The following is a 514,383-nucleotide window of genomic DNA, read 5'->3' on the forward strand; positions in this document are numbered from 1 at the left end:
CTGTCAGCTTATTCAAATAAGCTTTATATATATATATATACACACACACACACACACACACACACACACACACACACACACACACACACACACATATACATATATATATATATATATATATATCTCACACACATGCTACTTGTGTTTTCCTCTGTGAATCCATTGTAAAATTGGAATTTGAAAATTGGAATTAAAATGTCATATTCTAATGTCCTTGGCAACCTTCGATTTTTTTTCGTTCGACTGAATTAGTTTTTATTTCAAAATATATGTCGTTTTTATTCAGAAAAATGTTTCATGATGTTACAAAATCATGCTGTTTAAAACCCTTGTTAGCATTAATTGCAATGGATTTTTAACAAAGTGCTGGAATAAACAGTGTTGTATTTGTACAGCCGTGACCTGCAGCGTCTGTAACTATGGAAGCCAGAAAGCTTGCATTTTAATTCTCATGACAACACGCGAGAGCGTCCGGTTTCCCTGTCAACCAGAGGCACCCAGCTCGAGCCTGTGCTGTGATTGCGACTTTAGCACTTGGGGCTTTATTCTAGCACGAAATAGTTTGCGTTAATTTGCTTATGTGCGTTATTAAAGCACTGATATTTAGTGCAGAGTGCACTTTGCAAACTTTGTCTTTAGAGCAAAAAATAATAAAAGCCTTTTAAGACTTTATTAGCGTGCATATCAACTTGCTAAACCCTGTTTAAGCGTTTAAAACACTTTAAGAATTGAGGACAATTGGAAAAACGTCGCTGTCCGCTAAAGTGCATTGGATCGCTAGCAGTTTCCAGATGAGTTGTGAAGGGGATCAAGGACTGGAAGCCGTGATTCAGGTGCGTGTTTTCCAGCAGGAAAACTGATCTTCACCAGCTGTAACTTAAATAGGTTATTGCACTGTTAAGTTACCTATTCAAAACAGCATGTGTGAATGAAAGAGGAGAGAGCTTGATTTAATATTAATGAGCCTTGCGATGTTTCAACAAATTAAGGTCGATCAGTGTGTCAGTTTCAGGTTCTTCTGTGAAACTTGAAGACAGGTGACTCATTTCCTTGTGCTGTTGTGACATCCAACGAAACTGAAACAGAGACAGACATGATGAACTAGTCACGATAAATAACACATTCTAAATTAAATAATACATAATGCTTTATTAACAAGCATCAAAGCTTTTTGAGCTTTTAGGTTTCCAGTGAGACTAGGTAACCTGATTGTAGTTTGTGAGCCTCTCTTCTTACACTAATGCTGGTAATGCAGAAGCTGGAGGAGACGCTGCTTAACACAGATAGCGGTGGAGAGGAGAAGACTTACACTCTGCGGGGAGATGAGGAGGAGTCCAACATCACACCAGTCCCTGCCCGCATCCGTGAGATCATCACCAGAAACCTGGCTGATACGCCCACAGGTACTCTACACTCTTGAATGAGCTCATGATGGGTTTGCTGGTGTAACAGGATGTAATTAGAACACATGTATATTCTATCATTTCCTGCCATGCTGTTCCTCTGGTGACGTATCAGGCGAGAGCAGCGAGGTGGAGGAGAACCGGCTGCTGAAGGATCTGCCTTTTCAGATGTGCGCAGACAGAGACCAGCTGCTTAGCAGGCAAGCTGCTCTCACTAGCCGGGTAGGAGCACATGTACAAACCTCACACACATGCCCTTGGGTCTCTGGATTTCCAATTCCTCTGGAAATCTGTTGGATAAGCCATTTATACATAGATAAACACACTTGACCATCTGATGGTGAATCACTGTGTATCATGGACACCATATAAACCATGATTTGTACAGTAGCCTATGATGTTCTTCTCAGATAAAAAGCAAATTATTGCCCAAATGCAAAGGCAGAAGTATTCATTTTATTTTTAATGTAAGAGCGGGAACGGGCATTTTTTAATTGAATGTTCAATGCCAGCTGCTTCCAGTTATTTTAGCAGTACAAGAATAGTCTGTTGTGCTGTTTCATATTGCAAACTGGAATTCGTTCTCATATTATTTGAATTTATTGTAATAATCAAACACACTGGTTTGTTCTGCAAATAGTTTTACTGTTTACTGCAATTTGTTATTCTTCTAGTTATTTACCTTTTAATTGGCACTTATGGTTTGGGAAATGTCCACTCAAAATTACTGAAACATAGCAAATAATTGTATTTTTATCTGTCAGGTTTGACTGAATGAGCTATATATTTTCTATCATGCTCCATTTTTATCCATTAAGAAAATAATGTGTAATCTATCCTCTACCATTTTTCACATTTAAGCTCTATCAGGAGTGTTTGCTGGAATATTTCTAAAGCAGGGAAATGCATTTATCTGTCAAAATTAGAGAAATTATTTGAAATATCTATATGTGTTATATAATATAGATCTACACACTGTATACACCAATTTATTAGCTTGCTAGTATCTTCAGAACTGCTATAATTCTTTGTGGCATAGATGGCAAGGTGACAGAGATTTCGTTCAATATTGACATGCTAGCATCACACAGTTGCTGCAAATATGTTGGCTGCACATCCATGATGCGAATCTCCAGTTCTTACTCATCCCAAAGGTGCTCTTTTGGATTGAGATCTAGTCACTGTGGAGGCCATTTGAGTGTAATGAACTCATTGTTATGTTCAAGAAACCAGTTTGAGATGATTTGAGCTTTGTGACATGGCGCATTATTCCGCTGGAAATAACCATTACAAGATGGGTATACTGTGACAAGACAAGACCCCACCAGTAATTAGAAATTGCCCAACCCCCCCAATATGAAATTCTTGAACTGATATGCTGCACTCCATTATGCAGCACTCTGTTTGTTGTTAGGATTTTAAAAAAGTTTAAAAGTTGCATTTTTAGCTTGGTCTGCCTCAGTGGTCTAACAGCATTCATCAGTGTCAAAATTCCAAACTGCTGCTCCAGCATTTTCTCTTTTTCTGACCATTTCGTGTAAACCCAAGAGATGGTTGTTCATGCATATCAGCAGTTTGGGAAATACTCATATCAGCCCATCCAGCATCAACAACCTTGCCATGTTCATAGTCACTTAAATCACCTTTCTTCCTCATTCTGTTGCTCAGTATGAACTTCAGCAGACCATGTCTACATTCTTAAATGCATTGAGTTGATGTCATTTGACTGGATGATTAGATATTTGCATTAAAAAGCAGTTGGACATTGATACCCAATAAAGTCCCAGTGAGTGTATTACTAGCTAAATTTAATGTCCATAATATGTTGCTATATATGATCTGTTCTTTTACGGTTATTCATGTTATGGTCATAGTAATTTGTTAATACTGTTACACTTTTAAGTTTCTTTTTGATGCTTGAGGGGTGAGTAGAATAATGTGACCTCATTGTACCAAGTTTTTGCAAATTATTATTACTGTATTCATAGAGCCAAACTTTAAACAATTTTTCTTGGCAGTCACTGAATGTTTACAATTTAATGGAAGCTACTCCCATAATTTGGGTAGGAAAAAGTTGCATAACGGCTAATGAGTCAGAAGTCTCCTACAGTACATTCACAGGAAATAGCTTACTTCCGTGTTGAAAAATAAGGTGGTTCTGTGATCTCATAACCTATATTATCCATGGTTTTCCATCTTCTTTTGTCTTGTCAACCCCACCCAAACGCATTCCCAGGGGTGCATCAGAAATCAAATAAAAAACAACCTGATATCTATGGGAATGTGATCTTGTCCTCTGGCAATATGGTTGATATCACAGTGCCTAATAAAAAACATAAGCCTCCAGCTGGTGTAAGCATGTGATTGATGCAAAGTTTCTGAAACCTGCGTATTTGCCTCCCTGCTTGGAAGTCAAAACATGCCGGTATAATGTAGATTATTGCCTTGAAACTCTCTCTAGGCCTTCCGTAATGGACACTGAGGGATTGTCGATCAGTAACCTGGTGGCAGGGGTTTCATGTACTCTGAACTAATGCAGTCTCGGTCCAGGAAAAGATTTTAAGTGAGTGTTTCCCTCCGTCCAACAGTTTTTAAGGGATTGAAAACAGAGGAGGGACCATCACTAATAACGTGAGAAGTTGATGGAGCACCTTTGGACCCGATTTCTATTTTCCTTCATTTTTCTGCACATGTTGGTGGATCGACAGATGTGTGTGTAGGGAAGAGATCAAGAGAGGGAGTTACAGAGGCTCTTTGACAGAGAAAGAGGGAGCCACATGGCTTTGAAATGGAATATGTGCACAGCAAACATCAGAGCCGCAGTGCTCTTTCCGAGAGGGAAAACCCGTTTGGAGTTTTCGATAAACAAACGGTGGTAAAGGGCCATGTGAAAATCAACTGTCACATGGAATGAAATATATTTATGTCTGCTTGAAACCGGACTTTGGCTCTGAAAAATGGAATGAACACCCTTGTGTTTATGAAGGATTGATGTAAACTGAGCCAGAGCCGTAGTTTATTCTGCATATACATTTCATTACATGTGATCAAAGTGGCAGCTCTCTGATGTCAACATTTTTGAATCAGAAATGAACTTATAATTACATTTCACAGTGTTTTTTTTTTTTAAATCTCTTAATTCTTTTTTTTGTAAAGAAGTGGGGGTACTTCATGAAGCCTCATTCGCATAGCATACAAAGCCCTCAAACCTCAGTTTCAATTTAATTAACTGGCAAGATTGTTTCTGTACTATTTTTCCAGAATTGAACATTAAAATGTAAAAATCTTAAACTCTTTTGCAGAACAAAGTTTGTTGGAAAGTTATTTCGCTTTCTGAAGTTTATAGCATCACCTTGGCCACTGTCTGTCTTCTCCCCCACCTTGCTGTTTGGGGGGAAATAAAAAGGTCATTGGCCTTCTCTCATGGGGCCGTGAAAGAAAAAGCTCATTTTTCATAGAACACAAAGATGCCATTTGTGATAACAGTACCCTCTTTTTCCTCGCCAAGTTTAATGAATGCCAACTGTGCACATTGCTAGTGGAGCCTATTTTAAGATAGCTATAAATAAAACTTAATTAGTCTGGTTGGTGTAAATAGTCTTTTTTAATCCACACATTTATATTTTTGGAGAAGAAAGACCTATGCCACATGCACTCTGAGGGTGGAGACATGTCTGTCTCTCTAACTTTCTCCTCTCTTTGTCGCCAATTTAAAACTCTCCAGTGTGAATTTGTGACATTGTGATGTCAAATGAGAAATCAAAACTTAAAGATGTTATGGTAACATACACATAACTATACACTGGGTGCCAATATATTAACATGAGATAATGAATTCTAGATGCTTACGTATTCCCTGTCTGTATTCACCCTCAATCTGTCTTGATGTGGGAATGACATATTCTGGTGGAGTGTGATCCATTTATTCTGTCATTCCCAATTGAAACATCAGTTATTGTGTGCATACCACACAGAGCTCTGTTAGAACAGAAAGCTTTTCAAGTTTTTTGACTTTATGCTTTGTGCTAGTATGTTTTTGTGTTCAAAAAAAGCTGGATGAGGCCTAACGGCAAATATATTTTTGTGACAAAGACTTTTGGTTACACTTTATTTTAAGGTGTCCTTGTTGCAGTGTAATTATACATTTAAGTACTGAGTAATACCAATTAACTACATGTACTTACTATACAGTTAGGATTAAGGGTTAGTTTGGGATTACTAGCATGTAATTATGCTTAATTTATTGTTATTATAATAGTAAGTACATGTAACGTGTAACGGACACCTTAAAATAAAGTGTTACCAAAATCAAAGAATGCTTTTTTATCAATGCATTCAACATTGATAAAAATGTTAATTAAGCACCAAGTCAACATATTAGAATGATTTTTAAAATGAGACTGGAGTAATGGCTGCTGAAAATTAAGTTTTGTCTCACAGGAATAAATAACATTGGGTAACACTTTATTTTAAGGTGTCCTTGTTACACGTTACATGTATTTACTATTATAGTAATTATGCATAATTGCATGCAAGTTACCCTAAACCAAACCCTAATCCTAACCTTAACTATATATAGTACATGTAGTTAATTAATATTACTCAGTACTTAAATGTATAATTACATTGTAATAATGACACCTTAAAATAAAGTGTAACCATAACATTTTACATGTTGTAAATAATAAATACATTAAAATGGAAAACAATTTTGGTCTCACTTTGGATTAGGTAGCCTTAACTACTATGTACTTAAATTGAAATTAATCATTTGATACAATGCACTTATTATGTACATACATGTTTTTACATTGTACTTACATTTTAAAATACCAGCATGAAATTACATCTGTAATTAATTTCTGTAATTACATTTATAGTTACATTGTCGACCCTTCCCTTACACCTTAACCGGTCCTTAAACCTACCCATACCACCAATCCTGTCCTAACCTTACCCATAGCCCACCTCAATAGCAGCCAAAGTGTTTTGCAATACAATATAAACACAATAAGTACACTGTGCTTATGCTTTGATGTAAGTATATAGTAGTACCACTTTATATTAGGTCCCACCTAATATAAAGTGGGACCACAATTTTAAATTGTAATTATTTTTCACAATATCATACAATATTGAACAGTAGTGTATGTATATGCAAATAATTTGAATTAATTTAGTCAAATTAATTTGCAGATCATATAATTAATTTGATTCAAATTCTAAATCTATTCACAGCCATAATATATTCACATTACAAATCTTTTGCAAAACTGCTTATATAATGCTACTTTCCTGCTGTAGTTTGCGTTCCTTCACTGTGTCGATCTGATTTAGCCGTTACGCTGTAAATCACAGACTTACATTTAAATAGATTCAGGTGGGCTAGTTTTTACTGTCAACCACTTGGTTTATCCAGTTTATTTGACTCAGCTAAAATAGGTGATGAAATGAGAATTTATCTCTTTTTATCTCTTCGGAGTGTGTGGGAGTGTTGGTCGGTTAACTTTAGAAGTCCTTTGAGATGTTTCTTGTTCTTTAGTCTGGCAAATACCTAAAAGAAGTTGGCTTTAGGGGCTCTCTGTGAGTCTTCCCTCGCTCTCTCCCAGCGACATTGTGGCGGGATAGACCCACTGTGGCACATCTTACAAGACTAATTGAAAAGGAGCAGCAAACCCCATAAAGTCCTTCTTATTGCTCTCGGGACAGTTTGAGAGTGGCCTCCTAAGCAAGAGTGGGAATATGGAAATATTTGGGCAGGGAGTGAGGTATTGCTCTTGAAAGCACACCTCTGTCTCTTGGTGAAATCGCAGCAATCGCTTGTGACCCTTGAAAATTGCCCCTGAACTGGAATAAACCTTGACCCAGTTTGAAAAGCTGCATCATCTCAGGAGGACGAAGAAAATGTTGATGTGATCTTTGACCTTTCTGTGTTGATATTGGACAACTGCCAGTTTGCGGTTTCTCAGGCACTAGGGCCGTGTACATGCGTGTGTATTTGTGTGGGAGTGTGTAAGTTTGTATGTGTGGGTGTGTGTCAGGGGATTGCGTGGGTATATATTTTACAGCTCCGAGGCAGTTTTTGGGCCAGGATTGTGTGAGACAGTCTCCCTGTGTGTTTTTGTAGGAGTTACCCGAATGCAGAGTTAGATGTATGATAAAGCAGAAATGTTAACCAAATGGAGCACTGTAGAAAAACAACAATCACGGGGCCACAAGCTTTTAAGCTGAGAGATAAATCACTAAACAAGTGAAAAACGGGTTTTGTAGCTAAAATGTGATGCTATTTGTCAGAAAACCTTTTTGAATTGATCTGGACTCGTAGACTAGTTGGAGACTTTTTGACGAAGAGCATGGCAGCTTCCAGGCTCTGCGCTTTTGACCTAATCCCCATTCCTTTTTGCTTTAAAGGTCTTGTCAAACATGATTGCCACTGATATGCTTGTTTTGTTAGAGTGAAAATGGTGCACTGTCTTTGCCTCAGTGTTTAGGGTTTGTTTTCTTGCCTACATAAAGCTGCTAAGCCTAGCAGTGGTCACGAGTGGAGCTGAGCCAGTGAGGTTGGATCTGTCAGCTGTCTGTGAGTCGTAAAAGTGATTGACGCTCCAGAGAATCATTCCTCAAAGTAGGGATCATCCCAGAGCCCTCACTACATTTAATTAAGTGTCCTTTATCTTTTTCCATATTTCTCTCTTTTCCCTGTTTGACTGTGGGTTTTTTTCTTTCTTTTTTGACTGTGGGAACAGAAGAGCAAACTTCCTAGAAAGTATTTTATTATTTTCTTGCAATTTCATTTAGGCGTGACATCTAAGCAGCTTGGTTATTACTTGTCCTAAATAGCCATTGTTCCAAAAGGAATAGTTTAAAAATTTTAATGCGGTCATTTGCTTAGCCTTGTTGTGTTTTTCCTAACCCATATGAGTTTCTTCTGTGGAACACAGAAGGAGAAATTTTGAATAATGTTCTGATTGCTCTTTTCCATGCAATTAAAATGAACAGAGACTGGAACTTTCAAGCTTCATAAAAGTGTTCAAAATGAACACTATGGCAACATTCTGTACCTTAAAACAAAATAAACCTGCATCATTTTTATTTAATTTTTAGAATTAGGTTTTGCAGGAGTACTACAAATAATGTTTTTCCTTTTCCTTTTTTTTTTTTCTTTTACATCAGCAATTCAAAACTTGTCCTGTGCCACACTCAGTGTCAGATCCTACAAGTTTTCAGCAGCCTATTGATCGCTTTTTCATGAAATGGATCAAAATTTGATTTGTTATTTAAAATCAGTGTCCCTTTTTAGTCACTGACTCAATGATCCATTTGCAGCAGTTAACACCCCATTTAAAAGCTCATTGGAGTTGAAGATTATTAGAGAATAACAACCTCAATTTCACTCTGTTGGTTACAGAAAGCTGTGCAGAAAGTGACTTCAGAAGACTTTTATAACACTTGGTGTGATGGTGCATTTACATGATTTTTGAAGCTTGAATGCTTCAGTCCCCAACAACCAAGAGTCTTCAGAATTTTTCCTTTTGTGTTTTACAGAAGAAAGCAAGGTTCTGGAACGACATGAAGGTGAATAAATAAGAACAGATTTAAAATTACTGGAGCTCTATTCCTTTAAAGATCTAATATCTTTCTGATAGCTGTAATTCTGTCATGTCACACAGCAGTTTTACTTTTTAGTGGAAACAGGCATGGTTCCTAAATAAATCATTGTGTTAACCACTATTTTATTAGCATCCCATTCATGTGGCTTATTTCTTCTTGTAGTTTATAGTTTAATTTTAAAAGTGCATATGTTTTATACTTGTTCACTTGTTTGTTTACAGCCATCGCTGTGGAAGGTGATTGTAAATTCCAAGCCCAATTGATGCAAAATTGCGCATGTGAACATGTGTTTGTATTTTGTGTGTGGACACTGCCTGTGTCCCGTTTTTACCTCCCAGTAGGTCTTCTCCACAGCAGCTGTGGCTGTGGTCAAACAGTGCTCCATGGTGATGGTTGTTGGTTTGTGCCTGGGGGCTGCAGTGGGGTCTCTGAGCTGGGGAGCTTCACAGCTCTCTGATTCTTGGCCAGCATTGTGTAATCACTCACAGTGGCGCTGCAAAAACAGCTTTCACAATCAGCTGGATGTCTCTCAGCGGGCCAGCACTCCAGCAGGGACAGGGAGAAGGGCATATTAGTAGAAAGAGGACAGCAAGGCACAAGGGACGGGTGTGTTGTGTTTATATGTTTGAGTTTGTATGAATGTTTGTGTAGGCAATTTGCACGTGTGAGATAGAACTGAAGTTAGCACGAGTAAGTGTGGGGGAGTTTGTTTAGGTGTGTGCGTGTGAGCGTGTATATATATGTAGAGGAACTGTACGTCCGCTCCAGCTGTGTTTGGGAATCTGACAGATTATTCACTACATTAATTCCCTTTATTAAGCCTCTGGGTCCAGGCCAGGCCAGTGAGAAGCGCTCACAGCTGTAACCCCCTCCATGCCACAGCATACTGTATGCCTGACTCAGTTTGTCCTCTGTTTATGGGTGATACTGGGCGTAAGAGTTTTCCCCCCCCCCACTGCTATTGTGCTTGTGAATTTGTACACACATATAAGTTTATGTGCTTGTGTGTATGTAAATATATTTGTATTTCTCATGTATTTGTGTGTATACAGTACTGTATATGCAGGTGTGATTTACCCTGTATCTGGTATATGTATTGATTTCCTCATTAAAAAGTTTATCATGGCTAACTGCTAATAGGTTATCAGTAATAAAAAATAAAACAATTGAAAAGTAATTACTTATGTAAATAATGAAAGCGTTACGTTAATAAAAAAAAATTATTAATTCTGCACTCTTGTTATTTATATGATGTGGCATCCATGCCAATCAGTGCAAAGTTTAAGACCACTGTCATGTCAGCCAGTGCGACAGAAAGCGTATGTGAATCTGGGAACTGCTGTTTTATTTGTTTGAGTGGTAGAAAATGAGTGTCAGAGGTGAATGTGGTCTTTCAAACTGTAAGCATGAAAAACGGGTTGCTTATTTAGTTTTTTTGTCAGACCAGGTCACTTATTTTGCAGAGTACAGCCTTAAAAAATTAAACATCTTTAATCATTTCTTACATCATTCCAAATCTCTGGACTTTCTTTCTTCTGTGTCCACCACAGAAAAACGTCATACAGGTTTGGAACAACATGAGGGTGAGTAAAAAGTGAAAGGATTTTCATCAGAATTTTAAAGAGACAGTTCATCTAAAAAAAAAAAAAAGTCTTAATTTACTTTTATTTGGTTCATAATCTCTAGGATATCTTTTATGTATATTATTTTATGTTCTACAGTGTTACGGGTGCTATGCTATAAAAGCGCACAACGAAGGAAGGTTTGAAATAATAGTCTTTTAATAATAATTCTCAGAAGAGACAAAGGAAATCCAGGAGCATGGGGTAGTAAAACACATAAAGCAAACGATAGCAGACAAGGGAACAGGGGAGAACACAGGCTTTAAATGCTAAACACAATCAAGGAGAAACAGAAACAGGTGTGGAGCTAATTAACTAATAACCATGGAAATAAACTAGGTAGGCTGACGGAGACATAACTAAATTAAAACAGATCATGACCGTAACATACAGAAGAAAGTAATACAAGTTTGTATGGAAACCCGTTTCTGCCACTGAATAGTCAAATAACTTTTTTCTCACAATTGCGAGTTCACATCTTGCAATTCTGACTATTATATCTTGCAATTGTGAGTTTTTATCATGCATTCCTGAGGGAAAAAATCTGAATTGCGTGTTAAGTCAGAAATGTGAGATGTAAACTCTGAGTATTACGAGATATAAACTCACAATTTAGTAGTAAAGTCAGAATTGCGAGATATAAACTGGTAATTTTTTTTTTAATTTAATTTAATTTAATTTAATTTAATTTAATTTAATTTATTTTAATTTAATTTAATTTAATTTAATTTAATTTAATTTAATTTAATTTAATTTGTTACATTTTATATAGCGCTTTTCTGGGTACTCAGAGCGCTTTACATAGAAGGGGGGAATCTCCTCAACCACCACCAATTGCGTGATATAAACTATAAAATATAAACGGTTGTGAGTTATAAAGTCAGAATTGCCAGAATAAAACTTTTTTTTTTTATCAGAATTGCTAGTTTGTATCATGTAATTCTGAAAAAAGTCAGAATTGCAAGATGTAAACTCATAATTGTGAGATAAAAAGTCGCAATTACCTTTTTTTTTTTTTAATTAAGTGGTGCAAATGGACTTCCATAGGTTTGGAATGGCATGTTCACCCAAAAATGAAAATTCTGTCATTCTCACCCTCGTGTCGTTCCAAACCTGTAAGACCTTCGTTCATCTTAGGAACACAAATTCCATTGACAGTTGCGATCTGACAATCTCTCAGATTTCATCAAAAATATCTTAATTTGTGTTTCGAAGATGAACAAATGTCTTGACGGTTAGGAACGACGTGAGGGTGAGTAATGACAGAATTTTCATTTTTGGGTGAACTAAATGATAACGGAGCTTCCATTTTCAACTAAAATGTGAGAAAACTTCATTGCTTGTAAATGCTTTAACCTCTGATTAAAGGAAGCCAATCTCTGACAAACCAGCAATTTATAGAAATGTCAGTAATAATCCTCCTAATCTAAATTGAAATGTTAATGTTTTGATATTAATTAAGCATAGCTGACAGAGTCCATTTCAGTGAATATTCTGCAAAGTTGGAACCCCAGGAAGCTTGACGGAAAATGAACATGATTCTAAATATGTTTTCTCTCATATTAGAGGATCAATCCACTCTTATGACCACATGGAGGGAGAAGCCGAATATTCTTGGCCCTTGTGCAAAGAGCTTTCAGTGGCCTTGAAAATGTTCTCTTGTTGGCAGATGAATCAAAGTGCTGCCGTTCCTTGATGTATTGTGAAATATTTATCAAACGAGACAATATAAGGAGTGGCACAAATCATAAATATTAAGTAATATAAAAAATGCTAACTCAAAACACATTTTAGAGAGAGGGCAACATGGGGCCTCTCTCTTACCATAAAAAAGACACTGAATCCGGGGAATAGATGCATTAAAAACAGTGGAAATATAAACCATGCATCCGGTCTTTTGAAATATGTTGCATGTTGATCGCTATTGTAAAATGTCCGTAGGTGACCTTAAATGAAAGGGGAGCATTTGGGAGGCCATTCTGAATGCCTGTTCTGCTGAGGACTGTAAGAACTACCGATACAATGTGTGGTCAGTGGATAGAGTAGCATGATGTGGTGTGTAAGCCTTGGTCACACTTCTCTCTTACACAGATGTCATCAAACAATGAGTGCAAATGGACACGAGGAGTTTAAAACCCCTTATTCTGATCATGTTGAACTGTAATTTGTCTAGGTTAAAAGAATAATAGTAAATGTAAAAAAAACTTATTTTTTCCCTGTGGGTCATAAAAGAAGCTAGTGCAGCTTTTCTGTACTTTTTTTCCTTGATGGACTGCCAAGCTCAAAAAAAACTCAACATAAAAGTGCAATGAAAGCAGTCCATAGTCCACTTGTGCGTTGTATTCCAAGTCTTCTGAAGGCATACGATAGCTTTGTTTGAGGAAACCTAAACTCTACTGAACTCATAGCTCTCAAATCATATATAGCGTCCATGACGCTGGTTAGAACTCAGTTACACTCTTAAAAATAAAGGTGCTTCACTATGCCATAAAATAACCTTTTTGTCTAAATGGTTCCATAAAGAACCTTTAACATCTGAAGAACCTTTCTGTTTCACAAAAGGTTATTTGTGGCAAAAGAAGGTTCTTAAGATTATAAAAAGGTAAGAAAGAGATGGTTCTTTAAAGAACCTTTGACTGAATAGTTCTTTGTGGAACCAAAAATGTTTCTTCAATGGCATCGCTGTGAAGAACCTTTTAAGCACCTTTATTTTTAAGAGTGTACATCAAACATCATTGGTTCTCCCATGTTGTCAGCAAACAAAAGACTTATGTGTGATGGCATTTTATTTGAGAGCTACAGTACAGGATACAGTACAGTACAGCTACAGGATGATTATTATTGAATAACAACATACATTTTAGTCTTGCATTTTTGCCATATAAATATCAGCAACTGCACCAAATTGCTTTTTTATGCTTAGTTTTTGCTTCTGAATAGAATTTAGTTTTTTTAGGGCCATAAAAAACTCACAATTTTGTCTAAAGTTTCAATAAACTGTTCCGTTAAAATATAAAAATATAAAAAAAAAATTAAAACCAGAGGTTTTACAGAGGTTTTTATTTTTTTATCGCTTGTATAAAATCTATATCATGTCTGCAATCATGTTGATATTCAGGTAAAAACAGCTCTCTTGCTTGTGTGAAATTGTTTAACTATATAATATGATGCAAATATAAAAGACAAAAACTCATGCAGGGGCATTATTTGCTCCTATATCTGTTGCGGTATAAGTGGTTGTAGTAAATAAAACAAACGGTCAGGAGAACAAAGTCCACTTTTTCCTTTTATTGAACATTAAACTCAGACAAAGACTACGGGAGAACTCAGGATCAAACTAATGAGCAAACAAGATGATTAATATGAAACAGGTGAATGGAATAAACGATGATTAACAAAACTAGAACAGGAAAACCCAAATAAGGGCAAACAGGAACTAAACAGAAATCAACACGTAACAGATATCGCCCTTGTCCCGGAAGGTGCGTCTCGCATGGTAACAGTCACATCGGGGAGGGGGGGCGGGCACCCTGGAGGCTGGAGCAGGACCAGAACAGCGCAGAGACAAGGGAAGCCTCCAGGGCGGATCAGGGGATTCCGGGAGCCATGGCAGATCCTGACTCAGGAGGCCATGGCGGAGCAGGGAGCTCTGTGGCCTTGGCCTTTGGCCCAGCCACACAGGCCATGGCTATATGGCCCCCCAAAAAAAGTCCTTTCTTGGGAAAGTCTACATAGTTTTTGGGGGCCGCTCTGGTGGGTGCTCTGGAGGAGCGGGCACCAAATTTGCTCAGTAATGTAATTTTTAATGCAAAGATGACATTGTTTGAGTTGTTAAGTTGTCATTGCATTGTCTTTGTTATGGGCTAGGGTTAGGGGTAAGGGTAGGGTTAGGTCAAATAATGTAATATTTGCATTAAAATGACATAACTGGGCGAATGACACTTAATGACAGTTGTCATAAACATGCATAAAACCTCCTTCAAATTCATGACATGTGTCATGTCAGTCTTATGCACACCCCTTCAAGTAAAGTGTTACCGTTTTTTGCAAAGTGAGGGACATATACTAACAGCTTGTACATCTCATACATTGCAATGTTTAAACAAAGTTAAATAAAGAATGGTCATTCTGTGCTGTGTGTTATAGTCACCTAGAGTCATACACCCCCATGAATGCTTACCAGAATGTTAAAATTACTTTTTACTGTAAGTATATTGTATAAAGCTTTAATCTGAACAAAAGCATGTGGCTAACACCCATGTTTGAAAATTCATCACTTATACATACACCGCAAAGGCTGAGTGGCCTCTAGACACGTGTGACAGCATTCTCCCCATGGACCAGAGCCAAGCCTGTGGCGGCAGATTGGCTGCAACATGAGAGAGCGACTAGCTCTTGAATTTAATACCATCATAATGCTGGGTTTGTTTAGTACAGCTAGCAAGAAGGATCCAATATCGACACATGTCATTGCATCATCCATCAGCCCTGCTTCAAAACCCTCCTGTCTTTTTGATGCTGCTGGTAAAGTTTCCTTCAGTAGCAAATCTGAGATCATTTTTTAACATGGTTACTGTTGAGATTCCAATTGGAGAAGTTGGTTCTGGACAGTAATTAGAGGCAGGTTGATTCCATTCTCTCAAAGTTTGGTACAAAAGAGAAATGCTATATATCGTTTTTTGCATAAGGAAGTTTGTGATTTTGCCTGTCCATCAGGATACCAAATCAATCAATGTCATAACCATGTGTTAATTTGAAATAAGTGGGATCCTAACCTCCAAAACCTCTGAGCCTGAATAAAAAGGTGACTGTGACTCTATATCTGAAAGTCAACTCTATATCTATATCAAGGTGACTTTAAATCTTGTTATTCTGTCTTTTTTCTCATATTTGCGAGCTTGTGGCAGAGTCTGACTTTTATATTTTATAATATGACCACATCTCATAAACATCACTTTATATTTCACAGATGTGACTTCTTATAACTGTGACTGTTTCACAATCTACACAATGTGAATATATCTTGCAGTTGTGATTTTTGTTTTGCGTCATTGTGATTGTCTCACTGTCTTACAATATGAAAGTCACATTGTGACTTTAAATCTTGCAACTGTCTTTTTCTTATAATTATGACTTTGTTACTCACATTGCAACTTTATATCTTACATTGTGACAGTCACAATTTTGTTTCTGGCAATTTTGTCTTACAATTTATCATAATTGGGACAAATTGTTCTGATGGAAATATCGCACATCGTTGCTTTATGTCTCACAATTGACTTTCTTATCTTTATTTTTTGGAAGCAAATGTATTTTATGGATGTACTGTACATACTGAGACACATACGCACTAGAGGTGTGCTGTGCTGCTCGCCTGACCCCCATAAGCTTTTAAGCCAGAACAATATGCTTGTTTGTAAGTGCCATTTTTTCATGACTTTGCATCAAACGCTTTTTGTGTTGTAGCAACAAATTACCTCTAATTGTGCCAAAATAGTTGAAAAGATACATAATCAATAGGGTAGTGCAGCTGTTTCCAAAGGAGCCTTTAAACACAGCTGCTGCTGCACCCAACATCCCCCTCTCTCTTCTGACTCGTCCTCCACCCATGTTTTTCATTTTCAGTTCGCTTTCAAAAGCTGTCACCTTAACAACGGGCCATATAATAAGTCACTGTTCCCTTATGAGCCCTGAACCCCAAAACCGCCCAGAGCCGGGTGCTGGTTTGCCCCTCTTTGTAGTATATGGAATTAAAGCTCTCTGAACGACTGTTTGAAAATGTTTTATTAAGTTTTGCGAAGCCCTTGGATGCAGTTGGGAACAGGGGGACTATTGTCCCTTGCATCTTGTAGAAGCTGCTGTTCAGCTTAGCAGCAGATGAGTGTTTTCAGTATGACCTGTAGTTGTGTGTATTACTTCTTTGCAAAAAGGACAAAGTGCTTCCACCTTTTACTCTCTACCCCGCGCTCTCTCTTTTTCTTGCTTTGTTTGAATCAGCTGAGGCAGCATGTTGTTGTGTTGAGAGGAAACATGTGGTTTCTGTTAGTAGGGACTGGGTGTCTGGCACCATAATATGCACTGGGGGTTAAAGGAAGATGGGAGGGGTTGGTGGGGTAATGGGACATTGAGATTGAAGACCCCGTAGGAGGATGGGAATAAAGAGAGAAACACTCTGCCATTGTGACAGACAACTTTCTCCTTTCTATACATGCTCCCTGTGTTTTTCAGTGAATAAATTTAAGAAAAATTTAAAAATGCGTAATATTAAGAATTCAGAGAGACTGGGGCAAGTTGTCACAATTTTTGCTGCAGTGAATATATCTCAGAGTGGGTTTGAGGCATTTTCTATAAAGGCACACAATTTAAAGACTTGACTACAGAAAAAAGTTTTTTTTTTAACATTTCTGCTAGCTCAAGATAAAAGATAAAATTCATTGAACATACACTAATCTTTAGTGGGGCATGTTGTCACAATTAAACCTACCATTAATGGGGTGGTGATGGCGCAGTGGATAAGACACATGCCTTTGATGTGAGAGACCCGGGTTCGAATCCACTGTGAGACACCAATGTGTCCCTGAGCAAGACACTTAACCCCCTAGTTGCTCCAGAGGCGTGCGACCTCTGACATATATAGCAATTGTAAGTCGCTTTGGATAAAAGCGTCAGCTAAATGAATAAATGTAAATGTAAATTAAACAGCATGAATCATGAAACAGCAAAAATGTAAAGACACCTTGCTTTTGTCTGATTCTCATTAAAAATACTTAGTTTATAATACAGTTTAACCTTTCGTTACTTCTTGCCTGATTGTATGCTGATGTGAATATACTGTATATGAAGCTTATGGCCTCTGTGACAACTAACCACAAGTTCACCTATATTTTTAAATTGGTTTATTTTCATACAACAATTGTTTCATACATCAAATAAAAACATAAATTTAGTGCTTCCTATGCTTAAAACAAGAAGTAATTAAATGGTGTACACAAGCTACTTAATTCAAAGACAATAGTTTTTTGATATTTAAAGCCATTGTTCACTGTAAATGTCACTAAATCATGCCAATACAAATTGTGAACAGTCATAAAGGAACTAAAAGGTGATTAAGCAGTGTAATGTGTGCATATGTCTTTGCAGCTGGAGCAGATGCTGTTGCAGCAGTCAGGAGATTCAGACCAGCAGAGTGTGTATGGCGCAGAGCAGGGCTGGCAAAGAGAGGAAGGACGATCTAATAGACTGAAGCTCCAGGCCTTTCAGGAGAGCCAAAACAGACAGGCTCAGCTGGTGCAGAAACTACAGGCAAAGGTCCACTGTTAGATGTGGTCTCATTCAACAAATATAATTTTTTGTCAAAGATGGGAAGGAATCTTTGAGGGGGGAAATTATTTTGTAATTCTAGGGTATTTACTTTTAGAATATACATATCAAAAAGAAACCATGAAGCTTTGGTATAGTTGGGAATGTGCTCCATCTTAAGTTGCGGAGTGAAAGTATTTGTCTGTGTCTGCAGTTGCTCCAGTATAAGAAGAGATGTGGAAATCTAGAGCAGCAGGTTCTGGAGAAAACCTCAGAGTCAGAGAAGCTGAGGCTCTCGGTAAGTCTTACTGGAGAACTTCACAGCCTTTATGAATGAATGAATTAGGCATTTATATAGCACTTTGTGTATTGCTGTACACCCAAAATGCTTTACAATCATATTGTGCAGCATCCACTTGGATGATGCGACAACAGGCACAGCACAGCCTATCTGCTCCTGTGACTTTTGTTGTCTAATTGTTGTCAGGTGTTGCACTGTATTTTGGTGTGTATAAACCTGCCTCTGTCCATGTATTTAGCTCCAGTCACATCTAGACTCTTCAGCACACCGTCTCCAGCGCTTTGAGCAAGAACACAGTATGGATGTCCAAAGTAAACTTATTCTGCTGGAGGATGAGCAGAAACGGTAAGAACGAGAGGTGCAGCAAAACATACCGGCGGGCAATGACTACAATGAGGGAGAATGGGTGAATCAGCCAAAGAGTGTGTCAAGACTTGCTGTTTGGAACCAAAGGAGAATTGAACATTTTGGAAAATGAGAAAGATAAACTTTGTGGAGAGTTTCTGTTTTATTTTTGTTTTTCCCTTTTTGCTTTGGTAGAAAATCCAGCTTAAGATGGTAGTTGTGGTTTGGAACATAATGGGCCTCATTTACGAAACGAACGTATGACAGAAAATTGGGTGTACGGTTGTTTCTACGTAAAACTTGGAATTTATCAATATGGGCGTGAACAGTGGCTACGATCAAGCCTCACGTCTGGTCTCAGCTCATGTATGCAAGTTTTTGAGTCACCTGAACTTGTGTGCATCATAGTAAATCTAAAATAAATATGACTACATGAAATATACAGTGCCCTCTAAAAGTATTGGAACAGTAAAGACAAAATTGCTCTGTTGGCTGTGGAGTCAAGACATTTACAAATAAGATTAAAAGATGAATATGAGACAAAACTACAGAATATCACATTTTATTATTATGTTGCATTAATTCTTCAGATATTAAAAGCAGGGAATGCGTCGTATCAGTTATATCCATTACTTCTGTATTCTAAATCTTGCATTCGTTGATGACACACACAAACCAGGATGAAGATGAGGGAGCTGACTTTGAGAGAAAAGCAAGCAATTTGGATGCTAAAAGAAAAGAGGAAGTCAATTAGAGCTATAGCAAAAACAAAGGGCATGGAGAAATCAAGAGTTTGGAAACCACCAGCGCACCAGCAACCAACAATTACCTGATCGGCTGAGAAAACAACAGTAGTTGATGACAGACAAATCATAAAATCTGTGAAAATGAACCCTAAAAGACATGTTTGTAAAATCATCAACAACTTCCAGAAAGCTGGGGTGATGCTCTGACAATCTACTGTCCTCAGGAGACTTTGACACAGAATTACAGATGCTACACAGCAAGATGCAAACCTCTGACCAGCACCAAAAATAGAAAGGCAAGATTAGAGTTTGCAAAAAAGCACAAAGGTGAGCCAGAAGAGTTTTGGAACTGTGTTTATGGACCGATGAGACAAAGACGAACCTTTATCTAAGTGATGGCGGAGCAAAAATGTGGAGAAGAAATGAGAACAGCAAATGATTCCAAGCATACAACCTCATCTGTAAAGCATGGTGGAGGTGGTGTCATGGCATGGGCATGCATGGCTGTCTCTGGAACAGGCCCTCTCATCTTTACTGATGACTTAATGTATGATGACAGTAGCAGAATGAATTTGGAAGGGTACAAAACCATCTTGCCTACCAATATTCAAGAAAATGCCACCAGATTCATTGGGAAGTGCTTCATATTGCATCAGGACAATGACCCAAAACACCCTGCCAGTCAGTGTTAATTTCGTTGACGAAGACGACGACGAAAATTATTCGTCAACAAACCTTTTTTCTGTGACTAAGACGAGACGTTGACGAGCTAAAACTAATATCTGATGATAAAAACTATGACGAAATTTATGCGCATCTTCATTAACAAGACGAGACAGGACTAAAATGTTATTTGAAGACTACCGGACATTCAAAATACATCCTATAGGCTAAATTAACTGTCTTGTCTTTCAAAATGTGCGTCTCTGTCATTGGATAAGCTGCGTTTGCATATCTAGTCTCAGTATGGCAGCCGCGGTGGACGGATAGGCTACCAAAAAGCGAACTAGCGATCTGAAACAATGGCCTCAGCACCCGAAGGGTTAGGGAGTGGGTGACCAGACTTCCCGTTTTTCCCGGGAGTCACAATTCATTGTCGATTAACTTAAAGTCAGTGAAGGTGTGATAGGCAGAATCGCGCTGATAGAAGTGCTCTCTCTCGCGCACGCTCCACTTCTTCAGTTCTCATACAGCGCGCGATCAGTTCTCAGTGCTCAAATACACACACAGCAGCATGCATACCTTCCATCTTAAATGGACAGCATTCCTAATTATCTGTTATAAATGTTAAAAAGATGTTAAATAAATGTATACTTGTTAAGTAAACCTACTGTATCTGAAAAATGAGTTTAATTTATATCTCTACCAAAAAATGAAAATTTATTCATTTTTCCAAATTCAATCCTTGATTCAAATTTCTCATAACTAAGCTTAATTGATTTGGTCTAAAGAGAGAAGAATTGATGACTATTTTTGTTTGAATACTACATATAAAATAGCTACCAAAATAAATGTTGGTAACTGCAGTTTGACTAAAAGTAATGACTAAAAGTTGACAAAAATGCAATGACTTTTTGTCGATTAAAACTAGACTAAAACTATGAAAGACTCAAATGACTAAAATGTGACATTTTAAATGTGACGTAAGCATTTCCGTCTCAAGATAAAGACTAAGACTAAATCAAAAATGCCTGCCAAAATTAACACTGCTGTCAGTTCAGTCAAGGAGTTTATAAGGGCAAAGAAATGGAAAGTCTTAGATTGCCCAAGTCAATCTCCAGATTTAAATCCGATTGAACATGAATTTCACCAGCTGAAGAGTAAAGGCAGTAACTCCCCAAAACAAGCAACAATTGGAATTGGCTGCATTTAAGGCTGGGAAAGGTATTTCAAAGGATGAGACCAAGAGTCTGGTGATGTCTATGGGTCACAGACTCACTGCTGTGATTGTGTGCAAGGGATCTGCAACTAAATAATAGCTTTTATTCTTTTATATCTGCCTTATGTTCAACTGTCCCAATACTTATGCTCACATCATTGAGTGGGATGAACTCTAAAAGTGCTGTTCTTTTTATTTGGTAAAACAGGTATGTGTTGAAACGGCTAATAATAAAATGTGACATTCTGTAGTTTTGTCTCCTATTCATCTTTTAATCATATTTGCAAATGTCTTGACTCTACAGGCAACAGAGCAATGTTGTCTTTACTGTTCCAATACTTATGGAGGGCACTGTAATTCTCTTAACAAAAGGAAAAAAAAGTGCAACAAGTAGCCTATAGGCTATACTCATTTTTGTGACCCTCTTAATGAATTTTATTTCTTTATATTTTTATTTTATTAAACCCATCTGATCACACAGGCACCTCACGCGCACACAAACAACAATAGTTCTAGCATTGCTTGACATTTTAGCTATTCATCATCGAACTAAAATGCAGTCAAACAAATATAAAAGTTACACTGTTTATTTTAAAAGGTCCGCTGTGAAATCAGCATGCAGTGTCCAAATAAACATTTTTACGCATGTGAAGAATTTTACGCAAAAATTGGAACATGAGTGAAGTATAAAGCCATGTTTAGGCTTCATAATAAATAATAGTTTAACAACCAAATCTGGCAAAAATGGAAGTATTTGGATTCTTGTCGAATGAGAGAAAAAAAAAACGCAGACATCATATCCCGGCGCCGATCCACCATCTGATCTGGACATGGACTGAAAAACAGAAGAAGAAAGAAAAAGACAAATATTAGCATAGATGCCATTCTTCTTACGATGTAATGAGTATATTGTGTGTTATGAGGAGCGTTCCTGGTTCCGGTTGATCTAATTAATGCAGCCTAACAATCCTTTAACGGATTTGAATAATAGAAGTGTATTATTGTGTTATGTGTAAGCCAGGTTAAAGAAATGTCTTTAATCTAGATTTAAACTGACAGAGTGTGTCTGCCTCCCGAACGGTGTTAGGTAGATTGTTCTAGAGTTTGGGTGCTAAATAGGAAAAGGATCTGCCGCCTGTAGTCGATTTTGATATTCTAAGTATTATCAAACGGCCAGAGTTTTGAGAACGCAGCAGACGTGGAGGACTATAATGTGATAAGAGCTCGCTCAAGTACTGAGGAGCGAAGCCATTCAGGGCTTTATAAGTAATTAACAAGATTTTTAAATCTATACGATGTTTGATAGGGAGCCAGTGCAGTGTTGACAGAATCAGGCTAATATGGTCATACTTCCTGGTTCTAGTAAGGACTCTACACAGTAAACTCCCCAGTGTTAAATCAACACTGGTCAGAGTGTATTTGGTTCCACTCCAAATAGTGTTAAAGTAACACTGAAGCAGTGTCAAAGTTAATGAGATAATTAAGTGATTAATTAAGTGCTGATTGAGCATTAGTGAGGAACAGCTGCTGTTAACAAGCAGAATAACTGAAGAAAAAGAGAAACACAAGAACTTCAAATGACTTCAGCCACAGCCTTTGATAAAATCAACTGAAATAAAAGAAGACATCTCTCAAGATCTCTCAACAAATCTCTCAAGAACTCAGCAGAGGTGGATTAAACAACTCCACAAACAGCATCATAAGCTTCACTCATTACTAACCAGACTGACTTTATTTCTGTCAGACATCTGCAGAAGAGCTTATTGAGAATTAACAGAGGATCAGATGTTGATGTTTTATTGGTCAAAAAATGATGCCACCGTCATGGAGGTCAGTGTTTGCTGTAGTTGGACTCTTGACCCTTGTAGAACTTCTAAATAATTTGCTTTTAAGCAGTTGCAATTGTGTTTCACTGCAAACACTTGAGTATTGCTGAATCAGAAGCTTGATGTAGCAGATTACACTTTCTGCTTATAAAGCATTTGATTAATCAGCACAAAATGGTTTCTCTCTCTCTCTCTCTCTCTTTGGTAATTGACTAAAATTCATCAACTAATAAAAAGCCCCAAAAATATTAAACATATGGCACCGTAACACTTCAATAATGAAGAGATTCAGGTCAAGCTTTTAGACATTAACACTTATCATACGATCCACAACAGTGGTGACAATAAATATTCATACTGCAGAGCATGATGGGAGTTTTTACTATGGTGTTACCCAGCATGCATTGCAGTGTGAAGCGTTTTGCTGATTGCCACCATTGTTGAGATTCATGTGCTTATTCTTGATGTCTGTGTGTGTATATAATGTAGCTGTCCAAAAAAATGTATGCATATGGATTTAAAATCATTCACGATAACTGTTGGCTGCAACATTTTATTTTTATACTGTAGTGTCAGAGAGTTAGTTGTGCAAACCTTAAAGATATAAATGGTGGTAGAATAACAATTAAAAAAAATGTAATCTGGTAAATTCACAATGATTATCTCATCACATAGAAGCAACTATGTGTTCAGTGTAAAGCACTGACTTTTCTGCTTTACAGCAACATATGCACTGTTGCAAAGAAACATCTAACACAGCAAGTCAAGGGTCAAGAGCCCAACCAAAGTAAACACTGATCTCCATGATGGTGGCATTGTTTTTAACCAATAAAGCATCAACATTTAAACCTCTGATATTTCTCAATAAGAGCTTCTGTAGTCATCTGACAGAAATAAAGTCAATCATGAGTGAAGCTGGTGATTCTGTTTGTGGAGTTGTTTAATCCTCCTCTGCTGAGATCTTGAGAGATTTAATGTCTTTTATTTTAGTTGATTTTATCAAAGGCTGTGGCTGAAGTCATTTGAAGTTCTTGTGTTTCTCTTTTTCTTCAGTTATTCTGCTTGTTAACAGCAGCTGTTCCTCACTAATGCTCAATCAGCACTTAATTAATCACATAACTATATCATTAACTTTGACATTGCTTCAGTGTTATTTTAACAGTATTTGGAGTGGGACCAAATACACTCTGAAGCAGTGTTGATTTAACACTGGGGATTTTACAGTGTAGCTGCTGCATAAAGACCAGTTTTTATCAACTAATGAACAGCATGGACTAACCAATGAACAGCCTGGAACAGGTAATGACCAGCTAATGAACAGCAGTAACTTGCTGTAGACCAGTCTGGAAAACTAAGGAACAGCATGGACCAGCTAATAACCATCTTAAACCAGCTAATAACCAACTGGAATAAATGTTTACTGGTTAGTTGTTAGATTAGACCAACTACCAATGACCAGTTTGGAGCTACTAATAAGCGCCATAGACCAGCTAGAAATCAGCTTCCATGTTCTAAACCCGAAGTACCACCACTTAAGCTGAATTTTCCACCAGATATTCACCATTCTACATTGAGAAACTACACATGAACAACAGGCAAATAGAGCTGAACTGCTCTAAATTAAATCTCCTAGCTGCCTACTTCAATCCCCACAAGCACATACTGGAAATGAATAGTTTTAGAAGGGGTGTCAAAAACAAAAGGTATCCAGTTTGTCAGACTTAATTATCACAGCCTTGTTCACCGTCTCAGCCAAATAGTTTTTACTGCACTTCATACAAAGAGCCAGCCAACCTACCAACTCAGACGCCAGCCTTTAAAAGAACGTGATTTACTGTGCCACTCGCCCGTAATTGAAATGGTTATGGCAAATTCTGGGCCGCCAAGCTGCCAAGCTTTCATTCATTTTTACACCTTAGTGCCTCTGTCAGAGAGCGCACTGCACAGTGCAGTTCATCCGATCATCTGTGGCTCTGCAGTCTTTTAACACAGTTTATTTAATTTTCTATGTCAGAGAAGTCAACTGTGCCACGGCTCATGAGAATTTCATAGCATGCCACAGTTTACTGAGATTCAGCAGGGCAGAAGTGTTATGCCTGTTACACTACTGCTAAAATGGCTTTGCGTTTTCTCAAAGGGGCACAAGCTGAAATAAGCCAAAACACAGAATCGTGAAGCAAATCTACTTATTGAAAATAATTAAACACATTCTCATAGCTTTGATCGTGTCTCTCTCTGTTGCTCACCCCTTTGATGATCATTTTGTTCGTCACCCTTACTGCCTCACACCCTGGCGTCAATCTTTGTATGTAACTGGGTGGATTCTGCCACGAATGATGTAAATAACCCTGTAAACTATTTGACAAGCAAATCTGGTGGCAATTAGGCTGGAGCTGACATGGACTTTATAAAACTGTCACGCACATTTCCCTCTAAGCGTGGCTGGCAACGTAGAATGTGACGTGGGCCTTTATGAGCCTGTAAGCATAGAAGCTGATAGAGGCCCATGCAATGGAGGGGGTGAGATCATTTGCAAAGTTTGGCTTGTGGCTTAACAGGTGGAGGTCCCAGGATACAGTGCTCTGAAGCAGTTCCATATATTTCACAGGTGTTCTGGTTTGAGCCAGGTCAATGCACTGCTCCGGGAACAACTCGAACAAGCCAACGAAGTCAATCAGGCCCTGACGGAAAGCATGCAGAAGGCACGAGAGGAGGCAGAGCAGAGGGACACGCGACTCAGGAGGGAATTTGAGGTGAGAGGGAGGAGGAAAAAGAGACAGAGGGAAGGAAGGAGAGATCTGTAGTGTGTGTTTTTATCCAAATCCACAGTTTAAGGAAAATCTTTCCTTAATCCAACCCAATGAAACTCAACTCTGGAACTTGTGGAATTCCACCCTGGTGCCTGTTTTGTCAGTCTGGACACTGTCTTTGTTTTAAATCATTGTTGTGATTTTCTCAGCTGTTGTTTCCTGTGAAAACATTCCAGTCGATTGGAAAAAAGAGTGAGAATTCATTGCTCGGTGCAAACATCTGGTGATATGAAGGAGCTCATGTAGTATTCAGCCTCATACAGTCAAGAAAATCTTACTGTATCATTTGTGTATGTGAGTCTCTGTGGGTGTGTGCACCTAGCAGTTCAAGTATGTGTGGGCGCATTCATTATTTTTCGTATGTGTGCATCTATAATGGAGACATCTTTAACCTCTTTGCCACCCTCTTTATTACCGAACCTGCCGACCATATGGCCGTGTCGCTCTCCCGCAGATTAATACCTCCCGAAACGGCCGCGAGCAAGCCCGTGTGCGATCTCTGTGGCACCAGGCCGCCTTCCTGCGAAGCTCTTTCACCCAGCTGCGGGCCTTTGCTGACAGGTAAGTGTAGCTTGCAGCCAGAACCCTCTTTCCAAACCCATCACCATTTATCCCCGCTTGGGATCAAAGTGCAGCGGGTCACCTGGGTCAACCCTCACCCATCCTGACTGAATCGTCCTGGGAAATGTGATGGTTAGATTGCCCTTCAGATTAGTCTTGGGCCATCCATCAGAGCCAAGCTTGATGAGGGCTCGGACTGTGAAATGCTGTGATCATTGTTGAGTAATTTGCTGTAATGTGGATTACTCAACACATGGACAGCGGAGAAAATGTTCACGACCCTTACTCAGACACGACACCGTTCAAAGAGTTTATTCCCAGATCATAATACAGTTTCGGCCATCTGGCTCTCGTCAGTTGTGAACAAAACACATTTCCTTGGGAACATAAGGAAATTGTTGTGTAAGGGAATTTCATTGCTCCTGCTGGTTGTTATAGTTTTTTTGTGTGCTTTACAGGAGTCTATCGGACATGCGAACCGAGTGTGCGGTGGCAGGCCGACGTCTTCATACGGCCTGTGTGAATTTGGAGGCTAGCCTGAACCAGCCTTGTACCCCTGCTAGCAGCGGAGTATCTGCACTGCAGAATCAACTAAGAGACAAGCTGAAAGATGCTATGCAGCTGCAGGCCCGCTTTGACGCAGAGAAAGTAGAGCTTAACTCTAGGTACAACATGTCTGTTTGTTTATGTACACGTCCCATTCATTTTGCAACGGTAATATACAAGTGTAATCTTGCTTGAGCAGCATGCTGTAATAAATACATATAGTATTGGCAGCTGGGGTTAAATTATCATATTCAAAGGATTTCACAGTGTCATAAATTTCAGCACCTTTCCCTAAGCTTTGAATTGAATTATTGATGTCCTGAACTCACATCTCCTAGATGACTCATTGTACATTGTCCTGAGTGCTGACACGCAGGGAAGGTCAGTACAGATTGCCTCATCTATCCAACTATGTGGCATGCCAAAACTAGAGAGAAAGAGTGTGTCTCTTTATTTGCTGTTCAGTATCCTCTTCATTCTTCATTTACTTGTATAATGTGTCAGTGGTCTATGACAGTTTCTTTTGAGAGCGGCTCCATGGATCTGACAGAGCAGGGTTGGGGTCTTCTGATGAATGGAGTCATTGCAGCTTCTTTCTTCTACATCTTTTCATCAGTGACAGTTTTATAATGTAGAGAGCAGAGATCACTCTCATTTGATGTATGAAATTTTAGCTGAGCTTTATTGCAGTGGGAAGAAAGGGCCATTGATAAATGGGTATCAAATAAGTACACCATAGCGTGTTTGATCATTTTGCCTCGTGTTAATGTTACGCATGTTAAAATTCTTAAAATGCTCATGCAGAAGAATGAGTACTGTATGTCTTAGAATACCTCAGAGCCTAATAAAATCAGTGCCTATTTCAACTTGCAGATTACAACATTGGAAAATGGTGTGCTATGTTTCTTAACAAAATAGTACACCCAAAAATGAAAATTCTTTGATAAATTACATACCTTCGTGTCTGAAGCTTTGAACCTTCAAAAAGTATGCAAAAGCTTCAAAATATAACAAATGTGATCCATACAACTCCCGAGTCTTCTGAAGTTAAATGACAGCTTTTAGTTAAAAAACAGACCAAAATGTAAGTTGTTTTTCACTCATGATGACTTCCATTTAATTATTAACCATTGAAATCAGATGATTTGTAAACAAATGACTCAGGACAGTTCTGTGAACCAGTTCAACTGATAAATTGGAATTATTTAATGTCAAATCGAACATTATTTCACATGCATGAACGTGCCAAAGAGAGCTATTGTGGATGCCAAGATTTTAGTGAATGATAACTTAATTTCAGTCTGTTCCTCACTCTGTTCCTCACAATCTGTCATATGATTTAAGACAGAAAACATGTCGTAAGGACCACTTTTATGATACTTTGATATTCTATTTAAAGTCTAACATGCATGTATATGTACAGGATCCTGGAATTGGGTGAAATGGTGAAACAGCTCAGAGCACAGAACATTGAGAAGGAAAGCAATCTGACAGCACTGCGGAACAGCTTGGACAGGATGGTGAGCAGTGTTGCAGTAAAATAATTTACATTTAATCATTTAGCAGACACTTCTATCCAAAGGGACTTACAAATGAGGATGATAGAACCAACAAAAGAGCAACTACAGTATACTGTATGTAAGTGCTGTGGCAAGTCCCGGTTAGTCTAATGCAGTACACATAGCAAGTAAAAAAAAAAAAAAAAAAAAAAAAAAAAATAGAAAGAATAAAAAATAGATAGAATAGAAATAGAATAGTGGGAGTTAGTGTCAAGTTATTATATTTTTTTATTATAAATAAAAAGAAAAAAGAGAAGAGAGTGTAATTGTTAGGGGGTCAAGTTTTTTAAAATAAAAAGAAAACAACTAGATACAATAAAAATAGAATAGAGAGTGAAATATAGAGGGTCAAGTGCAGATGGAAGAGATATCTCTTTAGCCATTTATTGAAGATGCCTAAAGAGTTGGGCAGGTCATGTATCATGACCTTACCAGCAGGGAACAATTAACATAAAAGTCCAAGAATTAAGTAAAAATCATGGGATTGCCAGAATCATTCATTGGGAAGACTAGTCTTGATAAAAACTTCAACTTTATTAATGACTTATCTGGATTCATCTGGAGTCTGGTGTATGTCATGGCTGTTCAAGAACCTGCACTTTGACCTGAATGCTTTCTTGTACAGGAAATAAATCGGTCCGAAGACCGAACCGAGAGGGATGCCTTATGCAGCGAGATCAGCAGTCTGCAACAGTTACTGCACAACATTAATCAGGTTTACTGAGCTTATTGGCCATGATATTTTGGGCCAGATGTACTAAACATTAGAAGAGTAATTGTCAACTCATCTCTTTTTTCTCTTCTCTTTTAGGTGGTTAGTGGTGAGAGTTCCTCAGACTTATCAAAAGATGAGCACCCATCTATTTCCTCTTCTCAGCGAGACGGTATTCTGATAGCTGTGCAGAGAGCCCTCTTACAGCGGCAGGCACAAATTCAGGTTTGCAACAAACCTCCTGTACACCATCCTTATATGGCACAGGTGTCATCACTCCTAGTGGTACAGAAAGTACACACTTCACTATGTCTCCCTAATAGTTTACTCTGCTATCAAGAAGCGTATGTAATTTCAGCACATTTAACTAAATTAAAATATATATATCCACCCAAAGGAGCTGCAGGCATGTCTGGATGCTTCCCAAGAGCAGGTTGTCACCTTGCGAGATCAGCTGCATGTGGGCGAAGATGAAACCAGAAGTCTGGAACAAAGAATCCGGGAACTGCAGCAAGAGAATCACCTTCTGGAGAGATCTGAAGAGGACAGCACTAGAGATGCCCAAAGATACCGCACCTCACTGGGCATAGTAAACCGGTAGAGTCTGGGACTAAATGAACCTGGCACTTCAATAAAGGATGCCATTGTTCAATAGCAGTGTAACCTGCACAAATTAGTTTCTACCTGACATCAGTATTTTTATATAGAGCTGTTTACTCATGGCATTGTTTTGCAGGCTAAACTAGGAGGCTAATTTACAACTGTCTTTGCTTATGTTTCTACAACCTAAGTTATGTTATGCTATGCTGCAAAGGTCCATGATTCTGATTCAAGCACACAAACTCACATCTTTGTGCTAACTGTAGTCCTAATTTAGGAGTAACTGTGGCTCAAGCATGCAAATTCTCTAGTTTTAAGACTATAACCTGAACAGCCACACACCACACCACACCACAACTGTCACTTTTCTTTTCTCCCTTCCTAGTGAAAAAGGAGAGCTTGAGAGGCAGCTCTCAGCCCTGCAGCAGCAGCTGGAATGCGCACAAGCAGAGCAGGAAGCTTTGAGAAGCTCCTCTCTGGATGTTCAGAGGCAGAGAGACCTCCTCAGGCAGCAGAGGGAGGACCTGGAGAGGCAGCTGGCTCGAGAACGCTCTGAATCCGAGAGGGGGTACGGCATTGCGAAACCTCAAACCCCTTGACTTCCTTCTTGGCCCTTGTTTATTTCCCTGTCCTATTGTTTACAGTCAGTATCACTAGCACATGTTGTCCTTAAAGTAGCCTTGAATCAAACCAGAATAGTACTGTTTACAAAATGCATTAAACATGAAGATGCATAATGCATTATTTTACCGATTAGGTCAAACGGTATCAACTGATCATGTGTTATTATGCACTGTATATGGATAAGTATGGTTTTGGATGTGATCTTTAACCTCAAGTCTTTTTAGAGCAAATGTCTTTTAGGAGTGTGTTTATAGAAATATCTCTGCTTGTATATGTTTGTGTACTTGAGTATCTGCCTATACCTTAACCTTAACATTGTTTACATTAAAAATGTTTTGTTTGTGTTTACATTTCCTATGAGCTGATTTGATTGCTCTGTGCCATAGTGTGCCTGGGTTTTCATTAGCTTTTTGTGCTGTTTTGCCCATTTCTACAAATCAAAAAGTGTGTATATTTATGCCCTGACAATTTGTGTGCATTTTTGTTTCTCTGCAGACGACACAGTCTGGAGCAGCTGGAGATGAGACACTCGGATGTGCGTAAAGAGCTGGTCGCACTAAAAGAAGCTCTGAGTCAGCTGACTTTACAGAAAGAGGTTTTGGAGGATGAAAAGAACAGTCTTGCACAGGCTCTCTCTAGGGTACTGCTCTACACATTCACACAAAATGCACATTTACTAACCCGCCCACTTATTCACTCATCCATTTACTCACCCACTCATTTGTTCCATCACATTCACTCACCTGCTCACTTATTAATTCAGTCACTACATTTTTATACTCGCACATTCTTTCATTCTTCCAACACTGTCATTCACTAACATATTTTTTTCAAAACACTCTACAACACTTTCTCTTAAACCACTCAGTCATTTACTCCCTTCCTCACTCAGTCATACCTTTATTCACATACTGTATTTACTCTCTCATTAATTCATTCTTTCATTCACATATTCACTCATTCATTCATCTTAACAACACCTGATCTAAGTCTGTATAAAACTGTTCTCACCTGCCTGTTGCTACAGTGAATTACATCCAGTCATAAAACTGTTTACCCAGTTTTGCATTATTTATCCATTAAGTAAATACAGAGTTTTTCCCTGTCAAATGTCCAACTCAGTTGTTGAATTACTGGAAACTCAGTTTACTTTGACCTTGGGTGAGTTATGTAGCTCTGCTTATTTCTGGTAATTGATATTTACCAAGCAAAACTGCCTTTGTAAGATTTTTCATCACTTACTCTGTCTAACTTACAGTTTTTCCACACTGCCGCAGTTCTAGAGCAGGTCATTCTGGGGACAAAATATAACGTTTAAACTCCAGTGCTATTAAACAGCTCTGCAAACATATTTTACTCTAACCGCTGATTACAAAATAAATGCTGGTTACGTGAACTTGGTAGCTAATGATTGGATGTAGCCAAACTTCCCATTGATGTTTGTACTGCCTCTCTATAGGCGGAGGCCCAGAATGCTGAGCAGGAAATGGCGCTCACTAAACTACGAAGTGAAGATGCAGGGCTACAGGACTCCCTGGCCAAGATGGGAGCCCTGAGTGAGGGATTGGCTAAAGATAAGGTCGAATTGAACCGGCTTCTCTTACAGGTTGGGGTCATGGAACTGGATTGTGTGCATAGTGTTAAAGTATTAAATCTTGAATAATCTCTATTTTTTATATAGTTAACTCATTCAGTTCAACAACTGATCATTTATTAAAGGGTCAGTTCACCCAAAAATTAACATTAGCCTGTTTTACTCACCCTTGAGGCATCCTAGGTGTATAAAAAGTTTTTCTTTCAGACGAATCCAATCGGAGTTATATTAAAAATTGTCCTGGCTATTTCAAACGTTATCATTGCAGTGGGTGGGTGTTTCTGTTCAACAAAAAAGTTGAAATAAAGAGCACCCTTTAAAAGAAAGAGTTTAAACCTGGCTGACAAAGGATGGTCCTGGTGTGGATACCAACACACCGACATCCACATCACAATATTTGATTGCGACCAGCAAGAGTGGTCTTTTCAACATGATAACCGTCCTGTTATTTATTCTCAAAAATATTGTTTTTGACCTATCTTCTGCCAGGTCGAGGCCGAAAAGGCAGAGCTTGGCGAACGCAAACGGGACGCAGACCTAGAGAGAGCAGCAGCCAGAGAAGAGCTAGCTCGACTTCAGCAGGAGCTGTTAGACCTCACGACAAAGAAGCGTGCTCTGGAGGCCTCACACATTCACCTTCAAGAGAGCCGAGTGACCCAGGATGCAGAGTACAACCTCCTACAGAGGGAGAAAAGTTCAGCCCTGGAGCAACACACCCAGGTCAGTCACAAAATGAGGGGGCGTGTGCCCCATTACCCAGCATGATTCACAGCTCTCAGCTGTGCTCTGATGGGTCTTGTTGTCACATTAAAAAGCCAAGGGAAGATATTGGACCCATCTGCCGTGGTACTCAACACCTTCCTCCAAGAGTTCCATTATGAATCTTGGCCCAAGCGTGTGTTTTATGAGTGGCAAAGGAATAGAATGGGGGAGGCAAAGGGGATCTCGAGTACAAATGAAGGACAGGAAGACTGGAGAGATAGATATTACAGACGGGTAGTATCAGAGTGAGAGAGAATGAGTGAAAAAAGTTGTAAATCACAAGCTTGATCTGTCTGCTCGCAGCTTTGCAACAGACAGTGTGGAATTCATCTGCTCTTTTGTCTACACCTATAGTCATGTTTTACTGAGGTGTCACTATGTTAAAATTGTAGTGTTATCATAAATCACTGGATCTTAATGTAATCTCAATTTTTACACAGTCTTGAAGATATGTTGTAAATTATAAGTACAGTACATTATTTGCAACATATCCTTGTCCATTTCATTTGCTGCTTTTTCAGTAGACCTGCTTGGCAGAAAAGTGAAATAAAATTTCCTTTGGTTTGCTAGCAAATGGTTTAGTGCAGGCTCAGTGGGGAAAGTTTTAACATATCAGGAAAATATTTGGACAGCCTGCTGTTCCTAAGAGGTCAGTTACTGGCATAATCTAGGATCTCACGTGTTTGGACATCATTAGACATCATCTGAGTACTTGATTCATAATCCTGATGTTGATCTACTATCAGAAAACCCTGGGTATATGTAAGCATTCAAATATATGCTTCCATGTACATGTGTGTGATTTGTGTAGGTCAGTAAGCAGAAGCAAGCCCTGCAGGAACAGTTGAACACATGTCGTAGAGAAATCGAGCTGAGTGCTGCCTCGCTAAAGAAGACTTGCAAAGAGAGAGATGAACTGGCAAGAGACAAAGCCAATCTCACAGTGCAGCTCACCTCAGAGCAACGTAAATCCAAGGCCCTGGCCCAAGACCTGGCCGTTCTGCGGTGAGTCAATGTGTGTTAGTGTTTTACTGCGAGTAGGATTTGGTGTATTAATGTGTTTATATGGGCTAAGTGTTTGTATTTATGTTGGAGTTCAAGGTTGGCAGGCAAAGTAAAACACCTGTATTTTCAGCTAGTTTTTTGAGTAATTATCAATTGGGCCTTTTCAATCATGTAACTCTTCCTAGTTTCACTAAGTCTTTTCTGTGAGAGAATCACTGTGAGGTTAATCCTGTGTTTTGCTGTGTAAATCATCTTGAGAACATCAACTCATCTGTCTTGAATGATGTTAGCTAAAGAAACAACCATTTAAAGATGTTCATTAGCTTCACATAACACAACCTATTTTTCTTTGTATTCTCTCTTCCTTTTTCTTTTGCTCAGGGCTGAGAGAGAGTCTCTAGAGTCAGGCCTGTTGGACAGGCAGGAACTGGCCTCGATGCTAGAGGCTGACCGGGCTAGGCTAGAGGGAGAGAATGCTAGTCTACAGCAGGCTAACGAGACTTTGACGCGTGAGTGTCTCTTCAGGGAGCCTCTATTCCTCTCTCGTTGACTTGGCTGAACCCACTGGCCATTGGGCCCCAGCTATAGTCCACAAGGGGCCCATATTTTATCCCCGGACTGGGGAACAGCTGAGAGGTCTGCCGAGGTTCTCTCTAGAGCTTAACGAAGTCCCTTCACAGATAGCATCCACACTGTACTATTTATGTGCTGGTGCTGTCACTATATATTGTTTAATGATGATTCCAAAGAGCATTATAATTTAATGTTTCCAGCATGTTAGAGCTCAGTGTGTCTCCAGTGTATATTTTCAGTACAAAGCATGTTTCTCCTTTGTGTATATACTTGCTGTTTCCTTTGCACAGGTGAGCTGTCTAATGTTCACAGTGAACTAGAGCAGCAAGTGTCCCGGGCTTTGCAGGAAAAACAGGCTTTAGAGTTGAAGCTTGCTCAGGCCGAGAGAATCGCACAACAGACCCTCATTACCACACAGCAAAGCCATCAGGAACAACTGCATACTGAGCGAAAGCACAAGGTATCACTGAAATTTTGAGATAAAGTCACTGTCCCTAACACTTGATGTGCTATTGCTAGGAGTATAAATCTTTGGTTTGACAGCAAATCAATTAAATTTATAATTCATTTGATTTGGTTCTAAAGTTTTTTTTGTTTTTTTTTTCATACAAATGAGTCATCTTTTAAGTCATATTTCTAGGCTGATGCATATTAATCTACAGGCTTTTGAGGCATCAAGAAAATGAGTAAATTCCAAGTTGCAAGGGCTGTCATGTGCACATCCAAAAATGTATATTTTAAAATCCTATGCAGTTGCTATGTGCCCTTTTGCTGAGCCCGCAAACCTGCACTGATGCAAGTTTCACAATGGATTATTACCAGAATATGGCATTATCCACTTTATTTTTCAATGTGGAAGTGGCAGTTTTCTGTGAATGTGCAAGACTTCTCATTCATTAGCTGTTATACATTAGGTAAATAACTACAAGAGTAACAAAGTGCAGTAAACGGTAAAACATGAAACCATTTGCACTTCAAACCAAAGTGTTTTCAATATGATAATAATTAATTCAAGCAGCATAACAGTTAGAGTTTTGTATAGTTAAAATAACTGGAAGTGGCTGACAATAAATTGCCATAGAGTGAATTGCTATACCCAGCATGCAACACAACTCTGTATTCATTGTGTGTTTGTTTTTGACATGTATACTGCCATAGATTTAGGACTATCAGAGAAATTCTGGCAGAAGATGCAATTGAAATGCAATAACCCTAAACTGTAAAACTCTCCTGAGGTTCAAGAGAGTATTTGGATGCTTATAACACATGCACCTGTCTTGTGTATCTCAGGAGCGCATGCGTGCGGAGTTGTGTGCGCAGAGGGAGCAGGCAGAGTCACAGCTGCGGGCTGAGTGTGAGGCACTGCGCATGCAGAGTCGCAGAGTTCAGCAACAGCTGCAGGAAGAACTGGCTAAGCTGCAGCAGCACTGTACAGAATCCCTGCTGCAGGCCGAAAGCCATAAACAGCAGGTGTGTGTGTATTTGTGTCTCACAGGAACACATCCAAAACCTTTTGACAACTTCCTTTCAATCTGATCAAAAGGCATGTCTGTTGCCCCGTATAGCCTTAAACCATCTGCAGTCAGAACATGGGGCAGATGGCATCACTGTAAGTTGGTTCTACTGCTTTGACTGTTCTTGATTGGCAGGTTCTATCTGAGAAGGAGGCAGAGAAGGCTACTCTTGCTGAGCGCATAATTACCCTCAAGCGTGACATAGAGACAGCTGCCCTTGAAAAGGATCGTATGCGTAGAGACTTCCTGAGCAAACAGGAGCAGGACAAGGTATAATAAATCCAAATATGTCTGTGGATCATGTTTTGTCTTTATTAGATTAGGGCTGCAAAGTTAACACATTAATGCATGAGATTAACTGTGCATGCATTTTTTAACACATTTATTAAATGTGATATTAAAATCCACAATCTGTTTGGAGCTAAAGAACACATTCACACACTGTTCCATAGTGCAGCATGTGTTTCTCAGTAAATTATGAAAATAAACAGTTTATTGTTCATTTGCATTTCTGTCTGGTGAAATTTAATCATTGAAGAGTGGATTAAAGTTGTAAGAATATGTAAGTTCATAATGTGCATGGAACATTATTTCATTATTGAATTATTTGTGATTTGAAATTCTCATCCATTGTTTTATGCATTTTGAAAAATGTATAGTGTATGTCAGAACTCTGTCTCATATAATAAGCTTATAATTATCTTCATGTTATGGCAAAAAAAAAAAAAAAAATTATATATATATAATTTTAAAAAGTCAGCTTTAAAAGGACATTGTTAACTACAGAAAAATGATTCTGGGTAAATATATTAATCAAGTGAAATTTCATGCATCACATTATTGTATTCATTTTTGTCTCTCCCTTTCTCACTGTAGGACACAGTTTTAGGGTTGCAGGCAGAGCTTCAGGACCTACGGTCACATTTTGAGGAGTCTCTGAGTTCCCGTGAAGTTTCGGAGCGCAGCTTAAATGACCAGATCAGAGAGCTTTCTATGCAGAGGCAGGAGTCTCAGCAAGAGGTCACACAACCCGAGACTTTACATTCCAGTTGTTAAGTCACAGAAACAAATTTATCATCCAGAACACAAAAAACCTATAGCCCAGGAGAGCAGTAAAAATTGAGTTTGTGCCAGTGCCAAATAGGCATAACCAAAGTTATATAAGTTAGGAGGTGAGTTAGTTTATGTTGGGCCGTGAGGCAACATAAGGCCTGTTGGAGACTAACTTGTACCTACCAGGGGCAGTCTTGGGAGCGCCATTTAGCACACACTTATGTTGAACTTGGCATTGGTTAATGTGTATTGAGCATGCTCCAGGTGCCACCAGTTTGTATCTGTGTGTGTACACTTCTGCCTTTCAGGCTCAAGGTCAACCTTTGGAATTGACCTCTGCACTTACCTCAGGCCACAGAGTTTGAACAATCTATCTCCAGGCACCCAGAGTGATATGTTACTCCAGTGGCTGTGATGAGGACTTCATCTCTAGGTGAAGCTATCTACTCACCAAGATGGATTCTCTCCTCCTGTTTGATTATTTTCACTAAACCTCCTCCAGCTTGCCCTGGTCAGACAATGACAAACTACCAGTGGTGAGAGGGAACGATAAAAGACAGGGGAGGGGAAAGCGAAGGCTCTCTCTATGATATGAAAAGGAAAATGTGCAGTCACAAATAAGCAGGTGAAGTTCAGAAGTTTATTTTTTCCTGTTCTGTAATGAAAGTCGTCTCTATGGAAACACCGCCCCCAACTCTTAAACAGAGGTCATCTCAAACCCAACACTGTCCTACTAACCCAACCCCCCAATCAATTAATTAAACCAGTGTGGGCTTGGCATGGACTTTTCTTTTACATTAAGATTTATGAGAAGAAAACTTCTTGTGTGGCCACTGAACTTAAACACACACATAAACACACACACATTTCTCTTTAACACAGCAGCATCTACACAGGCTTGTACACACTGCTAATGTTTCTCATCATCGCTGCTGTGTGTGGCAGTCTTTGGAGCCTGTCCTGTCTTTCTCTGTTTTTCTTCTCCCTCTTTCTCTCTTCATTCTGGCTGCATTTTGGGGAAAAAATGCACCGTAAAATGATTAGCTGTAGCCAAGCAATTACCAGAATGTGGGTCATATTCCTGTGTTTACATGGGCGAGGAGTTTCACCCTGAGCATATCTGATGAAAGCTTATGAAAATTTGAACCATTTTATATGCACTTAAAACACATTTTTAAGTGCAAACGAGAATGTGCCCTGAAATCCGGCGCTGAAAGGAGGGCAGAACTCTTTGGATGAGTCTGATCCTCACATGCTTTGAGAGACTTAATGGAACAAGGCCGTGGAATTTTACTAATAGGCTGTGTTTCCATTTCATTCATCTCATGGAAAATGAAGTTGAATTGTCCTCAGCAAAACAGTGCCACGTTTTGACTGTTAGAAATCTTCACTCCCTCTGTGGTGTCACATCACCACACTTGAGTGATTTAAATGGACTTTATTTTAGATAGATAAAGTTACACCATTGCAGTCAAACCATAACCCATCACTCCTCTTCTATTTACAGAATTTGGCTTCGTTTAATCTTTCCCTCTGTCTCTTTCAGGTGGAGCGTTTGAGAAGGGAACTGAGTGAGGTGGAGGAGAGCAGGGACTCTGGCCGTAAGGAACTGATCGAGGCCCACCGAGAGCTGAGGGAATGTTTGCAGGACAGGGACGCCCAGCGGCGTGAGGGCTTGGAACTGAAGAGAGCTTTAGGAGATGTTGTGAGAGAGAAAGAGGCCATCCAGGCTTCCAATCATGAACTCCGAACAGCTGTGAAGAGAGCTGAGTTTGAAAACAACAGGTATAGCAAATTGGACTTTTTTGAAATGTTGATACCTTTTGTATTACATACCTGTCCCCTGTTGGCTTGGCTATGTAACATCAGATCAACACTGAGATATGTGAGTGAGCATAAACAAAAACAAAGTAATTAAACAGTCTAAAATAGTAGTATAACTATATAGTATAACTTAAATATCAGCAAAGGTGTACAAATGTCTTTTTGGGATGTCAAACATTCCCTGTAAGGCTCAGTTTCTTTATGGGACAAGGAATTTGCTTCATTAAAATGTATTAATCGTCCTTGTTTTTCTTTTTCTTTTTTTTATCAGTTTGAAGCGAGTGGGAGAAGAAAAGGATCAGAGGCTGGCAGTGTTAGAAGAATGTAAATCCTCCCTCCAGCAGGAGGCGTTGAAGCTGAGAACCAACATGCGTGAACTTGAGAAATCTCGCTTGCAGGCACGCAGGGAACTGCAGGAACTGCGCAGACAGGTCAGGGCCCAAGAAATTAAAAGTTTTTTGGTAACATTTTAGTATAGGGACTGATTCTCACTATTAACTAGTTGCTTATTAGCATACCTATTATTAACATATTGGCTGTTTAGTAGTACTTATAAAGGACATATTCCTATACTGAATGACCATATTCTACATCCCTAATTCTGCCCAATACCTAAACTTAACAACTACCTTACTAACTATTAATAAGCAGCAAATTAGGAGTTCATTGAGGCAAAATTCGTAGTTAATGGTTTGTTAATAGTGAGAATTGGACCTTAAAATAAAGTATGACCAGTTTTTCTTTTATAGTCAGTGCCTTAACATTATTCTAAATATCAGCAGGTCAACATTTTTCAGGTTAATTTGTTGTTAGTCTAGTCATATACTATCTAGCTGTTCAGCTGTCTAGATTTTTGCATACAATGCAACTGTTTTTTTATAAAAAATAAAAAAGCATGTGTCTGAGCAGGTGAAGACATTAGAGGGTCAGTGCACTCAACAAGGGCAAGAGTTGAGTGACATGCAGGCCAGACTGACCCAGGAAGAGCATAGAGAGGAGGAAATGAGAAAAGAGACCTTTACTCTCAGACAAAGAGTACTGGAAAGTGATGCTGGCAGAGAGGCAGCTCTGAAGGAGGTACAACAAACAAACTGGCATAAATACAGAATCCACACACACATGCAGTAGCAAACTTAAACGATTAGAACTGATCTGTGTGTGAAAAGGCTGCAGGCTTGCAGCGGCGTGTAGCAGAACTGGAAGAAGTGCAGCGCCAGGAGAAAGAGTTGCAGCAGCAACAGGATGCCAATCTTCAGGAGAGCCAAGTGAAGCAGCGTGAGGAGGTTGGTCGCTTGGAGGGGGCATTGCAGGAAGCCCAGGCCCAGCTCAGGGAGCTTGGGCTGAAGGTGAGTCTAGCAGAGGCCCAGGCCCAAGGGCTGGAAGAGCAGCTGGGACAGAATGACGCCATACGGAGAGATCTTGAGCACAGGTTGAATGTTCTCAGTTCTACCCTGAGACATACACTTGGAAGTGGACGTGGAAGACGTTCACCTGCACCTGGGGAACGCGGACGGAGTTCCTCACCATGGAGAACTCGATCACCTGTGAAAGGTAATGCATTCTCAGTCCAATAATGAATCGGGACTCTGTAGCAAAGGTTAGTTAAAGGTCAAGGAGATCACCACTCTTATATTACAAAGGAATCTTTTCTTAAAATCTAAAGGTTATTAAACAATGTGCTGCTCTTACTTACATGGCGTTCTAAGTTACTTGTGAGAAGAATCAAATAAAATCTTCTGTGTAAACCCTCAGGTGAACCCATGTCAGATGAGCCTGGGGCAAGTGGATTGCTGGTGTGTTCTTTGTCCCCCTCCCGCGGAGAAGATGGAGAACTGGATTTGGGCTCAGTTCACAATTTGCTACGTAACTTCCAGCAAGAGCTCAGGGACACACAGAGAGAGCGGGTACCTGACACCTCTACATTGCCACAAAGGCATCATAAAAATAGTCCACACAGCTATACTAGTATAATTATGCTAGATTTCTCCTTCCGTGAATTGTTAACTGCTGCACCTGAATTATTGAATCAGAACTGAGTAGAACACAAATCGGTCTGATTTGTGAATGAATCATTCAGGCTGTTTTTGTGAACTGGATCAACCAATTCTTTGAAAAGATCCAACTTAAAAGAATTCACTAATTCGGCAATGCTGGCATTTTATGAACTCATATGAAAATGCCAAGGAGAGCTAGGGTGGAAGTCAAGATTTTCAGTGAATAATGGCTTAAATTTTAATCTGTCGTTCAGAAAAAGCTCATATAAACATGGCCTGTATTTACAATATTTTATAGTTGTTTTGCATTCTTTTGAACCTTCTGTGTCCATTCATTGTAACTACACTGAACAATAACTGCTACATTCTTCACAGTTTCTCCTTTTGTGTTCCACAGAAGACAAAGTCATACAGATTTTGAGCAACATTTTTGGATGAACAATTTAAAACATAAACTGGACACATAGTTAACACGTTCACCCCCCCCCCCCCCCCCCCAAAAAAAACAAGATTTGTAGGATTTGACCTTAGAAATGTTTTTGTTTTGAAAATGACCATTTATGCCATAGACAAAACTAGTTTCCACAGAAAAAGTGAGGGACACACAAATGGAGGATCTGAAATGACACAAGGTGTATCAATAACAAACATAAGAACATGAACATCCTTTTTTTTCTGTCTGAATGTATGATTGTAGGATGAGGCTCAAGCACAGGTGCATAGTCTCAGCAAGCAGGTAGAAAGCCTGCAAGCCAGTCAGGAAAGAGGCAACACACGTATACAGATGCTGAAACAATCTATCAGAGAGCTGGAGGAGGGTAAGAGCGAATTCTAGCCTGATACTTGGGTACACGCTACTTAGTGATGACCAGTTTGTGGCTCTGTTTTTGATTATCATATGTGTTTATGTTTGCCAGGAAAGAGTGAGCTGGCCAAGCATTTAGAGGGGACACAAGCATCACTCGCCTTACGGGATGAGGCAGTTCAGCGTGGGGAATTACAGAACAGGATTATGAGTGAAGAGTTGGCCAAAATGAAGAACAGCCAACAGATAACTGAGGCAGAAGCTAAAGCACTGAAGGTTAACACTCATACGTTCTACACTAACACAAAGATGGTTTACATAGTTGTTTACAACAGTTTTCAGGCCACTTTTCAGAACAGGAGATAAAGGGTTAGTTCACCCAAAAATTTAAATTCTGTAATTAATTACTCACCCTCATGTCATTCCAAACCCGTAAGACCTTCGTTCATCTTCGGAACACGAATTAAAAAGTCGTTATTTTTGTTTCCCTTGCGCATAAAAAGTATTCTTGTAGTTTCATAAAATTACGGTTGAACCACTGATGTCACATGGACTATTTTAACAATGCCCATACTACGTTTCTGGGCCTTGAATGTGGTAGTTCTGTTGCGGTCTATGCAGGGTGAGAAAGCTCTCGGATTTCATCAAAAATATCTTAATTTGTGTTCCGAAGTGAAGATCTTAGGTTTGGAACGACATGAGGGTGAGTAATTAATGATGGAATTTTCATTTTTATCATCTCTTTAAACTAATTTTTAAAAGAAGAACACATTAAACTCATGGTGCTGTAGGTCTGTCTTGAAAAATGTAAGTGTTATCATTAAAAAAAAGGGGAAAAAAAGGTTTTTTTTTTACTCCATCACCAGTGTTGGGGAAAATTACTTTTAAAAGTTATGCATTACAATATTGCGTTACTCCCTAAAAAAGTAACTAATTATGTTACTTATATACTTTTTATGGAAAGTAATGTGTTACGTTACTTTTGAGTTACTTTTTAAATCTGGGCAGGGCTTACTTGTTTAATTAGTGGTGTCAAAATTAGCGCGTTAACGCAGGCGATAAATTTTTTCAGTTTAACGCGATAAAAATATTTAACGCAATTACCGTAGAGACGGAGCTAGGGTTGGCCACCCCACTCACAACTGTTTCTGTCACCTTTTCTCTTGACAAGAAGTGCATTTATTCAGTCGCAGAGCGTCTTTATGACCACATCAAACGGGAGACATTTCAGACGCCCCTCCACACTCCAGCGCCAGGCGCGAGTCAAACGAGTGTGGAAACAGTGAGGTGCTCGCAGCGAGTGCTCTTCTACTGCACGCACAAATGTGCCAGTGCGCGCTGTAGCCTGTATCATTTCATATCAAAGCGCTAAATGAACTACGTGCATGCATACGTCATGATGCATCTACGTCATGAAGTTACCAAAAAGGCAGTTAAAGCTGCCTTAAAACTGTGCGTGCCTGTAAAAGATGTAATAGATTTTATATGAGTAACATTTAAGAACGTGTCTATGAAATGGTTTTCCAAACTGTCCTGGAGCAGCCCAGTCTCCCTCATCTAACGCACCCGATTCAACTCGTCAGCTCATTAATAGAGACTTTATGACATGAAGTATGTCAGAAATGGTAAAAAGAGTTGAGAGAAAATATGATACGTGTCAGATCTGCGTCACGTTCGGCAGCGGCAGCTCTTAAAGAAATAGGAGCCAAAATATGGTAGCTTTTTATTAAATTTTTTCATTGATATGTTTACTATTGAAATGTTTTTGTTATATGCATGTCAATTTTATTTAATTTCTTTATTTTCTTAAATATGTGGGTAGATAGTATTTATAGAGTTGTAACTTTTTAGTTTTAGTTACTTTTTCTTATTTGTAAGTCGCTTTGGACAAAAGCGTCTGCTAAATGACAAAAGTAAAGTAAGTAAGTAAAGTAAAATAACCTAATAACCAGCTAATGTCATGTCTATTAATCAAATGACAAAGAAAGAAAAAAAGAGAAAAAAATAACTTTTATAGCTTTAAGGATTCATCTATATTTAATTTAGTATTTAGTGTTTGATAACTTCAGTTTCAATTTCTGTATATTTCTGCAGAAGGGCACAGGTAAATACAGTGTTGGGGAGTAACTAGTTACATGTAACAGAATTAAGTAATTTAATTACAAAATAAAAGTAATTAGTTACAGTTACTAAGAAAAAATGTAATTAAATTACAGTTATGAAAATGTTAAGGATTACAAAGGGGGTTACATCTGATTTTTTCACACACACTCCCACATGCAGATTTAATTGATTTCTTTCATAAATTGCAGTGACTGCTCTAAAATATGAAACACCAATGTTTCAGGAGTTTATAACATGCTTATCTGATAACTATATATAATTCCTATATGGGTTTATGTAAATGCTTTATTTTTTTTAAGATTAACTGTTTATTAACCTATTTCTTGTTATGATTTTAAATCTGTATTTAACCTCAGAATGATTTTAAAGTAAGTCTGATTTTGTGGTGGCTGTGCTTCGAAGGGGATAGGATGCCCACTCTTTTTACCTTGTCAAAAACAGCTCTGTTCACAGCGACTCATTTTGGTGCATATCTCTTTACATGCTAATGAGCTCTGCTCACCCTGCCCCTCTCTTCTGTGGAAGAGCAAAGGCGATTCGCAAATAATCATAAAATATATAAAGTGTGAGACTTACTACTTCTGGAGGTGGAGCTGGATCATGAACAATAGGTACTGATCCATCCTTGAGTTTTAACTTTTTAACAAAACCTGCCTTGAATTCTCCCTCATTTAGAAAGCAGTCTGGAGTAAAATGATTTGCACAGCCAGACATAAGCAAATATAGTGAAAGTGGAGTGAAGTTGTGCTCTGCATTTAACCCATCCAAGTGCACACACACACAGCAGTGAACACACACCCGGAGCAGTGGGCAGCCATATTGCTGTGGCGCCCGGAGAAGAGTCGGGGGTTCAGTGTCTCGCTCAAGGGTCTCACCTCAGTCGTGGTATTGAAGGTGGAAGAGCTGGTTATTCACTCCAAAATCAAAATGGCTTGATAATTAAGACTGTTTAGGTTTTTGGGGGATTAAAAAAAAAGTTAATTTTTATTATTTTAGGGTGGTTGTGTCCACACATTGCTAAGACACATTTATATGCAAATGAAGATATTTTGCATCCAATGTCTCCTTTAAAATTAAATTATTATAATCTTGATGTCACAGATCGACCAGGCTCTCACTCCAGCCAATCACAGCGAGCACCCTCACCCGAGTTCTGAATACACCTGCACATCATCATCACCTCATCAAGTCACTCCATATAACCACACACCTCACAACAGTATACCGTCCGGTCTCGTTCTTGTGAAGTGAACTCTTGAATGTTATCTCAGCGACCTACCTGTTACTTACCTGCCTGTGAACTTACCTCTTGTGTTTCCTCCGAGTGTTGTGTCCATCCGTGTCCTGGATCCCTGTCTGTCCTCCCTGGAGCTTCACGATGAAGCGTCGAGGTGTGTGGTTCCCGATCATCCACGAGCTCCTGTCCGAAAACACCACGGTTCAGTGAGATTCCCATCTCCTCATTCTACATCTCTGCATCTGATACTCACCGCTACATTCTTCTGCCATTGCTCATCTGCCAAATAAACCTTACCTGTTCTTATATCTCGAGTGTGACGTCTGCTTCTGTAACAGAAGACCGGACCAACACAGAAGGTTAAGATGAGCAACCCGGATCCGTTTCAGGAGCTCGTGGATCACCTCCGACGAGTTCTTGCCCCAGCATCACTGCCAGCACCTCCGATCAGCCCAGTCACTGGAACCACAGCTTCTTCTCCGCCTATGATCTACAGTCCCATGGCCAGACCAGCGCCCTTCTCTGGTGTGGCGGAGGAGTGCAACGGGTTCCTTCTACAATGCTCGTTAAATACCGACATGCAACCGCATCTGTACCCGTCAGAAAAATCTAAGATCGCCTTTATAGTATCACTTCTCTCCGGCAAGGCATTACAGTGGGCTGAAACTATTTTCTCTCAGTCAGGTCCAGTAACTCAATCTTATCAGAGTTTCACCGCCCACTTTCGTGAAGTGTTCGGGCGAGTAGATGGGGATCCATCCATTAGCGATCGGCTCTATCATCTCCGCCAGGGTACCAATTCCATCCATGATTATACCCTGCAGTTTAGGACCCTGGCGGCAGCTAGTGGATGGAACGAGAGAGCCCTACTCTTCACTTTCCATCAAGGTCTAGAGCCCAGATTGCGGTTGCAACTAGCTAACTTGGATGACTCCTGTGGATTGGAGAAGTAAATTCAGCAATCTATCCATGTTTCCACACGCATGCAATCCTGTTTCACCGACCAACCATCATTAGCCCGTTATTCTCCTCCCTTTCGCCACCCAGAGGCTAGCCTTCCTCCAGAACCCAACCCAGAACCCATGCAAACAGATCGTACTCACCTTACCGATCACAAGCTGCAGAGGCGACTACAAGAAGGGCTTTGCCTGTACTGTGGAAAGGGTGGGCATATTAGATCGACCTGCCCCGTTCGCCCACCGCAACTCTTGGTGAGTGCCATTCAACCTATCTCTCAGAATATGAAGCCACTCACGGCTGAAGTATTGCTTACTGCCTCTTATGTATCCATTCTTCATCCATAACTTCATCTCCGGGAGCCTCTGCCGCCAACTCAAACTCCCGACCGTTGCCAACCAAACCAATCTACCAGATCCATTCGATAACCGGGAAACCCATTGGACGAACCACCGTTCGATATAGTGCTGGTCCGGTTCATATAAGGTTTGGACAAGTACATGAGGAAAACATCACCCTATCGGTTCTGGAGGGAGCGCACACGGACATCATCCTCGGGCACCCCTGGTTGGTGCAGGATGAACCCCACATCTATTGGCGCACCGGGGAGGTCCTGAAGTGGGGCACCCAATGTGAGACCACAACCACTCAACCAAGTTATTTCCAAGATCCCTGTGAATTCCACTACCGTAGAAATTCCAGTCGAGAAACAATCTGTTGACATCCCAGCCTGTTATGCCCCCTTCAGTGACGTGTTCAGCCTGAAGAAGGCGTCAAAACTACCTCCTCATCGGCCATGGGACTGTGCGATCGATCTTTTGCCGGGTGAGCCAGTACCCAATGGTAGAATTTACCCACTATCATTTCCAGAGCAGAAGGCCATGGAGGAGTATATCGACGAGGCTTTAAAGCAAGGTTACATCCGTCCGTCTACCTCCCCTGCTGCTTCGAGCTTTTTCTTTGTGGCCAAGAAGGACGGAGGCTTGCGGCCTTGCATAGACTACCGGGCTCTTAACAAGATCATTGTGAAGTTTCGTTATCCCCTTCCTCTCGTCCCAGCAGCCCTGGAACATCTTCGAGGTGCCACCATTTTCACGAAACTAGACCTCCGCAGCTCGTACAATCTCATCCGGATACGCGAGGGGGACGAGTGGAAGACAGCCTTCGTTACACCCACCGGTCACTACGAATATCTGGTAATGCCGTATGGCCTTGTCAACACCCCCTCCATATTCCAGGATTTCATGCACGAGGTGCTCCGGGATTATCTCCACAGGTTCGTCTACATCGATGACATCCTCATCTACTCCCGGAGCTTGGCTGAACATCGCCACCACGTTGCGGAGGTCTTACAACAACTCAGGAAATTTCATCTATTCCTCAAAGCCGAGAAATGTTAATTCCATCAACCCTCCGTGCATTTCATGGGTTATATCATCGACAGTGGTGGCATGCGAATGGACGAGGGGAAGGTGGAGGCCATCCGAACCTGGCCGGTACCCTCCACTATCAAAGAGCTCCAGAGGTTCTTAGGCTTTGCCAATTTTTATAGAAGATTCATCCAGGATTACAGCACCATTACCAGTCCCCTCACCAACCTGCTCAGAAATAGGCCCAAGTCTCTGTCCTGGACTCCAGCTGCAACAGAGGCCTTCGAGAGGTTCAAGGGAGCCTTTACCCACGCTCCTATCCTCGTGCATCCTGACCCCCAGAAACCCTTCATTGTGGAGGTCGATGCCTCCACTTCTGGAATAGGAGCCGTGCTTTCTCAGCAGCAGGGGAACCTGGCCAAGCTCCATCCATGTGCCTTCTTTTCCAAAAAGTTCAGCCCGGCGGAAAATAATTATGACATCGGCAATCGGGAACTCTTGGCTATCAAGCTCGCCCTTGAGGAATGGAGGCATTGGCTGGAGGGTGCTCAACATCCTTTCACTGTCCTAACAGATCATAAGAATCTGCAATACCTGAGAGAGGCTAAACGACTCAACCCCCGTCAGGCACGTTGGGCCCTCTTCTTCACCCGTTTAAATTTTTCAATCTCGTACCGTCCAGGATCCCGTAATATCAAAGCAGATGCCCTGTTCCGCATTCACGCTACTGAAGAAATCGACGAAGTTCCTGAAACAATCATCCCAGAAAAGATCTTCACCTGCCCCATCCAGTGGAGCTCAGAACCAGCCACTCCTGCCAATGCCTCCACCGCCACTCCGCCGGGCTGCCCTCCTGGTAAACAATATATTCCCAGACTACAAAGCACTTCCATCATCCGCTCTGCTCACGATTCTCTTGGCACTGGCCACCCAGGGACCAACAGTACCCTCTCGTTTTGAAAGATCGATACTGGTGGCCCAGCATGGCTAGGGATGTGAGAAGGTTCGTTCAGGCATGCGCGAAGTGTGCCATGTCCAAAAGCCCTCGCCACTTACCAGCAGGCAAACTCCTCCTGCTGCCCGTTCTCAATCGTCCATGGTCACATCTGGGAGTGGACTTCGTCACCGACCTGCCAGCATCGGACGGAAATACTTGTATCTTAGTAATTGTGGATCGATTCTCCAAGTCCTGTCGACTGCTTCCCCTTAACCTGTTAACCTTCGCCCCCCCCCCCCCCCCCCCCCCCATTTGGGGCCTCACAGATGAAAATAACCTACCTAAATTAAAACGGTAACAGTTCCTGACAAAGTGTGCTACACAAACAAATTAGGTATCTTTGGAAAGAAGACACTCTAGGCTTTACTATCCATCGTCCAGAGTTGATAATGCTCAAAAAGATAAAAAGTTATAGACACTGACGTGCCTTGTAAAATGTTTTTCCACACTGAATGTTTTTTTATTCCATATACAAATACATGAAATAAATCCTGGAGCAATCCAGAAAAGTAATGGGTTGAAAGCCACGTGTCTCATGAGTTTATATTTCAAATTTGAAGAAGATACCATGAAAATGAGATTCCTGCAATATTTTTTCTGAAAATATTTATAGTCCCCCCAGCCCCTCTGTTTGAGGAAAAATAACCAACAGAATTGCAGTATTGCAGAATTATACAAACTATTTTAGTCATTATACATATTCATGACATGGTCATACAGTCAGTAATCGCACGCTGATGTGCTTCCATACAGATGATAATCATACAGATGGGCCATATAATCAATAATAGCTGATCAATGAATCACAATGATAGCCGTCATAGAGTCGGTAATAAACACGCTGATGTGCGTCCATACATATGATAATCATGCAGATACGGCCACATTCCCCGCTTATCTGAGAATTTTTTTTCCGTGGACGATCTCATTCTGTTTGTAAAACTGTATGCTACAACACCGTGTTGTTTTTTTTACCACCAAGACGCTGTTTTTGAGCGTAATCTATTCCATAACAGACGCAAACAATAACTCTCCCGAAGAAATGAAATGTAAATAAAGGAATATTCATCCTTATTACAACGTTATTGTTTCGCTGGACTAAAAGTGCTCACTGGGATGTTGTTCTGTGGACCCTTACCTCTCTAACTAAACTGGGATTTCAGCAGTGGACGCGTTTGTGACTCGTTATTACAATGAATCTGGTACGTACTGCTTGTTTTTGTATTCTGCATGTTTTGATGTGTACTCCTTACACAAATGTAGCAAATACATTCCTTATAAGCTTTCCATCGAAAAACAGCGATCTGTCGTGATGGCTTAGACTTTCAGAATGATATATAGTTTGCCAAGATTAATGATATTCTTTCACGTTAAATTCATTCATAAACATTAAACTAGTGGGGAAAAAACGCTTCAGTGCTCCGTCGCTCTGGTAAACGTTAACAGGTTAAAGGTCTGCCCACCACCATGGAGACGGCGGAACTCCTCTTCAATCATGTATTCAGGTATTTTGGCATTCCCGAAGACATTGTGTCGGATCGTGGTCCACAATTTGTTTCCAGAGTTTGGAAGGGCTTTTTTAAATTCCTAGATGTGACCGTGAGTCTGTCGTCAGATTACCATTCCCAGACCAACGGGCAGATGGAGAGGAAGATCCAGGAGATCGGCCGCTTCCTGCGAACCTTCTGCCACAGCCATCAGGACTCCTGGAACCAGTTCATTGGCTGGGCCGAGTACGCCCAGAACTCATTGCGTCAAGCTGCTACTGGACTCTCACTCCCTTCCAGTGCGTGCTCGGCTACCAGCCACCATTATTCCCTTGGTCAGGGGAACCTTCGGAAGTGCCTGCAGTGGACTACTGGTTCCGGGAGAGCGAGAGGGTCTAGGACGATGCTCACCATCAGCTCCAGCGCGCAGTACGCAGGCGCAAGATGACAGCGGACCTTCGCAGGTCCAAAGCCCCGCAATACCAACCGGGACAGAAGGTCTGGCTGTCAAAGAGGGACATCAAGCTGCGCCTGCCCTGCAAGAAGCTGAGTCCCAGATATGTTGGTCCCTTCACCATTGTGAAACAAGTCAACCCGGTCACCTTTCAGTTGCAGTTACCCCCACATTATCGTATCAATTCTACCTTTCACGTGTCACTCCTGAAACCTTACCACTCTCCTGTTTCTCCCTCCACAGAGCCTGGTCCGAGTGAGGAACCCCCTCTCCCATTAATTCTGGAGGACGGAGCAATATACAAGGTGAAGGAGATCTTGGACTCCCAGCGCCGTGGTGGCCGCTTGGATGACCTAGTGGACTGGGAAGATTATGGCCCAGAGGAGAGATCATGGGTCCCCAGAGATGACATCTTGGACCCAACATTACTGGAGGAATTCCATACGACCCATCCTGACCGTCCAGCTCCCAGAGGAAGAGGAAGGCCACCACGACGTCGGGGCTTTCGGCCATCTGGAGCGGGCCGTGGAGAGGGGGGTAATGTCACAGATCGACCAGGCTCTCACTCCAGCCAATCACAGCGAGCACCCTCACCCGAGTTCTAATGAGCACACCTGCACATCATCATCACCTCATCAAGTCACTACATATAACCACACACCTCACAACAGTATAACGTCCGGTCTCGTTCTTGTGAAGTGGACTCCTTAATGTTATCTCAGCGACCTACCTGTTACTTACCTGCCAGTGAACTTACCTCTTGTGTTTCCTCCGAGTGTTGTGTCCATCCGTGTCCTGGATCCCTGTCTGTCCTCCCTGGAGCTTCACAACGAAGTGTCGAGGTGTGTGGCTCCCGATCATCCATGAGCTCCTGTCCGAAAACACCACGGTTCAGTGAGATTCCCATCTCCTCATTCTACATCTCTGCATCTGATGCTCACAGCTACATTCTCCTGCCATTGCTCATCTGCCAAATAAACCTTACCTGTTCTTATATCTCGAGTGTGACGTCTGCTTCTGTAACACTTGATTCAAGTGATGAAGGATTTTGAAAATCTGACAGTAATCTGTGTTGAGTACTACTGTAAAGTTAACCCTGCCTGGTTTACATGTTTGAAAATGATTAACAGTTGAAAACATTAGAAAAGTAATCAAATGTAATCAGTTACATTACTTTAATAAAGTAATTGAAACGTTACACTACTTTTAAGTAGGGTATTGCATTTTAAGTAGGGTAACTTGTAATCTGTAACCTATTACATTTCCAAAGTAACCTTCCCAACACTGGGTAAATATGACATTTATTATAATGGGCTTAGATGAAGACTGTTTTAAGTGACAAGTTCACTTAAATTAGAAGTAATTTTTTAAAAGTCTAATAAATGTTAAAATTGATATCTCTCAATTATACTGTAATGTTGAATGGCTATAGTCAATAGGTAAATATTGGGGGGGGGGGGGGGGGGGGGCAATTTTATAGAAAAAACAGTATTGGTATCAGTGATACTGGCCTTCAGTCATAAAACAAGATGCCATTAAACAAATATAAAAAAAATACTGTCTTTGTTGTTTGTACTTTAAATTGAAGATTGAATGCAAAATTATAGGTGCTGTCAAACGATTAATCGCATTCAGAATAAACGTTTTTGTTTACATAATATATTTATAATAAGTATATTTGTGTATACGGTGTATATAATAAATATACTGTGTACAGTATACACAGTATATTTGTGTATACTGTGTATATTATGTATATATAAATACAAACACACGCATGTATATATTTAAGAAAGATATGTTATGTTTATATATTAAATATACTTATGTGTAACATAAAATATAAGAATATAAATATATAAATGTATATACGTGTAAATATTTTTAAAATACATACATGCATGTGTTTGTATTTATATATACATAATAAATATACACAGTACACACATATATTATGTAAACAAAAACTTATTTTGGATGCGATTAATCGCGGTTAATCGTTTGACAGCACTAGTCACTATTGCAATATAAAAGTATTTTAAAAACTTTAATGTTAGGTGGGATTAATTGCGATTAATTTCAGAAAAATGTGCGATTAATTAGCTATTTTTTTAAATTGATTGACAGCGCTATTTTTACTATAAAAAGTTGCACAAAAGTGAAATGAATACGCCTCAGGCTGAAGGAAATGTAAATTCATGATTGTACAGTAGAGGGCGCAGCTCAAACAAATTGCATGAAGAATATAACGCAAGAGAAGAAAGTTCAACACTTCAGCAATAACAAAAATGAAACACAAATGTGTCATTTTTGCTTAGTATGGTTGAACTGGATCATCGAAGGTCAGTAGCAAAGACATTGGTTAATAAAATAGGATTAAATACATAAATTATATTTGTATTTATATATTTAATTATTGCAGGTTTGTATAATATTCTGAATTTGCATTTTACTTTTTCTTCATTTTGAGGAATACTAAATCTGTTTTTGTGCAGATAAGATGAGTAAATACATGTTCATATTTAATCAAGAACTAGATTAGCATCATGTTCACACAGCGCACAATGCCTCTGCACTCTCAACATGGCAACATGAAAGCTCTCAGATGGAAAACAAAGTAACTGGTTATTTCAAAAAGTAAATCAGATACTTCCTTCTAAATTAAAAAATGTAATTCAATACTTTACTAGTTACTTAAAGTAATTTGATTATGCAACTTGCATTACTTGTAATGTGTTACCCCCAACACTGACTATGACAACATTTAATGGGATATTTACTTCTGGATTCCAAGTGGTGCACCAACTTTCTTTCCCAGCACCATAGTCAGATATAACAAACAGGAATTATCAAGTGTCCACAATAAAAATCTTTGACGAGTTGCACCTCCAGTAGTAACATTATCAGTATAAATATACTGTTGTATTCAGGACAAGCTGGAGCGCTCCCAGGCCTCTGAAGAAAGTCTGGAGGCTGAGCGTCGCCGTATGAAGGAGACCTGTGAGGCCACGAAAGCTCGAGCTGCCAGGCTGGAACTTACACGCCGGGGGTTGGAGGGAGAGCTGCAGCGTGCCCAGCTCCGAGCCACAGAGACAGAGTCGGAAGTCAGTTCACTGCAGGAACGCCTCAACAACCTCCGCAGAGAACTGGGAGACAGTGAAGAGCGTGCTGCCCTCCTGAAGGTTTGTATAGGTTTGTGCTGTGTCTAAAAAGACATCAGTCATATTTGAGTAATATAATGCAGCACTGTTGTTCCATTGTAGGTTGAGGGTGAGAGGTTGGCAACTGCCTTGGCACACACAGAACTGCAGGAGAGCCAGTTGAGAGAGAAACTGCAGTCCATGGCTGCATCCTTGACTGAGAGCAATGCTACTACAGGAGCAGCACAGGATCAGGCCGCGCAGCTGCAGCGAGCTCTCACAGCCAGCGAACATGACCGGAAGATGCTGCAGGTTAGCATGAGTTTTATAACGTGCATTAGTTTGCAGTCTGACTTACTAGCAGTTAACTGACCATACTACTAACAGTACACAAGTGCTACAAGAGCAAGACAGAAGACAAGCTTTAACATCTCAACAAGATTGAACTTCAAACATGTTTAAGCAAATTCTCTATTGAGGCTTTATTAAAACACTGTCAATCATTTTTCTTCATCATGAACTCACAAACAACCTTATTAAGTTCATTGTGATTAAGCCACAATCTGTTTTGATCTCAATTCACCTCAAGTTTATGTACAGATTTAATTGAAACCTAACAGTTCATCTTACTTGCATGGCCACAATGTGAAGTGATTTATGCTGTGGTTCCATAACGTTTCCAGATTTGGATTTTTTTTTGTATTTACCTTTGCTGCCGCCTGTTCCCTGAAGGTGCTGGATGACGGTGCATTAAAATGCTGGACTGAACTCATTAATTTTCTCCAGCTCCTCTGGAGGGCTTTTAAGGCTTAGTATGAGTCTGTTTTAAAGATGCTGTACAAACAAAAACACTGCAGCCTCAGTGTAAATCTTTTTTAGTTTGCTTGAGACCTGCCAGCTCATGCCAATAAAAAGTGATCCGAGAGTTGGGAAAGAGTGGGGAAAAACGGTAAAAAGACAGGACACTGGTAGTAGTGAGGAGAAGAACAGCCTCCTCATTAAAACTGGATGTGTGTGTGTGATTATGCATGTGTGGATTGATGCCTGTTCATACTTGTCTGTGTGTGTTATATGTGCACAGGAAAGGTTGGATAAGACACGGGAGGCTCTGACAAACAGTAGGAAGCAAAATCATGGCTTGAGTGAGAGACTACAGATCCTGCAGAGAAGCCAGGAAGAGTCTGAACTCAGGGTCTCTGAACTGGACAAACAGACACGAGGCCTGCAGGAGGTTAAGCGCACACACACACTCTTACGGTTTACACAGTATTTTAAAGGGTTAGTTCTCCCAAAATAAAAAATTTGTGATCATTTACTCACCCTCATGTTGTTCCAAACCCGTAAGACTTTTGTTCATCTTCATCTTCGAAGAGATTTCTGTCCTTCCATAGAAAGATCACTTCACCAAATCTTGGTGCTTAGAAAAGTTAATAAAATCCACATGAATCAAGTGGTTTAATCTAAGTATTCTTAAGAGACATGATTGCTTTATATGAATAGATTTTATTATTTTTATTCACATATAAACATTGATCAGTGCAAATACATAGAGCATGTCAAATATAGCAATTGGAAGCACAAATGTGCATGCTTGACACACGAAAAAACCTTGTTGCTTTTCATACAAGTATGGCTCAGCTTCTGTTTACTATATTTATCTTCATTGTGTTTAGAAGATGAATCAAAATCTTATGGGTTTGTAATGACATGAAGGTAAGTAAATGATGACAGAATTTTTTATTTTTGGGTGATCTTGTTAAAATAATTTGGTCCTTGGAGGCACATACATCAAACAAATCCAGGAACATGTTTTGCATTTCAAGCGATATAGGCGGAAATGTTGGCAAGGGTTTCTGTCTCGCATATTGCTGTCAGTAATATGCACCCTTTTTCTCTGTCTGTCACTCTGTGTCTGTAAAAACACAAAATTAAAAATAAAATGCAATCAAACAAAATTCTAATAAAATATAACCAACTACACCATCATCGCCATGAAGAACTGACAAAGAGATTTTTGTTATTGTCAGTTGAGTGAAATTCAAGGTTCTTATACTCTTGCACATGACACCATATCTAAACGAGACAAAAATACAGTCAAAGCTGTCTCTTTTTTGTTAATCTGAGTTCCTGCCCCAGACATGAAACATTCTAGTGCAGAAAACCACGTTTATTTACACCAGTTCTGGTCGGGCCAGTCATGTAGATGGTGTCTATTCTACATCTCTTCTAATTCATTAGGCTGTGAGACAGAGGCAACAGGCTAAGCAGGAGGTGCAAGAGAGCTATGCACTCTTGCAGGGAGAAAAGGATCAGCTTCAGGAGCAGGTGGCTATCCTGCAGACCACTGCACATCGGCTACAGGGAGAGAAAGTTGAACTGGAGAGGACACTGCTCCGTCTGGAAAAAGACAGGTCCTCTCTAAAGCGTACCCTGGAGAAGGTACATCATGCTGTTATAAATAGCATGCACAGCCAAACATAATGACTTTCAATGGTTTGTTGTTTATGTCACTGACTTGTGATGCTTAATTTGTTCAAACTAATCAGAGTGCCTTGTCTGTACCCTATTCTATTCTTAGTATTATCGGTTGCGGTACGTTTGTATGAGGGTTTGTTTAGGAGTGTTTGTGTGTGTTTGCTAATGACTTGCCAATCTTGTGAAACATAAAATGATCCTCCTACATAAATGTACAGCATGTGACAGTATCTCACAACAGATTTCTATCCTTTGCATGCATTTTGTGTGCATGCATGTGTTGTGTGCAGGTAGAAAAGAATCGCCAAAGGAAGGGGGCAGAGGTATTGCATGCTGAGCGTGAGAGAGAACAGCAAGAACAAAAGATCCGAAATCTAGAGCAAGATTTAAGCGAGACACAGGCAGAAATTCACACGATACAGGTGATAGACATACTTATGAATATCAAGAAGTTCATAATACATGGATCGGCATCTAGTACTCTCACCTTTTGAAATCTGACCATAATAACATTACTTGGTCATGTGTCATGTTCGTTTTTCAAGCTCTTATTGTTTTTGTATTGGATTTGCCTGTGACAGGATGTTATGTGTTGTCTCTGCAGTCACAGATCTCTATCTTGGAGCAGACTCACTCCCAGAGGCTCCTGGAAGTGACAGCTCGCCACAGGCAAGAGCTGGACCTGGAGACCGAACGGATGAGGGACTCCCAGCAGCAAGCAGAGAGAGCACTGGAGGCTCGAGAGAAAGCTCACCGCCAGAGGGTCCACTGCTTGGAGGAACAGGTTTGAGAAAAAGCTATAAAAATTTGATGTATTGTAATAGTGACATTTACATCACTTTCAATAGTAAGAAGCCTTTAATGAAAACTTGACAGTTCTGTGTTTTTCAGGTTTGCACACTGAAAGAACAGTTGGAGCAGGAGATGAAGAGGAGGCAAGCGTATATGAAGCAGATGCTGAGACTGGGGCTCTAAAAACTGTAGTGGTTTGGGAATTCAGCCCATGGTGACCAACTGACAGCTTTTTGTTACCAAACATGTTTGTAGTCTCTCAAAGGCCTATAACCAATGAAACAGGGCCTGTGCTAACATGAATGGACTTATGCGTAATGAAATGTTGCACACACACACACACATACTTCACACATACTTTAGATTTAAAAACAAACAAAATCACTGGTCTCAGAGAGAATTGTTGGACTACATTTGCACAAATACTTTTAAGTAATCCTGATCCACACCATAAGAACCTAATAACAAGAAACAAAGAGATCACTGTTTCACCAAATGCTTCTCAATTGCCAAATTGTTTTAAGGATTTGTGCAGCAAACTGTTGAAACTGACCATAAATCTACCTTAAGACTATCCCTGTTCATCTTAGAGCATTAAGTACAGTCTCAATTCTACACCACACACTTTTAAACATCTATACCTACCTTAAATATTACACCCTAGTTCCCCTAAACTGTTTTGCAAACCACAAATGTATGCTCTTTTCTTGCTACTTTGTAGCTTACATGATTGCTGTGATCATTATTTAAACATACTACCATTTAGAGAATAAAATCATCTTGTTTTAGTTAGTACCAATCAGCTAAATTACAGCTAGAGTGAATCAGGACAGAAAATGAATCATATATCTTACCTTCAAATGCTGTTTTCATATTATTGTTTCCATATGGTGTTTATTTTATTATGGGTGTTAAAACAATTTCTATTTCATAATCACTACTGATTAGAAAACTGATTTGTTTCATCACAAAGTAATTTTCATAAGTCAATAAAACCATACAAACAAGAAAAATAAAAATGAGCTTGATCTTTGTGGTCTGAAGAATTGCTGTCAGTTGGCTTTGGCGTATTTTGGATAATTGCTCTAGTTTATGATGTGTGCAAATAAGCTATAACTACCTATAAAAGAATCTTTGTGATGTTCTGCCTCCAAGATTTGATTCCCGCCACTAATGACCCCCTGGGTAAAAAGAATCTCATTTTATTTTAGGGGAGTTTCAAGCACATTTCAAATATTTGAAATCTTGCCTTGTATGATTAATTTGGAGGAAATTTGATTTTCAGAGAGTAAGAAATCTTTCAGTAAAGCTCTAGTCCAAACCAAGAAGCTTTTGTATATTTTCCTCCTTTCGAACAGACATCTTGTGTACAATATACAAGGAATGCACTATGACATCCCAACTTCTGGAACTCTTACACTGCCATGTGGTAGTGTGTACCACACTGAGACATGTTCTTCTAGGGAAGGGTATTTCTCAGCAAAAGTTAAGAGCAGAAGAAGAGTGCCCTGTCAGAGTCTCTTTAAAGCAGCCCTTTGATTACCATAGCTCCACCCAGTGCTTATCCAGTTACCGGTCTCTCCTCAGCTATTGGATAAGAGTTCTTAATCATGCAAGGTAGTGAATCCCTGGGGGGGTGGGGCTGGGTCTGAAAGAACTCCTTTGGCAGGCAGAATAGAGGTTTTATTGAGGATATTTCTAAACTAACCATCAGGGACCAAGTCACTGGATTGTAAAAAAAAAAAAAAAAAAAATAGAGCCGAATCACTCTGCTCCCTCTCCTTCTTTCTCTCTCTCACTCTGTTCATTTCAGTGAGCGGCACGGAGCACAGCAGCTCTTGAGCACCCAGCAGCACGCAGAATGCAAGGAATCTACCCCCTTGTTATAGACCAACAGCCCAAGTACCAGGGCTGCGAGAAGATCTGAGAGGAAACAAAGGGTGGAATTAGAAACCAAAAGAGGAAAATTACAGAAACAGGGAGAAGAAAGACAAGGAGTATCATTGGTTGAACATTTGACACTGGGGTTTAGAGTTGTTTTGTTGCCCTCTCTGAGTGTCCTGGATCTTAGTCCTCTCCTCTCCATCCCTCTGCAGACAAGGTCATGGGGTGGCTGAGGAGACTGGTGCTCTCCATGTGCATGCTTCTTATTTTGCTTCATGGCGTGGAGCCGGCTGTACCCCTGGAGGAATTCTACCCATTTGGCCAGGATGAGGGTGACTCCCAGACCATCGAGCAAGATGATGGAGGATCAGGACTGGTAGCGATCTCTGTGGCTTTCCCTTTCTTCGGAGAATGGCACACTGGACTCTATGTGAGTATAGATTGTATGTTTGAAATGTGTGAGTCTTGTGCAGGAGAATCAGGTATTTCATTCAGAAGCTTTGAGGGAAATAGAGGCAGGTCTTACAGCTTGAGATTGGATAATGAATCTCTGCACCACAAAGTTTTAACATGTCACACATGGCACAGTGACTAAACTACTGGATGTTTTTTTTAGTGAAGAGATGACAGTATATATTGCTGCTGCAACACATCTGCTTAAACTGTGGTTTGAGAGAGTGAGGGGGAGAAAAGAAACAAGAAGAATGACTGTCATGAGGAGAACCAGTGATAGAAAACAAGTGTGGCAAGTGCTCTAACAGGTCTCGGTTCTTTGATCATAGCTGCGTCCTGCGTTTGGTTGGGTGAGCGGGGCTTTCATCTGTGTCATGTACATTTTCAAATTCAGCGCAGAGGAAGCTCCATCCTCGTAAGTCGACACCATCTGTTTTGATGCAGCATCCCAGTCGCATTGCCTCCCAAAATATGCTGCTCCACCCAGGGCACCCATCTTTACAACTAACTTTCCATCCCCAACACCCTGCCCAGCCTGGCCGAGGTACCATGGTGACAGAGGCTAGGTTTCCAGACTGGGCTACAAGCAAATGGATGAATGAGATCACAATCCCAATGCAGCGGACAACTGACAGAGCAGACATGCCACACAACCAGTCTCTCTCCTAGCCACTACATGACATTCAAACAACTGTGCCCTCACAAATTTGAGGTGCAATATTGTGGTTCCTATTTTAAAGTCATGAAGTCACTTAGACGTCCTGGCCAATGCAGCTTGCTGAAACAGTGCATGGTTGTCTACAGAACCTAGTTTAACTTGTGATGCATCTGCGCGTCACCCTGAGTGGTACCTCATATCTCAGAGCACAATGTAAATATTAATGTGAAATGAAGACAAGATAAGACCTGCTGCGGATAGCAGTGAAGATCAAAATTAGATTACCTCAATGTAATAGAGCAGGAGACGACTGAAGGTAGAGTTATGGGTGGTAACTACAGAAAGGGTGCACCGAGTACAAACTGGGAGGGAACTGCAGGTCGATCGGAGTAAGATTTTGCAAGTCACTGGTGCATTGAGACTGCTGTATTAAAACTGCTATCATAATTTCTGTATGGCACTCAAGCTGCTTGAACCAAAATCAATACACTTCAGTTTTATTGCACGCTATAGCCACATGTGGATCTCTTCCGCAAGGGAGCTGCTTTTGAACAGGTGAGATTTTGAAGGGTACACAAGGAGAGATCCTCATGGATAATTTCTTCCGGGAGGGCATTCCAAGCCTTCAGGCCTTGAAAAAACAGAAAAGCTCTTGAACCAAACAATTTGAGGTTGTTCTTGAGAGTTGTCTCAGGGTATTACTGTAAGAGCTTCCCTAAAGCGAAAAGAAGGATCAGTACTGCCTGCTATTGCATATTTAACTTTCTGACCTACTCTTTTTGTCCACCTCCAGTCATCCTTCTCACTTTTTCTCATTCACTCTCTCTTCGTTTATAATAAGTAAACCCCCAAAAAGCTTTCCCTCAGCTTAAAGCTTGACTTTCAAGCATGGTATTTTTTACTGTAAAAAACAGGGATTTGTTCACATGCTGTTTACCTATATTTGAGTCTCACTGTCAGGAATTATGAAAGCCGGTTCTTTGACATCCAGGACTTCCAGGGATGGGCAAAGTCCCACAGTGATATGCCTTCTCTGCTTGAGATTTTATTAGCCCAGAATTGTCCAAAATGTGCTTGTTCTTGTTCCACAATTGTGTGCTTTTGTTTGGGTCTGAGAGATTTCACATGTGGCTGCGACCTCTCCCCTCATTTACCCTCACCCTTCCCTCTTCCTCCTCTTCTTCAGTCTCAGATAACAAGTTCAAGGGTCTTTCCAATGGACCTGTCCAGCTGCTCTATTGAAGAAAGGCAAGATCCCTTTAACAGAACCCAGATGCATCTGTAAAGTGTCTTAGGGATGCCAAACAACACAGGCCCTCAATTAACTAACCTTATGAATGATTGGGATGAAGAGTAGGAAGGATGAGATCCAAGGCTAGCATGACATGGACTTCCAAAGCAAATGCAAAAAACAAAGTTTGAAATTATTCTGAATGAAACTGGTGTAAGTTTTTATGGGGAACAGAACACCATAACTGATTTTCAGGGACCTCAAGTTAAGAAACCTCTCAACAAGTTGTTTGTATGGGAAGCTATAAAAAGGATGTTTATAATTGTTTTAGGCATAGAATTGTTCATCCAATAGTTGAGTTAAAGCAGAAGAGGGAAAATGATGGGGACAGAAATATTTGAGGTTTCATGGCACACTGAGAGAACATCTGCTAAAGTTCATCCTCAGCACTTCAACACTTCATGTTTGCGCAACTATAGAAAGGGAATCTTCAACCTTGAGGGATTTTTCTCTTTATCTCTCTCTATCCTCTTTGCTCCTCTCCTCCTCCTCCTCACTTAAGTAGCCCAAATATTAGCTAAGTGTGTGAGGACATATGTGTGATTTTGTTAGAAGCTGGGTAGCTTAGCGTGTAATGCTTTATGTCAAGATAAGTCATATGTTATGCTAAGCTTTGAGCTAATATTTGGACTTGATTCAATAAGGGCAGCCACTGAAATTAATTTTTCTGTACCGGTTTAAGTTATTTTTCCAAGAATAGAGAAAATTTTTGTATATTATTATAAGATATGTGTGAGTGCTGTGCCATACAGAGGGTCATGGTTTGGCATTCTGTGGAATGCCAGTCATGATAAAGAAACCCACCACAACCGCACAAGGGTGTGGAGCAAGAGGAGACAAGGTCAAACATACAAACACTAGGAAGAGCAAGTAAAAGTTCCCATGTCAAAATTCAATGTTTTGCCAAGCTGAACTTTGGGCACCTTTTTATGAAGGGATTTGTTTTGGCATCCCTTTTCCCAGGGGAAAATTTATTTTAGTATTAAAATTACTTGACTCAACAAAACCAATCTAGGAAAACTTGCGATTTATTCGGTGAAGAATAACCCAAAAATAACTTGGTCACAGAAGTGTCACCATATAGACCTACAAATATAAGAGTAGAACAAAAAGAAAACAAAACAAATAAGAACATTACTTGTATACTAATAAATTATTTTGTAAATGTTGACAGCATGTTTACGCAAATGTGATCCACTTCATCAAAGGTGTTTTTTTTTTTTGTTTGTTTTTTTTATTTACACCTAACTGAATTTTACATCTTAGAAAGCTAACCTGTTTAAACTAAATTATGATTGCTTTTATTCACTTCTAGTCTGTGGTTAGATCAAATGAATACATCCCACTTTTAATAAGATATTAGAACATGAAAAAAAGCAGCTAGTTTAACCTCTTCCAGATGCTACAAATAGATCAAGAGAATAATCGCTAATGTAGTGCTTAGTGAGATTTCCGCTGCTAATTTAGCAGCAAGGTAAGCAATTTCCATTCATTACCTCCGCTCACTGTTGCTACTAGCTCTCCACTGCTTGCACTGGTGAAAACACTGCTGTCCCTATTGTACTGCTGTACAACTCTCTTTTCCCAGTTTGCTGCTTATATCATTAGCATGCAATGGTTTAGTACTGCAGCCCATTCTCAAGTGATTTGGTCATCTGTGAAACATTTACTCTAAATCACACTTTGGTTCCTGTCAAGGGTTTGTATCTGTCAGTGAACTGTGCCTGCACTTTCCATCCCTCCATCTTTTCCATTTCTCTAGCTTCTCTCTCTTTGTCTTTTCTTTCATTCTTCTGCTCTCACAGGGCTCCTTTCAGTGACCCCAGAGTTGTGGCCCTGCAGGCTTCACTCTGCTTCTCTATGTTAACCACACTCTTGCCACAGCACACTGATGCAGAGAGGGGAAGACTGCGGTCGGCCAATTAACCAAGCACCCGAGTCAGGCCAAACAAAACTTCCTCTACTGTTTTTACAGCAAAGGCCTCCGAATTATGGTTTCCATACGCATGGGGAGGGGAGAAGAAAGGCCATGTGTCTGACATTGCCTTTGTTGCTGTTGCTGCTGCCAGAACTGGGCACAGATCAGTGAAATGAAGGGACAGGGAAGTTGGTACTGGGGAGTGAACACCTGGAGAGGGGTGCGACTGTGCAGGTGCAAACTGACTAGCATAAGTTAGCATTAGATACACTCTCTAATTGTAACTCTGTTGCTCTGTGCTGTGACAATCTGATATGGGGCAGAAAGGTCTTTCCACTGGAGAACTATTGAGGAAAGCTTGTTTGCAAAACCTCCACCAAAACGGAGAAGCAGAAAGCTATGGAATAATTTCACACACCCCTATTGGCCAGTTTAGTGAATTTGCATGCATATTCATATCAGTTGGATAACACTGTGGCCCTGTGAATACACTCTTAAGATTTCTTCAATGTCAGTCTGGCTGGACATTCATCACAGGAGTAGACTCAGTCAACAGAGTAAAGCCAGTGGTCAGCAAAGCAAGTGCTGGGATCTGTGGTTACTTTAGAGGCAGTTATAAAGGCCTCACCCTCTAAAACCACTTCTAGTGGACAAGAGCCAGGGCAGGTGTGTCAGAATTTGTGTGTGCGTCTGAAAATTGTTCCGGTTTTCTCAGCTGCAAGACGTGGATGTCTGGCTGAACAAGGCAGCTGTCTGTTCCCTGATGGGAAATGGATACATCTGCCACAGGAGCCTGCCTCACTCTTTCATCCTGCAATGCTACTGCTCACTCTCATGTGTCAACACACTGCTGGACACCTCAGCCTGTCTCCGCTTATTCCCAGTCAGCATGTTCCATACATCATAGACAGCCGATTACTGTTCCAGGCCCTTCGCAATATCTACCTCAAGAGTCACTACAAGAAACTGAATTGTCCTTTAAAAGTTCTGCTTGAAAAGTCCTTGTAAAATCATTGGATTTTTGTTGGTCTACGACTTCTTGACCCTGCAGTACTCCTGAGTGAACCAACCTGTCGTCAGGTATACTTGAGTGTGGAAAGAATTTCATGGAGATGAAATATGTTATTTGTGCAACTCAGAAAGTGAATGTCCAAACATGCAGCTCATGGTGTGGTAATGCTTCAGCAGTGGAATCTGGGAATGAGTGCCAGGAAGGTGAGCTGAAAGAAGCTTTGTGTGCTGACTCTGCTAACCTTGAGCATGTACTTGCTCTTCTTTTCTGTGTCTTCAAGGTCAACAACAATGGCCTGGTGTCTTTCCTGAGGGAGGTGTCCCAGTTCACCCCTGTGGCATTCCCCATTGCTGGAGACCGCAGAGTGGTGGCTCCGTTCTGGGCAGATGTAGACAACCGACGGGCAGGAAAAGTTTTTTACCGAGAGAGCAAAGATCCTGCCATCCTGAGAAGAGCCACTGCAGACATTAATCGTTACTTTCCTGAGTTCCCTATGTTTGGCACTACATGGGTGCTGATTGCAACCTGGCATCAAGTCACATTTTTTGGTGGCAGCTCAATAACTCCGGTACCAATTTCATGTCCTTTTTTATTATGTTTCCTCTATCTAACACATGGTTTATCAGGTCTGGCCCTCGAGGTCTACTGTCTAGGAGAGTTGATCCCTGATCAAAATTAAACTCTGCAGGACAGTGGACCTCAAGGGCCAGAGTTAAGAAAATCTGGTCTAACAAGTAACTTAAAATTCTGAATACTGGTTGTGGTACCTAACTTTCTCTCTGTTCTTCTCTAAAGGTTAATACATTTCAAGTAGTTCTCATCACAGATGGTGAGCTCTCCTTCACCATTTTCCAGTACCACAATATTTCTTGGACAACAGGGATGCATGCTACCAGTGGTGGTGACCTAGCAGGCTTGGGAGGCATAGCTGCACAGGTAAGGTCATTGCCTTTACTCATGTTGGTTTTTAGTTTCGACTGAAATTACTTAAGTGATATTAAAATGTAATAGAATTCACCCTGAGAGAACGTTCCCCCACTTCCACTCTCTTCCTAGGCAGGTTTTAATGCTGGCGATGGGAGGCGCTATTTCAATATCCCTGGCTCTCGGACAGATGACATTGTTGAAGTTGAAACCACCACAAATGTGGGCTATCCTGGTCGTTGGGTCTTTCGTATTGATGATTCTCAGGTGCAAGTGGGCAGCTGCAATGACTCAGGTATGCCACCAAAGGAAAGGAATAAAAGAATCAGTGTATCCAACAAATTAGAAAACATTATGGACAGTACAAACAGGAAAATATCAGTCTGCTCAGACTCTTTTCCATTGTGCTCCTCAGCTTCGGTCTGTGCTAACTTAAGGCCCTGTCAAAATGGTGGCCGCTGCATTGACGACTGCATCACTGGAAATCCCTCTTTCACTTGCTCGTGTTTGGCTGGCTTCACTGGACGCAGGTGCCAGATGGGTAAACGAATGATGAAATCCTTCCATCCCTCACAACTCGTACTCATCCTTTGTGTTCTTCCTCGCCAGGAAAGAGAAAGTCAGCTTGTAAAAGTAGAATTCCACCCTGCAAGCCAGGGGGACAACCTAAGGGAGAGAATTTCCCCTGGCCACATCTGTATGTAATACGCATACAGTAGAGTTCGTCCAACGTTTTACTTTGGTCAAATTATTACCTTTTCCTTCACCCCCTGCACTTTAGGATTCCCTCATGTTTTCATTCCTGTGTGCACATCTAATAAAAGTCACGTCATATTTGTTGTTCTTTTGTGTGTTTTGATAGAGGTTGATGAGTGCTCTTCATACCCCTGTCAGAATGGAGGCACATGTGTGGACAAGATCAACCACTTCATCTGCTTATGTCCAGTGGGATTCATTGGGACAACATGTGAGACAGGTAAATACCCAATTCTTCAATTATCAGACTTCAATTTCAATTATGCATGTAGTTCAGGAAAAGAAAACTTTGCTCCAATATCAAAAATAAGCTTGTATTTCTACAATGTTCAATGTGTGGTTCTTCTCAAAAAGTTATCCAATGAGGACTAAAATAGCGAGTGAAAATGTATGTGAGTTTTGAATTCAGTAAGCTCTTCTTTTCATGCTGTGGCCTCTCTCCTCTGTGATTTTGTCCTCCCCTCCTCCCTTAGCGCTCTGCTGGCTTCAACCTCCTTCTCGTTCCCACAGTCCAGCCTGCAGAGATGTATCAAACCTCTAATACCTTTCACAGCCAGAAGTGCATAGTTTCAGAGTGAGGGGAACGGTGTGGAGGATATATTAATCAGCTGAATAAATATCCAGTGTGTGTGTGTGTGTGTTTATTGCCTGCAGACATAGACGAGTGCCAAGAGACCCCATGCCTCAATGGAGCACAGTGCATACAGGGTGTCGGCAACTTCACCTGTGTGTGCCAAGCAGGTTACACTGGGTTCCTATGCGAGTCAGGTGAGCATGGATATTGGGAGTGTCACTGAAAGGCCATGACTTTCTCCAGGGAGCATTTCCTTTTTTCCGCATTAGGCCCGCATTTATTCATTTGACAGATGGTGTTATCTAGACAGACTTCATGAAGACTGCTATAGTACAGAACTTTTAAGGGCAACTAGTAAATGGAAATATATTATCAGTTACTTTGATTCTTTCCCTGTGTTTTTATTTTGGGTCAGGTTTTATGTTCCAAATATTCAGAGTTCTCTGAGTAGACCTTGATATGACTTTTTAGGAAAAAGCACTGACATGATTACCCTGCTTAACAAATTGGGCTTCCCACAATGGAGGTTATTGATGAAATGCAAGCCCAGTTGGGAAGCACTCTGGCAATTAAACCGCTGGCCTTTGCATATCTTGAACCCTTGTTTCTACATGAGACCAGAATTACTGTTAATACTAGACACCTGGTCAATGAACTGTACACCTGCATGAACTTTCATACATTCTCAAGATATTGAGATATCTTAAGATATTGATACAATCAAAACCAAGCTGCTCTAAGGACTGCCTTTCTCACGCTGACAAATTATTCCCTACGTTGACATGAATCTTGTGTTTTGGAATCCAGATATCAGTGAATGTGCATCCATGCCATGTTTCAATGGAGGTGTGTGTGAAGACCTGGTGAATAACTACACCTGCACCTGTACAACAAACTTCACTGGAAGCCACTGTGAGACAGGTGTGCATTTTCTCTCGAGTTCAACCCACCATATTACTTTGTAAATGCCAGCCAACATATTATCCTTTGTTTTTGTTTCCCTTTGCAATGGGAAAAATGTTTAATGATAGAAGATGTTTACACAGCCAGCCACCTACTTTCCACTTTATATTTGGCTAGCTGTAACATTTTCCAACTGGGACTGACACAATGAAATGGAAAAAAATAAAATAAATAAAGAGGAGGGAACACTCTGGGATAACTATGGCTTCAGACCACATGTCTGACTAATTGAACTGCAAATAATGTCAGCCTCATCTCATCGTTACCAGGTGCTTGGTCAACTCTTGTCTGTTCATGAAAAAAAAGCTTCACTCCAGTATCAATAAGAAGCTTGCACTTCTCCAATGTCCAATGCATGGCTTTTCTCAAAAAGTTTTCCAACTGTGGTTTTAGATGACGTGTCTGATTAATTGAACTGATTTGTTTGCAAATAATGTCACCATAGTTATCAGATGCTTGGTCAGCTCTTGTCTGAGGTAGAAGTGAAATGACCTACCACCAATGTGGATTGGTTGTAGTTTCATTTAAGATATATCACTTGTTTAATGTTTGTTAATGTATTAGATCATGCTGCCCAAGTAATACCTCCAGAATATACTATAATGTGTTTTTTTATATATATTTTGCCCTAAACAGAGTTAGTTGTCATGGAAAATTCCTCTTCTACTGATGCTGCAAATCAGACAGGTAAGTCATAGGTCAGTTGTTCAGCTGAACTTGTTCAAGTTCCTGCCAAGTTTTATCTCCCTTTCAAAAGGTCATCACGCATAATATTTTGCTAACAGTTTCCTGCGATGGAGAGAATTGTGAAAAGCGTCAAATCTGCGAGTATATTGGCACTGGAAACTACAACTGCACCTGCAGCCCAGGTTTCTACGGTGACGACTGTGAAGGTACAGTATTCTCATAGTTTAATGCATAGTAGCTACTCTTCTTAAGTAACTGTGCAGGAACATGGCACAGAGGAGAACAAGGCAGACACCACTATCCCACAGGAATTTGAAGCACTGCCTGAGGAAGACTATGCAGCCGTGATAGATGAGCATAATTATCCAAACCTACACAACCTCACCCAGTTTACTGCTCAGACCTTGCAGCAAATCGCTTGATGTTGTAAATAATTGCTTTATGGCACTTTTTACTACTTTACCAACAAGAGGAAGGGCTCTTGTCTAGACTTAAAAGGGCCTCTGTTTTATGAGACAGTCCTAATGTTTGGAATTCACTTCCCTGCAACAAAGTAGGTGAGATCTCTTTGGATGCTCTAACATCCAACACAAATCTCCAAAGACTCAAGTTATGAAGATGATATGAGGTGCAACATCCTCATATTCTGCTTTATGTCGTTTAGTCAATGTCAGTCAGTGTGTTATCCCTGCTCCCAGGATCACTGTATACACTGCACACTTTGTGCCCCTATAGATTTAAAAGCACATTGTGAGCTCTAGCAAATTCATCCTACTCGTCCACCTGGAGCTGAAATAACCATCAACTCTTATATAGATGCTCCTAAATCTCCAGAATACCTTCCTGCCCGGCTCACTTGGAATGCGTAGTGGAAAATGTCATGCAGATCTCTCAAAAAGAGAAGGTAGAAGCTCACAGACAGTGTCTAATGGAACACTGAGATCAAAGAGACCGACCCGACAAATGAAAAAGGCTCCAGCAAATTAACAACCTATTAATTGCCCCTAAGGTCACACAATTTGATCAAAAACATGCTACATATTATCAGGAAAAAATAGCACCCTCGTGCAAGCCCCCTGGACTTCAAAAGGAAGCAATTTAACAGTGATACAGCAAGTTACTTTGATCCACTGCTGCAATTAGAGGGAAGAGGAAAATAAAAAGTCTTAAGCTTTACAGAATACTGACTTACAGTCATCCAGCACTATGAACTGTGTGGGAAAATTATGGGAAAGACTGACCCAAGGTACAAGTTTATAATGTACAACAGTACAACAAATCCCACGACAGCACACTGCGCTAAACTACGCTCATGCACACACACACACACAATGTAACATTCCCACACATGCTTCCACTGAATTTACACTTTGTTCAAATTTGACTAATGTAAAGAAAGAGTAACACTGTACAATTGTTAGAATGTTTACTTATCCAGAATAGCATCCTGAGCTCCTTTCAAACGTGTCTCTTTATCTGTCTCTTTCTGTTCTCTTTACATCACACTTAAATCCCTACAGAGGAGTGTCCCTGTCAGAACGGAGGGGTTTGTGTTGATGTGAATGGCACCTGTGAATGTCCAACAGGCTTCACTGGACTCTACTGTCAGTTTGGTATGTATTAAATGCAAACAAATACAGAATTAGCTTTTTCAAAGAGTTCCAAAGACGTTATCAAATTATAGGTATGAGATGTCCATTTTATATGCAGTAAATGCATATAAATGCATTGTGGATGGAGCATATAGATGCTCATGATGGAAAAGCACTAAAAGGTCCTTTATTTATTGACCAACAGAAAAAACTGTATCCAATTGAAGAGTGCGAGCAATCTTTTATTCTAACAAAAGCACTAAAAGTGTCTGACAATCACAATACATACCGTATTGATCACCAGAAAAGACTGTATCCATTTAAAAAGTGTGGGCAACATTGTTTCCAACAAAGTATTCCAAAAGTAGTAGTACTGCACACATATTTGTATAACAACTAATTTCTGCAGTTGTTTTTTTTTACTCCTTAGAGGTAACACAAACACCTTGTAGTAACAACCGACCATGTCCGGATGGAGGTCCATGCTTAGAGTATGGCGGCACATACCTCTGCACCTGCCAAACTGGTGTTGACTTTGATCACAAGGACTTCTACCCATATGGTAAGAGCCCTGGAGAAACTTGAAGCCATGTGCAAGCCATGGTCTCCATGACAAATTAACAAATACTGTGCCAGGTTTTCAGGGTGGCAAAAGTCCCCAAAGCAGTTAAGGCGTTATGTTGAGTAAATGAGAAAATAAAGATTTATTTGCATGTTGACATAATGTGAAGGTAATGTTTCAACTTGGTATTTGAAATACACAGAGGATCTATGCTGCGGTGTGCATTTAAATGAAATCATTCCAACACACTCAAATTAAAGTTACTAGTGAGCGTTAAAAAAAGATCACTTGCTGTGAAGAAACGTGGTGAAGCTGGTGTGTGTGTTTTTCAGTACAGCCCCGATCAGCCTGCGATTCCTCACCGTGTCAGAATGGAGGCTATTGCTATGAGAGAGATGGAGGCTATATTTGTGAGTGCAAGCATGGCTACAGAGGCAAGCATTGCGAAAGAGGTATGTTACATCTGCTCTACGTGTTAACATTTTGTCCTCGCACACATATTAAAAGGTAGACGTCCAATTATTGTGCATCATATTGTGTAATGCACCACATATCTGTTTTGCAGAAGTCTTTTTGCTTACTTGCCGGTACATACAGCATTTTTATTTAATTTTTTTCCTCAGTCAGATTAAGTATCTGTGCCTCTAGTCCCTGTCGTAATGGAGGCTCTTGTAAAGAAGAAGCTGACAGCTACCAATGTGTCTGTCCCTACCGTTTCACAGGGAAACACTGTGAAGTGGGTATGTATATAGCATTTCTTGCAATTAGTGGTTTTATGGTGTGATTGTAAATACGTTAATTAAATTTTGGTCATGTTGTTTAAAGAGTCTTATTAGTTTGATAAGCATTAAAGGTGGGGTATGTAATTTTTCAAAAACGCTTTAGAAAACCGAGTCGGGGCTGAGTACCAAAATAAACTTGTAGCCAATCAGCAGTAAGGGGCGTGTCTACTCATGATGTGGAGGGGAGAGCGTTCAGTGAACAGCCAAGCCAAGCGACAGAAAGATAGTGATGACGGATAAAAAGCAAAAAGACGGATAAACGTCTGCGGAATGATAAGGCAAGAAGTAAGCCCGTGTAAATATCGGATCAGCTTTCCAGCGCTGGAGAGAACTCAAGTAGCGGAAGGCCTGCGATCGGACACCAAGGTTGCTTTGGTTCTTCTCAATAGGTTAGTAACACCGTGTCTACACCGGACGCGGTGCACCGCAACAGCTAAAGTCTGCCTACACTGGACGCGATAAAGCGACCGTTGAAAATCATTTGAAATTTGTGTCAGCACGTCATAAATAGAACACAGCAGCAGTTTTCTGTCTGAGATTTGTCGCGCCACGCAGCATCCAGTATAGACAGCATCACTGATTGTAATGACTTCTATAGTATTTTGTCGCACTGCTCGCATCCGGTGTAGACACAGTGTAACATTGGTTTTGCTTTGTTTCACAGAACTAATCGTTGCCTGGGTTGCGTAGGCTAAGTATATGTGGGGCGGAGCTATCAAAATAGGGCCGAGACCCTTTTGGGGTAGGGGCGTGTTTGTTTTGGTGATTTCAAATATCAACATTGGCTTCCAGAAATCGCTTACCCCACCTTTAAACAAAAGTACTGCAATATAGTAGACTTGTATAAGAAAATTCCAGGTTTGCAAAATGATTGGTTTAATGTATACTTTAGTAAAATATACGTTCATGTTGCACCTTCTACTGTAGCGGCATGAATTTACGTTTTCGTCAGTTTTCTTTTTGGTTTGAAAGGTCCATTCATCTGTGATTCACTTATCTTTTACATTTACATTACATTTATTCATTTAGGAGACACTTTTATCCAAAGCGACTTACAATTGGGGAATACATCAAGCGAATCATCATAAAGAGGCAAATAGACACAGGAAGTGCTCGTAATACCAAGTTTCAGACATTGTTCAAATAAGTACAAGCTAGGCTGGGGATTAAGTAAAGAGAAGCATAGGTTTTTTTTGTTTGTTTGTTTTTTTTTTTGTAGGATGAAGTCAGATGGTGACGAAAGAGATGAGTTTTCAGCTGTCTTTGAAAATTGTCAGGGAATCGGCAGATAGGGGTGGGAAGATTATTCCATCAGCCAGGAACGGTGAACATAAATGTTCTGGAAAGTGATTTTGTGTCTCTCTGTGATGGTACCACAAGGCGTCACTCACTAGTACATCTCAGACTTCTGGAGGGAATGTAGATTCGTAGTGGAAGCAGGCGGATGCTGAGCCTGTGGCTGTTCTATATGCAATGTCTTGAACTTGATGCGAGCTGCAACCGGTAGCCAGTGCAGGGAGATAAAGAGAGGTGTGACGTGGGCCCTTTTGGGCTCATTGAAGACCAATCGTGTCGCTGCATAATTTGTAGAGGTTTGATTGTGCATGATTGAAGTCCACCCAGAAGACCATTGCAGTAGTCCAGCCTAGAAATGGCAGGGGCCTGGACAAGAAGTTGTGCAGCTTGCTCCATTAGTAAGGGCCTGATCCTTCTGATATTGTGCAGTGCAAACCTACAAGATCCAACAATCTTTTCATGTCGTGTTTGCCATGAAAGTGCCGTAAGTGTGCAATGTTAAATTGCCAGCCGACAGTGAGCACCCAAGGGATGTTACAGTTCTTAGTCACCCTTCCTCTTCTCTTTTCTGGTCAAAGAAGAAGAGTATAATCGACTTTTCTTCATGTTTATAAAATGGCATTTCCGCACACACATAAAACTGCACAAAGAAAAAAGCTCTTCAAAGCCAAGAAGCTTTTCATCTCTGGATTTTCATTATCCCAACTTTGTCCAACATTAGAGTTGTGCAACTGTTTGGCCTTGTGTAATGATCCAATTTTCTGGAGTTTGTTCAACACTTGGATTCCTCACATGAAGGAAAAACAACTTGCTCTGGCACATGCATGAAAAGCTGTTTCTCTTTCTCAGTGCTACTGTAATGATCAATGATTTCTCACACATGTTGACCTCGTTTTGACGCACACATGGCCATGTTTTCTTTCTCAAATAAATATGCAAGCGCACACTAAATGCACATGTGTACACGGAACTGTACAACTGTTTTAAAATATCTTCTGTTTTATGTTTAGGAAAGCCAGATCCTTGTGCTTCCAGTCCCTGCCTGAATGGCGGAACATGTTTCCACTACATTGGTAAATACAAATGTGAGTGCTCCCCATCCTTCGTAGGAAGACACTGCGAGATCAACAGAGGATCCAATCCGACTTTGCAGGGTAATCAAACTCTGTTTTACCTCTGAAGTAGACTGAGCTGTTTGCCAACACGACAGGAATCAGGAGCTCACACAGCTCTTTGCAGTAGTCACTATTCATTCATTTAGGGGTAACTGATATGCATGTTAGGCGGAGAACAGCAGTCGTCTATCTTCATTCAGATGATGCCAGGACGAAGCAGCAGGTGCCAGTTCCTGCAGTAAAGCTGGGTTGAGTGTCACCTCCCCAGAGATGAAGTTGGATAAAGTCCTCAGTGCATTTGATACTCTCTCCCTGAACAGGAGTTATAACTCTGCTGTTACAGGCCTCCGTGTTACTATTGATTCTACAAGGTTCTCCACAAGGTGCGGTTAAATTTGTGTCCTGCTGTTCCATGATAGGATGAAATACCATCCCCTTGTCACCTAAAACATTTCACAAAAATGATGTTTTTACAGCTTCTCTCTATTTATGAATCTGCTCATAGCTGTAAATGTGGCCATGTGTATTAGGTAAAGTGAAACCAGTTGGTTCTTTATGTTTTCGGGAAAAGCAATAATTTATTTTGTAGAAAGAAACAAATAACTGCTGCTGCCACTGCTCATTTTGTTTCGTAGTGTTTCTGGCATTCTGTTTTGCAGTGTAGGGCTTTGTCACTGTGTTTAATTAACTAACTAAATTAAATTCTTCAGCCTTAGTTAGATTATGTTTTTTCCCAGTTAGAATTATGTAATCGGCTTCTGTGCATTTCGTTTCTTTTTTTTTTTTAAATAGCAAATAGCTTATACATTGTAAAAGGAATTTATATTAGTATCTAATATCAATGTAACATCCATAAATATGATAGTGAATAATTATATTGTCCAAATTTATCATGATATGATTATTGTAAATTTTCTAATTGTTTAACAAACCTGACTCATTGCCAACAGTCTGTTTGTTTATATGATATGTCATAATTATACTCTGTGCACACTGCAGGTCTGGACTGTGGCCCCCCTGTGAAAGTCAAGCATGCAGAGGTGCAGTATTCCTCCACTGCCCCGGGCTCCATGGCTCTGTATGCATGCCACCCAGGCTACACTCCCCTTCCCAGGGCCACCCAGAGTATCTGCAGCAGCCAGGGGTCCTGGAGCCAGCCTCCAGTCTGTGAAGGTTAGTGGAGATTCAAAACCCTTGTTGTTCAAAGTTTGCCCAAGGCTGTCCCACCCTGAAACCAACATTCCAAAATGGTTGGTTGGTTTGGAATGCTGGGAAGAAGAGCTGATGAGCCTACAAAACGTCAAACAAGTAGAAACACTGTAAAACAAATTGCAGTTTGAAACCAACATAAAGTTTGTGTAGTGTGTCAGAGTGCTAACAGAAAGTAGTCAGGCCTTGGTATACAGTTCAGAGTTCTTAAACACAAAACAATTCTGCGGTCTCTCTGTGGGACATAAAGCATGATGCTGCTCTGGCAACAGGAGCTACTACATCATTTGTATCACTTGAAATAAACAGTCCAAGTACACAGTGAGACGAGGAGAAATCCAAATACCTGGATTTCTGTTCATCTTGAGAACTGTTGTTGATGGACTTGCATGCAGATTTGGGTTTCTGCTATGGTATTTGTGTGAATTTTTGATTCTGTGTGAATCTCAGTTCAAACACCAAACCAAAGATGGGCTCTACAATAAGCTTTTTCTGATCAACAACATGCAGTATTATGCCTTGTACACAAAATGTGTGTCTGTTTATGTAAGTGTGTGGATTTTGTTTATATATGCGTTTTCATGATTTGTTAAATGCTTCCAGTGCGCTAGGATTTGGACATGAATGACTCTCATCATCTCCTTTATTTTTCCAGAGATAAACGAGTGTTTGTCTCAGCCATGTATGAATGGGGGAACTTGTCGTGATAGGGTAGCCTCCTACCTGTGTGAATGTGAAGATGGTTTTAGTGGCCAGCGCTGTCAAACAGGTAACACACTGCATATCTCTTGCTTATTCTTAATTCTCTATCTTATGTCATATTGACATTATGATATTAGAGATTTTGACAGCTCATCATTGTGTAAAACATGGCTTGAGTTTAGATTTCTGTGAATGTTTTGACAGATATTGATGAATGCCTTTCCGAGCCATGTAAGCACGGAGGTACATGTGAGGATCAGCCTGGTTCTTACTTCTGTCACTGCCAGCAGGGCTATGCCGGACAGGACTGTGAGATAGGTAACATCAATATGTTAACTATGGACTGTTTTGTTGTTTTACAGCCTTAAATCACAGTAGACTTTTTTCCCCACTGATCAAAAGAAAAAGACTCTTTCAAAATGTGATCAATATGACTTTAAGTAAATACAAAAAAAAAACAAGAATGGTTCTCATAAGTTTGACAGTCTTTTAATATGAACTAAATCACTGAGGCAGCCAATTGGTTTAAAAGTGACATGAATGGCTAAATTAAGATTAATTGAGTGTAGCTAAGGGGTTTCAATTGATTATAATGTAAATACACTTCTATCTGAAATGTCCAATTTCTGGTGAGTCAATTTTCTGGTGAAAAGAAACATGCCAAGCAGATCCAAGTGACTTTGTCAAATGTAAAACAAATCCAGGCCATTGTGGCATAGATGATCTATGCCTTCAAAATTGAGTTGAAGTGCAGAAGATTTAGAATCTAAAATGATCAAGGCTGAGCAGAGAACTGTTGCCCGAATGCATCTGAGTACCAGTCAGAATTTTATGGGTGAGTGGCATAGGACAGCTCTGCTACAGTCTTCTACAAGGCATGTGGGAGAGTTCCACCAGCTAGAAGGTTCCATGGTCTGATGAGACCAAAAATCAAGCGTAGCGTTAGTTCTGGCAGATCACGTTAGTCAAGCTCACGTCAGCTGACTCTCGGCTGATCCACATCTACCTATAGGAATATGACACCTATCACAGCACCCATATATAAGGTACTTCAGTATTATCAGCAGCTTCATGTTGCTCAATAGCTAATTACCCTCCTCCATCCCTAATTTGGCCTTCTGATTCCCCTTTGAATCAGACTCATTTCTAAAATGTTTACATTAAATTATTGAACATAAATTATATATGCAATACATTTATGTTGGTTCTGTTCTGATTACCCTAAGAGGGTTATCGCTGCTCTCCCTGCTCTCACCCATGCCAGGCTGCATGGATGCACAGGGAGTTCTTGCCCAGAACAGAACCATACCGCCAAACCAAACTGTATGCTAATTGTCAATCATCCTTTACGATAATGGTCCTGACAGAACAGAACAATTTTTGGCCAAGTTAACACAGTATAATCTGAAAAACACCTTCCCTAATTTGTGTAAAACATGGTTAAGATTCATCAATGCAGAATGACTAAAAGAAATGAATGCAGCAAAATACTCAGAAATCAAGAAGGAAAACCTGATGGAGTCTGGAAGAAACCTACCGGGTTGGCTTGGAAAAAGGCCGTACACTCAGTCTCCATGTAACCTGAATGGAGAAAAACTGCAGTGACCAGATGTGCAAATCTAATGTTATTCACACAGACTCAAGGCTGTAATTGCTCACAAAGGTGCATCTGCTAAACTCAAACACTTGTGTACTTATGCAAAACATTAGTTTGTGAGTAATAACTCTTATAACCAATCTGTAGAAAACTGTTTTTTTTTTACATTAAAGAATATTTGTCTGTTGATCAGTGTCAAAAAAATCCCAGTTATCTGTGATGGTGTAAAACATCAAAACTATACTTTTTATAGAAACTGTTTTTGCAGCCTTAGTGTGGATTTATGAAGCATCTACCTGAAAACAGACAGGGCCTTTGCAAACATAAAATTGTGCTTGTAGCTTATATAGCAATAATCTAAACTCAATATCTTACACAAAGATGTGCTACAATATGGTAACTATAGAACGAAAAACAAACCTGTTTTTGTTGAACCTTGATTCCCAACTCATTTTCCAGCTTGCATCTGCAACTGTTTTTGTCATTCTGCGTAATCTGCTTTCCCCTTGATTCTGACTTACACTAAATCTAATTTGATACACACAAACACTTCATACCTACTTTATCTCTAACAAACAGCCCACCTCTCAAAATGAAGGATTTTCCATCTTATGACACAAATGTGTGTTTGTACTGCAGAACAGGATGGATGTGAGCCAAATCCTTGCTTAAATGGAGGTGTATGCCGATGCTACAGGAGGAACCACCTGTGTGTGTGTAAAGAGGGTTATGTTGGAGGCCGCTGCCAGACATGTATGTCGAACATTATTAAATATTACTCCTGAAAAAGTGTACAAAACATAACAAATTAAAGAAAAAACAAGAAGTATCAAGATTGTAACTGACATTGAGGGAACTATGAGAGAAAAAGTTGCCTCTGACAAAAAAAAGTCTGCCTTCTGCTATGTTACACTGATCTGAATTAATCAAAATCCTCACAAACTTAAAAGATTTGTCTTGATGTGAATAAAATTAAAACTGTCAGTGAATCTGTGTACCCTTCCACTTTCTGGAAGTCTGAAGTCGTTATATTAGTTCTGTACGTTTGTCAGACAGGGTGCTTTCAATGTAAGGTCTCAATTGGTCCTCTGTTGCTGTCTAGTGGAGAACCCGTGTGTACTGCAGCCGTGCGGGAACCGAGGCGTCTGTTGGAGTGATAGAAGGGGGAACTACAGCTGCGCCTGCAGGGTGGGCCACACAGGGAGAGACTGTGAGAGAGGTCAGCTCCTGATCTTCCATTATTCAAAATCAACCCATATCCATTCATTTTATGTGGAGGCTATTTAGAAAAGAAACTAGATATTAAGATAGAATGGAATTCAGAGTTTGTGTTTTTACTGGCAAAGTGATTTGTTAAATTGCTTCCAGGGAATTTATTAATTATTCAGAGATATGGGACGTTTGTTACTTCAAACTTAAAATATGTGCATTCTTTGGTATGTATTTGGTATGCATGTACTGCATTCATAACAAATTTCCCTATCATAGTTTAGAGCAGTGGCTTTCAACCTTTTTAATTTCAAATGTTCACAACAATATTTGAAGAGCCCCCATGAAGGCTAACAGGTTTCCACAACTAAAATGAACCAAAATTGTATATTATTAATTAACATTAATTTATATTAATAATAGAGTTTAATTAATTTATTTAATTTTACAATTTCTAGCAAGAAAAATTTAAAATCTTAAAACCCTAACATATCTTTAACATTTTGTGGAGTATATTTTGAGTACAGTGTGAAAATCAATTATTATTTATGACAATGTACTTCTGATGAAATTTAATTCGGGTAGTAGATGCTGGTGATTGTTTATGTATTAGACTGTTTGATTGTACAATAGGGATAAATATGGGACCCCATATAATTTCATGTTCTAGTCATGGGTAGCTATATGTAGTGAATGGGTGGATGTGATGATTTGTATACAAATGGAAATTGTCCAGTATTTAAATGGAACACATGTGTTTGTAATTGAACATTGGCTAATGAATGCTGACGTCAATAGAATTAATGATTTAAAAAAAGTGGATGGAGGGATTAAACTGCTCAACACACTGAAGAAGGCCTTGAGCCGAAACTTTTGTGTTTTGACATTGGTGATGTATGTAAAATAAATGTTAAAAAGAAGATTATTTTTGTGAGTGCGGATCATGGTCTCATGTGCTAAATATAGAATGTTAAAACACCATGGACATTTTATCTAGAAATCATTAAGCTACCTCATACTTAAAAAAAAATGAAGTTGTTGAGGGGGTGAATTAAAATAAGAGATATGTTTATTTGTTTTTATTTTAAATAATTTTAAGACATCTTGGGGCCCCATTTGAGGTTTGCTGAGGTTTGCCGCAGCCCACTAGCTAAGAATCACTGGTTTAGAGGGTATTTGATTTATTTATAATACTTTTACTGTTCCCAGACCTGTTGCCTCCATCTGGCCTGCATGTGTTGCGGGTAGAAGAAAATGAAGTCGAGTTACGCTGGGATCAGTCAGATGCCACTCAGAATTTAATCAGCGGCTTTGCTGTTGCCTTTGCTCCTATTGGTCGTGTACCAAGGAAGACAGACTTCCTGGAGAAGCAGCATTCTACCTATGTACTACAGGGCCTGAACCCCGGACAGCTTTATAACATCTCCACGTTCTCCGTCAAACGCAACACCAACAGCAATGACATAAGTCAGCCAGCTTTCGCTCTCATCCGCACTAGTGAGAGCTCCCAATTTTTCTTCTGTACCTATATGGTGATTGTCACATCCTGTTTCCTTAGCACAATGTGACAGCAGGAGTGTATATATATATATATATATATATATATATATATATATATACACTTTTTTTCCATGTTTATTTAACTCCGTAAATAAAAATTATGAATGTTATTTGTGCCAAAAGAAAAAAAGAGTGCGATTAATTCTCAATTTTTACACAATAATAGTGCTAAACTAACATGTACATGTAAAGTATTCACTCACATACTCTTTCTTCTCCTGTTCTGTTGCAGGGCCACGTAAGGTGGAACAGCTGGAGGTAGTGAATGTGTCATCCTCTCAGGTATGGATGCGGTGGCTGGTGCATGTTGGCCGCCATGGAGCGATCAGTCAGGTTCGGGTGTCTCTGGTGCCTGCAGATGGTAGCGGACCTCGCACAGCCGTGCTCAATAGCAGCGTCACAGAGTACTCCTTCAGGTCAGTCATGATGACACAGAAAAAGAAAAGTCTGAAAATAGTTTGCATAGTCTTAAGAGAATGATCTCATAATTGGCCCATCTAGTCTGTTGCAGCTTTCAAGTGTAGTCAGAAATGTCATATTTACAAGTCCTGAGCACATGAATAACCATATATTTCCCCCCTTACCATACAGCCAAATAATGTGTCATAATAATGAATCTCTGGACCTAGAAGTAGGAGATTTCGAAGGTGCACTTGAAGTGTGTAAAGTGGCTATCAACACATCATAAAACAAGAAAATGTGAATTTTTAAACATTTGCACAATGGGTGATTTGCACAATTACATCTCGTGCCTGCCTGTTAACTTTAATTAAAGGAACACTCCACTTTTTTTGGAAATAGGCTCATTTTCCAACATCCCTAGAGTAATACAGATGTGTATTACCGTTTTTGAATCCATTCAGCCGATCGCGGGGCCTGGCGGTCCCAAAATTAGCATAGCTTAGCATAAATCATTGAATCCGATTAGACCATTAGCATCTCATTATAAAATGACTAAAGAGTTTCGATATTTTTCCTATTTAAAACTTGACTCTTCTGTAGTTGCATCGTGTACTAAGACTGGCGGAAAATGAAAAGTTGTGATTTTCTAGGCTGATATGGCTAGGAACTATGCTCTCATTCCGGCGTAATAATCAAGGAATTTTGCTGCCGTACCATGGGTGCAGCAGGCGCAATGATATTACGCAGCGCCTGAAAGAAGTTCCCATCTAGGTAACTTTCAAAGTCACCGGCACTATGTTTGTGTAGTAGAAATAGCACATCATGAATATAAGTTTGAAAATGCATACTGACAGTACGCATTCTATATCTTGCAGTCATGCATTGTAATGATTGCAGAAATCACTTACTCTAGCGACAGCTGTCCGTCAGGTCCACTCGGCATGGGACGTTTTTTCCAGTTTATTTTGTCAAACCGGAAAAAAAATTCGACCACTGCAGGATGCAGCATTACTAAGAGGTCCTCGGATGTTGCGATACATGCCACTTCCTCATCAGGTAGATCAACCCTTGCCATCGATGGCAACACCTGGTCCCACTCGCTACAGCACAGGCACTCACTTTCGGTCGGCATGGGCTGGCAAGCCCCACACTTGCACCACCAGTTTGAATCAGCTCTCCTCCCCTCTTCTGCCATGGACTGTTCAGCTACACTTTCCAAACTTTCCTGTCTTTCATGCTGTAAAAGTTCGTCTTCTGTGTATTCAGGTTCAAACAGATATGGTTCAGGTTCTGTACCAAAGGAAATGTTTTCTAAATCGTCTCTTACTAATGTCTCCATGGTTGCAAGGCACGCTCCCTGTGCAAACAGGTGGTCACGTTATACTATTAGCAGGCGCTGCGTAATATCATTGCGCCTGCTGCACCCATGGTACGGCAGCAAAATTCCTTGATTATTACGCCGGAATGACAGTATAGTTCCTAGACATATCAGCCTAGAAAATCACAACTTTGCATTTTCCGCCAGTCTTAGTACACGATGCAACTACAGAAGAGTCGAGTTTTAAATAGAAAAAATATCGAAACTCTTTAGTCATTTTATAATGAGATGCTAATGGTCTAATCGGATTCAATGATTTATGCTAAGCTATGCTAATTTTGGGACCGCCAGACCCCGCGATCGGCTGAATGGATTCAAAAACGGTAAAACACATCTGTATTACTCTAGGGATGTTGGAAAATGAGCCTATTTCCAAAAAAACTGTTCCTTTAACAGTTTAATAGTTAAGAAATGCACAGCTCAATATAATTTACATATACCTTTTAAAAATCACCTTTTGTGTTTCACGGAAGAAATTCATGATGGTTTGAGTTCAAGACATGTGAGTACATGATGATAGAATTTGAGCTTACTTACCTCAGAGCTGAACAAAAGTATCAAAGGTTCCACTCTTGCGTTAAACTGGAAGAGTATTAGAGTATTGTTTTCTTTACATATAAACAGTTAGTTTAGTTCATTTTTTGGGATGAGTGGGTTCTGTAGTGAATATAACTTTTAGAGATTGTGCGAAAGCGGCAATTTCCGGGACACGTCATTTTTGGCGGCAGTTTGAAAAAAAAATCACCTTTTCTGTAAATACATGTGAGAACTCTTATTGTAAACGGTTCACCCGTGTACATATTTAAGTTTTAAAGTTTAAAGGATAAAATTATAATAATATTATTAATAGGCATATTATTAGCCTAACGTTTAATATATTAACATTTAATATACTGACTCTAACATAATCTCAATTTGCTCTAAAGTAAGTAGTAGTAATAGGTACATAACCCTAAATGTAATAAAAAAATGGGAAAAGGGAAACAAGCAAGTTCATTGTGTTACGTGTTGTGCAGAGGAAGGCTCACGACGAAGGAGAAACATCTAAATTCACACATTTAATAATAGTTCAAGGAGAGGATACAAGGAAATCTTAGAAGCGGGCTGCACCAACATGTAGACATCAACAATAACCGACAAACTCAAACTCAAAAGACAGGAACTAATATAGTGCAGATAACGAGGACTCAACAGGTGAACTCAATAACTAATTAAACAGAATTGGCAAAACTAGAGCTGTATCCGAAATCGCCCCCTATACCCTCATTCACTATTCCCTACATTAGTCCACTCATATAGGCTGTGTCCAAATTCAGGGTCTGCATCCTTCGGAGTACTCATTTGAAGGATGTTACGTCACAGCGCCGCGACGAAGGCTGTCCAAATTCGTAGGATCCTTCAAATGCGGCCCACAAATACGTCCTCCTTTTCCCCGAATTGGAAGGATGGGTGTGGTGGATCCTTTCCCGTCCTACCTATCCCATAATTCTTTTCGGCAGAGCGTAATGGCGGACGAAGCGAGCGGTAGCGGAGTGGGAGAGGAGTTTCTCTGACAAAACAAGCTAAAGTTTATGCTTCGGCTCAATGAATTTGTAGGAGAAATTAGTAGAATACTTAAAACAAATAAAAATAGGCTATAATGGCTTACCTGGATGTGACTGTCTTGTAGTCTGATATAAAAAACTCTCCGACAACAAGCAAAGAAAGTATTTAATTTATTTAATTGCTTTATTTCTTCCAAAATAATTAAAATGAGGAGAATAACTCTTTGTTTGTCCATTTTCCCGCTTCTTGCTTGGCGCTGTCACGGTTGCTAGGCGACAGGATATGAGCAACGGGTAAGGGAGGGAACTGAAAGAAGGGTAGGCTGTCCAAATTCACAAACACCGACTTCCGGGTTTTGCGGACGTCGGAGGATCCCTCTTCCTTCAACCGGGTAGGAAGGATCCTAAGGAGGATGCAGACCCTGAATTTGGACACAGCCATAGTTCACTTGAAGGAGTGAATGAAAACGAGTGAGTGAATTCGGACACTGAATGCACCGGAAGAACTGCCGCTTTTGCATAGTTTGCTTCCTGTTAAATAATCATTCGAAACGGGCATCTCCAATAGTAAGATTGAAGGATTTATCTTGAACTCTGTCATGGAAATTATGTATAAACCCTAATAGTCAATTTACAATTAATTTTGTACCTTTGTTGTATTCCACTGTATTACGCCGTGGACGAGCGCTTCTAAAATCAATGAATGGATTCAGCTGCGGGCGCCATCTTCTGGCGAGACGCGGGAATTGATTCGGCGCGCGACTCTCACAGTGCATTCTGGGGATTCTCTAGCCGTTGAGTGTACATCGGTTGTACACTCGTTTTTGCGGTGCATTGTGGGATTGAATGAGTGCACTCGAGAACATCCACTAAAGTTTCGAACACCACTTAAAATGGCCGTCCCCTCAAATAGTGCACTATTTGAGGGTATAGGGGGCGATTTCGGATACAGCCTAGGTCACAGGATAAAACACAGACATGTAACACATTGGTGATGCAAATTTATTTTATTTTTAATTTAATTTGTTAATTAATTTTATTTTTAATTTTTTAACTAAAACCAATATTAAAGTTTTCATTTAGCCAAAACATTTGGGTAATGGTACTCTTTGTGCTATTCAGGGTACTGTGTTCTCACACAGATTTTAGTCAGGTTAAAAAGTTATATTGAATTTAGCATGGATCAAAAATGAGACTGTGATAAATAGACAGTCTTTGCAATGGCACTTCAATCCCTATAGACTCGTTTTCATTGCTGTCAAAAATTAAATATGGAGCTATTCTGACTAAGGTCTATGAAAGCAATCATAGTACATTTCTTTTGCAACAAGCCGCCTCTTGATATTCCAGGTGAAGGAATTTTATATATTGCTACTCCAACATCATTTTTGGTCACAGTCTTTCGGATGAGACGTTAAACCGAGGTCCTGACTCTCTGTGGTCATTTAAAAATCCCATGGCACTTCTCGTAAAAGAGTAGGGGTGTAACCCCGGTGTCCTGGCCAAATTCCCTCTACTGGCCCTTGTCTATCATGGCCTCCTAATAATCCCCATCCACTTGATTGGCTCTATGACTCTCTCTCCTCTCCACCTGTAGCTGGTGTGTGGTGAGCGCACTGGCGCCGTTGTAGTGTGGCAGCCGTCGCATCATTCAAGTGGATGCTGCACACTGGTGGTGGTTGAGGAGAGACCCCCCACATGATTGTAAAGCGCTTTGGGTGTACAGCAATACACAATAAGGCGCTATATAAATGCATCATTCATTCATTCATTCATTCATTCATTCATTCATTCACAGTGAAGTGTGTACAATCTGCTGATATGTGTACCTCGTGTTGTAGTTTCTACTCATATACAATGCCCTCCATAAGTATTGGAACATTAAAGACAAAATTGTTCTGTTGCCTGTGAAGTCAAGACATTTACAAATATGATTAAAAGATGAATTTGAGACAAAACTACAGAATGTCACATTTTATTATTAGCCGTTTCAACACATACATGCTTTACCAAATAAAAAGAACAACACTTTTAGAGTTCATCCCACTCATTGATGTGAGCATAAGTATTGGAACAGTTGAACATAAGGCAGATATAAAAGAATAAAAGCTATTATTTAGTTGCAGATCCCTTGCGCACAATCACAGCAGTGAGTCTGTGACCCATAGACATCACCAGACTCTTGGACTCAATTCCAATTCCAATTGTTGCTTGTTTTGGGGAGATTCTGCCTTTACTCTCCTCTTCAGCTGGTGAAATTCATGTTCAATCGGATTTATATCTGGAGATTGACGTGGGCAATCTAAGACTTTCCATTTCTTTGCCCTTATAAATTCCTTGACTGAACTGACAAGGTGTTTTGGTCATTGTCCTGATGAAGCACTTCCCAATGAATCTGGTGGCATTTTCTTGAATATTGGTAGGCAAGATGGTTTTGTACCCTTCCAAATTCATTCTGCTACTGTCATCATATATTAAGTCATCAGTAAAGTTGAGAGGGCCTATTCTAGAGGCAGCCATGCATGCCCATGCCATGACACCACCTCCACCATGCTTTACAGATGAGGCTGTATGCTTGGGATCATTTGCAGTTCCACATTTTTGCTTTCCCATCACTTAGATAAAAGTTCATCTTGGTCTCATCGGTCCATAAACACAGTTCCAAAACTCTTCTGGCTCACCTTTGTGCTTTTTTGCAAACTCTAATCTTGCCTTTCTATTTTTGGTGCTGGTCAGAGGTTTGCATCTTGCTGTGTAGCATCTGTAATTCTGTGTCAAAGTCTCCTGAGGACAGTAGATTGTCAGAGCTTCACTTCAGCTTTCTGGAAGTTGTTGATGATTTTACAGACACGTCTTTTATGGTTCATTTTCACAGCTTTTATGATTTGTCTGTCATCAACTACTGTTGTTTTCTCAGCCGATCAGGTAGTTGTTGGTTGGTGGTGGTTTCCAAACTCTTGATTTCTCCATGCCCTTTGTTTTTACTATAGCTCTAATTGACTTCCTCTTTTCTTTTAGCATCCAAATTGCTTGCTTTTCTCTCAAAGTCAGCTCCCTCATCTTCATCCTGGTTTGTGTGTGTCATCATCGAATGCAAGATTCAGAATACAGAAGTAATAGATATAACTGATACGACACATTCTCTGCTTTTAATATCTGAAGAATTAATGCAACAGGACACAGCTGATCACTTAGAAAGACCTGTGAGGCAACTGTTCCAATACTTATGCTCACATCAGATAGGGGGATGAAACTCTAAAAGTGCTGAACTTCTTAGCTGGTAAAACATGTATGTGTTGAAACAGCTGATAATAAAATGTGACATTCTGTAGTTTTTTCTCATATTCACGAAATAAACCCTGACTTGGTTAAAATGTGTCATCGGAGAAGTTCCAATTATACATCACTGATTTCAGCCCTCCAAAAGAAATTCTTCTTTTCTTTTTTCTTTTTTTTGTAGTCGTTTCCAGTTTCTGCAATTTAGTTGCATCATTTAATACAATGTTCTGAGATAATATAAAGGTTTAAAATATGAAAATGAAAAACACATATTTTACTGATTAGTTGTGTGTAACCCACAGCACATTGCTCCCAGGTCAGATGTACACAGTAGATGTAGTCGCACAGAGTGGTTTGCGCCCTGAAGACCTGCCATCAACTAGCAAATCTGCTGGGCCACTGCACTTCTGGACCAGTGAGTATCTCTTCAGCTCTGTGTTACAAACACATGCACCTCTGTAGTAAGTAACAGCACATTATACTATTCTCTCCATCAGGACCGCTTCCACCTCAGAACCTTTCACTCTCCCACATCACCACCACCTCTGCTCGAATCACATGGGACCATCATCCTCGGAATCTTCCAGACGGTTTTGTGGTCAATATTACTCGCGGCCTGAGCACCCGTAGCCGCTACCTACCTGATGGAAGTTTAGGGACTTATGCACTACAAGACCTCACTCCAGGACAACATTACCGACTTGCCCTCACTGCTGTGCGCAAAATGGGCCAGGACAACATTCAGAGCGTCCCTCAACACCTAGCCTTCACCACACGTGAGTCGCCGATATTTAATTGTCAAGATGTCTTTGTCCTGGTGACCTATCTGTGTATCTTGTATTGCACAGTACCAGTTCCAAAGGGCCAAAGCAGAGGTGACAGACCTAAGGGAGGACAGGACTCCCAGACAGGACAGACCTTGACACAAGTTCAAGATGGAGGCACAGATGACCACACAGAACTCCTTGAAGAGCCACAAAGGTACAGATGCAACTATGCGGTTATGAACGCAATGCTAGGAAGCCATAGAATAATGAGCTCTGTGTGTTTGTTTTCTCTTTCAGATATACAGAGCTAATTGACGGAAGAGGGAGAATTACAGCTAAATTTACCAACCTTCCACAAAAAACCATCAGACACCGCACAAGTCAGTAATTATTTCATATATAATGGTAATGCATTATAATTTTAAACTGTTGTTGTTTTTAATTATTTTAGATGAACAAATCTGCTAAATAAATAAATGTGTGTTTTATTCAAGTGGTTTCAAAGTAGGAAACTTGAGAAAAAACTATTTTACCAAATGTTTTTTAGGGTTGTTATAGTTAACATTTTAACTGAGGCTAATAAATACAATCATTTTTATCACATTTACCATATTATTACTTTCATTCTCCTGAAGATAGTCAATCAAACCAATGAGATTAATTGTGATTATTACAAGTCAATATATTCTGGAAAATTGCTCTGAAATTATATTTTTCTATGAAAGCACTAAATAAATATATTAATTTTAATAGATTTTTTTTGTTTCTCTTCAGGTTTATATATATGACGGAAGAGTATATATATATATATATATATATATATATATATATATATATATATATATATATATATATATATATGGTTATATATATATATATATATATATGGTTATATATATATATATATATATATATATATATATATATATATATATATATATATATATATATATATATATATATATATATATAAGTTGATGTGGTTTTAGTAGCCTACAATGCACTTCAAAATTAACTAATTTTCAAATTAATTAATTTTGAGGGAAAAAGGCAGCATAAAGCAACATAATATGGTATTTACACTATTATGCTTAACGTTTTTTAAAAATTGTAAATGTGTCACTATATATGAAAAGACTGCCTTGACATTTTAGGAAGGGATCCCTTACATAAACAATTTGAAAACTCCAGTTTTTATTTAACTTGATTTTTCAATTTCTGCCATTGTTTCTTTCAAACAGAGCCTGAACCTCCAATCACATTAGAAAAGATGGAAGAAACCACCAATAAGATAAGTCTAGCTCTGGAAATTCCTGAAGAAGCTACAAAGAGTATATCTGGTAGGTAATCTTTCAATAAAACTCTATAAAGATTATTGTTAGACATGTGAAAATTGTTGATTAACTTCAGATTGGGACTTCGTGGTTCTTAAAACAGGAGAATGTTTTAACAGTTGGTGGTATTCAAACTCAGTAATTGGTCCCAGCTGAAAGAGAGACTGTGGCAGAATACCACTGCATGTATTCTGAATAATCCGCAGCATGACAGTCACCATAAACAAACCACATCTATCAGCAATCTATTATGGTTTCAGCCCCCAAAAAGTGACTTGTAGCTGTTTAAAAATGCATATTTATGTGCATGTGATTGTGTATTTAAAAGGGCAGCTAAATAAACCAAAACATGAAAAAGCTGCAAGCTTGCCAATGTTTAAACTTTGCATGTAGCAAAGCATTGTGTTTATGTGTTTGTATCCAAAAACATTTCATTAAATTTCAGAGTCATCCCAAGACTGCAGAGCTCAGCCCTGCCAGAATGGTGGAACATGTGCGCAGATCAACGAGTCGTTCAGCTGCAACTGTGCCGTTGGTTTCAAGGGCAGACGGTGTGAGCTATGTTAGTATAACCACATCTGTTCATTCACAAGCATGTAAACACAAACCAATGAATCCCTAATAAATTAGAATTAAACTTGAGTTTATTTATTATTGTTTTAGTTTATTATTTATTTATTATCCCACCACCTAGACACCAGAATCTGTATCTCACCAAAGTAATTTTAAAAGCATCAGTCTGAAAAAAGATAATCTATCGTTTCACAAAATCTTTAGTAGCTTTTCCTGTAATAAGATCTTTAGTCAACTCCACCTTTTCTATATTTTCGTTCAGATTGTCAGCGAGTACCTCACCCATGTACTCGCCTTTACTCCGAAACAAAGAGTGTGCCCGTGTGGGAGGATGGTGTCTGCCATTATTTGTAAGTGTCTGCTGTCTGCATATGTCTATTGTTCTGTTTTGCTCCAGTCTAATCCAGTTGTTGTATTTATTTTTGCTGAGTACCTGTTTTCACCCTCAGGTACAAAAGGACATATAAAGTTCAGCAGGATGTTTGTTTTAGAGAGATCTGTGAGCCGTTGCTGCCTAAGAAAGTACTGCCTAAGACTCCAAGTACGTATAAACCATATACACAGTTCTTCCTGGTTCTACTGTACAGTGGATGTAAACGTGGTGGAAATGACGGCACAGTTTACATCATGGAATTAAGACAACCTTTAAACAAGCTTTTTTTCCTCTCTCATCAGACAGAAGAACTCAAAAACAACAACAATAGTGGTGAGTATATTTTATATCTCTTATAGAAATGGACACAACCATATTGTCACATACTGAATGTGTTTTTTTCTCTGTTTTAGGACGCTGAACCGATGACAACTTTGGGGAATAACTGCTTCTCTCAGTCTTAGTTTAAATGAGGATGCCGTCATTACCTTCATTGTTCACCCTTTCTTGCATCACTGGTCACCTTTCATTGGCTACATTGTCCTATGGATGTATATTTGTTCATTTACAGCTCCAGGGCCGTATTCATGAAAATTCTTAGTGCAAAGAGTAGCGACAAAGAGTGACAAAATTCAAAAAAGAAATGTGTTTTAGACAATGGATGACAGTTTACTTAAGATGCTAGATTAGATCATGCAGGGATCATGTTTGTTACCCGTCTTATTAGAGACATGACAACTATACAACTATATATACAGTGCTTAATAAATTTATTAGACCACCACCCAATGTAAACTAACAATATTGATGATTGCCAAAATAATTTTTTATGTTTCTATCATGATTTATCCACCAGTATATGTGAGCTCTTTAGTCACAATAGCATTTCTAATGCTAAAATATAATTATTGTTGGGATTTAAGGGATTCAACGATAGCTCAAACAAATGTTTCATCAAAAGCAAGTCTTTGGGAACAACCAGAAACTATTTGGAAGTCAGTAACAACAGAAACTGTGGAAAAGTACATAAAAACAATGGCAGCAAGAATGCAAGCTGTTATCAAGGTGAATGGAGGCCATATAAAATAAAATAAAATATAGGGTTTTTGTGTTATTATGTGTGAATACTAGAATAATAGAAGACTATTTAGTTGTTTCAGATTATTTGCCCAATAAATGACAATTTTCAGTTTTGAAAAAGTTTTTGACAGATTCCTAGAATATTTGTTTTCTCACTTTATTATGACAGGTGGTCTAATAAATTGTTGTGTGTGTGTGTATATATATATACATATATATATATTTATATAACTGTAATTTCAAAGTGAAGGCTTATAATAGACCCTATTTAAGTGTTCTTTTTTTTCTTCTTGGGCAACCAATCACAGTCTTCAGAAGAATGTGTCATACCTAGCAACAAGTGCAGCCCTTGAATTAGGATCTTAATGAATTAGGAGCTCTCTGAGAGGATTCTTAGAAGAATACGTGCCGAGATCTGTAGATGACCTTGACATATGATTTAGGAATTATCTGCATCAAATAGCATACCTCAAATGTAAATAGTATGTGATATTGACATGTAGTGGCCGTCAAGTCCCTCAGGGAATTTTTGTTTTTTAATTATTGCCTGTTCAGTCTCCAAAATCTACAAGTATTTTCGTTCAACCATTCATTCAAGCCTGGTTCTCTCCTACAGCAAGATCACACAAAATACTGGGAAAAAATGTCATACCATTGTTTCTGTTTGTGTAAAGGAAAACTGTCTGCTAGCTACCATGTAAATAGTGTTTATAGTCTGTTTTTGTAGTTGAATATTTTAATAATAAAAATGTTAAAACTTCATGGTCTCTTCACTTTTTAAGGAAAAAATAAAGCCTCGGGTGGAAGGGGGTAATATGAAACTGGAGAAAAATATGTTAGGATTTTTAACTGATAAACTTTAGTGGTGGGCATTCTTATCCAAAAAACAGATTCTGAGTTTTAGGATAAATTACCGATGAGGTTATGCTAGACCCTAAATTGCCACAAGGTGTCGCTATGTTGTAAAAAAAAAAAATCCTAAGGCTCTTCCTTTTATAAGGCAAAATTTTCTGAAACAGTTTGTCTGGCTTTGTGAAATATCATGGATGTTGCTCACTAAACTTCAAGTCTACGATCCATACAGTCCGTAAGATGGTCCCTGGTCTATCTCATTGTGTCTTTGAAGAAAGCATTTACACAAAGGATGGGACTGAAGTTACTGCATTTATGCCATTAGATTAGATTAGATTGGATTCAGCTTTATTGTCATTGTGCAAAGTACAGCTACAAATAGAGCCAATGAAATGTGGTTAGCTCTGACCACAATCTCAGAAAAAAAGGTACAAAAGCTGTCACTGGGGTGGTATCTTTTCAAAAAGGTACACTTTTGTAACTTTTAGGTACTGATATGTACCCTTTAGGTTCTAATATGTGCAAGTATCAATAGGGACCCTTTAGGTACAAATGTGTAGCTTTTTCACCGCCCCAGTGACAGCTTTTGTTCCTTTATTTTGAGAGTGCAGAAGTGCAAATAGCAATATGTCTATAAATATGTATATACAAAATACTCAAAATACTAATCATGTTCTATAAAAAGTGCATAAGTATGAGGTTGCGCAAGCAGAGACCAGCTCAGTGCATGAGACAATGTGTACAAACAGAGAACAAAATCTTATAAATGGGATAAAGTCTATAATGAGCTTTATGATGGTTTCTTTGCATATTACAAACAACTATTTGCAATTTAAGGAAACCAACTGATACAAAGGTTCTTGTACATCCATCAGAAATGTATCAAATAATTATTCTTAGTGACATCATTAGAGAAATATAGGGATGAAATAAAATTAAAGTGATATTATTATTAATTTCAGATATATTATGTTTAAGATATATATCTTCAGCTCTTTTCAGGTCACAGATCCCTCACTGTATATGCCATAAAACTAGTGTTGCTATTTAAGTAGCCTGTGTAATAAAGTGCTATTTTAATATAACCTTTATTGCATACTTTGATATGGCTGCATTTTAAAACAATCAAAAAGAAAAAAAAAACACTGTTGATGTACAGAGCCACATTACATTTGAACTTTATACATTTTAATGTAGGAGATACAATGAAACATTTAGATACTTTTGTTTCTTATCTTTCACTTTGGTTGAAAACAGAGGTGGACAGTAGGTCTAGTGAAGTATTTTTACTTTACTAAATTTAAAAAAGAGTGTTTTTCGTTGGAAAACTTTTACTGCACTACATACCAAACATATAATCTTGTACTTTTTACTGCACTACATTTCATAAATAAAAGTAAAGTAAACCTTTAATACTTAAGAACATTTAAAATTATACATTTAAAATAGTACTTTCTTGTACTCAAGTAAAACTTAGAATTACTTTTTTTTTGAGTATTAAATTATATTTTTTATGAAACATAGTACAGTAAAAAGTACAATATCATGCTTTGGAATGTTGTGAAGTAAAAGTTTTCTAAAGAAAAACACTGATAAAGTACAGACACTTGAAGAGTAAAAATACTTCAAAGATGAGTTTGAAATTAAACTGATTCAACAGGCAGTAACTGGCCTAGGCAAAAGCTCAAAGTTGTCACCTGCCTGTATTATTATTATTACATTAAACACACACCACCCCATGAGCGCGCCCGTAAACGTCGGTGCGTGCGCGCACTAGTTTTAAATGACCCCCTCCCTCTCCCTCTCTCTCTCCCCAACCGCCCCTTTCTTCAATGAAAACTGAGATTGCGGCGGGTGGGGGGTCATTTAAAACTAGTGCGCGCGCGCACGCACCGACGTTTACGGGCGCGCTCATGGGGTGGTGTGTGTTTAATGTAATGTTTAATGTCCAACTGGTCCCGCCACTGAGATTGAGCGCGAGCTAACAGAAGTTAGCTGGACTGCTATCGGCGGCGGGTGAGGGGTCGACAGAGTGCGCCGTCATCAAACCTAGTAGCATGTCGCCCTCGGGAAGAAGTAGCTCGAGCTTTGGATGAGGTTCCGTGGCGTAGTTCGATCGCAGAGACTTTTTGACGCGACGGTGGGTTGTGATGTTTCCGCCAGCGCGGGGCTCCGGTGGAGGCGCGGCGTCGGCGGTGTCCCGGGGCTGGCCGCATACAGTACTGTGGAGACTAGGGGGTTTCTTTCTCCTCCTGCTTCTCGAAGGGGCCCGATGCCTCGCCAACCCGAGCAATGCACCGGGCATAAACAATAACAACAGGCCGAATGTGAACGTCTTCATGAGCGAGGAAGAGGTCAAGAAACTCCTGGGTGCGTATACTTTTGTCACAGGCCGGGGCAGGCGACCGGACCTTTCTACACCGCCCCTCTGAACCGTACCACCTCAAGGAGCTAGCAGAGAACACCACCAGACCAGACAATCAGATAAAAGATACAAAGTTCGTCTTTATTGAATTAAAAGTATTTTTAAGATAAAATGGCACTCGATCCACTCCGTCTTCCTAGAATCCTCTTCGAAGCAGGCCAAGACAGCGAGAGAGGAATAACTCAGCCAGAGAATGGGAAGTACGTAGAACTCACAGCTTTATCAGGTTCTCCAAGCCTTAGCAGACTCTTCGCTGGACTCAGACAAAGGATAGAGGGTTAGTATAACTCACAGCTTTACCAAGCTCTTCGCTGGAATCAAACAGAGGATGGAGGGTTCATTTAACTCACAGTTTTAGCAGGTTCTTTGCTGGACTCAGACAAAGGATGAGGATTCGTATAACTCAACTTCACAGGCTCGTCGCTGGACTCAGGCAGAGGATAAAAGGTACGTGTAACTCTCCGCTTTAGCAGGTTCTTTGAGCTTTAGCAGGCTCTTGGTGGGACTCAGACAGAGAATGGGGGGTTCGTATAACTCACAGCTTTAGCAGGCTCTTTGCTGGACTCAGACAGAGGATAGAAGGTACATGTAACTCTCAGCTTTAGCAAGTTCTTTGCTGGACTCAGACAAAGTATGGAGGGTTAGTATAACACAGCTTTTACAGGCTCTTTGCTGGGCTCAGACAGAGAATAGAAGGTACGTGTAACTCTCAGCTTTAGCAGGTTCTTCGAGCTTTAGCAGGCTCTTGGTTGGACTCAGACAGAGGATAGAAGGTACGTGTAACTCTCAGCTTTAGCAAGTTCTTTGCTGGACTCAGACAGAGAATAGAGGGTATGTATAACTCACAGCTTTAGCATGCTCTTCAATGGACTCAGGCAGAGGATGGAGGGTACATATAACTCACAGCTTCAGCAGGCTCTTCACTGGACTCAGACAGAGGATAGAAGGTGCAGATAACTCACCGCTTGAGCAGGCTCTACAATGAACTCAGACAGAGGATAGAAGGCACGTATAACTCACAGCTTGAGCAGGCTCTTCATTGGACTCAGGCAGAGGATGGAGGGTATGTATAACTCACAGCTGGAGCAGGCTCTACAATGAACTCAGACAGAGGATAGAAGGCACGTATAACTCACAGCTTGAGCAGGCTCTTCACTGGACTCAGACAGAGGATAGAAGGCACGTATAACTCACAGCTTGAGCAGGCTCTTCACTGGACTCAGACAGAGGATAGAGGGCACGTATAACTCACGGCTTTAGCATGCTCTTCAATGGACTCAGGCAGAGGATGGAGGGTACGTATAACTCACAGCTTTAGCAGGCCCTTCATTGGACTCAGACAGAGGGTGGAGGGTACGTATAACTCACAGCTTCAGCAGGCTCTTCACTGGACTCAAACAGAGGATAGAAGGTGCAGATAACTCACAGCTCTGTATAATACACTCCACAAGCACTGGTTAGCGAGACCCAACGCCCCTCGAGTGAGGCGATCCAACAGGTCAAAGGCACGAACAAAGGCAGACTTTACTCCCCACACTCGTGTATTAAATAAAGCACTCGAAGACTTCACACGTGTAATTGTCCAACACACACTGCAATCCACACACTCACAGTAAACTAGGGCCTCTGCTCGTAGCTCCGACCAAACGCCTCAGTCTTCAATAGCGCTGTAACCCAGGGACAATCGAGAGGATGGATAACAGCCAACAGTATTCGCTTGGGAAGAATCAAATCAACATGATGTTTAGTTTTCAAACCCTCGTCTTCAATACATTTGGTCGACCCAAGATGACAAAAGATGGAAAACGGCAGGCAGTAAGACAGCGGGAGAGAGAGATGGACGACCACAAGCACACTGGCTTGGAGAAATTAGCACATCAGAAAACTTAGTTACTGGCCAGCAATCATCTGACCATCACATCCATGGAGAAACACAAAGCTTTATAAAGCAATATAAACGGGTAGGATGGTACTTAGCTCGTTCCAAAAGATAACATGTGTACATCCGTCCTTCAATCTCCAAAGTCCTCCTTTTCAGCATCAATGTTTCCTCTGATCAACAGCCTGCAAAGAGCCGTCCCTGCCCCACTTCCTCTCCTCGCGATCTCTCACTCGCACTGGTTTCCTCCTCTTATCTCCTGCTTACCCACCACCATGCCTTTTTATAATCCACATCTCAATTACGTGTCTCAATCGCCGATCGCCACCCTCTCATCACACACCTGACACTCATTTCCTCATCTAATCACCCGTTTACTCACAACTCACGGGACAACCGGAACCGGCCAGGTGTTACACCGGTACAGTTCCGGCAGGGAAACATCTTCCCGCACAAAGGTTCCGCCTGCCTCTAGTCACTCCGTGACATCCTCCCCCACCAGTCCGTTCTAGTCCCTAGAACTGGGTTCCGACACCCAATCCCCATACCTCTCTGGGGGCTGTCCCCTATTATCCCGTTGGGAACGTCTCGGTGGTGAAGCGGGATCCACCCCTCTTGGCTCGATGTTCGGGCCCCTCGGAACCACTGCCCACCCCACTAAGGGTGGCCTAGGGGCCACAGGGACTGTTGGAACCTCCACTGTAGGCCTCGGATAGTTCGGACAGGGGCGGAGTAAGTTCCGATGTAAAACCCGCTCTGGGCCCGACGTTCCCTCAGGGCGGATACTGTAAACCGGCTGGTCGGGGCGTTGTTGACGTTGCACCACATAAGGCAGGGCCTCCCACCGGTCACTAAGTTTACCCTTCCCTTGGCGCCGATTGTCCCGTACCAAAACTCTCTCTCCGGGCAGTAACGGAGCCTCCCGTGCCGTCCGGTCATACAACCGCTTGTTTTTGGCAGCGGCTACGTTGATTCGGTCAGTGACCTGTTCATACGCCGAGTGGAGTTGTTGATGATGTCTGCCTACCCAATCAGTCAGACTCCCAGTCTCTCCAGCCACAGCCGTTCCCAATAGTAAATCCATGGGTAGACGCACGTGTCTCCCAAACATCAGGTAAGTTGGAGCATACCCGGTGGTGCTATGTACACTATTGTTGTAGGCCTGTACCAGGGCGGGAAGACTATCAACCCAGTTACTCTGATGGTCCGTGTCCAGCGTCCCCAGTAAGCCCAGCAAGGTCTGGTTAAACCGCTCACACCCCCCGTTACCCTGAGGATGGTATGGCGTGGTGTGAGTCTTCCTACACCCATAAAGTCGACACAATTCCTGGACAACCTTGGATTCAAAATTTGGCCCTTGATCTGAATGCAGGGTCTCTGGGCACCCAAACGGTTGGAACACCGTCCTCCACAGAGCGTTTGCAGTCGTAATAGCTGTCTGGTCCAGAGTCGGAATGGCCCAAGCATATTTCGTGAACAGGTCAGTTACCACCAGGATATTCTGGAAGCGATCCGTCGGTCGACCCAACGTCAAAAAGTCCATAGCCACAATGTGCAAAGGGGCCTTGGGCCGCATGGGGACCAGTGGAGCTCGCACCTCCTGTCTAGCTTTAAAGAGCGTGCAACGCTGACATTTCCGAATGAACGACTTCACGGACGTCTCCATCCCTGGCCAGTAGAAATACCTCCGCAGCAGGGACACCGTCCTCTCCTGCCCTTGATGTCCCAACTGGGTGTGGTAAGCTTGTAACAAGGCCTGGATCTGACCCTCGGGTACCACCACCTGACACACAGCGTCATGCGTCACTGGGTCTTGGATGGACCGACAAACCACCCCATCTCTCAGACAGAGCCTCTCCCACTGCCCGAGGAGTTTTCTCACTACCCATGTCTGGGCCCGTCTTTCTGCCACCTCAGGCCATAACCCCTGTACCAACCAGGACCGTATCGCCCCTAGACCAACATCCTCTTCCTGCCGTTCCTTCCATCGCTGCGGATCCCAGCCCCAACTAGCGGGGGCTTCCTCTAAATGGGAACCAGGTGCTTCCACAGCTCCTACCATGAGCTCCCCCTGGTGTCCAATAGAAGGCACCAACGGAGGACCACGGGCCTCGACCTCCGGGAGTCTGGACAGCACATCGGCATTAGTGTGTTCCCGGCCCGGTCGATACTGAAGTTGATAGTCATAATTGGCCAGTTGCGCTACCCACCGTTGTTCGACTGCCCCCAACTTGGCTGTCCGCAAGTGAACCAGGGGATTGTTATCAGTTACTACGAACACCTTGGCTCCCCACAGGTAATCCTTAAACTTTTCACACATGGCCCACTTCATGGCCAGCAGTTCGATTTTAAAGGAGCTGTAGTTAGAATCGTTTCGTTCGGCGGGGTGAAGACTTCGGCTTGCGTAAGCTATAACTCGCTCCATTCCCTGCTGCCGCTGGGCCAACACGGCTCCCAGGCCAATGTTACTGGCATCAGTATACAGGACGAAGGGCTGGGTGAAATCCGCATATGCCAGGATGGGAGCCTGTAACAGCTCTTGCTTGAGCCTCTGAAAGGCGGCATCGCAAGCGGAGTCCCAAGCGACAAGAGGAGACCCCCGGCCACGGGGACGACCTGAGCCCGCGAGGAGCTGATTTAACGGCTTAGCGATCTTCGAAAAATTTTTAATAAACCGCCGATAATACCCCACGAAGCCCAAGAAAGATCTCACTTGTCGCACTGTTTTGGGTGGGTCCCATCCTTGAACGACCGACACCTTTTCAGGATCCACAGACACTCCAGAGGCACCTACACAGTGGCCCAGAAATTTCACTTCTTTTCGGAACAGTTGACATTTCTCTGGTTGTAACTTAAGCCCGTACTTTTCCATTGCCCGAAACACCTGTTCCAGATGCTGGAGGTGGGATCCAAAGTCTGGGGAATAAACTATGACATCATCTAGATATACTAACGTGGTGTCCACCAACTGGCCGCCCAGACACCGCTGCATCAGCCGCTGGAATGTGGCTGGAGCATTGCAAAGGCCGAACGGCATCCGGTCCCATTCAAAGAGCCCGAAGGGGGTAGTAAATGCGGTCTTTTCCCGATCCCCCTCCTCCACCTGCACCTGCCAGTACCCGCTGGCAAGATCTAATGTAGAATACCAGGCGGCTCGAGTCAGGCTGGTAAGAGAGTCCTCAATCCGCGGTAGCGGGAAGGCGTCCTTCTTAGTTACTTGGTTCAATTTACGATAGTCCACACAGAACCTCCAGGCTCCAGTCTTCTTTCGTACCAAGACGATAGGAGCTGCCCAAGGGCTACTACTCTCCCGAATAATCCCCTTCTCCAACATCCCCCGCAACAGGGTACGAACCTCAGAGTAGAGAGTTGGCGGCACCGGACGATACCGCTCCCGACTTGGTGCGGCATCACCGGTAGGAATCTGATGTTTTACAACATCAGTACGACCATAATCCTCATCGTGTGTAGAAAATACGTGCTGCCATTTCGCCAGAAAATCCTGGAGCTGTTGAGTATGACTCTCTTCCAGCCCCTCTCCTCGCAGGGATTCTCCCTGAAGATGAGCCGGCATCCCCTCTCCAGAAAGACTCGTAGGCTGGTCCACTCGCCTCAGGGCCACTTCGACCACCGTAGAGCTCACTTGACAGAAGCTAACCTCCCCACCTTCTCTCACTTGTTGGGGGCTCACTGAAGTAACTCGGGCCAGTCGTTGATGGCGGTACAGGTTAACGGGATAAGGATTCACGTTCCGTACTCTCACAGACACTCGGCCCCGATGGACCACGGCCAGTCCTCGAGCCACCTCCACGCTCTGACAATCCCAATGGGGCTCGACAAGGACCCAATCCTCCGGTCCATAGGCCCGAGCAGGCAACCGGGCCCAAATAACAGCCTCACTCCGAGCCGGGATAGACAGGGTATATCGACAAGCCACCCGGCCGGTATCCTCACGGTCTCTTTGGGAACTGGCCGTGTGGATCCGGCGACAATCAGCAACAATACGTTTCCATTCCCATTTCTCGGCTGGCGGAGCGGCTCGAGTGGGCCTAGCTTGAAACAATTCCTCCCAACAATCCATTATGACATTCATGCCCAAGAGGGCTCGATGCGCCCCCAAGCAAGGGTCTCGAACCACCACAACCCCCTTCTGCGGCACGGTGACCCCATGGATCTCAAAGTCTGTGACCAGGTATCCAATGTAGGGGATGTCCAAACCATTTGCCCCTCGCAGGGTAAGCCAAGGAGCCTCTGCCCCCTGTAACCATTGGGCACTGAACAGTTCTTTAGACAGGCTTTCGGAGAATAGAGTAACTTGGGACCCGGTGTCCACTAGACACCGGACTTTAACGCCGTTCACCTGAATCTCCACAAGGGGGCAATGCCCGACTAAACTATCTCTGAAGCCAGGAGATGAAGGGTCCATCAAGGGGGTCCCGGCCACTTGACCCACAGTAGCCGGCAACTCTAAAAACCCCCCTGTGAACTGCGGCGAGAGCCGCACTGGCGACGATAATGTCCAGATTCTCCACAACCATTACAAATCGGGCGACCCTGTTCGTCCCACTGGAATCTAGGGCCGGCAGGCTGGAATGGGCTTCTTCCTGGGTCTCGACTCCCATCCGAGTAAGAACGTTCCCGGGGTAAAGTCAGAGGAGGCCGTTCCCGGCGGAACTCCTCCAGAAGGGTCTTGGACAACTCGGTCATTTGTTCACGGACATCCTTCATAAGGTCAGCACGTAAGGTGTGCCTCCAATCGGACAGCCCCAAAGGGGAAGGGTCACTTGTTCCACTGGCGGCCATGCAAACGGAGGAATCCGCAGTCTCCGCATGGTCCAACTCCAGAGCCAAGGCTTCTCTCCGCAAATCCTCAAACGTCAGCCCGGGGTCCCGGCGGAGCTGCACCCGCAAGCTCTGACGAACAGGGCCTTCCCGGAGCCCCAGGAGAAATTGGTCCCGCAACAGAGTCTCCTCTCCTCCCAGACCATGATCACGCCTCCCCTTCAGCCTAGTAAACTGCTCCCGCAATCGTAGAGCGAAGGCCCGTAGAGGTTGCCGGGGTCCCTGTTTACAATTAAAAAACTGAGTCCGGAGGACAGCTACTGGAGTGGCATCGCCATACTGCCCGGCCAAGAAATCAAAAATGGCTTGGGCCGTAGCTCGAATCTCTTCAGGTGCAGCCTGCACCTCTCTCTTGGCCTCGCCTTCAAGTGAATTCAGAACGAACTGTAACTTCTGTGGGGCACTTAGCCCCTGAAGTCCCGCCAGGTACTCGACCTGGGCCTTCCATTCTGATAAGCTCAATTCCGAACCTGGTCCCCCATACCTCTGGGCCCAGGGAGCCCCCATAAAAATAGGCGTAACTTGAGGCCGGCCCGCCGGCAAATCTTCGTCTGCCATCGGGGGGTCTCTGGTCGCTCAACTCAAGGTGGAACCCTGCCGACTGCGCCAAATCTGTCACAGGCCGGGGCAGGCGACCGGACCTTTCTACACCGCCCCTCTGAACCGTACCACCTCAAGGAGCTAGCAGAGAACACCACCAGACCAGACAATCAGATAAAAGATACAAAGTTCGTCTTTATTGAATTAAAAGTATTTTTAAGATAAAATGGCACTCGATCCACTCCGTCTTCCTAGAATCCTCTTCGAAGCAGGCCAAGACAGCGAGAGAGGAATAACTCAGCCAGAGAATGGGAAGTACGTAGAACTCACAGCTTTATCAGGTTCTCCAAGCCTTAGCAGACTCTTCGCTGGACTCAGACAAAGGATAGAGGGTTAGTATAACTCACAGCTTTACCAAGCTCTTCGCTGGAATCAAACAGAGGATGGAGGGTTCATTTAACTCACAGTTTTAGCAGGTTCTTTGCTGGACTCAGACAAAGGATGAGGATTCGTATAACTCAACTTCACAGGCTCGTCGCTGGACTCAGGCAGAGGATAAAAGGTACGTGTAACTCTCCGCTTTAGCAGGTTCTTTGAGCTTTAGCAGGCTCTTGGTGGGACTCAGACAGAGAATGGGGGGTTCGTATAACTCACAGCTTTAGCAGGCTCTTTGCTGGACTCAGACAGAGGATAGAAGGTACATGTAACTCTCAGCTTTAGCAAGTTCTTTGCTGGACTCAGACAAAGTATGGAGGGTTAGTATAACACAGCTTTTACAGGCTCTTTGCTGGGCTCAGACAGAGAATAGAAGGTACGTGTAACTCTCAGCTTTAGCAGGTTCTTCGAGCTTTAGCAGGCTCTTGGTTGGACTCAGACAGAGGATAGAAGGTACGTGTAACTCTCAGCTTTAGCAAGTTCTTTGCTGGACTCAGACAGAGAATAGAGGGTATGTATAACTCACAGCTTTAGCATGCTCTTCAATGGACTCAGGCAGAGGATGGAGGGTACATATAACTCACAGCTTCAGCAGGCTCTTCACTGGACTCAGACAGAGGATAGAAGGTGCAGATAACTCACCGCTTGAGCAGGCTCTACAATGAACTCAGACAGAGGATAGAAGGCACGTATAACTCACAGCTTGAGCAGGCTCTTCATTGGACTCAGGCAGAGGATGGAGGGTATGTATAACTCACAGCTGGAGCAGGCTCTACAATGAACTCAGACAGAGGATAGAAGGCACGTATAACTCACAGCTTGAGCAGGCTCTTCACTGGACTCAGACAGAGGATAGAAGGCACGTATAACTCACAGCTTGAGCAGGCTCTTCACTGGACTCAGACAGAGGATAGAGGGCACGTATAACTCACGGCTTTAGCATGCTCTTCAATGGACTCAGGCAGAGGATGGAGGGTACGTATAACTCACAGCTTTAGCAGGCCCTTCATTGGACTCAGACAGAGGGTGGAGGGTACGTATAACTCACAGCTTCAGCAGGCTCTTCACTGGACTCAAACAGAGGATAGAAGGTGCAGATAACTCACAGCTCTGTATAATACACTCCACAAGCACTGGTTAGCGAGACCCAACGCCCCTCGAGTGAGGCGATCCAACAGGTCAAAGGCACGAACAAAGGCAGACTTTACTCCCCACACTCGTGTATTAAATAAAGCACTCGAAGACTTCACACGTGTAATTGTCCAACACACACTGCAATCCACACACTCACAGTAAACTAGGGCCTCTGCTCGTAGCTCCGACCAAACGCCTCAGTCTTCAATAGCGCTGTAACCCAGGGACAATCGAGAGGATGGATAACAGCCAACAGTATTCGCTTGGGAAGAATCAAATCAACATGATGTTTAGTTTTCAAACCCTCGTCTTCAATACATTTGGTCGACCCAAGATGACAAAAGATGGAAAACGGCAGGCAGTAAGACAGCGGGAGAGAGAGATGGACGACCACAAGCACACTGGCTTGGAGAAATTAGCACATCAGAAAACTTAGTTACTGGCCAGCAATCATCTGACCATCACATCCATGGAGAAACACAAAGCTTTATAAAGCAATATAAACGGGTAGGATGGTACTTAGCTCGTTCCAAAAGATAACATGTGTACATCCGTCCTTCAATCTCCAAAGTCCTCCTTTTCAGCATCAATGTTTCCTCTGATCAACAGCCTGCAAAGAGCCGTCCCTGCCCCACTTCCTCTCCTCGCGATCTCTCACTCGCACTGGTTTCCTCCTCTTATCTCCTGCTTACCCACCACCATGCCTTTTTATAATCCACATCTCAATTACGTGTCTCAATCGCCGATCGCCACCCTCTCATCACACACCTGACACTCATTTCCTCATCTAATCACCCGTTTACTCACAACTCACGGGACAACCGGAACCGGCCAGGTGTTACACCGGTACAGTTCCGGCAGGGAAACATCTTCCCGCACAAAGGTTCCGCCTGCCTCTAGTCACTCCGTGACACTTTATTTCTTCGTCTGCTCAACTATATTCCTGCTCTATCCAAAGTTTTGCTTGGCACTAGAAGTTTTTGGCACTCTGTCAAAATAACTTAATTGCCTCTAACTAACTACTAAAAGCTAACTCTTGTGTGTGTTTAGTGTCCAGACGTACACAAGTTGTTTCAAACATGCTCACAAACTGCTAAAACTTTGTTGTAGTTGGTTTGTTCTCCATATGTTAGCTTTGATAGGCCAAAACAATCCACAGCGTCCTTGTAACCTCAGTTTATTTTTAAGAAAATCGCTAATATCATGTTACAAAATGCACACGTGAAAGTAGTTTTGTGAGGTTATAATTCAGCATGCTATTCAACAGGAATGGAAGGCCATTGGGTTTATCATTCGGTCGAAACTGGTTGCTAGAAAGTTTTCTAAGTGTATTCCAATGCTTCCCATGCTTGTGTTAATTATGAGGTTTATATGACTCGCATGCAGAGGTGTATGAGCTGATTTGAGTCATTCATTCTCATTGGTGTGTGTCAGAATTAGTTGACACAAAAGCCACACAATGGATTTTTCCTTAGAAGTTCTTTATGCTTTGTCAGACCAGTCAGTAAACACTTTAAATGTGAATTCAATGCACATTTAACCCTGGGAAGCATTTTGTTGCCGCTGTTGATATTTGTATAGCCAAAAGTACTTAATCCAATTCTTTAAGCTTGCAATGAGAATCAGATCATTTTATAAAGTTATAGCAGACTACTTGCATAAAAATAAAATGCATTGTTTTCACTCTATATCTCTCAATAATATGTCTTAGTATGGTGACATTTCAATGTCTAGTTTTATTATCAAATAATAATTTACAATGTATTTTTGGGGGTCCAATACAATGCTGATTGAGTACAAATAATGTTTATTTTTTATTTTATGTACAAATAAATTTAATCAAAAGCCTGTTGTATGTATTTGATACTCATATTTCTACATGATTTTCTTTAAACCACAGGTTGTTTTTAGAATTATATTAAAATGCCTACGATCTATTAGAGAGTAGCGGTCATGTAGAAGATTTTGTACAGCAGGGTTTTCAGCAAAGCTTTGATCATGTTGGTAATTTAGAGGCCTTAGAAATTCATGCATCAAATATGATACAGTAGGCTTTATAGGGTTAAATGCAAGAGAGTGCATTTTCATACATTTCCCGTACTCTCTTAAGCCTAATGGAAAACTATATGTATAATTAGGCAGTTAGTTAAGAACATACAGTTGTTTATGTGTTTATGACTTAATGGCTCTGCCTAAATGTTAAATTTGTGCAGAATATAGTCCTCTTTCCAGACTAAAGGGCCAAACAAGATGTTTTGTACTCTGTATAATTTAATGCATTTATTCATTGTTATTGAAGATAAAAGGCTTTGGAATGCCCTTGATATGTTTGTATTCAGAGTAGATTTTTGATTCAGCACCACTGTGATTAATGCAGTGGGAACTGATTAGTGGTTGTTAATTGCCGGGTATTTGTGACTGGGCCTATAAGCAGTCATTATCATTGCTAATGTCAAAGCGTAGTTAATGAAAGGGTTGGGGGCTGGAGCATCAATTTCCTGCTGGAAAGAGGAAGCGGAGACAAGGGCATTTGAAGCAGCCTTGTTTGAACTTGTTTTGAGGGTTTACCCTTTCAGCTCAAATTTAGAGCAATTTCTATTAGACTGAAAATAAAACGGAAATTATATGTGGCGTTTATGTAATGTGATGCAAATGCTGTAGCATTTAGCTTGAAAGCTTGAACTCTGAATGTTGCCATATGGAGTATAAGGTTTCAAATGAGGCAGTACTTAAACTTTTTACATTTGAATGCTTTGAATTTTGTAAATGATGTAAGATAACCAGATGTTCAAGACATGTTGAGTTTTTGACCAATGTTGGTATATTAATGGCTGATTCTGGTATCTAAAAACAGCATGATTGAGGGCTGATACAATGTTAATATATTTAAAGAATATAACTTAAACCTATTGTACATAATATTTTGTTTAAATTCACCAAAGGTAATTAAAATGGTAAGGGTTTTCTTTGAATGTTGGTAACAAGAATCCAAATGTGAAGGCACTATGTAGGTTCAGGGCTCGCAAAATCGCTAGCCCGACGTCCCTGGGCTATTCCAGTCGGGCTACCAAAATGTATCACTGCCCTGCCCGACGGGCTACATTAAATACAGGGCTCCCACGCAGTGTTCCCTCTTAGCTAAGCGCGCTCTTCTTCCACCGCGGCCGCGCAGAAGAAATAATGTGCCTCGCGCACACAAAAATGAGTTGGGAAGCCATTTGATTAAATGCCGCCAGTAAAAGGGAAAGAGTAGCAATGCTCGGGCAAACCGCTATAGAGCTGATGTCACGAGTTAGGACCGGTGAATGCGGTTTACAGGTTTCATAGAGAACGATGCACCAAATGAGTCGCTGTAGAAACTGAATACTTCAATGGTCGAAGTGCGCTCAACACGAGAGCCAACGCAAACGCAATGACATGTGAAATAAAACGTCCTCATGTATTAAAGAAGAGTGGCTTGATTAAGTGCTGGAAATAGCGGAGGATGGGCAAAGAACGGTAACAAAACTCTGAGACATACAGTCACACACAAGAGTATTGTACAAACTGTACTTCATAACGATGTTTAGACAGCTATAGAAGAATTCATGTTCATGTTTTTTTTTTTTTATTTAACTTACAGATCTCAGCTTAAGTTTTGCTTCAGTTTCTATTCTATTCTATTCTATCAGTTTAAATAGTTTTGATAATATATGTTAGGCCTATATTATAGACTCAAAAAACAAGATCAGTTATTTATCAGGTTTTTGACTTTGAGTCTCTTGCTCATCAAGGCTGTATTCATTTAAAAAATACAGGAAAAACTGCGATATAGTGAAATATTATAGTAATTTCTAATATTGGTTTCCTATTTTAATACCTATGCTTTAAAATAGCATTTATTCCTGTGATCATTTTCAGCATCATTACTCCAGCCTTCAGTGTCCCATGATCCTTCAGATATCATTATAATATGCTGATTTATTATCAGTGTTGAAACTGTTGTGCTGCTTCATATTTTTTTCTTTGATTAATAAAAAGTTTAAAAGAACAGCATTTATTCAAAATAGAAATATTTTCTAACAATAGAAGTCTTTACTATCAATTTTATCCATTTAACACATCCTTGCTGAATAAAGCTTATTTAACTTTCTTTAAACTTTTTAAAGTATCTTTAAAAAAGAAAAAAATTCTGACCCCCAAAATTTTGAATAGTTTATATTGTAATACAAAATCTCTATTTTGACTAAACACTGTTCTTTTTAACTTTTTTTTTTTTTTTTTTTTATTTATTTATTTTTTATATCACAGGTCCCAAAAATACCGTATAAAAAAATAAAAAAGCAGTACAACTGTTTCCAACATTGATTAAAAATCAGCATATTAGAATGATTTCTAAAGGATCATGTGACTCTGAAAATACTGCTTTGCTTCACAGGAATTAATTACATTTTAAAGTATATTAAAATAGAAAACAATTATTTTAAATTGAAATAATATTCAGTATTTTTTTCAAATAGATACAGCCTTGATGAGCAAAATAAACCTCTTTAAAAAACTTTATTGATCCAAACGTTTGAACTGCAGTGTATTGTACAGTAAAAATGTTTTCTCAGGTAAAATGAACATCATTTAGTTACATCAAGGGTCAAATCAAATATAAATAGCACATTAAAGTGAAGTTACACACTTTATTTGTGCGCGTGCTGTACAGGTCTGGTATAAAGAATGCTTTTGCTCAGGTGCCCGAAATGTCTGCCCAATAGAGAAAAGTTTTGCTCGGCAAGAAAAAAAATTTGAGGGAACATTGCTCCCACGGGTCCTTAAATTTGATACAAACTAAATTGAAGAGTTTTTAAATATGTTAAATGGTATAAGAAATGCCTTAAATTGATTTTTAAGAATTCTGCAGATACCATGTAAATAGTAAAATAAAACTCTTTCCTTTATTCATTGATATTTGTGTATTGAAAATGTTTTTGATTGACATTTATGGTCTTTATTTTATTTGGGCTAGTTCAATTAATTTTTGGGCTACCAAAATCTGAAGAGTACCTGCCCGAAGGACTACCAGGGATTTAGAAATTTTGCGAGCCCTGGGGTTTAGTTGGCTTTTCTGAAATGCAAACAGGTTTGAAAGATGATTGTCCCCTTCTGGTTTCATACCTCTGTTATCCACTGTAAAGCTGACCTGCATATTTTTTGTCACGACTGGCTTTGGGAACAGAGCTCATAGCTATGAGTGCCTCTTTCTGGGTGCTCTGCATTGCTGTGTCTCCTCAGTGATGATTGATGAACTTTATGGTGGGCTTTTACACTCTTTGATTATATCAGGTTATTGTCATCAAAATGTTGCCTGTAGGTTTATGTGGGGTGCTCTGGTATTTGTCTTGTGTTGGGCGCTGGAATGAAGCTCTTTAAAATTTATTTTAGGGGAATAGAGCTGCTCTTTAAAAAAAAAAAAATACTTCTCATAATGTCATTTGCCCCTTCGCTCTTCTGGTGCTGTGTGCCACTTTTTTGTGCATTCTGGGATCCTTAAACCTACTCGGAATGTATTCATTAATTTCGCCTACAAATCACTGTCTTTCTTTCTTAACATGATTTTTTTCCCCCCTCTCTGTCTGGTTCAACAATGGGTGCTGCCCATCTTGGAATCAAAACCACCTTGTTATGCTGCAGTAGACTGAGGGCCATTGTAAACATGGAGCTCTAAGCAGGAGAAGTCCCTGAATGCATTTATAACAGGGACATCAGCAGCCTGTAGTTTTGCACTGCCAGTGCCTCAGAGAATCAGATGTCCACTGTTCTGCACAGGAGTCTGATTACCACTGATGTGGTTCAGAGATCCTGTTCTATGACTCACAGGAATACTTAACTTAAAAGTTTATGGTTGTGGTAATGGATGCCATTTTTTTTAGTGCTTTGAATCCATTTACGTCTCAGTTTTCTCTTTGTAGTAAAATTTTGTGGCAATGCCTAAATTTCCTCAATATCGCTAACATTTTGAAAACAAATGCTTCAATTTTTTAGGACTGGTGGTGGACTAGTGGTTATTGATATTATATTTACATTCTCGTTCCAATATTTTTTGTAAAACTTTCACGAATATTTTGGGGAAAATAGATAAACCAATAAAGTAAATTAGTGAAAATTTTACACACAATTATCACAAAGAATCATATCCTTTCCATAATCAATAGTGTAGTGTTTGCATCCTTTCTCTGCAATCTTGGAATAGAAATTACAATTTTAAAAACTTCTATTTTCTGTTTTTCTCAAATTGAAGATGGTTCACTTACATTGAAAGTTATTGTCTCCACTTTCTACATTAGCTCTTATTTCTATCGTCTTGTTTGCTTTTTCTGTCATGCTCTTGTCATTTCCTGTCTGAGCTTTCAGGAGTTCTGTAATTCTTTTCACAGATCTTAATCTTGTCCCCCTCCCCTCTCTTTTTTTCTGCTTTAGAACTATGTCACTGCAAATAACCTCATCCTATGCATGTTCTATAGTGACTCTGATGTATGTGAAAGGAGATCTCACTGCTGATTACTGCAAATGATGAAAGGCAATGTTTGATGTGATATTTACATTCGTATCACAATCTGCCCTCTCAGATCCTTGAGTTCACTCCGTATAGCATGAAAGTAAACGCACTGGAGACTGCTTCTTATGGAGACTGCTGGTGAAAGCCGTGTTTTGATGGTGGTTGCTAAAACACTTGTTTTCTATTTCAGAGTCAGTTTTTGCTGAATTGATGTTTTGTTTTTGGCTGTCATGTGCTGCCTGAGAAAAATATAATTGAATTCACCTTATTGATCTCATGACTATAATGAAATTTTATAAGTAATTGGTTGTGGAGATCAGTATAAAGTCAGTGCTGATGAGCAGAGTATATGTTAAGCACGGTCATCTCAAAGTATCAGAGAAGCAGTGAAAGAGGGTGAGAAGTAAAGATACTTTTCAATGAGGTAAATATTTTTTAAAAAGCTTTGTTTACCACAATGATTTTTTGAATTTTTCTCCCTTGTAAGGATCTATGGCTTTCCCCTGTGACATCACTGCCTCATCCAGCCTCATGCTGTTATAGTAAAGAGAGAAAGCTTTCACTCTCTCCTTCAGAGTCCCACCACCACAGGGATGAAAAATCTCAACTATCCAGCTCTTCATTGCTAACAGACAGCGTCAGCCCTCTTGTGTCTGAGTTATTTTGGGGGATCATTAGATGGCCCTGTACAGTATATGGCAATACATGGAATGTTTAGGTCACGGAACACATCCACTCTGATTTACGATGTAAACTTGCTGCCTATGAAACATTTTTCTCCTGTAAAAAGTGGAAACGCCTTGAATAGATGCATCAGACAGATGGTTGCAGCTCTTTTAAGGGTTTAGGTTGCTGTGTTTCAGTTAAATGCATTCACTCAGTTTGACGTCTGTATTATAATAATAATGTATTTCAGAGTAAAACATGACCTTTTAATTTAAGAAAAAGTGCATGACTGGAAATTGATTAGATCATGTAAAATGGTTGTTTGCTGGTTTGCAGTTCTTTGTTTACCGTGTCTGATACCTATGAGATTAAAAGTTAAATGGTTTTGGTGAAAACCTCAAAGGATGAACTATTACTAGTATTTTTTTCTTGGGTGAAATGTGGAATAACAAGCTTTCCTGTAGATCAAATGGTATAGCATGACACCAACAAATTCAGTTCATGGGTTCGCTATTAGATTCATATTTTTATAATACTTGGTTAATTCATGATGATACCTAGGTTTTTGCAAGGTCTACAAGCAAAACTTCAGAGAGGTTCTGAACACTTTGACATATTCGGCTAGTCCACAAGAAACTTGAGAAATCGGTCTGTGTAGATTCATCACTAAACCATCCAGGTGTTTAAAACGTTCCAAAAAAGTACTTTTTATTAAAATCACTGGACTATAAAAAGCTTAAGACCTTCATCAGTTGTAAAAACAGGAAGTAACTCTGGCAAATATATCCACAAAAGTCGCATGATCAAATTTATAGTCCAGTGATTTTAATAAAAAGTAAATTTTTTGACAACTTGAGAAATGTAGCAGCTTAATTTTGTTACAGTTTCTTGTATAGTTCCTCTAGCCAAGTGAGTTTCTGTCTTGGAACAAAGATCTGAGCTGCATGCTCAAATGATACAAACCCCTGGAGAATCATTCTCTGCAGGGCTACTCTTGTGATGGGCTATTTGACGACTTCTCTTTGGTGTTTTTCCAGAGCAGTCTTCATCTCGCTGGTATCATAGTGCAAACCAGTCTTGAGGAGTGTTCTCCACTTACCAAAAACCTCAATATCACTGCCTAACTCTTGTCAAAAGGAAAGGTTACATCTCTTGGAGATGTTGGCCTTTGTCTTTATCTTCAGGAGGCTTTCTCCTCTGACTCCATATTAGGAGAGACCTCAAGAGGTTGAGGTATTTGGCCTGGCCCTTTTATCAGTAGTTTCCATGGCAGCGTGAAAGGGAGGTGAGTGAGTTGCTGATTTAAATCAATGTGTTTATGCAGGGTTGATCCTGACACTCAGAAAAAACAGCAAGAATGGACATGAGACTGAATTTATAGTGTGATCTCATTTAATGAAGTGTGTCCACTGACTCACCACAAAACTTGAGGGCTAGTTAGAAAGCACATTTATGTTAAATAGTTTTTCGCTATTTCATTACTAATACTAACTACGATGGAAATATGCAGTAATCGACAAGGGATTCTATTTCTGGAAGGACTTCTATGTCTGCGACGTTGTGACTGGCAGCCTGGTTGTGTTTTAGTGAAGGTTTCATTTGAGTTTGAATATTATTTTGCTTGACTTTAACAGCCATAATAAAAAAGACCATTCGTAATTTACCTCAGATCTTAGAAAGTAATTTAAAGAAAACAACAATATTCAAACTGTGATATTTTTTATTTTGTGGTGAGTGCTTGAAGTGAGCACATGGCAGTGATGGGTCCAACTTTTGTAAATAAATTTCAGGATATGGTGCATCTTTGGGAATAATCACTTTGAATCTTAAACTTCTCTCAAAACATGGCTTTCCAAATGAAAAGGGGTTTCTTTGCTCAACTTGATCCCAGTGAGGTATATATTAAGCCTAGGGAGAGGGTAAGTTGAGTCACTTATTATGCCGAAGTAAAACATTTTCAGCTCATGCAATAAGAAGAGAAATTCAATACAAATTACTTCTTAATCTATTTGTGAGCCTTGTGATGGACTGGAGCCTTGTGCAGGGAAATACAATTTCATAACTTCAATGGGCAATTTTCATAAACAAGGCCTATGTAAATTTTCAGAAGAAAAACAAAATTCAACACGGAATGAACAGGAACGAAATCAAAAATGTTTGGTCTAAATTTAATGAAATGTAACTTAGAAATATAGTACAATAATACTTAAGGAGTGATCAGCTTACCTCAGGGCTTTTGGCTCAAATTACCCGACTCCTACCATTTTAATAAACTTGTATCATCCAACAGTTTGGAACTAACATGATGCTAACAGTATAGCTTCATATTATAACTTTCTAAAGCACAAACACACGTGATATTTTTTTCAGATTTGTCTGTTATTGTTCAGACACAAGAACTATGAGTCCTTCAACAATAAAGTAATAATTCTGAACAGCAAAAAAATGGGTTTTGAACCTAAATATAGTTACCAAGTATTTCATGGATGGCTCTTCATATATTGGTCACATCACCAATTTGGTTTATGGTTGTCTAGAAAAAAGGGGTGGCTCAACTTCCCCGCAGACTCAAATCACCCCACTCTCTGCTATATTTCATCATATACAATGAAAAGTAAGAACATTATAGATGTATTGCTTGAGCTGACAGGTTTCCTGCATATTGCAGATGCACGTATGTACAACTGTTTAATGAAAGGTTTGAAATCTGAGTCTGCAAAAAATTTGTGTTTATGACAGTGCAACACATTGGTATTGCCAGTTGTATCACAGTGTTTTTAGTTCTCAACTCTGTTGTACTGTGTTGCAGCTATAAACCAGCTTGGCCTTCCTCTCATATGAGTAAGCGAACCCTCCCTTGTTCGTATCATACCCGTAGAAGATTGTTTACTTAAGCAGCAGCTGTACTGCCATGTTGTTCCAGTGAAGGCGGAGAGTTCTGAGGATACCTCTTACGGAACAAGCTCTGTTTGCTTGACTGCGGTGGCAGCTGTAGTAGGACTGGCTCATGTGGTTGTAATTAATGACTGGCACTGACTCCTTTTGAGCACCAAGCAAGATTCATTACTGAGTTGCCACAGCTCAGCCATGACAATCTGGAACTTGTCTCTTCAAAACAATGCACTTTCCACAGACTCCAGCCTAGCCGTCCAAGTGATCCCTCAGATCCTGGCCTCAGGAAAAGCAGGCCTGCAGGAAACTAATGTTCAATAATGAGCGGAGAGCTGAAACCGGTGATGGGACACTAAAAGAAAGGATTGTCACTGCTTAAAACTGATCAAAGAACCTGTAGTGAAGTCCAGCCGTGAGAATACGTGAGTGGACTTAAAATGAAGAAACATTTTATACTTGTAGTGCTTTGATGATATGCTAATTCTGGTGGTTCTGTGCATTTGGGCCTCACATTGACCCTCAGACCTTTAACTGAAGTGTTTTGAATGCAGATGAAGCATTTTCAATGTTAACTTATTCTCAAGGACATGTAACTCTGTTGCTGTCACTTCAACTCGCAGACTGAAAAACAAGAGTGTGCTTGGCAACACTGAGCAGTATCGTTTAGACCACCTCAGGGCTCCATTATTAACAGTCCCAGGAAAATTTTGTTATTTGTGAACAAATTATGCATATGAATTAAGTCTTTGAGTCAGTTGTGAGATGAATCTGGAACTCTTACTGAGATGTGTACTTTAGGTTTTTCAATCTTATAAGTCTATTTTCTGACTGGTTGTTACATACACAATGCAAATAAAGATACATATTCATGTGTTGGATCTAAGAAATTAATGTTATTCTAAAAATTCAAAGACTTTAAAAATAGTATTGGTTACTTTTTAAATATTCTTGCAAAGCAGTGCTATTTATATGGAACAAATTAAAATAAGCCAAATTTATAATCACAACTATAAAAAATGTATTTTGTCTAACTTTTAGTTTGTCTTTAGTTATAGTTTTACTAAAACTTCTCTAGCACATAGAAGTGATGGTTGTTAAAAGGTAGGCCTAAACAAGCTGGACTCAATGAATTGAAGACTTCTGAACATGTTTATCTATAATTTTTCATCTAAAAAGGCCATTTGGCTCCTAAAGGTTTCTGCTTGGGAGCCAAAGACTGAAAGCTCTATGATGTGGTGCCTATAAACATGTTTAAAAACGAATGTAATATAATATACGTAACTTTACGTTCCATTACTTTGAGGAGCGCTTGTTTCTGGATTGAAGAATAGCCTTAGGATTTGTCTTTGTAATCTTGTTTGATGTTAATCATCACAGTTGCTTTTATCTATTACCTCCGTGAGCATTTGGAATGGAACAAACACTTTTCAGATGATGATATCTACAGTGTTTCATTAGTAAAGAATGTAGGTGACCTTAAACTGATGGCCTGTTTCAATTTTTCAGTGTGATGACATGGTGTACTGTAATGAAATAAAGGCTGAGTGTGCGGCGAAAACTGACAAATGGTAGTTCCAGTTGGAATACTTTCTGCGCCGTTACTTGTTACTGCCCTCTGAAGCAAATCTGTCTGCGTTTAAAGTGTGACTTCAACTCTGTATGTCTGAGGCCAAAAGTTTGTTCCCAGAACACTGCAAACATTGGGCCCAAAATGTGAACCTATAAAACACCTGGTTGACCTTTCTGCCATAGATCTAGCTGCATCAAATCCAAAGAAGCTCTCTAAATTCTTTATAGGCTATTTATTAGAACTTTTCTTTGTATAACTGCAAATGTCAGTGGAAAACAGTCTGTTAGGCCAAATGTTTTAAACATGGCAACAATTATTGAAAACTTTTTGCAATATGAAAGCCAAAAGTACGGAGTCTCAATAGCGCACAAAAAAAACGAGTTCAGGGAGCTTTGGTCACCAGACACTTATTATATCCCTGCTGAAGCACCTGGGGCTTCCTGTGCCTCCCACGCACCCATGTTGCTCATCTGTTGTGGCCAAATTGGGATTAAAATAAAAGTCTATTTTACTTATAAATGACAAGATGCTAATTAAATTACAAAAGATTATTTACTGTCAATTCATTCCAAAGGTTGTTTCACTTAATGCATCAATTGCATTTAGTTTTCTGTGCGTGTACTACTTTTTTTGCCTGCGGTAAATGGAAGATCCATTAGGGATCTGTAGAGAGCATCGCAGAAATAGTGGAAAGTGGGCGCTATATTATAGGATTTTTCTGCCCTTTGCTCAGCACTCCATATCAAATTTTCACTAGTGATGGTAGAAGAGATAATGGATGACTGGAATGCCACCAAGCCTGAAACCACAGCCTGTATCAAGTAAAATCATTCCCCATTAAAGATGCCTTACAGCTGCTTCTAAAATAACAGGGCAAAGTATGCCATCATTGAAAGATTCTTGTGCTTTGCCCGAGTCACTTGACTTGAACATGTGCCCAAAGCTACAAAAGAGGTTGAAGAAAGCTTTCAAGGCAAGCTGAAAGACGAGCAGGGAGCTATTACAAAAGGAGTCCATGAATAGAATAGGAAGGACTGGCAGTAGTATTCTCATTTGTATGCTTGTCTATTCGAACTGCCGCACTAAATGGGGGGGGTAGGCCCTTTTTCCTTTTTTATTTTATTTTATTTTTTCCATGACTCAACCTATTATTTAATTGTACACTAGTCTGTTCTCTCTTTACTCTTGTTTGAAACTTTTTCTGTTTTAGAATATATGGTAGGCTGTTTAAAGTGTAAAAAAATAAATTTGTTCAGTTAATAATGCAGTCACAGTGGTTTGAAATTTAAATATTTATCTGAATTTGTCTCTATCTTTCATTCCTTACAAGCTATAACATAACTCTTTTTTTTTTCTTTTTAGGGAGCATAGTAAATTAAGGAAATGGTTTAACTAATATATAACAAGTTGTTGTTGACAACCCTGGTCTTACACAGTTTGAAGTATACTGTTAGAACTGTAGAAATATTCAGAAGCAAAGATTTTCTGTGCTAAAAATATGAATAAAAATATTACTTTCAACTTTGGGTTGTTATTGGTGGTTGTCTTAGTTACCATAAAGTAAAAGGGACAGTTCACACAAAAATGGAAATTCCGTTATTTTCATCCTCATGTCATTTAAGACTTTAGTTCATCTTGGAAACACAAATGAAGATATTTTTAATGAAACCTGAGAGGTGTATGTCCTTCCATTGACTGTCCATTACACCAAAACTTTGATTCAGACTGTTCATAAAGACAGTACGTGATTGTTTAATGCACACAAATTTGTGTGGCTAAGTGATCAGACTTGTGATTCTCACCTGGTAGACAATTAAACGGGCAAAAGAATCCCATAGACTTGAAAGACATTGCAAGAGCGACTTAAACCACATCTAGAGACCAGGATGTCATAGAAGCTGTGGCATGCCGGACACTTGATTTGCATCAGCAAGACATGGCAACGATAAAAAAACACCACATCATAGTGCCATGGCATCGGTGGATGAGCACCACCACTTTGCTCAGAAAATGTGGAAAACTAGTTGATTGTCATCACACAAGCAGATGAGAATATTTCTAGAATATGAGGTTGTGTTAATCTTTTGTCAGATCCTGTCTCCCGCTATAGGACATTCCATTGCATGAAAAGACATGTTCATCTATAGAACTCAACGTTGATGTGTGAAGTCATGTATATGGTTTGCATTTTTGATGGGTTCGCAGTGGAATGGATAAAAATGAATGCACTCGTGTCTTGGTTCCGTCTTAAATAGGCTGTCTGAATGTAGTCTCTTGGTGAAGCTGACTTTTCTGAAGTGTGGAAAATTAATCTTCTTTCATTTGTTATGCTAGTGAGACCTCAGGCTATCAACACCAGCAGAACCCCTTTGAAATTTCACAGGGGAGAGAGTGTGTGTGATATAATTGCAGTTCCTCCAAAGGTCAGACCTCTGCTGGGAGACCTGTCCTTCCTACACTTCATCATATTTGGGGTTATTTTCACCAGCCGTCTAAGTTGTGACACTACTGCCACTTCTGCTGGGCTTGCTGCCGTTCTGTCCCACCCCGTCCAGTTCAGTTTATTATGAACAACGCATTCAGCTTTATGAAAGGTAGCCTGGAAATCCTACAGTCACATCTGAATGTGTTTTTCTGTCCATTGCAGTGTTGCACTCTGGTTCTGCCTGCCTGCTAGTTTATCATTTACTTTTAGCCCACACCTGTTTGGTATTACACTGATTACCCTCCTGACCATCTGTCTGAACTCTTACATTCGAGGGTCTCCAATATAGCAGCCATGCTGACGTTCTTGATGATCATGAGTCTCCAGATCTCCTTATTTTGGATGTTCTACCACTCTCTTTAGATTTAGTTTGACCCCTCTGCCCTTTTTTCCACACCCCTGTGCATCCTGTGAACCTTGAACTGTGCATACATAGCTCTCATTACAAATGTCCACACATTCTGGCCTACTGGCTCGTGTGTGTGTGTGTGTGGCCGCAATCATGTCCAATCCACCCTATTGTTATTGTATGCTGGTGATTTTTTTTTTTTTTTTTTTTTGGCTTGCACTGGTCCATCATATGTTTTACAGGCTGCTTGTAGTTGCATAGTATTGTAGCTGTAACATTTAGTGTTTTACATTCTCATATTTCTTTCGTTCGTTCTTTCTAAATGGAAAAATAGTCATTTACTTGTTCAAATGTAGTTTTCTGATTGGTTATAGTTGGTAGTCAATCAGTATTTTTATTTTTTTTTTTCTCTTTGAGAGCAATGTGACCGATGGGCACTGTCATTAAAAAGTCTCATGGTCACCAAGGTTGCATTTTTTTTTATTTTTGGAATAAAATACAATAAAAACAGTAGGGCTGTGTATCACCAGCAAAGTCACGATATGATATAGAGGCTACGATACGATACATATCACAATATGGGACTGCACTGAAACTTCACCTCAGAAGAATTTAGTAAAACAGCTGTTAGCATACTATAGGGCTGTTGCTAACTATCTGCAGAGCAGGCACGTTACAATATAGGTTATGGCATATGTTACATTGGGCTCTCCCCACCAGGCACAATATTCTGTTATTCTTGTATTGTATACCAGGTACAATATTCTGTTATTCTTGTATTGTATACCAGGTACAATATTCTGTTATTGTAATATTCTTGTTTGCATCTTGATTTTTTTTAAGCCCTTAAATAATAATGTAGTCATTCTAATTTATTAAAATAATCTTAACATTGCTGGTAGGTTATCATTGCACAAATCAACACACTCTACATTTAAAAAATAAAAATTAGAAGAGTTCTAAACTAATGCGCTGTCTTTACTGTACCTCACGCACAAATGTTTAGTCACTCGCACAGATCATGTTTCGCATGTGCACACAGACATTCTTTTTGGCGCTCAAAACAACTTTTTATCAATAAAACGGCTTAATCGCTCGAGCTACATTATCTTTCTCAACAAAGGAGCTGGTAACATCATCGTTTCTAAATCAATTAAAGCCACAGCTTCACTGTTCATAGAGAAACACGGCAAAACGGTGGTAACTCATACATACACAGCCTCTCTCTCTCTCAATTTTTTTTTTCAATTCAATATTGCTTTATTGGCATGACTGTAAAAAATACAATATTGCCAAAGCTTGAAATATATGTGGAGAAATATAATAATGAAAATATCAAAATAATAGAATTAGGGATGTCAATTTTAGATCATTTCCACAATCGATTGTCGTTTAAATGAACAATTAATTAATCGATTAATCGTAAATTAATACTGCAAAATGCATCTATTGCAGTAGCATATAGTCACCGGCATGACAGGATGTGAAAATGCTACTCAAAACGCCAGCTTCCTTAGCCGAATGAAAGGGGTTTTTAGTCTAAATAAAAGGCTAGTAGCAGGATCGTAAAATGAATGGATGTGATTATGATCATTTGATAAAATGAAGAGAATAATGATCAAACGTAGTTATGCACGGGATCATTATATTGTGGGCTGTTTCATATTCTGTCACGGAGACCACTGAATGCGCCTTTTTAAATGGTTTCATGGTGCTCGTTATTTTATTTTAAAACATCGTCGCAATGGTCACGAATTTAATATTTATTGTTTCTTTATCCAAATCCTCACTGTCTCACCCTCTAGGTTCACAGGTTTATTTTATTGTTTTATTGTTGTTTTAATCACTGTTTTCGCATCTCTTACTGTGGTAAACGTGGGGGGAAATGAAAGATTTTGTGGCCATGAATTAAGAATTAGTTACATAAACTGCTCCCGCATTTAAATTCATGTGTTTTCTAGGGAACAAATTAATGAAAACTGGACAGTGGCCACAAATGAATGTCGTATGAATGAATAGTAGCTATCTGTCCTGCTCGCCTGCGCTGCCCTGTCAAAGCGAAGTGCCTGATATGCAACAATTATCTAGGGAAATTATAATTGAACATGACTTATTACTACATTTCAATACAAAAGAACTTGGATCACATTAAAAGCGTAGTTTGTACATTAGTAAATTATTTTTGTGACCCAGCCCCGTCACTGTCACTCACAGACGTTTGCACGTGTTTTGCGCATGAGCCACACGCATGAATATTTCATACCACAGTGTTTAACATACAAACACACACAGGCTGAGGGTCACTGTGGTGGACCGTAGGGAAACACACTGAGGTCAGACATAATACAAATATTGCACACATGTACATTCATCTGCTGTGGCACGTCCACACGTATCTCGCAGCCAGTGCTGCTGTCTGTCCCTCTCCTAGTATAATCTTTATTTGTTCCTCTTCAGTAGTCATGGCTGTAAAGTTCTTTATGATGTTTGTGAATTTGTTGATGTATACGTCTCTGATTGATTTAAATTGGTAACCGTGAACTGAAGTATGAAGTGTGTCTCTGTCTGGATCTCTCCTGTCTCACAGTGAGCACACACTCTTTGCTCTTTCTGTGTCTGCCGGTCTCGATGGCTAGTTTGTGCTCACTGAGCCTGTACTTGGTCAGGAATCAGTGCTGGTTTGAGACTGGTTAGTGATAGTAGAGTTAGTCAGCTTAATAAGCCTCAGAACCAGCTGACTGAGTGACTCTTTACGGGGTTCAGTTCTTGGGTTTGTAGTAGGGCTGCACGATATTTGAAAAAACACACATTGCGATATTTTGTATTTCTGCGATTATATATTGCGATATGAAAAAAACAAAACAACAACACCAGATGACTTAAAAAGCTCTAACGTTATTTGAAAAAAAAAAAAAAAAAAATCAATGATTGGGGTGATTTTGTAGGTGAGTAAATCAGCATAGAAAAATAAACAAATTACAAACATAGATAAATATAATAGAACAAAGATATAAAATAGATAAACAGCGCTTTATATTTTTCTAACAGTATTCTAACGGTAATTCTAACAGTATTCCGGTATACTGGTTGAATAAGCAACTGTGTTTACAAAGATGCTTGCAGAAACATGCATTTTGACAGTTTCGCGCGTATGTATCATTTCAGGAAGTGAACGGAATTGAGTGTTAACGTGCATCTGCGTGGTTCTCACTGTGTCTACACCGGACGCAAGCAGCGCGACAAAGTACAATAGAAATTGTAGACAAAATTAGATAGAAATAATCAGTGATTCTGTCTACACTGGATGCGGCGTGACAGCGCAAATCCCTGCGAGTAAATCCCTCATTCTTTTTATGATGTAATGACACAAAGTTCAAAGGATTTGCAACGGTCGATTTGTCGCGTCCAGTGTAGACAGCGCGGGGCGGAGTGACGCTACAGCTGTCGCGAAAACGATCAGTATAAATAACGAGATCAGTATACTAAAAATCGCACATCCTGCGATGTGACTATCGCAGATGTGCACATCGCGATATCGATGCTGAAACTATATATCGTGCAGCCCTAGTTTGTAGTGCTTTAAAATGTAGCGATTCTGTGAGACTTGATTTTAGATGCATCCAGAATTTGAGGGATCTTTTTTATTTATATTTATATAAATATATAATATTATATTTATATTTATTTTATTTATAATCAATGGGAAACGGCCTAATTCTGCCCTACACGCATTATTGGGTGTTCTGCTTTGTAATTTTAGGTTTGAGCTTGCTGGGCTTTCTCCTAGCAGGTATGGGAGTTTGTCCATGTTTGAATTCTGATGGAAGTCTTTGTGGTGAGTTGTGAAATGGGGATAGAAAGTGTCCCTAATTTGTGCATATTTAGGGCAGGATGTCAGGAAGTGCAGTTCTGTTTCCACTTCATTTCCTGTGCAGTGGGGACATAGCCGGTCGTCTTTTGGTAGCCAGGTCTGTCTGTGTCTGCCGGTCTCTATGTTGAGTCTGTACATGCTCAGGACATGTCTCTCTAGATTAGATAAATAGATATTCACATGCATTACAGGGACAGCTGTGTCAAATCTCTGACAATACAACGTCCTCGATGCATTGAACACAGCACAAAAAAACAGTAGTATTGTAAAAAAAAAAAATTCTTCTCCATTTTAATATATTTTAACATGCATTTTGTTCCAGTGACAGCACAGCAGTTTTTTTTTTTTTCAGTTTTTAATTTTTTAAGATCCGTTAGAAATCCTTCCGGTATGATAAATTAGTGCTTAAGAAACATTTCTTATCAGTATTAAAAACAGTTGTTAAGCAGCACTGTGGAAAGTCACTTTTGATCACTTTTTGATCTGTCACTTTTGATCTTTTGATGCCCTTTTAATGCATTGCTAAATAAAAGTATCTTTTAAAAAAAAAATTGTACTAACCTCAAACTTTTGAACAGAAGTGTAACTTATCTATATGCTTTAATTTACTTTAAGTAACTTTGGCAATATTTACTTTTTTTGTGTGTGACTCAAATAAATTGTTAATAAATAACATACATAAAAATGGAAACAAACTGGGAATCAACTAAAATTATGTAACAAGTTACATAGTTATATAATAAATTGTGATCCTGGACCACAAAACCAGTCTTAAGTCGCTGGGGTATATTTGTTGCAATAGCCAAAAATACATTGTATGGGTCAAAATTATTGATTTTTCTTTTATGCCAAAAAACATTGGTATATGAAGTAAAGCTCATGTTCCATGAAGATATTTTGTAAATTTCTTACCATAAATGTATAACTTCTCTTTTGATTAGTAATATGCATTGCTAAGAACTTCATTTGACAACTTTAAAGGCGATTTTCTCAATATTTAGATTTTTTTGCACCCTCAGATTCCAGATTTTCAAATAGTTGTATCTCGGCCAAATGTTGTCTGATCCTAACAAACCATGCATCAACGGAAAGCTTATTTATTCTGCTTTCAGATGATGTATAAATCTCAATTTCGAAAAATTAAGACTGGTTTTGTGGTCCAGGGTCAAAATTGTACAGCGTGTCATAGCGGCCAATTGGATATAGCACTCCAGGGTTTGCAATCCAAAATTAAGATTCTAAAATCAAGCTTTTCAAATACTTAGCATACTTCAAGCCTGCTTGTTAACTGAAGGTTGTATCTGCTTGTCGAGTTCTTACTTGGTTTGTTACGCTAGAACTTGATCAATACATAACAGCCGCTCTCCCCTGCGGTCCCGCTCCCTCTCGGAGCTTGGCTACTGTTATGTCCTGTGCACTAAGGGATTGAGGATAAATCGGACCCTGAATACAGGAGCCTCTTTGTTCTACCTGTGCTTACCTCTTCTCCTGGCTGTTTTTTTTTTTTTTTTGCCTTTCTGAAGACAGAAATGTGATCTCCAGAGGCCAAGAAATCCAAAACCGCAAGTCTATACCTTTGGCTGTGGGGAATGACATGGATGTAAATCATTGCTTTTCATTCATGTATTGTCTATGACTTCAGATTTATTCTGTGCTTAGTGTTCAAAACAGAAAAGTCTTCTTGTGAGACCACATTTAAAAAACCACAAATTCTTATTATGTTTTGAAGTTGTTACATCATAACTAGTACACACCATAGTGTTTTTTTTCTAGGAGTTATTGACGCATCACTCTGATTTATATAAGCATTTTAAATCTTGCCTGTTCTCTTTGCATTTCCCAATTCTGCCATGTCTTTATTTTTATTTTTTTTCCCAAGATGGCTCCCATACAGTGCTGGATCTTTGGCAAGCTCTTTGAGCAAGATTCACTGACATAATCCTGTATCGACGTCTTGCCCGTGGACACGTTTTCTCCCTAGTCTTTGCTTTTTCAGAGTGGAAGTAATTGAACCATGAAAGGGTTTTTGAAGCTACATAAAAAGACATTACAGGGTACTGCCGTGAGGGGGATGCAAAGATTTCGTTTTGCATCAAGTGGAAGCCAGTTTTTTTTTTTTTTTTTTTTTTTTTCAAGACGTATGGTTAACCACAGCTCTTTTGAAACAAACTTGTTACTTGAGCATAAAAAAAAGAAAGATGGAAAAATGAAAAAATGGTCGCCACAGAGTCACAAATAAACAAGCTTAGAAACACAGGCTGCACATATGCTATAATAAACTAATTCATCCTAATCATCCTGCAAGGGACCAGTTCTTCAAGGGTGGGAGCACTTTATACCACTCAGGAAACTGTTTTCAAACAACCTCCTGCTTTCTTTTTGAAACCTCTGGTCAGAGGGTTGAGCACATTTGACCCATGAACTTCAACACCCTCTACATCCACTGTTTTGTGGGTTTAGTCTATGACTGAGCTAAGGCTTTTTCTCCTGCATATTCCTTTCTCAATGTATAATCATTTTAGTGCCAGAGATTGAGAGAAAGAAGGAATTTCTTGAATGTCCCTACTATCTTTTTTTTTTTTTTTTTTTTTTTATTATAACTTTCAGCTCTTCCTGCCTCTGGTCATTTAGTCTCAGCCTCAGATGGCACAGACCATCCACAGTCGGTTCACTGACCATTTAATGCACATTACTTACAAAAATGGCAAAAGTTGGCTGAAATTTCCAGTTCCCATCTGGTTGGTTCTATGCAAGTTCTTAAAAGTAAAGGGACACACATTTATTCAGTTTATTGAATAATAAGGTGTTTTATTTTGTTTTATTGATTTTTTTTTAATCTATTTTAAACCTTTAAAAAAATAAATATTTTAGATCTATTTTTGGCAGAAGATTCACGGCCAGAATAAGCTACAGTGATCACCAGTCAGTGGTCTGGTTATGAGAGTCTACTACTCGCATGGCTAAAACAAATTTTTAAGGGGTATCAAGGCAGTGGGGACAAAAGTAGGTCCAGACAGGGGACACGGTGCAAGACATGGGAACGTTAATTAGTCTCAAGTCTGTGGGTATATCTGTAGTATAAGTCACGCCCAGTAGTCTCTCACAGCTGGCTGATTTTCTTTTCCTCTGAGCTCAGAGGATTATGTCAGTCGGGATGTCTGTCTGAACTTTGAGGACTCCTGCATCTTGAATGTGTCTGTTTTGGGGGCCACACAGCCTATTTGCGCCATAGGTGGGCAGCCTCATATCACTGGAGGGATGAGATCTGTTCTCAAACTATCATTTGATATAAAATGATAATTTAATGCTTCTGTATAGCTGGTGCTGAATGTCTCTGTTTTGGCAGGAAAAGGTGAGATTTTTGGATCTTAAAGGCTTTACTGAAGTGGACATGAGATTGTCAAGAAATGGTTTGAATTAATTTCTCTTTGAACCCTTTAAGTCTATATGAAATCAAAATGCACCCTATTTGCTCCAATACGTTTCCCATTTTATTGTGGACAATTCATCAGTTCAGATTATCTATCAAAAAATATTTATCAAAACTTTCATCAAAACTACTTCTGCTTCTCAACTAAGCTGAATGAATAGTGAATATGTGCCAACAGGCAAAAAAAAAAATTGATTTGTTTATTCCTATTTGAAACTTTTATCTAATCAATTCTCAAAAAAAAAAGTATTTGGTTAGCACCTTAAGTTTTTGTTCTTTTCTTTTTTTCATTTTTCTTTTCTTTTTTTTCCAGCAAGGATTCATTAAATTGATTAAGTGTCAGAAAATATATTTTTATACTGTTACAAAACATTTTTATTTTAAATAAATGCTATTCTTTTGGACTTTCGATTCATGAAAGATTTATGAAAAAATTTGTTATTATTTTTGCAGAAAATATTATGCAGTACAAATAAAATTATAAATTTTAAAAAACAAAACAAAAAAAAAAAAGCTTTGAACAGCAGTAGTGTATATTGATTTTTATGGTGTCTCTAATGGTATGCATCTAGATCATCTAAACATTTTAGCCCCAAAAAACATTATCTACTGTTGTTTGAGAAGTTATGTTTTAGAAAGGGTATATGTACACGTACTCCCATCCCCCTTGTGTTTGTGCAGACCACATGACAGACTGACAGGCTCCAGTCAGCCACAACAGGGCCTTTCAGTCATGATAAGGTTTGCTCCAAGGCATGGCAGAAGATTCCAGCTGTCAGTCAACTTCACACATCTCTGTGTCTCATTTCGCTCTTGTGTTCATCGTCACTGCCACTCTCCAGCTGTTCATTGGAGGCTGGATACAGTATAACTGGGATCGCAGGTGCTGTGTGCTGCCTAGGAGAAAGGCATTTCAGGTCGAGTCTCTCGCAGGAATGTTGCCGGGAAGGAAACACTGTTTATATTACAGAGTCGTTAGAAAATGGAGGCCAAGCAGGGGAAAGCAGAGATGTTTTGCTTTGAGGGGTGAAGTCCTTAAACATAAACATACTACACTCAAACATTTTCCCTTCACTGTATGGTGGAGGTGGCAGCTGAGGATATTGTTCTTGGTATAAAGGGTGAAAACCATTCCAAGTGCTTCTAAATGGGCAGGATAGAGAGAGAGAGGAATGAACTGTGGTCAAAACTTGGGCGGCAGTCTTGGTGGTTTCAAAGGTCCCATCAGTTTAATGGGAAACATTCTAGAATATCAACATGAACACTTGAGCCTGTTATAAATCATATCCTCCTCATTGGAAATTGCAGTCATATTTCAGTGGCTCATACCTGCCCTCTGTGTTATAATGGATCCAGATCTTTCTCCAGATCCTGCAAGGAAGTGGAACTATGTCAGACAGTGGTTGTTCACCACACTGAAAGAATGTATTTTATGTATTGTTGCCATGGTTTCCTCTTGCACCATATACTTCCAGGCGCTGTGGAATACATTAAGCCTAAATGAGCACATAGGATGTTTTTTTATAAATACAGAGAAATACAGAGTTTATATGATAGCAGAGATGGAGTCTTGCATTATGAAACTCTATTTTACTCCTCTCTTGAGGCAGGGTAGTTGTGTGAACGTGAAAAGATGTTTAACTGTTTAAATTCTGTCAGTCCTGATCAGTTTTATCATTTTAATTAAAACTCTCTCTCTGCAGGTCTTGATGCTGAATTATACTATGTAAGGGATGATGTGGTAAATCATTATGCCCTTTCCTTCATCCTGCCCGTGCCCAGTGACACTAACAGCCTACATTTCACATGGCACTCCAGCAGCAAGGTTGGCAGAGTTCATGCATCCTATGTTCACTACCATTCAAAAGTTTGGCGTCAGTTAATTATTTCCCGCAATCCTTGTCTCCTTTCTAGGTGGACTACAGGTTAGGGTTTCAAGTGGAAAACACTTCAGCCATGGATCAACCTCAGAGCAACATCTCTGCTCAGGGGGAGGTCCCGCGTACTCGTTCGGGTGAGTGAATAATTTTTCTTTCTTTTCTTTTTTCCATCATATGTTGTATTTTCAAGGGAAAAGGTGCTGTTGATATCTAAAACAGTCTATTTTTTCTTTACCTTTACATGTTTAAAGGTCTTCACATTAAAAAGGCCTGTTAACTATTGGAAAAATTATTCTTGTCAGACTTTTATTGTTGAATAGTTTATATATCACAACTTAAGAACCCACTGCTTTTTTTAAGGTTTTATCTACTCTTAATTTCTGTAAGGCCTGTGCACACAAGACATAGTGCGATAAGCATTTTAATTTGAATTAACCGGCGTTAACATTCACATGCTGTCAATGCAGTTTATTATTTATTTTTATTTATTTATTTATTTTTTTTCACAGGGAGGTGTTAAAATCTCTTTTCCATTGCACTGCAAAAATCTGACCAGCCTATACGATTCATACTTTTGGTCACATGCCCAGAGCCGCTGCAGTTACATTAAACCACTGGTTACTTAGTGGCGACAGTGAATAGCAGAGGAATAATCCTGAACTGGCTCATCTTGGTGTTGCCTAATAAACACAATAGTGAATCCAAAATCTAAATGGCTCTTTAAAAACACATCAATACTTTTTGCACCACCTACTGTCAGAGAGTTATTTTGCACTTGAATTCAACCTGTCTGACATTTATTCGGATTGTCTGAACAGTACACAAATCGGACCGAATCTTTGTGCCAAACATTTGTATTGGTGTTTAATTGGTCTTCTCATGTAGTTTAGTAGGATTCGGGCAAACGCTAATTCACCAGCATAAAAGCAGCTCATTCCCTTTTTAAAAGTTAAAAATGAGGCCCTGCATTCATTGTTTACAACTGTTATTAGTAATGTAATAGAGTAACTAAGTATTTAATATAGTAAATATACATTTTGTGTGTCACTCCAGTGTTCAGAGTGGATCTTTTCTGCTCTGGAAAGGCTGATGGAGAGGCTGTGCTAACGGTGCAGTTAAACCTGACTACACCAGCCAACAACTTCACAGTGCTCAACTTCAAACGAAGGAAAATGTGTTACCGAAGTAAGATCTTTTCATACACCTTATAGCCTCCAATACATGGGTTTCTTAAGATCTTAGTGTTTTTTTTTGTTTTTTTTTTGTTTTTTTTGTCACTTCGCATTTTTTTATTTATTTTTTTCTGTAAGCTGTAGGTTTTGTGTGTTTGGCAGATTGTGTGTCAGGTTTCAGATTGCCAGAGACTGCAAATATGATAATAGCACAAGCTTTCTGTCATATGCTTCCCTAGAGGAAATAGCCAGTGAATTTATTCTCCGCTTATTTGAAGCACATGAGCCAAATTAGCTGCTGGAAAAGAAAAAGAGTTTGTGTATGCCCCAATTTCCGCTCCCTTGTGGAATAACTGGGTCAGCGTGTGTATATGGCGCTCAAGAAGATATTGTGTGTCTTTAGGGTGCTTTCACACCTGCCTCATTTAGTTTGGTTGAATCGCACGAGTTCGTTTTCCCTCTTGGTGCGGTTCGTTTGGGCAGGTGAGAAAGCAGTAATCGTGCTCGGGTGCGCACCAAAAGCAGACCAAACAAGCGTACCGAGACCTGCTTGAAGAGGTGGTCTCGGCACGCTTTCAAACGAACCCTGGAGCGGTTCGTTTGTGGTGAGAAAGCAATCCGACCCAACGAACCAAGCGTTATCATAATTCATAACGGGAAATATATTATATAAAAAGCAGCAGTCAGTGTCTTTTGTGTCTAGCAGTCAAGCGCTTTGAGTACCCAGAAAAGCACTATATAAATGAAACAAATTATTTTGTGAATGCAAGTGAGAATTTGGGAAAAACTTTGATTTTGTTAGTGAGAGTATTTGTTATTGCAGCTGAAAACCAAAGAGCACCTCTTCATATTAAAATGTTGTGTAATTAATTACTCTTCTCCGCGCATTACAAGAATGCTGTCCATATATATATATATATATATATATATATATATATATATATATATATATATATATATATATATATATATATATATATATATGACGGCTACATTCGTTTTGCGTTTGCCAGGGCAGCTATAAAGCCGCAATAAGCCCGTGGAGCAAACTTGTCAATCCATCTTGATGAATGACGCAGAGGAACGTAAACAAGTGAACTCTGGCCAATAAGAGGACAGTTTTACTCACATGTGACTTGCATAAACACATTTTGGTATGCCTTGCAATGTTGCCGTGTGAAAGCGAACCGAACCAAGAAGAAAATGTAACAAATTACAAAGCAAACAATCTACAGGTCTGAAAGCACCCTTACACTTTCTGTGGCAGGCGTGAGATTTTACTGCCCTGGCAACAATTTACAAACCAAACATAAATGAGACCACAATTAACCAGTTCATTTGTTTGGATGAATCTCACAAGACAAATCAATTTTTGGCATTTGCTGATCTTTTCCCTTATTGTTTTACTTTACAGGAATTGAGCAGCCAGAGCCCCCAAAAACTCTGCCATTCCCAAACACCACCATACCTAGAATAGACCGTGAGTATTTGTGATTTATTGTTTGGCCTTTTTTGTAAATGTGGTTCTACAATGAGACAATTTTCACTCTGCTCTTATAAACTCTCTCCTCTCTTTTGGTCTTAGCGAGCAGTTCAAATGCTCCCACCACATCCACACGAGTTTTCTACATCAGTGTGTGTGTGTGCTGCATCGTCATCTTCCTGGTAGCCATCATCCTTGCTGTGTTACACCTCCACAGCATGAAGAGAGTGGAAATGGATGACAGGTGTGTATGTGTATGCATGCACTTCTGTGTTTGAATGTTCAGTTAGAACAAGAATGTGCTCAGACTCCGTTTTCTACCGGTGGATTGTTTTTGCTCCACAGCTCAAGTAGTAGACTAGAAGAAACCAGAACTGTTTAATAATGGTGGTGATGATGATGATGATGAGTCTGTGACATTAGATCATGATTAGGTTCAATGAGTTTCAGGAGGCAGGTTAAACCTGCAGCATTTTAGGTCTTTCTCCAGGGGCTTCAGTGTTTAACCTTTGGAGTGGAAGTCTAATGGCTTTAATTGTGACAATTACACAGCACTTAGTTTTTAAATGCACTGGGGTTTAGGGCCAGATAAAACCCTACACCTTCTGAAAAAACAGATGAGTTCATCATAAAGGAGGCTGTGAAACCATTTAAAATGAAAGACCGGTTTGTTTTCAATTCCTAAAGTAATTAATTACTTCTCTCTAAATCTTTTAGCGTCAGCGACAGTGGAAGCTCTCAGGGTCTGTCTCAGCCTTCCACCCAGACCACCCAGTACCTGAGGGCAGACACCCCCAACAACGCTACACCTGTCACAAGTAAGACTACGACCATACCATGTCTCTCACCCCTGACCTCAGTTCAGCAACTCTCTCAAACATCTCAACCATCTGCCGTAACCATCTGCACTCCTCTTCCATGTTTAAAATGTCAGAAAGCCGTCTCTTTACCAGAAGTAGCAGCTCAAAGAGTAGATATACACCAGCAGGATGCTTTGCTCCCCACAGCTAAATTTCACACCTCTGGCTGCAACTTGTCTTGCCCTGTTCACAGCAAATGTGCATTCCTTTATAAATGAGAAAATTGGAAACAAATGATCAAATTAGCTAAACTGGAATCATAAGGTTGGTACAACCAGGCGCACACATTTTTGTTCTTAAGTTTAGTACAGCAGTGACTCCAGCATTAATTGTTTTTGTGTGATCGAAATGAGTACAAATGTTTCTTGCGTATCGTACTTGTAAAGTCATCACGTCCCCTCAGAATAGTACAAAAGTCTCTTGGTATTTGCTCAATCCTTCGGTGTCATTCAGTAGTGCCATTTCAGAGTCATTTCTTCACACTTAAATTGTCTTTTAATTATTTTTTTCCACCACGAGAACTTGACCACTTCCACCCCTTTTCCAACTTAGGATGCAAATAAGACCAAATCAACAGGAAGTTTCTGCTTTTTTAAAACATGGTCACTGTTTTCATAGTGGGTGAGTTTCTCCTTTCCCTCAAATGACCGGATTGGGCTAAAATTAGTTAGCTGTTCAGGCAGAACTGAAAGGTGGGTTGATAACCTCCCTTAAACTTCTTATTAGTTGAAGTTTGCCAGGTGATCCCATTGGTTTTATATTCACAGTGGCCCCAGAAAATATTTAGACACTTAAGTAACAAAATAAATGTCTGTGTCTTTTAATTAGATATGGAAATGTCAATTTTTTATTTAGAACAAACATTACTTGATGGAAATGCAAATAATGCATTTTCATTTTAACCAACTGTTTTCACTCCCTGTATCTGAATATGGCTACTTCCCTACTGTACAGTATGTGAAAAGCAATGTCAAATTAGTAAAATGTCCAAATACACAGCATACATAAAAAAACGGTAGGCAAAAAAATTCTGCCTCAGGAGAGAAGTTATATTAATAAATGGCAGGAAATGGCGATATAGCATATTCCAGCATTTATAAATGTGTCTCAATTGTTTTTATATGTACACGCATGCATACAGAATGGTCTAGAAGTAAGTTCTTCATCAGGTGCAGTACATACTCAATAGTAAGCTTTTTAGATGCAGCTAAGTACTTTAAAACATTTGGTGTCAACAGTTTTGGGCGATATTTATCTGCTCCATTTTGCCCAGGCTGTGTACTCCCATTGTGTGTAGCGCCTCCTAGTGGTCTTACATGCTTGGTGCACTGTGTCATACTTATACCATGTGTTTTCTTGTCTCACTCTTGTTCTTGTGTGTGGAATAGCTCAGGCACCATCTACCTGCTATGATTATCCATCCTTTATATACCTCTCTCCATCTTTCTTTTTTTTGTTCTCTCACTCTGTCCTCCCTCCACCCCTTCCTTTTTCTATCAGATGCTCATACTGGCACTGCACCCATGCTCCAACTTGCAGGCGCCTCCTTCCCTCACCCTGGTGCCCCCTCGCACGAAACCAAAAGTAAGTTCTGCTGCTGTGAAGCAGATAGAGAGAGCAACAGGGAATCATGACTTAATCGTGTTCACTAACCACCTACCTTTAACCTGGTTTCTTCTTCACCATCACCATTTTGTTCTTGCTGGTCTTCACCAAGCTCGTTCATTGGTTTATACTGTAATACAGTGGTGCAAAGTGCAAAGACATGTTCTCATTTGCATGACGAGAAGGAAAATCAGATAGTCATGGTAAATTAGTTCACCCAAAAATGAAAATTGTCATCGTTTATTCACCCTTATGTTGTTTCAAACCTGTATGATTTTTATTTTTTTCTGTTAAACATAGTTTTGAAAAAAAAAACCTGGAAATCAATGTCTACAATCAACTGCACTTTTTGCCTACACTACTGTTGAAAAGTTTAGTCTTTACCAAGATTTTGGAATGTTTTTAAAACTAAGCGTCACCAAGACTGCAATTATTTAATCAAAAATACAGTAAAATAGTAATACTGTTAAATATTGCAATTGAAAACTTTTCTATTTTAATACATTTTGAATAGACTTTAAGGAATGTTAGCAGTTTTACATTAGTTACCCATAATAACCACTTGGGGGCAGCATCATGCACATTTAGTATGAGTGGAGAAATGTAGTCCAAATGAATCAGAACACTGGCTATTGTGTATTGTTAGTGAAAAGTGATATATTTACACTTTGTTCTGTTCATAATCAACTGTATTTATATAATCACTACGATAATGTTTACCGCAAGGCACAGTGACGTATTGAATATAAACAGGAAAATTGTTCAATCAGACATGTAAACCTAAAAACAACACATGAGGATACACAATGTTTTTATCAGGATAAACAACCACATTTAAACAGCCTTATGTACTGGTATTTGTGCTCAAAGTACATTTTGACCTTTTTTTGGGATGTTCTTGTGTATTTAAAGAACACTGTAGCTAAACGACAGAATAAAACACTCAGCTTTCTCTAAACATCTAATACAATTGACTCTGTATAACAGTGAGATAAAATCAGTTACACACCAAAACATGTTGTGCAAGAGTGACACTGCAGTGTTTGCCTTTGGCAAAGCTGGGGTTTTACTTAATTGATGAAGCGTTTAAATACTTCCAGTTGTTAAAATAACACTGCAAACCTCTGTCATTCTCTGAATTGTCTTTGTTTTGATTTGTCTGCAATATACTTTTAATTAATTCTGAGGTGAATTGTTAACACTTATTTTAATGGTGACATTTCTGTGTGTGTAATTTGAAGGTTGTCCCTCGCTGCGGATAGAGAAGAACGACTTGAGAAGCGTCACTCTCGTTGAGGCCAAGGCAAAGGTCAAAGACATCGCCATCTCCAGAGAGAGAGTCACACTCAGAGACGTCTTGCATGAAGGTATCTAATCCCACAAGCCCCATAGACGCACATGGAAACCACAGCAGGTTAATACTGTGCATTTGAAAGACTCGATTCTTAGTACTCTGTCCACATCTGTTCCATTGAGACTTCCATCTTTCTAATAGTGGTTCTTTTTCAGTTCAGCTGAAATTGCATCATGGCAAACAAACGCGTCATTTGGCTGCTCAGTTTGAGGTTAGACACTTCCCCCTGCAAAATAATTTTGTTGGATCACACAAGAGCTGTGCTCCAGCGGGAAATCTGCACTCAAGCACTAAATTGGAGTCCAAACAGAAAAGCTCTCTGCTGGGCCTTGTGCCAGCACAGCTCTGGGCTTGCACAGATGATGTTGACACAAATGTCATTAGTCACATAAACTATAAAACATAAACAAAACGGCGTCAAGAACGCGCCTTATTTGACTTGCGTTCTTGCAAAATCTCAATGCTTTAATTCCCCCCGTAGCATTTTTTTTTTTCATCAGTGAGACTTTCATTTTGTACGTGTGCCCACAAGCTTGATGAAGCTGATTTATTATTTATAAGGGGTTATTGTGTTGTGTTTAAAGTGCTGACTTGGCAAACTAAAGCTGGTTAATCTGATTAAACCAATTTTATTGGACATTTGGGGGAATGTCAGATTAATCCTTTTTGAAGGGCCATTTGCTTTTGTGTTTTTTTTTTTTATGACCAGCTCAATACTTTTTATTTAAATGGCATTATGCAAAGCGCAAATTTCAAGGTTCTTTTTACTTATTAAATATTTTCTGCATTTGCTTTGTTCTAATACCATGGCCAGAAACACAAGAGCATGGCTCCTTTTAATCAAAAAGGCAAAAATTGTCTGTGTATCCTTTTGCTGTCCCAAACCGTATTAATTTGTCTTTTGTGCAACACAAAGCTAATTTTCGGAAAATACCCTTGCTACCATTTTCCATATAATGAGGGTGAATGAGAAATGAGGGCTGTCAAGCTCTAGAATGACAAAATAAGCAACTTGAAAGTATCATAAAAGTGGATCAAACATCTTGTAAAACCATGCGATTAGCTTTTAATGAAGCATGGAACGAAATCGACATGTTAACAGTTTTTAAACCATGTTTAATAATAATAGAAGCAGCAATAATGATATTAACAGTATACTGAATTTTCAAATGGAGAACATAAATGACAAGGGACATGTAATCCTTTGCATAAATGTAATCATGAGTTTTAAACTACAGTTTTATAAGGTTTAGGTGTTATTAGGCTAAAGCGTAACGAACAAGTTCACTGGTGTAATTAAACAGTAAAAGTAACAAACAAATCAGAAAATACATTGTTTTAAGTCCACTTTGAATGAGACATCAGAATTCTTCATGTTTTCATTACTGTGTGGAATACAATACATTATGAAACATGCTAAGAGCATTTTTAATGTTTTCTCTGTTTTGAGGGTTTTTGTGTTTTTACAGGGACATATAATCTGCAAATAACATGTAGAGCTCATGAACACACATTTTGCCATCCAATTTAACACATTTATTGTATGATAATGTGTATTTTGCCCCAGGAATTTATATGCATTTATGCTAAATTTACACTGGAAAAAATATCATAATCACTCATAATCTTAAAATAAAAAATAAAACTTAGCCTATATAATCATTATATTACTTCAAATTAATTTCCACTGAGCTGTAAGTATGTAGTTATCTAGTTGAATGCAGGGCATTGACTGTGTTCTGTGAACTAAATCAACTGATTGATTGAAAACATTTGAATGACCGCTTTGCTACTTCTCTATTGAACGCCCCAAGGAGAGCTAGGGATGTCTAACTTTAAAAGGAACACTCCACTTTTTTTTGAAAATAGGCTCATTTTACAACTCCCCTAGAGTTAAACAGTTGAGTTGTACTGTTTTTGAATCCATTCAGGCGATCTCCGGGTCTGGCAGTAGCACTTTTAGCTTAGCTTAGTATAGATCGTTGAATCGAATTGGACCATTAGCATCTCGCTCAAAAGTGACCAAAGAGTTTTGATAATTTTCCTATTTAAAACTTGACTTGTTACATCGTATACCAGTGTTAATTTTGACAGCAAATTTTGATTGTTTTAGTCATAGTCTTTTTGACTAAAATGCCCTTTAGTTTTAGTCATATTTAAGTCATCTGAATTGTTTTTAGTTTTAGTCTAAACTAAATATCATAAGAATTTAGTCGACTAAATCTACAGTAAATTTAGTCGGCTAAAATCTAAGGGGTTTAGTTACAGTGCATTTATTAAGCATTTCTCTAAAATTTCCAAACTCATAGGTTTGATATTGTTTTGTTTTTTTCACGATAGACTGCAATTTAACTGCAGTGAGACACAACATGCCTTTTTGTTAAAATTAAATAAAACCACTTCTCATAAAGAACAAGATCATTTATTTAATGAAATACCAATGGTTATATAGGCTAATTATGCATTCTTTATAACAACTTACCATATTCTTCATTCTTTCAAGCAGACATATTTATTTCTATAAATAAATTTAGATTAATCTTTAGGGCTACTAAAGTTTTTCAGTCAAGAGCAGTGAGTGATTGTATGTCTTTCTTTTGTTGCTTGATTAACATCAATGACTCGGACAATAGCAACTAAATTAGGCTGCTATCCCTTTAAAACCGAATGCACGGTGACGGATGCAATGTATACACGTTCTCCCTGCTGTTTACGTTCACAGCTGTGTTTACTGGATGTGACGTAAATCTAATGTCAATAGATTTACGTCATAATTTTTGTCATTCAAAAAGAGTTTTCATTCGTTATCGTCTCGTTGTCGTCAGTGGAAAAAAATGATGAAATTATGACCAACGAAATTAACACTGTCATGTACTAAGACCAACGGAAAATAAAAAAGTTGGCATTTTCTAGGCCGATCTAGTTGGGGACTACTTTCAGACGCTGCGTAATATCATTGCGCCTGCTGCACCCATGGTACGGCAGCAAAGTTCCGATTTTCTAGGCCGATATGGCTAGGAACTATACTCTCATTCCGGCGTAATAATCAATGAACTTTGCTTTGCAGAAAAGTAAAGCTTTAAATATGAAAATTATCAAAAGTCTTTGGTAATTTTTGAGTGAGATGCTAATTGTCTAATCCGATTCTATGATCTATGCTAAGCTAAAAGTGCTACCACCAGACCCGGAGAGGGGAGTTGTAAAATGAGCCTATTTTCAAAAAAAGTGAAGTGTTCCTTTAACAGACTCGTGAACTTTTCAGAACGCAGCAATCTTGCATCGGTGTTCACGTACTTGGATAAAGTACATTTTGTGTGTAATGATGTAAGGTCTGTGCCATTCCAGATCTGGGCAACTTTGCCTTTTCATTGTAAAACAGAGTGCATGTTGCGTCTTAGAACATTCAGTGCTTAGTTTCTTGACAAAACATTAAGTAACCATTAAAGACGTCTTACTACCAAGAATTTCCCCCTGATGTCCAGTATAATGATCATGCTCGTCTCAAGTGTGACTGCAGTTATTCTTCCACTTAACCAGTTTATCATAAACTCCACTGAAACGGAAACCCAGCTGGTTGCATAATGTATAATGCAATGTGTATACTCTTTTTTTTTTTTTTTTTTTTTTTTTTTTTTTTTTTTTTTTTTTTTTTTGTTGGAAGGTTAGAAGTTCTGCATTGCAACCAAGAAACACACCAGCCATGGAACATGTTGTTGTTTTGCTCAGTACTTTTGTTTTTACAGGTACAAGTAAAATGTGCACTATCACACTTTACATAACTTTATTTCCCAAAATGTTGTGACCCTTTTTCCTAAAGCTCTTTTGACACTATTGGTCATGATATGCTTGTATTCATTAGTGTTCCTATTTAAATAAAGACAACTCATCGGTAATTACAAGCAGGAATTAAAGCGGGCATCTACGTCAGCAAGCTGGCTTGAGATAAAGTGGCATGTTATAACAAGCATGGCAGCAAGAGAGGAGATAAGGATCAGATAAGAAGGAAAAGTAATAGACAATGTGGTGCTGGCCCCTAGCATTAGTAACACTACCCCTAAGTCTACTGCTCTGCAAGATGCACTGATCCATTACATGGTGTCATCTGAGCGTATGGGAACTGCAGCTATGTCCAACTGTTTGTAGAACAACAGTGGAAAGGTGAGGACTGTCCTGCGCCTGCTGATAAATCCATGCTATGTTTACTCTCAGAGGTCATCCAGGATACCTGTTCAGACCTGCTGTGCAAAAGTTGGCACGTTGATTTATCCCAAAGATGCAGCGAAACTAGAAGCGGAGGACATATAGCAAACTACGAATTAGCTTTTGTCTTTTCATGATATTTAAAATATATGAATGAAAATGCAGTCCTCTAACCCTAACACTGTTCATTGAAACGGATTCATTTCTGTGAATCCGTTCACACAAACTAACTTACTCTAGTTTTTGCAACTGAAGTTTAAATCAGGGATTGTATTAAACATGTCATGTTTGTGAGTTGCATGGGAGGGATCGCAAAATTTGTCTGACAGCCTGTTTACTTGCCAAAAAAAGTGCTTAACATGTTGCTTAAAGTGCCCCTATTATGGGTAATGAAAGGTTCATATTTTGGATTTGGGAGTCCCCAACAACAGGTTGACATGCATGAAAGGTCAAAAAACACTTTCTTTGTCTTATAATATGCATATATTTTTACCTTGTTTGCTCTACGACTCCCAAACGATTAGTTTAAATCTTGCCTGTAATGCCTGATAAAGCAGCGTTTGTAAAAGCAGTGCTGCTTTGTGTACAGCATTACTGGGGAAACCGTTATGCTCCAAAAGCAGCACCTAGTGGCAAAGAATCAATTTGCATTTTCATTCAGACCAACACGAAAAGTAACTAGTGGGAAGGTGATATGCTAATGTTTCATGTTGACGTCAACATGAAACTGCTTGGGATTCGTTTTAACAGCGACTCGTTTCAATGATTCAGAGTCGACTCTTTCTTTTGAGAGACAATAACTTTATACACGGTACACTTTCAGATTTAAAACTTTGCAGGATGTTTTCATTCACTTAGAGCTGTGTTACACTGCATGAAAGGTAATTTTAAAAAATCCATAATAGGGGCATTTTAAGGTAATTATTTTGTGTGTGTGTGTGTATATATGTAAAAATCATTATTATATATTGGCCAGCCTTATGTGATACAATCTGTATTACAGACTGTGTATATTTCGATTACCTGAGATGGAGATTTCACAATGTTGGCTGTTTTCCTAAAGTGACTTTTTTTTTTTTTTTGATCCTCAGGGACCTTTGGCCGCATTTTTCATGGAGTCTTGCTTGACGAGAAGGACCCAAGCAAAGAGAAACAAGTCTTTGTGAAAGCAGTGAAAGGTAAATCCTCTCTCTTAACTCTCATTTGTTATGTTCCTAGAGTACAATATTCTAAAATGAACCATTTAAAAAAACTTTCCCAACAAGATTGAAAAGAACTCTTTTCTCAGGAAAATCATTTGGGATTGTTTGTGATAATGAGCCTATTTGTGAAGTTCCAAAGTTCATAATAAAATAATAAAAATTGATTGTTTTGAAATATTGATAATATACTTTTCAGTTATGACATCCGTTTCTCTAGAAAATGAAATGCCATGAGAAACTTAAGCACTTCCCGTCACACTGGTCACCGCTTCGTTTGCCCTTGTGCCCTGTTTATCCAGTGCAGGACTGGTGCCAACCACCAGACAATGCCACTGTACCAGCCTCTGCTGTGCCAAACTGTTCGGTTTCCACTCCGGCCCTTGCCCAAGGGACAGGAAATAATACACTACACATACTCTCCAAGCATCCGTCAAAAGCTGTGCTCCAAGATAAAACCAGACCTCTGTGAACTCATTCTAAATGTGTTCACTCAGCCAGCAATCTGAGACTGGCTGAAAGGAGTTAGGCTGCTTTTAAAGCAATCAAACATTCTCAAGTGCAAGGTGGAGGATTGTTCAGGACTTACATGCACCTTTTACTAACAAGGACTTGCCTGATGGGGCAAAACAGATTAAATAAGATCCAACAGATCGTTCACTTGATTTAATGTTCTTTTTAATGTCTCTTATTTTCTTACACACATTTCATTACAAAACTGTATGGCTTACTTTCTTCTTTGGAACTCAAATGGCGAATCTAAAAATAAAGTATTGTGACTCCAAAAATGCTGACAAATGCATCATAGAAGTAGTTTTTTTTTAAATCTATAGTTTCTATTCATTGTAATTGCATGGAAAAAAGCAGAAAAAGTGTGATTATAAGTTTAAGGGAATAATGACAATCCTTTTTAATTTGACAGTAGCTATGTTTCAATCCAAAGTTACAAATTAAATTTATCCGCAAAATTGGAATATCGCATAAAGAATTTGCGAATAAGCACCGTTTCCATCCAGGGAGTTGAAGAGAACAAAATCGTCACTTGATTAACTTGCGCTAAATGTCACGAAGAAAAATTAACATTTGCTGCAGTTTAGTGTTGTCAAAAATATCGATATTTCGATAAATATCGATACTGAAATATCTGAACGGTACCAATATTAATTTCCCGAAGTATCGATACACCGATACTAGCCGAGCTGTCACTTTCACTTCTCTCCAAAGGCGCGTGGACAAGCACCACACGTGACCGCACTCGTCTCCTTCGCTCTGGTTAAATAGCACAAGTGAAGTGAATGGAAGGATGACTGCTCTGGTTGTTAAAGAACACAGCAGGAGCGCTATCTGTAGGGATCTATGATCTCCGCGATGCAGAGAACGCGCACGGAATCCAGTCATAAAAACGGAATTTACAGTTTAACGCGGAATGTCACGGAATTTGTCAAAGTTTGGATGAATTAATCAAAAGTAGGTCATTACACTTAAATCAAATCGCGATATGGACTAGTATCTGTAAATATTAAGATGCAAAAGTGGATTTAAATATGAATCCTGCATGTTCTGCGCGTCTCTGTGTGAATGTGCTGCACGTGCGGTTGTGTTTACTAATGTGGCGTTCGCGGTGATGTCAGTGTCTGCCGTCTCAATGAGGACATAAATACATCAACAATATCTCCAGAACTGATCTGAAAGGCACTTTACCAGCATTTACCATTTAATTTGAGTAAAACTAGCATCATATCATACACACACAGAACTTTAGAAGTATTCACGGAAACCCGTCAAAATAAAAGTTCGGTTTAACTTAGCCTATTAAAGACCGTGTGCCAGAAATAGGCTATATTACTATTATTTAGTAGAATGTATATAATACTACTACTTACTACTACTGTTAATTTTTTTAAAGAAATAATCACAAAATATTTTAATTTTAATAGTAAATCCCCTTCATTTGCAAAAAATGTAAATGTTTAATTTTCATTAATTCAAATATAAATTAATTAAAATTGTTTTATGCCTTCATCTGATATCCAGTAAAATTTAAATACACAACACAGAATTTCTGAGGGGGAAAACACATTTCATAAGGCTACTGTAAGAATAAATAAAAATTCTTTGTATGCATTCAAATAATAGACAGGCTAAAACACAGAATTTGGTAACAATAAAACATAAGGTGAGAAAAAAATAAAACATTTCATACGGCCCTAAACGTGTCATTTTTGTTACACTTTTAATAAATTAAATGTTAAATTGTATAATTTTCATGATTTTAATGAATTAGACATGCTTTTAGATTAATAGCATTTAAGTTGACCATTAAAAAAAAAAAAGAGTCCAGAAAAATTCAAACGAAAAAAAAACGGAATCCAAAAAAATTTAAATGGAAAAAATTGAATGTAGAAAAAAATAAAACGGAATTTGGGGAAAAATAAAACGGACTTCATAGGGCCCTATATCTGGAAATATTTTGGTTATGAAGCAAATGAGAATATCAACAAATAGGACTTTGGATTTTAATTAGTACATGTATTAGTAAACGTTAGTTTCAATTAATATTTGACTAAGATTAATAAATAAATCAACAAATGCAGTACCTCAAGACATTTTTTTGTTCATGTAAAATATACCACATGTTCTCGACTTGTTACATTTATCTTTAAATTAAAAAAATTACCCCCTTAATATTGTGGTAGTTTTTTTCACCGTGGTATCGAAAATGGTATCGAGTATCGATATTTTTCAAGGTATCGTATCGAAGTTAGAAATTCCAGTATCGTGACAACACTACTGCAGTTAGAGAAGGCACTGTGTATAATAATTTTTGTATACAATAAATTACGAGCTTCAGAGCGTACAGACGAAAAGCAGACATTCGATCTTATTTTCACCTGCTGGGAACACAGTTCTGGGAGTTTATTATAAAGAAGCACTTTGACGAGACTTTGCTCAAGCATTTTAGAATGACAAAACTAGAATTTCGGATGCTGTACAATGAGATCGGTCCGTTGGATGGTCCTGTCCCATCGCAAAGTAACGTCTTGTTTTGATGCGCATTAAAATTTATTCGGTAAAAGTGTTTCCATCGTAGTTTATGCGCATGTTTTTTATACAGGATAAGAAATGTATCCTATTTAGTTGAGTGCATAGGTTTTTAATGCACATTTTTAGAATTTATGCACATCTTGGTGTTTTTATTTTTTATGTACCAAAATGAGTTGGGTGGAAACATAGCTAATGAATTTGACTAAATGTTAAAATATATCCTTTAGTGCTGATTGATATTTATGACCTGGCTTTTTCCCAGATCTTTTAGGGTTTACTTTTTGATTGGTGTGTGGAGGGATGAGAAGACTTTGTCAAGTTTCCCTCACAATTGGGTTCTCCAGGTTTGTATCACACATCCCTGACTCTTTGTTCTTGAATTTACTGTGCAGATCACGCCTCAGAGGTACAGGTGACCATGATGCTTACAGAAAGCTGTAAACTACGGGGCCTTCACCACAGGTGAGTTACAGCCACCATGTGCTGTGTTCTTGAGGCTTGAAGAACTTTGCTCTATTGCAAAATCTGCTGTCATTCTCCCATTATAGCATTTTTCTTTAATTATCAATATTAATCCTGCCATGGATGGATAAATAAAGCTTGAATAAAGCTTGCCATAGATGTGCTTTGAATCACAGGGACCTTATCACTGTTTCTTACATTGAGTACGGAATACCTATAGAATTTCACTTCACATAAAAAAAAATCCCCGTAAAGTCATCAAACACACATGCTGATTAGAGGTTTCGAAAATGATGACATAATATACTTGTGTATATAAATATAAATTACCATACTTTCATGAAAGGTAAATGACCTTGTCCACAGTAGAAGCATGTTGTGTAATGTTTGAATTTTGTGACCGCAATATGATGACCACAGTTGCAGCTATGACACTTCTATGACTACTAATCTACACACTTCCTCTGCTGTGTGAATTACTGTCTTCCTCTGGGTTCGTTCTTCATTAGCGCATTCTTGTTTACCAAGTTTCCTTCATAGAAATGAATGTGGTTTTTTTAGACATTCTGCATTTCTGATGGACTATTCTTATAAATAATTTTGTGATGTAATTGCAATGCACATTAAGACAAAAAATAGTGTAAATACATCACTAAAATACACTTCACAAATCCAGTGACTAGTTGTTCTCCGGTGTTTCAAAAAGATTTGAGCAAATCCAGTTCTGGATCCAAGGCTGGACATTTTATATACGCTAACATATAGGCTTACTGGTACCATATTGGTTATCTAATGTCAACCGATATTAGAAATTTATCAGTAATTTGTATTTCAGAGTAACTTGAAGTGAGTCTTAAGTGTAAAGTTGATCTTTTAAAAAAAAAAAAAAAAAACTAATTGTTGGTAAATTCTTTACTGAACGTTAAAAATTTTTTTTTTTGTACATTATATTGTTGTGATGCCAAAATAAAAGTGCTGTCAGTTGATTTAAATACATTTTTAAAACTTTTTAAATATACCTTTCTATTGCAATAATTTCACATTTAACCTTCAAGTTAATGTAGAAACAACATAAAGACGGTATATTTTTAATATTTGTTTAATGGCATCTTCTTTTATGACTGAAGGTGATACCAATCTGACTGACTGCCTCTATAAAATTATTTTTTTCCCTAATATTTACCTATTGACTCTAGCCATTCAACATTACAGTATAATTGAGAGCTATCAATTTGAATATTTATTAGACTTTAATAAAATAACTTCTAAGTTAAGTGAACTTTAATCAATCTTCACATAAACCCATTACAGGGCTCGCAAAATTTCTAAATCCCTGGTAGTCCTTCGGGCAGATACTCTTCAGATTTTGGTAGCCCGAAAATTAATTGAACTAGACCATAAATGTCAAAAACGTTTTCAAAACACAAATATCAATGAATATCAAGGAAAGAGTTTAATTTTACTATTTACAAGGTATCTGCAGAATTATTAAAAATCTATTTAATTTATACCATTTAACGTTTTTAAAACTGTCTACGGCCTTAAAAACTCTTCAATTTAGTTTGGATCAAATTTAAGGACCCGTGGGAGCAATGTTCCCTCTAATTTTTTTTCTTGCTGAGCAAAACTTTTCTCTATTGGGCAGACATTTCGGCACCTGAGCAAAAGCATTCTTTATACCAGACCTGTACAGCACGCGCACAAATAAAGTGTGTAACTTCACTTTAATGTGCTATTTATATTTGATTTGACCCTTGATGTAACTAAATGATGTTCATTTTACCTGAGAAAACATTTTTACTGTACAATACACTGCAGTTCAAACGTTTAGGTTTATTTTGCTCATCAAGGCTGTTTTCATCTATTTGATAAAATACTGAATATTATTTCACAAAATAATATTGTGAAATATTTCTATTTTAATATACTTTAAAATGTAATTAATTCCTGTGAAGCAAAGCAGTATTTTCAGTGTCACATGATCCTTTAGAAATCATTCTAATATGCTGATTTTTAATCAATGTTGGAAACAGTTGTACTGCTCTTTTATTTATTTATTATACTGTATTTTTTGGGACCTGTGATATTTAAAAAAAAAAAAAAATAATAAAGTTAAAAAGAACAGTGTTAGTCAAAATAGAGATTTTGTGTTACAGTATAAACTTCAAAAGTTTGGGGTCAGACATTTTTTTTCTTTCTGTTTTAAAGATACTTTTTCATTTTAGATAATAGCCTGACCTGACATAATACGCATTATGTAGTAAACATATGTGTCTTCTGAGGATGATGTCAATGTGCAGTCAATGTGCTCTTCTGCGCGGCCGCGGTGGAAGAAGAGCGCGGTCATGCGCGCATGCTCAGCTTAGAGGGAACACTGCGTGGGAGACTTGTATTTAAGGTAGCCCGTCGGGCAGGGCAGTGATACATTTTAGTAGCCCGACTGGAAAACACAATAGCCCCGGGACATCGGGCTAGCGATTTTGCGAGCCCTGCATTATAACAAATGTCATATTTAGCGACCTGTGCCCTTCAGCAAGTACGACATATACAGAAATTGAATAAAGTTATCAAACACTGAATTCTAAATTAATATAGATGAATCCTTAAAGCTAGAAAAATGTATTTCCTCTTTTTTTTTTTTTTTTTTTTTTTTTTTTTTTTTTTTTGACAGTGCTGGGCTGCTCCAGGACAGTTTTGAAAACCCTTTCAGAGACATGTTCTTAAATGTGACTCATATATAACATATAACACATGCATGCACGGTTTTAAGGCAGCTTTAATCACCCTCATGAATTAACTGACCACAACATTGCATGCACATCATTTCTTTCGTGCTTTGATATGAAATGATAAAGGCTACAGCACGCACCGTTGCCACAGCTCCGGGTGTGTGTTCACGGTGTGTGTGTGTTCACTGCTGTGTGTGTGCACGTTGAATGGGTTAAAATGCAGAGCACGAATTCCGAGTATGGGTCACCATACTTGGCTGAATGTCACTTCACATTATAATTGAAGAGCGCTCGCGGAGTACAGTATCGTTTTCCGTGCTCGTTTGACTTGCGCCTGGCGCTGAGGAGTCGTGCACGTCTGAAACGTCTCCTTTTTGATGTGCTTGTAAAGACGTTCTGTGACTAAATAAATGCACTTCTTGGCAAGAAAAAAAGAGACCGAGGCAGCAGTTGTGAGCGGGGTGGCCAACACTAGCCCCGCCCCTGTGTTAATGGCGTTAAATATTTTTAACGCGTTAAACTGAAAAAATTAATCGCGTGCGTATGTATATGTGCACCCTTGCAATTCTTTCAGAAAATGCAACACTTCTCTCAGAAAACTGTTCTGATTGCAAATGTTTTGGTATTCTTGTTTATTCTTTTTGTTTGCACTGCAACAACACAAAAAACAGAGAAGAAAAGTCAAACTTGATAAAATTTCACACAACTCAAATATGGACTAGACAAAATTATTGGCACCTTGTCAAATTTGTAAGAAATAATTGCTTTTCAAGCATGTGATGCTCCTGTAATTTGTATTTAGACACACCTGTGGCAAGTAACAGGTGTGGGCAATATAGTAATCACACTTGCAACCAGTTAAAATGGAGAAAAGTTGACTCAACCTTTGTGTTGTGTGTCACACTGAGCATGGAGAAAAGAAAGAATTAAAAAGAGTTGTCTGTGGATTTGAGAGAAAAAATTGTGGGAAAACATGGACAATCCCAAGGCTACAAGTCCATCTCCAGATCTTAATGTTCCTGTGTCCACTGTGCGCAATGTCATCAAGAGGTTTACAGCCCATGGCACTGTAGCTAACCTCCCTGGATGTGGACGGAAGAGCAAAATTAATGAAAAATTACAACAAAGGATTGTTGGAATGGTGAATAAAGAACCCCGATTACCTTCCAAACAAATTCAAGCTGATCTGCAGACACCGGGTACAACAGTGTCAGCTCGCACTATCCGTCGCCATCTGAATGAAAAGGGAGACCCAGGAGGATACCACTGCTTACACAAAGGCATAAAAATGCAAGACTGGAGTTTGCCAAAACTTATGTGACAAAACCACAATCCTTCTGGGAGAACGTACTGTGAACAGATGAGACAAAGTAGAGCTTTTTGGTAAAGGACATCATGGTACTGTTTACAGAAAAAAAATGATGCCTTCAAAGAAAATAACACAGTCCCTACAGTCAAACATGGTGGAGGTTCAAAGATGTTTTGGGGTTGCTTTGCTGCTTCTGGCACTGGATGCCTTGACTGTGTGAAAGGTATCATAAAATCTTACCAAAGAATTTTGGGGCACAACGTAGTGGTCATTGTCAGAAAGCTGCGTCTCCACTAGAGGTCATGGGTCTTCCAGAAGGACAATGACCCGAAATACACTTCAAAAAGCACACTCAGAAATGGTTACAAACAAAGCGCTGGAGAGTTCTGAAATGGCCAGCAGTGAGTCTAGATCTGAATCCCATAGAACACCTGTGGAGAGATCTCAAAACAGCAGTTGGGAGAAGGCATCCTTCAAATCTTAATGACCTGGAGCAGTTTGCAAAAGAAGAGTGGTCCAAAATTCCAGTATAGATGTGTAAGAAACTCATTCATGGTTACAGGAAGCGATTGATTTCAGTTATTTTTACCAAAGGGGGTGCTAACAAATATTAAGTTAAGGGTGCTAATAATTTTGTCCAGTGCACTTTTTGGGTTCCGTGTGGAATTGTATCAGATTTGACTTTTCTTTTGTTTTTGTTTTTTTTTTGTTGTTCCAATGCAAACAACAACAAAAATGAGTACCAAAACATTTGCAACTGCAACAATTTTCTGACAGAATTGCAGGGGTGCCGATATTTTTGGCCATGACTGTATGTATGTGTGTAATTTAATATATAAATATAAATATTAGCCATTTATTGGCCATTTATTGGCCATTGGTTTTTATTTATTTATTGATGAAAACTGCTGAATAAAATACTAACAAAATTAATATACTTTTGACATGAACTGCAATGAAAATTAAATTTTAAACTGAATACAAATTTTGTAATTAATTCTGGTGTTTATCAATTAGTATCACTTCACATAATATTTAATATTACTTCATCTTTATTAATAATTTCCTGATATTAATATAGCAGCATTACAACAGCTCTGAGGTCAAACATTCTGTTTAGATTTTTCTGTTTCCCGCTTGGTTGCCTTTTGGGATGGGCTCGGACCCATATCCTGTCCTGAGCTTTCCGAGCTTTGCAGTCACGCAGACCCGTGTCTGAGGTTAAATGGTCAGCGCAGCCAGTGACTTTAATTTTTCCTCGTCCGAAATGAATTGCTGGTGGAAATAGTCATGTACACACCAAGTACCTCAGGGTAACATGTCACTTCCTGTCTACTTTGTGTATCATTGCTAGTGGGAATCTAATAACAGGAAGTAATTTCTCTAATTCTTGTTTTAATTGTTTCCCCCACTCATTAAATGTGTAGTTGTGCACTTGTTTTGTCTTTCTGCAGAAATGTGTTTGAGATCTTAACCTATTTTTTTATTTTTTTGGTCTATTCACTCTTAGGAACCTGTTACCCATCAGCCATGTGTGTATAGAAGATGGTGAGAAGCCCATGGTCCTATTGCCCTATATGAACTGGGGACATCTTAAGCTTTTCCTGCGCCAATGTAAGCTTGCTGAGGCCAACAACCCACAGGTAAGACTTCCACAAAATGTATTTTTATATTATTTTTAAGTGACATTTGTGACATTTTGAGTTTGATTGATATCAGAGCACTCCTTCATTGCTCTGATATTAATTTAGTTGAAAAAAACAGCACACTTACTTTACTGATTGTTTTATTTAACATGCAACATTTAAACTGCATCGACATTTGCACAGCGAGTGATTTTTGAGCAGTGTGAATTCAGCTAATGCTAAGTAGCATAATGAGACGACTCCTGCTGTTAGCTGTAAATCAGTCTAAGGCAGGTGTTTATATTAGAGACCCTCCAGCAGAACACCTGGTGTGTTCAGATTATCCCGATTTAATTGCTTGCTTCTAAACAGTGAATTCATTGTGCAGATCCTCTGTCAACATCGAGTGAACTTTCTATGATAGGTGCTTTACAGTAGTTTACTGTTCACAATCGAGCCTTTGTGATGTTAACCCTGGGCGGTCTTTCATTCAGCTGCCACTGAACCCTCTTCAAAGACAAGATTACATATATTCGATCAATCAGACTAGTGTAGTCTTAAAATGGTTAAATGGGTGCTTTTAAGATATCAATTTTTCCTCTTTAAGACCAAGCTTGTTGTGGCGGTGTTGTTATACTTCCTGCCTCAATGCACAATTGTCTTTTTTTGGAAAAACATATATCATGTAAACTACCCATGCTATAGTTAATACCCTGCATTTTGGCATTTAAAGTGGATGATTTATTTTAGTATTTACTGCCAAAATTTTCACCTCTCACCTGAACTGAATCTTAAACCCTATTCGCACGGGATTAGTATTATCTGGGGACCTTGTGTGATTTTTGAAATTACCCCCCCACATCTGAATTTCGTGTGGTGCATTCGCACGGGATAAGTGAAGCCTGTGATTTTACTCGAAATTACTGACTTATCTCCGGATACCCAGATGTCAAGGCTTTGAGAGTCCCGTTCTATGGTCCAATTAGATGGATTTAAAAGAAAAAAAGAAACTAATATAGTTTTGTGCCCCTTGTCATTTACATTTCACCAGGTTAAAATAATATCTCAAGTTTTATGCTTGATTTATTTGTAACACATTAAACATTTTCAGCATGATGCCTAAATTCACTTGTAGCATTTTAGAAAAGCTTTTTGTTTTTATCTTTTTTTTTTTTTTACACTGCAACATTGGACATTTATTCTGTATTGGTTATAAAATAATTATCAGCTTATTAGTATTTTAATATCTGTGCATTTCTAACTAAACCATTGCTCTTGAGTGATTTGCAAATGGGAATAAATTGGAATCTTGTCTTCTCAAAGAGGGGTTTAGCATGTTGACAGACACACACACACTTGCTGTTAACTGCTGGCACACCCTCTCAGAAAAGTTACGTGTCTAAATCGATCCCCTGTAAGGCTTGACAGCTAAAAAGAAAAGGTTGAGATTTAAAAAGACACTTATTGACCATCCCTACCTTCTACATGTTTGACATGTATTCTCTCTTGAGTAAACATTTCAGTCCAATCACTCTAACCAAATTCACACTGAACAAACAGGAATGAGCATGCACCATCGAACTCATCTGACACCTGAGTTTGTCATACACTGCAATTATTTTGTTCTAAAGCCTTGTGTATAGTTCATCTGAAAAGCCAGTCATTATGGTTATGACCTTGTCAGTTAGCACCCAGGGTTTCTTGTTGTGCCTGACTGGAGATAGATTATACAAGGATGCCTGCAGTTGAGACACTCCCTCTAAAGAGTGTTAGTGTGTGGCTATGCGTCTAGGGGCAGAGGATGTATACGTTTAGTGAGGTAACTGTCATTTACATCAGACGTCACTACCAAATGACATTCAGCAGAGGAACTTGTTGCTCCATCAAGTCTGGTTTCCTAAGAGGTGAACACGCACGCATCTGTTTACACACTTGTCATGCGTCTCACTTTTTGTGTCTTTTGCTTTCTCTTGCTGGACCTCTCTTAATAAAAAGATACAACTTTTTTTTAGACTCATAGAGACCTTTAAAATTTCTTATTGGTCACAACCATTTAGTCCACTTTCTCTCTCTCTTGTGTTACCCACAGGCCATCTCTCAACAAGACCTGGTCCACATGGCAATACAGATTTCATGTGGGATGAGTTATCTGGCACGGAGAGAGGTTATTCACAAAGACCTGGCTGCCAGAAACTGTGTGTAAGTGCCATTTGAACTCATGTTCTCCCACTATTTACCATTTTAAATCAACTGTCCTTCACACATCAGTATAAAGCTTCACCAAGTGTTACATATTGGCATTGGCTATAAAAAAAAAAGTAAAGTCAAATAGTCATTATTGCAATTGTTATGATAATGACTGTTCAGATGTGCATTATCGCATTTTTCATAGATAATTGCCAAATAATTAAGAGAAAAATATTTAAGCGTAAAGCATTTTATTTTTTTTTATTCTCTCCATGTATTCTTTTTCATCCATTTGCAGTAGCATGTATGTATGTTTGTGTGTGTATATATGTATGTGTATGTTTTTTTTTTTGACGATTTAGTTTTTTTAAATTATTCACTTATTTATTTTTGTAGAATTGATAATAGTATGCAAGTGAAGATCACAGACAACGCGCTGGCTCGTGATCTCTTCCCCATGGACTATCACTGCCTCGGGGACAATGAGAACCGACCTGTTCGCTGGATGGCTTTGGAGAGTTTGCTTAACAATGACTTCTCTAGTGCCAGTGATGTGGTAAGAGTCGCTGCTTCTTTATGCCTTTTTTGCAACAGACTGTAACATGCACTCATAATATTTTGTTTCATACCAGCAGCAGGTGTTCTCTAATGTATTGTTTTTCTCTTCCTATGGATGATTTGCCTATAAAAGAATGTTGTACCCTTATGGTATTTTGTTATGGCACTGTTAAAATTGCTATCATTTTTAAGATTCGTAATTGTGTCCCAGATCCTGGTAACGGATTTAACATTTCTTAACTTCTTTGACGTCATACGGTCTGCTCTATCATGCATTGTTACTGCTGACAATTACAGTAATCATGCTTCAGGTGCCCATGGACTTGTTGAGGCCTGTATTGTCAGCTGCATTCAGCAGTATCACAGTTAACACGCATTTGAATTTCCCTAATGTGTTTATATTCAGAATAATAGTCATGTAATAGGTGTACAATCAAATTTCAGAATTTCGCAAGTCTGCATATGTGCACAGTGCAAGGTAAAGGGAGAGTTCACTCAAACGAAATTATCACCATTTATTTACTCTCATGTTGTTCCAAACTCCAAAGACTTTTGTTTATCTTGGAAGCAAATGAATGTGTTCTGTTGCTCTATTGAAAGACCATTACACCAGAACTTTAATGCTTCACAGAGTTCATAAAGACATTGTAAAAAAAAAAACAAAAAAACAACAACTATGAAGTCTTCTGAAAAGACACGATCACTTTATATGATAAACAAATTTAACTTGGGCATTTATTCACACATAAATATTGATCAATGCACATACATGGAGCACATCAAATATGGTAAAGGAAGCTCAAACATACTTTCTTGACGCGTGAAAACCAGTGAGTTTTGTTCTTGTGTATTATGCAAGAACCGCTAATCTTGTGCATCAAGAAAATACGGATTAAACCACTCTATTTACATTGATTAGTTTTATAATGTCTTGTTGAAGCTTGTGAAGAATCAAAGTTTTGGTGTAATGGACTTTCAGTGGAGGAACAGTAATGTCTCGTTTTGTGAAAAATATCCTAATATCTCCCTTGGAAAAAATGTATGGGTCAAAACAATGTAAAAGTGAGTAAACGAGGACTGAATTTGTATTTTTGGGTGACCTATCCTTTTAACCAAACTCAACCCTGGAGCATTTTTGCATTTCTGAGAAAAGTGAATGGGGGAGAAAATTGTGTTTGTCTGGCAACACACTGTACGTTCCCGTCTGTCTCACTCAAAGTGCCAAGGAAACAACCCACCCTAGACAGTCAGGAAGGACTGAACGCTGCCTGGCTGCCTCATAAATGACACACTGGGCCAAAACCTGTCAGCGATCTGACCTCTGCATCCTTTCAATCCAACAGAACAATAGTGTCTGGTGCTGCCATCATGCCAGGAACAATTATTAAAGCATTGTTAATCATAATAGGAGCTGGTGATGAGCAGTGGCCTGGTATGGAAATTTACTGATTTACTAGGATACGCAGGAGATTTCTTTACTTTAAAAAAAATAAGGGCATGATGGGCACGATTGTCTTCTAATGAATAGGGAGGATTAATTTCAAGCACATTCTGCAGTCAAGTGTGTGTTGCCCTCAAGCGCAAACATAATTTTTTGAACAGTACTTTTACTGTTTAGCATTTTCCAACACATCTCCCTGAAGGGAAGACACGTATAGAACTGGTTGTAAAGTCTGAAAGTAATGCAGCTTTTTATAGTCGTATTGCTTTTTATATCCAAGATTATTGACGCATCTACTCAGCTAGATTGACTTGAACATTATTTATAACAAGAGCTGTAATTACACTAATTTGCACTTCAGTTTGTTTCATAGCTAATGATGTAGAACAAACATCTTTATGCATGTTAAATGGGCATGGCTGCTTATTTATTAGATTTGAAGCATCTTAAATGTTTCAGTGAACAAGCTGTGATTGTGTCCAAAATCAATGGAAAGAATCCACATTTCCTTCTTTTGTGTTACTGGAATGCTTTGTTTCCAGAATACTTCCAGTGGCCCTAAAATGGCCTAACGGGGACCTCATGGCTCAAACAAATCCAGATAGGGCACTTTTTTTTTTCTTTTGGAAACATGATTTGTCATGTTTCTCCGTTTTATAAATTATTTTAAGTAATGCAATGATATTTAAAATTCTGACAGATGCAGAGAAGCCAATAATTATTTATTTGACCAGTTTTAAATGAATAAATATAATTTTATATTAATATAAATGGATAATAATAATAAAACGACTTAAAATCAACAAATTTGTAATAACTAAGGATTATATTTTGAAATGTTTATTAATGTTTTGATTTAAAAATAGTGCTAATAAATGGTTCTTAAAGATGTTGTGAACATGAATCTTTAAAAACAGCATTTTTAGAAACGTTGTCTTATATTTATTATGACCCCCCCCCCCCCCCCCCCCCAATCATCTGTGAAACTCTCCAAGACGCTTCCCGTATGTCCTATACGAAGATTCTAATAGGAATGTCTTTCTGCATTCAAATACTGATCTGCAAACACTATCTGTTTGTTTACTAAATAACGTCCGGCTCAAGTGATCTCATCACTTGTCGAAAGGGAAGGATCATCTTTCTGTTTCAGTCATTGTGTGTCACTCAGCCTGCTCTGAGCTCTTGTGTGTTGCTTCCTTACAGTGGGCTTTTGGGGTTACTTTGTGGGAACTGATGACCTTGGGACAGACTCCTTATGTTGACATCGACCCCTTCGAGATGGCTGCCTATCTGAAGGACGGCTACAGAATAGCACAACCCATCAACTGCCCCGATGAACTGTGAGTTTGGTACAGACATTTAGCTGCTGTATTTGAATCAATTTCAGAATAAATGTATTTTTTTAAATAACGTGTAGAGTTAATATTGCCAAATAAATAAACTCTTGTAAACTTACTTAGTGACTGGCAGTGCTCCCAAAGTATCAGTAACAACAGCTTTCTTAAATCTTGATTCATTTCAAGGGAACCTTTAGAAAATGAAATAGACAGTTTGATCCGAATACAAGAAGTCCGCACAATCGGAACCTTATCGGCATCCTGCAATAGCTAGGGAACTGGAGCCGTGGTGACCGGACCAGCCAGGAATTACAAAGCAACGAGCGCTGTTGACCATGTCAGTGACCCAAACACAGCAAGATTTATTGTCTTATGCGCACTCACCGGAACACAGTTTAGAGAACGCAGGAAAGGCTAATCAGCATTGGATCACAGCCTCGCACTCTCCCTCCAGGGAATAAGTGATGAATGTGTTCTGCAGCTTGCCTTGTATGTTGGAAAGCCTGAATAGAAACTGAGCGATAAGCCGATCTCAACTTTCACTCAAGACGTTTTCGAAGGTTGCTGCTGTCAAGTGTAATCAAGATCAATAAGTTTCGTCAGACCAGATTTTCTTCTTTGATCAATCTGCTACGGCTTCGTCAGTGACCGATCTGATAAAAGTAAATGTTTTGTTTATATGAAGATGTTCTCTGTTTCAGATTTGCAGTGATGGCCTGTTGCTGGGCCTTGGATCCGGAGGAGAGACCAAAATTCCAACAGCTCGTCCAATGCCTCACTGAGTTCCACGCAGCTTTAGGGGCCTACGTCTAAACACGCTCAAATCAGCTGAGTTGTTGAACAGCACTATTCCAGAGAGTGAAAGCTAATGCAGTGCCTTACTTTATAAGAAAACTAGCCATTTTGTAAAGTGCTTTTGTTTCGTGCGATATGAAATGTGGCTTGGTTTGGAGGTCCGTATCATTTGTATATCACAGCTGCGTGAATATCAAGGACTATTTCTGATTCTCATGAATATCAATATCCACACTTGTTTGGAATGCTGATATTAGGGTGTCCACAGGTAGCTGCTGTTCTCTTTGTTTCACGAAGAAGCCTTTTTTTCTTTTTTATAATAATAGAAATGACAAGAAACTGACCTAAATGTACGGTGATTTTCCTTTTGGACTTTTTAAATATTGCTCGGAGTAATCTGTACATAGATTTTCAAAGACTTCAGTGAGAGGAGCTTCATCTCCACTGCATTTATTTGTTTTAAAAAGACAGAACAAGTCTCCGCAGCATTAAATGTGCAGAAAAAATGCCTCATCCTGAGCATGGCAATTGGTACGTAAACTAGATTCAGAAAAAGTTTTTTTTTTTTCGTTTTGGGACTAAAGATGGTGGAGCCCTACAGCTTTACCTCCTTAAATTATGAGGTGTTCATGGAGGTTTGAAGCAGCATGTCGGGGATCCTGCAAGTCAAACTGGACTTTGGTACAGGGTTTTTATTCAAATTCCTAAAGCTTTTGATGTTTGACTGTTCTGTGTCAGAACAATGCCTTCCTTGTATGTTTAAATCCGTATGAATACATGGACAAGAAAAGAAACATGAGTCACTGTGAATATTTGAAGTGTACAGCCTAGACACCATTTTCAAATCCTTCCTTCTCCATCTATAGGCTCTTCTTTCTATCCTTGTGATCACTGCATGTTGACATTTTTAAATGGTTTTGTGTAAACTGAATTCATACCTATCAATTAAATGAGGCCTCTAAATAAAATGGGATCTCAGTTTTAGTGTTTGTGTATGTCGCCTTCAATGCATGATTTGTTCTGGAGGATGGTTTTAAACCTATATGCAAACTTTTTCACCCCCTCTTAATACTTGATACAAGCATCTAATTTTAGTGATCAAAGCTGTTGTGAACTATTCTGAATGGAACAATTTTGCAATAGTTCCACCCTACTCTGGTGTCATGATAAGTGTTGTGCTTTTAATACGTAATAACTTTGTGCAAATGTTTATCTTGAGAGAGCAGCCAAAAGGCTATCAGTAATTTGTGGTCTGGCAGACTACATATTTGTGCAATCTTTATTCATTGTAATTTTATCAGTGAAGTATATTTTTTCATAGCTGAAAGTTAGCAATTTCAAATGTTTTTATTAAATGCATGATGCTACGTTTCACTGCATTTCTGATGGCATTTTGATATAAAAGAAGTACACATTGTATAAAAAATTGTAAAGAAATATTAGAAGTGCTAAAGCTATGATGATAACTTGTTTATTTTTATTGTTTTTGATGTCATGCAAAGAAAAAAACATCTGTTGGCTTGTTGCACCCACAAAGAGGGTAAAACCTAAACGTTTCCCGTTTTATGTAATTGTGTAATGGAAAGTCACTTTTTTTTGAAGGCTGAATATGCTTAATCTTCAATTGGGGTAGTGGTTTAGAAAAATGATCATGCTATTCAGAGATGGTTTTTCTTTCCCTGGTTCTGACATGCTTTATTCTGTATAATATACAGTTTAATCTTCGCTAATGGCAAAATATGTTCAACAAATGTTTCTTTAACTTGTATAAATGCATGCTCGCCTATCTACGTACAACTTGACAAGCACAACATGCTCAGACATCACTTGCTGACACCATCTGTGACCTGCTCTCTGTGTACTCTGGATGTAAATGTCGCAATATAAAAGGTTAGACAATGTTTCTTTAGAAAACATTAATGTATCTTGTATAACTGGCCTGAATTTTCATAACCACTCCTTTCTTTTTCCATGGTAAGATTTCAAAAGAAGGCACCGTGAGGAGTGTTAGCCTTTTGTTCAGGTACTACCTTACAATAAGCTTTTTCAAAAATTATTAATTTTGTTAGTAAGTAGATGATCACTTGAATGTTGGTTCTATTCTCTATCATATGATGCCAATTTCAGTGTTGTTGTTGGTGTAGCATTTCATTTTAATGGAGCTCTACAATTACACTACAATGACTGTCTCCATTGTTGAATGAAAAATCAAAAATCTGTCATTTACACACCTTCGTGTCATTCCAGACTCAAGGCTTTCGTTCATCTTTGAAACACTTTTTTTTATTTTTTATTTTTTTTATGAAAACTGAGAGATTTTTGTCTCTTCATTAAAAGTCCATTCCCCAAAACGTTCAGTCTTTTAAATATTCATAAAGAGATCGTTCAAGAAATCCAAGGTAAAAAAAAAACTTTTGGTTCTTGCTCAACCAAATACAATGGAGCTTGCGTTTGCCATATTTGATGTGCTTTAAGTGTTGATCAGTGTTTATTGGTCAATGAGGAAAAGTGTTTTCAAGCATCAAAAATAAGGGTAATGGAACTTATTTTTCCCTAATTCCCCATTATAATGTCTTTTTAGTTTGTTTTTGTTGTTTTTGAGTAAAAAATATATTTTTTTTACCATGATATACAGAAGGCACCCACTAAAATTCCGTTCAGTGTAATATGTAAAAAAAAGAAGAAATTCTCAAAATATTAACTTAATAATTTTAAAACTTTATTTTATCACTATCCTTCAAACCACTAGGTTTTACCCATTTGACAACAAGAAGTTTTTGTAAGGAAGTGACATTTTTATATATTTTTTAGAAATGCAGGTCAGAAGTGTTCCATTTTTACATAAATATGAATGTTAGGCTGAAACTTTTTTTTTTTTTTTTTTTTTTATTGAAAGAATATTAGTATTGTAATATTTTTGGTGTTATTTAATATCATTTAATTAGCTTTAATAATACTGCTGAGTAAATGACGGCAGAAGCAGATGTTGGCAAATAATAAGTTTGCTCCCTGCCATGCTTGCTTAGCTTGTCACTTTGCATCTGACGTACTTGGCCCCAAAAATTACTGCTTGTTGCTGTATTTATGAATGCTCTCTGATTGCCAACATAATTTTATCAGGATGGTATTTTGGGTCCCCTCAATGGCCTCTCTTGAACAGAGGGAAGAGAATCACACTGTCCAGAAACGGTAGTAAGCTGCTAATATGGCAACTATAATCCTTCCTTGTTTCCCTGCTGCTGTAGCTACTGGATCTGCATGTACTTTTTGGTGATGCCTAGCAACTCTAAAAACAATAACACAAAAGAGCATCAAAAGTTTAATACATATTTATCAGTGCAAACATTGATTTATCTGAAATATAAATGCTAAAATGATCTATACAGTGAAACTGCTGTATAACAGAATTTGCATTATACTGAATAACTTTGGCCTATACTGCAGGCTATCAATCAGCCACATATATCAAACCATTAGCTCGACCAGTACAGTGAAAAACACCATTAAGAGGTGAAATTATCTAAATAGAAGAGCAATAAACTCACTCTGCTGCAGCACTGCAATTAAATCTGTTCATCATTTAAAGTGGCGGTGTCTCTTCAGAAGACTAATTAAACTTTAATTAAATGGATTACTTTTACAGTGTTTTATAAACTTTTTGAAGCATGATACTTTTAGGGGGATTGACTTTGAACCGAGGGACAAAAATCTCAGGTTTCATTAAAATATCTTCAAGATGAGCAAAACCTGAGGGTGAGCAATTGATAGAATTTTCATTTTGAGTGAGCTATCAATTTTTTTTTTCTTCCTGCGGAACACAAACTATGATATTTAGAAAAATGCTGACGTCCAAACAACATAGACCCCACTGACTTTTGTTTTATTGTGCTCCGCAGAAGAAAATGAGTCAGGTTTGGAACCAAGTGTACCAAAAGTAAATGACTTTTGTTTTGGGGTAAACTACCCCTTGAAGTGAATAGCTCTGTCATAATGGAAGTCTAAGTACTTCTTGGAAACTTGTCAGAAAAGAACAATGTTACAACAATGAATTTTAACGAGACGTAGCTGTGATGTAACATTTATGGCCACTTCAGTGAGATCTCTTGTGCCAACTCTTACTCGTTTCCAAGATATCAGACTGGTCGTGGCGGCGGTGTGGCAACAATATATAGTGATATTCTCAATGTTACTCAGAAAACAGGATACAGGAGGTTTAACTCATTCAAACTACTTCTGCTTAATGTTACACTCTCCTATCTCTTGCTCTGGCTACTGTGTATAGACCGCCAGGGCCATATACAGATTTCCTAAAATAATTAGCATATTTCCTCTCAGATCTATTAGTTAATGTCGATAAACTGCTAATTGTCAGAGATTTTAACATTCGCGTTGATAATACAAATGATGCGTTAGGACTTGTTTACTGACCTAATAAACTCTTTTGGAGTCAAGCAAAACGTCACCGGGCACACTCATCGTTTTAATCATACGCTAGATTTAATTATATCGCATGGACTTGATCTTACCAATATAGATATCGTACCTCAAAGTGACGATGTTACTGATCATTTCCTTGTATCGTGCATGCTGCGTATTACTGATATTAATTATATGGCTCTGCGTTATCGTCCGGGCAGAACTATTGTTCCAGCCACCAAAGACCGATTCACAAATAACCTGCCTGATTTATCTCAACTGCTCTGTGTACCCATAAATACACATGAACTAGAAGAAATAACTAGCAACATGGGCACTATCTTCTCTAATACATTAGAAGCTGTTGCCCCCCTCAAATTGAAAAAGGTTAGAGAAAAATGTACTGCGCCATGGTACAACAGTTATACCCATTCTCTCAAGAAAGAAACTCGTTATCTTGAGCGCAAATGGAGAAAAACTAAATTAGAAGTTTTTAGAATTGCGTGGAAAAACAGTATGTCCAGCTATAGACAGGCTCTAAAAGCTGCCAGGGCAGAGCATATCCGCAAAATCATAGATAATAACCAAAACAATCCAAGGTTCTTATTTAGCACAGTGGCTAGATTAACAAATAAACAGACACCACCCGATCTAAATATTCCCTCACAGTTTAATAGTAATGACTTTATGAATTTCTTTACTGATAAAATAGATAACATCAGAAATACAATATAAAATGTAGATTCTACTGCATCTAGTATTTCAGCTTCATTCATCGCACCCAAAGAAAAACTGCAGTGCTTTATAACTATAGGACAGGAAGAGCTAAATAAACTGATCAGTGCATCTAAACCAACAACATGTTTATTAGATCCTGTGCCCACTAAACTACTGAAAGAGTTGTTACCTGTAGCAGAAGAACCGCTTCTCAATATTATTAACTCATCGTTATCTTTAGGTCACGTACCAAAACCATTCAAGCTGGTGGTTATTATGCCTCTTATTAAGAAACCACAACTAGATTCTAATGAACTGGCAAATTACAGACCCATTTCAAATGTTCCGTTTATGTCAAAAATGTTAGAAAAAGTTGTGTCTACTCAATTATGCTCCTTTTTGCAAAAAAATTATCTCTATGAAGAATTTCAATCAGGTTTCAGGCCCAATCATAGTACAGAAACTGCACTTGTTAAAATTACGAATGACTTACTACTTGCTTCAGATCAAGGCTGCACCTCACTGCTAGTATTACTTGATCTTAGTGCTGCGTTTGACACTATAGACCATGACACACTCATAGATTGATTACAAAACTATATTGGTATTCGAGGACAGGCTTTAAGATGGTTTAGATCCTACCTGTCCGATCGCTACCACTTTGTTCATTTAAATGGGGAGTCATCTCAATTATCACCAGTAAAGTATGGAGTACCACAAGGATCCGTCCTAGGTCCTCTGCTATTTTCAATTTATATGTTGCCCCTTGGAAATATTATTAGAAAACACGGGATAAGTTTTCATTGCTATGCTGATGATACTCAACTACATATCTCAACAAGACCAGATGAAACTTCTCAACTATCTAAGCTAATAGATTGTGTAAAAAGTGTAAAAGATTGGATGACCAATAATTTCCTCCTATTAAATTAAGATAAGACAGAGATACTACTTATTGGACCAAAAAACAGTACACAGAATCTCGTGGATTATAATTTGCAACTAGACGGATGTACTGTTACGTCCTCTAAAGTCAAAAATCTGGGTGTTATTTTTGACAGCAACTTGTCCTTTGAAAATCATATTTCCCATGTTACAAAAACAGCATTCTTCCATCTTAGAAACATTGCCAAGCTTCGAAACACGCTACCTGTTTCTGATGCAGAAAAGCTAGTTCATGCATTCATGACCTCTAGACTGGACTATTGTAATGCACTGCTAGGTGGTTGTCCTGCATCTTCAATAAACAAGCTACAGATAGTCCAAAATGCAGCGGCTAGAGTTTTTACCAGGTCAAGAAAATATGATCATATTACTCCAATTTTACAGTCTCTGCACTGGCTACCTATTCAGTTCCGTATCATTTACAAAATATTATTACTTGCCTATAAGGCCCTAAATGGTTTAGCACCTGCGTACCTAACTTGTCTTCTACCACTCTACAATCCAACCCGCTCTCTAAGGTTGCAAAACTCTGGACTTTTGGTAGTACCTAGGATAGCAAAGTCCACTAAAGGAGGTAGAGCCTTTTCACATTTGGCTCCCAAACTCTGGAATAGCCTTCCTGATAACATTCGGGGTTCAGATACACTCTCTCTGTTTAAATCTAGATTAAAGACACATCTCTTTAGCCAAGCATTCACATAATGCATTTTATAATCTTGTACTGCAGTTATATCTGATCAGACTTACATTATTATTATTTTTTAGCTTGGGTTGAACAATTTATTTTTGCTTAGATGGAACAGCAGCTACGCTAATCATGTCTCTGCTTGTCTCTCCGTTTCTAGGAATTACAGAACTTCAGTCTGGATCCAACCATTACATGATCTGAGATGACCGAACACCTGAGATGGAGGATCAGCGCCGGGAGATGACGTATGTGTCCCTGATCATAGGCAGAGGCCAGACACCTGGATGAATGCCAGAGACAGATCCCCATTGAGGACCCCGCCACTTAGACAGCCATCGGAAAAGACCACTGGAACCAGCTGAGCCCATTCAATCTGACTTGCTGCAGTTTGGAACTGAACTGCTGGTTTGTTTGGCCAGAGGAGAATTGGCCCCCCGACTGAGCCTGGTTTCTCCCAAGGTTTTTTCTCCATTCTGTCACCGATGGAGTTTTTGTTCCTTGCCGCTGTCGCCTCTGGCTTGCTTAGTTGGGGACGCTTCATTTCCAGCGATATCGTCGACCTGATTGCAAAGACACTATTTAAACTTATTGACACATTATTTTCCTTTTTTGATATTGTGCAGTGCTTTGTCACAATTTGCATTTTAAAAAACGCTATATAAATAAAGGTGAAAATATCACTTCACTTGACTACAGAACAAGTACATTAGCACAATGGAGACTTGAGACCCAGGGGAAGGCCAATAGAAAATTCAAAACCTCTAAAGGTAAAATTAAAGAATACATTTTTCAATATATCTTGCTATACAGAAAATATCTTATGCTTTGTATCAGGTTATAGGACTTTGACCTTAGAGTGCAGTAATGGACAGAGACTCACACATGGGCTTCGGTCATGAGCGTCAGTATGACACAGCAAGCATTAGAGTAGGAGTATTGGACTTTGGTTTGGTCATAATTACACTGCGAGTTTTTATTCCGTTAGCCAAAGAGTAGGCATACAGCACAACATCTCCAAGCCTTAATTGTGCTTTGGAATGTCACTGTAAATAACTCGTGCTTCTGCAACTGTGAGGCGTCTGCATGTAATATCCTGATTCAGGAGTTCATTGAGACTTTATTTGAAAGTGCCATTAAAAACTATTGAAGCACACTGATGCACAGACCACTTCAAATTAAAACTCACAAAGACAGCTACTATGTAATTATTAATGCCAAGTCCTTAAGACAGAACTAAATGATTATAACATGCAAATAGCAACAATTTTGTCTTAACTCCCTTAATAAACAGTATAAGGTTTTTGGATTTATATTGCAGGCGTTCAGGTGTTGTATTATAGCCTATTAATGCCATTATTTGGGTCAGTTTTGCCATATGTGTATGTTTTAGTTAAATTAACAAATAAAATCCTGAGTAAACAAGACGTAGGCCTACTACTGTTTAATCAGCATTATTATACTTCAATAATGCGTAACATATAATTAATGTAGCTTATTGTGTACATGTACAAACAGTTTTATCATTTTAATACAATTTCTACACGTTTTATATGGGCTAGCCTATATCTGTTCAAACAGATCACTGGTTTAAGCGTATACTCATCTTAAACGTCCCTATTTTCATCATATTTTAAAATGCATATTATTTTAAAATATGGAATTTGATCATAGATAACGTTATTTTAAAAACGGTTAAGAAAAACGTATGTCAAATATCATTGTTACACCTGTAAATTCAGTGAAGTAACGCCATGCTTACAAATAGAAAAGCAAAAGTAGGCTACTCCTGTTCTCCTCCGGTGTCATTAAACTGAATCCAGTTAAATGATTTACACTGTTTATGATACGTCTTTGCACAGATTCCTTACCGAGTGTGCAGTAAGTCCGTGTAATATGAGGAAATAAAATCCGTTGCTGATATATGGGGTGTGTGTGAGTGAGAGAGAGGGAGAGGGAGAGATAGATAACTATCATCAAAACAATCGCGCGTGGAGCAGTGGGCGGAGTCTGTGAGCAATGGGCGGGGCTCGTGACATCACTGATAGTGGTCATATAATCCCCCATAGACGATCACCGATGTGGAAACGCGTCTAGTTCAACCTTGTCGAAACAAGCCTAACAACCAACTTCACCTTTTATAGGAAAACATGGACATATACGCCAAAGACATAAAGAAACCCAAGCCAGCGTTGTTTTGTAACATAAAGGTAAATTATTATTATTTTTGGTGAATATTATTAGGTTATGCTGATCCAGTATTCATACAATAATTTTTAGTTTAATATATTAATTTAATTTGTTCAAGTTAAGTATTATTATTTTCATTCACTGTCATTTAGTAGAAGCATATTTTTCTCTCTCTATATATATTTTAACAATCTCTTTAGACGCTTTAAAAAAAGCAATTTGCAGTGCACTTGCTGTTGTTGCTCTGGTGATAGTGACGTGACAGTGGAGGTACATTATATTATTATTTATTGCTGTCATGATTTTTATTGTCTTTGGACTTGGAACCTGAACTTTTGTCTTTAACACACTCACTCGTGCGTGCTTATAATAGAGCTTTGTGTTTTATTAGTTCACAGTCCTTAAAAAAAAAAACAGAGGAAGAAACCTTTAATGTTATTAATAGCATCTAATAATATATTTAACTTATAAATCAAACCACCAATACAATGTGTGCTCCTCTTTAGGGTTATAAAGTAGTGCTGTTTCCAATCCTGTATCCTCTGCTCATCTGCATTGTGAATATAGTAAACAGTTCATTGGAGTTTCATGCTGGTATATTTTCTGTCTTTCATTTGTAAAGCTCAGTTTGTTTGAAACCCTGGATGTTTAATTCAAGGTGTTTGACAGCTGAAACAGGTTTTCCTGATTGAGGCTGTCAGTGCAGATTATCTTGAAGCAGCTGTGGAGGGATTAGCAGGTCAGGATGAAGACCTCGGCCCAGGGGGCAATAGTGTATGTCAGATGGCTTGCCAGAAGCAATGCTTAGTTGGAGTACAGCATTAACTGCATTCATTCCCACTTTACTCTAAAAGAAATGTCTGTGGAATGTGGGGGATATTAGACAAAATATGGTTCTCTCATCTCACACATTGTTTTACATGCATATAATGTTTAATTGAGATGTTTTTGTGTTTGGAAATTGTTTGGATAAAGATCACCCTGACCACAGACTGTTGTGGTGTCAAAACTATTTCATCTTGGCTTTGCCAGAGAATCATGGATTTATTTGTAATTGATATCTGTTCATTTTCCCAAGGAGTATTTTGTTTTTCTTTTACCATGATACACAGATCTTGACCATCATTAACTATGTTTACATGCACCCAAATGATCCATTAGTAATTGGACTCGTGCCTCAGTAGGATTGAAAAGCCTTCATGTAAACATCTAAATCAATTCGACTGAGCTGAATCTAAATTAAATTTTGATTGAATTGAAAAGGGTGGTGTAGACCTAAAACAATCCAGTCAATAGAGAAAAAACTATGCATATAAACGCTTGAATGCAACTATCTTCTCAATCAGATTCACACATACCTTGCACGCCTGCATGATTCGCATGTTTAAAAGAGCCGTTTAATGAAATAATCTGTTTACATATGGTTCACTACTTACAAATGTGCATATCTTTATTTACATCTTATGAACTGATCAGTAAAGGAGACTGATTTGACTAAATATTGCTTAAAGAACTCTTGACACTCTTGACTTGTCAGCAAGTCAAAAGTAACAGTTAGCTCAAATGTCACATTGTCACAGCTTTGTTCAGAATACACATCTAATGCACATGTATACCCGAAATATGAACCGGACTGCAGAATCTCAAATAGAAAATTAGTGCATGTAAACATACAACCCGAATTCCGTGTTGGGACGTTTTTTTTTTTTTTTTTGAATAAAATGAAAACTAAAATAATTTCAAATCACATGAGCCAATATTTTATTCACAATAGAACATAGATAGCATAACAAATGTTTAAACTGAGAAATTTTACAATGTTATGCACAAAATGAGCTCATTTCAAATTTGATGCCTGCTACAGGTCTCAAAATAGTTGGGATGGGGGCATGTTTACCATGATGTAGCATCTCCTCTTCTTTTCAGAACAGTTTGAAGACATCTGGGCATCTAGGTTATGAGTTTCTGGAGTTTTGGTGTTGGAATTTGGTCCCATTCTTGCCTGATATAAGTTTCCAGCTGCTGAAGAGTTCGTGGTCATCTTTGACGTATTTTTTGTTTAATGATACGCCAAATGTTCCCTATAGGTGAAAGATCTGGACTGCAGGCATGCCAATTCAGCTCCCAGACACCTCTAACCACAAAGCCATGCTGTTGTAATAGCTGCAGTATGTGGTTTTGCATTGTCCTGCTGAAACGACGTCTGTGATTTCCAACAAGAATTTCAAATTTGAACTTTTCTGACGATAGAACACTTTTCCACTTCTTCTGGACCATGTTCACATATGACTTCCTTTTTGCATGATAGAGCTTTAATTGTCATCTGCAGATGGCACGGCAGATTGTGTTTACCAACAGTGGTTTCTGGAAGTATTCATGGGCCCATTTAGTAATGTCAATGACAGAATCATGCCGATGAGTGATGCAGTGTCATCTGAGGGCTCGAAGACCACGGGCATCCAACAAAGGTCTTCGGCCTTGTCCCTTACGCACAGAGATTTCTCCAGTTTATCTAAGTCTTTTAATGATGTTATGCACTGTAGATGATGAGATTTGCAAAGCCTTTGCAATTTGACATTGAGGAACGTTGTTTTTAAAGTATTCCACAATCTTTCTACACACTCTTTCACAGATTGGGGAGCCTCTGCCCATCTTTATTTCTGAGAGACTCTGCCTCTCTAACACATCCCTTTTATAGCTAATCATGTTACAGACCAAATGTCAATTAACTTAAGCCCGGCTCACACTGTGCGATTTTGGCCACGATTTGGTCCTCTGAGACAAATTTTGAAAATCCTAAAATCCTAAAAGATTCCTATAATCCTAGGCTAAAATCGGTTGTCTAGATCGCTGGTTTGACATGTTCACCGACAGCCGATTAATGGCCGTTGCGATAAATTTTTCTGACAGTGTTTTTTCCTCTTTTGCCCAGCCATGACTTGCTCCACACACGTCGTCTTTTTCGGGGTTTTTTTTAACATTAAGGCATGTAATTAATAAAACTAACGCTACACGTTGCTGTTGTTTGCTAGCTACCATTATAGCGAGAGAACGCGGGTCACGTATTGATGACGTAAAACTCCGGACAAGTCTTCTTGAGTACGTCCGTTTTTGTCGCGTCTTGACTGTCGTGCAGTCTGATATTAAGACAACTGAGATCCTACAGTCTGACATGTGGATCATGTTCGTACAGTGTGACAAGCAACAATCGCGAAAGACTATTAAAAATTGCACAGTGTGAGCCCGGCTTTAGTTAGTTGCTAGATGTTCTCCCAGCTGAATCTTTTCAAAATATCTTGCTTTTTCAGCCCTTTGTTGCCCCTGTTTTGAGACCTGTAGCAGGCATCAAATTTGCAATGAGCTCATTTAGTGGATAAAAGTTTAAAATTTCTCCATTTAAACATTTATGTTCTATTGTGAATAAAATATTGGCTCGTGATTTGAAAGTCTTTGTTTTAATTTTCCACGTCCCTAGAGCTAGCTTCTGTGTCCAGGGATCGGGTTGTCTAGGCCCCCGCCTTCGATTGCCGCCCGATCCTCTTAGCACCGGCCCCTTACGGTCTCTCCTGCAGGTGGTGAGCCCACGGGAAGGTGGCCCCACGTCGCTCCTTCAGGCTGAGCCCGGCCGGACCCCATGGGGGGAGGCCAGGCCACCAGGCGCTCGCATACGAGCCCCAACCCCGGGCCTGGCTCCAGGGTGGGGCCCCGGCTGCGCCATACCGGGCGAACCCCCGAAGAGCCGCTGCTCCTTCACATTGAGAGGGGTCAGCTGAGGTGGCTCGGGCATCTGTTCCGGATGCCTCCTGGACGCCTTCCCGGGAAGGCGTTCCGGGCGCGTCCCACTGGGAGGAGACCCCGGGGAAGACCTAGGACACGCTGGAGAGACTATGTCTCCTGGCTGGCCTGGGAACGCCTCGGTGTCCCCCCGGAAGAGCTGGAGGAAGTGTCTAGGGAGAGGGAAGTCTGGGCATCTCTGCTTAGACTGCTGCCCCCGCGACCCGGCCCCGGATAAGCGGAAGAAGATGGATGGATGGATGGATGTTTTAATTTTATTCAAATTTAAAAAAACGTCCCAACATTTCCAGAATTCGGGTTGTACCTATTGTTTGCTTGTTGCATTTCAAATTCACGGTGATCGGTTGACTTTACAATTAGGCATTATAGGAAATTCCATCTGAGTTTCTCTGGAGTTGCATAAATCCTTTAGACTCATACCTGCTCATTCCTCCACCTAAAGGAACTGTCTCCGAATCACCTCTGACAAGCCAGTCCAAAGGTTGTTGGTCATATTATACAAGAAGAAAATTTGCTCACCTAAGTGTTTCACACCTACTTCAGATCTGGTTTGTGTATTTGTGAAAATTGTTGGCACTTTACAACAACCTTAAGCAGAAACGATTCCAATGAAGATGGTTGTTTGGAATTACAATAGCCAGTTTGACAGGACACAGATGCAGAAGTGTCTGCGTAGTTTTCCTAACGCCATTCTATGGAATTCCTTTTTGCCCCCTTATTAGGAACTATCTTTTGTTGTGGACATTTATTTTTAGGGAATGAGAGTACAAGTAGAGAGAAGCTTCATACACTCTCCAAAATCAACTAAGCTGCTGCTAAAACTTCTGCTTCTCCTTGACTTGATATGTTTGCAATAAGGGTGTGAGAGTTTACAGGTATGTCTAAATGGATTGAGTTTGTGTCTGTGTGACCAATTAGGCATAACTGCACATGTTAAATGGACAGGTTTTGCATATGTATTTTGTTCATCTGGGTGAGTCAGGCAGTGATGACGTATGTTGAAAGAAGGTGTAGAACATGCTGTTCAGTGTACTTGGCCTGTTTACAATCCTTAAACCCCCCTTTTTTAGATTTAAACTCATTTGAACTGACAGGTAATGCTGATATATGACATGCAGTTTTGACATTTTTGTTGTTTTGCATTCAAATATTTTGTACTTTTTGACTATTTAGCTCTTTTTTAACTTTTCTCTATTACCATGTTACATAACAGAATAATCTTAGCTGTTAAGCCACCTTATTTTATTTAAATGCAGGATGGGTTTTCAAAAAACAATTTTTGTTGAGCTTGTCATTAGAAATTGCAGAGAGGGAGTGTTGTTTATTTGGGCTACAGGTCATTGTAAGATTGCAGTTGTTGAAATAAGTAAAATATTAAATAAGACTGTCACATTGATCTAGCATTTTTCCATTTATTCTACCATCAACTGATTTGCTCTTGGCAGTATGCACAACGCAAAGGTTCATTTACTCTTTACTAGGAAAAAGATTGGCTGAATCTGTATTGCATTAGGGTGGACCAGCTCCTCCAGATTTTTTCACTTGATTTCATTGAATCGTTGCTGACAACTTATTCAGTGTCCCATTTGCAAGATTTTCTATGAAGCCATTCAATGTGAAAATCCATGAATACAGACATAGCTAGCAAGTTCATTGTTTTCTCAAACCTGGACTTGAGAGATATGATTATTTGTAGTCATTAATAAATTATGCTTGTCATCACTAAATGTTTTCTTGTAAAATGAATAGAATATAGAAAGGGAAATAGAATATAGAATTTGTTTCAACCCAAAGTGAAACAGCGTCTGAATGTCGTGTTATTTTTGTGGCTGTGGTGCACAGGATGGACAAAAATGATTGGAACATTGGGATTGTACTTTTTGACTGTTTAAGCTTTATATCCTGAGGAAATCCGAAAATGTCTGCTTAATGGCTCCTGTAACACGTGATAGCAGTACAGAGATGCATGTAAAACATCAAACTTCAAAGTCAGTTTTTCCCCTGATTCTCTTTACTCAGCAGGGCTCTTCATGCAGCACAATAGCTACTAAAGAGGGGGGGGAGGTCCAGTTCTGGACAGATGACAGGAACTGCTTTTCAGCACGTTCATCGAATCTTTCATCACTGGTTTTCTATCTGTGGAGTTTAATCACTCACTGTGTCCTAAAAACATTAGGCCAGATCTATGATGTCAATGTAATTCAAACATCATTAAAATGCACTGCTGATTAAAAACTAATGGCATTCTATCAAAGTCCCCTAAAGGTGCATAATTAAGTTCACTCAGCGGTCATCTTGTTCTTTCTGTTTTGGCAATAGACAAACAATTTGCTATTTTCTTGAATAGGGAAATAAAATTTTGAATTGACCAACATCTCTAAATCTGTTTGTCAGTAATATAATGCAGTCAAATCTGACAACAAAAGTATCATATATTTTGCTTCTTATCTTATAGGAATAGTTCACCCGAAAATGAAAATTTTGTCATAATTTGTGTCATTCCAAACCTGTACGAGTTTCTTTCTTATGTTGAACACAAAAGTAGATATTCTGAAGAATTTTGGAGAGCCAAATTGTTGTTGGTAGGGAAATAAATGCTATGGAAGTCAATGGGGACCATCAACTGTTTGATTACCAGCAGTCTTCAAAATATCTTCTTTGGAATGACATGAGGGCGAGTAAATGATGACAGAATTTTCATTTTTGGGTGAACTATTCCTTTAAATCATGCTGTAAAACTATATTTTCCAGCACTTGATCTTAACATGGGGCCCGGGTTTTTTCTTAATAATGATAACCTGCTAAAAAAAAAAATAACTTGCATAAAATCAAGGTGTAAACTAAATGCAATATTTTTAAAATATTGTTTAAAAAACAAAACTAAACAAAAAACATGTGATTCTTGAAACTTTAACAATATTTGTGGTTAATTAATATCATTCGGTATATTGACCCAGTTTCTGTTAATAATTTCAACATGCCAAATGAAATATTATGCACAATATGAGGGACATATTCAGATATTTTGTTGGACAAAACGGCTGAGATCCACTGTTTTACAGACGAATATGATAAAGAGTACATGAAAAGCCGATGCCTCTATGAAAAAGCATTTGATTCTTTTTTTTCCCCTAATTTCCTAGAACGCATAAAGCAGCCTGCCAGGGCTTAAATGCTTGAGGTAACAGAATGACAAATGTCTGACAACAATTTTCTCTCACATATGGCAGGATTGTTTTATATTTGAATTATTCTTACAAAATTCCAAAAACAATTCACACATTGCTTTAATACAAAACAAATATTTCAGCTTGCTTTGTGCTTACCTAAGGCTACTTTGTAATAGTCATTCACGACGCAGTGAGTGATCAAATGTGTGCCAGTCCTGCAAAAGATTTATGGCTTGTGGAGAATTACACACCGATGAACCTGCCAGCTGTAATTTGCGTAGGAACGTGTCAAGTTATTCTGTGCATATGCCATTGCTTGCACTTTTGTTAACACCCATTATCCAGCAATACAGTAACATGGCCTGATTATAGTACACCTACTGTACCTCAGGGACACTTCTTGAGTAATGGCCTCTGGAGGCAGATTGCTCATAGTGTTAGTTTATCAGAGAGCCTTAAGAAAACAATAAAAAGAGCAATCTGCTTGAGCCTCCCTGTAACATAATACGTGAAAGGTTCCAGACATGGCTGAAGCGTGTCGAATAATTCGAGCTGAACCGAATGTGAAACTGGCACTGGTGCAGAAAGAGGCACAGAGCTGCCATTCAAACATCTAACAAAGGCATTTATTTGGGCTGCTTGAGTGGGCACAGCCCATCAAAAATATTTCCATAATTAAAAGCCCATTCACCGAAAAACAAGAGAGAAATCGTAGCAACTGTGTCCAAAGCAGCTATTATGTGTGCTAACAAACCATAAAGCTGAAGATTTAATGGGAGCATTAGCTGTTCTAGAAGCCGTCAGAAAGCATAGTGCTTTGGCCTGCAATGGTTGAGAGCTGAGGAGTGGAGGAGAGGGATTTATGTCTTGTGTTTGTTTAGGAAATCCAGTCCAGATCTCTACATGCCCCATCAGATTGCTTCATGCCTCTGAGACCTCTGTGAACGTTTCTCTGCTTGCGTTCATCACATCTTGGGCACAAAAAAAGCATTATATCATATGGGAGCAGCTATCTTTCTCTCATACACAAACAGGGAAACCTTCCAGTTTATGAGCTTTTATCTCCACTGCGTTTCTGGCTTATCGCCAAGAGCCTCTCTCGAGAGAGAGGTGAACAAATTCTGCTCTCTAGACAAACATTACTATCAGTGTATTTGCCAACCAGTACAACAAGTAAACATGACTATCTCTCTGCTTTAGCCTTTTTATGCTGTGTTATGTAGTATGCATCTAAAAAAAACAAGGAATTCTTGATTTCTTTCTTCAAACATTTGCTGGGAGGATTATTAATTAATATTACATATATTTCAACAAAGAAAAAGAGCACCATATCTCTATCTCGGTTAACCTAGAGTTGGAAATTTTTGATTTAATCCCTATATAAATTAGGTGTTTATTTAAAATATAGAAAATATAGATATAGATGTATAAAAAGGACAGGTATTGCAGTGTACTGTGCAAAAAAAAAACAATACTGAGATTAGTTATACAAACATTTTGTTTATGAGGGTTATGATGGATATTAAGTTATGAGGGTTTTGTTAACTTTCTGATTTAAAGGTAATTTTTGCCATTAGTTTTCCGCTAGTGGCACCAAACAGAATTGCAAAATTTTCAAACTCTCCTGCTGTCTGGCACTGGTTAGACAAACAAGCAAAACAAAATCCCGGCACATAAACCAATGTTAGAAAAGGTTGGAATTCCATTTGGTGCCACTAGTGGGACAGAAATTACACATTTCAATTAAGTTCAATAAGTTTTGTTGTGTAGATTCTTTTTGCATTGGAGTATTTGGCTGCCCCTAACCAGTAATCTTAAAGGGTTACTCCACCCCAAAACGAAAATTTTGTCATTAATCACTTACCCCCATGTCGTTCCAAACCCCTAAAAGCTTCGTTCGTCTTCGGAACACAAATTAAGATATTTTGGATGAAAAGCGGGAGGCTTGTGACTGTCCCATTGACGGCCAAGTAATTAACACTGTCAAGGCCCAGAAAAGTATGAAAGACATCATCAAAATACTCCATCTGCCGTTAGTGGTTCAACCGTAATTTTACAAAGCTACAAGAATACTTTTTGTACGCAAAGAAAACAAAAATAACCACTTTATTCAACAATTCGTCTCCTCCAAAATGCCGCTGTGGTGACGCAGAGAACACAAATCGTTGAATAGTCATTATTTTTGTTTTCTTTGCATACAAAAAGTATTCTTTCATACTTGACAGTGTTAATTCTTTGGCAGTCAATGGAACAGTCACAAGCCTCCCGGTTTTCATCCAAAATATATTTTTGTGTTGTGTTCCGAAGAAGAACGAAGCTTTTACAGGTTTGGAACGACATGGAGGTAAGTGATTAATGACAACATTTTAGTTTTGGGGTGGAGTTCACCCAAAAATGAAAATTCTGTCATTAATTACTCACCCTCATGTCGTTCCAAACCCGTAAGTTAAATTACGGAACACAAATTAAGATTTTTTTGATAAAATCTGAGAGCTTTCTGACCCTCCATAGACAGCAATGCAACTGCAATGTTCCCCTGTCCAGAAACATAGCAAGGGATCTGTAAAATAGTCCATGTGACATCAGTGGTTAATGTAATCAGTGTCGTTTACTTTCAGTAAGGTTTGGAATGACATGAGGGTAAGTAATTAATGACAGAATTTTAATTTCTGGGTGAACTAACCCTTTAAGGCTTCCTTAAAGAGCCAATCAGTTTTCAGATAATGCCGATGTCCACGTGGCTCCACCCCTAACTCTGCCCCTGGCCACACCCTATAGTTACTTAAGCAACTTGTGATAAAACTGAAGTTTTCTACCAGATTTTGATTATCAAAAAAGGTTGGTTGGATTTTTAAATGTGAGTGTTGCGCTAAAAATGCAGTAAAAATGATTTGAGGTTGCAGTAAATCGTAAAAGGGTGGGGTTTAATTGGTGTAAATCAGTGGTTCCCAACCATGTTCCTGGAGCCACCCCAACAATAGACATTTTAAATGTCTCCTTAACCAAGAACATGCAAAATGTGCAGTGTTGTGGAGGCTCCAGGAATGTGTTTGGGAGCCACTGGACTAAATGGTTAGAGAAGTGTTATTTTCACCGGAAGTTTGAGATGACATTTTGATTGCATTAAAAGAAAATTGAATGGAAAGGGAAAAAAAGATAAAGTAATAAAAGTGCCACATACTAATGGAAAGCAGAGACACCACTGCTCCCAATTTTCCATTTTATGTACCATCTTTGTTTTATCACTTATTTGCACAATAAGGAGCTTTTGGGGTGATGGCTGCTTTTAATAGCCGCATGAAGACAACTGTGTAAATCTTGAAGGTGTTTTTAGGAGCTCTATATGGTTTGGAATAAACTGTATGGCCTTTTCCCTTTTTTTGTGATTAGGGACATGTTACAAACCAAACACAAGTGAGTTTAGATATATTGTGAAATCAGTGTGGTTAACCTTAAGGTGAGGCAGTGAAGATCAAAGTCCCAGATCTCACTGTCTTTAGAGATTGGGAAGGGAGCTCTAATTTTAGGGAGTTGTTCAACTCCAAATGTGCTTTATAAAAAAGTTAATAAAATAAATAAACTCCCATGTGACACAGTAACAACATACTGATGAATGCTCCTGTTTAGATTATAGAACATCAAGTTCTTTTAATCATATGAGATTTTTTAGTACACTTGAAAATTATAATTGGTACACTGTAATCGTAACCCTATAATGTCTGACAGTTCTTGTACACTTTGTTGCTCTCTCTTCCTGTAGGTCTTTGTGTTGTGTCATGGCCTGCTCCAGCTCACTCAGCTCTTGTATAGCTCTTACTTCAAGAGCACCATCACCACAATCGAGAGACGCTATGGCCTGGACAGCCTCTCCTCAGGAACCATCTCTTCCCTCCATGAGGTACTGGTCACATCACAAACATCTGTGTCATCTGTGGCTTGCTTAAGTGAAACAACACATGTACAACATAATATCCAATCCATAGGTGTGCCACAGGTAGCCAATATTGGCTAATAAACCAATTGTTATATGCATCCCTAATTATGTCATATGCGAGGTATTTTTATATTAATGAATCATGAAATTAACAGTATAATGGTTAATCCAGACCAGCTTTCTGTTCTATTCAATTCAATTCAAGTTTATTTGTATAGCACTTTTCACAATACAAATCGTTCCAAAGTAGCTTTACAGAAAATTTTAAGTTTCTACATTATATTTAGTAGTGGGTTATTAGTGGTGACTATGGCAGAAATGTACAGTAGGAATCATGCAGTTAGTTACAAATTACCCGTAATCAAACAGAAGATGATTATGCTCAGATCAAAATGAATGCTGGTCAACAAGGGGCTGAATACTGTATATTAGGAATATATATGTGTAATACCAAATGAATGTGACTTGTTTTTCTTTCTTTTTTTATTAGGTAGGGAACACAGTGTTTATAGTGTTTGTTAGTTACATGGGTAGTCGGGTTCACCGACCTCGATTCATTGGACTGGGCGGTCTGCTAATGTCCATCAGTGCCATGATCTTAGCTCTACCTCACTTCCTGTCTCAGCCCTACACCTTTGACTCTGTCCTGCATGGTAAGTGTCATTCAAGCCATTAGCATCCTTATTCATCTCGATAGAACCATATGAAACCAATGAATGTGAATGTATTTGGAAATCTTACACATCTCTTGGAATGAGCTCAGCATTCTTTTTCTTCTCATTTTCTGTCTTAGTTTGTTTTTTTTCTGCATGTTAATATTGTTTCATGCCCCAGAGTAAAGGACTCTAAGACTCTAAGCTCATCAAAATGATAATATCACCATATTCATTTAAAAAGGCTCAGGACACTTTGAAGAAAACCAGACACAACAAAGAGGGGATCTAAAATAACACAGCTGGATGATAAACATCAGCTTAGACATAACAGGGTAGGCAGGTCTACAGGAAGTTGCTGCAGAGAGACTCCATTTTGACCCGAGTCTCCCTTCTTAGACAGGGTTTAGCATTAGTTTGAGGAAAAAAATCATGAAGAAATAAACGGTTTGAAATTGAAAAGGGAACGGATAGAGAGAAAAAGGGAAAGAGATGAGGACAAAGTAACAGGGAAATACTGTTAAGATAAAGCTGCCTGATTTCTCTCTGAAGAGCAAATCAACGGGATTTACTCCAAGAGATAACCGTTATCTCACTTGGCTTCCTTGGACCTTTTATTTTTGCTTCATTCTCTCACTTCCCCTGCTTCTTCCTGTAGAAACTGTCGTTTGACCATACACATTGTAATGCTATGCAAAGCTTAAATGAAATATGCAGCCACTTACATAAGACCTTAAATGCATGTCTCACTCATTTTTTTTCTTTTACTCACCTTCATGACGCTCCAAACCTGTTTTGTCTAAAACAAAAGGAGTTGTATCGTAGATGCTCCAAGCTTCTTATTTGCATACAATTAAAGTGAATGGTGTCTTGTCTGTTTATGGTCTACATCCACTTTGTTGTATGGATAAGAGTAGTGCTCTCAAACGATTCATCGCAATTAATTGCATCCAACATAAAAAAAAATTGTTTACATAATGTATGCGTGTGTGCTGTGTACATTTAGTATGTATAAATGCACACACTTACAGAAACTATTTTGAAAATATGTATATATTTATATTCATAATTTATATTATATATACATTTATTTAATATATAAACACAGCATATTTTTCTTAGATATATACATACATCTTTGTGTATTTATATATGCATAATAAATATACACAGTACATGCATATATTATATTAAACACACATTTTATTTTAGATGCGATTAATCACAATTAATCGTTTGACATCATTAGATAAGAGCAATTTGGACAATATACTTAACTCCATTTGTGTTAATAAAAGTTTGAAACATTATGAGGTGACGAAATGATGAACAATTAACCGTCAGGAGCACCTTCACTCCTCAAGTTCACACTTAAAATGCATTTTTTTTTTTCATCATTCCAGTAAACCTTTCTGAAAGTTACTAAACACAGATATTTGGATGGATGATGTGAACTGGTGGTTAGGATGAATATGGTGTATTTCTTTGTCTCAATCCCACAGCGAGCAAACAGGACATGTGTTATTTGCATGCGAATTCAACGGGTGCTGAGGCTTGTGGTCAGGAGGATTCACGGAAGCTTGTGGACACCAGTAAATTTTGGGTGTTAATGGCTACGGCCCAGCTGCTGTTTGGAATCGGTTCTGTCCCCATCCAACCTTTTGGAATATCTTATATAGATGACTTTGCAGGAATTCGGAATTCTGCTCTCTATATTGGTACATTTTTTTCATGTTTTTCATAATGTTATTTGAACTTTAAAGAATTGTAAAGATTAATGAGGTTTCTGTTGTTGCACGTTGCAGCTATTCTCTTTGCTGTGTCAGTGTTTGGGCCGTCCTTTGGATACCTCCTGGGATCTATGGTTTTGCGGATTTATGTGGATGTGGACAGAGCCAGCACAGGTTTGTTTACCTTTTAAATCACAGCAAGAAATTATTCCTTTTCTTTATATTATTACATTTAATAATATGCTGTTTCTTTCGTCTAGGGGAGGCATTGGAGTTGACCCCTACTGACCCTCGATTCGTTGGTGCATGGTGGTTGGGTCTGCTCATCACTTCTGGAGGTCTTGCTCTCACCTCAATCCCTTACTTCTTCTTTCCCAGAGCACTTCATGTAGAGAAGGTTAATCTCACTTTTGTATATATACATATAACAAATTATCATATATGTATGGCACTGATTCTTGAGACATTTGATCAAAAATGCAGTAAATATTGTCTAATATCATTACATTTTAAAATAACTGTTTTTTTTTTATTTTTCTATACTTTAAAATGTATTTATTCCTGTTATGGCAAAGCTGACTTTTCAGCAGCCATCACTCCAGTCTTCAGTGTCACATAATAGAACAACTTTTCTTTGCTTTTTCTTTTTTTGACTTTTGATCAGTTTAATGCATCCTTGCAGAAAGTATAAATTTTCTGTGTCACAACCATCATATCTCCATCACCCAAACTCTAAAAACATGTTTTAGAACATTAGGTAATTTCCCTCAATTAAATCATGTCTAAGCTAACCACAGCAGAAAAAAAAATGACTACTACATTTATCATATGCGTGATGAGCAAAATATGTCTATTGTGTCAACACTATCAGCGTGACAGATCTTCTGTCTGAAAGTGGTGGTAGTTCATTAGGTGCAACAAAGTTTGTAATCATCCTCTATTATCCATTCATTAATCCAATCTAATCCATTCAAAAAAGTCGGTATATAAACCTTTATTTTTGCTCTTCTTTAGCATGTTTGTCTCACTGAGCTTACTGATGGTTATTTTGGATTTTCCTTCTCTACTGACAGTTTTTTATGAAGAAATCCCAATAATACAACTAGCTGCCATTCTGTCACGATCAATTTAGATAATCTGTGTGTTTGACAATGTGAAACTAGTACACCATGTTTTTTGAATCTGATATGCAGTAGGCAATACTTCTACATTCACAGTGAGAAGCTGAGGCTGTTACCATATTCCTGAAATCTCATCACCATATCTTCTTTTAAAAATGTAAAAAAAGTGATAGAATAAGCAACGAAAGCCTTTCTTGGTTCAAAAATGTAAGCAGATGAATAATTCATTTCTGTAAAAATACTTTTTTACAAAATAAACAGACCAATTTGAAAATCTTCTTTTGCAGCCTTTTGAATTGGAAGGTGACATCATAAAAGAAGACCCCAAGAAGACAGAGGGCTCCATGCTGGATTTCTTTAAAAGTGAGTCCGCTCTAATTGATTCGTTATGAGACTTACCCATTAGTATTAGAGTAGTAAGGCCATTTTATTTGTATAGTTATAGCTATTTAATTACTTTACCTACAATTAAGAAATAAAGTTGACTATGACAAGTAAAATTTCTGCAGTCCTGTGCCTGTTGTAGAGTCGTACGTGTGCTGTTTGTCAATGTCTTGTCTCTTGAGTCATACATCATGCTCAGGTTGTTAATGTAACAGGATCTGACTCGTTCTTATGAATATACTGGCCTCCAGGGCATGATTTGTAAGCAGCTGGTTTATGCATGATCATGTGTTCATTCAAGTGTATTCAAGACAATATCTTGTTTCATAATAGTTGTTCACTTGGTCAAACAATTTTTTTATTTTTAAGTGTGTTTAGATTAAGTTCAAATACACACATTGGTTTCCAGGTTTTTATGGGGACATTCTATAGACATGTTTTTTAAACTGTACAAAATGTATTTTCTATCCCCTTACCCTAAACATACCCTTCACACAAATTTTTCTGTGTTTTTAGATTTTCAAAAAACTTCACATAAGCTTGTTTCCTAAAAAATGTCCCCCAAGGTCAAAATCTACTGGTATTGCAATACTTGTGGGGACATTTGGTCCCCATAATGTAGGGAATACCAGGTACACACACTCACACGCACATACACTAGGCTATATGTACAAAAGTATTGGGACAGACCTCTTAATTACTGAATTCAGGTGTTACAATCAGACCAATTGTCACAGGTGTATAAAATCGAGCATCTAGCCATGCAGTCTGCATTTTTAAACTTTAGTGGAGGGAAAAAATGGGTTGTTCTGAAGAGCTCAGTGGAACGCTGGATGGAGTGGTGTAAAGCACACCACCACTGGACTCTGGAGCAGTGGAAACCTGTTCTGTGAAGTAACAAAACACACTTCTCTGGTTGGTCTGATGGGTGAGTCTGAGTTTGGCAAATGCCAGAAGAACATTGCCACTTTTCTATTCCAGCATGACCATAAAGACATGGTTGGATGAGTTTGGTGTGGAAGAACTTGACTGAGCTCTGACCTCAACCCCATCAGACAAGCTGGAATCAACTGGAACGGAGATTGTGAGCCAAGCCTTCTCATCAAATCAGTGCCTGACCTCTCAAATTCTCTACTGTATGAATGGGCAAAAAATCCCACACATACACTCCAAAATCTAACGGAAAGCCTTCCCAGAAGCTGTTAAAGCTGCAAAAGTGGGACCAACTCCATATGCATTTAGAATCCAATGTCATTAAAGTCTCTGTTTGTATAATGGTCAGGTGTCCCAGTACTTTTGTCCATGTAGTGGATATGGTGTATATAGGACATATGCTCATACAGGTTGGTCACACTTTATTTTAAGGTCCAATTATCGCTATCAACAAACCATTAACTATTACTTTTGCCTCAATAAACTCCTAATTTGCTGTTTATTAATAGTTAGTCAGGTATTTTTAAGGTACTGAGTCTGATTTGGTATGTAGAATATGGTCATTCAGAATATGTGCTTTATAAGTACTAATAAACAGTCAATATGTTAATAATAGGTATGCTAATAAGCAACTAGTTAATAGTGAGAATTGGTCCCTATACTAAAGTATTACAAAAGGTTAAATTGGAATTGTATTTTTGCAGTGTTCCCTAAGATGTTCGTTAGGCTGCTGCTGAGTCCTGTCTTCATGCTGCTGGTTCTGACCCAATGCTGTTTCTCCTCCGTAATCGCTGGAATTGCCACCTTCCTCAACAAATTTCTTGAGCGGCAGTACAGTACCTCTGTGGCCTACAGCAGCCTTCTTATTGGTCAGTCAACATAATTAAATAGAATACATTACATATGAGTACAGTTTTCGGAGAAATATGGCACTAGTCCCAGACATTGCTGTGTACAGTATTGTATTTGGCATAGATCCAGTGTTTTCATACTAAGGAAGATCACTTATTTGTGAATAAATCTGTTTTCTCTCAGGTGCTTTAAACTTGCCGTCCATTGCTGTGGGGATGGTGCTCGGGGGTCTGATCATGAAACGCTGGGCGTTGTCGTTCAGAGCCATTCCACGCTTCTCTGTTGTAATGCTCACTATCTCCATCTTCTGCTGTATACCCCTCTTCTTCATGGGCTGCCCCACACAAGATGTTGCAGGTGTTTATGCCATAAATGGGTGAGTTTAACAGCATGTTCTTTTGATTTAGCTGACTCTTGCGGATTTTTCTTTTTCTTTTTTTTTTTACATTCCTAGATAGAGTTAAATAAATAAATAAGTCAGGTCTGGCCTGGGTAGGTGAGAAACCACAAAACAGAGTGTTCTCATTTGTTTGATTGATTCCATGTTTTTGGAATATTCTGTTTAAATAATTAACTCTCTGAAGACTGATTGCACAGACAGTCCTTCTGGAGAAACTTGAGCTTAACTGTCTTGCTTAAAGGCATTGTGATAAGTACATTTTTGCCAATTTCCCTTATCCTAAAGTTATGCATTTGGCTGACTCTTCCAAAACACTTTACATTGCCTTCCAAGTATACATTTTATTGTATACAAGTATACATGTATCCCCCGAATGAGTGTGGTTAGCTGCATGCTCTACTGTTTGACATACAGAAACACTTTCCATTACTAAAGATCAATTTTTCAAAATACACACACAAAAAAGACCAAAATATATTGCTAAATAGAATTTAAAATATTTGTATATACTATACATATATTACACTTCAGTAAATAAAGCCTTTTTCTAAATAAAGCCTGCTTGTATTGTCTAGAAATATATATATTTTTAAATGTATTTTAAGATTGGAAATATATTTTGTTTCTGGCATTTGAAAGTATAGAGTAAATATGTATTATATGTAGATAGATAGATATAGAGGCCATAAAAAGTTAAATAAATAATAGAAAAGTTAAATAAAATACTATAAAAATCTTTATAGTAGTATCTATAAACAGGGTATATTTAAAAGACAACCGGTCCTCACAGACCCTAAAAACACTGTTAAGCTAAGCCTGTTCTTTGTCTTCTGTCAGTGTTTGGATTCAGGCCATGTTCTAGTGAATGTATGTATCTTCAGGTCCAGATCAACTTCCAGTGTAATACTGTATAATCAATTGAGCGAGCACACAGGGGGTAAACAGCATGGGGCACGAGTCATTGAGAATAGCTCTTGTACTCGGAGCTTGAGTTCAGATCATCGTACAATATCCTGTGTGTCCTACATATCCGAACACTTTTACTGTGCCAGCTGGGAGGAAAGGAAATACCTGTTTCTCTAGAACACTGTGTGTTCAAATGGAAACTCTAGTGACTTGATAATGTGCCATGAACTTTATGAACATATTCCTATTATTGTGTCATTATTGTGTGAGAACAGTTACACACTGTAAGGTTTACTCCGTTAAATGGTCTACATCCTGAACCCTGACCAATGTTCTTTTTAGACTTGACTCTGTCTGGATGTTAAAGGAGCAGTTCATTGTTTACTTGCTCTAATGTTGTCACCAAACAATTATTAATTCTTTCAAGGAACACAAAAGATGAAATATGAATATTGTATCGGTCAATTATTCCAATAAAATTACAATAAAGGAAAACTTCAAAATTGAGACGACAAAGCAGCATGAAACTATCATAAAAACAGTAGTCCATACCACTTTTGTGCTATATTCCAATCTCCTGGAGTTATACAATAACTTTGTGACGAACAATATGAAATTTTCATCACTGACTGATAATATTCCAGTCCAGTGAGATGTTACCTAATATGACTGGATCATTGAATTTGAGAACCGAATCAGTTTGATTCATGAACAAATCATTCAGACAAGGTTTATGAACTCAATCACCTAATTCATTGAAACAATCTTTTAATCAATTTCTCATTAACATGCAAAGGTCAACTATAAGCATATCAATATTTTCGGTTAATAAAGACTTATAAGACTCAAAATATAATCATATGGACCATGTTGCATATGGTGCTTGTTTTGTACTTTTGAAGCTTGACAACCGCAGTCCCCATTTACTTTTATATTAAAAGACCTTATCAAAATATCTCTTTTATTGTTCTATGTAAGAAAAGAAAAGTAATGAGTAATATCATAATTCTTTAAGATTACCAATTTATAAAATGTTTCTGTATTCTGCAAGTAGAAGCTAAATTGTGTCAATCTTCCCAGCTGGCCTCAACCGTCCTGTGGTGCCAATTGCTCCTGTCCCAGCAGCGCCTTTAACCCAGTGTGTGGGGAAAACAATATTGAATACATCTCACCCTGCCATGCTGGCTGCACAAACTACACCATGGATCCCAAAAACCCATACAGAGTCCAGGTAAATAAATCTGACAACCAAAACAGAAATTGGTCATGAAATTTCCATACCATTATCTCAAACCAGAGCAGAGCCACTGCATAGATCTGTCAATCTAGACCTTTACTTAGCTCATTACTGAAGCCGGATAGCAGCTCAACATGAGTCTCTGTTGTACTAGGGACACTGAGCAAATGACTGGTCATGGTCTGTTAGAGATCAATGGGTTGAGTCCAATCAATCCCTAATTACTAATACTTCCTGGAGGAACTGCTTTGGGGACTTTCGAGTGTTAAAGCTTCTGTATAATTGCCCAGAAAGAGACTTACAGGAGCAGCAACTGATGATGAATTATTCTATATGACAGTACATATCATAGCAGGAGGTAATTATAGTGATAAATAGACTTGGGTCTGGACTCCCTTGCTTCTTTGAATTTAGCAAAGCAGGCAATCGAGGACACTGTCATTGGAAGTCAATAGAGCACAAGGCAAGCATTATAAGTGTTAGTATTAGCTGTATCAATTAAACACTGTAAGTTTCTGTTCTCTTTAATTATCACTTGTAATAATGTTTGTAATGAATGTAAGCACTAATGCAGGGTTTCTCAGCTGGTTTTGCTAACCCACATTTAATTGTGCAAAAGTAAAGAAAATTGTAAGAAACAGTGAAATTGATTAATTATTGTATTATTGTTTTTTTTATATTGTTATGCAACAAAGCATGTGAACCTGTATTTATTGAAGTCTGGGTCAGATTTCCTTTTACCTTGTCTAGTTTTTGACATCTTGTGACAGGTGAATTGGTTTCATATTTTGTATTTTAATACATAGCCTTTTACATAAAAACAATGGAAAGCATTTTCTCCTCGTGAAAAAGGCCTATTTATTTATTTATTTACTTATTCATTCATTCATTATAAATTAGTTGGTTTTAGTTTTTTTAATCATTTCTAAAATTTAATTTAATTTAATTTTTCCTGCTCTCTGTGACTTAAGCAGACCTGTAGATTTTATGTGTGTGTGTGTGTGTGTGTGTGTGTGTGTGTGTTTCTCAACTACAAATAATTATGGTGACAAATATTTTTCATTCAATCAGTTTTTGGTGCCTGAATGTTTGGTCTACTAATAAATGGCAAAATCTTCTAATATCCAATATCCTTCCACACACAGATGTATAATAACTGCCAGTGTATTCCTGGTGTGGCCACGGCCAAGCCTGGCCCTTGTGCCAATACCTGCCCTCACTATCTCCTGCCTGTAATGCTCCTTATATCTCTGGCCGGACTTATTGCCAGCCTAACACACAACCCCATCTACATGATGGTGCTCAGGTGAGAAGCAAACATGCCAACATACAAACACCAAAACACTGCATTTAGTGTGAGAACTTAAAATATAAGAAATCTCAAGATAAAGTTTTTGTATCTTATTTTACTCATTCTGTCTTTATCTACAGGTCAGTTCCTTCAGAAGAAAAGTCCTTTGCTATTGGGGTTCAGTTTCTGCTTCTGAGGGTTCTGAGTAAGTAAAATACCAAAACATCTTTTTTTTTCTTTTTTTTTATTATTAATTTATTTATTGTGAAATATAATTGCAGACTGCAATAAGTATATAGAAAAACATATTTCCCTAAAATGTATCCTGAAAGATCCTTAAAACAAGATAAGAGATAATACACAGAGAGGAATAGAGAACAGTGGACAGTGTAAATCAGTGTAAATGAGTCTCAGATAAGGACACTTTTCAAGTGCAGTTGCAATACTGTAAGTAATGTAGCGCCCCCTTCTGGTCATATAACAACATAGCTATTGTGTGAGGGGTAAAATCAATTAATCAATCTCTGCTACAGTTCCTAAATCTGAGAATATTATTACAAACTATCTATGCCTTTTTGGTATTTTAGAGAATAGTTTATATATTTACTTACATTTGTAGTAAAATGATTCATTTTTCTCTTTGCTTAGCCTGGCTGCCAGCTCCAGCTCTGTTTGGGATGACCATAGACTCCACGTGTATCTGGTGGAAAGTTGCTTGTGGGAAAAAGCAAGGATGTGGTTACTATGACAACAACCTCTTTAGAAACAGGTAAGAATATGTTCTCTTGACCTAAATGCATTATGAAGGTACATTTGCATCAAATATTGGTAGATTTTGAATGAAGTGAGTTTAAACAAACATACACTCTGCATATAATCAATAAAACAAGGCTAAAACAGAAAGCAGACTATGCTAATTAGTGTTAATCAGCTAATTAGTAGCATTGATGATGATCATGATGACTTGTTGCAGGTATCTAGGACTGCAGATGGGCTATAAGACATTAGGCATTGCGCTCCTGGCATTTATTGGCTGGAAAATGCAGCGGGCCAGAGAGTACAGCTTAGAGAATAAGCCAGAGGGACCCCTGTGATGCCTCAACTTTGCCTTAACCCATCGCAGCTCACTTTTGAGAACCTTCTCAGTGAGTTGAGCCCCTGGATATTTCTTGTCAGAAACCCCTCCTTCCAACACCTAGCTGGAAATGTGATGAATTCAGTTTGGACATTTCTCAAATTGTACACTCACTTCTTGGGTATTTATTTCCACCTGCATGTAAGCAGGGCCATAACTGGACAGATTCAGGGATTTTCCACCTTCACAGTTTTTTTGGTGGTAATAATTAACTACATATAGTGCTCAAAACAATTTATAATACTCAAAGCCACAGTTCTCATCAACAGGTTATTTAGGATTGTGGCACTTTTGGGGAAGTCGCAAAACTTAAGAGAAATATCTATATATTGTCCTTATCTTTGGTTAATACACAATTTGATAATGATTCAAAATGTTTTTTTTTTTGGTCCATTTGTATTTGAAGACTATGTGAAGGATGTGGGGTGCTCTTTATACCCTAATGCACACAGATACACGAGTGTGTCGAATATCAAACTGTGTGTGAGTAGAGGTGTGTAGCTTCAAATTATGATAGTAGCCTGAGCATATTTAAAATGTTACTTTCAAATGTGAAGACATTTTTAAAATAGGCATCAGATGTTTGTAAAATATATATTTTTATACTTGATATTGCCGTTTTATTATACACTTTGTGCATACTTTTTTTTTTGCCACGGTTCTTAATACAAATGACAATATGCTTTTTTTTATTGCTGCTTGGAGTAATGAATGGTGACTTTCTGATAAGTCTTTATTATTCAGTATGTAACATTTATTTACCAATGTATAAGTTATTTCAAATATAAAAATTTGTTCACAATTTGTTGCTTTTTCATTTTGCCATTTGGCTGATCTTTAATGAAAGCCAATTTCTGCTACATAAGAAAAAAAAAATCAACATTTTGTCATAATTGTGTCTTTTATCTACTAATTATGATTTATTTTCAGTTTGTCATAATTTTGACTTTTTATCTAATCATTATGACTTAATTTCAATGTCATAATTTTGAAATTTTGTCATAATTTACTAGTCATAATTGACTTCATTTCATATTTTTGACTTTTTGTCATAATTGACTTTATCTTGCAATTTTGACACTTCATCTCATGATGACGACTTAATATCTCATAATATCAACTTTTATATCATAATATAATTTTTTTATGTAAATTATGAGAAAGTCACAATTATGATTTGCAAACCCATGCTTTCTACATGTTGTTTGGACTAAAAGAACACTGTGGCACAGCTCTTTTTCCTCTACATATATGGACAAAATTTATGAAGCTCACAATGTAGTAAATATTTTAGGAGATGCACATATTGCATCTGGGGGTTGTCAAATTTCATCTGATATTATACTGGATATTATTTAACATTATCATTAATATCATTAAAGTTACTAAGTTATGTAAACAAATTCACCAAACTTGCACAATTATAAATGATTAGAAATTGGTTAGTTATTGTAATCTATTAATTTGCTCTTTTATTAGCAAATTGGGAATTCTTTCCAAGTAGCCTACCCCCTGGAACCCATTTAAGTACTCCCTAGGTACACATACAGTACCCCTGGTTGGGAATTACTGATCACACAAGCAGATTTTAGATTACCAGCTCTGAGATTTAACCACTACTCAACCCCAGGCACCAGCCAAATAACAAATAAATCAAGCAGTGCCAAGATTTGACCGTAATAACATAGACAGATCTATATACAGGTCCTTCTCAAAAAATTAGCATATTGTGATAAAGTTCATTATTTTCTGTAATGTACTGATAAACATTAGACTTTCATATATTTTAGATTCATTACAACACAACTGAAGTAGTTCAAGCCTTTTATTGTTTTAATATTGATGATTTTGGCATACAGCTCATGAAAACCCAAAATTCCTATCTCAAAAAATTAGCATATTTCATCCGACCAATAAAAGAAAAGTGTTTTTAATACAAAAAAAAGTCAACCTTCAAATAATTATGTTCAGTTATGCACTAAATACTTGGTCGGGAATCCTTTTGCAGAAATGACTGCTTCAATGCGGCGTGGCATGGAGGCAATCAGCCTGTGGCACTGCTGAGGTGTTATGGAGGCCCAGGATGCTTCGATAGCGGCCTTAAGCTCATCCAAAAAAATTAGCATATCATGAAAAGGTTCTCTAAACGAGCTATTAACCTAATCATCTGAATCAACTAATTAACTCTAAACACCTGCAAAAGATTCCTGAGGCTTTTAAAAACTCCCAGCCTGGTTCATTACTCAAAACCGCAATCATGGGTAAGACTGCCGACCTGACTGCTGTCCAGAAGGCCATCATTGACACCCTCAAGCAAGAGGGTAAGACACAGAAAGAAATTTCTGAACGAATAGGCTGTTCCCAGAGTGCTGTATCAAGGCACCTCAGTGGGAAGTCTGTGGGAAGGAAAAAGTGTGGCAGAAAACGCAGCACAACGAGAAGAGGTGACCGGACCCTGAGGAAGATTGTGGAGAAGGACCGATTCCAGACCTTGGGGGACCTGCGGAAGCAGTGGACTGAGTCTGGAGTAGAAACATCCAGAGCCACCGTGTACAGGCGTGTGCAGGAAATGGGCTACAGGTGCCGCATTCCCCAGGTCAAGCCACTTTTGAACCAGAAACAGCGGCAGAAGCGCCTGACCTGGGCTACAGAGAAGCAGCACTGGACTGTTGCTCAGTGGTCCAAAGTACTTTTTTCGGATGAAAGCAAATTTTGCATGTCATTCGGAAATCAAGGTGCCAGAGTCTGGAGGAAGACTGGGGAGAGGGAAATGCCAAAATGCCTGAAGTCCAGTGTCAAGTACCCACAGTCAGTGATGCTGGTGTTGGTCCACTGTGTTTTATCAAGGGCAGGGTCAATGCAGCTAGCTATCAGGAGATTTTGGAGCACTTCATGCTTCCATCTGCTGAAAAGCTTTATGGAGATGAAGATTTCATTTTTCAGCACGACCTGGCACCTGCTCACAGTGCCAAAACCACTGGTAAATGGTTTACTGACCATGGTATTACTGTGCTCAATTGGCCTGCCAACTCTCCTGACCTGAACCCCATAGAGAATCTGTGGGATATTGTGAAGAGAAAGTTGAGAGACGCAAGACCCAACACTCTGGATGAGCTTAAGGCCGCTATCGAAGCATCCTGGGCCTCCATAACACCTCAGCAGTGCCACAGGCTGATTGCCTCCATGCCACGCCGCATTGAAGCAGTCATTTCTGCAAAAGGATTCCCGACCAAGTATTGAATGCATAACTGAACATAATTATTTGAAGGTTGACTTTTTTTGTATTAAAAACACTTTTCTTTTATTGGTCGGATGAAATATGCTAATTTTTTGAGATAGGAATTTTGGGTTTTCATGAGCTGTATGCCAAAATCATCAATATTAAAACAATAAAAGGCTTGAACTACTTCAATTGTGTTGTAATGAATCTAAAATATATGAAAGTCTAATGTTTATCAGTACATTACAGAAAATAATGAACTTTATCACAATATGCTAATTTTTTGAGAAGGACCTGTATATAATCAAAAACAGAGAGCCTCCGATACAGCATGACATCACGCTCAGTGGGTTGATACAGCATTACGTCTAGTCTGAGAGAGGGAGAGGGGGAGAGAGAGAGAGGTGAGGCCGCGCATGCGCAGTAGCTACCCAGCCTGACAGCCGATCCAGTGCAGCATTCCCGTTTCCAAACGCACAGGAGCGCCGCTTTTCCCATCGCGCTGCCCCATCCAGACATTCACACCGGTGGGAAGACGCTGTTAAAAAACAAGCCCTCAAACATGTCTGTGGGTAATGACTTTGGAAACCCTTTAAGGAAATTCAAACTCGTCTTTCTTGGAGAGCAAAGCGGTGAGTGTCATATTGGAATTAGCAAGGGAAGTTTTAGTAATAAAGCATTATTATTGATTATGTACAGGCGTCTGTGTACACCTGCTTGACTTGAACATGATGAAGAAATTGTATTAAACGTCAGATTCATAGGCCAGTGGATCTCATATGTTATGAGATTCACATAATGAATTTTATTAAAGTTATTTTTTTCGAGGAAATAATCACTCCGTTATTAAATTATCAGCCTTTCTGTGGTTGTTGTATTTGTTTCCTTAAGATATTTATTGCTGAAATGGCAAATGGGTCATTTATTGAAATTTATTAAGTGTCAGTTCAACTGATTATCAAGTTTAAAGACTTAAAGCTATTTGAAGCTATTTAATAAATTTTTATTTCAAAATACTGGCTTAATGCTTCTTTTAATGTGAAAAATAGAAACTATTGTTGTAAATATCTGGATTTCATGAATTTTAACAGTGATGGGTTATGTGCTGCAGTCAAACGTCTAAAGTCTTTGGTGTTTTTAATAATGTACAATTAAAATGGCATAAAAGTTTCACAAAGGCCCATTGGCAGACTCCAGCGTTGTGTAAAATGTAGCTTGTGCACTTACAAAACAGAATGAATAAATAAATAAATAATCTGGATGTTGAGACACACCCAGTGTGTGCCACTGAGAGAACTTGTGTAGCTGCAGCCTGCAGACTCTGCCTGGTATTGTTTCTCTGTGTTGACAGTGATGACTAGGTCAGTTATCCATTGGTATAGTTGAATGAGTCCTAGCATTGTGAGTGATGTGAGGAGGTAGGTAAGTTAATGTTTAGCAGATCAACTCAGCCCCCTGTCGTCATTCAAAACCTCCTACCAGATGAATTAAGCCTCCAGAATGTCTTAGCTGTCCTCAGATCTGTGGGATTTAAGACTGGGATTGCGCTGCGGAGAGTATGATTCACACTGTGAGAGTAAACAATGGATGCTGCCGTGGTACGGAGGCACTGCCTCTCTCCAGGGATTCTGATCCTGGCTTTATTTTGTTGTCTCCATCTGAAGCCTTTCAGAGATGTTGTGAAGTAGCAAAAAGACCCTCCTCACGGCTTTTTGAGGATTTCTCCGGGTGTTGTTGATCCACGCAGAATGTGTATCAGCTTGTGGATCTGTTCCAGTCATTACTTCCATAAACTCTCAACTTGTTAGGCTGCGGCTGCAGAGATTTTCTCACTGCAAAGAATTCCACATTTTCTTCTGTAAAATTAGAGAGAATGTTTACATATGCTCACTGTACGGTTTAAAAGTTAAATGTTTTAAAATGTTTGGCTTTTATGCTCATGCACAAATACAGTGAAAAAATAGTTATATTGTGAAATATTATTACAATTTAAAATAACTTTTATATTTGAATATATTTTAAAACTGACTCTTGAAGCTGAATTTTCAGTAGCCATTACTGCAGTCGTCAGTGTCAAATGATCCTTCAGAAATGATTTAATTATCCTGGTTTGGTGCTCAAAAAACATTTCCTATTATTAATGTTAAAAACAGTTGTGTTGCTTTCAGTGCTTTTGGTGATAACTGTGATACATTTGATAAATGTAATGTCCTTGCTGAAGAAATTATTAAATTGCCCAGAATTTTTATTTTATTTTATTCTTAAATTTTCTAATTAATTTGAATTAATCTGGTAATTAATGAATCTGTTTTAAATTTAACTTAATATATATTTACAGTATAATTTATATACTTGAGACCCCTCCCCCCACCCCACCCCAACTATGCTAAACTTGTAGTGTTCCCAGTCAAAACGAACGGCCTACAAATAATTTCTTATGAATTTCTTGTTATGGTATATTATCTTTTTATCAGCTCGTTTTGTTTCTTGTTTTTATTTCTTGTTTTATTAGGACATTTTGTATTTATTTTTGGAGATAAATGATCGTAGGCCTCATTGATCTGAGCGTACGAACCTGAGTTTTCGAAAATTATTCACAAATCTTTTTTTTTTCACTTAAAAAGATGATTGATCTCAGATCAATGACTGATCTATGACCAGTAACCCCCCCCCCCCAAAAAAAAAAATATCAGTGCTAATTGAAAGACAAGAAGTTGCCAAGAAGACTGAATGCATGATCTGGTGATAATATAGCACAATGGGATTTACCAGCAGTTTTAATTAGGTAAAATTAGGTAAAGGATTTTCGGTACATCATAGAGCTTAAAAGCCTTTTGTCTGTCAATCATGACATGCTTAAACACAGTCCTTTTTGAAACAGGTGATGTGCTGGCTTATATTCCGAGCCATCCAGTTATTGAAAGCCTGCAAGACAGCTGCAATTACTGCCGAAAGGCTTTAATGTGTTGCCTGTGACTTAAGGGAGAGATAAGCTGAGAGGATTTGTATTGACCAGCATAGACAGTGAAGTGTGTGTTAGCCACTATCACTGATAACAACAGTAAACAAACAGTGTACCTTTTCCTCTATCTGACAGTATCAGCCGTGTTGCACTTTGGTTAATAAATTATTATTCTTGTTATTTTATTTAATTATTATGTATGTTGTTGATGTTGAGGATGGGCAGCAATGTTTCATTCCACATGTTCTTTCTCTCTGCCTCTTATTTCCTTTAGAGACACTTAATGCAACCATTTGTAGATCAATTTGAGACATGGTATTGATTTTTCTCTTCAATTCTTCTTTATGGCTCTTTTTGCCCTATCTATGTGCATCAGCACACATCTGAACAGAGATAAAAAAAAGTTCTCATTAGAATGTCAATGCATTATTGAAATGTACACCACACATTAATGGATTCTAGTTTGGAGCCTGCTATACAACCTAGATGAAACATGTTCAGTATTGTGCTACTTTAAAAATTTTAATCATTTACTCACTTGTTTGTGACTTGTATGTTCCACAGTGTTTTTTGGCTATACAATGAAAAACGGGTTTAATGCTGTTTTGGACATTGACTTGCATTATATGGATTTTTGCCTTTCCCATTGATTTGAATTATATGTTCTTTTGTGTTCCACTGAAGAAAGAAACTCATACAAGTTTGGATTAACATGAGGGTGCACAATTCGTTGTGTGACCTATCCCTTTTAGGAATCTTGATTTAGTTGATTTATTTAGGAATCTCTTGATTTGGTTTGATTTTGAATCTCAAAACATTCAAAATAGATGACGAAAAGATAAAAATTATACATATTTCATTTAATTTCTTCCGTGTAAAACCATTGGAATACAAATTCACATAGATATTTCTCATACAATGACATTTCATTGTGACCATGGGAGGTCAATATCGAAAAAGTGCTCAAGTAAAGCACCATACAAGTAGTCCATATGACTTGTACAATATGTTCCAAGTCTTCTGATAGCTTTGAGTCAGGAACAAAGCATACAGTTAGGTAGTATTTACTGCTATTCTTCACCTCCACTGCAGCTTTTGAACCAAATATGGCTCCTAAGATTCAAAACTAGAACATATTTGCATATCACTATGCATTAGACCAATTCCCTGGGGTCTGATGCCAGTGCACACAAACACTGCAAGTTGAATGCTGTTGAGTGCGCATTTCACCTATCTGCCAAATGTGTATAAACATATATTCCTTTGAGTGTAAAGTATAATGTTTTCCAGCTCAAGCCTGCTAATGTCAGCGTATTTCTTAATTACCACACACATTGCAAATGCATAGTCATTACCAGTAATCAGTGCTTGAAATATATGCAACTCCTATCTGCACTTTGAGTGGTCGGTTTGCAAAGACAGCATTTTGTTACGCAGATGTGGGTGATTACTCGATTGAGATATTAAAAGTGAAGGGAAAGGAAAATTTAGTGAGTGGATAGATGCAATGTGGAAACGGAGATAGTGAAGAAGTATTGGGACTGCATGAATGAAGATAATCCAAAGTGTGGAAAGGAGAATGCTGCTCCTCATATATGTTATTTAAATGGCTCTGGATTGGGAAGGCTTTGCGAGAAGCTGTCCAAGGTGCTGAATACCCCTCGTCTCCCAAGCCCCCCCTATTCTAACTCCCGCCGCAGGACACATGAGAGCTGTTCTGACTTTAGCTTCCTGGTTGGGGTCGTAGAGAATGTAGGACTCTGAACACGTCTCCAGTCACTATGAGGAAGATAGTGGAGCGTTATCATGCTGCAGCACACACTTTGCCACTTCTGAAATCTTTTATGTCTTGGTTTTTTTTTCTGTCTTCCTGGTTCCAGCCATATTTAAGCTGGGCAAATGCAGCTCCATGTTGGCTCAGTTTCCTCACTTGCTGCATGTTGAATTTAATTGCAGTCGTGAAACCTGGCTGATCAGAGGCCATGATTTATTAATGGCATGGACCGGGCTGAGGGAAACTGAAATGGCAGAGAGAGAGAGAGAGAGAGAAAAAACAGTGCGCAGTCACCATGTTCCAGCCCACAGAGCTCTGTTACAGTTGTCTGAAGGAGTGTCATGTGGGAGTTCTGTATTATGTTGGTGGCGTTAAGAATCCCAGTGGTGCTTGTCGTCTTCACACAATGGAGTATGGGAGTCTTTACTAGCAGTCTGAAAGATTTGAACAGCAAGAATGCACTCTGAACAGACTGCTTATGAGAAGTGTATTTTTCAGAATTATATAATAAAAAAGTAATACTACTTGGTTAAAATGAAAAATCTCATAAGAATTATATATATATATATATATATATTTTTATTTATTATATTATTTAAAAAAAACCTTGTTACATGTACTGCGTTAGGCTAACTGAGACTTGTCATAGCACTTGCATATCATTGCTCTTTTGTTGATTTTGATTGCTTCGTTTGTCCTCATTGGTAAGTCGCTTTGGATAAAAGCATCTGCTAAATGACTAAATATAAATATATAATGAAATAAATATATATAAATATATACATAATATATTTAAAAAATATATACATGAATATATTTTAAAATGTAATTTATTATTGTGCTGGTAAAGCTGAATTTTCAGCATCATCAATTTATCAATGTTGAAAATCCTTATTATTTTGTGGTAAAATGAAAAGTACAATTTTTAAAAAATACTTTGATGACATAAGTCTGTGACTTTAAATTAATGTATCCTTGCTGGATAAATTCATTTATTTAATCAACAACAACAACAAGAAAAATCATACTAACCCCTCAATTTTTGTCTACTTGGCACATAGAAAATAATAGAGGAGATAATATTCATAATGTTTAATATTGAATGAGTGCAGAATGAATCTGTGTATATTTCTTGCAAATTCATCTGTATTTCCGGTGTGGACATTGGGAAATTAACATATTTAGTTAAATACCTTTTGGCTAGTGAATTAAGTCGGCAAGTCCGATTTTGTAATTCTGTGGTCTGTGAAGTATGTGCACATCGAGGAAATGATCTCCGGCCAACTTCCTGTCTCAGAATAATGAAACAGGCTATTGTGAGAGTGTGTCATTCTGATTACTCACATTTACTCATAGTTGCCTAACCAGTAGGCAGTCTGCAGTTTGTTATCCCACATACATCCTTCCAAAATATCGGCTGTTTATTGGTTTGGATTATTAGTCAACACTCAGTGAAGTTGACTGGCTTGAGTTGATTATAGTACAGATTACTGTGAATGATGCCCACATAACTTTGCTGATTCATTGAGCCAGTAGCACAGGCTTGGATCGGCTCATAGACACCCTCAGAGAGCGAGCAAATGCGTCAATCAGCATGTCTCCAGGCAACAGTGTTCAGAGAAAATGAAACCAGTAATGCTGTACACTCACACAGCAGGTCAGGGTTAGCGCGTACCACAAGAAATCTAATCTATTCTGTCTATTGATTCGCTCTGACGTTTCCCCAAGATTTTTAAGATAATCGCAGAATTAAACCTAACCTTCCTGAATTTCCTTGTCACTTGATTTTACCTGTTCTTCAGATGTGATGAAGGCATCATATGAACAAGATCAGCTTCTTTTTTCTACTGCGTTGAAGAACATTCAAACTAATGAACTTAGTTGGTGGTGTATGTAACCAGCTGTTTGATCTCAGAACGTCTGGTCCAGAGGGTTTATAGTACAGCCACACATTGCATTATCTACCAAACTGACAGTTAGCCTGAGGTTTTATTTACATGATACAATAGTTTAAAACTTGCCTTGTTGCTTTCAGCAGTGCCAGAGCTGCCACATTCATGTTTAAATGTCACGATGATCTGAAAGACTATGAATTGTGTTCAACTCAAAATTTTAAAGGACATCTTTTGAATGGATTATGATTGCGCTTATCTTATTAATTCCACTTTATAGCCATATTAGTTCTCCCCATCTCCCTCGAGAGCTCTTAATGTGCTGTGGTAATAACTAAAACATATACACTACTAAGTCATTTTTTGAAAGAAAGTAATACTTTTTTTCAGCAAAGATTCATGAAAGTGATCAAAAGAAACAATAAAGATATGTATGATGTTACAAAAGATTTCTCTTTTAAATAAATTGTCTTTTTTTGACATTTTTATTCATTAAGAAATCCTGGGGGAAAACGTAGCATGGTTCTCAACGTTGATAAAAATACAGTGTATAATGTTTCTTGAGCACCAAATCAGCATATTAGAATGATTTCTGAATTATCAAGTGACACTGAAGGCTGTAGTAATGGCAATAAATTATATTTTAAAATGTATTAAAATTGAAAAAGTTATTTCGAATTGTAATAATATTTCACAATATTACTATTTTCACTGTATTTTTGATTAAATAAATGCAACCTTGGTAAGCACTTCTTTTAAAAAACATTAAAAAAAGCAAGTTTCTGACCCCAAACTTTTGAAGGATAGTGTACAGTGCATCCAGTAATCTTGAGTAATCAGTTTTTTTTTTAATGTTGCATTACTTCACTCGTCCATGTGAACTTGTTTGTATTAAAAGTCAGGATTTTTTGTTTCTCTTTTATTACAAGATGATCGTTGGAACACTCTCAACTCATGCTGAATAATTTAAATACATTTAATTTGTTGTTGATGATAATATTACAAAAATCATAATATTTATTAAAATATTTCTCATAAAATAATATCAAAAATAGAAAGCTTTTTAACTAGTGGTCTCCTCCACATCTGTGTAGCTCTGATTTGGTCCACCATCATATCAGGTAAAAACCATTTAGCTTTGATTTTTTTTTTTCTAAGAGTAGCACATTCAGGAATGTGATTAAACGTGGTATGCAGTGTGTCAGGACCACCATGCATGCATAAAAGCAAACTTTTCAAAATGATCACTTACAGCCTTCCATATTCTCACTGATCTTTGATCTTTTTAGTTTAATTTTCTCTGCATATCTTTAGATTTTTTTTGCATCTTCTCATGGAATGGAAATTGAAAGCTCTCTATTTATAAATCACCCCTTGGTGATGGGTTAGCTTTGCCAGTACTACAAGCCTTTCTCTCTCTCTCTCTCTCTCTCTCTCTCTTACACAGCACTCTCTTTAATGTTCATAGATGCCCTCTTGCATCCTAATGAGATTCACAAGCAAGTTTTCTTTGTCTCCTCTGCTCTCTTTCTGTTGTTCATTGTTTCCTGTCTTTTCTTTTTTTTTCTCTTACTTTCCCTTTAATATTTTTTTCTTTACCGCCCTCCCCACTCTGGCTCATTTTGTTATTTTATACTCTGTATCATTTGAGCAAAATGGCCTCTAAAAAGTCTTCCTCATTTTTTATGTCTGTCTAGGATCAATATGGCTTTTTTTAGTTGCCTTGTATTCAGTTGAATCTGATAACACATTATAAACTTACATTACAGCAGGCTTGTGTTATTTTTGTGGTATAATAGCATCCAGTCAATGAGCTGCACTGGACTCCAGTCATCCTCTCTATTGAAACTGCATAGTGTACAAAATACATACAGTTGTTATAATAATAATAATGCATGTGCATTTTTATAATTTTGTTTAGTTGTAGACAATAGCTGTTCAGGGCATTGGCCACCAAGTGAACTGACTTGCCTGAAAGCGAGATTACTTCCAAATAGATGTTTATGAGTTATTTGAACATTATATTTTTGAAAATCTATATTGAAAATCTTTCTTACAGCACAATAACAAAGGGCCAAACATGTAGCACAGAAAAAAAAAGAAAACCAAAGGCATTTTTTCTTCTCACCTCATAAAAAATAATCTTAAATGGAATGCATCAAAATTTATTTCACAGCAATGTACTCCCTTATGTTTTTGTACTTGATAAGGTCAGCTTGACCTTAAACACATTTCTTTGCTTCTCCCTTCCATACTGAGAACGAAAACAGTCATTTATTTTTCAAAGAACAGGCGATCACTAAGTAGAGGCAATGAGCTCCATAAATGTATGATTACTGGTTTTATTTATAGGATCTTCGTGAGTTATCTTGGAAAGATGTCAAGGCATTCAGACGCCTGTGTGCAGGATTGATGTTACTGGAAGCCATTAGCAACTCCCTCTTCCCAGTATTTCACAGAAAAATGTTTATACACACCTGTGAGTCGACCTTATGAGATTAAACAAAGTTATGGAATTTACACATGCCTGGTTGAACTAAGTGCACTTCTGGAGATTTTCTCTTGCAACTCTACATTGCAGGGAGAGAATGGCAGGGCATTAGCCTTTCTTGTCTCATTGGCAGCTGAACCCAAGTTCTGGCACTTGTTAATTTTGCAGATGGCAAATATGCCCAATTAAGTTTTACTTCAGTACAATGCATAATGAATAATAATGAGTTTAGTAATAGTTTTGAATGTGCTGCATTTGATGTGTGCAGTGTGGTCATATCCACATTACGTCTGAGGTGCTACTTTGTTTCCTATACAATGTGGACGGATGCTATCAAGCTTCAACAAATATGTAAAAGCACCATATAATCCGTACAGTTTGTCTTTTGAAGCCAGATGTAAATAAAAAGAGCATCTTTGATAATCTGCTAAGCTTCTCCTTATGTGCTCCACAGAACAAAAAAGTCATACAGATGTGGTAAGGCGTGACTGTGTGTAAATAATTGCACAATGTTTTGGTTGAGCTGTTGCTTTAAAGCCAGTTGCTGACCAAGCCCATTGTGGAGCAGAGTATTGATCCTGAGATTGAGGTCAGGAACTGCATAACCAGGGTGAGGCTTTCTGTGGAGGCGTCCTGAGGCTGTAAATTTTGAGGTAAATGCTATGGGCAAGAAGGGGTGGATGGGCTAGCCTACCTATTGCATCCTAGCTGGACCAGTCAGACAATTTTAGATATTTGAGGCTGTATTAAATGGAATGGAAGACCAAAATACTAATTTACCTTCTTATCCTCATTATGTGCATGAACAAATCTTGTGTGTGTGTGTGTGTGTACTTGTTTATGCTACACTGTGAGGACCAAATGTCCCCACAAGTATAGTAAAACCTGAAATTTTTGACATTGTGGGATTAGCGTTTATCTGAAAGTGTAACAGTGCAAACAGGTTTTCTGTAAGGGATAGGTTTAGGGTTAGGGTTGGGTTGTTAGGGGATAGAAAATATGGTTTGGTTAGTATAAAAGTAATAGTAGTCTATGGAAAATCCCCACATTTCACAGAAACAAACGTGTGTGTGTGTGTGTGTGTGTGCATGTTGTTTTAGCATTTATAGTCCACATATAATTAATAAAGCTTTTTATTGGTCAAATATTGATTAAATATCATGCCTTAGTAATAGGGAGTGGTAAAAAGACTGATTTGAGGTTTGTTATTTTCAGTACCTGAAATAAGTAATGTTGGTTTATATAGGATGGTTTATATAAATGCATAAAATACTTAGTATGGATTATATGCACAAGGTATTTATATTTGCTACCACTGTCAAGTTTGTACTGCTAGGTAAAATCATGCACAAATAAGAATTCAGCTATTCTTTTATCCAAGATTGGATTTAGCTTCTATTCTATTCTATTCTATTCTATTCTATTCTATTCTTGTATTTATTTGAAATAAATTAATACATTTATTCACTAAGGATGGATTCAATTGATAACAAAGACATCTATAATATTACAAAAAGATCTCTGTTTCCAAAAATGCTATTCTTTTTTCCTTTTCTTTTTTTGATGGATAGATGGTTATGTACCTACCTACCTATTTACCTAGCATACATTAAACTCTGTCATTGAAAGTCAAACTCATTATTAGCGCAGGGGCTTGTCATTTGTGCAAAGTGCTTTGGACTTTCTTTTTTTCTTCTTTTGCATTCACTTTACTCGTGATGCAGTGAAGTCAGAAGTTTTTAGGCCTGGAGAAATGCAGTCGAGACTTCCATTCAAGCCATGTGACAAACTCCCCCAAACTCAGTGATACATTATGGGGTCAGTCTGTAAGTCCTATCAGGTGCCCTAGAGACACTGCTTGAGTTGTGCTGATAAAGCAGCACAGCGCTGCTGGACTGTTAGCCTGAACAGGAAGAACTCCCAGCTCACTGCTGGCAATAATTCACCAACCTGCTTCTTAAAATTAAAATGACTGCAAGGGCACAGAGTGTTGAGAATTTGTATGTTAGGCAGGGGGAGAACAGAGGGTTGGACCTGCGAATCCTCAGGCATGTGTTTGTTATTCTTTTTGAGTCTTTTGTTGTTTGTATATCATTTTTGCAACACTGAATTATTCTGGCGGTGCAAATACATTTGGTGCTGAATGCCAAGCCAAGCTCATTTTATCGTGAATAGAGCCCTGACATTTCATTCTGCAGTAGAGACTGAAACTGGAAGGCCGGGTTGGCGAGACGCAGAGTTAAAAGAGCCGTCCTATCTACAATACAAAGAAGCTCCAATGTGAAGACTTCTAAATGTTTTATCAATATACCTGCATTGTGAAAAAGCTCTTGGCTCGTGAAAGCGGAGGGAATGCATGTGTGCATGTTTTTTTTTTAGTGCCATAGGAAGTAAAAACTGCTAGAAGGCCAGGATTAACATTGGCTGGATCTAGAGATAACCCTGTCTTCTTCATTTCACATCTCATTGCTCCATCCTACAGTTATCTTCCTGTCTGATGGATTGAAGGAAACGGATCCCTGGCAGCTTTGATCTGCTATTGATTGACTCAGCTGCCAAGTAACGGCCGGTAATTGATCGCAAGATGTACCTCTCTTTTTTCTTGTATGCCACAGTTCTGGTGCTGCTGTCTGGAGACAGACGTTATATGGCCTTGTACATACCATCAAAATCTAAAGGCACTGTTGACTTTTATATGTCTTTACTGTGTGGTTATAGAACATCTTAGGTTTGAATTTTTTATCAGAATATGGATGTAAAAACATTCATGTTTGATGAAATCTCGTAGTATTACTTTTCGATAAAGTCAGCAATAAGTGCTGAAATAAACTCTGTTGATTTAACATCATCGTTTAAGACAGATACGCAAGCATTTATTAAAATATTTGCTGGAAAGCTGGATATTAAAGTGTGCTGGGGATCATAAATCTCTCTCTGCATAATGTAATTGCAGGAATGTACAATATAGGGAGAGGCGAGTGAATTTATGAAACATAATTAAAATGAGCCGCAATATGTCTGCGTGCAAATCAGTGAATGTGATGGTTTAACCTCTTTTCTTCACTGTTAGTGGATTTCATGAGCACTGAATGTTTCCATGATGGTCCAAGGTTAGAAGTATTTTTTCAATCAAAAATCTTTAAAAGGGGGTTTGTGGTGGTAACTGCAGGTGGTCTGCCAATTATTGTTTGATCTCAAACTATTTTTTGTTCATTTTAATGAACTTAAAATTTCATTAAACTTTAGTTAAGAGCTCCAGTTTTACTGTGCTTCTGTGTAGTACACATAAATTGTTTGTTTGTTCGTTCGTTCTCCACTTCAGTTGTCCGAAGTGCCACATTCTATTGATTTTAGGCCTTAGGCCACATTCTATTGATTTTATGGAACCCATTCAATATGACTAGATAATAATAATAACAATAATAATTATAATTATTATTGTTTATCATCAGTTTATGTATTAATTTTTGGAAAATAAAATAAATCAATGCAGAACAATGATAAATATTATCATTGTGCTGTAAAATAATAAAATGAGTATATAATAATAATAATAATAATAATTGTAATTTCTTTGTTTTCAAATGTTAAACCATAGGACTTTTATTTTTGGCAGAAATCCATAGGGAGACCTTAAAGCTTTTCTTTTTTGACAATAGATTTCTAAACAGTTTTTATTACAAATTTGGGAAGGTGGGTGGTTGTTGTGTATTCAAATGCACATTATACAGTGCCTTGCAAAAGTATTCATACCCCTTCAAAAAAATAAAAAAACCAGCACACTTTACTTTTGGGATGGTACTCTGCAGGTGTTGAGCAGTGCTGGTTTCCTTCAAACATGATGCTTAGAATTGAGGTTCATCAGACCAGAGAATCTTGTTTCTCACAGTCTGAGGGTCCTTTAGGTGTTTTTCTGCAAATTACAAATGTGTTTTCATGTGTCTTTACTGAGGAGAGGGTTGAATTTGGCCACACCGCCATTAAACCCAGACCGGTGGAGTGTTGCAGTGATGTTTGCCCTTCTGTAAGTTTCTCCAATTTGCATATATGATCATGGAACTCAACTAGAGTAACCATCTGGTTCTTCATCACCACTCTAACCAAAGCCCTTCTCCATCAATTGCTCAGTTTGGCCAGGAGGCCAGCTCTAAGAAGAATCCTGGTTGTTTCAAACTTCTTCCATTAAGGGTAACAGAGACTACATGCATTTGTGACCCTTCAGTGAAGCAGAATTTTTTTCTGAACTCTTCCCCAGATGTGTGGCTTGACACAAACTTGTTTCTGAGCTCTACAGACTGTTCTTTTGACCCCGGGGCTTGGTTTTTGCTCTGATATGCATTATCAGCTATTAGACCTTTTAAGACGTGTGCCTTTCCAAATCACACCCATTCAATTGAATTTGCCACAGGTTAACTTCACTCAGTGTAGTAATCACTCACTGTAAATGACCCAAACCCACAGTGCTTGCAGAGATGCAGTCCACGTAGAGCAGCATTTAACAGAACCACTCCAAGACACTGAAAGCATCAGATCATGAGCTGCGCTCATGTAGAAGAACACAGTGCCGCGCTTCACTCTGAAACACGTACATGTGGTAGATAGTGCTGTAAGCTCATGCAGTGATGACAGAAGTATTGAAATAATTTAAGAATACATTCAAAAGTTTGTTTTGTAATTTAAGTTTATTTTGTAATCGTAATACAGTCACCCCCACCTAGATTTTCTCAGATTTTTGCAAATCACAAGGGACATACATACTTCTCAGGGTGGAAAAATCTGGTTAAATACAGAAAATCAGGAAGTCAGTATGTTTTATTATAATTTTGTAAAGTTTTGTGTGTGTGTAAGTTCAGCACAACTGCAACACAATTTTAATGCTTTTTACACTAATAGCAAATGCATTTTAAAAGGATGTTCTCTCTTGGGATATTTGGAGGCATTTTTGTAAAGAGGCAAAGTAATAAAGCAACATAGAATTTTTTGTTATTTGAAAATAAGACAAACCAATATACAAAATGGACAGAATTTTAGCCATTACAGCCAAGCTTTTGGATAGGCGTCGTCAAAATGAGAATTTTTCAGATGGCTGAGCAGTATCCCAGAGCTGCTGTCATTGTTGAGGAAAAGTGTCATTTTCCCAGCATGGAGCTCTGTCTCACTCCAGTGAATCCAGCAGGCTGCTGATGTTTAGTTTCTCGTTCATCTGGCTTCCCTAGATCAGCCCTCCATCAGTAAGTCAGCAGGGCCTGCCCTGTGCTCACCTTCTTTGTTTTCTTTCTCTGACACTCCAGACAGTCTGATGAACTCTCTTTTCCTCACTCCAGGCACAGTGAGGTGCGGTGCTACTGTGGAGTATCCAACCGACAACTACATTTCCTTTGCACCTCAGAAATTTGTTGAGAGAAAATAGTTGTTGACTAATCTATCCTGACTGTATGTAATCCCTACAAGAAAAAAACATGGAAAATGGGATGAAGAATGGTCTTCAAAAAATTCAAAAGTCTGAAGCCAGGAACATATTTTTAAAAGAAATTAATACTTTATTCACCAAGGATGCATTAAATTGATCAAAAGCAGCTGTAAAGACTTTTATCATTTCTGTTCTTTTAAACGTATATTTATCAACAACAACAAAAAAGTGTCACGGTTTCAGCAAAAATATTAAGCAGCAAAAACTGTTTTCAGCATTGGTAATTATAAGAATTTTTTATATCTGAGCACCGAATCTGAAGGATATTGTAAAATTCTATAGGATAACGTGGCAAAGACTGGAGGAATTGCTGCTGAATCACATGAATTCATTACAAAATATTAAAATAGACATTTTAAAACTAATTATATTACCGTTGTAACAATAACAATATAACTATTTTACTGGAATTTTAATCAAATAAATGCAGTCTTGGTCAGCATAAAAAAAATCTTACCATCCACAAACTTATTTGTAATAATTAATTATGATATACTGGTAATCTCATAAAATCTCATAATATAAATTCAACTCATTTCATTCTTTCACACTCAAAATATTAGAGCTGTGTAATATTTATTATTTTCATATCTCTGTTGTTTTTACTGTATGTCAACATTTGTCATAGTAGTGTCTATTTTTATTTTAGGAAAAACATCCAAGACAAAGTTAACCACAATTTAGAAGCCCAAGCTTTGAAAGACCAATATTCCTCTGGGAAGTTTTAAACTGCAGTAAGAAAAAAAAGCTGTGTACAAGAAATGGGAACACATCCTCTTTTCATCACCCCATTCTGTGTCTGTACTCATTATCAGATGTGCCTCATAAAGGTGTGTGTGTGTGTAAGATTGAGTCACAGCTGTGCTAAACTGCCTCGATGGTTCAGATTGACTATGGGTAATTAACACACTCTAAAACCAACTGGGACTGTTAGCAAGGAATCAACTAGAGACAACTGCAAAGAAGAATGTTTATTATTTCTCCACATGAAGCTGAATATCAAAGTACGCATTCACAGTCTCCCTCAGCCTTCATTTTCTTCCTTTTAATCCATGATAATGCATTCAGTGCAAGGTTTCCCTTAGAGGAGCAAGCGGTCTTGTTTTTTCACTGTTAAACTGGGGTTTTCTTCTCTTTTTATTTGCCTTGGTGGTGCCTTCTTCCCCAGGCCTAATGAAGAAAGAACTGAATGGCAGCTGCAATCTGTTTTTCCCTCGTTCATTATTAGTGAGGCTAATAGACCAGCTATTATTCTTTCAATGTACATGATTATGTAATTGAATTCCCTAGATCAGCATGCTGCAACTTTAAGGGTGCTCTTCAGTTTTTATGCACCTCAATGACAAATTGTGTGCTCACGCACTAGTGGCATAGACTGATGTGCCTTTCAGTGAGCTGCTTTTTAGCAGTGACCCACAAGAAAGAACTCGTATGCACTTTTTCTTTTTAATGTTTTGTTTTGAAATGTATTTTTAAACCAGTCTTGACAAAAAAAAAGTGGTTGAACTGAAATAGATCTCATCACATCAGAGAAGTTCAGTGAAGTCTTGTACAATTGTTTGTTTTTTGGACATCTGTTTTCTATTAAAGCAACATGTTTTAAAGGGATGGTTAAACTAAATTAAATTAAACTTTGTTTTGAGTAATTAATGACTGAAATTTCATTTTTGTGTGAACTATCCCTTTAATGCCATGATTAATTAAAATGCTACCTGGATGATTTCCTTCTCAAACTGGGATCTGTGCGATGGCAGAAGTTGGCAGCCTTGTCAGTCAGTACTCTGAGGGTTTATGGTTCTCGGAGCAGCAGTCAATGATTATGAACACATGATTAATGTGAGGCGTGACTCGGCTGCTTCTGCTGGCTGCTGATATTGACGGGCCTCTGACACCAATTACAGCTGAATAATTAGTTGATTGACTTGCTGTTTGGGAATTTTGTTGCACATATAGAACAACCGGTGCACTTCACTTGAGGCCTGAACACAAGATGGTGAGCATCCTGTGTTGAGGAGTGTTTTGGACCAACTAATCTAGATGAACACCAGACTGGCTTTGCTGGGAGACCACTTAGACTGGCTTAATCAAACCACCTTAGGCAGCCTTGCTGGAGAACAAATGACTTAAGACATTCTAAGATAGTTTTCCTGGCCAGGCTGGACTGCTTTGCTGAATTTAGAGCAACTGGTAGACTGATATTAGACTAAAAAAGCTTATATTTATAAACCACTCTTAAGCTAAGATAATGAGTATGATATGAATAATAATAATAAAGTACTACCAGCAGCCTGCTATGTGTACATTTATTGATTTAAATACATTTGTACAATATTTTAATAGCAATAAATAATAATAAATTGAAGTAAAAATAAACAAAAAACAACTTAAACCATCATAAGATGGTTTTCCTGGTCAGGTCATTCTGGTTTACTGATTTTAGACCAACTAAATAAACTAATAATAAAAAAAACACTCTTAAACCAGTCTAATATTATGAATATGATATGAATAAATAACCTGCTTTGTGTAAATTTATTTAACTAAAAACATGTTTATACAATATTTTAATGGCAATAAGTGATAAAAAGTACATTTATTACACCACACATTTGTATAGCAAATGATAAAAACAATAATTACAAATTAATACTTGATAAGCAACTGTTAAGTGAATAATGTTTAAGTTGAAACAAACCATTTTAAAGTAGTGCTCAATGCTCAAGTATTATAAATGATAGTCACACTTAGTCAATGAGAGAGGAAAGCTCAGAGCGTTCTGACTGACCTTCATCCACCTTGTTACCTCGATAAAGAGCTGTAGGTGGTGTGCCCCGGTCAGAGAGCTGTCGGGCTGCAGACGGAGATGCATTCAGCACAGATGGGGAGGCTCCGCTGGGGGCGAGGAGACCACCGTTACACAAGGAGGCCATTTACAGGGTCTTGGCTGCAGGGGTGATTCTAACAGACGGAGCTTAGTTCAACAGCAGTGAGTCACTGCATAAACTAGACAAGACTAGAGTTAGCGCTAGAGAGTTCGGAGAGGAAGTATAAAAAAGACATACGAGAAGTAGAAGAAGAAAAAAAAGAGTAGGAGACAGAGATGCAATATTCAGCACCGCTGCACTGAACGGGACGTCACTTTCTATGACGCACGGACTCCAGAGATATGGAGGAGGGCTAGAATCGCTCCGCAGAGCCTGGCGCAAGTTCTCCGTATAATTTCCACCCTGTCTAGGACGTATCCTGTAATTTGATTCATGTCAATAACCTGTCAGATATTTTTGCTGTCGTCAGTTAGAGTAGAATGAAAAAGGACATGACGATTTTGAGTTTTATTAGACAGAAAAGAAGGAAAGAAAAACGCCTTTCATATCTAATCTTTCCCGTCTCATGCCCTTGGAATGTGTCCTTTATGCATGACACACTCAGCAGGGTTGTGCTGTGCGCAGTTTAGGTGTTCTTTAGCTCAAACCTCTTACGGATCAGTTTGCCCATGTTAATTAAATGTGTGCCCACTTCTGCTGCCAAATTTAAAATGAGGGAAGATCAATAATTCAGCTTCAGTGGGAGTAGAAATGCTCCTCTGCCCTCTCTCTCCCCGTCTCTTTAAAAAAGGTAAACATTTGTACATGTCTGGTTAATGATGGTGTTGTGTCTTCTGGTTTGGCCTTTCTAGCATAAGGAGGTCTAGAATACCTATATATCTATAATAATAGCATTTTCATTCATCTCAATGAGAGTTGCTCAGCTTGTACACTCTTAAATCTCATTTGAGAGTGCATATATGGTATGACTTTTTGCTGTATCACATTTAGTTGTAGTGAATTTTTTCAGAGATTCTTAAATGCAGGTTAATTGTTAAAAATAGCACCAAGACGTAAAAATTAATAATCCAGAATGGCAAAAAATTAAAAAATTACTATTAGTACTATCAAATTAGTCATTGATAAAGGTCACTAATGACCAACATGTTTGCTATTTCTATTGCAAATCTGTGATTTTTATCTTGCATTCAATGTTATTCAGTTTCATATTTGTAGTGTAAAAACTATTTTTGTTGTCAAAAATAGACAAAAATTGTGTCTAAAATGAAAGATACACAATATTAAATTGTTGTTTATAGAACTTTTGCCTACGTGTATTTCTATATTTTTATATGCAAAAAACTGTTTTCATCAAAATACTCTGCTATTTTTGAGAAGCTATCAATGGAGAATGCCCACCAAATTATGCAGTTACCACATTTATCTTCCACACATTCTATGAGTTAACTACTAACACTATTTAGCCATAGTAGCACAACATGGGACATTGTGATTTGAGGGGCTAGTTTCTGTGTATTCTTGCAGAATTGTGGTATGTATTGTCCTTGTTTTAGTTGTTGAGTTTTACCATCAGAACATGGGTTACATTATTTACATTTGTAAAGTAATGAATGTTGTGTTCCAGACAGTGATGCACTGACTTGTGCTGGTTGTTGTTCTTTATGTAAGCTTTGCATGTTGTGGCCACTTTGCTTTATCAGAGCACTGCTGGTGTCAGCAGGAAAGTTTCATGCTCACCTGATCTCATTGGACACGCTTCAAGGGTTAGACTTTACCGAGTCTTTCAGTTTTCAGTCAGGCAGTCACCGTGGTTGAAGGGAATCTAATTTAAACATTGAAACATTAAGCCAGCCTCTCCTGGCTGACTGGTCTCAAATGGCAGACATATGACTCCCATCTTCACTCTCAAGGCAATTACAACCCCCTCTGGAGTCATATATTTCAAATCCGTTGTCACTGCTGTGGTGCGTGTTTGTTGGGGTGCGCCTTGCCCTTATACCATGGAGGTAAAACACTTCATTAGGCCGTGCTTGTGGAGAGTGAATGGTTCAGCTGAGAGTCATTTGCAGTAGAGTAAAGGGTCCTGATCTCATCTTTGTTTGCCTTTTACAAAGACCAGTGTCTGATGTCTGTTGTATTTACAATATTGATCTGTAACTTGAATGGCAGTGTACTGTTGGAGATGCACAAATAAGCGGTGGAGAAGTAAAGATTAAGAAAATTATACTTGGGCAACAGTCACAAATTTTGAGAGTTATGTCCTGTTCTGGGTTGCTGGTCAGCAGAGTTGGGCAAAATTTGTAAAATAACGAATACATTTCTTTTAATTAATTTGTTGAAATTTGAATTGATTTGGCCACTTTTCAAAGAAAGCTGAATTGAAAGGACAGGAAATTTACTGAATTGAAAGTTTCTTCCACCTTGAAAGTCACAAATTTTATTTGTAATACATATAAATCCTTCAACCCTTCAAACAAAGAACTTTTAAACACAGTTTTCAAGCCTTGTTTGTCCTGACTTTCCTTTTATCTTATTAAAAATGACATTTATAAGGTTATATGAATTTATTTTCATTTTAATTCATTTTAATTCTGCTTCCATACATTCCGTAAATTTGCTAAAACCAGCTAGTCGTCTTAGGCTTTCTTTCTTCTGCAGAACAGAAAATAATATATTTTGATAATCATTGGAAACCAAACAACATTGGAGCACACTGACTTCCACTGTATTATTATTATTATTATTTATTATTATTTTTTTTTCAAAATAACTTCTTTTATGTTCCTCAGAAGAAAGAAAGTGACATAAGAGTGAGTAACCAGCAGCACTTCCTTGGTCAACCAGCACCACCAGAAAAACCATGGTGGTCGACCAGCTTAGCTAATTAAATTTTACTGGCAAGCAACAAGGCTTTGCTGTTCCACCAGCATCAAACCTTATTTTAAGATACCAGAAAACTCATGTCTTGCTCTGGCTTTTGGATTTTAGCTCATACAAGATATTGAGCTAAGGCCTTGAGAATCCTACAATAATTACAGTCTCAATACTGTCAAAGTACTAGATCAGATCACTATTGGTGACTGTTGAAAATTGTTATATACAGTGCCCTCCACTAATATTGGCACCCTTGATAAATATTAGCAAAGGCGGCTGTGAAAATAAATCTGCATTGTTTATCCTTTTGATCTTTCACTCAAAAAGATTCACAAAATTCTAAAAATTCTAAAAATCATTGAAGTAAAACAATTGAAAGTGGGGAGAAAATCTCATGATGAAATAAATGTTTTTCTCCAATGAATGTTTGCCACAATTATTGGCACCCCTAGAAATTCTTATGAGTAAAATATCTGTGAAATATATTCCCATTCATATTTACATTTTTTAGCGCACCAGGGTGACTAGGAGCATAAAATTGTCCAGCCATGACTTCCTGTCCCACAGGATTATAAATATGAGGAACACAAAGGCCAAATTCATCCATCACAAGGAGTAAAACCTAAGAATATAGTTCTGATGTGCAGAACAAGATTGAGCATCACAAAATAGAAAGTGGCTGTAAGAAAAGAGTTAAAACATTGAAAATCCCCATTTCCACCATCAGGGTAATAATTAAGAGGTTCCAATCAACTAAAGATGTTAAAAATCTGCCTGGAAGAGGACATGTCTATACCGTCATAATGCATGGTGAGGAGGAGTGTTTGAGTGGCCAAAGACTCTCCAAGGATCACAGCTGTAGAATTGTAGAGATTAGTTGAGTCTTGGGGTCAGAAACCTAAAAACATATATATATCACACATCCCCTATATCACCACATATTGTTCGGGAGGGTTTCAAGGAAAATTCTCCTCACTCATCCAAAAACAAACTCCAGCTAATTCAGTTGTCAGACACGACTGGAACTTCAAATAGCACTGGCTTCTATGGTCAGATGAAACTGAAAAAATAGCTTTTTGGCAGCAAACCCACCAGACGAGTTTAGTACAAACAGGGATAAAAAAGTACCCCATGTCGATGGTTAAATATACTGCTGGATCTTTAATGTCGTGGGCCTGTTTTTCTGCCAGAGGTCCTGAACATCTTGTTCAGATGCATGGCATCATGGATTCTATCAAATACCAACAGATAAAAAAATCTAAACCTGACTGCCTCTGTTAGAAATCTTATAATGGGCCGTGTTTGGATCTTCCACCAGGACAACAATCCAAAACAAACATCAAAATAAACACAAAAATGGGTCACTGAGCACAAAATTAATCTTTTACCATGGCTGTCCCAGTCCGCTGACCTGAACCCTACAGAAAATGAGTGAGGTGAACTGAAGAGAAGTATTAACATGGAGCTGTGAATCTGAAGGATCTGGAGAGATTCTGTATGAAGAAAATGGTCTCTGATCTCTTATCAGGTGTTCTCCAAACTCTTCAGGCATTATAGGAGAAAACTCAGAGCTGTTACCCTCGGAAAAGGACGTTGCAATAATCGGGTGCCAATAATTGTGGCCAACATGAACCAGAGAAATTATTTCACAGTGACATTTTCCCCCCACTTTCAATTGTTTTATTTCAGTGATAGGTTGGAATTTTGTGAATTTTTTGAATGAAAGATAAAAAGGACAAACAATGCAGATTTATTTTCACAGCTGCCTTTGCTCATATTTACCAAGGGTGCCAATATTAGTGGAGGGCACTGTAGTGATTTTGTTTAATGTAAAATAAGCATATTATGAATTTTACAGGAGGTGAATCTTCTAAAGAGGAGTGTCTTCAGGCTTAATTTGATTTCTGAGAGAACCATTAAGGGGCATAGATGGAGAAATTTCTTACTCATTCCATGAATTCCTTTTGCAGAAAGAGGATTACATAAAGTAGTCCTCCAAATCCTGCTCACTGATACCCTCACAGTACATCAAAAGAAGAGCCTGAAAATCTGGGATTATTTCTGGGACAAAGGGAATGAGTAAAAATCCAGACTAAAGTCCAGAAAGCAAGTAGGGTTGAAATTCTATTATAAGTTGGGAAGAAAACATAGCAGTGATACATAATCTACTTATGTAAAATTGAAGTGTTGGATTTCTGTGCGGCTGTGCCACAAGGATCACCAAATGGAATTGAATTTCTCAAATACTGACCCATCAATAAACAGACCAAAATCAGACCTTTATTCAACAGACTATGCTGACCTGTTTTGGAATCCACCTATGAATGTTGTCTCTGTTTTAACATAAGACAAAAATAACACTCTTCACTTTTAATTTCTTTAAAAGAAGCTGAAAATTGATGCTTATAGACAAAATGCTTATAGAAAATTGCATATATTTTTCTCTCTGGAAAGAATAGGGAACAGCTCATTGTCTGTTGCTCATTGTTCATGTCTGACTGGATGGTAAAGATAATTTCAGTAGAACACACTGTGAGCTTCCTGATTGCTGAGTTAATTATGCAAACATGACTTGCTAGAGCTTTTAAGAGCAAACCCACTGCACTGCCGGATCCTAATCTAATGTCGTTTCTCTTCTTTGTCTGCTGTCTTTACAGACAGTACATTTTTCTTTGGATGATATTGAGTCATCTCACTGGCAAGCCAGTGAAGGTGAATGGGTGCACAATAGTTGCCCTCTGGCTGATTTTTGGGGTGGCTTAAAACAAACCCTCTGAAACTAGACTTTTGAAACAAAATACTGGTAGAAACCTACTATCATGGGTTCTATTCGAGCTAAACTACTGAAATCTTTACTAATTTTCATTGACATTCAAGGTTTACATTCATTCTACCAATTTGTTAAAGAATGCTGAATCATTCAGGAACAAAACAAGTGTGATTATTAATGAGTGAGTCACTCAATTAGTCATTCAACCTATTGATTCTAATAATAAATATATACATGCATGTGTGTGTGATTATATACAGTGCCCTCCAAAAGTATTGGAACAGTAAAGTCAAAATTGCTCTGTTGGCTGTGGAATCAAGACATTTACAAATATGATTAAAAGATGAATATGAGACAAAACTACAGAATGTCACGTTTTACCAGCTATGAAGTTCAGCACTTTTAGAGTTTCATCCCTCTATCTGATGTGAGCATAAGTATTGGAACAGTTGCCTCACAGGTCTTTCTAAGTGATCAGCTGTGTCCTGTTGCATTAATTCTTCAGATATTAAAAGCAGGGAATGTATCGTATCAGTTATATCTATTACTTCTGTATTCTGAATCTTGCATTCTATGATGACACACACAAACCAGGATGAAGATGAGGGAGCTGACTTTGAGAGAAAAGAAAGCAATTTGGATGCTAAAAGAAAAGAGGAAGTCAATTAGAGCTATAGCAAAAACAAAGTGCATGGAGAAATCAAGAGTTTGGAAACCACCAGCAACCAACAACTACCTGATCGGCTGAGAAAACAACAGTAGTTGATGACAGACAAATCATAAAAGCTGTGAAAATTAACCATAAAAGAGTGTCTGTAAAATCACCAACAACTTCCAGAAAGCTGGGGTGATGCTCTGACAATCTACTGTCCTCAGGAGACTTGGTCACACTTTATATTAGGTGGCCTTAACTACTATGTATTTACATCAAAAATAAGTACAATGAACTTATTGTGGTCATATTGTATTGCAAAACATTTTTGCTGCTATTAAGGTGGGATACGGGTAAGGTTAGGGACAGGTTTGGTGGTATGGGTAGGTTTAAGGGTGGGTTAAGGTGTAAGGGATGGGTCAACAGTGTAATTATAAATGTAATTACAGAAATTAATTACAGATGTAACTACATATAGGTATATTTTTAAATATAAGTACAATGTAAATACATGTATGTACACAATAAGTACATTGTATCAAATTATTAATTTAAATGTAAGTACGTAGTAGTTAAGGCCACCTAATATAAAGTGGGACCGGAGACTTTGACACAGAATTACAGATGCTACACAGCAGGATGCAAACCTCTGACCAGCACCAAAAATAGAAAGGCAAGATTAGAGTTTGCAAAAAGCACAAAGGTGAGCCAGAAGAGTTTTGGAACTGTGTTTATGGACCGATGAGACAAAGATGATCCTTTATCTAAGTTATGGGAAAGCAAAACTGTGGAACTGCAAATGATCCCAAGCATACAGCCTCATCTGTAAAGCATGGTGGAGGTGGTGTCATGGCATGGGGATGCATGGCTGTCTCTGGAACAGGCTCTCTTAACTTTACTGATGACTTAATATATGATGACAGTAGCAGAATGAATTTGGAAGGGTACAAAACCATCTTGCCTACCAATATTCAAGAAAATGCCACCAGATTCATTGGGAAGTGCTTCATATTGCATCAGGACAATGACCCAAAACACCCTGCCAGTTCGGTCAAGGAATTTATAAGGGCAAAGAAATGGAAAGTCTAAGAATCTCCAGATTTAAATCCGATTGAACATGAATTTCACCAGCTGAAGAGAAGAGTAAAGGCAGAAACTCCCCAAAACAAGCAACAATTGGAACTGGCTGCATTAAAGGCTGGGAAAAGTATTTCAAAGGATGAGTCCAAGAGTCTGGTGATGTCTATGGGTCACAGACTCACTGCTGTGATTGTGCGCAAGGGATCTGCAACTAAATAATAGCATTTAATGTTTTATATCTGCCTTATGTTCAACTGTTCCAATACTTATGCACACATCATTGAGTGGGATGAACTATAAAAGTGCTGTTCTTATTATTTGATAAAACATGTATGTGTTGAAACGGCTAATAATAAAATGTGACATTCTGTAGTTTTGTCTCATATTCATCTTTTAATCATATTTGCAAATGTCTTGACTCCACAGCCAACAGAGCAATTTTGTCTATACATAATAAATATACACAGTACACACACATATATTATGTAAACAAAAACTTTTATTATGGATGAGATTAATCACGATTAATCGTTTGACAGCACTAATATATATACATGTACATACATATCTATCGATCGATCTATCTAGATCTGTTTGGTGGTCTCTGCACATTCACAGCTCTCAAGTCAACACCAAACACAACAAACATCCATATCTACCATCTCGACTGACATCCCACTTTCACTCCCTCTGTTTCTTTTAGCCCCATCACTCTTCTCCTCCTCTTCTCTCCTGTTCTCTCTAATGAATTTTTGATGCTGTATGTTTCTTTCCGGTGTGTTGGGCTCACGTCCCAGTGTCGTGTGGAGGAGGCTGGGCCAAGACGGCCGCCCGGCTGTCGTTTATTTTTATCCATCTCTTGGCAAGCGGGAAACAGTCCCAGGGCGTGGCGCTGGGCTCTGATTGGCTCTCTTTCTCAGTGGGATTGCATGATGGCAATGCCCCAGAGGGTAACGCAGGAGCCATTTCTCTTTGGCACGCTGTAGTGAGGGATCACTGCTGAGAGATATCATTGTTTTGGAGCTGGTAAGCGTCACCTTCAGAGAGAACGTGCATCTGTTCATGCTGGACCGGCCAAATCGGCTATAGATGCTTTTCATCAGAGACTAGCTTGCAAACTGATTATGGCTTTATTCTTTTATAAATCAATGATGTAATTAAAAATGCAATGATATTGATGAATTTCAAATTCATGATATTTGAAAAAAATACTTTTTCACCCTGTAAAAATATATTTAAAAACTTATTGGAAAATAATTATTACAATACACAGATTTATTCAAGGTGTAAGGAGTTATATGTAATTAATATATTAATAAAATGTTATTGCATTTTACTAGATGTTACACCATATTACATTTTTAGAGGCATTTTTTTACCATATGAAACCATCACGAATACAGAAAATATATTTTGAATGATTTTTTTTTTTCATTTCCTTTTTTTCATAGACACTTTTATTTGTCAGTGACCCTTACCCGGTCCATGTTTCCATTGGGTCCGTTGACCTAGAATTAATTATCTTATGTCAGTGGACATTGTTATGTTTATTACTGTCTTTTAATTTGTGAAATTTGGGTAACACTTTATTTTAAGGTGTCCTTGTTACACGTTACATGTACTTACTATTATAACAACAACAAATTCTGCATAATTACATGCAAGTAACCATAAGCCAAACCCTAATCCTAACCCTGACCCTATAGTAAGTAAATATTAAATGTAGTTAATTAATATTACTCAGTACTTAAATGTATAATTACACTGTAACAAGGTGTAAACGAAAGTTGCATTAAAAATTTTAACGCATCTTGAGACGCCTGCATTATGTTCCATTCCTCCATTTCTGGCTGATTTTGCATGCAAGAACATGTCCTGTGTGAACGACCTCTTAAATGCGCAGCAACAGCCTTGGTGTACTAAAAGCTTATCTTTCGACTAAACTGCTAGCATGTAAAGCTGGAGCTTTGACCTCTTCATAGGTCAGCATGCTTCAAAATAGAAGTTGGTCCAGTTCAGTTTGATGCAATTTACTATTATAGCATTGAAGTTACATATGAAACAGGTAATATTTAGTTAATTTTAAGATCACTTGAAGTTAATGATGTAGACAAATAATGATGTTTTAACAGAAGTGTTCATGGATAAAAGAAATTAAAGCCATCCTTTCAGGTGCCATATGTGCAGAAAATTTTAATTAGCTTCTCCAATTACCTTTACCATTAATCTGTCTATTGGTGAAAGAAAAGTTGCACAACCTTAAAAGAAAACTTACTGTGTTTTTCTCGGCAGCAGGCCACAGTAAAGATGTGTGGGCTGATGCTGTTTAGCATGTCATCTTCACCGCACAGCCTGAAACTCTGAAGAAATAACCCAGACAGACTTTTTAGTCAACTACCATGTTTTAATTAGGCACTAGATAATATTGGAATTTGAATCATAAAAGCAAAAGGGTCAAAGACATGACACTCTTTTTTTTTGTCTACTTTATATATTTTTTTAATTAAAATACAGTTCATTGTTCATTCTAAGGCCTCATACCTAAAAAAAAGTCATGTGACCAGTATGCAGGGAAAAAACAACAGCAAACTGTATTATATGACGACACATACAGTTCACGATTGTCAAGTTTCTTAAAATATCAGATTTATTATAACATGGCAAGATTAGTTAAGATTGTAAAATGTCACGTGGTGTGACTCCAAAAGCGTAATGATATTTATAAATAATTATATTTAAAATTATTATTTTAAATATTTAAAAATCTGAAGTAATTTATAAAATAAAAAAAATAATTTAAAAATAATAATTAATTAGTCACATATTAATCTTGTAGGGAAATATGTTAATACTTTTTACTTGGTTGAGGCTTAAAAATTAAACTGTTCCTGAAAATGATAACCATATGAAATATAATGAATATAAGAAAGTGGCACATAATTTGCTTTTTTAATTATTACTTATGTATTTATTTTTCTTGTGTATACTCTTATTTTTAATTGACCCAAAAACATCATTATGGTAATTAAAAATCCCATAAAGGGGTTTTTCTTTTTTCTCTGAAGTGTATCGGTGTTCTCTCTGTTTGGCTGCTTGTCCAGAAGGTATAAGTTTGACCTTTATCATGAGGTTTCTGTTCCTTTCCATCTCCTCATTTGAGCCGCACTGTGCAAGGCTTTAATCCGACAGTCTAGAGGTGTGTGGGCCCTGCAGGTTCAGACGCCTAGTAACAGCTTTTTAGGGGCAGCAGTTGTTCATATACTGGTTTTAATTGGGCCTCATGATGGCAACCCCCACCGTAGTGCCTTTGAACAGACAGATAGGGGGCACTCCTGATTAAAGGAGAAACCTGTTAATTGCTCGATTGTGTGACTTCAAGCACTGCACTTGTGCATATTAAGCTGTCTTTGACAACACTGTATAATTGATGGCTAGTGACCTCCCAGGGGGTGTTTGGATCAGATGCAGTGCATCCAGCAAAAGCTTCTTGTAGTGCCCATTAAAGTGTGTTTTTGTTCTTGTAGCATACAAAGGACATTCAGCTAACCCGAATATTAAGGTGTACACCTTGAGATAAGAACCCCTTGCACAAACAGAGAAGCTTTTGCATTCAAACTCTCAAAAAAGAGTTACCTCTAGAGAGGCTTTAGATCAAGGTAATTACTGCACCCAGTATTGTTGCTAAAGCTGGCTTGTAACATAAGCAAATTAGAAGTCGATCCACCGCTCTTTATGGTCGACGTTTAACAGCGGGGGATTAGAATCATGCACCTTATGCTGTACTGTGAAAACCAGCAAATCACAATAAACAATGCCTAGCCTCATCGTGGCAACACCCAAGCCTAATTAATGGAGTTCCACGGGAGATACATTTGCATATGCAAATTTCATGACCATGTTAGCAATCATTAGATGTGATGCGGCTTTGATGCTGATGTATCGACGGTTCTTTACAAAACTAAGGTTTTGTACATAGCAGGGTTAGGTCAGCCAGCGACTGGGGCTTCTTCTGAGTCTCATGTAGTGGCTGGTATCCAGGGATAAGTGTACAAAAGGCCGCTCTTTATTCTCAGTGTCTGAGGGAGACCAGTGCACCTCTCCACATTAATTAGAGTTTAATGGCAATCAATAGGTCTCAGGCCCTGAAGAAAAAATATTGATTTGTCCAAATGTCAAGATGAAACAGTTTTGCGCTAAAGGTGGGTGGAAGCTGGGCTGAAAAGGGATCATGGAGAGCGAAGGTTAGATGTTTTTTTGGGGACATTGATCACCACAACCGGGAGGCCTTCATTTGCTATGTATAAAAACACATGTGACACTGTTCTAGCAGAAAACTATAAATTGGCACTAACACACTCATACAACACAAAACAAAGAGCACAGGGATTGTTGTAAAGCATGGTGAGCGAAAACACAGCATTTCCTACCATTTAGAAATTAGCTGAAGGGATAAAATCACAATCATACTTGTTGGTCACCCTTCTGATTTGAGAGTATAAGTTGTAAGTCTGTGTGTACAAATATCATAGACATACAGGGGGAAAAAGTATATATTTTATAATTTGCATTATAAAAAATATATTTTTATAATTTGCATTTAGGCTAATGAACGTTAAATGACAGAACTTATGCCACCTAAGTCATCAGATTTGTTTAATATACAGGTGCATCTCAATTAATTAGAATGTCGTGAAAAAGTAAATTTTTTCTTGTAAGTTATTTCAAAAAGTGAAAGTTTCATATATTTTAGATTCATTGCATGTAAAGTAAAACATTTCAAAAGTTTTTTTGTTTTAATTTTGATGATAAGAGCTTACAGCTGATGAAAGTCAAAAATCAGTATCTCAAAATATTAGAATATTTACATTTGAGTTTGAATAAATTACCATCCCTACAGTATAAATTCCGGTTATCTCTTGTTCTTTGAAACTACAATAATGGAGAAGACTGCTGACTTGGCAATGATCCAGAGGATGAACATTGACACCCTCCACAAAGAGTGTAAGTCACAGAGGGTCATTACTGAAAGTTGTGGCTGTTTACAGAGTGCTGTATCAAAGCATATTAAATGCAAAGTTGACTGGAAGGAAGAATTTGGGTAGGAAAAGGTCCACAAGCAAACACTTGTGAGAGCTTCACAAGGAGTGGACTGAAGCTGGAGTCGGTGCATCAAGAGTCACCACGTTCAGATGTCTTCAGGAAAAGGGCTAACAAGCCACTTCTGAACCAGAGACAACGTCAGAAGCGTCTTACCTGGGCTGTGGAGAAAAAGAACTGGACTGTTGCTCAGTGGTCCAAAGTCGTCTTTTCAGATGAAAGTAAATTTTGCATTTCATTTGGATATCAAGGTCCCAGAGTCTGGAGGAAGAGTGAAGAGGCACAGAATCCATGTTGCTTGAAGTCCAGTGTGAAGTTTCCACAGTCAGTGATGATTTGGGCTGCCATGTCATCTGCTGGTGTTGGTCCACTGTTTTTTCTGAAGTCCACAGTCAACGCAGCCATCTACCAGGAAATTTTAGAGCACTTCATGCTTCCTTCTGCTGACAAGCTTTATGGAGATGCTGATTTCATTTTCCAGCAGGACTTGGCACCTGCCCACACTGCCAAAGGTACCAAAAGCTGGTTCAATGGCCATGGTGTTACTGTGCTTGATTGGCCAGCAAACTCGCCTGACCTGAACCCCATAGAGAATCTATGGGGTATTGTCAAGAGGAAGATGAGAGACACCAGACCCAACAATGCAGATGACCTGAAGGCCGCTATCAAAGTAACCTGGGCTTCCATACTACCTCAGCAGTGCCACAAACTGATCAACTCCATGACACGCCAAATTGAGGCAGTAATTAAAGCAAAAGGAGCCCCTACCAAGTATTGAGTACATATACAGTAAATGAACATACTTTCCAGAAGGCCAACAATTCACTAAAAATGTTTTTTTATTGGTCTTGTGAAGTATTCTAATTTTTTGAGTGAATTGGTGGGTTTTTGTTAAATGTGAGCCTAAATTATCACAATTAAAAGAACCAAAGACTTAAGGTTCTAGACTTAAGACTACTTCAGTCTGTGTGCATTGAATTTATTTATTTCACAATTTGAGTTGAATTACTGAAATAAATGAACTTTTCCACGACATTCTAATTTATTGAGATGCACATGTATATGATATATAACATGATAGCTCACCCAATATGAAAAGTAATGGACTGGATGTGAGGATGGGGCTAATAAAAAACAACTTAAATAATATAAAAAATGTGTAAATTCGATTAACAAAACATACAAAATTTAAACTAATTTTCTTTATTTGTGCTATATTGCTAGTAATTTTTTACTTTCTTTTTTTCCTTTTTTTTTGCTATTTACTTGTCTTTAGGCTTGAGAACATTTCTTTACTCTAATCAGGCTAGTATTAGTTTTTTCTGTGATACTGAAATTGGTTTTGTGAACTGTTAAAATTCAGTGGTATTTAAAATGCTGGTATCGTAATTTCAGCAAAAGTATCTATGCTGTGATATTATAACTTTATATACTGTATATCATGGAAATGACTCATTGTGCTATAAGATTTTGCTTAAACCCACCCTGAGTGATTAGCAGAAAATTGCATCAACATGTAACAAATCATGAATAAAATCACTGAGCTGGAGGAGAAGTTACTGCAAGAAGTGTTACAACCATTCCTGGTCTCCCCTATATATAACCTATGAATTATGTATCTTCCTGAACATGAACATACATGGTATATTTTTTTCATTTGATTCATGAGCCTGCAGCACAAATCTGCTGAAAGCCCTGTTTCTCCAGACATTCATTAAAGCAAACATGCAGAATTTGAGAAATTAAATGAGAGCTGTGCCGCAGATTCCTTTCCAGCAAGACTCACAGCACTGACGGTACTCTCACTTTTTAGGACTGTTACGAGCGACCAAGGGGCCAGAGTTTGAGTAGTTAACATGACCCCTTTGGCCCCTATGCTGTTAGATGGTAGAAGCTAAAAATCTGTCTATTCTGACAGTTTTTTTCCAAGCAACATATGTTAGCAATATACTGTAGCTCCATTATACTGTATATCCTCATGGACAAAAGCTCCGTTCTATTTGTTTTCCTCATTGAATATCCCGTTTTACTTTAACATGTTACATTACAGATGTAAAATGGATTTGGAAGAGAGATTTAGACAGACTTTGGGGATAGTTCACCCAAAAATGAAAATTCTGCCATTTTACTTAACCGCAGAAGAAAGTTATACAGGTTTGGAACAACAAGGGTGAGTAAATGATGACAAAATAAAAAAAACTATTTTTTTATTTTTATTATAATGGCTCAGAGCATGCATGGAGGCCACCAATGTCTGACATGCCAGTCAGAAAATTCAAGTTTGTGGACCAGCAGTAGAGAGATGAACACACAGAAAGAGACATGTTGCCATTGTCAGTAGATCATTCTGTACTCCTCCATTCTCTTTTAAAGCCTTGCACCCTGTGCTGTTAACTACAGATTGAACAACCTCTCTGGCTAATGGCTCTCTAATTGTTCTCCATGTGTTTTTATCCCCCTTCAACCTGTGCTGAGAGTGATGATTCAGAGAATTTGCAGCAAAGCATGAGCTTTCCTGAGATGAAAGATCAGCATGCACCTGACAGACAGAGATGCAATAGGAGAGATGAGCAGGTGTCATTATAGATACATCAGCAACTTTTTTGCTGTTTGTTTGCTTTCTGCTGCACTTCTGCACAATGTCCTTTGTCACTATGTAGTTTGATTTCATTACATTACTGTGGTGTGATGGTGTAAACAGATGGAGCATGGACGGAATCATGGAATGCAGTCATAAAAATAGAATTCACTGTGTAATTCAGAATGTCACGGAATTTTGCAAATATATCAAAAGTAGGCCTATACAATTAATGAAAATCACATCCCGAAACAGTGTAGTGACTGTGATTATTAAACTGTGAAAGAAATATGACGTTTTTGTGTATCTATGTGAGGGAGTGGAACAGTTTTGTCTGCTACATGTACTTGAATGTGCATAATGTTCATGGGTTGGGCTCATGAGATTTTACCATTAAATCTGATAAACTATTGTTAAATACATACAGAGAAGTTCAAACATCTTCACTACCACACATGAATAACCACATAACATGAATATATTACCATAGTAAAGTAGTAAAATGTGAGCTTATATTATGTGTTGTAAAGGGATTGTTACAGTACATTGTCGTTTGATTTAGAATTTAGGGGAAAATTTGATTATTTTATTAATTCAATTGATTAAATGTGATTTTTAAGATTAAAATAGAATCTTGAAAAAATAAGAGATTAGGGCCCCTGTATTTTCAGCCATGCTAAGATGCTGCTAAATAATGCATGCTAATTATCTGAAGCACTAATTACAGATACAAAAAAGTGCCTAAAATAAAGTTAATTAGCCAGACTGATAAGCATAAGCTTTCATAATTGATATTGCTGATAGATTGTCTGTGGCATTTTACATAGTTTAGACTGTTTCTCTCCAGAAACGCGGTTTCACAACATTAGTACTGAGGATTTTTATCAGCATACATGAGTGGATTTGTCATGAATATATAATAGTGATGAAATAAAGCTGTTTTAAATTCAATTCTTGGAGTTCTTGGTGTGTCTGCTAACATTTATCAGGCAGCGCCTCGAGTGTGCGTTAAAGAGAAATCAAAGACCAGAATCTCTGTACCAGAAGCCTCCGCTGTCGCTTGCGTTCATATTTTATCAGTATAGTTCTTTAATAAGATTTAGATTTAGAAGAAGCAGAGATGATGAATGGTTCTCAGGGTGGGCATATTTTTGAAAGTCAGTTTTGATACAAGCATATTCAATATTGTGTTAGCTAAAAAGAAAAAAAAAAGCAGTTGAAGAGGTATTTCCGCTGCACAGGAAATAAGATACAGTTGCACCTTTATGTCAATTCATTTAGAGTAGGTTGTCCTGCCATTAAATAGCCCATTATAGTCTTCTCAACAAAATTTTAAGTAATAGTTCATTCAGAAATAAATAAAAATTATTTGATCAAATTCAGCAATTTTTTCCATGTTTTGCAACCTCGCAGTGTTCCAAAGGTAAAAATAGGAATTCTAGATATAGACAAAAGTTGTTAGAAGTTTTCTATTGTAGATATTTTTATTTGATACATCTTAATTGTTAATTGTAACAGTTAAGTTACATCAGAAATTCAGAAGGTCAGAAATTTTTTTGTATTGTGAAAAATATTGTATTGTGATGAACTTACCAATGCCCATTTTTACTTGTATTTTTGGACACTGCATGTGTATGCAACATAAAATACAGATTCATTGATTCATTCATTTATCATAATAATCATGGTACTGTATTCTTAATTTCATATTAAAAACAAATGCAATTCTTATTTACGAGACTCTACACATTTGTTACTTTGCATTATTAGCTGTATTTGATCAAAAATACAGTAATATTGTGAAATATTATTACAATTTTTTTTTTTTACTTGTTTTCTGTTTTAATATATTTTAAAATGTAATTATTCCTTGGATGCAGAGCTGAAGCTGTTTGAGCCCAAACGTTTGAATGGCAGAGTAATTTCTATGTAAATGCATGTATGATTTCTCTGTGCAGCATTGAACACTTTGTGTAATGTACTGTTAGCAGTATTTATGTGGTTTAAAGATACAAGGCAAAATTCTATTTCTAATTTATTCTATCTGCAGTTTCTCCCATTAAACCGCCAGCTTACCCTTACATTTTTCAACATGCTTTAGTCTCTTCCTTCCCATTTCCATTTCCTTATCCTGTATCCATTATCTGATTGTGCCTCTAATGGGCGCTCTTAGTGGAGTCAAAGCACCAAATCCAATCTATCACAGTAAAGTCTAAGCTCTAAGCCCTATGTCCAGCTATAGCTCTGCTGTCTGGAATAGGTGATTAACTGAAAAATGGTGGATGCCCTCTGCTCCACTAAATGACATGATATTAAATATTTAACAGGACTAAAATTAGACACCCACCACTCTGTCTATTAGGAACAGAGTTCGAGCATTCCATTTGGTGGATTCTGAGGAGACTACACTACTTTAAAAAAGTTTAGGATCATTTTTTTCTGTTAAGAAATTAATATTTCTTCAGCAAGTATTCAGTTGATCAAAAGACTTCAAATAAATGCTGTTCTTTTGATCTATTTATTCATCAAAGAATCCTGAAAAAGTGTATCTTGGTTTCCACAAAAAAAACATTAAGCAGAGCAACTGTTTTCAACATAGATGATAATAACGTTTCATGAGCATCAAATCAGTATATTAGAATGATTTCTGAAGGATAGTGTGACACTGAAGACTTGAATAACGGCTGATGAAAATTCAGCTTTGCATCACAGGACTCATTTTAATTTTAAAATACATTAATCAGAAAACAGTTATTTTAAATTATAATAGCATTTCACAGTATTGCTGATTTTACTTTATATTTGATCAAATAAATGGAGCCTTGATGAGCTTAAAAGGCTTCTTAAAGAAACATGAAAAATCTTACCAATCCCAAACTGTTTTATAGTGAAGTGAAGTGACATACGGCCAAGTATGGTGACCCATACTCGGAATTCGTGCTCTGCATTTAACCCATCCAACGTGTACACACACACACACACACACACACACGCACGCACACACCCGGAGCAGTGGGCAGTCATTTATGCGCCCGGGGAGCAGTTGGAGGTTCGGTGCCTTGCTCAAGGGCACCTCAGTCGTGGTATTGAGGGTGGAGAGAGGGCTGGACATTCACTCCCCCCACCTACAATCCCTGCCGGCCCGAGACTCGAACCCGCAACCTTTGGATTACGAGTCCGACTCTCTAACCATAAGGCCACGAATTCCCCACCAGTATTTATAGTATTTCCTAGAGAAAATAAATCCAATGACCAGTTTTTCAACCTAAATTTGCAGCTCTAGCAAAGCAAATGTAAGTGGATGTTCTATTCCCATTGGTCTTGATGCAGTAGGAGCTGATATATGTTAGCGTCTGCCTCTCAGCGTCAGCTATAGCAGGGAAGACTGGCTCTCTCTCCTCAAGCACTCCCAATTTGTACAAACGTCTTCCATCCAGTGCCTTCGTCTGCTCTCAATAATCACGGTTCGTTTGATGGGGAGGGAAGGGGGCATAGCCCAAACCATAATTCAGTATTTACTCAAAAGCATTAGATAAAGCCTTATGAGCCCCATTAATTTAGATCCTCCTCGCTTTTAAACGGAGACAGATCAGTGTCTTAGGGAAAATTAGCATTTAAATGACTTGTGACCTGCAGCCTCCAGTCAACTCGCTGCGAAGACTTCTCAGCCATGAGAAATCCTGCTCTCCTTTATTTGATCTGTAGCTCAGTTATTTTCTGTGTGGATGTGTGGGTGTGGGTAAATTCATCCATTTATCTACACAGGTATATTTTCTTGGGGGTTGTTTTCTCAGGGGAATCTCAGGTCAGCAGGGCAGATGAAGTTGTGCTGATGTTTTTACTGCAGTCTCATATCTGAGTTTAGGTTCTGTGATGCTATTACTGGGATATTTTAAACTGTTTTCTGCCCTATATTTAATAAACCTGCCTCAAAAGAAGTAAAATCTAAATAATCTACCTTTTAATACCTTTTTGATTGCTTGCATGAAGGGGCTTCACCACATTACCATTCATGAAATATAGATGTGAAAATAAAACACCGTTATGTGCTGCTCTGGAAGATTTAGCAATTTCTGTGTCTCCTGTGACAGCTGATGACAAATCGAGTCTATTCTTACCTCAAAAGAAATCCTTTTTGATCTTTAAATCTGAGATAGTTTAGGTTCTCTATTGGCACCCGTGGTTCTATAAAAAACCTTTAACATCACACAAAAGGTTCTTTATAGTGAACTGTTCACTGAAAGGTTTATTTAGCAACCAAAAATGGTTCTTTCTATGGCATCACTGCAAGAACCCCCTTTTGGACACTCTCTTTTAAAAACTGTAGTCCTAATGCAATAATTTTCAATGGTTCCATAACGTCACTGACGACCTTCTGGGTTAGTCTCCAATTGAATGATTAGATCTCTTGGCAGAGGTTTCAGTTAGCGCAGTTGGCAGCCCACAGTTTGCAAATCAATCCAGTAAGCCCAGGCAGGCATCACTGGCTTCCTCAGTCGCCGTCTGCTTTCAAATGGCTTCTATTTGAATGTTTCTCTTCTCTTTGTTCTCTTACAGTGGGGAAGACTTCCCTGATCACACGCTTCATGTATGACAGCTTTGACAACACGTATCAGGTAGGCAGCTGGCGGGCCGCATGACATCCTTGTCATTCTGTCACTCAGAGAACTCAATGTGTCCCTCCCCTTATTGTGCAGCATCAACGAGTCATTTCGCACAGTCTTCAGAAAACAAAATGGGCCGAGTTCAGTCTTTCATTTGTGAAGACAATTCTTCCAAACTGATTATAAACGTTCGACATGATTGTGTGGTTAGTAAATCACAGAAACACATTTGTGAAATTTGATTATTCATCCTACTGTATATGCATCTCCAATCTCATATGAATTAGCAACAGCGTACATGTATGGTCAGTTTCATATGACACCGTATGAACTGATTATACACTGCATATTAGCGGTGGGCGTTATGATCAATATATATATATATATATATATATATATATATATATATATATATATATATATATATATATATATATATATATATATATTGCTCATTTTTTTGTATTTTTAATATGAATATTTTTTATATTTTGTTAATTTTGCCAGAAATTTGCCAGAAATGCTCTAATTCATCCGTGTCCCATAGCACATAGCTTCCCTGCACTATAACACACTTATAAAAATCACTAGTCAGCACTAGTAGATGTATTATGTGTGTGAGTGAAGTTAAACTGTTATTGTTAGCACTGCAAACAATAAAACTCTATCCTAAATTGTTATAATGGGGAGTTGGTGCTGTTTTTGTACCTAAAAGTTATAGCTTTTATTTTATTGATAATAAAACAAAACTACTGTTTTATTAATAACCTTATTATAAATAACCTGTTATACACCATTATTGCCTTGTGGTGCGATTCTCCTTCTGACTTCTCAGATCATTATCACATCAACTCATTTGGTATTATTGTGTACAATTTGCATTTTTTGTAACACAGAATCAATACTCCTGTCATTACGTTCACACCAAGCTTTTTGGAGGACAGTTAACTTTTTTTCACAAAGTGGTCAAGTCGTCAAAGTACTTCTAGTAGTCAAAAGTGCCCATAAATGAAAAATCAGCCATGTGTGTTCTGTCAAACTACTGTTATGACCAAATGTCTTAAGACTTTGTATTAGACTTCCATTCCACTTATCTACATGGTTTATAACCCATAAAACCTGAAGGACAGTGAAATGATGCGAATGGATAATGTTTTTCAGGCTGAAATGCTCTGTAGGCATGTGTCTATTTAGATGTTCTTGTATTTGAGCTGAGTCACAGCTTTAGTGCACTACAGGTTGTCACAATAGTCCAACCGTCTGAAACATATGCATGATGACGGCTGTCTGAAGTCTCTCTGGCCTTGATCTTGCCTTTCTTTCTTTATATCCTCCCCATTCTGATGCACTAACACTGTGTCCACAAATGAGTTAAAACTTCAGCAATTTTTCATAAAATGGCATTTAAACTTTAGTAGGGCATGGGGTACATTCATTTCTATGCCAAATGGAAACCTCATCTCATAAATAATGTTATGTATTCACTCTATTGGTAATATCTTGTTATATAAATTTACAGTGTAAATGATTAAAAATTAGACGCTTACAGTTTTCCTCCACACTGACAGTGCATAGTAGCTTAATATTTCACAAAATGCCAGAATATAGAGTTAAGCTCTAAGCAGCCCTCTGATCTGCACTTTCACAATGTGTGTAACGATAATACTATGTTTGTGTCATAAACCAAACTAAGCATGCTGTAGCACTACAGTGTCAAGCTGTAATAAGATTACACGCGTGCTTTATGAACAGACTGTGTTGTGCTTTCTGACGAGATGATAGATTCTGGAATCTCAAATCCAGAGCGCTGTTTTGCACCGCATGTTCATTCTTAGTAAAATGCTTTGTGTTCCGTTATCTATTAATATAAAACAATTCAAGCAATGCTAGTGGTATTTTTAATAATTTGGCACATTTCTAAATTAGATCCCAGAGTCATATATATATATATATATATATATATATATACATACATACACACATGATTATATACACACACATATATATATATATATCCTATTCATATGTATATGTGTCATGTAGTGTTTCTTTAAAAAGCCTCTTCAGAACAAAAACCTTTACTTTTGTGTCATCACTGGCATAGCGAGAAATTCCACATATAATTTTTTTTGTCAAATTCCTTCCTCGAATCCTTATTTTTACATGAGGGATCACAGGCTCTTAATGAAGCTGAGATTCCAGATTCTCGTTTCACACAGCCATTAAAGACTTTGGCCATGCAGTCATTTTTCTTGCTTGAGGAGGTTCATTGATAACAATTGAATCTGACTGAAACCAAACAGTTTCTTGTGTCATTTGCATATGAATAAAATATACTGCCTCATCAGTGTCACCTTTGAGAAGTAAAAGGCATCTTAATGAGCTGATGCTCACTACAGTTACACTGGAGAGAGGAAGGGACACGAGCGCTTTTCTAATTTACATATTCTTGAATAAGCTCAAATCAAGCTGCTTCTCAACATTGAGATTGACCTTAAGATGTCTGGCAGTGGGCTTTCATGATAGCATATGCCAGAAAAGCAGAGAGCATCACCCTGACTCCTATCATCTGTCAGTCTTCTGCTCTATGCAAAATGAGATAGGCACATCTGCATATTTATGACTTTCCATCTCATGTAGGTTCATTGCTGTCTGAGTCTGTATTACATCAACGTTTAGAGAGACATTTGAGTAGAAAACGACCATTTAGAACAAAAGCTCCTGTATTTCCCTATACAGACCTCAGCTACCAGACACATACTCCTCTGTTTAGGAATTTAATCTCATTATTTCAAAATTGTTGTTTGCCGTTTATGTTGGTGATGTATAAAAGCATCAAAGAATCATAACAATATAGCCCAGAGGAAAATTGTATTGCTCAGAGGTTGCTCTGTCATAAATAAGGTTGCGTTCTCGTTTATATTCAAGTATCAACTTGTTTCTCTTAAAATTCCTTAGAAACAAAAGAAACAATTGTTGCGTTATTCATTGTGCCATTCCTGTTTATTTCAATGGTAGTTGCTTGGCTGGCACATACAGCTTCTGAAGTAAATCAACCTGGATCTTCGATTTATTGGAACTGATGCTTCTTCCAAGTACATCTATAAGTACATCAAACCACATTCATCCACGCAGAGGAGCAGGGCCGAAGCACAAGCAAATCAATGTTCGTCTACAAAACACATCATTTTTTAATTTTTTTTAATTATTTTTTTTATTAGTAGGAGTGCAAAACATACAACATATGGTGAACACAAAACACAAAAAAAACAGCAATGACAATAACAGCGATGAAAGCAAACAGTCATGACAATCTGAATAATAGTAGTAGTATTTAAGTAATATTAACATGCATAAAAATAATAATAATAATAATGAAAATACTAAAAATGGTGATGATAACAATATTCTGTGATGACGGCAACTGTAATATCAATAGAGATAAAAGTAATAATAATAGTAACAATAGTAATAATAATGTAATAATGGCATATACCCAACACATACCACACCTATTCTAACTTATGTGTCAGTGTATTTTTATTAATTTATTTTTATTTTTTTATTTTTTTCTTCCTTCTCTCCTCTCATTCACGATGAGATAACTATATGTATATATGTCTAAGCTGAGGTGGTGCATTAAAAGAAGGAGTGTGGTGCATTAAATTCAGCATGCGGTGCATTAAAAACGTATGGTATATGTTGGGGGCAAATCTGATTTAGTTATATATTTTAAGTATATTTAGTGTTATGATCTTCATTAAACCGTTACCGTCCTTATACAAAACATCATTCCATCAACAGCTCAATGTTTCTAAGATATTAATAAAAATAATAGTAATAATGAAAACACTCGTAGTATTACTAAAACCTTGTATAAATATGTATAATAATATGCGGGTAAATAAATAATCAGAATCAGCGTGTCACATTTGTAAAAGTTGAAAGAGGTCTGATCTGGAGTGTTGTGGTTCCGAAGTATTGTAAGGAGGTGAAAAATATTCTAGGGAGATGTATTCTGTGAGCAAATTTTTCCAATGTGCTATGTGAATAGTGTTTCGGGAAAAACACATTATTTTTTAACCGCTCAAAAGTTACATAAAATACATGATTATTGCAAATGACTGTGAATTGAGAAACAGTTAGTTACAGGATTTAAGCAGCCAAACCCTGAACCTAGTTTGCAGTGAATGTATGAGTTTATGTATGTTTTTACAGTATTAATTAGAAATGCCTAATTCTATGAGCCCTACATTGTTTGATCGAGTGAGGCACAGTGCAGCGCAGCAGGAGGTTTCAGGTCTTCTCTCTTTAGTGGGGCTCTTGAGACCTTCGCTCTTCATTAGAAGGGGCTGAACAGTCAGCTGTATTAAACACACGCTACATGTTTCACTGGGGCTTTAAGTCATCCAGAAAATGCCGCAATGACACTTTCTGCCCTGGTTCTAGCATAGTTCTTCAATTTTAAGTGAGCCGAGGGAATAAGGAACATCATCAAACTTGGCAACTTTATCGTATAATTGATTTGAATACAGATAAAGTGGGGGTAAGAAACAGAGCAATGAATTTAGAAGAGTATTAAGTGAACGAAAAACAAATGAAGCAGAGACTGACTGCCTGTTAGATATTCAGCTTGATTTGCTGAGTTTGTGGTTGTTTTGCTGTGATGGCCGTTTGGCTGCAGATAGAGTGAGATTTGGACATGCTACTCAAGGTCCAGCGGGAGAGCTGTGCTGCACCGCCTGACTGAGCTGCCACTCAACACGGGGCACTGGAGTGTGACTGTTTTCTGCTCAGCACAACCAGGGAGCAGAGAAGACAGAGGATCTGGTTCAAAAACTAGTGAGCTGCCTCTGTAGACAGCAACATAGGCACACTCTTGATATGAGGGCTACTCTAAAAAGTAAGCAACTTTGTTTTTTCCAAATTCTAGGACAGCATTACATGTGTCTTTTGTAGCGAATGCAGTCTCATAATGCATTTCGACAAGCTTGTGTGGAATTTTTTTTTTGATCATAATAATTTTGCACTGGAACATATTGATAAAAATTATTTCTACATTATTTCACCTTATTCAGGGTAGCGGTATATTGAATTATTGCCAGGAAGGAAAACGAGGCTGTGAGGGATAGAAGTACAGTGTGTTCAATGGATTGTTCTGTTGCTTAACAACATACTGATTTTTCAGCTTACAAAAAGTATTTCTGAGAAAAAAAAACAACCTTTCAGTAGACAAAAATTCCATGAAACCATTTTGAAAGTTGAGAAAATTACATGATCTAGGACCTGTATTCATTGTTTTGTTTTCACAGCCTTGTTTTCAGCTGTGTTAAATTCAAAATGGAGTTTAAACGTAATTAAGGTCTATATGTCACATTCCAAATCTGTCATTGAGATTCAGTTAGAATGCATAGTAGGTAACTGCCTACATAGGCAGTAGCCAACAAGGCAGCACACTAGGATTTGGAAAAGGTCCAGAGAGAGAAAATTAAATGACAAAATGCTCCTGTGGGATTCTTTTTTTAGAAGCAGCAGCATGAGACAATACTTCCCCTCTCATTACCATATTTTGTCCCAACTATATTTTCAATAATGCTATAAACTATAATCACAACAACAACAAAAAATACATTTTGTAACTTTTTTTTCCATTTAGAGACAATTTATTAAAACTCTGCTGTATGGAGGTTAATCTTTAAATACACATTGTCATATAAAGTCAGTAATATTAGTCTCACAAATATATAATTTTTTAAATTCCTTTAAAGGGATAGTTCACCCAAAAATGAAAATTCTGTCGTTAATTACTCACCCTCATGTCGTTCCAAACCCATTAGACCTTCGTTCATCTTCAGAACACAAATTAAGATTTTACACATTATTTACACATAATTACATAATTACACATAATTAATTTGATTAAATCCGAGAGCTTTCTGACCCTCCATAGACAGCAACACAACTACCACGTTCAAGGCCCAGAAACGTAGTAAGGACATCGTTAAAATAGTCCATGTGACATCAATGGTTCAACCTTAATTTTACAAAGCTATACGAAAATACTTTTTGTGCATCGTGGTACGCACGCACATAGAAGACTGAAATGGGAGAGATGAAATTGTTGAATAAAATCATTATTTTTGTTTTCTTTGAGCGAAAAAGTATTCTCATAGCTTCAAAAATTACGGTTGAACCACTAATGCCACATGGACTATTTTAACGAGACCCTTACTTACCTTTATGGGCCTTAAACATGGTGGTATTTCATAATCTCGGATTTCATAAAAAATATCTTAATCTTACGGATTTGGAACAATGGGAGGGTGAGTAATTAATGACAGAATTTTCATTATTGGGTGATCTATCCCTTTAAAAAGGACAAATAATACAATATAAGTTCTGAGTTCATTTTGAGTTGGATTTGGTAATTATTTGTAAGCGAGGCAAGATTAATTTCAAACAACCCTCTAATGGATAAGTCTGTCAAACTGATCACTTGTGATTTATTTTGTCCGATTCATTATAAAAAACAATTCATAAGAGTCAGTCTTTAGTAAATCATACTACACAGATCACACTGTATGTTGTGTGCTATCATTGAGAACAACTTAATAGAAATAGAATTATAGCCTTTGAATAGCTGTGCATGAATTCCTGCAACAAATTCACACGCCTTTCCTAGTAAGTAAAGTACTAGTAACATAAAAAAAGACCTAAATATACTGAGATTTACAAGATGGTTGACTCCACTAGTTAAGATTTATACAGTAGCATCTGTTCTTGCTTTATTGAAGTTGTCTTCAATAAATAGATAAACAAGCCCAGATGCTTCTTCTTACCTGACATTCTATGACTTGGATCACTAAAAAACCATCAACCATCATACCATCATCTTGTCTTGTCTTGCCAGGAAGATGATTAATGGTTAGTGCACCGTTGTTATTTCCGCCCCTCCCCTACGTAGCCTTGAGAATCCTGTCACATATTGAAGGCAATGAATGTAGTTGTATAATGTAAACACGTTAAAGCCTTCCTGATATTGACCAGATGCCCCAACATTAGCCCATGCGATCGCTTAACGTGTCTCAGATTGTTCATCAGGCCGACTGAATGACGTCATCCCTTCAGGTCCCGCATTGAGCTGTTACATTCCAATCAATATGCCTTAATGAAATGCTTTAGACCACTGCATGTCATTTGTCTTCAGGGTACAGGGGTATCGATGCCAAACGGGCAATTCGCCAAGGTCTAAAACTACAGATAAATACCAACTCAGTCATAGGCCTAGATTTGATTCTGTAGAATTTGACAAATGTTCATCTACAGGTCAGCTTTCCATTCTTCGTAATGTGATTTGGAGGCTTTGACTGTACAATCTCAGTCAGACAGGCACTTTGTATGCAGCTAAGCTCCCAGCATGCTTTGAGTCTGCTCACCTGGGGCATGTTGCATTCTTAAAATTTATGCTTTGATTAAATGCAAATAGAAAGATAAACAGATAAACAGGATTTGGCCTGACATTCACTCAAGGTGGTGCTTTGTGGAGCAGATTAGTGTGGCTAATTTCTCTTCTGGTGGAGTTTTAATTGGCGTTCGATTCCAATCAAACTCCTGCCACCCTCCCTAGGGGCCCTGGAAACTGGTGTACTTTGTCTAAAGGCATGTGCCGTCTGCTGTGCGATATCGGCTATGATGGATGCTTTTTCATAATGTTTTAGATTTGTATGTTCATTATAGTCTATATTCATGCTAATATTCTTAATAGGCATAATTCAGGTCACCGACTGTCTGACAGTATTGTCTGAGCAGTGTATTGGAGGTCTATGTAAAGACTTATAATTAGCTTCTTCCTCATTTGATACCTCAAGCAACAACTTTTGTTTGTGTGCTTGTCACAGTTTTATTTGCCAGTTACACTTTATTTATTGGAATTTTAGTAGTTACAGGAATTCAATTTCCCTTTTCTTATCTGAACACCTTTTTCCTCTGAGGCTTTTGAGGAGTTGTGCTGGAAACCACACTGTGTTTTAAAGCTGATGTGTGTGAAGCTTAATAATTAAAAATGTTTATGAATAATTCATTCTGGATCTCTTTGTGCGAGCACTCCTCTAGCTGTGCAAGTTTCTATATTTAACATCGGCGTCACTTTTTTTTCTCTCTCTCTTTCTCGCCTTCTTTCCTTGAAAAGCTCAACACCTTTTGGGTTTTCATCTTGACACGGGAGGTTTCTTTTTTATTTTTGTCACAGAAATCCCTTTTAATATGTATGTTTTGAAGCCTGCACGAAGCATAAACCAGAATTTAGTTTTTCCATAATTTTAACACAGAAGAAAACATTTTGAAAAATGTTGGGAGTCCGAATAATATGGGACCCCATTGACTTGCATTGCATGAAAAAAGCCATTTTTCAAAAGATCTTACACAGAAGAAAGAATATCATACAATTTTGGAACAACATGAGGTTCTCATAATATGGTTCATAGAGGTTTTTCTCTTTTTGATAACTTGTACATTTATAAGTCATTTTTGACCGATTTCTTAAAAGAACCAGTTCATATGAGTCACTGGTTAATGAATCAGACTCTAATGAAAAGCAATAGCAACCAGAGTTGTCTTCATTTTATTTTGCAGCACCCAGCTCTTTTCATCTCTCTTTACATTCAATTTTGACAGCAATTTGAATAAAATATAATTTCTTTTCACTAGATTCAGTGGAGGCGGTAAATAGCAGTGCAGGAATCACTGGAATAAGCTAAGAAAAGCACATTATATGCCTCATGTGTAATATAAAAAATAGTGTCTGAAACGTTAGCTTAAAATTTGATATATTAAATTGAAGGTTATTTTTAATTCACAATGATTTATTATCTCTTTTATGTTCCGAAAGTAGAGCAAGAGAGAGAGAAAGAGAAACCCACACTGAAACTTAAAACAGAAGAAAAAGAAACAGAGTGGCAGGGTGAAAGAGCTCACTGCTCCTGTTTTGAAGACAGCACAGTGGGCTGGCATCGCTACAGAAACAGATGCGTGATCATGATGCTGATGACCAGCTGTGTGCAAATGAATTGAGGGACAAACTGTTGTTTTTAGTCTCACATATCATAAGTTGTAGATTCACAAACACATGACATTGTGATTTGTATGAAACTGTCAATTAATAGTCCAGATACTAGACTAACCAGGATTTGTCACAGCACTTATATGTGACCCTGGACCTCAAATCCAGTCTTAAGTCGCTGGGGTATATTTGTAGCAATAGTCAAAAATGCATTGTGTGGGTCAAAATGATTGATTTTTCTTTTATGCCAAAAATCATTAGGATATTAAGTAAAGATCATGTTCCATGAAGATATCTTGTAAATTTCCTACCATAAATATATCAAACCTTCATTTTTGATTAGTAATATGCATTGCTAAGAACTTCATTTGGACAACTTTAAAGGTGATTTTCTCAATATTTTGATTTTTTGCACCCTCAGATTCCAGATTTTCAAATAGTTGTATCTCAGCCAAATATTGTCCTATCCTAACAAGGATTGTAATTGTAGAGTAAAACCTAAAAATATAGTTCTGATGTGCAGAACAAGATTGAGCATCACAAAATAGAAAGTGGCTGTAAGAAAAGAGTTAAAGCATTGAAAATCCCCATTTCCACCATCAGGGTAATAATTAAGAGGTTCCAATCAACTAAAGATGTTAAAAATCTGCCTGGAAGAGGACATGTCTATACCGTCATAATGCACGGTGAGGAGGAGTGTTTGAGTGGCCAAAGACTCTCCAAGGATCACAGCTGTAGAATTGTAGAGATTAGTTGAATCTTGGGGTCAGAAACCTAAAAAAATATATATATCACACATCCCCTATATCACCACATATTGTTCGGGAGGGTTTCAAGGAAAATTCTCCTCACTCATCCAAAAACAAACTCCAGCTAATTCAGTTGTCAGACACGACTGGAACTTCAAATAGCACTGGCTTCTATGGTCAGATGAAACTGAAAAAATAGCTTTTTGGCAGCAAACCCACCAGACGAGTTTAGTACAAACAGGGATAAAAAAAAGTACCCCATGTCGATGGTTAAATATACTGCTGGATCTTTAATGTCGTGGGCCTGTTTTTCTGCCAGAGGTCCTGAACATCTTGTTCAGATGCATGGCATCATGGATTCTATCAAATACCAACAGATAAAAAAATCTAAACCTGACTGCCTCTTTTAGAAATCTTATAATGGGCCGTGTTTGGATCTTCCACCAGGACAACAATCCAAAACAAACATCAAAATAAACACAAAAATGCGTCACTGAGCACAAAATTAATCTTTTACCATGGCTGTCCCAGTCGCTGACCTGAACCCTACAGAAAATGAGTGAGGTGAACTGAAGAGAAGTATTAACATGGAGCTGTGAATCTGAAGGATCTGGAGAGATTCTGTATGAAGAAAATGGTCTCTGATCTCTTATCAGGTGTTCTCCAAACTCTTCAGGCATTATAGGAGAAAACTCAGAGCTGTTACTCTGGGAAAAGGACATTACAATAATTGGGTGCCAATAATTGTGACCAACATGAACCAGAGAAAGCATTTATGTCACAATGAGATTTTCCCCCCACTTTCAAATGTTTTACTTCAATGATAGGTTGGAATTTTATGATTTTTTTTAATGAAAGATCAAAAGGATAAACAATGCAGATTTATTTTCACAGCCGCCTTTGCTCATATTTACCAAGGGTGCCAATATTAGTGGAGGGCACTGTATATACATTACACTCAAATGAAGCTATATACAGTATAGCCTTCTATATAGCATATCTCAATTGCTTGTATCATTGCAAAATGTAAGCTATATTATCGCCCAGCTCTAATCAGCTAAATGTGACTATGGCATTAAGGGAATAAGATATTATAAATATTAACATCTTGATAAATTTTTTGAAACCGTTTGCATTGTGAAAATTGCTATGCAAATAAATTTGATTTGGCTAATAAATATCTAATCTGAAATAAATTGCAACGAATCTTTGAATGTTTATTTGAAACATTGCATTTAATAAGATTCATTCTTGAGGCTTGGCTCTTCAGTGGTGGCTAGTTGTCCTTATCTGCTCTTTTGTGCCATAGAAATGTTACACTTATCACAATCAAACTGAATCACACACAGAAAGGCCAGTCCTCTGTACTGCAGACATCCATGATGTTTTCCTCAGATCTCACTGATCTATGGACCCCTATCGATCCAGCAGCTGCCCACAGGGAGCTAAAACTGAGGAGACCAGGAGCCATCCAGATAAAAGCACAAAACACCTCCGTAAAATGCATCTGGATTAATAAACAACAAATTTAGCATAATAGTGTATATACCATTTATGCAAATGTCCACCCAAGCATATGTAATCTCTGCATAGTTGGCTTTTTTTTTTTTTTTTTTTGCAAATTGAACAGAGGATTTTAAAAACGTGGTGCATGTTGAATTCAACAGACACACTCAAAAAGCAATTTACAGCAATCACTGGTTTTACAAATGTAATCGACACAATCGACTGCACTCTTATTGCAATAAAAGCACCAGTGGAGAATGAATTAGCTTTCAACGACAGAAGGCACTTTCATTCTATAGGTGTTCAAGTAATCTCACCAATGCAGATGTGAGGTGGCCTGAGCCAGTGCATCATTTTATCTTACAATAATGTTGGCAGCCCATCTCTACATTTAAATTCTATGTGGTGATTGGTTGAGAATATCAAGTAAAACACAAATATTAAAACACAAACAAGCATTAAGGAAATCAGAGGGTCTGTTGTGGGATTTATTCAGAATTATTTGGTGACTATTATGTTTTTCATGTAGGAATTTTATTCCTACAAAATTAAGTTATTAGCAAAATGTTGAGTACCAAAAATGACAAAATACCTTATTTTTATACCTTATAATTTGTCCAAATGGCTACGCACACACACACACACACACACACACACACATAAGATAAATTCAATTAATTGAAAAAATGAAACCCTAAAATGTTAAATCAGTCACTTTACATGCTACAAGTTATTATATGCAACACAAATTACAATCAGCAGGTTTAAAGTATGAAAAAAATATATTAAGATTTCCTTATCATTAAAGTGTCATTAAGTTGTTAGTGTTTTTAAAAATTAACCTTAAGGGAGCATTAGATAATACCAAAAGTATAAATAAATGTAAAAAATAAGAGAAATAAACATTCAGAATTGCTATTAATATACAAGATTAGCAAATTTTGTGTAATATAGACAACAGTGAAATACTTCATATTGGCAGATACCCAATATGGTACAGTGAACAGACATACATTTAACTCGTATGTGTATAATATATCATAAAGAGAGGCAGGTCCCAGAACAGAGTGATCATGTATAGCAGTTATTACCATCATCAAACTGACAGGCAGAACGTAACGGCTGTCTGTTTTAATCTAGACAGCATCTTCTGATTCTCGGGACGATATCTAGAACGCCTTTAGATTTGCAACTTGCCTGAAAACAGCCATATTTCCACTCAATTTCAGCATCTGATTTCATTTTGTTCTTACATAATGTTTTCCTTCTGTCATAACAGGCGACAATTGGAATCGACTTCCTGTCAAAAACCATGTATTTGGAGGACAGAACGGTAAGCAGTCTAGCATGTTCTAATACAGCAGTACAGCAGTGTTTTTTATTCCATGTCAAAAGAGAAGAGTTTTAATGAACCATATTGAATCTCCAAAGCTTTTTTATTATACCAGCTGAATTCCTGACAGTTTTAGTATATGGCTGGAAGCTCATGTATCAAGAAAATAGATCGTATCCTCTAGAGATGTCTGGAGTTTATAACCCAGAAATGATTCCATGACCTTCAGCAGAGCAGTTTGCTGTGGTTTTATAAGGTCATATTGATCAAGCTCCTAGCTTGGCTCTGCACGTGTTTATGTAATTGTGTCTATATGTGTGTTTGAGAGGCTGAATAATTTGACTGTTCAGTTGGGGGTCTCTGACTTGCAGGTTCGATTGCAGTTGTGGGACACAGCAGGCCAGGAACGTTTCAGGAGCCTCATTCCGAGCTATATAAGAGACTCCACCGTAGCTGTGGTGGTGTATGACATCACAAGTGAGTGTAACTTTAATGATCAAACATCCTTTAGCTCTGAAATATATTACCAAGAGCCAAAAAATCAAAGCGGTTAACATGATTACAGCTGCCCGATTTGTCAATTTGAGATGTGATCAGTGATTATTTTCTGTCAGTAAAGGTCTAGCCTTGTTTAACACTATAACCAGATAGATTCAACCCCAAATATATAAGAAGCAGCTGTAGGTTATTTTTCATAATAAAAAGATGACAGTTTTATTGTTCGTAAGCCCCACTGTGACTTTTAGAGACCGAGTTAGCGGTGCGCACAGCTTTGTTGGTATAAACAGGAAACACAAAGCTTGATTTTATTGGTAAAGCAGCCAAAGTCAGTTTCACCTTGAAGCAGAAGCAGGTTCACGGAAGTCAGGCTGCACATAAACAGGTATAACTGCCATAATAAAACCTTATTGAATATTTCAACAATATGACAATAGCACACAGTGGTGCACAATATCTGGAATATATTCACTGCATTTTGTAAGAAGGTAAGAAATTATATATGCTCAACCCCATATACATTTAATAATAATAAAAATATATAAAATAAAAAAAATTCAACTTAAAAATGTTTAAAATAATTTACCCTCCAACCAAGGTATTAATGGAAATAGTGATGATATTATCAACACAAATTATAAATATGTTTCGGCTGTTGATTAGTTAAATAAATACCTGATTAATTTCACAGGTTTCTCTAATTAACTGCACTTAATGTTTAAATTTGTTGAAATATAAATATTTTCATGTATAATATACTGTACAGATTAATGTGGAAACAACATAAAGATATTATTTTAATATAATTCAATATTTTATTTATAAATTTTATTGCATATTTTTACTAAGTACTATGAGTGAAGGGCAGTATCACTGATACTGATGCTTCATTAAAATGGATTTTTTTCCCCCTCAATTTCTGGGCATAAAAGTAGCAATTATAGCCATTTAACATTACAATGTAGTATTCTAGCCTAAACTGCAGATTATCAGATTGTTTTTAATTAAACTTTTATTAACAATTATGGAATATTAAAAATATTAAGGTGAACTTAAAACAATACTTAAAAATATTCAGAAGGGTACAGGTGGATCATTCTCTTTCTCTTTCGCTTTACGGAATGGCACACAAATAATTTTTAATACATTAAAAATATTAATTGTAGAATTGTAGAATCCAAAATCTAGATTATTTCAGTATTTGCCCTACAAAGTAGTTACCACCTTCTGTCTCTGTTTTTCTTTATATAGATGTGAATTCATTCCAGCAAACTTCCAAATGGATCGATGATGTGAGAACGGAGAGAGGAAGTGATGTCATCATCATGCTGGTGGGCAATAAAACAGATCTGGCAGATAAGAGGTGAGTTGTCTCACTCTCAATCTTTCTCACATGCTTTTATTATTAAGCTGCTTAACAAGGCTGCTTCACTCACCAGCGTGTGAATCGAAGCTGACAGTTTCATTAAAGAGATTCTCTGAAAAACCAAAAGGAAGCCTTATTCTCACTTCAGATTTGTGGGAATGCAGGATGACGGATAACTTGAAAACAAACCGTATTTGTGTGAAAGATAAGAGGTAAAGAAAGCAATGCAAAAATAACACATTGTTCAGAGAAGGTTTGCCCTAAAATGATCTCTCCCTGAGAGTGTTGGATGGTAACTAAGTCAATGTAGTGATGCTTTACTACACTAACTAGTATTAACTTACAATTAAGTTTTAAAATAACAAGCTACCCCCCCCCCCAACCTGTTACAATATAGTGTGGCAGAATGCTACATTACTGTTATATATTTGTGCACATGGCTGAGTGAGTTGAGTGTATATAGTGTTGAGAAGTATAATTATTCTTAGTGAATTGATTCGTTGGGATGGTTCATTTAAATTATTCACCTTCTCCATTTAAGATTTTAAGCTTTTCATCACTGCTATTGACTCAATTATATGGTATAATTTGGCGTTCTGTATTTAGTGGGAATATATTCAATACCATGCAAAAGTGTGGGGTCAGCAAGATTTTTTTTTTTTTACTTTTATTCAGCAAGGATTCATTAAATTGATCAAAAGTGACAATAAAGACATTTCTGTTTCAAATCAATGCTGTTCTTCTGAAATTTATATTCATCTTGAAAGAATCCTGGAAAAAAGTACCACAGTTTTTACAAAAATAAGAAGCATGATACTTTTAACATTGGTGATGAGAAATGTTTCTTAAGCATCAAATCAACATATAGGAATGATTTCTGAAGGATAATTTAACTGTGCCATCAAAGGAATAAATTGCATTTTAAAATATATTCAAATAGAAATCAAGTCATTTTAAACTGTAATGATATTTCAAAATATGACTATTTTACTGTATTCGGAAACATTCCAAAATCTTGCTGACCTCAAAAGTTTGAATGGTCATGTATGTTCAAGTTAATATTGTTACACTATTTGAAATCTCAGATAAATATTACTCTGACTGAAAAAAATAAATCACATAGTTGCTTTTTTCTTTTGTATTTAAAAAATATTTCCCCCTTGAATAGTTTCAGTGTAATAAGTTACTTTTTGTTGTTGTTTAGATCATTACTATTTTTAAATAACTTGACTGTAATGTAAATTACCAGCAGCTTGTAAAATTTTAAGGCAACCAGGTTCAGCAGATTTTGAGTTCTCAAGTTATTTTTGTAGGAGATTCTCAACTTTTTGTAGTATAAACTTAAAACAAGTTGAGAGAACTCAAAAATCTGCTGAAGCTGGTTGCCTTAAATTTTAAGTTGGCTCAACTTCTTTTTTTTTTTTTACAGTGTAGCTAACAGATCAGAAAAATATGCCATCAAACAAATTAAACTTCTGTAAGAAATGGGCATTTCATGCTTCACTTACTCAGTCCTTCAGAGACGTGGGAGCTCAGGGATAAAATGCAGCTCAGTCTCTCTCTCTTTTGTCGTTTTCCTCTCTCTCTAACTGTGTCCCAGAGGGAGGTCAATGTTTTCCTCTCTTTTTGTTCAATAATAACTTGCCTCTATAGTTTTCATCCTCCATTGAACCTCCTGAGCAAAGAGCAGGTTATCCATACTAATTCACAGCTCTCGGTCTTAAGAGACTTTGAAACAACAAAACAATTTTTAGAAACAGAACAGTTTTTTAGAAGCAAGAGCAGTTATGGCAGTAAACCTGAGAACTTGATTGTTTATCTGTTTGCAGATACCACTTGGTCTGACAATTTGTTATCTAATGCAGTGTGGCTTTTGAGGCGACTCTTTATTGCCTTTATTTGAAACAGTAATATTGTGAATATTACAAATTAAAATTATTAAATGTAATTTATTACTGGTATGGCAAAGCTGAATTATCAGAAGCCATTACTCTAGTCTGCAGGTCACTTTATCGTAAATCCTTCAGAAATCATTCTAATATGCAGATTTGGTGTTTAAGTAAACTTTCTTTTATCATTGCATTTTACTATAATGTATTTATATGATATAGAGCCATTTGCAATTCTAGTTAGATCCTAACTACTTAGATCCTGTCATTGTGTATGTACTTAAAGGAAAACGCCACCGTTTTTCCATATTCAAATATGTTCTTCCTTCAACTTAGACGAGTTGATACGCACCTCTCCTGTCTCAGTGCGTGCACTCAATCACTGTATCGAGCGGCGCAACTATGCTAGCATTTAGCTTAGCACCATTCATTCCTTAGGATCCAAACAGGGATGAATCCACCAAACAGAAGCCACCAAACACTTCCATGTTTTCCCTATTTAAAGACAGTTACAGTAATATCATCACTCCTGAGGTCGAAGTGCGGAGGGGGAGTTTTCAGGAGAGATGATATTACTGCGCCGAGGTCGAAGTGCTGCGAAGTGCTCTTCCGCCATACATTATAGTTAGCATTTTTATCCGCTTAGAAAATCGCCACGTTTTATTTTGTGTCACCATACTTCCTCGTGTAACTCATGTAACTGTCTTTTAATAGGGAAAACATGGAAGTGTTTGGTGGCTTCTAAATTAATCCCTGTTTGGATCCTAAGGAATGAATGGTGCTAAGCTAAACGCTAGCATAGTGGCGCCGCTCGATACAGTGATTGAGTGCACGCACTGAGACAGGAGATGTATGTATCAACTCATCTAAGTTGAGGGAAGAACATATTAGAATATGGAAAAAAGGTGGTGTTTTCCTTTAAAGTTTAATCTAGATGATCTGTTATATGAAGAATGTTTCTAATAATGCATGTGGTCAAGAGTGCATTTATTTAAAGCTTAAATGTGTCACTTTGTAATGCATATGTTTCACAATATATTTTTTGTTCATGAGGTCAGAGAGTAAACATGTCACTTAGCAGGAAATATGTTTTTGAAAGAAACTCTGATTGTTTGTAATAAGTCACCATGGGGATCAATAAGGCATGCTGAGGTAGAGCTGAACTCTTTGTATTGTAAGGTGTTTTAATATGAGCGTTTATGCAGGATTTGTTTCCCTGACGACTGAAGGAATGTGTCAGGTGGAGGGGGCTGCAGGAACAGAGTAACAGGCTCATAATGGAGGCAGTTACAGTAGTTCTGTGCTAAGATGAAACACCCATCAGCTCTCATTATCTCAGCCTGTACATTTAGTTCATTTTGTAAATTGAGTTTAGTATGCTTTGTTTGACATCTCATTGCCTATCAAGAATTAGGTTAATTTGGTTCAAAGGTGACATTCACCTTTTTTATGCAACATCAGCGTGCCCTTTCGTCCTGAGTTCTCTGACGGGCAGTTATTGTCCAGTCCAACTACAGAGTCTCTCACTGCTCTCTAACACAAACTGAGACACAATCTGCACAGCCTGTTTCTGAGCTACCAAACATTTTCAAGCATTTTCGAGCATTTTAAAGGGAAAGTTCACCCAGAAAACTAAAATTGTTTATCAGTGATTCGCACCCATATTTGTTTTTTTAGACTATAAGACTTATTCCTTCTATAGACTTTTGGTAAATTTTGGTAACACTTTAGTATAGGGACCAATTCTCACTATTAACTAGTTGCTTATTAGCATACCTATTATTAACATATTGGCTGTTTATTGGTGCTTATAAAGGACATATTCTGCATGACCATATTCTACATCCCTAAACCTACCCAATACGTAAACTTAACAAAACTATTAATAAGCAGCAAATTAGGAGTTTATTGAGGCAAAAGTTGTAGTTAATGGTTTGTTAATAACGAGAATTGGACCTTAAAATAAAGTGTGACCAAAATTTTTAATACAAAGAAATGTTAAGACATCAAATAAATCAAAATTATTAAAGATTCTGCACTATTTCTTCATTACTAATCAAATGTAGACATGATCATGTGATCTTTTTTGTAAACGATCAGATTTTCCTTCCATTGAAACAGAATAGAATACAATAGAATGGAATGGAATAGAACAGAACAGAATAGAATACATACACCCACCGGCCACTTTATTAGGTACACCTGTTCAATTGCTTGGTAACACAAATTGCTAATCAGCCAATTACATGGCAGCAACTCAATGCATTTAGGCATCTAGATGTGGTGAAGACGACTTGCTGAAGTTCAAACCGAGCATCAGAATGGGGAAGAAAGGGGATTTAAATGACTTTGAACGTGGAATGGTTGTTGGTGCCAGACGGGCTGGTCTCTATTTAAAAAACTGCTGATCTACTGGGATTTTCACGCACAACCGTCTCTAGGGTTTACAGAGAATGGTCCGAAAAAGAGAAAATATCCAGTGAGTGGCAGTTGTGGGCAATACGGTGTGAAAATACAGTTTTATCAAAAATATATATTTTAATATTTCATAGATTTGCATTGTGTAAAAATAAATGTTTAAAATTTCTCATGACTTCTGTTGTAACATAGTTGAATTTTGCCTATCGAATGAGACTAGATTTAGGCTGTTTGACATTACTAGATAAGACTGGCTTTAGAGCAGTAGATGATACTGAATTAGTTGTTGTGAAGACAGACACTGTGGGATTTGTATAACGGTGGCACGATGCCCTGGAGAGGATTAAAGTGTTTGCGCCCTGCAGAAAGTGCCATGTAGTTTTTGTGCCAGAGGAAGTGAAAGGTTTAGCAGGGCCTAGCATCTTGGACATTAGTTCCGTTAAATATGAATGCTATGACGTTAGACATACTGTACTACTACTCAGGGCTCGCAAAATCGCTAGCCCGACGTCCCGGGGCTATTGCGTTTTCCAGTCGGTCTACCAAAATATATCACTGCCCTGCCCAACGGGCTACCTTAAATACAGGGCTCCCAGGCAGTGTTCCCTCTAAACTGAGCGCACTCTTCTTCCACCGCGGCCGCGCACAAAAAAATTAATATGCCTCGTGCACACAAAAATGAGTTGGGAAGCCATTTGATTGAATGCCGCCAGTAAAAGGGAAAGAGTAGCAATGCTCGGGCAAACCGCTATAGAGCTGATGTCACGAGTTAGGACCGGTGAATGCGGTTTACAGGTTTCATAGAGAACGATGCACCAAATGAGTCGCTGTAGAAACTGAATACTTCAATGGTCGAAGTGCGCTCAACACGAGAGCCAACGCAAACGCAATGACATGTGAAATAAAACGTCCTCATGTATTAAAGGAGAGTGGCTTGATTAAGTGCTGGAAATAGCGGAGGATGGGCAAAGAACGGTAACAAAACTCTGAGACATACAGTCACACACAAGAGTATTGTACAAACTGTACTTCATAACGATGTTTAGACAGCTATAGAAAAATTCATGTTCATGTTTTTTTTTTTTTATTTAACTTACAGATCTCAGCTTAAGTTTTGCTTCAGTTTCTATTCTATTCTATTCTATTCTATTCTATTCTATCAGTTTAAATAGTTTTGATAATATATGTTAGGCCTATATTATAGACTCAAAAACAAGATCAGTTATTTATCAGGTTTTTGACTTTGAGTCTCTTGCTCATCAAAGCTGTATTCATTTAAAAAATACAGGAAAAACTGTGATATAGTGAAATATTATTGTAATTTCTAATATTGGTTTCCTATTTTAATACCTATGCTTTAAAATAGCATTTATTCCTGTGATCATTTTCAGCATCATTACTCCAGCCTTCAGTGTCCCATGATCCTTCAGATATCATTATAATATGCTGATTTATTATCAGTGTTGAAACTGTTGTGCTGCTTCATATTTTTTTCTTTGATTAATAAAAAGTTTAAAAGAATAGCATTTATTCAAAATAGAAATATTTTCTAACAATAGAAGTCTTTACTATCAATTTTATCCATTTAACACATCCTTGCTGAATAAAGCTTATTTAACTTTCTTTAAACTTTTTTAAAGTATCTTTAAAAAAGAAAGAAAAAAATTCTGACCCCCAAAAGTTTGAATAGTTTATATTGCAACACAAAATCTCTATTTTGACTAAACACTGTTCTTTTTAACTTTATTTTTTTTAAATATCACAGGTCCCAAAAAAATATTATTTTTATAATATTAAACCCGTATTAAACAAATAAAAAAGCAGTACAACTGTTTCCAACATTGATTAAAAATCTGCATATTAGAATGATTTCTAAAGGATCATGTGACTCTGAAAATACTGCTTTGCTTCACAGGAATTAATTACATTTTAAAGTATATTAAAATAGAAAACATTTATTTGAAATTGCAATAATATTTCACAATATTATTTTGTCAAATAATATTCAGTATTTTTTTTATCAAATAGATACAGCCTTGATGAGCAAAATAAACCTCTTTAAAAAAACTTTATTGATCCAAATTTTTGAACTGCAGTGTATTGCCCAAAAGAGAAAAGTTTTGCTGAGCAAGAAAAAAAAAATTAGAGGGAACATTGCTCCCACGGGTCCTTAAATTTGATACAACTAAATTGAAGAGTTTTTAAGGCCTTAGACAGTTTTAAAAACGTTAAATGGTGTAAGAAATAAATTTTCAAATTGCCTTAAATAGATTTTTAAGAATTCTGCAGATACCTTGTAAATAGTAAAATAAAACTCTTTCCTTGATATTCGTTGATATTTGTGTATTGAAAATGTTTTTGATTGACATTTATGGTATTTATTTTATTTGGTCTAGTTAAATTAATTTTCGGACTACCAAAATCTGAGGAGTACCTGCCCGAAGGGCTACCATGGATTTTGAAATTTTGCGAGCCCTGCTACTGGTGACAATGTGCTGTTAACTTCACGTGCACCTTATAATACGGTATTAGTAGTGTTCTATAGATGCTCTTTGCCAACTGCTCCTGTTGTGATTCTGGATCTACAATCACGATTGGACGACTGAGGCAGTTATACGACTGGAGGCGGATCCTCTGCCACAGTGTAATCAGTGAGTGTCTCTGCGCACAGGAAAGATATTAAAAACCTTGGGTCAGACTGTTGCCATGGCACCCAGTAATAAATCAGGAGTGAGCAACCTGTCAGAACATTTGCTGCGGTATGTGTGTATATATAATTTATATAATTTTGAATATACATGCAATATATGCACACATATCACATACAGTATTTAGATACACACTGTACATCACATGCTGTATTTAGTATATGTATATAATTCATTAATTCTGGAAATTAGTTTGATTTTTGACAATGAATGAAATGTTATGACAAAATACGAGGTAGTTTAGATTTTGCACAATTTCTAGGTCACTAATCAAATCTAAGCAAATTATTATTGACTATGTTAACTACAAAAAGTGAGATTTCCTTACTTCCATTTAAATTCAAAATATAAATATGTAAATTCTAATATAATTTAATGTATATGAATTTCTGTCCAGAGGATGCTTGCTCTCTCAGAGGAACAGATGGTACTACGCTCTTCCAGACACCCTACTTGATGTCAGCTGAGATTACCTACCCTTGAGCCAATAACAAACGAAAAGAGACGTGTTCAACCCAACGTATACTGTACATTAATCTAAAGTGTCAAACACAATCAATTTACTATCCACTTGAAAAAAAAAAAAAACGTGTTATGTAGAAAAGCATGGGTTTGACAGCAAATATTTGACAGACACATTAATCAACTATTTCAAGGTCCAGATGTACCGTATGTACAGACAGCAGTACTGAATGCTTTTTCGCCATTTTATAGAGTTAGAGATAAAAGCAAATGACTTAGTGAAGTGAGGACTCCTGAATGTAATCACAATAACTTTTTCAATGTAGTCAGATATGAACTCAGTGACGCATGCATGCTAAACCTGCATGTGCTGTTTCTGTGAGCCTAAGATAGCACCGGATAAAACATTTATGACCAGAAGATTCAGCAGAGAAGGCAGGAAATTAAGGCTGACAAGTCATTCTGCTCTATCAGCATTTATAACTTGTGCTACACGTCCTCTTCTTAATCCCATCATTCTTTTTGTGACATGAATATCAAAATATTTAGCTTGTGGCTACTGAGGGACTTCAAAAGCACATTCATCAGACAGAGACAGACTTCAGGGTCAGGTTTGGAGTCCTTGCTTTGATTTCCTGAAGTCACTTATTTTATTTAGATGTAAAGAAAAAAAAAGGTGTCTCTTACATTTTATCAGTTTTTCTGCTGTCACCCTTTGCCTTCCCTGAGGGTTTTGATTGAAAAGTGAAAAGCAGTTTCACACTCTTTAAAAGAAAAGGGCTCAAAAACACATCTGTGCTGTTTGGAGGGACTTTGATCATGAAACAAAACCACATCAAACCATATCTGATGTTCATATCCATCAAGTTCTTTAATTGTCATAGTTGCTTTGAAAAAAGAAAACTACCTTCATACTGTAGTTCTGCCATGGATGAATAGAGGACTGCATCTCTGAAGAGACCATGTTATCTCTGCGACAGAAGTCAAGGTGGCAATAGAATAAAAGTGGCAATAGAATAAAAATTCTTGAAGCTCATAATAAATCAGATTTAATTTATTTGTGTATATATTCAGGATCTTCTTTTTATAATTTTTAGTTTTCTTATTTAACACAATAATGACTTTAAATGATCTTTTGGGGTAATTTCTCAGCCAAATTTGATATGCAATTAATTCAATTAACTAAGGGCAAGGAAGTGAAGGGAAAGGAAGGACGTGATGTGTGGCTAAGTATGGTGAGCCATACTCGGAATTTGTGCTCTGCATTTAACCCCTCCAAGTGCACACACAGCAGTGAGTAGTGAATAAACACACACACCATGAACACACACCCAGAGCAGTGGGCAGCCATTTATGCTGCGGCGCCCGGGGAGCAGTTGGGTGTTTGGTGCCTTGCTCAAGGGTCTCACCTCAGTCGTGGTATTGAGGGTGGAGAGAGTGCTGGACATTCACTCCCCCCACCTACAATCCCTGCCAGACCTGAGACTCGAACCCACCTACCTTAATCGCCATATTGTGTAATTAATAATAAATAAATACTGTAAGAATCGACCACTGAAAACCATATTTGTTTAAAATACCATTTTTGAAAGTATCTTATGCTCGCCAAGGCTGCATTTTATCTTAAATACAATAAAAACAATACTCCACTCTTCAGTGTCACATGATTCTTTAGAAATCAATCAAATATGCTGATTTTGGTGAATCTAATTTGCTGATTTGGCAACATTTCTTACATTAAAAAAAGTTTTTCAGGATTATTCAGGAAAGGAAATTATTTAAAATGGAAATCTTTTGTAACATATTTACTGATCAGTTTAATGTATCCCAAATAAAAGTATTAATTTATAAAAAAAAATCAAATCAATCAATCAATCAATCATTCTTACTGCCCTAAACCTTTGAATGGTTGTGTGTGTGTGTGTGTGTGTGTGTATACACACATATATGTGCATATATTTATATTATTTTTAAAGGGGAACATGTCACAGCATAACTGAGTGTAACAGAAATTGAAAGGAAAATGCATAAAGCAATAAAACAAAAACACTGTACAGACAGTCAATATTTTTTATTTTATTTTTATTACCTAAATTTAGGTAGAATGTTTTTTTTTTTTTACCAGTTAAAATGTAATGTTCAGTGGGGTTATCCAAATGATAAGAGAAAAAATATTTACAACAATTTAGTTTTATAATTAACACTGGGCGGCCACCAAAGACAGATTCACAAATAACCTGCCTGATTTATCTCAACTGCTCTGTGTACCCATAAATACACATGAACAAGACGAAATGACTAGCAACATGAGCACTATCTTCTCTAATACATTAGAAGCTGTTGCCCCCCTCAAATTGAAAAAGGTTAGAGAAAAACGTACTGCGCCATGGTACAACAGTTATACCCATTCTCTCAAGAAAGAAACTCATAATCTTGAGCGCAAATGGAGAAAAACTAACTTGGAAGTTTTTAGAATTGTGTGGAAAAACAGTATGTCCAGCTATAGACAGGCTCTAAAAGCTGCCAGGGTAGAGCATATCCGCAAACTCATAGATAATAACCAAAACAATCCAAGGTTCTTATTTAGCACAGTGGCTAGATTAACAAATAAACAGACACCACCCGATCTAAATATTCCCTCACAGTTTAATAGTAATGACTTTATGAATTTCTTTACTGATAAAATAGATAACATCAGAAATACAATATAAAATGTAGATTCTACTGCATCTAGTATTTCAGCTTCATTCATCGCACCCAAAGAAAAACTGCAGTGCTTTATAACTATAGGACAGGACGAGCTAAATAAACTGATCAGTGCATCTAAACCAACAACATGTTTATTAGATCCTGTGCCCACTAAACTACTGAAAGAGTTGTTACCTGAAGCAGAAGAACCGCTTCTCAATATCATTAACTCATCGTTATCTTTAGGTCAAGTACCAAAACCATTCAAGCTGGTGGTTATTAATCCTCTTATTAAGAAACCACAACTAGATTCTAATGAACTGGCAAATTACAGACCCATTTCACATCTTCCGTTTATTTCTAAAATTTTAGAAAAAGTTGTCGGCTCAATTGTGTTCCTACTTGCAAAAAATTTATCTTTATGAAGAATTTCTGTCAGGTTTCAGGCCTCACCATAGTACAGAAACTGCACTTGTTAAAATTACAAATGACTTGCTTCTTGCTTCAGACCAAGGCTGCATCTCACTGCTAGTATTACTTGATCTTAGTGCTGCGTTCGACACTATAGACCATGACATACTCATAGATCGATTACAAAACTATACTGGTATTCAAGGGCAGGCTTTAAGATGGTTTAGATCCTACCTGTCCGATCGCTACCACTTTGTTCATTTAAATGGAGAGTCATCTCAATTATCACCAGTAAAGTATGGAGTACCATAAGGATCTGTCCTGCCCAAGTTTTATAATTTACAGTACTTAAATTGAATTCTATTTAGAGTGTTTCGATCAAATAATGTAATTTAATTCAGTATCACAGTAATTATACAATAGCAAGTCTTGGGGTTACCATTTTCAGAGGATGAGCTGTATACTTTGAGAAGCAGTGAGCCAAGAATGCAATTCATGAGTTAAGTAAACTCACAAATGCCTCTGAGCTCCTGTCTGTGAAGAGAACAAAAGTTTGGGTGGTTACATCACAGCTGTCCCAGCAGACAAAGCTCAGTGGTTTAAATACAGCATGTCCTATTCACGTCTCACTGCTCTGAGACACAGCTAGTCACCTCTTCAGCTTACTCATTTCTCTCAGCCCCTCGCAAACTCTGTCACATACACACATAAACAAGCTCCATAGTCATAGCCATGGATTAATGCCACAAGTGTGTCATACAAATGAGGCTTAATTAATGAGCCTTCCCTTTGTGCAGTTAATCAGTTTCAACATCAATTAATTAGAGTTAGCAGAGATGAGGGTAGGGAGGCAATGACTGATGACATTGTCTCAGTCTCAGCCTGTGCTGTCTGATAATACTCCAGCCATAATCTGTGACCCTCTAACCACTTTATCAAAAACCACATTTCCATTATTGCTGTTCATATATCTTGTTGGGCTACTGTCAAGGCTGGGCAGTTTCGTGATAGTGGTTGCCATTACTGGGAGAATGATTACTCATGTATAGTCCTGGTAATGTGGCCTCTCTTCTTCGTGGAATCCCTCCTGCCAAGACCAGTAGCTGCTCACCACCATGTGTTGTGTTTTTGACATTGGTATGCTTGTCTCTCGACCAAGGAGGTCTGGAGAAAGTATTCTTCAGCCCATTACCATTCATCTAAATGGCTGTTGCTCAGCTGGCGCACAAAATCTGATATAAAATCTATTTTCTGGACGCTGTTGTTCTTGAGCCAATTTTTTCCCTGAAGACCCAATTTTTTCAATCTAAAATTGTATAATTGGACTTCCGGTTGAAGGGGTACGCTGGCGCGTTTGGCTGCCGCTCCTTTCTCCCGTTTTGTTTGTTATTATTTGCTACTACTGCTGATGGTTTTGTGTGATAACGGTTTTGGAGCTTGGAAGACCGTTGTGTCGTCTTGCTTTACGGCGATGTGGAACTACGCCTCACGCGTTGGATTATTGCTCATATTTCTGAGTTACTGGAACCAACTTTCCTGTTGCCCTGCTCTGGATTTACACTGCTGCGAGGCTGCTGTTAGTGTGGATTCCTCCTGCATGGCTTTAAGGTACACTGTCTGTCAGCTGTTGAAACTAAAGCGTAACTATCATTTGACAAATGACATTTACACAATCTGCGGAGATGTTGGAATTCTCCGGCGTAAACGCTACATCCATCGCTCTTCAAGGCGCAGTTTTGCACATCTATCTGATGTTGTCTCCTATCCAACATTTTTTCGTAAACCTCAAAGGCTGCTGTACAGACCTACTGGGATTAACTATAACAACCTGTCTGTGCCTATATATAAAGAGACATCTCGGGCATTTTCTGAGTCCCCGTGCCTGTTGAAATCGGCGTTTTTTAATGCTCGTTCCGTTAACAACAAAGCTGTGACTTTATCTGACATCATTGTGGAAAAAAAACTGGACATTCTATGTCTGGTTGAAACATGGCATAAGCAGTCGGATGGTCTTCTTTTTAATGAACTTACTCCTGCTGGCTACGGGTTATTTGATCTCCCGCGATCCTCTGGTAGAGGTGGGGGTATCATTGTGCTGTATAATCAACGATACAGTTTAAGTCCTGTAGCTGCTCCTTTGTTCAATTCATTTGAATGCCTCGTTCTGACTACATCTGAGTCCCTCTCTACTGCTATAGTTACAGTCTATCGGCCTCCTAAGGCAAACAAAGACTTTTTACCTGAATTTGCAGAGCTGCTGTCCTATTTGTGCCTCAAATTTGAGAGAACTCTCATTCAGGGGGATTTTAACATCCACATGGACAAAAAAGATTCTGCATTAACAAAAGACTTTTTGTCTTTACTGGAGTGCTTTGACTTGAATCAGTTTGTTGACTGTTTTACACATAACAAAGGACATATTTTAGACCTGGTGATTTCAAGTGGATCTCTTGTGTCTCAGTTGTCTACTGTTGATTTAGGATTGTCTGACCATCTGGCAATCTTTTTTGATCTGTACTTACCTGGTGCCAATATCTCCTCTTCTCGTATTGTGACATATCGGAAATGGAGATCAATTGAGGTTTCTGATTTTTCTGTTTTCATTGATTCCTCTTTAAGTAGTTTCTCTTCATCTGATCCATTAGAGACAAAGGTTTCCATGTTAAATTCTGTTCTCCTGTCTGGCCTGGATACGTTTGCTCCTCAAAAGTCACGTTCTGTTTCATATGTACGTCCTGCTCCTTGGTATAATGACGATTTGCGTATGATGAAGACATCTTGTCGTAAAATGGAGCGGAAGTGGCGTCTTTCTGGTTTGACTGTTAATTATGAAGCTTGGAAAGATTGTTTACAAGAGTATAAGGCTAGAATTGTTTCTGTTAGATCGAATTATTTTTCTAAGATGATTGATGACAACCAGAGAAATCCGAGACAACTGTTTAACTCTATTAACAAATTGCTGAAGTGTAATAGTTCTTTACATGTTACTGCTTCAACTCATCTTTGTAATAAGTTTCTTGACTTTTTTGCTACTAAGATTGATAATGTACGCAAGGGTATTTGTGCTTCTACTTCATCGTCGTCATCTTCTGTTAATGTTTTTTATGCTGGTACTGTTATCTCAAATTTTTGTACACTTGATTCATACTCTCTTCAAAAGGAGGTTTCTCAAATGAAGCCAGTCACTTCTTTACTTGATCCTATACCTACTAGTCTGTTTCAGTCATGTTTTGCTTCCTTGTGTCCTGTTGTTTTGAGCATTATAAATGACTCTTTGTGTACTGGGGTTGTCCCGCCAACTTTTAAAATTGCTGCAGTTACCCCAGTACCAAAGAAGACAAACATTGATTATGAAAACCTTTCAAATTTTCGTCCCATATCCAATCTTCCCTTTCTTGTTAAAATTTTGGAGCGAGTGGTTGCTTCTCAGTTAATTTCTCATTTGACTGAAAACAATCTTTTTGAACCTTTGCAATCTGGCTTCCGCAAATTCTATAGTACTGAAACAGCACTGGTCAAGGTTACTAACGATTTGTTAATTGCTTCAGATTCTGGTTATCTTTCAATCTTAATCCTTCTTGATCTCAGTGCCGCTTTTGACACTGTAGATCATTCGGTTTTAATTACTCGTCTAGAAACTGTTTTTGGGGTCTCTGATATTGCACTTAATTGGTTTAAGTCCTACCTCTCTGATCGTAAGCAATTTGTTTCCATGGGTGGATTTAGGTCTAAAATTGGTGTAGTGCAATCAGGAGTCCCTCAGGGATCAATTTTGGGCCCCTTGCTTTTTAACATCTATATTTTTACACTTGGTCAGCTTTTGAGATCTCTTGGTCTAAAATTTCACCTTTATGCAGATGATACTCAGATTTACATACATACTAAACCTAATGACACTGTGTCTGTTGATTTTCTTTCCACATGTATTTCTAAGATAAAAGAATGGATGTCACAAAACTTTCTTTGTCTTAACAGTGAAAAAACTGAGGTTATGCTTATTGGTTCACCCCACCAATTACGTAAAGCTGGGTCGGTTACTTTGTCCATTGATGGTTCAACTATGGAGTTTAAAACAAAACTAAAGAATTTGGGGGTTATTTTCGATTCCAATCTAACTTTTGAACCACATGTTCAAAGCACTGTTAAAACATCCTTTTTTCATCTTAGAAATATTGCGAGACTACGTCCAATGTTGTCCTTTCCTGTTGCTGAGAGGTTGATTAACACTTTTGTGTTTACCCGGATTGATTATTGTAATGCCTTGTTGGCTGGGGTGTCAAAAGCTACCCTAAACAAATTGCAGGTAGTGCAAAACTCGGCTGCTAGAATTCTTACTAGAACTAGGATGAGAGATCATATTACACCGGTCTTGGAGTCTTTGCATTGGCTTCCTGTTAGTTTTAGGGTTGATTTTAAAATTTTGATGCTCACTTACAAGGCTTTACATGGGTTGGCACCACAATATTTGTCTGAGCTTTTAATTCCTTATACTCCAACACGTGACCTTCGCTCATCTGAAACTGGTCTTCTTAGTGTTCCTTTAACCCGTTTAAGATTGATGGGCGATAGGGCTTTTTCTTCATTAGCTCCAAAACTGTGGAATTCTTTACCTATTGAGATAAGGCAAGCTAAAACTCTTAGCACTTTTAAATCTCGCCTTAAAACTCATTTTTTTAGGGTAGCTTTTAATTAAACATTTGTATTACTCTAAAGAGTAATGTATTATTTTTATATTGTTTTATTTGTAGTGTTTTTGTTTTTGATCTTTTTATTGTGTATGGTTTTATCTGTTGTTGTAAAGTGCTTTGAGATCTCCATTTAAAGGCGCTATAGAAAATAAAGTTTATTATTATTATTATTATTATTATAATTAAGTGCATTTTTATAATGAATATAGATTCTCTAAGCTCTAAACTATAACTGAGTGGAAGAAAGAAAGAGATAGATAGATAGATAGATAGATAGATAGATAGATAGATAGATAGATAGATAGATAGACAGATAGACAGATAGATAGATAGATAGATAGATAGATAGATAGATAGATAGATAGATAGATAGATAGATAGATAGATAGATAGGGCTAACTGGCTAACCATCTGGTAACCAGCAAAACCTTGGTCCCCACTAGGCTTCCTAACTATTTTAGCAGTATAATCCAAAAATATTTTTTGTTGGTGATCAGCATGGCTGTGTTGGTCCAGTATCATAAACCAGAATGGAAATTCATGTTTTTTCAGCAGGGGTCATCACAGTTCAATAATATTTTATAAATAAACTCATGAATAAAAATCTTCAACCTTTTCACAGGCAAATCACGATTGAGGAAGGTGAGCAGCGGGCCAAGGAGCTGAGTGTGATGTTTATCGAGACCAGTGCCAAGACAGGCTACAATGTCAAACAGGTGAGTTTTACCTCAACACCTCGCTCTGTCAGTGGAAAGAACGGCCACAGCATGTAGGTGTGAGAAATGCTCTGCGTTCGTTCTGATTTCTCTTCTGAGGTGCAGTTGAAAGCATGATTCAGGATGACTAAGCACTGAGGTTGGAGAGATCAGATGTGACGTGGAGCACTGCTGTGCTTTCTCTGTCTCTGAGAGCCGGAAGTGCGTACAGCACACAGTGTGTGTTGTGTGGGCTAAAGTGTGTGTGTTTTTGTTTGTGTATGTGTCAGCTCTGTCTGACTGGATCACAGACTGCTCCAGTCGTTCAGTCGTCCTGTCTCTCTTCAGTTAGAATGACCAAGCTTTGCTTTCTTTTTGTCAAGGGTTGTGTTATTGGATTGGATTGGATTGGATTCAATTTATTGTCATTGCACATGTAGGTACAAGGCAACGAAATGCAATAAAGAAGAAGAAATACAGCATAACATGAGGAAAGAGAGGAGAAAAAAATTGTCCTCACACTACGCTCCTGAACGAGAGTGCAGTGTGAGAACAGACAAAAACCTCAGCATAGAGCACAGTCAACACAAGAACATAACTTGCATAGTAATCCTAGTTCAGACGAAACAGCCATCCGGCCAGCAGCCATTACAGCGCAAACACACAGACCCGTTATCACTGACAGGATGAAGCGACGAAGGCGTGGGATGGGGGGTAGGGAGGTGTATGAGTGTGTGTATGTGTAAGTTCGTGTGAGTTCGTATGCCTTGAAATCCGTTTCGCCAGCACTCCAAACCAGTCGACTCAGTTCGCAGGTTGTGATGCGACATAGCAATTGCCATGGAAACGACCTTGGACAGAGCACAAGCGCCCGACAATAACAAGGTGTTTGATGGGGGGAGGGAATGGAAGAAAGAGCGTCTCCCTGCAGTATTCACAGGAGAGTTGATACCAGAGCGGCCTTGCCAAGCCGTTCTGTTGTGGGAAGCCGGAAAGAGATAAGATTGTTTTGTCTTTGGGCGAACAGCTGTCTTCCAGTTTCACAGCTATTCTCATTGTCCATTCTGATCTCCTTGTCCATCAATTTTCCTTTCCAAAGCCGAGAGCTTAGCCGTGATCGAATCCATATTGCGGTTAATCGCCTCTGTTTCAGAGGCGACCGCTCTGCCTACAGCCTCCATCATGACGGGCAGCCTTGAGAGGTTTTGGATAGCCAGTCCCGTCTCCTTAATTTTCTGATAATTTAGGGCAACGCCTAATCCAAATAGCAGAAACCCAGTTATCATTGTTCCGAATAAGAAGATGTCTTCAATGTCCTCCACGGAGAGAGCCGCCAGACACACGACCCGCCATCTCTCCCATGCGTCCATCGTGTAGCCAGCAGCAAACGTCACAGCGGGACATTCCGGTTCTCCAGATCCCGCTTTCCTAGTCGAGAAGATGGTGTCAATTGCGTTAAGAGACCAGTTGATCAGATCCATAATTTCGGTTTTGTAAATAGTGCAGCGAGAGTCTCTTAAGAAGGACAGGACAATACTAGAGAGCAAGCAGGGAAGTTCAGGATAGGGAGGGAGGGAAGAAAAATGTGACCGCCTTCGAACAGAGCCAAACGAGTTATTAGTAAAATACAATAGTTTCTTACTAACTGTGCTTCTTTTAGGAGGACTTTATTGATAGAGATGTGATATGTGATGTTATAAAATAGTCAACAGTGCCTCAAGGTAATCTTGAAAAGGTTTCATTTATATATATATATGTATATATATATATATATATATATATATATCTATATATATATATATATATATATACTCACCTAAAGGATTATTAGGAACACCATACTAATACTGTGTTTGACCCCCTTTCGCCTTCAGAACTGCCTTAATTCTACGTGGCATTGATTCAACAAGGTGCTGAAAGCATTCTTTAGACATGTTGGCCCATATTGATAGGATAGCATCTTGCAGTTGATGGAGATTTGTGGGATGCACATCCAGGGCACGAAGCTCCCGTTCCACCACATCCCAAAGATGCTCTATTGGGTTGAGATCTGGTGACTGTGGGGGCCATTTTAGTACAGTGAACTCATTGTCATGTTCAAGAAACCAATTTGAAATGATTCGAGCTTTGTGACATGGTGCATTATCCTGCTGGAAGTAGCCATCACAGGATGAGTACATGGTGGTCATAAAGGGATGGACATGGTCAGAAACAATGCTCAGGTAGGCCGTGGCATTTAAACGATGCCCAATTGGCACTAAGGGGCCTAAAGTGTGCCAAGAAAACATCCCCCACACCATTACACCACCACCACCAGCCTGCACAGTGGTAACAAGGCATGATGGATCCATGTTCTCATTCTTTTTACGCCAAATTCTGACTCTACCATCTGAATGTCTCAACAGAAGTCGAGACTCATCAGACCAGGCAACATTTTTCCAGTCTTCAACCGTCCAATTTTGGTGAGCTCGTGCAAATTGTAGCCTCTTTTTCCTATTTGTAGTGGAGATGAGTGGTACCCGGTGGGGTCTTCTGCTGTTGTAGCCCATCCGCCTCAAGGTTGTGCGTGTTGTGGCTTCACAAATGCTTTGCTGCATACCTCGGTTGTAACGAGTGGTTATTTCAGTCAAAGTTGCTCTTCTATCAGCTTGAATCAGTCGGCCCATTCTCCTCTGACCTCTAGCATCAACAAGGCATTTTCGCCCACAGGACTGCTGCATACTGGATGTTTTTCCCTTTTCACACCATTCTTTGTAAACCCTAGAAATGGTTGTGCGTGAAAATTCCAGTAACTGAGCAGATTGTGAAATACTCAGACCGGCCCGTCTGGCACCAACAACCATGCCACGCTCAAAATTGCTTAAATCACCTTTCTTTCCCATTCTGACATTCAGTTTGGAGTTCAGGAGATTGTCTTGACCAGGACCACACCCCTAAATGCATTGAAGCAACTGCCATGTGATTGGTTGATTAGATAATTGCATTAATGAGAAATTGAACAGGTGTTCCTAATAATCCTTTAGGTGAGTGTATATATATATATATATATACACACAGTGGGTACGGAAAGTATTCAGACCCCCTTAAATTTTTCGCTCTTTGTTATATTGCAGCCATTTGCTAAAATCATTTAAGTTCATTTTTTTTCCTCATTAATGTACACACAGCACCCCATATTGACAGAAAAACACAGAATTGTTGACATTTTTGCAGATTTATTAAAAAAGAAAAACTGAAATATCACATGGTCCTAAGTATTCAGACCCTTTGCTGTGACACTCATATATTTAACTCAGGTGCTGTCCATTTCTTCGGATCATTCTTGAGATGGTTCTACACCTTCATTTGAGTCCAGCTGTGTTTGATTATACTGACTGGACTTGATTAGGAAAGCCACACACCTGTCTATATAAGACCTTACAGCTCACAGTGCATGTCAGAGCAAATGAGAATCATGAGGTCAAATGAACTGCCTGAAGAGCTCAGAGACAGAATTGTGGCAAGGCACAGATCTGGCCAAGGTTACAAAAATATTTCTGCTGCACTTAAGGTTCCTAAGAGCACAGTGGCCTCCATAATCCTTAAATGGAAGACGTTTGGGACAACCGGAACCCTTCCTAGAGCTGGCCGTCCGGCCAAACTGAGCTATCGGGGGAGAAGAGCCTTGGTGAGAGAGGTAAAGAAGAACCCAAAGATCACTGTGGCTGAGCTCCAGAGATGCAGTCGGGAGATGGGAGAAAGTTGTAGAAAGTCAACCATCACTGCAGCCCTCCACCAGTCGGGGCTTTATGGCAGAGTGGCCCGACGGAAGCCTCTCCTCAGTGCAAGACACAAAAAAACACCTGAAGCACCACAAGATGGTGACAAATAAGATTCTCTGGTCTGATGAGACCAAGATAGAACTTTTTGGCCTTAATTCTAAGCGGTATGTGTGGAGAAAACCAGGCACTGCTCATCACCTGTCCAATACAGTCCCAACAGTGAAGCATGGTGGTGGCAGCATCATGCTGTGGGGGTGTTTTTCAGCTGCAGGGACAGGACGACTGGTTGCAATCGAAGGAAAGATGAATGCGGCCAAGTACAGGGATATCCTGGACGAAAACCTTCTCCAGAGTGCTCAGGACCTCAGACTGGGCCGAAGGTTTACCTTCCAACAAGACAATGATCCTAAGCACACAGCTAAAATAACGAAGGAGTGGCTTCACAACAACTCCGTGACTGTTCTTGAATGGCCCAGCCAGAGCCCTGACTTAAACCCAATTGAGCATCTCTGTAGAGACCTAAAAATGGCTGTCCACCAACGTTTACCATCCAACCTGACAGAACTAGAGAGGATCTGCAAGGAGGAATGGCAGAGGATCCCCAAATCCAGGTGTGAAAAATTTGTTGCATCTTTCCCAAAAAGACTCATGGCTGTATTAGATCAAAAGGGTGCTTCTACTAAATACTGAGCAAAGGGTCTGAATACTTAGGACCATGTGATATTTCAGTTTTTCTTTTTTAATAAATCTGCAAAAATGTCAACAATTCTGTGTTTTTCTGTCAATATGGGGTGCTGTGTGTACATTAATGAGGAAAAAAAATGAACTTAAATGATTTTAGCAAATGGCTGCAATATAACAAAGAGTGAAAAATTTAAGGGGGTCTGAATACTTTCCTACCCACTGTATATATATATATATATATATACTGAATTAAATGAAATAAATATTATTATTCATAATTCATTGTCCTAATATTGAACTATATTAATACTTTGCATTAACAGCTGACTAACAGAAAAGCTGACTTTTTCCAGTCTCCATTACAAACTGAGATAATTTCCAAGCCTTTACATTGTTGTGCATGTATGTGTGTGTGGTTGACTGGAGTATGTGTTTGCTTGCAGGCTTGTGTTGTCTGGAGCATCTGAGATTACGATCAACACTGAAATTTTCTTATTTATTTCTCCAATAACAGCAACATTAGTTAAACTGTTTACCTCACAGAGGTAATTGCAAAATAATGACTCAAACATTGATTGAAGAATTGCGGGTTATCAGATCCTTTCCAGGATGAAATTGAACTCTTGCGTAAATAATAATGCTCAACAATGTTTTTTTTTTACATGCAGTGAAGTGTGTTTACGTGTGTGGAGCTACTTAACTGTATTTTGAGGAAAAATTTGTATCCATAAGTGAGCTAAAACTAACAAACCTCCTAAAACATTATTTTGGGGACACTATAATTTGTAAAAACAGTACAAAATATTAAGGAAATTAAGTTATTTATTTATTTTTAAATGTAGCAAGTTTTCTATTAGGTTTTCGTTATAGGTAGCTATATTTAAAACTGATTGTCCTCCATTTAGTATTAGAATCCCCAAGAAAACACAAGTATTGCTTTGAAGAACAGGCAACTAAAGAGAGACAAAAAGATGAATGAGAGAGGACATAAAATTGCAAAAGTGGTTGTACATAAATATGTTAGCTATCACTTACACTGTTGTGTTATGCCAACAGCTGATTTGTAAAATGACAAATGTGACACCGTATGGACACATGGGCCTGTCCGTGTTTTGTTTTTGTCTCAGCTAGATTATGGCTCTCTCTGTCTTTCCTGTCAAAAACAATGACCTGAAGGTAGTTAACAAAATGAGTCTTTTTTTTCTGACCCTTTCTGCTTAATGGTCCAGTGTGTCCCATTTCCCTGTGGCTCGTCCATTGTGATTGATGGCATGAAATGAGAGGGGTGGTGTTGGCTACATAAGCTAACTGCCCTGTTTGATATGATTGGGAGTGAGTGGGGCTATATATCATTGCGGTATAGCCTCATATAGCTTCTGGGAACAGCCCTTTATAGAGGATGGCTGTAATGGAGGTGTGTGGTGGGCCATTAATTGCCCTGCTAGGAGCAGTATGCCAGCGATGCATTGCAAGTTTCAGAAGGCACAGCCAGACTAAGTGCTTTTTGCTGTCCCTTTATAATCTTCTACACAGAGTCCGCTTTAAAGGTCAGCAGGTGTTTTAGTCTGTTACATTTATGATTCTGAAAAGAAGTAGTTGCATGAGATCTTCATATCTAATACTATATATAACAGGGCAGGTCTGCTTCCATGCACCAGAGAAAGTCCACTGTGCTCCAAATCGTTTTTTTACAGGTTTAAAAATGGTTCAGCTCATGTTTTCTGCCAGACGGCTGCACAGTATGACACAGGGCCATGGCAAGACTATTCCAAGTATTTTTGACTCTGTGTAAAGTATACCACATAAAGGAAATAACCAAAAAATGTTGAATACTGCTGATATTTACTTACTCTGTTTCAAAGCAAGCAGTGTTCTGTTGGTCATCTCAGCAAATTCATGTGACCAGTTGAACCTGTTACTGTTAATTTGTGTGGAAATGTTTTCCCCTTTTGTCAATACCCAATACTTTGCCCAATTGCATTTTCTTCTAAAATGACTTTTAAAATGGTTGCAGAGCATATCTCACTACCCGCTGACTTAACAGGCAACTTTTTTGTATGAAGTGTTCTGGTTACTGTCAGTGTTCTGAAGTCACTAACAGCATTCTCTCTTTTCTCCTGCAGCTGTTTCGACGTGTGGCAGCTGCCCTTCCAGGAATGGAGAACATGCAGGAGACAAGCAAAGAAGGCAGTATCCTTTCAGTGAGCTCAAAACCAAAACAATTCAACAACTCAGATCCAGTGTCTAAATGTAGTGCACTAGTATGTAATCAGGTTACTCTGCTGCACCCTACTTCACATTTAATCATATATAAATCAGCAAGAACTGACTGAGTTTTAGTTCTCTTACATATGACCTCTAGCACATTGTTTCCCTGCTCTTTTTGTCTTGTGTACAGCCCCATCAATAGGTACTACTTCACGTACTTGTTTTATCTCGTACAGGATTTTATGTAGCATTTTTACCAAAGGGGTCATATCATGATGCGAAAAATAACATTATTTTATGTATTTGGTGTAATGCAATGTGTTTACACTGTTTGTTTTAAAAAAGAAAACACATTATTTTCCATGTACTATACATTATTGTTGCTCCTCTCTGCCCTGCCTTTCTGAAACACGTTGATTTTTACAAAGCTCATCATTCTGAAAAGCGTGGTGTGCTCTGATTGGCCAGCTATCCAGTACGTTGTGATTGGTCAAATACCTCAAGAGTGATGAAAATGTTAGCGTCTCCACAACTACAGTGAGAATAAAAGTTACGCCTTGTTTCGTTGCGTATACATTTGGGCGGTGTTATGCAAATCTTCCAACAGTGATGTAGATTTGTGTACAGGTTTCAAAAAGAGGGCATGCTACACACTATGACGTTTATGTCATTTAAGTATTGTAACTGATCAAGGCACCATAAATAGAGGTAGAAGTTGAAGTCATCATATTATAAGAACAGCTGCTTCTTGTTCTGGCACAGATGCAAAATCAGATGCATGTACTTGCTGTCACGCTCTTGTCTTGACTGTTCTATTGCTTGTTTAATACTGTACTCATAGAAATGTTCACCATAAGCAGGAGTGGCTTTCAACTGGTTTTGCTTCAGGACCCAAATTTTTCAATGAATATTTTACCAAAGTAAACAGAAAAAAATCCTAGAATCAAACATTAAAGTTAATTAAAAATAATAATTTTAACATTCAGTATATAATTTAACATTCAGGCAGTAGTATCATACAGGACACATTCTGGCACAATCCAAACATTGCATGTGAACACAAACATTCCCCTAGCTTATATTAGATTCCTCTTTTTTGTTTTTTATTTTATTACCAAAAAACAATATTTCTAGAATGAGGTGGCCAAAAATGAGTTTTGGCTTGTATAGTTTTGTTAATGATTTTTGAGGATCAGGTTGTGTCACAAGACACTTCCATGTTTGCATCAGTCAAAAAATATGTCTTGCTTTACTATGAAAGGTTTTTAAAGGCATACTAATTTTTTCTCGTCTAAGTTTGATTTTACAGTTATTTGCATATATAAATAGTATTGTTTCCCCCTCTTTTCTGTGACCCTATGCCACATGTTTTTATAACCCACAAGCTGAGAATCACTGATATAGACACAATGCAGTGCGCAAAGAGTTGAGGTGCATGTGCAAGCAGCATGAGGTTACAATTCTGTGTTGTATTGCAAGAGTTTCCCATCATCCCTCAGGCTTTAGAGCTCTGGCTCATATCAGTCTAGTCAGACTCCAGATACTGACACAAGGTCAGCCTATGTCATAAAACAGTTTACTGACATTCGCTGTGTGTCACAAACCTTTGTAATTGCTCAATGATTGACAGCCCCTCTGTTCTATTTTAATTTCCTTTAAGATTTGTTATGACTAATGCATACAGCAGATTGTCAGAAGTCATAAGCCTCCTTAAGTATCCAGCTCTGATTACTATTTTGTTGTCCAGTATCTTGACACAAGTTCTTATGTCCTTGAGACATCCTTTAAAACAAGACAAACTAGTATCGCTTTACAAAAAGGGCCCATTAGTTAGCATTAGTTAATGCATTAAATGTCATTAACTAACAATATGCAATAACTTTTTTTTTTACAGTATTTATTATTCTTTCTAATGGTAACAGATGAAATCTTATTGTAAATTGTTACAGATAATTGTGTAAGATAATACTAATTATAATTACAATTTTTGGGGGGGAAGAAGTGTGCATGCAAGGATATGAGGCCTTTAGAAAACCCCTCTTTTATGAAAGAACCTGCATGGTCACTAAGATATTCTAAAATATCTGTTGATAGCGGCTTGTTCTGAGGTAGTTTGCCCCAAAAATAAACATTTTCTGAAGAGTTACTCACCCTCAGGCCATAATTTGACAGAACACATTTGGAGAGATTTAGCATAACATCACTTGCTCACCAATGGATCTACTGCAGTGAATGGGTGCCGTCAGAATGAGAGTCCAAACAACTGATAACATAACAACATAATAATCCACAAGTAATAGCCTCCAGTCCATCAGTTAACATCTTGTCAACTGAAAAGCTGTAATAAACAAATTCATCAAGTTGCTTTTAACTTCAAACAGTTCCGACTAAAAGTCCTCGATCCATAATATTGATTTCTCCATTCAAAAAGTTGTCTGAATCAGGAGAGAAATATGCACAGATCAAGCACCATTTACAAGCAAAAACAATCCAAATCATTTAAAATATGTTGGTGGATTTTGATGTGAGAGGGTGACAGGGGGGATACTTTTTCACTGGAGGAAGCATTATTATAAATTATGGACTGGTATTTTGGCCAGACGTTTTAAGTTAAAATGTCTTTAATGTCTCCATATCGTTCCTAAAACATTGGTTCATTAACATGGTAAGAAAACTGTTTATAGAACAAGAGTAAACAAACAACTAATAATAAATACATAATTTAAAATAATATATATATTAAATAAAAACAAACAAAAAATTAATACTCAATCTCAGCAGCTAATACCTCATCACAAATAACACATGGTGATTGTCAGTTACCATTTTTAGCTTTGTTACAAAGTAGGTCATGTTTACTAGATCTTTTACTTTGCATAGTTTTGCATGTAACATAAGTCCATGTACAGCAATATAACCTGTCCATGCACACATCTGCATTGCTTGCCTATCTTCTGACTTATTACACCAAAATCCTGTTGCTGGATGGGATGCACAGCCTTTGACTTTAACAATTGCGTTTTAACCTTCCTTTTAAAGTTGTATTGACATTAGAAAGTTCCAAAGTACTTCAAGTAAGCAGTAGTCATTGTACAATAACTGTGTATCAGCATAGAGCTGAACTATTCTAAGTGATCCTAGTGCACAGTTGTGTCGGTTGATAGCTAAATATTAATTTATTTTGTCTCATTTGTTTGACAGAGTAAAGTCTAATTTACAAATGTGAGATTTTGGTGGGTATACTTCTCGATTACTCATTCAGGTCATTTCCACCATGAAATTCAAATATTGGCCTTGTTCCACTCTGAGGCTAATTTATTTTCCTCTCATTACGTTTTCTGCCACATTCACTTGTTATTAGTGGCAGTGGAAAGTCTATTGCTATGGTAACAAGAAACATTTCTCTCTTCATTATCTGTGTGAATATTTTTGCAGCAGAATAGGATAAATTTCCAATCCAGTAAGTTTGAATGGCACAAGGTGTCCTCTTTCTGTTTGTTTTTTGGGCCTGTTAGAGGTGCAGAGTATCTATATTGTGTTCTATGCTTGAGGTGTATGTTTGCATATGTACAGTCATAATAGCAAAGAGCCATTGAGATATTACGGCACTGAGTATCCATGCAGTCATGGAGAACAAAATAGAGGCATAAAATGTGTGTCCACTTGTGTGCAGTAGAGGTACTTTAGGTCATTTCATTATAAATACAGTTATGTCTGTAAATATAATTTGAAGAGAATATTACAGCTTGAAATGCAATCTGATCATGTGCCCTGATGCTGGTGAGACAACTTTAAAATGTAGTATCCAAACCCTTCATTCCCAGTTGGTTGCCCGCAGGTATAACTTTGTTTGGAGGTACGATAAAACAAAGTTAAAATTGATCCAGAGTAATATGATGTATCCCTGCACTATATTGAAAATATAGTGTTGTGGAACATGGTTTTTACTAGATCTAAACTTGGGTTGTACAAGCCGGTCAGCCACCATAAATTCAAGAAAAAAAAAAAAAAACAGGAAAGGAAAGGATGTGACGTGTGGCGACCCATACTCTGCATTTGTGCTCTGCATTTAACCCATCCAACTGCGCGCACACACACACAGCAGTGAGTTGTGAGCAAACACACACACACACACCATGAACACACACCAGGAACAGTAGGCAGCCATTTATGCAGCAGAGCCTGCAGCAGTTGGGGGTTCGGTGCTTTGCTCAAGGGTGGACCGCTGGACATTCACTCCCCCCAGCTACAATCCCTTTCGGACCTGAAACTCGAACCCGCAACCTTGGGGTTACAAGTCCGACTCTCTATCCATTAGGCCATGACTGCCCCCACACAAACAAATTCACTTTTACACGTTGTTTGAACATAAATGTGTTGGTAGTGTTTACACAACCAACATAATGATAAAAACCCACCCACTCCTTTTTTTCTAATCCCCATAAATCATAAGCAGTGTCTCAGAACAAGCCATTTGCAGAATCTGTAAAATGTGACAGCACTTTTTATGAGCCCTGCCCACGGCTGTTGACGGACACTGCCATATTAGCAGAGACCCCGTCCAGAGTGAGCCACACAATCTGCCATATGTTTATCTTCACGCTAGAGCATTTAGAAGCAGCATTCTAGTAAGAAATGTCTTCTTATTACAGCTATAGAAGTCCAGAGCAGTGAGTAATTTTCAGGTTTTAATTTTATTCTTTGGGTCATATGAACAGCGTAGACAGCAGTATAGGTACTGTATATTACACTGTGTGCATTTGACAATTTAAGCACAAGTTTAGTACTCACATGTCATGTTACAGACGCTTTCTGTGTGCGTGTTTCGAATGCTCAGAAAACAGTATATCAGAATTTTATAAACTAATATGGCTTTAAAATGCATGATTTCAGCGTGATAGACATGATGATCAAAACCAAACAGATGTTTTTTTAGCAGAGTAGGTACCAGCTGTAAAGGCACAGCCCTATTTTTGAAAAGGGGCGGGGAGCAGCAGCTCATTTGCATTTAAAGATACATGCACGGAAACAGTGTGTTTTCAAAATAATTATAATAAATGATCTGTGTGGTATTTTGAGATAAAACTTAACAGACACATTCTGGGGACACAGTAGACTTGCATTAGATCCTGTAAAAAGGGTCATAATAGTTCATTAACACATTTTCCTGTGTTCAGTTTAGTTCAGGGGTGTCGAACCCAATTCCTGGAGGGCCAGAACCCTGCAGAGTTTAGATGCAGCCCTAATTAAACAAACCTGATCCAGCTGATCAGATCCTTCTAGCTTATTTGAAAACTACATGGTTTGTGTGTTGGAGCAGGGTTGCAGCTAAACGCTGCAGGGCTACGGCCATCCAGGAACTGAATTTGACACCCCTTGTTTAGTCCATTGGTCTCAAACTCAAATCCTGGAGGGCCACAGCTCTGCACAGTTTAGCTCCAACCCTAATCAAACACACCTGATCCAGCTAATCAAAGTCTTCAGGATTACTAGAAACTTCCAAGCAGTTGTGATTTGGAGTTGATTGGAGCTAAACTCTGCAGAACAGTGGCCCTCCAGGAATTGAGTTTGAGACCACTCGTCAGTCAAGGCTACTCGTTCTTTAGGAGCACGTCTGCCTTTGAGTTACAAACTTCACAATTGAAGTTCAAGATTTTTAAAGCAAACTTGAAGGGTTAGTTCAGTGTACTAATTTGTGTTTCAAAGATTAATTAATTGTTATGGGATTGGAATGACATGAGGGTGAGCAATTGATGATAGAATTTTCATTTTGGGGTGAACTGTATAATGTGTTACATAATCACATAAACACAATCTTATTGGCAGAAACATTTTGGGGTGTGTGCTAATTAATTCAATAAGTAACTAAACATACTATGGAGAAAGTCATGATGAATATGTATTATGTTACTTGCTCTCGGGAGGTTACAGAGCAACGTCTGTGTGACCCAATTAATATTCACGCAGTAGCCTATACCTTAATTGCACTTTGGGGAAATGAAACACAGTATAACCCAGTGTAAACACCGAGGCTTTAACGCATTTTGAACACTGACTACACTGTTTTCTCTAAAAGAAACATATCTCTTGTGGAAAAGAGAGAACGTTTAGCTCAGGATCACTGTATTTTAAGCTTTGACTTGGTGTTATATCCCAAAAGTATATGAATGAGGCTTAATGTTCAGTTAAACTAATTAAACAAATTATTTTACGCGGACGCAATTAACCAAACTATCAGATCACTCACCACTTCGACATTTGTTCATGAATGCAAACATGAGCACGTTACATTTCTGAGAATCAGCGTAACAGGAGCAGCTGGTATGACTGAACACGCATAAAAGCCCCACTAAAACCACATACCTCTCAGGAACTCCATTTAACATTCATTTGAAATTCTTTTATGTTAGCAAGGAAAAACACTTCTCAAGAATCGCTGCAAGCGTTATCTTGCATTTCGGAAAAAGGCCACTAGATGGCACGCGTCCCCTCTGCTGGCAGACGTCAACACACAATAGGCCTACTTAGGTTCCTGCTCATTACATCTTTATATATTCGTTTTATAAATTATCATAAAATTTAATATTAAATATGAATCTTAATTTAAAGCAAAGCATTACAGATCACAAGACTTAACTATGACCAGTCTCCCACAAAAAAATGCTATCGTTTTGCTTATAGTTGAATTCTTTTCACCTTTTATGTTCACATTCATTGTTTGATGTACTTTTTTGATGTATTGAAGTTTTTATTCCTTAACAGCAATCTCCAGTGATTGACATTAAATTGGACAAACCACAGGAGCCTCCAACTACTGAGGGCGGATGTTCCTGTTAATAGCTCACATCTGATTTACAGTATCATCTACACCACATGCTTGTTGTGTTGCTTCCTCTTGGTTAGCTTCCAGTTGTGTTTTCAGATTGGATATTTGGCCTTCCCATCTGACTTTAGTAACTGGTTGGAATCAGTGTTACATCAATTTCAATTGTAAAATAGTATACTTTAGTAACAAAATTGCCAAAAATCCTAAAAATTCGAAAAGTAAAGGGCAAAAATCAACAAAAATGTAGACTATGTCCAACATATATACTTTTTGAAAATGTAGAGAGGTAGATTTTTTCTTTGTTTTGTATTTTTGTATACAAGGATGAGTACTAAAACAGATGCAGACAATAAATTCTATAATTTTGCCATAAAAAGCAGGATTTCAAAAGCAAGAGGGCAATTCAGACAACTAATAACCCACAAAATACGGAAAACATGCATGTTAGCCATTTTTAAAAGTATCATCTCAATCCTGCTGGCTACTGTGCACAAGATTATGTGAATGCGTATGTTTTATCTGACTCGATGCAGTTTGTGAAATCAACTTATTTTAGCCTTTTTTCTTGCTGTGATAGAACTTGAAATTTTATGTTTCAGGCCAAGTGAGTTTGTGTAAATGTGTCATTTCAGATCCTTTAAAACCTTTCCAAATTATGTGTGATTTTATTTTATTTTTAAAATCTGTTTATGTACAGTTCATGTCTTAATTACACGGTTTATTGAATGTTTACAGCATATTTTCTTCAGAATTTCCTGTTCACAATGAAAGCAAACAGCTTGTGCAAACATCCTGATAACAAGAAAGGATTCTCTTTCTTTGGTGGAATCCTTTTTATTCTTTAACTAAATTAGGGCATTTAGTGTATTGCAGATAGTCGCAAGACTATGAACATGACAGAGGAGCAAATCATGCATCTAAACTTGTTCATTCATAATTTATTGATTGGAATCATTTGTTTGCACGCTGGCAGTTTCCACACTGATTCATCAAACAGTCTAATTCTATTGTAAATATATCAGCTGTCGTTTTCAAACAGGCTTTAATATCAGAAATGCAAAGATGGGACATTCCTCCAAAAAATAACTGTAGTTCACTTTTAAGAATTAGCATTATGCAGCATTATAGTGTTTGCCTTGTGTAGAAACCCACTCATGTCTACAGCTGCTCTTTGGGCCAGTAAATTGTAGTGCACTGACCAGGGGGACACACATTGTGTAGTGTATCAGTTTATTTGAAATGTATTTCATGTGAATCCTAAATGCACTTTTTCAAGAAAGGAAGATGTAAATGTTTCAAAATTTCTGTCAAACGTCTGTCCCTGAAACCACTTTAGAGTTCAAACTGTAGCTTACATCTCTGTGAAAATCCCTCAAGGGTCACTGTACAGATAAACTATTTGTAAATTTGCTTCACATGACGCCAGATACGAGTCTAGACTAGCTATTAGTGACATCGAGGAATTGTGAGTGGAAGAACATGACATCAGCACCCCAAATCCAAGTGAATTTCTTTTCATACTAAATCCAGCAGCATTTAATTGGAATGGAAGGTGAACTCCACTGAAATGATTGACTCATATCAAACCCTTTGCTTTCTGCTTTTGGATAGTTTGGAATCTTAAAGGGAAGATCAGATTGGTCTGTGCCAATGCTTTCTCACATCACAGAGAGGTTCAGAAAGATATCACTTAATGGAAGCTGGAAGGGGGTATTTATTGGTTTTGTTTACATTTTGTTTTCTGTCTTCTGAAAAGAGGTTCTCATTTGAATTTAATGGGGTGCAGATACGCGCCTTGTATGAAATCATATCATCAGTGTACCTGTACTACCGGTAGTCATTGTGATCGACACAACGCTACATCAGCCTTGGGTGAATGTCTGTGCGTGAGTTGAGTTATGCTTTTAAGGGTGCAACCATTCCCTGTGTATATGTTTTAGCTCAGTGGAGCCAGCCTGATTGATTCAGAGCTAGCTTTACCATTCACACTGTATAGAAATCTAGCATGTTGGTCAAATCAGTAAAATCAATAAAAGTGTCTTATTACCAAAAAAATGTATATCGACTATTTTTATTTTTCTAATTTGTTTGTGTGTGTACATATATATATATATATATATATATATATATATATATATATATACAGTGCCCTCCAAAAGTATTGGAACAGTAAAATCAAAATTGCTCTGTTGGCTGTGGAGTCAAGACATTGACAAATATGATTAAAAGATGAATATGAGACAAAACTACAGAATGTCACATTTTATTATTGGGTGATTCAACACATAGATGTTTTACCAGCTAAGAAGATCAGCACTTTTAGAGTTTCATCCCTCTATCTGATGTGAGCATAAGTATTGGAACAGTTGCCTCACAGGTCTTTCTAAGTGATCAGCTGTGTCCTGTTGCATTAATTCTTCAGATATTAAAAGCAGGGAATGTGTCGTATCAGTTATATCCATTACTTCTGTATTCTGAATCTTGCATTCGATGATGACACACACAAACCAGGATGAAGATGAGGGAGCTGACTTTGAGAGAAAAGCAAGCAATTTGGATGCTAAAAGAAAAGAGGAAGTCAATTAGAGCTATAGCAAAAACAAAGGGCATGGAGAAATCAAGAGTTTGGAAACCACCAGCAACCAACAATTTCTTGACTGCTGAGAAAACAACAGTAGTTGATGACAGACAAATCATAAAATATGTGAAAATGAACCCTAAAAAACATGTTTGTAAAATCATCAACAACTTCCAGAAAGCTGAGGTGAAGCTCTGACAATCTACTGTCCTCAGGAGACTTTGACACAGAATTACAGATACTACACAGCAGGATGCAAACCTCTGACCAGCACCAAAAATAGAAAGGCAAGATTAGAGTTTGCAAAAAAGCACAAAGGTGAGCCAGAAGAGTTTTGGAACTGTGTTTATGGACCGATGAGACAAAGATGAACCTTTATCTAAGTGATGGGAAAGCAAAAATGTAGAGAAAAAAAGGGAACTGCAAATGATCCCAAGCATACAGCCTCATCTGTAAAGCATGGTGGAGGTGGTGTCATGGCATGGGGATGCATGGCTGCCTCTGAAACAGGCCCTTTCAACTTTACTGATGACTTAAAATTATGATGACAGTAGCAGAATGAATTTGGAAGGGTACAAAACCATCTTGTCTACCAATATTCAAGAAAATGCCACCAGATTCATTGGGAAGTGCTTCATATTGCATCAGGACAATGACCCAACACGCCCTGTCAGTTCAGTCAAGGAATTTATAAGGGCAAAGAAATGGAAAGTCTTAGATTGTCCAAGTCAATCTCCAGATTTAAATCCGATTGAACATGAATTTCACCAGCTGAAGAGAAGAGTAAAGGCAGAAACTCCCCAAAACAAGCAACAATTGGAATTGGCTGCATTAAAGGCTGGGAAAAGTATGGATGAGTCCAAGAGTCTGGTGATGTCTATGGGTCACAGACTCACTGCTGTGATTGTGCGCAAGGGATCTGCAACTAAATAATAGCTTTTATTCTTTTATATCTGCCTTATGTTCAACTGTCCCAATAATCAATGAGTGGGATGAACTCTAAAAGTGCTGTTCTTTTTATTTGGTAAAACGTGTTTAAACGGCTAATAATAAAATGTGACATTCTGTAGTTTTGTCTCATATTCATCTTTTAATCATATTTGTAAATGTCTTGACTCCACAGCCAACAAAGTAATTTTGTCTTTACTGTTCCAATACTTATGGAGGGCACTATATTCTCTCTTCAAGTATATATTGAAAACAAGTAGGATAATTAAAAGTGTTTGTGTGTGTGTACATTTACACAAACATTTTTAATTATCCTATGCTATATTTCATACAGGTTTTCATACATAATCTCTATTGACTTTTTAAATGTAAACATAATATCCATACAGGAAGCTAGCTTTTATTAGGTTGTCTTCTAAAGAATATTAAACCTCAGGAAAGAGCCTTAAGTTATAGCTAACAAATTAGGCTGTATAATTTTACACGTGAAACCTTTGCAGGACTTGTCAACAAACACACACATATACATATATATATATATATATTGTGGCGGGAAGAGCAAACGACAGACACAGTGGGTGTGGCGTCAGGCCTCCGAGAGGCTTTTATTAAACAAAATAATAATGTATCCAAAATAAACATGGAATCTGGTGTCCTCGTTCTGCGGGGTTTGTGAAGGAGGGCAGTGTTCTGAAAGGAAGGGTCCAGTTAAGGGGCGGAGTCCGGTTCTTTGTTTAGCGGCTTCGTCCTCCTTTGGCCTGCGGCGCTTCCAGGGGTTATACGGCCCGGCATCCTGGCCCATCAGCCGTCTCACGGGTGCGGTACTCGATCCCTCAACGCTCCCTTCCTGGACCCACGAGGACACCAGCGTATATGTGTGTGTATTATTTTTACAGTCTATGGTGTGTGTGTGTGTGTGTGTGTGTGTGTGTGTGTGTGTGTGTGTGTGTGTGTGTGTGTGTGTGTGTGTGTGTGTGTGTGTGTGTGTGTGTGTGTGCACCTGGTATTCATCACGTCCTGGGGACCAAATGTCCCCACAAGGATAGTAATACCAGTAAATCTTAATCTTGTGGGGACAGTTTTTGGTCCCCATGAGGAAACAAGCTTATAAATCATACAGCATAAAGTTTTTTGAAAATCTAAAAATGCAGCATGTTTCCTGTGAGGGCTAAGTTTAGGTGTAGGGTTGGTGTAGGGCAATAGCACATACAGTTTGTACAGTATAAAAACCATTGCGCCTATGGGATGTCCCCATAAAACATGGAAACCCAACATGTGTGTGTGTGTGTGTGTGTGTGTGTGTGTGTGTGTGTGTGTGTATTCTCTCTTCAAGTGTATATGTGACCCTGCACCACAAAACCAGTCATAAGGGTCAATTTTTCAAAATTGAGAAAATTGCCTTTAAACTTGTCTAAATGAAGTTCTTAGCAATGCATATTACTAATCAAAAATAAAGGTTTGATATATTTACGGTAGGAAATTTACAAAATATCTTCATGGAACATGATCTTTACTTAATATCCTAATGATTTTTGGCATAAAAGAAAAATCTGTAATTTTGACCCATACAATGTATTTTTGGCTATTGCTACAAATATACCCCAGCGACTTAAGACTGGTTTTGCATATATATATATATATATATATATATATATATATATATATATATATATATGTGTGTGTGTGTGTGTGTGTGTGTACACACAAACAGTTTTAATTATCCTATCCTATATTTCGTACAGGTGTTCATACAGTAATCTTTTTCTAAATGTAAGCATAATATCCATACAGGAAGCTAGCTTTTTTTAGGTTGTCTTCTCAAGGATAGTAAACCTCAGGAAAGAGCCTTAAGTTATAACTGTCAAATTAGGCTGTATAATTTTACACGTGAAAGCCTTTCAGGACTTGTCAAAACAGGTCAAAGCTTAATCCAATATTTATCTGCAAACAGGTTTAGGTGTAGGTGAAACTAGTTCACAGTCTTTATTGAAACTGTGAGAAAATTTTCTGTTTAACTTCTGAACAACTGTCAGTGTGATTCATAAATCAGCAGTTATCTATATAGGAGCCTGTAAAGCAGCAGCACAGTCACACTGGTGGATTGACTCATAGATAGTCATTTGATAGCGCATGGAGATTTCTGTAGTAGAAGAATCTGTTATCAGATATGATAATAGCGTAATAATCATTTTACATCTTTGTTTTGGCTGAGCTATCGGCTCGTGAAGCCTTCTGAGGAAAAACAAATATAGGTCTAGTATAATATTATTCTTTAACTTTCCAGGAATTCACGTCAAGAATTCTTTTTAAATGTTTAGAATTTTTTTCCCCCAGTTTATTTCTGTATCATTTATTGCAGTTCTATATTGCTTGAGTTTAGCAAATGACTATTTCTGTGCAACATTATAGATTTTCTCAGAAAATGGCACATGCAGGTCTGTTTATAAAGATACTGTATTTGCTGATTGTAAGATGAGAAACTTTGGTAAACCAAAATAGTCAAAACTCTTTCAGAAATTACACATAAAAGATGACAGATGTTTAATGAAAAGCATATATAATCCATTGACGCGGCTGAGTGATTCCATTCTTTGTGTTTTTGATCAGTTGCAGACTCACTACAGTGAATATCACCATATGCCAACAGTATGGAATATACTTATGCATCAACCCGTTGATCTAGTTGAAGATGAAAGTTATTTTATTTAAATCGCTTACCCTATGACCTCAATCATCATTGAAAACCTCAATCATCTCCTCATCAAGACCTCAATCATCATCAAAAATGAGCTCAACGAGTGAAATTAAACGATTTTTATTTTGGCATAAATTTGTATTGCAATAATTTTTAACATGTTTATTAAATTTAATTTCATATTATAATATTTAATTTGCCTTTTCAAAAGTCGTAGTATTGCATTTATTTTATTCTTTCTTTTTCTTTTTATTCTTTGAAAACAACATTTTCTTTACAATGACATTTATGTCACAAATGCGTCTTTAGATAAAAAAATTAGATGGAGGTCCCTCAGAGGGGGAATGTCATATTTGGGGTCCTTGGTATTCAAACGTTTGAGGCACCCTGCTCTAGATAGCCATGTAAAACAGTGCTGTTTAAAAAGAAACCAACAACATTTAGCAATCAGAATTTTTTATTTACAATCATTTATAAATTCTATAAATAACAAAGCTTCTAATGACTTAAAAGAGTCCATTTGAGACATGGGGGTGATGTTTCACGGGGAAGATGCCATCTGCTTAGAAAGTCTTGTTTCGCATCTGGGACCCTGTCTCTCTCTAGGGACAGCTGAAACAAATCCGGCCTCAGCAGCTGGGACGGATTAAGGGTGGAATATCTAATGAGAAGTTCCCCTCAGATGGAGGAGCGGGATTCAGACGTGTGGCTATTCAAATGGAAAATGCAGTTGCAGAAGCACATGGAGGGGATTGGGTTTGTTTAAACAGCCTTGTCCAGGACCGACTGTTGCTCGTGCTTTTTCAGTATGCCAGGCGTAATAAGTACATGGCGCACACTTTTAATGACAGCAGCAAAACAGATGGTGAAAGTCTATTGTTTCTATTGTTAATCCTTTGTTTATGATGTCTGTTCCACTTTTCAAAAAATCTCTTCTGATGAAAGCCTTCGCCATGACATAATTTGTCTGTGTTAAGAGACAAAGGTAAAAGTTAGCAAAACTGAAAAATGTTCAATTGTTTTCTTTATTCCTTCCTTTTGATAAATACAGCTATCACAATAATATTTGTGTACATGATCTCTGACTGATTCTTTTTATGTTATTAAAGTGATAGTTCACCCAAAAATGAAAATTCAGTCATCATTTACTTACCATATGTTGTTACATTTTGTTTCAGCTGAGCAACCTGAGGGTGAGTAAATGACAGAATTTTGATTTTGGGGAACTATCTTAATCTTCTAAACTGCATATAAAATGTCATTTTGAACTGCTGTTGATCATTACAGTATGATGAAGACTCACACATTGCAGGTGGGAACAATCCTCTCTTCCGGGTGCCTGGAAAAACTCATTCTCTTCAGGAAAGTTGGGAGTCGGAATTTGGGTCTGTAGTGTTTTGGCACTGGACTAAAACCAGAGACAAGAGGAAGTCAGGTATGAATGGGAACACAAATGCATTCATTCTCGTCCTCATGACTTATTTTCTAGCTACAGCCAAAGACAATCTGGGGGTTCTCATTAAGTATAAAAAGTGATCAGGTATTTGAGACCGAATGCTCTATTAACAAAATCACACATAACGGTGTCCGTTTTCTGCTAGTATTCTGGCTACTTATAAACTGAATCAGGTGATATGGAGGTTGCTGATTCAAAATGCTCACTTGACTCTTTAAATTAATTTTAGCATCTGGTTGCATGTTACACATTAGTCACCAGTCACTGAAGTACTCGGGTCAATGAAAATTAAGGAGTGTATCCATCATATTATGAATAAAAGAACATTTTTCAAGAAACAAACATTTGTACAAATATCATTTAAGTTTTTGGGCGGTCGCACCACATGACATTTTAGACCTTGCTATCTCATAAAATGGTCAAATTATTATTATTTTTTCACAGTTATGCAAGGGTCTTTTCTGTTATATCATTATATTTATATTACTATTTTTTAGTCCTTTTTTGCAAATTGTTTGCACCACATGACTTTGATTTGATGTACATAAATGTTATAAATAATAATAATAATAATATTTTAATAACACTGCTTCACTGCTTTTTTTTCTATAAGAATCATATGCCAAACTACTTAATAATGTTTTCTTTTTGATTAGTTTATTCTTGTAATAAGGCTTTTTTCTTAATTAAATCATCAGGACAGTTGCATCCATCTGACTTTCTTTTTTTTTATTTCCCTCAAAAAAATAAAAATTTAATTAATAGATTAAAAACACTTGTCAAAGACGTCATCATTATATGTTTAAATTACATTTTAAAAGCATTTTTGAATAAAGTTAAAGTGACCCACTCACCATTCAGCCTGTGACGAGGGCAGCACCTGCTTAGTGTTTTTACCCTCTTCCTCCTTTTCCTGCTCTGTCTCGTCCTCTTCCTCAACTTGCTCATCACAAATATTGTCCCACAGTTGGGTATTGACAAAAAGAGCCTCCTGCAAGCTGAGCCCTCGGTCCACACAAGTCACCTGGCGACAGAGGGGACAGCGAATGGTGCGCAGGCCGCTGTAATGCAGCCCCATTGTCTCCAGACAGGGGGTGCAGAATGTGTGGTTGCAGTGGAGAGTTCTGGGAACGCGGTCTATGCGGGAGTAATGCAGGTAACAGACCCCACATTCCTGATCCTCGAACAGCACCATGGCTGAAAACTGGAACTGGTGTTTAATCTGATGTTGTAGTTCTGTCTTCTGGAAATTGTTTAGCGTAACCTGCAAAAACAAGAAAAAAAGGAACTTTTAAAACATACTCCATTCATATTCCAATGTTGTTGTTTTTTTTATGTACTGCATTAGAAAGCAGAACGGCATGATAACAGAACTTTCAGATTTGTGTGAACTATCCCTTTAAGCACAGAAAAGTGACAGTTAAAATCTTGAAGCAGATGGCAAAGCCATGGCCAGATCGACCCCCACCGACCATTCATCCTTATAGTATTCTAATCTAATGCTGCAGGCCACCTGTTAGTCCAGAATATAATATTAATTTAGTTTGACCTCTGAGTGTTGACCTCTGAACCCTCTCTGAGCACTAATGCAGACAAAACAATACTGCATGAAAGAATGGCAAGATCTCTGCTTTCTCCAACCATGAGAACATCTACAAATTCACTTCACCAATACAATATACAATTTATAGAATATTCCAGAACAACGCATACTCTTAAATAATGTTATATTTTTAGTTGGTTTTGATGTCTTGTTAGTGATGGTCAGGTAAAAGATTATATGAGAACATCCTTAGTCAACTTGTGTCAAACCATTTGAACAGTGTGTTCTATCTTTATCATAATAACCAGCACACTGCAAAAATCACTCAATTAGTTTTTTCCCCAGTGAAAACATCTAAACACAATTAAACAAAATAGAAGTACATAAAAAGCAATACTGCATAAAATACATGTTTTTTTTTCAAGGAAAACACCCTAAATTAAGCTAATTTTTAAGCTTAAAGCTAACTAAACTTTTCATAAAAATAAACTCAAGGTTTATTAGAATAGTTTTGAACATGTTTCAAATTATGTCAATATCTTATACAGTGTTGTTTCTAAATTAAATTCATCTTGTTTTAATGATGTTTGGACACCTTACTGGACAACGCCAAAGTATTTATTAAAAAACTAAAATTGTTTGCTGTGTATTAAAACAGTTTAATGAAACACAAGCAAAAATGCAAATCAACCTCAGTTTTGAGTGAAAGAAATCAAGAAATATACTTACAGGAGAATGACTCGTAATCCAGTTCTCTGTATGGACTGCTACAGATCTTTGTCAGGAGATGAACTCATCTGACGGAGAATTATAGGTGTGTGAATGAGAGCAAACTGGCTCTGCTGTCAGTGTGAATAACCGCCTGGTGTTTTAAAGTGGCTGTGGAGTCGTGGGGGAGGTGATACATGTCTGTTCCATTGCCACACAAAGCAAAGCTGACTAGTTCTTCAGAAATCAGTTTACCTCAGATTTCCTGAAAGTTCAGAAATTCCATGTTTCATGATACAAGGAAATGCAAAGGAAAAACTTGCTTTGATAGAAGGGAAAAGCCCTGAGGGAGAACTGTAGCACATAATGAAATTCAATCGATACAATTAGGTAATATAATAATTATAATATTTGTGAAATGTGACCCTGGACCGCAAAACCATATCCATCATAAGTAGCACGTAGCAATAGCCAAAGGGTCAAAATGATCGATGTTTCTTTTATGCTAAAAATCATTAGGATATTAAGTAAAGATCATGTTCCATGAAGATATTTTATAAATTTAATATGCATTGCTAAGGACTTCATTTGGACTATTTTAAAGGCGATTTTCTCAATATTTAGATTTTTTTACCCCCTCAGATTCCAGATTTTCAAATATTTGTATCTCAGCCAAATACTATCCTATCCTAACAAACCATACATCAATGGAAAGCCTGGGGTTTTGTGGTCAAGGAGCACTTATATGCTAATTTCTAATTTTGTGATATTACAATTACATTCAATAAGAGTCCACCAAATAGGCTTTTGCTAATATGCTAGTAGCCTATATATAATTTACAGTATTATAATCTATTAATATATTTTTTCACAAAACAATAATCGTAAAAGACCGGGCTCGTCCGGGATTTGAACCCGGGACCTCTCGCACCCAAAGCGAGAATCATACCCCTAGACCAACGAGCCGCTTGCAGAAACAAAGATATTCATAGTAATTGAAGTCTACTGATTATATATTATCAGCAGCTTTTTCATAACTAAATATCCATTTTAATTATAATACTGTGTCGAAGTTACTTTTATTCGTTGACATTAGATGCAAATATTGTTAGTATCCTTCATAGGAATCTACACGCGCCAGTCAGTGACGTTGTTACTACGTAGCGTTACATACGTACTCTCTATTTCGCCCAAACGCTCTATCATTTTCACTGGGAAACTCGCTAGGGCAGATATACTATCTTATTACTCTGAGGAAACAGACCATAAAAAGTAACGAAGAAAACAATGGGCTCGTCCGGGATTTGAACCCGGGACCTCTCGCACCCGAAGCGAGAATCATACCCCTAGACCAACGAGCCACGTGCAGAGGAAACCACTCCCTGAGACAATAAATACCTAAAGAGTCACCTTCGCTTACAGTTCAACAATAAATGTTGATACTTACGCTATATCCTCACATATAAAATGTAAAACTACTGAACCGCATCAAAACAACAGTTAACGCCTCTTATGAGCCTCATCCAATATTGCAAGACAGCAATGCAATTGTTGAGCACTTTCCACACTGAATTTAGTTCAGATGTACACGACACACTTAAAATACCTTTTTAATTAACGTTACAGTTATATAATGGCAATTGTGTACATATATAAATTACAGTAAAAGCTGCATACTTTGTATCCATAACTTCTTACAAAAAACACGTGTATTTGCAAACACTCATGTATTATTAAAGCTGACGTGTATTATCTATTTGTCACCTTGGTAAGTTATCCGTGTGCAATACTCGGTGGGTGAACTAATGTTTTGAAGCTCTCGCATTCTCTAGCTGACTCTGTTGATCCATCATAAAATGTCAACACCTCGTGGTCGAATAAATTACCCACAGTCCTTTGCGGACTGTTTATACAGCTGCTCTTCTTGTCAGGTAGGAGCAGAAAGATCAGTTATGTTATGTACACCTTTGTGTAAAATAATCGGTAACACTTTAGAATAATGGTTCGTTGTTAACAAGTAACTATGCAGGAAGTAATAGGTAGTACTACATTTACACTTAACTTGCTATTAACTAATAGAGAAGCAAGATTAACTAAGCAGTAGTATCAGGAGAAAGGTAGTTCCTTATTAGATATGTGATAATTATTAAATAAAAATATAATCATTGAGAACTACTTGTGAACTACGACCAATTAATAAAGAATAACCAATTAATTACTAATCACAACAGTAACGTCTTAAAATTGAACAATTGTTTTTTTTTGTGGAAACTAATTTATGAATGTGATATCCCCAAAATAAGTCGGCTACATTTTAAAATTGGGACTACTCTTACCAAAGGATAGATGTTCTCCGTTTATTTCAAATAAAAACATAGAATAATAATAAAAATAATAATTCATTTAAAAAATGTTAATAATTAGGAAGTGATTGAATTAGTTAACAATTATGAGCTCTAGTTTGTGTCAGTTCAGTAATAGCAAGTAAAACTCAGATCAAAGGAAAAGCGATCTCTGGCATTCATTCAGCCAGTTTCTCTGTCAGTAATGAATAAATAAATGAATAAATAAACGAATAAATAAATACATTTTAAATAATACAAATGTTTTTAAAAAAACGGTCTGATAAAATGAAGATGACTTCAAATGTTGAGTAAAATGTAGAATTTCCAAATAATATGAAAATAACTCTCTGATGAAAAATAACAAAATAAAAGCCTTTCATGAATTTGCATATAACCATGTTTATCTGTACAGTGGCATGCGAAAGTTTGGGAATCCCTTGCAGAATCTGTGAAAATTTGGATAATTTTACCAAAATAAGAGAGATCATACAAAATGCATGTTATTTTTTATTTAATTTTATTTAATATTTTTTTATTAAACACGATGCATTAAGAGCCGGGGGGTGAAAACTTCTGAACAGGATGAAGATGTCCAAATTTTTCTTATTTTGTTGAAATATCATATTTTTCCATTTGGTACTGCCCTTCTGACACGACAGAAGATACTTGCATGTTTCCTGGAAGACAAATGAAATACAATTTACCTTGATCTTCAAATTCAAAAAGTTTTCACCCCCGGCTCTTAATGCATCGTCTTTCCTTCAGGAACATCAGTGAATGTTTGAACCTTTTTTAATTGTTGTGTTTGAGTCCCTCAATCATCCTCAGCGTGAAAAGGTGGATCTCAAAATCATACAGTTACTGCTGGAAAGGGTTAAAATATGCAAAAGATGCTGGAAAACTGAAGATTCTGCAGGACCTGGAGGATTTTTCTGAAGAACAGTGCTCAGTTGAACTGTTCAGAACAAACAAGGGACTCATGAATAACCATCACAAAACAAAAAAACAGTCGTAGATCATCCAGGTAACCACACACAGTATTAAGAACCAAGGGTTCCCAAACTTTTGAATGTGGTTATTTTAATAATTTCAGCTATTTTTTTGTCTTGTGGACTATATGTAAACATCTTTTATGGAAAATATCTTACTCAGGACAGTACTAAATAAAAAATAACATGCATTTTGTATGATCTCTCTTATTTTCATAAAATTATCCACATTTTCACAGATTCTGCAAGGGGTTCCCAAACTTTCGATCCCCACTGTACATTCACATAGTTATAAAAAGAAAATTCCCTGTCTCCACAAAAAAGTTTCACTTTTGATTAATAGTACACTACTCCAGAATGTCATTGGCCCAATGTCAGGGCTGTCTGATTTTCTGTTACAAAATAAAAGCCCCCCAAAAACTCATATATGACCAATTTTGCCTGTGATTTTGCATAGCTCTAAAAAGGAAACTCCCTGTTTCCACAGACCAGTTTCAATTCAGATTAATAGTCCACTACCCCACGGTGACACTCAACCAGAGCGCCCTCCAAAATCACAGGCAGAACAGGTAGCATATGAGATTTGGAGGGCTTTTATTTTATAATGCAACATCAGATCGTCTTGAAACTGGTTGAGTGACACCATGGGGTAGTGGACTATTAATCTGAATTGAAACTGCTCTGTGGAAACAGAGAGTTTCCTTTTTAGAGCCATCTAAAATGAAAGACAAAATTGGTCATATATGAGTTTTTGGAGGGCTTTAATTTTGTAATGCAACGTCAGATCGTTTTGAAACTGGTTGAGTGACACACTGGGGTAGTGGACTATTAATCTGAATTGAAACTGGTCTGTGGAAACAGGGAGTTTCCTTTTTAGAGCCATTTAAAATGAAAGACAAAATTGGTCATATATGAGTTTTTGGAGGGCTTTAATTTTGTAATGCAACATCAGATCGTCTTGAAACTGGTTGAGTGACACACTGGGGTAGTGGACTATTAATCTGAATTGAAACTGGTCTGTGGAAACAGGGAGTTTCCTTTTTAGAGCTATGCAAAATCACAGGCAGAAAAGGTAGCATATCAGATTTGGAGGGCTTTTATTTTATAATGCAACATCAGATCGTTTTGAAACTGGTTGAGTGTCACCGTGGGGTAGTGGACTATTAATCTGAATTGAAACTGGTCTGTGGAAACAGTGAGTTTCCTTTTTAGAGCTATGCAAAATCACAGGCAGAACAGGTAGATTATGAGTTTTGGAGGGCTCTTATTATGTAATGCAACATCAGATCGTCTTGAAACTGGTTGAGTGACACCCTGGGGCAGTGGACTATTAATCTGAATTGAAACTGTTCTGTGGAAACAGGGAGTTTCCTTTTTAGAGCCATCCAAAATCACAGGCAGAACAGGTAGAATATGAGTTTTGGAAGGCTCTTATTATGTAATGCAACATCAGATCGTCTTGAAACTGGTTGAGTGACACCCTGGGGTAGTGGACTATTAATCTGAATTGAAACTGGTCTGTGGAAACAGGGAGTTTCCTTTTTAGAGCCATTTAAAATGAAAGACAAAATTGGTCATATATGAGTTTTTGGAGGGCTTTAATTTTGTAATGCAACATCAGATCGTCTTGAAACTGGTTGAGTGACACACTGGGGTAGTGGACTATTAATCTGAATTGAAACTGGTCTGTGGAAACAGGGAGTTTCCTTTTTAGAGCTATGCAAAATCACAGGCAGAAAAGGTAGCATATCAGATTTGGAGGGCTTTTATTTTATAATGCAACATCAGATCGTTTTGAAACTGGTTGAGTGTCACCGTGGGGTAGTGGACTATTAATCTGAATTGAAACTGGTCTGTGGAAACAGTGAGTTTCCTTTTTAGAGCTATGCAAAATCACAGGCAGAACAGGTAGATTATGAGTTTTGGAGGGCTCTTATTATGTAATGCAACATCAGATCGTCTTGAAACTGGTTGAGTGACACCCTGGGGCAGTGGACTATTAATCTGAATTGAAACTGTTCTGTGGAAACAGGGAGTTTCCTTTTTAGAGCCATCCAAAATCACAGGCAGAACAGGTAGAATATGAGTTTTGGAAGGCTCTTATTATGTAATGCAACATCAGATCGTCTTGAAACTGGTTGAGTGACACCCTGGGGCAGTGGACTATTAATCTGAATTGAAACTGTTCTGTGGAAACAGGGAGTTTCCTTTTTAGAGCCATCCAAAATCACTGGCAGAACAGGTACATTTATGATATTTGGAGTAGCGTGTGGAAACGGAGTTTTTTTTTGTGGAGACAGGGGTTTTTAATTTTATAACTATGTGTATTTACAGATTAAAAAAAGGGTTAAATGCAAGTTGTAAAAGGCTTTTTTTTCTCATCAGACTGTTTTTTCAAATTAATTGGTCTATTTATTTATTTATTTATTTATATCAGACCGTTTTAAACTTATTATTTTTATTTATTAATGTATTTATTCATTCATTCATTGACAAGAGAAACTGGCTGAATGAATGCCAGAGATCGCTTTTCCTTTGATCTGAGTTTTACTCGCTATTACCGCAACGCCTAGTATATGCGCGCACCACAAAATAACGTGGCGGCTGGCCTGACCACAGTGCCGAGGAGGACTTTTCTTGAAAATAAATAATGATGTTCTCTTGACAAAAACAATTCACATCCTTAATGAAGGCATCGACTGCATTTATATAGTGTGAAGCACAAAAGTACATATTCCAGATCACAGTGTCTGCTAAAATATCACTAGTGCCTCATACAAATGTAGCCTATGACTGTACACTATGTGTCAGATTTAAATATGTTAAATAACCTATTAAATTACTTAGTAATTACTGAGTGGTTAAGGTGTTTCTCACTTTAAAATAATGGTCCAGGTCACTAGTAGTTCCTGCAAGCTGACAAGGTAATGTTTGAGTCTTTGAACTATACTGTGGACTTTTTTTTTTGTGGGGGGGGGGTCTATGGGTTCATGCGCTTGCAATCATTGGACTTTGGACTTACAATGACTTAGAGCCCTGTATGGGCCTCAAATTTAGGCCCTAGCCCGGCCCTGGCCCGAGACTCTCAGGCCCTAGCCCGGCCCACGTCCGACAGCTTATTAGAATTACCGGCCCGAGTTTATACTACTGTTTCGGTTTAGTTAATTTAGAAAAATGTTTGGAGCATTTTTGTTCGTTAAATAGCCTTTTTGTTTTTTTTAAAGTAACGACCAAGCGGCCAGCTGCATGATCGTTTGATCAATTTAGCCTTCTCATATAGCTATCATCACGACTTGCCTAAAATAAAATCTATAGATATACTAAAACAGTTCAGGCATATAACAATGTTTAAACGTTAAACCTGCGCTATAATAATAATGTGCGCTAGCCTATAGGCTATCTAAGTTTGTGCGGAGCACAAACACTTGGATTGTTTTCAGTGGAAACAAATTAAAATAGCCTACGCCGTATTTTTTTTTTTTGATAAAGGTAAGAGTAATACATCATTCAGACCTGTAAAGGGCCTACTTGTATTTGTGCACTCACAATACCAACAAAAGGTAGTTCTTTCTTTTATAAAACAAAGAAAACAAACATGATGCGCTTTCTGCCGTCTTGAACAGGAGCGCTTCACAAAAATGAACTGAAGCTGAGCGAATACATGCCTCGCAGACATGATAAATATACAGGTGCTGGTCATAAAATTAGAATATCATGAAAAAGTTGATTCATTTCAGTAATACCATTCAAAAAGTGAAACTTGTATATTAGATTCATTCATTACACACAGACTGATATATTTCAAATGTTTATTTCCTTTAATTTTGATGATTATAACTGACAACTAATGAAAGTCCCAAATTCAGTATCTCAGAAAATTAGAATATCAATTAAGACCAATGCAAAAAAATGATCTTTAGAAATGTTGGCCAACTGAAAAGTATGAACATGAAAAGTATGAGCATGTACAGCACTCAATATTTAGTTGGGGCTCCTTTGGCCTGGATTACTGCAGCAATGCGGCGTGGCATGGAGTCGATCAGTCTGTGGCACTGCTCAGGTGTTATGAGAGCCCATGTTGCTCTGATAGTGGCCTTCAGCTCTTCTGAATTGTTGGGTCTGGCGTATTGCATCTTCCTCTTCACAATGCCCCATAGGTTTTCTATGGGGTTAAGGTCAGGCGAGTTTGCTGGCCAATCAAGAACAGGGATACCATGGTCCTTAAACCAGGTACTGGTAGCTTTGGCAGTGTGTGCAGGTGCCAAGTCCTGTTGGAAAATGAAATCTGCATCTCCATAAAGTTGGTCAGCAGCAGGAAGCATGAAGTGCTCTAAAACTTCCTGGTAGACGGCTGCGTTGACCTTGGACCTCAGAAAACACAATGGACCAACACCAGCAGATGACATGGCACCCCAAACCATCAATGACTGTGGAAACTTTACACTGGACCTCAAGCAACGTGGATTATGTGCCTCTCCTCTCTTCCTCCAGACTCTGGGACCTTGATTTCCAAAGGAAATGCAAAATTTACTTTCATCAGAGAACATAACTTTGGACCACTCAGCAGCAGTCCAGTCCATTTTGTCTTTAGCCCAGGCAAGACGCTTCTGACGCTGTCTCTTGTTCAAGAGTGGCTTGACACAAGAAATGCGACAGCTGAAACCCATGTCTTGCATACGTCTGTGCGTGGTGGTTCTTGAAGCACTGACTCCAGCTGCAGTTCACTCTTTGTGAATCTCCCCCACATTTTTTAATGGGTTTTTTTTTTCCACAATCCTCTCCAGGGTGCGGTTATCCCTATTGCTTTTACACTTTTTTCTACCACATCTTGTCCTTCCCTTCGCCTCTCTATTAATGTGCTTGGACACAGAGCTCTGTGAACAGCCAGCCTCTTTAGCAATGACCTTTTGTGTGTTGCCCTCCTTGTGCAAGGTGTCAATGGTCGTCTTTTGGACAACTGTCAAGTCAGCAGTCTTCCCCATGATTGTGTAGCCTAGAACTAGACTGAGACACCATTTAAAGGCTTTTGCAGGTGTTTTGAGTTAATTAGCTGATTAGAGTGTGGCACCAGGTGTCTTCAATATTGAGCATTTTCACAATATTCAAATTTTCTGAGATACTGAATTTGGGACTTTCATTAGTTGTCAGTTATAATCATCAAAATTAAAGGAAATAAACATTTGAAATATATCAGTCTGTGTGTAATGAATGAATCTAATATACAAGTTTCACTTTTTGAATGGTATTAGCCTACTGAAATAAATCAACTTTTTGATGATATTCTAATTTTATGACCAGCACCTGTATCTATAGAAAGCTTTAAATTATTACTTAACGAAATAAAACAATCGAAAACAAAAACTCTTTTATTATAATCTTAATCATAATCAATAAAGATGCATTTCTCTCTAAAGGCGCGTCTAATGAGGAGACGGCGAGTCAGGATCAGCAACTTCATCCTTGTGACACAGACTCAGAAAACATTAGTTTATTAGTAAATAATTCAAATATCTCCTTACTATTTCCCACAGGCACATTCATGGTTATGTTTGCTGGGGTTTTGCAGCAAGCTTTAGTCTATTGCGTGCATTTGAACGCAGAACTATTCAGCTGCGCTGAAGTCACTTGCGCACCTGCTGCTGCTGCGGGACACTAAACACCAACGAGCTGCTCTCAGTCGCGGCAGCACGGTCTCCTGTTGTTTCCACCAGCGCGGCAATTTTTTTCATCACTAATCGATGGATGTCTACAATATAAAAATAAGGAGAAACCCAAAACAGGCCCGAGGCCCGGCCCGCGTCTGAACTATGACGTGGAAATTGGCCCGAAGCCCGGCCCTAGAGGCGTAAAAAAGTCGGGGCCCGTCGGGCCAGGGCCGAAATGCAGGGCTCTACAATGACTTACTTCTTGCGTTGTCATCCCGGCGGGAGGTGTGCTAACAGGGCTTGCAGCAGGTAATTCGGTCGTGCCATTAAACTGCCTTGTGTTCTTTTTGCCATGGTGGCTATATGATGATGCTAACTGCAGAATGGATTGCGCGCATATCTACGGCCAATGTTGAATCCAACGTTTATATTTTTCCTACGAATCTTTGAGTTAACATGCAAACATGAGTGGAATGAATTTGCACCGAGACAAGAATTTGTGACAAGAATAGCATGTATAGTTATCTTTATTGAAGTGAATTAGGTTTAAATCGCCGTCATGCATGAATGAATTATATTTTTGCAATTTTACACACAATAATCCACGATGATCACATTACACAAAACTGAAATTGCACGTCAAAATAACACAGTCAATATTTTTTGAGACCCCCCAAAATTTCACAAATCACATAAAACAGAGTTCATAATTGTGAACTAATTCAATCATGAGCTTGTCAGCATCACTTCCTAATTTGTTAAAAATTAAGTGAATTATTGTTTTTATTATTATTCTATGTTTTTTATTTGAAATATTTGAACATCCATCCTTTGGTAAGAGTAGAGGTCACAAATTTAAAATTATTTGGGAGCTATCATATTCCTAAATTAGTTTCCACAAAAAAACCCAATTGTTCAGTTTTAAGACGTTACTGTTGTGATTAGTAATTAATTGGTTATTGTTTATTAATTGGTCGTAGTTCACAAGTAGTTCTCAAAGTGGATAATTTTATTTAATACTTATCACATATCTAATAAGGAACTACCTTTCTCCTGATACTACTGCTTAGTTAATCTTGCTTCTCTATTAGTTAATAGCATTAAGTTAAGTGTAAATGTAGTACTACCTATTACTTCCTGCATAGTTACTTGTTAACAACGAACCATTATTCTAAAGTGTTACCAAATAATCTTTAAAACCAAATGTATACATACCACATTATACTTCTGTGCTTTAATCTGTTCAATAATTCGGGTTCGTTGCAAGCAAATGGCTCATGAACGTGTGTAAAAAACACATACAGCTAATAAAAATCGTTATTGTGTTTGCTTTTGTGACAACTAAATATAGTCTGTTATATTCAATAAGTTTTAAAGTAATATAGCATATAAATGCACTACTCTATCCCAAATTACAAGCACACCAATCCGGGTATGTTGGATACTGTACAAACATGTCCAATGAGAAGCCGTACTGTGAACCACGTGACACTGCGGAAGCGCAGGCAGAGTGGCTGTTCTGTTGTGTTTTGATGTTCTTGGTTGTGGCACGTGTTTAACTGTTCTTACAACCCCAGCTGACAAACATGATGTCAAGTGTCCCAGAAATTGTAAGTGAGATTTGTATTTTAAGAAAATAAGTTTAACTCAAAATTTATCTCGAGTTCAAAGATCATAGTGTACATTCACTTTCTGTGCAAACACAGTAAAGTAAGTAAATGCGCGTACTATTTCTCCACTCTAACAGGCTAATATTAGCTAAGTAGTGATTTATTAGTAACAAACCAATAAAACAGTAAGGCCTGGTGTGTAAAAATACCAAAAAGTCACTTATCAACGTAATTATATCATATTATATTCAGTTTCTAATAATAGCTCGGCACGTAATACCTCGTTATTATTGGAACACCACCGGCTACTTAATTCTATTTTAAGTGAACATTTTTTTTTTTACCAATGAAATACTGTTATACCTGATTCTAGAAAGATTGAAGCCTTAGTATGTCAGAGATCTAATTGATATATCAACTCAATTCTATCAGAGCACGCCAATGGTATTTGTAGTTGTAGTTGCCCTTGGAAACTAACCCCTATGCAGACACAACGTTAGATCAGAATGCAAAACCCATCATCTCTGCTCATGAATTATTATTTTTTTCTCAGCCATGCCGTCCAGATCTTTTGTAATAAGGATGTACAAGGAAGATCACTGAGGAATAATGGAGGAATTTCTGAGCACGCTCCGTGATCATGATGTCAGGTACATGGTAGAATTCAAATTCTGAGCAATCCACATATTAAAAAAGTGCCTTGTGTTATACATTTGTAGTAGGCATATTTGCAGTACTTGGGTGTACACTTTCCCTCCTGCCATTCATCTCCTCAGCTCTGTCCTGTCATCCTGCGAGCCGGAATTACAGGAGCTGATGCGGCAGATTGACATCATGGTGCGTGAATGGGAGGCTGAGGTTCAAGCCATGGAGCTGCGTCTGCAGAATACTCTGGAGGAACTCCAGTCAGCCAGAGCTCTGCTCGACAAGAGGAGCTCAGAGGTATTGTATTGTCTCTTGTTCACCTTCACATGTTCACACTTTCGTTTGGAGTGTCAAACTGCTGTAAGAAGCAAATTTGTTACTTTTAAAGACAGTTATAAGTCAACTGTCTGTTGGCTGATGCGATTAATACCTTAGTGAGATATGAGATCAAGGATTTTCCAGACTGCATTCTTGAGAACACGTTCAATACAATTAACTGTAATATGAGGCTACAGGATCTTCTAGGGACTAAACTGATTGTGATGGTTTTGTTACACTTTCCATGGTAAAATCTCTTTGTAAATGTAATGGCTCAGCAAAATCACAAACATCACATGATCTGCCTTCACCCCTGGCAGATGCTTAGGGTGAGGGAGGTGATGATGTCCCTGCTGGAGCTCCAGGATGGTGGTTTCCAAATGTTGAAGTTGGTAGTGGAAAAGGGGTTACAGCAGGTGAACTGCATGAAGGCGTGGGTCTTCCTGCATGACTAGACTAGACTAGACTGAATGCTTCTGTTTGAGCAGTACCTATGTGCCATATTAGATAGGTGAAGACTGTTGTTTGTAAAGCTAAACTGATTGTTTTAATTGGCTCTAAACTGCTATGTCAATATTTCTTGCATAGGTTTCTATTATCACATATTAAGATCTTGACACTATTATCATAATACAGTAGTCAACATTTGAAGTGGTGATCCACTTTTTTCCAGCATAAAAACATTCATTTAATTTCTTTTAATTAATGAAAATTAAACAAATCTTTTTTTCTTTTTTTTTTTGGAAAATAAAGGGAATTTAATATTACAATTAAAACATTGAAGACATATTTTATGATTATTCCTTAAAAATAAGGTTTTAATCATTTTAGTAGTCTATTACGTACTTTCTACTGAACAATAGGAATAGATTTCTGCAGCAATGTCTACAACTGAAACTTTTATATTGACGGGTTGCCGGGAATACCTTTACATTTCTGTGAGGATAGTTTTACTCAAATGAAATGGTCAAATGCTCATGAAGTGACTCTCAGAGCAGTTCTGGAAATATTGTTTGTGTATTTATGTCCTCATTTAATGAGGCGGCAGATGTTAATATCACCGCACGCCTCACGTACGCTTTAGTATGAGTAGTAAACAAAACCGCGCAAGGTATAGACCTGTTCTATAGGAAAGGTAACTTTAAATGACTTCTGTTGTGATCTGGCGCTATAGAGAAAATAAAATGAACTTGACCTTCAAGGTGGGCGGGCCGCCCTCCTAAGTTAATGGCAGGGGAAACACTGTACATGCATCTAATGTTGCCTTAAATTGTATGATATTATATAAATTCAGTAATGTTATATAACATATTATTAAAATTTATTTACTCCATATGTTTCAAAAGTCTGATATCATGTTGAAAATTTGTGTTCAAATTTTAACATAAACAAAGATTTTGAAAAATCTGAAATAAACATTATGGTTTAAAAAATATATAAAATAAGACTATTTGTAGCTCATTAATCAAATAGGTAAATTTGTGATCGTGACTATTTAGGTTGAGTTTATGCTGTCATCAAAAAATGGGATATACCAAATACTACATGATGTTAATGATAATGTGATTATGAAAAATGGTTTAATTCAGGAAAAAAAATCTAAATATTTTGACAAGTGATCTCAGACTTTTGGATCACCATATAAAAGCGTCTTGACCGTATCATGCATATATAATAAAGTCATTGTCCATCTATGTTGTAAGGAGATTATGTTTCACTAGGTGTCATCTTTGAGCTGCATTTCACACTGGCTTTGATAAGCATGATCTTATGTTCTCTAGATCCGAGTGCTGGGGAAACAGCTCGATGAGATGCAAGCTGGAAAACAAGAGCTGGTCGTAAAGTATGAAGAACAGCTGCAGCATGTAAAAGATGAAGTATGATTAGCTTTTTTTTTTTTTCTTAGCAGTAGTGCTGTATATATTATTGTTATACTCACAGCATTTATCTCAAACACACTTTAGTGTGTTTTATTCCTTGTCACGTGCTTGTCACTACAACTTTTTTTTTCAGTATAATTAACAACTAACTCCTCTCAACAGTTGTCTAAATTGAAACACAGCTATGAAAAGCTACAGCGTAAGAATCTGAAGGAGGCACGAGAAGGAGCGTTGAGCAGAGAGGAGGACAGGACTGAGGAGCTGTCCTGCCTCAAAATCAAGTTGGAGGTACAGAGACTGGCTAAAAATAAAGTGGACTTAATTTTTGTTTATATAGTATTGTTTAATAAATTTAGTTCAAACGTTTTTTTAAAGTTCATTGAACATTTATTTCTGTGAATGCAGGAGTTTCATCAGCGTTCAGCAGATTGGGAACAGCAAAGACTGCAGTATCAGAGACAAGTGACTTCACTGGAGGAGCAAAGGAAGAACCTGGCTGAACAGTTTGCACTCATCCAGGTGACCCTCTCCCTCATTTTTTAATGGAACAGTGTAATGGCCCTTTAGACAAAAGCTTAAAAAATGTTTATGGTTCATATAGTCGATATAGGGCTCAAATCAAATATAAGGAGCTCAAATCACGGAGAGTAAGAAAAAAAAAACGCATAAATTTTATTCCAAGGCCCCAACTGAGCCAAATATTCATCTGATATTTATATGACCAAAATGTAAGATGGATTATGGTAGCTTGTCAGAATTCCAAAATTTTATGAATTTTATTACTTCAAAAACTGTATATAAATATGAATTATCACACCATATCTTTTTATAATATTTTAGTAAGATGATATTTAAATGCTTAGTTTTGTGAGCAAAGCTCTGTAGTTTTGCATATAGTGCAAAGCAGTACAGCAATAATATACAAATAAATGTTTCACAAAACCCTGATGTATTATATATTTGATACTCAAATTTAAAAAAAATAATTCTAAAATAAATTATGTATGGATAATCAAATAAACCTAACTTGCTTCAGGTCATTAAGTGTTTATATTGAAATGTTACTAACAATATCTAAATTATCCTTATGTTTAAATCATTTAAGATTTCACATCAAAACAGATGTTTTTACTTTTTTACTAAAACTAAACTAAATAATAGATTAAACAGATGTTTTTACTTTTTTACTAAAACTAAACTAAATAATAGATTTTGTACAGCAGTTTGTTCTGCAAAGTTTTGGTAATGTTGATAATTTATAAGCTTTAAATATTTGTATGGTTAATAATATTTCATTCCAGGATTGATAACTGAATTAAACATGACATTTTAATAAAGCTGTGGTTAAAGTAGCTCATACATATCTATGAGCTCACCACTGTTCTTTCAAGGAGTTGTATTTTAATATTAATATGTGAGAAATTGTGCGTGCCTCAGTCTCAGGGTGTAGGTCGGACACAGGAGCAGGGGGAACTGCAACGGCTCCGCTCTCAGCTGCAGAGGGCTCAGGACAGCCTACATACACAAGAACTGGAACTGGAGAGACTTCGGCTGCTTCAGGATGAGCTGGAAGACTCCATCAAGGAACAGCAGGTCAGCTGCCCCTCTGCAGCTCACATACGGGGACCGTTAGATCCAGATCCACAAGAATAGTAGAGGTAGAGATGGACTTTAGAACATAGTGCAGAGTGTGGTGTTTAGAACATTTAGAACACTGTGTGGTGTGGCATAAGAAACAAAAGGAAGAGGAGGTATATGCTGTCTTCATATCCTCCTGGGGAGTTCCTACCTGAGAGCTTAAAGCGTTAGTTCACCCAAAAATGATTTTCATTGTTTTATTCATTTTCTTGATGTCACAAAACCAATCTTTTGTTCATTTTCAGAACACAAATGAAAATACTTTTAAATATTCACTCTCCATTTTTGTCCATCCAATGATAGTCCATGAAATCAAAAATGTAAAGCTTCAACAAGGACATAAAGGCGATCCATATGAATCAAAGAGTTTAGTCACATATAAACATTGATCTACGCACACATATAGAGCACAGCAAATATGGTCAACGGAAGTTCGAACGCATACTTCCTTTATGTTTACCATATTTCAGTGTTTATATGCATGTTTATATGCTGTTCAATGTTTAAATAAAAGCCTAAATTAAATCAGTTCATCCAATAAAGCAATCGTGTTTCTTTAGAGGACTTGGATTGAACTGCTCAATGGTCTTTATGCACTTTTTGAAGCCTAAAAACTTCAATAATTAATCAGGTTGATACTGTCCACAGTTTTCCAGTTAACAGTCCATGAAGGGAAAGGTTATTACTGGGTAAACTTAAATGTTTGGTTGTTTCTCACACCAAATAAAATTTGGGTTGTTTCTCACACGAAATATAACTTCAGACTTCAGTTATAGAAGTAATATATATTTTTTAGTACTTTTTGCTTTTCATTTTATATTTTGAAAGCTCATCTTAATAATATAATTCTTCCAACATGACTTTAAGGCAGCATTAGGTGCTGGTTTAATAGCTGAAGCATTAATAGCTGAACGAAGCACTAAATTATATTTAATATCAAATATGTAAATAATTGAATAATGGTAACGCTATTCTCTGCAGGTTTTGAGTGAAGAGTGAGAGGAGCTGAAGGCTACACTAGATGCTCAGGATCAGTTTGTACATAGTACAGGAATCCAGCAGCAGCAGTTACGGCGGGAAGTAACCCGACTTAACCTAACTCTGCAAGCAAAAGAGCAAGTCATTAGGTAAATTATTATCTGCCTTTCAATATTCGGTTCTTACATACACAGAAATATTATTGTAGGATTTGTCATTTAACAACAGTCCAAAAGTATCTTGCTAGCTAGGTATCAATGTCAGTATGCAACCATGCTTTACAAATCACTTATCTCTTTTTATAGGTCTCTAGAGGAATGTTTAGCATCACACGGTTTGTCTCCAAACTTGGCCTCCCTTAGACAAGATCTGGAGAAAGTCACAGCCAAGTTGAACAGTTCCCAAACTTGTGAGAATCACCTGAAAGCTGAGGTCATTAGACTTCGAGACAAGTGAGATGTTTTTGAAATGTCTCTTCATGACAATATACAGCAGCAGTAGCTAACAATAGAAAGCTTATTCTGGAATATAAACCTTGAACTCTGTTTTGTTTTGTCAGGTTGGAGAGCACGAGAAAGCATAAAGCAGAGATGAGCAGACGAGAAAATGAGTGGAAACAGATGGAGGAGGAACACACTCGCTGTACGGCTGAAATCAAACGTGTACGCACAATAAGCAATATGTTTTTTACAGTTTAAGGTTTAATGTATTATCAGTGTGCAGTTGACCAGCTTTATTTATTTGAACACACTGAACTGTCTCATTGACAATGAGAGTTATTAGATTTATCACAAATCTATGTACAAATTACTGATGACCATATTAGGTCAAATTTAACTCTTTGTGTCCATAGTTGCGTGCAGAGCTTGAAAGGGCTGAACAGACTCGTTATGGGGAGTTGGAGGGAATGAGGAAGGAGGTGTCTCAGTTAACCAGCGAACTTCATCAGCGTGACATCACCATTGCCACACTCAGTGGCTCCGCCTCCAGTACTGAGCGACAGTTACGGGCAGAAGTGGAGCGAGCAGAGCGGCGGGCATCAGAACTCAAGGTTCACCAAAACACACTCACAACCTGTCCAGATTGGTAACACCAAAAACCTGCTATTCCTCACCCAATATGAAGAAGCCTGTTGAGAAGTACTGGTTTATTATATCATGAATAACTGAATGGGCTGTTATGTTGGTTTTTGTAGGTGACACAGGTCCAGCTTGAAACTCTAAAGCTTGAGAATCAGCATCTAAATGATCTTCTTGAGAGAGTAGAGTCAAGATCACCTAAGGTTTCATTCTTTTGCTCAGTAAACCTTCATTTTACTTTAAATGTGTACATAATAATGTTAAATAATGTTCAGGACTGTATTAATAGCATCTGCATTAACATCATTTGAACAATTATTGGTCCCTCAGTTTGTAACAACAGTGAGTTCTCAACCTTTTGAACTCGAAGGCCTCCTACTGTCCAGTATTCAAAGGCCCCATGATTTCTGCTATTATAATGAATACACTGCTTGTTTTCATACAGCTTCTTTCATTAACAGATCTGACAGTGTCAATACATTCAATTAATTAACCATTATTCATTGAAACTACATGATTTTAGAAGTTTCAAGAACTGACTGTTATGTAATAGAAGTACAATTTTTACTTAAAGACTTTAAGCCATCCTGGGGCCCTTGAAGGTTTGCTAAGTTCCCCTGGCTGTTTTAGGCAGCTGAGTTTATGATTGATGAACTTGGAAAGTGTACTTTGTACACAATTGTGTCTGACTGTGTCTTGGCGCTATTAATTTGAATCAGTTGCGTGATTGTGTATTTTAACCTTTAACAATGCCTTGCTTCATAGACTTACTATAATAATAGTTTTTGTTACTTCTTACAAGCTGAGGGATGAATTTATGACGCAAGGCAGATTATTTGTTTTCATTTGTATTTCTTCTGTTTTGCATTCTTTCATCATTGCTAATCACATTTTCTCTTTGTTTGTCTGTTAGAGTGGTGACGGACAGCTGGTGAATCTTAGAGACAGCTATGTGTCATCTCTGAACAGTTTGGAGGAGGAAAACAGACAGCTGAGGCTGGAAATTACTGAGCTGCGAGCTCGCATGGAGGCTAACCACCAGACCTGGCAGGACAAATACGAGAGAGCGTTGCTACAAAATCAGAACAAGAATGCTCAGAACAGGTACATGTTACTAAAACATAAAAAAAAAATTCACTCATCTTAACACATACTGTGACAATTTGAGATACTGTAAACAGAACGTTTTAGAATTTGGAAAACTTTTTGATTTTGTTTACTAAATCATAACACTCCTTAATTATGCAGAAGTGTGACATGTTAACTCTTTGTACAAAAATTCAGGTTTCCTTGCTTCATTTGATAGCAACAGGTTACATGAATGCTTAGTGCATTTTGTGATGCACGAAGGCTGCATTAATTTGATCAAAAATACAGTAAAACAGTAACACTGTGAAATATTATTGCTGTTTTCTTTTTAACATATTATAAAATGTCATTTATTCTTGTAATTGCAAAGCTATATTTTCAGCTGCCATTATTTCATCAGTGTCGAACGATCCTTCAAAAATGTAACATGCTGATCAAGAAACTTTTTTTTTTTTTATCACTGCTGAAAACGGTTCACTGCTGCTTTTTTCCCCAAAGTTCTGTGATCAATATAAAGCTGAACAGCATTTATTTAAAATAAACACAAAACATTTGTAAAACGTTTGTTACAAAAACATTTAAAAATGTTATATAAATGTTTTTTCTGTTGCTTTTGATCAATTTAATGCAAAATGTAATATACATAATGAAAAAATAAAATTGCTGTACCCAAACTTTTGAATGGTAATGCATGTAAGTGCATTATGTTATTGTGTTATGTGCTGTCATAGATCTGATGAGGATGTACACCGCAGACACCAGGAGGCGCTGCAGGCCATGGAGACTCGGATGCAGGAAAGAGCTTCACACTATGAGGAACAAATACAGACGCTCCTCAAACAGCTTGAGAATCTGTCACGAACTTCCCCTCGTCGCCCTGATGGCCAATCACAAGAGAGCAGGATGGCTGTGTCCCCGGCCCACTCTTCTGCATCGTCTGCCTCATCTTCATCTTCAAGTCGTAAAGCCCACAGAATGGCAGCTCTTCTCAGTCTGGCGGTTAATGGAGAGGAGGCTCAAGCTTCCAGCTCGGTAGACAACTTTCTGCCTTTGGTCAGTAATAGAGATATGGGTCAATGTCATGATGTCTCCATCTATTAATTAAAAAAAATATCAGGGTGATACAACAGTCTTAGTATCAAAGTGAAGAAAAAACACAAGTTATTTGTCTAATTTTTATTTAATTTTTTAGGGGGAAAAAATAGTTTAACACCAAACTTATTCATAGTAAGACATTCCAAACTAGTGTCATGTGGTGCAATCAACATGCACCACATGAAAAAAAAATACAGCAGACCTTCATGAATTAAAATGTGAGATAATTTAATGGTTTAATAAAACGGTCAAGTTAATTGCTTAATTGCAAGTTAATTGCTTAACTGCTTGTGGTTAATTAATTAAAATTCATGATCTTTATTTAAATACAAAATGTTTTTGCCTTGAGAAATCTTAAAATCTTGTTATAAAATGTAAGAATATTTTTCAAAACAAGAAACAAGCATGAATACAAATAGTTCAATTGTAAGACCTTGGGATATGTTTTAAACAAGATTTTTTAAATATTTTGTTGACACTATTGTTTACCATTGACCCATATACACAATATACACCAGATGGGCACAATGGAGATACTATAAATAATACTTGAGTAGAATTTTCTTGTTTTTGACACACTGCTTTTATAAGAATGCATGTCATTCATGCACACGGTAGCATTGCACAACAGCCTTAATGGTCATTTCCTCCCTCTTCCTCCAGGACTCCGCCAGATCTCCAAATGGCTTCTGGAGGAGGAAACGCTAAGGTCTCAAGAGCTGCTTCAGAGACTGGCCGCCCACATTCAGAGCATGAAGCAGGAAAACGCCAACACCGTCTCCAAATACCTGGGCAAAGATGGCATCCCCCAAAACGGCCACTAAGTGCCTTGGTCTGAACTTGCAGAGATATGTACAGGTGATGACCTATCTGTATGGCCATTTCTATTTGAGAAGAATGTGTTTTGGCATCTAGTCGGGATTCATAAAAGCTGCAACATTATTGGACAAGATCAGTGCAGCAAAAATGACACCAAAGCAATGCCAAACAACTTTTGTCCCAAAAGGGCTGAATACCTCCATGATTATTGCACTAGTGAAGGAATGACCACATATACACTCCCTATTCCCTTGAGCTTTGACCTTTCATATGGCCTCTTGCATCCACCGCCATCATCTTTTTGAGCTCTTGAGACATCCGTTCTGTTTTGCTGTGCCTTTTTCTCACTCTCCTTTATTATGCAATCAATATTTATATACAGTTTAACCTAACATATATATAAAAAACATATTTTTTGTAAACCTACTGACATGGTTGTGAAGAGTGTGTTTTAAGGGTCAAATTAAAAGAGCTTGTTTTCATAGTTGTGTTTGTTATGGGAGTGGATGAGTTTGTGTGAATGGTTTTATTTCCTCGTCACTTTGTGCTTCGGGGAAAAGGCTGTTTGGCCATGTGATGGGATCAGATAAATTCTCTGGGGTCGTATCCTTTAACAGTGTTGCACAGCAGAGATGTAAAGTTGACGTCAAACACACAATCTTTCTCTCAAGTCTCCACCTATGTTTGTGGCCTATCACAGCTTGCTTTAATGATTTAGTACAGTTTCACCCCAAGAATGCACAGATTGCGCCAGACCTGACGGTTTACAACACACACACATTCACACTCACAAGCAAACTACAGCAACGCACACGTTCAACATGAGAAAGCTCATGGAATGTTAATGTCATCCATGTGGGATCCTGCACATGGAAATAGCCAAAGGCTGTTACTGTGCACAGACTCATATATTACCAACGGAGTGAAACTGAGTGGGAGACATGTGCTCCCTCGCTTTCAGAAATGGGGGAATAGGAATATCCTAAATCTAATTTGTTTTGGAATGTCTTTTTTTTTTTTCTCTCTCTCGCTCCTTCCTTTCCTCAGATTAGCAAATGCTGGAAATATGTTTTGCCGGGCTCCGATCCAGCGGTTTTGCGATCGGAATTCCGTAACCCTGGATACCAGGCCTGCAAAGCTCAACAAACAGCACTGAGGAATTTGGCAATGTGGACGTTTACTCTTTTGCTTGCAGAGGAAAAGCATTTTTGATTGCAAGGATCTTATGAATCTTGGGGCCCTGGATAAAGTCAAGGGCAAACTGACAGATTAATCAATGCTTGACTTGCTTAATGGTTGAACTGTGGCCAAGAATGCACCTGATAATTTTGTTTTGAACAGCTAAAACTGTTGCTTTAAAAGGTCAAAACGTTCAGAATGTAATTCTTTTGCACAGAATGGGCTTTTTGTAAGATGGAAATCAGTCATAAAGCTCTTGAAAGTCTAGTTTCTAACCTAAAGGCATAGTTCAACCCAAAATGTAAACTATCATCCTTTACTCATTTACACTTCATTTAGCCTCATGTTCTTCTAAATCTAAATATTTCTTACTTTCTGTGGAACACACACAATATCTCTATTTTTTCTCCATACAGTGAAAGTCAATGGAGTTCAGTGTTGTTTGGACCCTCAACGTTCTGCAGGTTTTGAACGACATGACTGTGAGTAAATTATATTATTACCTTTACAACCCAATAGAGGGCGCAATCATGATTCCCAATGTTGGTCTGTACATTTGTAATGAATATTGTTACTAAAAATATTTGTGTAATTACACAAAAATTCCTTAAAGTATAACAGATCAAATATTTATTTACAAAAACTCATCACAGAAACTAATTTTTGTAGTTTTATTTTATTTTATTTATTTATTTATTTATTGATTAGAAGGCACACAAGTGAAGTTTTTTTTTTTTTTTTTGTCTTAAAATAAAACTTTAAAACTGACATTTGTAGCCCAGCAGGCTTGTTTTGTTCTTTACCACAAGACCATAATAATGGCATCGATCCAATGTGAAGTGGATCTTTCTGTTATAATTCATGGCACAAGGTGACTTGTGCTCCTATCCACTTCTTTAAATAACACGAACACTAACATTTTCCATTGACCACTTCCAAAATGACACAGTCTCACAGCAAACACACACAGAAACTGGCTTGAGGTACACAAGCATCCACGGTGCACTCTAGTAGTGCACAAAACACACATTAAAATCTCAAATGTCACTTTAAAATGTGAAATAGTTTTTAACATTAGCATTTCATTTGAGTAATTGTTGCTTTGTTAGAACATGAGGTTTTTTTGTGTTAAAGGCATAGTTCACCCAAAAATGAAAGTTCTGTCTTTATTTACTCACGCTCATTTCATTCCAAATCTTTGTAACTATTTCTTCGACTTAAAACAAAAGAAGATATTTTGGTGAAAGTTCTAGTCCATACAATGAAAGTGGAATTTAAAACAATTATTTTTCAGAAGGAAGGAAACTACTTTTTTTTTTTTTCCAACAGAAGGAGAAATACCCTGGTGGAAAAACAAAATAAAACAATAGAACCATTACAAAAAATATATAATGGTCTCCACTACAAATACCATTACAAACATTACAAACCATCAACTTTTAACCATTAAAACTATTAAAACATTTTTTTTCCGTGTGTGTGTTTTGGGACATATTCCATTAGGATTTATTGGGTTTAACAAGCCAATAAATTACCAATAAATTACCCAATTACCAGTAGAAACCCACAGGGTCCATTACAGTTTCCATTAAAACCAATACAATTCATTATAACCGGTAAAACCATTACCAATTTTGTTATGGTGTCTTGTTTTTTCAGCAGGGTGTATACAACTTTGGAACAACATGAAGGTGAATATATTTTTGGCCGAATGATCCCTTTACTGCAGCATATTTCACCAACCATTATTAATCATGTTTGTGAAGAGCTGTGTGTATGAAACGATGCTCTGTTGTGCAATGCAATAGAGATGCCATGAATGTTCCAACCAATTGCATGTCCCACTAAGCTATGAGATCAGTTGAGGTCATGTGGCCTCAGAGGCAGAAGTATCACAAACATGACCTGACCCTCAGCAAGAAAATGTTCCAGTACATAGCTTCCAATAGACAAACATGTGCAAATGTGAGGTGTAACCATAGGCTTGTGAAACTGCAGATGTGAAGTCATGGCTGGCCTTTAAAATGCACACAGCGTCATGCCAGTGAAGCTTTTGTTATGGTAGAAGAACTGCATCCAAAGCAAACAGACAAACATCACTGACCGCTTAGAACTGTGACGTCTTTATCTCATGCCTGATTGTAGCTTGCTTGCATATCTGAGCTTCTAATGTGACTCTAACAGGTGTATGTGTTGTATCTTTACTCATGCATCACATTCCGTACATTTAGTGTAAGAAATAGCTTCCTAAAAAGAGTAAAGTGCCATTTCAGTCTGCACAGGAATTGGAGTTGCATTGTAACTGCAGACGTGAAAAGGATCACAGCAACTTGATACTGACTAAGTTCAGTATCACCATGTATTGTGAGCTGTTTTGTACAGCTAATGAAATAGGGTGACCATACGTCCTCTTTTTCCTGAACATGTCCTGGCTAGGATTTCTAAATTGGCTAAACTGTCTGTGCTTTCTCTTTGTTTTCCATACTTGCTAATGGTAATGACTACTGAAAAGTAGTTTGGCCAATAGCATGCAGGCGTCGCACATAATCGACCAATGATGGCATGTGAGAAGGTGGGATTTACAGAGGATGGTCAAAGCAATGCAAACACGGGTACATATAGCGTTTGAGGACTGTAGAGAGCATGCACTGTAAACAAGTAATTATTATTAACTAACTTCCACAGATTACATTCACTCAATTTCTCTCTTCAAAGTGTTACTTGAATTGTTATTTTTTAGTTGGCTCAACCTTTACCGTTATAGTCCATTCAACTAAAATGTTTTAATTGGACGAACATTTAGAAAACTACAGCGAATATTGTCAATTAAAAGTTAACCATGCATTTATTCCATATGTTTCATAATGTTACCTAAACTCAGATATATTGTTTGGGCATCATAAGAAATGTATTAAATTTTATACTGAGTTTAACAAAATTACATACTAGCCTTTGTTTAATAACAACGTGCATTTATAATATTTTTCATACAGATTAAACATACATGCTTAAAAGGATAGTTCACTTGCTGTTAATTAACTTACTCTCAGGCCATCCAAGATGTAGGTGACTTTTTTTTCTTCAGTAGAACTTTTTTTTGGTGAAACTGTTTGTTTTTGGCAATTCATAAATTGCCCAACTATGGCTGCCGGTTTATGAGAGTCAAGACCAGATTAATACCAGTGGCTCCTGATAATATATTGAGGTCTTATGAAGTGGAATGATCAGTCTGTGCAAGAAACAGAAGATTATTTACAACATTATTATCTTGAATCCACAGCCTGAGCAAACAATTCTCAGCATTCTCAGGAAAACAAAGCCAAAACCCTGACATTTCAGGTCATTTAAAAATCCCGGCGAGCACATGCCGGGTAAAAAGAGGACTTATGGTCACCCTAAATGAATGAGGTTGTTACAGTCCATTATGGTTTGTGCTTGAGCTTGTATATTTTTCTATGGGGTATGTTATGCTGTGAATGGGCAGTTATTTTTAACCATCTGAGTGTGCCGTTACAGCCATATTGACTGATAACCTTTGACTTTTACAAATAATTCTCATTCTCAATAATTCTTATCTATGTCTTTCATTCATAGAGATCCATACAGAAATGAAATAAATGTAATAATAATAATTGCATTAGAAATTACATTAATGCATAAAGAATATGGATAAAAATAGGCCCGAATTTATAAATAAGAAAATATAATAGAAATAAATAGTATAAATATAAAACCATGTATGCATTATTATGAGTTATGTAAATGTTTTGTTAATTATTGAAGAGCTTAATATACAAACAATAAAGACATGCATTTGCAAGCTAATGTATGCACATGATACTTTTTATCACTCCTACAAACACCTCAGATACTGATAAAAATCTGTAGTACTTTCTACTCGGGGAGAGATAACATTTTATTACAGTATATTCATTTATAAGTTCAACAACTGTTACACTCGAAGTTGCTTTTTACAAAATAATAAAAATGTTAATAAATAACGTGAATGATTATATGGTGTTTTGAAGTTGTAAGAAAACATTGACATGTCACAAAATTAACATGTTCTATATTTTATCATATTTGTTATTTTAATACTTCCTTTGCCATTTAATATTTCACACACTGAAGGGTTTATCCATTCCAAAGAAATAATAAAATGACTAGTCTTTCGTAAGTGAAATTGTTTTGTTTGACTCTTTGGTAGAGCACTCCTAAAATACATGTGCATGAATAGAATAAAGCAGTTTCACTAGTCCTTGTTTGCTTTTGTTCTTGGAAATAACCTTCCAAGTACAACAATTGCTAGCAAGAGTAAAATTCTTTCTTCCTTTTGTCTCTTCAGGAAGCATCTGTTGCTTTTGAAACCCTTTACATATAGCCGCACTCAGATAGCTTGCATTCCTTGACGAGATAAGAGGAGTAAGAGACACTTTCCCACGATTGCTATTGCTGACCGTACAGCGCTTACGCCTTTATCTCACATTCCAGAGCCTGGCGAAACCTCCGGGGGGCAGCGTGCCTCACTTCCAGCCCACAGTCTGTGTGTTTGTGTAAATGATTGTGCATGGAGGAGCTCATTGTTCATCTCTGTCATGAACAGGGAATAAAGGCCTGGCTGGCAAGAGCTCACACCAGACCTCTCCAGACGCCCTCAGGATTCTCTGAATGTCTCACAGACAGATGTGGGGTGGGTTTTATCAGCATGATTCAGTGTGAGGAACAATGCCAGAGATCCTCCGCACAAATAGCTTGCTTATGAGCACCTCCATTCAAGCATTCATTTGCCATGGTCAATTCATCCTAGACTTAGTCTCCTTTGCCCTGAATATAGCAATATATTCCTTATCAGTTTGTCCATGGGGAAGTTATTCAGCACTGACTGCTCACCCTTATCTGGGGTCAGAATGTAACAGAGATAGTAAATCTATTCTATTACACATTTCACGAAGCAGTCAATGGACAAAGCCATCAACCATTTTAGCCACGTTTAAAACATGCCTAGCATTCATTTAGCCTGTTCCTATTTTGGTCCCATCGATGGTGATATGGTGCCGCCTTCTCACCCTAGTTTGAAGCGTGCCGCCACTTTCTTATACAGCAGCCAGATGGAAACATTTATGCAACTGGTTAGCTATCTGATCTAAGTTCAGTGGAAACAGGTCATAGCTTGTGTATCTGTGTTGCAGTGTGTGAGGTATAGGAAGAAACCCCTTCGCATAATGAATATGGCAGTGAGATAGGTATGTGTGGGACCAGGGGCATCATGCGACTTTGCTTTATTTATTTATTTATTTGAAAGTCTGTTCATTTAAGATACAAGGGGCCATGTATTCAATTTCTGATTAAATATATTTGTATAACTTAAACTTGTAATAAAATTCTAATTGAACTTGACAGACAGTGATCATTATGCTTTCTGTACTTTTCATTATATGGAAAGAGAAGCCTATATTTTTCATTTCGATTTGTTTTCCATGAAAGGAAAAAAAGTCATCCTATCCAACACCACACAAAATACCAAAATATTATTATTCTTATGTTTACGTAGTCACATAAAATGTGTTTGTTTTGAGGTCATGCGCAGTTGTGCATGGATTTATCATTCCACATACAGTATTCTGTAGCTTGAAAACAATTTTTGTGAATAGCAGTTTTTATAGGAGAAAAACGTTGTCTATAAACGCAGAGTATGTGCGATGCTAAATTTATAATCTAGAATTTGTATTATTTGTATTATTATTATTATTATGCATGACATTTCTGTGTGGGATTTTGGGTAACTTAAACTTAAAAACCATCACAAATCAGTAGCAGAACAATCCAGAAATTGCTATTTCTATTAACTCCGAGATAATTATATGGCAGGATATTTTCTATCCTACATTCTGTTTTTAGGTGGGACTGTATGATGCAGGCTCACCATAAGCCTGTCATTGTGGCTGGCCATAACCTCTGTTATGTAAAACTGTATTGTGTCACAGCCTCTTTGAGTTTTAATGAGGGCAGCCAGTTGGAAACTGGTCATAATTAGATTGGGTTGCGCTCTGAGGGCAGCATTCAATCTCTGCTCTGCCCATCTCTCAGCTATGCAGCTCTGAGATCTTATGTAATAGTGGACACACACCCCAGGGTGTGTGAGAATGCATTTTCGGTGTAATTCTGTTGTGTTGGTAGCAATAGACTTGATTGTGTGTGTGTGTGAGAGAGAGACCTTTGCCTTGTTTTTAGGAATGACAAAAGCAGAAAATGAGGATGAGAACACCTTCATTTGTGAATCAATTGCAGCTTTAGGGCCTGAGGTGAAGAAGTCATTCATATTCAAACCTTCTCATAACTGCTGCCTTTCCAGGAAGAAGTCTAAGTGGAAAGCTTGGGCCTGTTATTTTTTTTATTGAGTTTTAGTCATATTTTGGTAAATGGCTTTACTGTGAAGTCCAAGAATATGAGTTAGGTGTTTTCAATCCTGAAGATTGTTTACTTTGTTCCAAAACGGGACTTAAATTGTTATAATGCTACATGATGTCACATGTGAGTAAAACTGTTCACATTTTCAATCGGGCCAAGATCAACTTGTTCAGGCAATGTTGGACTGATTATTTTGGTGTGGATCTGAGCATGATTCTTATGTATAATATGCCTAAGTGAACCAAACTAAGTTCCAAACAAATGAGCCAGGTTTGAAAACACCTTTAGTTTATACTCTTTAGTTTAAAACTCTTTAAACACACACAGCGATGCCATAGAAGAACCATTTTTGGTTCCACAAATAACCATTCAGTCAAAGCTTCTTTAAATAACCATCTCTTTCTTACCTTTTTATAATCTGAAGAACCTTCTTTCCCCACAAAGAACCTTTTGTGAAACAGAAAGGTTCTTCAGATGTTAAAGGTTATTTATGGAACCATTTAGACAAAAAAGGTTCTTCTATGGAATAGTAAAGCACCTTTATTTTTTTAAAGTGAAGGAATAATTTACAGAATGGCTGTTCACACTTAAAATGCTACGGCTAGATGTGACTATAACACCATAAAAGCTCCAGAGCAGAATTTCATAACCCCGAGTAAAAAAGCGTGGCTAAACTTTCTACTAAAGTGTGAAATGTTCCTCTATCCAGAGTTAAAAGCAGGTTTTAGAATGATGATAACCTAGGGTTAAGTGCTATGCTGAAAGCCCTAGAAAAAAAATTCTGGCATCATTTACTAACCCTGAAATCTTTCCAAACCCATCTGACTTTTTTCCAAATTTTGTAAACTACTTCTATGGTGTTTTTGTGTCCTTTTTGCAGCTTTAAAACTCTTTGTACTCATTGTAACTCATTGTAATTGCATGGAAAAGAGCAACCACAGCGTTCTTCGAAATATCTCATTTGGTGCTTCACTGAAGAAAGTCATATAGGTTTGGAATGAAATGAGGGTGAGTAGATAATGGCAGAAGTTTCATTTTTGCATGAACTATTGCTTTAATCCATGCGTGTTGGTGTGTTGCATGAATGTGAAATATTCATCATTCCCAAATTCTTGCACCGCAATAGCTAATGGCCTCTAACCACCTTCAATCTTCTGCATATCAATGTATTTTAAACTTTTTCACAGCCTTTTCCTGTAGAGAATTCAACTTCAGGTCTTTGTCAAAATAGACCTTTTTACCTCTTAATGGTTACATTATTATGCAGTAGTGGCTTAGTGCTTCTTATCTGGACCTGCCAACTTAAGATGATAGTCCTTTTGGCAGTAGAATGTGCTGGATTCTCGTTTGCTGTTTTCCTAGAACTGCAGAGGTGGAGGGGAAGTGTGATTGTGTTTGAGGAATGTGAAATGTGCAAGGAGAGGGTGTGCCAACTTTGGAGGGTCATAACCGAGGCACGTTGTACACACAGGAGTCTGATTTCTCTGTATGGTCTTGGTGTACTGCAGATAGGGTCTTACAGGAGGGATTGCCTGTTTACATTCTTTCTTGGAGGATTGACGCAAACTCAGAAATGTTTTGGTTTTGAAGTCCCCTTAAAAATGTCCTGGGGTAAATTTGTGGATTTGCTTCAGTGTGTGAGAAAATGACTGATCTAGAGTTGTTCTTATTTGGGCCTGTGGTGTAGGCTTGGCTCCACAAGGCAGTCAGAGGGTGTTGTGTAAACGACTGACGATTTTCTCCTCGTGCCAACTTGTTTTGAGCAGCCCTCGATATATTGAGTTTGAGAATTGAGAATTCTGTCCTCTAAATAATATCACAATAACATCTTATTCGCAATAAAAATTCTGTTGCATTTGCAACATGCAAATCTGTCTGCCTGAACAGATGCATTTAGATTAATGTTTATTAACTGTCTGCACCAAATACTCATCTTAGTGTGAACAGGACTTCAGGCTGAATAGTCTTTTACGTCACTCTTGATTTTCATTCGTCACAATTACGCACTGGCGGAGTCTGACCAAAGATTTTACATACCTGTAGTTCTTTGGTTAATATGGAAGACAGCTGCGAACGTAGTCAGTGGTGGGACAGTGAGATTTAATTCATAAGTGAAGCCACTGAAGCCAAGTTCCATTACATCAGCAATTTGCCCAGCCAAAATTATAATGATGATGGTTCTCATTTTAATGTTCAGTTAAAGGCATCACGTTGAGAGTAAGAAAAACTCTCAAGCAAATCTCAAACTGCAGATGGAGTCATCTTTTCTTACACTGTTCAACTAATCTTACTTAAATCCCCTTAAATGTTGTTGCTACAGTAACGCAAGAAGTTGTACATGCGCATTATGAAGTTGTTTATTTAAGGTGGAGACTGCCATGTTACCTCTTGAGTAATATAAGGTTACTATCATCAGAACAGCAGATTGGGTCATGATCAGCCCTGTTGACCAGTTTTTTTATTGCTGTCATACCTGGTATGTGGTCAATCACTGTTCCAGCTGATATTTTCAAGTTCTTGCATTAGGGAGGATACTGTTGCTTATGCTGAATTATAGTTGATGGAGAGAACAAGGAATGCAAAAAATAGTGCCCTGCTCTGTTTTTGGCCTGGGAATTTCTCCATCTATACTTATGGTCAGGCCTTCACAGAATCTGCTCCGCAAAATTCTATATTCCTCCATACCGCACATATAGAAAAATATTTTGGATATTTTAAAAATAGTTTTAGCTAGCAATAAGCTCCATTTAACTCATTTAACAATATTTAATTGCAGTTCACAGAACTGCACAGATTTTTCCCCTGCAATCTGGGCAGAAAATGTGCAGGAAAAAGGAAAAAAAGTGTTCAGGTTTCATGTCGGTCTACTGATGGGTAAACGAACCAAGAATGTTGCCGATTATGGTCACAAAGCACATCTGCCCTCAGATCTGAGTCGATGCTCATTAATTGCATCGTTATGATGGAAAAGAGGTCAGGGGTGATGGGAGGAGAGCGATTCCATTCAGAAGGTCACACACACTCTTATCTCATCCATCTAAAAGCAGGAAATGATAGCACACTGCCTCTGTGGATCCACAGGGAGAAATGGAGGCATTTGTGGAATCCAGCACGACAGCAGGAGGCCATACAATAGGAGTGAAAATGTTAATGTGTGCTTACAGGCATGGAGCAAAGCCTGTGAACTCCTACTGAGTTAATGGCCAATCAGATTCTCTTTTATTCAGCCCTGTTTGATCTTTTATAATGCAGCAACAAATGGGGTCATTTGAATTTATGCAGTGTTTTTCATGCCATCTTGGTACTTATATCCACATACCATTCACAGTTTTGAAATTCAGAGCGCTCATTGTAAAATAGCAGTAGGGTGAAGCACATTCCTTTGAGGAGACAGAGATGTGTTTTTCATCATATTTGAGGCCCTTCTCCAAAGTTGCCTCATTCCTGACATGTTTTGTTCTCTCTTTCCCTCTGTCTTTGTATCTTTTTTTCTTCTTCAGTTTTAGTGTGTTTTATTTAAATGAAGAAAGCTGTACATTTGTTTTGTCATAGCATTTGGAGTAAGCTTAGTATAATGATAAACTGTGCAATGTAAAGTACCAATAACATTACTACATATAAATAAGTGATATTAACAAATATATAAATTGTATTTATGTTTTTGATGTGCACCAAGGCTGCATCTATCTATAAAAAAACTATTATTTTTATTTAGGTGTACTATATATTTTTTTTATTGCATATCAATAGAGGAAAGCTGTAATTTTGTGAAATAATATTACAATTGAACAACTATTATAGTTTATATGTGTATGTGTATCAGGGTGTGGACTTGACTCGGACTCGAGTCCCAAATTTGATGACTTGTGACTCGACATAATTAAAGAAGACTTGAGACTTTAACAGCAATGACTCGAGACTTGACTTGGACTTGAGCCCTGTGACTCGGAAAGACTTTATGATCAGATCAGTGTCATATTTTAATTGCATGTGCATTTTATTTTATTTAAACCTCCATTAAGTTAAAAGTTATGGTGCAAATATTACTTAAATCCAGGATCAAACTGATGAGTTAAAATGTAACCCTGCTTATTTTTTAAAGGTTTAAAGTTTGGTGCAAAATAATTATTAGAAAAACCTTGATTTAAGCTAGATTAAAAATTAATCATTGCAAAAAAATGTACTATAATTTGAAGGGGAAAAAAGCGGCAATTGGCCTAATGATCATTTAAAATATAATTTGAAGAAGTGTTTCTTTCACAAAATTATTTGTGAATTGTAGTCTGTATATAACTATAAAATATACTAATACTAATATATTTTTCTCCCTCTTCACCAGGCACTCGTTTCACTTTTATTTCTTTCGGAATAAATAATTGAATTCACGTGTTGTAAATCAGTCTGTATAGCGCTCAGCTCCTAAATTTAGCTATACATATTATAAACTTAACATTTAACGTTTTGTTACTCTTAGTTATAAAGAATGATAGCACAGCATTTTTGAATGACTGTCTTCATGAGTTTGTCTGCATCCATATTGCAGGTTTCCTCTCACATGTAAAGTATGGTAGCAGTTATTTCTTCTAGTTCTTTCAAAGCAGTTGTTTCTGCTCACATGTTTTTAAATCTGTTTCATTGAGGATCCAAATAATGGCTCATTGGCTTAGATATAACACCTAGAAGCATATATTCTTCTTATGCACACATGCAAAGTATTGCAGCTGTTATTTCTATGAAATTATGTTGTCTTTGCTATTGTTACTAATAAAATAGTTTTGTTTTTTTTCACTGCTTGTCCTGTTTTGCCACAATCCCTAAATTGAACTTGAGTAGCTTTGCTAAGGGCACCCAGTCATTAAATGTAAAACATATTCTACCCGACTTCCTGATATAAATTATTATAAATTTGATATGGTAATTAATACTGAGACACTAATTTGGGCAAAGAGCACTAATGATTTGTTTAAGACTTGAAGCTAAAAGTTAAGGACTTGCAACTCGACTTGGACTTGCCTATTTTGACTCGGGACTTGACTCGAGATTTGAATGCAAAGACTTATTATATTGATAAGACTATATGTATGTGTATGTGTATGTGTGTGTGTGTGTGTGTGTGTGTACTGTAGTCAACATTTTAAGTGGATCAACATCTTTGAACTTTTTTTGATCCACTTCAAATGTTGACTAATGTATTAAAAAATGTAATTTATTCGTTTGATTTTATTTGTTATTATGTTTATTTCTTTTCTGCAGGCATTGCTCCATTTCTGTCACATGATCCTTCAGAAATGATTCTAACATGCTGATTTGGTGCTCAAGTACTTCATATTTAATACTTAACATTTTCATAGTATAAAACAGTTGTGCTGCTCAATATTTTGTGAAAACCATGATACGTTTTTTTAAATGTTTGATTAATACAAAGTTCAAAAGAATTTATTTGCAATAGATTTTAGTGTCACTTCTGATCAATTTAATGCATGGTTGCTGAATAAAAGTGCAATATCTTTTAAATAAATAAATAAATTAAATAAAAAAAATAACTGCAAAACTTTTGAACAGTAAAATAACATTTAAGTAACAATACAGATTAAACTAAGAGAGTAGCAATTAAAAATGTTCAAAAATGGTTTAAATTCCTTTATTGAAGTAAGTACACTAAGCTAAAGATGAAGAATAAGAGTGAATTTGTCAAAAACAGTGATGGAGATTCAGTCTTTCTCGTGTCTGATGAGCAGGTGTCAGGTCAGTCTTATCTCTTCTGCTCTCACCCATGTCCTGAGAAAGCTCTGGGCCTGTGCATGACATCAACCGCTCCATTGCACGCCTGACGAGGGCTATCTGCAGGTCAAATGTCCCTCCCGCCTTTACTGATCAACACACACACTTTCATGCACACAAACAATGGGAGGATGTAACCGGTCCTGCCCTACCATGAGTCCTTTTACCTTACTGGCATTTTGGTTCCCAATGTACGTGTATGTGTGTGCGTATGTGTGTGTGCACGTTTTTGTGACAAATGAGGACATAAGTTTGTATAATGACACAGGTTTGACATAGGTATTACAAGATGAAGGTGACTTATGAGGACATTGCCCCATGTCTCCACTTTTCAAAACGCTTATAAATCATACAGAGTGAGTTTTTTGGGGGGAAAGTAAAAATGCACAGTCTCCTGTGAGGGCTGAGTTTAGGTGTAGGGCAGTAGCATATACAGTTTGTACAGTATAAAAACCATTACGCCTATGGGATGTCCCCACTTTTCACAAAACCAAACGTGTGTATGTGTCTGTCTGTGTGTGTGTCTGTGTCTGTGTGTGCATTTGCATAGGATTTCCTCATTTTGATCACTGTCCGCCCATCTGCAGTGTCTTTCTGGTATGTCATCCTTAGCTCCACTTGCAGAGTGGTGAGGTGGGTCAGTCAGTGCATTCTCGTGGTCAGTAGTAAGATGTTTGTTCAGTTGGCTCATATGTTTTCTCAGGCTGTAACCTATGGCTATGCCGGTTAAGGACGCTTGGGAAAATGAAGTGGCTTATAAGAGACTAGCAATCCAAAGTACCAAAACATTGGAATAATCAAACCTAAAAATGGATACACCATATAGAAATATCTTTTTATTTTTGTATGACCTAGATTGCCCATTCTTCCCATGTTCTGTGTTATTGACTTTGTTTGCTTACAGATTTTATCAGATCTATTCAGATTTTATTCATATCTCTCTACTTTTCACCTTGACACATTGTTTTTCTATTTAATTACTTAGCCTTGTACTTTTTTACATTTTTGTATTGTTACATAATTGCTATTTAATGTAATGAATTCGTTAATTTCAGTCTATATCTGTGGAGATGCATTTACTAAATTAACTGAATTTGAGATACTGCAAACTCTTCTTTTCACTGAAAACATATGAGGATTATGTAATTTAATTAGATCTTACATTGTTTTTCGACTTGTTTGATTAAGTGTGTGAGTATATGTCAGTGAGTTCACGTGTGGAAAGGAATGTTGATCATGTAAAGATGCTCACCTGACAAATGCACTGCATGCTGCTATGCCCTGGAGCAGAAGCCAGTACAGGGTGCCAAACAAGCAGTCGCCTTGTCTAAAACTCCAGACTTCCCTATTTAGCTTCTGTGATGCATCACTGGAATGCTGGGAAATGCAGAAATAGACACTATAAAGTAAAAATAGTCACACATAATCTGAGAGTTTCTATCTTTCTCTCTCCTATGTTCTTTTTTTCTCTCTTTTACTTATTATTTTTGTCTCTTTCTGTTTCTCTCTCTCACACACACACACACACACACACATGTTGGTTTTTGTGGTTTATGGGGACTCTCCATAGGCGTAATGGCTTTTATACTGAACAAACTGTGTGTGCTATCGCCCTACACCTAAATGTAGCCCTCACAGGAGACTTTGTGCATTTTTAGATTTAAAAAAAAAAAACACAATTTAGTATGTTTTTTTTAAGCCTTTTGGATTATGGGGACATAGGCAGTGTCCTCATAAACCACCTTCATATTGTAATACCTCTGTCATACCCATGTCATTATACAAATTTGTGTCCTCATAAACCACATAAACATGCACACACACACACACACACACACACACACAAAACCAATCCAGGGCAATGTCAGCACCACTCACGTCTCAATTTACACACTAGATCAGCCAAAGTTGAAGAGCAACAGATATTTGCCACGACAAGAATGTGGAAATTCAGGTTTGGATGGAGGTAGTCCAGACAGTGGGAGAAACAGAGATGTTCACGTTGGCAAGAATTAGTCCGTCACCTGTATACTTTCAAAGAGTACTTTGGAACTGTTTTGGAAAATATATTGACAAAAATAAATGTGGATGGTAATGAATTCATTTCTTTTATTTTATTCAGCAATGATGCAATAAAGAAATACTTTTACATAGTATTTCTACTATTGTTCCAAAAAAAAAACTTTTTAAAAATAATTATATTATTTAAAAAAAACGTATCATGGTTTTCACAAAAATATTAAGCTGGTTTCAACATTTATAATAATAAGAAACATATTAGAATGATTTCTGAAAATTCAGCTTTGCCATAACAGAAATAAATTAAATGTTAAATGTATTAAAATATAAATCAGTTACTTTGAATAATAATAATAATAATAATACTAATTCACAATATTGCTTGATTGCCATGTTAAGCTTGAGTTCTTTTAAAATGTGTAAATTTAATTTTTTTATTTTATTTAAATTATCATTATATATATATATATATATATATATATATATATATATATATATATATATATATATATATATATATATATATAATTAAGAGTTTTCCCTCAATAAACTCCACATTTGCTGCTTATAGTTGGTAAGGTACTTGTTAAATTTAGGTATGGGGTAAGATTAAGGGATCTAAAATATGGTCATGCAGAATAAGGCATTAATATGTGATTTTGAATTACTAATAAACAGCCAATATGTAATATACATGCAAGTATGCAATAGTGAGAATTGTGAAATATATGGATATTTGAATGTTCCCATTTGATTCACTTAAAAATCTTAAAATGTTCAAAATTGTTAAACTTAATATTTAGTTTCAGGTTGAAATGTCAATAATCCCAAATCTTTCATGTGGTCTCAGACTTTTGGCCTCCTGTTGTATATGGATGTGTACTGTGGTCTGAATGAAAGCCTTTCAACATGACTTTCTGATTCCAACTCATGTTTCTCTCCCCCTTTCTGTTCTTTCTTTCCCACACGTTTCCTCCTGCTCTCTTTGTGTCTTTGCTAGCACATTGTTCTGAATGGCAGTAGGAGTGAGCTGTGGTCTCAGGTAACTGAGTGGAAGTGAAGGCCTGATGGAGTCCTTCCAGTCCGGCTGCTGTATATAGAGCGATTACGCTCCTTCTCTTGTTCCCTTTTTGGTTTTATGTGGTTTTGGCTGGGCTAGTTTAACACAGCCTCTGGGTATGGAGCCCCATTTCCTCTTGCCCAGTCAAATGGTAATTACACTCTTTAATGTTAAAAGGTGAGTCGGCTTTCGTTCTTCAACTTTTGTGATGTGTATATAATGGAAGGAAGTGAAGGAGGTCTATTTAAGGGGTTCTTGTGTCTCATGTTACTTTTGGATATGTGTTATGTCACATCTGTATTGTCATATTCATACACAAGTTGGATGACTACTGCGATCCAAATATGCAAATCAGTTACACAACTCAGTTGACATGCCATCATTTTTCTTGCGTTAGCGTATAAATGTTCTTCTTGAATCACACTTAATTTGAGCATTAAAATTTTGATGCACTAAATATTTATGATTCTTTGTTGATGAGTGTATCTTAAAAACAGAATTTCGCAGCCACCTCCATGAAGTTTCAGGCACGTACATTGTTGCACCCCCCCAACCCCCCCTGATGTCCTCTTTTTAAAAGGCGTCTGCTTCACTTCCAGCGACACGGTTTCAGGGGTCAGGCTGTGTGTTTTGTGTGTTAAATGCGTGTATAGCCGGAAGTGCTCGCTCCAGATGCCTGGCTGGAAAATAGCAGGAATTATGTTCTGAAATCCCAGGAAACATCCGTAATTTCTGCCCACATTCCTTTGCAGTTGACTGAGCTCTCTCTCCCCAAGCACCTCCCATCAGGAAGTGTCTGACAATGGGAGCAAAGTGCCAGAAACAGGCAGACGGACAGGCAGGACAGAGCTGGGGGGCAGCCAGGGGTATCCAAAGTCCATTCCCCTTGCCCTCCTACCCTAATTCAACAATCTAATGCTTATATAACACACAGGCAATAGGGGTTATTGACATGCAATACCAAAACTTTGTCTTCTATTAGGATTACACTGATAACCCTTTATAATGCATTACACATAAAGGCTTTAAGTAAAATGTTACCAATTTTTTAATTCCTTATTGATAAGGCGTCTGCGTGGAATATATACAAGTATTATTTTTTTTACATAGTAAAACAAAGCCATTCAATTCTCTCAAATTCTGCTTGCATGATTGTTTTTGTACATCTTGTTGATTTATTGTTAAAGGCATTCTTCAAACACAGACAAACATTTGGGGCATTTTTTTCCCCTTTTATTCTGCAAGGACACATTCAATTGATCAAAATTAACAGTAAAGACTCTTAAATTATTACAAAAAATATTTCAATTCAATTCTGTTCTTTTGAACTTTTTATCATTAAACAATCTCGAAAAACAATGTATTACTGTTTACCCAAAAACATTAAGCAAGACAACCGTTTTCAGAATTGATAATAAGACATTTTTCTTGCACACCAAATCAGCATATTAGAATAAATTAGAATAAATGCCATCAAAGGAATAAATTATATTTGAAAATATATTTATATTTTACAATATTCCTGTCAGTAGTGCATTTCAGAAATCTGGAACTTGGTTGGAGACAATCTGTTGTTGATTCAAGTCCTTATATTGAATCATTATCATGTTGCAACTTTTTTTGATTTGATCTCATACAGATGCCCACATTCTGCTTTACAATTATCTGGTGCAGCTCAGAATTCATTGGTACCTAAATGACTACAAGCTGTTCATTGACTGAAGCTACAAAGCAGTCATCGTCTTTGCTTTATGCAACAGATTTTGTATGCAGTGTTTGGTTTTCCAGTCTTTTGTTGCTCAAAAGATCAAACTTGTCAGTTTCACATGTAATGTCACATGTGGTTGAGTGAAGTTGTCAGTACTGTTTTACGGTCTTCAATCTTTAGGACTCACAAATGAATTTTAAGAACAGGTTTAGCTAATATTTGCTGTATGAACTGGTTGTCTGTCACATCTTTTACATATGCGTGAGCTACATAATTGGTGTATTTGCTATAGGTCACCTATTTTGGGGTTTTCAGAACATGCAAAACCAACCGTGCAAGAACAGCTGATTCAGTAAACTTTCAAGACATCTCTTAATGAACCTCAATTTTATTTATTTAACAATATATTCCATACCGTTTACTAAATATGGCAATGCAAAACATGCTATTGATCATCAGATTATTAAATAAAAGTGTATTCAATTTGATTTTCATAAGATAAGATCAAATTTTTGGATTTATTCATCTAATGTTAATTTAATTTGCTCCAAAAATATACATATTGATTATAAAAAGCGGCATCAGTCATGGAAAACATGCTTATATGTTCATATAAACACTACAGATAAATTAATCTTTCAGTTTTTAATAAGCATTCAGCATTATTAAGGAAATAGCCTTTGAAGCCAAATTATGGGAAGAACTTCCTCAGGCTCCATATGCAGACAAAGAAAGAAGCAGAAGGCGCCACAACAATCATGTTGCAACAATACTGTGAGATTCCAGTCAGCAGCTGGGCAGTGAGATACACAGCCCTATCCGGCCCTATCCCTTCAATCCTGCTTTCACCACCTGGCCTATGTGTGTCTCCATATGTGTGCAAGTCTTGTCACTAGGCTTCAGGCTTAGAAGCATCCATCTAATTTCAATGGTTGATGAGACTACCCATGAATCCCCAGTCAGAATGGCCTAGAGAGACAACTTTATCTGAGCTATGGGGGAGGTTTCCAGACCATCTGCTGCTCTTGTACCCGTGTGTCCTGGTGTACATGTGACTTGATCCTTTTTGATCGTTATCACATAGTGAAGAAAATGCTAAATGCTGTATCAGATAGGGGCACTAAGTTGAGTATATGTGACATATGTCGCATATGAGCAATGGGATTAATTAAATATGAGAAAAAGATCTGATTGAGAACTCGCTGAAAGTGTCTGTGCTCAGACACTAATATTTTGTGAAATATTATTGCAATTGAAAATAATATTTTTCTATTTTAATATACTTTAAAATATCATTTATTCCTGTGAATCAAAGCTGTATTTTCAGCATCATTACTCCAGTCTTCAGTGTCACATTATCCTTCAGAATTCATTATTATATGCTGATTTATAATCAATGTTGGAAACAGTTGTGCTGCTTGATATTTTTGGGACCTGTGATACTTTTTCAGGATTCTTTGATAAATAAAAAGTTAAAAAGAACAGTGTTTATTCAAAATTTTGTGTTACAACACTGAAGAAAAAAAAAATTATACTAAATTTTTTAAGGTAAGTGGTCGCAAACAATTTATTTTAGCTGCATTTAATTTTTAAAAAATGCATTGAAAGTTAGTCAACTAAATGTGTTTATTTACATGTAGCTATAATGAATATACACTGAATATACTACTATTCAAAGGTTTGGGGTAAGTAATTGTTTTCTTTCTTTTAAGAAATTAATACTTTTATTCAGCAAGGATGTATTAAATGGATAAAAAGTGATAGTAAAGACTTATATTGTTAGAAAAGATTTCTATTTTGGATAAATGCTGTTCTTTTAAAATTTTTATTCATCAAAGAATCAAATAAAAAAGTATTACAGGTTACAAAAATTATTTTTCAGTTTTAACACTGATAATAAATCAGCATATTAAAATGATTTCTGATGTGACACTGAAGACTGGATTAATGGCGATGAAAATTCAGCACTGCATCACAGAAATAAAGTATATTAAAATAGGAAACCAATATTAGAAATTGCAATAATATTTCACAATATTTCTTTTTTCTTTATTTTTGATCCATTAAAAACATAAAAAATCTTACTGATGCCAAACTTTTGAACGGTAGCATCCATCCATCCATCCATCCATCCATCCATCCATCCATCCATCCATCCATCCATCCATCCATCCATCCATCCATCCATCCATCCATCCATCCATCCATCCATCCATCCATCCATCCATCCATCCATCCATCCATCCATCCATCCATCCATCCATCCATCCATCCATCCATCCATCCATCCATCCATCCATCCATCCCTCCCTCCCTCCCTCCCTCCCTCACTCTCTCTGCATTTATTTGATCATTAATACTGTAAAATTATATTACAATTTCATTTTCGAAGTTCAAATGTACTTTATTCCTGTGATGGGAAAGCTGAATTTTCAGCTGTCATTATACTCCAGTCTGCAGTGTCACATGATCCTTCAGAAATCACTCTAATTTGGTGCTCAAGAAACATTCCTCTTATTATCAATTTTTAAAACGGTTGTGCTGCATCATATTTTTGTGCAATATATATATATATATTTTTTTTTTTTTCCAGAATTCTTTGAGGAATTGAAAGTTCAATAAAACAGCATTTATTTGAAATAGAGATCTTTTGTAACATTATCAATCTCTTTTCTTTCACTTTTGATTAATTTAATGTGTCCTTAATGAATAAAATGATACATTTCTTTCAAAGAAAATCTATCAACCCTAGGCTGTTATTTGGTAGTACACACACACACGCATATTTATATGGTCCAGGTTCAAACTGTGGCAGGCTTCTTAAACAATTCCCCCTTATGATGGCTGAAAGACTCTCCTGATGTGAAGCTGAAACGTTATCCAGCCCAGACTCTTTTACACCTGCTCTCGTCATAATAGCCGTGTGGAATGCGGAGACAAAGTGAGAGAATACCTCTTATTCATAAAGCTGCTCTGAGGGGGACAGGTGCTGTCAAGAGGGGAAACCGTTCAGAGCTGTTGGGGGACTGTTGGTAAACACATTAAGGGGAGGGGGAGTTTGGAACAGAAGTGGCTCAGATGTTTGCTTGACTGGGCACAAACAATTCCTCGCCATCAAAAGAAGTGCTTGAAAAAATGCTAAGTGTTTAAACTCTGTTTTGTTGATGTTAACCTTTAATTTCTAGTTGTGTCTGGGCACAATTTAGAAACATATATATATAATATTGAATTACCGTGTTGATATTTGGAAACTTGCTTCAAACTATTTCAAATTTTGCAATGGTCCTATATTCTAAGGTTTCAGAGACACCATAAAATGTGACTAAATCTGTAAATTTTCAAAGAATTTCTGACTGTCAACCTCTTGTCAAATGGGTTTCTTAAAAATAAACCATCAATGGTTCTATAAAAAAAACCTTAAACATCCATAGAACCTTCTTGATAGGTTCTTTCACTATACAATGTTCTTTATAGTGTAAAAACCCTAATAAAAAAGTAATATATTTTAAATAGATTTCTTTTATACAAAGTATAGTTCAAATCTATTAACAAATTTACTGACATATCACTTGAGACTTACTGATATAAAATTTTGTATTACACTTTATTTGGAGCATCACTTGTGCTCAATGCACATTTCTTAATATTAAGCCTAAAATGTATTTTAATGTCACTATCGATGAGGATTGTATGATCTTTGAATAGTATCGGTCTTTAAAAGTATACTTGCAATAGTTCCACTTCAGCACAGTAAAATATACAGTCCCACTTTATATTAGGTGGCCTTAACTACTATGTACTTACATTTAAATTAAAAATTTAATACAATGTACACAATAAGTACATTGTATTAAATTTTTAATTTAAATGTTTTACATTGTACTTATATTTTAAAAAATTCCTATATGTAGTTACATCTGTAATTAATTTCTATAATTACATTTATAATTACACTGTTGCCCCACCCCTTACACCTTTAAACCCTTACACCCACCCTTAAAATCCATACCACCTTAACCTGTCCCTAACCTTACCAGTATCCCACCTCAATAGCAGCAAAAGTGTTTTTTAATACAATATGACCACAATAAATACATTGCACTTATTTTTTGATGTAAGTACATAGTAGTTAAAGCCACTTAATATAAAGTGTGACCTAATATACAAAAGTGTATCATTAGTTGGACTTCAGCACTACTTCTGCAAAATTCAAGTGCATTTACACTATATAAAAAAAAAGTTGAGCCAACTTAAAATTTTAAGGCAGCCAGCTTCAGCAGATTTTTGAGTTCTCTCAACTTATTTTTGTAGGAGATTCTCAACTTTTTGTTGTATAAACTTAAAACAACAAGTTGAGAACTCAAAAATCTGCTGAAGCTGGTTGCCTTAAAATTTTAAGTTGGCTCAACTTTTTTTTACGGTGTAGTTGTTCCAATTTAGCAGACTTTAAGTATACCAAAGAAACAATTGCAGGATATTTTATTAAGTACATAGGAATGTATTTGTAGTGTACTTAACAGGAAATAAAATGTTTTTCAAATACATTTTAGTATTTTTCACTATAGTGTATTTTTCTTTAGACTATTACAATATTCTTCAGACTAAGAAAAGAATGGTGAACTGTTCATGGAAAGTTTTTCTGGGAAACCCAGAAATGGTTCTTCTATGGTTCTTCCATTATTCTTCTTCTAACTTCTAACTAAAAAAAAAAAACCTAACTTCAAAAATTTGTTATGGTGCAGACTTTTCTTGCTTGAATTATAAAATTTTTTACACATATTTGAGGACAACAAACATAAAATCAAGAGGTCAGTCTCAAGGGAACATGAAGGTTAATAGTGTTCTTGTGCGATGGCTTCTGTGGCCTGTTTCAATAAATGCAGTTTTTTCCTAGTTATGTAGAAATTGAGAAGAGTGTTTCCCTGTGTGTGTTTGTGTTTGAGAGGAAGCAGAGGAAGCAGAGGGGGTTTGGGGAGTGGATCTAATGCCCTGCTTCCCAGACGTGCCATATGGTGTTCGTGTGACAGGTGCATCTGCTACTGAGTTCCTCAGGCTTTGTTTACATAAAACAACGGCAAAATCAACCAGAAATCTTATTTCGTCTGACGTTTACTGAACTCTGCATATATACCTATATATTTACAAATATAGTCATATAGTTGCACTTTTGAAATGTTTATACAATAATCTGCGCTTTTACATAATTTTAATAATGCATGATTATTTGATATACTCTTTCAGTACAATAAAACTTTTTAAAGAAAATTAACATTTAGTAAATGTGTTTACTAAACCGTGTATGATGAGGGTTAAATATTGTCAGCAAAAACGGAGGGAATGGAATCTGGTGCATGCTAAAGAGATTGTGTTTATGGTATAAACAAGTGCTGTTTATCTATTGAGTGCTGCAAACAGAGGAATTGGGTCCATAGAAAATTGGAATAGTTTTCCGCAACAGTGATATCATGGAATGTCTGACCCTCTGCTAGGCACAAGGGCAGGTTTTAACACAGCTTTTTCCAACACAGTTTCTAGATTGTTCCACTGTAATTCTGGTAGTAGAGTTTTTTTTTTTTTGGTGGTAAGCACTACAAATTGTCAGTTTAAAGATTTAAGGTTAATTAATACTTTACGGCCGTTGAAATGTCCTGTGGTGTAACATTTTGATAATGCTTTTGTATTTATTATGGGTAACACTTTACAATAAGGTTCTAAATCTTAATACTGTTTAATGCAACAGCTAACCTGAAATAAAACTATTTTGAAGCATTTATTAATTTTGTTAATGATAATTTTCACATTAACTAATACATTTGATCATTTCAGGTTGTATGAATGAAAATTAATGAACTGACCATGAATTAATGATCAACAAGAGTATTTATGAAATCATTGATGTCTGGCAAGTTCTTCTAACATGTTGAATTAAATAAAGAAATTATTATATAATGTAACTCTCTTATTTATTTATTTATTTAGATTCATTTTAATTCTATATTTTTATTCATATTTATTTATTTATTTTATTTTTATTTTTTTATAAATTTTTTTGCCTTGTCCTACTGTCAAATTATTGGCAATATGTCTGTTACACCTTCTTCCTTGGTTGTTTGTTCCAATTATCTTATTTTGTTTATATTTGAAAGACAATAAAAAGAGTACATTTATGAACAAAATTTGTCCTAGATTAATGAATTAATTTTGAAATTTTAATTTTAATAAAAATTTTGAAACCATATATCAACTGACCTTAAATTATTGTAAGGCCGTTATTTTATAAAGACACATTAAGGAATTCCTGACACCGGTGTTTAATGAAATGGAAAATGAACAGTGATTGTAGCTTGTGAGTGTTTTCAGTGTAAATGTCAGGTTTGTATTGTAGTTCAGTGCTCTAGGCACATGAACAGCCCTTTGTTCTTTGTGTGGACTCTGATGTGCTGGCCAAAGCTTTCATTGTGTTCTGTGAAGTAGAGAAGAAAATTGCAACCTGCCTTTGAAGGCCACTGTCAGTGAGACATTTAAAGCTCAAACGAGCGGTCAAAGAGCAGACGTCACAAGCGTGTGACAGCGTCCTGGGTCTCGACCCCCACTATTACACCGCATGCACACCTGGATACCTAGAAAACTGATTCTTTTCAGTGCACGTTATGGAACATTTAGTCATCAAATACCAAAAAGATCCATTCCCTGATTTCTACAACATCGACAACATACCTCACTTTGAAAGAAATCTCTGTCGCTCCGCTTGACGAGGGGAAGATTTAGATGACAGAGCCAGAGGGCTGAGACAAGAGCCCTCAGTATGCCTGGCCTCACCTGTCACAGATGATATAGCAGTGGTGGTCATGGACAACTACACATTTTCGACAGTAATTTTAAGATGTGAGCAGCTGTCTTTGCAAGAGGAGAGGATTTTTCGAAAGGGGTCGACGGGTCATTAGTGGTCTACTGGCCCTCAGGCCAGGATGGATTTGGTTAGTCAAATGAAAGGCCAAAAGGGCTGGTTGAAATATGGCTGAGGTGATGAGAGCGATAGAGATTACTGCCCCAGCAGCTACGCTCTGACACCAGAAGGACGCTGATAATATACAGTCAAACCAACATTTATTCAGACATTTCTCATATTATATCACAGTTATTTGCTATAGTTTAGAAAATGGTAAGAACTCAAAGTTAAACTGTGTCAAATTCATCTTGATAATGTCAGAGAACTTTGATAGAAATGTATGTAATGGATTACAATCACCCAAAAATGATTCAGCTCTTAAATTTAAGTACACAATTAGATACTACCAATTTAGGTCAACCAATTACGAAAAAATGCTTAATGCTGTTTAGTCTGTGGTGTAAAAATGTTTCATTAGCAATTAAAGGAAAAAAAAACACTTCAGGAAACATGGTCAGGTCAAAGTGTTTGAATCTTTTATGATCCCAAATTTTACTGGTAGTCTACTGTATGAAGAATGTTTTGGTTTAATGTCACAGTTCACTTTATTTTGCTATCCTCACTTACATTTATTAACTATGTTGTCCTGCACCCACTAGTAAAAAGATATCAAAAAATTATATCTGGTGTCTGAATATTTTTTGGTTTGACAGTGTATGTGTGGTTGGTTATAGATATGGTTAGCAAATATGTCCTTACTGCCTTTTGCTGTTTTGTTGGAATAAGTCAGAAAATCTGGGAAAGGGGGCACCTGGACTATATGGTGTTTTCAAACTGCTTTGTGCCATAATAATGTTAAATGATCAATTAAAACAAATAAGCTCATCTGTGCTTAAAGGGATAGTTCACCCAAAAATGAAAATTGCCCCATGATTTACTCACCCTCGAGCCATCAGGTGTATATGACTTTTTTCTTTCATAATCTGAGGTCGCCAGCAATCTTTTTTGTGTTAAGAGGTTAGAAGTACAAACCGAGCATTTGTATAGAAAAATGTGGGAGGATTTCAATATAAGCCACCAGGAGACTGGTTTTCCTTTGCTGTATTCTCACCAGAGCTTACGCTACACCTACGTTCTACATTATCTGCAGGAACGCCACTCTCTCGTGAGCCTGCGTACGACAGTTAGCGGAAGTTTTAAGTTATTTTTTCTAACAAAAACACATCGATTCACTTCAGAAGGCCTTTATTAACCTCTGGAGCCGTGTGGAGCACTTTTTTATGATGGATGGATGTACTTTATTTTGCTTTAAAATTTCAACACCCATTTACTGCTATTATTAAGCTTGGAAGAGCAAGGACATTTTTTTAATATAACTCTAATTGTATTCGTCTGAAAGAAGAAAGTCATATAAACCTAGGATGACTTGAGGGTAAGTAAATCGTGGAGTAATTTTCATTTTTTGGTGAACTATCACTTTAACTTCGATGCCAGGTGCAGAATTCATGTTGTAGACAAGTGAATTTTGGGGTCTGTAAATACAATTGTAGACCTGTCTTTCTGTCATTGTCTGCAAATGTTACTGTATCTATTTAATATATAAAAAAAGAAGAAATGAAGAATCCAGGATTGTTATGTAATTTTGACTACTTGTTCAAAGTCTAAAAAAGCACTCACACACAATATAAACAGGCACACAGAGCTCTCATTGTCATGCAGTAGCTCATGCATGTAGACGTGTTGTTTTTAAAGAAAAGGCTAATTAAGTAGAAAACCCCTCCTCAACCCTCTTTTCCCACCCATAATGGCCCCAATGCACATGCTAATGTGTGGAATGCGGCCATTTCCTCCCTCTCCAGGAAGACAAAGAGAATCAATGGCGAGACAATCTTCCCCCCTCTCCTTAACCTTCAGTCTTGTTCTTTCTGAAGAAAAATGCCTTTCTAGATATTAGACATTCACCTTTATGGTGGAAAAGCAATGCAAATGTTTAAAGCCTACATAACTGATAGTTCACAATGAAAGCCCTCAATGGCAGCTATTTGATACTAATTTGTTTCTGACTGTAAAAAAATAATAATAATTTTATAGCTGCACCTGGAACTAAATAATAATAGAAAATAATGAAAAATAATAGCATATTGATATCTAAATTGGTGAATAGGCAAATGTAAAAAGTAGCATGACCTGCTGTTTTTGCAACTGCCATGCAAATGAACTATTTTTACAATTCTAAATAAAAAGTGTGTTTATGTCTTTGCATATTTCCATAAAAAGAGAAACAGATCTGTGCATGTGATATGAATGGAGTCCAACTGTCTACTCAACAAGTGCAGGCTTGATTTTTACACACAGCTGCCACTCACAAAATGCAGGGACTTTCTAACTTTCCAATGTGTCTTTTCCAGAGCAGGTGCTGGTGTATTCAACACATATCTGCAAAACATATTTAGGCCTGATATTAAAGATTATATAGTGTTGCATATACAGTTTTCATTCATTTGGATTACAAAGTTTTAATCTCAACTAATCAACTTAATTTTGAAACAAAATGAATGGAATTCATGATATAGAAGAATAGGAGTTATGATATAGTACAAATAAACCAAATGTGTTTGAAATATAACCAGGTTTCTATATTTATCACCAATAAATTACATTATATATAAACCAATCTCATAAATTTTGAATTGGATCTTGCTTGTTCCATACTTTTTAACTGATTAAATGTAATTGTTTTCACGATTAACAGATTAATGCTGATTCTGTGTTATGTTTTGATGATTTCAATGATTTGTTTGTTTGATTTTAATCTATTTTATTAATAAAAAATGCAGATAATAGTAAATTAGGTGACACATGATTAGCACATCAGAAACCGGAGAGTTAAAAACAGAAATGCCATAGTTAATGTCTCTTCTCTCACTTGAATACCTGTAATCAAACTAAATGTCCCCAAATACAATGTTCAGGAAAACGTAGAATGAAATTTGCAAATTCACAATAAATAACATACTGACATTTCGTTAATAAATACACAACTGTATGTCGTAGATGCAATGAATTCTTCAAACGTTGTTCGTATTTTGCTAATCACACACAAACCTTAAATTTTATGTTTCTTTATGAACAGATCTGTCATCTACAGCATTGGCGTTATCTCATTTTGTCATTATATTTGTGTGTACACCAAAATTTGAGCTACAATTAATAAATTTGTCATATGTGTGGTATGGTGCGTGATAAGATGAGGGTGTGTGCTATGTGAGACGTGGTCAGGCGTGTGTGTTTGTGAATAGAGTGTTTGTGTAAAGTGTGTAAGGGAGGTGTAGGGTATACGAGCAGATGGTAGACCTCTCCCCTGTAATGTCTGCTTCAGAGAGAACAATACGTCTCTCTTTCTGAGGCATGATTAAGGGGTGGAAGAGGATTGCTCTCAATGGACAGCTGGCTGGCAGTATGCCTCAAACGCATATACAGACACCCCCTCCCCATCATCCACACAGACACACTCAGCAATTAACTGGCACGGGCCACGGCTTAAACATTCACCAGCCCAGAGCAAACAAAAACCTTCAAATCCATTCTCTAATGGCTCATGGTCTATATTTCTCTTATGCATTTTCTGTTTCGTTCTGCTGCTTGTCATATATGTGACCCTGGACCACAAAACCAATCATAAAGGTAATTTTCTATTTATACTTAGAGCTGAATAATTAAACTTTCCACTGATGTATGGTTTGTTAGGATAGGACAATATTTGGCCGAGATACAACTATTTGAAAATCTGGAATCTGAGGGTGCAAAAAAATTCAAAATATTGAGAAAATCGCCTTTAAAGTTGTCAAATGAAGTCATTAGCAATGCATATTACTAATCAAAAATTAAGTTTTGATATATTTATGGTATAGGAAATTTACAAAATATCTTCATGGAACATGATCTTTACTTCATATCCTAATGATTTTTGGCATAAAAGAAAAATGAGTGTATTTTGACTATTGCTACAAATATACTCGTGCTACTTATGATGGGTTTTGTGCTCCAGGGTCACATATTTTTAGCACATATACTTCACAACACTTCTGTTATAAAGCATTTGGTGTGTGAATAGTTCACACAAAAATTAAAAACTCACACTAATGTTGTTCCAAACGTGTATGACTTTCTTCTTCAAAAAGAGAATCACAGTATCACTTTCTTTACAGCTTTTTTCCCCCATACAATGCAAGTGAATGGTGACTAGTCCTTACAAATCTGCCTAACATCTTTTGTGTTCCATAGAAGGAAGTCATGCTTAAAAGAACATGAGGCTGAATAAATTGTGAATAAAAACTTCCTATATTGTTATATAGGCTTATTTATTTATTTTAAGCTAACTATCCCTTTAAGACTTGCAAATCAGGCAAGTATAACAATATAGAAAGTGGGTACCAGAAAAGTGAAAAATCATCTCTGTCAAACTAACACATTCATAAAAGTACAAATTCTCCATGATATTTTGTGTACATAAATCCAGTATAATTAATGAGCGCACTGAAACTTCAAAAGAAAGCGTAGTAAAACAGAACAAAAAGGTTACAGATCTCTGCGACTTTTACTGCATTCCTCTCACCGTTACAAACAAAAACGCCTTCAAGAAGCAGGACAAACGCTCGCACAGGGCTGAGAGTGAATGCAGTTCCGCTTGTCCCGCGCACTTGCCCCCCTTCAGCAGCGCGCTCCGCTCCCTGTGCTCGCCGAGAGGAGGCGGGCCGAGCGACAAGCGGAACTGCTTTTGATCCCCGAGGGACTCGCAGCCTTCACATTCCGCGCATTCCAGGGACCGTGAACAATCGGAGCTCGGTCATTTATTAGCTGAGCCCCACCGCTCCTGAGCTCAGTCTGCTGGAGGAGCTCTCCAGACGCACACGCAGCTCAAACATACGCATGGAAATAAAAGCCGTACCCAACGAATTTCCTTAAGGATTATTTCGTTAAACAGATAAACGAGTACAGAAAGTCGTCCGTAACTTTTGGTCGTGATGCGATTGTGAGTCGGTGAGTTTTTAAAACATTTTAAAGTGGCTTGTTGTTGTAAACTGTCCTTTTTATGACACATTGCTTGGTGTCTAGCAGTGAACGATGCTTTTATATTTATATATTTTATATTGTTTAATGTTTATTTACACAATGTGCACGATAGGATTTTATGAATTTCTTTGTGAGCTATATGCTGTAACTCCAACGTTATTGACTTGTAGAATATATAAATGTTTTGTGGAAGATACAACATCTGTGGTGCCACATTCAGGTAAAAAAGAGGAACTTACCAACTTGTATAATATCCCCTTGTTTATAATAATGCTCCATTTTGCATATTTCAATGTGTCTGCTACTACAGTTGTGATTGTAAAACAAAGGTGAGACACTAGACAGGAATTTGTCTTTGTAGCAGGAAATACTTTTCGCAACTTTGGAAAGTTATTGGATCCTACCCAATTTTCCTTCACTTTTAATTCTAATCAAAATGTATAAACTTAAGAGGAAACCCAGTGCATGTTGGGGGTTGTAGGATGGTGCCAGTGGTATTTTGGGTAAACATGGTGTTGCTATAGGCAAAGGCAGTCAGCCTAGAAGCATGTGTGGAGTGAGGCACCACTCACTGGTGTTTGCTGTTGTAGAGTGTTGCAATATAGATGAGCAATAGCAAGGACTGCATTTTAAATCATTATTTTAATTATATATATATAATTATATAATTAAATTATATAATATAATTATTATTTTTATTTTTTTCAAACCAGGTTCACAGTCTAGCCCAAAAAACTCTCCATACACAGTATCATTGATTACTATCTGCAAAACAAAGACTGAAATGAGAACGGCAGAGGATTCGTCAGGCACGGTGCTGCACCGACTGATTCAAGAGCAGCTCCGTTATGGGAACCCTACTGATCCTACTCTGTTGGCCATCCAACAGCAGGCTCTGCGTGGAGGCAGCAGCGGTGGAGGTGCAGGAAGCCCTCGTTCATCCCTGGAAAGCCTAACGCAAGAGGAATCACTTTCTCCCCAGTTGTCCACCCGGCAAGAGCCCCAGGGCCAAGAGCACCAGGGGGACTACCAGCATTCAGAGAGTCCCATCTGCCACCTCTATCAGCTCCACACAGAGGAGCTGCCTACTTATGAGGAAGCAAAGGCTCACTCACAGTACCTGGCCTACCAGAGAGGTCAGGTAGGGCTTCAGCACGGCAGCCTGGAGACCCCTGTTGTGGTTGGAGGAGCCGAGCAGGAAGAGAGAATGTGGGATATGAAGCTAGAACATGCTCGCTCGCTCAGCGAACACCTCATGCAGCTCTCGCTGGAGAGGAACTGTTCCCATGACAGTATTCCCATGAGCTCATCGCATAGCTACCCCCAGCTTTCTAATAACCACTCTGGTCCTGTTGTAAATGAGAGGTTGATGCATGAGCCAGACCAACGTGGTCCACCCCCGGAATACCCCTTCATGGTCAGATCCCCTGGATATATGCTTAGTCATTCACAGGAACATGGGCAGTTTTACAAAGAGCCTCCCCCTTTCCATTCACAGCATCACAGGTACATTTTGATCATTTATATTACATATAGGTACATTGTAGGTGGTTTGGTATACTAATTGTTTATATTCTTCTCTATCAGGTTATTTCCAAACCAGTCGCAAGTGCCCCGCCATAGCGACCTGCCCATGTTGACCCCTGCTGGTCAGGATGTCATTGTTGGAGGATACAGCATCCCGGTGAACAACTGCCAAGTAGAGCAGCTCATTAAAGAGAACGAAAGACTGAGAGGAGAAGTGGAGAGCTACAGTGAGAAGGCAGCAAGGCTACAGAAGGTAAGAGAGGGCTCTTTGTTCCGAAACCTCCCAAAACTGTTATATTCTTGGTATGACCCCCACATTTTGCCATTGATGCAAAAGAGGCAGCCGTGGCCTTTGATTTTGATCTCAGAAAGGACTTACAAAGCATATGGAAACAAGAAATCATTGTGCGCTGGTGTCTTCTAGCTGCCTAAGGAGATTAGCCCTCTTGCCGTGTAGGAATGCATGCAAGGGAGAAGATCACAAGGATTTCGATTTAATTTGAAAAGCACTCATTCCTAGTGACTGAATTCAAATTCCCAGTAACTTATTTAGCATGTGAAACAACACTGAATTTACCCATGCCTGCAATGCCAAGCATTTTTTTGTAATGTGATAATGTCATCACTTAAATACCAGAGTGTCATGCCAGAACAAGGGGAAAAAACGGGTTTATTTTGTTTGTGTGTTTGTTCTGGAAAGGTTTACTGGGCCTTGCATATGTCATTCAGTAGCGTAACATAGATTGAATTTCACTTTAGATTCCACATAGTTCTTGGAATCAGAGCAACTGCATTAGAACTGTGGATTATGAAGATCAAGTCGCCTTCATACAAAGCGATAAATTGCAAATCAGACAACTCCAAAGGGGGAGGCCTCCCTGTGTTGTTCTGTTGCCCTCTTTGTTAGGATTCCAATGGGATGCCAATAGAAGCAGATGTCTTCACTCATCTCTGTGTCCGTGAATGGAGAAGGGGCTTTGCGTAGCCCACAGCTGACGGACTGGACTGCAAAAAGCAACAACCAGATCCCACAGCTGTGGATTCCCTGAATGAATGGCCCCTTTCACTTTCACTCTTGAACAGAACCCCACATGGCACCCAGGGTCCTGCTTAAGAATTTAACTACCTATATGAAATGAATGTGTTAAAGTAAAAATTTGAACTGTGATTCAAGGAAATAAGTGATATTTCCCATCTTAGAGTTTTGTAATGACAGTTTAAACCGTTGTGGAAAAATTTGCTCTTTCATGAGCCATTTTCTGAGTCACAAATGCCATACAGGTGCATATAGTGTGAAGTACTGTTCTTGTCTCTGACTGGGATGCCTTCAACACGCACTTTTCCTTTGTTCCCTATGTTTGCCTTTGGCATCCCGCCCTGTAGAGAGATGAATGTACAGACACCTGGGACTCATAAGTGTTCTTTCTGGAATGTTGATTCAATTCCCAGTCGCTGAAGAGCTCTGTGAGAGTGATTCACTTGTAGGCAAGCACCAGGATGAGCTCAGCCAAGCACATTCCTCTCTCTTTCTCTTTTGTATTGTTTTTGTCTATCTGTCATTCTTGCTCTCTGATCATTGTCTTATAATGTTTAGGTGTATGAAACTGTATAGTTGACCCAAAAATGGAAATTCTCTGGTATACTCACCGTCATGTTGTTTCAAATCCGTATGACATCCGTCCTTAGCATAATACTTAGCACAATGACCAACTTGTTCTTTTCCATACAGTGAAAGTGAACGAGAACCAGAAACTGATGAGTTCCTTTAGGTAAAGATATTAAAATGCCTTTCCCCTCTCTTTCAGCTCGAACAGGAGATTCAGAGGATATCGGAGGCCTATGAGACTCTTATGAAGGGATCTGCAAAGAGAGAAGCCCTTGAGAAAACCATGAGGAACAAGCTTGAGAGTGAGATCAAGCGACTTCATGACTTCAACAGAGATCTCAGGGGTAAGACGGTTCACATAGCTGAGTAATTGTCTTAAATATGAGCTGCATGTTTAGGTATGAGGCAATAAATACTAATTTTTGACTCCCACATTAGACCGCCTGGAAACAGCCAGCAAACAGAGAGCAGCCATGGAAGTTGAAGACAAGAGTCGGCATGCCTTCGCTAAACTGGTTGAGCAAAGTAAGAATTCCCCTTTGCTTCACTATAAATTATCTTTCTCCCAATGTGCGGACAGTGCGGTCAACCATGTGAGCAGCCCCAGCTGTTACCACTGACTTTTTATGTTTATGTTGTAGGCATAATGATGCATTCCTCTGACAATAATGCACTGTGTGGTTATCATTGATGTGATTCCTGACAAATTGTTTGGTTTAATGTATTTCTTATTAAGCTGAAATGTTCCATAGCAAAAGACCAAATTAAGTACCATGTAGGGTTCAGTGAATAGCTGGTTGGGTACACACTGTATTCTGCATCTCAGATAGTTGCTTTCAGAATTTGACCACCCAACCATTATTAACACTGGAAGTAAATGTGACCTGGATTCCTGAAATATTTTCAGGTATTTTGGGATATTCCTTCCTCCTGGAATGCTTTCCAACAGCCCCCACCACTAGTTCAGCTTCTGAGGCCCTAAGCACCCATTCTGATGGTATGCGCTGGCTCTCCATTTTTGGGCATATTAGTGCTAAAGAATTTAGAGCTGTGTTAGGGTAAATTAGATTTGTTTTGAACAATTAGGTTGTTGTTGTTGTTCAGTATTTGATTTGACCCATTTGGAATGGCCTTTTTTTTTCTATTCCCCAACGATAGATGTATGAAGTGATCTTTCATTTTTATGTATTAAAATTAGTTTACCTCCAAGTCTGAAACAGAAGTTTTGTGCAAACAAAAAGCATGGATGTTTAAATGTTTAAAATTTCTTGTGAGCCAATACATAAGCATGTCCAAGCCAAGATTCAGCATTTCTAATTACTTATAATGATGTATAAGTTAACATTTATGACCTTGTGGAGCTGTTTGCTTTACATGTTTACTCCCTGCCTCAGAGGCATTCCAGATATTCAGTTGGTACAAAGACGTGCCTGTGTGCGTAAGTGGATAAGAGGAAGTCTGCATTCCATCCAAAGGCATTTGTTTTGGGTTGTATAATCAGAGTAGGAGCGGAATGGAAGACTAACTGCAGTCTAATTTGTTTTCCATCTCACAAGGCATTCAAAGTGACCCAGAAACAAGTGAGCTGGGCTCTCGTATGTCCCTTTTCAGTGAGCCAAGTCATCATAGAGTATTTCAGAATTCAGCATCCCAAATGGGAATTCACTGAATTGCTTTTGTAATCTGGGAATTCTAAAGCAGTCTGCAGTGTAGGTCAAAGGACACGCGGAAACTCAGCCACTCCCCTGCAAACCCAGACAGACATGTGTAAATCAAGCATGCCTCTTTTGTTCCAGACTCTTGTGGGAAGCTTATCCCCTGAGAATTGGTTAGAATGAGACTACAGCCCAGAGAATGCTCTGGACACACCCCAGTCCTACAGCATGGTCATTCATTTTGTGGCCTGTGTAACAACTAGGCATGATGAGTGAACAGCAAGCATTGCTTGTACCCTTACTGTATTAAGTTGTCGTGGTACATAGTTCTCACAATGACTGTCTCTTTCTCTCCATAGATGAGGAACACCTTAGAGAGCGGGAACTTCTGCAAAAAGAGCTGCAGAATCTGCACGTCTCAGGAGAAGAATGGAAGAGGCGCAGAGAAGCCTTGGAGCAAGCGCTGATGTCCGCTCAGACACGAAATAGGCAGCTGGAAGAAGAGTTACGAAGGAAAAGAGCTTATGTTGAGAAGGTGGAGAGAATGCAGAGCGCCCTGGCACAGTTGCAGGCAGCATGTGAGAAGAGGGAGGCACTGGAGTTGAGATTGAGGACCAGACTGGAGCAGGAGCTGAAGAGCCTGAGAGCACAGCAGGTAAAAAAAAAAGAAATAAGAGACAATCTTTTGTGCACCAAACTGGTGAGAAAATAATGTTTTGGCCTCAACAAGTAAACTTTTCCTTTCTCTTTCAGTGGCAGTCTCAAGCCCAGCAAACGAGTCCTGGGTCCTACTCGGACCTTAACGTGTCATCTCTGCATCAGCAGCTGAGGGAGCAAGAGGAGCAGGTTCTGGCCCTGGAGGCTGATATAACCCGCTGGGAGCAGAAGTACCTTGAAGAGAGCACGATGCGTCAATTCGCCATGGATGCCGCTGCTACTGCTGCAGCTCAGAGGTGAATCAAAGCAAGTGATAGAAGCCCTGCCTAAAAGGACAGGACATTGGAATTAATTTGAGATAAAGCTTGTATAAACTCTTGTATAACTGTAATGCTCTTTTCAGGGATACAACAATCATCAACCATTCACCTCGCCATTCACCCAATAGCAGCTTCAATGAGGACCTGCCGTCCCCTAACCACAGACATCAGGAGATGGAAAACCGGTATGTCCACTATTACTATCTCTATCCACAACTGGAAAGTCAATAAAAATTTGTTAACAAAATTTCCAATAGTCTCCATGCTGCATCTGTTTTATCAGGATTCGGGCGCTTTATGCTCAACTTTTGGAGAAGGATGCCATTATAAAGGTCATGCAACAGCGGTCACGACGGGAGCAAGGCCGACCTGAGTCGCAAGGCCTACGACCTGCTCGATCTGTTCCCTCCATCAACACGGTTGCCACAGCTATCAGCACCCGAACCAAAGGTGAGCATAGTAGCCATAGCCAGTGGTTTCCAATCCTGCAGAGTTTAGCTCCAACCTGAAAGTTTGAAAGTTTATAGCAATCCTGAAAACCTAGATTAGATGGTTCAAGTGTGTTTAATTAGGGTTGCAGCTAAACTCTGCAGGACGCTGACCCTCCAGGAGCAGGATTGGACACCCCTGCTATATGTCTGTAACACATCTGAACTAAAAATTACATACACGTTCAACTGGACAACTGGCAGCTTCTTTACTTAGCGTCCAAGAAGTAATGTTGCCAAGCAAGAATGTGTCAGCCAAAATAAAATGAGTGCTACGACTAGCCGGTGTTCTTGAAATAGTCTACATCTTTTGAAATGGAATGCATTTTGCTGTTTTCTAGAATAGATCCTCCAGAATAGTAAAGGGAGTTTACAGGATGGCAAATGTTTGCGTGGTGGAATGCCTATGTTGGAACCGGTAATTAAACTGTTTCCTTTTCCGTCTGCGATTTTTAGGGAAGAGCCTCTCGGATGACCAGACGGCAGCCGCGTCATTGCCCCCGTTGCCCCATCCGCTAGACAAAACCCAGTGTCGAGACAGCAGCACCCAGTGTGAAGATCTTTCAGATGAGACTAACCCTAAAACAGAACCTGCTCCACAATCTTCCATTGCTCCCAGTCCTGGTGTGTAAACTCATGCATAAACCCATCTTTTCTTGTGTCACTTACTGTATTTGGTATTTCTGGAGTAGTTTGATAAGTTCTGTTGATTGACACACAATGTCATAATTCTAATATGTAGTATCAGGTGACAAAGACAATGCTTAACGGTTAGAACTTCTGTAATGATGGTGCATACTTGCCCTTTTGAACCAGAGTGGTTAAAGAGTAACCTGAGCACCATGTCAAAGCAGCGATTGGGGAGTGAACTCAAACAAAACATAGTCAAAGTTTTGCAAAACCTCCGCCCTCATTTGCTCTCCAGGCATTAGCCAACAAAACTGAAGATCTTGTATTTCATTGCAGATTCCACTGCTCTCCACACAAACCAGATCAGCAGCGCTGTTGAAAACGACATGGTGGAGATTCTCATCTGAGATGAAAGGGTGTTCAGCTCGATGCTGCCTGCTGTTCTTACACACAGAAGATTCTCATTGGATGTCCATCTGAGGACCAACCACATCAAGAGAATCCTGTGCTTGCTATGAGAAGGAGCTCACCATTGAAGCATCAGAAAGAGCGAAGAACGAATAGTGGGAGTAACCTAAAACTGATCCTCTGTGGAGGAGAGCTGAGCTCTCCTGACAGTTCCTCCACACGTTAAAGAACAGTATTCAATCTCAGCTGGTGGCTCTCAACCTGGACTGTGAGATGTATGGTCTGAATGTTGAGGTACTTGGACAGTACTCTACAGAGCTCCAAAAAGCTACCACAAGACATCTTAAGTGTTTATAAACACATTGTATATGTTCTTTTGTATTTATGAGTATTGCTGCTGACTGTGTGACAAAATGGAGAAATAGGAAGAAATATCCCACTGTTGTGAAACTTTTGTTTTTGCATTTGCTTTTCATTTGAGGAACAACCAAGGGCAGTGGTGTTTTTATTTTTTTTATTTTAACCAACTAAGTATACCGACCCATGTAAGACCATATCCCATATTCCTAGATAAAATATATCTCTAACTTTATGTGCTCCATGTATAGTAGATGTACCATCGCAACTGCTTCATCCTTAAATATAAAGAAAAGAATAGTTTGGATTGTAGGAGGCCAGATACAGTTTGAACCTGGAGGCCTGGAACCTATTTACCAGAATAGTTGGGTAAATACCTTTACTAGCACTCCCTTTGACTAAATTATCATTACAGTTGGCGTTCTTACTATAACTGACTGACAGCAGGCGCTTCTCGTTTCCAGATTTAAGTTGAGGAATGGGAAGCCTCCTTTTGGGGATGAGTACATGCTCTTTTAGTGACACTTAGGGAAGTGTTACCCTTAGGAGGGACAGGGGGCTGATGTTTCAGATGCCATATTATTATTATTTTGCACCCAGAACTGCCACCACCACGCTTGCCACTCCCTTGCAGACAAGCTGGAGCTAATCTTCCCACATTCCTCCGTGGCGGAATGCCCCTGCTCAGAGGAAAAATGCTATCTGCAGTCTGACCTTTGGCCTTGTTCAAAACGACTGGCATTTAGACTACCATCCTCTTTTTAGATCTGTTTATTTGTGTAGTGCTGCTGTAGCTGGTTCTACTATAAGCATATGACGCTAGTTTGATTTTGTGACTCAAATGTTCTCCAATGTAGCGACTGTGACTAGCCTTGATTTCTGAGACAGAGATTTTTCTGCCTGTTCTCAATCAAGACTACACTTGCATTATGGTGGGATAACGATATAAAAGGTTACCGTGAAAGCAAACAGTCTTATCTATGTGGGTAATAATTATCATACCATGTTAATTTAACCTTTCTCGCTATCATTAAATGCTACTTTTATTTTCCTACAGGCTCTGGTACAATGCACTTGCTGGTCAATGCTTTGTAGTGGAGTCATGCTTGTTTTGTTCACTACTTGGACTGTTTACAGAAAGGGCTGTTTTGAAACGAGAGAATTTAATATATTTTGTGTATTATTTTACTTTTTGGTATTTAGTAATGTGAACATGCCAAAGATTTGCATTACGATTAAGTTATATAATAAAATATGAGCATTAGCGGCGTGAAATGTAGATACGCAGTTCAAACTGGTTGACCCATATTTGGATGTTGCTGTGAACTTCAAGAATGGGGTTAATTGTTTTGTATGTCATTTAACATTTCAGTAATTTGAATAAAATTTTAATATATATCTTTACAAAGACAGCGTGTCGGCTGGTTTTTTGTCTTAACGGAAAAGACAGATGTGTTTAGAGGGAGGTATGAGTGGTGTGTCCTCCTGAGATGTTTCACATGTGCAAGTCTACGCAAGCTGCTCCTTATGGTGTCCCTTCTTTGGCATGAATGACATCTTTCTTTTAGAGCACAAGGGAGCCTTATTCACAACAGCAAAACAATTCTGCCACCTGCTTCACTGTTGGCAAGCAGGATTCATGAAGAGAGGCCACATTCCAGCTTTGCTCTCAAAGCTGCGAAAAGAACATTCCTCTCATCAACCGCGCAAATGTTAAAATGGAGGACGTGGAAAAAATTTGCAACACAGACCAATCTGCTATAATGAAAACACAATGATTAACCAAATGCTTAGAATACAATTATGGAAGTAACCAGTAGCCTACTGTTTTGTGGTTTTGCATAGACATCATTTTGGCCTCTGTGAGCTCGCTTTCAACTTGAGAGGTGAATCCAAAATTGCTTACTGAGTAGGTACTACGTTTGAGGTGAAACAAGCACTGTGAAACAAACAATGCTTCTCTACTATTCACAACTTTACTCTAATAGCATCAGATGTGCTCTTTAGAATCTCGGTGGAACTAGTAGGTCATCTGGGTATTTACACCTTCTGTTTTGATTACCATGAATTCAGACATGGTACTCTTTTCATACACTGTTTTTCACCTATCATATAGTAGGAAAATAGGCATATTCGGATGCAAGGTAGGACATTTATCTGCCTTAGGCAAATTAGAGCTAACCAGACAAGGGTCTAAACAGTTTGGAACACTTTGCAAGCCAAATTGATTCAAAGCTTCATAGCTCAACATCAAGAGGAATTTGCCCTCTGGTAGAGTAAAACATGTTAAAGCATTCCATTCCAAATGGGGAAGAAGAGAGATGTCTGACATGTCAGATAAGAAGAGCTGAAATGCAGTTCTTTTTTTTTCAGCACCCAGGGGAAAATTCTATACCTCAGATGTTGATCTTTCATAACTCAGGAGGCGTAGTGGAATTCTCAGTTCAGTTATATATCTTTAAACTATCAGTTTTGTCTTGGATGTTTCTTCAGAAAAAATTAATGTGGAGAAATAAAATCAGCCAAATGAGAATGCTGATACAATATTAAAGAGTATAGCAATATTAAATAGTTACGTTACTAACACATCTAGACAATTTAATGAGAATTTTTCATACTGAAAACTTGCAGACTTTAATCTCAACACAGTTTCAAACAATATCGCAAGGTTTCTCAACTATCATCCTTCATGGTCCTGCGGAATGTAGTAACAAACTTACCTGCCTGTAATTTTCTAGTAATCCTGAAGACCTTGATTAGCTTGTTCAGGTGTGTTTGATAAGTTTTGGAGCTAAGCTCCAGGATCTCCAGAGCCAGAGATGAGAAACCATGCATCATTTAGATCTTATTTACCTCAACAAAACCTCAAGAGCAAGGTTCCTCAAATCTAGCCCTGCTCTGCAAAGTTTTGCCCCAACTCTAATCAAATACACCCGAGCAAGCTAATCAAGGTCTTCAGAGTTACTTGAAAAGTACAGGTTGATCAGGGTTTGAACTTCAAGAGTATTTGAGTCTTTTCAGGAAGATTTTGAGAGACTGGAGCCTCATGCAGAAGTCTCACTTTTCATAATTAATCTAATTGCGAGTGGGCTTGTATAATGCACAAACCTATATGAAAAATGTGCCTGGTAGATTTTCACCTTTCCTCCCTGCTCTGTCAGCAGCATTAATCTCTTAAGAACGTTGACTCCCAAGTTCTGTTCATCAGCTGCATTTCTGAAATAGTTTTCTAAAGAATGCAGACAAATGATTCACTGTATAAGAGCAGCCTTTTTGCTGTTGGTTCCAGCCTGCCAACTCAATGCATTAATGTTTCAGGATAAACTACTTTGTAGTAGCCTATGCATTAATACAATGATCCTCAAACACACTCTGAGCAACGTGATTACTTAAACGCTGCAGGACACCTAACAGTGTTAAATAAATCCACTGAGAAGAGGACTGTGTGTGTTCTTCAGTGGGTTTCTGTTTTCAGGATAAATATTTTGCCTCACATGCCTCCCTCAGTAGGTGTGAGCTGGCATTCCATAAATGCTTTGCAAGATACCTGGCCGATGGGTTTACTTGTGACAGATCAGTGTGACTTTTCTCAGCTGAAGGAGTACAGACGCAAGGAATGTTTCACTCCTCCAGTCTACTTCAAGGTCAACCAATGGCCTGGTGTGTTAGCTGTCACCTCCTTCCACTACCAGAACCATCACTGTCCTTGCGCAACAGCAGGTTGCTGGGCTTATAAATCATTTGTATGCCACTGTGTCTTTATGTAACTGAAAGCTTCTCGTCTCACTTGAACAGTCTTGTTCATTTCTGGTGTTCTGTCTAGGTGAGAGGTCAGATTGGTGGACTAAGAGCTTCAACATCTGTTAGTGTGCATACTAAAATCTCACGCTGTTCCATGGGGAATGTCATTCTTGGCACTCTGCTTGTTTTAGCAGGCTTCCCAGGCTCCCCAAATTTCAGTGGAACCACCAGGGACTATTCTATTCTATTACATTCTATTCTAGAAACATCTGCAATTTGAAAATGTAAATGCCTTGAAGATATCTGCAGTTTCTTCAGATGAACATGTAGTGCAATCCTATTGCTATAGGTGATGTTCATAGTGAATTGTCAGTTGATAAGTGACAGTTCACCCAAAAATGAAAATTGTCATCATTTACTTACTGAATGACTTTCTTTCCTCTGTGGAACATATTCTAAGAAATCTCTTGTTTATCCATAAACTGAAAGTCAGTAGGCTCCAACGTTGTTTAGTTCCAAACGTTGTTCAAAATATCTTCTTTTGTGTCCTGCAGAAGAACAAAATGCATTCATGCTTTCTCTATACATTAACAGGTTAAGTATGATAACCATCATGAAAAATGGTTCCCATCAGTGTTCAGAATAGTTTTTTCCAGTGATGGCCTCACTAACTCAGCAAATGAAAAGCACATTGTTAATACTGGCCTTTACAGATGTTCCAAAGATGTCAGTAACATGTTCTTGGTCAAGGACCTTAGTAACACATACCTAGAAAAACAATTCAATAAGTCAAATGTTGTTTTCCATCAGTTTCCAAGGAGACTCGCTGAGATTCCAAAACCTCCAGGAGTGTGTATGGAATAAAGTTCCCTCACCAACTCTTTCCCCTTTCCTTTCCAAAGAAGGTTATGGCCGTCTAATTTTAAAGGCATCCTATTATGCCTCTTTTATATGATATAATATAAGTCTAGGGTGACCCCAGAACATGTCTGTGAAGTTTCAGCTCATAATACCCCACAGATCATTTATTATAGCCTACCAATCTGGAACAGAGTTAAAGATCTTTTTTGGTATGCTTTGCTTGCTGCGACTCTCTTATTGGTGGAATTTCTATACAGCATCATGGGTATAGTTTTTCACCATGTATTTTGCTACTAAGTGCAATTATTTTAAAAATGAGTTATATTAATGTGAACAGATGAGCTCAACAAAAGCATATAGAATTGGTGGTTACACTTCATTTCGATAGTCCACTTTAGACATTCTACTAACTATAAGTAACTTTGTAACTACATGTCAACTACATGTCAACTAATTCTCATTAATTTGCAACTACATGTCTACTAACTCTCAATAGGGTAGGTTTAGGGTTAGTAGAGTAAGTTGACATATACTTGCAAAGTTTCTAATAGTCAGTATGTTGTATGTTGTGGACCAATCAAAATAAAGTGTTAGAAGATATTAAGCAGGCAGTCTACTAATACTCTAATGACTGCTAGTTGACATGTAGTTGCAAAGTTACTTACTGCTAGTAGAATGTCTAAAGTGGACTATCGAAATAAAGTGTTACCAAATTGGTTAACAACCAGTTGGTTCTGTCTGATCTGCGCAACGGTGGCAACAACACAGTACTAACGCAACTCAATCAGGCCTGCCCAGGCCTTATGTTTTTTAATTATTTAAATTCAGGATATTGTGACATGTAATTTCCTGGAAGAAAACTCAGGACTATAACTGAAGCATTTGAGGGAGTTCAAAAACATTTTTTACTGATATACAGAATAACTCACTTTGGAGTGGAATTTGTGTTGTAATTTTGCACACCGATTAGCTGTTTTTTACTAACCCGAATGAACAAAAGGGCTCCACAAATGGAGGGTGTGGTGTTACTGAGTCAGGATAATCTTTTCAGACACATGCATTTGAAAAGTGAGTGCTAAAGGTGGAGCAACAGGAAGTTCAAAAGTATCATCTTCCTGTCATAGGGATCTGAGTCTGACACCCAGCTGTTTTGTCATGTTTTATGCAATGTTCAGCTCAGAATGGCTATCTTATTAGTCACAGTGAGGTGTATTAGGGTGATGTAAGTTTCTGTGCAATCAGCTGTGATTAAAAATCTTTAAATATTAGGTTTAACAGAAGAACGTGAAATTACTTTTATTATGAAAATTATGAAAATTTCAACCTCAAAGAATAAAATAAATAAATAACATAACCACTAAATAATTTTGGTTTAATTTAAAACACAACTCCACCTCAAATATTGTATTGTTAAAAAACGATGAAAATGACGTTAATAGAAACATTTTTGGAATAAATTGCAGGCTCCGTTGGATGATTTCACTGTTAGTCTTTTATGTATGATAAACCCCTAAAAATATTTTCATATTACACAGTTTTATTGGAAATGGTGCACAATAGTGATGTTTACCTTGATTTTGTCTTTTATTTCTCACACACATCATGTTACATCTCCAGCATGTTCTTTAATGACAGGTTGACAAAGACAAGGCCTTATGTAAGATGGAATAAAGACTAGATGAGGCAAATTCTAATCTCTGTCACTGTGACTCTATTCTAAAGATAGCCTAATTATGATCTGTTATTGTGCCTCCAGTCTAAAGAACATCCAACGACTTATATCAAGAGCTCCACAGGAAGGTCAGACATGCCTGATGAATGTCAGACTGATGAAGTGTTCAAATTACCTGGCAAAAGACTCAAAGTGTCTATGTTGCAGCATTGCAAATATGAATTAGTCATCGTGAAGCATCCGTAACCTGTATTTACGTCCAGGTCTGTGTGTTATGAAGTGGCTTGTGAAATAGCAATCGGTTTTCAAATGTTTTCGTGTTTGTCAGAAACCTCTTCAGAATTCCATGCTTTCACTGAAACATGTTTATTCACAGACACGGTTTGATTTACCCGGCATGTGATGATTTTTTTTTCCCAGTAACAGCATACCATGTTAACCCAGATAAGGTCCTTGCACTGCTATGTGATGCATGCTGTAGACAGGAATGTTCACTATGCTGTTTCACAAGAGCTCAATCCCAGTCACACGCTGACAAGTGAGGATGGACAGTGTCACTTATTTAGTAGCGCACATGCTCTCGTCTCATGTTTGCACATGGCAGGGAGAGAAAATGTGGAGAAATGGCTGTTTCTAAGTGCCCTCTCAGCATAACCTTTAGTACATACATATTAGATGCCACATGCACATGATGAGTTGGATAGATATTTATGTCTTGTTGCCAATTTGCTACATATGAGCCACAGAAGAATCCAGAATGCTCTGCTGCCGGGAATTTTTTTTTTTTTGAGGGGCCTGTCGAATGTGAATTACTACACACAACAAAGAATTTAGGCAATGTCTGTATAAGTATAAATATCATCTACCCTTTTAAACTTGTAAATAAGCTGCTGTTTGTACTTTACATTTTGGTACTTAATTTTGGAGTTACACTTGTGATTCTGGAGGTCAAAATTGACAGAAGACAATAAGCATAACAAATTCTTAATGGCCTTTTTCTGCACCATAGCTTAGTTTTAGATTGAAGCCACAAAAAATGCTTTGCAGTTTCAAATTCCTATGGCAGTAATTTTTTAGTCGTTTTCATGGATCCAACAAGGGATAGGCTACAACATTGTTGTCTGTATGCAAAACTGCCTTTGCAAAAAACACAAAGGAAAATCTTTTCCATTTTTTTTCTTTTTCCATCGTTGCTGTGTAAACATACCCTAAGTGGCTTAAAACTTAAATCCACGCCTTTTCAATCCTGTCCACAATTTTGTTTTATACTCACCTAGCCAGTGCCACAAAAATCTTGTACTATTCTGATTTAAAAAAAAAAAAAGTTTTACTGCCTGAAATGCCCATGGACTACCAGAGGCTTAATTCAGTAAATAACTAAATGATACAAGTTAATTTTTTTAAGTAAAAAACAAAAAAACATTTTGTCACACATACTTCTAAAGCATGGTTGTCTTGTTTTCTGCAGCTGCCAGAATGATCTACATCTCTGAACTAAAGAACAAATACAGAAACAAAGATTGAGAGTGGTATCATCCCTTTTCTGACACTGATTTTGAATACTTTTCCAGGGTAAACAGATGAGAAACAGAATTATAATTTCTCTTGACAGGGCATTAATGGATCTCTACTAAATCTGCATTCTAAGATCAGACATACCCTGTTCCCTATCGATACCTTACTCGTACTGCGTTTGCTAAGATGCTATGGGGGAAAACTCCTTTTTTTCTGATGACTGAGGCCTTTTCAGTAACGCAGTGTATCTGCACAGCCATTGGTTTGTGCAGTGAATAAAAAACTAACCAATGGCTCGGCAGAGGAGCTACACAAGCCTATGGCGACGAATCCCACCAGAGCCCACCCATTGGTGGGGCCATCTGGCTATAAGCAGGCATTTCGCCATAGGATCCTCAGATTTCTTCTCCTTCAGTGACGACTGCAAGATCTTCGCTCTACGAGACTCAAGCCTTCACCGTGAACAAGCCTCGCAGCGGATCAAGACCCTTTCCTGCTCGGCTGACTTCGCCGCTCCTCAGCCGCCCTCAGCGTCTGCAGCAGCTGCGGCCTTCCGGTCCCCTGCCACCATCTGGCGATTCTATCAGAGCAAATTTCTAAGAGCAAATTTTTGCAAATGCCGCGCTACTACTGTCACTGATGGTCATGACGAGTGCGTTTCATGCTTGGGCGCCCCTCGTCAACTAGCTTCACCATTTTTCCCAGAGGTCCACGATGAGCTCACCAAACGTTGGCCCGCCCCTACTCGGCCTGCCTACGTGCCTTCTCTTCATCCGTCCTCATATCGGTCGATGGCGCCGAAGAAAAAGGGTACGACAGACTGCCTCGAGCGCTACCTATGGTTGACCCTTACAGAGATCAAGGATGCGGATAAGGTTCCCTTCCTCGACTCCCTGGTCACACACACTGGCCTGTTTGGACCTGCAGTCGAGGGTTTAGCAGAACACTTCACTGCTGCGCAGAAGTCATCCCAGGCAATGCGGCACTTCTTGCCAAAGCGCTCCAGTTATGCAGCTGCTTCCAGTCACCCCAAGACTGGCAGGCCATCCCCGGAGTGTCAGATTGGGTTTTGAGGATTATAAAACAAGGCTACTCACTTTACTTCACTGAAGACCCCCGCGATTCAGCGTCGTGGTCCCCACCTTAGAGCAGACCACGGACGGTCATGCCCTGTGCTCCGAGGTGATGAAGTTAGGAGCTGTAGAGACGGTTCCGCCAGCTCAGAGTCAGGCTTCTACAGCCGTTACTTCTTCATCCCCAAAAAGGATGGCCGGTTAAGGCCCATCCTCGATCTCAGACACCTAAATCGTGCACTCATGAGACGGGCGTTCAGAATGATTACATTGAAACAGATCCTCTCGCAAGTATGTCCAGGGGACTGGTTCTTTTCACTAGATCTGAAAGATGCCTACTTTCACATCCAGATAGCTCCCCTTCACAGAAGATTCTTGAGATTCGCCTTCGAGGGAGTGGCATATCAATACATGGTCCTCCCCTTCGGACTGTCTCTAGCTCCTCGCACTTTTACGAAGTGCATGGATGTGGCTCTTTCCCCACTGAGACAGATGGGAATCCGTATTCTGAATTACCTTGACGACTGGCTCATCCTGGCCCAGTCGAAGGATGAGCTACTATCTCACAGATCCTTCCTCCTCAGCCACTTAGAATGCCTAGGACTCAAGGTCAATTTTGCCAAGAGCACGCTGTCCCTAGTCAACGGATATCGTTCCTGGGAACAGTTCTCGACTCAACCCAAATGAGGGCGGCAGTCACGCCAGAACGTGCTCTGGCCATTCAGCAGATTGCGGCCTCATTCAAAGTTGGAGCCTCTTGCCCTCTCAAAGTGTTTCGGAGGATGCTGGGCCTCATGGCCTCCGTGACTCCAGTATTTCAGTTGGACCTGCTTCGCATGCAGCCCCTTCAGTACTGGTTGAAACCACTAGTTCCATCCCACGCCTCCACATTAAGGTGGACCAGGCCTGCATAGCTGCTCTGGCCCCTTGGAAACACCCTCAGTGTATGGAATGGGGCGTTCCCCTGGGAATGGTCTGCAGAAGGAAGGTGGTCTCGACAGACGCTTCCAACACAGGTTGGGGAGCGCTGTGCAATGGTAAACCGGGGAAATCGTGGCTTAATGGTTAGAGAGTTGGACTTGTAATCCAAAGTTCGAGTCTCGGGCTGGCAGGAATTGTAGGTGAGAGGAGTGAATGTCCAGCGCTCTCTCCACCCTCAATACCACGACTGAGGTGCCCTTGAGCAAGGCACCAATCCCCCAACTGCTCCTCGGGCACCGCAGCATAAATAGCTGCCCACTGCTCCGGGTTTGTCTTCACAGTTTGTGTGTGTTCACTGCTGTGTGTGTGCACTTTGGATGGGTAAATGCAGAGCACAAATTCCAAGTATGGGTCACCATGGCCGTATGTCACGTCACTTTCACTTTCACTTTCGGCCACTGGTCAAAAGAGGAAGGTCGGCTTTACATCAACTGCCTGGAAATGCTTGCAGTATGTTTGGGCCTTCACACCTTTCTGCCGGACACTACGTTTTAGTCGACTCGCACAGCATGACGGTGGTGTCCTGTATAAATCGCCAAGGCGGTCTCTCCTCGAAGCGCCTCTTCATTCTGGTAGAGCACCTCTTGGAATGGGGTCAGCTCAACTGAGAGAAGCGCATGTGCCAAACAGGTTGAAGCGAGGAGCAGACATGCTATGTCGGACCAATGTCCCCTCAGAAGAGTGGATGCTCCAGCCACAAATGGTTCAACAAATCTGGGAGATCTTCAGCAGGGCAGAGGTCGACCTCTTTGCCTCAGAAGACAACTCTCATTGCTCAACTTATTTTTCGAAGGACAGGAATGCTGACACAGAACAGCCAGAGATTCACACCAGCCAATCCCAGCGCACTCCCTCACCTGAATACTAATCACATGCACCTGTCACCCATCAGCACACTCATCAAGCTGGCTTTATAAGCAGACTCATCACCTCACTCCTACATCCGGTCTCGTTGATGCGTATTGGACTCATTCTCTACTCCAACAAAGATTCCAAGTAAGATGTTCAGTGTGTTAGTTCCTTGTACTTACCTCCTGTGTCTCTCCAGCGTGTCCTCCTCGTCTCCATCCTCCGTTCTTCCCTGTGTACTCCAGACGTACTAGAGTGTGTGGGTTCCTCCCATCATCCTTCCACGATATCCTGGTCCTGTGAGACGAAGTCTGCTATCACTCTCCTATTCATTACATCCCAAGTATCATCTAACAGTTTACTCACCTGCATTCCAGTACTTCCTATGGTGTTGTTAAATAAACTCCCTATCCTTATCATCTCTGTGTTCTGGGTATACTTCTGTAACAAATGTGTTGGCCAACGAATGGCCCAACCTCCTTTACGCTTTTCCCCCGATTGCCCTGATCCAGGTAATCAGGCGGATCAGGGAACAGAAACACAAGGTTCTGTTAGTGGCCCCACTCTGGAGGAACCATCACTGGTTCGCAGAGCTGTCTCGGCTGCTCTCGGCAGCCCATGGTCCATTCCCCTGAAACTGGACCAACTCTCTCAGGCGAACAGAATGATATGACAATCTCTCAGGCTAGAGCACAGTCTATGAGACAACTCTATGCCCTTAAATGGTCTGTCTTCCCCACCTGGTGAACATCCCGCTGCGCAGACCCAATTTCCTGCGACATATTTATGATATTTTCCTTGCTGCAAAAGCTGTTGGATAAGGATCATTCCCCTTCCATGCTCAAGGTTGATGTAGCAGCCATAGCAGCTTCTCACGCTCCTTTAGCTGGCCAATCGGTGGGCAGGAACAAACTAGTTGCTCGTTTTTTGAAGGGGTCTAGGAGGCTCAACCTGCCTCACCCTATCACCATCCCTACATGGGATCTGCCCACAGTGTTGAGGTCTCTGAAGGACCCTCCTTTTGAGCCACTACAGTCCATTGACCTTCATTCCCTGACGCTAAAAACTGCTCTGCTACTAGTGTTAGCATTGGTAAAGCGTATGGGATATATGCAGGCGCTCTCTGTGAGCCACTCCTGCCTTGAATTTGGGCCCAGCGACACAGTAAAAGTGTGCAATTTCCTGTCTCTCAAGCAGGCGCGTTCACGACAAGGTGTTTGAGTGTATGTCGTAGGCGTAACGAAAGGCAAATGTAAGATCCGGAAAGAAGACTGTAGTCTTGCAAGAGTAAACTCCAGGGAGAAGCGTGTAATCTCGCGAGAACCAAGTTTTGTATACAGCACAGGAAAACCATGTGAACAAGTAAATTGTCTCTGTTTTGATTAACATGGTGCATTTGTTGTCGATACCCTGGATGTTTAAATAAGTTTGTGACAGGTGTTTTGTTATGCTTTCTCCTCTATGCATCTGTACTCTCTCCCCGGATATTACATTAACCCTTCGTTACGCCTACGTCACACGCTCGACCGCCTTGTCATGAGCACGCCTGCTTGAGAGACAGGAAGCTGCACAATTCAGTTTATAAAGTTTGAAGAATCAAGATTTTTCTTAAACTAACGCATTGTTTCGCTTCAGAAATCCTTTATTAACACCCAGGAGAGCCATGTGGAGTAGTTTTGTGATGGTTGGATACTTTTTTTTCGGATTCAGATACAGGGGCACCATTCACTCACAATAAATTGTTTTATTCTTGCATAAACTCTGGAACGTTTGCACTCTAGCATGTGTAATGCATAACCAAACCCCCTGTCCTCATATCATGCTTGCACATTTTAAATTGTGATTTCTACCCTCTCCAGGCCTTTACCACAGTTTAGAAAATCGTATTGAATTCATTAATACAATACTTTCACATTGGATACCAACAGGACAAATTAAGTCATTAATGTTTCAGTAGTGACACAAGAGTTTTTAACTGTTTATTGTGCAGGATCTTAGTGGATTTTTAATATGCAATCAAGGATTGCGCAAAAGACATACATTAAGCAACGCTACCAACAGGAGTTTTAGATAATAATTCATAGTTGCTAAAATACAGCCAGCAAAAGTAGGGCAAAAGAAAATGTCTGGCATCCATCACCTCCCTCTCTATTTTGCAGCAGCTAAAAAGTGAAGCCATTAATGGAAAAATCCAGAGATTACACACTGGTGGGATACAGTACAGTGACTAATTCAATGCTCCAATTGTATGATTAAAAACTAAATGATAAGATTAAGAGAAGGAGATTCCACTGATCCAAATATAGTTCCAACACATGCCTGAGCTTTTGCAAGAAGCTCCTTACTTGACTGACAGAAATAGCCTCGCTCTCATCCAGGAAAACTGTTTTGACTCATGAGAGCACAGCAGTGTTGCCAAACATTCTGGGTATCCTGTGATGTAATGCCCCATATGTGTGCTAGTAACATGAAGCTAAAGCCATGGGATTGTTATCCATGCAACTAGGACTTTTCAGGTCTAAAACAGTCTAGTATACCTCCTAAACTCCGTCCTGGGCATTTGCTTATACATGTGCTTATATATCTGCGCTAACATGAGGTATTGCTTCAGCCCCAGACAAATATATCAAGATATAGCATGAACATTTCAGAGGGGGCAAACAGCTTGAACAGCAGAGTAAACTGTAGTAACTGTTAAATTGTGTGCTAAATTTCACAAAAATGTGAAGACAAATTCTGTATTTTAAAATGTGTTGTTAGGTTCTATAGGTCTGTAAACTTAGATAATGTCCTGGCAGAAAATTACCAATACCTTTTCCATTTTTCTTTGGCAAGTCAAACAGTAAGAACATGTAATTGCAAAAGATCTACTCCATTGCAGTTTTTAATACTGTATCCTGAAATCTATTGAGGGCTAATCAAATTAAGCAATTACATTTAAGCCATTTAGAAAAATAGTAGTTAAAGAGTTTAATGGAGCCCTCTTGATAGTTTAGACCATAACCCATTTTGTTGGAAGACTTGATGCCAAAATCAGACTTCATTACAAACAAAATATCAGCACATGACTCTGGTTCACATAAAAAGATATGATTGGGGGGAAAAACTGATAACAGTTGTGTTTATTTTGTAATATCCTTATGAGGGAACAGTGAATAATTTCAAGAAAATCAAATAAAAGTGTGTGATGCTGTTTGTCAGCCTTAAGCTCGGTTGCACCTTTATTTCAGGATTGAAATGAATTGAGAATGACTAGCATGGCTTCATTCTGAAAATCTGTAGGAATTTTTCTGGACTTGGGCCAGACAGGAAACCTGAAGCATTTGTTTTTCTGCTCCAAATTTCCATCACCAATCAACTTGAGATATTTTTGGAACACTGAATATTGCTAATACCACTGACACTCCAAGGTCAGGAATAAAAAATAAATAAATAATAAATAAATAAATAAAACTTATGAAAACAAATAGGCCTACAACAATTTTTATGGAGTAACTAAGTCTAAAATAAAAAGTCTTTCAATGAGTTTTAGCAATTGCAGAATATGTAATGCTTTATGTAACTTGTAAGGCAGTAAACCATTCTTTTTCCATGTTTTGACATTTTTACGATAACTACTACATAGTGAAATGTCACAAGGGTAATTTACTATTACATTTTAATGACTATATAAATTGCTATACTGTTTACTTCTGCAGGATTTGAACTACTGTTTTTTAAATAAAATTGTGGACATATATAGGATATATATAGGGTATTATCGATCTATTTAAAGGAACTTGATGTTTGTAGGTGTTGAAATGTAGCGCCGAGTAATGTTTGATTATTCAGTATAGTTGTGCCATCTGGTGGACAGCATAAAATACCTTTCTACAAATAGAGTAAAAATATGGACCTTAAAATGGGGCCTAAATCTAGTCACTCTGCACCTCTGCTAGAAAAGATATATGTGCCGCTTGCATTTGATTTATCATATTTTGTTATACCATTTGTTTTAGAATATGTATTATGACACTTTGAAATGTTTAATGCCCCATTGAATGAAATTCTCAATCAGTACAGCAAGACAACTGTCTGTTGGTTTGGAGCAGCTGTCTTATCTTATAGTTAAAGTGCAAAAAAGATTTGATGGTAAACGTTGTTTTAGGACTTCTATAATAATGTGTCAGTTGACCATGGAAATAAAAGGACACTCACGCACAATGCTCAGACTTCCTGATTTTATTTGTACCAAACACCACACAGACCTGCAGGAGTACACTGAAACTGTGACTGCTTACATCAAAAAGTGCATAGATGATGTGACTGTCACCAAGACCATTACCACACGTGCCAACCAGAAGCCATGGTTGACAGCAGAGGTTCGTGGGCTGCTAAAGACCAGAGATGAAGCATTCAGATCAGGAGACAAAGCAGCCCTCAAAACAGCAAGAGCCAATCTGTCTCATGGCATCAAGAAGGCAAAACATCAATATGCTAAAAAAATCAACAACAACTTCACAGACAGTGAAGACACTCGGACCCTGTGGCAAGCCATTCAGACCATCACTGACTACAAGCCCCCACCACAGGCCAGTGACGATGACACATCCTTACCAGATGCACTCAACCACTTCTACTCACGATTTGAGATAGAGAACGACACGCCTGCACAGAAACTACTCACATCTCCAAACGAGCAGGTACAAGACCCTGTCCTGGATTAACCCACGAAAGGCTGCGGGCCCTGACATCATACCTGGACGTGTACTGAGAGACTGTGCTGCACAGCTGATGGATGTCCTAACAGACATCATCAACACCTCGCTGAGCCAGGCAGTCGTCCCCACGTGTCTCAAATCCACCTCCATAATTCCAGTACCAAAGAAGTCACCCGTGTCCTGTCTGAATGACTATCGTCCCATAGCACTGACCCCAATCATGATGAAGTGCTTTGAGAGGTTAGTCATGCATCACATCAAATCCAGTCTCCCAAACACACTGGACCCATTCCAGTTTGCATACCGTCCAAACCGTTCCACGGACGATGCAATATCCACCACTCTCCTCCTAGCTCTTACTCACCTGGAACAGAAAGACTCTTATGTAAGAATGCTGTTCATCGACTTCAGCTCAGCATTCAACATTATAATCCCACAACAGCTCATCCACAAACTAAACTTGCTGGGCCTTAACACCTCCCTCTGTAATTGGATCCTGGACTTTTTAACTGCAAGACCTCAGTCAGTCCGTGTCGGCTGCAACTTCTCCAGCACTACCACACTGAGCACAGGTGCCCCACAAGGCTGTGTGCTCAGCCCGCTGCTCTTCACGCTGCTGACTCACAACTGCACTGCCAAGTACAGCTCCAACCACATCATCAAGTTTACTGATGACACAACTGTGGTAGGCCTCATCAGCAACAACGATGAAACGCTCTACAGAGAGGAAGTGGCACAGCTGGCGAAATGGTGTGGTGCTAACAACCTGTCCCTAAATGTGAGTAAGACAAAAGAGGTTGTGATGGACTTCAGGAGAAACTCTGTTGACCATCCCCCACTGACCATCGACGGCTCAACCGTGGAGAGAGTCGGCAGCACTAAATTCCTGGGGGTGCACATCACAGAGGATCTCACCTGGACCACCAACATCACATCACTCAACAAGAAGGGGCAACAGCGCCTCCACTTTCTCCACCGGCTGAAAAGGGCAAGTCTCCCGCCACCCATCCTCACCACTTTCTACAGGGGCACCATTGAGAGTGTGCTGACCACCTGCATCACTGTCTGGTATGGGAACTGCAGTGTTGCTGACCGCAAGACCCTACAACGGACAGTGACAAGATCATCGGTGCCCCTCTTCCCTCCATCCTGGACATTTTCCTTGCACAATGCTCCAGCAAGGCCTCCAGCATCGTGAAAGACCCCACTCACCCCTCCCACAACCTATTTCAGCTCCTACCATCAGGTAGAAGGTACCGGAGTATCAAAGCTCGCTCTGTCAGATTTCTCAACAGCTTTCTTCCCCCGGCTGTGAGAGCTCTTAACTCCAATCTCCCTGTCCCCCTCTTCCCCCCACCCCCCACCCCCAAACTCATTAATACTCTTGACAACTTTTCCTAAGTGCAATTCTGAGTGTGCTACACACAGGTGAGTGGGCTATACAAACCACCTGTAGTAACGCACTCATCCCACTATACGCATACTAGACACTTTCTATAAACACTCCCTGCTACAAAGACTCAATAAGAAAATGTTTACTTGAGCATTGCACTACAAAATAATGTTTAGTTGAGCATTGCACTACAAATCTTTTTGCACTATGCGCTGCTTCCCACAAAATCTCTCTTTAATCTGCACAACAATTTAATGTACAAAATATATTTAAAAAAAAAAATTCTCACAATTTCATGTACAAATATCTCTTTTGCATAATTTCATGTACAGTATTTATGTAAAGTTCTTGTACAGTCTCAGTTTGTGTATGTCTAGGCAACTAGGTACAGTAGTTATAGTATTTATAGTATATGTATAGTCAGATGCTCTATTTTTGTCTCTAGTCAGACGCTCTATTGTTTTTTTTTTCTTGTTTTTTTTTTTTTTTTTTTTTCTTATACTTGCATTGTTGTATGTTTATCTTATGTTTAACTAGTATGTAGCACCGTGGTCCTGCGAGACACGACATTTCATTCCACTTTATGTTTACACATGTAGCAGAATGACAATAATTTATCTCATAAGTAAACAGGTTAGAAACTCACACATAGGCTACACATTCACTTAATCTAATGCTGAAATATTTTATTTTGCACAAATGTAATAAATTGCACTTTTTTTGTTTTTGTTTTTATTTTTACAGTCAGTAGAATTTGAGGTGCTTTTCGCCTGTCACTCATTTTATGCCGATGTGACCATGGGCCACAAAACCAATCATATGGGTCGTGTTTTTTTTACAACTTAATAAATAAGCTCAATAAATAACTGAATAAATAAGCTTTCCATTGATGTATAGTTTGTTAGTTTAGGACAATATTTGACTGAGATACAGCTATTTGAAAATCTGGAATCTGAGGGTGCAAAAAAAACAATCGAAATATTGAGAAAATGGCCTTTAAAGTTTGGCCAAATTAAGTCATTAGCAATGCATATTACTAATCAAAAATTAAGTTTTGACATATTTATGGTAGTAAATTTACAAAATATCTTCATGGAACATGATCTTTATTTAATATCCTAATACTTTTTGCCATTAAAAAAAAAATCAATAATTTTGACCTATACAATGTATTTCTGGCTATTGCTACAAATATACCTGTGCTACTTATGACTAGTTTTGTGGGCCAGGGTCACATATGGGAAGCAGTGAACAACTTGTCAGTTTGTGCAAGAACATTATTTTGCTACTGTTGCTTTTGACTGAGTTTGCTGTCTTGTTGTGTTTGCTAACGTTAAATTGTTTGTGAATGCAAAAACAAAATGCCAGCACACTGATTTATTATTAGGCTAATTACATACACAAATGTATCTCATACGGTACATATCATTGTATTTATTTTATTATTATAAGCAAATTTACAACCCGAATTCTCGAAATGTTGGGACGTTTTTTAAAATTTGAGTAAAATTAAAACTAAAAGACTTTCAAATTACATGAGCCAATATTTTATTCGCAATAGTGACTTGTATATACTATATGGACAAAAGTGTTGGGATACCCCCTTCTTTAGAACAGAAGAAGGCACTTCAAAAACTGTGGCAACAAAGATGGAAGCATAATTCATGTATTTAAAAACTGTATTTCCATCTCTGTTGCAACAGTTTTGGACGTGTCTAAAATGACAGTACCCTTATGTACAAGTCATTGGTGTTTGGTGATGAGTTTTCGGCTCAAGGTCTGCATTTAAAGTCACACCAGATGTGTTCAGCTGGGATTAGGACTTGTCTTTCTGCAGACCAGTCAAGTTCTTCCACACTGACTGAATCAATCATGTCTTTTTGAACCGTGCCTTATACACAGAGGCACTGTCACATACTTATAATAGAAAAGGGTCCTGTCCAAACTGTTGTTATAAAATTAGAAGCACACAATTCCCTAGAATATCATTATATGCTTAAACATTAAGATTTGCACTCATGGAAATTACTAAAGTAGTCAAACCTGTTCATTAGAAGGGGTTGACCCAATACTTTTGCCAATATAGTGTATATGATAGAGAAGGAATCTGTTGGCAAAGATAAATAAATGTTGTAAATGTATTGGTAAAACATTTATATGCATCCTATATAACCTTAAGTCATGGGTGCTTTTTGTAAGATGATGGGAGACATCCTGAAAATAATTAGGAATATGTGATCTCAAATTTTTGCCTAGCGTACAGAGCAACAGAAAACAACTGGCTCACCTCAGTCTACTTTCCCCTGTGAAATTATACAGAAAAAAACAATGCAATATAATAAATAATATATAATATATAAAACAGTGCCCAATATAGGCTACTCATTGCATTATACTCATAGAAATACTCTTTAACAGTTTCAAGACACAACAGATGGAAGCTAAGAAAGATATATGTGAAAGCAGGGAATAAAGAGCCAGACTATACACATATAGGCTACACAATCTATGGAGATTGTGCAAAAATAATAAAAGAAAGAAATGGCCTAAGAAATAAACTGAACGTAAATAAGATGACCATTCCTATTTTTCTTTAATCATTCCTTTATTTCTGTTGTTCTATTTTATTCCCTTTGTGCAACATGATAATAGGAAAGAGAAAATGAAATAAAAAAGAAACGAAGGAGAAATTAACGATTGAAAATAATTAGAAATATGGAATTAAAAATCAATTTGAGAGCATTCAGTGGTGTTCAGATTAAATTTCATCTAATATTTTTGCATTTCCCCAAACAATGTTTTATTTATTTACTTACAAATTTCATTTTGTATATACTTATTTTCATATAGAACATTATAGATTATTATTTATTGTTTTGTCTACCTTTCTGTTTCTACACATTTCTACACACATTTTTTTTTTTTTTTTTGAAAGACAAATGTAAATGTACATCACAAACATTAAGAAAAATTAAGACCAAAAACATAAGAGGGAAAAAAACAATAACTTGGGGCTCATATCAAAGTCCCTTTCTTTGCTCATATGGGGTTTTTATTTTGAAATCGTTTGTGCCGGTCCGCCATTTCGTGCTTATTGGTTGATGCAGTTTTCACACTATGGAGTGGGACTAGCTTCAGAGACAGAGAGAGAGAGAGAGAGAGAGAGAGAGAGAGAGAGAGAGAGAGAGAGAGAGAGAGAGAGAGTGAGGGAGAGAGAGAGAGAGAGTGTGAGTGAGGGAGAGAGAGAGAGAGAGAGAGAGAGAGAGAGACACGGTAGTATTTACAATATTTCTTATTTTTCCCTCATAGGTCTTATTTGTACTACATTTCCATATTGTTGTCATCCAAGAACCTCCATACTTCCTGCATATAACCTGGACTTTATAAACAGATTCACAGCTTTTGTCAACCAGCAATAACGCCTGTTTTGATCTGTAACATCTAACGTTATTCTGTTATCAAAGCTTGTTGACTGTTTGTATGATTTACTCGTGCAACCTGTTTCGTTTTAATGAAGTAAACATTAATGCACCAAAAGTAACTAGTATTGCCATCAGCAAGTGCTCATCGCGCCTTAATAAGGAGTGTTGTATTTGAAGTGCTGGTGGATATTACTTGGTAAAAGAGAGCGAATGGAGATTAATGTATGGTATGTGCAATGCATCGACCGTGGTTTGCTGTTGGTTTTGTTCGATCATGCGCTTCGTTTGCAAATAATTACTGTGGTCCGTGTCTAAACATGAACTATCATATGTGCCATACTGAACTCTAAAGCTGGAGTCTCAAACCTTAACGTCAATACTAGTTAGACACACCATAATCATGATTTCATGCTTGAAAAGTACACATAAGAGTAACGTTATAGTGTAAGTAAACTCTGCTGCACAGTGGCCACAAGCAGGAGTTCACTCTTCTGCTCTAAAGCACACTCTACGCTCCAGTTCTTTTTGAATTGGGATATTTGTCCTTGCACTTTAGTGCATGAAGATATTAAAACTGTTCAACTGTAATTGGTCTTTTCTGACAGATAATAGACACACGATGAGTTCTCAGCAGTTTCCCAGAGCTGCACTGCCGCCTCCTGGAGCTGGACCGGGTCAGACGTCTACTGACAGCAGCGTCCTAGGCACACAAACAGGTAGGAGGCCAGACCATTTCGCTACTGATAGGGTCGTCACTATCAAACTCAAAGTTCCTGTGGTTGATACCATAGCAAAAACTAACAACTAAAATGAACTAATGCTGCTGACCAAACCCGCTTGTTACAAGAAATCCATAGCATCATCAGTTACTAACTGCAGTTGTGATGATAAATAAATAAAATAAAATAAATCCAGGTTTGCTGTTCTTGTTTGTAGGGCTGCACAGTTTGGCCAGAATTTTGAGCTTATTAAAAAAAAAAAAAATTGTACATTACAACTGAAAAATTACAGTAATAATATTTACCATTACTTATAAATAATGTGTTGCAGTAGGCAGTGAGAACAGCAGCCGTGAAGTGGATCACTCTCAGGATCCTCCGCCTTGCAGCAGCAGCGGCAGTGCAGGTGGAATTGCATCGTTTCGTGACGATAAGCAGGAAACGGTGGTGGTCAGGCCCTACCCACAATTCCAAGCTCTAGGCCAGCCTCCTGGTCTGCCCCAGCATGTGCCTATCCAGCCCAGCCCTCCTGTAACCGTGGCTGCCCCATCAGTCCAACTACTGCAGGGCCAGCAGTCCAGTGTCAGCGAGGGATCAGTGAAGGTAACGTCATTTCACTTTCTTTGCTCCTGTGATTTTGTTGAAATATTATGTGCTTATTTGAAATGATCAGTACCATCAAAATGTACTATTTATAACTTCATTCTGACATTTTGTTCAGAGAGATGGGGACATAGCTAATTCTACTTATTAAATCACAATGTCACATAATATTGTGATATGAATTATGATCTAACTATCTATCTACACACACACACTTTTTTTTGGGGTACTTTAAATGCTAGTTGTGAATCACCTTAACTTTTAGGCAGCTTGAACCCACAAATGATTTCTATTTTTTTGTTGTTGTTGTTAATTCAGCAGGCTGGCCTGAAGCCTCCTATGCCCAGTCGTCCTATAGCACCTGCCCCGGCCAGTAGCCAAGGTCATATTTCTGTTCCAGCCAAAGTGTCTGGACATATCACAGTTCCCCTTGAGAGCAGCATTGCTCCAGCCTCTATACCAGTGGCAACCATCAGCGGTCAGCAGGTATGGGCACTATCACAACTATGAACTACTTGTGGACAGGTTTCTTTAGATTACACACAGTGTGCTGATTGCAACAAACATTTTGCGATTAAATAATGTTTCTCCAGGGACAGAGTAACCTGCATCAACTAATGGCCACTAACATGCAGATCTTCAGGGGCAGTGCACCCACACTACAGATCGCATCTCCTGTTCCTCCCCACACTTTCACCTCTCATCTGCCCAGAGGTCAGCAATTTCATTCATACAAAACTGGCATTATTGCATAAAGGGATAGTTCATCCAAAATAAAATTCTGTTCATCATTTACTCTCCCTCTTGTCGTTCCAAACCTGTATAAGGTACTTTTTTTGTAGAACACAAAATAAGATATTTTAAGAAGTCTTGGTGTTTAAAATGGAAGTCAAAGGTCACCAAATCTGTTCGGTTACCAGCGGTCAAAATATTTTTTGTATTCTGCATGAGAAAGTAAGCCATACACAAAGGTGAGTAAATGATGACAGAATTGAAAATATGAAAAAATGTCTTTTGTTATTTAAAATGTCACTTGCTCATTTTTACATCTAGAATCCAGCAGGGTGAACATGATTTCACCAAGTGCAACATGTTCCTGGATCAACATCCTTGTTGATCCTGGAATAACATTCCAATCAACCAATGAGAACAGAGGGATAAGTTTACAGGAAATGTCAATTTTAGCCTTACAACCAGAGTTAGGTGTTTCTACACCCTTGTTATTCAACTATCATTTCCCTCTGATTTTAGGGATAAATTATGGGTAGGGGTAGGTCTATGTTTTTGGACCATGTTGATCCAGGATCAACATGGTCCAAAATGTGTTTTTTTTTTGCACATTAATATTTTTATGCTCAAATCATAAATTTAAATGTACCCACAAATGATAGAAGTCATTATTTTAAGCAATACAGTTACTAAATATGAAACATATTCTATTCACTCACTAAGAAAGAAAGAGAGTGAAGACACATGGAACATTTTACAATGTAAAGATCATAATTGTAAAATGAAAATTGATGTGCTAGATATGCTAGGATTAAATTATGTTCCTCCTTGTTTGTCTGTCAAAATTAATTTGGTTAATGTTGGAAAATTTCAGTTAACCCAACCTCTAGTTATAATATGTTGACTGTATTCTGTTTACAATAGGCTATTAATTTTTCTCCTATAAGGTTTAGCTTCTGTATGAACTAACTGTTTATTCAGTTGTTATTAGTGAATATTACCCAATATAGACTTTGCATGTGCTTGTCATATTTTATGCAAAAGTTTAATGTACAATGATCAAAATGCATTGCAAACAAGTATATGACCTGTTTTCAACTGTATTTAGCACTGAATTTGGCTTTTGGAATAACATTGTGTATTTACACACTGGATTTGTTACTTTTACAGTAGTTAGCTAGTCTATTGCAAAATTTCCTTTTAAACATCAATGTGTTTATTTACATCCCTGAGCTGAATTGTATAATAATGTCACAAGTAGAGTCATGCTAAAATAGATTCCAAATGCTATTTTTGCACTTGTTTGATGCTATAAATGACACGCGTCACCTTTATGATGAAGGTGAATTTTCTGGTGTGTTTGTGTTTGTTTGACATGAACTGTAACCTACTGTAATAGTGTAATATTTGTGCTTGTGTTTCAGGCGCAGCTGCTGCAGCTGTCATGTCTAGAACCAAAGGCCCTACTGTTCTCAGACCAGCCGGAGGAGGAAACACAGGCCCTAGCCAACCTGCAGCTGTGCAGCACATTATACATCAGCCTATTCAGGTGCAGAGGCTTCGCAACTTACTTATCACATACAACTAAACAGCACTTAAAGTAAATGTCATGTTTAGAGCCTTGACCTTTTTGACTCCAAGGCTTCCCATTGTTCACAAAGATATTCATAGGCCACTAAGACTTTTCCAGTTGTTCATGATTTATTGGATAAGGATTAAAAAAAAAAGTATATTTTTACTCACAATTTCTGCCCCATAAAATGTTCAAGAGCTTGCTTTAACTACAAAAATATATGCCTCATTTAAACAAATCTACATCACTGTGTAGGAAGATTTTCATAACACCACCCAAATGTAAAAAAAGGAGGAGTAACTTTTATTCTCGCTGTAGTATCATTACTGCTGCCATGTCGGGGAGATGCTGTGTGTTTCCAAAAATGGTAAGGGGCGTAACATTTCTGTCACATGCTAGAGGTATTTGGCCAGTAACAACGCGCTGGCCAATCAGAGCACACCTTGCTTTTCAGAAAGATGAGCTTTGTAAAAATCAACGCGTTTCAGAAAGGTAGTGCACAGAGGAGCAGCAACAATACATGGCAGTACAGTACATGAAAAATAATGGGGGTTTTTTAACCTTAAACCACGTAAACACATTTTTAGCTTTGTCATATGACCCCGTTAATCATAAGAATTTGCAACAACAATGTTCATTACAACAGAGAAAACCATATGTATATATTTGCAAGCCATAAAAACACATGCACAAGCAGGTCCTGTTGTTTAGTAGATTTGCTGTTGCTGTCTGTTTGCACAGTTGTGAAAGGGATATTCAAAAACTCTGGTTCATAGATCTGCAGCATCTTTCTTTAGTTCTTGAAAGTTCTTTATATTTACCCACAGTGTCTATATTCACAGTCTCGACCTTTAGTAACCACCTCGACTGCTGTTCTGCCCACTATGGTGGCTCCCATCCCAGCTGCTAGAACCCAGACCCCAGTCATCAACACCCCTGTCACACATGCTGCAGAGATGGTTCATGGGTAAATTATTGTATCTCTTTGCTCTTTTAACTGATAACATCATTATACTGTCAACATATTGTTTGTTGTTATTCCAATAATTTTGAATTTGCATTTTTAGGCGATCAGTAACCATTCACCCTCCACCAACCACCATCAACATCCAGCGTCCCCCTACTCCCCGGGACACTGCCACGCGCATCACCCTTCCCTCCCACCCAGCTATTGGAGCCCAGAAGGCTCAGCCGCCTCACACCGTCACACAGGTCAGTCCTACTATGAGCTTAAAGATCTAAAGTTATTTATATAAAGCAAGGGTTTCAAACTTTTTAAGCCAAGGACTCCATATATTATGATCTTCTGCAAGGCAACCTCTTCCTAAAATACAAAGGCAGCCACTTATTGGCCCATGTATATAGATGCTTTTATACTGTATTAGAAAAGATATAAGGCATGATATTATGAAGACAGCATGTTGTTATTAAATTGCAAAATCATATTTAATTACATTTTTGTTATATTATTTTTGGTTACACTCCCTTTTAAGGTTTAAATTTTACACATCTAAGTACTGAGTGATATTAACTACATGTACTTACTATATGGTTAGTGTTAGGATTAAGCCCAAAGTATACTTCACTTTTTAACGCGAATGCGAGAGACACCTGATTTTTGTAACCGTTCTTACTTTGTATGCTCAGGTCGCATACGCACACTGAAGTCATTTTGCAGTAATCAGTTTTTCCACATGGCGGCAACACTGTCCCGGGCCATTGTTTCACAGTAGAAAACAAAAATAAAGAGACGAACAATGACAACAAAATAGTGGACACTGCAACAACAGATGCTCACATTGACAAGCGCTTGTGAGCGAGAGGGTATGAGACAGCTCAGCTTTGGTTTAAAAGTAGCCCAATTCCGTGGTAAAACCACAGACTCTGCAACAATGAGTACATGTAATGTGTAACAAATACACCTTAAAATAAAGTGTTACCACATTTTTTGTTTGAAAATTAAATATCATTATTATTAGAGTAATTATTGTTAGAATAATATTTGGTATATAAATCTTTAAAATAATAAAAACAGTTAGGATAACATTTCCTGGAAAACTAAATGTGAATGTTAATCACAATTTCTGAGTAAGAATGAAATTGTAATAATACAAAATGTGGTACATGTGTTTAAAATGATTAAACATTTTAATTAACACCTAGGATCCCTTAACTCTTCTCATCCCTAAACAACGCATTTTGTACATTTCTTTTCTTTAAAATGTTTCATGAACCCTCTTGTTGGCCCCCTAGAGGAACCAATGTGCACCCACCACAGTCTCACAAAATAGAGATTGGCTGTCTCAATGTGTGTGTTTATCACCTTACTATTTGCTTGTGGACCATGTATGGCACTAAATCCATTTCTCTGGTAAAGCATAATGATTAGAGATCGACCGATATATCGATTTACCGATATTTTCCCGATATTTAAGAATTTTTCCATAACCGGATATCGGTGTTGTAATATCGGATTCACCGATAAACACCGCCATCTTGTGGGTGAGAATTGCACGCAGGATCGCAATTGCAGCACATCTGCAGCTACTTGATTTGTTGTAGTTAGTAAACTATTTAACCCTCTAAGCGCCAAAGTCGCAAAATTGCGACAAGACGTCATACTTCATGAAATGGGCAGTAGTTCCTAATCTGGTGTAATGGCTCATTTGTATTCCCTTCCACTAGATGGCAGACATGTAGTACTTCGATTCTAGACCAAAATTGTTCGAGGAAATACCAGAGTAAGTGAGCTATCGTGTCATTGATGCGGAAGCAATTCAGTTCATAGGTGTGAGTAAATTGTGAGATTTGTGAGAGAAAATCGCCAAACGGCTAATAAAAAGTTGTACTGTGAGGATGTGTTGCAAATGTCATTCGCCGATTCTGACTCTGAAGGGGAATATTTGCCTTTTGGAAATGACGATCGGCCGTCTAATGATCGCGCTTCTCCAATGGTGCCGCGCGCAAGGCGCGATCGTTCACAAAGCACAAACAAGTGATCATTTCAACACTTTGCCCAACGGGGATGGGGGTGGCAGGGGTGGACGTGGTCTTAGTGTCCATAGGAGAGCTGTTGATCTCTGATGATCAGCCAGATTGCGCTGTTTGTTCTGATCGCGCGCGCTCCAAGCGCCGCCGGCAGACAGTACAGGTGCAGGTGCAGTCAGTTTGGGGTAACTTAGGTCTGTGCGCTGTGCCATACAATCAGAGGTACCATACTCTCAAGAACTATAAACTGTCACATAGATACCTGATTGGACAGATAGCTGGTCAACTGATCAAAAACTAGGCACATGTATTTTACTATGGCACAGTAATATAGTAATTATTTACTACTTTCTCCTGTTTTACTGTTGATTTCCTCTTTTCCTGATCATTTGGAATGAGGATAAAAAGACAAAAAAACAACAACAACATGCAAATAAGTTCAAACATCCATTCAATATCTATTATTTCCTGAATATTACTGATGAACTGATCAAAAAGTAGGCTACTGTTCACATGCGTTTTACTACTATATAGTATAGTAATATAGTAATAATTTAGTACTTTCTCCTGTTTTATTGTTGGTTTCCTCTTTTCTGATCATTTGGAATGAGGAGAAAAAGACAAAAAAACAAACAAAAAAATCAAACATCAATTCAATATCTACTATTTCCTAAATATTATGAAATTCAAGAGGGCTGCCCCTGATGACGTCATAATATGCAAATTAGATGAGTATATTTACACCCCACATAAACTTACGGTCATGCCCAACATTTTTCTAATTTACAGTATATCTCTATCTTTAAGCCATTTCAAGCCACAAGCTTTTGAAATCTTGATGTCAAAATCCAGCATTTTTTCCAAAAAACCCTGGCGCCTAAAGGGTTAAAGGTGCCATAGAATGAAAAACTGTCTTTACCCTGGCATATTTAAATAATAACAGTTCTGTACATGGAAATGACATACAGTGAGCCTCAAACACCATAGTTTTCTCCTTCATATGTAAATCTCGTGATTAAAAAAGACCACTGAAAAACAGGCGAATCAGAACATAACACCGACTGTGACGCAACAGTCGGGATCACTACGCCCCCAACATTTGCATAAACCCGCCCTTGTTCTAAGCCGGCCGAACCATCAGAACTTGAAGCTCTGCAGGTATTGTAAATAAACAAGCGCGGACAACAGCGAAAATAACACAATAAATGTTATGTTCCAGGCCGTGCAGGGGGTGTGAAGTGCAGGGATGGGTTGGTGTCTGTATTCAGAAAGGCACAGAAAGCAAATAACGCGAGCCACTAAAGGGACATGGTTAGCTCCTTGCTAGCGGTAGCCTGTTACAGTACATAAGATTTCACTCTCAGTAAGGAGAGATGAGGATGATGGCGAATGACTTACAGATCCTGAGCACCACTGACAAGCATCTGATCTTGTGAAATGTGTGGTAAGTACTGTTGCTCCATAATGTAAACATAGTTTGTGTGATCGCGTCTCTTGAAAGTGAACTATAACGCGATCGATGGATCGTTCAAAAGCCGTTTCAATGCGTCGCATATTAATAACGGCTCCCTGATGCCCGCGTTTTATAATACAGTATAATTACCCGACGATATAACTGCGAGAGAAAGTATTTAAATATATATTTTCCTCCCTGTGCTTCCTTCTTGCTGATGAGCCGTACTGTGAAACAGCCAATCAGAGCAGAGCTCATTATTATTCATGACCCTGCCAAATAAGCCAATAACAGACCGTTTCATTCTAGGGAGAAATCCTAGGGTTGTAAATGGACATGTAAAATCGTTTCTGGAGATTTTTTGCCCTTACCTAAGCCACATACCTTCTGTGTAGATATCAGAGAACAATTTAAAAATACTGTATCAATGCATTCTATGGCACCTTTAATATTACAGTCATTAATGCACAAATTAGATGTATTACATAAATGCCTGATATGTAGTTTATGCAACTTGGCTCTAAGAAATATGATAAATAAGATACTCTGTCAAGCCCTGTCCCTATAAAGATATCTTTGCCTGAAATAACACAGCCATGAATTAGAACATGTTGGAAATAAAAGCGCTGAATTGAATTCTCTCTCTGTGGTCTATTAGTCTCGTGAAGTCGGAGTCACGTAGATAATCCGTCAAGTCCTCTCCAAATAAAGACGTAACTTTGCATGAATTAAATAATACAGCCATGAATGATTGCATGTTGGAAATAAAAGCATTGAATTTAATTCTCTCTCTGTTGTCTATATGCTCATCATTAGTCTCGTGAAGCCGCTTCATATTGCTGTTCACTCAGAGGTTGATGCTTAAGAAATGCTCAGCTCGGCCACTGCATGTAACTTTTAACAAGATTCACTTTTTTGAAGCACCCTAAATTGTATTAACACTTAATATATAATCATTATTTCATTTATAAACATCTAAATTAATACAACTCTATGGAAATTCTCTGCAATCGATCGCAGTTTGAGTAGCCTATAGTTCTGTGTAAATGCATAGATAAACCGCGCTGTCAGCAGCATAATTTAGAGCATGAGAAATGCAATAAAATACAATGCTTGTTATATTCCAATATTCCAGAGAATATTATTCCGTGAATTAACATTATCCAGTGAATTATTCTTCACTCTTTAGCCTATGAAACATCTTATAAACCTACTAAAACTGTAGTTAAAAATGAAGTTGATATGACTCCTGTCCTTTATTTATTTTCTCCATTTGAAAACATTAGACATGCTATGTTTATTTTGCTTACTGCTAATATTAGTGTTGCTGCTAAAGCTTTTTATGAATAAAATGTTTTTTATTGTTGTAATACGAAGATTAAATTTAACATGACAGGGCTCTAGACTTCGACCAAAATGGTAATTTTTTGCGAGTTAAAATTTGACGTGGTCGCATTTGTACGAGTGCCTGGTCTGCGCTGCTCCAAAGCGTCTGCTTCATACAGCGCGCGCTGCAGAGCCGCAGCACATTATAGCAGGAGTCAGATTTCACTGATCACGTGAAGAGAGGTGCTTTCAGCGCGAGCGCTTCGTGGGTAGAGCCTGGTTTGTACTCGCCGCGTCAGCACGAGCGCGAAGGTGCGCGCAGCAGACGGAGCGGACGGAGTGCAACGGAGGATTTTGTTTTCAAACTAAAGTAAAAGACCGCTTCTTAAACCAGAGAAGGTGAACATGCTGGTGTTCTTGTAGAAAAAACATGCAAGTCCTGTCAGCAACAGCCAGTTTAGTTTTACTTTTCTTTTTGTTTTCGTTTTGAGAAGCTTGTTTTCTTTGCTGTTTACCTCACGTTACGCTATGGAGGCTTTCCTTAATTAAAAAAAAAATTATATTAATATTTATTTGCTTCCTCAGAGTTTGCTAAACATTCTGTAATATACTCGGTATTTAGTACAGCATGTGATGTGTCCTGTGCCATGCCTCCTCTTATTCGTTTTTGTTAATAAATGTTATGTAAGCTAGTATGTCATTGTCAACGTACTGTTTTATTGTTGTTGTGCTTTTTAATTAAGAATAACAATGAATCCATCTTTTGTTTTAGTCTTAAAAAAATTAAAGGTGTATAGATATAAGCAAAACAGACAATTACCTTTTCTTGTAAAATTTGACACCAAGATCATAAATTTGAAAATGAAAGCGCACAAAAAGAGGAATTCCTGATCACAAAATTTAAATCACAAATAATACAGATGAAAAAGAACGAGTTGAATGTTGAACACTTTCATTACCATATAACTATAAACTATGATAAAAGTTCATCAGCATGTATTGATTAATCAAATGTACAAAAACAAAAAACAAATTGCAACCAAATTATGTGCTCGTGCGACCAACTGAGAAAGTTAGTCGCAAAAGTGAGATCAGTGGGAAGAATGAGTCTAGAGCCCTGCATGAAAGACTGCTAATTCTCAAAACATTTTTTGTTAAGATGACTGAAAGGAGGAAAAACCAAAGTGAAGTATGGACTTACTTCACGCAGTCATTTATTTACTTTATAACAGTAAATAAATATCGGTTCTGTATATCGGTTATCGGGCACATAAACATGCAAATAATTGGTATCGGTATCGGTTATAAAAAAAATCAATATCGGTCGATCACTAATAATGATTAAGTGGGGGCCTCACATAAAGAGCAGCCTAGGGGCCCCTGACCACCTTAATCCACTCCTGGCCACCAACATTCTTTCTTTTACTCGTTTATGAACTTTGAGGGGTTTGTTTTGTCTGCAGAAACCAATCTTCAACACTGTGACCCCTGTTGCCGCCGCCACTGTAGCTCCTATCTTAGCTACCAACACTGCTTCATCAGCCACCACTACAGGTTACTTTTTTCTCAATGGTTATTCACAAAGACAAAACGTTTCCATGCGCTTCATAACTTTGTGTAAACTCTGTGTATCCCAAAACAGGCTCTTCACCACATACCCAAATGACCAGTAGCACTATTGTCACCATGACAATGGCCTCTCACTCCTCCCACGCTACAGCTGTGACCACCTCTGCCATCCCTGTCGGTAAGAACAACCCATTCACGTGTTTATAGCATTCAAGATTATTGCTACTATTTGTTTAAAGATTCTGAATCAAATCAGAAAAAGGTTTGAGTTTCAGGGCTGAGAAAGAATGTTTAATGTAACCCGTGTCTACACCAGATCCGAGCAGTGTGACAAAAGTCATTAGAACCCATTATAATAAGCAATGCAAATCAATCCAAATTTGGTCGACCGAGCCTCTTCTCACTGACTAACGTTTGGTCAACTATTAGGGGACATAGAACTGACTTAATGTTTCTGGCCTCTCCAGCTAAAGTGGTTCCTCAACCGATTGCCCACACTTCCCCACGCATCCAGCCAGAGTATCCTGGGGAAAGAACCAACCTGATTCCCATCCCAGGTCATCGTTCTTCTCCAAACCCTGTCACCATGGAGGCTCGCAGCGATAACAGGTGAAACTTCTCTAAAAACTATTCTTGTGATGGTTAAGCTCTGGCAGTTAATCGTGAATGAATCGGGAGTGGTGTCCAATCCTGCCCCTGGAGGACCACTGTTCTGAGTTTAGCTCCAACCAAGATTAAATGCACTTGCACCAAGGTGTCTTCAGGAAAAATCTACAGGATGTAACACATTCAGGAGTAAGATTGGACACCCCTCAATTAATTAAACTAAACCAAAACAATCAGTTGTCAATTATCAGTGAATTGTGTCACGAAGCTTGTGTCATGTTAACCATTTGTGTTCTTCTGCAGGCCTTCAGTGCCAGTGCAGTTTCAGTACTTCTTACCGACATACCCCTCATCCCCGTATCCTCTGACCCACACCTACACCCCCATTACCAGCTCGGTCTCCACCATCCGCCCTTACCCAGGTAAACACAACATACCAGAAACTCTGTGCTAATATCTAAGGGCCTATTTACACCTGGTCACTTCATGCATTTCTCTGATCGGATAGCTATCCAATTGTGAAAAGATCAGGTGTAAATGCTCTTCGAAATGCTTTCGAGGCGGATTTACATCCGATGGCTCAAACCAATTCAGGAGGTGGTCTGGGCCGCATTCCAGATGAAACTAGACAAGTGTAAATGCATCTGGTTGTTTAAACCACATATGTAAATTTGTTAAAATAATGAATGTGTTAAAGGCTATATGATATGTTTTAGTCAGATATGACAGTGCTAATGCAACATGCATTGCCACGGATGAGTAGCTGAGTATCTCTTCAAAAAGCCTCCGTGCAAATTGCCGCGAATGAAACTGAAAGACACTTATGTAGGGGAATTACAGGGAACCACAGTCCACAGTTTCACTCAACACACAATCACCTTCATTAAAAGTAGTGAGACTAACTTATCTTTACAGTGGAGACACCGCACTCTCTCCTATTCTGGTTTTTGATCTTGAAATTAGCTGATAATGAATCAAATGCAGCGCTCATCTGTTGCATTCGTTGACGTGAACTCTGTTAAATTTGCATATAGCGCGGGAATTGAATAGTGATCGACCGATATAGATTTTTTTTAAACCGATACCAATTATTTGCATGTTTATGTGCCCTATAACCGATATGCTGAACCGATATTTATTTACTGTAAATGACTGCGTGAAGTAAGTCCATACTTCACTTTGGTTTTTCCTCTTTTCAGTCATCTTTTTGTTTTTTAAAGTGTTGAAAATTAGCAGTCTTTCATGTTAAATTTAATCTTCATATTACAACAGTAAAAATCATTTTATTTATAAAAAGCAATAACACTAATATTAACAATAAGCAAAATAAATGTAGAATGTCTAATGTTTTCAAATGGAGAAAATAAAGGACAGGAGTCATATCAACTTAATTTTAAACTACAGTTTTAGTAGGTTTATAAGCTGTTTAATAGGCCTATAGAGTCAAGAATAATTCACTGCGTAATGTTAATTCACTGAATAATATTCCCTGGAATATTGGAATATAACAAACAAAACATTGTATTTTATTGCATTTCTCAACTGGAATGTTATATCAGAATTATTAATGTTTTTGTCCTTCTAGATTATGAAATGCCTGCTGACAGCGTGGTTTATCTATGCATTTACACAAAACTATACTCAAACTGCGATCACTTGCGGAGATAATAAATAATTAATTTCCATAGAGTTGTATTTATTTAGATCTTTATTAGCGAAATAATGGTTATATAGTAAATGTTACTACAATTTAGGGTGTTTTAAACAAGTGAATCTTGTTAAAAGTTGGCCGGTGGCCGTGCTGGAGCCAACACACTGCAATGGCGATCCTGCGCGCAATTCTCAAAACACCCACAAGATGCTGCCATTTATCAGTGAATCCGATATTACAAAACCGATATCTGATTATGGTAAAATGCTTTAATACCGGTAAATTGATATATCGGTCGATCTCTATAATTGAAAATTGGATTCATATCCATTTTGCAAAGATGGATATGAATTTGCAAAAAGACCGTTTTGGAAAGGTTTTAACAAATCTGCAGATATTGAATATATGGTAGATATTCAATCAGCAAAAACGCATGAAGTGACCAGGTGTGAACAGGCCATAAATGTTTCTTAGACCTCCAACCAAGACTCTGCTTTATTCCTCAGTCACAGCTCCAGCTCAGAGCTCAGCTCTTCCTGCTCAGGCAGGTGTTGGTGTGGCCACCACTGTGCACTTGAACCCCATGCAGCTGATGGCAGTGGATCGCATCGGCCTGCAGTCTGCCCAGATCAGCACTCAGAACATCCAACCAGCCTCTATGACTGCTCAGGGCATTCAGCCTGCACCAATAGGAGTTCAGGGACTGCATGCCAATGCACCAATCAGCACCCAGAGTGTACAGCAGGCTCCAGTCGCCACACAACAACCACAGTCAGAAGCAAAACCACCAGGTAAGTTTAGCAAAGCCCCATTCCTTTCAAACATATTCAGAAACTTTGATTTGGAAAATTATTATTTTTTAAATCCAAATAAAATAAATTTTAGGTAATATCAAAATGGATTATATAAGAGGGAATTTTTACTTGCTCACTTATTGTGCTTTATGAAATCTGTTTTGTTATACAGGTGTTGTTTTGGCTGAAAGTCCTGCTTTTGTCACAAATCCAATTGGGAGCACTTTTAGTGGCACGCAACCTGTCACTACAATGGTGCAGACACACCCCCAGGGGGCGGCTACAGGTGCACCCACACTTGTCTCGTCCCCCCGACCTAGCATCCTTCGCAAAAAACCTGTGAATGAGGGGTGAGTCAGCTTTCATTCCACAGCCTGTATTACTGTTTCATATCATATGTATTTATAGTATGGTAACTACTGAGGGGCCAAACTATGCATCATATATGAAAAGTTTAATTCATTCACCCCCTCATTACTGGCATCCTGAGAAGTAACCCAGTATCATGTGTTTGCGTCTTTAAAAACAGAGATGTTGATAAAATAGTGTAAGACCGCTTTTGGGGTGTGTTTCTAGGGCAGTGCGTAAAAGTCTGATCCCAGCGCAGCCAAGTGAGCATAACGCTGGCCGAGTGGACAATGGGATAAGGCTCTCGGGATCCCCTCGCTCAGCGGGGTAAGCCCTGCCTGAAGATCCTTCATTATCCTAATAAAAATAGGACAAAAGATAATGTTCCTAACACAGGGTTCCCACAGTCCTGGATGAGTGTGATTTCCAGGCCTCAGAATGAAAATTCACCCTATTTATTTTCTAAATGCATGTTATGATCTTCTTGTTAACGATTAATCTATGTATATTTTTATTTATAATTTTTTTTTTACTTTCTGATAATTTTTAATCAATGTCATAACCTTCCAGTAAAATTGATCACTCTCTAGTGGCATATACAGAATGTCCCCAATTATTTAGTCTGCTTAAACCTTGTCCTTGCAAATAAGCATTTTTTTGCCTACATTTGAGTGCAACAACCCACACCAATGAAAAATCCAGAAAGTACCAAACTACATTATTTTTCCTCTTTTTCATTAAAGCTGCAGTCCGTAATTGTTTTTGGTTAAAAATAATCTGAAATCAATTTTTGAGTAAGTACATAACCAGCCAGTGTTCAAAACTATTGCCTTACCTTAGCCCTATTCACAACGGTAAGCTTATAAAAATGTTTTCTATTTTGAGTGGTACTGGTAGGTTTTTGTGGGAAATACACACTATATACACAGTCACTCAATGCTGATGTTAATAACAATAACAATTTGAGAACAAAGTATAATAATAATAATAATTTGAACGGTGATATGAGCTAAGCGATCGTTAGATTTAATCATCATTGGTAGCACGATTAATGCTTTTTTCCTCAGTTGGTCAGAACAAAAGTGACAGACTTGTTACTTTGTTCAGATGACAATATCCGGTGAAAATTCTTATTTGGGTCATATGTTCCAAGACGTAGGCTAGGTTCTGTGATTCCAAAGTACAGTATCCACACCGGTGCAGTGACTGACAGCCACACATACATCTCAAATCATTAGATTCATCCACGCCGACGCACAACACACGTAAAGAAAATAATTCTGCAAATAACTGCACTTGCAGGTTTCAAACAGAGATGGCAACAAAGAGGCAAAATTTACGGACTGCAGCTTTAATCATTTACACTCCAATGTATGTCACAGTCCTGAAGAAACAATATTTTGCTATTTCTGTTTTATTATGTCTAAGCAAGGATATGAAACATCCATGGAAATTTCTTCTTAGTTCAGTTCTGTAGTATTTCCTCTGCTGGAAATGACAAGAAATTGGGTGTGATCGCTATAAAATGATTTTTAAAATTCCTTTTGGAAAAATCAAATGTGGGAGCCCTGTTAACAGTGCATGTGATCTGATTGTCTAAAACTGGTTTTATGCATGCAGATCTGAATGTGTAATGTGGTTCCGCTCTTTCTGTAATTAGAGTAAAGCCCAAATCTGATCTTCATGTTGCAATGGCGCCCCCAGTCATGGCAACCGTGGAGGCTCTTCCGAGTCACGGAGGTGAGCAGCAGACGCTGTCCACTCTTACCCAGCATCACTCACAAGCCATTCCCACCCTTCTGGCTCCACCAGCTCCAACACCTCCCTCTCAGCCCACTGCCGTTCTTTCAGCCCTGCCTGCAGCCATGGCTGTCACTCCCCCTGTGCCTGCCTCCATGGCCAATGCAGTGGCTTCTCCCACCCAGCCAGCGGCCACCAGCACTGCTGCCCTGATCTCCACCCTTCCAGAGGTTAAAGTGAAGGAGGAAACTGAGCCAATGGACACTTCACAAGCAGGTAGGAGTGCTTGTCAAAAAGGAGTCCACATATTCCTATACAGTCATAAAAGCTATAAACAATTTACCTTATGATATTGGTTAAAGGGGTGGTTGACTCGTTTTATTCTAGGCTTGATTGTGTTTATGGGGTGCAGTCTAACATGTGTTAATGCTTAGTTAAAAAAAAAAAAAAAACACATTATTTTTCACATAATTTAACTATATACTACAGTACTGTGTCCCTTCTTCTTTGAACGCTCCGATTATTTCCTGTTTTTATGAAGCCCCTCCCACAGAAATCCGCGATGGGCTCAGATTGGTTAGCTGGCCCAGTGTGTTGTGATTGGCTAAACCACCTCTAAACGTCACACCCCTCACCTCAGCTGCATGTGCTCCGGTGTTGTATTGTAAACAATGGCGCCATCAGTATTATTTATTAATTTGTGCCCAAATGAGATGCAGAGAATATTAGTGAAGAGGAAAGCGCAGCACCTGTGCAAGCACGGCTATTATTGGTAGCTTTTTTTGTTTGTTGTTGTCTCATACTTTTAGATACGCTGTTATTTGTTGTTACGCCCTGTGTCTGGGGGTAGTAAAGATAGTCTCTAAACAGGGCATAACAAAGCTGGGTTGTCGTTATGGAATCCCCAGGCACGATACACTGCGGTCGATAATCAAACAAATACATGATGCTGGAAAAATTATTACATTTATTTAATACACACAAATGGAATCAGGAGCATTTCTTCAAAGTGTCCCGAAGGCCAAAATAACAAACAAAACAAATATAGAAAAGAAATAACATATATAAATAACCTAATCGAACATCAAAAGTAAAAATACATTTTTACTTCCCTAACTGCCTAACACAAAACAGAACCCAAACCAAATAGCAAAAACAAAACGGCAGGACACCCCTTTGCTCCACGGTCTTAGAATACAACGTTAAAAATGAATTAACGTGATCTACAGTAAGAAAATAAGTTCGATCATCGGCCTGAGGAGGGATCCAGGAGCTCTCAACCCAAACGTGTCAGAACCAACAATGAGCTCCCCGACGAATGCCGGTGGCGTCCTTATAAAGACCACGCCTCGTCTAACCCACCAATGGCGATCGTACACCCCAATCAGTGGACATCCTATCAGAGATCAGACATACAAGAGAGAGGAAGGGAGAAACACACACACACACACACACACACACAGGAAATACAAGAAACTCAGGTCGTAACATTGTGAATGCTACTGCTTATGTTAGCTTTTAAAATATGGTTTTATCCTGATTAAAGTTTTAATACAGTGCGGCAACCATATGCACGTCCATGTTTAACGCTTTTCATATCTATGTGAAAAATATCTGTCTGTGTATGCACAAAGTGTATAACTGGAACACAGTTTATTGGAGCTGATGAGTTGATGATCAGGGGCCTCATTTATAAAGCATGCGTATGCTCCGATTTGATCGTAGAGTGTGCGTACTGTTAAATCCACGTCAACGCTCATATTTGTAAAAACTGGCTTTGACATGGAAAAGTGCTTAGTGTCACATCAGGGTCTGAGCAGACGTACACACTTTTTCTTGTCGGAGTACTGCAGGTTTTTGAAAGTGTAAGCTGTTCTTTCAGTCCGCTATTCTAAATTAAAGAATTTGGATGATGACTGGTGATCTTTTACATGTTAATGACATTAATTAGGAGTCGTTTACAAGGCAGAGAGCTGAAACCATTAATTTGCGTGCAAGTTCAAGATCATTTGCGATTCATAAATTTTACATCTGAAAGAAACGCTTATGTGCATTTTCTGTACGTACGTTCATTTTATGAATCAGACGTACGCATATTTGAGAAATGATTGTAAGATCAATTTTAGGATGGTTTGTTCACAACATTTTATAAATGAGGCCCCAGATGAGAGAGAGATGCAGATTAGAGCATGTGCAGAGCAGGGGGACTTGAGAAACAGGATTAGAACACTGATTTTGAATCTTGTGAATTCATTAGAGTAGTTAGAAGACAGAATTGAGATTCATATATGAATTGATTTTTTTCACACACCCCTAGTTTTGACGGCATGGCAAAAACTCTCTTCTCTTGTTGCATGTTCCCTGGGGCGGTGTTTATCAGGGCTTGTGATGTCACAAATCCAGGAAGTAACTCGTTGTGGTGCCTACAAACCGTTTTTGTGGGCATTAAACTGCCATAATTTTAAAAGACAATATCTTCATTTGCATTGAACTTTCAGCGTCGTAACTTTGCAGATATTGTTTATGCTCAAACAGCAACATTACACACTAACTAATGTTAAAAAAGTGAAATCGCAATCAACCACCCTTTTAATTAACCATTCCTGCTGTTTTTCATGGGTGGGTACTCTATTTACTGTATATCCATCAAACAAAATGATGTACCTGATGATTTTGGAATAAATTACTTCAATTGCAGTTTATATAGTTTATTATTGTGTAAGAAGTATCAGGTTATTTTGAAACACTAAATAATAAAGGTGGAATATGAGAAAATAGTGACATTACTATATATTTATGAGTTCTCTTTTTTTTTTTTTTTTTGCAGTGCCCATGGCTCCTTCTTCAACAGGTCCAGCTCCATCCCTCTTCTCCCTGGCCTCCACCCTGGCCATATCTTCCCAAACCGGAGACCTCCTGCCTGGGGCCTCTCCAAGAAAAAAACCCCGCAAACAGCAGCATGTGATCTCCACTGAGGAGACGGAGATGGTGGAGACCAACAGCACAGACGAAGAGAGAGCTAGCTGCCGAGCTCCAGGAAACAGACCTGAAAGACATGAGACTCCACCTAGGGAATATGTTGGTGAGATTATCCATGGATATATATACCTTTTGGAAATCATTAAACAAATATTTGATAGATGCAGTCTGCACCATGCTACAAAAGTCCCAAAACTGATTGTTATTCATGTCAGAAACATTAAAATAGCTGATCATGTAAAATTCCACTAAATGAGTAATTCTTTCTGATAAATGAAAAACTGTTAATCGTTTAAAAATAAATAATTACACAAGTGTATGTAATTGTGATTAATTGCACCTAACAGTAAAAGGATTTTGAAAATGGCAATAAAATGTGTAATCATAAATATATTTTGAAAACAGTATATTATAAATATGTTTAATTACCTTTTATAAGTGTTATGACTGAATGCCAGTTTCACTGATACTGATGCCTCCATTACTGTAAACTGTTTTTTTTTTTTTACCGAACATTAAAAACATAATAGCAACCTTTAATTTTAAGTGAACTTGAAAATTCACATAAATTCATTAGAATATATTTTTTTTAACAAAGCTGTCAACATGTACATGTGATTTAAATTTGATCTACCTGCTTTAGCATTAGAAATGGTTTATAAATATGAACTAATGTCCAAAATCATAAATAGGACCCACTGTTTCCTTCGAAAAGTTTACTTGCACTAAATATTATTTTGTATATTGTGTTATTTTTATTATTTCCATTTGATATTGTTTAGCAGTGTACATTTGTAATACCCCCCAAAATGGGTGTACACTTGTTCAGTTGTAACATTGGTTGTATTAATGCAGATGAGGACGGTGTTCGTTATGTCCCAGTCCGCCCCAGACCTCCCCTCACTCTGTTGCGCCAATACCGTAACCCATGGAAGGCTGCCTATCACCACTTCCAGAGGTACAGTGACATCAAAGTCAAAGGTAAGTACCTTTTGAACATTGTCTGCTTGCTCAGTTTTTCCTTGCTCTTTTTGATTATAGTATTGAATATTGTTATATTATATGAATCAAAACCACTCGATCTCACTACTGTCTCCTCAGAGGAGAAGAAAGGAAGCCTTCAGGACATGGCCAATCAGAGAGGAGTAGCATGTCGAGCTCAGGGTTGGAAAGTGCACCTGTGTGCCGCACAGCTGCTACAGCTGGTGGGTTCTGCAGCTGATGGTCTCATTTCCACCAGAAGTCTCTACAGTGGCTTAATTAGACTTTCACTGTGTTATATATTTCAAATATATTATGCTAACTGCCTGTTATTGATGCAGTTAATGCTGCATAATGATAGCATTTTAATGAATTCCTTTCTTGTTTGATCACAGACTAACATGGAGCATGACGTGTACAGCCGGCTGACAACCCTGCAGGAAGGCCTCATCCCAAAGAAGAGAGCTGGAGCTGACGATGACCTGCACCGCATTAATGAGCTCATACAGGTTAGTATCTCAACATTACCTACCTATGGTGGCCCAGTAGTGCACAACACAACAAAATCTCCAGAACACAATGGAAACAAGCCACAACACAACGGAAATAAGCTGAAACAAACATTTATATTATGAGAGTGGTGACCAATTATTATATTATGAGAGTGGTTCGTCCTTGTTTGGTTAAGCTTTCCGCGGGATCTTTTGAGTGAATTAATGAAAATGACTTCGCGTCAATCATCGAAAAGAGTACAGCAGTTGTCACTTACAAGGGGGAAAAGGAAAGTTAGTGATGGATTACCCAGTGAAATGCCCTCGGGAAGCGCATCTGAACGTAAGCTGTCGATGGGAGGTTTAGAATTTCTAATGTCAGAAATAGCCCAATACGTGTGGCTGTTACCACCTTCTAACATATTATAACATTACTGTATGAAATATTTATTTATTTATAAGATTTATAAGAATAGAATAAAGTGCCATCTCATTCATTATGTTGTGTTGCGGTGGTCAGTTTTATTTTTACAGTACAGATTTCTGTGTGCTGTATCTATAAAAACAAAACAAATGAACAGTTATTGATACAATACACATTTCATTTTAGCAGCAGAAATTGAGAGAGGTCTTGAGTCACTTCACAGGACCAGGGAGCAGGTCAGGCAGGCCTATGCAGATATTGATGCAGATGTGGCAGAGTTGCTGAGAGAGGATGCAGATGCGGTGATAAATATCAGTGTGTCTTTTGATGGCACTTGGCAGAAAAGAGGGTTCACATCACACTATGGGATCGGGGTGTGCATCGATATTTTTACGGGACTGGTGATCGACTTTGAGGTTCTATCCTCCTATTGCCATGCTTGTGCCCTTTAAGAAGCTGCAAGACATGAGGGAAAGATTACAGATGAGGAAATTGACAGCTGGAGAGAAACGCATGACTGTGCACAAAATTTTAGGGGCTCAAGCAAGGAGGTAGCGAAGAGGATGTGGGCCAGGTCTGTGAGTCGCCACCAGCTGAGATACATTCAGATGCTGTCAGATGGGGACAGTGCTGCATTCAGGGAGGTGGTATCCCTCAACCCATACCCTGGGCATGAGGTAGTAAAATTAGAATGCATCAACCATGCCCATAAGCGTATGGGCACAGCACTACGAAAATTAAGTGCTGAACGCAAATTGGGGGGGAAGGGTCTGGGAAAATTAACGGCCAAAAAATGTAAAACATTACAAAATTATTGCAGGGGGGCAATTTTAAATAACCAGGGTTCCATAGAGAAAATGAAAAATTAGATCTGGGGTGGTCTCCTCCATAGCATGTCCTGTGACGAAGTCCCCTTGCACACCAGGTGCTACCTGTCCTGGTGTTGGTATAGGAGAGCGGAGGAAAATGGAGAAACTCATGCAGGAAACTTTTTGTCTCGGGAGGTGGGCCAGAAGCTGATACCTGTATACCACCGCATGTCAAGTGACAGCCTGCTGCAGCGCATGCAGCATGGTGGCACTCAAAATGCGAATGAGTGCCTCAGCTCCGTCATTTGGGCCCGCTGTCCAAAAACAGTGTTTGTAGGTAAGAGTAGAGTTGAGGCAGCTGCAAGTATGGCCATTTCAACTTTTAATGAGGGGCCTCTGCCATGCTTGCCATTATGGATAAGCTTTGGCTGGAAAGCACTGTCGTTACCGTCACCACCATCAGGGAAACCGACATGCTGAGGATCACAAAAGCCAAATCCATCCGGTCTGAGAGTGTAAAACGTTGCAGAAAGACTCTGAGCACAGCTAAAAAGCTGAAAAGGCATCAGCAAGAGAGGGGTGAGGGGCCTACATATGGTGCAGGCATGGAGAGCTAGGCTTTCAACCCTCATGGGTGAACTTTGTGTTCCGATGGACATAGATGACTAGAGTTGCAGTTCTGATGATAAGTTTGTGTCTGTATTTGTGCTTCTCTGTGGTTAGTTGAAGGTCTTACTTGGCAATGTTGTTTTATTCAGTTGTCATTGTTCATGGTCTACATTGTTATAAACAATTACTTGGCCAGTTGTTTTGCTTGTTAGCAATGTTTTCATATAAAAATGTGTGGATTTTTACAATATAAATCTTTAAAGCCCGTTTTCTCAAAATGACTTTTCTCTCATACTCCAAGTCCGAAATCTCCACTTCAGTAGCACCTATATACACCAAACTTTCCAGTCTTGTACCTAGTTATATTATGAAGACAATTACAGAGGGATTTGTAAATATATTATTCCTAGCCTGATTTATATTACATTTTATTCCAAAAAACATGGCGAAAATAAATTTTTTAAGGCTATTGACAGTATATTCTGATTTACAGGATAACAAAAGTAGATATCCATAAATCCCTCTGTAATTTTTTTCCCATCTCATATGTGAACACAATGAAAAAATAATTTTGAACCTGGCTTTATCCAATTCTGAGATTTCGTTTTTTTAAATATATGCAAATTAGCGCATATTTAATTAGATAATGCCTAATTTGCATATTTAAACATAAAATTACAGAAACTTTGTAATACATTTTTTTCTCATCTTAAGTGAAGTGAAGTGAAGTGAAGTGACATTCAGCCAAGTATGGTGACCCATACTCGGAATTCGTGCTCTGCATTTAACCCATCCAACGTGCACACACACAGCAGTGAACACACACACACACCGTGAACATACACCCGGAGCAGTGGGCAGCCATTTTATGCTGCAGCGCCCGGGGAGCAGTTGGGGGTTCGGTGCCTTGCTCAAGGGCACCTCAGTCGTGGTATTGAGGGTGGAGAGAGCGCTGGACATTCACTCCCCCCACCTACAATTCCTGCCGGCCGGAGACTCGAACCTGCAACCTTTGGATTACAAGGCCGACTCACTAACCATTAGGCCACGACTTCCTCCAATCTTAATGTAGGTAATCAACTGGGAAAGTTTCATGGTGATATCTGCTAGTTAAAATTTTTACCCTATTCACCTGTAGTGTCTCGCCTTAAGAAAGAACAAAAGTATCAAAGAATTGTGACATGCAAACATGGAACACAATTTTCTTTCCCTTTAACAACAATCCTGAATTTGATGCAAAATTTGACCCATATATTTAACAACTGGCCCAAAACCCGTAACAACTTTGCTGTAAATGCATTCATGACCTTTTGACCTGACTCTGTCCAGGGGAACATGCAGCGCTGCAAGCTTGTGATGGATCAGGTGGCTGAAGCTCGCGACACCATGATGAAAGTACTGGACCATAAGGACAGAGTCCTGAAGCTGCTCAACAAGAACGGAAGTCCCAAGAAGAGCTCCAAATTAAAGCGCAAGGAGCGGGCATAGATGCCACTCCATGGTATCAATCTTTGTCCTTCAGCATAGTCGAACACAGGAATGCTCTTCAAAAGCTGGACCTGTCATGATTTATCAGGTTGCTGTGCACAATCATCTACTTACTTTTACAGTCTCAAAGAGAGAGAAAGATGCTCGTAAACATCAAACTGTTTTTACAGGAACTGCTGCTTACTGTGGACTGTCAGACTGTCCATTGAGTATGAGGCAGCCTGGTTAACCAATGCTCTTTGTATTTCCCCTTAAGTATTTCATTTTAGAAGAAACGTTTTGTTAAATTTTTTTTTTTTTAGTTGTAGAGGCAATTCTTTTTCTGTAATGGACTTTAAAGATCAGAAAGGTCATGTTTTCTAGATGTAACTTTTGTATTTCGTTTGAATCACACCAAGTACACACTGCGCACATTCTCACCGGAGTGTGCTAGCTTTCCATGTTTTGGTGCCTTGTAACATGGGTGAAACTGTGGGATTTTTTTTGTGCGTTAAATACTAAAGTTAAAGTTAATCGCTCCCAGATTAGCCAGAAATGAAGTCCACAATTAAAATATAATAGTCTTGTACTAACCAGATATAATTCCCTCTAACCCTTCTAAGTTTTTTCATCACTGTAAACATTCAAGCGCTATAGTTACTGATGATAGTACAAAGCAGTGAAATGTGTACTTGAAAGAATCAGTATAATTATGTGAATTTATATTATATGAATGTGTGGATTGATTTATGTTTCAGTGTAAGAAAATTGTTCTTAATGGACGTGACGTGGTTTTCACTGAGTCTTTTTTTTTGTGCTGTTTTACAGATATAATGTTGTTCTGGTTTGAATAATAATTTGGATGTTTTGTAAATTTTTTTTAAATTTTTTTTATTTTATTTTCCTGTGTGTACTGTTATGTGCTACTGCAGTAAAACTGGATACATTTACAAATAATCTTTAGTTAGTACATTTGGTACTAAATGCACTTCATCAGACTTCATAAATAAAAGAACTTAAGAAGTCAGATTTTGAATATAGTCACAACTGTAGATGCTTTTATCCAAAGTGACTTGCGTTGCTTTCAAAGTATATTTTATTAGTTCTTGCTTTCTTTGGGAATCACCCCATCACCATAGTATCCTTAGTGCCATGATGTACAATTTGAGTTACAGGAAGTTGTTGGGGATCTTTTTTTTTTTTTTTCAACGGAACCAATGAACCGTCAGATATGCAGCAGGAAATCTGCCGTGCTCTTTCACTAGTACTCTTTTCATTATTGTTAGAACATTTTCCACATTGATCTAATAATGTGAAGATGGTAGTAAAATGTCTACCATTTTCATCTTTCAAAAATGACTAAGTAGTCTTTATGAATTACACTAAATCAAGGATGTTACTAGACAGTTTTGATGTTTCAAACTAGCTTCGAAATAGCTTAGTATTATTTGAATTTTGTTATTAGTATTTCCTACAATGTGTAACAAATTAATGACCTTCATGGTGTGAAGAAAAATATTACAGTAAGCATTCATGCGTTAATTGTGAGAGTCCAACAATTTTATCTAATCTTATTTCTTTCTGTAGGTTAAGGTCAAATATGTTTTCAGCTGACAAGGATATACATTTAAAAAAAAAAAAATTCTCTACAAGGTTTATTCTTTATATTGTACTTGGTTCATTCTATTAACTCTGTTGAAATAACTTGTTATATAAACTGCCTGTGACCTGAAAACACCACACCACATAAACTCTAGTCGCTGAGTTCTTGCAATGAAATTTAGTATTGCCCGATGCAAATATGACTTTCCAGAATGGCTCCACCCTGGGTAACTATGACACTGCTATTTACAACTTGATTGCCCTCTTATGATCAGAGCTCAGCCCTCCATATGTTGAAACGCGGGTCCAAAGGTTCAGCACTTTACTGTAAAAAGAAAAAAGCGTTACATACAACTGAAAATGTTCAGATTAGTGATATTGTATTTATTTCTTTGTCTTAATTTTGTTCTGTAGATTGATATTTACATCTCTAGTGTGTATTCTGTTGCAATTTTATTAGCGTTTATTGTAAAAAACACTTTATCTTGAAGCTTTATTTTCTTAATATTCTCTGGTGTGCTTTGTGGTATTTATACCATCTTCTAATAACAGCTTTTTTCTTTTTGTTCTGATTGGGAGGGCAGAGCTTCCTTGTGTTTATCATTATGAATGTGTTCGTCAGGGTGCAAAGTCAAAGTATCATAAACACTTGTTGTTCCCGAGCAGACACCTGAGGTCATTTCTTTTGACCGAACACTCACACTGTGGGGATCTGTTCTGGCTTCAAAGAAGAGCGACAAAGAATACTCCTAGATCAGGAGCCTTCATCAAATATCCACCAGTAAAGGTAGCTCACATTGGATTTCTTATGGTTTCAGTGGTTTGGTTTTGTTATTTTGTTATGCATAAATAGATGAAACTATTGTATTGTGCTTCAGGTAATGTGTACGTGTATGTTAGACGCACTAATGAATTTTTCTTGGCAATATTTGATTCTAAAAAAAATTATACTTTGCTCTATTATTCAGGCTGGGGGACAAAAGGACTCAGTCATGGTGGTATTAAGGAAGGTAAATTATTTGAAGTATCTGGAGGCGGAAATTACTGTGGCGTTCCCATGATACTTTTTATTCTTGGTTAATTTTATATTAAATGATAGTTAATGTAACATTAATACAAATTAATAATCGGAATTGTATTCAGTAAACATACATGCAGTTTCTAGGCCTGTAATTTAGGACCTAGAATTCCAAAAATAAGATTATAGATGCATTAGATGTGATTTATTTGTATTTAATGTGTAAACCTGGACTATAATGCCATAGATTTATCTAATCATGGTTTGTCCTTTAGTTTAGGGTTGAGCAAATATCGAAGTACAGGTACACACAATGCTGATGGTACCAATACCACGATTGTTTGATATATGTATAAATAGAATGGCACAGCATAATAACTTTAATCATACCATGGTACTCCAAGTTAGGATAATATGGTATTACCATGGTCCATGTTCAGAAAGTCGGCATAGTATGAACATTTTGTCTTAAAGAAGATTTAAAGTAAAGTATACAATCATCAGTTCCTTTGTCTTTATTTAGCATACACAGTTATTAATGTTAATGGTTTAATTTAAAATATCGATCAACCACTTTAGGGAGACTATGTGTGGGTGGACTGCAGTGATGGGGTCCAAATCGGTGCTGAAGTCCAACTTTCAGATACTGGGCAACTTCAGCTCATCGACGATGAGGGAAAGGTAATATATATGCAACCAGTTTTGGTTACCTGCTGCTCTTTACTGTAGAAGTATAGCTGATGTCTTCTATGGCATGATTTCCAGGAGCACAAGATTAAAAAGGACAACTCCCTGAAGCCCATGCATCCCACCTCAGTGAACGGTGTGGATGATATGATAAGGCTGGGTGACCTAAATGAGGCTGGACTGTTACGGAACCTTCTAGTGCGCTACAAAGAAGGAACAATCTATGTGAGTTTTTAACCGCCACTTTAGATTAATCATGTATACATTTAAATATATGATTTAAAATACTAGTTTTCAAGATCTGTGAACCAAAAAAGGATTCAATTGTCCACTCAATTCACCAACCTCAGTTCATTCACCAACTGTTCTTTGCTCTTCCTGTTTAATAAGATTGTTTCTATAGAAACAGCCAGTTCCAAGTTTGATGAGTGGATCATATTGTTATACAACAATGACGTACCCATAATACAGTAAATCCAATATTCCACCCTGAAGTCCAGCTATATTAAAGGACAGTTCATGAAATGGGCAATTACATATTGTAGATCTCATTATAAATGTATTATTCTTCTAACTGCAAAAGCTTAATAAATTTTAATCGCAGAGACTTTTTGTAATCTTTTTTAAAGACCTTGAAACCAGTTTTTTGTTTGTTTGTTTTGATAGACATACACAGGGTCGATTCTGGTGGCAGTGAACCCTTACCAGCTGCTGCCAATCTACACTCCAGAGCAGGTGGAGATGTACACAGACCGGCGGTTGGGTGATCTCCCCCCGCATGTCTTCGCCATCGCAGACAGCTGTTTCTTCAACATGCGACGGAACCGCAAAGATCAGTGCTGCATCATTAGGTCTTTCAGTCATTCATACTTGGGAGAAACTGACAATTTGTAGTTAGGGTTAGGTTAGGAGTTTTAAACTTTTGGTTGTGAAAAAAAATGAACATGTCGTTGAAAACCCATTTAACTTTTTTTTTTTTTTTTTATCCTTGTCTTAATCTAACTATTTATGTTAATGGTTTAATTCACATTTTAAAATGTTGATCAACCATTTTTAGGCTCCTTCAGTCACTCATACTTGGCTGAAACTGACATTTTGTAGTTTGATTTGAAAACGTTTTGGTTTTGTACAAAAATCTGACACCATTTACTCATGCCGTTGCAAAACCATTGACTTTCTTTATAATCATCTTGATTTGACATGATTTATTAATGTTAATGGTTTAATTCACAACAGTAAAATGTGGTTTATCTGATGAAGGGTATCACAAATGAAAATAAAATTATCATAAAATGGTCCATATGACTTGAATATACCCTTTTATAGCCCATTTCAAAGCATATGTAGATGCAAATATTATCAGTGAATAACCACCTAAATTTCAAACATTTTTTATGACACTTATTTTGCTTTTTGTCCCATTTTTGAATGATCCGGTCCTCAATTTCATTATATTTAAAAAGTGGCCTGAACATTCTTAAAAAGTGTACCTTTTGAAGCTAACAGAATATTCTATGTGGAGTGAACCGTTTCAGTTCATAGCAGTATTGTACTGCAAATTGCAGGTTTTATGTGTTATAGGCAGCTGTACAAACACCCAGACCTAACTGGACCTGTATGTTGGCAATTCCAACATCTGTCATACATTCTGTCAGCATTATCTGTTTGATGTGTTCTGAGAGTGTCTGTATGTGTTGTGTTTGTCAGTGGGGAGTCCGGAGCAGGAAAAACAGAGAGTACCAAACTCATGCTGCAGTTTCTTGCGGCTGTGAGTGGGCAGCGTTCCTGGATTGAGCAGCAGATTCTAGAAGCCAACCCTATCTTAGAAGGTAAAGATGTTTATAAAGAAACATATAGGATGCTCCTGCATCACTCAACTTTGTAATTCCTCTGATAAGCAATTCAGTATTTACATCAAGTCTTATTTTGTAGCTTTTGGTAATGCAAAAACCATCCGCAATGACAACTCCAGCCGCTTTGGAAAATATATTGACATCCACTTCAATAAAAATGGAGCAATCGAGGGAGCCCGCTTTGAACAGTACCTACTCGAGAAATCACGTGTTTGCCAACAGGTAAACCATCCTCATATGAGATTATAATTAGACGGTATAATGTGAAATCTTTCAGATGAAGATACAGCAAAATAAATGTAGAACTGCTTATTTGCCAAATAAATAATGGCATATTTTTGGCACAGGCCCCACAAGAGAGAAACTATCACATCTTTTACTGCATGCTCATGGGAATGCCTCCTGACCAAAAGAAGATCCTGTCTTTGGGACATGCTGCAGAATACAACTATCTAACCATGGTACTGATCATCATAAACTCCATGCTCCCACTTTCTATGTGTATTTTACATTTGTTACAGTAAAGTCATTTTGGAGTGAGAATGAACAGGTTGGATAAATTGACATTAAAGTGATAGTTGTGCAACACAAAACAAGATTGAAATATGCCTCAGTGCTGTTGTAAAGGAAAATCAGTGTGGTTTGGACCATCAAAGTTATTTCGTGTTCCTTAAAATAAACTGTGGAATGAAATGATGAAGAATAAACAAAACATTTAATTTTTTCAATTTTGGGTATCATTACATTAAACATGATTATGTTGGCTTATAGGGTCAGTGCACTACATGCGAAGGACGGGACGACATAAACGAGTACGCCAGCTTCCGTTCAGCAATGAAGATCCTGACATTCACAGAGAATGACACATGGGAAATTAACAAGCTTCTTGCTGCCATCCTACACCTGGGGAATATAGACTTTGAAGGTGAGTAGTAATAAAGAGACATAAACTAGAACAAAACTTTCTGTTTTTTTAGAGGGAATGCTTATTTGAGCTTTATTTCCATTTTCAATATTTAAGAAACCATTATGAACAACCTTGAGAGCTGTGATGTTCTCTCCTCTACACATTTCAAAATGGCTGCACAGTTATTAGAGGTAATTAAAAAATATATTTTAGAAACCAATTTTGTCTGTGAGCAGCACACTCAAGCCCATAGATCTGATTTTTTTGCAGGTGGCCCCAAATGCACTGGATGTGAGCTTGACACAACGCTCTTTGATGACCAACAGGGAGAGTGTGACTAAACCACTGACCACATCGCAAGCAGTGGATGGCAGAAATGCCTTTGTAAAGGTTGTTCAACTGAATGTAGTTTCAATTACTGTTTCATTTCAGTTTTCAGTTCATACCCTTGTATAGAGTTTTCATCATCTCTCTGTGTGCAGGCCATCTATGGAAGGCTGTTTTTGTGGATTGTGGAGAAAATCAACAGTGCCATTTACAAACCTCCTTCTGATGACCCCAAACACATCCGACTTTCGATTGGTTTGTTGGACATTTTTGGCTTTGAAAACTTCAACAACAACAGGTTTGTCATATATGCATGTCGTCTTTCATATCATTACAAAACTTCTGTGGAACACAAAACATGGATTTTTGAAGAATATATAACCTGCTCTTTTCCTTTTAATTATGAAAGTGAATGAAGACTGGGGCTGTTAAGCTCAAAAAACAAAAACACATCATAAACGTATCAAAAAAGTTGTTTGCAGTCTTCAGTTGCCATATGATAATGGTGTGAAGAACAGACCAAAATAAATCTTACTCCCTCTCACTGTAGATCTCATGATAAATATTACCCCATTACATGTGTCACGTGAAGTTTGAAATGTTAGTGACAATTGGTCACAAGATACCAATGACGTTTGATGCTATTGTTGCCCAATCAACTGATTTTAGGGCTGTAAAATAAACAAGTTCCAATGGATAAAATATATTAATGTAGCACATGACTCCACTTTCATTATAAATTCACTTTCATTTTTTGAATTCTTCAAAAATTCACGAGGTTTGGAACTACATGAGGGTGAGTAAATGATTACTATTATTTGTAGGTGAACTATCTTAATCTTATCTGTGATTCCTGCAGCTTTGAACAGCTCTGCATCAACTTTGCCAATGAGCAGCTTCAGCAGTTCTTTGTGAAACACGTCTTCAAGCTTGAACAACAGGAATATGCCCGTGAAGACATCGTTTGGAACAACATTGAATTTAACGACAACCAATGTACGCTTGATGTTCTGGCCATAAAGCCTCTGAACGTTCTCGCGCTTATTGATGAAGAGAGTCTCTTCCCTAAGGTTCTGAAATATATTTTCTTTTTCTTTTTTTTTACAAATATAGCCTTTCTTTGATAATTCATAATCATTTTATGTGTGACAATTGATATCTCAAAACTGCATATCTGTAATTACAGTCTATAAATATTTATATACAGTTGTGAACTGTATATATTTTAATTTTATATTTTAATTTTCTCCAGGGCACAGATGCTACAATGCTTAACAAAATGAATCAGGTTCATGCGAAGAGTGAAATCTACTTGCCCCCCAAAAACAATCACGACACACAGTTTGGAATCCGTCATTTTGCTGGAATTGTCTACTATGACTGCAAAGGTAATGGAGGCTATCAAAGTTCCTCACAATGTACTTTCACATTAGTTTTTGGCTTTAAAAATATCTAAAATGAAATTTACTGTGCATATAGGTTTCCTTGAGAAGAACAGAGATACTCTGAGTAATGATGTCATCCAGCTAATACACACATCATCCAATAAGCTACTAAAGCAGATATTTCACAAAGAACTCAGCACCACAGAGGCAAAAACTAGTTCCAACCACATTATCGTCACACCAAAAAACTCACTCCGGGTATGTTAACACCAGCTAAAGGCGAATGTGTTACACTGGCATTTAGGTCATAAATACTATTTAAAAACTTCAACTCTTCTGCCGATTCAACCTGATAAAAGGATTTTCATTTGCATTACCTTTGATTTGCTATTCCTTCAGCAAACAACAGACACAAAGAAACGTGTGCCTACATTATGTGGGCAGTTTCGTCAGTCGCTGGACTCTTTAATGAAGACTCTAACTGCCTGCCAGCCTTTCTTTATTCGCTGTATTAAACCCAATGACTTCAAGAAGCCTATGGTAAGTTCAGTTCATTTTCTCTGTCCATTGACTCACTTTTCTCTAAGTGACCCACTTTTCTGTCTTTGTTTCAGCTCTTTGACAGGGAACTGTGCATCCGTCAACTTCGCTACTCTGGAATGATGGAGACTATCCGCATTAGGAAGGCCGGCTATCCCATTCGTCACACATTTGATGAGTTTCTAGAGCGTTACCGTGTGCTGCTCAAGTCCAGTGTTTGTGACCCCAAAACTGTGAGAGATGCTTCTCTGTTGTTTGAAATGAATTAAGTGTTGCAGTGGTTTCTGTAATATACATTGGAACAGGTCTTGAAGGTTCTATAAGCAATTTTTGCCGTTTTGCTTATGTTTGACACAGTTAGTCCAGCCACATCAATGGCCACCAAAACCTCATCCTTAACCCTCCGAAAAGACATGTCAGCCAACACTATGTCAGAAAACACCAGCATGTAAAGAGCAGAGAGGCAAAGAGCACCCTCTCGTTGGCTTAAGAAAGGATAGGCCACTCTTTTGTTGTGTTCTGCAGAGTTTAGGGCTTATTTCTGTGATCACATTTTGGTAGTAAGATCATTTTATGTGGTACCTATGAGTAGTTCTGTCTTGATTTTCAGTTTCCTTTCTGCCTTGTTGACATTTGCTGACAAATTATTTTTTTTTTTTTGCAGAGTTTTGTGGCTATGGGTGAGCCATTCAGTAGCTAAGAGTAGCGGAAGTGAGCAAAATGGCTAAAATCTATTAGAGCACTTTTATAAGTGTGGCAGTGTATTTTGCCATTAGACAAAATACATTTGTATTAAAGAATATTAAAAATGTTCTTCTAAATTAAGCCTAAATATGCTTCTCAAGTAAATTTATATTGTTTCAGTATTGTTTAGATAGAAAATGAGTAAAAAATGCTAATTAAAAGCATAAAGAAGTACTTTTTTGCATTATTGCACCCATTAATGTTAATATTAACTGTAATATTGAAGGAAAGTGGCAAGAAATGCAGTGAAAGCATCTGTGAGAACGTTCTGACTGAAGAGGACTGGAAGATCGGCAAGACTAAAGTGTTTCTGAAGGTACTGAGGTGAATTTTACAGGTACCAATACAGCATTTTTAAAGTAGATCCATTCCAACGTGATTCTTTTTTGCATCAGGATTTCCATGATACTGTTTTGGAACTGGCACGAGACAGGGCTCTCAATGAGAAGGCACTTGTTATTCAGAAAGTCATGAGAGGATATAAACACAGGTAAAAGATTGAGGATAATCTCCCACGTCCCTCAAACCAAGTTTTCACACATTGGTTGCCATTTTGTTTTCTTGCAGGAAAGCGTTCATTAGAAAGAGAAGAGCAGCTGTGACCATACAGAAAACCTGGCGAGGACACAAAGTCAGAAAACTATACAGAGTGGTACGTTGTCCTCTGACTGCAGATGAACAAACTCTAAAAGTTGATAGTCATTGCTTGTACATGTAGAGTGTCACTTGTCTTTCTGCAGGTCCAGTTGGGTTTTGCCCGTCTGCGGGCTCAAGTACGCTCTCGTCAGATGACCTGGCAGTATAAACAGAAGCGACAAGCAACTATTCTGCTTCAGGCTCAGACTCGTGGCTACCTGGCAAGGAAGGAGTGGAAACGAAAGAGAGCGGCAGTGATCCTTCTGCAGGCTTACACCAGAGGAACTCTAGCCAGAAAAGCTGTCAATAAGATGAAGAGAGATGTAAGAAGTTTTCTGATGGATAGAATCACCATGTTTAGAAGACAGTTTGCTAAATATCTCAGGCTGCATGTCATCTTCATCTGTTGCTGTCTCTGTTGTTTGCAGGCTTCCCTCTCACTTCAGGAACGTAGAGCAGAAGAACTTGCTGCTCTAGAGAGGCAAAGGAGGCTTGATGAAATTCTGCGGCAGAAAAAAGAGAGAGAGGCGGCTGAACCGTTTGAATCCATCACAGACCAGGAAATGGTGGATGATATCTTTGGCTTCTTGCCTAGCATGGTTGCCGGACAGGAGGGCCAGGCACCTGTGGGCTTTGAGGTAAGAGATCAAACTTCTCAAAAAAGCATAATGTTAATGTTTGGATAGCAATAACATTAAAACCAAAAACTGCCTGGAAACGTTGGGTTTTTAGGACTTGGAGGGAAAGCGAGTGGTGCTTGAAGAGGTGGATCTGGATGATACTCCAATGATGGCGATTCCAGAGGAAGACTATGATGATTTGGATGAGTACTCGTTCTCCAAGTTTGCTTCCATGGACTTCCAGGGTGCTGCCACACCCACACACATTCGCCAGAGATTACGTCAGCCTCTGCTCTACCACGAGGACGAGAATGATGTCCTGGTAAAGCCACCTTTGACTTTGTCCAACTTTTGGTTGATTTATGATGTTATTCTGATGTGTCACATTAACAGTAGGTGCTTAATACTGCTCTTCTCTTCTTCTCCACAGGCTTCACTAACAGTTTGGTGGATGATCTTGAGATTTATGGGTGATCTTCCTGAACCAAAGGCTCAGGGGGTCTCCAGAAGAGGACCAGCCTTTGCAGAGGGCTCTCTTCAGAACGATGTGGCCTCCAGACAGGACAGACGCCTCAGCCATATGGTGGGCCTGGACCAGGTGAGGAAGCTCCTTTTTATTACATATTTTACAGCTGAAAAACACAATGGGTCAGACTAGCTGGATCACCAGCTTGGAGAGACCAGCTTAGACCAGCAATACAGGTCTTTTAGCAACTCCAAAAAAAAAAAATGAAGAGAAATGGAATCTTGGAATGCAGCCTTTTCTGAAAATGTTGATGTCTCATTATTTCAGAGAATGAGAAATACAAGAAACTCTCCGAACAGGAAACTCAGTACAGTTCCAGAAGACGCTTCCCGCAACAGAAAATCTTCAACTTTTACAGACATACTGGCCCGGAACAAAAAATCTGTCCAAGATGATGGTGTTCCAAACCGCAAACTCTCTGCCATACCAGAGCAGGGTCCAAAAAACAGAAAGACTTCAACTTTCACTGATGTAATGTCCCGAAACAGAAGGATCTCCACAGCTCCTGAGGGGCCTCAATCCAACAGAAGAACCAGTAGAAAACCATCTGTTATAGCAGAAGAGGTGAGACACGTAAATGTTGCAAATTGGTCAATTATGTGACATTTTCTGTTAGTTTTGATTAATTAAATGAGTAGATAGGAAAAGTTATTTATATATAAATATACAGTTTAAGTCAAAACTTTACATACACCTTTCAGAATCTGCAAAATGTTAATTATTTTACCAAAATAAGAGGGATCATACAAAATGCACGTTATTGTTTATTTAGTACTGACCTGAATAAGATATTTCTCATAAAAAAAGTTTGCATATCGTCCACAAGAGAAAATAATAGTTGAAGTTATAAGAATGACCCCGTTCAAAAGTTTACATACACTGGATTCTTAATACTGTGTTGTTACCTGAACGATCCAAAGCTGTGTTTTTTGTTTAGTGATAGTTGTTCATGAGTCCCTTGTTTGTCCTGAACAATTAAACTGCCTGCTGTTCAGGGCGTGAAAACTTTTTGAATTTGAAAATCAAGGTAAATTTAACTTAATTTGTCTTCTGGAAAACATGTAAGTATCTTCTGTAGCTTCTGAAGGACAGTACTAAATGACAAAATATGGTATTTAGGCAAAACAAGAAAAATGTACTCCTCTTCATTCTGTTCAAAAGTTCTAAAAAAAGTTAATCTCTTAATGCATGGGTTTTCCTTCTGGAGCATCAGTAAGCGTTTGAACCTTCTGTAATAGTTGCATATGAGTCCCTCAGTCGTCCTCAGTGTGGAAAGATGAATCTCAAAATCATACAGTCATAGTTGGAAAGGGTTCAAATACACAAAAATGCTGGAAAACCAAAGAATTTGTGGGACCTGAAGGATTTTTCTGAAGAACAGCAGGCAGTTTAACTGTTCAGGACAAACAAGGGACTCATGAACAACTATCACTAAACAAAAGAAAACACAGCTGTGGATCATTCAGGTAACAGCACAGTATTAAGAATCAAGTGCTGTATGTGCGTGAATGTGTATATGTGGATAAATGCATACATGGTTATGTTATATGTATGTTATATTTATTTATGTTATATTTGTGTATTTTAACTGTATACACGTTTCAGCACTTTTATGGGCCCCAGGAAGACTAGCAACCACATTGTGGAAGCTAATGTGGAAGCTTATTTGGGGATCCAAATAAATAAACAAATAAACAAAGTGTATGTGAACTTTTGAACGGGGTCATTCTTATAACTTCAACTATTATTTTCTCTTGTGGAATATATGTAAACATCTTTTATATGAAATATCCTATTCAGGTCAGTACTAAATAAACAATAACATGCATTTTGTATGATCTCTCTTATTTTGGTAAAATAATTAACATTTTGCAGATTCTGAAAGGTGTATGTGTGTATATATATATATATATATATATATATATATATATCTATATCTATATATATATATATATATATATATATATATATATATATATATATATATATATATATATATATATATATATATATATATTAGGGGTGTAACAGTACACGTATTCGTACCGAACCGTTTCGGTATGGGTCTTTTGGTTCGGTTTTGCATGCATACCGAACAAATATTTTTTTATTTTTTTTCAGGAAATTCAAATAAAAGTTTTGACAGTCTTTGTTGTGACATGACATAAGTGGCCTTGGAGAAACGTGCTGGTATAAACCCAACACAAGCATTGACTCGAGCGGCCGCGATTATCTCCGGTTCCCGTATCTGAGCCGTAACACGCCACAGACTTGTGCAGAGAGGAGCACGAGTGAACGCGATCACTCCTTCCTCTGTAGGCTACTACTAGTTTTAACACGAATAAACATGACTGACCATCTCATGCCTCAAGTAATTGGTCAATCAGTGTTTCAACCACGGAAAGACATCAACAAATAAAATGTCACGTAACATTTAATTTACCTCAGCAAGTCATCAGTGTCCACAGCTCGTTAGTTCACTAGAGAAATTAAGTCTAGAGAGGAGCATTTTGTGAAATATTGCACCATATACTCATTATATTTGACTAAACCTGTTAGTCTTAATTATTTAATGTATGTTTAAATTAATCTGTTATGAAACATGCTATGACAGCCAGTATTTATAAGTTAATTTAAAAACTGCATTATGTGCAATTTACATGTTTGCATACGATTTCTTTTAAAGTGGAATGTTGATCATCTATTTAAAAATAAATAGTAATTAAATTTAAGTTTGGGTTAAGTTGTTAGGCCTAATTGTAACCTTGTAATGTAAAAGGGCTCCCTGTAGTTTTAAGCATAAGCTGAGGTAGATCTAAGATTTGTATCACTTTTGTAGATTTGTATCACTAAGAAAATTTTAACTATAACTGAATGTATTTAAAGAAAGAACTTGTAGTAAACCACTGTTTATTAAAAAAAAGTTTAGTTTTTCCTGAACCGAAATCATACCGAACAGTGACATTAAAACCGAGGTGTACCATTACACCCCTAATATATATATATATATATATATATATATATATATATATATATATATATATAATATTATTATTATTTTTTTTTTTATATGTTTAGTCATTTATTCTTAAATCAAGTCATTTGAGCTGTTTAAGACAAGACAAGTTTAGTTCAGGTTGTAAAATGTCAAAAAGTCAGGAATTTATCAGTTGATAATTGTAAAAACAAATGTTTTAAAAATGTTATTAAAATATGTGCAGTCACATGTATTTAGGTTTAATAAAATTTTTACTTTTTACTTGATGGTTTTACCACATTTTTAGAGAATTGAGAATATTGAAGCTGTTCTGCAAAATGGCATAAAAGTTTTTCAGAACCATATGAAACCATCATGAATACATTTCTAAGAACCTTTCACATGTGTTGAAATTAAATTTTCATGAGTCTTTATTCCTTTTCTTATTTGTCAAAATAAAAGCAACATTAAAACAATTATTTAAAGCCAATGCATTACTGTATTAGTACAGCATATTTTAAATGCAACAAAGAGATGAACTATGTGTAATCTTTATAATCCCATTAACTCTTCATGTAAAGGCAGAGGGTGGGACTGAAGTTCCCAAACAACCCACTGTGCAAACTATTAGCGAAGAAGATGAAATGAACCCAGATGGACTCACCCTGGACCGGCCAATGACATCTCTTGAAAAGTTGCATATCATTGTTGGATATGCCATTGTCAGACGTGACCTCAGGTTGTTAATTATTTAAAACCATAAGTCATCTATTGCTTAGTGTCAGATGTTTCTGCTTCTAAGTCCTTAATATCTTTCATTGTTAGAGATGAAATCTACTGCCAGATCTGTAAGCAGCTCCAAGAGAACCCAAACCGGGGTAGCTTCTTCCGTGGCTGGATCCTCCTGTGCATCTGTTTGGGCATTTTTCCTCCCTCCGAGCGCTTCATCAAGGTGAATAAAGGACAGTCTTCCTTATTAAACTCTTTGATGCATGATTCAGTATTTCTTTATGAAGTAATTTGTTTGAAATTGTCTCTATATTATGTAGTCCTGAATGTGTTGTCTCATCTCCTCACAGTACCTGCAAAGTTTTCTTCGTTTTGGACCTGTGGGATACGCGCCTTACTGCGCTGACCGACTGAGGCGCACTGTTGCCAATGGAGTGCGTGCAGAGCCTCCCAGCTGGCTGGAGCTCCAGGTAAAGACAGTTATGTCCCATTCACAAATACAGTGTTTTTGGACTGAACAACCTGCCATAGCTTTTAAAAATTGTTGCTGCTAAAAATTTGATGTCAGTTTGGACAAGGAATCAGTTTTCTCGTTGTTTAAAATGAAAGGGAATTTCTAAATAATGCTTTCAGGACGTGGATCGTGCGTGTTCCAGTGTTTACATTGCTACTGCTCATTTAGATAAAATTATACACTTCTGAATATCATCATAATGAAGGCAGCTCATTGAAAGTAATGACTTCCCAGCTGGCTGGAGCTCCAGGTAAAGACAGTTATGTCCCATTCACAAATACAGTGTTTTTGGACTGAACAACCTGCCATAGCTTTTAAAAATTGTTGCTGCTAAAAATTTGATGTCAGTTTGGACAAGGAATCAGTTTTCTCGTTGTTTAAAATGAAAGGGAATTTCTAAATAATGCTTTCAGGACGTGGATCGTGCGTGTTCCAGTGTTTACATTGCTACTGCTCATTTAGATAAAATTATACACTTCTGAATATCATCATAATGAAGGCAGCTCATTGAAAGTAATGACTTCTGTTGCATTGTTGCAGTAAATTGCTGTATTTGAGAAACCCCTTGGGTTTTATTCTCCTATGGTCCAGTAACAAACGTCTACCATAGATTTGAAACTATAATTCATGTCCTCACTCTTTAATCACAGGCCACCAAGTCCAAGAAACCCATTGGCATCTCAGTAACTATGATGGATGGCAAGAGTATCAGTTTGCCTGTAGATTCTGCCTCTACATCTAAAGAGGTCTGCCAAATGCTCTCACATAAAGTCAAACTTCAGGACACATTTGGCTTCTCACTTTACATAGCTTTATATGACAAGGTATGAAGCCCTCGCACTCAAATTAAGAGTTTGAGTCAGATTTTCAGTATTATTAGAATTTAAGACATAGTATTGTGCGCCCTCTTTTTAGGTGTGGTCCCTAGGTAGTGGCCGTGAGCATGTGATGGATGCCATCTCTCAGTGTGAGCAGGAAGTGAAGAGGAAGGGTGGGCAGGAGCAACATGCCCCTTGGCGTCTCTTCTTCCGTAAAGAGATCTTCACACCTTGGCATGACTGCAGCCAGGATAACGTCAGCACAGACATTATCTACAGACAGGTCATCAGAGGCCTGAAAGCTGGAGAATACCAGTGTGAGAAGGTGTGCTTAAGACCATGTTTGGTATCAGTTGACCAAAAAATTAAATTGTCATCATTTACCCCCCCCCCCCCATGTCATTCAAAACTTGTATGAATTTCTGTCTTTGGAACACAAAATAAGGTATTTTGAAGAATGTTGTCAACCAAACGGTTTTGGATTCCACTGACTTCAATAGATTTATTGACTTAAGAGAAAAATACTATGGAAGTCAATAGGACCCGAAACCGTTTGGTTAACAACATTCTTCAAAATGCCTTCTTTTGTGTTCCACAGAAGAAAGTCGTACAGGTTTGGAATGACTTGAGGGATAGTAAATGATGGCAGAATTTTAATTTTGGGTGGACTATGCCTTTAATTTATTTATGTGTATTTATTTTTTGGCAGTTATCTCAATGTTTTTAAAGGTGCATTCAGTGAATTTTCATATGTTGTGCTGATTAAAACAGCAATCGTCATGGACTTGTACTTTCTAGCAGTGTGAATTCAGCATCAAGCCAATTCAGTAGTTTCTCGTTACCAGTACCAAGGTAGAATTGTTTTATTCATAGTCAGATACGATTACTTTATCCAGTGGGTGAAAGAGTCCAATAAAAGTGGTTATTGAGATAAAATTAGTAATTTTTTTCTGATCTTATCCCACAGTAGTGGACCACATCATGTCATTCATTCTATGGCATTTCACCTTTGTGTTTGTATCAGGAGGAAGACACTGTTGCGCTTGCTGCAAAGCACTTCTATGTGCAGTTTGGATCAGACATGAGTATGGAGAATACTAGGACTGTAGTTAAGGAGTGCATTAACTCCAAACTACTGGAGGCCAAGTCAGAAGATAAGTGGACCCAGATGGTCAACACAGCACATGCGCAGGTACAGATATTTCTATTATTGCTTATGTTAAAATAAACGTAATAAATCTTTCCACCTGTTTGAAAGTCAAAGCATTTTACAAGAATTTGTCTCTTTTTGTTAGGGCCCATTTATAAAATCTCGGACCAAGCCTGATAAAGTCAAAGCAGAGGTGGTTGACTATGCTCGTCAAAAGTGGCCAATGCTCTTCTCCAAGTTTTTTGAAGTTGCCAAGTTATCTGGTATGTACTACACTGAGTATTACACTACTGTTCAAAATTTGGGGTCAGTAAGAGTTTTGAAAGAAAGTAGTACTTTAAATACTTTTAACTATGAAAAATGACAGAAAAGACCATTACAAAATGTTTTTACATCTCTAAATAAATGTTTATTTGAACTTTCTGTTCATCAAAAAATGGTTTCCACAAAGCAGCATATTTGTTTCAGCATTTATAATAATACAAATTGTTTCTTGAGCACCAAATCAGCACATTAGAAGGATTTCTGAAGTGTCATGTGACACTGCCTTTGCCATCAGTGGAATAAATTACAGTTTACAATAAATTAAAATATAAAAGTACTTTTAAAGGGTTAGTTCACCCAAAAATTAAAATTCTGTCATTAATCACTCACCCTCATGATGCTCCAAACCCGTTAGACCTTCGTAAAAACCGTAAATCTTCAGAACACAAATTAAGATATTTTGATGAAATCCGAGAGCTTTCTGACCCTCCATAGACCGTAATGCAACTGACATGTTCAAGGCCCAGAAAGGTAGTAAGGACATCAATAAAATAGTCCATGTGACATCAGTGGTTCAACCGTAACTTTATGAAGCTACGAGAATACTTTTTGTTCGTCAACCTACTCTTGTGAAAGCGTGTCGAAGACTGACATGGAAGAGAATAAATTGTTGGTTGTTATTTTTGTTTTCTTTGTGCACAAAAATTATTCTTGTAGTTTCATAAAATTAAAGGGATAGTTCACCCCAAACGTTTATGTTTATCTGCTTACCCCAAGGGCATTCAAGATGTAGGTGACTTTGTTTCTTCAGTAGAACACAAACAAAATTTTTATCTCAAACCGTCGCAGTCTGTCAGTCATATAATGTCAGTCAATGGTACTCATGGCTTTGAGAGAAAAAAAAAACATACACAGACAAATCCAAATTAAACCCTGCGGCTCATGACGATACATTGAGGTCTAAAGACGCAAGAAACTGAACAGTATTTATATATTTTTTTTACCTCTGATCCGCCGCACAGTCCAACTGTCCTGAGCTTGTTCACACAACAGCCGGACACGTCTTCTTCTTCTTGCTTTACTGTGGATCGCAGACTTATAAGTGCATTACCGCTACCTATCTCTCAAATGGACCATTGACACTCCTAATTGAGATTGTAGATATAGTGTCAATGGTCCATTTGAGAGATAGGTGGTGGTAATGCACTTATAAGTCTGCGATTGGATCGTTTGGTTTCTTTAGACCTCAATGTGTCGTCACGAGCCACAGGGTTTTTTTGGATTTGTCTGTGTATGTTTTTTTTTTTTTTTCTCTCAAAGCCGTGAGTACCATCGACTGACAATATATGACTGACAGATCTTACCAACCCCAAATTTTCTGAACAGTAATGTACGTTGCAAATTACATAATTTCCACAACTAATGCAGAATAATATTAGCAAAAACTTTATAAAATTTGATAAATGAGATGAAATTTGTCATTTCAATATTCAGGTCCTCCTCTACCAAAGAGCAAGTTCATCTTTGCCATTAATTCAATGGGAATAACGTTCCTAGATGAACGAGAAAAGACTCTCTTGGTGCTGTCTTACCCAGAGCTCACCGGGGTCAACGCTATCAGGTGATTTGGACACCAGTTAATGTTTGTCGGCTGTTTATCATGTTGTCTTGTCATTCACAAGGTTAAAATATTATATTTTTGAATGTAATAAATATGTGATACCTTCCCAAAAATATGTAAATTCCCTATATTCTCCCTGCATCCTCCAGAGAAAGGAAATGTGTGTGTTTGCTGACTCTGAAAGGAGACTTCACACTGAATGCAATCACGGCCACCGAAATCTCAGATCTGGTAGCCATGTTCCTGGCAGGCCTGTTACAACGTTCACAATATGCCATGACCCTACAGGAGGTTAACAGACAAGGTCCGAAGAGGAAATATGCTGTATACATTTTTTTTATTCGATTGTTCATGATCTATGATTTGACTTGTTTTTGTCTAATGAAAAATGGTTTGGATGTTTTCAAGATGATAAAACATTTCTCAGCTTCAAGAAGGCGGAGCTCATCTACCTCATTAAGGATGATGAGTTTTCTGTTGCCCGCGGCTGGTTGAAGGGTAAGAATGAGCGGACAGGAGAAATTGGTGCGGTCCCGACAGATGCTGTCTTGATTCTTCCAACTCTTACGAAGCCGACAAATGAAGTCCTGGTGAGAACTTGAATATGTTTTTTCGTGGTTTTCTATGGAGTTCTAAGTTCTTTAGATCTGTAAAGGTCTATATATTATGGAATATTTGTCATAGTTGTGTTGGTAGCTAATGCATTCTGACTTTTTGCTCCGTTTTTTAAGAGCCTGATCAGCTTGTCTCCAGATCAAAGAAGGACCATCATAGACAACACTGTAAAAGGAGCCATGACTGAAAGAGTGGCTCCTTCAACTCTAAAAGATTTCTCTGTTGAATATTTCAGGTACTTGCAGCAAATATTTGACTAAATTCTTAAGCGTTCCAGAAGCAAACATGACAGAAGAATGTCCTGTTGTTTTTGTCATTGTCACAGGCAGCCCATCAAAGATGTCCACAGACAGGTGATCTCTAAGAATGCAGCACCTGAGAAGCTGTGGGTCAACTCCAGAGAACCCATCAGACAGCCCTTGCTGAAAAGACTGGTGGGGAATCCAGATTTAACCCCACTAGCCTGCAATGCCTTCACTGATATCCTTTGCCACACATATTTAAACGTTTATCATTTATTGCACTCATATCTTTGAACATTGCTTATTGCTACAGTAGCAGTTAAGCCCTTATATTTACCTAATACATATCTAAATGTAATAATGCATAAAGCTGTAGAACATGGCAGCTGTTGTAGTTTGATATAGGGTTACATAAGCACTGATCCATAAGTGAAACTTACCAGCTAACCTGGTTATCCAGGTAGGATACAACCAAGGAAAGTGCTGATTCCTTGACTAAATGGTGTGCACCTATTCTGAAATACATGGGTGACTACCCCACAAGACAGGTCCAGAGCCCCATGGAACTCACAGACCAGATCTTTGGCCCACCTACAGAAAACGAGGAGCTCAGAGATGAGATCTACTGTCAGATCATGAAACAAATGACCAACAATAACAACCGGTAAACAGCATTACATGCTCAAAGCCAATACTGCATTGTCTATTGAATGCCTGTACACTACCACAAAAGTTTGGGGTCTGTAAAGAAGTCTCTTATGCTCACCGAGGCTGCATTTATTTAACAGAAATCCAGTTTAAAAAAAAAAAAAAACAGTAATAATGTAAAATATTAATGTTACTCCAGTCTTCAGTGTCACATGATTCAGAATTATTATAATGTGCTGATTTGGTTTTCAAAAAACATACTTTTTTATAATAGACTTTGATGCAATTTTCAGGATCCTTCGATGAATACGAAGTTCAAAAGAACAGCGTTTATTTTAAATAGTAATCTTTTATAACCTTAATATTATGTCAGATGTATTTTATTCCTATTTTATTAACATACATTCTTTACTGTCACGTTTGATCAATTTTATGCATGTTTGTGGAATAGAAGTATTAATTATTTGAAAAAAAAAAAATCTTTCTGACCCCAGACTTTTGAAGGGTAATGCACATGCAAGCAATAAATAAGAGTAGTGCTGTCAAATGATTCATCGCGATTAATCGTATCCAAAATAAAAGTTTTTGTTTACATACACTATTTATTATGTGTATATATAAATGCACACACGTCACATACACCATATATTTGGAAAATAATTACATGTATTTACATGTATATATTTATATTCATATAATTTATATCATATATATATATATATATATATTCTTAAACATATACATGTATGTGTGTGTATTTATATATTCATAATAAATATACACAGTACACACATATATTATGTAAACAAAAACGTTTATTTTGGATGCGATTAATCGTTTGGCAGCACTAGAATATCTGTTGAAATCATAATGACTTGTGAACTTGATACAAAGATGTGACAGAGGCACAGTTTCTCAGTAGTTTTGTACATTTTTCCTTTTGGGATTGTAGTTGCACCAAAGACAGCTTGCCCTTAATGACGGTGAGGGGGGAACTATGCAACCTTTAACGTCTTTATCCATCAGTGGGTTTTTTTCTTTTAATAAGCTTCCTCTTTTTTAAGTTTGATCTTTTAACTAGCTTATATGTCTAGAAACTTTAGATCACTTGTATACAGTTAGTTTCAATGTATCCAGTCTTTACATTTTCAGCACAGGACCAAAAAAATCATACTTTACAGAGTTTCAGGTGACGACTGTTTTTCAGAAAAAAAAAAACATTGAAAACTTTAGTGTTAGAAACCATAAAACCATATAAAACTTGGGAGACTACATTGAATTAATAAGGCAAATAAATAATTCAATTCAGCAATTCCTCTGTTGTACAGGACAAGCAGCAGGTTCATTGAACGGATTCATTGTTTCACTTTTAGACATTAGATAGTCTGTGAAACATGCGGTTTATGGTATATATGCCATTTCAGATGCTATGTTTATAATTGCATTAGTTTATAATCAATAAATAACTGTTACGTTATTATGGTAAGTTAACATGTATAAATGTTCTTTCTCAATCAGGTACAGTGTGGAGCAGGGCTGGCAGCTGCTGTGGCTGTGCTGTGGTCTCTTCTCTCCCAGTAACTCTCTGCTGAAACATGCTCAGCGTTTCATTGAGACACGCAAACGAGAGCCATTGGCCACAGATTGCCTCCAGAGACTGCAAGGGGCTCGGAGGTATGGCCAGTATTTCACAACATATATGTTTAAGCATATTTTATTTCAACCCAAACTTTTATCATTACAAATGAAATCACATTATTATGGGTATAACAACAGGAAGAAATGCAACAAATGAACAGACTTTATGGATTGATCATACATTCCTGAGCTTTACTATCATGTGAGTTCAGTTATAGAATCACTAAAAGCTCATGTTTAAGTCATTGTAAAAAAAAAAAAAAAGCTTATGAGAATAAAGCCTGTATTGTTTTTTACTCTTTGAACTTGGCTGGCTTACCTGAGAGCCATAACCTATTGGAGCTCATCTCAAACAGCATGTGTGTTTTATTACTGGACTGATATAAAGCATGACTAGATAATTACCCTATTAGCAGACAATAACAGTTTAACATGTTGAAAACAAGCTTGGCTTATTTATGTTCTAAAACGACTTTGCTTATGACACAGATGCTTTCATATTTGATATAATGTAATCAAAAATTATTGTTTCTTGGAACTAGTAATTCAGTCTTTTAAAATCACACACTGTTTCACACTATTAGCGCAGCAACACCTCTCCTTTTAGCAAGCTAACCTTTGCCAGACTGGTGCAAATGCCAGGAAAGTGTCAGCACTGAGTGATAGGATAGTACAGAATTTACAGCGGCTTCATCTGCTACTGCAACTGTTCAAAGACTTCCACATTTGGGAAACAGTACTGTAGCCCTATAGTTGAAATGAGTCCACAAGCTGAGTCACAGATGATGAGAACTACATTGTTGATTTGGTGAGATAGTATGTTTTCTGTTTGTAAGATGACATTTGTCATTGTTTTTGTGCTAGAATGGAGCCCAGAAAGCTTCCACCTCACCAGGTAGAGGTTAATGCAATTCAGCAGAACAGCATCCAGATCTTCCACAAAATTCAATTCCCTAATGACTCTCAAGAGGTAATGCAACACACAGTGCATGGATCATCTATTTTTTTTTTGTGCTCCCCAGTCGGGCACTAGTGCACCATCTTTTTTTTGAGCCCTACAGTAGTAGTTTGCACCTCAATAACTTTTATAATGTTCAAAATGGTGAAAATAACAGCAGTCGAATAAACAATTTGTCATAATAATAATAATCACAATTTGCTGTCATGCATTTTATTCATGGAATATGAATCTAGTGTCCCTGAAATTCTTTTTTTTCTCACCCTTCTGGACAGAATTATGAGGTGAGATCCAACACCAAGATAAAAGACCTGGTCCGGACCATTGCTGATCAACTCATGTTGTCCTCAGCTGAAGGTTTCAGCCTCTTTGTAAAAACTCCTGATAAGGTTTGTACCCAGGCTACCATGATTTATATTTAACAGTCATGGCTGTAAACACATTCAGGACCTTAAACCAATAGTTTAAGAACTGACCTTTTAAAAATCATATATTTTTATATTTTAGTCTGATTATTGGGAGAGACATTGCCTCCTCAATGTCTACAGTGGTTACAGCTTTGCCAATGATCCCATGCCATGTCCTTTCATTTTTCGTGTTCATTTTTACATAGCCTTTGTCTGTATATAAATCTAGCTTTTTCTTTCTGTCAGGTTCTGAGTGTGAATGAAACTGACTACTTCTTTGACAGCCTGAGACAGATAACTGACTGGTCCAAGAGAGGAAAGAGAGTGAATCAGGGTAAGTTTTTGATAACTTTATTAGGTGTTATTAATGTTTAGATCACCGATTGAGGGGTTGTTTACACGCCACCATTATCAACAAAAAAACTTTTTTGTGTTTTCGCTGTTCATGTACACAGCAGTGGTGTTTTGGGGGTTCGAAATGCAAGTTTTTGTAAACTATTCTATTATTGTCTCTATATAAACTAAAAAAAAAAAAAAAAAAAAAAGTAAATTGGTGAAAATAGTGTTATGCTTAGTCTATGTGCACAGACTTGTGGTGTTTCTTTACAAAGTTACATCGCTAACTACTGGCCTGGCATGCATAATACAGCTTTTGTAGACATTTTCTTGGCTTCGTGTGGACGGGGATCGTTTTGACAACATTTGTCATCTGTACCTTTTAGTACACGCACTCTAAAACGAACAAGTTTAAGGTAGTCACCATTGTTACATAGTTAAGTCAGATTTAAAACAACTGCTGTTGCTTATACTGTTTTAAACAGCGGGCGGTCCAGTCACTGTGTCTTACACGGTTTTCTTTATGAGAAAACTATGGTTCAACATTATCCCTGGTAGAGATGTGGAGGCGGATCTCATCTTCCATTATCCACAGGTACTGGCAATCTGTGCCATGTTCTTAAAAATATTTGGAAAATGTTCCATATAGCTTCCTTGTAAGCATTTAATAACTTTATTAGTTATATAGTATTTTTCCATATTTCTCACACTATCTAGGAGTTGCCCAAGTACTTGAGAGGTTATCACCGTTGTACCAAAGAAGAAATGGTGATGCTCGGCGCTCTACTCTTCAGAGTGAAAGTGGACAATGATAAAACTCAGTTTCCCATGATTCCTAGGATGCTGAAAGACCTGGTGCCTAATGACCAGCTTAAAGCCATGTCTGCTGATGAATGGAAAAAGGTCAGTTCCAGTACACTGCATTCTGTGCATTGTTAGTAATTTTATGCTTCTGAAGTGTTTCTTATTCATAACCATTTTTCAACAGCAAATTTTTGCTGAGTATAACAAGCAAACTGGCACCACTGTGGATCAGGCAATGATTGGCTTTTTAAAGATTGTCTACAAATGGCCCACATTTGGCTGTGCCTTTTTTGACGTGAAAGTAAGCAATTAGAGTCTGCAGCACAATAATATTTTTGCTAATATTGCTTAAAGAAAAACTGTTTCTAAAATGATTCTTGATATTACAGCAAACATCAGAGCCCAAGTTCCCTGACATTGTGAGGATTGCCATTAGCAAACAGGGCGTCACTGTCATTCACCCCAAAACAAAGGTATCATCAATTGATAAACAAGTTTTTTTGTGTCACTTTAACTGCTTATCATGTGTTTCCCTATGCAACATTTGTATAACACCTCAGTTGAGTGTTCCTGTAAGTTTGAATGTACAATGTCTACTTAAAATATGAATCAAGTACTGTATCGTAACTCTGTCTCTACTTTGAATTTTGTTGAACTAATTGAATTCAACTTCTGTTTTAAGGACATTCTGGCAGTGCATCCATATAACAAAATTGCAAACTGGTGCAGTGGAAGCACATACTTCCACATGACTGTAGGAAACCTTGTCAAAGGGAACAAAATCCTGTGTGAAACTTCCCTGGTAAGTGACACAGATGTGGCTTTTTCCAGTCTTCAGTGTCACATGATACTTCAAAACTGATTCCTTTATGCTGATTTGGTGCTCAAGAAACGTTTCTTGTTATTATCAATGTTTTTGCCCCTTAATATTTTTGTGGAAACCATGATATCCTACCATTAAAAAATCTGAGGTAAGTAAGATTAAAAAATTAGGAGAAGAAAAATGACATTGCGGCATAAAGTGAAAAGGATTTGTTATAAATGATTCTATTTCAACTAAATGCTGTTTTGAACTTTTTTTTCCATCAAAGAATCTTTCCATAAAATTATTTAGCAACAAAACCTGTTTACAATATTGAATCAGCAAATTAGAATGATTTCTGAAGGATCATGTGCCATTGAAGACTGGAGTAATGGTGGCTAATAATGTCGCTTTGCCATCACAGGAATACATGACATTTATATAGAAAACAGTTTTTGTAACTTAACAGTGCACCAGTATGTGTATATATATACATATATATATATATATGAAGATTTTTGCCATTTAAAGTATAATTTTTCAGATAATAAAATAGAGTTTTATCCTATGTTCATAAGGGCTATAAAATCGATGACCTGCTGACTTCCTACGTCAACATGTATCTTTCTGAGAAGAGAGGACAAAGACGGAATCAACACTTTGACTAAAAATAACAGACAGCAATGATTTTACTGTGCCTTTCTTTTAAATACACATATTCACATCATATACAAACACAACCAATGAGAAATGTTAAAAAAAACATGAATTTATCAAACTAAATAATGGTGTGGATTTATTGTTCAGTGTGATATGCTATATATACTGCAAAATGTGTGATGCCAACTCTTGTGATAAAGATTTAAAGCTGTTTTTCTCAATATGCTGCCAGAATTTGAAGACTGTAATTTCAGTCAGATTACTGTTTGACTAATATTTAACTATATAAATGAATCATTACAGTCAGTGGATCATATTATTGATGCATTTGAGTGAAATTGTCAAATAAATGACTACGAGGTGTAACGCACAGCTTTGTACATTGTGATTATTTGCCATAGAGCTCAATGTTTTCTGCGTGTTTTCAAAATTGGAATTCCATAAGCCTTATGCTTAAGTTGTTTTGTCCTGTTTAAAAGCAAACTGTTTTAACTCTTGAATCTGACAGAAGATGAGTTCTTCTCTGGTTAACAGCCATGTTACGCTGTGCTTTGCCCCCAGGGCAACAAAGTCTCGAGGGGCAGCATATAATGTGGCTTGGAGACGTCCCAATTAAGACTTGGCACTCTATTATTTAGCCTATTCTGGTAAAATAGAGGCAACTAGATAGTGGGCTCATTCAGTAAAGCGAACTATATTAGCATATCGTTGAAGACGGGCCCAGACAGAAGAAAAAGAGATGATGTGTGTCCTACACAGCTGTGATCTTCCAGAATGAAAGACAGATTATTGCTCTTGCTGTTCGCTCGGGGCTCCACGTCTGTCTGAGGATCACGAGTCCTTATTTTTGCCCTCTGCTGCTCCAATGTATGATGCCCCAACAGTCCACAGCGGGGACCCGAGAAACAAGGACCACAGTCTGTTATTCTCTGTTCTACTCGCCCTTGTGAACTCAAATTTCTTCTCACTCATTCCCTGATTTCCAAGGGGCCTCGCCTGTCTGGCTTTCCACAGTCTACAATGAATAATCTCTGGTCTTTATTCATAAACTGCCCCATTAAATGCTCAGTTCATCTTCTGTTTATTGATATGGTTGAAGGAGGGGGGTTTCGGAGTGGTGGGGAGGTTTTTAACCTAAAGGCACGCTAGTCCCCATTGCTATGGTCCCCCACCGGCTTCACATTGCGAGCAAGGCATGCCATTATTCTCCCCCTGACGAAATGTGCCGCTTCTTCTGACTTGGGTTATTGTGGAGCGCACAAGTGGCCCTCAGAAGAAAATAGCATTGCAAAGAAAGTCTGAGGTCAAGGGTCACATTAGAGCCTTCCCATCGCGAACCTTGTTTTGTGATCAAATTTGTTGGCGACACAAAAAGAGGCACAGTATCGTTATCTCAAACACAGCTCAGCCTGAGAGAGTAGTCTCTCGACTCTAACTCCACTGCCTCTCAACAGCAGCTCTCGCTTTTCAGGCAGCTGTAAGAAAGAGCAGGCAGCAGAACTCTCTCTCCTCTGCTCTGCTCAACTCCTTCACTACTGCACTGGCTGTGGACGGATCAACACTGGTGAGTCTCTCATTGACTTCATTTACTTTCTCTCAGTGTCTGCTGTCTGGCTTAATTGAAACTTGTTTGCGTTTTTAATTATTTGTATAGAAACATTTTTATAGAATGGCCATATTTTGTTTTCCTTGTTTGTGCAAGCCATTTAATCTATTTATTTTTATGTAATTTTATTTTTGATTGAAATGTTTTTTAAATAAAATGACTGCATTGTTTTCCTAGTTTACATGCATGCCATTTAAACCATTTTATGCACTTTTATTTTTACTATACTGTTTTTATTGATGCCATTTAAACTTTTTTTATGTACTTTTCTAGGCTTTTCTGCAAAATGTAAAGCAACAAAACTTTTTTTTTTTTTTTTTTTATGATTTATGTGCATGTAATTTGAACTATGTACTTTTTAATGCACATATATTTTATTGCATCCAAGGTGAGTTTATTGGTTAGAGAAGAAAGTCTTTAAAAGGTCATTTTAGAACAGCATTAAGGTTTCGGATTAGTTGGCCAAGATTTGCTCTGCTTGAATGAGCAAAGTAAGTCAAAATCACTTCAGGGAATCAGATATATAAAAAAATGTAATACAGGACATTTTGCACTGTTTTTGCTGTCTTGTGCTCATATTTTATGTATTTGTCTAATACTGTAAAAAAAGACTGTGTTTTACCTTGAGTTCTGGAAGCATGTTGTTCTACGCTGAGCTGCAGTTCAGCTTTGTTTAATCTGCAGTGTGCCTCAAGCCTGATTACTTCTGCTTCTTTTTGCATGATATGGTATAGGAGCATTAGTGTCACATTGCAACGCAAGCTTGACCCCCACTTATTTCTTTAACACAAAAGTGATTCTGTATTGTTGCCAGCCTGTGGAGAAGCCTTGTTCTTCAAGAATTTCGGGTTTGGAGCATGTTTTTCAAGTCGACCACGGAACACTTGGACTGGTGCTGCTGGATTATAGTTTTTCATTTGAAATTCTCATATTTTGTCAGACTAAATGTGTTTTTCCTGGAGCACACGGTATAGTTTCATACCACACACCAGAGAACCACTTATTAACCATTTATTAACATCTGGATTTCTCAATCATAAATCACGCCTTTTTGTCTCCAAGCACAGTTCAGGACAGCTTTTTGTTTTGTAGTTCTCCACTTTTATCTGTTTAAATTACTGGAGGGTTTGGTATGTTCTGGGACTTGCAGATTTTCCTCCCCCTCAGTTACAAATCCTGCAGCACTTTCCTATGACCTTGAGACACTCCTTTGTACACACCCACTTTGTCTGTAGTGTTCTGAAAATATTGATCGAGAGTCTCCTCGTTATTCCAACTCAAGTGAGAGGATATTGTGAAATGTTTTGGAAGCATATTTTAGTCATGATGAAAGACTTTGTGATTAATACAAATGCAATCTTTCAGAGAAGTATTCAATTTCATGTGTATGCTTATTTCTGCATGTTCGTTGCACCACATGAATATTATTTGGCAGACACAGGTGTTTTTTTTTTCATATTATTTAGAATTTTATGTCCCCCTTTGAATTGTAATTATGAAATAAAAAACATGCTCATCATAGATGTTGCTATATATTTATTTATTTTATTGTATTTTTAAATGGATAGATCTTGACAAAACACCATGACACTGAAACCATTTAGAAATGTATTGAAATGGAATCCTTCTATTATGCTATATTCATAAGGATATTTTTAAAATATCACAAATATTTTTTTAAAAATCCATTCTGTCAGCTACAGCTCTAGTAGTAACAGGTGAGCTTCTATCCTGCTTTGAACCTTTCTTAAAAAGGTCTTCAGCTTATCCCTGCAGATGCTTTATTCGGCCTGATTATTAATAGAGCAACTGTTATTGGATGGCGGGCTAGAATGAATGCCTCTTCCAAACAGAGTTTGCTCACTGAATCTGAGGCAGGCTGCCCTGTGCACACGCCAATGATTTGACAAAGCAGAATGCCACGAGGACAGCTGGCTCAGACTATAAGCAGATAGCCAGGAGTGGCTCTGGTTTGGCCACCGGATGCACCAGCACCTTCATGCAGCGTAGCACGTGTGGAGGTGCGATGTGTGTGTAGTCAACTGCTCCACAGGGACATCTGCTCAGACTCCTGAGACACACAAATATCTAAGCATTTGAACTGCTGCCAAACACCCAGACAGCTGTAACACTCCCTCCCTCGCTACTTAAAGTGTGTGGAGAGGAAACGTTTACTGCTGCTGGAATAAAAAGTTTTACTGGTGTATCGCTGCTGCGTCCTTTGCTCTTTTTTTGTAAACATATTCCCAAAAGCAGGTGCAATCTTGTTCTTTTCTGTTGATTTCTTAAAACAACTTTTTGGGTTCTATCAAATCAACTTGAATGCAGCATAGGTTGGTTTGGATATGTAATGGAGGTGTGTACCAAACATGGACATTTTTGTTGATCTATCAATTTTTTTTTTTTTTTTTAAATAATTTATTGCTAGCATGGCTGCTGCTCCCTACATAGAACTTATGCTTAAAATAAGCTTTCCATTGATGTATGGTTTGTTAGGATAGGACAATATTTGGCTGAGATACAACTATTTGAAAATCTGGAACCTGAGGGTGCAAAAAAATCTAAATATTGAAGAAAATGCTTTTAATGTTGTCCACATTAAGTTCTCAGCAATGCATTTTACTAATCAAAAATTAAGTTTTGATAGATTTATAGTAGGAAATTTGCTAAATATCTTAAACGAACATGATCTTTACCTAATATCCTAATGTTTTTTGGCAAAAAAAATATAATTCTGACCCATACAATGTATTGTTGGCTGGCAATTATGACTGGTTTTGTGGTCCACACACACACACACACACACACACACATATATATATACATACATACACTGCCCTCCAAAAGTTTGGAAACGCCCTAGAAAAGTGGGTAACTATGAAAACATTTTATAACAGTTAATTAAAATTTAAATTAATTTTCGGTTCATCAAAATATCCACCATTAGCAGCTATTACAGCTCTGCATAATCTGGGCATCCGAGCTGTCAGTTTATTCAAGCATTGACTTTGAATTGGCAATCAATTGTTGAAGCTACAGTATTAAGGTGTAAGGTGCTGACCCAAAAATCTTTTAAAAGCCTGGGCCAAGTTTAAACCAGTAACCAGGCATCACAGCTGGCAAAGGGGCATGTCTGACTTTGACATGTATATATTGCCATTATTATGTTTTATTGCTGCTCTTCAATGATAATGTCAAGTTACTTTAATGTATTTGTTGCACCAAAAAATGATAAGGATTTATGCTGATATCGTCCAAAACCACACTTTGCCAGGGGTGTTTCCAAACTTTTGGAGGGCAGTGTATATATGTATGTACATGTATATGTGTGTGTATGTATGTAAGCCTATTTGGTTTTACATGTATTCATTGAATATTTACATAAGTACATAAATTGAAAATTGAAATGTATATAATTATTTTATATTAGAATTTATATTATCAGTTCAATTTAAATTAATTTAAACCATTAATAAAAATGTTTTTCTTTTCCTCTGTTTGCAGTTACAAAAATGGAGTCCCCCCTGACAGAACTTCCCACCTTGCTGACCAATCAATCCATGGAGAGCTGTCCACCTGTGGACAATACAGTGGAGAACATGATCTTTGGATTCTACTACATCATAGTTTTCCTCCTGGCGCTGAACGGCAATAGCCTTGCCTTGTGGATCTTCGCCCGCCAGAGAGGCAACTCTTCTCCAGCCAATGTCTTCCTGCTTCATCTCGCTGTGGCTGACCTATTTTACGTCTTCGTTTTACCCCTCAGAGCCACTTATCATTTAACCGGGGGACACTGGCCGTTTGGTGAAATTACCTGCCGTCTCGCGGGCTTCTTCTTTTATGTCAACATGTACGCCAGCTTGTACTTCCTGGCCTGTGTTGCAGGTGATAGATACCTTGCAGTGGTACATGCCGTACGTTCCCTCAAGGTCAGGCGCCCTCGTTATGCTCACATAGCCAGTTTTGCACTATGGGCTTTGGTGATAGTGTCTATGGCGCCCCTACTGGTCACCAAGCAGACTGTAGAAGTCAATGGCTCTACTGTATGCTTGCAACTGTACAGAGAAAAGGCCTCACGGCGTGCTCTCGTCTCTCTCGCCATAGCCTTCACACCACCTTTCATTGCCACACTGTCCTGCTACCTGCTGATAGTGAACAGTCTGCGGAAAGGTTCAAGGCTGGAGCCGGCACTGAAACTCCGAGCACTTCGCACCATTGGTCTGGTCATGCTCATCTACATAGTGTGTTTTTTGCCCTATCACTTAAGCCGTGCAACCTTCATCCTGGGTTACGGACACCCAGACTTATCCTGCCAAATCAAAAGAGGACTAGCCCTGGCTAACCGGCTTACTTCCTCTCTAACCTGCCTGAATGGGGCTTTGGATCCCCTGGTCTATCTGTTTGCGGCTGAGAAGTTCAGGGGAAGCGTTCGCAGGATTTTCTGCAGAGACAAGTCGAGGGGGTCCAGCGCAACAAGCGGAGACCTGAAAGGCACCCATGAGAGCTCTCTGAGTGCAAAGTCTGAGTTCTGAGCAAGCGCTTAAAATCATACAGATGGTATGAATATTTTTCATTGGTTTTAGTGATTCGGCCTACACTTTCTGATAGTGTAGGGTCAGTTAAAGGTCAGAAAGCCTTATGTATAACCAACCATGTGATTTGCACGTATTAAAACAACTGTATGTAAGTTTAAAGGTCAGTTTCAAAATCACTTTGATGGCACACTGGGACACTGATTTCTAATAAGGTGAATGAGCTTCTGTTTTTTTCCCCTAATGTCTGTTCTAGGAGTTTTTGGTGAGTGGGTACGAAGGCCAGATTGCTTTATAAATGTATGTGCACAGCTGTCTGCTGTAATTACCACAGCGATATATTTACGAATTTCTCTCACTTAAAGTGGATTCAAGTAAGAATTTTCATGTATTGATCACTTAAAAAAACGAGACGTTCTCCGACTTCCTAGGTTGACTATAAAAGCCTGTGGACTGATTTTTATGTAAAGGTCTCAGGAAGTTCCCTAAATATTCTGTTCTATGATACATTAAACAAAGGCTTATGTTCAGGTTAGAGCTGAAAAATAGCTATTCTGTGCTATTATGTCAATATGTCATACAAAAAAAGGGATTACTTCAAAATATCGTCTTAAATCTATAGTCTCACTATAGTCTTGATGTCATTTATGTTGCGTAATGTTAGGCTATTTATTTTAGTATTGAGAGGAAAGGCAAAACGTTCACCACATTAACGTTACATATTCATCGCAACGTTGCTCTCAGCTGTGTGGACGGCGTGTTCCTTGCCAAGGCATTTATAAACTTTTTTTGTCTGCAGTTCACTTAAAGGCTGTACCGGTGAAGGTTTCCGAATTCTACATACAGCCTCTTTTAACTGTAGGGGGCGCCAAAGTTGCAAAAATACACAAAACTACATACAGTTGCTTTAAAGTGAAAGTTATTCAGGACTATTGGCTTCAAGTGGCTGTTGCATATCAGTCAGTTGCCAGAACACAGAGGTTGGGGACTAAAGAGTCCATCGAGGATCAAGAAGGCATAAATTGTGTATAAAACTGTGCTGCCTTTTAAAAATTAATGTTGTGTTTTTATTAGCATATTACCTGTTTGCTAATGACATGCTCTGACTTTGTAAACTTTGTAAGCACTTCATTAATGCACATTCTTAATGGAATCAGCGTGAAACGTATGCATTTCATACTTGGTGTTAAAACTACACATATAATCATTTTTAACGGTCCCCAGGGGGATTTTCTGGTTATAGCACTCTCAGGCTGTGGTAAGAATGTGTGAAGGTTAACAAACCAGTGTGGAGTCAAAATGAATACTACTTTTTTTGTTGTTGTTGTTTTTTTTACATTCCTTGACGGCTATTTGTTACTATTTAGATGCATGTGCACTTCATACTATATAGTCAATTAATATTCTTAATATTCTTTTATAGTTTAAGGTATAAGTTGGCATAAAATACTGGTTTTGTTTTCATGTGTTCAAATTAAATTGTATCATTTATATTATTTTAGTTACTGTAACCAGCTGGTATAAATTTAGTTTGTGTTTTTAGTAAAATCCATCGATGAGTCAATTTGTTAATGCATTTAAATCAGCTGAATAAATGTAAATAAATTTAACCTCAAATGGTTATTTGTGTTTTTTTCCCCCTTAGGCATCATTTTGGTGATTGCAGATATACCCCCTATTCTCATTACCACTAAAGTGACAGAGAACTTTCTCATACAGCTCATTAGTCTTCATAACACTTTACTTTTTTTTGAGTATCATCTCATGTGACATCTGCTAATGACAATAGGCAGAATCTTGTGAAAACGTACGTTATCTACAGAATGCATCGCACACGCTCTGTCCCACCACACTGTGGCCGTCACCGCTGAGCTCTTATTAACAGCAGAACAACCGCTTTCTTTACGGCTGTGTGCATGCGAGAAAGACGCAAGATGGAAACCACCAGGCTAAAGCGACTGTGGCACTATTCAGGTTCTCTTTCACATCATGTGACTCAAACTGTGAGCTGTCAGCAGATTATTTTCTCTCTCTCTCTGTCTTTGCTTCTCTTTCCTCATATTTGTGCAAGGCTTCCTGTCCATTAACGTAACAGGCATCTTCACGGAGAGTGACAAAGCGGAAGGGGGTACTGTAACGTGTGTGTGTGTGTGTGTGTGTGTGTGTGTAGTGTATATAACCCAGGATTACTCTAGAGTACTTATCATTACGATCAGAAAAGAAAAGAAAACATTTACAAATGAAATGTCCGATTTGAACTCTTTTTTTTCCAAAACAGGTTTAGCAGAAAGATTGGTATGATAACAAAACACAAATTTAAACATTTAATTATAACTTTTTTTTTTTCTTCAAAAAAAGTGTTGCAAAAAGTTTCGTATTTTCTTTAAACCTTTAATTTCACTATTTTCTTTCAAACAAGTTTAGCAGTAAATTTACACTGCTCTTTTCCATTCACTCTGACATTAGGTGACCGAGGGTTGTCAAACTCCAAAAATGTCAAAATGCACCAGAAAAGTAGGTCTTATGAAAGTGGGTCTTCTGAGGTAAAAGTATGTAATAGCTTTGCAAGAGTAAAAAAACAAAATTTAAGATGCTATTCACTGATAATATATTCCCCATGCAGTTCTCAGACCTCATTCATGTTTATGTATATTCAAACATGACACATTGAACCCAGGTTTAAGTTTATGAAGCCATGTTTTTTTTGTTTTTTTTTTTCTCATGTCTCACATTTGCATGGAAAAGAGCAATGTGAACATCTTACTTAACATCTCATTTTGTGTTTGATGACTAAATGATAATATAATTTTCATTTTGGAGGAACTGTTTCTTTAAATACATCTCGAGTTACTGTACAAGGTCGGAAAAACTGGGCAAAGGTTGTACCTTTAAGGGCACACCAGCATGATTCTTGGGAAGTACCCATAAAAGCAGCTTTGTACCTTACTGTATCTACCCCTAAAATGTGCAAATTAGTACCTTGGGGTAGTAATAAGTATATTTAAGTGAATACTTTTTAGGGTACTGCCTAAGTAACAAGCTGTTTTACCCCTAAAGGTACAATTTTATTTTTAATTTTTTTCCGAGAGTGTAGAACCGTATTAAGCGTGCACCTGCATTAAAAGGGAACTTGCTCCATCACGTCATGTTTACTGAACTTTCATAGTCTTGTACCATCAACGCACATCTAATATAAACGCAAATGCTGACGCATAACTGAAGATGTTACAAGTGTGCTCCAAAAGTCACTTCCCTTTCAAGACCAGTGGTTTGTCAAAAAGATAAATTCATAATCTCTCAACAGAGCCTTTCACACTGTAAATGTATATCTACATTTCTCTACTTTGCATAATGGCCATTAAGTAGACACTTGCATTGGTTGTCCTCTTCATAGTTTTGGTTAGCAGGGTTAATCATTGGATGTTTTATGAAAGAACGTACTGAAAACTCCTACAATACCACATGTACCTTTTTCATCTCTTTTGTGGTGAGAAAAAGGTGTTAGGGCCGTGTGAACAAGCCTGCTGTTCGGCCTCCTCTCTTGCTCACTCTCTGAGTTTTTAAACTCTGTGTGCACAGAATGAGGAAGTTCACCCTTGTGTTTGTGGCAGCTTCCTTTTTGCAGCTTTCGCCCTTCTAACAGGAAGAGAGAGAAACAACGAGCCTAGAGCCAGACAGAGCAGGAGCTGCTATCAGTTCTAACAACGCCATGAAGACCGTGAGACTCTGAAGGTGGCCTCATGTTGATCTGCTCTTGAAAACTTTCTGGGGACTAAATAACCTGGGTGTCTTCAGACTGAGGAAGGGAAAAGTCTTTGGAAAGGATGTTTTCTCACCAGCCATGGTACCATGGCAATATCACTCGGTCTACAGCAGAGGACCTCCTCTCCAAAGCAGGCAAGGATGGGAGCTTCCTCCTGCGGGACAGCGAATCCATACAGGGAGCTTATGCCCTCTGTGTACTGTGAGTATTGCTGCTGTTCATCTCAGATGAAGGGGCACATATGCTGTCACTAATATTGTCGATGAAACTTTTGGATCTTTAAGTGTGTTCGAGTTGGTATGCATTTTAAATTTGCAATGTGTTGGATCATTTGCATTGAGTCGGTCATAAATGCATCTCATCAAACATGCTCGGTTTTGCAGCGCTGGCTATACAACCTTATTTGGGTCAAATTTATATAAACATGAAGGTTTTTGAAATCATGTATTTTAGAAATGGCTTCCTTCTTCCTACTTTGGTTACATATTGTCAAATTAATTACCAGGTAATATGTTACTACATGTAAACTCTTTCCAAAAACTCTATTATAGGCCTAGTTGTTGGTATCAATATACAAAACAGAGGCTTATTTGTTTGCAAACTGACCTCAGTTTCCTTGTATGTGAGTTCAGGTGAAGTGTTTTGCAAATTTAAAGTTTCTTTAAATTATGCAGTAAAAACAAAAGTTTGCGTTTATGTCCAGTGTGATTCCTTATACAGAGAAATATTAACAAACATTGTTTACTGAGACTGAAGGAAGTTGGTAAGGGGTTTCCCATAATTGCCGCTTTCTGCAGAATGGCCCATTTCACTGTTTATGATCACTTTGTGATGTATATATGATATGTTATTTGTGCATTATTTATGTTGCAGCTATGCAAATGACCTTCTTATTCTTTTGCAGGTACCAAAACTGTGTGTATACCTACAGAATATTACCAAACGAGGATAAAAAACTATCAGTCCAGGTAAGAAATTCTCCATTTTGTATCTGGTGTTTCATTGGCTTGAAGCATCCTGCGATAGCTCTGCTTTCATACTCGTGTAGACAGGTGTTGCGTCCGCTGGAAGACTATTCTGAGCACTGAGGAACTTCTACTTGTGACGTCAAGCATTCGAAAGTTGCCAGAACGATGTGTATAGTTGTTTTAGTGAATATATAAAGCTTTTATGATGGCGCTGAAAAGTATTTGGACATTTTTGAAGCATAAATACAGTTGAAATGATGCAATTTCATTCATTGAGTACAAAATATCAATCCAAGTGGTATCTACAAATATCTGGAGATTTTCTCAAATCTAAATTCACGTTTAACCCATCGTTCCTCTCAAGTAAAGCACAGGTGTGGTTCATCACCTCTATGTTCTGCTAAATTCTGACAACTGGAAAATGTTCACATTTTGTCTCCAATTTGAAAAATCATTTGGAAGCTTCTTTTTTTTTTTTTTATGTTTTGCTAAGAAAAGTGTGTTTCATAAAAATAAATGCCTAGATTTTATTGCAATGAAATTCATACGTTTTTTTATTTGATTTAAGTGTTCAGTATTTTATTTTTATTTTTGGTATTTATTATTATTATTATTTGAATCTTTCTGCAACACCATTCATTTCCTGGTTGCACTAAAATGGTGATAAAGTGAAAAAGTTGTACAATAAAACCACAAAGAGTGTTGTGCTCAGTCTGCTGGTCACTTGACATAACACTGTCCGTCTTTATGCTAGTTGCATAGAACATCTGGCATCCTACAAGCCATTTACTATCTTGTGATTGGTAATGAATGCGTGACCTTGTGACGGTTGGCTCTTCAGCTGCCAAAGACTCCCCGAGAGTGTTGTGTTGGGCGTCTTGTCTGTCAAGCTAGTATCTATTATGTCCACTGCATTAAAGCAAGCGTTGGTGACTGTGCAGCTGCAAAACCAATTGGTGGTTTTATTCGAGCTGTTATACTCGTGACATACAAAATAATGAAAGCAAAATGGGTGACCTTTGACTATAATTTGCATTGTTCTCCCTCAGTGTAACATTTCGAAGTAACCTGCACTCAAGGGACGGGGCTAAACTGAAAACTGTAGAGTTGTACAATGCCCTTCAATGTCTTTCTACCACAGTTCTTCCTCTTTCAAGGCTGCGTTGCAGCACTGGCTCAGTTTTAAATTATCCATCAGCGTGGGTGTTAAGCAAGCCACAGGGTTCCTCTTGCACCCGGCCTTGAATGGAAAGTTTCAAGAAAAGTGTCATATTATTTAATTAAATTTGATAAATTCAATTGAAATACACCATTTGTGCTGACCCTAAACCGTAGTATGAGAACGTGAGAGGTTTTCATGCTAAGATTACGCTTGTCGCTTGTTGTCAGTCGGACATCTTGTGATTGGCCATGCTAAGATGGATGATGTTTAAATTATTTTGTGTGCAACGTTTCTTCCTAGTCAAATTTATGACTGTGAAGAGACTTTCGTATTACAATTAGGGACTATACATTTTGACTGGTTTACAGAAGACAAAGTATGTATTATAAATGTGCTTAATTTTGATACGGTGTATTTTTCCACATCAAATACCAATTATTAGATCATTGTTTTTGGTATTTGTTGTTACAATGTGTCAGATTGCATATAATTGGGTCAAAACATTTGCTTAGCATCAATACGTACTGTAAGTCAAATCAGGTGACTAAGAGCTTATACTCCAAAGTCCTTTGAAAACAGTGGCTTATAAAACCTACTTGGCACCAACTGAGCACTTTTTTTTAGAGAAGCCATGCAAAATGACAACTAAGAGAGGCACTGGAAGTATTACAGAGGGTGTTGTGCATGTTTAAGCAAATAAGGAGTTTGTATATCATAAAAAGCCATACATTTGGTATATCTTGTTCAGTCTTCTGAATAGCAGATCTTTTGTGTTCATCTTCTTGCAGGCATCAGAGGGTGTTCCTATTCGGTTCTTCTCTTTGCTGCCAGATCTGGTGGAGGCGTATTATAAGGAGAACATGGGTCTGGTCACACATCTTCAGTATGCTGTGCAGAAAGAGGAGGAGCCGGAGGAGGAAGCAGGTAAGTGAATCACAATAAGCTTTGACCATAGGTTCATTTCTGTGTTTCGAATTTTCTAATAAAAACTTTTCATTACTAATTATATCATTATATTTTTATTAGAAGTTATTGCCTTAGCATAACAGTTTAAGCGAAAAGTTTGACTTTTTTTCATTATTCGTCATAAGTTTTTGACCCCGTTGTATGTTTGAAGACTATTTCACAGTAAATGTAAGCTTTGAATTACATTTTTTTCATTCATTTGGTCAAATCTCCATTTCTACAGAGCCAGTTAGTTTGCCGCCTCAGTTGCCACCGAGGAATATCACAAGTAATGAATGTAAAGACAGCCACAGTGACTTGACCAGAGGAACCGATAGGGGAACTGAGCTTGCCCGCCCCTCCATCTCAGACACCTATTTCCAGCGTTTGCAGCAAATTGACATATCAAAGTACACGATTTATCTGTCTTACTTTATTCAGTGCAATTTCTTGTTAAATACATTATGATTGAATGATTTTTGGCTGATTTAGACTTACTGTAGTGAGTAGCATTGTTCTGGCGTGTTAATGATTTTGATGTTTGATATCCAGTCTACCAGAGGACCATCAGAAGTCCATCCAGGAGTATTTCCGCACTTCTGTGAGTCTGGATGCAGAGCAGGTGCAGAATGGCATCCCGACTCTGCCCCACTTTAAAAAGCTCACACAGAGTATCTGCAAAAACCTAAACAGGTACAAATAGTCTGAACAATATATCTTGAAACACCTAGATTCCCCTATGAATTTTATCCATTGTGTATTTAATCAATTTTAACAGACATTCCTTCTATTTTTTTTTTGTAGTGAAATTGCCCGCACACTTCCAAGTCTTGAGGCACTGCAGAAAGTTTTGGATCAACCGCTGTCTCCTGGAGCTGGGAGGCTAAGGAGTCAGGTCAGTAAGAATGAGTCAAACCAGGAAGTGCTGTTCCTTATTTCAAATTTCCACCCTCCTGAAGTGACAGTCGATTCTGTAAGTCTCTGTGTAAAAATATAAAGAATTTACAGGACAAAAAAATAATAATTGGAGGTAAGAAAATGCAATTAATTTGATCAAAACAAAACAAACAATTCTGATTTCATGCACAACTTTTGTGTGTGTGTGTGTGTCAAAACCTTGGTAGTCAGATAGCTTGCAATAAAAATACTTTTGTAATTGACCTTTTACTGATTTACACAATTTAGAGGTAAGTACTAGATTTCAAAATAAGTTTCATTTGTAGCTGATAAACATTTGAATATTACATCCAATTTTGAGACACATTGCTCAATAAACCATTACGTTACAGACGTTAGAACTAAAAAAAAAAAGTATTACAACACTCTGCCATTTCCCCTACAGACAAGTAAAGAAATCAAACAATGAGAAAAGATAATCAAATATTGTATAAATATATTTCATTTTATTTAATTTCGCCCCAAATTTCTAAAAATATATCTGTTGGTTTTACTTCTTTTTCAGCATTCTGGAGATGCAAATCAGTCTGTGGCTTTCAAACTGGAGCAACTAACTAAGCTTATATATTCAATAGAAGACAAGGTATCGCTGTTCTTTGTTTATGGATCACAGCAAACATGACAATATTCCTACTGGAAACTTTATCACATCTTATTTACAGACCAAGCATGCTGTGTTTGAATCTGTGGGATATGATGGAGGGCACAGAAAGTCACTTATTCCTCCTGTGACATTCGAAGTAAGAAAGTCAATTCAACAATATTTATTCAATATAAAGGAATTTAATTATTTAGTAGATTAACACAAGTATATGCAAGTATATATATGTTGTTTGATCACTGTTCTTATTCAAAGTGAAAGCCATAACCTGTGACCTCCTTCCTGCTCCTCGTAATGATGTCATAAAATGAAAGCATGGACGTTTTCACTGCTGCTGCTTTTCTCTCCAAAGCCACATGCAAATTAGAACGAATCTAGTTTGCCTATGTGCTAGATAAGTGATGACGTTTGGATTGGTTGCCTTTGCACACAGTCGTCATAGAGAACCTTTGTAACACTATTTTAGGTACAACAGAAATGCTGCACTTTGTTTGGCTGGTGTGTTTTTATTGTCCTTTTCTGTGCTAACAGGTAAAATGCGACTCCCTTGGTATTTCAAACAAAATGTACCTCAAAGTAGATGTGGAAGGCGGGAAGGTTTACTTCAAGAAGTCCAAAGATGGACCTGAGGACAAATATTTTGTGCACAATAAAAGTATGCTGAACCATTTCATCACTAATACAACCACACACAATTGAATTTAATGACAGTGTTTCAATATTGACGAGTCAGCAGGGCTTTATTGCTAAATAAACCTTGATAGGAAGATTAGAACTCAGACGCAAAGTGGTCCTCATCCTGAAGAGCTGCGATAATGTGCAAGACAATAATTATGTAAGACAAAAGAAATCATTTGGTTTCAAGAGACAGGCACAATTGTCACACATACAGCTTAGTGATGGCCATTGGTCATTATACAAAATCAGTGATGAACCAATCAGAATCTCATATTCCTGAGAGCTGTGTAACCAAAATGTGTGAAATCACCTATTATCTAATAAATAATGGGAACATGCTGAATTCTTCATTTCAGTCTTGCAGTTGGTGAAGTCACAGAAGATGCACAACAAACTAGTACTGGTGGTAGAGACAGAGAAGGAAAAAACTCAGCGCAAAGACTTTGTCTTTGATGACACAAAGGTAAAAATCCTACTGCTCCCCTAATGTTACACTAGCCACAAAAATAATGTTACACTAGCCACAAACATGAACAATTTGAGCCAAAATATACTGTTTCCATATTTGTACGTGTTTTAATGTGACTTTGTATGTAACTGTGTATCTCCAAACACATTTTTAGAAAAGAGAAGGCTTCTGCCAGCTTCTACAACAGATGAAGAACAAGCACTCTGGAAAACCTGAGCCGGATATGATCACCATTTTTGTTGGCACCTGGAACATGGGTAAGATAGCCAACATTTACATTTATTTAGTCCAAAAAAGCTTCTTGAATTCTCCTCGGTTCTGACTATTTTTTGGAGCTGAAGCATAAGATAAAAGTGCTGTTACACAGTTTTTTTTTTCTCACTAGCCTAGCCTTGTGAAAAAGAAGAACAATTTAGGATATTTTTAAAAAGAGTATTTACTATGGAAATAATATACTTTAAAAGAATCTAGTTAAATGCTTGATAAATGTAATGTTTTTAGACATTTAATAGCATGTTATTTACAAATAAACAAATATATTATAGTTTAAACTTATATTAAATGCACTGAGCCGATTGCTTTTTTGACCCATATTTTGACCAACTTAAATTGTCTTTGAAATATGGTTGAAGTGTACTAATGAATGTACTGAAAAGCATGTATGGTAAACTAAGATACACTTTAATTGTGTTCATTTCTATGCATACATATACATTTCTATACTATAAATGTAATATCAAATAACACACTTCAGTTAAAATTATAATAAAGTACTACGTGTGCTTAAGTGTGTTGTCAACACTTCAAATAAGTGTCTTTAAAGCATGCCAAAATATTATTTAAAATTTACTTTAAAATACAACTTTTAATTTGACATTTTTACAAAGTAAATTTTTAAAAGTGTACACAAGTGTTACAAAACAGTCATGCAAGTGTACTCTTTTAAATACACTTAAGTGGTCTTTTATTTTATTTATATTGTATTTAATATATATATATATACAAAAGTTTGGAAACACCCCTGGCAAAGTGTGGTTTTGGACGATATCATCATAAATCCTTATCATTTTTTGGTGCAAATACATTAAAGTAACTTGACATTATCATTGAAGAGCAGCAATAAAACATAATAATGGCAATATATACATGTCAAAGTCAGACATGCCCTTTTAACAGCTGTGATGCCTGGTTACTGGTTTAAACTTGGCCCAGGTTTTTAAAAGATTTTTGGGTCAGCACACCTTAATACTGTAGCTTCAACAATTGATTGCCAATTCATAGTCAATGCTTGAATAAACTGACAGCTCGGATGCCCAGATTATGCAGAGCTGTAATAGCTGCTAATGGTGGATATTTTGATGAACCGAAAATTTTATTTTTTTCTATGTATAAACTGTTTATGTAATAAAATGTTTTCGTAGTTTGTGTTGTCCCTTATCAGTGAAAAATTAGCACAAATTAAAAAGGATTCATGCCAATATTGTCCAAAATCCCACTTTTCTAGGGCGTTTCCAAACTTTTGGAGGGCAATGTATACTTTTCAGATTTAAAGTACACTATTAATAAAGAGTAAGCCTTCTATAATATGCTTCATCCCCTTATTTTCAAGTCCTGACATTTGTATGGTATAAAATATGAAGTTTACAGTAACTAGAGATGAAGTGAACTGTGAATTTAAGTGAAGTGAATTGCCCATTTAGGAAATGCGAATCCACCACAGAACATCACGTCCTGGTTCCAGTCTAAGGGTCAGGGAAAAACCCACGATGACACTGCCAGTCAAATCCCACATGATATCTATGTGATTGGGACACAGGAGGACCCGCTGGGAGAGAAGGATTGGATAGAGACAGTTAGGGGAGCCCTGAGAGATATAACCAACATTAGCTTCAAACCGGTAAGTGACACAAAACCCAACATGAATGCTTTCAGGTGCCTTATGTTTTTTGCATATTATGCTAGGTCATTCTTTTTTCTCATGAGTGGAGAAATGCCATGCAATGAATATCTATTTTATGTAAATGTCTTGAATGGCCTAGCATATCAGCCAAATGATGACAGCTTTGTGTTTGGTTTTTAACAGATAGCCACTCAGACACTGTGGAGTATAAGGATTGTGGTTCTAGCCAAGCCGGAACATGAGAACCGCTTCTCTCATGTCTTCTGTGACAGTGTTAAGACTGGCATAGCTAATGCTCTGGGTTAGTTTAAAGCTTTTTTCCATTAAAAAAAGATTAGGAATCGTTAAACTAGTGGTGTACCGCTCTTCCTTGTACATAAAAATATGATTGTGTGTGTATGTGTGTGTTTATAGGGAACAAAGGAGCAGTGGGGGTGTCTTTTATGTTTAATAGAACCTCCTTTGGGTTTGTCAACAGTCACCTGACCTCAGGAAGTGAAAAGAAGTTGAGGTAAGCCACAACCCAAAAACCTGTTTGTGTGACAAATGAGACATTGACATATAATACACAAGAATAATAAATAATTATTAATGTATTACTGTACCTTTTCCAGACGAAACCAGAACTATGTCAGTATCCTGCGTTTTCTGAATCTGGGAGATAAGAAAGTTAATCCTTTTGACATCACACATCGCTTCACACACCTCTTCTGGCTGGGAGATCTGAATTATAGGGTTGACTTACCACCACAGGTAGGTTAAAATGAACTAAGTGCAAATAGCCCATCTTGTTAGCAAAGGCTATTTACACTAACTCCGCCCACTAACGTGTGATTGGGTTAGTCAACAATAAACAAAGAAATTAGTTCAACATCAGTTTCAGTGACGTAGATGGTAGAGTGCATGCTTTTTGACGCGATCGACCCGAGTTCGAGCCCACCTTTTGCCAAACATTTTTTTCTCCCTTTTCAAATCTCATATCGCATCAGAAAGACATTTATTTTCAATAAAAATTAAGGAAATAATCAAAAAGTGGAAAATAAGGTATCGGGTAGGGTTAGGGTAGGTGTAGGGAGGGCTTTATTGTCCCAATAAGGTGGCATCCATTTAATACATCTGAATTCAAATTATAATTTACACTCAGCACGTTATTATTGCGTACTGTTTTATAATGTACTACAATACTGAGGTGCAGATAATTGCCACTATTTGCAATAAGTAGTATAAATAGCAGAAAATCTTGCTATTTTAACAGTGTAAATAGAATCTATAGCTATTTGCACTTAGTGTAAATAGCATATCGTTAAAAAATACTGCTATTTGCATTTAGTGTAAATAGAATCCATCGCTATTTGCACTTAGTGTAAATAGCATATGTCACTAAAAAAATATGCTATTTGCACTTGGTGCAACAGGTTCTTTGTGGTCACCGAGTGTAAATAGCATCTATCACTATTTACACTTAGTGCAAATAGCCGCTGCCTAAAATGAATGTGCATCAGTATGTCCTCAAGCAAATTGCATGTTGTAAATAATTTGCATGTTTTATTCTCTGTAAATATACTCGAGCATGTTGCACGTTTTAAATATTTTCCTGTAAATTAATGTACTCAAGTGTTGCAGGTTTGTATATATCAAAGAGATAAAAAAATTAAAAAACTTAGTATTTAATGCCTGTCAAATGCAAACACAAGTCAAATGATCTGTTCATAAAAGAAACGACTTTTCTGTTTTGTTTTGTATCAAATACTAATAATAAACCACTGCAGAGGTAATTTTACAACATGCTTTGTCACAAAAGTAATTCATGCTATAAAACACATGGCTAGATATCAAGTTGACATGTCCTGTGGTGTTTACTGATTCTTTTATAATTATTATGTTTGCTTATATTATGAGCTCATATGAATTGAAAGACTACATGGAATACTTGTGCTTTCACTAATTCGTTTGCCACACCACAACACCATTTATAATGGTATAGTGGAGATATAAATATATATATTTTTTTTTACTTATAAATGCAATTCATTTTAAATCATATGAACAAAGTGCCTTTAGGTTAAATAAAAGAAAGCAGTCCAACAAAAATAGACAAATCCCTGCTTTAGCTCACAAATCTTATTTTAATACAATGTTTTTAAATCTTATGCATCAGCTACCCACATTACGATACTTTGAGGCATAAGCTGCCTTTGTGGTTTAGAGAGTGTAGTTGTATTCAGAGCAGGCAGTTCCTCTATTAAGACCAGAGCTGTCACGTACAGCAGCTCCTGACATCAACTGACAGGAAAAGACAGAACTTTTGCATAGTTTGCTTTTTGCAGGAAGCTGAGAACATTGTAATGAAGATCAAACAGCAGCAGTATCAGGAACTCCTGGCCAGAGATCAGCTGAACATAGAGAAGCAAGTGGAGAAGGTCTTCTTAGAATACGGTGAGAGCACTTGTGCATGATGTTAACCTGTTCAATGTAATTTCCATTATAAATTTTGACAGATTTTGATTACTCAACTACAAGGTTACTCAGTGTCCATTCTTAGGTAGTCCTAGCCAAACTCACACATTTAGTTGAGCCAATGCTGCTATGTCTGGCCAGTCAGAGAAACCGAGCAGTGTTGAAATTTCCAGAGCGCGGTGTTTACACTTCCACCTATGAATGGCTCACTTAGCATTTCTCTTCAGAGATGGGATGGAATAGGGGAGTATTTTAAGTATTTAAGTATAAACAAATATCACAAACATCAACTCAGGACCAGCTTTTGAAGTTTAGGACCACATGCTATTAACTGTAATCTAAACCATTCTTTGAGGATTTTTATTTATGCATTTATTTAATAATTTGTATTACCCTGCTTTTCCAGTGGGACTAAGTGCACTGCCTATAAGATCAAACTACTATAAAGGGTACTATCACCCAAAATTAGAAAGAACATACACTAGTTTAGGGTCTGTAAAATGTTTTAAAATATTTTTGATAGAAGTCTCGTCTTATGCACATGTAGACTGCATTTATTTAATCACAAATACAGTAAAAACAGTAATATTGAGAAATAACATAATTCAAAATATCTTTTTACATATATTTAAAAATGTAATTTATTCCTGTGATGGTAAAGGTGGATTTGCAGCAGTCATTACCTTAATCTGCAGTGTCACAGGATCCTTCATAAATGATTCTAATATGCTGATTCAGTCCAAGAAGTATTTATTATTATTATCAGTTTAGAAAACACCGATAGCCTTGTGGGCAGTGCGAAAATAAAATAAATAAATCTTAAAAAAAGTTAGAAAACAGTTGCGCTGCTTAATATTTTTGTGGATTATTTTATAGAAAGTTCAAAAGAACTAGAAATCTCTTGTAGGGTTAGGGTTTGGGTTATCACGAAAAAATGAAAAAACGTCCAAAAAATATCCTACTGACCCCAAAATTTTCAACTACAGAGTAGAAACGTGTATTTATGGTATATATTCTACAAAGGCATATTATGCCACATTTGATATAGCTTGTAGCTTGATGTTTGTATGCCACTGCACTACTTTTTAAATGTTTTTTAATATGTAAATGTGCTAGATGGATGTCTTTTAACATCTTTCAGCATCTTCATTTTCATTTTTGACTTCCTCCTATTTTTCCATTCTGCATGTTTTTGTACTCAAGACCACATGCCATCATTTTTAATCTTTGTTTCGTATGTTATATTTTACAGTGGAGGAGGAGATAACATTTGCCCCCACTTATCGTTTTGAGAGAGACACACGGGAAAGATATGCCTACACTAAAGCCAAAGCCACAGGGGTACAGTGTGAAAGCCATAATCCACGTCAACAACCTTTGGAAAGTTGTATTTTTTTAATTTAATGATGAAAATTCTCTTTACATAAATATTTGATCTCACAAACAGACAAAATACAACTTGCCTTCATGGTGTGATCGTGTGCTTCGCAAGTCCTACCCTATGGCGCATGTGGTTTGCAACTCATATGGTTAGTTCATTTAATATAAAATGCAAGTTCCAGTAAAATACGAACACAGTTAAAACGTCATTACATAAACCAACATTACATTTCAGGATGCACTAATGACATCATGACAAGTGACCATTCCCCTGTATTTGCCACATTTGATGTTGGTGTGACTTCTCAGTTTGTCTCCAAAAATGGTATGATCTTGAAAATATTTCGCTTTGACAACAATCCCTCCTTTAGAACTGTTACATCCTGCCAACTGTCTTGTGCTGTCGCACTTGCTAATCGTTTTTGCTCTTTACAGATCTCTCAAAGGATGCTCAGGGTGCTATAAAAATCATGAACTGCGTGGCTGTTCTTTTGACTAAATCAAAGACCAAGTTCTTCATTGAGTATCACTCAAGCTGCTTGGAGAGTGAGGAGCTATAGCCATTATACTTTCAATTATTATATCATAAATTATCACAAATCATTTGAACCCCCCACTTTGTTTTTTAAGAACAAACGAGTAAACAACGAATGAGTGAAGTTAAATACTTCCAATTCATTTTCTAGAATTTGTAAAGAGTCCTGAAGGAGAAAACCAAGAGAACACAGAGGGCTCGATAAAAGTACGATTTAGCGGACAAGTTGAGGTAAAAACCTTGTTTGATAAAACATAAACATTTAAAGCTCAGCCACCACGTTTACATTATCTTTGTGAAATTGCTTTGCAGCTCACGCCCATCATTGCGGACCCAGAATACCTCCTTGATCAGCACATTCTAATCTGCATTAAATCTACAGACTGTGATGAGTCATATGGTATGTTTACCTAAAATGTGTGAATTTATGTGCTTATAATTTGAGCTGGCTAGTAGCTCTCATTATTGCTCATTGACCACTTTGCGAGCACATCATTTTCTGAATATGGTTCATATTCTGTTTAAAATAGTCAAGGTTAACCCTATAACAGAAATCAACTGTTGTTGTTGTTGCTGTGTCCAAAATTGCTCACTTGTTCACTCGTTTTCCAATCAGCACATGGCAATTGAGGACACTATAGGCTATATCAGTAGGAGTGAAAGAATGAAGCGAGCTGACATATTACAACTTTCACTAGAACGCTGGAGCTGTCACAACATCATTCTCCCATAGATTCATCCTACAATAGCTTACTTTAGAAAAAAAGTCATAACTTAACATTTATCAGATGCTTTTATCCAAAGCGACTTACATTGCATTCAAGTTACAGTTTTTAAATTTTATCAGCTTTCCCTGGGAATCGAACCCATGACCTTGGCGTTGCTAGCGCCATGCTCTACTATTTGAGCTACAGGAAAACCTTAATTACACTTACCTGCATGCCAGCATTGTCGTTTCATTGATGTTATATTGAAATAAATATTAATTTGGTTTTCCATGTTAACCTAATTTGTGTTAATAAACATTAAACTAAAGTTTGGAATCAGAAAGATTTTTAATGTTTTGTTTTTTTAAAGAAGTCTCTTATGCTCATCAACGTTGCATTTATTTTATCATAAATACCGAGAAAAAAACAGTAATATTATGAAATATTATTGCAATTTAAAATAATGCTTTACTATTTTAATATACTCCAAATGTAATTTATTTCTGTGATGCAAAGCTAAATTTTCAACTTCATTACTCCAGTCTTCAGTGTCACATATTCCTTCAGAAATCATTCTAATATGCTGATTTATTATCAATATTGGTTTTTGCTGCTTAATAGTTTTGGAACCTGTGATTTTTCTTCAGGATTCTGTGATGAATAAAAAGTAAAAAAATAACAGCATTTATTTTTTTAATAAATCTTTTGTAATAGTATACACTTTTTTTTTAAAGAAATTATAAAAACAAAATTCTGTGAGGATGTGTTAAAATAATAAAAAGATAAAGAAGTATATTGTTAGAAAATATTTCTACTTTGAATAAATGCTGTTCTTTTTTAACTTTTTATTCATTAAAATCAAAGAAAAAAATATCACAGGTTCCAAAAAAAAAAAATCAGCATATTTTTAAAGGATAATGTGACACTTAAGACTGGAGTAATGCATGATGAAAAGTCAGCTTTGAATAAATAATGTTTTACAGTATAGAAAATAGAAAACTCTTATTTTGAATTGTAATAATATTTTACATTACTGTTTTTTTCTGTATTTTTTATCAAATAAATGCATCCTTGATAAGCAGAAGAAATGTCTTTAAAAACATTAAAAATCTTACTGATCCCAAACTTTTGAATGGCAGTGTGTATCTAAAAAAATAGCCCACCAAGAATAAACACATCAGTAAGTGTAAATTGTTGAATGTACTGTATGTAGTATCTTGAACTGTCGTGTCCATGCAGCTGTTTGCGCCTAAAGCAAGAGAAATGAGAGATGAACACCCCTAGTATAGAACTTTATTAGGAAAATTATATTTATATGCACCAAAACTTCTGGGATATTCCTGTAAACATGTAATCAGAATATTCTAAAATAAACTGAACAAACGCTGAATGTTCTGTCGAGATGAAGTTTGTTTATTCCGAATAAGCTGTTAACATAACTCAAAATTCTGATTAATACAGTCATATGCCATTTGTAATATTTAGATTTCAAGAAACTGGAATATTGACTTAATGTGGTGTACATGATGCTTACATAATTGGAATAAGACACTAATCTGATTAGTATTGGAATATTCCTATGTATCTAATCAATCACGCTGTGCTCTGTCTGTAGGTGAGGGGTGTGTGGCCCTGCGTTCTGCTGAAAGCTCTTACACTGAGTTCTGCATCAAACTCATACATCACGGTGAGCACACAGGTCGGCTAACAGGTGGCATTCAACTTCCCAAATCTGATGGAAAACAGACAGAGAAGCTGTATGGTGAGTGCACAGTTTGTTTCTGTACAGCAGAGCCAGTTCAAAATTGTGCTATAATGCTTTCCTCCCCGAGTATCGAGGCTGTGTTCCTTTCTTCAAGATTATGTTTCTTCATTCCAGATTTCATCAAAGTCGGAGATGACCCAGGAGCTGGTAAAGGCAAATCTGGAGATAATACCAAAATGTACCCTCTTTTTTACTTTGACATTCTTCACAAAGCTTAGATTTGATTATGCTTGTACAAATAAAAAACGTTGACATTCTTTGACAGGTCTTCTTCAGTCCACGCCACTGATATTAGTAACCCCAGTTATATGGGTGTAGGCTACAAGAGTAATAACCAGGCAGACAGGAGCCCCGGCAACATTATATCCACAAGAACAGGGCCATCCTCAAAAGACATGACGCATGGCAATCTCTCCCCAAAAAAGAGTAGTTATGACCATTGTACATCCAGCCCAACTACAAAGACATCAAACCCTATGTAAGTATTCACTTTATTTTTAAAGTCAGAGCAGATGCAGACATTTGTTACATGAATGAGCAATGCATTTGGTATCATTTGCTTCCAGTTATATTTAGCATTACAAAACAGCTTGATATTGCAAACTAGTATTTCTTATTATATTATTTTAATGCATTGTCATATTTGTAAACATACTGGTTTTGCCGTTGTTACTCTTTTTAGTTATTTATCTACAGTATAGTGGCTAATGAATTGGAAATCTCACATTCACAGAAAATAGCTTACTTGAAAAAATAATATGGATATATATACATATTTTTTATCTCCTTTATCTCATCAACATATCCTTTGTCATCTGACAAATGTTTTTGATTTAGACAAATATAGCAATGGTTATCTTTGCCATTATGTAACACTCTCTTAAAGTTAATAATTAAAAACACTTAATTTAATAACACTGTAACACAATACACAAAACTAACACAAATTTCAAAATGAATTATTTTTCAGTATATTATAATGTTGTGATGCCTAAATTCATTTGTAGCAGTTAAAACAATTAATTTTAGTTTTTAGTGTTTTTTATTTATTTATTTAGTAAAAAATAGTATAGAATTTTAATGTGCATTTAATTTAAAAAAACAACAACACAATTTTAATAGCGGCTATTTGCACACAGTGTAAATAGCATATTTTTTTAGTGACATATGCTATTTACACTAAGTGCAAATAGCTATAGATTCTATTTACACTGTTAAAATAGCAAGATTTTCTGCTATTTATACTACTTATTGCAAATAGTGGCAATTATCTGCACCTCAGTATTGTAGTACATTATAAAACAGTACGCAATAATAACGTGCTGAGTGTAAATTATAATTTTAATTCAAATGTATTAAATGGATGCCACCTTATTGGGACAATAAAGCCCTCCCTACACCTACCCTAACCCTACCCGATACTTTATTTTCAAGTTTTTGATTATTTCCTTCATTTTTATTGAAAATAAATGCCTTTCTGATGCGATATGAGATTTGAAAAGGGAGAAACAAATGTTTGGCAAAAGGTGGGCTCGAACTCGGGTCGATCGTGTCAAAATGCATGCACTCTACCATCTACGTCACTGAAACTGATGTTGAACTAATTTCTTTTTTTGTTGTTGACTAACCCAATCATACGTTAGTGGGCGGAGTTAGTGTAAATAGCCTTTGCCAACAAGATGGGCTATTTGCACTTAGTGTAAATAGACACTCCGTTTTAGGCAATGCATCCCTAATATTTTTTATTTAAATCAATGTTTATACAATTTTCTGTCCATTTGAATTTTTAAATATTTTAAAAATAATAAATACCAATTAAAATATGATTTTTGATGACTGCTTGTTATAAGAAGAGCTTTATTATAGATTGATCAACTAAATAAAATGTTTGTGGTTATTTTTGGTTTTAGATCTGAGGATGGGCAGCCTCCAGAGATGTTTGAAAATCCCCTTTATGGCTCAATGAGTTCATCACGAGGAAGTAAGGACCATCTCCCTCCTCCAGATGCTCACTTCTCCTTTCCCAAAACAGACCTTGATGCTGACCGCCAGCACCCTGTTCCGACCCCTCGCTTACGCTCGTTCACCTGTTCAGAAACCAAACCCCAGCCATCATCAGCCCCAAACACCATGAGTAGTGGTCTACAACCGCAGAACATCACCAAGAAGCCAGTGGTGCCTTCTCGCTCTGAAGGGGGCACGACTGGGCCTAATAGGCCTCCGGTGCCTATGAAGTCTCGCCCTGGTCAGCCACAAGAGCTTCAACCAAAGCCCAGAGACTACAGAGACAGCTCTGAGCTTCCATCCAAGTTACGGCAACAAACCAGACAAGGCCAACCCAAAGACGGTATGAACTAGTAGTATATTCTCCACATTCATTATTTCTGGAAAACAGTGGATCGAAACTCATCGGTCAACTGACAGCGAGCTGCAAGGGCTTTGTGTAAACAGCTTGATTATAATGTTTTGAAATAATGTATATTTGTGAAATTTGCCTTGATATCGAATATTTATTTAAATACCTTTCCCTTCTCTTTCAATTGCAATGTCTGTCCTCAGGGCATCATGAGACACAACAGCAACAACTGAAGATGGGTCGGCCGTTAAAATGATTTCCTACTGATGTGTCATGGCAGGAGAGCTGTCGGCGCTGGTGTGAGCTTCATATCTGATACTTGAGACTCTGTAGTACTGGGCATAAGACATAAGCTTCTTTCTGAGTACTGAAACGAATAAATGTAAACAATAGCAAGACAAAGAACTTGGATATTGATTTTAAAATGATTAATGTTTTACAGTTTGAATGTCACTGCATATACTCATACATAGGGCAATCATTTCTATCAGCTTCTGTTTAAACATTTCATGTTGCTTAAAACATTTTTATTAAAGAGAGGAGAGTGAACAGTTGTAATCGTATAATAAAACCAAGTGTTGTACAGTCATTGATTTTATCACATTTGTCCATTTTTCCATCGTGTTTTATATTATATGGCATTGCAGAGCTTATATTGTAAATAACAAGGAACAAATAATCAGTGTTGCTTCTCCAATTCAAATTAGACCAATATAGCATGTCACATATATCAGCAAAATAATAATAATAAATTAAATAAATAAAGTTAGGACTAGTGCTGAAGAATAAATTGAATAAATAATATTATAATAATAATATTAAATAATATTTAAATAATGAATAAATGTAACATTAACATCTTGTAAGGCTACTCTAAGAAGTTTATGCAACTACTGGACGAAAGTTAATAATTTTGCCCGTGATTTTTTATTATTTGCCTCCATCTGCTGGTGAAATGGTGAATTACCAGAGATTCTGCTATTAAAGGAGGGTTTATTATACACAAATATACCGTTTATATAAATAAACTGTATATTTTAATTGTGAACTCAATTCTACTTGCCCTGTCTCTTTATGCTCTCCTTCTGTTTGTTTTGGTGTGTCTGGTTTAGTGAAGACGCATTCCGTGACGGACAGATTGTTAACGGCTGGTCTATAGTGGTAATATCCAAACGCTCACCTATCATTCATCGACCTCAAATATGGCTTTTCATCTGAAAGATATAGTAGCATATTTACATGGCCACTCAATATGATGTTAACCTAGAGAAATGTGTTTTATTGATGTGTTTGTCTGAATAACGCCTCGCTGCAGGACAGTCGCCGGTGAGCTCACTTGCTCTTAAAATCTCTGTATAATTTTTGATCATACAGATAAAAGTAGCCTAATATCTTACATCTTTCGAATCTGTAAAGACTCTACGTTTAATTGTGTGCACTCAGAATAACAGCGAAACGTTGCGCTTTAAAGCAAACAGGATGCGCTTTAAATTAGGTCTCTGTGAACTTGAGCGAGAAACTTCGAAACTCCGTCTTTGAAAAATGTGTCTATAGAGAGTAAAATGTCTACTTTCACTACTTTAAAAAAAAAATCCAAATAGAAAACGTGTGTGTTAGCATCGATGATTTACATGTAATGTGTGCAACACTGTGCACGAGCTGGCTTTCATTCAATATAATAACAAAAAACTACATTTTGGGGTTTTATTCAACTAAGATGGGCACGCTGTGATCTGTGATTTCGAAAAAAAAAAAACGGGAGTGGGAGGGAATGGGAGTCATTCTTCCGGGAGTGGAACGGGACGGGATTTCCCCCCAGTTTTTTCGTGGGATTGGGACGGAAGAGGTTTGAAAATCCACTCCCGTGTCCCTAGAGTGAAAGTTCATTTTCTGGCATTTATTTAATTATTTTTTACAAATATTATATATATATAATATATAAAGAGAATATATATATATATAAGATTTTTTTCGTAAATAGACTATTTCCTATTCCGTGTTTGTGAGGCATTTTCCGCGATGCGTACAGATGACGCAGACATTCCTCCACCAATGGGAGCGTTGCATCTTCATTTGTCTAGCCAATAGAAGCACGAAGTGAAGAACCCGGCAGCTCTCTTTGATGACGTATGTGATCTAAAGCACAAAACCGCGTGAAAATGGTGTTGTTATTTAGCAATAACAAACAGTGCTTTCTGATAATAAAATAAACAATTTTGCAGCGACCAAATAAATCTGTTTGCAATATTTATCACGTATTATTGTTTACTACTCACACCACAGTTGGTGAGGAATTAATAATGGCAGCAGCCTGCTAACTACCAACGTTAGCTAACTTGTCCAATCGCAAACAATTTTTATTGTTATTCTTTTAATTAAATTTCAAATCGACACCGAATTTTTTTTTAATGCCTCGGTATTTCTGCTTTCGAATAGAGTCATTTAGAGCCAGTCTAAACTGCTTATTGGTGTAACTTATGCCATTAGATGGCTTCGCTCATTGTGTATAATGTTGTACTGTCTTTCACATCTTAAATCATATTTTCATATCGTTTGATCAACTTTTGTTCATCTATCAGACCTTAATTTGAATGTAACATTCAAACATTTAATTCCTCAGCTCTTCTACTCGTTCTTCAAGTCCTTGGTTGGCAAAGATGTTGTGGTGGAGCTCAAAAATGACTTGAGGTAAGCACTTTCCTTTTAATATATCATGTCCTTTTAAAATTTAATATGTGCACAGTGTAATTTACGTGGCAGCTCATTACATTCTTAATGTCAGTTTTGCAGCATCTGCGGAACATTACATTCAGTTGATCAGGTATGGCTGCACATTACGCTTTATTGAAATACAAGCAAATATTGAGTGAATTTCAGTTTAAAATGTAAACGTGTTCTCCCTTCACAGTACCTGAACATCAAACTGACAGATATCAGTGTTACTGATCCAGAGAAATATCCGCACATGGTGAGAACTTGTAAAGTGTGTTCTTTGTTACAGATAAGGAAGTGTGCATACTATTTAAACCCCCGATCACTCAATAGATTGATAAAGAGAAGTAAAACTGAAATATCAGAAAAGAACACTTGTTGTCTGGTCTGTGCGTAGAACCTCAGCCACTGGAGTCTGTCATGTATGAAATGTCATATTGAATTTGAACAGATGAACACAATCAGGAGAACAGTGTCTATATATGATGGTTTATTGTTGTTTTTAGTTGTCGGTGATGCGTACATCCTGCAGATGAAGTGGACACACAGCTGCTACAGGATGCTGCACGCAAAGAAGCTATGCAACAGAAACAATAACGTGTTTACATTTGAGAATAGGTTTATTTGGGGGTTTTTTTTGGACTGTTGTTCACAAGCATCATCTGTGGAGCCTTGTAGATTAAATGCTTTTTTTCCTACCAGAAACTTATGTAAAGTTTGGATTTTTTTTCTCCCTAGATATTCGTTTATCTCTGTTGTCATGAGGCCCATTACTGAGAGGGAATGACTTTGAGTTAGTAGTGGTTTTGTGCTTTTAATAATGTTTGGAAGGTTCTGTATTGCACCCAAATGACTTTTGTTTTAGTTAAGTTCTTCGACCTACTAATACAGGAATAAAATATTTTCTTCCACGGTCTTCTACGGCTACTTTATTTTAGTTCAACCAACTGGCTGCGTTCAAATTTGCATACTGTCTGATTAAATACTTCTGTTGAATGTAATTATTTTACAGGTGTTAAAAAAAGAATGTTTCTTGTTATGGGTCTCCAACCCTGCTTCTGGAGAACTCCCATCCTGCAGAGTTCAGTTTCAACCCCAATCGAACACACGTAAAACATGTTGAAGAGCCTAGGGTTACTTGATAATTACAGATAGGTTTGTTGGAGCAGGATTTGAAGCGAAGTTTACAGGAAGGTAGCTTACCAGGCACAGGGTTGGAGACCACTAATATAAAACATACTTTTATTAACCGGTGTAAATTATTTGTCTTAAGTCATATGAATGTATGGATGTATGATATGTCATGTGACCAACCGTATCAGTTGCGTTGCTTCACTTTCCATTCACAAATCCTCTCTTGTGGCCTCATGCAATAGTTAAGTGTCTATCATATATGCACTTAAGAATCTTGCTGGAGATTATTTTTTAACCACTTATTCCACTTGTCTCACATACAGTTTTTGTCTATATATAGTTGGGAAGTGTGTGATTTTGGATGCAGCCAAAGCATATGTTGTACAGCGTAAAACAGGGATAGGCAACTTCGGTCATAGATGGCTGGTGTCCAGCAGAGTTTAGCTCCAACCCTAATCAAACACACCTGAAGAAGCTAATCAATATCTTCAAGATCACTAGAAAGTTACAGGCAGGTGTGTTTGATTAGGGTTGGAGCTAAACTCTGCAGGACACTGCCCCTCCAGGACTAAAGTTGCCTATCTTTACTGCCTATCTTTACTGCTTTAAACTGCTGGGTGTAATAGTACACTCTAGATTATCATTGAAAAAATATATAAATAATATTATTGCAAAAATGGGAAGAGGTATATCTATTATGAGAAGACATGCAAATTTTTTTAACTTCAAATATTATGAATTATGCGATGAAAGTACTAATATTGACATACCTAGACTAATGCCCAGCAGTTTGGTCAAACGCCACTGGTGAATATATGAATAAATTACAACTTATACAGAATAGAGCTGCTCGTGTAGCACTTAGGTGCAGCTATAGGAGAAATATTATACTAATGCACAAAGATCTTAACTGGTTGCTGGTCAAAGATAGACTGTTGTATTCACTATTAATTTTCATAAGAAACATTTCCATTTCAAAACTGCCTTTTGTTTTGTTCAAGCATCTTTTTTTCAGTGTAGACAATCATCAGTACAGTACCAGACATGCAACTAATGGCAACTTTACCTTACCCATAGCAAGAACAAATGCCGTAAAGAACACTGTTATGTTTAGAGGTATGAAGGAATGGAATAAACTGCCAAAGCATATCATACTTACTAATAATGTCAATAAATTTAAATTATATGTAAAACAGCATTTAGCAAAATAATACATCTGACTGTTTATATTTATATATGTGTGTGAATATGTGTGTACATGCACATGTGTGGGTATATTTATATGCGTGTGTATGAATACGTTTTCGTATGTGTATTTTGTGTACGAGGGTACATATGTACGTTGATATGTGTATACATGTGTGTACGTAAGTGTATGCATATGTGTGTATGTATTGTAAAATACTTTTTACTTTTATTTGCTTTACTTATTATTGTATTTTTATTTTTTTCATTTATTTTTTTCTGTATTTTTTGTTTTGTTTATGTATATATTTTTTTTAGGACCCCAGGAAGAATAGCTGCAGCACGGCTGTAGCTAATGGGGATCCTTTCAATAAAACAATAAAAAAAAACAATCCCTGGCTTAAAATGTTTATATACCGGTTAACCCTATTCCTGGAGATCTACCTTCCTGGAGAGTTCAGCTCCAATTCTGATCAAACACAACTGAACCAGCTAATTAGGGTCTGAAGGAGCACTTGATAATTACAGACAGGTGTGTTTGATCAGGGTAGTAATCTGTAGGAAGGTAGATCTCCAGGAGCAGGGTTGGGTACCCCTGGGTTAAGGTGTAGGAACAGTGTGTGTAAAGTTTTTGTTTTTAGTGTCTATTTTTCGTTTGTACAGTGTAGTAGAGTTCTGTAAGTATTTTAAATGGTTAGAAGCTATTTGGCATTGTGCTTTAAAACAATGAAACATAAGATTACATTTTTAAATAATTTATTCAAATTGATTCATTCATCTTTGTCACTATTTTTACTACAGTGTTTTAAAAGGTGTCCCTAAAAGTACTCCTGGGGGCAGTGGATAAGATTTTTATAACATTTCCTGCTATCAACTAGTTTCTACCTAAAACTGTGAAGCATGCTGTATTTGACACACACGCACAAAAAAAACCCTAAGGCATCATTTGGCTGTAGCAGTTTAAAAGTTTATTGTCTGTAGAAATAATCACATTTTTTAAAGGTATCAAATTTATACCATTAGCATGTTAATGTTTATGAGCACCTTTTAACAGAGGCCGTTTCTCAAACGGAAGGCTGTATCCTCCAGTGGTCACATTTGCAGGCTGCATACGTCATCAAGCTTGGTATATTTCACTTAACTGAGCATTAAATTCATGAGTCATAAGCATATTACAACAATTTACACTTAACTAAGAATACTGGTCAAATGTATAACTTATGGGCCCGGTTTCACAGACAGGGCTTAGACTAAAACAGGATTAGGCCATAGTTCAATTAGGACATTAAAGTAATTTTAAGATCAGTCAGTGCAAGTTTCTTTCAGTTGAAACAGCTCAGACTTACATTTTAGTCTAGGATTAGGTTTAAGCCTTGTCTGTGAAACCAGGGGTTAATATTCTACGCACCTGGTCCGAAGTTAATTTCCGGTCTGTGTTTATCGGTCTGCTTAGTGGTGCCTGCTACAAACAGTTCAAGTTAAAGTGATGACTAATGAAGTTTGGCTCAGGTTGTTGTGCTGTGGGATGTGTTTCCCATAGATTTATTTGTGGCGACCCGCCTCAATATCAAAACTGACCGATTTTCCAAAAGGCTTCGTTGAATAAACATGAGCACATAATGCACGTTTAAAAATCAACACAAGGCACAGTTGTTTTGAATCACAGTATTTCTGAAGGAAGACTGTGTCTTTAGAAAATGTTTGATGTCATTTTCATTTCATCTTGCATGTTATGTGCCTGATAAAGCAGCGTTTGTAAGCTCAGTGCCTCAGTTCCCAAACCTGTCCTGCAGGACCCCCTGGCCTGCACATTTTGGCTGTGTCCAAATTCAGGGTCTGCATCCTTCGGAGTACTCATTTGAAGGATGTTACGTCACAGCGCCACGACGAAGGCTGTCCAAATTCGTAGGATCCTTCAAATGCGGCCCACAAATACGTCCTCCTTTTCCCCGAATTGGAAGGATGGGTGTGGTGGATCCTTTCCCGTCCTACCTATCCCATAATTATTTTCGGCAGAGCGTAATGGCGGACGAAGCGAGCGGTAGCGGAGTGGGAGAGGAGTTTCTCTGACAAAACAAGCTAAAGTTTATGCTTCGGCTCAATGAATTTGTAGGAGAAATTAGTAGAATACTTAAAAACAAATAAAAATAGGCTATAATGGCTTACCTGGATGTGACTGTCTTGTAGTCTGATATAAAAAACTCTCCGACAACGAGCAAAGAAAGTATTTAATTTATTTAATTGCTTTATTTCTTCCAAAAGAATTAAAATGAGGAGAATAACTCTTTGTTTGTCCATTTTCCCACTTCTTGCTTGGCGCTGTCACGGTTGCTAGGCGACAGGATATGAGCAACGGGTAAGGGAGGGAACTGAAAGAAGGGTAGGCTGTCCAAATTCACAAACACCGACTTCCGGGTTTTGCGGACGTCGGAGGATCCCTCCTCCTTCAACCGGGTAGGAAGGATCCTAAGGAGGATGCAGACCCTGAATTTGGACACAGCCTTTGTATGTCTCCCTAATCAGACACGCCCAATTTAGTTCTTGCGGTCTCTACTAATGAGTTGATGAGTGGAATCAGGTGTGTTAGATAAGGGAGACATACAAAAGATGCAGGGCAGGGGGGCCTCCAGGACAGGTTTGGGAAGCACTGGTTTACAGCATTGGTCTCAATCTCAATTCCTGGAGGGCCACAGCTCTACACAGTTTAGTTCCGACCCTAATCAAACACACCTGATCCAGCTAATCAAGCTCTTCAGGATCACTAGAAACTTCCAAGCAGGTGTGATTTGGAGCTAAACTGGGCAGAGTTGCGGCCCTCCAGGAATTGAGTTTGAGACCCATGGTCTACAGCAGGGTTCCTCAAATCTTCCCCTGGAATCTGCTGCAGAGTTTAGCTCCAACCCTGATCAAACTCGCCTACCTGTGATTTTCTAATGATCTTGAAGACTCTGATTAGCATGCTCAGGTGTGTTTGATTAGGGTTAGAGCTAAACTCTGCAGGAGTGGGCCAGATTTGAGGATGCCTGGGGTGCTTCTCAATATCCCTCCTCGCTTCCTCACTCCTCCGTCCTCCATCCTATGACCCGGAAACCGATCGAGCTTAGCCATCTTGAAGGACATCTCAATTCTCTAATTGCACTTCCAAAGGAGCTATGAGCGAGGATACACAGGTGTATCCTATGCGGAAGTCTTTTTCATCGAAAAACCTGACGCACGTGTAAATTCTCCTCCCCCTTCTCATCTGTTGTAATAATTTTTAATTTATATTTTACCTTTGCAATTTGAATAAACCATACATGTCATATATTTCAACAGGGCATCTTGCTTTATTAATGTTTATTTTGAAAGTCTTAAAAAAACAAACTTTAACAACATAAGGGCAGATCCATTTTGCGCAGCTGATGACGCTCTAAAGTGATGCTAAAGGGAGCGAGGATATATCATTTCACTTGATTCAATTCCTCCATCCTCGCGTCTTTTATGTGCATCCTTCCCTCGTATCCTGAAGGGGTGGAGCTAAGATGCGAGGAAAGGACGCAAGGAAAGGAAACGAGGATGCACAAATAAGAATTGAGAAGCACCCCTGGTCTACAGCCTTTACCGGGGAAACCTCTAGTTCTCCTGCTTTAAAGCGCCTCCTGCTGGCAGAGAATGAACTTGCATCTTTAATAAGTCCATCTGATGTACGCAGCAAACATATTTTGCTTGTTATCAAAAAAAAAAAAAAAATTTACTCTAGAGGGACTTAGCTGTTGTTATTAATTCTGTTTGGATGTCTACTGGAAGTTAAGTTGGGGCCACAAAAGCTCGCACATGCAGTAACGATGTTGTTGCTGTTTAAAGCGTCTACAGCTGTCTCATTTAGAAGGCTGCGTCCTCCGGAGGTCTCATTCGAAGGGTGCATGCGTCATCGAGGCGGTCTCATTTCAGAAAAGCAAGAAGGACACTCCGAATGCAACCTTCTTTCACAGGAATTCGGAGGATGCATCAGGTGTATCCTTTGCTGCTACAGATAACCCACAATTCTTTGCGTCCCCACAACCATCATTAATTTGAAAAAATGCCAACGCCCGCAGATGTACACACAAGCGCAGATGTGGTGTTTTCAACTTAACTTAAAGTGCCTACAGTAAAAACGGATAAATTTTGTTCTTTTATATCCACCTGCTGTGCAACAGATGTTTGTTGTACGTACGCTGCAGCTCTTCAAACATTGAGCAATTTTTTTCAAATTACTTTCCAAATTTAGAAATAATTTTCCTTCATTTAAGTAGTGCGAGAGTGCAATGATGCTCTAAATGTGTTGGCAAATCAACGTGATACTTCCTGTTTCCTTTTCCGCCCATCCTATGAAGGGCATCTCGTTTAATTCTAGGTTGAGTACACTTCGTATACTTTCCGCATTCTACAGAGGATGCAACCATAGATATATGTCTATGGATGCAACCTCCAGAGGATTCGACCTCCGGAGGACGCAGTCTTCTAAATGAGACAGCTTATAAGATCATCTTCAAGATATGCAGCCTAGAAATGCGACCTCTGAAGGATGCAGCCTTCCATTTGAGAAACGGCCAGAATGCCGAGGGATTTGCTCATTAGCTCACCAATGAACTTGAAATCTGTTAATTTGGTAGAACCAGGTGAACCACAAAATTGAGACGAATTGCTATCGTTGTTGATTTTCCATTTGAGGCCTTACTGACACGCTCGCAGGTTACGTTTAAATTAAACAGATACGGAGTTTAACGAGAATGGTAGGTGTTATATTCTTCCTTTTCATAACAGTTTATGGTTCTTCCAAAACTCTGCGTGACCTTAGAAAGCGTTTTGACGTTCCGCGTCATTTCGAGTTCCGAACGCGCCCGTGATCTCCACAAAAGATACGTTTGGCAACATTTTATTACGATTATTTTCCTCGGTTTTGTTTGTTCGTGTTTTTCACAGAGGTATATTACAATTATTCGAAAAGCACTATGGGTGACTACTTAAGTCATGAATTGGGGACGGTAATGATTTCTGATATACTGAAAGAATAGAAGACCGGTTCAAATGGTGCTAGTCTGTGTTTTCAGGAGAAATGCATGAATGAGAGCCTTGACATGGACGAGTGTTGCTCTGAGCTGCACCACGGCAAAGTACGTTTAGCGATGGATAAGGAAATTGTCAATTATTTAATGATTAGCAAATCTTGATGGTCTATTTCTCAATTAGATGGACGAACGCATTGACAATAGTTCTGCTCTAAACTCCATACTCCAAGAGCTGTTAGATGAAAAGGTAGTGTTTTCTAAATAAAATGGCTGTTACTTTTTTTTTTTTTTCAGTGATCCATTTTTTCTCCTTGTTTTTTTAGATTTCTACTCAGAGGAAAAATCATTGGATACTTGGCCCTGAGGACCTCAATGATACTCTTGTTTATGATTTTGAGATTGAAGAAGCGGCCTGAGCTTTGTATTAATGCCTACATGGTGTTGCTTTCACATGTGAATAAATGCTGCAGGTGAAAGTGTAGTTTTAAAAATCGCATCAGCTAATAGTAACTTTTAAATAAAGTATGTATGCATATATTTACTGTGTAAAAATGTGTGTGCAAGTTGTGTGTACTTGTGAGGTCCTCACTATTCAAAAATGTCCTCACTGATATAGTGAAACCTGTTGAACTAATAGTGAGCTTAAGTAGGTCTTAAGTTTAGAAGCCCTGACTAACAGTAAAACAAACAGGTGTTTATGTAGGCCTACACCATATTTTAGGGGCAAATTTGTACTTTGATGTGACAAACCGGCATTCAGGGATGTTCTTATTTGTAAAAACGATATAAATTTGCAAGAATATTTTCAGTTATGGTTACGATATATGAAAAAAAAATTATTGAATGGAAAAATGTATATAGCTAAGTAAGTGTGTGTGTGTGTGTGTGTGAATCAGATTTTGCCTCTATCAGGGGTCACCAAGCTTGGTCCTGGAGGGCCGGTGTCCTGCAGAGTTTAGCACCAACCCTAATCACACACACCAGAACCAGCTAATCAAGGTCTTGCTAGGTATACGTCCAGCCAGGTTTATTTCAGTTAGTCTGACTTATTGTCATTTGATTTGGTTCAAAATAAGTAAGGCTAACTGAAATAAGCCTGGCTTATTTGGTAAACTTGTTTTATGAAACAGCCCCCTGGCCTATATTGTTAGGAGCAGACTTCTGTCCCCACAGAGAAAACTTGCACACACAATTTGAAAATGTGGAGATGTTTGGTTTAGCAGAAACACAATACTGGCTCAGTATAAAAACAATAAGTCAATGGAAATTATCCACTATGGTAGAAAAATGTTTGTGTTGCACTTTTTGTGTTATATTGGTTTTGAAAAAGGAAGCAAAATAATCTCAGACCTGTTCCAGAGTAACACAACAGGATCTGATACTTTTTATGGTTTGATACTTTCTATTGTTGTAACATGCAAGCCTTCCCATACTGCTAAGCATGTATATACAGTACATACAGTACAGTCCATAAGTATTGGAACAGTAAAGATAAAATTGCTCTGTTGGCTGTGGAGTCAAGACATTTGCAAATACGATTAAAAGATGAATATGAGACAAAACTAATGTCACATTTTATTATTAGCCGTTTCAACACACATGTTTTACGAAATAAAAAGAACAGCACTTTTAGAGTTCATCCCACTCATTGATGTGAGCACAAGTATTGGGACAGTTGAACATTAGGCAGATATAAAAGATTAGAAGCGATTATTTAGTTGCAGATCCCTTGCGCACAATCACAGCAGTGAGTCTGTGACCCATAGACATCACCAGACTCTTGGTCTCATCCTTCGAAATGCTTTTCCCAGCCTTTAATGCAGCCAATTCCAATTGTTACTTGTTTTGGGGAGTTACTGCCTTTACTCTCCTCTTCAGCTGGTGAAATTCATGTTCAATCGGATTTAAATCTGGAGATTGACTTGGGCAACCTAAGACTTTCCATTTCTTTGCCTTTATAAATTCCTTGACCGAACTGGCAGGGTGTTTTGGGTCATTGTCCTGATGCAATATGAAGCACTTCCCAATGAATCTGGTGGCATTTTCTTGAATATTGGTGGGCAAGATGGTTTTGTACCCTTCCAAATTCATTCTGCTACTGTCATCATATATTAAGTCATCAGTAAATTTGAGAGGGCCTGTTTCAGAGGCAGCCATGCATGCCCATGCCATGACACCACCTCCACCATGCTTTACAGATGAGGCTGTATTCTTGGGATCATTTGCAGTTCCCTTTTTTTGTCCACATTTGTGCTTTCCCATAACTTAGATAAAGGATCATCTTGGTCTCATCGGTCCATAAACACAGTTCCAAAACTCTTCTGGCTCACCTTTGTGCTTTTTTGCAAACTCTATTCTTGCCTTTCTATTTTTGGTGCTGGTCAGAGGTTTGCATCCTGCTGTGCAGCATCTGTAATTCTGTGTCTCCTGAGGACAGTAGATTGTCAGAGCATCACCCCAGCTTTCTGGAAGTTGTTGGTGATTTTACAGACATGTCTTTTATGGTTCATTTTCACAGCTTTTATGATTTGTCTGTCATCAACTACTGTTGTTTTCTCAGCCAATCAAGTAATTGTTGGTTGCTGGTGGTTTCCAAACTCTTGATTTCTCCATGCCCTTTATTTTTTCTATAGCTCTAATTGACTTCCTCTTTTCTTTTAGCATCCAAATTGCTTGCTTTTCTCTCAAAGTCAGCTCCCTCATCTTCATCCTGGTTTGTGTGTGTCATCATCGAATGCAAGATTCAGAATACAGAAGTAATGGATATAACTGATACGACACATTCCCTGCTTTTAATACCTGAAGAATTAATGCAACAGGACACAGCTGATCACTTAGAAAGACCTGTGAGGCAACTGTTCCTATACTTATGCTCACATCAGATAGAGGGATGAAACTCTAAAAGTGCTGAACTTCTTAGCTGGTAAAACATCTGTGTGTTGAATCACTCAATAATAAAATGTGACATTCTGTAGTTTTGTCTCGTATTCATCTTTTAATCATATTTGTAAGTGTTTTGACTCCTCAGCCAACAGAGCAATTTTGTCTTTACTGTTCCAATACTTTTGGAGGGCATGTGTGTGCGTGCGTGTGTGTGTGTGTATGTGTGTAGGCCCCCAACTTCCAAAAACTTGCAAGTGCTTTGATGGAAGTGTGGAGGGACATCTCACAGCAAGAACGGGCAAATCTGGTTCAGTTCAGGAGGAAGAAATGCACTGTAGTACTTAAAGCAGCTAGTGGCTGCAAAAGATATTAACAGCGGCCTTTGTTCAGGGACTCGTTAAACCATTTATGCTCACCTAATGCCTGTGAATCTTGTTCCATTTGTCTCAGTTGCTTAAATCATTGTTAAAACATTTACACAAGAAATTTGCTGGAAATAAAAGCAGTAGAATGCGTGAAGATTTCAGTTCAGAATAAAGAGGCTTTACACAAATATTAGACATAGAAATCCAGTACTTTTATTTTACATTCATACATCTATATTTTACAGTAAGCTTAATGCATTTTATTTAAAAAAGCCCAATCCCAAAACAAGTCCTGAAGATGTATAGCTCACGCAATGTTGCATTTATTCTTGAAGTGTGTGAAAAGCATTTATAAAGCACACATGCACACACACTCACGCAGTCCTTCTGTCACAAAAACATTCTCACATGTTTACACACTCAAAAAGGGAAAAAAGGACATGTGTTGCCCTTCAGTTGTACCTTAGTAGAGCTAGACTGAATGAAAAGAAATTCAGACACCGTTGAGAAAGGCACCTTGAGTACACAGTGTATACACAGACAAAAGAAAAGAAAATAAAGACAATAGTTTAACCTTTTACGTAGCTTCTAGAACAACGACAAAACTGTAAACCGTCACTTGCCAAAAGAAATAAAAAGTCACATTTCTATACAAATACATCTGAAGCAAAATATCTCCTTGGTCATAACATAGCAGTACCTTTTTTATTATTATTATAATCATTATTACTTTTGAATGCATATGTTACCATGTAATTCCAGATCGGCTCTGCCAGCAGAGAGCAATCTTGATGTAAAGTAATTACACAATATTTATGCAGTTGCCTACATAGAGAATTTTTATAAGTGGCAACCCACCTCATGCATGTTTTCCATTTGAGAGAGCAGCCATTATTCTCAAAAGTACACAACAAAAACCAAGTAAGATATTCAATGCTATAGTCAGTTAGGAGTTCCTCTTTCAAGACAGAGGTCGTTCCAACATAGTGTAACCTGTACATACATATATAAATCTATAGACACACAATTCTTTGCTTTGCGAGAAATGTGTTTGACTTAAAATACTCCAACCTCAATCAAAATCCCCAATACCTTCAGAAAAGTTAGTTTTTTTTTTTCGTTAGAAAATACTGTATTTTCAAAAACCGGATTTAAATGTTTTACATTCCATCCTTCTTCCAACAAAATAAAGCTTTTTTTTTAGTAACTCAAAACATAAAAACACTCCCAACATTAATATATATGTAAATATAAACAATAAAGTGACTACAAGAGACCATATTGTGGTTCTATGTTCAAATGTAGAGGAAACCCGTTTAGACTGGCATTTCTTGCCAGTTTTTTTTTTTTTTTCTTGTCCGATTAACACAGTGTGGCACTAAAATTTAGATTGATTGTACAAGTCAGGTCATATAATGCCATGGTCAGGTCTGCCCCAAAGTGCCTTCTCAGCATGCCTTCATTAAGTCGGTCGGTAGGTCTGTCGAGGACAAGCGATACTGGATCTTGGTGTTGGTGATTGCGCCGTGCTTCTGCCGCAGGTGTAACCGCAGCTGACTTTTGTGGCGAAAATGCAAGTTGCATTTCTCACACTGAAAAGCAAATGCGAGAACAGCGTTTAGGGTGAGGATGAACTCTTTTGCACTTTACAGATACAGTTATGCTATCACTCTGTATATGCTTACATGATAGGGCTTTTCTCCCGTGTGTATTCGCAGGTGACTTTTCAGCGTCTGCAGATGGCGGAAACGAGTGCCACAGATTTCGCATGGATATGGCTTCTCTCCAGTATGAATAAGAACGTGAGCCCGAAGGTGAGCAACCTGTGCAAAGAGGTCATGTTAGTCTTACAAATGTATTTTTCTATATCTGTGCAATTGACTGTAACTCAAAGCACTCACCTGCACAAATCTAGCGCCGCATGTCTCGCACTTGTATGGCTTTTCTCCTGAGTGAATTCGTGTGTGGGTTTTGAGGTTAGCTGGTCTGTTGAACTGAGCCCCGCAGATATTGCATCTATACGGTTTCTCTCCTGCAGCACAAATGAAAGGAGGTTAAGCAAAACATCGAACGTTGCAGCCAAAATGACATTTGTAGCAGCGGCTGTTTATTTTTACCGGTGTGAACTGTTTTGTGACTGGCAAGGTTTCCCTTGTAGCGGAATGCTGCTTGGCAACGGTCACATTTGTATGGCTTGTCGCTGTGGACCTGAAGCGTGTGGCGTTTCAAGGCTTCCTCCTCTGCAAACTTGGAGTCGCATTCATTACAGAAGTATGTTCCATTTTCTGTGAGGCAAAGAAGAAATGGTTTTAGGTTGGTTTTGGAAGACGCAAACAGCTTTTTAGGAAACTATTTAGAAAAGTATCTCACCACAGCTGGAATCAGAGTACTCCGAATGCATTTCAGACATCTCCTCGGCCAGACGCGAGGTGGATGTGTTGGGACAGACGTCAGAATGCTGTGGAGACTGGGAGCCACAGGACGAGCATTTTAAATGGCTCATATAGAGAGAAGAGTGGCTGTCGCTGTTCCTCTGCGATCCCTCTAGAGTTCTGCTGAGGAAAACGCTACATTTTAGGTCTGCAGAGAAATTCACTCTAATTTTTTATAGGATATTGAATGAATTTCACACATTCCTGCTAAGAGGTAAATCCTCTGTGTGCTTTAAGAGGATTGGAATGGATGAAGAAAAATTAAATCTGTCTTTGTGGAGGTGGTGGGAGGAGAACTATTCCACAAAATACTGACAAACCTGCAGTTCTGAACTTTATTGCATTAGGAAACCAGATCTTCTAATCGGTTTCTGTACACCAACGATGACACATTTCGGCTGTTTAAAAGAGTCAGATTTCCTTCAGAAAAACTCACCTGTTGATGATGTTGTTGAGGCGACTGGCCTGAGGCACGGTGAAGTCCTCGCCTTGCTCGCTGATCTTTGTTGTCGCCTTCGAGTCGGGATGTTCAGAATCAACATGGTGAAGAAAAGCAGACAAGCCCGGCCTCTGCGGGGAGTGCATTCCAGGGTCACGAGGACTGGTCTCCTCCTCCTTGGAGCTCTGATTGAGAACAATGAATTTGTATTTCTTCCAGTTACGAGCTTTAGGGTCTTGAGTACCTTGAGAGGTTGGAGGTTGCGAGGACTGCGCGAGGGCAGCGTTTTTGCTGCTGCTTGATTCCGTTGGAGAATTGGGCTGGCAGTCTGATTTGAGGGGGCTCTGAGGACTGCTCATCAAGGTTTTTCGTCCATTAGAGGACATGCCCATGGAGTAGTGTTGGTGGCTCAAATGCTCCTCTGCCAGGGAACTTTGCTCTTTCCCAGTCTCCCTCTGCTGCTGCTCCTGGGCCAGGCTGGTGAAGGCGTGCTTTCTGGAGCTCATCCCAATCGAATGGACCACTCCCTCCAAGGTCTCCCGCTTCATTTCCTCATCCCTTCCCAGCTCTCTTGAGGAGTATGAACTGGCATGGCAAGCGGTTGAGCTCCCACCGGTAGCACTACGGGTGAAATCGGCCAGCGCGGGGTTGTTGCCATCAGCCGGCAAGCAGTGTTTGTGATGGATGATGCCTCCCTTTGAGAAGTCTGAGAAAGTGTTTTTGGTATCTGTCAGCTTGCAAAGAGGAAAGGGAAAACCTTGCATGGGAAACTGGCTGTAAAGGTACGAGCTGTTAGGACTGTTGACCCCATTAAACATGCAGACACCATAGGGTCTCCCATCTCTGAAAGTCGCTGCCCGTCCAGGAACGTTTTCCAACACCTCATGGGGTCTGTAACTGTGAACGTCTTGAGGTAAAAGCAGGGGGCTGACCAGAAAGTCCTCTCTGGGAAGTTTGATGGAGGAGTCACTGCGTGGAAGTATGGAGCAAATTAAAAACATTCGCTTTCTGTCATTCAAGTGTAGCACTTTCACATTAGTATGTTCTATAATTAAGGACTTGGGTAAAATTTATTAACAGGAAAATATACCTGGACTTTATGAATCTGTGGCAGGTGTCAACAACGTGGTCCATCTGTAAATAGATGGCTGTGTTCATGATGGCCATGATGAGGCTCTCCTTCAGTGTGAGACGTGAAGTGTACATGAACTCCAGAAGGATTGCGAAACCCTCTGGGTCGACCTTCGAGTCCAGACTGATGGCGTTCAGGTTACATGTGTGTGAATCAGTAAAGATTGAGTAGAAGAGTCCACTGTGGAGAAATTATGATTTTAGTAAGCTTTTTGGGGTCACAAATGAACATATTTCCACTACAAGAAAGCATGCAACAAATCCAAATAGTCTTCAATTGCACCTGCATGCCATAAGGACTGTTTTGTGTGCTCGAAACTGTTGTCTGTTGACCAGAATCGTGACATCTGTAAGGACATCTCTGCTACGCAGTCGGTTCAGGTTGAGCAGAACATCACTTGCATGACGCGTGAATTGGATGCAGCTGTCGGCTGCACAAGCCATTTTTTCAAGATCTGTTAGGAAACAAAGTGAACCGTGAATGATGTAATCGGTGCTCACTGAACAACATGTGCTAAAATCAGAAAAGTTGGGTATTCTTCTTACATCACAGAAATCTTTGAAGCTCATATTAGCTGTTTTAAAAACTTCAGAAACAAAGGCAATACTGTTATTCTTTGCTTTTTTAGGGAGGTATGTCAAAACATCTATTAAGAATATAGTTTTAATCCTGTTATGCATCAAGAAATGTGTACCTCCTCTTCTTTTCTTTTGACAAAGGAACACAAAAGGAGACGCTATGGAGAATGACAGCCTCAGTCGCCATTCAGTCTTATTGCAACTTATTTTTTTTGGATACAATAAAAGTGAATGGTGACTGAGGCTGTCATTCTGCCTGACATATCCTTTTATGTTCCACTGAAGAAAGAAAATCATTAGAGTTTGGAACAACAGGAGGGTGAGTAAATGATGACAGACTTATAATTTATGGGTGAACTATCCCTTTAATCTGAAAATCAATTACATGTATAGTTCTCAAAGATGACGCCAAATGTCACATTCTCTCCGGTAGGTGGCGACAAATGATGCAAATATTTATTTAGAGAACTGACGTCCATCCACGTGCAATTGTCAGGGCTGAAAATCATTAATTTCTTCCCACCTAAAATGATCTTTTATCTGACAGCATTATCCTTCAAGTTCACAGTTGTAATTAACTTTTAGGCACTTTGCGAGGTTAGTCACAGAAAAGGTATATTTATCTTAATATGCAGGCCTACCAAGTTCACTGAAATGTGCATTTAAACAGTTCTTGCCTTCTGAAGAAAATTGCTTCTTTCCCTGCGATTTTAAAGTCTTTATGTGTGGAGAATAAACTAGAATGAGTCATGGGCTGTTTATTGCAGTACTGTGGACCGATACACTTCACTATTGAGTAATAACATAGTAAGTGGAATAGTCAACAAACACACCCCAAGAATTATGTTAATACTTTAGAAAAGTTTATTTTTTTTAACAAGTTAATTTTGTGGCAACACGTTTTTTGCTTTCCAAAGTTCAGATAATGAACGATTCACCTCGGACGGGTTCTCCCCGTCACATCTGGCGCCTTGACATAAATATAGTTTCACTGAACGCCTTTAAATAGTTAGGCGAACATTTCTCACATGTTGAACATTCAGTATTAGAGATTCTGTTTCCATTTGAGCCTACATAACATCAATATCCCCGACCGCGCGCTGTCATGGTGCCAAAGCAGCTTAATCGGTAATGCTCTTGTGTGAGGAGGCAAACGCGCAGATGATCGGGATTTTAACCACTGGATAAACAAATAAAAATGACACACTCAGAAACCCACCATAACGCCTGAATACACCAGCTCTTCTCTGAAAATGTTTTCTACTGACCCGAACAACTTTTGTAGCCACTCTGATTTCATGTTCTACTTTTATTCCGTCAATTCTTTAAGAAATCTAGAGTTTTGCGTCCACGAGATGTCACCCGGAGACCGTTTTGACGTTCAGCGACGCAAAAAGATTCCGACAACACCTGCAACTCGCATATCAAGTCATATTTGGCAATTTCGCCGGAATTTGGCGATCTTAAATCACTATGACCGTATAAACAACGTCAACTTCTCACGAACACAGAAAAGTGCCATATGGCAGAGCACGCGCGCTCTCTGTTCAGATCTTATTTGTCTCGCATTCTTGCTCTCAGTTTCCATCTTGTTAAGCGTTAAATCTTATTTAACACTTTTACCCTATGTAACTGAACACCATTAAATGTGCTCATTCCAGGAATAGAGCCCGATTCACAACACGCAAACAACGGACAGATTTACGAGCCACTCGCTCAGTGCCAAGCAGCACTTTAAATATATATATATATATATATATATATCTTTTAATCTATGTCTGTTCATCCATATGCATATATACATCTTTCTAATATTCTGCATTTCTGACGAGAACATTCAAACTTCAAAATGAAACGCCCAAATAACAAACATATATACACATTTAAAATGAAAACACATGAGTACTGAGAAACTTGCGCTCGTGCTGTTACAAGTGACAGCGACCGCAGAACGATACAAACTTTCCTATTGCATCTCTACTGCCAAACACCGTTACATTTTATAGTACTTAAGCAAAATCTGCCATTTTATGCACTTTGACCAAAAAGCAATAATGACAATATCAATGATGACATTAATGGGTCTCTACGCTACAGAAACAAATATATATATATATATATATATATAAAACAAATGGCAAACACGCGCTCAACAATTGTACAACCAGTTCAGAAACCATCTCTAAACTTGGGATGTGATTTATACCAGAATATGTGCACGGTTTCTGGCACAGGACAACAAAACCAAAACATCTAGACTAGAGAAAGAGCGAGCGAGAGTGCAAACTCCGGTTTCTGAGCGAACTACGGGTTTTAAAACATGCACCAAGATAAAGAGAGAAATCGTCGGATGCTTTGGTTAACGCTTCTATCTTTAAAATTTGACCACGATCTACACAGCCCCCGGTTTATAATCTTAACCCCCATGTGCTATTTAGTCAACTTTGAAAGCTGTCTTGTTCGAAAAAAGAAAATTTTCACCCCTCTGCTGCATGCACATACTATTTACAACCCCACGATCCCGCAGTGAGGACTGACAGAGCAGTGTGATTCATGCAGGACGACCTAAACTGTCAAAAGTATTTCCACTAAAACAGACCCACTACATAAACACTCTGCTCTAAAAACTGTCTGCAAAAACACCTAAAATCAGCCGAGATAAACCTTTAACCATAAAATCCAATAAAACAGCCTAATGAACATGTGTGAGTAATGGCAACAGCGCGCCAGAGGAAAAGAATGTAAAAAAAATCACCTGGTAGTGCTTTCCTAGAAACTCCTTGCATCACCACTTCTAAGAACCCCAGTTCTAAGAATCAGAAGAGCTCAATTCTCGGAATTTGAGCTGGCGACCATACCATTTTTAGAGGACAGGGGAGTGTGATATTTTGCCTTAAGTTTGTATTTCTTCACTTATTGTCAATATTTAAATTTCACACTGTTGTACTTTAATAATTAACTGCAATGTTTTTGAATTCGATGTTTAAAATGTAAATTAAAGTATCGAATCAGCGTTATGATCGAGAAAAATAGTTGCGTTCAGTGTGTAATTCCTCCTTCCTCATGGATGCGTCCAGAGCGAGACGGTCACGTGGCCAGAGAAAGTGGTTTACGTATGTTGTCTCTTTAGCCCAGCCTCAAAATACTCAGAACTAATTTGCTATTCCATGACATAAGCTAAATGTCCATTCGTTGCCTTTCCCTGCATTAAACCCACGGCCATAACCTAGTCTATACAGAGCATATCTGGAGCGCTTATTCACACGGACACATTTTGTTTTATTTATTCTGTTTTTCTTTTTTTCAGTGATATTTTTTCCCCTAACATGTTATCTCTTCAGTGCCGTGGACCTGCTGGCCAGTGTGCATAAGGGTTTGTTTGACCGGGATTATATATATATATATATATATACGAACATTGAGACATTGTGCTTGAATACTGGCTTTCATTTCACATCGGGAATATTGTTAATTCATTATAATTTTTTTTACTTTGATTCTAACTGCTTTGTTCTCGTCGTGGTTTGTCTGTCACATGTGTATATAACCGGTAGTAGGATACTGACGAACTGCCCTTAGTAACGATTATCTGGCAGATTGCATGTCGATAAATGTGTTTGGAAATCGTTTTAAGTAATTGTGCTTGAGTGGAATATTGATGCATATTTATTTTACTTTTTAAGGCGCTGTTAAAGCCACTTGGTTTCAGAATTGTGCAATATTAATGGTTTAATTGTCAGGAGGCAGCTGAGTTGAAAGTAGAAGCTCACAGCACCGCTACGCGAGTTTAAAGATGCCAGTGACAGGCGACGAATTAATCTTATTCTCACGCACAGCTCCGCATTACTAAACCATATTTGTACAGCGTGCTTTCTGTACGCATTAATTGATGTCACATTCTCTGCTGCTGAAGTATTCATATCCGTCACGCTTGAAGTCAGAAAGACAGCAGTACACAAAAACAGCAGTTCGTACAAAACACTTGTTGTTTAGGCCCACGAATATGATGTTATTATTGCTTAATTACACGTGGCTGATTTGTTTTCCCACAAACTACGTTGTGCTTAATTATGTTCTGAGCAAAAGCTGAATACAATTTTATAAACTATTCTTTAAAAGTGTCGAAACTTATATGGCCACTTGAACACGTCAATTGAAATTAACCTGCTCATGTTCACAGGTTAACCTCAGGCCTTTTGGTCACACATATTAATTTTAAGAATGCATTTGAGTATTTTTACACCTTCTTTTCCAGACAATGCTGCATAAATGAAATGATTAAAAGTAAGTTCTGCATATTCTGACACACTCTTCAAAGTTTCACTCGATCGTCTTTTTTAAGTTAGTTATTTTATTGATGGCATGTACTGTCGTTTATTCTGTCATCTGGTGAGACTGTGTTTTTGAGAGGCATCTATCAGAAAGCATAAGGAGGAGACGACATGTCTGTTTTTCTTTAGCATAGTCTCTTCCTCTTCCAAGCGAACACGCTTCTCGCTTTTTTCCGGATCTCTGATGTACTAAACGCGTACAGTTAGTTCTGAACCAAACGCACGTCGGGCGTCGTGTTTTTCAACCAACTGCAGAAAACACTCGCAAAATCTCTGTATAGCCTCTTTAAAAGTCTAGGACGGCCTCTGAGTTTTCACATTAAGAAACAGTAGCCTAGTAGTTAACTGCATCCCTTGAGACACACTATCACCTCATTACAATCCCTGATAAAAAGTAGTTCAATCGACCCATCGGATGCAGTGGATAAACAGCGGTCAGCGTCAAGAATGTAATATATGTCAGTTATTCAAAGTTCGGATAACACTGGCTTCAGTGTTTGTGTGAAAAATAGACACTTCTGTTTTTAGCACACATTTTTACCATTAGCCTATATTTTAGTAGATATTGTTTTTGATGATTAATGTCATGTTCTTGCTCTCAGGTGATTTATTATTATAAGGTAAAGTGCAGAGTAATATTGTTGAACAACATGAACTTAATATGTGAGTATTCCCTGGGGCAGTTTATAATCTCACATTGTTATTGCTACTGCAATTAATTATATTAGTAGGCCTATGTAATATAGGCAACATGGAATCTGGAATGCAATGAACTTTTCCGCTGGGTTGTAAATTTTGGCTGGCTTGTAGTTCTGGAATTTGTTTTTACATCTCAGGCCTGTTTGCAGCACAGCTCGGAGAGTAGATTTTGAGATGATTTTCTTTCATGCTGGTGTGTCAGCATGAGTTTACATTAGAGTCATGATGAGGATTGCTTGTAAAACTGTGGAAAAACGATCAAAATTAACAGCGCAGAAGTTTTATACTATTAAAAGCTTTTTATTGCTTCACATCGATTTTATCTTTTACAAAAGATGTTTTTAATAATCATATGATATTTTTGTTAATTGCTCTTGTGTATTGTACATAGATTAAACGGTGGAATTCCTGTAGATCCATAATGACAATGATAATAAAATAGTTTTTACTGATGTCAAGTCTGAGATTTGCTTTTTCTGAAATTAAGTTCTTATGTGGCATGTATGCATGTGCGGGCATTTATCTATTGAGACGTGAATACATAAGCAGAAAATATGAGCTGAATATTCATAGTATAGAGGGAGGAAGAACTTGCTTTTTTATTTTAACACATTTTCAATGTCATAATCACTTTTACTTCTGTTCTGTAAAGCTAATTGTTACTGGACAGCTCTGACCTACATATGCTACTTTTTACATAATTATCACCTGTTTTAAGTTTGAGCAGTCAAGAGATTTGTCATCAGGATATTTGCATGTTTTATGTTATGTTTCTAGCTTAGTAGTTTCTTTTTAGTTCTTCAAGGAAAACATTAAGGGGAAATGCAACAAGTAGATTTGAACATTTTTGGGAAATGCAACAAGTAGAAGTTTTGTAGTGTGTAACAAAATACTGGATGATTGGAAGTAAAAATCAAGCCACTTGGCGAAATCACTGGATCTTTTTAATCTTCGTTAATTTATTCACTTCAGATTTACTCAGCCAGGTTTGAAACGTCGACTGCTGAGTGATTCGCTTTCTGACTTGCTCACCTGGGTAATTTCGTTTGTGGCTCCAGTTGGGGGGAACTGGTCCGTCCTCCCTTGAGCCGTTTAGACCCTGACACAGAAGGAGCATCTGTTGGGCTGTGGTGGAAAAAAAAAAGGAAGAATTTCAGCGCACATGTTTTCCCCACTAACATATTCATTGCATTTGTCTGGGTTTAGTTGGTGCCTCTGTACTTTTTGCAGCCTTAATATTCCACTGATTAATTTGTCGTCATAAATGACAGATTAAGGCTTATTGATTATGATGCCATGAAGACCAAAAGAGACAATATATTCATATATAATGTCATCACGTACTGGACCTTAATTTGTTATCAGTTTTATTGATACACTTTGTCTGCTTATGACCTAATTGAGTGTTGTTTATATAGGTCCTCATCCATGTATGCCATTTATCTTTCAACAAAAAATGTCATACTTAAAAATGCATGCATCAGGGCAGAATACATATTATAAATGTCTTGGCAGGAAAACATTTAACAACTGTACTTAAAGGGGTTTTCTTTTTCTGCATGTGTGAAGAGGGTTTGCTATTTTTATAAACAAATCAGAATGTAAAGTGAAGAAGATCAGGTATTTATCTTTTTTCCTACTGTTCGTCTCGGTCTCAGTCTTTTTGGGTTTCATTAGTGTCTTGCTTTCTGCATAATGCTAATGCAAACATATGATGTAATTATATATTGTGAGGGGATTTTTTGTTGTTGTTGTAAATCTGCTTGATAGCAACAGTGTCAGCATTGCACTGTTTGCGTACATGAAATGGTGGAACATCAACAGAAAAAAAAAAAAAATCAAAAACACTCCTGAACTCTTGTGACACCAATGCGTGACTCAAAAGAGAAAAATCTCACAAAGTAGCGAGATGGAGATCAAATCAAGAAAGTGAAAAAGTGACAGAACCTGACATATAGTTTTCCTTTCTGACTCTTGGAGTTTTGTTTCAAAACAAGGTCTATCAAAAAGTTGTGACTTCTATCAATTTTGAATCTTCACCTAATATACATAAGTAATGTAATAAATATGTAATAGTTAAATATACCCTTCTAAATAAAGTTGAAATGTGTTCATATAATATTTAATGTACTTTCACACTTGCAGCATGTAAATGCAATCTTTCATATATCCACTAGTATTCAAGGTATCTCACAAGAATCTGTAATCTTTACTAAAAATAAATATTTACCTCATAATTACACTGAAAGAAATGTGCCGCTATTGTTGAAATGTACACGACAGGAAAACATGTTGCAAAAATAGTTTGCCTCTGTGCTACCTTGGCTAGTTGTACCCCGGATTGTGTGGGCTGATTTTTTAGAACAGAGGTGGAACAGACATGCAAGATGGAACGCCTCTATACTTTCTTGTGAAGATCATGCCTAGGTAGTCATAATAGAAGCATAAAGCGACAGCATGAATATTTTTGACCTTCTCATGACAGCCCACAATGTAGAATTTAATTTCAACAACAACCCACATAAAATGCATTTAGTGTTGTGAAGAGGCAGAAGTCATTTACTTTCCTCAGTTTAACACTGATTGACCTACTTTGTTATTTTGGCCTGAGGAGAAAATTGAATCAACGTAATAAATTGATTTTTCTGACCCATTAATATATTTTACCAGCTCTGATTCAAGTGTGTTAGTTTAGAGAACATCTAATTGTTGTAGATGGAACAGGACAGCTTAAGACAACCTCGTCTTGATGGCTTTCTGTCTGACTGAATGCTGCTCTCACATTAAATTTAGCTGATGTCAAGCACTTAAAGGTACAGCGTATCTCAGTATATCCCGTCCATGATGAATTTTTTTTAACATCTTGTTTATAACACATTTAAAATTCTTATACAATAGAAAATTCCGAATTGATGTTGGTTTCATATAGTTTATATATACCATCTTAAAAATGTCATGTGGTGTAACCATAGCGTGAATACATGTAAGTGAATACATGTTGAAATGTTACAGTTTGTTTGTTTGTTTTGTTTCATTTTTACACATACCATAACTTTAAAGTTTTTAGGAAGTCACGCCCCATGACAGTTTAGGGGATGTACCTTCCTTGCCTTGTCCTGAGAAAGTCAAATTGTCTGATAAATTGATGTGAGTTGGCTGCACGCTGGTGTCCTCGTGGGTCCAGGAGGGGAGCGTCTAGAATGGATCGAGTTCCGCACCCGCGAGATGGCTGACGGGCCAGGATGCCGGGCCGTATAACCCCCGGAAGCGCCGCGGGCCAAAGAAGGACGAAGCCGCTAAACGAAGCCGCTGCCCCTCGCGCCCCGGTCCCGAGAGGGGAGCGCGTGCGACCGCCGGACTCCGCCCCTTACCTGGACCCTTCCTTTCAGAACACTGCCCTCCTTCACAAACCCCGCAGCACGACGAGGACACCAGACCCCCTGTTTATTTTTGGACACTTTAACCCCTTGTGCACACTTTATTTTATTATTTTGTTTAATAAAAGCCTCTCCGAGGCCTGACGTTTGCTCTTCCCGCCACAATAAATGAATAAAATTGTTTTTTTTATTATTTTATTTATTTTTTATTTTTATGATTAGGCCAAACTACTAAAGCTTTTCTTTTGAAGAATATATTTATTTATGAGCATTTTTTTTCTCTTCATAGTTGTACTACACCGACTTTATGCACCCCAAAAGGTACATATAAAAGTGAATTTTAATACTTAAAGATTTTAATATTGTATGTATATAATGCATTTTTAATGTATTCATGAATAAATTAATAGAATAAAAACATAACATTGGCCCCCTACTTTAATGTATAGTTATGGAAAACAAGATTCACCCTGAACTGAAAAAGTGAGATTTTTGGCCAAATTATGCTGGTAATTATTTACAGCGTTCCTTGGATACTTTTTTCCCCAAACCTTAACATAACTGCTGCCTTCATGATTAAAAGACGAAACAAAAAAACTCCCTTTCCTTAATGGAATCATACGGATATCCACCCATCTGGATCCGGCGCCCCACTAAAAACACCCCAGGTGTTCGCTAACCAACAGGGGAAAGTCTCTTAAATAGTTAAGGCCCTCCTTCACAACAAGCACCGATTCAGCACTGCCAAACAAAGAGCATGTTGAGCTTCAAAACAAAGAGCAGCGTCAACTTTATTTCAATCCACTGGAGGGTTGTTTAAGGCCCTCCGATGTGGTTTTGCATAATACACGTCCGTAAAAGCATCCAGGAGTTTGTAGAGAAATGTGTAATTTACCATGGCCCCCTGCAGTGCCCAACCACATGCGCATGAGATAATTACTGCAAAACCTTGGCAAACTTTTAGCCAATGAATTCCACACAAAAATAAATGACCCACTTAGAAAAGCAGGGTGGAGAAGGGGAGCCTTGATCAATACTCCATGCATTACACAAACCGTTAGCAGCTACCGAGCAATAGGCGCGAATGACACATTGTTAGGTTAGGGTGACATCACTGGGTTGTTCCCGGGCCACTTTGTGAGTGATTTCTGTTTGTGTAAGAGAGGGAAACGAGCTAGTGATGACAAGAGTTTACAAATACTTATTCTTCAATATGAGTCGGAGACTTTTACTACTACTCCAGTCTGTTTGAACGGCAATAACAAGCCGCATTGGCAGTGACCGCCTGTTCTGTTTTAACTTTTACTTACAAGTTGTAAAACAACTGTCTGATGATGCTGAATGGGCACAATGTGCTGTCCATTAACATTAGCCTGAGTGCCGGAAACTGCCCCACAGTCTTTTCTACATGAGCGGCAAATTTTTACCCCCATCTGATAGCAACTTTTTGTTTTTAAATTTTTTTTTTTTGCCAGCTTCAGCCTTCATTGTCAGCGAAGTCTTGAGCCAACCGTGTTCATCAGAGGAATGATGCAACGGAGCTGTAACACGGTGCGGATCCGCTGTTAGCAAGTGCACTGAGGTCCTTTTAGTTCTTTAATATAAAAAGACTGCTTTTGGGTTGTGAATAAAAATTCTAAAGGAAGCTTTTTCTTTTCTAAATTTCCATAGAGAATAGAAGACGTGTCACATGGATAACCAGTTTTTAAGATCAGCAATTTAATGCATAGTTTATACTGGTATCACACTTTACTTTAACACTTTACTTTTTTGTATTTAAAAAAAAAAACACACACACATTATATATAATCCCTACGACATAGGTATTACAAGGAGAAGGTGACTTATGAGGACATTACCCCATTTTTCAAAAGGCTTATAAATTATATAGAATGAGTTTTTTGAGAAAGTAAAAATGTACAAAGTTTCCTGTAATGGGTAGGTTTAGGTGTAGGGCGATAGAAAATACGGGTTGTACAGTATAAAAACGCCTATGGAATGTCCCCACAATTCACAAAAACAAACGTGTGTGTGTGTGTGTGATATCTTTTCTGCAATACTACACCAATTTTGTTTTTCTTGCAGATAAAATGTGACCTCACAATGTCAGAGAGACATTTAAAGCACTGTTGTGTCATCAAACACTGAAATATGAGTCAAATTGTAAATTTAGAGTCATGGCACTGATGCAAAGTGTGATTAGAATTTAGTATGTATGAATGTGCTGTTTGACAATCATTGAATACTCTCAGTGCTATGTTTCAAGACGCAGGAAATTATTCTGGTATTTTTTACTATTTTTCAAATTATGCTACATCACTAATAATCTTCCCTGTATTTTAAGAGACATTTTAAAATAATCAACATTATTGAAAACTATATCGCCTGTAAACTGAACTCTAAGTTGACACTGTGTACTGAAATAAGTTTGGTAGATTCCTGTCTGTGATCAAAGAAACCCTGAAGTGTCGGTACTGTTATAACTCACTGTTGTATCTGTTTGACTTTATGCTTGGCTCACAAAGCCATGAGAACCACACTGGTCTTCGTAACTGTAAATATGGCCTATTTACAGTTATTTGATAAGATTTCTCCACATAATTTCAACACAAGCCACTGTTGCAATGCACAATTACAGACTGCTTAACTGACATTTTATTCAGATCGATACTAAAAATGAGTGTGGGCTTTGAAATTTGTCATATTAGGATGACCGTTTATCATCAGGTCATTAACATCTCCTACAAACATGAATTATCAGATGTTTAGAATTGAATACACCAAACAATTTGTATTTTAAGAGTCCTGCCTGTAATTTAAGTACACTTTCAAACCTCTTTATAAACTCTATCTTGTTTAGCTGCCCTTGAGAATGTCGTATATAAGTTATGAAGAACCTTGCATCTTCACATGATGATGAATGTCTGGATGTTGCAGACTGACAACACAGTCGTTTGCTATTCTTTAACATTTAACAGACACAACCAGAAGAGGTGGTATGTATTTAACGCCTACAGTGCTTCATGATCAAGTCCTCAACTGTGGTGAGAAAACCAGCCTCTCTGTGGTCTGATCTGATGTTTCGACTTTCTTGCATCCCACGTCAAATTTACCATTCACGTTCTGATAGTTTATGAGAAGTTGGTGAGATTTTTGTTCAATTCAAAGACATTTGTAGACATTAAGTTAGTTTCAAGCACCAGATGCATAATGCTGACATACATGAGCTAGATCAGATTTAGACTGAAGCGTGGGCCATGCAGTCTCGAGGTTTTGCATGTGAGCTGATCAGCACAGGATGTCACAGCCCAAACAGCAGTAGGCGGGGTGGGGTAGGGTAGGGTGGGGTGGGGGGATGATGTAGAGTGGTGGAGGTACTGCTGCTTTGCCTACCTCAGTAACTTGTGTGGGTATGCTGTCTGTAAGCAGGGCCTGGCTTGGGGGGGTTGGTGGTTGGGTGAAAGCACACAGCTGCCACATAAGCGTCCTCAAACAACCTGCTAAAGATGTGTATGTCATGCTTTAAAGTTTTAAAGTTATTTATTCTTCATGATAACGGCCATTTATGTAACATGAGTTTTACCCAGTAAAAGAGGTTACATATTTATTTGACTTATTTGCATTTTGGTTTAGTATATTTAAGTTAAATCGATAACGCCAAATGATATTTTGACTTGAATAAAATGCATAAATTTAGGTGTTACTACATTACCACAATTTTCAGACCCACTTACAATTGTATTTAACTACTATGTAATTGCATTTAAATTCATATTTGATGCAATGCACTTGAATGTTTTTACATTGCACTTATATTTAAGAATACCTTTCTGCAATTACTGTAATTATTTTCTCTTGTTACATTTCTAATTACATTGGCAATTCTATGTCTACACCTTAACCCACCCTTAAACCTAACCATATACCACCAAACCTGTCCATAACCTTAACCGTATCTCACCTCAATAGCAGCAAAACTTTTTTTGCAGTTCAGTTCAACATGAACACAACAGGTACCACACAATTGTTTATTATTATTATTATTATTACGTAAGAACACAGTAAAGAATTTTCTCTACAAATGAAATTGGTTACACTTTATTTAGTTGTCCTTGTTACAGTTTAATTATATATTTAAGTCCTGAGTAATATTAACTATATGTACTTACTATATGTTTAGGTTTAGGATTAGGGTTTGGCTTGAGGTTACTTGCATGCAATTATGCATAAAATGTTGTTATTATAATAGTAAGTACATGTAACGTGCAACATGGACACCGTAAAATAAAGTGTTACTGATTTTTTTTTAACATTTGTTCTCCACTAGTTGCTGCTTCATTAGCAAATCTAAAACTTTGTAAATAAATTAATAAATATTTGGAAATTTTAACATTTTTACTACAAAGATAAAATTAATATGGAATTATGTTTTCAAGAAAATACCATTACTATCTTTTTACTTCAATTACTTGCTATTTTTTAAAGTAAATGCTACATAATTGTATAAGTGTAATATATATGAAGTAAAAAAAAGAAGAGAGAGAGAGAGAGAGAAAGCATCGGATTAAATGATCTAGTATGCTTTTTAATATTAGTGTTTTGAAAGAGTTAAATTCTTCTCTTTCAGTAAAAGTCTGATGTGTTAGAGTGTGACGGTGGGATTTGATTACTTGAATAGCACCTGGCATCTTTTTCCGCAGATTTGAAAATTGACTTTTTAAAGGAACAAATTCAGCTACAAGAGCAGCTGAAAGCAGCAGCAGTCCTCATGGAAATTAGCACAGTCACTTGGGGAAAAATCTTTAGTGACTCAGAGACAGAGACACCTTGGAGGGCTAATAGAGTTTTCGAGTTTTACTTTATGACGCGAGTCTGCCAAAACTCAAGTGGAAATTTTTCACATTAGTGTAGAGTAGGTTTAAGCTTATGTGATTGGTTGGTGATGAATATATGCTACAGTACAAGATGTTAAAAACGTTGTGTTTTTTCTTTTTACACTATTTATTTACACATATTCTTCTCTAGGAAAAAGGTTTAGAAACCTGCATCACCCTACAATAATGTTGCCATGATGCCATCAAATGACTCAAATGAGATGCTCTTGCTTGTTCATACTTTAGCACTTAATAGTTCTTCTGACATTGCCTTCGCTGGCTCTTTTAGTTTCTTTAGGAAAACCACTTGCAAAAACAACAACACGAAATGTCTAAAGGATGCCAGTGCACATAGTTTGGGCAATTAAGAGATATATGGCAGGCTAAAAGCTATATATGTGCTGAAGGAAGGAGGAGCTGATAAGGAGCTAAAAGGCAAAAGGGGAAGAAAGAATTCGATGTTTTGGAATTTTTCTGTTTTTCCCCTCAAGTACAGAATGTTTTCTGAGTTCTGCGCCACCTGGTGGATTGCAAAAAAGAGTGAAAACAGTCCTCTGACATGTCAGGCGGTGTAGTTACACACTCGGTCTGTATCAGTACAGTGTTGTTCACTATGTAGGTTAAGACTGGGCCGTTCTTCAGAGCGTCTGCTTCGTCCTCCAATTACAAACTTCACGTAGTCTAGATCACGTTTAACCTCTGAAGCCTCCGTTTGAAACAATAACAATGACTCATACTTTTTTCATTTCTTGTCGTGCTTCAGAGAACGCAGAGCGGACTGGAAGGCAGGACGCCGAAATGTGAAAATATAACTTTTTTTTTTCTTTTTCATAATCCCACCTCTTTAGCACCCTCTAAAGCTATCATGAACTAGTTTTCGAAACAGCCCATTTGTTGTTGTCATTGTCTTAAAGTGTCAAGGGAGCTGGTTGATCATTATCAGGGAAATGCAGTAGCCTACTCTGCGTTCTGTCTTCAGCGTTTAGATCCGCAAACCGAGTGCAACAAAGATGCGCTTATTTTTTTGTTGCCTTTAAAAATATATTATGTATTTCTGAAGGCTTACATGTTGTGTGGTATTAAGGTTATGTACTCTCACTCCTCCAGATTTAATTAGGCGTTAATCCCAGGGAGATGTCTCGAATCCATTGATTTCAACGCGTGCTATTTCTTCCTCTCTACACCTTAAATTGTGGCGCAAGACTAATTTCTCAAACGACCTAATCCCTTTAAGAATCGCGCTTGCGATATCATGCTCTCTTGTGGAATTGGGATTTGGAGAAATGTTGGACTACATTTTCATGCCAAAAAGAGTCTTTCTTATCATTTGGTGTAAATGGGACTTGCTACAACCGGGAATAAAAATGCTACATGAATTTTTGAGCTCATCCAGAGGAGTTATTTGAGATCTCAATTATGCGCCATTTAAGCATTAACTTTGTCGGAGATGTTTCTCCTAAAATACACGAGAGACAAACAAAACAAATAACATTTATATGGATAGATCATTATGTCTTAGAATAATCTGATAAGAAATGATTGCTTTCATTCTGAAACCTCTGACTTTCAATGAGATTGAATCGAGATATTAAAGGGCTTTTATTCATGATTTTTCTTTCTGAAGGTAGGCCTAATTGTATTTTAACTACATGCTCAAATTTGAATATATGTTACCATTCAGATTGCCATGATACATACATACATACACTATTTATAAAATAGGCCTATGTGTAGCCTATATTTTCTCAGTGGAATAGCATGGTTAACATAGATTTTGCATAGTTACCTTAAAATTACTGGAAATCGACACATAGCCTTACAAATAGCCTTAAAAAATTAAGATATTGTACACAAGTCCAGAAGGAGCTTAAAATCCTATTTTCTTCATTGGTTTATCAAAAACAGTTCTCATTTTATCAAAGTGAGAACTGTCCACCTGTGCAAGGTAAGACAAAGTAGGCCCAACTCTGTATCAAGCCTTATTAAAATATCATATGTAAGTTTTTAAAGCTTTAAAACATGCTTTTATCCATCCACCAGTTCAAATCTCCTGCTAGTGCCTGTCTGTAAATGTACCAAATCTCTTTATTTTTCATCACTGTTTAAGGCGGCTTTTTTCATAGCTTACTGCTGGATAAAGTGAAGAGTTTGGTTTGCCCAAACATTTCTTAAATCACAGAAGTCAGGATATCAGGAAATCCAATCTGGCTGAAATGCCTCAGTGGAATATCCATTAGGCCTGTGGAGGGGTGTGGTTCTGTGTTGCCTATTTTTGGCTCTCTCCCTCCATCCATCCATCCATCCATCAGAGGGAGCAAATGGAGTGTAATCCATGATAACATGGATGCAGGGGCTTTTGGCCTGGATGAAAGCAATTCCACCCAGTCCAGAAATCAGCCCCTCTAAACCATGATTTTACTTGGATGCTCTCCAACTTTGACCAATTCTAAAAACCCAAGAGGTAGATAAATGCGTATTTCCAGAAATGTTTAATAACATATCAATTTACATGGGATTTTGGGAGAGAATTTGCAGTAGTATATTTTGGTGGGTGGGTTATAAAATCCTTGCGAAAATACTTATTTTAAAGTGTATTCCTAAGTGTGTTCAATTGGAAAATCTACTGCGGATCATTTTCCATGCGTCAAAGTTTTATGCAAGGTTTAAGACTGCAAAAACGATCAGTCCAATGTTGATGCAGATTATTGTACTAGGGTATCACTTTTGTAAGACACATGATCAGAGTTTAGATGTGAAACAGAGGGCATGCATTCTCTGTTGCCAGGTAACTCGCATATCTCTGTTGGAACAAGTTGTAATACCAGCTCTCTGGTAATACAGTACTGTAGTTAATTTAATTTCCAACCTTATGAAGAACTTCAATATTAGACATGCTGACTGAGAAGTTTCAAAGCACTAAGCTTGTTTGTGATCATGTTAGAGAAGATCTAGAAAAGTTTTGTTTTTGAACTAGTTTCTGTAAGTGGATTAAAAATTAGTGCACAACCCTAAAATAGTCTAAACAAAAGTTATCTATATGTATGAGGCCATTTTTTTAAACTCTAGTGATGTATGTGATCTGAACTTTATGCATTGGGTTAAAATGAATGTATTGTTCTTCCACTTATTTGCAGCTGGAGGTACAGATGGCATCAACATATGTATTTTGTTCTACCAACATTCAGATTGCATATGGACCCAGCCACCCATCAACACTTACTTGCACTGGGTTTGACTCTGACTCCCTTAAACCATTCTTCTAATGTTTATACAAACAGATCAGCCAGAGTCAGCATCACTTCTGTGAAGCTGCGCTCTTTCGGCATGTTTGCTGCTATGGCGAGAACCTATATGGAAAAAGTGGTGTTGATCGTCAACTATGAGGGATATCAGAACAAATAAGGTATAATTAGCCCAACTGGAGACTCGTACAGTGTAATGCTAATAGAGATTCCCATAGGGACCCATTTATGTATTTATAGGGAGTTCAGTGACTCTATCTGAAGTTGTATAGTTACACCAGTAGGTGGCGACAAGTGATAGTTATTGTGTGAGTCATTTGAATCATTTACTCAACCAATTCATTAAACAACTCAGGAAAAAAAATCATTGATTCACTGATTTGTGTATATCTTCATCACCAAGCTAATGACAATGGATCTCGAAGTATGTCTTGTTTTCGATAATGTGACTGCATTATTGCTCAAACCTCTTGGAAATGTTGATGTCTAATGTGATGTTTACAAATTAATAATGGGTTTGAACATTTTAGAATATGATTTTTGCATGAAAAGTACATAGCTAAAATAATTTTGGTCTCTGGCTGACCTCAAGAGAGAGGTGGATAGTTTATCTGTATGCAGAAACAGAAATAAAGTATAAACCAAAGTGAGCTAGAAAAGGTAACCTTGTCTTGATATTCCAGGCAAATCATGGTCAAGCCAGGAAGAAACAAAATAATGATTATCCAAAATAGCAAACTCAAATCAATGTGCTATGTTTCATAAGCAGCTGCTTGTGCATTTGTTCTGTACAGCTGATGATAGGCCAGCTTGTCTGCTTAAGCATTCAATTATTTTATTAGTCCCTGCAGAGAAATTTGTCTTGGCAAAACAAGGTTTCTGTTACAAATACTTTGTTATTCAATAAATTAACTGGTAAAGGTGTCGGGGAAAAGTTTTATACATATTTACTTTCTGTATGCGTTCCCATTGGCATCAGCTTTTTTTTTTGCAAAGGAAGTGATCGGAACAAGACACAACTTTCATAACCTACCCAGGAAACCCTGTTCAGAATTTGAGCATTTAGTGTTACTGATAAACTGCTACACATACTGAGATCCCATGTTGAAGTACAGATTTAATTTTAATTAATATTACATACTTTTTTTTTCTCCAGACATTTTGATGCACTAAATATGATGATTTCTTTGCAAGGGACCATTTCTTAAAACATAGTCAGCTAAAATAAAATTAATTAATTAATAAAACATTTCTTTATATATTTGTTTGCTTGTTTCTTTAAATGTAATTTTATTTTATTTAGTTTCATTTTGCAAGGACTGTTTTTCTTTGAACACCACCACGGACCCCTTGTAGCTCCCTGGCAGTTCCTGGACCCCTAACATCAGCGTAATGTTACGCCATAAAGTCCATATGTATATATATAATCAGTATCAGTAAGAATTCAGAAGGGTTAAACTCAGCCGACTTTAATGCATCAGAGTGCACAGAGAGCCATCTTGAGCACGAAAGGTCCTTCAGGAAGTCTTTGTAAATGAGACAGCGGAGTGTATGTTGGAGCAGCGTTTCCGATGTGAGCACATGAGTGGAAAATGAGCTTTAACTAAGCTTGTAAATATGACCATCTCCTCCTTGGCTTTTAATCAGCTTCGTGACTGTCCCACTCCAGAGAATTAGACGAGAGATATTTGCAGATTAAGTAGTGCTTGCATGCAGATATAGATACTGTACATTAGTAAGTGCATCTGCAGAGCTGTTTTGCATTCATATCTCTCTACAACATAAATTATTGTACACACAACATTGCATGAGAGGGGATTGTTTAATGGCTATTATATCATTAAATAAAAAGGAAACACCCCACATATTTTGCATACACTGACCCAACCATGTTTTAATTTAAAACCATATTGTCTTAAATTCATGACGCAGTGCACTTACATAAAACGCATGCACACAGATTCCCAGTGTAAATTATGCTTATGGAATGCTATAATTATGTTGTTTTGCTGCTGTAGTAATGTGTGCACATGTTTGCTATCTCTCTGCTATCTCTCTATGATTTATTTGATGAGTTCTGCTAGAACATTCAGCTTTAACACCATTTAAAAATTAACTAAGCTTGTGCATGTAGAGAATACATGTATTCTTAGCTCAAATATTTGTTCAACAGATAAAATAGAACTTTTTTTTTCTTCCTGCCACACTTACCTGCGACATTCACTGCCATGTTGCAGGAACTTGAGACATTTCTACTCTTGATTCATGAGCTGTTATCATTGCAAATACCAAATGATGTTGTTTTCATTTCTCCAACATTTATTCCATTATCTTCTCTCTATGTGAGTTCATGGACACCCAGGTCTAATGCTTTTTGATTTGTTAATTTATCACAGTAAGCAATGTTTTGAAATTTGTCTAAGCCCACTTGTAATAAAGTATGCTTGGCAGAAAATATGTAAGGGGAGGGAGCCCCTCTTTAAAATTATGTCAAATACTTGTGAATTACATCAGAATGAATAAATAAGAGGGTCAAACGTGTTCTCTTAAGACTGCGTGAGTGAATGCCAAGAAGAGAAAACACTCAATCTAAGATTAAGAGAGAGTGCCGAGTCCAAACACCTCGAGGCACTTTCTTTCTGTTCTCCGCTTCTCTCTCCTCTCTGGTGCCTGCTCATTTTGCTCACACACTTTACATTCTTATCATATTAAAAATTAATTTTATCTTGAGTAATGGGGCAAGCTCTGGCTTTTTCTTGTGAATTTTCCTGAGCGCACATTTCAGGTACTTTCTCCTTAAAGGGATAGTTCACCCAAAAATAAAAATTCAAATCCTTGTATTGTACCAAACCTACATGACTACGTGACAGTTTCTTCTGTGGAACACAAAAGCAGTGACTTTTTGTGTCCATACAGAGAAAGTTAGTGGGGTTCACTGTTGTTTTGGGCCCCACTGACTTTTATTGTATGGGTAAAAACAGTTTTTCAGAATATCCTCTTTTGCGCTCCACAGAAGAAAGAAACTCCTACAGGTTTGGAACGATGCGAGTAAATGATGTTAGTTTTATGGTTAGACTAGCAGTCGTGACCTTTGAGGCTTTCAAGAATTACACTGAAGCGAGTTGCAGCTGATATTTACTAGTTTGTGATAATTTCCACTTACCAATTAATCAATACAATCGCACTACTAAAAATGTAAAAAGAGTTATGAAACAACACTCTAAGACTGAAAAAAAGCAAACTTTGGCCTGTAAAAATCAAGAGTTTGAACCCTGACCTCTCGCAGCATTTCAGTGTTGGTTTACTGAGCGCGTCAAATAAGGAAATTGCTCTGCTGGCATCTCTTTAGTTTTCTTCCCAATTAATGCGTTTGCTTTTTATTAATTTCCTTTGGACTACTTTACTGCAACCCCAGCAGAAAAAAGAAACACAGCGCTGCTGAGACTGTGAGGTCACGGAGGAGAGTGAGTAAGAAGGTAGTTAAAGAGAAAATTCTCACCGTGTTTCTGCTGCATGGAATGGGGCATGCTGGGTGATGAGAGATTACTCAGTGGTCGCGATGAACCCTCAGATTCACCCTCAGAGTGGGACACCTCTGGACAGTCCAAAAGTTGCCAATGAGAGGCAGAAGTCTCTTTTTTTAACAGTCACAGAACTCAAATCTCGGTGATGCCTTGGGGGGAAGCGGAGGACATCCGGAGTTCAACGAGAGGGAAGAAAGCGGAGCAGACTGTGACAGCTCTACAGTAGAACGCGAGGATCGGTGGCAGCGGAGCTCAGATTGGCAGGAAAGCTGGCACACGGCAGAGGGGCTCAGAGCTGAGCGTACATGCTGGCAGATGTTGAAGATGCCTGGCTGGATTGGGGGAAGGCTAAGTAGGTGCTGATTCCTGCTGTCTCTTCCGTCTTACAGGCAGTCGGTGACCCCCAGAATATTCCGGCGAGCTGGAGCTGTCCCTGGTTGGACGCGTTTGCGAGTGAGTGTGTGGAGGAGGATCGGCGTAGCAGAGATCTGAAGTGAGTCAACTGAGCGTGCTCAGCGTTACAGAAGAGGTCCACAGGGCATCGGTGGCACTCTAAGCTGATAGGCCAACAGTAATCTAGCGTACATTGTTTGGTGTACGCTTACTTGGTCCACTTTCCTTGAATGTTAAAATTAAGGGGCGTGCTCCATTTCTTGTTTGGTGCGGAGGGGGGAACCCTACAGATTAAGTTATCCTAGTAATCCCAGTCTCTCCTTTGCTTTCTCTCTCTCGCTCTCTGAGGTGAAATGTCATTGAGTCACATGAACTTTTGACCTTGCGATATTCCCATTAATATGGAGCATCTCTTGGGCTCCGGGCCATCTGTCAGATTACAGTCTTTCATATACAGCTCTGACACATTGTTGTATAAACTGAGTTTTTATACAACAAACATTTCAGTGTCCTCTAGCATTAATCTACCTAAGCTCATCTCAATCCACAGAGCTGGATATTGCTCTTTATAACTCGTCTAGCAATGGAAGCTGATATTACATCACTTCAGATGTCACATTTCTTCACCCCTGCTATTCACGACAAGCATCTTGACTGCATTGGATTGAAAACTGGACAATACTATACAACACTTTAAAGCGGTTCACTCGAAAATTAAATTGTGTCATAATTTTCTCACCCTCATGTCTTCGAAAGCAGTGAGATTATTCTTTCTTCTGTGGAACACAAAAATAGTTATTTAAAGCAAAGTTCATGCTGCTCTTTTCCATTAACTGAATGTGAGTGGTGACCAAAGCTATCCAGGCAAGATTTTCTGTCAGTAATGACTAATATCCAATTGTATGCCTTTAGAAGATTTGAAATACAGTGAAGAAGTCATATGGACTGCATTTATGGTCCTTTTTTTGTTCTTTTTGGAGATTGAAATCCATTGGACCCCATCCATTTTCAGTAATTTTATGGAAGAGAGCAACTCTAAATTTCTCCTTCTGTGTTCCATGGAAGAAAAAAAAGTCATATGGGTTTGGAATGACATGAAGGTGAGTAAATAATGACAGGAGGTTAATTTTTGGGTGAAATATCACTTTAGTGTCACCTTTCCAACACCTTAAAGACACTGACCTTTAAGAACTGTATAACAAAAGGCCGTTGTTCTCAGCCAGGGGTCTGTAACCTGCCAGGGGTCCCTGAAGGTACTCTTGGGCAGAGGTCTATAAATAGGTCCATAATATCTTACATTTACAAGACAAGTCAATTAAAAGTTAATTTAATTTCTTTCTGATAAGTGAAATCTATTTTCTATATTGAATTTTTCTATATTTTCTAATAAAATTAAATCTTCTTTCTATAGCAAATTAAACTTATCTACCATTTATGTATTTAGCAGGTGCCAAAAAAGCATCTTCATACCATTTTAATTTATGTCTGATTGATATTGAGAAGAAGATAAATTCAATTGTGCTCACATGTGATGTCACACATTTACATTATGAGCTTACAGAAACGACAAGACATGTCTCAGACTTTGTATCCAAACACTTTAGTGCCTTACAGAACGTGCCGTCCTGCTGTCAGTGAGATGTTCTCTATCTCTGCATGTTAGCAGAGACACACATACATTTAACATTTGAGGTTGAGATTTCAGAGATGTTTCCAGATGTGCTTAAGCTATCAGAAAACATGGCTCACCTGAAAAAAAATTGTTCTGACAGTTGTCTGTATCTCTTACGAACCTGATGTTCTGGATATTATTGATGTCCTGATGTTCTATGACACTTTTGTGTTTTGTATAAATGTGTGCCATTTATTTTCTTTTTCAGAATAATACATCTCTAGACATCACTTTTCAAATGAACGTGTGTGTATTTATGCCTTGTGTTAATAATTCTGAATTGAATGAATATCTGACCTATTTCTTTAGATTTACGTTATTGACTGAATGTTGCATCAAATAATTCTATATGTATATGAACAGAGTGTGTATGTGGGTGTTCTGGAGTCTTTATGATAGGCGTGGAAAATATGTCAGTCTGTGAGCCTTTGATGTTAGTGTTTAAAAGACAAATGACATAAAAAGGAAATTGCCAGTTGCTTGCAATAGATTTTCAGAGTTCTAAATTTCTGTTGCTATCTAGAGCAAAATAGTCCTGTTTTGGAAATAATAAATAATAATAAAAATCCTATTCATTTTATCCCTATAGAAACTTACTTTTACTGATAACATATAAACCTTTCAAGACAGAGCTACTATGATCTCTGATGTTGTTAAGTGATATTATATGCTTTTAAATGTCTGTTTATTTGCTGAAATTCATTGTGAAATACTACATTTCCCACAATTCTGCGGTAGCGCAACAATCAGAATGCTTTCCAGTGTCATAGAAGCAGGAACTGCTGCAATAAACCAAATGAAAAATCGTCCTTATTTCTATATTCTCATAGATTAGTTTTTTTGTTGTTGTTGTTTTGTTTTTATACATATTTAACACTAATACCTACTTCAAATGTGGTATTCCATAATTATAAGCCAATAAAAGTCCATAAATTACATAATTTTTAGCCAATAGTTTTATATCCTTTTTATCATTTCTGATATGATTTTGTCATTTGCAGTGGTTTATTGTCTCTCAATTTGCTTTTACTTGCATGTTGTTATGCAGGGGTAGGCAACGTCGGTCCTGGAGTGCCGATGTCCTGCAGAGTTTAGCTCCAACCCTGAAAAAACCTCACCTGCCTGTAGCCCTAGTAATTCTGAAGACCTTGATTAGCTTGTTTAGGTGTGTTTGATTAGGGTTGGAGTTAAACATTATTGATGTTATGATCGAGACTTATCAAGTCTTGAATGGCGATGGAATGAGAAAATGAAAGGATTTTGGCCAAGTATGGTGTTCCATACTTGGAATTTGTGCTCTGCATTTCACCCATCCAAGTGCACACACACACACACTGTGAACACACACCCGGACCAGCGGGCAGCCAATGCTGCAGCACCCGGGGAGCAGTTGGGGCTTCGGTGCCTTGCTCAAGGGTATTAACTCAGTCAGGGTATTGAGGGTGGAAGGAGCGCTGGATGTTCACTCCCCCATCTTCACTCCCCCTGCTGGACCTGAGATTCGAATCTGCAACCTTCAGGTTACAAGTCTGACTCTCTATCCATTAGGCCACAACTGCCCATGAAAAGTACTTCCAGAACAAAGGTCGCTGGAAAAGTGGACAGTCACAATTGCGCTATTTTCAAGTCATTGGTGAGTTGGGCTGTGAAAGTGTGCAGAAAACTATTTTCTTCAGCGCAATTGTAATGAGAGCGATGGTGAACAAAGACAACAGCAGTCAATTTGATCTGCTCCTGATAAAGTTGTTTGCTTGTATCCCTCTTTTTGCCCGTGCATGGCTGAGTGACTTTTGTGGTTCTCTCAATTCTGAGGTGTCTCAGTATAAACACCATCTTTTAAATATTTTATCTCCTTATATAGATGTTGTGTGTGCACACTGCAAGTCTAGAGACACTAATTAGTGCTGTCATAAACACTCCCACATGCCTGGGTGTTCACTTCACATCACACAGGGTGAGTGGGCGGCGCTCCTCCCTCTGAGTCTCGGGTCTCAGACAGAAGGTTTGGCAGACTGTTACCAATGACCTTTATCAAATCATACAGTAATGAGTTTGTCAGCTTATGGTAATGGGACTTTGCTTCAGCAGTGTAGGTGAACTTTTTTGTGCTTCTTATTGTTCCAATTCAATCAAAGAGACCTGAAAATTCTGTCATTTACTCACTCTGATGTCCTTCCAAACCCATAAGACTTTCGTCATCTTTGAAACACAAATGAAGATATTTTTAATGAAACCTCAGTGATTTCTGTCCCTCCATTAAATGTCTATGCAACGATGTAATTGTCTATGCAATTGTATATGTACAAACCCGATTCCAAAAAAGTTGGGACACTGTACAAATTACGAATAAAAAAGGAATGCAATAATTTACAAATCTCATAAACTTATATTTTATTCACAATAGAATATAGATAACATATCAAATGTTGAAAGTGAGACATTTTGAAATGTCATGTCAAATATTGGCTCATTTTGGATTTCATGAGAGCTACACATTTCAAAAAAGTTGGGACAGGTAGCAATAAGAGGCCGGAAAAGTTAAATGTACATATAAGGAACAGCTGGAGGACCAATTTGCAACTTATTAGGTCAATTGGCAACATTATTTGGTATAAAAAGAGCCTCTCAGAGTGGCAGTGTCTCTCAGAAGTCAAGATGGCAAGAGGATCACCAATTCCCCCAATGCTGCGGCGAAAAATAGTGGAGTAATATCAGAAAGGAGTTTCTCAGAGAAAAATTGCAAAGAGTTTGAAGTTATCATCATCTACAGTGCATAATATCATCCAAAGATTCAGAGAATCTGGAACAATCTCTGTGCGTAAGGGTCAAGACGGAAAACCATACTGGATGCCCGTGATCTTCGGGCCCTTAGACGGCACTGCATCACATACAGGAATGCTACTGTAATGGAAATCACAACATGGGCTCAGGAATATTTCCAGAAAACATTGTCGGTGAACACAATCCACCGTGCCATTTGCCGTTGCCGGCTAAAACTCTATAGGTCAAAAAAGAAGCCATATCTAAACATGATCCAGAAGCACAGGCGTTTTCTCTGGGCCAAGGCTTATTTAAAATGGACTGTGGCAAAGTGGAAAACTGTTCTGTGGTCAGACAAATCAAAATTTGAAGTTCTTTTTGGAAAATTGGGACGCCATGTCATCCGGACTAAAGAGGACAAGGACAACCCAGGTTGTTATCAGCGCTCAGTTCAGAAGCCTGCATCTCTGATGATATGGGGTTGCATGAGTGTGTGTGGCACGGGCAGCTTACACATCTGGAAAGGCATCATCAATGCTGAAAGGTATATCCAAGTTCTAGAACAACATATGATCCCATCCAGACGTTGTCTCTTTCAGGGAAGACCTTGCATTTTCCAACATGACAATGCCAGACCACATACTGCATCAATTACAACATCATGGCTGCGTAGAAGGAGGATCCGGGTACTGAAATGGCCAGAGTGCAGTCCAGATCTTTCACCCATAGAAAACATTTGGCGCATCATAAAGAGGAAGATGCGACAAAGAAGACCTAAGACAGTTGAGCAACTAGAAGCCTGTATTAGACAAGAATGGGACAACATTCTTATTCCTAAACTTGAGGAACTTGTCTCCTCAGTCCCCAGACGTTTGCAGACTGTTATAAAAAGAAGAGAGGATGCCACACAGTGGTAAACATGGCCTTGTCCCAACTTTTTTGAGATGTGTTGATGCCATGAAATTTAAAATAAACGTATTTTTCCCTTAAAATTATACATTTTCTCAGTTTAAACATTTGAAATTTCATCTATGTTGTATTCTGAATAAAATATTGAAATTTGAAACTTCCACATCATTGCATTCTGTTTTTATTCACAATTTGTACAGTGTCCCAACTTTTTTGGAATCGGGTTTGTAATCCATATGCTCTATTTGTGAATAAAAGCCTAAATAAAATCTGTTTATTTTATAAAGCGATCATGTCTTTTCAGAAGAATAATCCGCTTTGTTCATTTGGATTACTTTTATAATGTCTTTATGAAATTTTTGAAGCTTCAAAGTCTTGGTTGATTGTACTTTCAATAGAGGGACAGAAACATCTCAGGCTTCATTAAAAATATCCTCAGTTGTGTTTAGAAGAAGAATGAAAGTCTTTTTTGTGGTGATGTGAGGCTGAGAAAATTATGACAGAAATTTTCTTTCAAGAAGAAACTAATATTAGTCTTATAGTAATAGTTTACTCAGAAATAATAATAATAAAAAAACATAATTTAGTCAACCTCATTAGTTATTCTAACCTAGAGGTACACTGTAAAAAAAAAAAAAAAGTTATTTTTGTAGGAGATTCTCAACTTTTTATTGTATAAACTTAAAACAACAAGATGAGAAAACTCAAAAATCTGCTGAAGCTGGTTGCCTTAAAATTTTAAGTTTGCTCAACTTTTTTTTTTTACAGTGTATATGACTTTCTTTCTTCCCTTCACTTTGGTTTATTGAACCTATAACTTATCAGAGCCTGTTTCATAATTAATACAGATGTTGTTGCAGTTTTTGCTGATGGTAGGAACACCAATAAATATTGTGGTGCAACCTCTCCAGGATACATTTGAAATATTGTGTAGTGCATACAAAGATTCAAATATATATATATATATATATTTATTTATTTTTTTAAATAATAAAATTTACTAAAGTTGTTATAATGTTATTTTTTAGTAAGATTGCGTCTAGAAATGCTCAGAAACTTCTGAAAAACACAAATCCTGCTCATGGAACCCCATCAATGACTTTTTGCTATTGAGAAAATTGAATTGGACAGTGAAACAAATGGCCTTATCTCATCACCAGAAAGCCATTTGCTCTGACCACAGTCTCTATCCTACAAAATTTAAAGGCTTCACTTGGTTTACGTGCTATCTTGTTTTCCTCGCAATATCCAGGACCAGCTCTTCACAGATTTGCGTGGTAAAATCACTCAGGTGAGTATAATATAAATGGAGTAATGTGCAGAAAGAAGGTAAGGAGAGACAAACTGCCAGACACACTGTCTCATCAGCTCAGTGTCTCACTCTGCCTGCTACATTTGCCCCTTTTTTTTACGCCAGTGAAACCACATTCAGCTTTTCATTGCTACAAGCATGTCAAATGCAGTTATTCAGGGGTTTCTCAGACTTTTTGGGCCATTTTCTCCTTCCTACTCTTTTATAGGCCACACTAACAGAGCCAAACTTACAGTTACACTCGCAGACTTTATACATTACTTTCAATTCTTTTCAGTTTTATAGTACTTTTTTATTCTTTTTAAACACACCTCATTGACTGATGTACAGTACAAAGCCAACCCTTTTCAGGATTTCAGTCTATATACTAAACTATGTATAATATATATAAAGTGAAAAAAGTGTGCTTTTCTTATGTTGTGAACTGCTTTGGCTTTCATGATTCATAAGCCTAATAAAATACAAAAACAACAAATTACTGAGATAGATAGACTGGATTGCGCCTGTAGTTTAAAATCACAAAAGTCATATTTAGACATTTGATCTGTTTTATTGCAAGAGAACTTTGGTTTATGCAGTTTATCTCTTATGCTAATTTGCCATCTATTAGAATGAGGCAAACAAATAACAGCATTCTGCAACTTTCATGCCCAGAAATTGATTTGATAAAGGCCCTGACTTTGCACGGTAAATGCAACTTTCTTTTCCATGCTTAAAAAAAAAAAAACCTCTCTAAGTGTCTCCAAAGCAAACACCAATTCCTTCTGTTCTGTGCTTAGAATCAAAAGCCACAGCCGCAGGCTTGTATCTGCTTCTGCTATCCTGATGAATATTTACATGCTTAAACACTCAAATTAGAATTCATTATCTTGTGTAATCTTGGGTTTCGATCTACATGTGCAGTTGTTTGATTAGTTGCTTGAGGATATGGGTTTTGTGCTTGGTTTGTGGGCCCTCTACCTTTTTTCACACTTGCCTTTTGATGCTAATGTCTGGCTAACGATAGGCCTGTTGTGTTGGAATTAGCATCTCTAATAAAATTGAAAAGATGTTTTTTTGTGGTTGTTTTGAAGTTGTGTGATCCAACCTCCCAATCCAATTTAGCAGCAGTTAGCTGAAGATATGCACATCTTGTGAAAAAGCTTTCGTACTGGACATATTACGATGAATAATTTAAAAACAACACTGGATTTAGTTGAATGAGCACCTGCACATTAACCGGTTTAATGCAGAAGCTTCGCCGTAGCTGTGGGATTTTTACATTATTAAAGAGAAAATACAGCACGGTCTCCTTTGTCATTCTTGACATTTCCTGAAACCATCTTTGAGATGCCTACGAATCCACTCTAAGAATTTTCTTTTTCCTCGAGGACCGAAATTTTGCGTGGCTTCGAGCTTTAAAAGGTAAAGTAGGTTTATTCTGTTTGTGTCACGGTCAGCCTACTGCGAAGCAGGTCACTGTCACGTTGACATTCTAAAACACGTTCTTTCTTTCCTCCACAGCTGCTTGAGGTTTATCTCGTGCAACAGAGGAAGTGGTGCGGGAAGAAGAACGCGTCGGCCCTAACGTTTTATGTGTACAACAGGATATCCGACGCTGGGAGCGTTAGCCTTGTGTCGAGAGGTGATATAAAAGATAGATTGTCGCTTGTATTCTTAAGAAGTGCAAAAACTGTTTTTGTCTTTCAGCACATCTGCTGTCTCGTCATATCGCTCCACGTTTTGGAGTGCAGACATCTCATTTCATCTCGTTGCAAGTAGTAACACGGCTTAAAAAAGTAAAAAATCTGGAACTCGTCCCTTATCATACTTGCATAGATGTTCTGTGTACTTAAAATGTTGGATTTACTCATAGGCAAAAACATTAATTGCCAGTTGACTGACAGCTGGAAAACACAGGGATTTCATGCTGGGGCAACGGTAATTGTTTTCAGATTTGTTTTAGAGTCTCTTTTTGATCAAATTTGTGAGAGAGCGAGTGAGAGAGAAGGAAAGAAGAAGGAGAGGGAGCCAGACACTACTCATGGGGCCCATTAGGAAATTGCCAGTAAGCAAAGTTGCAAATAAGCTGTCACACAGTACAAATGAGATTACCTTTCCAATGTGCCCTGGAACCTGCACACCGGGGGATGCAGAACCAGTCACGGCAAAACAAGGCACAATCGTCTGATTTATCTCAGCGCTTGATCTTCTGGTGGTGTTCTTTCTGCCTCTGTTTTTCATGCATGGTGTGCAAAACAGTTTACAAAGTGCTTGCAGCACAAGTTAATCAGTTGTAGACAACCTCTGAAGCGAGTCGACATAGTGTTTCAAGTCAGGGATTTCACTTATAGTCATCAGCGCTGAATTTAGATGCATACAGAGAGACTTAGTTGTGTATTTCTGTCTAAACTGTTTACATTTACTGCTTCTGTTCGTTGATGAATTGATTATTTATTTTCATCAGTTCTGCAGAGATCTGCAGGTGTCTCTTGGCACATTTATGTCCCATGGTTTGATTTTTATTCAAATTAACAGATTTAATCTGCTATTTTTTTTGAAAGGTCACATTAAAACCTTTTTACCATGCCTTTGTTTTTGTTTTTTTGTGTGCTATTTTTGAAGGCCTTTTATCTGTATAGATTGTATTGTATTTTTCTTGTCCCAAATCTAAACCTTAAATCTTAAAACATGAAAATCCATATTAAAAATGTAAATGATCTAATAATGATAATCTAAACTAGTTTTAAAACATAAATGATTTACTGTATATATATTTTTAGCACGTTTTTACACATTTTCCTCTCTGTACATTTAATTATAAAGTTCAAAATTAAGTTCAAAATTTCATATTTAATTTAATGTAGTTGCCATTGCTTAATTATAATTAATTTATTAGACATTTCAGAGTGAACACTGTTTCTACACCTATATTTTTCAATGTATAAATATATATTAAGGTAAGATTAAGTCTTAACAGAACCTTTTAATAAGGCATATTAAATGTATTATTTTATTAGTTTTGCAGACACTATTTATATTTAAGTGACTTGAATGAGAATAATGAAAGTTATGCAAGCAGAAGTAATTAAATGCATGGAGTTGTTCTTACATTAATATGACCTTGAACTTGATCACAACAAGTTTGCTAATGCATAATTTTCACTTGGATGCAAAAATGTGTCTGCCTGTCAAATACTGTGAACTCCATTTTATGATCTCAAGTGTGATCAATATGATGAAGAGAAAGATAAGAGCCTTTAACTGTGCTTCCACTTTCTATAGGCGAGAAATTTCAGGCCGCAAGTGTCTTTGCCTGACAATATTTCTCTTTATAAAATACAAGGATCATTCCAATTATGATGACTTATGATGTTCTTATTGGTAACTATGGGATGTCAGTCATTGCCAAAACAGCCAAAAGAACCTACGCTGAATTCATTAAATTCGCTGAATTTACAGTATGTGGGGTATATTTCGTGGCGAGACTTCACTTTCTTGACTCAAAGTTTGCATTGTGGTGTAACGCAAGTCTATTTTCATTTTACCGAAACGGCATTTCTGTAGACGACCAGGAGACCCTCATTAAATTCACGCCAAATGTATGATTCTGTCACACCCACAAAAGCCCTCTAGTTGCACTGGACCCATTCTATGGCTCGATCTTGTTTATCTTTTGTAGAACCCAAATTACTACATTTAAACTATTCTGGCGAAAGTGTGAATGAACCATGCTATTCAGATGACGATGAGGTTTATCTCAAACTGTTACCTTTAAAGTGTGCGGACACCACTGTCATCATCATTCAAAGCTATTGTGGTACATTCCCTAGCACACAGAAATAAAAATGCAGAACCAGAGCACTGCTATGATATTTGCATTGACAGCTGAACATGCAAACTTTCAGATTTGAATGCAAACTGCAGTGTGTGGTTGAGTGTTGGCGTGTGTTGAAGGGCAGGCCGCGTCTGAGAGAGTCAAGCGTCCTGTCGAGTGAAGTGTGAAAGGAGATTAGACTAAACAGATCATAGTCTTAACTTAAAAAGTTACAATTAAAAAAATAAATAAATACATAATGAAAACGTAAAACTGCTAAAAAGTAACACAGAAAAAAACATTAATTTGTTGTTTATTCATTTAATTTTTGTTAAAATCTCCCTTTTTATATTGTTGACCCTAGCCTTCGAGGAACTCACCCAAAAGTAAAAATGTACTCCAATCAAAATTTAGTTTGGCATGTCACTTACTCACCAATGGAGAATGCAATTTTATGGATAGAGGACTCATATTTTAGCTGAAAGCAGCAGTGTGAGGTTAAAAATTATGGATTTGATTATTACAAATATGCATGTTGATTAGTTGTTGACTATTTAGATGCTTTTATCAGATGTTTGAACACTTATTCCGACGGCACCCATTCACTGCAGAGGACCCATTACTGGTGTTCAGATGAAGACAAACTCATCTACATCTCGGAAGACCTTAGGGTGAGTGAATTTGAGCAAATTTAAATTTTTGAATGAATTAGCCTATTCTTTTAATATATATCAATTACCTAAAATAATAAATAATAATAATAATAATAATGAAAATACTGAAACTTTAGTGTGCTGCATACAAATATTCTTCATCAAGAAGTATTCTAATTTAAGAATATTGTGTTTAACATAAACATATCAAACCACCGTGACAGAAAACACATTTATATAATTGGACTTGTCAATCAAAATCTTATAGTTACTAAATGTGACAGCTCCCCTGTGCAACATCTAGCCTGGCTTTCTCTTACTAAATATATATAACAACTGAGTGCTTACATTAATATATTTCAGTGAAATGCCATTTCATTCTCCCCTCTGTAGTTTTTACAGTAAATTGGTCCACAGAATATCCTTCGGCCCACAGCTGCTTGAATGAATCAAATAAATAATTTAATTGTGGTATTTGTAACATTGATTGCTTAAATTTAAATATTGCAGCAGAATCCAGTGTCCAGACCTTAATAAACAGTCATGCAACATATGATGAATAAACCCAGTTATTACACTGTTTGCACAATAAGGCAAATACAGCCGTTGTGAGGAAGAGATATTGCTTGAGTGCTAGACTGCCATACATGGGCAAATTTCAGTGACTTTGTGTGTGTGTGTGTGTGTGTGTGTGTGCTGCCGGCTGGAATTTCGCCCTCTGACGTCACTGCCTGTTACTCTCCCTGATTTGGGAAAAAGAAGTTTCACTTTAAGTGGGGATTTGAAACTCTGTGATTCTTAGAAAGCGAGGTAAGAGAACTATTAATGCTTTCTAGGGGCGGCTCCACGCGCGGAAACGCCGATCGCAGGCCTGGGATAACGCAGCGTTGTTTCTGCGCTGGAGCTCTGCTTGAACTATATTTGACAACTATATGTTCTTCTGTGAGAGATTCGTGCCGTGCCATTGAAATGGAGGGCGTGGGATTGCTAGAAAGGAGGGGGGCGAACTTTCTTTCGTGTTTTTACCTCGCAGCCGAAACATTTGAGCGAACTTTTAGAAGGTGTAGGCGCACTTTGAATACTATTAGTAGATAGCCTACTTGATGCATATGAACTTCAGAAACTGATCGTGTTGTTATTCCGAAACATTCTTGCACTGTTGTGTTTCTTTTGAAGAATGCGGAAGTAAATATGCTGGAGGATTGTAGCGCTTACAGACGTGGCTTCTGCTTACAAGAGCAACAGATATGAAATATTAGTGCTGGCCTTTTGTTTTGTTTGCGATGTTAAACTTAAATATCACTGCGATGCTGTACAGTTTATACCGGAGTTTAGTAATTCATTCTGTCTGCTCGTTTACCGGTTAATACAGGGAATGCTTTAATGTTACACTGACTTGTGATCTTTTCTATTGAAAGGTAGATAAATTTATGTAGCTCTGGGAGGCAAATGTTTTTGCCTTATACAGATGCTTTTTTACAGAGCATTCAATGTATACATTTATGATGAAACAACAATTTGATTATTTAAAATGCTTTTATTTAAAACAATTTGATAGTGTTAACAAAGGGAGACACTTGTGAAAAAGGTATATTCTTTAAATTAACCATTTCCTTCATTCATGACATTATGCATTCACCATTTGGCTGTATACACAGGCTATTAAAGTATTGAGAACAGGTGATTTTTATTTAAAGGTAGTAAGTGATGCACTTTTAATAAAATCAAATGAAATGCAACATGGAACACATGGCATACATACATACACACACACATACATACATACATACATATATATATATATATATATATATATATAGATAGCTCCACATCTCAAGAAATTATAATAGGCTATGCATTTTACACTCATGTCGCCATTATCAAAGCCATAGCATGAAAGGCTCAGGTAATTTGAGTGCAGGCTGAAGCAGAAATGCATTTGATGGTTAGAACATCATTCTGGATGATTTGAGCCTGTTGCATCTACTTTTAAACCACAATGTGGAGGTGGTTAAGATGCACTCTGTATTGACAGTTTTTAGATAATCTTGTGGCTCAAAGTTGGATATGCAATCTGTTTTGAGTTGTGCGCTTTATAGCTGCCTATTGAAGTCAGACATCAGTTAACTAACTCTACAGTGATAATATGGCTTGTTTTGTCAGCGTGGCTATGTCATTTCTGGGTTTAATTGCTGAAATGGAATGTGTTTCTATTTACTATTGAAAGTAAATGCATTTTTGTAACGATTATCTTTTGGTAAAGCATGAATCCAGTGCTTTAATCTAAGCATTTAGTCCAGTATAGAAGTATGTTCTCTATTGTGTGTGCAGCTAATAGTAAGAACACAATTCATCTCTCCTGAAAGACATTTTGTTGTCAGAAAAGCAAATATCTCCATTTCAAGTCAGCCAAAATGTCTAGAATACAGACATTGTTCATCTTAAAAGTAGCTAAGTGCTAAAATATTTATCTGTTTCCTTACAAAAATGACATTCAGAATTCTACTTTGAAATGAATCTCTAATCAATAACATCAAGCTCTCCCAGCCATCAAACTGAATATCTTTGCAACCCCCCACCCCCAGCCTCCCAAAAAAGTTTTAACTCCAAACTACATCTCACCCAATAGCAGGAATTAAAAAAGAGGACATGTCTGACAGGCTAGTGATGCTTAAAGTTAAAAGATGAATCCTTCCTTTGAGCCTAGTCTTCCATGCTCACTCCTTTGACTGTCGTTTTGCCATTAGTGCAGACTTTCTATGAATATTGACTTTGTGCCGTATTACTGTAGGTTACTGTTGGATCAAAAAGTGTTGTGCCTCTTTTCTGTTGCTATGGAGACTCTGTGATCAGGTGCTGTCTGGAACAAGAGTGACAACTGAAAGTTATAAATACACAAAGAAAACAATTCTAGTAAACATATAATATGGATTAATGCAACAGTTAATACATGAACAATTTGGTCCCCCAGTTGAATCAAGACCACCTACACTCCAATACAATAACAATGACTGAATGATATTTTAATGTATGTTTGATCTAATAATTTAGCATAATTAAAAAAAAAAACTTTTTTTTTTAAAAGTATCATATAAATATTAAGCAACACTGATAATGAAATATGTTCTTGAGCACCAAAGACTTTATGTATTTACTTTAAGCAGTGGCTGCTGAAAATTCAGCTTATGTTAGTTTTTTTGGCATCAGACAATATTGGATATTTGATGCTCATTTCCATTTATTTTTCCATTTAGATGACAGTTTCTGTAATTTAGGACATTTAATATTTAATAACACAAATTAATTTTTAGTAAATCTCAAAATGATTATCCATCTGTAATACTTTAAGTTTTAATGTTGTGATGCCTACATTTACTTTTAGCATTTAAAACCATTACTTAATTTTTTTTTGTTTTATTATTTTTTTTCAAATATAATTTTTTTAAATAGATATTTATCTGTACAATTTGAATATCAGTTAATAGTCATTACAGGCTTATCGGTATCAGCCAGAATTCTATATTGATTTATCCCTAGTGTTTTATTTGTTGAACTATTTTCGTTCAAATTGCAGAGCACTCATGATTAACTAAGGCTATGATTAACTAAGGCCTTGTGCCTACAGCCGAATAAGATTCGATTTTGCTTAAATTAGTCTGACATTGATGCATGCCATCTGAAACTCATGTACGCTGAATTTGCTTGATGAACAAGTTTTAAACAAAGCTGTAATTTGCGATGTGTTTCAGTATTGGATGACAAATTCAGGAGTCTGATAAAACAGCTGCACCTCGGCTCTGTTTTTCAGTGTTGCACTCCAATTTCTAAGAGTTAGTGAGGACGGATCTGTGTAGTTTAAATACACAGGAGACAGGCATGCAGGATGAGAGGTGGATGAATGAGCGTGCAGTGAGTCTGTCCTTTAGGATGTGGTGTGGAACAGGCTCCGGACCGCGAGACGGATGATGCAGCGGCCGCTCGTGCGGTTATGATTTACAGCAGACTTCTGCTCATTTCTCACTGCACTCATTGACACAGCAGTATAAGGAACGCTGGCCGATTTAAAGTTCAGCTGCACTGTGACTTTGATCTTCCTCTGAACTCTGGGTAATCAAGCTTCCTCACATTCCCTTCAAGTGCTCGCAAGGAGAAAGACAGATTGCCACATTAGCATACAAGGCTAAGAAGACACCTGCAGCCATAAAAAGGACACTCAGCGTTTTAGTCGGTGATAGAAAGAGGAAGGACAGCTGAGACGTGTTCACACGCATTTAGAAACATGAGCGTTGTATGCTTATTACCACGGCCGGACAGGCCTTCTCGATTTATGTGGATTAAACGCCGTTCCTCTTGTCCTAGTTGTGATTGATGAAGTGTTTCGTAGCACTATCTCTCTCGTTTTCCAGAACCTTCAACTTTCCTTTGGTCCACTGTCTGTTGACTACCAAATAAGAATGTGTTTCCTATATCCGCCCTTTTGTAGTCCTCTTAGTCACAGCAGGTATTGCAATGACTCTAGGCAAGGGTTTTGTCTTTTGGAAAAGCGTTTTATTAAATTTGAAGGTTTTATGTTGTAATTTGGACTGCAGTCATTATCAGTACTAGTCAGTAGGGCTTCATGATATTGGGGGAAAAAAAACTGACATTGCGATATATGTGGGAAAAAATACAGACATTTTCACCAGATTGAACAGCTATATTTAGAATGAATGAATATGTAGTTAGTAAGGGTGATTTCATCGCCATTTTTTGTTTGTTTATTTTTCTTTTTCTCTGCAAGATTCGGGAAAAACATGAAAAATTTGGGGTGTTTATACTTGGGTTTACTCTTTTCAAGAACCAACACAAACCTTTTTCAGTAGCCTTCAAGCTAAAACGATACACCATTGAACTCTTATTTTGACTGGTTGCTGCAAGTAAAAATAAGCGCTGGTTTCAGAGTGAAGTGCAACTCAGTGTGTTCATTTCTACACATTCAGTCAATGATGTTAGTGTCTCAAAACGGCTCGACAGTAACAAATAAACTGAGCTGTTAAACTATATGTGCATAAATGCTCTGTCTGAAAATGGGGGTGGGAATCGTTTGGTACCGATTCGATTCATATTGATTCTTGGGATCACAATTCGATAAAAAATCGATTCATGAATTTTCAACTTTTAATCACAATTCACGTTGTGCACACTGGACATCAAATGCACCAGCATGTTGATACAAAAACACACCAGTCTGTAGTATGGGTAGTCCTAAATCAGTGTTTCATATTAACTATTAAATTCCTAATAAATCAAAAATATTTTACACTTCCCATAATAACAATAGATCATTAATTAATATAATATTTTTCCAAACACTTGCCCTCACTGAAAATGGTGCAGGATGTATTTTTCTTTTCCTCCTCCATTTGCTGTTTTGTTCCGACAACATCATGTTGTTATTATTATTATATCAACTAGAAAATCAATTTTTGTTGAAATCAAGTGTTAGAAGATTGAATTGCAGTTCATATGTGAGTCGACCCCCCACCCATATCTTAAATAAATCGCAGCCTACAAAAATTTCACTATATCATGCAGCCCTACTAGTCAGTTACTTTATCTAGATTTGTTTTTATATACTTTTTAGTGCCAGTGGTTTGATTTTTGAATGCAAGAACATAACTTAAATGGCCCCTTTGTAATCAGTAATCCAAAAATAATTATATTTCTATAAAGCTTCCAATTAAGAACGATTAGGTCAGATCAACTCATTGTTCTGACAACCTACTGACTTGATTTTAAAAATATGTAGTTTTGCACATCCCTAACAACGGATAAGTGTTTTTCTACAGTTGGTTGAACATATGTGTTGAAGCTGTGCAAAACTCTCTGACCTGCTATAATTAGCTCTTGAGGTGCAGCAAGATAATGAAACAACTTTATGAAATAGGCATAAATAGGCAATATTACAGACGTACAGAATACAAAAATCTAATTTGCAATCAGTATTTTGGTCGTGTTTTGCGTTAAGAATATCTAGCTCTCTTTTCTTCGCTGTTGTAGTGTGTGCTTCTTTGTAGTTGTAGTCTCAGACATCCTGAGCTGTTGAAAATATATATATATATTAAAAGCATGTAATTACATCTATGTAAGTTTGTGTACAAAATGAAATGCAGGATATTTGCACTTTGTAATTTAGTCGACCAAGCAGGCTTGACTAATGGCAGATCAAATGACCATATATTGCCTAAAGTATCAGTCTGTCGCTATATTGTATCAGCCATGGAATCACATCACATTTTAGAAAGGGTACATCATGAAAATATGCAAAAAATGATAAAAACTCCACAGTTATGTGCTCAATTGTGGGTTGGGCCGGCCAGCACTCCTCTGAAGGAGCGCAGGGTCAGAGTTAATTAGGCATCTTTAATCACCTGAAGTCACTCTCTCTGACACCGTTTAACCCCCTTGTAAATGGGCTATTATTACTTCTAAAATCCCCTCTGTGGATTCAGGCATGAAAGGGCTATTTTAGCTCTGCTGAGTGAAACCCTGTCGAAATGCACAAGAACCTTTCCCCCCTCTAGTAATAAAGAAAAACCAGCTGCCTCTGTTCTAACCATCATTTGATTTGTGTGGAATTAGTAAAGACTTCTGTTTTGTATAAACAATCCTCAAGATTAGACATTCAGGGCCTGAATATGTTTTAATTACATTTTGCTATCTTTATGATTGTAATATCACGGAGCTCTGCTCTTTACGGGAGGCAATCAGTGAGATTAATTTCACGATTTGAGGAAAACATGCTGTGTATATTCATCTATGAATGTAATGTCTCTTTTGTGGTTTTCAAATGAAGCTATGCATGGCAATGCTGTATGGCTGGAAACATCTACACATGAGTGACCAGAAGCCAATTATGTGTTAATGTGTTAACTGCTTTATAGGGCCAAATCTGGTCTTGTCTTGTTGTACCTTATTAACCAAACTCTCAGCTACAGCTTATCAGCAGAAAAATGAGTCAACATTCTCAGAAAACACTCTGCTCTTTTAAACAGGATGCTGTATTTTTCCCAAATAGCTGATAATTATAATAATCATCACACTAGATGGAAACAGGTTTACTCGCAGGTCTAATAATGATCCCTGTCAGAAAATGAAGCACTGTTTTGTTCAGGAAAATGGGCTTTTGAGTGTGGCAGTACCGCTTTGCTCATGTGGATGGAGGCTCTTGGGCATTATGACATTCTGGGGTTGTATGTTTAATATAGGCCTTCACATGCGTAACTGATCATGTCTGTGCACTCATTCTGAACCACTATATGCACTTCAGTGTGCTTATGTTTTGTAAGTCTCAGTGTGCATGCGCTTGGGTGAGTATTGACCTGTATTAAGGTTGATCTCTTGCTTACAGAAAGCTATTGTGCCACAGGAGGATGTTCTCAAAAGGTGATAAAGGAATATGGGCAATTTGCTTTTGGTTTATGGTTTATAGAAATAGGCTTCCTGGGTGCTCCAATTGATTGAGCGCCACTGATTTCCATGTTTGGTCAGTCCCTTCGGTCTGTTCTGGGGAAGAGCGGTGAACAACCATTCTATCCCATTGCTCAGAGTGCAGACAAAACAAAAGAGTGATTCCATGCTGACATATCTAAAAGGTATAGTTTATCACTTACTCGCCGCCTTCTCACAAACAGAAAAGTGGATTTTTTGACTCTATCCCAAAAAAGCTCTCTCAAGAAAATGTTTTCCAATAACTAGTCTATAATAAGGCACCACAACCCTACACGTGATTTGGATGGATAAATAGATAATAGATAAATAAATATTGTTTGTTTGATATAATTAATAAATACAAACAAACTATTTTCATGAATTTAGATTGATTAATTGATTGCATTGGGAAAATGTCATTGCAATTAAATAAAGTGGATGGTAGTTTAAACTGTGAAGTTCCAGAAAGCACAAAAAGCTGTTAAAAGTACACTGAAAAAATTATTATTTAAAGTTGTAAATGAAACAAAGATTGTTGGATTATTGTATTATTAGAGATTGTTGGAGTATTCAGTCTTTACTTCAAAATTTTACATTTAATTTAAAGCATTACTTGCCATTTCATTGTAATCTTTTGTGAAATTTACTAGCAACTGTGAAAATAGTTTATAAGTAAATCCTATACACAATTTATTTTCAGTCTCGTCTGAAGCTTTTTGTATGGATCAGACATTTTCACTCAATGTTTCACTTAATATAGTCAAAAAAAACCATAAAGACAACATTATTATTCATTGAACGTTCATGTATTGATGTGCTTTTACACTACATAAAAAAATAATTCGTAAATATGATTCAGTGTGATATACATTGATAAAATGGGTGTATTAGATTAAATGAAATGTTTCTAGTGTTTTTGTGTGGGTCAGCGCTGTCTGGGGGTCTTGTGGTTCAGTCCTCCCTGTAGACATTCAAGAGTACTTTTAGATAGTGTGGTTTGTTTTATTCTTAGAGACCATTGTGAGTGTGCTTGCACCCCTCTTAAATAACTCCCAGCAATTACCATTGTTATTCTGCAAATGGTACGAACCACAGACTTGGCTTCTATGTGCCTCTGGCCAGTGAAAAAGAGTGGCATTCCAGACCAAAAAAGCAAGCCGAATCAAATTTTGCCCCCAATCTTTCGCCTATTTTTATTTCCATATTTGGAAATGTTTACCTCCTCATGACTCTACAGTGCAGCAGAGCAGGAAGAAGCACTTTGAGTCATTTTAACAGCATAAGGGCCTGGCTGTGGGTCCTCCTCACTGAGGGCTTCTCTAGTCCATAGACACACGGGATGCTGTAAGTATCCTCTTCTCTCCTGTTCTATTCTATATAAGTTGTGACTGTTTGGACATGCTAACCATGCTGCTGCAATCCTGTGGCTCATTGCTCTACCCTTTTATTATCGCAGTTGTGCTCTTCACAGTGGAAGTATTGCTTAAAACAAATAATATAGTTATAGGCTGGCTGCTGTTTATGGCCTTTGTTTTTCTTGAGTGAATTGGGAGCCACCTGACATTTTCCTGGAGGTTTTCAATTACTTGTGTATTTATTTATTCATACAATTATTTAAAGTTGTACAGCTGATATGGAGTGGTACAATTAATGTAAAGTGGCTTTTACTTTGCACAACATGTGTGGCTGGGCTTTATATTAATCTGTGAGTTTAAAGAACAACCTTCAGTAGGTTTAGAAACACTTCCTCAGTCTGTATACATATGCACGTCCATCCTTTTCTGTCGACCAAGGCTGGATTTTCATTGAAATGGAAAATAAGGCATTTCATTGGGATGTGTGCTCTTTATTTTGCTCAGAGATGGCTTTGCATGCCATAGGTATGTGACTCTTTTCTTTGTTTGGTAATATTTGCTGAGGAGATATATTTGTGGAATGTGTTACTCATGGTGTGAAGAACTACTGACAAGTATGTTGAGCTATATTGCCTTTAAAGGAAAACTTTAAAAAGCACAAATATGTGGCTGTGGGACAGTTTATTTGCATTAAGCAAGAATGAATTTGTTCAGGCAGGGCATTGTGTTTCTTTAACCACATTCTATAGGTCACTATTCTATTGGGGTCTCAAGCTCAGACTTCCCGGGGACTGATAGCAGGTGCTGCTGTCTGGCAGGGTCCAGTGGAGCAGAACAAATAAAGGTGTTTTTACAATCATGAATTTGAACTAAATACAGTTATGCATGGACAAAGCTTTTTTTCTGAGTGGGGCGTCTTATCTCCCTCATGCCTAACATACTGCTCTGCGTGTTTAGTGGAGTAATGATGCATGAAATTGTAATTTCTTCCTTGAGAGCTGTATTTTTCTCCTTGAACATTAAGCAGGTACCCGTTATCCATTAAGAGACCAGAAACATCACAATCTGGTTTTGAAGTATTGGTTAGAAGTAAAAAAAAAAAAAAAAGTAATAATAATATATTTTGGCAATAGCCAAAAATACATTGTATGGGTCAAAATTATTATGCCAAAAACCATTAGGATATTAAGTAAAGATCCATGAAGATATTTTGTAAATTTCCAACCGTAAATATATTTAAAAACGTAATTTTTGATTAGTAATATGCATTGCTAAGGACTTAATTCGGCTTTTTGTTCATAAGCTTTAAAGGCAATTTTCTCAATATTTAGATTTTTTTTTTTTGCACCCTCAGATTCCAGATTTTCAAATAGTTGTATCTCGGCAAAATATTGTCCTATCCTAACAAACAATGCATCAATGAAAAGCTTATTTATTCAGCTTTCAGATGCTGTATAAATCTCAATTTCGAAAAAAAATTGACCCTTATGACTGGTTTTATGGTCCAGGGTCACATATAAAAACATAAAACAAACAAAAAAAAAAACATTTTGGCAGTTTATCATTATCATGTTCATTTTGCAAAGAGTTGTCTGGGGTTTTCCAACCCTCTTTTTTGTCAAAAGCTGTTAAATTCTGGAAGTTAGAAGGGTTTTTCAATTATTTTCCAGGCAGGGAGAAGAATATCTTCTGCCAAAATGTTGGGTTATCTTTGTTTGGTCATGGTATTTGTTAAAAAAAAAAAAAAAAAAAAAAAAAATTGAAATAACCATAGCGTCACCACATCTGAAATAGTACATACAGAGTCTTACCAGTTTCATGCCTTAACCCTCTGGAATTTTATCTTAAGTTGGTGAAGTAGATCTACCTGTACTTGTTTAATAGGAATGTCTTTAGTCTAAGTACACTACATTCCACCACCTTTATTCTTGACTGCTAGTAAACCAACAATTTAGCTGTTTACACCTTCACTTTCCTCTGGAACCACACCATAGCAGTGGCAGGGAAAGGTAGACCTTAATGGGATTTTCCATAGCCGTGAGGTGCGATATACTCGACTTTAATGATAGAACGGTGTGATAATCTCATTACTTTTCGCTCAACAGTACTGAAGGGTCTTCATATCCAGTGCTGGTTGGCTTCAGGCAAAGTTTACTGTAAACTCTTCAACACTTGTCTTAATTCAGTTTGGAGCCAGTGCAAACAGCAGCTGGAGCACTTAGCATCAGTCAAAACATTTGACTATTCATGAATCATTGCTCTGTTTTATGTGAACTAACAAAGTCTTTGTTAACTTTTGTTTTATTTATTCATCCCCCAAATGTGTGATGACTCATCTTGTTAGGTGATAGTTAACACTTGAATTTTGTTTTCAATTAATCAGAGGGCAGTAACAAGTGCTTCCACTAAACCACTTTTCCTTTTAAAAGGCCAGGGGATTTTTGTTTTAAAGTTAGACCGGAACCTCTCTCGTAATGAACTTGTTGTTTAGCTCTTATATTACGAGAAATGAATCATTTTTATTTTGTGACACACTGAATTATGGTAGCACTGCTGTGAGAATCCTCCACCTCGTCTTTAGAAACTGGATTAAGATTTTAATCTGTGCACTCGCTTCTCAGCACTGGCCTTTGTTTCCCGACATATTCTTGTCTCAATTTGATAAATTTCTGGTGTTTGTTTTCATATAGCGTTGTCAATCTGAGAGAATATCCTGACAACATAAACTTCAGGATTGATTAACGAGAGCAATTAGAAGCCTGGGCAGATTGCAAGAAAGTGAGGTTAAAAGTGGATGATTATCTGTTTATAAAAAGATTCACACTGATGGTTTGATTGCATTCTATTTTTGCAGTTTTATGATTGAAGGTCAAGACTTCTTTGATGAAAGCATCGCCAGGATACTTTAAACATTTCTTTAACAGTTTTCTTTACGGTGATGTCCTTATTTTTATTTGGGGTCAATGAAATATGCCTAAAAATTTTGGAGTTCGAATTTTACTGTTCATCCCCTGAGAATATATTTGATCAAATATATCAGATGAAATTTGGCAACGTTTTATTATTTTGGATGTTATACGTATTGCGATAGTTTGGGAATGAAAAGACCAGTCTTGTGCTGTGTTGTTAAATAAACTACACTAAACTCTACCTTAGAACTAACCCATAGTGTTAACAACAAAACAAACAAACACATAAATACAATGCATTTGCTGAAACAACTATGCCATTTGAGCCGGCTTCTACAAGCCTTTGAGCTTTTTTATCATGACTTGTGTTTCATGGGACTCCGACCCAAGCACATCATATCACAAGTGCAGTGTTGTACCAGGAGAGCTACTGAGCAAGTTTACTATCAGAAAAGTTCTATGAAACTGATGATGTGATGCAAACATCACAATTTATAAGATTACTAATCATGGTAAAAGTGTTTTGAGGTCATAACATAATATTGTGCAAGGAATCATGCGCACTAAATGTTGTTAGTGTTTTCCAGCTATTAGTACTAATTTCAGTCGGAACCTGTAGTGAATCGTATGTATAGTACATTTTTCCAATGAGCCCTTAATCTGTTAAAATGATTTTTAAACCATCCTGTTTCTTAAAAGCTGAATCCCAGTGTTCCATGGTAGATGTACTACACTTAAAATTGAGCACATACTGTGATAATAGGCCCAGATCTGACAAAATTTCTGTTCACTACAGCTGAATATGTTTAACAACCCTGGAAAGTGATACTAAGAAATGTTCATTGGTAAAATTGCAGTAAGTGCACCCATCTTACAGGCCAATCGGATTTGTTTAAGCACAGATTTCTGCAGAGCTGTAAGGGCTACATATGATTGATTGACTGATTGATTGATCAGATTGATTTGTCTAATTGACAATTTGTCTATTTTATTTTACAGCACAGCTTTGGTAGTGCTTTCAGTACATGGTTAAGTAAGGAATAATTGACGACGGGCCGTTGAATTATTAGAAAAATAATGCACACCCGAGGTGGTGATGCGGCCACGACGCGAAGCGGAGTGGCCTTTACACCTCGGGTGTGCATTATTTTTCTAATAATTCAACGGTCCGGAGTCAATTATTCCGCTTATACTACGGTTGCCACACCTCAAGACATCGATCAGATTATATATTTCAAGGGATTCGTCCGGTTTTTCTACTTAAATCGCTATTGTGAGTAGGATTATTTCTTCCGCATCTCATCCAACGACTCTTTTGCTAGTTCCAAAACGTCATTTTAAAGCTGGCAATGGAGGCTTGAGCCGTTGATAGCAGACTAATGCAGTTAATAATGAAGTTATTAGAAAGAGAGCGAGAGAGACAGAGACACAGAGAAAGAGAAACAGAGAGAGAGAGAGAGAGAGAGAGAGAGAGCTTGTATGAATTAGGCTACCTCTGTGTGTCCCTCAACAGTGTTCTGAAGCACCGTCTCTACACTGTAAGTCTGCTTTAAGATGCAGCGCTGTTATTACCTCGCTAGTGAGAAATGTCATGTGTAGCCTTTAAGTTGCTACACTAGGCTAACTGATAAAATCGTCAGGGCAGCGCTGACAACGATGCGAAGTGATATGAAACTGTAATGCGGTCAAGAAAGCTGCCTGGAACTACGTTCGCCGTGCGTTTCCCTGAAAATAATTGCACACCTCAGAACGTTCGTCAGCCAATCAGATTCAAGCATTCAACGGCCCCGTAGTATAAATCAAGACAACATATGGCCTCTTGTGGCCTATTTACTTTTCCTGCATTATTTTTAATTTAACTGCATTTGCTTCATATCATGTGTGTTTTGGACTTTTTAATGCATACTTTATGGGACTATGCAGAAAGCAAAAGTATGTAATCACAGATTTTGAGCTTTGAAAGACTATGAGCCCATTAGCACTTTTTAATCTGTCATAGAGCCACACAGTCTTTAGGTCAGATTAAAAGGGGCCAATATCTAACAGTAATGTTATCATTATGTCCCCTCACTGAAAAGGCGCAGTTTTGCGATCTGCCAAAAAAGGCATTATCCTCCACCTCTGGGGGCTCAGCCTCAGCCCTGTTCTTTTGGTATCAGAGGTCACTGGCAGATTAATTTCTTCTGACGCACAGGCTGTCTGTTAATGGAGCCCGGCTCAAAAGGTTGCATGTGCCAGACTAACAGATGCCATTTCACTAGTCCTGTTATTTTGTTATGAGGCTTGTTGGCTTAAAAACAGAGCAACCCAAAAGCCTAGATCATAGCCCCAGAGGAGAGGTAGATGTTGGCCTGTTAAATGATAGCTTGCTGAGAGACGCAGCTAGAGCAGCAGATATTTGTTTCTGCACCAGCACTGTGCCAGCCATTCCTGTGCCTCATTGGCTTTAGGATGGATCAGCGGGTATAGGCACATTTCTGGAAAACATTTCAGGCTTAAATCACAAATATGGAGCGTTTTAAAGTGGCAAATTCTCTGCTTTGGATGTAGCTGTGGAACAAATTTGAACCAACCACATTTATTTGTATGCATCTTATGGCTTTTCAAAAGCTGAAACTGATAACTGCCCTAAACAAACTTGAAAATGATATTTGATTGAAGTAGCCCACGGCAGTGAATTAATTATACATTAAATTAATTCATTATTTTTTAAAATCTGTCCACAATTTAAAAACCATCCTTCTTTAAAGCAGAATATCAGTGTACCATCGTACATGAATTAAACTTAAAAATTGAGTGCATGCTCAATAATAATGGGATAATCAAAAAAGTGCATTATTAAAACTTTTATTTTATATAAATCAGTCTTTTAAAAAAAGCTTCTTTTACCATATAGTTTTGATTTCTGCCTTTAATACATGGTTAAATTATGTTAACCCCCCCCCCCCCCCCCCCCCCCCGAAAATTATATTTGATTAAAATGAACCCTGTCAACTAATCCGTGAATGAATGAATGATTTTTTAAAATTATTGTCACTATAGAAATAAGATTTCTTTTATTCATATTATTTATTTATTTATTTATATCTACACATTCTGTTTTGCCGTTCTGACATAAGATATGCTCTAGTGGCCTGTTTATTATCCAGTCAGCTGTGGACTGGTTTCATGGTCAAATGTTGTTTTGAATTTCTTATTTTTTTTGTGTGCGTTGATTCGTTTACTTTATATATTTAGGAAAGGTATTTTCAGGCCATGTTCAAAAATGTAACATAAGAGTAGAATGAGTCATAAATTAAGTGTCTGCTGTCACTCTCCAATTGCAAAGTTAAAAGTTAACATTGTGTTCCCAAAAGTCTCTAATCTTTGGATTGATTTAAAAGCCTCTTAAAGTGCAATGATAATAGAAAGTGTTATTATTACAAAGTACAATGCAAAAAAGACTGGAGCCAGAAAGAAATTAGAAAGAGCTATAATGAGTTATTAAATAGAGGAGCAAAGTGTTCTGAGGTCTACAGAGAATAAAAATGACCCTTTTGAGTTGCCATTTCCGGCATTTTAAACTAATTCTCCATCCATTATTGGCTTGCCATTGAACTTGGTAGGGGTCTGTCTCAAGCACAGCAAAGGAAAACGTGGAAAAGGGTGTATTGTCTTGTAAAATGAAAAAGGACATATTTGCTGAACGCATGCTAAGTTAAAACCTTTTCATTGCAGGACAATGTCACAAATAGAAAGCCATAATCAAGCTCTGTTAAAGGCTGGTTTTAAAATCTCCACAATGGACAGCATAATCACAAGGAGCGTAAACTAAATCTATTAGTCATTATTAATTATTTAGGACCTATTGACTGCATTGAATCATTTGTCCTATGCTGTAACTTGCGCGTAATGCGTCTCCCCACTGCTTCTTTACAGAGAATGTGGCTCTATACGAAGACTAAAAAATAAAGCTAGAGCATGAAAATAATCAGCTTGTTGTATCTGTCAGGATTTAGTGCTAATTTCAGGCATCTTGAATCAATCTCCTTGTTCTCACACAATAAAACAAACTAATTTAGTAAGTGTCCATAAAATAAGATGAATAACATTCACCTGGTCATTGTCTTAAAATAAACTTCTCTGGGATGATTCAAGAGCGACCCTGATCATACTGTCATGGGTTGTTTTGCGATAATGACTTCCTGACAGTACATGGGTTCTTTTATGTTTCCTTCCTGTTTTTGTTCGTTTCCCCAATCATTTATAGATCTTATATTGTATGAGTTATCAGTAATGAGTAATGTTTACGGTAATGGTACAGTACCATTCAGAAGTTTGGAGTCAGTAAGATTTTTTTGTTGTTTTAAAGAAGTGATTACTTTTATTGAGCAAGGACGTATTAATTTGAGCAAAAGTGACAGTAAAGAAATGGACAGTTTTGCAAAAGATTTCTACAGGATTTAAAACTTAGGAAAACGTAGCTTCATAGCATCACAGGAATAAATAATATTTTAAAACATTTAAATAGACACTAAAAACAGTAAAATAAATAAATTCTTTTAAATTAAGCCTTGATGAGCACATTTAAAAAAAAAAAAACCTTTGAACTTTTTTGAACCTTTGTGTTGTGTGTATCAGAATATAGTTGGGTCATTGACATGACATGGCATATCTATTTGTTTATTCAAAAATATATTAAATATGCAAAACCAAACTCTTGTACCGTTACATGATATTTGCAGGCCAGTTGTATTGTAGAGGTATACACACACACTCTTACCACAAGAGGATGCAGGGTATTGTAGTTTGTGTTTAGCATGGTCTCTTATGGAGAAAAGAATGCCACTTGGCTTCCTGGCTGGAGGAGGCAGGCCCTTTCTCTGACCACAGTTGCCTCTGCACAGTGAACGTGTTCCCCTGCTCACGTGGCTCACAGCCGGGATTAATTGCCACCGAGCCCTCTGTGATCCAGGAATGCAATTACCTACTGACCCAAATCATCTACTTGGCAGGAAGTCCTTATCCCTCACACCGTGCTGCCAGCACCTGCCAGTAGACACTTCTCTTTCCCCTGTCTCTTTTTATTTTTTGTCTCTCCCTCATCCTGCGTCACACAGCTGATGTCTGGCAAGGGATGCTCTCATCAAAAGCAGCTGCAAAGCAATATGAGTGTTCATGGAATATGTGAAAGTTACACAGTTGTTACACAGCAGCAAGCTATGGGACTCCATATTGTTACAGTGATTCTACTACTATCATGTAAATAATCCATAATAATAAATACATATTTACACACACACAAAACCACACACTTGCTATATTTATATAGGCTGCATTTATTTGATCAGTACAAGTATTAATATTGGGGAAAGCTGAATTTTAAGCAGCCATTACTTCAGTGTCACGCGATCCTTCACAAATCATTTTAATGTGCTGATTTACTGCTAAAAAATAAAATAAAAAATAAACAAAATTAAAATCTCTTATTATAAATGTTGAAAACAGTTGTACTGCTTAATATTTTGTGGAAATCTTGATAAAACTTTCTTCAGAAAAAGGTTCAAGAGAAGAACATTTATTTTCATTTTTTTGAAAGAATGTAAAAATCTTTGTCACTTTTGATCAATTTAATGCGTCCTTGCTGAATAAAAGTCTTTTTTTTTTTTTAAATAAAATAAAATGTGTAGTAATATATTTGCATATCAGAAACTCTTTCTCAAAATATTTCTTATATTAACAATTTTCTTATGTATTATATTTGTATTTTGGTGTGTATTCGAATGAGGCTCCTACAGCCCAGTTGATTTGCTGCTTACACAAAAATGAAGTCCAATGAAATCGTGATACTTGAATAAATGCTTTCAAGTCATGAGTCATCAATCAATAAACATTCATATGTTTTTGACTACACTGACCCAAGTAAGGGTTACCATATGATTTTGGGCTTCCCCTGGAGTCTCAGAGGGAAACGATTCACAAGTGTAATGTTTGTTCTCTGAGCTTCATAATCTAATTTGTACGGTCTCATAGCCTCTGATCCTCACTTACACTGATCAGAACATTTCGTCTTGAAACTATTTGGCTCATTTCTGAATTGGAGTCAAATGTAATCGCAGGCTTTGAGTTCGTGAGAATTGGCAGTTGTTATTATTTTGTTTATCCAAAGGGGGTTTTGAATGTGTATATATATGTCGTAGTCACTAGTGCCTCACTTTCCTGGACCTTTCTGTGACTGCGTCAGTGGTCTTCATCTATAACCTTTGTAATGATTTCATATGGGAGAGTGAGAGTGGGAGTTTTCATTCAATTGATGTTCTCAAGTCATTTCTTTTGTGCGCTGTTGTGAAACAGAATAAAAGAGCCTTGGCTAGAATCCTAGTTGTATCATCAGTGACGGCAAACAACAATCCTTCAGTTCTTTTAATGTTAATGAATGAACTAAAGCAAGAAATGTCTACTGTATGTGCTGCACTCTCATCTTATTGAGATCAAAGGCTGGGAAATTGCTTGTGAACAAAAGCCATTCACTCACGTTCAGTCATTGTTGTTGTTTTCAAATCATTATAATACATTAAGAGGCGGACTGTGTATTAGAGCTTATTTAGTCTGATGGAGATTTATTTAGCTGAACGCTGTTTTTTTTTTTTTTTTTATTTTGTTTATTAGTATTTTTTTTTAATTCCTATTGTGTCCAATTAATTTAAATATTCTATTCCAAATATTATTTATTTATTAATTAGAACATTTAAATAAAAATAATACATATATTACAATATGATTTCAAGTAATACCACAATATTATATTATTGTTCTCTTTTACCTTTTAATTTACTTCCATTTAAAGACATATTTTACCCCAAAATGAACGTTGTGCCATCAATTGCTCACGCTCATATCATTCCAAACCCATTTGACATTCTTCTGCAAAAAGAAAAAAATAATAGAATTTACATTCTGCTCTATTCAATACAGTAAAAAATAAATGGAGACTAAAGACTTATGCACCATGAAAGATATACAATATATGTCAAGTCTTCTGAAACCATTAACTTTGTAAAATTTAAGTGAAATGTATAAATTTAAGTCTGACGTATTCATGCACCATATTTGAATATGCGTAAGTGCAAATGAGAGGTATGGCAGAGGGGAATAAAAGTGTAGCTCCATTCTCGTCTATGACTCTCAAAAATCCACAAGTTGTATCGGGACCATTTTTATGTTTTTTTTTTACAGCCTCCGGTCACCATATGTTAATTTTTGGGTGAACTGTTCCTTTAATGTATTGTGTTGAAGTTATATCATCTGAATTCAAAAACTTCATGGACTTTTAGCTTTGTTTTCATGTTCATGTAATCTGTTTCTGATTTCTGTGCTTGGTCATACTGAGGCAAATGAGTCAGTAATGCGGCACCCCAGAGAAATGCGGTGAAAGTAAGATTCCCAGTGTAGCCCCACTCACCAAACGTGGGCAGAAATAGAAGACTGTATTACCGGCTATATTAGGGGCCATGGCTGTTCTGTGCCATTATAAGCCTAAACCCTGACAAACAGGATTAAGCACACCGAAAATACAAATTCTCATGGATAGAGTTTTATATTTTCAAAGAACTCCTAACTGACGCATCATTGGATAGATTGGGATGATCCGAGGATGATTCCAGCGAGAGCTAAGAAGGATCATACTGAATCCAAAGAGCTCAGCAGTAAAAGCCTTCCTGGGGTGCTTGCCTGCTCTGTTCTAAATTTTTGGCTAGAAAGAGATGCGAGAGGGTGAGATTACAGCTGTCCTGCAGCTCCGCATGGATGGTGTTTGGGGCCAGGGCTTCCTAGATCACTGCCCTTGATGCTACACATAGAAATATCCAGCCTAGACCTCAAAGCTGGCCAATTGCTCGTTATGGTTTAAGTTATATCATTGTCCTATTCAGGATAATGGAAAAAAGAGAGGGAATGAAAACAAACAACAACAAAAGGTCAAGCAAAGGGTTTAATGCATTGTCCTGCAGCATTAGTGTGCTAAGGGCTTAAAAAAGGTTTGAAAGCATAGAGATGCCATTAAAAGGAGAGTTGAGTTGGGTGGGTTAGAGGGAAATTTATTTGTTGAATATAGCAGCTAAAAGCATAAAAGCCTGGATTGTAGCTACTCCACACATGTGCATTAGTTTTACCAGTTGGAAAAACATTGATGATTCATGGTGATGTTTTCTTTTGCGCACTCATTCTGTTTAAGAGTCTGAACTGGGGGTGCAAACATTCGCATGTCCCATGTACCAAAACAGTGGCAATCGTTGCTCACACTCATCCGTGCATGGGACTTTTGAAGCTACCGGCCAAGCTAGAATGTTAGGGTCAACATAATGTTAACATAATCAGCTTTAAATAATACAGTCTTTGCACTGCAATGACAACACAGAAGCTGTTTCTGAACCAAAAGATGCATTTATATGGACTGTTTAATGCTGCCCAGAGGCACTGTATTTTATGCAAGTTGAATAAAAACTGAAGGCTATGACAGTGGTTGCATCTATGTAGTCTATGCCAGTTTGGTTTGCCAATATTAAAATATTAAAAATTATTGATTTTTTTTTATTTTTTATTTTACTATGCAGTTAATTTACAATTGTATTTATTTATTATAGTTATAACTACCACTACTACTACTAATTAATAGTAAATAATACTAATACTACTAATAATAGACCTTAAAGTGGTCTTAGTTGGTTTCAACAGAAGCATTAAGAGATATTTTCATATGACAAAACAAAACAAAAAACAGTTTATTCCAGGGTTTGCCAAGTGGGGGTTGCAATTATTAAAAATATTGACAATTATGATATACTCCTTTTTTATTTTTTATTTACTATGCTACTATTTTACAACGGTCTTCATTTATTAGGGTTAAAACCACCACTATACAATATGAGATGTTTTCATATGAGATGAAATCTAATATTGCTGTTAAAATTGCCATATATGACAAAAATAATTACAGTATCATTTTATTTATTTATTTTTGGCCAGGTAGTGCACAAAACAAAACAAAACATTAAGGGAAAAAATAAATAAAACTAAAGGATTTCTCAGTATTGCTTCACTAATATTCCATATTTATACTGTTAGCATATCAATTGTAAAATCTCAGAAATTTACTACCCAATTTTGATGCTGTAAATTATAATGTTGCAGTGCCTAAATTTGGTTTTCTTGTAATTTGTAAAACAAGTGATTGTCATTGTTAGCATCTTATTTTTAATAATTTAAGCAAGATTTTTATCGAATGTTAATAAAATTATCAGTAAACCAAACAATACGGACCTATCAACATTGACCAGAATTGTAATATTCACATTCTTAATCAGTTTACTCCTTGTTAGATGAGGAAAATCATGTGTAAAGCCTGGGGTTTCATGTTTATAGTCTCTTCAGTGCTCTTGCGCTGCTGTTGGGGCTCTGACGATGAACGCTAGTCATCAGACTGAAGCCTTAAGGGCTGTTGTCATATTAGTGAATTCAGCTCCATCAAGCTAGTAAAATGAGTTGTACTGGGATACAGATAAAGTGTGTTTTGCAACTGTAATGAATTATCCTCTGGTTTGATCTTTTTTAGGGCTCCTTCAGAAATCACAATATGTTAATTTTGTGCTCAAGAAACATTGTCAATGTTGAAAATGGTTGTGCTGCTTAATATTTGTAGTTGACATTGTGATTTTTTTCTGGAATCTTTGATCAAACAAAAGTTGTGTGTAAACAGGAATATGAACATTTGTTATTTAGTGTATAAAAGTAACATATAATTGTGCAAATATAGACTTGTTTTCTGTTTGGATTGCAATTTTTTTTAATGCCCTGTTTTAATTGAGCAGTTTTTTTGTAATTTCTTTATGTTTTATAATTTGTTTCAGAGTCTTATATGGCCACTTGAGAGGGATGGTACTCTTTTGTTAAATACTGAGTTGAAATCGAAGGCGGAGAGTCACAGGAGGAGGGCTGGATTTTCAAATCCTTGTGCCAGGCCAAATATGGAAGGAAAGTTTCTGGTAGCTGAAAATTGTAGCTAAAATTCCTCGCGTGGTGGGCATTCCTGCATGCTCTTAAACTAGGATTGGATGGGTGGGTGGGCTTACTGAATGTCCTGAACATGCAAGCCAAAAAAAACCCTCAAAAATGAGAGTTATGAGTTTGTCCAGCTGTTTTAGCGTTTTATAAAAGTCCTTGTTGTGATCCACAATCCTACTTACCGGAGGGCAGTCCATCATGTTAATGGCTGATGCTGATAGGATGTTTTATTGGATGGTGTGGAGTGAATTTGCATCGTGTCAGAGTTTCCCATGAGGATGACAGATGCTGATTTGATAAATTGCATTATACACACCAGTCGCTTCCTGAGATCAATGGCGGACTACATAGAAAGTCCTGCCCCATGGTACAGCGCTATGGGGTACAGTTAGTCCCCAATCTCTGCAAAACACAACACACACACACACCCACCTACCAGAACAGATTCTGGAATAGATCTCAGCCAAGCTATTCCTTAGGGTGTTCGCATCTGTGTGGTTATTGTTAAGGCAGAGCTAAAGCAGCCTACTTTGGAGAATATAATACAAAATAAGTGTAACTCCCTGTAGGCAGTAAGCTCATACTTCTGACAGAGAGTAAATCAGGACTGCTTCGTATTGCGCTTATTATAAGTGCAATTTTAATGATTTACACACATTAAGTTCATCAGCGCTAAACCAATAGTCTAAATAAAAGCACTTGTCTCCTGAAGGCCTTCGACTTCAAACTATAAGGATATATCGTTAAATGTTCGTATGAATGATTTAAGCCTATGGCAAGATGAGAGACCGGCCAAGTCAATGGCACATCAATCATTCACAACTTAACATACGCCTGTCTAACTGAGTTTGGCAATGCAGAATATTCCCTGGAAACAATGAAATGGCCGGAAAGTAGAGAGAAAAGAATGGAAAGATGTAAAAAATACACAAAAACATGTAGGCAAAATTATGGGGAATGCGACTGAGAATTACAGAGGAGATAATGAGGAAAAAAAAACACAGATTGAAAATTTGGGGGAAGTAAAGTGAGTCGACGATAAGCACAGGAATAATTTAGGGCTCCTCATACGAAATTCAAGTCAGTGTTTTTGAATGTTTCTCACCTCACTTTATCACAGATTTGGTTGCTTGCTTGCTTTCCTCCTGCTTTGGATTCAGAATGGCCCAGCATTAGATGGGTTAATGACTTATAAGAATGTCTACCAGAAAGAGCAGAAAAAATGTAGTAAAAAAATTGTTCTTACCCTTTGAATAAATGTGAATATGGACAATTTATTAGTTATTTTCAGAAAAAAAATCATAATATATATATTTTCAAGGATTAACATAAAAAAAAAAAAAATTATATAAACAAGAATATTCATACATTTAAAAAAGTAGCAACACACAACATTTTACATCCTAAACTAGCCCCATAAAAAAAATGTCACATTTTCTGGTGTTTTAAGAGACTCTTTATGATATCTATGATACTATGTACAGCCATTTTATACATACACACACACACACACACACACACACACACACACACACATACATATATATATATATATATATATATATATGTATGTGTGTGTGTGTGTGTGTGTGTGTATTATTTATTTATTTATTTGTGTGTGTGTGTGTGTGTGTTTCATGGTCATGGTTATTTCTGTTCTGCACAATACAGAGTTAAAAGGCAAAAGTTGAAGGTGAATTCATCTAAATGTATTTTTCATTAGGCATTGAGTTACCTTTTTGGTCTCTCTGTGAACACGCAGTGTGCACCACCCTGGCCTCTGTCGGCACTTAAGACCATATGAAGGTCTTCATGTTAAATGGACCCTCTGTTCCTCAGGTTTTGTGTGGTTTCATTCAGCCATGGACAGTGATGGTGGTCTTATAGGCTCTGATCCACCTCAGCACAGAGAGCTCAATGCTAAAACTGAGCTTGCATGCATACAATACCTTATCCTGGGATTCCACAAAAGAGACTCACTCAACCAAAATTAAATTACTATTATTGAATCATAATTTGAGTCACAAGTTGTGTTCATTTGGATTAGTTCTGAGAAGATCAATGTGAAAATAAGCACTAGTTAAGCATTTTTGGCCCCTGACATTTCCAGATCCCATTCACTTTCATTATACTGAAAATAAAGAGTGGCCAGGATATTCTTTAAATATTCCCGCTTGTGTTTCATGGAGGAAAGAAACTCATACAGGTTTGGAATGACATTAGGGTGAATAAATAATGACTATTTTTCCTCAATACAATGAGTCACATATTTTGCAAAGAGAAGCTTTCATAATGTTTTAAGAAGAAAAATAATTATTTTTCTAATTACATAAGTGAGGATCATCACACAGAGGTGAATGCAACATATTTTTCTAAAAATCGCATGATGCTTTTCTTCTGCGCTGCTTGAAAAATGGGGTTTTGAGGCAAAAGGAGCCAAAAACGTTTTTTTTTAATGAGACAATGAAACCTTTATTCAGAATCAGGGTTATTATCATTAACTATAACTAAACCATAAAATTTCATTACTTGAAATAAAACAAACATGATCTAAAATAAAATATAAAATCCTTAAACTTGTTTTATAAACTTTATTTCAGCTAGCTGCTCTCATTTTCTTTTTGTACATATATAAACATAATGTAAAAAAAAATCCCCCCAAAATAAATAAAAATGACAACAAATACTAAATACTTAAAAAGTTTAAATTTAAATAAAACAGAAAATATTCAAAATACTATCTAAAACTTTATTATTTTATCAGTGATACTAACATAACACTGTTCAGGTTACACTGATATTTTGAGAAGTCATTTTAAAATATTTAGAATAATATGCTTTATTTTAAAAGACAAAGAGTATTTCACTGTTTGTAAAATAGGTTTCTCTATGGTGCATTGTATGGTTAGTTTCTGGATGGCCATTAATGGGCTTTTTAAGTTAAGAATTGTATGGCTGGTGAGAATTTAGATTGTTGGCTTATCTGGCAGGATACAACTTATTCAATGATATGGATGGCTGACTGAACACAATGAGTTTTTTTTTTTTTTTGTCTTAGCACCCTCAATCAGAGCTTTGAAATTAATGCCTGTGGAGACGGTGCAGATAAAAACATGAAGAGAGTCAGTCAGAAGTGATACCAATCACATGTAGCAGCGCTGCTCCTACTTCTTTTTCCCAGCGGTCTTCCTCATGTCTTGGCAACGTGGGGAACTGGCAGTGTCAATTTATCAGAGAACAAGAGAGACACTATGTGGGTAGGGAGTGTGTCTGTAGGCCCTTGGAGAGGAAACAGACCCCCCACCTCCTACCTGCACATTCAAACAGGATGCCGGATGCATCACGTTCCTCAAACAGACAAGTGGAACCTCATAATTAGCATTTTAGAACTTTTACTTTTGTTTGCTTTTCTTGTCTTCTTTTCAAGTTTTCTATTTATGATGTGTATATGCATTCGATATTATTCCAGAGCTCAATGTCCTAGAAAGTTTCGAATAAGATTAAGGGGGAATGTGGCTTAAATATATGGTTTAAAAATGTTATTAAATGTTACTTATTTCTTTTTATACTACAGGATGATTTCATGATCATCAAATCATAATTAAAATCAACCATATGTATCTATTTCTCACCAAGATTTCCTCATACGTCTTTCTGTCTTTCTCATTCAGGTCTGGGATCATCTGGTGATTTGTTTTTGCTCCTGAAAAAGAATCAGGTAAAGATTAAAACTTTTTTTCTGCTCTCCTGTCATTCCTATTTTTTTCTAATTAATTATCTTACTTCATGACATCTAACACTGCATTCTAACCAGTGAAGTCATCTGCCTGCACCAGTTTGTCAAATGCTGCGTGACATGTCAGACCAACTGCCAATCAGAACATATTTTTCATTTAATATGTTGTCTTGTGAGAAACAGGATATTAGACCTATGAGATTTCCCAGTGGGCGGGGCTAACTCAATTCTAAAGTGTAGTTTTCATATTGTCTTGTCTCCATCCATGTGGTTTTATTTCTCTCTGCAGTTTACAAGTGGTTTGAGCTGGGCTTACCAGTTAATTTTGTTCTTTTACATAATTTTTGAATGATTTACATTCTGTACACTAAGAGCTGCCTCACCGCACTCCTGGCGTAAAGACAGAGAGAGAGAGAGGGTAACTTACAAAAGCTGGCCTGAGTGTCAGAGAGGCCAGCGGCAGGACACAAAGTAATTTCTCTGATGTACGGCCTAGTTCCCATCTCATTGCCTTTCCCTACGTGAAACAGACTCACTTTTGCTCAATTAGCAGTAGATCAAAAAACAGCAGAACATGATGCATTTAGTTATATAATCACATACTTGCAGATCGCCACCCAATTGCCCCTTCCACTTCACTCAGAGAAAGCCGTGTCCAACTGGCTGACATGAAGGTTCCCAGGGCAGGCTTCATCTCACACCCTGTGCAGGCTTCTTTAGATCTTGAGAGGCTTGAAATTTACTGTACGTAAAGAGGAATGTGAAATGGAAATGTCTTTAATGCCAATGTAACATCTACGTAATGCTATTTACGTAATGCACTTTTTTTTTTCTCGCATTGAATGATGCATTATGCAAATCTTTTGCCTGACACCACAAATGTTTCTATGTTTTCTATTCCCATTCTATCCAGTCACCTAGGGTTGCACCAGCCATTCAAGGAACGTGAATTCCACACTTTTCTGTGTATTCCACTATTTTGTAAATTCCACTATTGTTGTCAGCAAAAGTCTGCCAGTTGGTGCAAAACGCATCTTTTTTTTGGGCCATCCGTCTGGCCACAGATCAAAATTTCACAGTTTTGCATCTCTGAACATGGACAGTCGACAGAGGGGTGGTACCAAAATCAAAAGTTGTGGCCTAATGGTTAGAGAGTCGGACTCGTAATCCAAAGGTTGCGGGTTCGAGTCTCGGGCCGGCAGGGATTGTAGGTGGGGGGAGTGAATATCCAGCGCTCTCTACACCCTCAATACCACGACTGAGGTGCCCTTGAGCAAGGCAAGCAAGGAAATGTTTGGCAAAGTGAAACGCCGCAGCTCCTTTCCTCTGCTTTGTGTTAAGAAGATAAGATTTTAAATAATTTTCACGTTCACTGTTAACATGAATTTTTGGCATCCACTGCATGGAGCAATGCACACAAGATTGTTTGGATTGGGTTTGTGCTGAAGAGCCCTTTTCATTTATTTACACAATGTTCTCTTTACATAAGGTGCAAATTATGCCATCTCCATCATATATGTCTAAAAGATGGAATTCTATCAGGTAAAACATGAGCTTATTGATGCAATTCAATCAATCTGCTGTTTTATTCCAACCACTGGTCAGAGGCTTCTGTAAATGGTTAGTTTATATGAAGAGTTATGTTTCATTTAAGCCTAATAGTGCAAACCACAAACATTCAGTAGAGTGTCACAACTAGGCTAAATTTTGTTATGTACAACTAATGCAACCGAACACTGCTCCCATTATGGAAAAACATTTTTCTGGGAATAAAATAAAAAATAATAGGAGAGAATTTTTTTTATTATGAAGCATTTACAATGCAAGTGAATGGGGCTCATTCTTGAAGGATTTCTTGGTAGAAATGAGAAGCTTATCATTTTTATAAAAGCACTAACATTCTTCTGTTAAAGCTTGTGTATCATTTAAGCTGTAAAGCTGTTTAAATAATTTTACAGTTGTTGTAGATGTTACGTTGTCATGGTAACAGTTGCGAAATTGGACATAATTACACAGAAAATGTTACAAACATTTTTTTCAGTCTAAAAATGACGTGAACCTCTTTTGGCTATACTATTGAAACCGTAAGTCTTTTAACTAATTGGCACTATTCACTTCACTGGAACCCTGATTTTTGCTTGTTTTAAAGAAAAGGATGGACAAGTGGAAATTAATTTTTGGCAGTAAGCAACATTTTGCAACAAATTTGTCAGTTCAGCTTAACTTACTGAACCTGGAATATTACTACATGTTATCTTGCATCGGAAAAACACACATATAGGCTTCCTCTGTTGGCAGTGCCTTAGGTTTTGAAGAGGAGCCTATAAGTTAATTTTAGATTTGCATGAAGACTCATGTCAGATGTCTATTATGATTCTGTCATTGTATGATAGATGTGTTTCATATGATGTTATGAAACATAGTCTTGTTATTTCAAAGTCGCAGTGAGATCTCGGAGGGCAGGCGCCTCCATTACACTAAATGAATTTGTTTTTGCGTGTACTGATAGCACTAAACGCTTCTCACCTCTTAATTGATTTTCTCATTCATCTCCGGGGAATGTTGTTCACAGTCATGGTTGCTTCTTAAGGAGCCACGTTTCAAACAGGCATCAGTGCGGACAATCCACCCCCCTCTCCAACCGAAACTAAGATGTTGCCCTCAGAACTAATAATGGGTTTTAGCGCATGCTTCTCCGATTGATCTGCAAAAACTATAAGTGCAAGCAGAACAAATCCCTGTAATGATTGCCTCAGGAGGAGAGCCAGTGCTGCGCTAAGAGTGTGTGTGTGTGTGTGTGTGTGTTTGCCGGCTCATAATGCCACTCGCACAAATTATCTCCCCACTGTACACCTCCTCACAAACCTCTTTTCCGATTCATTCAATAAAACTATGCTCTCCACTCCTGTGTCCTGTGTAGCTGAAAGTCCAATAATCTTGAAATCTGAGGTTAGATTTTTAATTTTATAATAGTGCTGTCAAATGATTAATCGCATCCAAAATAAAAGTTTTTGTTTGCATAATATATGTGTGTGTACTGTATATATGTATATTTATATTCATATAATTTATATTATTTATAAATATATTTAAAATATAAACAACTTATTTTTCTTAAATATGTACATGCATGTGTGTGCATTTATATATTCATAATAAATATACACAATACACGCATATATATAATGCAATCAAAAACTTTTATTTTAATTGTTTGACAGCACTACTTCAGAAACCTGTTGTTAAAGACACTCAGTCAATTATAGATCTATAAGCTACATAAACCCACAGCAGAGAAAGAGAGACGGGTAAAAGCCCATTTCAGATTGTGACCTTTTTTTTTTGCTGATGCTGCAGCGATGAGCAGGTGATGCTAAGACACATTAACATCTTTACTTTTTTACTTTATTTTTTTAACCTCATGATCTGTTTGGCTTACTGAATGAAATTAAAGTTCACACTATCTATTTTCTAAACACGTTATTGATATTATTGTGAACAATTCATTCATACGTATGATTTATTTGTTAAAACGAAGTAGGCATAAGACCTGTTCACATCAGCATGAATGTTTTAAATGAAAATTCAGCCTGATTTCTGCATATGATTTGACTGTTCAGGCCTGTGTGTGAAAAAGGCAGGTGGGCTGAATGAAAATGTCAATTCATTCTTTGACAGTTGGTGGCACAGAAAAGCAGAAATACCCTGCTTACTCCTGTATATAAAATGCTGCACAGCTTTCTGCTTCTGATACCTGACTGTCGAAAAAAGTCGAACGGTATTTACATATTTTCAAACAGTCATTCAGAGTTTTGTATTTGCTAGGGTGTATATCAAATAACACCAAAATACAAGAGTACAGACACAAGTGAGCCGGTTCTGGATTCATCTGAAATCGCTTTGTGAGTAGGTTCTACATTTCATTGCAACTCTTACTAGTAGCAATAAATTTTCCGCATTGCATATACTTTCACAATATTTCTTATTACGTGAACAGGCCCATAGCCTAAGAAATATGACTGGTATCTAGTATTTTAACTTTAAGTTTAGAAATTAATTTGATGTAAAAAAAAAATATAATCAAAAGAAATCCAAAATAAGAATTGACATGACTGAATGTTTAAAGTTTCCCTTTGCATGTTAAAATTCATTGTTTTATTCATGTTTTTCTCTTTAAGCCCCCAAACGAAGCACATTTTTTAATGGAGCAGTTTGAAGAGTGTTATCAAACTGATAAAAGCTGAAGCTTGGAGTTTTGGCCTTTTTTACACCTTGTTGATAAGGAGACATGGATAAGAGACAGAAAACAACAGTGAAAAGAAGTGGGAACAGCATCAGAAATGGCACAAGGCTGTATAATGTGTCCAAAAACATTATTAAAAACAGTATTAACCAGCAAGCCACTCCATCTCGTTTACTCCAGTTTAGAAATTTCTGAAACGTTATTTCTCACTGAAATTTATATTGACTTTCCAATAATACCCCATGTCAAGCGATATAGCAGTTCTTCTCCCCCAGCCTGCCTCGATACTGTCGGAAACACGTTCTTCTCAAACAGAACTGAGGCATCAGTTGTACGTGTTCATGTGTGCGTGTGTTTGAGAGCTGACACATGCCCAGTGGTGTTTGTTTTTCAGGGCATGACTTGACCGCTGCTCGGAATTCCATCTCGCCGGCCATCTGAGAGATGAGCTTCAGGGTCCACTGTCACGTTATGCCTGTACCACAGCCCTGAGCTCGCAGCCGGATATTTTTAATGTTTTTTTGTTTTTGTGTTTCTGTGGGGCTGTAGGTTTCCATGTACACAACACAGTCCAAATACTAATCACTTGAAGTAGTTCAACTTTAGTCATGCTACTCTAGTGAGTTGCTGTGCTATCAAAAACTATCTCTTGTTGTATTTATCGGTAAAGCTAGTGAAGTACAACTAGTATTTACTAGACTTTCCACACATAATAAAGAAGACCTGGTAATACTTTAGTATAGGGGCCAATTCTGACTATTAGGGGGTTAGAGAGTCAGACTTGTAACCTGAAGGTTGTGGGTTTGAGTTTCATGTTAGGCAGGGATTGTAGGTGGGGGAGTGAATGTCCAGTGCTCTCTCCACCCTCAATACCACGACCGAGGTGAGACCCTTGAGCAAGGCACCGAAACCCCAACTGCTCCCCGGCCACTGCTCCAGGTGTGTGTTTGTTCACTTCTCACTGCTGTGTGAGTGCGCACTTGGATGGGTTAAATGCAGAGCACAAATTCCAAGTATGGAATGCCACATGTCCTTTCCTTTCCTTTCCTTTCCTTTCCTTTCCTTTCCTTTCCTTTCCTTTCCTTTCCTTTCCTTTCCTTTCCTTTCCTTTCCTTTCCTTTCCTTTCCTCCTTCCCTTCCCTTCCCTTCCCTTCTATTAGAACTTTTAAAACACATATTCTGCATGACCATGTTCTACATCCCTAATCCTACCTAAACTTAGGAGTTCATTGAGGCAAAAGTCGTAGTTAATGGTTTGTTAATAGTGAGAATTGGACCTTAAAATAAAGTATGACCGTAGACCTAAAATGCAGTAAGAAAAAGGTAAAAGCTTTCACTTTGGCAGTACCCTTACACCTTTGTACCTTATTTACCACTAAAGAGTGCATAAAGTGTACATATTAGTATCCAAATGGTACTACTAATACATTTTGAAAGGATGCCACCATGAATAGTGAATAGGATATCCGTGAATAGTTTGCTACTAGTATGCTAGTATGCTACTTTAAGAAAAAATCAAATAAAAACATTACACTAATTTGAAAAATATAACTACATTTAGTAACTAAAAATTACTGCTGTAATTTCACCATAAATAAAACAGTAATCCTATGGACCTTTTTGTAGTTTTTTTTTTGTTCCTTAGTGCATTGACTGAATCTTTTGTGTAGAAGTTCTGTGTGGTCTGGACAAACATGTTGGATTAAATTCGACCGGTGAGACAGACATAACTTTCATCCTGCTGTTCCAGTGAAAATCTGAGTGTCAATTGCCATGGAAACCCTGGCAACCTATCAGGTACAGGCTTTGGGGATCATTTAGTTGTGGCATTGACGCAATAGTGACCATAGCGACATAATTGTATTATTCTGTACAGTACTTACAGAATCTTACTTACGTGAGTGCAGACGTGCAGTGCACTGATGTCTGATGATTTTGTAGGATTAGTCTAAAACAAACTCAAATAACCAGAAGTTTTTTAGAGAGCGACTCATTCTAAACTCATTTGTGGAGAAATGTTATGTGTTCGGTATTCACCATTGGTCATTCATTTACCAGTTAATTCAGTAAAGCTACTGACATTTATAGCCATTTCTGAGGTAAATGAACCATGGGGAATTAGGTACTCATGACACAGCCCACCCATTCTGTGAGATGTGAGTGGTCCCCAGCATAGGCGGCGTTTGGGGGGGGCCGGGGGGGGCACTGCCCCCCCAGATCAGAGCCAATCGATTTTGTCAGATCTATGAATACAAAAATATTTTCAGATTGTCTCATTTTATTTGCATTATCTTATTTTAATGAGTATGTTAAGGCTAAATAATTTGTAATTAATGTAAAAAAAAACCCAAAAAAACCTACTCTCACAACTCGCGAATCTCAAAGTATCGCGTGAGTGGACTCTCTTCTCGTTCTCTTCCCGCTTTCTGCAAAGATACGCTAAATGAACAAAATGTATATTCGTCGTTTTTTTAATAAACCCACAATAAAAAGCGTGGAGGTCTCTAACTTTGACACTTCTCAAAAGAGGCGGATTCTTCTATAGGTAAGACAAGTTTT

At 37.8% G+C, this 514,383-nt stretch overlaps 13 protein-coding genes, 2 long non-coding RNA genes and 1 pseudogene across 27 annotated transcripts in view; 13 read left to right on the forward strand and 3 right to left on the reverse strand.

Annotated features, from left to right (window-relative positions):
* Positions 1-791: 791 nt before the first annotated feature.
* LOC306845130 (uncharacterized protein) lies at positions 792-56,824 on the forward strand (the record flags this gene model as incomplete). The annotated part of the gene is made up of 37 exons (XM_079377730.1): positions 792-833; positions 1,256-1,403; positions 1,519-1,625; positions 17,777-17,944; positions 18,150-18,233; positions 18,475-18,581; positions 25,641-25,785; positions 26,297-26,403; positions 26,862-27,068; positions 28,373-28,469; positions 29,134-29,223; positions 29,320-29,445; positions 29,618-29,817; positions 30,206-30,388; positions 30,940-31,084; positions 31,904-32,050; positions 32,528-32,758; positions 33,612-33,805; positions 34,187-34,314; positions 34,669-34,838; positions 35,669-35,848; positions 36,028-36,162; positions 36,769-36,912; positions 38,492-38,730; positions 39,041-39,200; positions 39,679-39,846; positions 39,936-40,320; positions 40,522-40,673; positions 41,461-41,581; positions 41,681-41,844; positions 53,125-53,376; positions 53,458-53,646; positions 54,416-54,565; positions 55,573-55,773; positions 56,100-56,231; positions 56,414-56,593; positions 56,701-56,824. 37 exons carry the CDS (start codon positions 792-794, stop codon positions 56,782-56,784), a joined length of 5,862 nt encoding a protein of 1,953 aa, XP_079233856.1. The 3' UTR covers positions 56,785-56,824.
* Positions 56,825-58,705: 1,881 nt separating this feature from the next.
* On the forward strand, positions 58,706-89,416 carry LOC306844793 (sushi, nidogen and EGF-like domain-containing protein 1; the record flags this gene model as incomplete). Its single annotated transcript, XM_079377169.1, has 31 exons — positions 58,706-58,915; positions 64,098-64,385; positions 64,613-64,753; positions 64,874-65,036; positions 65,157-65,282; positions 65,604-65,717; positions 66,152-66,265; positions 66,879-66,992; positions 67,671-67,721; positions 67,820-67,927; positions 69,242-69,334; positions 69,744-69,875; positions 70,208-70,327; positions 70,499-70,615; positions 72,964-73,107; positions 74,068-74,241; positions 74,933-75,046; positions 75,184-75,297; positions 77,216-77,329; positions 77,679-77,795; positions 78,995-79,282; positions 79,578-79,761; positions 86,251-86,363; positions 86,446-86,724; positions 86,797-86,929; positions 87,013-87,095; positions 87,957-88,055; positions 88,495-88,611; positions 88,885-88,972; positions 89,072-89,163; positions 89,409-89,416. The coding sequence occupies 31 exons, from the start codon at positions 58,706-58,708 to the stop codon at positions 89,414-89,416; spliced, it is 4,152 nt and encodes a 1,383-aa protein (XP_079233295.1).
* Positions 89,417-92,746: 3,330 nt separating this feature from the next.
* LOC306845237 (tyrosine-protein kinase RYK-like) lies at positions 92,747-155,559 on the forward strand. Of its 2 annotated transcripts, XM_079377919.1 has the most exons (16): positions 92,747-93,297; positions 125,675-125,796; positions 125,886-125,985; positions 126,905-127,036; positions 128,438-128,503; positions 128,609-128,750; positions 129,224-129,324; positions 130,867-130,950; positions 132,213-132,338; positions 137,617-137,703; positions 141,162-141,231; positions 146,780-146,912; positions 148,984-149,093; positions 149,478-149,637; positions 152,284-152,420; positions 153,119-155,559. In XM_079377919.1, the coding sequence occupies exons 1-16, from the start codon at positions 93,078-93,080 to the stop codon at positions 153,228-153,230; spliced, it is 1,902 nt and encodes a 633-aa protein (XP_079234045.1). In that variant the 5' UTR covers positions 92,747-93,077; the 3' UTR covers positions 153,231-155,559. The 2 variants fall into 2 exon arrangements, with proteins under 2 accessions (XP_079234045.1, XP_079234046.1); XM_079377920.1 differs by lacking the exon at positions 130,867-130,950 and having other exon boundaries at positions 92,750-93,297; positions 153,119-154,675.
* LOC306845238 lies at positions 100,789-102,977 on the reverse strand. Its single transcript, XR_013781976.1, has 2 exons — positions 101,079-102,977; positions 100,789-100,981 (listed from the first exon to the last, which is right to left on the reverse strand). It is a non-coding gene; the product is annotated as an uncharacterized lncRNA (long non-coding RNA).
* A 6,499-nt stretch (positions 155,560-162,058) lies between the features above and the next one.
* LOC306845185 (solute carrier organic anion transporter family member 2A1-like) lies at positions 162,059-184,507 on the forward strand. The gene is made up of 14 exons (XM_079377834.1): positions 162,059-162,185; positions 172,891-173,028; positions 173,555-173,717; positions 175,220-175,435; positions 175,523-175,621; positions 175,708-175,844; positions 176,856-176,931; positions 178,590-178,754; positions 178,921-179,113; positions 181,124-181,274; positions 182,426-182,586; positions 182,712-182,776; positions 183,220-183,340; positions 183,545-184,507. Exons 1-14 carry the CDS (start codon positions 162,126-162,128, stop codon positions 183,663-183,665), a joined length of 1,866 nt encoding a protein of 621 aa, XP_079233960.1. The 5' UTR covers positions 162,059-162,125; the 3' UTR covers positions 183,666-184,507.
* A 2,830-nt stretch (positions 184,508-187,337) lies between these two features.
* On the forward strand, positions 187,338-269,991 carry LOC306845188 (ras-related protein Rab-6B). Of its 2 annotated transcripts, none has more exons than XM_079377838.1 (8): positions 187,338-187,558; positions 223,949-224,007; positions 236,588-236,641; positions 236,992-237,118; positions 238,391-238,502; positions 254,392-254,485; positions 261,033-261,099; positions 267,890-269,991. In XM_079377838.1, the coding sequence occupies exons 1-8, from the start codon at positions 187,489-187,491 to the stop codon at positions 267,952-267,954; spliced, it is 648 nt and encodes a 215-aa protein (XP_079233964.1). In that variant the 5' UTR covers positions 187,338-187,488; the 3' UTR covers positions 267,955-269,991. The 2 variants fall into 2 exon arrangements, with proteins under 2 accessions (XP_079233964.1, XP_079233965.1); XM_079377839.1 differs by having other exon boundaries at positions 237,013-237,118.
* A 4,615-nt stretch (positions 269,992-274,606) lies between these two features.
* On the reverse strand, positions 274,607-279,769 carry LOC306844981 (uncharacterized protein). Of its 2 annotated transcripts, XM_079377454.1 has the most exons (6): positions 279,636-279,735; positions 277,893-278,136; positions 276,475-276,884; positions 275,468-275,572; positions 275,318-275,351; positions 274,607-275,131 (listed from the first exon to the last, which is right to left on the reverse strand). In XM_079377454.1, exons 3-5 carry the CDS (start codon positions 276,813-276,815, stop codon positions 275,339-275,341), a joined length of 459 nt encoding a protein of 152 aa, XP_079233580.1. In that variant the 5' UTR covers positions 276,816-276,884; positions 277,893-278,136; positions 279,636-279,735; the 3' UTR covers positions 274,607-275,131; positions 275,318-275,338. The 2 variants fall into 2 exon arrangements, with proteins under 2 accessions (XP_079233580.1, XP_079233579.1); XM_079377453.1 differs by lacking the exon at positions 275,318-275,351 and having other exon boundaries at positions 279,636-279,769.
* An 8,672-nt stretch (positions 279,770-288,441) lies between these two features.
* Positions 288,442-298,127, forward strand: LOC306845114 (centrosomal protein of 63 kDa-like; annotated as a pseudogene). Its single transcript, XR_013785988.1, has 15 exons — positions 288,442-288,460; positions 289,014-289,110; positions 289,237-289,402; positions 291,205-291,300; positions 291,466-291,591; positions 291,709-291,822; positions 292,741-292,931; positions 293,923-294,068; positions 294,225-294,371; positions 294,479-294,581; positions 294,773-294,970; positions 295,115-295,201; positions 295,912-296,102; positions 296,819-297,165; positions 297,846-298,127. The product of XR_013785988.1 is annotated as a centrosomal protein of 63 kDa-like (transcript).
* On the forward strand, positions 297,940-337,172 carry LOC306845113 (angiomotin-like 2a). Of its 3 annotated transcripts, XM_079377704.1 has the most exons (12): positions 297,940-298,040; positions 299,597-299,662; positions 328,832-329,624; positions 329,706-329,898; positions 331,451-331,595; positions 331,690-331,776; positions 333,266-333,561; positions 333,660-333,859; positions 333,967-334,068; positions 334,167-334,333; positions 334,828-334,995; positions 335,338-337,172. In XM_079377704.1, exons 3-12 carry the CDS (start codon positions 328,903-328,905, stop codon positions 335,406-335,408), a joined length of 2,151 nt encoding a protein of 716 aa, XP_079233830.1. In that variant the 5' UTR covers positions 297,940-298,040; positions 299,597-299,662; positions 328,832-328,902; the 3' UTR covers positions 335,409-337,172. The 3 variants fall into 3 exon arrangements, with proteins under 3 accessions (XP_079233830.1, XP_079233828.1, XP_079233829.1); XM_079377702.1 differs by lacking the exons at positions 297,940-298,040; positions 299,597-299,662 and adding an exon at positions 327,787-328,085; XM_079377703.1 differs by lacking the exons at positions 297,940-298,040; positions 299,597-299,662 and adding an exon at positions 327,819-328,077.
* An 18,534-nt stretch (positions 337,173-355,706) lies between these two features.
* Positions 355,707-381,479, forward strand: LOC306845184 (histone deacetylase complex subunit SAP130-like). Of its 2 annotated transcripts, XM_079377832.1 has the most exons (21): positions 355,707-355,824; positions 356,579-356,689; positions 357,024-357,295; positions 357,614-357,781; positions 357,889-358,009; positions 359,449-359,573; positions 360,440-360,564; positions 360,665-360,809; positions 366,828-366,918; positions 367,007-367,111; positions 367,401-367,542; positions 367,843-367,961; positions 369,697-369,981; positions 370,157-370,334; positions 370,561-370,659; positions 371,993-372,348; positions 374,900-375,154; positions 375,907-376,032; positions 376,153-376,256; positions 376,428-376,541; positions 379,695-381,479. In XM_079377832.1, the coding sequence occupies exons 2-21, from the start codon at positions 356,593-356,595 to the stop codon at positions 379,851-379,853; spliced, it is 3,186 nt and encodes a 1,061-aa protein (XP_079233958.1). In that variant the 5' UTR covers positions 355,707-355,824; positions 356,579-356,592; the 3' UTR covers positions 379,854-381,479. The 2 variants fall into 2 exon arrangements, with proteins under 2 accessions (XP_079233958.1, XP_079233959.1); XM_079377833.1 differs by lacking the exons at positions 355,707-355,824; positions 370,561-370,659 and having other exon boundaries at positions 356,585-356,689; positions 379,695-381,460.
* A 947-nt stretch (positions 381,480-382,426) lies between these two features.
* Positions 382,427-406,229, forward strand: LOC306844403 (unconventional myosin-VIIb-like; the record flags this gene model as incomplete). The annotated part of the gene is made up of 47 exons (XM_079376501.1): positions 382,427-382,444; positions 383,032-383,133; positions 383,218-383,364; positions 383,806-383,990; positions 384,847-384,968; positions 385,072-385,214; positions 385,340-385,453; positions 385,764-385,917; positions 386,014-386,090; positions 386,170-386,289; positions 386,382-386,524; positions 387,086-387,296; positions 387,479-387,614; positions 387,706-387,869; positions 388,011-388,151; positions 388,226-388,384; positions 389,122-389,211; positions 389,291-389,385; positions 389,463-389,547; positions 389,636-389,854; positions 389,960-390,169; positions 390,264-390,473; positions 390,582-390,749; positions 390,945-391,241; positions 394,236-394,393; positions 394,480-394,606; positions 394,734-394,853; positions 395,548-395,721; positions 395,813-396,040; positions 396,740-396,907; positions 397,011-397,128; positions 398,624-398,750; positions 398,900-399,054; positions 399,159-399,340; positions 399,482-399,600; positions 399,691-399,845; positions 400,118-400,271; positions 401,774-401,929; positions 402,758-402,863; positions 403,127-403,240; positions 403,505-403,592; positions 404,080-404,189; positions 404,312-404,497; positions 404,583-404,699; positions 404,788-404,871; positions 405,081-405,200; positions 405,779-406,229. The coding sequence occupies 47 exons, from the start codon at positions 382,427-382,429 to the stop codon at positions 405,866-405,868; spliced, it is 6,666 nt and encodes a 2,221-aa protein (XP_079232627.1). The 3' UTR covers positions 405,869-406,229.
* Positions 406,230-407,328: 1,099 nt separating this feature from the next.
* Positions 407,329-413,612, forward strand: LOC306844937 (uracil nucleotide/cysteinyl leukotriene receptor-like). The gene is made up of 2 exons (XM_079377386.1): positions 407,329-407,424; positions 410,971-413,612. Exon 2 carries the CDS (start codon positions 410,979-410,981, stop codon positions 411,996-411,998), a length of 1,020 nt encoding a protein of 339 aa, XP_079233512.1. The 5' UTR covers positions 407,329-407,424; positions 410,971-410,978; the 3' UTR covers positions 411,999-413,612.
* A 249-nt stretch (positions 413,613-413,861) lies between these two features.
* Positions 413,862-433,238, forward strand: LOC306845191 (phosphatidylinositol 3,4,5-trisphosphate 5-phosphatase 1-like). The gene is made up of 27 exons (XM_079377841.1): positions 413,862-415,962; positions 416,666-416,729; positions 418,680-418,815; positions 419,081-419,246; positions 419,389-419,529; positions 419,641-419,731; positions 420,299-420,376; positions 420,456-420,533; positions 420,926-421,049; positions 421,429-421,535; positions 421,696-421,798; positions 423,242-423,438; positions 423,625-423,742; positions 423,856-423,952; positions 424,056-424,194; positions 425,769-425,877; positions 427,151-427,239; positions 427,346-427,427; positions 427,514-427,603; positions 427,714-427,824; positions 427,965-428,044; positions 428,126-428,213; positions 430,136-430,282; positions 430,400-430,463; positions 430,551-430,763; positions 432,196-432,632; positions 432,845-433,238. The coding sequence occupies exons 1-27, from the start codon at positions 415,823-415,825 to the stop codon at positions 432,895-432,897; spliced, it is 3,342 nt and encodes a 1,113-aa protein (XP_079233967.1). The 5' UTR covers positions 413,862-415,822; the 3' UTR covers positions 432,898-433,238.
* A 1,524-nt stretch (positions 433,239-434,762) lies between these two features.
* Positions 434,763-436,269, forward strand: LOC306844939. 2 transcript variants are annotated; one of them, XR_013781948.1, is made up of 5 exons: positions 434,763-434,927; positions 435,262-435,329; positions 435,424-435,462; positions 435,550-435,609; positions 435,860-436,269. It is a non-coding gene; the product is annotated as an uncharacterized lncRNA (long non-coding RNA). The 2 variants fall into 2 exon arrangements; XR_013781949.1 differs by lacking the exon at positions 434,763-434,927 and having other exon boundaries at positions 435,193-435,329.
* A 9,873-nt stretch (positions 436,270-446,142) lies between these two features.
* Positions 446,143-453,366, reverse strand: LOC306844518 (B-cell lymphoma 6 protein homolog). 4 transcript variants are annotated; one of them, XM_079376720.1, is made up of 9 exons: positions 453,287-453,366; positions 450,236-450,407; positions 449,912-450,133; positions 448,819-449,790; positions 448,321-448,502; positions 448,068-448,235; positions 447,852-447,982; positions 447,636-447,773; positions 446,143-447,542 (listed from the first exon to the last, which is right to left on the reverse strand). In XM_079376720.1, exons 1-9 carry the CDS (start codon positions 453,315-453,317, stop codon positions 447,399-447,401), a joined length of 2,160 nt encoding a protein of 719 aa, XP_079232846.1. In that variant the 5' UTR covers positions 453,318-453,366; the 3' UTR covers positions 446,143-447,398. The 4 variants fall into 4 exon arrangements, with proteins under 4 accessions (XP_079232846.1, XP_079232845.1, XP_079232844.1 ...); XM_079376719.1 differs by having other exon boundaries at positions 448,321-448,505; XM_079376718.1 differs by lacking the exon at positions 453,287-453,366 and adding an exon at positions 450,917-451,101.
* A 29,343-nt stretch (positions 453,367-482,709) lies between these two features.
* Positions 482,710-514,383, forward strand: part of LOC306845192 (lipoma-preferred partner-like) — a 188,171-nt gene continuing 156,497 nt past the window's right edge. Inside the window, exons 1-2 of one of the 2 annotated variants that reach the window (XM_079377842.1) lie at positions 482,710-482,883; positions 507,517-507,563. The gene's annotated coding sequence lies outside the window, so the exon portion shown is untranslated. Of the gene's footprint in view, positions 482,884-490,770; positions 490,888-507,516; positions 507,564-514,383 lie in introns of those variants that run through there. The other variant, XM_079377843.1, reaches the window with a different exon arrangement.

This window comes from Barbus barbus (assembly GCF_936440315.1).
Source record: "Barbus barbus genome assembly, chromosome: 25".
NCBI lineage: Eukaryota > Metazoa > Chordata > Actinopteri > Cypriniformes > Cyprinidae > Barbus > Barbus barbus.

Excerpts from the sequence above, each read along its gene's own strand:
- LOC306845191 (XM_079377841.1), top strand. The coding sequence starts at position 415,823 with ATGTTTTCTCACCAGCCATGGTACCATGGCAATATCACTCGGTCTACA. Across the intron at positions 427,428-427,513 it reads TGTGGTTTGCAACTCATATG|GATGCACTAATGACATCATG; the intron begins GTTAGTTCATTT and ends ATTACATTTCAG. Across the intron at positions 430,764-432,195 it reads ACAAAGACATCAAACCCTAT|ATCTGAGGATGGGCAGCCTC; the intron begins GTAAGTATTCAC and ends TTTTGGTTTTAG.
- LOC306845237 (XM_079377919.1), top strand. The coding sequence starts at position 93,078 with ATGTTTCCGCCAGCGCGGGGCTCCGGTGGAGGCGCGGCGTCGGCGGTG. Across the intron at positions 125,986-126,904 it reads GGTCCCGCGTACTCGTTCGG|TGTTCAGAGTGGATCTTTTC; the intron begins GTGAGTGAATAA and ends GTGTCACTCCAG. Across the intron at positions 152,421-153,118 it reads ATCAACTGCCCCGATGAACT|ATTTGCAGTGATGGCCTGTT; the intron begins GTGAGTTTGGTA and ends TCTCTGTTTCAG.
- LOC306845188 (XM_079377838.1), top strand. The coding sequence starts at position 187,489 with ATGTCTGTGGGTAATGACTTTGGAAACCCTTTAAGGAAATTCAAACTC. Across the intron at positions 254,486-261,032 it reads CAGGCTACAATGTCAAACAG|CTGTTTCGACGTGTGGCAGC; the intron begins GTGAGTTTTACC and ends TTTCTCCTGCAG. Across the intron at positions 261,100-267,889 it reads GGAGACAAGCAAAGAAGGCA|TGATTGACATTAAATTGGAC; the intron begins GTATCCTTTCAG and ends AGCAATCTCCAG.
- LOC306845185 (XM_079377834.1), top strand. The coding sequence starts at position 162,126 with ATGGACATATACGCCAAAGACATAAAGAAACCCAAGCCAGCGTTGTTT. Across the intron at positions 178,755-178,920 it reads CTACAGCAGCCTTCTTATTG|GTGCTTTAAACTTGCCGTCC; the intron begins GTCAGTCAACAT and ends GTTTTCTCTCAG. Across the intron at positions 179,114-181,123 it reads GGTGTTTATGCCATAAATGG|CTGGCCTCAACCGTCCTGTG; the intron begins GTGAGTTTAACA and ends CAATCTTCCCAG.
- LOC306844981 (XM_079377453.1), bottom strand. The coding sequence starts at position 276,815 with ATGGTGCTGTTCGAGGATCAGGAATGTGGGGTCTGTTACCTGCATTAC. Across the intron at positions 275,573-276,474 it reads CCCTCGTCACAGGCTGAATG|TCCAGTGCCAAAACACTACA; the intron begins GTGAGTGGGTCA and ends CTCTGGTTTTAG. Across the intron at positions 275,132-275,467 it reads ATTGTTCCCACCTGCAATGT|ACAAATTATGTCATGGCGAA; the intron begins GTGAGTCTTCAT and ends CTCTTAACACAG.
- LOC306844518 (XM_079376717.1), bottom strand. The coding sequence starts at position 451,040 with ATGATTTTCAGCCCTGACAATTGCACGTGGATGGACGTCAGTTCTCTA. Across the intron at positions 449,791-449,911 it reads CACAGATTCATAAAGTCCAG|TGACTCCTCCATCAAACTTC; the intron begins GTATATTTTCCT and ends ACTTCCACGCAG. Across the intron at positions 448,506-448,818 it reads CTCAACAACATCATCAACAG|CAGAACTCTAGAGGGATCGC; the intron begins GTGAGTTTTTCT and ends CGTTTTCCTCAG.
- LOC306844937 (XM_079377386.1), top strand. The coding sequence starts at position 410,979 with ATGGAGTCCCCCCTGACAGAACTTCCCACCTTGCTGACCAATCAATCC.
- LOC306845184 (XM_079377832.1), top strand. The coding sequence starts at position 356,593 with ATGAGTTCTCAGCAGTTTCCCAGAGCTGCACTGCCGCCTCCTGGAGCT. Across the intron at positions 360,565-360,664 it reads GCTGCAGAGATGGTTCATGG|GCGATCAGTAACCATTCACC; the intron begins GTAAATTATTGT and ends TTGCATTTTTAG. Across the intron at positions 370,660-371,992 it reads GGATCCCCTCGCTCAGCGGG|AGTAAAGCCCAAATCTGATC; the intron begins GTAAGCCCTGCC and ends TTCTGTAATTAG.
- LOC306845113 (XM_079377704.1), top strand. The coding sequence starts at position 328,903 with ATGAGAACGGCAGAGGATTCGTCAGGCACGGTGCTGCACCGACTGATT. Across the intron at positions 329,625-329,705 it reads TTCCATTCACAGCATCACAG|GTTATTTCCAAACCAGTCGC; the intron begins GTACATTTTGAT and ends CTTCTCTATCAG. Across the intron at positions 331,596-331,689 it reads CTTCAACAGAGATCTCAGGG|ACCGCCTGGAAACAGCCAGC; the intron begins GTAAGACGGTTC and ends CTCCCACATTAG.